Source organism: Kogia breviceps, chromosome 3 (genome assembly GCF_026419965.1).
Source record: "Kogia breviceps isolate mKogBre1 chromosome 3, mKogBre1 haplotype 1, whole genome shotgun sequence".
Taxonomy (NCBI): Eukaryota; Metazoa; Chordata; class Mammalia; order Artiodactyla; family Physeteridae; genus Kogia; species Kogia breviceps.
Window position 1 is genome coordinate 49,899,558 of NC_081312.1, and position 488,429 is coordinate 50,387,986.

General features: G+C 38.2%; 4 protein-coding genes, 2 long non-coding RNA genes and 2 other non-coding genes across 20 annotated transcripts; 7 read left to right on the forward strand and 1 right to left on the reverse strand.

Moving 5' to 3' along the window:
- Positions 1–642: 642 nt before the first annotated feature.
- LOC136793792 (uncharacterized) lies at positions 643–6,590 on the forward strand. Its single transcript, XR_010839559.1, has 3 exons — positions 643–750; positions 5,118–5,352; positions 5,611–6,590. It is a non-coding gene; the product is annotated as an uncharacterized lncRNA (long non-coding RNA).
- A 9-nt stretch (positions 6,591–6,599) lies between these two features.
- On the forward strand, positions 6,600–50,554 carry LOC136793791 (uncharacterized). 2 transcript variants are annotated; one of them, XR_010839558.1, is made up of 5 exons: positions 6,600–6,718; positions 16,322–16,567; positions 18,326–18,397; positions 46,659–46,831; positions 49,705–50,502. It is a non-coding gene; the product is annotated as an uncharacterized lncRNA (long non-coding RNA). The 2 variants fall into 2 exon arrangements; XR_010839557.1 differs by lacking the exon at positions 46,659–46,831 and having other exon boundaries at positions 49,705–50,554.
- An 878-nt stretch (positions 50,555–51,432) lies between these two features.
- NIN (ninein) lies at positions 51,433–165,082 on the forward strand. 10 transcript variants are annotated; one of them, XM_059056562.2, is made up of 34 exons: positions 51,433–51,581; positions 52,061–52,114; positions 61,140–61,343; positions 71,487–71,568; positions 81,685–81,774; positions 84,142–84,311; positions 110,431–110,470; positions 112,117–112,307; positions 116,340–116,486; positions 116,975–117,142; positions 117,635–117,771; positions 118,092–118,232; positions 118,487–118,661; positions 121,825–121,935; positions 122,311–122,400; positions 125,883–126,021; positions 127,885–128,006; positions 129,118–129,623; positions 130,555–132,699; positions 133,997–134,122; positions 134,231–134,300; positions 136,332–136,547; positions 139,294–139,407; positions 142,327–142,449; positions 144,849–144,962; positions 145,770–145,916; positions 147,153–147,332; positions 148,353–148,502; positions 149,458–149,505; positions 150,980–151,081; positions 155,116–155,316; positions 158,984–159,097; positions 161,190–161,392; positions 162,120–165,082. In XM_059056562.2, the coding sequence occupies exons 3-34, from the start codon at positions 61,161–61,163 to the stop codon at positions 162,145–162,147; spliced, it is 6,573 nt and encodes a 2,190-aa protein (XP_058912545.1). In that variant the 5' UTR covers positions 51,433–51,581; positions 52,061–52,114; positions 61,140–61,160; the 3' UTR covers positions 162,148–165,082. The 10 variants fall into 10 exon arrangements, 6 of the variants coding, with proteins under 6 accessions (XP_058912545.1, XP_066884579.1, XP_066884580.1 ...); XR_010839560.1 differs by having other exon boundaries at positions 51,449–51,581; positions 161,190–161,459; XR_010839561.1 differs by lacking the exon at positions 162,120–165,082 and adding an exon at positions 153,833–153,893 and having other exon boundaries at positions 51,449–51,581; positions 161,190–161,800.
- A 6,043-nt stretch (positions 165,083–171,125) lies between these two features.
- LOC131754090 (small nucleolar RNA SNORA70) lies at positions 171,126–171,260 on the forward strand. Its single transcript, XR_009335136.1, has one exon. It is a non-coding gene; the product is annotated as a small nucleolar RNA SNORA70 (small nucleolar RNA).
- A 46,630-nt stretch (positions 171,261–217,890) lies between these two features.
- Positions 217,891–245,372, forward strand: SAV1 (salvador family WW domain containing protein 1). Its single transcript, XM_059057101.2, has 5 exons — positions 217,891–218,081; positions 220,826–221,269; positions 236,088–236,358; positions 239,041–239,184; positions 244,992–245,372. The coding sequence occupies exons 1-5, from the start codon at positions 217,988–217,990 to the stop codon at positions 245,191–245,193; spliced, it is 1,155 nt and encodes a 384-aa protein (XP_058913084.1). The 5' UTR covers positions 217,891–217,987; the 3' UTR covers positions 245,194–245,372.
- Positions 237,032–327,351, reverse strand: ATL1 (atlastin GTPase 1). Of its 2 annotated transcripts, XM_067028484.1 has the most exons (16): positions 327,018–327,351; positions 316,288–316,457; positions 287,977–288,224; positions 285,841–285,975; positions 285,275–285,379; positions 279,699–279,749; positions 277,509–277,565; positions 260,770–260,862; positions 259,526–259,664; positions 255,771–255,898; positions 254,349–254,405; positions 253,479–253,550; positions 251,402–251,833; positions 249,953–249,967; positions 247,954–248,085; positions 237,032–237,046 (listed from the first exon to the last, which is right to left on the reverse strand). In XM_067028484.1, the coding sequence occupies exons 2-15, from the start codon at positions 316,319–316,321 to the stop codon at positions 247,975–247,977; spliced, it is 1,677 nt and encodes a 558-aa protein (XP_066884585.1). In that variant the 5' UTR covers positions 316,322–316,457; positions 327,018–327,351; the 3' UTR covers positions 237,032–237,046; positions 247,954–247,974. The 2 variants fall into 2 exon arrangements, with proteins under 2 accessions (XP_066884585.1, XP_066884584.1); XM_067028483.1 differs by lacking the exon at positions 237,032–237,046 and having other exon boundaries at positions 246,674–248,085.
- A 1-nt stretch (position 327,352) lies between these two features.
- On the forward strand, positions 327,353–474,588 carry MAP4K5 (mitogen-activated protein kinase kinase kinase kinase 5). 2 transcript variants are annotated; one of them, XR_010839564.1, is made up of 33 exons: positions 327,353–327,555; positions 327,763–327,979; positions 350,637–350,694; positions 387,997–388,087; positions 388,564–388,628; positions 391,557–391,612; positions 396,315–396,362; positions 396,747–396,789; positions 397,570–397,642; positions 401,126–401,257; positions 403,164–403,226; positions 405,216–405,297; positions 406,455–406,571; positions 419,369–419,447; positions 428,802–428,860; positions 429,882–429,949; positions 431,455–431,497; positions 432,361–432,571; positions 433,427–433,524; positions 433,693–433,734; positions 434,613–434,697; positions 442,488–442,567; positions 442,861–442,921; positions 446,451–446,565; positions 446,940–446,998; positions 449,430–449,533; positions 451,604–451,781; positions 461,535–461,603; positions 464,243–464,335; positions 467,083–467,153; positions 469,821–469,876; positions 472,272–472,434; positions 474,078–474,588. XR_010839564.1 is itself a non-coding variant. In XM_059057085.2 (32 exons), the coding sequence occupies exons 2-32, from the start codon at positions 327,872–327,874 to the stop codon at positions 472,357–472,359; spliced, it is 2,595 nt and encodes an 864-aa protein (XP_058913068.1). In that variant the 5' UTR covers positions 327,353–327,555; positions 327,763–327,871; the 3' UTR covers positions 472,360–472,777. The 2 variants fall into 2 exon arrangements, 1 of the variants encoding a protein (XP_058913068.1); XM_059057085.2 differs by lacking the exon at positions 474,078–474,588 and having other exon boundaries at positions 472,272–472,777.
- LOC131754214 (U6 spliceosomal RNA) lies at positions 426,930–427,036 on the forward strand. The gene has a single exon (XR_009335244.1). It is a non-coding gene; the product is annotated as a U6 spliceosomal RNA (small nuclear RNA).
- Positions 474,589–488,429: the final 13,841 nt, after the last annotated feature.

The window sequence follows — 488,429 nt, forward strand, 5'->3', positions numbered from 1 at the left end:
TGCTGCATGTGCTAGCTATTATTAGTATTAGTCTAAAGCAGTGAATGAATAATCGTCAGATTCCCACCCCCCTTCTGGCTGGGTCTTGGGAAGCAATGAGACAAAACCCTCACATCTGAGGTGACATTCGTGGTGAGCGGGGCCAAGAGGAGCAGCGTGGGGTGCAGGGGAGGACCTGGAGGCTGGACGCAGCAGGGCCTGGTCAGGGAATGGGACACGGGGGGCCATGTGCATCTTGTTCATTCTACTGCCGCCTGTGACACGAACCATCCAAACTGGGGGCCACCAGCAGACAAGTTACGGTTTGTCCATGAGGGCTCACTCAGGCTACCTCTGTCTCTAGCCACATCTCCCATGGGGACTGAGTGTCTCCTACCTTTGAGAAACGAGGGGCACAGGAGGTCAGTGTCACCACCTCCTGCTCCCAGTTTTTGTCCACATCGTCCATGACAAGAGTCCCTTTCCCTACTGCGAACGGTCATTGTGAAGACCATCAGTGTAATCAAATCGTGAGGCTGTAGGGGATGGAAAGCATTTCTGATGCACTGTCTCCCCTGCCCTGATTCCTCTGCTAGACCAGAGGCATCTTAGAAGACAACTGTTACTACCTCTACTTTGCAGATGAGGAGGCTGAAAAGTTAAGGACCCTTCCCAAGGTCACACAGCCAATGAATGGCAGAGCCACGTGAACCCAGGTCTGTACAACCCCAGAGTTCCATGGTGATCTCCAGTGAGATGTCAACAGTCCTGGTGAGTTCTACTTGTCATCCTTGAAGCAAAAATGAGCCCCAGGAACAAGGCTGGGCTCTGGTAAAATTCAGCTCTTAAGAGTTGTTTCAGGATCCTTTTCTCCCCTTCTGCACCCTCGCTCCTCTCGGGGTCCCTCCTTCCTCCCACTTTCTTCCTTCCTGCTCCCGTATCCTCAGAAGATAACCAAAGTCATCAAAGAAAGACCTCTAAAAAAATTCTGCCTCAAGTGTTAATAACTTAAAAATCAGGGCACTTATACGTGTTTGGAAAAGGCATGGAGGCAGAAGATAACGAATCTCTGATGAATTTCCAGCAGTTCTGCTGGGAGTGGAAAAGATAAGCAGGCTAAGGGTGATGGACAGCTCTTCAAATACATCAGCCATGGGCAACTGCCTACACATAAAATCAGCAAGAAAGAAACGAAAATGATTGTTTCATACTTTAAAATAGCCTCCATGAAGGTGGTCAGAAGCAGAGGATATGGCTGTTCTGATTTTAGAGATAAGAAATCAAAACCCAGAGAAGCCACTTTGAGCCACAGATCAAGCCCAGACCGATGAGCAGAACTGAATTCTTATGCTCCCTTCCAGTTGACTGGCTCTGGCTTTCTTTCTCCTGACTCTCTGAACTCCCACTACCCTGCCTGTTAGTCTCCCGCTAAGTTACCTTTTGCGGGTAGCAGGGGGCTTGGGAAGCAGGGGCAAGAGAGGGAAATATGTTTCTGTTTCTAAAGAATAATTCATACAGGACCCTTCTCTCATATAGCTCTAGGCACTTCTGTGAGAATCGCTGCGGGGAGAAAACAGAATGACCACATCCCTCACAGCATCAATAATGCACAATGGCTCCTTTTAACTAGGGGGCTGTCAGTTTGACTTCCCCTAGATCAATAGGGGATCAAAAGTCACCAGTGGCTAATAGACCTTATTTGAGCAGAGGATGCAGTTTCAGCCCAATCCTCCCTCACGGCCAGCACATCAAACAGCCACCTTGATGCTTTGGTGTTCTTCGCCTGCCCTTTGATTCGCTGTGGCTGTAACTCCACTGCATCCCACAGGGGCTACAGAACCTAACTGGATGATTCTTACTGGCAAAACGTGGTGGAACCAGCTGCTACAGGGTGAAGCATTTCTCCTTCATGCTCAGAGGTACCAGCTTTGGGAAGCCCAACTCTTGACCACATTTGGCAAGACGATTCCAAATATTAAGACATGCTACACATCCACCCTGTGCCCATTCATCCCATCAACATGTATTGATCACCAACTCACCAAGCACCAAGTTACATCTGTGTTCTCCTCCCTTCTTTCCTCCCAACCAAACCCTCCCTTTCCTTCACATCCACTCAAGTGTCCCTCTTTTTTCAAAGCTTCTCTAGACAGATCTTCTCATGGTGACGTTTCCTCTTTCCACACCTCCCACTAATTATAATCGGGGCCTCAGCTTGACCCTTAATTGTTCTCTGATTGTTTTCCCACCATCAGTCCTGTCTCCCCAGTGACAAGAACCACGTGACAGATAATACTTTTACATTCCACTCTGCCTAGCACAGGGCCGAGCTCCATAAATACTCATTGAATGAAAGGTTGAGAACACAAGGGAGAGTGTATTTCTTTCATAAGGAAGAAGGAAGCAAGGCTTATTGGTAGCTTTGGGGGACAGGGGAAGGGACTCCTTCTCTGTTTTGAATTATTGATACAACTGAAAATTAATCAATGTGAGCTCCCCAAGAGCAGGGGTTTTGCCTGTTTTATTTATGGCTGTGTGTCCAGGGCCTAGATGAGTGCCTGATAAGGAATGGGATATCCAATACTCTGGGAAGGATGGATAAGTTTATCAGCCTTCTCATGGGGATTTTCTAAGCACTAGCTAGAAAAGTAAACACTTGGGATGAAATAGGGAGAAATGAAGGGGAAAACAGCCCTTCGGCTTCCTCCAAATTCTTTCCTGAACATGGTTTCCATTTTTCTGATTTGAAGAAAATCCGTTGCAAGTGGAGATTTACTTTCCTGGGCCCATCCATCTTCAGAAGCAACTACATCTGATGAGACTTTTGTAAAATAAATAAATAGATCCCCAAGGCATTAAAAAATAATCACTGAAAACATCATGGTTAAATGTTCTCCCTGAGTCTCACAACATATCACAATAGATCCACAGCTACAGACTGTTCCAGGTGCACAGCAAGCCCTCCATGAATGTTTGCTGAAATAACCAGGCTCCAAGAAACAAAAGGGACTCGGGATGCTGGATATCAGTCTGTGCCTCAGCAAGGCCTAAATTAGATCAGTAATTTTCTGCTCAGATGAAGAAATGCCCAAGTATTTTATTCTTTCACGAAGCATCTCGAGAATTACTTTTAGTAACTACGAAGGCAAGTAAGGGGCCCCAAATCCCCATCTCCACTCCACTATCAACAAAGTGGGCTGTTCTCTAAAAGCGTGAACTGCAGCTTTGATTCTCTACCAAATAAATGTTGAATTATCAGCCATCCACTAACAGGTGGTAAATGCTAACTTTCCCAGAACAAACGTATCTGGGAGGTAAGGCCCATGATGGTGAAAAGTGCAGCCAGTCAGGACATTCTGACTGGTGTTCAGATCCAACACAGAAAGGGGTCTCCAGTCTGCACCGCTGGGCCAGGAGAGGGCCGCTCTCCGCTTCCTGCCTTCAGCCACAGCCGGAAGAGAAGAAAGGAGATTGGTGTTTGTCTTCACCACTCAGACATTCCAAAGTGAAGTCTCCTGTGCCTGGATATGATTTTTGGATATCTTGTAATCAGCAAAAATTTAACAAAGCAAAACAAAGGAATAGAAAGAAGAAAGGTAAACAAAACTGCCAATACCTTCCCACACCAACAAAACAAAACAAGACACGCAGTCTTTTGGGTCCAAGGTCTCCAACCAATACCTGGCTTCAACGCAAACAAGACTGTCAGTACTTTGCTGGTCGATTGAGGTAGTCTAAGATTACTGCTCAAGCCAAGGATTCATGGAAGGAAGAAAATGAAAAACCTGTGCTGACCTACACATTTCACATTTAGAGGATATAAGAACTAGGCACAGGCAATGATGCCAAGTTATGGTTTCAATGTACCATGCATCTCTAGCATTATGGAGAGGTGCTCTTTAGACGCCAGACGCTTTACACTCAGGGAGGTGGCCTTCCGATCCTTCTCCATCTACACAGATAGGCCCTTGACCTAACAGAATGCCTTCCAAGACGACAACACCGATTATTATTGTCACTATTATTATTTTTTAAAATCCGTCCTGCTGTTAGTAAAATGTCAAGGCAGATAAGAGATTGGCACAGGAACCTGAACCAGCTTTCTGGAATCTCTAGTTCAGAAGCCCCAAAGGCATATAGGTTCCTGAAAAATCAAACTCGACAGTTTCGCCGGCGCGGGTAGGGGTTGGGGCTGAGGATACAGCCGTCCAAGAGCTCTGGGGGCCTCCGAAGCCCCGGGAGTCAGCGCTCGGCCACCAGCCCTGCGTCACCGCCCCGCGGTACCCCACCTGCCGCATTCCGGGCAGCCGGAACCGGCGGGGCGCTGCCGGGTCGCACAAGGCGCGGCGTGCACTCACCTCAGGTTCCACGCGAACATGTGCCACCACGCGCGCAGGCAGCCCTTCTCGTCTATCTCCATCCCGCGTCGCGTCCGGATCCGCCGCCGCCGCGGGAGCTGCCGCCGGTAGCCCCGAGCCGCGCCCCGGTCACTCTCCTCCCCCGCGGGGGTGGCGACCCGGGGGCCCTGCGGCGTGTGGCGGGGCGCGGCCGGGGGCGAACTGCCCTAGCGCCCCCGACGCCACACGCACTGATGTGTGATGGAAATAAGTGCTCTACTCTTCTAGCTGGCTACGCGCAAACTTATTTTCTGTTTTATTCTATACATCTCTGAGTGTGTGTGTGTGTGTGTGTGTGTGTGTGTGTGTGTGTGTGTGCGCGCGCGCGCCCTGCGTGGAGTAAAATACATTTCTTACTGTTTCTTTCTATGATAGTAATAAAACAAAAGTCTGAGAGTCGCAGCTTTAGAAGATCCTCCTGAAGGACATATGCTTTCCTCCACTTTAACCCTTCTTTTTTCTTTCTCCCTTTTGTTTTTGTTTTTCCCTTTTTCCCTGAACCTTCCCTTCCCAACCCCTATCTTCTCCCTCTCTCTCCCTCTCTTCTCTCTCGCTTTCCCTCCCTCTCTCTTTCTCTCTCTCTCTCTCTCACACACACAAACCTGTCATCATTACTGTAGTAAGAATTTCTTTAGCTCCCTTCCATTGATTACTACTTTATCTGTCCACAGGGTTATGAACTACACAATTACTTCATGTGTCCAAATGCACTACCTTTTGGGTGTTTTGTTTACCTAGCAGCAGGTAGCAGAAACCTCCACCTCCAGCCACCCTTGTATCAGGAGTTCAGGCTTCGAAAGGTTTGGCAGGGATGCGCTTACATCGTGCACTGTCTCCTGGAGCAGAAACCGTCCTTCACCGGAACTGTTCCAGGGAAGCCACGGGGCCAAGTGTGAGGGCAAAGGGGGACAAAGGGAATGAAGTTCCATTTGGAACCAATTTGATGCCAGCACCAAGACTTCATCTGGGAGACAAGGTACAACCTCCCCAGAGGGAAAAAGTGGGTCTCATGTGCCTGAGCTGTTGGGCCTTTGCCAGCTGAGCAGAGGGCCTAGCAAGGACTGCCAACCCACAGAAAGTGCATAGGGACCCATCGGCTTGGGGCAACTGGCCAGTCTGGAGGAAAGCACCAACATCTTTCAAGAAAGGGCAGTTCCCTTCGAGAACTAGGCCATTTCAGATAACTGGTCAGACAAGGGGGAATTTTGTTCACCTCTTCTTGTCATTTCTCTAGGAATGTCAACTTTTGGATGCACATCAAGATAGAAGAGGAATCAGATTAGGAAGGACCAGAGGAATCTGAGCCTGCCTGATGAGCCAGTTGCAGCTGGGTCACACCCTGCATGATGAGAAACGTTAAGCCAACGTCAGATTCCACCCCCGGAGTCATCCATGAAATGGGTCTGGAATCTCATAGAACTTATTCAGGGAAGCTCCGGAGGATATCCTGGGCAATATCCTTCACCGTGGAGGTGAAGGGTTCAGAGATGGCAGGAACTGGGGGAGGAGAGAGCAGCCTGCTGCGTTTGGTCCCAGCTTCTATTTCCATCTCTTTATTCAGGCTGAGAGGTCAGAGGCCCACGTGCTGGTTGAGCAAACAAAGTTGTAAGTCCCAGGTCTAAGGAAATGGTTGAAATGCTCAGCAAAATCTCTGAAGTTAGAAATAACTATGGCCCATTTTTTTTCTAAAGACTGTATAAATTAAAACTCTAGGAGAACTCTTTCCCCAGCATTAATAGCCCCTTTTCAAACGGCACATCCTGGATATCAGAGAGCAGAGTCTCTGAAATGATTTGGCAAAATCCGAAAAACAAGTGATTCATTTATTTTTTAAGCACCTATTTCCTGAGTACATTTTGGGTGCCAGGTACCACATTTGGCGCTATGGGGATACAAAGCAGGATCCTGCGTGGTAGAGAGGCTTACCTAAAGATAAATGATAACACAAAATAGGGATGGAAGAGTGCCCTCAGGACAGAATTCAAGTAAGATGGGGGGGCAGGGCTGCCAGGGCCTGGACATGGAGAAAGGGGGTGACTACAAAGGGACATTTTAGGGTCATGGAAATAGTCTACATCTCAGGTGTGTCGGTGATTACATGACGGTACGCGTTCACCAAAATTCACTGAATTGGAAACTTGCCAAAGGTGAAATTGACTAAACATCAATTATACCTTAACAAAGCTGACTTTTAGAAAAGTGACCTGCGCGGGAGGGGGTGGGGTCAAGATGGCGGACGAGGAAGACGCAGAATTCGCGTCTCCTCACAACTAGGGCACCTAGCAGGCACCGGTGGGGGACCACAGACACCGAAGGGGACGGGAGGAACCCTCAGCGACTGGGTAGGACCTGGGGCAAGGGGAACTGAAGGGGGAAGAGAAGTGGAGGCGGTGGTGGACTGGCGCCCCTGAGGGGCGGCTGGGGGAGGGGAAGGGATCCCACGCCTGAAGAGGGAAAGTGGGGGACCATTGAGAGGGCAGAGGATCCAAAGGGAGCGTGGCCAGGTTTCCCCTGCCCACTTGGGCCCCTGGGAGCCTGCTGAGATCCCGGGCCTGATCCTCTGCCCACCGAGGACCCTTCCAGCCCCGCGGGTCCTGAGGGAGTGGGAGGGAGGGAAGGGGAGCAAAAGTAAAGGCCGGACCAACGGGACCAGCGCCCCCTGAGGGGCTGCTGGGGGAGGGGAGGAGTTCCTACACCCAGCGGGACCCACCCACGGTTAGGGGTCCAGCAGGACGGGGGAGGCCCTCGTCCCCGTGTTACCGTATGCTAACACGTATGTATGGAATTTTAAAGACTGGTACTGATGAACCTACTGGCAGGGCAGGAATAAAGACGCAGACGTAGCGAACAGACTTGAGGGAAGGGGGGGGCGGGAAGGGGAGGCTGGGACGAAGTGAGAGAGTAGCACTGACATATATACTCTACCAAATGTAAATTAGATAGCTAGTGGGAAGCAGCTGCATAGCACAGGGAGATCAGCTCGGTGCTTTTTGACCACCTAGAGGGGTGGGATAGGGAGGGGGGGAGGGAGACGCAAGAGGGAGGAGATATGGGGATGTATGATGTATACATATAGCTGATTCACTTTGTTATACAGCAGAAACTAGCACAACATTGTAAAGCAAATATACTCCAATAAAGATGTGAAGAAAAAAAATAGAAAAGTGATCTAAAAAATGTACAGATAAACTGCATAAACAAACATGTCTTTTCTGATGTCATAGAAATGGAAAGAGAAAGCTGTGGGTACAAATCAGAAACCAGTAGTTGAATGTTATTTGCACTTCTAGCAGAAAAAGAGATCTCATTAGAGATAGATTAATTTTACCACCTCAAATTATTCTAGAGAAAATGAATGGGGGATAAGAACAACTGTCTCAGCTGCCATACAGCTGTGGAGGTAAACCACTGGTGATAGAGCATTTGAAGGTTGAAGAATTAGCAGACAACGGGTAACTGATTTTCCATTATTTGGAGAATGTTTTTTCTTGAAAAGAGAGTATTTATCCACCTTGAATTTTCTTCTTTTTTATTGAGATATAATTGATATATAATATAATATTATATTAGTTTCAGATGTACAACATGATTCAATATTTTTATATATTTTGAAATGATCACCATATTAAATCTCATTAATATCCATCACCACACATAGTTACAATTTTTTTTCCTGTGATAACTCTTAAGATCTACTCTCTTAGCAATTTTAAAATATAAAATACAGTGTAATTAACTATAGTCAAGCTGTACATTACATCCCCAGGATTTATTTATTTTATAACTGGAAGTTTGTTTTGTATCTTTTGACCCCTTCACGCATTCATCCATCCCCATCCCCACCTCTGTCAGAAACAACCAATCTGTTCTCTGTATCTATGAGTTTAGGTTTTGTTTGTTTGTTTTTCGATTCCTCATATAAGTGAGATCTTTATCTTTTGTCTTTCTCTGACATTTCATTTAGCATAATGCTCTCAATGTCCATCCAAGTTGTCACAAAAGGCAAGATTTCCTTCATTTTATGGCTGAGTAATATTCTACTGTGTATATATACATATATATGTATATCACATTTTCTTTATCCATTCATCCATTGATGGTCACAGCTTGTTTCCATGTCTTGGCTACTGTAAAGCTACAATGAACATTGGGGTGCATATATCTTTTTGAGTTAGTATTTTTGTTTCCTTCAGATAAATACCCAGAAGTGGAATTGCTGGATCATATGGTCGTTCCATTTTTAATTTTTGAGGAATCTCCATACTGTTTCTCATAGTGGCTGCACCAATTTACATTCCTAACATCAGTGCACAAGGGTTCCCTTTTTTCCACATTTTCCCTAACACTTTATTTCTTGCCTTTTTGATAACAGCCATTCTAAGAGCTATGAGGTGATATCTCATTGTGGCTTTGATGTGCATTTTCCTGATGATTAGTGATGTTGAGCACCTTTTCATTTACTGCCGGCCATCTGTGTGTCTTCTTTGGAAAAATGTCTGTTCAGATCCTCTGTCCATAGCTTTATTGAGATATAATTCACATATCATAAAATTCACCCTTTGAAAGTGTACAGTTCAGTGGTTTTAGTATATTCACAGAGTTGCACATTTATCACCACTATTTAATTTTAGAACACTCTAATTCACCCCTAAAGGAAACCCCATACCCCTTGCTGGGTCATATGGTAATTTTATGTTTAATTTTTTAAGGAACTACTAAACTATTTTCCAAAGTGGCTATGTTGTACAGTCCCACTAGCATGAGCCCTACATAAACTACTGCCTTGCGTTTTCCCATTCTTGTCCTTTTCACCCTTTCTCAACTTTCCATACACAGATGTGGGATACTGAAAACAAAACAGAACAAAAACACAAAAGAACAGTTGCTGTTGAGGTTGAAACAAAACATTAAAGGGAAGTTTGAGGATAGTCCCAGAAGACAGGGAGTGAGTCAGATAACCAACTTACTCAGATCATTTATTTTTCTATGTTGTTTAGGTTTTGTATTGTCTTAGCCTATATCAGATCTAATTTATAGTTAACATATATAACTATATATAGTTATATAGTTAGATTATAGTTACAAGAGTGGATGTTGGGTTATTCTCATGGTCTTGGATTTGAGCATGTTGATATGGGCTTCCTTTTAGCAAAGGAGGTGATTTCTTTGAGAAGAGAGAGTGATGAGAGTTGGACTAGAAGTGCCTCAGTGCCTTCTTTCTTCCAAAGAAAGCTGCACTTTCGAAGACATAGCCCAGAGGTTCTCTTGTTCCTTGGCAAGAGATGGAAGTTGGTTTTCCCATGTATCTGTGGAAGGAGTGAGCCAGGATTAAAAGCCAGGGGTGAAAACTCCTTCTTACATCTCTGGATGCTCCTTTTCAAATTCCACCTGCCAGTCCTTAAAAGTTAGTTGTTCTGCAGGCTTCCTTCATAGCCCTGCTTCTCTTGTGTTATATCAGTGTGTCCAAAATCATGTTCAATTACTTGGGGAGCTCTCGGCTACACACAGTAAAATAAGTTCCTTTGTCCAGGAACTCAGGTCTCAAAATCGTTACTTGGCTAATGTTCTTTGAGGATCTCGAAGAAGGAGGTATAGAATGCAGCTTGTCACTAAATTCACCTCCTCCCCACCCTCCTCCAAACCTGTTCCTCTTGCAGGATTCTCCCTCTTGAAGAACAGCATCATCACACACCAAGTTCCCCAAACCACAAACTTGGGACTCACCGTTGATTCTTCTGCTTCCCTTGGGCCCAGAATTCCCTATAGGTGATTTCTTGATGTGATATCTATTTATTTAACAAATATTTACCGAGCACATTTAATAAAGTATCTGGCTTGGGAAGCTTACACTCTAATTGTAAGGACATGACAGGATCTACACAGATGAAAAGCTAAATATCAACATGAGTTGTGTCACCAGATAATAAGTAAATGTGTATTACAGATAATGTCATGCTGCAGGCTCAGGGAGAAATATCTTTTTAGGCTGAAGAGGTCAAACAACGAGTTCAGGGAAGTACTGTTCTGTTGCTTAGAAACAGCTTTGGAGATGGGAGATTATTTTATTATTTTTTTAAAATACTATTCATTTATTTTATTTTTTAAAGTATATATTTTATTTAATTTATTTATTTGGTTGCGCCAGGTCTTAGTTGCGGCAGGCGGGCTCCATAGTGGCAGCTCGCCGGCTCCTTGGTTGTAGTATGTGAACTCTTAGTTGCAGCATGCATATGGGATCTAGTTCCCTGACCAGGGATAGAGCCCCCCCCCCCCCATTGCAAACATGGAATCAACCACTGCACCACCAGTGAAGTCCCAGGAGATCCCATTTGCCAATACTCTCACTTTACAGAGAGGAAATGATACTCAGTGACACCAAATGATAGATGTTATGCTGCATTCATTCAGTATTTATTGAGCACCCACTGCATGCAAAGGCACAGAATGTACTACACTTACTCAAAAGAGCAGGCAAGGTGAGGCTAATTCTCCAAGGGCACCTGGATCTTGTAGGAAACTAAACCTGCGTCAAAGTGTCCCAAGGGGCAGGGCTGTGATGGCAAAGTGGTGGGACCAACTGATAGTTGTAAACTTGGTTATTGGTCCTTCCACTAACCCTTCAAAATAAAAGAATTAAAATAGTTAATCACGAGTTAGTTATTTCTGCTTTGTGAGCAATCAGGGTGAAGGAATTTACCACCACCTACAGTGTCCTGCTGTCTCATTAGATATCCAGGTAGGAGATTCTGAAGCAATCTTTACCCTCTCCACTCGAGGGAAGGTGACATCGGAATTCTTGTGAAGTGGAAACACTGTGGTTGATTTCAGGAGGATACAGACTGGGAGGTGCGGAGAGTCTCATCACCAAGGATTTTTTTTTTTTTTTTCTTCTACTTGCGTTATTTTTTAAATGACCCTCTAACAAATTCAGAGTAAGGGCACTTCATGGTCCACATTCCAGCCTTAGGGAAAACAGTGACATGGGGCTTTTACTCCAGAGGAATTCATACAGGAAAGGCTAATAGCTCAGGGAAGAATATGTAAAAACATCTTGAAAATGAAGGCACATGCATGGAGAAAGTGTTCAAGACAGGAAAAAAGTCACAACTCTGGAGAAATAAACAGGAACTGACTTTCCAGTCCCAGAAGACTACATGTTTCCAATTCTGGGCTTTCTGGGTGCCAGACATTAGTTTGAAATCATCTATGTCTCAGTTTGTAGAATCTCCAAAGACAGAAAGAAGCCTCACTTCCTTAGTTCCCCTGTTCATGCCCTGAGTGTATGTGTGCTTTCAGCACAGCTTGAAATTAGCGTATTTTTTCATCTTTGCCTTTAGTTTTTTAACAAGCAGGGAGAGACCCAAGGGGACCTGGACTTGCATGCACCTTGGACTGCAAAGCTGTGTCTCGGGTAGCCTGAGGCGGGTCTTCATTATCCTCACCCGAGCTGGGCATGCGTGGAACACCCCGCCCCTAGAAAGGAGTTTTAAAATCATATTATGTAGTGTGAAATGCGATCATAGATATGAAAGCTCTTCTTTGAAGTTAAAAAAATTTTCAGCCCACAAATGCACAGTATTGATATTATTTATTAATGAGTGTATTTGATGCTCTCTGTCCGGTTCCTAGCCATATTCAAATGCATTCATTTAAAAAGACAATCATCAGCATTATGGCTTACAGACTAACGTAGAAATTTAATTACTAATATATACACAAATGTACTCCCTGAGGAGGCCACGCAGCCACTCTCTTCTACTTCACTGCCAACCAAAAGGAATTAAAAATTGATGTCAGCAGGAGATTCCCTCCATTCCTTATAGTGTGTAAGACAAAGGAATGTAAGAGGTTGTGGGTGGAGGGCGCTCCTCCCTCTCCTGCCTGCAAAGCGTCAAAGAGGATAGGAACTCCCAAAGGAGCCCACCCCACCTAGCAGTCACAAATGACTTAGCAGACACCAGTTCATTAATCCAGATGTGAGTGTGAGTAGTATTGTGAGGTGGCCTGAGAAACAATTTTTAAGCAGAAAGGCTATAGTGTTTAACAGGCAACCCTATAGTCTTGCACTATAGGAATTAGGAATCCTTGTGTTTGACGTTGCCTGTCCAGTTTGGAACAAAATATCATGCATGCAGGCTACATGTATCCCCAGCACGTAGCATAACACCTGGCACAAAGCAGGGGCTCGTAAGTAAATGAAGGAGTAATTGAATAATTGCAAAACTTGAATCTATCTGTACAGCAGCCAGTCCGGTGCCACACAATTCCAATCTTTCCATCGCATGTATTCTCGATAGGCCCTTCTGGCATCCTCTGATTCAAATCTATAAAATTCTGAACTGCGTGATGATAGGAAGGAAGAATCCAAGACTGGAAGGTCTACTGTGGAAGCCGTCGCAGGGTCCACTGCCTTGTTCTCACCTTCCCCACCCTGAGCCAACTTCCCAGCTCAGTATAGCCATCATGCCCTGCACTACCTTTGACCCATCTGAGGATTCGACAGGTATTCCTTCTCTTGTGCAATCCCACTCAACGAGCATTCATCAAATGCCAACTGCACGTATTACACCCTGCTAGGTACTGTGGGAGAGAGCAGAAATATAAGATCAGGGCCCTGATCTCAAGAACTAACATTATAGTTAGGGAGACTCTTCATTATTCTGCATTTATTCTATAGGCATTTGGAGCATATGTACTTAGTACCATTCTAAGTGCCTGGGATTCAGTGTTGACAAGACAAATATCTTCCTTGCTCCCATGATACTGACATTCTAGAGGGGGAAGACAAAAAAGCAATCCTACAAACAAATAAATACATGACAAAAATTCAGATAAGAGCTACCAAAATGAAATCAGGTCATAGAGAAACTATTTTATCTGAGATCTTAGTGACAAGACTTGAGAGCAGACTTCCAACCAGAGGAAATAGTAAGTTCAAAGTCACCCAGGTGAGAACACAAGCTTGAGTGTTCAAGACCCAGCCGGAAGCCCTGGGACAATGGGAAGAGATAGGAGACAAAGTGGGGTAGGCAGGGGCCAGCACACGGAGGTTGTGTCCTTTGCTACTCAAAGTGTGGTCCATGGACCAGCAGCAGCAGCAGCATCACCTGGGAATTTGTTTAAAATGACCCCCAATCTCAATTTCCTTTCTTTTCAGCCAAAGGACTATCAACTTTTATTTGTTTCATTTTATTTTATTTTTGCGGTACGCGGGCCTCTCACTGTTGTGGCCTCTCCCGTTGCCAGAGCACAGGCTCCGGACGCGCAGCATGGCTCACTGGCCCAGCCGCTCAGTGGCATGTGGGATCCTCCCGGACCGGGGCACGAACCCATGTCCCCTGCATCGGCAGGCGGACTCTCAACCACTGCACCACCAGGGAAGCCTGACTATCAACTTTTAGATGGCATATATCTGCCTGCAATAAAGACCACTTCTCCAAACCTCCCTTGCAGATAGTTGTGGCTACGTGACATAAAGGGAGTGATAGATGTGACTTCTGGAAATGTCCCTAAAGGGCATGTTTTCTTCTTTCCTGCTCTCTGGATACAAATTTAAAGGCTACTTCTCCAGCAGCTATCTTGGACCATGAAATGTCTTTGAGGATGGAAGCTACCCAAGGCCAAACAGCAAGCAGAGAGCCCATGTCCCTGCCCTGAAAAGGCCTTACCAGCCCTGAACTGACTACCTGTCAAATTCCTGAATATAAGAAAAAAAGAAACTTCCATTTTCCTTAAGCCACTGGTTTTTTGGAGTTTTCTGTTACTTTCAGCTGAACTCAATCCTAACTAATTCACACTCTTTATCATTATTTCTCTTACAGAACTGTACATTTCCCCCAACCTTTAAGTAAAATCGATAATCCAAGAAGATATACTGCATTTATCCTGTAGCTTCAAAAAACTCCCACTAAGCTCTGACCCACCCCTGCTCCTCTACGGTCACACATACAGCAATCGAAGCAGTATGGTCCCGGGTGGACACAGCAGAGGTCAGTGGCAAAGGCAAAGGCACAAGGCCAAAGGTCAGCTTGAGCTCCAGGTCCTCTGCTGCTTCCCTCCTGAGGACACTGTGGGAATGGACCCCTCCAGGCTGACCTGCTAAGCCTCAAGTCTTGGTGGCATTGGCCCACCTACTCTGAAACGTCTAAAATTGTGAAACAATCAACAGATCTCTTGCTCTGTTGAAGCAACTTCAACCTAGACTGATAAAACACTTCACACCAGGTCTCTATACATAGAAAGAGCCTAATATTTGAAAAATTGGAGGACTGACCAACTGATTCTCTTCAATGGCAGTTCAGTAGGCAGCTCCATCAACAGCCCCCAGAGCCACCTCTGTTAAAGACACAAAACAGTGTGCTTAAATGCAAATGCAATCTCAAGACATTCCCTCCGGCACTCACATTCAGTCAAAGATAGTTACCCCAGAGCTGCTTCTATATAGAAATTCTGAAGCCTCTGCTGCCGGGGTTCCCTGCTGCCTTTGCAAGACATTGCCTGGCACCTTGTCTCTTACAGTTAAATGTCTACAGATGCACCAAAACTGGATATCACTGGAGATACAGGATAGATTTTGGCCCGAGCAATTTAAATGGCCCAGAAACATTGGACTTGTATCTCAGTTTGTATCCCATAGTTTCTGCCTTCCCCTCCGGAGAGGTAAAGCTGATCTTGACCTTAGTTCACAGGATCTGTGAGTGAAGGAATTACGAAATGATGAACATTCCACCAAGAGCCCTTTTTTCAGTAATCCTGGCTGCCCATTCAGACCATGCCTTTCACAACTTTCCTTTGGGAGTAGACATGGGGTTGGGTCTAAGAGAATCTGCCCCAGTGTGTCCTAGGTGGGCACTGAACTTGACCAAATTGTTTTGAAGGAGGTAAAAGCTGAGCCCACTCCCTCAGGGCTATTCCTGGATTGAACAGTGATTCATAGACATAAGATTCATAGACATGCGCTCAGGAACCACAGAAGGCTGCTTTAGTAGGCGACTTTGGGAGGTGACACCAAGGCTGCCATTGCAGTATAGGAAGATTCCGGGATGCATATTGGGAGTCAGTGGCCATCTTCTCCATGCAGGTTGAGGAGGAGAGTGTTGCAACCTTTCTGCAAAAGGTAGCAGCCTCTTAATCTGTTCAGGATGGAAGGCATTTTCCAAATTCCACCCACGGCAACATGATATTCTTTATGGCCCTAGTTTCTATGAAGCAAGAAGCAACTCAGATAAACTACATAAATGAACCAGAAGCAGGAAGAATTGGTGCTTAATACAAACCCCCCAGAGGCAGCCTAGTCCACATCAAAATGGGGATCCAATCTCTCCGCTGAAGACAAAGGTACCAGGTGGGCCCAAGGAGGTTGCACTTTGATGTAGGTTTGTTTGAGCCCTGTATCAGAAATTATCTCACGTCGGAGACTCTTTATGCAAACTTTCCATCATCCTGAATATAGGATTTCTATTGAATGCTATAAAATAAATCTAATGCACATCAATAAATAAATCATGTGGTTTCTCTGGAAGGGGGTATCCTTAGTAGGACTTATATCGCTAATATAATCATAACCACTCCCTCTCTGTACCGTTTATTGTCATGGGATCAAAACGACTGGTGGAGGGTTTCCACCATCTGCTTGCAGAACAGAAAATTGTGTTGTGATGTTTAGATAAGACACGCGGGGGCAGCAGTGAGCTGATGAGGAGACATAGCAATGGTGACACTTTTGAACCACAAAATTTGACTCTAGACGTTAAGATGCTGCCAAGCTCTATTTAAAATCATTTAAACCAAACAGAAACACTTTTTTTTAAACTTTAAAATTAAATATTAGAAGAATTTACTCTCCTGGCATATGTTTTCTGCTCCCCACGAGTGCTTAATATTTGTCCTACTGCCCAAACGTTTTTGCTTTTTCAGTTGACAGTGATCTTTTTCAATCCATTTAGGAGTTTGATCATTTTAAAGCTGAGAAACTTCCTCCTGACAAGTCCAAGTTGAAGCCCGGGGGGCGGAGCAAGATATCCCAACGTCGGGGGCACAGAAAGCAAGCCCTGGGTGGTGCGGAAGTTCACAAGGCCCGCCTGACTGGAGAGCCCACTGTGGCCCAGCGCTGACGTCGCAGAGCAAGCCCGTGGCAAGGGCTCCTTTTTAAGTAGGGGGACGTGGCGGCACTTCCTCTTCTCCAAGGACAGGTTCGTTTCATCCCCGCCTATCTGAAACCAGAAGAACAAGAATCAGTGCAGGGTTCGCTTTCACTGCTGGAAGGAGATTTTGTAAACGAAGGTACCCCAGCCAATCCACCATCACACCCCAAAACGGGGTGGCAGTGAGACAGGCCTATAAGCAAAGCCGTGTTTACTGAGGGCAGGCTGGTCCTCCCGAAGGCGGCGTTGGGGAATGGTGGGGGGAGGGGGAGGGGGGAGGAGGGTCTGGGCTCTTCCCCACGTGGCCCCAGAACAGCCTGGCCAGGAGCCGCCAGGACAGCCCCTCTCACTGTGCCCGACAGGAGGCCTTTGGCAGGCTGTCAGGCCGGGTTTTATTTTTAGGCTCAGCGGGGGCTGCCCTCCTGCTCCGGGGCTTCCCCCTCGCACAGCTGTTGCTTCTGCTTTCCAAAGCCCAAGCCTACAGGTGTTGTGCTTCCCCTTGCCTTTGGCCGTCGCAAGTTGGAAGAGTAATGGTAGCTTTAAAGGGGAGGGGGGGAAGAGGTTGCAGGGGGCCGAGATTCCTGCTCCCCAGCCCGGCCTTGCAGCAGTCAGCCCTCCATCCTCCCCTGAGGATCTCCAATCCAGGCATTTCTAAACCAAACCATGGGGACTTCCCTGGTGGTCCCGTGGTAAAGAATCCGCCTTGCAATGCAGGGGATGCCAGTCTGATCCCTGGTCAGGGAACTAATATCCCACATGCCTGCAGGGCAATTAAGATCGCAGGCCACAACTACCTAGCCCACGTGCACTGGAGCCTGCTCACCACAACTAAAGAAGAGAAAACCCGCAAGCCACAACTAGAGAGAACCCCGTGCCACAATGAAAGATTCCCACATACCACAACTAAGACCCAATGCAGCCAAAAATAAATAAAATTATCATAATAAAATAAATAATAAATAAACCTTTAAAAATAAATAAATAAATAAACCAAACGATCCCAGGCCCAGGGAAGGTGGCCTCATTTTCTTGAGCATGCTGAGATGCCAGGCCCTTCTCACTACTCTGAGTATGGGGCATTTCACTTGGTTCTCACCTGCTGAGAAGCCAACAGGAAGAGCAGAATGTGGGCTCAAACCCCAACGCCTGCTTCCCCTCTGCTCCCACACCACAAGCCTTCTCAGATAAAAAGGGTTCCTTGTATGTGTTCTATTTTCAATAGTTTCTTTCTTCCACTATTAGAAGGCGGGGGTGGGGGGTGGGGAAGCATGTTTATTGCAGTATTTCCATCCAGCATCTCTCTGGGCAAATCTAGACCTATTTTACGATTCTGCTTTTTTGAGCATGGCTGCAGCCCTAGAGACATGTGACTGCCTGTGTCCCTGTGTGTATTTTAAAATCTGCATGGAAGCAGAGGTTACCTATGGGGAGTAGGACTGGGGGATGAGGCTGTTTTGCGTTCTTATTTTCCACCCTTCTGTATTGTCTAATCTTTTCCCAAGAAGTGAATTATTTTGTAATGCTCAAAAAGAAAAGAATGAGGACAGCTCTAACTACAGACAGAGCCATTGCCTTGTTGGCCATGCCCTCAGGCAGGACTCCACCCAGTAGGGTTTTCTCTTCTGTTCTTAAAAATATGCTTACATTCTTGCTCCTCCTGTTGAAGTCCCCTTTGTTAAGCGTGTTAAACGGCTCTGGTGTCCCTAGACACCCATTTCCTGAGAGCAGGCTGAGGGCTTCCTTCCTCCACCCAGCATCCTGCACACACCTCCCACCCATACACTACTTTTTCCTTTTCTTTTTCAGAAACTCGATGCTATCGGGCCCAAGAATTGGCCAGGAAAGGTCTCAACACAGACAGGATCACTCAGAAAAACAGTAAGATAAGTCTGTGTGTTGTACAATACTTTGAAAAGCAAATTGTCAGGAGAGAGGAACATAGCCAGCTCTTCTTTAACTCTTTGTCCTTTGATTTGTATTTGCTCTTTAATCCAAACGCTTGCTGAACAGCTACCCTGTGCCTGGCTCTAGACAGTTCCTGGGTTAGAAGGGAAAGAGCCACAGTCCCTGCAGGGAGGACCACACATTCCCGAGCAGAACAAAGGCAAGTGGTGAGTTTTGGTGAGACAAGCAGGCGGGGGACGCCGTAGAGCCCAGGGCCCAGCACCGCCCAGCCCTGGTCGTGAAACTTTCCAGGACCGGGAAATGCCCAAGCTGAGTGTTAAAGGACCAGCTGGAGAAGCAGAGAACAGGAGGAAGGATGTTCCCCGTGAAGGAAGAGTGAAATAATAACAAGGTCCCTCTGCTATTGAGCTTTTAGGTACACCGTGGCCCTGCTTTGAACCTTTCACATGTATATCACTTAGGTCTCACAGCCCTGCAGGGCAAGTACTCCTGTGGCTCCATTTTAAAGCTGAGGTCCCTGAGAACAAAAGGGTGGAGGGATTTTTCAAAAGCCATGCAGGGAGGGGTGGTGAAGCCAGGATTTGAACTGAGGCTCCAGAGCCCTCGCCTCTAAACCTTGGTAACCTTGGGTAACTCAAGAAGTGAGGCGGAGGTCCCGCCCCTGCCTAAGTTCCACACCACCACCCACCACCGCCCAAACTCCGCCCCCATAGCCAACGCTTTTTTTTTCTTTTCTTTTTTCCTCTTTTAGATTGGGGTTCTGTTTTACCTTGTTCATACATTGTTGTTGATTCTTTTATATTTTTATTTTTCCTAATAAATCTTTTATTTTTCTAATTTTATTTTATTCTTTATACTTTGTTAGTGATCTCTCCTTTGGCTTTTTTCCCTCCCCCCCCCCCATTTTTTTTCTTTTTTCTGTTGTGGTTTTATTTTACCTTGTTGCAGTTGTTTCAATTATAGTTTTATTTTTCCTAATATATATTTTCTCTTTTAATTTTATTTTTTTTCCCTTTGGTATTTTACTGCTCCTTTTTTCCTTTCTTTCTTCCTTTTTTTCTTTTTTTTTTTTTTAACTGTGCCACAAAGCTTGTGGGATCTTGGTTCTCAGGCCAGAGGTTGGGCCCAAGTTCCTGTGGTGGGAGCTCTGAGTCCAAACCGCTGGACTAACAGAGACCCTCAGACCCCAAGATATATCAATCAGAGTGAGGCCTCCCAGAGGTCCTCATCTCAGCACCAAGACCCAGGTCTATCCAACTGCCTGTAAACTCCAGTGCTGGACACCTCAGGCCAAACAGCCAGTAAGACAGGAATACAGCACCACCCATCAAAAAAAATATATTGAAATGACAAAAAAAATGTGTTACAGATGAAGGAGCAAGGTAAAAACCTATAAGACCAAATAAATGAAGACGAAGTAGGCAAACTACCTGAAAAAGAATTCAGAGTAATGATAGTAAAGATGATCCAAAATCTTGGAAACAGAATGGAGAAAATACAGGAAACATTTAACAAGGATCTAGAAGAACTAAAGAGCAAACAAACAGTGATGAACAACACAATTACTGAAATTAAAAATACTCTAGAAGGAATGAATAACAGAATAACTGAGGCAGAAGAACAGATAAGTGAGCTTGAAGATAAAATGGTAGAAATAACTTCCAGGGAGCAGAATAAAGAAGAAAGAATGAAAAGAATTGAGGACAGTCTCAGACACCTCTGGGACAACACTAAATGCACCAACATTCGAATTATAGGGGTCCCTGAAGATGAAAAAAAAAGAAAGGGTCTGAGAATATATTTGAAGAGATTATAGTCAAAAACTTCCCTAACATGGGAAAGGAAATAGGCAATCAAGTCCAGGAAGCACAGAGAGTCCCATACAAGATAAACCCAAAGAGACACAAGCCGAGACACATATTAATCAAACTATCAAAAATTAAATACAAAGAAAAATACTAAAAGCAACAAATAACACACAAGGGAATCCCCATAAGGTTAACAGCTAATCTTTCAGTACAAACTCTGCAAACCAGAAGGGAGTGTCAGGACATATTTAAAGTGATGAAAGGGAAAAATCTACAACCAGGATTACTCTACCCAGCAAGGATCTCATTCAGATTCGATGGAAAAATTAAAACCTTTACAGATAAGCAAAAGTTAAGAGAATTCAGCACCACGAAACCAGCTTTAGAACAAATGCTAAAGGAACTTCTCTAGGCAGGAAACACAAGAGAAGGAAAAGACCTACAATAACAAACCCAAAACAATTCAGAAAATAGGAACATACATACCGATATTTACTTTAAATGTAAATGTATTAAATACTCCAACCAAAAGACATAGACTGGCTGAATGGATACAAAAACAAGACCCATATGTATGCAGACTACAAGAGACCCACTTCAGACCTAGAGACACCTACACACTGAAAGTGAGAGGATGGAAAAAGATATCCCATGCAAATGGGAATCAAAAGAAAGCTGGAGTAGCAATTCTCATATCAGACAAAATAGACTTTAAAATAAAGACTATTACAAGGGACAAAGAAGGACACTACATAATGATCAAGGGATCAATCCAAAAAGAATATATAACAATTGTAAATATTTATGCACCCAACATAGGAGCACCGCAATACACAAGGCAAATGCTAACAGCCATAAAAGGGGAAATTGACAGTAACACAATAATAGCAGGGGACTTTAACACCCCACTTTCACCAATGGACAGATCATCCAAAATGAAAATAAATAAGGAAACACAACTTTAAATGACACATTAAACAAGATGGACTTAATTGATATTTGTAGGACATTCCATCCAAAATCAACAGAATACACTTTCTTCTCAAGTGCTCATGGAACATTCTCTAGGATAGACCATATCTTGGGTCACAAATCAAGCCTTGGTAAATTTAAGAAAATTGAAATAGTATCAAGTATCTTTTCCAACCACAGCGCTGTGAGACTAGATATCAATTACAGGAAGAAAAACTGTAAAAAATGCAAACACATGGAAGCTAAACAATATACTACTAAATAACCAAGAGATCACTGAAGAAATCAAAGAGGAAATCAGAAAATACCTAGAAACAAATAACAATGAAAACATGATGACCCAAAACCTATGGGATGCAGCAAAAGCAGTTCTAAGAGGGAAGTTTATTGCAATACAATCCTACCGTAAGAAACAAGAAACATCTCAAATAAACAACCTAACTTTACACCTAAAGCAATTAGAGAAAGAAGAAGAAAAAAACCCAAAAGTTAGCAGAAGGAAAGAAATCATAAAGATCAGATCAGAAATAAATGAAAAAGAAATGAAAGAAACTATAGCAAAGGTCAATAAAACTAAAAGCTGGTTCTTTGAGAAGATAAACAAAATTAATAAACCATTAGCCAGACTCAAAGAAAAAAAGGGAGAAGACTCAGATCAACAGAATTAGAAATGAAAAAGGTGAAGTAACAACCGACACTGTAGAAATACAAAGGATCATGAGAGATTACTACAAGCAACTGTATTCCAATAAAATGGTCAACCTGGAAGACATGGACAAATTCTTAGAAAGGCACAACCTTCCAAGACTGAACCAGGAAGAAATAGAAAATATAAACAGACCAATCACAAGCACTGAAATTAAAACTGTGATTAAAAATCTTCCAACAAACAAAAACCCAGGACCAGAAGGCTTCACAGGCAAATTCTATCAAACATTTAGAGAAGACTTAACACCTATCCTTCTCAAACTTACAAAATATAGCAGAGGGAAGAATACTCCCAAACCTATTCTACGAGGCCACCATCAACCTGGTACCAAAAATAGACAATGTAACAAAAGAAGAAAACTACAGACCAATATCTTTGATGAACATAGATGCAAAAATCCTCAACAAAATACTAACAAACAGAATCCAACAGTACATTAAAATGATCATACACCATGATCAAGTGGGGTTTATCCCAGGAATGCAAGGATTCAGTACATGCAAATCAATCAATGTGATACACCATATTAACAAACTGAAGGAGAAAAACCATATGATCATCTCAATAGATGCAGAAAAAGCTTTCGACAGAATTCAACACCCATTTATGATAAAAACTCTCCAGAAAGTAAGCATAGAGGGGAGCTACCCCAACATAATAAAGGCCATACATGACAAACCCACAGCCAACATTGTTCTCAATGGTGAAAAACTGAAAACATTTCCTCTAAGACCAGGAACAAGACAAGGTTGCCCACTCTCACCACTATTATTAAACATAGTTTTGGAAGTTTTAGCCCCAGCAATCAGAGAAGAAAAAGAAATAAAAGGCATCCAAATAGGAAAAGAAGAAGTAAAACAGTCACTGTTTGCAGATGACATGATACTATATATAGAGGATCCTAAAGATGCTACCAGAAAACTACTAGAGCTAATCAATGAGTCTGGTAGAGTAGCAGGATACAAAAATTAATGCACAGAAATCTCTTTCATTCTTATACACTCATGATGAAAAATCTGAAAGAGAAATTAAGGAAACACTCCCATTTACCACTGCAACAAAAAGGATAAAATATCTAGGAATAAACCTACCTAAGGAGACAAAAGACTTGTATGCAGAAAACTATAAGACACTGATGAAAGAAATTAAAGATGATACAAATAGGTGGAGAAATATACCATGTTCTTGGATTGGAAGAATCAACACTGTGAAAATGACTCTACTATCCAAAGCAATCTACAGATTCAAAGCAATTCCTATCAAATTACCACTGGTATTTTTTACAGAACTAGAACAAAAAGTTTCACAATTTGTATGGAAACAGAAAAGACCCCGAATAGCCAAAGCAATCTTGAGAAAGAAAATTGGAACTGGAGGAATCAGGCTCCCAGACTTCAGACTATACTACAAGGCTACAGTAATCAAGACAGTATGGTACTGGCCCCAAAACAGAAATATAGATCAATGGAACAGGATAGAAAGCCCAGAGATAAACCCACACACATATGGTCACATTATCTTTGATAAAGGTGGCAAGAATACACAGTGGAGAAGACAGCCTCTTCAATAAATGGTGCTGGGAAAACGGACAGCTACATGTAAAAGAATGAAATTAGAACACTCGCTAACACCATACACAAAAATAAACTCAAAATGGGTTAAATACCTAAATGTAAGGCCAGACGCTATCAAACTCTCAGAGGAAAACATAGGCAGAACACTCTATGACATAAATCACAGCAAGATCCTTTTTGACCGACCTCCTAGAGAAATGGAAATAAAAACATATATAAACAAATGGGACCAAATGAAACTTAAAAGCTTTTGCACAGCAAAGGAAACCATAAACAAGACCAAAAGACAACCTTCAGAATGGGAGAAAATATTTGCAAACAAAGAAACTGACAAAGGATTAATCTCCAAAATATACAAGCAACTCATGCGGCTTAATATCAAAAAAACAAACAACCCAATCCAAAAACGGGTAGAAGACCTTAATAGACATTTCTCCAAAGATATAGATTGCCAACAAACACATGAAAAGATGCTCAACATCACTAATCATTAGAGAAATGCAGATCAAAACTACAATGATGTATCACCTCACACTGGTCAGAATGGCCATCATCAAAAAATCTACAGACAAAAAATGCAGCAGAGGGTGTGGAGAAAAAGGAACCCTCTTGCACTGTTGGTGGAAATGGAGAACTATGGAGAACAGTATAGAGGTTCCTTAAACAACTAAAAATAGAACTACCATATGACCCAGCAATCCCACTACTGGGCATATACCCTGAGAAAACCATAATTCAAAAAGATAACATGTACCAAAATGTTCATTGCAGCACTATTTACAATAGCCAGGACATAGAAGCAACCTAAGTGTCCATTGACAGATGAAAGGGTAAAGAAGTTGTGGCACATATATACAATGGAGTATCACTCAGCTATTAAAAGGAACAAAATTGAGTTATTTGTAGTGAGGTGGATGGACCTAGAGTCTGTCATACAGAGTGAAGTAAGTCAGAAAGAGAAAAAGAAATACCATATGCTAACACATATATATGGAATCTAAAAAAAAAAAAAAAAAATGGTTCTGATGAACCCAGGGGCAGGACAGGAATAAAGACACAGACATAGAGAATGGACTTGAAGACCCGGGGAGGGGGAAGGGTAAGCTGGGACCAAATAAGAGAGAGGCATGGACATATATACACTACCAAACGTAGGGTGGCTAGCTAGTGGGAAGCAACTGCATAGCACAGGGAGATCAGCTCAGTGCTTTGCGACCACCTAGAGGGGTGGGATAGGGAGGGTGGGAGGGAGATGCAAGAGGGTGGGAATATGGGATTATACAAATGCATATAGCTGATTCACTCTGGTATAAGCAGAAACTAACACAACTCTGTGAAGCAATTATACTCCAATAAAGATGTTAAGAAGAAAATAAAAAAGAGAAGGGAGGTGGGGCTGGAAGACAGAGTTGCAGGAGCTGTGTTGGCAAGATGGGCAGAAGTTTCACAATGTTAAGGATCAGATCAGATTTGGGTTCTAGATCTGTGCTACTGGAAGAAGGATTGAGGAGGCCAGGCTGTGTTCACAGTGAGGTGGCTGTTGTATTAATCTGAAGGAGAAAGGAGAATGTCAAGGCTGGTGGAGGGGGCAGCCAAGCTGAGCTCTACTGAGGAGATGACACCAAGTCCAAGATGGAGTGTGGAGGGGGAAGCCATGATGCTGGGCATCCAGCTTAGGTGACTGGGTGGAGGTGGTCTCTTCTTGAGTATGTGGCACACACGGCAGGAAGAACAGGCTTGGAAGGGGAGGAGTCAGGTCGGGTGCCTGTGGGGTTCCATGTGGACACAGTTGGGTCAGTGGCAGGAGGAATGGAAAAGGGGAGATTAGAGCCAGACATCATTTTAAAGCAGGTGTTCATCAACCAGGGTGGAACTCAGGGGTCTGTAACCTTTTATGGGAAAAATATATCTTTATTTTCACTTTTCTCTTACGAAAATTTATCATATTCTTCTATTATTAATGTGAGAACATTGCTCTGGTAACATTAGCATAATCTATGGCTTTGTCCCCAATAGAAATCACAGATTTTTGCATCACATTTCAGTTATTACAGATTTCTCTGAAGATCATTAAATCTATGACTACTTTAAAATGATGGTAATTAGACCTGACACTGGAATGAGTAGTTAATACTATATTAGTGTTGTTACATGTATTATTATATCAAAACTTTTTATAATTTTGGAAACTGTATTTTGAAAAAATGATGTCCTTTGCATTAAAATATTTTTTTCAGTTTATTTTCCATTATAGGTGATTATAAGATATTGAATATAACTACCTGTGCTATACAGTAAATCCTTGTTGCTTATCTATTTCATGCATAGTAGTTTGTACTGTTAATTCCATACTCCTATTTATCCCTCCCCTCTCCCTTTCCCTTTTGGTAATGATAAGTTTGTTTTCGATGTCTGTGCGTCTGTTTCAGTTTTGTATATAGATTCATTTGTATTGTTTTTTACATTTCACATTTAAGTTATATCATATAATATGTGTCTTTGACTTACTTCACTAAGTATAATATTCTCTAGGTCCATGCATGTTGCTGTAAATGGCAAAACTTCACCCTTCTAAGGGTGGAATAATATTCCACTGTGTATATATACCATATTTTCTTAAGTCAGTTATCTATTGATGGGCACTTGAGCTGTTTCTATGCCTTGGCTATTGTAAATAGTGCTGCTATGAACATCGGGAGGCAGGTATCTTTCTGAATTAGAGTTTTCATCTTTTCTGGATATACACCCAGGAATGGGGTTGCTGGATCATATGGTAGTTCTATTTTTAGCTTCTTAAGGAACCTCCATACTATTTTCCATAGTGGTTGTACCAGTTTACATTCCACCAACAGTGCAGGAGGGTTCCCTTTTCTCCACACCCTCTCCAGCATTTATTGTTTGTAGATTTTTTGATTATAGCTATTCTGACCTGTGTGAGGTGATGCCTCATTGTAGTTTTGATTTGCATTTCTCTAATGATTAGTGATGTTGAGTATCTTTTCATGTGCCTCTTGGCCATCTGTATGTCTTCTTTGGAAAAATGTCTATTTAGGTCTTCTGCCCATTTTTTGATTGGGTTGTTTTTGTTTTCAATATTGAGATGTATGAGCTGTTTGTATATTTTGGATATTAATCCCTTGTCAGTCACATCATTTGTAAGTATTTCTCATAGGTTGTCTTTTCATTTTTTAAAAAATTTTTATTGAAATATAGTTGATTTACAATGTTGTGTTCATTTCAGGTGTACAGTAAAGTGATTCACTTATATATAAATATATATATTATTTTTTTACATTCTCTTCCACTATAGGTTATTACAAGATATTGAGTATAGTTCCATGTGCTATACAGTAGGTCCTTGTTGGTTATCTATTTTATGTTTAGTATTGTGTATATTTTAATCCCAAACTCCTAATTTATCCCTCTTCCTCCCCCACCCCTTTGGTAACCATGAGTTTGTTTTCTATGTCTGTGAGTCTATTTCTGTTTTTTTTTTTAAACATCTTTATTGGAGTATAATTGCTTTACAATGGTGTGTTAGTTTCTGCTTTACAACAAAGTGAATCAGTTATACATATACATATGTTCCCATATCTCCTCCCTCTTGTGTCTCCCTCCCTCCCACCCTTCCTATCCCACCCCTCTAGGTGGTCACAAACCACCTAGCTGATCTCCCTGTGCCATGTGGCTGCTTCCCACTAGCTATCCACCCTACGTTTGGTAGTGTATATATGTCCATGCCACTCTCTCACTTTGTCACAGCTTACCCTTCCCCCCCCTTATCCTCAAGTCCATGCTCTAGTAGGTCCGTGTTTTATTCCCATCCTACCCCTAGTCTCTTCATGACATTTTTTTTCTTAGATTCCATATATATGTGTTAGCATATGGCATTTGTTTTTCTCCTTCTGACTTACTTCACTCTGTATGAAAAACTGCAGGTCCATCCACCTCACTACAGATAACTCAGTTTCATTTCTTTTTATGGCTGAGTAATATTCCATTGTATATATGTGCCACATCTTCTTTATCCATTCATCTGTTGATGGACACTTAGGTTGCTTCTATGTCCTAGCTATTGTAAATAGAGCTGCAATGAACATTTTGGTCCATGACTCTTTTTGAATTATGGTTTTCTCAGGGTATATGCCCAGTAGTGGGATTGCTGGGTTGTATGGTAGTTCTATTTGTAGTTTTTAAAGGAACCTCCATACTGTTCTCCATAGTGGCTGTATCAATTTACATTCCCAGCAGCAGTGCAAGAGTGTTCCTTTTTCTCCACACCCTCTCCAGTATTTATTGTGTCTAGATTTTTTGATTACGGCCATTCTAACCGGTGTGAGATGATATCTCATTGTAGTTTTGATTTGCATTTCTCTAATGATTAATGATGTTGAGCATTCTTTCATGTGTTTGTTGGCAATCTGTATATCTTCTTTGGAGAAATGTCTGTTTAGTTCTTCTGCCCATTTTTGGATTGGGTTGTTTGTTTTTTTGTTATTGAGCTGCATGAGTTGCTTATAAATTTTGGAGATTAATCCTTTGTCAGTTGCTTCATTTGCAACTATTTTCTCCCATTCTGAGGGTTGTCTTTTGGTCTTGTTTATGGTATCCTTTGCTGTGCAAAAGCTTTTAAGTTTCATTAGGTCCCATTTATTTATTTTTGTTTTTATTTCTAATTCTCTAGGAGGTGGGTCAAAAGGATCTTGCTGTGATTTATGTCATAGAGTGTTCTGCCTATGTTTTCCTCTGAGAGTTTGATAGTGTCTGGCCTTACATTTAGGTCTTTAACCCATTTTGAGTTTATTTTTGTGTATGGTGTTAGCGAGTGTTCTAATATCATACTTTTACATGTAGCTGTCCAGTTTTCCCAGCACCACTTATTGAAGAGACTGTCTTTTCTCCACTGTGTATTCTTGCCTCCTTTATCAAAGATAAGGTGACCATATGTGTGGGGGTTTATCTCTGGGCTTTCTATCCTGTTCCATTGATCTATATTTCTGCTTTTGTGCCAGTACCATACTGCCTTGATTACTGTAGCTTTGTAGTATAGTCTGAAGTCACGGAGCCTGATTTCTCCAGCTCCATTTTCGTTCTCAAGATTGCTTTGGTTATTCAGGGTCTTTTGTGTTTCCATACAAATTGTGTAATTTTTTGTTCTAGTTCTGTAAAAAATGCCAATGGTAGTTTGATAGGGATTGCATTGAATAACTCATCAGCTCCTCTGAGGCCACAGGGTTAGCTGAGAGGGTGCAGCACACCACCGCCTCGTCCCGTTCCATGTCGTCATCCGATGCCTCTTCCCGAACCTCCCCGTACACATCTTCATCACCTTCCTCCTCATCAGACTCAAACTGTACATTCACACCATATGTCTCATCAATGTTGTCATCCATATTCTGGATTTCCTTGTCTCCATCATAGTCTGTGATCTTTTTCCCCAGGTTCACTAACATATGGTATCTTGTATCATCTGTCTGATCCAGCAGCAGATCAATCTCCTTTCTCTTTCCTTGTCCCTAAGATTTTCATTCTTTAAAATAGCTAGAACTTCATCAGCTGCCCCACAAAGGATATCACGTGTCTGGTCCCCAAGTGCAGCCTGGATGAAGCTGAGCAGCACTTCACAGGTCTCCCAGGTCTCTTTAGTTTTGGGCTTGTAGATGATGCCCACCATCTCATCAATGCCCTCCAAGAGTAGAGTATAACCCTTCATCTTGTTGATGTCATGCCGGTCCTCATCACGCTTTCTTTACTTGGCTCTTCTTTCCTCCTGCATCTGTGGTTTCATCCATTGAGACTTATCTCCCATCCGGTGCCCTCCAGCTTCCCAACCAGGGACAGAACCTCTCCTGTGGGTTCATCCCGGTGGGTCCGGTCAATGAGAGAGTGGTCAGCTTGGAGGACAAGATTCGAGTTCACCTTGTACTCGTACTGCAGGCTATGAGTGGTCACATCCGCCATGGTTGCGGATGCTCAGGGGTCTCAGAGCTCTGCTTCCTCCACCACACGCTACAGACAGCTGCTGCTCTCCACTACCACCGCTCCTGACGCAGGGCTGTCTTTTCATTTTGTTTCTTGTTTCCTTTGCCGTGCAAAAGCAATTAAATGTGAATAGGTCCCATTTGTCTATTTTTGCTTTTATTTCTTCTGAAAAGTAAGAGAGACTGATCTAAGAAAATATTGCTGTGATTATGTCAGGGAATGTTTTGCCCATGTTCTCTTCTAGGAGTTTTATGGTGTCATGTCTTATATTTAGGTCTCTAAACCATTTTGAGTTTATTTTTGTATATGGTGTGAGGCAGTGTTCTAATTCCATTGAATTACATGTAGTTGTCTAGCTTCCCCGAAACCACTTACTGAAGAAACTATCTTTTCTCCATTGTATATTCTTGCCTCCTTTGCCATAGATTAATTGATGGTAGGTACGTGGGTTTATTTCTGGGTTCTCTATTCTGTTCCACTAATCTATATTTCTGTTTTTGTGTCAATACCACACTGTTTTGATTACTGTAACTTTGTACTATAGTCTGCAGTCTGGAAGGGTTATGCCTCCGGCTTTGTTTTTTTCCTCACTTTGCATTTTGGTTATGCATTAAAAAGCATTACTCTGAGGAGCAATCCAAAGTCTTTACCATATTGCCAAGAGGTTTAATGATGAAAAAAATTTAAGAACACCTGACTTAAAGCTAAAATAAATAATGCTTATTAATGATCAGAGAGGAGGAGTGAGGGGGAAGGAGGAAAACAAGGAGACTCCAAGAAAACCTGGCTGAATGACTGGATGATTGACGGTGACACCTCCCACCACAAAGAACAAGGAGGGAGGAGACGTTTGGAGAGGATGATGATGAAAGTTTTAATTTGTGAAGATGCTGGGTATGAGAAGCCCATAGTACAAGCAGTTGGAGCTGTCAGGTGGAGAGTAGGAAAGATGGCTACAGAGTTCAGGAGTAACCATGGGAACAGAAATCTCATTTCAGAGTCAATGGCATAGACTCATTACAAAATAAGCAAGCATATCCCTCTCAACTACTATGATTGAATAGCCAAAAGAAGAGAAAGAACTCAACATGAACGAAAAAGAATAAACAAGCATATCCAGGCAGAATGTGTGAGAGTGTATCTAAGGGAACTGAGGAGGGAGAGGGGGTGGCAAAAGAGAGCAAGATCAAGTGGTCAGAATGGAGGGAGGAGAACTGACTTGGGGAGCCAGGGCAAAAAGGATGCAGGAGAGAGTGGTTTCAACATTGTCAGACACAGCAAGAGGCCAACTTGGACTCAGACTATTCAGAGGCCACAGAGTCAGGCAGTGGTGGCTCTACAGGACAGTTCCCTAAAGCTGCGAGGAACCAGATCTCAGAGAATTGAGGAATGAGGATGTAGGAGCCATATATATGGGCTTCTCTTTCAAGACATTTAGTTGGTGGGGGGGGATAGAGGGAGGAGTTGGGAAGCCTCTGAGAAAGAGGTAGGCAGGGAGTGGTGTGGCCAGAATCAAGGGATGACATTTTTGAGCATGTCTGTGGTCTGACAAGGAAGACCCAGTGGAGAGGAAGAGCTTGGCCATCCAAGGGTGGGGAGGTCAGTGGAGAGACAGAATCCCGAAGGGTGTGGGTGGGGTGGGGGAGGAGACCAGGGACTACGAGGGCACAGGTGGATGGAAGGAGTAGGGCCATCTGTTCCTCTTCCATGAGAGGAGATATTGACTATAACAGAACATACAGCTGAGTCTGGATGAGATGAGAAGAAACAAAGGCATTCCCTCATTCCTGTTTCCTCCAGACAGAAGTGGATCCACAGCTTGTGGACCTGAAATGTGTGCAGTTTGTGGGGAGGGCCTGTTTACGAAAAAGAACACAAAATTCACCAAATCAAAAGTAGGGACAAAGTAAACATTTATTTGGAATGAGAAATCACACAAATTATACATTTTTTTAAAAGAGACAAATACCACAAACCCTATGAAATTCAGAAAACAATATGGTTGGGCTTTCCTGGTGGTGCAGTGGTTGAGAGTCCGCCTGCCAGTGCAGGGGACACGGGTTCATGCCCCGGTCCGGGAAGAACCCACATGCCGCGGAGCGGCTGGGTCCGTGAGCCATGGCCGCTGAGCCTGCGCGTCCGGAGCCTGTGCTCCGCAATGGGAGAGGCCACAACAGTGAGAGGCCCGCGTACCACGAAAAAAAAAAAAAAAAGAAAGAGAACAATATGGTTTATAGTTATCAACTGGCACACTTCTGCGATACTTTTTTCCCCTATATATTTGGCTATAAACTCTGATCATCTCTATGACGATACTTGTGTAATATTTCCTAACGAGAGAGTAGAAGGATAATTCAATATTTCTTCTAATGTGGTTAGTTGAATTTGTTTTTTAATATTGACTGGTGGGACACGTAAAGCTTGCATCTTCACACACAGACTTACCTGCTGTTTGTAGTACTGCTATAGGATTCTGCTCTGTAAATTCAGGAATTATAATTCTATCTAACTGAATTCCCATTAAAAAAGAAAAAAAACCACGCATAATGTATGTTTTAGCTGACTCAGGCTACTATAACAAAATACCATAGACCTAGTGGCTTAAAGAGTAGATGTTTATTTCTCACAGTTCTGGAGGCTGGGAATTCTGAGATCAGGGTACTAGCATAGTTGAGTTCTGGTGAGAGGCCTCTCCCTGGTTTGCAGATGACTGCCTACTTGCTGTGTCCTCACATGGCTGAGAGAAAGAAAGCAAGCTCCCTGGTATCTTCTTGTAAGGTCACTAATTCCATCTTGAGGACCCCATCCTCAGATCTAACGACCTCCCAGAAGCCCCAACTCCAAATATGATCACATTGTGGGTTAGGGATTCAGCATATGAATTGAGTGGGGACAAGTATTCAGTTCATAACAGTGCATTACTAATTAATTAATGCTGCATTATCTAGTATGTTCCTGACAGGGAAAAACTTCTGTTTTGCCTATGTCCTGAGAACCAAATCCTCTACTTATTTTATATATAAGAGGATTACAAGAACTTTCCACAGACTAACTTCTGGCTTTGTACATTTCAAACCCTGTTTCCCCCTCTATCCTCACACCCCTGCTGCCAGCCTCTAATGGGACACATTCCTATCACCATGTCCTGCTCTGCACGGATGGCACAGCGGGTGGTTGGAATCCTGGGAGCTTCTTCTACACCAGGATGACCAGCAATAACTGAGATCAATATGGAAGCGACCAAACCACATAGATGTTCCCCACTAAACCCAAACTAATGTCTTCAACTTCCTCTCCACTGGATCCCCAAATGCCGACAGCTGCTTCCAGGCTACCTGACACAAGGGGAACATATGGAAACAGACAGCATCTTAACCAATTGCTATTAAAATATCTTACTTTTGCAAACTTGACAAAAGCACCACATGAACACATTGCTGGGGCCTCTCTCAGGGCTCAGGAAGTGACGGGCTTTCCCTTCATGGTGAACCTATTTCTGCCTCTAGTGCACAGGCTGTGAATGTGAGGGTAGGGGCAGTGGTGAGACAACTATATAAAATAAAATCACTGACAATTATGTAGTGCTTACCAGGAGAAATGCTATGTGTGTATTAAGTCTTTTAATCCCCATGACAACCCTATGATGTTCGCACTAAGAAATTCTTCATTTTATGGGCTGGGAAACTGAGTCACAGAGAGGTTAGGTAACTTGCCCAGGGTCACACATGTAGTGAATGCCAGACCTCGGATTTGAACCCAGGCAGTCTGGCTCATGCTTGCACCTTGTGCACAGAGCAGCCTCTCCGCAGCGCACCTCCCAGCCTGCACAACCACTCCAGGACTCTGCAGTCCCACCTCTCACTTTCTGACATAGTATAATTTTACTGATTTGCTTATTTTCTGTCCTTTGCTACTAAAATATAGACTCTATGAGGACAGAGTTGTTTATTTTGTTCACTGCTGCATCCCCAGCACCTAAAACACTGTTTGGCACACAGTAGCTGTGTAGTAAATATTTTGTGATCATCTTAAACTCTTTAATACTCCTCTAAACTCTTTAATCACTCCACGAGGTGATTTGTAAAATGCAAAAGAAAAATAAGAGGAAACACAAACAAATGGGGAAATTTTGGCTCACATGAAATCCATGGGGAGAAAATGAACTTTATATATTTTGAATAAGAAGTTGGTGCCGTTCTAAGTGTCTGTAATTCATGTTATCCAGTCCTACATGTCTCAGATCAGGTAGATTATACAGGGAACCACCTAGGAATGATCAAAGAAGTCCAGATGGTCTTGTGCACTCAGTTGAGGTTTGAAATCAAAATTTGTGTTAGCACCTGACTGCATAATTATGCATTATGTGATCTTCTCTTGTAATGCTCAAGGGCCAAAGAAAACAGACGGATGGGTGGATGCAAGATTGAGGATTTGTTGACTGACGCTGCCAGCATGTCAGAGAAGTAGGGGAGTTGTGTCTGATGAGGAGAGTACCCTAAAGTGTCCTTAAATCCAAGAGGGCTGGGGGCTGTTATACAGGCAGATTGAAGGCCGATGCCTTGGTAAGACTGAAGACGGGTGGGATGGAGGTGGAGGGGAAGGAAGGGTATAGGGTTGAGGTCAGAGTGGAATTTCAAAGTTCAAGATTTCAGAGGTGAAGCAGTTCTAGGTTATGACAAGGTCTTGTAACAGGATAGGAGATATTGATGGCAACTGAGTAGAGCTCTCAGATGAGTCATAGGACATGAGAAAATTTGATATTATGTGGGTTAGGCACTGATGCATACATTTGTCATCTTGGGCGATGATTTGGAAACTGCAAAGCCAGCTTTAAATATCACATGGTGTTTAAGTATCACCTTCTCCAATAGTCACCTTTTGCTTGAAAATACTTTACTTATAATAACTCTAAAATAACAATCCTCCCCAAATTAACAAACCAGGATTTTAGCATCATTTCAATTCAGTAGGTTCATAATGTTGGGTGCTGTGAGTTTTGCTTGCTGAAGGTTTGATTCTTTTTTTTCCTTAATATTTATTTATTTGTTTGTTTGTTTGGCTGCGCTGGGTCTTAGTTGTGGCACGCAGAATCTCCTTTGCGGCATGAGGGCTCTTTAGCTGCAGTGTGTGGGATCTAGTTCCTTGACCTGGATGGAACCCGGGCCCCCTGCATTGGGAGGGCGGAGTCTTAACCACTGCGCCATCAGGGAAGTCCCTGAAGGTTTGATTCTGTTCAAAGAATAATTTGCAGATAAACACACACCAAAGGAGTGCCACTTTATAGCTCCAGATTAAAGTCCGTTTTGAGATGATACTGAAGAATCCATATTTTATTTGGTGCTACATACATCATAAAAGATCTTGAGTTTCCAGAAATCCACATTCTAAGGCTACAAGACACTCAGTAAACACATAAATATCATGTTAAACAATGGTAGGATGGATAAAAGCACTTAGATCTCCCAGACACCCAATCCATGAAGTGCTCCAATTACAAATATAGCAGGCTGACCTTCAGAGAAACAAAATCTTTACTAAGTATTCTCTAATAGCTTTTAAAAAAGATAATAGAAGCTTGAAATTGGATGTAATGTCAAGTGAAGAGTAAGATTTCAGCTTCTTGCACTGTCAGGTGCAGCTGGGGATAGGCAAAGAAACGTTCTGTTTTGTTTTGTCTTGTTTTTCAAAGTTTTTCATCCAGTGCTAAGCCTGAAACAGTAAAGAAAGATATCAGAAATCCCAGATCAACTGTAGCCAGCAAGTAAATTGATTATATTCTTTTTTAAGGATATTCATAATAAAAGAATTAATCCACATGTTTAATTGAATTCACCTAAAATGGTAAGAAATCTTACTGAAGTTGTATGAAGTAGAGATTGTGCAAAAGGCATTCAACCTTGCAGACTTTCTAACCAGGGAGTAACTAAACAATTTCTCCTTTCCCCACTTGTGAAGGTTGAGTGCCAGGCACCTGGGTAGTGTGGGAGAGTTCTAACTGAAGGAATCCATGCTCTAGATTTTACATGTGAAGTCATTTTTAGACATTTTGTAGAGCTAGGGAAACAGTTTTGCCCTTTCCATTTTTCCCCTACCAAGTTTTCCATATCTTCAAGACAGATGGAGCACATGTAACAAAACCAACCCGATGCAGAGGATGCAATCTGGGATATTAAAAATAAAATCTTTTCCAAATCTTCACAAGCTCCTTTAAAAACACTTCCAACCAAGTGTTAAAGCAGCTAACAGAGGTGTCTAAAAATGGAAAAAAGAAGAGGTGCTCCAAAGGGTTCTTTTTTCAAAACCAGTCAGCATTAATATTTACTTCTCAGAAAGAGCTCTTTACACAATCAGCAGATATGACCAAATTTAGTCATATGTGAATTGAAAATGATTATATCCCAGAGGGCCCTCCATTGACAATCTTTAAATATAAAAATGTTGAATCGAATCCAGAAATAAGACAAATAGTCAAATGCAATTAATACACAAGATAATGTTAATATTATATTTTACTTTTTTTTATTTTTGACTGTGTTGGGTCTTCGTTGCTATGCAGTGGCTTCCCTTGCAGTGGCTTCTCTTGTTGTGGAGCACGGGCTCTAGGTACGTGGGCTTCAGTAGTTGTGGCACGCAGGCTCAGTTGTTGTGGCTCACGGGCTCTAGAGCACAGGCTCAGTAGTTGTGGCACATGGGCTTAGTTGCTCTGGGGCATCTGGGGTCTTCCTGGACTAGGGATCGAACCCGTGTCCCCTGCGTTGGCAGGAGAATTCTTAACCACTGAGCCACCAGGGAAGTCCCAATATTATATTTTAACAGACTCCAAATAAACATTCAGCACCATTGCATTATTTAAAGAAATCAGTAAAGAAAATACGGTTAGGTAGATTTTGACGTTGCATTCTTATGCTTATTAACTCTAAGCCCTTTATTATAGAAACATTGTAGCTTATATTTTACATTTTCGTAATATTTAAATTTTATATTTTCATAATATTTAAAAATAAGAACCTATCAATCGTGGCTCCTGGATTTTCAATTTTCTATGTAAAACTAATTTATTCTGAGCCATATGTAATTTCAGATTTTCTAGCAAGAGATTATCCCCACAAAATTGTGTTCAAATATTACTATCCCATTGCCATCATCCAAAGAATACATCGATATTCAATTAAATGTAAATAAAATTAAGCTTTCTTCTTTTTTCCACCAGGACATATAAGTAAATTGTTTGAAATGTATTACTGATGGAAATTAAATGTAAATTACTTCTTAATTTATGGAGCCTCAGTGCACTGGGAACTCATCTAGGTGCTGGGGATACAGCCATGAATGAGGCAAACAAGGCCAATTCAGGCTAATAGGGGAGACTGGCAACAGCCCTATAAACAAGCAAAGGCACAAACAATACCATTTTGGATAGCGGTGAGTTTTGTGAAGGAGAGGGAATCTGCCAGTGGCATGGAGGGTGGCTGAGAGAGCATGAGGGCCAGGGAACAGGGCAGTCGGGAAATCGGAGAAGGCGATGTTTCAATCAAGACCAGAGCAGCCGAAGGAGCCAGCTGTGCAAAGAGCAGGGGGGAAGGCATTGCAGGCAAAGCGAACAGCGAATGCAGGAAGGAGCTTGGTGTGTTTGTATACCAGAAATGTGGCCAGTGGCGGTGGACCGGGGCGCCAGGGGTGGTGGTGAGAGATGAGGTCCAGGTGTTAGGCAGGGCCAGATTATGGAGTCAAGATTTGGGGTTTATTCTGAGAGTGAAAAGAAGCCACAGTAATTGCTTGCATTTTTAAAAAGATCACTCTGTCTCATGTGAGGCAAATGGAAGGGCAGGGACCAGAATGGAGGCAGGGAGACCAGGTAGACTGCCAGGAGTCTGGGGGAGGCACAACTAGATGGCCCTTAGCAGGGTGCTGGCAGTGGCCAAAGTGGGGATGGTGAGAAGTACTCAAATTTGCAATATATTTTAGAGATAACAACGTAAAGGACTTTCTGGTAGTGCATTGCAACTCCTCAAACTAAGTTCTCTCTCTTGAGCTACATTTCCAAAGCGTTTCTGATACAATTTTAGATCCCAGCCCCTTGCCCTCACCTCCTTACTCCTCTGCACGTCTGTGCACCCCTTTCAGACCTCAGAAAAATGCCCCCTCAGACCTCTTAAATCACAGTTGGTCCCAATGGCTTATCCAGCCACCCATTCCAGTGCGATGGGTACATCTCAGCTGCTGTTGCGCCTGCAGATCCCAGAAATGACTCTCCAGACAGCCTTTCCCAGGTCCTGTCACCTTACAATTCGTACCTTCCAAAAGACTCCTAGAGAAATCCCCAGTCATTTCACATTTTTACGTGACTCCCCACATACACAAGACTTTTGCACCCTCTGGGGATCTGTCCTAGAATGTTACAGCAGCCCCAATCACATTCAGCGGGTGGTTTTGCAGGCAAGCTCAATACTAGGGTCTTTGCATGCCTCAGTTACCTTGCAGGGGACAGAGCTACCAGCAGCGCCTTCTTACAGTTGAGGAAACCAGGATGTAGATGTGTTTTGCAAATTGCAGAACAACACCCAGCTAGGATTTAAGTCAGGTGAGGCTCAGCTAGGCTCTTTACCTCGTGCTTCTCTAAGAACTGCTTCCCCCAAAACAACACCCCTCCCCACCCACTCTTGGTGAAGCATCATGGTTAGAACACTTTTAGGAGTGTTAGGCGCCAGATTGCCTGGACTAGAACCCGAGTGTCATTACTTTTTAGTTGCATGACCTTGGATAAGACACTTAACTTCTCTGTGCCTGTTTCCTCCTCTGCAAAGGAGCGATAACGATAATACCTACCTCATAAGGTGAGGATTAAGTGAGTTACTATATATAAAGTGCTTAGAATGACATCTGGTTTAGAACAAGGGCTACATAAATATGAATTATCATTGTCATCATTCTCCTGTCCCCCACTGACATGTCACCTTCACTTCATATTTGTGCCCCAAAACTTCAGCTACATGATTATCAAGCTATTACCCAAAGACTCCTAGGTAGGTGTCTAGGTCAGGGGGTTGTTAGGGGAGTGCATAGTGAGGTCATTATAAAAAAAAACTTGATGGGCAAAGTGATGAGGCAAGTGTCAGAGAGACTAAAGAGACACTTAATAAGTTGTGATTAATTTACTCTGAATAATGCATTGAAGTGAAGACATTTTTAAAGCTGGATTAAATGACTTACCATTCTAAGGCTCATCTCACTAACCAGGAAGTGTGTGGAGCCGGCAGAGGGGAGCCTGTTCTTTCCAGTCTTGAATTACCTGGGGTTAAGGGCCTGCATCTCAAGCTCTTGCTTCCACTTCATTGTTTTTAGTCGCTACAATGTTTAGGATGTTTACCAGTCTAAGTAGACTGGGTTTATCTGTGGGAACAACAATAACAACACATTTCATCAGCTCAGTGATACCGTTTATTTCTTGTTCATGCCACAAGTCTGTCACAGAAGGCCTACTTATTGTAGTCACTGAGGGACTAGGCTGGCAGAGGCCCCATCTCAACATGCTTCCCTGATCGTGCGGGCACGGGAGAGGGAGCATGGCAAGCCACACACATAGCTCTTGAAGCTTCTGCCCAGAAATGCCCCATCATGCTGCTCATATTAACTCCACAAGGAGTTAACTGAAAGTGAACAGAAAACCCATCTAAAAGTAGCTGGAACAATAAAAAGGGGTGGGGAGGGTATTTTCTCACCCAACAAGAAGTCTGGAAGTGGATCAAGGCCCAAGTCTGTAAATCCAGCAATACAAGGAGGGCTTCAGGGGACCACTTTATTTCCATCTTGCTACTTTGCCATCCTTAGGGTGTCAACAATAGCCCCCATCAAGGTCACAAAATGGCTGCAACAATACCAGCCATCACATGCATACCAACAACGTCTGGAGAAGAATAGTGATGTTTCCTCCCATTCGCCTTATATCATTGAGAAAATGTTTCCCAGAACCCCCAGCTTACCTTGGGTCCCATTGGCCAGAATTAAATCATATGGCCGTGTCTTAGCCAGTCACTGGCAAAAAGAATTAGACCACTTCCTGGTGTGAGAGAAGGCCTGTTTACCCTCTGCCCAAACAACTCTGACTTCTATAAGAAATATGCCACTGGACGTAAGAAATCAGGAAAACGTAACCTAGTTTCACCGACTATGGTAAGCTCCTTTATTCAGAGTGTAAATAAAGAGGGACCACGATGACCCCTCATGAAAAGCCTTCATTTGTGCTTACGTAATTATCCACAGTGGAATAACCATGGGCAAATAAAGCAAGTGAAACAGGCATTTAATAGGGAGGGATCATTTACCTAAGGGTCAGGGAAATAAGAAACTACTTTGGGTTGATATCACATCTGTCTCAAAAGAGTTGTGACCAAAAGAATTCCCCACTCCCTTCTTTGTGATCTCCCACCATAGCCTAAACATACCTTCTTCATCATTTCACTCACCACACATTATTGCCTTTATCTGTTTACCTGTCTGTCTCCACCTGCAAGACTGTAAGCTCTTTGAAAGATATGGTCTGTTTCATCTGTTTTTTTCCTGTGTGTGCTAAAAATAACAATGGGTAACATCAGTGGATTGCTCCCTGTGTACCAGAGCCCATTCTAAGTTCTAAATGAATTAATTCTTGTGATGTTCACAACTGTCTTGTGAGGTCTGTGCTGCTATTATCTGTATTTTATAGATGAAGAAGAGACGGAGGTTAAGTCACTTGACCAAATGTACACAACTATTAAGTGAGAGAGTTGAATTTCAAATGGAGGCAGCCTAGCTGGGTCATGCCTCACAGATGTGCTCCACAAATGGGTCAACCTAATGTGCTTGAATATGCATTGTGAAGGTGAGAGAGAACAGGAGTGAAGAACAAGTGAAGTTATCTTTTATTGACATGTGGAATCTGAAATCAAGTATGATAGACCTAAATTCCCTAAGGGTAGAGATCATGTATGTTTCCCTGTTCAGTATACTATCTCCGACTCCTAGTAGTCCTGGCACACAGTAGGTCCTCAAGTATTCCTGGAAGTGGGGGAGGGAGGAAGGGAGGGACTGAGCCAGGGAGGAAGAGAGGGAGTGAGGAAGAGAGATTAAATGAATAAACACAACTAATGTCCTCCTTCCTCTATATCTTCTACTTTCACTTCCTCTTACTCCCATGGGTAACTTGCCTTCTGTTACCTTAACATCCTACCTAGGAGAGGAGGAAGTATTGTTTCTAAGTATTGTGTTCTCAAAGAGAAGAGTTTAAGTGTGACATTGTTACAGAGTACTGAGGCCTCTCTGCTGCCCTAAATTCATTTGAGTTTTGAAACAATGTATCTTGTATAGAGTAGACTTTTCCTCAAACTGAAACATCTTTAAAGAATTTGGACTTGTGCTTTTTTTTCTAATTGTGTGCTGCTTGAAATGTCAGTGCAAGGCAGGGATGCCAGTATCCACATCCACGTGGACACATTGATTTATTTTTAAAAAGTCAATGCAAGTCCATAAGCAAATGAACAGCAGTAATTAAGGGCCAGGAAATGGCCACTCTCCGTTGATGGAACTAGTACTCCAGCAGTCCCTCCACCAGCAATGTGTCACATTAGGTAATAGGCTGCGAATGCTAAAGACACTGTTTTTCTTCTTTCAGCACCATTGTCATAGGACTCTGTTTTCATGATCCATAGAATTTCACAGTCCATAGAAACAACCATACAAATGTAACATATCAGATCTAATCTTTAAATCATATATACTCCCCACTCTAGTTTTAATCATCAGAGTAAAATCATACTGAAACTGAAGCATTGCACTGTTGTCGCAAGTGAATTTTAAGTGTTCTTATCCCTAAAGGTTGTCCAAGTTTCTGTTGTTGATTTTCTTGTTTTGATTCTTATCCAGAGAGCTAATTTTTAAAAGTGTCTCTTTGGTCTAAACTTGAAGTGGAATTTCATGAGTCTCTGAATATCCCCAAATTTGTTTGTTCTTTATTCTCAGGTTACTTTCTGATTTCATTCAAATGTCTTTGAGTTATTAGGGATTTTTTCTGGTGTCTCCTTCAATTTCAACACATTCTAAGATGAGCTCATTGATTTCTTCCCCATCTGGCTTTTTCCTCTGTGTTCTGTCTCTTGGCTGATGGCACCACCCTTCACCCTCTGATCTAACCCAATACTTTGGCCACTTTTGATCACTCTGATTTTCCCACCTAGAGACAGTTAGTTGACAAGTCCATTCGTCTAATCTCTAGATCCATCCTTTCCTTTTCATTCTCACACCCACTACCCTAAGTCAGTCCCTCATCATTGTCACGTGGAATATTGACCCTCAAAGTGGTTTCCATTGTTTATCTCTTATCCCTCCAACCCATCCTTTATATTTCCATTCAATTCTTTTCTAAAAGAGAAGTGTATCATTTCTCCCCTGCTTGGAAATCTAAAATGGCTCACCCTTACCAATTTTTTAAAAAGCCCAAACTCTTTAATGACATTGAAGGCTCTTCTTCAGTTACTCCCAGACTGCTTTGTCAGCCTCATCACCTTTCACTCTCCACCATTACCTTCATAATCCCTGCATGTGTATGTATTTTCCCCAGATTCACCATGACATTCCTCAATTCCATCTGCCTGGCAAAATCCAAATAACCCTTCAAGGCCTAGTTCAAATACCCCTCCTTTTATGGAAAGGTCCTTGATCACCAGGCAGAATGAATCCCTCCTTCCTGCTCTCATAGCATTTTGTTTATATCATTAGGCCCTTTGTCTGAGGTCAGGTTCCCAGAAGAAGATCCTGAGAGGAGCATTTGTAGGGTGTCTGAGGTCAGGTTCCCAGAAGAAGATCCTGAGAGGAGCATTTGTAGGGAAGGGTTTTACTAAGGCGATGTTCCCAGAAGAGACTGGCAAGTGTATGAGGGAAGTAGGACAGGGAAGGAAAAGAGACAGAGCAAATGTGAGACAAGGCAAAGTCCTAGGAGTAGCTCGGCCTGATCTGGTAGGGAAAGCCTGGACATTAACTTAAGTCCTGCTCTAAGGCAAAGGGAGCTGGGCTTTTTTTATTCCCACATTGAGCAGTCACTGCTAGGAATTAAACTCCCCAGCAATTGCTGCTCTCTACACTTGTACAGAGTATCCTGGGGTAGCCACTGAAGAAGAGCCATTGGTGCAGCCCAGTGGAAGCAAAAGCACATCAGCTGATGGAGGGGCACAGAAATGTTAACAGGGATCCCCGAACATCCGGGAGGAGGCAGACGATGTCAGCTCTGCTCCTTAGTATAGGCTGACTTGGTTCCATCTAAGCATCCCCAGCCTCTGGATCCCCAACCACTTGGGAGCAGAGACCCCTTCTTAGTCATCCTTACGTCCCCACAGCATGGAGGCTATCACTTTGCACCTCGAAAGTGCTTAAATAACATTTGTTGGTTCAAATTGAATACTCCTTTCCTAGGTCTTGTGCAACATTTTGCTGCTACTAATCATACTGCTGAGATGCTTTTTCCCCCCTAGCTGGTTTTAGCTCAATAATAGAAGATATGGCTTCTGGGGTTTCAAAACCTAAGGTTCAACTTTTCACATTGCGCTTTTCTTCCTGGGGCAACAACTTGCTGAGCACATCTCTTCCTAAATTCCAAGACAGGCTGCTTGCTCTGCTCAGTCAAGACTGCCAACTCAAGAAACATTTTTGAAAGATCACAGTCAGCATCACTGCCAAGAGAAGAAGTTCTTGGCACAAAAAGGACCTGGTTCAATATGAGATGCCAGATGGTGATTTCAACTTCAGCTAAATTCCTGTTGAAAAAAAGTGTTTGAGCTGCAGATGAGAAAAGCTTCTATGACAAATTTCCAAGTGTTAGAAGCTTCAGAGGGAAATGGCAAGTGTTGATATACTCCCCTCCCAACCACATGCACACACACCATAGAACTACTACCTGCATCTGGTAGCTAAGATTCCTACAAAGATGCCTTTGCTTTTTAAGAAGACTTTCAGCCCTGATATGATTTTTACTAATATTAAAGTATATTATCCAGATCCATTAAAATAAAATACTGTTTGTTTTTGTGCAGTGTTTTTGCAAAGTATGTGTCCCTTTAGCATCGGCTGTGAGCTTTTTTGGTATCTGGAGGCAATTCTTTCCTCTCCACCAATAAGTCCATTATTAAGTCAATTAATAAACAGTGTGTCTCCCCTCTCTAAATACTTTCATGTTACAAAGGATGTACGTGAAGTATATACGTTGATGGTGCTCTGCCTGGATGCCCTTGGGTCCCTGACTTACTCTTCTTCAGTTACTCCCAGACTGCTTTGTCAGCCTCATAACCTTTCACTCTCCACCATTACCTTCATAATCCCTGCATGTGTATGTATTTTCCCCAGATTTACCATGACATTCCTCAATTCCATCTGCCTGGCAAAATCCAAATAACCCTTCAAGGCCTAGTTCAAATACCCCTCCTTTTATGACTTACTGGTGCAGGAAATAGAAAGCCCAGCTCCTCTAACTCAAGTCAGGGCAAACTCTGAGGTGCAATTTATGCTCCAGAGCTCCACTCAAGATTAGGCTGAGGTTGGGACTTTGCCTGAAATTTTGCAAATGTAGGGGTTTCTGCTGGAGCATTTCTTTAATAAAACTCATGCATACAAATCCTCATCTCAGGGTCTAGTTTTGGGGAACCAACCTAAAATTATGGACAATAGAAAAACTAAAGGCATTTTGTGCTAACAGAGAGAAGACAGTTTTCTCTGGAGCAGGGAATGTATGCATACCTCCTTTATCAATCAAGGTCTCAGAAGGAAATAGTGGATAAGCTCAAATTAGGTATTTGGAGAATAATAAAGGGACTAATAAAGGGACTTAATAAAGGGACTAGTTACAAAAGGGTAGGTCAGGTGCAAAGAAACAAGGATAGTGCCTGCCTGGGAGCTGAAAACAGGGGTGCCATTACCAAGCCCAGGCCTGACTGGTAGAACTGATGATTGAGAGTTGTGTAGCAAAGGCTGTGCCACAGAAGCTGTGATCCTAAGGGATGCAGCCGGCCTACAGAGACCCTCTAGGGGGCAGCTGGCTGAATAAATACCCCAATCTCATGCTCTTTCCACCTTCCAATCTTTTGCCAGTGACCCTGTCAGCCAAACCTAACGGGATGCCAGGTGCAAAGGATTCCCTTAACGCAATACATTTTGGTGGCCTCATAGGGAATTGAGCAGTAAAGAAGGGTAGAGGGGGCATCTGGAAGGACAAACAAGCACACCTACCTATTTTCACACACACACACACACACGTTTGGCCCATTCTTGACTTTGCTTTGTGACCAGACTCACATAAATAGGCACTCATTTTTCTCTCTGCTGATTTTCCCCCTTCCCCTTTTATCTTGTTTGTACTTCAGGGGATCCAGAAATAGGCTGCATGATGTTGGGGAAGAGACCTCAATAATAAAAAAATCAGACAAAATGCTTTTTCTATTAAAGTCTGAGCATGGCATCTGGGCATCTCAGCATAGCCCCCAAACCTCATCTCCAAGATGGCTTTTTCTTTTCTTTTCTTTTCTTTTTTTTTGCAGATTGAAATATGACAGAGCTCACTGCCATAAGATTTATCATCACTTTGACCTCAGTATTTTGGTGCAAAGAGGTCTAGATTATATCTTTAGAGAACTATGCCCATTCTGTCCAAATTGAAAACAAAATGCAAATCAAAGATTTATGTCACTTTTGGTAATGAAGGATCTAATTGCTTTCTCATCAATCCAGATGCAAAGATGCCCTCATTATTCAGTTTACCCCCAAATGTCCTCATTATTGGAAATGATGCTCTCTTCTTACTGGTTTCATTTTCTGTTTTTGAAATGGTCATTTCCCCTGCATTCCCCTTTGGCTTGGTTCCGAATATAAAGCACTGCAAAATGTGCAGAGTGGAAGACAAAAGGTCACCCAGTTATTTCTAGGCCTTTGAGATTAATCATGGAAAACAACACAGCTCCCTAGGATGCCAGCAGTAGCTGATGTGGGCGGGACAAAGGATAGAGGATGGAGCAACACCCCTCCCACTCATCCCTAGAGGACAGGCACACACAGCAGTGACTGCCTTCTGGGCCTACAGCCCTCTCTCTCTGGGTCCCGTGCAGGTGCAGATACAGCTGAGCAGAAAACAGGTAGGCTGTGGGATAGGTATTAACAAATGGCCTGAAGGGTTGTCATGTCTAAGTATTAAAATAGGGTACACTGGGCTATTTTCTCCGGAAATTTTATTTTTTTTAATACTTTTGGGGGGTCCAAAGGTTTTAGAGGGTGGTGGCTTTTAAGAATATTTTAAAACTCTGTGTTTCATTCCAAGAAGGCTGTTTGCATCACCCATGAACCTGCATGGGAGGCAAGTGCAGGTGTAGATGAGCCCAGCCCAGGGGACTGATATGTGATCTTGAGCAAAGCACCAAACCCTCCTGAACCCAGGCTCGTTGTCACAACAAGGAATTGGGTGGGATGAAGTAACAACCCTCTTCTTGTTCTAACATTACACTCCCTGAAACACGAGCCAGCAGCCATAGACAGCTAGTCTGAGGGGAGATGAACTGCAAAATACACACCCGATTTCAGACTTAGTACAACCACTCATGTAAATCATATCATTAATAATTTTTATATTGATTACATGTTGAAATGATAATATTTGGGGTATATTGAGTTAAATAAAATATAAACATTTTACTTGTTTGCTTTTACTTTTAAAAATGTGACTACTAGAAATTTTTGAATTGCACATGTAGCTCACTTTATATTTCTTTCAGAGAGAACTGTTTATTTATAGGACTATTTTAAAATATGTTTCTGGGTTCCTATTTTACATGTGCATCAAATTCTAGAAAAATTAAAGTAGTCTTGCTTGGGGAAAAAATGTTACATCATTTTCCATTCAAAAGTCTTTCTCTTTTTTTTTTTAAAGGTAAATATTTCATGTCATGTTGGCTAAGTGTTTAAAAGAGAGTGAGAGTTGAAGGAATACCAATGCTTCTTAAACTAGAATTTTATTTTCTTCTACTTTGAAGTAAGCTATACGTGTCAGTCTTTAGGCACTTAAGTCTTTAGAACAGTAGAACATTTCCAGATTCCAGACACATGAAAAAAGATATTTCCAAAAGTGAAGACCAGCCTCCCTGTGCTGCCATGAACACACATGCAACATCTCTTCTCCATGTAAGGGCCAAGTATTTGGAAAGCACCTCAAAGCTCAATCCGTGAACTCCAGAAGGCTCATGTTCAATAACCACTTCCTGCTGTGCAATAACTGCTGGATCAAATAAAGAACAGTGGACAGAGAGAGGGCATCGGATATACCGTCAGACTGATGATCTAGGCAGAAAGAACAGCAGAGGTAAGCTGCAGAGGCAGGTATGAGCACAGTGGAAGGAGGGCAGGTTGTCTGCAGACAGGGAGGATACATACATCTGCATGGATCAAGTAGGGTCTTGAATGTCAGGAAGGAGATCTAGGACCTGATATGAAAGGCAATGGGCTGAATGACTTGATAAAAGCCATGTTTTCAGGAAATCACACCTCTCTTCTCTGTCGTGCTATATATGTGTGTGTGTCTCCCAACTGGAGGACCTGACTAGAATCCAATGCCACCTCACAGTGTTCCTTCATTCTCTCATGTGTGCATATTTTCGCTTCCCCAAAGGAGAGGAACACATTCCTCAAAGGCAAGGACCCAGGTTGATGTTTCTTTTGAACATCTCATGACTCCCAGGAGAGTAATCGGCACAGAGTAGGTGTTTAATGCTTCTGTTAAAAAAAAAAAAGTGCTGAATTCCTGTTTCTTCTTCATTCATATATTTCATGAGGGAAGATAGAGAATCCTAATTCCTAATAGAGGTCCTTCAGGGCAAAAGTGTAAATCTGTTTGCTTTCTGTCTCTTTCCCATCCCTCGTCTGTGTTTTTCTCATTTCCTGCTGGCATCTTCTTGGGTTCTTACCATAAATATTTTGTCACTGAAACTCCTAGTCTTTGACTTGCATGTCTGGAACCCAGATTTCCCGCTTCCTCCTTTCACCATTTCCTTACAGCCTTGGGGAGAGTATGATGTCCTTTTCACCCAGACAGTCCCTGGGTTGGATTATTCCTGATAATCTGCTTTATCTACTTGGTCCTCCCTGATACAGCTCTACAGCTCACATGAACACCGTTTCTGATTAGTTCAAATCACCAGAGAAATAAGAAAGACTTATTAAAGAAGTGTAGAAGGAGCTGGGAGTTACTACATAGGGATAGAAGAATTTTTTTTGACTATTCTGTGATTAAGAAATAATGTATACCCAACTATGTCTTTGAGGGAGAGTACACTGAGTTTGGTTAGAGGTCTAGCCTTTCTTTAACCAGAAAAAGATAACTGCAGATCCCAGGAAATTCACGAGGCCTGAATTTCCCTCTCTCTCCTCACCCCCCACCCTTTAAAAAACAATAAGTTTATTTATTTATTTTTGGCTGCGTTGGGTCTTCGTTGCTGTGCGTGGACCTTCTCTAGGTGCGGTGAGCAGGGGCTACTCTTCGTTGTGGTGCGCGGGCATCTCATTGCGGTGGCTTCTCTTGTTGGGGAACACGGGCTCTAGGCGCATGGGCTTCAGTAGTCATGGCTCGCGGGCTCAGTAGTCGTGGAACACAGGCTTAGTTGCTCTGCGGCATGTGGGATCTTCCAGGACCAGGGATCGAACCCGTGTCCCCTGCATTGGCAGGCGGATTCTTAACGACTGTGCTACCAGGGAAACAAAGAATGACTTTCTTTTCCCTGGAGGATGATGATGATTATTATTATTTGTTAACTTTTTACAGCTTTTTACCAATCTAAGAGAGCCAGTCCAGTACTGAAAAATGTAGCAGAAAGCCATTCAAAAATTTCGGCTATAAACACCTTAAGGATACTGGGTCCCTGAACAAGGCTTTTTTTTTAAAGTGAGAGCTGATATCAGAGGCAGATAAACTGCAACAGATAAGAAATGTGGCTTGTAAAGGGTATTAACTCTGGGTATTTACATTTCTTTTCATTTTTTTCTTATATTGCATATAATGTAGTATTGGAGCTTGGCTACTATTTCTGCTGTTATTTTTATTTTTTGTTTAACAGAGAAAAGCTCAATTGATAGCTTCTAAGGTAAATTCCTGCTTTCTTCCAGTGGCTCAGTCTGGACTAAGACAGACCTTTCATCCTATGCAACCTAAATTGCAGGCATATTGTGTCAAATTATCTGAGTTGGCAGGATTGTTTTTGCAAAGCTACACTGTGAAGTAGCCGTGCTGCACACTTTCCCCTCCTTTGTAGGGAAGCTAGAAGTTATGTGTAATTTCCAGCATTAACTCCACCCCATTCACTCCCCTCATGAAAGAGTATCTTGTGTTTCTGAAAGTACACAATCCCCACCAATTCTGATCTTTCTCTATTGGGAACATCTCCTGGCCCCCAAGAGTCACTGCTTGAAAGTAATGACAGTCTCATCCTTAAGGATTCTTGCAGGTTAAAAAGGGATGCTTGGAGAGAGAACTTGTAGGATGAGGCTCCCATGGCAGAGACTAGCTGAAACAAGAAAAAAATCTATAACATATATGAATCTAAATATACATACTCTTTTTCATATTCTTTTCCATTATGGTTTATCGCAGGATATTGAATATAGTTCCCTGTGCTATACAGTAGGATCTTGTTATTTATCCATCCTATATACATTAGTTTGCATCTGCTAATCCCAAACTCCCAATCCTTCCCTTCCCTACCCCCCGCCCCCTTGGCAACCACATGTCTGTTCTCTGTGTCTGTGAGCCTGTTTCTGTTTCATATATGTTTGTTTGTGTTGTATTTTAGATTCTACATATAAGTGATATCATTTGGTATTTGTCTTTCTCTTTCTGACTTACTTCACTTAGTATGATAATCTCTAGGTCCATCCATGCTGCTGCAAATGGCATTATTTCATTCTGAAAAAAAAACCCACCTCTTCATTCTTACCTTCTAAGACTGTCGGCTGTTTTAGTCCCCAATGAACATATTCTCTTATTTATAAGATGACACCTATGTAAGGATTCTGGTAACAGGTTAGCTATTCCCATAACAAAGAGTGTGTATGTGTGTTGTGTAATTATTACTAGACTGAACAAGCACGCAAAAAGTACATGAGTGTGTGTGTGTGCATGCTTGCCCAAGATTGTTAAAAAGTGGGAGAGAGGAGCATGAATCTCTCCTTTTTCTTATTATCCAGGTGCATTGTGTTGAAGGAATAGAATTTGGGTTCTAAAAGAAGACTGACCTGCTTGGGGCATCCCTGGTGGTGCAGTGGTTGAGAAGCCACCTGCCAATGCAGGGGACACGGGTTCCAGGCCTGGTCTGGGAAGATCTCACATGCCGTGGAGCAACTAAGCCTGTGTGCCACAACTACTGAGCCCGCGTGCTGCAACTACTGAAGCCTGCATGTCTGGAGCCCGTGCTCCACAACGAGAAGCCACCACAATGAGAAGCCCGCGCATCACAAAGAAGAGTAGCCCCCGCTTGCCCCAATTAGGGAAAGCCCGTGCGCAGCAACAAACAAGACCCTACACAGCCAAAAATAAATAAATTTATTTTTTAAAAAATAAGACTGATTTGCTTAAAAAGAGAAAAGAGCAAACAAACAAACCCCCCCAAAACTTTGAGTTAACTGTAGATTCACACTGTTATAAAAATAATACAGAGAGATCCCTTTAGACCTTTTACCCAATTTTTCCCAATGATAACATTTTGCATAATTGTAGTACAATATCACAACCAGGAAATTGATGTCAATACAATCCTAGGGCTTTATTCAAATGACACCAGTTTTATGCTCACTCGTTTTTGTGACTGTATATTTTGTTCTATGCAGTTTTGTCACATATGTCATCTGGTTTTGAATCCCAGCTCTGCCAACTAGCTGTGTGGTCCTGAGGAAATTCCTTAACTTCTCTAAGGCCCTCATTTGCAAAATGGATATAATAAAGTCTGCCTCCCAAAGGTGGTGTGAGGATTAGGTAAGATTATTCCTGTCAAGTTTCCAGCACACTGGATTCTCAATAAATGTTAGTTTCCTTCCCGTCTATCCCTTGTTCTTTCAGTAGCAAGGGAGCGTACTCCAGTTTCCTGCTGAAATAACCAGACTTGTGTAGAAATGTAGAGATGGGGAGTGAGAAGCGGAGACTCTGGGGGAGCCTGTGGAGTAGGGGTGGGGGGGAGGCGGTAAGCACCGAGCAATCATTGGCCTGAGCGGTACCGACTCCAAGGAGTATCCGTCCCGCGTGGCTAGTGACGGAAGGTTGGATGCACCCACAGAAGCCTGGATGGGGGTGGGAGCCTAAGAAGACATGGTGGGCAGTTGCGGAAGTCAGTCTAGACCTGGTAGGAGGGACGCACTCGCTCCATAGGGTTCAGAGTCAAGTCTGGAGCTCTTCAGTCTCCTGGACCTCTCTTCTAATGACCGCCAATGGGCGCTCGAGGGCTGAGAAATCCAAGGCCGCCTGGGGGAAAAAGAGGCACCTGGATCTCCACCTTCAGTCCCACGGGCTGGGAGACGTCTCCGACCCGGAGACGTTGCCGGCCGGGTGTCCTAGGCACAGAGGGGTTTGTGCAGGTGCCTTTGGAAGGAAGAAGCTATCCGGCAGGGGGTCGACCTCTGCTGACCTCCTCCATCTGCGCCCCGGCAAGCCCCGGAGCTTCCAAGTTCAAATCTCCGAGGCGACCGCCCCAGGGTCACAGCCAAGCCGGGACCGGACTCCTCCGTGCTCCGGCCACCAGAGGCGCAGTCCCCGTGGAAGGGGTGGAGTGGGGGGGGGACGGACCCCGGGAGGGCCCGGGCGGCGCCCAGCGCTCCTCCCTCAGCGGCCCCAGCTGCGCGGGCCGCGGAGGAGGAGCCGCGCCCGGGCCGGCGTCGCCCTGGCTCCTCCTCCCCGCGCGGGCCTGGCCCTTCCTCCCCGGCGTCCAAAGCTTCGGGTGGCCGCGGCCGAGCCGGGAGCCGAGCGCGCTGGGCGCGGCCGTCCCGCTGCCACTGCCGCCGCCGCCTCCGAGCCCCGAGTGCGCCCGCGGCCATGGCCCCCGCGGCAGCGCCAGGCGCCTGAGCCCTGGGACGCGGTAAGCGCGGAGCCCGCTCCCGTGGCCCCCCGCCCAGCGGCCTGGGGGTGCGCGGAGGCCTCTCGCTGCCCCCGCGTTGTGGGGGAGGCCCTGCGCGCCCTGGCGGCCCAGGCACCGGAACAGGCTGGGGCTTCCCCTGCCGGGCTGGGGCCGGGAGCAGGGGGCGGCAGCGAGGAAGCGGGTGGCCCGGCGGCCAGCTCGGGCCGGGGCGCTCCAGGCTGACCAGGCGGGGAGGGGGCGGTGTGGGAGGCGGAGGAGGGGTCGGTCCGGGAGAGCGGGCCGGCGGGCGGGGAGGATGCGCGCCGCAGCCCCCAGGAGCCGCGCTTTTGTGAGCGCTGGCCCCTTACAAATGGAAATGACGCTCGCGCGGGTCCCCATTCGCGTCCTTTTGAAGGACGCCCGCCCTGAACCCCGGCGCCGACTGCGAAGTATTGTCCCGCTTCTGGAGCCCTAACAAAGCGTCCTCCCCCGCTTTGCAGAGCACTGGAGGCAGGCGGCCGGCTGTTCGGGCGCAACGGAGAGGCCGACAGAAGGTAAGCGAGGACGGCGGGGGCCGAGAGAGCTGCTGCCCGGGGACACAATGGGGTGTCTGGGGTTCCGGGGGTGGCGATGGGCGGGCGGGTCGGGGGCGCATCTGCATCAAGCGTTGCCAGGGACCTGGGCGGCGCGTCCGCGCTCCGGCCGCACCTCGCCTCCCGGCTTTGCAGCGCAGCTGGGTCTGGGCACCTCCGCCACCCGCGTCGTCCCCGCCCGCGCTGCCAGCTGAAGGCGGCTACTGTGTGCTGGTCCAGGAGAGGACTTGACTCCCTTGGGGGGTGGGGAGCAGAAAGGTGGTTATTCTATTGCCTTGTGCCACCCAGGCACCCCTGTGACTGGGAAACTGAAGAGAAACCTGCCTGGGGAAACCCGAGGTGTTAGTCTGGGCTGTCTTGAGTAGCGGAGAGCTGTTTGGACCCATTGTAGAAGGTGTCAGGGATCAAGGCACAGAGAAAGACTTTACCCAGTGCGACTACTAAGAAAGGAACAAAATGACGCTCGGCTATTGCTTGAAACCCTTGACCGCCAGACCCACGGAATGGAAGTGTGGAGTGTCGCGGCAGAAGCTTCCAGGGTTCCAGGGGCTGGGCTTCTGCAGCTACCTAACCGGTCTCTGACAAAAGGACAAAGCTGATGGAAACAGTTGACTGCTCTTTCTGTGAAGCTGAAAGGGATAGAGATAGGAAGAGGCGATTTCCCAGCCTCAGCCCTGACAAACCGGGGCTAAGTTGGTGCAAGTAAAATGGGAGCTGGAAAGATTGTCCTACCACGCACCTTGTTTGTAGACAACTTAGCTCTTACGAGATCTTCTGCTTTCTTTACTTGACTGGGGCAGATCTCCTCCTGGTGTTGAGGAATTCCTGAGATAAGCTTGCCATAGAACTCCTGAATTTGTGAAATCAAAACGGATCGCATGGTTGTCTTTTGTGACTGAGGTGGAAGCATTTTTTAGGATTAGAATCCTAATAAAGTCAACCGAGGCACATGGGCTAAGCTTCTGAGGTTCTCGATCCCGCTCCCCTAAATATATTAACATAAATTTGTATCTGTTTACTTGTTTCCTGAGGATTGACAATCTGCAAGGATATATATATTTTTCTTTGTCAGCTTAATTCTGAGTCTTTCCTCGTGGCTAACATATTGTTAGCTGACCTGAAATATTGGCAGGTCTTGCTGTGGAGTTGAAGAGGGATGTGGAAATTCCCAGACTGTGTAAGTGACATGACAGGCTGGCTGATAAAACAGTTTGCTGTGGTCTCCTCAGCTGTTGTCAATGTCCTTAAGAGAGGTGAAGTGAACTGCTGGGGAGTTTCTTAGCAGATGTGTTTATTTTCACCTGGTCTCTGGTGATTCCTTAGAGGAAAGCATTCTGAACTGCACTATAGATAAAGTGTAGGACTTACGGATGTTCCAAATGGGTTGGACATCAGCAAAGATATTGCCAAGGCAGGAAAAGGCTTTACAGGGGGCAACAGAAAGGCAGCCATCACAGGCACGGTCTTTGCAGTAAAATGTCAAGGATCAGTCATCTTAATAGACACTTACTCAGAATGGCATGAGTGTCTTTTTTCTTGTTCTTTTTCATTTTAGATATGTGGTGACCCTTAATATCAAAAGATGTTAACTGTCAGACGGGGAGAATAGGGCTCCAGTGAATTTTGAACAGACAATCTTAATAGACAACGTTCTTATCATAAGTCAAATGTTGTTCAAATAAATTGTTTTAAGTGTCACTGCAAATGACTTTGTACACTAACATTTCACCAATCTTGCTGCTTCCATTTTATGTTGATAATGAAAATATATGTTATCAGTCTTACATTGATAAAGCGTTGGCACATTTAGCCAGATCATTTTAGAGGGATTCAAACAGCCTAAAGCTTTTTCAGGAGGTTTATTTTTATAGGTGCCAATTCATTTGTAAGCCAATAAATTATGTGGTTTGAATTCTGGCTATTGAACTTACATCTGTTGGGCAGGGTCTTGTGGAGAGATTTACTGAAGCTTGCAAAAAGATATTTTTATCCTATTCACAAATAAAACAGAATTTTAAAAAGATTATGGGAATATGCAAGTGAGCAACTTTATTTGAAATCAGGACACTTTATTGCAATTTATATCATCAATTAACCATTTATTCAAGCTTTTAGATGCAAAAATGACAAACTATTTACGATCTAATCCTCCCTTAAAAAGCAAAGTTGGGAAAATACTGTTTATAGATATGAGAAGTGCTTCATTTTTATATCCCAGGGAATGGTAGTCAGAGCTGCAGGCATTCTGAATTAATTTGAGTAAATATGGCTCAAGAAGTGAAAGTTGTTACAAGCTGTCTCTTTTCAGAAAGTAGCAAAAATGCAGCTCTGTTTTCTGCTTCTGTAATTTTACTTAGTAGCTGATTACAGGTTATTGAATCTACCATGTGCTAGCCTAATGATTTTATTCCTCCAGCCATCCTGAGTTAATGACTTGATTGGGTAATCCACCTAGCTATTAGGTTTAACAAAAGCTTGGGTTTGCTACATCATTCAGGATAAAGCATATTTATGTTTTAGAATAAATGCTAATGGGATACCCTTAGTTAAATTAATTTTTTTGTAGTTAGCAAAGGTTGTTATTTTCTTTCAAATTTATGATCTTTTTCCGGTGTGGTGGCATGTAAGCTTTTGTGTTATATTTTTACACTCTGATTTTATTCTTGCCGATACTCTTGTGCTTTTAGTATCCAGCTAGAAGTGGGGTGCTATCTGAGCAGAGAGGAGGCTATCTGACAGTAATCAGTTTGATGAGCAGCAGTTTTTGGCAGAAATATTCTATTATCAACACATAAATGGGGACAATTGCTTTTTCTGTTAAGCTTTTGCTAAACTTGAATTTATTCTCATCACAATTTCACTTTGTGCTGAAGTTAGTCCAAAATGGTAAGCCTGGAAATCTTTGCAGCAAATTAAAGTGTTTGCAAAAAAGAGAAGAAAAAGAAACATTTTATTTTGACCATTGGCATTATGAGGTTCTGACTTGCCGAACAGTGAGTGAAAGCTAAAGGCGTGAATGAAAAGCTTTGCCAAAGCAGAGTTTGTCCATGTTCATCTCTTTAGTTATAAAGTAAATTAGTCATTTGGTGGTCACTGCCTGGATTGTGGACCCTCAACAGCTATGTCTGAACACAGATCCAAAAGCATCTATTATGATACCCAGGGAAAGCTGCTGAGCCAAGAGGGGCATCCAGACATTCCTTGTAGCTGTTCAGCTGCTAGACCATCTGGAGGGGAAATAAAAGGCCTGGGCTAGGGCTCTGGTATTGTGCTCATTTATTACTTGGTTTTTCCTTGCCAGACTTTGTCCCCTTTTCACTCCCTTTGGCCCAGGGCAGACGTCCCCTTTGGCTGGTCTACCAGTCTTAAAAGCTCCTTTCTATACCTTGGATGCTGGAAAGTTCACAAGTTCATGGATCCACTTCATGTGGACCTTATACTGGGGAGTTCATTATCCCAGCAGCACCTCCACCTTGCTCCTCTCTGATCCCAGTTGGCACTGTGATTTCATCAGCCAGGGCTGCCAAAGGGAGCACAGTGACACCAGTCTCTGATGGACTTCCCTGTCAGGGTCTGCACATTCTGGCAGCCTTGTTTTGAGTTATTTGGAAGGAAACTACTCTGAATAGTTCTTATTATGGGCGGTTGTTGGGTGGTAATTGTTATGATTAATGGCTCTTCGCATCTGCCTCTTATTTAACCATCCCTTGTTAGAACTCCAAAATATTGCCCACACTGGCCCTTGTATTCCAAAGGAGTCATGAAGGCTTCTGGCAATTTGATTGGGAAGGTAGACGGTGATGAGAGGCCCAGGTTTGTGGCAGGGTTTATAAAACTTGAATTGTCCTTGGCAATTTGAAGGACGATTTATCATTCAAAACCCAACTTCCTTCATCTCTAAGGAAGATTCCTGTCACTGGCGAGTGTCAGCTAGGCTCTGACTCTGGAAAGCACTGAATTGCACAGATCAGACATGCTTAAGTATTTGTGGGGGAAAGTACTTTAACAATGATCAGTTTCTGGACTGTGCCCATTATCGAAGACATAGGACCCTTCATGACCATATTTATGTAAAAATGCATGTCTTCTTTGCCTTTAAATCCCCAAGCTACTTTAGAAAAAAGAGAATGCTTATTCTGTGTATCCTTAGTGTCTCATAGGCTATAATTAGTCAATAAATGAATCAAGGCACGTAGGAAGGAAGGAACCCCACCCCTCCTCCCTCCATTTTGGAGGAGTTTATGGCCACCAAGTGTTCCATGGTCATTTCTAGTTCTTGTTACCGTTCAGCTGGTTAACACATAAAAGTGGAGATAAGTGATTTGTCAATGATACCATTCCAGTGGTCCCATTCACATGTTCTGTGTGCATGTGTAGGACTGAGAGATAGTATAGAGTCAGACCAGAGTTCAAATCGCGGGTCCATGACCATTACATGACCATTATTAGCGTTGTATCATTGGACAAGTAGCTTAACTTTGCCAAGCTCCAGTTTCTACATATTAAATGGGAATATGAGATCTACTTTAAAGAATTAGGAGGATTAAATGAAATCATTTATGCTGAGTACTCAGCATAGGCCAGACTTAGAGTAAATGCTCAGAAGTTTAAAAAAAAAAGCGTCTTCCGAACTTCCAACTATATTTCAGCCTTTCTGCTTTTGTCTGACATTAAATTTATCAATAATCTGCCTTTGAAGATTGAGGAAGCACTGAACATTACCTACTACTGTTACCATTTAGTAATATGGTATTGCTTATATATATAATATGTCCCTCGCCCATTCTTGCTTTCTGGGATATGGCATTCCACAGCTCCTGTTTTGCTTCTTGGAAGGCAGATCTATGACCTGTTGATGTATGTAAGTTACCCCTCTTCAGTTTACCCCTCCTTTGCAAATCGCAGGTATTTTCTTAGTTGTTTTCTCAATTCCCCTCTTGTACCAACTTTCTCTGGGATTAGCTGCTCTTGCTTGACATATTTAACCCTCAGAACAACCTTCCAGATGGGTATTATTATTCTCATTCTATAAACAAGGGGACTTGGGAAAGTATTTTAATACAGATTCTCCTCCAAAGTCATATCCCATAACAACAACAACAACAACAAAAATGCAGCTGAAAATTTAATCCACTGCCTTAATTACTAAATCATAGAATCAGACTTCAGATGGCTCTACGTGGTACAGTTTGGCAGTGGGTGCTCGCTTTCTACTTATGCTTGGATATGTCTAAGACTGAAAATGCCTTTGAAAAGGGGTTGGATGGGGAAAGTAGAGGTACGCTTGTGGAAGAAGTAGGTGTTTCAAAGTCTTCATATGCTCATCTCTGTAGCGTTCATTCAGGGCAAGTTTCCTTGTAAGGAATCTCCATATCCTAAGTCAGTCCATGATGTTTACTGAGTCCCTGCTGTGAAGAACAGACTGTACTATGCGTTTGGGGGAAGCTATAAAAGAAATTGAAATTGTGAATCTTGCCCTTAAAGAAATTTCTGCCAAGTGGGGAGAAAAATAATTCTTGCACATGAAATTACTGATGAACGTTCTGGGGAATAAATATCAGCCAGTAAAAATGCCTTCTGTGCTAGAAGAGTACTGACAACTTGTCACCATATGTAACATCTTTTGGATGTTTCCATATGATCATTTGTTCTCCAGGGGTGGGGCTGTTTTCCCTGTTAAGTCAAAAGAATGTTTTACTAAGCACAGTTCTTGAGAAGCAGGGAGATGAAATAAAGAGATAAAAAAGGAAAGTTGCTGTGAAATGAAAGAGGTTTGATTTAGTGAAAATCCAATGACCTCCCAAAGAGCAGGGCATGATAGCGTATCAGATTCAAAGCTGTGAATAAGATTGGGACTTCTCAGTACGTTGTGAGACTTTTTTTTTTTATATTGAAGTACAAATGAACTTATTTACAGAACAGAAATAGACTCACAGACATAGAAAACAAACTTATGGTTACAGTTACCAATGGGCAGATAAATTAGGAAGATGGGATTAACAGATACACATTACCATTGTGAGTTTTATGGTCCTCTTTCATTGGTTTAGATGGACAAATGCCCACCCCTTAAAATAATTTTTAAAAGGGGAAGGGTTAGAATTCTTTCACTTTTTTTTTAACATCTTTATTTGAGTATAACTGTTTTACAATAGTGTGTTAGTTTCTCCTTTACAACAAAGTGAATCAGTTATACATATACATATGTTCCCATATCTCTTCCCTCTTGCATCACCCTCCCTCCCACCCTCCCTATCCCACCCCTCTAGGTGGTCACAAAGCACAGAGGTGAACTCCCTGTGCTATGCGGCAGCTTCCCACTAGCTATCTAATTTACTTTTGGTAGTGTGTATATGTCCCTGCCACTCTCTCACATCGTCACAGCTTACCCTTCCCCCTCCCCATATCCTCAAGTCCATGCTCTAGTAGGTCTGTGTTTTATTCCCATCCTACCACTAATCTCTTCATGACATTTTTTTCTTCTTAGATTCCATATATATGTGTTAGCATACGGTATTTGTTTTTCTCCTTCTGACTTACTTCACTCTGTATGACAGACTCCAGGGCAGATAAATTAGGAAGATGGGATTAACAGATACACATTACCATTGTGAGTTTTATGGTCCTCTTTCATTGGTTTAGATGGACAAATGCCCACCCCTTAAAATAATTTTTAAAAGGGGAAGTGTTAGAATTCTTTCACTTTTGAGTTTCTTTTTTCTTTCTTTTAAAATGTAAAATCAAGCAGAAGCGGAATAGTCTTGCTTTTATGATGTTGGTCAGATTCCAGCCCAGGGGACTGTAGAACTCAGAGAGTGAGTCTGAGAGCTGTGGCAGCCCTGAAAATCCCAGAGCATCTTGGGGATTCTCAGCAGATCTTAGTTGATGATGAACTGGGTGGATGCTAAGTGAATCTCATTAGCTAAGCCTTGGCCCTGTCTAAATTCCTCACTTTTGAGGCTTTGCTTAACACCTTGGCTTTTCATTTCTGATGCTTTGATGTTTATTTAGCACTCTCAGGTTATTTTGTAAACATTTACATGGTGATTAGTTAACCCAACAGACCAACCCTGGGAAGGCAGCCAGAGCTAGCAGCAACGTAATAGAAAAACTGATAATTAGGAGAAGAGACCTTTGAGACCAGGAGCCTGGACCAGAACATTACCTCTTTGCTTTAATGAGTGGCCCAGCTGTCTGGATCCATCTTCTGACTTCACCTCGTTCTGCTGGAACCCTTGGGATAGTCGTTGGCTCTGTTTTAGCTTGTCATGTTGTGAACAGTTGTCTCTGAAAAGAAAGCAACCCAGCTTAGAGCAGCACTGATGTGTTACAGAAGGCTCACTTATTTTCAGGTCTGGCTGCCTTCAGCATCTTAACGTGTGTGGTTCCTGTGTTGTAATGATCTTCCCTGTAACATCACCTCTAAGTTAGAGTTTTCTGACCCAGGACTTGGTTTAGTTAAAGGTGTGCTTTTAAAAGTAGAATGTTGGTTGCCAGGGACTAGGGGAAGGGGCAATGGGAGTTGCTGGGCAGCGGGTATAGAGTTTCAGTCATGCAAGATGGAAAAGTTCTAAAGATCTGCTGTACAGCAGTGCACGTGTAGTGAACAAATACGGTACTGCATACTTTAAGTGTTGTTAATAGGCTGGATTCCATGTTATGTGTCTTTTATCACAATAAAAAATTATATTGGCAAGATAAATACTTTTTTAAAAAATGCTGCTTTTTATAGTCAAGGGGCTGGTTCTGCAAGCCTTGTTTGAGATGGCTGAGGTCAACCTCTCAAGGGTATATGTTCTGTTTGGCTTCCATTGCATCACTGTGAAGGTACCTTCACATGTGAAGGTTTCAGGCTTCCGGTGGAAAACCCAACACATTAAAAGTGAATTATTGTGCAAACAAAAAAACCAGATTTCATTCTTCAGGTATTGAGGGACCTAGAATTTTATGATATATATTTTTAGCAAAAAAGATTCTGAGAGATACTGATGACTCTGTGTTTTCACAAATCCCATGAAATGTGGAAAAATGGAAAGTCTGGGGTTAGGGTGGATCAGAGAGATGGAAGACCTATTAACCAGGAGTACAGAGGGGAGACTGTCTAGGTAGTGGAGGGTCCTGAGATTCTGTGTGATTCACATGTGGTCTGTGGCTCCTTCGAACCTCATTGTCTGAAAGGCTGGAGTTGTGTTTTCCCCTTTCTCTAGGCAACTAAACATTACCTAAAACTCCCTGGGGCTGAAGCGAGCTTCAGGTCACACCTCATGTAATTGCACCAGTGAAGTTAATTGAGTTGCTTTTTGAGAAACTCATGTAAGAAGTGTTTGGTCTCATGTAAACAGGGAGTGGTTTTGGATCAGACGTATTCATGCAGTGCCTCTTTGCTGCAGCCCTCCAGTCTGACTACAGTTGGGGGCAGTAGGCTGAAGGAAGAGAAAGGAAACGGCTTGGCAAGTTGCAGACATCTGGCAGGTCCTCTGGAGCCCGCTGAGTTGCGTGGAAGCTCTGGCCTTGCAGTCTATTGTGGCTAACCATCACTTCATTTGGACAGACTGGGTGTCAGAAGTGGCTTTTCACCTTCTCTAAGTCCTGAGAGGTCTCTTAAGACCGCTTTCAGTCTTGAGTTTGACAGACTGGCTGCCTGCCTGAGCGCCGGCCAGGAGAGTAGGGCACCTTTCTGCCCATGGGACTCCCTTGTTCTGGTAACATTACCCCACCCGACCCTGTGGATGTGCGCCTGGTGTGAGTGCGTGTGGGAGCTCCCCTGGCCTGGACCGGGTTCTGGAGGGACCTGTGGTCTCACTGGGAGGTGTACAGTGTTACCTTCCCTGCTGACCCTCACAAGGTCCCGATGGACCAGCGTGAGGGGACCGGGACACACAGAGTGTTCTTCCCAAGGGGCTGGCAAGGGTAGGGGCGGCTAGTGGAGGGGCGGTGGCAGCACTGCAGTGCTGCCACCACCCATCCTTCTCTCTGTCCTGCACAGGTGAGCGCTGTAGGCGATGGGATGGATGAGGCAGAGCAGGACCAGCATGAGGCCCGACTCAAGGAGCTGTTTGACAGTTTCGACACGACTGGCACCGGGTCCCTGGGACAGGAGGAACTCACCGACCTTTGCCACATGTTGAGCCTGGAAGAAGTGGCCCCGGTGCTGCAAGAGACGCTGCTTCAGGACAACCTCCTGGGCAGGGTAAGGCCTGGGAAGAGGTGGGGGTGGGGGTGGGGTGGGGGGAAGTGGGTGTGGTTTCTGCCCCAGCGCTGGGGGTGGGGTGAACCGCACGTGTTGCAACTTGTTTCTAACATCCTGGAGGGGGGTGCTCTTAGCTGTTAACCTGATAAACAGAAAAAAGAAAAAGGAAAAAAAAAAAGTAATGGGTGTGACTTAGCAGCGCAGTTTGCTCTGGTGATGAGGGCCTTCTTTAATTTGTGCTTGGAATGAAGGTGTACCCTGAGCCTCTTAGATGAAAAGAGAAAAAAGTAACAGCGGGATGTTTTCCAGTGCTTTCCTTGTTCTTTGTGGATCGTTTTATGGACTGCACACTCATCAAGAGAGGGCGCTGAGATTTCCATGGAAGTGAAGGAAAGTACAGTAAGAAAACTGCCATTGCCAGGAAGAGCCAGCTTGCTGTTATGATGTGCGTGTGTGCTGATATTAGCTTTTACATACGAAAACAAATAGTCATGTTCTCTCCCCGTAGATCAAGTCACAGATGAGTAAGAGGTGAGAAGGGGTCCTTTTTTCCCTCTTGTTGTTAGTGGGAAGGATGTCTTGACGTGATAGTGTCTTCAGTTCTCATAGTTAAAATTGAGAGCATCATTTGTATGGCTTTGAGTTGAACCTTGCTGCTGGTTTTTTGCATGATGAGAAGGAAAAATGGGCAGTACTTTTATAGCTCTGTTGCTGCCATTGCTGACACTTTGTAGATGTTCGTTTTTATCACGTGGTATAAATTGAGGAAGCAGCTGTGAAACTCAACTTTATTCCAGTGAGCAAACTTCCTTTTCTTCATTTCATTTTCACTGTGTCTTAGCTGAAGCTTTGGGCAGGTGACCTCAGATACAGTGCAGTGTATTGGCTGTCTGTGACGTGAGATGGACAGGAGTGGCGATCATCCTGAAGTCAATGTACAGAGGATGATGTTCTTGGGGGCCTGGCACCGTGGAGGTGGCATTTAACAGGGCTCACACGTAAAGAAAGTGCGAGTTTTTGTAAAATTAGAACCATTTTTGGTAACTTTGGGGGGATTAGCTGCTTGTGAATACATGTGATCCCTAAAAAAATGCTAAAAATCTTGCTTTGAAAGCAATAGAAATGGGAGCTTTGAGAATTAAACTACTTGCTCTTCATCATGTAAGGCACTCAAATGTTTTCTAGGTCTGCCTCAATCTCAGAGACTTCGGGGAGCCAACAGAGTAGCGTTTCTCACTGTCGTCCTTGGGGATCTCAGTCCTTTGGTATCTGAGGAATAGGATCAAAGTGGGGATCTGTTTTCACACCTATTAAAGCCGGAGAAGACATAATACAACTTCACGTTTCCTTGAGAGCCAGTGTAAATAATGGAACCCTCTGCTGTAAACAGATTGCTCCCTGGCAGCAAATTGACAGCTTGCTCTCCAGATGCTGCACATCTTTGCCCTCGTTTGGCAGACTAAAACAGGGGACCAGTTATCGATTGATTCGTTAATGACTTGACACTACCAGCCCGCCTTTACGTTTGCTCTTCGCCTGCAAATAATGAATACCTAAGTGGTCTGTAGCCTGATATTTACTTAGTGAGCCAGTGATCAAAGTTAAATGGATGTATGCATATAGATTTCGTGGGGGAGGTCCCTGGTGGTTGTCTTGAGAGCAGGGTTGGCATGAATTAATGCACTACTGTTAGATTTGCATTTTCTATGAAACTGAGTTATTCTCCTCAGATGATCACATAAACTGGGCCATATGCTGTCAAGATACTCTATATGGTCTACAATTTTAAATTATAAGGAAAAAAAATTCCTTAGACTTCACTGGAGAATTCTAAGTTCTACCATCCTGATATATTGAATAGGAATCATAAGTTGTAAAATTATAAAATTGTAAGCTGTTTCTAATACCAGCCGTCTTTCTTCTCTTTAGATGGTATTTATAGAAAAATACGTAAGAGTTAGCAGTTTGGTTTAATAAAAAAGGAGAAAGGAATAACAGCATGACAAACCTAAATATATTCATCTATTCCTTAATTCAAAAAATATGTATTGTGTGTGTCCGGTATGTCAGCACTCTAATGGTCTTATATGTTTATTGTAAACTAAAGTTTTCCATTAAATTGGCTTTTGGAACACATTTGTACCCATCAGCCTCCTGGATGCTTGTGGTTTTAATTTTGTCTTTTATATCATAACAAGTATAATTTTTAAATAAAAGAAAACATCTAAGTTTTACCTCCTTTGGTATTAAGCTGAATTAATCATTTTTGTTGAAAAAGAAATAAGGTAAAAAGCATTTTCTCCCTCAACTAAGAATATGAATATTATCTGTTTATTTTTTATCTTAAGATCCATCTTTCATAACTTCTTGTCCTTTTTTTTTTTTCTTTTTTAAAGCCTAATGTTTTTTATGATGGTTGTCAAGGAAAGTAACTTAAATCGACTTGCCATTTTCATGCATTTTACTAATGGGCCATTTACCCTCAAATTAATCTGTCTGATCTTGCTTTATAACTTGAAACCATATTCCCCTGAGCATGGTGGTTACCCTATAAATGTTTGAAATGCCCAAAGATTGTGGATCACTGATTTAAAGGAAAGAGGACGTTGCTGGTAGGTGTTTCCTACTAGGTTATCAAAAGAGCTCCATTCGTATCTTTGTCATCAGTTAAGGACCTGTCAGGTAGGTCAGACCCCCAAGACAAGGGATTCCTTGAAACAGTGAGGAAATTATAGTCTCTGGTCAGGTAATATTCCTGGCAGGTGAATAGTACTGTGAGTAAATACTACAAACATTTAAGAAAGGGAACCATGTTAACTCACTTATTGAACCAGGTTTCCGTCCAAGCAATTGATTCCAGTTGTAGGTGCTTCCTGTTTATGGTGCCTTTTAAAGGAAGTGTTTCCACATGCCTTTCTATTTCCTTTGTTGGAAATCAGAACCTAAAGATGATAACTTACCTTGGTTTTGTTGAAACCTTTCGTTAGGTCCAGCTTTAGAAATACATTTTCCTTTCCTTATTGAATATACTAACTTTGAGACAAAGCTGCCCCCCCATCTCCTGAGCTTCCCTGCTCTACTCTTTAATATGAATCTAGATGCTGACATATTTCATGTTCTTGACCCTCTTTAGAATCAGAACAAGCCGCGTGGTAGCAGAACTTACCATTGGCTTCCAAAGAGTCCCATAGGTGTGTGGACTTTGCTCATCAAAGGCACTTTGGAAGTTTTTGTATTAAAATTTGATAACTGTACAAATATATAATTCCACTCAGCTTTTGCAGTTTTCATTTTCAAGTGCTTGTGTTCTTTTGTAAACATCATGATTAATTGTATATGGCGATTTTCTGTTTTTTTTCCACTTCATTCAGCTTTTTATGATTTCTTTCACTTATATACATTTTAACTGTTTGAAAAGTGAATCAGAAGTACAGCAGTACTTTCTGGTGGTGATTATTTGCACTTGTTCTCTATGTGCAAAATCACCCTTGATCATCAAGCAGTGCCTATTTATAACCACCCCATGTTCCTGCTCCTGTTTCATATTATTGATCTGGGCTTTTTGAATGAGTTGGAGGGAAAGGTGGGAACATTTCTCATTACATCTCTTAAATGTCTGAAGACCTTTGCCATCTACCTTACTGTTTAACCTGAAACAGTGAGGGATATTTTCTAATTCCATTTTGGTCTTGTGACTCTGTGGGGTTGATTTGAACTCCTAAGGGTCTATAGTTCACATTTATAGACAAAAAGACCTTCTGATTAAGAGGCTGCAAGACTTGCTTCTTTTCTTTATTAACATTTTCTTGTCAACCTCACTGCAAAATTGACTTTGGTGTTGTATACTGTGAACCTCGCAAGGTATTTAGTTTGACATAAAGCGAGGGCAAAGGGGAGGGCTGGCCTTCCAGCAGCCTGTTGGGAAGGCCTTCTACTCTCAACAAGAGGTATGAGTAAGTGCTAAATGGCTGTTCTTCTCTACCTACTTTATTTCAGTAATGACTGTCACTCTCACCAGAGAAAGTATGATCAGGAATGCTCATTAGATTTCTGCAGTATTCCATTTATACTTTTATGAGTAGCTTCTTGTTTGGATGGAGGGAACTTAAAGTTCTTCAGTGTCCAGCACAGATTTTAGACTTCAGTGTTCATCTGTGTGACAGAGAAACCTAGAACCCAGAACTTGGAAAAAGATGGTGACTTGTCTGGGGTCAGGCAACTCATTTGAAGCAGCATCAGGATGGGAACCCAGGTTTCGCAGTCCCTGAGTTTGAATGCATGTCTCCACAGCCTCCTCAGACTCCACATATGCAAATATGGATCTCATTCTCCATCCCCTGCAACCCACCCCCATCCTCAAACTCCCTCCCCCACCACATGGATGCCGTATGCTATTGGAGCAGTCTTTGAATCAGACCTGGATTCAAGTACTGACTGCTGCCACTTTTTAGCCATGTATGTACATTATCTTAGATGCTCTGAGCCTCAGTTTCTTCATCTCTATAATGGGAAAAATAATACCCTCCCTATAAGATTGGGATGAGGTTGACTTAGAGCATGTGTATCAAAGGCCCATCTAGGAGCCAGAAACACAGTTAACTACTGTGTCCTGTGTCTCCCTGTATACTGCCCCCCTCCATCTCTTACACACTGAGAGTGGGTTTTTGATAAATGGTGACTTCCCAGAAATGATTTCCTGAGAAAGCTCATTCGAGTAGGGAATGGATTTGCTAGCAAATCTCTTGTGTGGCGGTGGTTTGCATCTGCTTCTATCTGTAGGCAGGGCTCCTTGGATCCATCTTGGAGTACAACTTCACACAGTCGCTTTAGGTTTTACAAACCCACCTCTTAAAATGGCCTTTGCCTCTCTCCACGTTGTCTGCAGTAAATGACTACTAAGCTGCAATAACCCAAATGCTGTATTTAGGAGAAAACATTTGTAACTGTATCTTTCATTATGAAACCATGTCCCTTTGTTCTTCTGTGTCATTTCTCTTTGCATAATGCTGTCAGTGTTATTTTCCCCTACATTGACCTTCTGGTGAGTCCATATTTCTATACCCATTTTAGCTAACACTTAATGTTTTGAATGTCCTTTATTTGATTTCCCTGTGTATTAATGGCTGCAAACCTCCTAAGTGTGATGAGAGTTACGTGGGCCTCTGTCTGGTCTAATAAGCGCACTTCGTTGAACGCTGGCTTGAGCCCTCTCATCTCAGGTCTGTTTGAAGTGCTGCCTGCACACATGGGGGAAACTGTATGCATCTGATCTCCATGATTGCATGCAACGTTAAGTTCCTCATTCTACTTCCTGTTACAGGGTTTTTTGTGTGTGGTTTGAAATAGAATTTGTTTCTTAACGCTGCGCTTAAATTATTTTTTCAGAAAGGCAAATTATGTTTCTCAAAAAGCATTCCTATGAAATTTGGAGAGGAAAAGTGATGAGGTAAATTTCTATTAAGCGGTGGTGACACATGACAAAAAATATCAGACTTAACTAGTCTTCCTGTTAATTTAGTTTAAATGTCATATGTGTTTTTAGTCGGTCACGTAATTTTCCCATCGCTGCAAACTGCCCTTTGAGGCATACAAGGTATAGGAATACTCGTAAAATGAATGGTGGCAATTATTATTCAAGTGAGGGGGTACCAACCAAGGTATGCATGGCTCTCGAAAGCTGGTTACCATGTGAGATTTAATTGCATTGTATATTTCTGAAGATTTCTAAATTTTAACAGAATACAATAGTGAAGCTCCCGTGGAGGAGAAAAAAATGGTACTTAAAAATTACAGGGACTGAACTGAGTGAGCCCATTGATATGCATTTCTTCACAATAGAGGGCGTTTATTCACATTTTGGTTCTGGGTTGTGAAAAACCCTGAGGGGTTTTTCTGCCCCATCTGTATTCATGAGCATTGATGGAAAATAGTAGTCACCTGCCCTTATTAGAGAACTCTTTCGAAAGATGTGGAATTTACTGCTATTTAAAGCAGAGGGTCCGGTGTCTCTGCCTTCACAAGAAGGAAAATAAAGGTCAATTTAAGACTTCAAGCTGCTCCAATTGTTTTTTGATCAGCTTGCCAGGTTTTTTGTTTTGGATTTTTAGATTCTTTTTGTAGGGGAAGAAGGGTGTCACCCAGATAGACATTGCTGGATTATGAAGAACCCATGAGTTAATAATTATGTTTAGTTTTTTATAGATTTTTTTCCTTCTAAATTGTGGCTGATTTAATACATCCTAAGTCCATTTTGGAAACCTTTAAGCTCTGCCTGTAAATATCTTGGAGAAGTCAAATGTCACAAAACTGTCCCTCTTTTCATCCCTCCTGGCCTACTAGGACATGCTCATTTATCAGAGGCCCTTATGAGCTTTTTTTGTCTGTCTCAAAGCATTTGCCAGGTTCTGCCTTGTATTATAGTTACTAATTAACTTTCTTCTCTTCTTCCCCACTCTACCCTCCCACACTCTAGAATCTGGAGTGTAGCTGATAAACCACTTGAAGGCAGAGGTTATATATTCTCTTGCTCTTGTGTCCTCTGAGTCCCTAGTGTCCTACTTTGTACCTGGTGACATTGTGTAAAGTTGAGGATTTGACCTGGAGCAGCAGAGGTATTTCCCTGAGAGGTCAGACCAGGAGTGAAGAGGGCCTGGGGCAGGCAGGGTGTCTGGACTTTGATGAGTCCATTCAGAAGGCCTCAGTTCTCCCAGTAACTCTCAGGTGGCCTTGCACATGCTTTCTCTGAGCCTCTCTCCCCTCAGTTCAAAGGAGGGATGCCTGCCTTGACCGTCTCTCATGGATGTTGTGAGATTCAACTGGTCAAATGTCCAGGAAAGAATGAGCCTACAGTAATGCTCCCAGAACTCACGTTAATATAATGTTCTAATAACTGGATCTCTTACCCCATTTAGTGGCAAACTTCAAAAAAAATTAAAAAGAGGTTAACCATTGGGGATTGAGAAAATTTTATTAAAGTTTTACCCTACCAAATAGTATAATAAACATCATGAGGTTATTCTTGATCATTTAAAATCTTCTTGGTCTGTCAGTTATTCTTCTGTATTATAAGAACAATACCCTCAGGATTTATTTAGCAGCACGGTAGATCCTTGCCTCAATACTAAATAACCCCAACCTATTAGGTTTTGAGTGCGTATGTCTTTTTAAAAATTTAAACTTTTTAAAATTATACTTTACTTTTGTTCGAGGGGGGATAGTTAATGTCTTCTCTCAATCCCAGTATGTCAGTAGCTACTTCTTGTACTTACCGTGAAGTGTCCCTGTCTTTTAGTTGCTGTTTCTAATCTGTAGGGGGTTGGGAAGCAGGAAAATGAAGCTGATAATAAATCATGTAGAGTGAGAAGAAATAGCTTCTGAGTCGGTTCCAGGGCGTATTCTACAAGAAGAGCGAGTGGGCTTTACGACACTTCCTCAGCTTTGGACACCACTTGTTCGCTTCCCGACTGTCTGCCATGCTCTAGATGACTGAGGCTGAGAGAGAAGCAACCTCTGTGTCAGTGAGGTACATACTGTCTCAGAAGTGGGTGTGTTTGTATGAGGCCTAAGTGTCCCTTGAATCTGGTATAATGAAGTCTTAGAAGTTGGTTAGAATTAACTTCTAGGTTATTGACGTCTTTGTCATGTTTGGAGGTTGGGGGAAGTAAACTTGAGATACAGAAACCCCTGAGTTACCTGCATGGCTAATCCTCACCGAGTTGAACTGTGTTAAGACTAAATTCCGAAGGGCTCTTTCCAATGACCTCTATCAAAACTGACATGTTGAGGAGACCCAGCAGAGACCCACAGAGTCAGATATAAAGAATGTGAAAGTCTCAAGGCAACCACATCCCTTTTGAAACAGGAGCCTCCTTCTGTTCAACTCATTAATTGTGGCAGTGAGGGACTCCGGTTTCATTTGGGTCATGTCCACTGATACCCTAAGGGAGAGGAGAATCTCGGAGTTGGGGTCCCTAAACACAGCAGACCGGATCCATTTCTCTGATGCTGGCCAGCTGCACAGGTCCTGCAGGGAGGCAGGCTCCTGGGCCTCCTGCTGTCACCCCCACCCTACCACTTGGCTGGTTGGGTCACTCTCATGGCCAGTTGCTTTGCGTGAAATACGGCCCTGTTTCTCTGTGAAAGTGGTGAGAACAGTCACCTCCATTACTAGTCCTATTAGTAGTGTTAACTACCACTTGCTGACTACCTAGCAAGTCCCAGGAAGTTCTAGACACTTTGCATAACTCTCATTTTATCTCCCTAAAGCCACTATGAGGGAGGCGGTAGTATAAATAACATAAAATACATGCAGTGCCCTTAGCAGTACCTGCCTGATTCCCTGTGACAGTTCCTGAGACTATGAGCTCCATGGTGGCTCTATCACCGGGGCCTAGGATAGGGCCTGGCCCATAGCAGTGGCCCAGTAAATATCTGTTGAATGAATCCTAAAGATGAGTTGTTAGATATCCAGTTTTTCAAGTGGAACAAACTAAAACTTGGAGAGGTTTGGTAATTGAGCCAATTCACAGTGGCTGAGCCAGAGTCAGGACCTAGACCCAGCTGCCCCAGCTTAGAGCTTTCACTCTTCACCCTTCTCCTGCCCACCCTAAAAGGAAAGCATGATTCTGGTAGGAAATAGTAGATGCCAGGGTGGGAGATGCCCCTGAGGGGGAGAGGCTTGGGTATGTGCTGTTTGTGGGCTGGCTGGTTGGGAAGATGGCCTTGCCCCTGGTAACTGAAGCTGGATGCCACGGTGCCTGAAGCCCATCTCTGACTCTGGCAGAACCTAGTTCTCCTTCCTCCCCCAGGCTTTTCTGTGATTCATCAGCTATGAAACCTAATTAGCACAATTTATAATTCTGTAATCTTTTAGTCCTTCATTGATTGTACCACCCTGGCTCTTTAGCAGATGCCCTCCCTTCCTGAACAGACTTCTGCTCTGGCTCCATAAATATGCTGATTTTTAGTCTGTGTGATCTAAAGGAATATGATTTTAGAAAGCAATTTCAAGTAATCAAAATGAATGTGGTAGAGAAATCACATATTCTTTAGGAGAGAGTGGTAAATTGCAAGCATATGCTATTTTATGACATATGAATCTCAGTGGATTCCTCTCCTTTGCACTGATTTGCATGAATCAGACATATGATTGGTTTCCTTCGTTGTTTAGATAACTAACAAGGTTCGCTGCTTTTCCCCATTTAATTCAGAAGTGGTTTTTATCTGTCACTATATTTAATCTCCTAGGCAACGTTGTGTAATGATGTCTAAAGAGACCCATAGCAGCACAAGTTATAAATTTACCAACTTTGTATTTACATACAGGATTCTGTATAAATAGGCACCACGTTATTAAACTGCAATTATGATGAGAAGAAATACCATCTCTCCCTTCTGCCGCATGGTGATGTCATGTAAATTTAAGTTATAGAAGAATGTACTTGACCATAAAGAAAACTATCTTATCCCTTTAACCAAAGTAATATCCCAATTCTGAGTATTCACTTAAGTGAAACTCAGGTTCTTTCCTACTTCAGTCAGGGTAATTGTATTTTTAAGAATTCGGGAGAATGCTTCCCAAGGTTCTTTTATTCTTTGTGTTTGCTATTGATTTCTATTTGTTTATAGAATTACAGGGGCCTTGGGAGATAAATATATAACCTATTCCTGCCTCAAGCAAGACTGTATTTCAAGTCATCTTCGAAAGGTAGTTTACTCTCTTCTAGAATATGTTAAGAGATGAAAGCATCTTTGGGACATTGTTACAGAGGTTCATTTACTTGGAAAGTTTTTTCTAGTACCTAACCTAACGTCTTTCTCTTCTGGTCTTGTTTAGAAAACTTAAAGGAGCTAAGAATTCAAAACCTATGTTTTTCTGAGTTTATAAAGAGGGTTTTGCTGTGTAGTTTTCCCCCTCAAGGTTGAATAAATATTGATATTAGTGTCGGTGACACTGGCGTGTAAAATGATCAGCCTATTTTCCCTTTAGTGCTTTAGAGAAATAAAAAGGGAAGAAAAACAGGTTATATGACTCACTTCAAGGCTGTTAGATGCTAACAAATGGTTCTGGAACCTTGTAGATGGATTTGCTTCCTTAAGGCTGTGGAAACTATTTTGAATTTCTTTTGAATTGTTTATTTTTAGGTGCATTTTGACCAATTTAAAGAAGCATTAATACTTATCTTGTCTAGAACTCTATCAAATGAAGAACACTTTCAAGAACCAGGTAAGGACACTAACTTTTCTTCTCTTCCTTCTGCTTTAAAATTTGTCCAGGGAAGAATTTGGGGACCTTAAAGCATGTCTGTGAAAGCTTTGGGGCATCCTCCTCCCACAGATTGAGTGGTTATTTTTGGTCTTTTGACATGGTCATAAAAGCCTTGCAGCTGTTGCACACTAAGATGAGCCTTCTCTACCACAGCGGCGAATTGTGGAAGAAATCACTGGATTGTTCCTAGATGTGTCAGATGGTGTGGCCAAAACTCATTCTAAGAATGAGCAGAGGTGGGGCTGAATGGTACTTCCTCCCTCCTCATTTCCTGTGAAAGAGGAACAGTATGAACTGGGGGGGGGGGGGGAGTTTTGTCTGAAAGAACAAGGTTGGTCAATGAAGAGATAATTTTATTCAGTCCTACTGAGTGGATAGCCCTCTGTTACAGACCTTATCACATTACATTATAATTGTTTTTCTATCTCCTCTCGAGTGATAGTTCCTTATGGTCCATGTTTGTTTGTTGTTGTATCTTTAGTGCCTAATAGGATGTTTAGCACATAGTAAGTATCCAATGAATGTTATGAAATGAAAAATTATACTTCACTGATTTTTTTAAAGGCACCATAGATTATGATACATCATCATTTTATATATCTCTAAAAAGAAAAATTATTCTCAATTATAATGGTAAAATGCCATTGTTTGTAAGACACATAATAATTTCAGAATATTCTAATCTAGGGGTGTGTGGGGGGAGGCTATGTCTTAGAATCAATGAAATATGGTAAATATTTAAAGGGAAGTCTAAAACAGCATTGAAATTTATATTATAATACAGTCCGGTTTTATAAAAAAAAATCGGTGGTTATTAGGGGCTAGGATTAGAGGTTGACTATAAAAGGCACAAGGGAATTTTGGGGGTGATGAAACTGTTTTATATCTTGATTGTGGTGGTGGCTACAGATTTTACCAGTGTTTGTAACCCATAGAGTTGCTCACTAAAAAAGAGGACACTAAAAATATAGTCCAGTTCTGAGACTGAGGAGAAATCATGGACATTTTGTCACTATAAGGAGTCACTCAGTGTGACCTATTTAGAAGAAGCACACATGGGAACTCACGTCTTATCCTCACTGGTGATCTAGTTCTTCATTGTATATTCTGAAATGCTCCAGATTTGTGTCATATGTATGAACTCTGCATTTAGCAGTGTTTTGGATTCCAGATTGAGTCTCCCCCTTTTTGCTAAGGTTATTGCCAACTCTGAGGCTTTCCAGAGCTCTCTGCAAGCCCCCAGTGAGCCTAGGAGGGAGGTTATTACATTCTAGATATTTTCCAGACAAAAAGTAGAATTTCTGTAGGTGACCACTGCTGGAACATGAACTTTTGTTCTTATGGGGTCTCACATTTTACTGGCAGTTTTGCTTTTTAAAATTTGTCATCTTGGGAATTCCCTGGCAGTCCAGTGATTAGGACTTGGCGCTTTCACTGCTGGGGCCCAGGTTCAATCCCTGGTCAGGGAACTACGATCCTGCGGCCAAAAATAAATAAATAAATAAAAATTTAAAATCAAGGTTGTCATCTTTTTTTAAAAAAAATTAATTAATTTAATTAATTTATTTCTGGCTGTGTTGGGTCTTTGTTGCTGTGCGCAGGCTTTCTCTAGTTGCAGCAAGCAGGGGCTACTCTTCGCTGCAGTGCGCAGGCTGCTCATTGTGGTGGCTTCTCTTGTTGTGGAACACGGGCTCTAGGCACAAGGGCTTCAGTAGTTGTGGCACACGGGTTCAGTAGTTGTGGCTCGCGGGCTCTAGAGCGCAGGCTCAGTAGTTGCGGCGCGTGGGCTTAGCTGCTCCGTGGCATGTGGGATCCTCCCGGACTGGGGCTCTAACCCATGTCCCCTGCATCGGCAGGTGGATTCTTAACCACTGCGCCACCAGGGAAGCCCCAAGGTTGTCATCTTGATGACAATAGTGCAAAATCTAGGGACCCTGACTAGAGCTATGGTGACATTACCACATCTGTTTTATTTCATATGAGCATAGGTAACATAAGCTTAAGTTCAGTGTTCTTCTGTACTCCTATAATATGGGTTTGGAATGGGCAGTGCTACCACTAGTCCACGTGGTCCTTTTGCCGCTTTTTCTTCAAAACATCTCCTGTCACCTGCCAGAAGATTGTCATAATAAATGTACAGATTGATGTGACCACAGATGTGAAGGGTGCCCCATAGAGGGCTCTGAATAATGGGGAGGTAGACAATGGCTGGCTGAGCTTGGTAACAGCTGGGAAGTAAGGTTTATGAATTCAGCTCCAGGCGGTAGTTTCACAGTTGTGTATTTGCCTCAGTGCTGTGCAGGCTGAGGCCATCATTTGGACCAGTCTTCCAGGGGGACACGCAGAAGGATTTTTATAGTTCACCGTGTGCTCCATCCTGTGGGTGGGCTGCAGCAAACCTTTGTTACAGAGCTGCCCCAAATCAGTGTAATGAAGCAGCAAAGGAATTATAGCATTTCATCCAGCGAGTATGCGACTTCCTAACGTTTGGCCTGGCAGCATAAAATCTAGGGTTGAGCCTGTGCCTTAAGAGTGTTTTATCTCATATGAGGCTGGGAGTCATTCCTTCTTTGTTCCTGAGAATCTCTGCTTTTTCTGTCTTTTGCCCATCGCTCCCTGGCCCTTCCAGTTGTTTTGGGGGATCGTGCATTGCTTTCCACTAAGATCTTCTCCCACCCACTTGAAAATGTGACTCCACCCCCATAGGCTGCTTGGCTTGGCTGGCAAGAGACAGAGAAAGAAGGATCAGGACTCAGATGCTGTGTATCAAGAGGCCACTTGAGTTCTCCCCCTCCTTCCCCTTTATGAAAATAACTATCCCTTAAATCATAGACCGTATGATTGTAGGGCTGGAGCAAATGCTGCCATTTTATCCATGAGCAAATTGAGGCTCAAAGAGGGATGTGGCTTAGTTGAAGTCTCACAGATAGTAGCATAGGAGGATGCTGACACTGTATCACCAAGGGATGGGACTCCAGGAGGCTTTGGCTGGAGGATATTAACCCTCACATGGACGAGCTGGGGGCAACAGTCCTCAGTCAGTGCAGCCTGGCCAGAAAGATTCTGACAAGCGGCCAGAGGCAGAAGGAAGGAGCAAATAAGAGCAAGTTTCACCTGATCGTTAGTGACAGGGATGCCTGTGTCCTCAGCATTATTTGGCTGTTCAGTACTTAATTCATCTTCTACCGTAAGGGGCCAGGGCTGTTGTATTTTTGTCTTGCCTTTTCAAATCAGTGGACCTCCTGGACTTTGAGAGAAAAGGTTACCCTTAAACTATGGAAGGTGACTGCAAAAATAGGAGGGCCATTGTGCACAGCCTTAGACATTGAGTGGGTCATGAATTGCTATTGTATAACATCCAAGATTTTTATAAGTTAAAATGATCAGATGTTGCACCTGACTGTAATATGGAAAATCCAGCTTGATGAGGTAGAAAGACCCTTGAACCAGGAGTTATGAAATACTGGCCCTGCTCCTCTAATTGGGTGGCCTTATACGTCACAACCTCTGTGGTCTTCAGTTGCCTCGTATGTGAATGTAGTTGTACTGGAAAATAATTAAAATCCATTCAGCTCCAAGATTCAGTTTGTTGTCTCCTAATATCTAAATGACATCTACACTTATGAGAAAGCTAGCTTTGTGTTTCCATAAAATTTCACCCAACATAAATTGACACTATAAGGGTCTGCTTCCTAAGGACAAATGCCCAGTATAGTTCATGCTTTCATATTCTTCTAATAAAAGGCAGTTGTATATAAATAATACAAAAACAAAGCTATAATAGGATGTCAGAGGAGATGGAATTAAGTTATTATTTATGTAGTCTTGGGTTGTGCCATTTATAACGTCTCTGCCATTTATAATTTTATTTTTAAAATTAGAGGGTACGAACTAGATGATTTTCAGCATCTTTTTAACGCTGATGTGTATGATTCTAAGACTCCTAGGAGAGTTTTTTCCCTAAAACAACAATAGTACACAATGAAAAGTATTGCAATTCAGATAAGGTCAGAAAAATGGGTTGGGGATGTAGAGAGTCCTTTGTAAATTCCAAACTGATTAACATCACCAATGGCATAGCTCCCTCATGTCTATGTGTACAATTTAATTTTGAAACTATTTTCCTAGAAAAAGAGGACACCTTAATTATTAATTAGTTATTCAGCTTGCTATGGCTTTGGATGATAGGATTTTTATAATGGAAATGCTGGCACAGTCTCTAAGCTACATGGCACCAACATGCTGTCTGGATCTGTTCTCCAGAGATTTTGTCCTTGTTTGATGCATCTTACATTAGATTTGTGTTCTGTAGTAGATGTTAGCATAATGCAGGAAGCTCTTTCTTTCCCTCATGTGGTTAATGTAAAATATCTTTCCTTTGTTTATTTGGTGATGGAAAACTCAGGTTTGGGAAAACCAAATCATTAGAAAAAAAGGCACGGCAGATGATTGTTTTTTTCTTTCTTTCTTTCTTTTTTTTTGGTAATAAACATTACTAATTCCAGAAACTGCCCTGTTTCTAGTTATTTTCCTTATATTTTGGGAAGCTATAAGTATAATAAACAAATATCTCTTCCTTCACTCAGCAAGGCAGGTCTCATGGCCAGACAGTGGGCTAGATCCTGGTTTGCAGTGATTGAAGATTTGTGCTTGCAGCTGTATTCGGAGTTGAACTGAACTGTGGCTGAGGACCCTGTTTTTAGGAGATATACACAGATGGCCCAACAGGCATGTTCTCTTGTCCTTTCTCTGGTTGAGTAAGGGCTTAGTCCTCGGTTCCTTTGGTATGTATGAGATGCTGACAGTGAGCACCAGAAAATTTCTTCAAAAATTAAAAGTAAGGTAAAATCACTACCACTAACCACCACCACTATCAAAAGAGGGTGTGAGGACCCATTTCCTAAGGTCAGAGGGAACTGGAAACATTCACACCCACTGGTGGTCATGTAAAATGATAAAACCTTCCTAGAATTATGTAAAACAATAAGTACCACAAAAATGCCTTTGGCCAATCAATGCCACTCTCAGATTTTATGCTATGGAAATAATTATGGATGTGCATGAAGATGTGTGTGTAAGGATAGTCATTTAAAATAGTAAAAAAAAAAAACCCAAAAAACTATATATATATATATATATATATATATATATATATATATATATATATATATATAAAGAATAAATATATATTTTTTAACATCTTTATTGGAGTATAATTGCTTTACAATGGTGTGTTAGTTTCTGCTTTACAGCAAAGTAAATCAGTTATACATATACATATGTTCCCATATCTTTTGCGTCTCCCTCCCTCCCACCCTTCCTCCCACCCTCCCTATCCCACCCCAAGAATAAATATTTGACACTGTATTTTGGTTAGGCAAGTTATGATGTATCTGTGTAATCAAAGACTAAGCAACTATTCAACTGTCCTATAGAAGAATACTTATTGTTACGATATTACAAGGAGTAAGAAGGCACTCTTTTAAAAATATGTGTATGTGCAAAAAAGATACTCCTGTTATTTAAAATTAAATAAATAGGGCTGGTGAGAATTTTGTTAATGAAACAGTTTGCTTGGGAGTTGTGCTGATGTAAGTTTATTTCAATTACAGTGTATGAGAAGGTTTCCAAACTGGGGACATGAATATGGTAGTTTTCTACAGGGAGTCTTAGAGAATTGGTGTGTCCTCTCATGTCAGCCCATTGACGAAGGGAAAGGAGATGACATGGAATAGAAAATTAGGGCATGAATGAGATGGAGGCAGCTTCAGTTTCTGAGATGAAAGACTGGATGTCGTCACTGTGTGTTCGCCAGTAATCTTACCCATAGCGACAAATGAGGTCAAGGAATCTACTGCGGGCCTGGGGGCTGTGAGGCTCTCCCTGACTCTGCTCTGCTGGCTTTGAGCCACCGCTGACCCCCAGGAGTCTGGGTGGGAGGACACTATCCAGGGCAGGAGCTACCTGACAGAATAGTGACCTTGCCGCATGGAACTCCTGTTGTTCTCCCTTCCTCCAGATGAGGAGACCAAGCCTCAGGACGTTAGGTACTCCTCACCTTGATAAGGACAGAGGGTCCAGGTCTGTTTGAATTCAGAGCCCACAGGCTCTTTCCATGAAGCACTGCTGACCTGGAAAGCATTCAGTCCAGCTGGGTAGGTAATTCTAACATGTAAAATGCTTTTAGAAAAATATGACCATGATCATTAAATCGGGAGCTATCAACAGTATGGGTTACACTAAATTCATAGAAAAAAACATTGCATGAAACTTGTGCCAAGTAGTTACTTGAAAGAAATGAGTTTTGAGTTGAGCCTTGAACAATGGGGAGGATTCAGTTAGGTGATAAGTGAATCTCTGCCTTTATCCCCCAAATGGCTCAAGATGCAGGCAGGCTGATCCTCCTGGGAAGAAAATTGGGGAACAATCACATCATCATTATCAACTTGAAGAGTTTTTTGTTTGTTTGTTTGTTGTTGTTTTTTTTTTTTTTTTTGCGGTACGCGGGCCTGTCACCGTTGTGGCCTCTCCCGTTGCGGAGCACAGGCTCCGGACGCGCAGGCCCAGCGGCCATGGCTCACGGGCCCAGCCGCTCCGCGGCATGTGGGATCCTCCCAGACCGGGGCACGAACCCGTATTCCCTGCATCAGCAGGCAGATTCTCAACCACTGCGCCACCAGGGAAGCCCATCGAAGAGTTTTTCTTATTGACAGACCTTCACCTGCTCTAGGGCTTAGATAGACCATCTGATCAGACCAGTCAGCCCTGGGGATTGCCAGACCACAACCATCCACCATCCTCAGCACCCTTGCAGGGTGCTAACCTTCCCCTTGACGCTTCCTTCCAGGCAAGGCTAATCAGAACCACCTTATTACCTTTGTGCCCAGAAGCCCCTGTGTTCCTGCAGGAAACATCACTCAGATTGGTAAGAATTGATGTGAAGACTGCTCCTAAAATTCTGTCATTGCATCTGGGGAGGACCTGAAAGCTCCAGTTGACATCTGCATCTCGTGTGAAGATTCTGGAAGAAAGGCATGATTGGGGAGTGGGGTGCTAGTGGCTTGGAAGCAGCTGCCTTGGCAAGGGCTGTGTGCACACAAAGTGTTGGGGTGAGGAGCCTGCCTGCTGATGGTCCCTGCAGAGGCAGGGCACACTGGGAAGCAGAAGGAATGGCTGATAGTGTCCGAAGGCTTTCCGGGTGTCTTTTTTTATGTCATTCATTCTCTCTTGGCTTCTCTTCTCCCCTAGCTTCCTTGGGACATCTCCCTCCCCATCCCTTCTTCTTTCCACTTCTCCAACTCACCTCCACCCTCCTCTCCTCTCCTTCTTGGCCCCTCACTCCATTCTTCTCCTACCTCTTGGTCCCCAATCCATCAGTTCTTCCTGCTTCCCCTCCCCCATCCCCACATAGGCCTCCAGCTCTCTGCCTGTCTTCTGTCCCTCACCCCCTTCCCTTGCTGTTGGTCTCAGTCTCTCTTTCTGTCTCCTTCTGTGTTGGTCTCCCCTTTGATTCTTTTCTTCCCTTTTCTCTTGTTTAGTATCAGGTGTGGGTTTGCACTCTGACTGTGTAAGCCCTGTGCAACGGTGAGTTCAGAGTAGGCGAGGAGGTGGGAGGTGCAGAGGGGCTGGTCGTGCTCATTTGCTGCGTGACTGCCTCTTCCAGGGAAGCTTCGTGGGGGGCTTGTCCTGAGGTTTACACGTGCTTCGTTTTTGACTCCTTATTTTCAGAGGGGTTTCAGGAATCCTGTGAGTTCAGCAGAAATGTAGTATAGAGGACCTCAGGTGATCCCCCTGTGCCCAGGTCCTTTGGAAGGGGGTGGGGTCTCTGGGAATGATTTCCCAGGTTAACGAAATGGGGCAGGAAGGGAAGTAGAAAGCAAGGGGGTCTACGTGAGCAATTCCAAAACAAGAAGATCAGCACTGTAAAGGCAGGGCTTTCTTCTTCATCCTGGAAGTATCCTCAGGTCAAACAGGGAAGTTTGAATCAAAAAGTGATAAAATATCCATCTTATCCCCCAACAAGTACAATAGAATGCTTTGCCCATGGCAGGTGTCTGATAAATATAAGTTAAATGAATCCACCTAATACTGGAGTGCATCTTTGGAACTCACCTTTAACTTCCCATGTATGTGCTGAGGATGGCACCTCATCCCATGTCCTAAGCCTTGTGTGTTTCAAGAAAAGCATTGATGGAATAAATAGTGTTTAGGTTTTTGGGTAACGATTTCAGCTTCCTCTTGGGTCCTCATTGCTTTGCCTTTGGTCATTGGAAGAACTGAGCGTTCCAAGTGACCATCCACATCACACAGGTGGCTGGGGCAGTTCTGGGAGAGAGTACAGAGGGGAACTGCCCTGCTCAGTTAGAGGGGGGAAGGGAGGGAGAGGCGGAAGGACAGTTGGGTGGCTGGTTGCTTTCCCTGCCTGCAGCTGGCCTGTTCCGAGTGGTCATTCTCATTAACATTGAATTTCAATTTTTCTTTCATTATAAGTGCAAGACCTTTCTGGTCACAAGTCATACGTGTGCACTGTGGTTCATCCTGATTCTGGAAAGTGAACATTATCACACCTCTGGAGTTTCTCTTCTTGGTGCATCTCATTGTGAGCTCTCCAGGGTCTCCAGGAGTCTAAGACTCCTCTGGGCAGGCTGGGCTTGTCTGCTTTCCTTCAAATCTCATTTGTATTTTTATGTAGTGATGCCAAATAGGGAAAATGGAAAATAGGAAAGAAGGGGAAATGGCTTAGAAGCTTGACAATCCAGGTAGAATCATAAGTATACATTCAAGGAAATAAAATACTGAAAGCACAAGCAGTCCTTTATATTTTGGGTTTTTTTCCACTGGCATTTCATGTCCCTCCTTGGAGCTTATGATTGGTGCAGTTACTTACACTTATGTTAAAGGAAGCTGTATGTAAATAATTTCATTTCTTAATAAATTAAATAACCCTATATTATCTGGCATAGATAAAATTGTTCCAGGATAAACCCCTGAAATGCATACATTACATCTGGATGTGCTCATAAAGTAAAGAAACTTTTCCCCAGGGCTGCGGTTTGGCAAGTCTTTGTTGGGCATGGTAAGGGAGGGGTAAGGCATTCTTTAATTTGGGTGGGCAAGAGTGTCTTGAAATCCCCACTAAGGCCTCCTGTTTGGTGGACTGCTGCTGTGCACTTGTAAAGCCCTGCTTGAGATTCATAAGGAGAACACTGGAGTTTTCAAAGGCTTAGCACAACAATGCCTGTTGACCATGAATGTTCTCTCTGGATCTCCTTACTTAATGTCTTTCTTCGCCTTCTTATCTTGTAAATACAATGAGGCTGATGCTGTGAATAAAAGAAGGCTGTATGAGTGTGTTCAAGTCTAAAATATAACTATTTGTAATTGGTCTGATTAGTGTAATTCTTTATTGTATGGAAGTTTTGTGAAATTTCTTACGAGGAAACTTTTATGCGCCATTTTTCCTTTGTGCTAGTATCTTTATTCAAAAAGATTCTACATTTTAATCGATTTCTCTAGAAATTGACTTTGTGATGTATGTACATTCTGTGAAAGATATTAACTTCGAGTTTTAAGAATTTAAAGTTCCTGGCAATGCAAAAATAAGTAAGTGTATAAATAAACCAAAACTCCACAGGATCCCTGTTTCACAGTCTGTTATCTTTCATTGCTTAGAAAAAGAGCTATTTCAAATCTACCACTGCTCCCTACACAACATGAAATATTTAGTAGTAAATATTTCATCCACAGGTGGATTTTGGATTAAATCTCAGTGGGTTGTGTTTTGTTTGTTTGTTTGTTTGTTTGTTTTAACACTGTGGCTTTGCCCCACTGCTTTTTTTCCTCTGAAAAAGTGCAGCATACATTCAGAGTTCCTTTGCCACTTCCTTCCTCAGACCATGACTTATGTTCTCATACTGGGAAAATCCCACATTCCATTTTCTGACGTTATACATTTTCCCTTTAATCTTTTCCAAACCCCCATCATCACTAATGGTGTATCTTGTTGTCTGCCACTAAAATTTAAGAATATGTAATAAATTAAGGATGGTTCTACATTGCCTTTTATCTGACTAGCATCTGTGGGTGTCAGCTGCCAACAAGTAGCTCGGGTGTCTGGGCCGCTCCTGAATGCTCACAAGCTGACACACTGTCTTCTGATAAAAGGTACCTTCAAATATGCATGCGACTTTCAATATAACTTTTGTGTGCTTGAACACTTCCTGTAAGAGAATCGCTCGACCTAGTAAAATGACTTGGCTGGGACTTTGAAAAAGCTGGATATAAATATTGCTAGAAATTATAGAGCAAGCATAAATACTTCACTCTGAGCTTTGCCAAGCATTTTCAGGATGTTTCTGACCACAATTGTGAAACCTAAGCTTATCCCAGAGGAAGGGCATGGGAGCGGGAAGGACAAAGTTAGTCACGCAGGATCACCAGTCCTCCCAGGGAGGCTACAAAGCAATAGCTACCCCCTAACATGGTTTCAGTGGTGATAAAGGAAGGGTTTTGTTCTTTTAGTTCTTATCTAATCAATTAACCCTTGTTTTGAGGATCTGTGTACAGCCCTCATCTAAAAATCTACATGTCTGAGTTCAGACATACCTTGTTAAGACTGTCATGTTCAAACAGAACTCATATTATGTTCTCCAGAGAGACGGTATGTCCATGTGGGTGATAAGAACTGAAATCAAAGCATTGCCAGTCTTATATTTTAATGGAATATCTTGTTCTCCTAATTCTATTCAAGGTGCTAAAAAAAGTGTGTCTCTAAGCTGACATTTCTAATGAGTGAAGTATTTATTTTATTGCTCTAAAGCTACCATTGTAGAGAAAGGTTAGTATGTGGTGGTGATGGTGGTGGCGGTCGTGGCGGTGGTAGTGGTGGTGATGGTGATGGTGATGGTGGTGGTGGTGGTGGTGATGGTGATGGTGGTGGTGGTGTTCCTGATGGTGATGGTGATGGTGCTGATGGTGATGAAGGTGGTGGTGATGGTGGTGGTGTTGCTGATGGTGATGGTGGTGGTGGTGATGATGGTGTTGGTGGTGATGAAGGTGGTGTTGGTGTTGTTGTTGTTGGTGGTGGTGGTGATGATGATGGTAGTAGTGGTGGTGATGGTGGTGGTGGTGGTGATGGTGGTGGTCGTGGTGGTGGTGATGGTGGTAGTGCTGCTGATGGTGGTGATGGTGGTGGTGGTGGTGATGGTGGTGGTGGTGATGGTGGTGGTGGTGGTGGTGGTGGTGATGGTGATGAAGGTGGTGGTGGTGGTGTTGCTGATGGTGATGGTGGTGGTGGTGATGGTGCTGATGGTGGTGGTGGTGATGGTGATGAAGGTGGTGGTGGTGATGGTGGCGGTGGTGATGATGGTGTTGGTGGTGATGAAGGTGGTGTTGGTGGTGGTGGTCATGGTGGTGGTGATGATGGTGGTGGTGCTGCTGATGGTTGGTGATGGTGGTGGTGGTGCTGATGGTGGTGGTCGTGGTGATGGTGGTGGTGGTGGTGGTGGTGGTGGTGGTGGTGGTGGTGGTGGTGGTGATGGTGATGGTAGTGGTGGTGATGGTGGTAGTGGCGGTGGTGGTGGTGGTAGTGGTGGTGGTGGTGGTAGTGGTGATGGTGGTGGTGCTGCTGATGGTGGTGATGGTGGTGGTGGTGCTGATGGTGGTGGTCGTGGTGGTGGTGATTGTGATGGTGATGATGGTGGTGGTGATGGTAGTGGTGTGGTGGTGGTGGTGGTGGTGAAGGTTGAACCTGAGACATGTTCTGCTGAATGCTGAAGTCCTTCAGGGTCAAGAGATGACTGTCCCCTTATGCACATTCCTTTTATTTTGTACAACACAAAGCTCATGAAGAGAAAAGAACATAATATATTATTTTCTTAATGCAGTTTTGCATTTGCTATTTTATTCCACAGCTTTTAATTTTATAACGAGATCTTGATGACAAGTTTCATATGAGCAGTGAGCTGTCATTAATTGATTAGGATCCACTGTGTCAGTTTCTTTGTTCTATCTTCCTGCTTGTCTGATGGATCAGAAAGTGGGATGGTTAACAAAGGACTCACTAAGGTACTAGAGGGGTGTGTTCCAGACTAACTGGTGTGAATGCTAACTTTACAGTGCTGATAAGGTGTTCTTTTTATCATCATTTTCCAATGTGTCTCTGGTAGTATGATCCCTCCCTCTCCTGTTCCTTCTGTCTGCAAAACAGAGCTTAATAAACAGAAGAACAAATATGACCACTTGCTTTGTCCTGATCTTAATTCCCTACTTTTAAACAAATCCCTCACTGCTGGCTCCTCATCTCTCCCACCATATGCTGAGATATACTCGGGGTTCTATAAATCATTTGGAATTAGAAGCTGTGCTCTGCATCTGACTTACTGGCTCATACACGCCCACGTCCAGCACAACTGGCAAACGGTGGTGGTTTATTTTGGGGCTGGTATAAGAGGCTGTGTCCGAAGGCTTGTGTGTCAGATAGGGGCTGAGATTGTCATGTAATGTGGCCTCAACTCTTGTCTCCTTGCCCAGACTGCACTCTCGAAGCTCAGCCCAAATATGTTAGAGGTGGGAAGCGTTACGGACGAAGGTCCTTACCTGAGTTTCAAGGATCCGTGGAGGAATTTGCAGAGGTGACAGTGATTGAGCCACTCGATGAAGAAGCAAGGCCTTCACACATCCCAGCCAGCGACCGCAGTGAGGTAAGAAATTGGACAGGCGTATCCTTCTGGATCACAGGTGTGGATACCCACGGATAGCCACATCACAGTGGTGCAGATACAGGAGAACTGAGGGGTTTACGGCTTTCCTCAGCCATTTTTTCAACTACTTGCTAATCTTATTACTTGCCTTTTGGATATATGTGACTACTTTCTCTATTCTTTGTATGTTTCATCTCTGTTTCAACTTTTGGAGAGCTGACCTTTCTGTGCATGCTTTATGTTTATACATTTTTGAATTCATTGATTTTTATACTATCTGAGGTCTGCCACTTCTAGCTCTTCTTGGGAATATCTCTCTCCTCCACAGCACTGTTATTTTTAGTTATGTAAAAAGCTAACCAACTCCTTCCCCCCAAACTATAAGACAGCCGCCGTGACAGGTAAGAAATGAAAGCAGTGTGTTTAGGCATTTCAAGAGCCAGCATCTTATCTTTTGTGGTGGGGTAAAGCAGCTTTGCAACTTCATCCTTGTCCCGGTGCTTAGCAGTTACCAGGGTTCTTAGTGGTTCTGTCTCACCTGGCGTGTCTGGCTCCCCAGCAGTCGGAGATTACCTTGCCTCCCTCATCTCCCTTCTTTCCATTTGACACGGTGCTATAATCTACCAATAAAGGAGAAGCAGTGACGTTTTCTTGTTTCTTTATGGCTCATTTACCAGCATACCATTTATAGAACATGATTGAAAGTGCCATGCTGAGCAAGCTCTAAATATTTCTTGTAAATCCCAGCGTAGACTGGGGATGCAGATATTTCAGATGCTCATCTAAGCTGGGAAAGAGACAGAGTGCCTCAAGTTTCTTAAAGTAGTCTGTAGATCGTAGGTTGATGGGGGGAATGAGTGTTTGTTGCTGTCTCAAGGCCATGTTCAGCGTGCTGAAATCTACAAGAAGCTTGTTCCAATAATGTCCCCAGCAGTCAGACATCTGGCATCTTCACAAACCCAAAGGTACCCACAAACCCCACAAACTCAAAGGTAACTGGAAAGAGCTCAGGTATTGAGCAAAAATGAAAACAACCACAAGTGCTGCAATTTAGAAGACACGTGACTGATCTGCTGATCAGATCACCTTTTTTAAAAATCAAGTGATACCTATCCTCACAATAGAAGTGAAGGAGCACAGGCAGAAATGTGAGCGAGAAGAGAGAAAGAAAAGCAGCTAGAGGGGATAAGGGAGATAGAAACCACAAAAATGGTGTGAGTAGTGCGGGTGAGAAGTGACAGCTGAAAACAGAAAGACCATGAGAAGCAAAAAGGAAAACATTGCCTAGAACATCGCAGCACTGGGGACCAATGGGTCTGGGGCAGAGGCTACTTCTCATCTTGGTTCAGTCGGTTTTAGACCCTTTCTTGGGTCCCTTTGAGAATTTAGATAGGGCCCTTTCCCCGGTAAAACACATAGACTCACATGCACCAAAGTGTTATATGTACTGTTTCAGGGAGGCAAGTAATTTGCATACTTCAGTTATTGCAGTGTTCATAATATCTTGCTATCAGGAAGGGTATCATTTTATAACATTAAATCTGTTTCATAACCCTAAATAGTGTGGAATGTATCTGAGACATTTCTCTGTGAAAAAATGGTTAAAATAGGTCTCAACACTTCACGGGGGAAGCTTTTCTTATATAGAAAACACCTTTAAGTCTAGTATCTCCTTTCTCCAACTATTTTCAATACCTGAGGCACTGTTACTTGGTGCTAACAAATTAAATGGTTGCTTGTTTTTTTTGAGAAGAGAGTTTCTAGTTACCACCTGGGGATACTCAGAAATGTTCTTGGGCACAGCTGATTTTGTTGCTGGCAGAATATTTCTTATATCCCTATTTAAACTTATTTACTGATTTCCAGGGAGATTTACTGTTTAAAAAGTGAGGCTTTGGTTTTATGTGTAAATAAAATGAAGGGTTGAGGCCTGAGTCTGGGCAAAATCTTGCTGCTTTTGTCTTAGTGAAAGGGTATGTTGGGAGAATCATTTCACCCCCAATGAACTTCAGCTTCCCTAACACCTCCAGAAACCTCTTAGGTGTGACCTTTTGACACTCTACATAGAAGCTTTCATGTAAAGACCCACCATCAACAGAGAGCAAATAGAGTGCTGTAGAGAGTCATTTATCTCTGTGTCTGCTCTCCTCAAGGACTCTACTGACTTGACTTTGAGAGTCTGTTACATCCCAACCAGAAAGCCTATAGCAGAATCAGATAACATGTTTTTACCTCCCCCTTTTTTTTTAATTGCTGAAAGTGGACTCAAACCAAAGTTCATCCAGCTGCTTTCTTGCCTAAAAATGAAGTGTTTTGCTAGCTGAATGGAGCCTGTCAGTTTTCAAGTTGATTCATCACTTTACAAAGTTAATAGAATCATGTGTGATGTTTTTGATGTTCCCCTTGGCAGTAAGAAGGGCCAGCCCCAGCTTCATGCAGTAACCATGGCCATGGGTCACATGCGCTGCCCTCACGGGCTGTGGCATAGTTTCTTCAGTGTCGGCCTTGTTGCATCCTGTTGTGTCAAGGTAGCGCTCCTGTTTCTTGGCCAGTTTCTGCAATAGCCTCAGCAGTTGAGGGCCACTCAGTTGGCCAGCACAGTTCACGCTCTGGGCAGCATGGCCTTGCTCTAGAAACCCTCCTCCCTTCTACAGAAGCTGTCTAGGGCTCAGCAGAGTGCCAGGTCATCTTCCCTATTCTAGAGTGGCCCTCAGGTGGGGAAGATGAGGAGAGTGAGATTCTCAATGAACTGTGGGATTTATTTATTCTTAACTTACAAGGAGTTCAGAACCTGTCAGGAGTTCTTTATTGTACTTCTGACTTTTTTTTCTCCCTCTTGGTTGCTTCAGGCCCATTTGTCTCCTGCCCATGGGTGTTAAGAATTTCTTTCTTGGGTGTGTTTGTTATCAGGGACTCATACCTCATCTCAGTGCTGCTGGGCAGTATTGAAGGTGGGAGGGGGCTGGGTCTCCTGTGACATGAATATTTCATGAGGTGTAGTGAGATGGGGAGCTGGAGACAAGCCTTCTTGGTTTGATTGTGGGTTTCTTCTGACTCCTGGGTCCTGGCTTAGGGGTTCCTAGCTTGCCCTGAGACTGCAGTTTCTCCTGTCCTCAGACAGGCCTCATTTTTCCTGAAGACCAAAGGACCTGAATCTGTTGTCAGAAGTTCTATGGAGGAGAAGTCTGGCTGTTGCTACCCACCAGGAGACTAATTTCAGCCCTAAGATGAATCAAGTAATTATCCATTTATCTGAGGACTTGGGAGGGGTGCAATGCAATGGAATGATGTCACAAGCCACCTATAAAAGCTGTCCTCAGGGTGGCTCGCTTCCTTCTAGGAACTCATCCTGCAGGGTATGTGAGCAGACAGTCATCTGAAGGGATAAAAGAGTAATCCCTTCCCTGCTTCCCTCTGGGGTTATTCAAGAGTTGGGGAATTGCTAAGAGTGGACATTTCATTCCTAGGCTCCTGGACTAGTGGTTCACAATGTTCTTTATGCATCCTTGTTTGGAAGGCCTTCTCCCACATGTACAACAAATTTTTATTTATTTATTTATTTATTTATTTACTTATTTAATTTTGGGCTGTGTTGGGCCTTCGTTTCTGTGCGCGGGCTTTCTCTAGTTGTGGCGAGCAGGGGCTACTCTTTGTTGTGGTGCGTGGGCTTCTCATTGTGGTGGCTTCTCTTGTTGCAGAGCACGGGCTCTAGGCTCCCGGGCTTCAGTAGTTGTGGCACGTGGGCTCAGTAGTTGTGGCTCACGAGCTCTAGAGTGCAGGCTCGGTAGTTGTGGCGCACGGGCTTAGTTGCTCCGCGGCATGTGGGATCTTCCCAGACAGGGCTCAAACCCGTGTCCCTGCATTGTCAGGCAGATTCTTAACCACTGTGCCACCAGGGAAGCCCATGTACAACAAATTTATAGGTAATTCTCAGTAGTCATAATTCTCTGTAGTCTACTTGTAACTCCACCATTTCCCTCTCATCCAAGAAAACAGAAATGCAGGCAAGTAAGAGTGATGCTATTGTAGAGATTGCTTTCAAGCACCTAAATTTTTAGCGTAAGTTCCATGTGAAGATCTTTAGTTACAGCAGTTTGGAACTCCCCCCATGGCCATTCATGGTGCACCATTGTGATGCCTTGGGTGAGAACTCATGTTGTGACTGTGGGATCGCAAGTGCTTCACACTTTGGCCTCATCCGCTGAATGGAATATATAAGTCTTAACCTTGTTATGAGGTTGTGTTCGACTTTTGTTTCAGTCCACATGTTAAAGCCCTAACATAAATTGTAAACATTTTAATCATCTCCACCCTCCCCTCCCCCCAGCTTTATTCAGGCAATTTGATTCTTTCCTGATGAAACAGAAAATATCTAACCTAACTATTAAGTGTGTCTCCAAGTTTACTTTACAAGGCCATAAAGCCTTTGCACAGGGAAAGACCACTGTAATCTTGCTAAATTTTCAGCACTAAAATATGTATTTCCGAATTTCATTTAGAAACCCTGAAGCAAAATGTGGTAGTTCACAAGTGACAGGTGGGTTCCACTGTCTGGCTGAAATGTGCATTCACCTTCCAATTTAGTGTGTTTACCTGGCAAATGGATCCCTTGGGAGTCTGACCTCTCATCTGGGGTGGTATTGAAAGGATAGTGGTGATTTTTCTTTGTTTGTGGGATCATTTTCACTCAAGACAATTCAGTCGGACATTCTATTCTGAATTAATCCAGACTAACAAAGGGCACATTCTTGAGTTTTTAGATTCTGAAGAGTATATATTCCCGCCCCCCATATATGCATATATGCAGTGGCTACTGAACTGACCTTGAATTTTATAAGGGTTTCTTCTAAGGGTAGCTGGAAGTTGGGGAGAAAAACAAAACTAATTCTTGGTTTTATTCTGTATTACTCAGACTTGGTAGGAAAGGTTGACAATTAATACAATTGGGGCAGGGCCACTTTGCTTTCTGCCCCTGTTCAAAACAGGGGACACCTTGTTAACTGTTTTCCTCCACAGGGAATAAATTGGGTAAAGTAAGATTCTTATCAAGAGCCAGAGGCTTTAAACAATGATTTCTTCAACTGTAGACAATAGTAGTGTAAGCCAAAACCCTACAGTTTAAGTGAGGACCTGAGAGAAAAGTTAAAGCCAATTGCTTCATTCAGCAGAGAATGGACAAGCAAATCAAGCCCTTGTGTCGGACTGTGAGGGTAGGAGGATGAGTGGTCGTTATTTAAAAACAGAAACACAAAGAACCCACAAACTGATTTTACTACCCTCCATAAAATCTGTCTTCTTCCAGAAGTGCTAAACTGACTTGTGTCCCCCTTATGTTCATTTTCATATATGCATAACTTTGTAGTTGAACTTCATAAATTATTCATTTTCATTGTATAGAGTAAATATTTAATTCTGGAGCAAACTTCTTAATGACTGAGAGAAGTTTTTCTAAGAGCTTTCATAGTTGAAATGCACCTATTTTCCAATTATTCGCCCGTTACATTTTTTGTTCTAGTCTTTGACAAAGTAAGCAATTTCATTACTGATGCCATTTGTTTCCATCAAATAATATGACATGATCAGGATAGGTTTTTTATTAATGGAATTCCAGTGTTTCTCTTTACATTTCTTGAGTATTACTAGATCATCTCTGGCTATTCTCAGATGAAACACTCATTCAAGATGCAACTATAAATCACTTGAAAGTGATATAAAGAAGCCCCTTCAAAGCTAATAAGATGTTTTCATTCTAACACAGATTCAGCTTTCAGACTTTCAGCCTTTGCTGTTCTGGTAAGTCCTCCTGACTTGATCCCAGAGGAAATTCCCTTGGAGTCTAGCCCTCATTCTCACCTCCTTGCAGGTCAACAATTTCTAATATTTATTTTCTAAGTAGAAAATAAAATAGACAACACATCAAAAATTAACAAGTTAGGGCTTCCCCAGTGGCACAGTGGTTGAGAGTCCACCTGCCGATGCAGGGGACACGGGTTCGTGCTCCGGTCCGGGAGGATCCCACATGCTGCGGAACAGCTGGGCCCGTGAGCCATGGCTGCTGAGCCTGTGTGTCCGGAGCCTGTGCTCCGCAATGGGAGAGGCCACAGCAGTGAGAGGCCCGCGTACCGGGGAAAAAAAAAAAAAAAAAAAATTAACAAGTTAATTTTAATGATAATAGTAACATTTTCCAACTATACCATTAAGTATTTTTCAAATAGGAGAGCAGTATTCACTATCTATTGAGAGCAACTCTGATAAGCAGGATACTACCATAAGCAGATGTATGAAAGAATCCCTTTCCTTTAAGGACTTTAAAATCCAGTGAAACAAAACCAGTCCCCAACCTTGGTAGAAGAGGCTTAATGCTCAGATTCCTTTAAATTCAGCATTTCTTCACACTGGCAGTACTGAAGGCTGTTTGGCACTGTAGCAGGACTCATCTAAATGTGTGTGCATTTAAAAAATCATACATTAATTCTTGGTATCCCCAACACTTACTTGTAGCTTTTAACTGCTTTTAAAGATAAAGGAACTGATTTGCATTGTAGTCATGACAGCCTTGCAACTGAGCAGCTTGTCCCTGGGTTCAGTATAGAGAGATTGGGAGCCGTGCTGTCAGGCCCCCCTTTCATCGCCCCTTTGCCTTTCTTCAGATGCGGGAGAGGTGGAGATGATGTCCTAAGAAGCATGTCCCTGCAGGAACAGTAGCCAGCCTTGCTGGGTGCACTTAGCTTCCAGTACGTGCCCAGAGCACCGGCTTTATTAGTATTTAAGATTGTTAGTTAAATATGCGATAGATGCTGTGTTTTTAAAAGTCCTAAGGTTTCCATCGTAAGTATCTCCTAAACTGATCCTGTTTTTCTGCAGAGATTTCCTGTGCTTATTACTTTAGTGTGCTGCTCTTGTAAAATGGACACTATGGCTCAGTGTGCTGGGGGAGCTTTGTTCCTTTAATAAATTTCTTTTCTCTTCTCTCTGGGCTTGCAAGACTTTCTCTTTTCCAAAAAAAAAAAAAAATCTTCTTAAGATCAGTTCAGCAACCTCTGCTGGGAAAGAATAGCCCCGTGTGTGCCCCCCGTAATCGCTTTAATTAGCTGAACATTCTGAGGGGCACAGAGGTCTGCGCCAGAGCAGATGGCTGGTGGGTCTGCGGCTGGGCTCTTGTGGGCAGGGGCTGCACCAGACCCACAGGCTGCAGATGCTGGCCCGGCCTCGGGGCTCGGGCCATCTGTTCTGCCATCCAACGAAGCAGGTGTCCCTCCAAAGAAAGCATTCCTGAAAGCAGTGCAGCCCACAGGTGCAGGGCACCCTCGTCCAGCTGTAGGACAGCCCGAGAGCTGACCACAGTGGCCAGCGTGACTGAGACGCACAGCCCACGGGGGGTGGTGGTGGTGTGTGTGGGACTCCCTTTGTCTGCCTACCTGGCGGTGCAGGGCACTTCTTTCTGCAGCAGCCATTTTAGGACTGGGCAACCTCTGACCGTCTCCCCTCTGTCTGCTCTCATGGGGCCTGTTGGCCAGCACACATGGCATGGTGGGCCCTGCCAGAGGTGGCCACCCAGGGGACACTGTCCACGGCGCGGAGGGCCCCAGGGGCCCTGTTCCTACGCTGAATCAAAAGTTGATTGCTTCATCACAACTAACACACTCAAAGCTGGGGTTTCTACAGAGTTTCTTCTGGGTTTGTTCTTAAAGCTGATACTGGTCTGTCTGCTGTTTCTTTCCTCTGCCCTTGTCCTAGTGTTGAACACCCAGGTAGTAGGAATAGTAATTATAAAATTTATTTACTTAACAGACAGCGCTTAATTTGCAGCAGGCACTGTTTCAAGTGCTTTCCAAATACTGGCACACCCTCGTAGGTAGGTATTATTCACTTACCCCCGAGGAAACCGAGGCACACAGGGATTAAGTAACTTACCCAAGCTTGCACAGCCAGTAAGTGAAGAGTCCGGCTCTGGAGTCTAAACCCTTAAACCACTTCATTGTTCTGGCTGAAATAATAACAAGAGCTAACATTTCCTAAGAGCCAGGCATATGCCTCCGTGTCCCTATCAGGTGGGTCACTCCCACTTTGCAGATGAAGTAAGCAAGGGGTCACACAAAGTGGCAGGGCCAGACTTAACCCCGGCAATCTCCCCCAGCTACCATTTTGCCTCCAGAGTCAGGAATTGCTGAATGATTTTTTAAAATTTATTAATATCCATTCTTTCTCCAGTGAGAGGCTACATAATATTTCAAAGGAAGAAGTTGAAAATCCTTTTTTTATGAATAGTGTGGAGAACACAGCCGAGCAATTGCCACCCCCTTCCTCTCCCACTTTTCCAGAGATGTTCGTGATTACCTCCTTTCCAGTACTCATGGCTGATCTGTGTCTAGAGGCCACCTGCCAGGCTTTCCATCAGCAATTAAAAGACCTTGTTCCAGAGTGATGCCTCCTTTTATTGGTGGTGTTCCGGTAGCTGAATGACCAACCCCCCCCCCCAACCTTCTAACCTGCCTTCCCTTCCCTCTCCCCCTGCTTTTTAATTGGAACTACTGGCCCCAGGCAGTGAGAATGAAAATAAAAGAGCTGTGAATGAATTGAATCTGCTCCCACCCACCCCCCACCCCACCGAAAATGCAATTTAATAACAAACATTCAGCCACCCATGTGCTTACCCCTTCTTAAAGGAATAGGCCCTTGGGGGAGACGGGGAAGAAGCATAGCAAAACATCTGGGTGGCAAACTCAATCTCCAGTTGAAGTGGTCTTGGAATGAAAATGTAGCCCTTAGCATAAGCTTGCTTCTCCTTCTAGCAGGGCTGGTCTTAGCTGGATCTAGGCTTCTTACACAGGGCCATAGAGAAATGCTTGAAATCGTTACCCTTGGAGATGTTAAAATAAGTTATCCCTTACCTTGCCACTACTTGCCCTAAGAGTTGGTGTGAAATCACTTAAACTGCTGTACCTGATGCTATAGGGTTAGGCTGTCTGAAGAATGCCTCTTTGGATGGCTGTGGTCACAGTCCCCAAGGCAGGTCTCAGACGAGTGTCCTTGATCTTCCCACACTCTGCTAAGTGTAGGAGGCATTGGCACAGAGCAGCTTTCACCCTCCTGAAAGTGCCTGGACCTCCCACCAAGCATGGTCTCTCCATCACAGGTCACAGTACAGGAGGATGTGGCTGACTAGCAGAGTGGTACATACCAAGGGGACAGAAGTTTCCCTTTCTCCCCACCCCCAGGTCACAGGGAATTCATTTAGTGAGAATCCAGGGGCAGGTGGGCAAAAGAAATAGTGAAGTTGTACCTATTTATATGGTATAAACAACATTTATAACAGTAAAGGAAATAAAAAGTTTTCCCATATTCCCTCAACCAAGTATATATATATATATATAGTCTCTGTTTCCTTCCAGTCTTTGTCCTTTGTCTAATTGTATAAATGTTTTTTTCCAATGGTAATCATAGTGTTGATGACATTTTTGTTTGGTCTTTCATTTAACATTTCATGTTTCTCATGCTCTTACATGGTTTTATAATGACACTTTTATCGACTACATCATTATACTTTATGCCCCATTGTTAAATATTTAATTTGTTTTCAGTACTTTACTTTTACAAAAAGTGCTAAATGTACATGTTTACGTATATACTTTCTTCTTTCTTTGATTTTTTTTTGGCATTTATTTTTTTGTTAACATCTTTGAGTATAACTGTTTTACAATAGTGTGTTAGTTTCTCCTTTACAACAAAGTGAATCAGTCATACATATACATATGTTTCCATATCTCTTCCCTCTTGCGTCACCCTCCCTCCCACCCCTCTAGGTGGTCACAAAGCACAGAGGTGATCTCCCTGTGCTATGCGGCAGCTTCCCACTAGCTATCTATTTTACATTTGGTAGTGTGTATATGTCCCTGCCACTCTCTCACTTAGTCACAGCCCATCCTTCCCCCTCCCCATATCCTCAAGTCCATGCTCTAGTAGGTCTGTGTTTTATTCCCGTCCTACCACTAATCTCTTCATGACATTTTTTTTTCTGAGATTCCATATATATGTGTTAGCATATGGTATTTGTTTTTCTCCTTCTGACTTACTTCACTCTGTATGACAGACTCCAGGTCTATCCACCTCATGACAAATAACTCAGTTTCATTTCTTTTTATGGCTGAGTAATATTCCATTGTATATATGTGCCACATCTTCTTCATCCATTCCTCTGTCAGTGGACACTTAGGTTGCTTCCATATCCTGGCTGTCGTAAATAGAGCTGCAATAAACATTTTGGTACATGACTCTTTTTGAATTATGGTTTTCTCAGGGTATATGCCCAGTAGTGGGATTGTGGGGTCATATGGTAGTTCTATTTTTATTTTTTTAAGGAACCTCCATACTGTTCTCCGTAGTGGTTGTATCAATTTACATTCCCACCAACAGTGCAAAAGGGTTCCCTTTTCTCCACACTCTCTCCAGCATTTATTGTTTCCACAGTTTTTGATGATGGCCATTCTGAACGGTGTGAGATGATATCTCATTGTAGTTTTGACTTGCATTTCTCTAATGATTAATGATGTTGAGCATTCTTTCATGTGTTTGTTGGCAATCTGTATATCTTCTTTGGAGAAATGTCTATTTAGGTCTCCTGCCCATTTTTGGATTGGGTTGTTTGTTTTTTTGTTATTAAGCTGCATGAGTTGCTTATAAATTTTGGATATTAATCCTTTGTCAGTTGCTTCATTTGCAAATATTTTCTCCCATTCTGAGGGTTGTCTTTTGCTCTTGTTTATGGTATCCTTTGCTGTGCAAAAGCTTTTAAGTTTCATTAGGTCCCATTTGTTTATTTTTGTTTTTATTTCCATTTCTCTAGGAGGTGGGTCAAAAAGGATCTTGCTGTGATTTATGTCAGATTGTTCTGTCTATGTTTTCCTCTAAGAGTTTGATAGTGTCTGGCCTTACATTAAGGTCTTTAACCCATTTTGAGTTTATTTTTGTGTGTGGTGTTAGGGAGTGTTCTAATTTCATACTTCTACAGGTAGCTGTCCAGTTTTCCCAGCACCACTTATTGAAGAGGCTGTCTTTTCTCCACTGTATATCCTTCCCTCCTTTATCAAAGATAAGGTGACCATATGTGTGTGGGTTTATCTCTGGGCTTTCTATCCTGTTCCATTGATCTATATTTCTGTTTTTGTGCCAGTACCATACTGTCTTGATTACTGTAGCCTTGTAGTATAGTCTGAAGTCAGGGAGCCTGATTCCTCCAGTTCCAATTTTCTTTCTCAAGATTGCTTTGGCTACTTGGGGTCTTTTCTGTTTCCATACAAATTGTGAAACTTTTTGTTCTAGTTCTGTAAAAAATGCCAGTGGTAATTTGATAGGAATTGCATTGAATCTGTAGATTGCTTTGGATAGTAGAGTCATTTTCACAGTGTTGATTCTTCCAATCCAAGAACATGGTATATTTCTCCACCTATTTGTATCATCTTTAATTTCTTTCATCAGTGTCTTATAGTTTTCTGCATACAAGTCTTTTGTCTCCTTAGGTAGGTTTATTCCTAGATATTTTATTCTTTTTGTTGCAATGGTAAATGGGAGTGTTTTCTTAATTTCACTCTCAGATTTTTCATCATTAGTATATAAGAGTGCCAGAGATTTCTGTGCATTAATTTTGTATCCTGCTGCTTTACCAAATTCACTGATTAGCTCTAGTAGTTTTCTGGTAGCATCCTTAGTATTCTCTATGTATAGTATCATGTCATCTGCAAACAGTGACAGCTTTACTTCTTCTTTTCCTATTTGGATGCCTTTTATTTCTTTTTTTTCTCTGATTGCTGTGGCTAGAACTTCCAAAACTAGGTTGAATAAGAGTGGTGAGAGTGGGCAACCTTGTCTTGTTCCTGATCTTAGTGGAAATGGTTTCAGTTTTTTCACCATTGAGAACAATGCTGGCTGTGGGTTTGTCATATATGGCCTTTATTATGTTGAGGAAAGTTCCCTCTATGCCTACTTTCTGCAGGGTTTTTATCATAAATGGGTGTTGAATTTTGTCAAAAGCTTTCTCTGCATCTATTCAGATGATCATATGGTTTTTCTCCTTCAGTTTGTTGATATGGTGTATCACGTTGATTCATTTGCGTATATTGAAGAATCCTTGCATTCCTGGGATAAACCCCACTTGATCATGGTGTATGATCCTTTTAATGTGCTGTTGGATTCTGTTTGCTAGTATTTTGTTGAGGATTTTTGCATCTATGTTCATCAGTGATATTGGCCTGTAGTTTTCTTTCTTTCTGACATCTTTGTCTGGTTTTGGTATCAGGGTGATGGTGGCCTCATAGAATGAGTTTGGGAGTGTTCCTCCCTCTGCTATCTTTTGGAAGAGTTTGAGAAGGATAGGTGTTAGCTCTTCTCTAAATGTTTGATAGAATTCGCCTGTGAAGCCATCTGGTCCTGGGCTTTTATTTGTTGGAAGATTTTTAATTACAGTTTCAATTTTAGTGCTTGTGATTGGTCTGTTCATATTTTCTATTTCTTCCTGGTTCAGTCTCGGCAGCTTGTGCATTTCTAAGAATTTGTCCACTTCTTCCAGGTTGTCCATTTTATTGGCATAGAGTTGCTTGTAGTAATCTCTAATAATCTTTTGTATTTCTGCAGTGTCAGTTGTTACATCTCCTTTTTCATTTCTAATTCTATTGATTTGAGTCTTCTCCCTTTTTTTCTTGGAGAGTCTGGCTAATGGTTTATCAATTTTATTTATCTTCTCAAAGAACCAGCTTTTACTTTTATTGATCTTTGCTATTGTTTCCTTCATTTCTTTTTCATTCATTTCAGATCTGATCTTTATGATTTCTTTCCCTCTGCTAAATTTGGGGGTTTTTTTGTTCTTCTTTCTCTAATTGCTTTAGGTACAAAGTTAGGTTGTTTATTCGAGATGTTTCCTGTTTCTTAAGTTATGATTGTATTGCTATAAACTTCCCTCTTAGAACTGCTTTTGCTGTATCCCATAGGTTTTGGGTCGTCGTGTCTCCATTGTCATTTGTTTCTAAGTATTTTTTGATTTCCTCTTTCATTTCTTCAGTGATCACTTCGTTATTAAGTAGTGTATTGTTTAGCCTCCATGTGTTTGTATTTTTTACAGATCTTTTCCTGTAATTGATATCTAGTCTCATAGTGTTGTGGTCGGAAAAGATACTTGATATGATTTCAGTTTTCTTAAATTTGCCAAGGCTAGATTTGTGACCCAATATATGATCTATCCTGGAGAATGTTCCATGAGCACTTTAGAAAAATGTGTATTCTATTGTTTTGGGGGTGGAATGTCCTATAAATATCAAGTAAGTCCATCTTGTGTAATGTATCATTTAAAGCTTGTGTTTCCTTATTTATTTTCATTTTGGATGATCTGTCCATTGGTGAAAGTGGGGTGTGAAACTCCCCTACTATGATTGTGTTACTGTCGATTTCCCCTTTTATGGCTGTTAGTATTTGCCTTATGTATTGAGGTGCTCCTATGTTGGGTGCATAAATATTTACAATTGTTATATCTTCTTCATGGATCAATCCCTTGATCATTATGTAGTGTCCTTCCTTGTCTTTTGTAATAGTTTTTATTTTAAAGTCTATTTTGTCTGATATGAGAATTGCTACTCTAGCTTTCTTCTGATTTCCATTTGCATGGAATATCTTTTTCCATCCCCTCATTTTCAGTCTCTAAGTGTCCCTAGGTCTGAAGTGGGTCTCTTATAGACAGCATATATATGGGTCTTGTTTTTGTATCCATTCAGCCAGTCTGTGTCTTTTGGTGGGAGCATTTAATCCATTTACATTTAAGGTAATTATTGATATGTATGATCCTATTACATTTACTTAATTGTTTCGGGTTTGTTCTTGTAGGTCTTTTCCTTCTCTTGTGTTTCTTGCCTAGAGAAGTTCCTTTAGCATTTGTTGTAAAGCTGGTTTGGTGGTGCTGAACTCTCTCAGCTTTTGCTTGTCTGTCAAGGTTTTAATTTCTCCATCAAATCTGAATGAGATCCTTGCTGGGTAAAGTAATCTTGGTTGTAGGTTTTTCTCCTTCATCAGTTTAAATATGTCCTGCCACTCCCTTCTGGCTTGCAGAGTTTCTGCTGAAAGATCAGCTGTTAACCTTATGGGGATTCTCTTGTGTGTTATTTGTTGTTTTTCCCTTGTTGCTTTTAATGTTTTCTTTGTATTTAATTTTTGATAGTTTTATTATATGTTTCTTGGCGTGTTTCTCCTTGGATTTATCCTGTATGGGACTCTCTGTGCTTCCTGGACTTGATTGACTATTTCCTTTCCTATATTAGGGAAGTTTTCAACTGTAATCTCTTCAAATATTTTCTCAGTCCCTTTCTTTTTCTCTTCTTCTGGGACCCCTATAATTTGAATGTTGGTGCGTTTAATGTTGTCCCAGAGGTCTCTGAGACTGTCCTCAGTTCTTTTCATTCTTTTTTCTTTCTTCTGCTCTGCAGTAGTTATTTCCACTATATTATCTTCCAGGTCACTTATCCATCCTTCTGCCTCAGTTATTCTGCTATTAATCCCATCTAGAGTATTTTTCATTTCATTGATTGTGTTGTTCATCGTTACTTGCTTCCTCTTTATTTCTTCTAGGTCCTTGTTAACTGTTTCTTGCAATTTGTCTATTCTATTTCCAAGATTTTGAATAATCTTTACTATCATTATTCTGAATTCTTTTTCAGGTAGAGTACCTATTACCTCTTCATTTGTTAGGTCTGGTGTGTTTTTATCTTGCTCCTTCATCTGCTGTGTGTTTTTCTGTCTTCTCATTTTGCTTATCTTACTGTGTTTGGGGTCTCCTTTTTGCAGGCTGCAGGTTCGTAGTTCCCTCTGTTTTTGGTGGCTGTCCCCAGTGGCTGAGGTTGGTTCAGTGGGTTGAGCAGGTTTCCTGGTTGGGGGGACTAGTGCCTCTGCTCTGGTGGAGGAGGCTGAATCTTTTCTTTCTGGTGGGCAGGTCCACGTCTGGTGGTGTGTTTGGGGATGTTGGTAGCCTTATTATGATCATTAGGCAGCCTCTCTGCTAATGGATGGGGCTGTAGACCTGTCTTGCTCTTTGTTGGGCATAGGGTGTCCAGCACTGTTTGTTGCTGGTCCTTGAGTGAAGCTGGGTCTTGGTGTTGAGATGGAGATCTCTGGGAGATTTTCGCCGTTTGATATTGCATGTAGCTGGGAGGTCTCTTGTGGACCAGTGTCCTGAGGTTGGTTCTTGTACCTCAGAGACACAGCGTTGACACCTGGCTGGAGTGCCAAGAGCCTTTAATCCGCACGGTAGTGCAAAGGAAGGTCAACGCCATGGCCAGGGAGTAAGGTGGCCCTGAGTGTGGTCCTAGGAGACTTGCTTTTTGTTTTGTTTCCAGTTGCTCAATCCACAGAAAAGAGGTATCTGTGGCGCCTGGAGAACGGAGACTTGCAAAAACACCAGGACTTTCTTTCTTTGATTTTATTGCCATCAGAAATAATATGAAACTGGATCAAAGAGCATGAACATTTTTATGACTTCTGATACATTAAGACATTTTCTTTACTAAAAGGGTAATGTACATTTACATTGTTACCAGTAACACAGACAGGCCTATTTTAAATCATAACCTTGTTGGTAATAGGAATTATATTCTTAAATACTTTGCTAATTTAATGGGAACAAAAAGATTCCCTGGTTTTAATTTATACTTCTTTGATTGCTATTGAAATGAACCTTTCCCCATATCTGTTTTATTGTGCTGCCTCTTATGTGAATTGTCTGTTTGTATTCTTTGCATATCTGCTGGAGACTTGGCACTTTTCTTACAAATTTATATAAATAACTGGTACTCCCCAGGGTCACTCAAGTTAATGCTTTAAGTTTGAACATGGTAATGAAAAAAACCTGCAAATATAAACTTAATATATACTACATAAACATGTGTCCAAGAAAAATAATATCAAATTTTATAGTGCTTATTAGGTGCCAGGCACAATTCTAAGCATTTTACCCAGCTCTGTGAAATATGTACTACTTTATTCCCATTTTAAAGATGGAGAAACTGAGGCAAAAGAGGTTAAGAAACTTACCCAAGCTTAACCCAGTAAGTAAGCCAGGATTCAGAACCAGGCAATCTGGCTTCTACCCTCGATTTCTTACCAGTTAGAGGTGAGAATCAGGGCAAGAGGGCAGCTGGGAAGAGTGGATCAGATAAGGCACCCAGTAGCATAGACTCATGAGATGTTGGAAACAGTATATTGGAGCCTCTTGCTCCTTTGAACTAATTAACTGCTCACTAGTTTCAAATGAATCAAGAAGTAAGTGAGCAAATGTAAGAAATAAACTTTTCTGTAGCAATATACATACCTTGTTGCTTTCTTACCAAGGATTTTTTGAAGGTATGTGTTTGCATTTTTCCAGCTGTGTATCCCAGCAGGGGCTTGTCCAGTGATAACATAGTCTCCTGCCATTTCTCATGTCAGCTTGTGCTGTTAAAAATCATCCCCTACTAGTAATTTGGTAGGTTTTATTTTGATGGTTCTTAGATGATAGAAACCTATTTTTTTTGTATTTTTAAAAATTTTATTATTTTTTTAATTGAAGTATAGTTGACTTACAATGTTGTGCCAATCTCTGCTGTACAGCAGAGTGACTCAGTTATGCACATACATTTTGTTTTTAATATTCTTTTCCATTATGGTTTATCACAGGATATTAAATATAGTTCCCTGTGTTATACAGTAGGACCTTGTTGTTTATCCATCCTATATATAATAGTTTACATCTGCTAATCCTAAACTCCCAGTCCTTCCCTCCCCCTTTTTTATGGCTGAGTAGTATTCCATTTTATATATGTACCACATCTTCTTCAGCCATTCATCTGTCAGTGGACATTTTGGTTGTTTTCCTGTTTTGGCTATTGTGAATAGTGCTGCTATGAACATAAGGGTGCATGTACCTTTTTGAATTAGAGTTTTTGATGATGGCCATTCTGACCGGTATGAGATGATATCTCATTGTAGTTTTGATTTGCATTTCTCTAATGATTAATGATGTTGAGCATTCTTTCATGTATTTGTTGGCAATCTGTATATCTTCTTTGGAGAAATGTCTATTTAGGTCTCCTGCCCATTTTTGGATTGGGTTGTTTGTTTTTTTGTTATTGAGCTGCATGAGTTGCTTATAAATTTTGGAGATTAATCCTTTGTCAGTTGCTTCATTTGCAAATATTTTCTCCCATTCTGAGGGTTGTCTTTTGGTCTTGTTTATGGTATCCTTTGCTGTGCAAAAGCTTTTAAGTTTCATTAGGTCCCATTTGTTCATTTTTGTTTTTATTTCCATTTCGCTAGGAGGTGGGTCAAAAAGGATCTTGCTGTGATTTATGTCATAGAGTGTTCTGCCTACGTTTTCCTCTAAGAGTTTGATAGTGTCCGGCATTACATTTAGGTCTTTAACCCATTTTGAGTTTATTTTTGTGTGTGGTGTTAGGGAGCTTTCTACCTTTTTGAATTATAGTTTTGTTTGGGTATATGCCCAGGAGTGGGATTGCTGGATCATATAGTAATTCTATTTTTAGTTTTCTGAGGAACCTCCACACTGTTTTCCATAGTGGCTGCACCAGCTTACATTCCCACCAGTAGTGTAGGAACATTCTCTTTTCTCCACACTCTCTAGCATTTGTTATGTGTAGACTTTTTTTTTTTTCTGACTGATGTGAGTTGATACCTCATTGTACTTTTGATTTCCATTTCTCTAATAATTAGTGATGGTGTGCATCTTTTTGTGTGTCTACTGGCCATCTGCATGTCTTTTTTGGAGAAATGTCTATTAAGATCTTCAGCCCATTTTTCAATTGGGTTGTTTTTCTGTTGTTGAGTTGTATGAACTGTTTGTATATCTTGGAGATTAAGCGATTGTCTGTTGCATCATTTGCAAATATTTTCTCTCATTCCATAGGTTGTCTTTTTTCATTTTTGTTTTTGTTGCTGTTGTTGTTGTTTTTGTGGTTTCCTTTGCTGTGCAAAAGCCTGTGTGTTTGATTAGGTCCCATTTGTTTATTTTTGTTTTCATTTCTATTGCCGTGTGAGTCTGACCTAAGAAAACATTGGTACAATTTATGTCAGAGAATATTTTGCCTATGCTCTCTTCTAGGAGTTTTATGGTGTCATGTTTTATGTTTAACTCTTTAAGCCATTTTCAGTTTACTTTTGTGGATGGTTTGAGGGTGTGTTCTAACTTCATTGATTTACATGTAGCTGTCCGACTTTCCCAACACCACTATTTTATTTCTGTTAGGTGGACTGAATGGATTTCATTTTAGGGTGTTTCCAACTTATATACTAAATACTGAATTTTCACCATTTTGGGTGCCAAAGTAGTACGAGCATTTCAATCATTTGCTCTGTTGGGTGAGGAAATAAATGTGGAGGGACAGACAGGCAGGGTGCTTTTATTAGTGGGGCTTTACTGACTTAAAACTTTAAAAATAAAAACAGGAGGGGACCTTCAAGATGGTGGAGGAGTAAGATGTGAAGATCACATTCCTCCCCACAAATACATCAAAAATACATCTGCACGTGGAACAACTCCTACAGAACACCCACCGAATGCTGGCAGAAGACCTCAGACTTCCCCAAAGGAAGGAAACTCCCCACGTACCAGGCCAAGTGGCTGACAGGGTCTTGGTGCTCTGGCTGGGTGTCAGGCCTGAGCCTCTGAGGTGGGAGAGCTGAGTTCAGGACATTAGTCCACCAGAGACCTCCCAGCCCCATGTAATATCAAACAGCAAAAGTTTTCACAGAGATCTTCATCTCAACGCTAAGACCCAGCTCCACACAACAGCCAGCAAGCTACAGTGCTGGACACCCTATGCCAAACAATAGCAAGACAGGAACACAACCCCACCCATTAGCAGAGAGACTGCCTAAAATCATAATAAATTCACAGACACCCCAAAACACACCACTGGGGGCGGTCCTGCCCACCAGAAATACAAGATCCAGTCTCATCCACCAGAACACAGGCATCAGTCCCCTCCACCAGAAAGCCTACACAACCCACTGAACCAACCTTACCCACTAGGGGCAGACACCAAAAACAACAAGAACTACGAACCTGCAGCCTGCGAAAAGGAGACCCCAAACACAGTAAGTTAAGCAAAATGAGAAGACAGAGAAATACACACCAGATAAAGGAGCAGGGTAAGAACCCACCAGACCAAACAAATGAAGAGGAAATAGGTAGCCTACCTGAAAAAGAATTCAGAGTAATGATAGTAAAGATGATCCAAAATCTTAGAAATATAATGGACGAAATACAAGAAACGTTTAACAAGGAAGGACCTAGAAGAACTAAAGAACAAACAAACTGATGAACAACACAATAAATGAAATTTAAAATTCTCTAGGAGGAATCAATAGCAGAATAACTGAGGCAGAAGAATGGATATGTGACTCAGAATATAAAATAGTGGAAATAACTACCACAGACCAGGATAAAGGAAAAAGAATGAACAGAATTGAGGACAATCTCAGAGACCTCTGGGACAACCTTAAATGCACCAACATTTGAATTATAGGGGCCCCAGAAGAAGAAGACAAAAGAAAAGGGACTAAGAAAATATTTGAAGAGATTATAGTTGAAAACTTCCCTAATATAGGAAAGGAAATAGTCAATCAAGTCCAGGAAGCACAGAGAGTCCCATACAGGATAAACCCAAGGATAAACACACCAAGACACATATTAATCAAATTATCAAAAATTAAATACAAAGGAAAAATATTAAAAGCAACAAGGAAAAAGCAACAAATAACATACAAGGGAATCCCCATAAGGTTAACAGCTGATCTTTCAGCAGAAACCCTGCAAGCCAGAAAGGAGTGGCAGGACATATTTAAAGTGATGAAAGGGAAAAATCTACAACCAGGATTACTCTACCCAGCAAGGATCTCATTCAGATTTGATGGAAAAATTAAAACCTTTACAGATAAGCAAAAGCTAAGAGAATTCAGCACCACGAAACCAGCTTTAGAACAAATGCTAAAGGAACTTCTCTAGGCAGGAAACACAAGAGAAGGAAAAGACCTACAATAACAAACCCAAAACAATTAAGAAAATGGGAATAGGAACATACATTATCAATAACTACCTTAAATGTAAATGGATTAAATGCTCCAACCAAAAGACATAGACTGGCTGAATGGATACAAAAACAAGACCTGTATATATGCTGTCTACAAGAAACCCACTTCAGACCTAGGGACACATATAGACAAAGTGAGGGGATGGAAAAAGATATGCCATGCAAATGGAAATCAAGAAAAGCTGGTGTAGCAATTCTCATATCAGACAAAATAGACTTTAAAATAAAGACTATTATAGGAGACAAAGAAGGACTCTACATAATGACCAAGGGATCAATCATGAAGAAGATATAACAATTGTAAATATTTATGCACACAACATAGGAGCATTGCAATTTATAAGGCAAATGCTAACAGCCATAAAAGGGGAAATTGACAGTAACACAATCATAGTAGGGGACTTTAACCACTTTCACCAATGGACAGATCATCCAAAAATGAAAATAAATGAAACACAAGCTTTAAATGACACATTAAATGAGATGGACTTAATTGATATTTATAGGACACTCCATCCAAAAACAACAGAATACACCTTCTTCTCAAGTGCTCATGGAACATTCTCTAGGATAGACCATATCTTGGGTCACAAATCAAGCCTTGGTAAATTTAAGAAAATTGAAATGAAGTATCTTTTCCAACAACAGCGCTGTGAGACTAGATATCAATTACAGGAAAAAACTGTAAAAAATACAAACACATGAAAGCTAAACAATACGCTACTAAATAACCAAGAGATCACTGAAGAAATCAAAGAGGAAATCAGAAAATACCTAGAAACAAATGAGAATGAAAACATGATGACCCCAAACCTATGGGATGCAGCAAAAGCAGTTCTAAGATGCAAGTTTATAGCCATACAATCCTACTCCAAGAAACAAGAAACGTCTCAAATAAACAAACTAACTTTGCACCTAAAGCAATTAGAGAAAGAAGAACAAAAAAACCCCCCAAATTTAGCAGAAGGAAAGAAATCATAAAGATCAGATCAGAAATAAATGAAAAAGAAACGAAAAAACAATAGCAAAGATCAATAAAACTAAAAGCTAGTTCTTTAAAAAGATAAACAAAATTGATAAACCATTAGCCAGACTCATAAAAAAAAGGGAGAAGACTCAAACCAATAGAATTAGAATTGAAAAAGGAGAAGTAACACCTGACACTGCAGAAATACAAAGGATCATGAGAGATTACTACAAGCAACTGTATGCCAATAAAATGGACAACCTGGAAGAAATGGACAAATTCTTAGAAAAGCACAACCTTCTGAAATAGAACCAGGAAGAAATAGAAAATGTAAACAGACCAATCACAAGTGCTGAAATTGAAACTGTGATTAAAAATATTCCAACAAACAAAAGTCCAGGACCAGATGGCTTCACAGGCGAATTCTATCAAACATTTAGAGAAGAGCTAACACCTATTCTTCTCAAACTCTTCCAAAAGATAGCAGAGGGAGGAACACTCCCAAACTCATTCTATGAGGCCACCATCACCCTGATACCAAAACCAGACAAAGATGTCAGAAAGAAAGAAAATTACAGGCCAATATCACTGATGAACATAGATGCAAAAATCCTCAACAAAATACTAGCAAACAGAATCCAACAGCACATTAAAAGGATCATACACCATGATCAAGTGGGGTTTATCCCAGGAATGCAAGCATTCTTCAAGATACACAAATCAATCAATGTGATACACCATATTATTAAATTGAAGGAGAAAAACCATATGATCATCTGAATAGATGCAGAGAAAGCTTTTGACAAAATTCAACACCCATTTATGATAAAAACCCTGCAGAAAGTAGGCATAGAGGGAACTTTCCTCAACATAATAAAGGCCATATATGACAAACCCACAGTCAGCATTGTTCTCAATAGTGAAAAACTGAAACCATTTCCACTAAGATCAGGAACAAGACAAGGTTGCCCACTCTCACCACTCTTATTCAACATAGTTTTGGAAGTTCTAGCCACAGCAATCAGAGAAAAAAAAGAAATAAAAGGAATCCAAATCAGAGAAGAAGTAAAACAGTCACTGTTTGCCGATGATATGATACTGTACATAAAGAATACTAAGGATGCTACCAGAAAACTACTAGAGCTAGTCAGTGAATCTGGTAGAGTTGCAGGATACAAAATAACTGCACAGAAATCTCTTGCATTCCTATACAGTAGTGATGAAAAATCTGAAAGCGAAATTAAGGAAACACTCCCATTTACCATTGCAACAAACAGAATAAAGTACCTAGGAATAAACCTACCTAAGGAGCCAAAAGACCTGTATGCACAAAACTATAAGACACTGATGAAAGAAATTAAAGATGATACAAACAGATGAAGTGATATACCATGTTCTTGGATTGGAAGAATCAACTTTGTGAAAATGACTATACTACCGAAAGCAATCTACAGATTCAATGCAATCCCTATCAAACTACCAATGGAATTTTTCACAGAACTAGTACAAAAATTGCACAATTTGTATGGAATCACAAAAGACCCCGAATAGCCAAAGCAATCTTGAGAACGAAAAATGGAGCTGGAGGAATCAGGCTCCCTGACTTCAGACTATAATACAAAGCTACAGTAATCAAGATGGTATGGTACTGGCAAAAAAACCCCAGAAATGTAGATCAGTGGAACAGGATAGAAAGCCCAGAGATAAACCCACACACATCTGGTCACCTTATCTTTGATAAAGGAGGGAAGGATATACAGTGGAGAAAAGACAGCCTCTTCAATAAGTGGTGCTGGGAAAACTGGACAGCTACATGTAAAAGAATGAAATTAGAACACTCCCTAACACCATACACAAAAAATAAACTCAAAATGGATTAAAGACCTAAATGTAAGGCCAGACACTATCAAACTCTTAGAGGAAAACATAGGCAGAACACTCTATGACATAAATCACAGCAAGATCCTTTTTGACCCACCTCCTAGAGAAGTGGAAATAAAAACAAAAACAAATGGGACCTAATGAAACTTAAAAGCTTTTGCACAGCAAAGGATACCATAAATAAGACCAAAAGACAACCCTCAGAATGGGAGAAAATATTTGCAAATGAAGCAACTGACAAAGGATTAATCTCCAAAATTTATAAGCAACTCATGCAGCTCAATAACAAAAAAACAAACAACCCAGTCCAAAACTGGGCAGAAGAACTAAATAGATATTTCTCCAAAGAAGATATACAGATTGCCAACAAACACATGAAAGGATGCTCAACATCACTTATCATTAGAGAAATGCAAATCAAAACTACAATGAGATAATACCTCACACCGTTCAGAATGGCCATCATCAAAAAATCTACAAAAAGTAAATGCTGGAGAGGGTGTGGAGAAAAGGGAACCCTCTTGCACTGTTGGTGAGAATGTAAATTGGTACAGCCACTATGGAGAACAGTATGGAGGTTCCTTAAGAAACTAAAAATAGAGTTACCATATGACCCTGCAATCCCACTACTGGACATATACCCTGAGAAAACCATAATTCAAAAAAGTCATGTACCAAAATATTCACTGCAGCTCTATTTACAATAGCCAGGACATGGAAGCAACCTAAGTGTCCATCAAGAGATGAATGGATAAAGAAGATATGGCACATATATACAATGGAATATTACTCACCCATCAAAAGAAATGAAATTGAGTTATTTGTAGTAAGGTGGAAGGACCTAGAGTTTGTCATACAGAGTGAAGTGAGTTAGAAGGAGAAAAACAAATACTGTATGCTAACATGTATATATGGAATCTTAAAAAGAAATGGTTGTGAAGAACCTAGGGGCAGGACAGGAATTAAGATGCAGATGTAGAGAATGGAGTTGAGGACACGGGAAGGGGGAAGGGTAAGCTGGGAAGAAGTGAGAGAGTAGCATTGACATATATGCACTACCAAATGTAAAAGAGATAGCTAGTGGGAAGCAGCCACATAGCACAGGGAGATCAGCTCGGTGCTTTGTAACCACCTAGAGGGGTGGGATAGGGAGGGTGGGAGGGAGACACAAGAGGGAGGAGATATGGGGATATATGTATACGTATAGCTGATTCACTTTGTTATACAGCAGAAACCAACGCACCATTGTAAAGCAATTATACCCCAATAAAGATGTTAAAAAATAAAAAGAAAAATAAAGTAAAAACAATTGAATTCTGCCCAGAAACAATAGTAAGAAAATCTAGAGTGCTATTTCCTCCATTGCTCCCTCCCCACCCTCACATCTCATCCATCCATCAGGGTTGAGATATGTCTTTATGTGGAAATGTAGCCTGATAAAATTGTAATCACAAACAAGTAAAAAAATCACACTGAGCTCCAATTTACCTTCCATAGATATACCATGTATATTAGTGACTTTCAGTTGTAATCTGAATGAGTTGTAGTGAGATTATATATTTTGAATTATAGCCTGTTTTAATGTCTCTCTGTGGCAAGAGTAATTTATCTCAGCGCTGTCAGTTTGGGGTTTCAGCTTCGTGTGGCAAATTTTGGTGAACTCTTTGAATTGGTGCTATCTTCAGTATCTTTCTGAGTGAAATATGGAACTGTGAAATCCTGGTAGATAGTTGTCCTTCAGTTAAGAGGAGAGCAACAAAATAGATGTGCATAAGTTCCCTGAAAGAACTTCAACTCTTATCAACTTGAACAAGCTACTGAAATATTTAACCTAAGAATTTTAGGTTGCACACTGTCTGCCATGAGGAATCTAGGCTCTGGAGATGGGAGTTAATTAGGCTTATTTTCCTGTTGAATTCATTACAGGATCTAAGAAATCCGCTCACCTCATACAGTTCAGCCACCATGGAGAGTAGGCTGGTTATTTGTTATCAAAGCAGCTTCATTCATAAAGTTGGATCTTTGCTGAGACAACAGCAGGTTTTAAAAGGGGGATACACCTTTTCTCAACAGTTTCCTGCCTGAGATGGTTGTAGAACCTACCAGCAGGAGTGATTAGGAAGCTTACTGATGAGGCCAGAGACCACTGTGGACCTACTCATTGCCAGTGGTTGGAAGCAGATCTGTGCATGCCTGCCTGTGGAGCATGGGCTGGATTTTGGTTCTGACCTGTGCCCTGGGCTGGGTGCTTTTGTGCAGTACACAAACTACAACTGTATGCTGTGACTTGGAAAAGACCCAGTAGTAACACAGCACGATAAGGGGACAAAATGATCTAGTTCAGGTCAATTTCACTGTTTTTAATGTAGTAATTTACTGGTAATGTACATTTTATTTAACTTGAGCTTTCTAGCCTACCTGCTTTGGGTTGCATCTCTGTCTCCTCACTGTGCCAGAAATACACCAGGCTCACTCATTCTGGTCTCCACACGTCGGCAAATAGTAACTGCTCCTTTCTTTCCACCTGGCTGTCTCCAGCTTATTCCTCAGCTCTCACTTAGACCTTGCTTCTTGCAGGAAGTCTACCCTGAACTCGCAAGGCTGAAGGACACCCTAGTTAGGTACCCCTTCTTGAACTCCCCCATAATAGCACTTGCTACACTACAGTATTTTACTCTATGTTTTCTTGTCTGCATGTCTTTGTCAGCACATAAACTTCGTGAGACAAGAAATATGCTTGTCCTGTTCATAGTTGTATTCCAAAGATGTAGCATAATACCTCACACCCATTAAACATTTATTGAAGAACAAATTCATAAATGCATGCATACAAACTCCTGTTAGTTGATGGATTCTGAATATTTGCTTCAGCCTGATTTTATTGGTTGTGATAGGTTTTGCTGTCGAGTAAGTGATGTCTTCTCACAAGTGTGAAAGGCAAATCCTTGGTGTGATGCTGCAGAAGGCTGTGGCATGTTTCTTAGGAGTCTCCTCTTAATTAGCTTGTTGGCTTAGGAGAGCCAACCTGGATGAATGCACTGAAGGGTCCCAAATCATGTGACTCACTCAGATGATGATTTCAGAGCCAGAGAGTGATCGGGTCTTGGAAGAACAGAATTAGTTCTAAAACACACTAATCTTCTCTTGCCTCCTCTAGAACTGGAAGACGCAGCACAGCGAGGAGTATGAAGCAGAAGGTAGGAATTGAGTGTGCGTGGGGCCTGCCTGGGAAGGAGGGGCTGCCATTCACAGGGCGCTCTCCACACCCCCTTCCTGCATCCCTTGCCTTCTTACTAACATCCTTGCCTGCTGGAGGCCAACTAAGAAATAACCTGAAGAACAACAGCAACAAAAAATTCATTCCCAGTTGATAGCTCATAGTTTTAAATCCTTGCATTTAACATCATGCAAGATGTGGCAACTAAGCTGTAGAATTTCACTTATGGGTTAATTACTCTCTTACATAGACTTTCTCATTAATCTATGAACAATCCAAAACTAAATAGTTACCTATTAAAATGTATCCCTTGACAGGGCTTCCCTGGTGGCGCAGTGGTTAAGAATCCGCCTGCCAGTGCAGGGGACACGGGTTCGAGCCCTGGTCCGGGAAGATCCCACATGCCGCGGAGCAACTAAGCCCGTGCGCCACGACTACTGAGCCTGCGCTCTAGAGCCCGTGCTCCGCAACAACAGAAGCCACTACAGTGAGAAGCCTGCGCACCACAACCAAGAGTAGACCCCGCTCGCCGCAACTAGAGAAAACCCGCCCGCAGCAACGAAGACCCAACGCAGCCAAAAATAAATAAATAAATTTACATTTAAAAAAATGTATCCCTTGACAAGTTTCAGATGTATTTAAGATGGATCAAAACACGTTGATCTTCTGGCCAGCAGATGGCACTGTGGTTCAGCTAACGGAACCTCAGCCCACTTCACAGCCTACCCTGGATTAACTGTACTTAAGTGTAATTACACGTTCTCTAGGTCTCCAACCTGTAAAGACACAGCGGTGATGGGCTTAATGTCTTTGATAAATAGTAGGGGTAGCTCTAAATGCTCTTCTCAACTCTCTAAGGTTCTTCCAGGCACACACAGCCTTGCCAGCAATTAGCTCATGTTTAAGTAATGACTTTACAGAATCTCTAATATGGAAGTAAATTTTAGCTAGAAGTGAGAACTTTTAATAGAGGATAAATAAATTTTTATTTTTAAATAAGTAGTTTGATGCTTAAATCTTCAAATAGAACTTATCCTTAATATATGAATAATTAATAACTTGCCCTGGCAAACATTTATTCTTTCAAGTTGGATTGCTTATAGGTCAGAATATTCGTATGTGTAAAGATTTGGAAACAGGCTAATCTTGACTTTTATAATCATTTTATGATATTTATCATGAAATTATTTCCTTCTCAGTAAAAGCAGAGCTTAGACTGAAAGAAAGTGGAGATAATAAAGACTGGTAGCTACAGCTGAGGTAGGTCATATGAAGCTCCTTAGAATGGCTCTCAACCAGCCTTCTCTTCTGATCACACCAAAACCTAAGCCTGTGCATATTTTCCTTTGGAATAAAATAAGCCTAGAACCTTGGCATTACTGCACAGGAGATGGTATTTCTTACATAGGTATGACTGCCAATGAACAAATACATGTCTGTTGGCCCTAGTTGCAGCCTGAGAGCCAATGGTTCCACTTCATTTGAACTTCAGGATCAAATCAGCTCAACATCAAATCAACATCTGTAGTCTCTTTCTTATAGCATTTATTTTCAAAAAGCACATTTTTCTTTGAGAATAGGCTCTCAGTTCCTTTAGGGACAACACACTGTATGCTTTTATTTTAGGCCAGTTAAGATTTTGGAACCCAGATGATTTGAATGCCTCACAAAGTGGGCCTTCCCCTCCCCAAGACTGGATAGAAGAGAAACTGCAAGAGGTTTGTGAAGATTTGGGGATCACCCGTGATGGTCACCTAAACCGAAAGAAGCTGATCTCCATCTGTGAGCAGTATGGTTTGCAGAATGTCGATGGAGAGGTAAGCCTTGCATCATATTTTTATTCAGGAATAGTAACCATGATAACAGCTAAACTGGCCACAGGCTAGGAATAGCCATATTTTGGTTTCCTGCAGCATGTTACAGAGACTCCATTCTCTTTTTGTCCTGGAAAGTCAGCCATGAAGATCCTGTCTCTGAGGACCTCATGTTGTATTGTGGAAAAGAAAAACTGACGATAGCTGACACTTACTGAACCCGTACTGTGTGCCCCTCACTGTGCTAAGCACATTACCCCACATTACTATAAGACACCAGTTCAGTGTAGCATGATGTCAATCTATTTGTAGATGTGGCATTCACAGGGAAAAATGTGGGAAAGCTGTAGAGGAAGGACGAAGAGGGGAGTTCAGGAGATTTGAGTTGAGGGAATATTTTGAAGGCCAGGCTGATAAGTTTATTTGTTTGGAGAGAAGATCTCAATATCACCCCTGGGGTCTTAAGCAGATTAAGTAATAATACATAGGAAAAACTTATTTGCTGAGGGTGGTCTGAACTTCTTTCATGGGGTATAGTGGTATAAAGAGAGCCTTAGATTAGGAGACCAGCCAGGAGCCATCACAATAATCTGGTCATGAGGAAAGGGAAAAGGGTAGATTGGTGGTTTTGAAAATGTACAACAGAAGAGCCCTGAAGGAGCCCCCAAAAGACTCTTGCTCGGTTAAATTCTGAACTTTATGTTTAATAAAAAATTAAGAGGAGTGGCAGGACTGGGTGCATGAACAGCCATGAAACATAAGAATGTAATTAATTCCAAGATATGTCTTTCAAAGAGCTGAAAATAAGGATTGGTGGGACTTAGAGGTTAGGGCTACAGTTGTTGCTTTGGGAAACTTTGATTATAATGATATTTGAAACCATGTTATCTGCTTGCTCAGAGGATAAGTGGTATTATTTTCCTAAACCAGAAAGAGGTTTATTATCAAAAGCTTCCAAGTTGGGCTTCCCTGGTGGCGCGGTGGTTGAGGGTCCGCCTGCCGATGCAGGGGACGTGGGTTCGTGCCCCTGTCCGGGAGGATCCCACATGCCGCGGAGAGGCTGGGCCCGTGAGCCATGGCCGCTGAGCCTGCGCGTCCGGAGCCTGTGCTCTGCAACGGGAGAGGCCTCAGCAGTGAGAGGCCCGCGTACCGGAAAAAAAAAAAAAAAAAAAAAAAGCTTCCAAGTAGTGTAGCTTGCAGAAAAGTTCTTTCCCCGCCTTCTCCCTTGTGTATGTGACCATTGCACACCCTCTGACTACATTTTAATGGCTCAGCCATCATTTATTTTTCAGTGATGGCTGTTGAGTCATAAAATTAAATTCATCCTCCTAAATTATAAACCAGCACAGTATGCAGAACCTTGGGTTGTTTTGCCAAGAAATATTGCACAAACTTGGATTATTTATCCAAGAACAAATCTTGGAATAAATTTAGCCATTTGTGGGGAGTTGCATTTTCTTCTGTGGTGGAGATTCCAGAGCCCAGGAAAAGAAGCAGCACATTTATTTTCTTCTGATGTGAGGACGAGTAAAGGATTGCTAATTGAATGTAGCTTTTACTTAGTGTTTTTCCTCCCCACCAAAATCATGAAACACTATAGTACTTTGTATTACTAGCTCTAGACCACAGCGGAGCTGAAAGTTCAAGATGATCTCATCAGCATACAACTTGGAATCCTAGAATTTTACAACTGAAAGCAATTTTAGATTTAGTCATCCCTCATTTTAGAGATAAAGAAAGAGATCACTGCTGCCTGTTGCCATCATCATGAAGGGAAACTAGATTCACTGTCTTAAGGCTATAAAACTAGTGCCCTGCTTTCCAGAAGCAAGGACGACTGTAGAGCAGAGATGGCAGACTATTCCCCCTAGCTGCCAAATATGACCCAAGGGCTACGTTGCCTACCCAATGTTTAAAAATTGAACTTTTTGCTATACTTTTGAAAATCAGGAGATTTTTCTAAAAATCAGAAGATTTGGCTCCATTTTGCTGTGAGAAGCAGCTAGTCCCTTTGGACAGGGCATGCACTCGTGTTCCATTCACTGGTTTAAAAGGCACTACTTCCTAATGTCTCAAGACCATCCTGCCTCATTTATTGGCATCACCTTCCTGGCCCCTCAGGGTATTTATGATCCCTATTCTAGTGCACTGTTTCCCAACTTACACATTGGCAAATCAACCATCCGAAGACCTGGCTGGTGAAGGGGAGTAAGAATGTCCTCGGGGTTCTAGATTCAGCTCCTGCATAGACTGCAGGGGGTGCCCTAGTTGCCCACTGACTTGTATTCTTGTCAGCCCAGCCCTGCGCATCCACCCTCTTCTGAATCCACATCCCTTTATTCACTACTTGTCCACTCCCCCACGTACAATAACTGGCGGGATTTACTTCACCACTTCAGATGGATCAGGTGATGGGTGTTTAGGCGGTCAGGAGGCTGTGCATTGATTTGGCCAAGGTCACAGGGCCAAGCCACGTGGAGCTAAGGTTCACTGATTCACTTCAGTCAGCACACTTGGATTTTTACTGTGACTTCTGGTTTGACAGTCCTGAAAGCCTAGTCCTCTAAGAAAGTGTTCTTTTGGTTGATAAGAACGAGACGGAGAAGCTAAGGGAGCTTGGCAACCTCAGAATTTTGCCCCAGATACCTTTCCATCTGTTTCATCGTATGCTTCTCTATTAGGAACTGCTGCTTCTTCCAAAGATTTCCACTCTTTAGGATGATTTTCTTGTTTCAGAGTCCTCTTCAGAGGAAGTGGTATAAACGCAAGAATAGAGACAGATGTTTCCTATTGGGTTTGAATTGGAAAAAAAAGCATTGGATAAAAGAAATGCCTCAGGCACTTAGATGAAGGATAAAATCAACAATTATGAGATGACAGGAGTCCTAACAATAGTCCAGACTTAAGAAATGAATATTGAAAATTTGAGGATTTGTTACAAAGAGGCCTTTGTTAGAATGGAACCAGGTGTAGGCTCAAATGCAACAAGAGTAAGTTTGTTGCTTGTTCTATTCCTTGCTACTCAGCAAACTGGGCATCACCTTGTTAGAAATGCAGAATCTTAGGCTCTACCCTCAGATTTAACTATATCAGAGACTGCATTTTAACAGGATCCTCAGGTGATTTCTGCTTTGTACACTGGGGACATGTCCTGCAGAAAAATTTTAGCCCCCGAAATAAAGAGGACGCTGACTGTGAGGGTGGAGGTCTTTGCCTTCCCTCCCTGTTTTGCGGTATCCATGATTCATGCTGCTGCTTCCCTTTTCCATTCCTCTGTTGAGCTAGGGAACAAACCATCTCCTAGGCAAGCCTCTAGAAGGGACTGTATGTGTTGCGGACTACTTGATTACTGTCACAGGGTGCAAAGTAGTCAGGCAAAATTCCCTTCTCTTTACATCTCTTCTATCGCATACACATGAAATCCTTCCTATCCAGTCCTCATTTCTCCTGTGCTAAGGTATTAAAAGAAATAAAGACCCCAAACATGCAGTGCCGTTCCAAGTAATGTTCTAAATCCCAAGTCATGGGTTTCAGACCCAAACTATTAGATTATTGCCCTCTGTCCCAGACCCAATTCTGCCGTGCTAACGTACCAATTTCCAAAATTCAATATAAGCAAAATATCATGTGGAGTCACCATAATAATATAACAGCTTAATGAGTGTCTATTTTCTGTTGTTACAACACTAGGAAGCTATATCTTTATATTTTTAAGTAATTCTTTAATTTGCAAGAATAACGTGTAGTAACATTAAAGAGTACCCGTTCTAACAGTATGAGCAAAAGAGAAAACAGTTAAATGCTAAATTGCATAAAATTATGAAGGTGTTGAAAATGAATTTTATTTAGTTTATGTGAGGGGGAAGGACACATTACTAGAAAGGAAAAAAATTCAGTCAAGTGAGAATAAAGGGACATGTTATATTTCTGGAGTCCTGGGATCAGGAGTGGTGCCCCTTTCTGTTGGCTGGAAGTGTACTTTGGGCCTTGTGGGTTTTTTTGAGTGAAATAGTTAATATGGTTACCCTTTTCTAGATGCTTGAAGAAGTCTTCCATAATCTTGATCCTGATGGTACAATGAGTGTAGAAGATTTTTTCTACGGCTTGTTCAAAAATGGAAAATCCCTTACCCCATCAGCATCTACCCCTTATAGACAATTGAAAAGGCACCTCTCCATGCAGGTAAGAAATAAATAGGAAGTGGTTTCTTTGTGAGTAGAAGTTAAAATCCATTTGAATAATTTCGAATGAATTAATCTGCTGTCTGAAGAAAAATACTGAGGAGAAAGAGAGGCAAAAGAAGAGTAGTAAAGAAAGACTGAACCATTGGGTAAGGAAAAGTTGGGTTTGAGAAATGACCATAAATTACAGTAGGAAGACCACTAATTATGCCCCTTCGTGTCAGCTGTAGGGCAGAAGAAACCTGGTGTTAAGTAGAGACACATTTCGTCTATATGAAGGAACTCTCGGCCAGGTCAACTGTTGATAAGCTTTGCATTCTAGGCTGACTTAGGAAAGGGAGATCAAAGGGGCTGCGTGACTTTTTATCCTAGCAGTATAAATTAGAGAAACATGCATTCTGCTCCTAGTGGTCAGGACTGACCAGTTTTGGTCTTGACAGACACCATGCTGCAATGCCTGAGCTTGCTCAAGTCTCTTTCTTCTTCCAGTCTTTCGATGAGAGTGGACGACGGACCACAACCCCCTCTGCGATGACAAGTACCATTGGCTTTCGGGTCTTCTCCTGCCTGGATGATGGGATGGGCTATGCATCAGTGGAGAGAATACTTGACACCTGGCATGAAGAGGGCATTGAGAACAGCCAGGAGATCCTGAAGGTATGGCAGCTAAAATGAGAGAAAAATGATGAATTGGGGCAGGGTTGAAAAATTCCATTTTTTTGAAACTGTGATTTGATTCGAATCCTTAATAATTCTTCTATTCACAAGATCTCAGACGTAAGAGGCAACTTTTCCTACCCACTTCAACCAGGATTATTGATAACTTCTTTCCACGTTTTTAACCCCTAAATTATTGATAAGAAATTTCTTAGCTGATCTCTGGTTGGTAAAGATTAGAGTTTTACCATTGTGTTTATTTACAGTGCCAGAGAGCATTTTTTAAAAACATGCAAATAATCATGTTATGTTTTTCTTAGAGGCAGCTTATTTATGCTGTGGATTGAATATTGTTCCTAAGTAATCACTAAAGAAATGTAAGCATCCAACCTGTAGACTGTAAATTCAGTTCTGTGAGTTTGTATAACCTTCACATGTTCTGCTTTCACAGGATAGAACTTGTGATTGTCTTGAACTTGTTCTGATTTCTAGGCCTTGGATTTCAGCCTTGATGGAAATGTTAATTTGACAGAACTGACACTGGCTCTTGAAAATGAACTTTTGGTTACCAAGAACAGCATTCACCAGGCGGCTCTGGCCAGCTTTAAGGCTGAGATCCGGCATTTGCTGTGAGTTAAGCAGAAGGTTCACCTGCTCTATTCCCTTTCCTACTTGTTGAGCAAGTCACTCAGATGCCTGTGGCATACATTCTTCCATCCTGTATGCAGATGTGGCTAATCGCCTATCATCTCACTTCTGTGAAAATGAGGTAGAGCTTAGATTTGCATGTAGTCTTTTGAAGAGGGCTGTGGAATGTCTGTGTGTTTTTGAATGGTTTTGGTTGTCTTGGTTTTGTTTTTGTATTGAAGCAACCCAGATGAGTGCTTTTTGGGGTCTACTTGTTGCTTAGAAACAGTTTCCCTCATACTTGGTTTCTTTCTGATTCTAGGGAGCAAGTTGATCAAGTGGTCAGAGAAAAAGAGAAGCTACGGTCAGATCTGGAAAAAGCTGAGAAGCTCAAGTCTCTAATGGCCTCAGAGGTGGACGATCACCACGCAGCCATAGAGCGGCGGAATGAGTACAACCTCAGGTACGACTGGCTGGGCCAGGACCCTCCTATCCCACCACCCTGGCCCAGGGCAGTGGGGCTCAGCCTGCCTGCCCGCTTGGCCACACCTGGCTGGAGTGACTTAGGTGTTGCCAAGCCTCAAGGAAAGCAGGATTCACTAGACACTTTCTCAAGGAGCTTCCCATCTCTGTGACTCTGTGTTTCCATTTTTGGTGGATCCACGTAGGGACCTCTGAGGGATTTGATGGCAGCTTTTCAGTCTTTCCTCCTCACAGGAAACTGGATGAAGAGTACAAGGAACGAATAGCAGCCTTAAAGAATGAGCTTCGAAAGGAGAGAGAACAGATCCTACAACAGGTGGGCAAACAGCGTTTGGAACTTGAGCAGGAAATTGAAAAGGCAAAAACAGAAGAGAATTACACCCGGGACCGCCTTGCCCTCTCTTTAAAGGTAATTATCCTATTGGTTGTACAGTCTGTGTCCCTGCTGGGAATACACATGGAAAACCACAGCTCTGTAAGAGGACAGGTCTGCACGGGGCTCATAAGTCTGCCTGGCTGGGTCATGACCGGACATGGTAGAGCCCCCGCTGGGAGCTAGATTTCAGGGGTGTCTAGGCTTCTGGTTTGCCAACAGCGTATCTTGTTCTTACCCCCTGCAGTTGCACTGGGTCCTCAGGGCTGTTTGGCCCCTGGTTGATGCTCTCTTCCTTCCTTGCACTCCCCCTTCCTCATTCTTCGCAGATGACTTTATTTTTTATTTTTTATTTTTTTTCTGTATGCGGGCCTCTCACTGTTGTGGCCTCTTCCGTTGCGGAGCACAGGCTCCGGACACGCAGGCTCAGCGGCCATGGCTCACGGGCCCAGCCGCTCCGCGGCATGTGGGATCTTCCCGGACCGGGGCACGAACCCGTGTCCCCTGCATCGGCAGGCGGATTCTCAACCACTGCGCCACCGGGGAAGCCCAGCAGATGACTTTATTTCCTGCCATACAGAGGCCATCATCAGCTTTGTTTCTTTGCTTCCAAATGTACCTTTTCCCTTATACATCCTCCTCTCCTTCCCTGTGCCTCAGTAGAGGAAGTGATCCTTCTCTTTATTGGACTCTGACACCAGATAATATGGTACAGTGTTATCTAGAGATAAAGGGTGGGCGGGGTAGGGGGTTCTGGCCTCAAGACTGCCTGGTTCCAATCTGGATACAACTACTTACAGAAAACCTTGATCAAGTTACTCAAACCTGTTTCCTAATGCACAAAAGAGGCACCATTGTAAATACCTACCCCATAGCATTGATATGGAGATTAAATGAGTTGCTACATATACAGTATCTAGAAGGTAATAAGTACCTATGGAATATTCACTACTGTTGAAGTAATAAAAGGTTCCTGAAACTCCACACATCAAAAACTGAGCTAATTCTCACTTCCTAACCATCAAACTGCTTCCTCTCTGGAATTTTCTCCCTAATCTACATCACCACCTGTGCTGAAAGTCATAGAAGCTAAAGTCCTCTGTCATCCTTGATTATCAGTTTCTGAGTCCCGTTGATGCTCTGAAATCCTTCTCAGATTTATCCCATCTCTCCATTTCCACAGCCTCTGAATAGGTTCACAATTCATCACGATTTCTCAGCTGACCTATGTGCATCCTTTTTTCCATCTATCCAACCTCCATATTGTCACCGGACTTACCTTACTTAAGAACACTTAAAATCATACTGTTCCCTCTGTAAAAGTGCAACATGGCAGCACTGAAGGGCCTTGAAATGGGTCTTGTCCTCATGCCTTTCTAACCTCAGATCCTGCCAGCAACCCACAGGGCCATGCCCTCAACCCTGCTGCACCTGCCATCAGCTGTCTCAGTTCCTCAGTAAGCTTTTAGGCTCCTTCACTGCTTTCTCCAACACTGCAGGCCAAACTACTTTTTCATTCCCATTACACTTTTTTTTTTCTTTCCAGAAGATAGCATATTTTCTATCACATCATAGATAATCGTATCCATATCTGCCTCCCCGACCACGGTCCCGAATGTGTGTTCCCTGTGGTCAGCAACAGAAGCTGATTTGTCAGTTTCCAGAGCACCAACACAGGCCCGATACGCAGAAATTGCTCCTGATTGTTTTAACATCTAAATTTAGATACACTTTGGAAGATTAGAGTTGTAGAACTGGCATTTTGGGGGAAGGTAGTATTTTTTAAAAACACTTCAAGCACATTCTTTTTCACTCCATGTTACTGTGTGAGGGTGTGAACAAGAATGTATTTAAAATATATTGGCTCTATATTCTTTTGGCAAAATATACTTTGAAAATAATGTTCTTCCAATTATCCTTTAGCATTGGAATAGAAAATATGTCAAATGGCACATCCATGTGGGTTTTTTTTTGACAAATGTGAGTGGAAATCTTACCAGTGTTTTATATACAGAAAAACCCCACCTTTTGTGGACTTCGGTTGATATGTTATTTTATTATAATAATTACAAATTATGAAAAACCTGTATGTATAGCTTTTATATATTAAACCAAAATAAAATTGTAAATTAAATATAACATATCTATATTATCATTAAATGAAAATTGTTAGAGCTCTCCTACTTTTAATAGTTTTTTTGAGTTCTCTTTTTTTTTTTAAATAAATTTATTTATTTTATTTGTTTATTTTTTGGCTGCATTGGGTCTTTGTTGCTGCGCGTGGGCTTTCTCTAGTTGTGGCGAGCGGAGGCTACTCTTCGTTGCGGTGCACGGGCTTCTCATTGAGGTGGCTTCTCTTGTCGAGGAGCTCGGGCTCTAGGCGCACAGGCTTCAGTAGTTGTGGCTCGTAGGCTCAGTAGTTGTGGCTCGTGGGCTCTAGAGCACAGGCTCAGTAGTTGTGGCGCACGGGCCTAGTTGCTCCGCGGCATGTGGGATCTTCCCGGACCAGGGCTTGAACCCTTGTCCCCTGCATTGGCAGGTGGACTCTCAACCACTGCGCCACCAGGGAAGCCCTGAGTTCTCTTTTGCTGTCAGATGAACAAGGTATTCTGCAACCAGTCTTTCATCTGACAGTTCACTGAGAATGTTTTTCACGTCATTAAATTTTCTACTGCAATGCTGTCGAATAGAAATACAATGCAAGCCATATATGTAATTTCATATTTTCAAACAGGCACATTAAAAGGTAAAAAGAAACAGGTGAATTTAATTTTAAATCATTTTTATTTAATATCTCCAAAACAGTATCTTTTTGACTTGTACTTCATCTACAAAAATTATTACTGAGTTTTTTGTGTTTCCATTCTAACTCTTCAAAATCTGGTGAATATTTTATATTCACAGCACATCTCAGTTTGTGCTATATACATTTCAAGTGCTCAGTAGTTACCCGTGACTGCTTGTGGCCACTGTTGGGCAGCGTGGTTCTGTAGGATCAAGAAAAAGAGGAGGCATGCTTTGAGGTTATAAGATAGAAATCAGTTTTTTAATATTTACTTTTTCTGCTCTAATGTACTGAAACTTTCCAGATGAACACATTTTCTCAATACTACTAGAGCATTGATTTATGCATGCTATAAAATGGTACAACAGTTTATTTCTTAATCTGTGCCCACTTAATTTCCCCAAATTTCTTCAGGAAAACAGTCGTCTAGAAAATGAGCTTCTGGAGAATGCAGAGAAGTTGGCAGAGTATGAGAATCTGACAAACAAACTTCAGCGAAATTTGGAAAATGTTTTGGCAGAAAAGGTAAGTCTGTTTAAATTTGATTTCCTGATATGTAGCCCCAAAGTGTAGTTCACTCAAAAGAGCAGAAGCTATGCCACCAAGAAAATTTCTATTATGGAATTATTTATGTGACTAAAGGAAGCTGTCATTTTTGCAGGGATTTAATTTATACGAGGGAGACATGGCATGGCACTGAGAAACAATCTCTGCTTTGAATGAACACATCACTCTAGAATCTTCTCCCCATCATCTAATTGATGGTGTTTCTGCTTAAATGTCACATTCCTTTCATACTCCAGACACGGGGTGAACACCAGAAACTTGGGCCTTTGGTACATTGTAGGTCAAAGAAGGACACTTGGAAAAAATGACAACTTTGCCCTTTTCATTTTCTAGTTTGGTGACCTTGATCCCAGCAGTGCTGAATTCTTTTTGCAAGAAGAAAGGCTGACACAGATGAGAAATGAATATGAGCAGCAGTGCAGGGTGAGTGACTGAAGAGAACTTAGTGGAGGAGTGCCTGGGTTCAAATACTGCCTCACCATTTACTAGCTGTGTGACCATGAGCATATCACTTCATCTGTGGGTGTTTCAATTCCTCACCTATGAGATAGCAAAAATAAGAGTACCCGCCAGATAAGGTTGTTGTGGAGAGTCAATGAGTAAGTATATGTAAAGTGCTTAGAACAGAGCCTGAGACACAGAAAACACTTAACCTAAGTGCTAGTTGTTAATGTTATTGTTTAGTTTCCTGAAATACGAGTCGGAAATTGCCAGTAATTAGAGGAAAATAAAGTTTTACTCTAAGAGAAGGAAAATGTGGTCATGTTGATGTGCTTATTCCAAAACTAGTCTTTCATGAGCCATCAACGCAGGCTGATATAATTTGCTTTTTTTTTGGCGGTACGCGGGCCTCTCACTGTTGTGGCCTCTCCCGTTGCGGAGCACAGGCTCCGGACGCGCAGGCTCAGCGGCCATGGCTCACGGGCCCAGCCGCTCCGCGGCATGTGGGATCTTCCCGGACCGGGGCACGAACCCGTGTCCCCTGCATCGGCAGGCGGACTCTCAGCCACTGCGCCACCGGGGAAGCCCTATAATTTGCTTTTGTTCTGTGGATTTTTTTCCTGAATACAGTCCTTACTTTATTTACAAAATGCAAATGGAGCAGAAACCACTCAAGTCTTTAAGTAGTAAGTCATTACAAATTCCTACCAGAGGACACAAAAACATCCTTATAAATAATAGGAATCTTTGATTTTTTTAAAAAAGTAACTCTCCTAAGCTCAGGAATTTGGTTTTTATTTTCCTTAAGCCACAGACACTTGTTTATTTTAACAAGATAAGCATAACTGAGTTCTAACTGCTTTAGATGAACATTGTACTTGGGCAAAAATGAAGAAAACAATCACCTCCTTATGAGGTTGCTCATAGCCTGCCTTCTCAGGAAATATACATGCACACTCTGAGAAAAGAAATGAAACATTTATGCCACTCTTATAAATAAGTTATGGCTCTTGACTAATCAAGTAGAGGTGTTTTCTCCTATGCTTTTAGTTATTTCATCAGTAAAATCTGTCAGCTCTACCTCCAAAAATTCCCCAAATTTGTCCACTTATTTATTTTTTTAAACAGTTTTTCAGAACCATACAATTCACCCATTTAAGGTATATAATTCAGTCTCTTTTAGTATATTCACAGAATTGTGCAACCATTACCATAATAAACTTCAGAACATTTTCATCACCCAAAAGGAAACTACTACTCCACCTAGCTATAATCTCTCCCATGACCCCCAGCCCTAGACAACTAATAATCTACTTGCTGTCTCTTTGGTTTTGCCAATTCTTTACATTTCCTGTAAATGGAATTATATAATATGTCATCCTTTGTGACTGGCTTCCTTCATTTGGCATAACGTTTTCAAGGTTCATCCATACCGTAGCATGTATCAGTACTTCATTTCTTTCCATTGCTGAATAATCCATTATATAGCTATACCACATTTTATTTAACCATTCATTAGTTGATGGACATTGGGTTATCTTGAATATTGTGAATAATGCTGCTGTGAACACTTGTGTGCAAGTTTTGTTTTGTTTTGTTTTAAACAGAAACAGACTCACAGACTTAGAGAACAAACTTATGGTTACCAACAGGGAAGGGTGGGAGGGAGGGATAGACTGGGAGTTTGGGATTGACATGTACACACTGGTTTATTTATTTATTTATTTTGGCTGCTTTGTTGCTGCACGGGCTTTCTCTAGTTGTGGTGAGTGGGGGCTACTCTTCATTGCGATGTGCGGGCTTCTTATTGCGGTGGCTTCTCTTCTTGTGGAACATGGGCTCCAGGCACATGGGCTTCACTGGCTGCAGCACACAGGCTCAGCAGTTGCGGCATGCGGGCTTCAGTAGTTGCAGTGCGTGGGCTCAGTATTTGCGGTGCGTGGGCTCAGTAGTTGCGGCGTGAGGGCTCTAGGGTGCATGGGCTTCAGTAGTTGTGGCATGTGGGCTCAGTAGTTGTGGCTCGTGGGCTCAGTAGTTGTGACTCATGGGCTCTAGAGTGCAGGCTCAGTAGTTGTGCGTGGGCTTAGTTGCTCCGTGGCATGTGGGATCTTCCCAGACCAGGGGTCGAACCCGTGTCCCCTGCATTGGCAGGTGAATTCTTAACCACTGTGCCACCAGGGAAGTCCTGTGTGCAAGTTTTTGTGTGGACATATGCTTTCATTTCTCTTGGGTATGTACCTAGGAGTGGAATTGGTGGGTCATATGATCACTGTATGTTTAACCTTTTGAGGAAATGCCAAATTTTTTCCAAGATGTTTGCACCATTTTACATTCCCACCAATATGAGAGTTGCAATTTCTCCACACCCTTGCCAACAGTTGTTATTGTATGTCTTTTTAAAAAAATATATCTTTATTGGAGTATAATTGCTTTACAGTGTTGTATTAGTTTCCGCTGTACCACAAACAAAGTGAATCAAATATATGTATACATATGCAATCCCACTACTGGGCATATACCCTGAGAAAACCATAATTCAAAAAGAGTCATGTACCACAATGTTCATTGCAGCACTATTTACAATAGCCAGAACATAGAAGCAACCTAAGTGTCCATCGACAGATGAATGGATAAAGAAGTTGTGGTCCATATATACAATGGAATATTACTCAGCCATAAAAAGAAATGAAATTGAGTTATTTGTAGTGAGGTGGATGGGCCTAGGGTCTGTCGTACAGAGTGAAGTAAGTCAGACAGAGAAAAACAAATATCGTATGCTAATGCACATACATGGAATCTAAAAAAATGGTACTGATGAACCTAGTGGCAGGGCAGGAAAAAAGACACAGATATAGAAAACGGACTTGAGGACACATGGGAGGGGAAGCTGGGACGAAATGAGAGAGTGGCATGGACATATATACTCTACCGAATGTAAAATGATGGCTAGTGGGAAGCTGTTGCATAGCACAGGGAGATCAGCTCAATGCTTTGTGACCACCTAGAGGGGTGGGATACAGAAGGAGGCTCAAGAGGAAGGGGATATGGAGATATATGTATGTCTTTCTTATTTTAGCCATCCTAGTGGGTATTAAGTGGTATCTCATTGTGAGTTTGATTTGCATTTCCCTGATGGCTAATAACATTGAGTATCTTTTCATTTGCTTATCTTCTTTGGAGAAATGTGTCTTCGGATCCTTTGCTGAATATTTAAATGTGTTATTTGTCTTTTTATTATTAAGTTGTAATAGTTCTTTATATATTCTACAATCAAGTCCCTTATCAGATATATAATTTACAAAAACTTTTCTCCCATTCTGTGGGTTGTGTTTTTACTTTCTTGTTGGTATCCTTTGAAGCACAAAAGTTTTTAATTTTGATGATATACAGTTTATTTATTTTTTCTTTTGTTGCTTGTGTTTTTGACATCACATCTAAGACTTGTATTGGTTTTTAAACTCCAGCTGTTACAAGACCAAGTAGATGAACTCCAGTCTGAGCTGGAAGAATATCGTGCACAAGGCAAAGTGTTCAGACTTCCCTCAAAGAACTCACCGTCAGAAGAACTTGATATTAACAGTGGTTGCGTCGAGCCTGACCAGGGTAAGCCATTCGGACACCATCTTTTCAGAGTCTCTGCCTTTGACTTTTGTTTTTAAAACCATGGTTGAATGTAGAATTGCAAAATGTTGGCAGTCCCACCCCCCCCCCACCAAAAAAAAAAAGACTTTGGCAATGCTATTTTCTTGAGCTGTTTCACTTGTGGTCTGTTTTTGCATTTGTCCTTGAAGTCTTTATGAGACTATTTCCATCTGATTTTTATATGCATCAACAAAGAAATGGAAAAATCAAACCACAAGGATATTTGCTTCGTTTAAAAAAAAAAAACTGGCCACAAGTCTGAGAATCCAGGCCATGGGAGTGTTAGAATTCAGTCACTGAGTTATTGCTGAATCCTCCCTTTCTAAAAGAGTGCCTAACTGGTATGACAGTGTTTTGGAGAGTGAGCCAGCCAAAACCACAAAATATGATTTCCTTATTCTGGCTGTGCTAAATGTCTGCAAAACAACAAATAAGAGAAATAAACCTTGGTTGCCTGTGCCTTTGAGGAGGATTTTGAGTAGCAAGGTTGGAAGGCAGAGTCATTTGGGAACCCTCCTACATTCATTATCAGCTCTTTTCCTCCCTCCTGGCATCCTGCCCCTTTGCTCCAGTGTGTTGAATTTCAGTTTCAGAAAGGGTTTATAATAAATTCTTCATCATAAATAGTTTTCCCCACTGCTCCTTGGAACAGGAGTACAGGTTCTTACAAGGGTTGTTTATTCTTCTCCTTACCTATTTATTCTAGAATAAATAAGGGATTGGGGAGGGGACATGGACAGGCTTGAACACCTTTCCTCTGATTCTAAGTCTGTACTCTGTAGCCCTACTGTGGTATAAGAATGGAGCCCAACTGATATGATGTATCTCAGAAGCTTTTCTGGGCTTTTCCATAGATGACCAAGGGCTGGGAGTTCTCCTCATGGGTACATGAGGCTGTGTCATCTTGGGGTGGTTTACACCCCAGGTATCACTTCTCAGTTGGGGATATGCCATGATAGATGAAGAGAAAGCCCAAAGCAAGACTGTCAATCCCAGATGCTAGACTTACGCTCTTTCTTGCATCTGCCTGTGTATCTCCACATGAAAAGCTTTTCTGAGTCCCCTGCCTTAAGGGATTTCTGTGTAGTATTAGATGTAATCATTTTGTCTTTGTATTAGCTCAGCCCTCAGCTTATGCTTCACATTTCAGTGTCCTTCTCAGTCATCATCACGGGCAGTTGGAGAGGTGAACTCATATGAATGAGTTGAGAATTTTCTATCAAATCTGCCTATATCCAGGTTCCTAACCTATGCCCTGTTCTTTAAAAAAATTTAGCTGATAATTTAAGGTAAGGCCATATCTGCACCACAGGAAATTAATATTACGGTACTGAATCTTTTGTAATGTTGAGGGGTGGGTTGGATATCTTGACCCATGAAGTTAACAACTCAAAGCATAGCAAGTATGCTGGCCACTCATTCTCCTGCCACATTGCACCCCTGCTAATTTGTCACTCAGTATTCACTGGATGGAAAGAAGGCTGGTTTGACCTGACTACCTCACTCTGCAGGATTTTCATTAGGAGGAGGTCACCTTTAAGCAACAATTTCCATATCTACTCCCACCTGCTATTCTATTGGATTCTATTAAGGTTTGGTACATTGCCTGTACATGAAAGAATCTGTTCACCTTCATTTTTTCTTGTTTTCCCTAATACTTAAAAACAAGAGACTTCTCTTGGCTTCTGTTGTTTCCTAGTAGATCTCATCTCATAGTAGTAATTTAAGCTAAAAATTATCCCTCAATTAAAGTGGATATCCTTCCTTAGATGCCAGTTGTTGAAAGAACCTGCTGCAGGGTCAACAGATCTGATGTGTTTTCAGGGCTTGGTTCTGAAGAATGCAATCCATTGAATATGAGCATCGAGGCGGAGCTGGTCATCGAACAAATGAAAGAACAACATCACAGGGACTTGTGTTCCCTGAGACTGGAGCTTGAAGATAAAGTAAGACCTTTTTATCAATCCTGTTCTCTGATTTCTTTGACCTCTGACAAGCTTTTGCATGTAGGACATTCTCAATTCTTTTTTCTCAAGGAGCAGCACTTTCTATACATTTCCTCTTGTGTCCTGTTGGCTACCAGAAACGCACTACCTCAGCATGGTTTCACAGGCCAGGGGTGAGGCCTTTTCCTCATAGGAGAGAGTTTCTTAAAAATGTAGTATCTTCAGTCCTAGCAAGCATGGAACTTGCAGACCATTACATTATTTCCAACTCATTGAAAAACATCTTAATAAAACTAAAAAGCCCTTCGATATAGCATTACTTCCTAAATTAGGTACAAATTCTGAATCTTGGCCTTCAAAACGCTTTACCATGTTGCTTTAGGTTATATTTCCAGTCTTCTCTTTTACCTTACCTTATCCTCCAGTCAAACTAGGTAGTTTGCTGCTCTTCATCAAACTGTCCTCTTTTGCTCATGCTATTTCGTGCTGTGTTATTATTTCTTTCTACCTCTTGAAAGTCTACTTAACCTTCAGAGTTTATATCAAATGCTACCTCTTACATTCCTGAATTCTCCCAACCAAATGTGATTTTTCCCTCCTTTGAATCCCAGGTTACATTGTAACTATTTTTCCTATACCTTTTATATGTTTTATTCTGACTTGTAGTATACTTTTTTGTATTTGTCATGAGCATGTCTAGAGTGGTTTTTCCTTAATGACAGGGGCTATATCTTACCCAACTTTGTGTCCCCATGAGGCCTGCAGGTTACCTGACAGGTGTTAAACAAATACTTAAATTTAATTAACTATGTTAAGGCCCTAAGTTTGCAGTTGGAAAGGATGCCCGTGGAGACAAATGGTATCTCTGTGAAGGTCTAGTCCGTTTTAATAGAGTTGTTCAGAAACTAATAAAATTCAACCAAGTTAAAAAGGTAATCAGACCATGCCTGACTTAAAACTATCTTATTTAATGTGTTTTTGAATTGTTACTTTAAAACAAAAAATGGGAAAACTGAGGAATGTCTTGTAGGAGAAAAGTAATTACTGCCCCATCACCTTTCCATGGCCTTGAGTTGAATAACATTGTGGTGGTTTTACTTTCTGGCTTTAGGTGCATCATTATGAAAAGCAGCTAGATGAAACCAAGGTTGCCTGTAAAAAGGAGCAGGAGAACATGAAGCAAAAGTATGAGAATGAAGTGCACATTTTGGAAGAACAAATAAGTGACCTTAAAAATGAAATTGCAGAACTTCAGGGCCAGACAGTGGTACTCAAGGAGGTACAACACACGGCTATCTGCAGACATGAGGAGGAGAAAAAACAACTGGAAATGAAGTGGGATGAGGAAAAGGCTCACCTGCAGGAGAAGATGAGGCTGGAGCATGAGATGGAGCTAAAGGCTAGGCTGGAGCAGGCAGAGGAAAGCTTTAATGGAGAGAGGGAAAAACTCATTCAAAATGGTGCCTGGACAGAAGAGAAGGTGAGAAGCTTGACTCAGGAACTAGAACAAGTTCACCAGGAGCAGCTGAAAAGCCTGGTGGAGAAGCATACTCTTGAGAAAGAGGAATTGCAAAAAGAGCTCTTGGAAAAACACCAAAGGGAACTACATGAGGGAAGGTAAGAAAATGGGGGAAATGGAGGAATCTGGGGCACCATTCCTCGGGGGCACCAGAAATCTCAGTCAATTAAGGAGACTTTGAAAAATCAGAAGACATAATAGCCCACTGACTGACTAGATTATTTTTAGTTTTTCAAATTGTGTTGCCGTTGTTTAGATATAAGCCTACCTTGGGGTATTGAAACTTTTTTTGAGAAAGGGGAAAGTATTTTTTTGTATCAGGCATGTACTTTTTAAGGTTCCAGATGAGGATAAGATTATCACAAATGTGATTTCTTCCTAGTTCAGTCTTGCTGTTTTCTGAGAAAGGCCATTTATAAGCTAGATTCTGGGCCAAGTTACATTTCCTTCCAGAGTTATGAAACACCATTTTGTGCTTACTTTCCTCACGTGAAATCTCAGGTACTTTTCAGGGCTTTGGTGCTTCATACTTTAACCTGGTGCTACTTTATTAAATAAAAAGCAAAACATAATGAATTTGTTAATATGTGTGGTTTATATGACTATTATCCACCAATGTCTACTTAATTAAAATGGAAGAATTTTATACATATTAGCCTAAACCCAAATTAGGGTTTAGGCTAATATGTATTTGAACATTTAATGTGAAATATCAGCCTAAGTTTTTGGCTAAAAATCCATAAACAAATACATCTGGGAGTATACCAAAGAATTTGGTTTTTAAATTTTCATTCTAAATGCAGAGAGAGGTAAGTAAGTCTTTTAAATTAATTATGGCTGCCAGCATTGGCTCTCAGAAATGAGATCCCTTCTCAGTATAAATGAATCACATAGGAATAAGTGAAGACCATTTTTAGAAAATATTTAAATTGTTTGCTTGGCTGCTTCTTCTGTGCACGGGAAAATGTTTTTTGTTTGCTTCTGGAGTTGATGGCAGTTTCAGTAATGCTGTATGTTGACCACATTTAGGGAAAAAATGGAAACTGAGTGTAATAGAAGAACCTCTCAGATAGAAGCCCAGTTTCAGGCTGACTGTCAGAAAGTCGTTGAGAGATGTGAAAATACTCTGCGAAGTCTGGAGGGGCACTACCGCCGAGAGCTGAAGGAGGTCCTGGAACAACAGCGTGAGGAGAGATCCCAGTGGGAGTTTGAGAAGGACGAGCTCACCCAGGAGTGTGCAGAAGCCCAGGAGCAGCTTAAAGAGACTCTCCAGAGAGAGAAAGCGACTTCTCTGGTCCTGACCCAGGAGAGAGAGATGCTGGAGAAAACATACAAAGAACATTTGAATAGCATGGTTGTTGAGAGAGAGCAGCTACTCAAAGACCTGGAAGATCTAAGAATTGTGTCGGAAAGTCAGCAAAGTCTGCTGTCCAGCCAGATACTTGAGCTGAAGAGCAGTCATGAAAGAGAACTGAAGGACCGTGAGCATGTCCTGTGCCAGGCAGGCGCCTCGGAGCAGCTGGCCAGCCAGAAGCTTGAAAGGCTAGAAAGGGAACGTGACCAGGAGAGGCAGGAAATGATGTCCAAGCTTCTGGCCATGGAGAGTGTCTACAAAGCGACCTGTGAGAAAGCAGATCGAGAGAGGGCTGAGATGAGCACCGAAATCTCCAGGCTTCAGAATAAAATTAAGGAAATGGAGCAGGTGGGATCTCCTCCCTCCAGGCTTCAGAATGGCTGCCAGGAAATGGGAAGGGAGGAGGCGGAAGGAAGTGGAGCCATGTCCCTGCTCCAGCAAGGAGAGCAGCTGTTGGAAGAGAATGGAGATGTCCTCTTAAGCCTGCAAAGAGCTCATGAACGAGCAGTGAAGGAAAATGTGAAAATGGCAACTGAAATTTCTAGGTTGCAACAGAGGCTGCAAAAATTAGAGCCAGAGTCAGTAATGTCTTCTTGTTTAGATGAGCCCACTACTGGGTTTTTTGGAAATTCCGTGGAACAAACAGAGCCATTTTTACTGCCAAACCGAATGAAACAAGTAGAAGGTGGAACCATGCAGCACGTCCTAAGTGACCTGCAAGCCGATGAGGTCCGCGATCTGGAAAGTACGGGCACAAGCTCTGGTCAGAGACAGGAGGTCAGAATAGAGGAGTCTGAAGCATCAATAGAGAGTTTTTCTGAGCTTGAAAATAGTGAGGAGACCAGGACTGAAACCTGGGACCTAAAGAATCAGATTGGCCAGCTTCAGGAACAGCTAATGATCTTACGTGCAGACTGTGATCGAGCTTCTGAAAAGAAACAGGACTTACTTTTTGATGTTTCGGTGCTAAAAAAGAAATTAAAGATGCTTGAAAGAATCCCTGAGGCTTCTGCCAAGTATAAATTGTTATATGAAAATGCTAGTAGAGAAAATGAGTGTCTTCAGGAAGAGCTGAGAGTGATGGAGACGCGGTATGATGAAGCACTAGAAAATAACAAAGAACTCACTTCAGAAATGTTCCGATTACAGGATGAGCTAAAGAAAGTTGAAGAAGTGACTGAAACATTCCTTAGCCTGGAAAAGAGTTATGACGAGGTCAAAAGAGAAAATGAGGAACTGCATGTTCTGGTTTTGAGACTTCAAGGCAAGATCGAGAAGCTGCAAGAGAGAGCAGCATTGCAGTATGACTGCTTCTCCTTATGGGAGGCCCATTTAGATAACCTGGAAGTGAGACCTGATGAAAAGGTCCTTGAACTAAATCAGACACTGGAAGAGTGTGTACCAAAGATTATGAATGTACACCATATTATAGAAGAACATTGTCAAGAAAACCAGTACCTAGAGCAGGAGAATACACAGCTCTTAGAAAAAGTAAAAGCACATGAAATTGCCTGGCTACATGGAACACTCCAGACACATCAAGAAAAGCCTGGAGTACAGAACCAAGTAATACTGGAGGAAAACACTGCTCTCCTCAGCCTTCAGGACAAACATTTTCAGCGCCAGGCCACAATCACAGAGTTAGAACGGGAGAAAAAGAAGCTGCAGGAGCTGACTAGAAAGTTGAGGGAAAGAGTCACTGCTTTAGTTAAGCAAAAAGATGTACCTTCTCAAGGAGAAAAGGAGGAAGAGCTGAAGGCAATGATGCATGACTTGCAAATCACGTGCAGTGAGATGCAGCAAAAAGTGGAGCTTCTGAGGTAATGTATGTACCTTCTACACTTCACGGAATCCCACAGAGCACCTCACCAAATCTAACTTCGCTGCTTGCTGTGCCTAGAGAAACTAACCTGTTAGTCTTCAAGAAGAGAGCAGTACTTTAGACTTCCTTCTGCTTCTGTGTCGTATTAACAAGTAGAATAACCCTGCCTAGGAGGCACTCCTTCCTCTCTAGGAAATAAATGTCGTTCATTTAGGGTGTGAAAGTTCATGATGGAGAGTGTTAGTTGTTTAACCATATGCATCATCAATGTGTGTCAAGTCTTTAACTCTTCTGTAGCACTTCATTGGGATGGATAGTTTTGGTGGGTTTTTTTTGGCTAAATGTTGGTTATTTTCCTCATTTTGATGAAACAAGATATATGAGAATGAATGCCTTTCGTGTATCATTAACTCACTTGGTAGACAAGAACTCTCTTCTTACACTAATATAGGAAAAGTGTTGTGTCTCACGGCTTATAGTTTTTCACTTATATCACTTGAAGTGCAGGCTGATATTCTGTAAACACTGGAAATTTATCTTAGAACATATAATTCTTTGAGGAGCTATCAGATTCTAATAAACGTGCTTGAAGAACAAAGACAAAAATGCTACTAATTTGAACCACTGCTCACTCGACTTTATAAAATATGATTGCAATAGCCTTCTAACAAATTTGGTTCAAAAAAAAACTTGTAAAATATTACATCATGTCTGAAATATCTTAATGATATGAAAAAAACAAAATAATTCTGGGTGTAGTTTTTCCTCGTTTTACTTCAGACCATATTTAGTTCTAAAAATCATAATGAGATGAAAGAAATCACAAAGTAAACATTAGTGTACATATTTTGACATGGCCCTTTCATTTATGTAGTGAATTTTCTTTCTCTAGGTAGCCTGGGGTTTAAAACTGAAGCTCATACAGCTTAGTAATACGGCTTTTGTCTTTTAGGAGCAGGCAGGACTTCAAACTGAAATAAATAATTTGCTCAAAGCGTATGCTTGTCACTGAGAAAGTCAGCAACCAGGATGGGCATTGAGTCTCCTTTCTGTCTCCATGCTCAACTGTTTCAGTCACACTTCCCTAATGTCTTTTAGTGAAATTCTTACTTCCCAAAAGAAATGAGTCAATATGTCGTAGCTTGATTTCCAAGCACCGAGAGACTACTAATTTAGGCTTTTCTTTTTAACTGGCATGGAATACGTGTTTAATTGGAAGTTACTATAAAGTATTTTCCAAAGATGCCAGATGACTGCCTTGTTATAACTATTTTTTAAAAATCTCTGTACTTCAGATATGAATCTGAGAAGCTTCAAGAGGAAAATTCTATTTTGAGAAATGAAATTACTACTTTAAATGAAGAAGACAGCATTTCTAACCTGAAATTAGGGAAATTAAATGGATCTCAGGAAGAAGTGTGGTAAGACATATATTTAAATGTTCTTAGGGCATTTTTGTGAGGACTAAAACTATTTTACTTCAACTGTTAAAGCCTAACTCTTAAGTTATATTTTCATTGTTCCTTTAGGCAAAAAATAGAAACCGTCAAACAGGAAAAAGCTGTAGTTCAGAAGATGGTTGAAAATTTAAAGAAACAGGTAAGGAGAGAATATTTCCCTATGTTTCCTGATTCTAAAATTTTCTTCTTTTAAATTTGAAATTTACAGCACATGCTACTGGAAACGTAGCTAATAATGGTAAGGTTGTAAATCCTGAGTTTCAAAATGGAAACTCACCTCATGCTAATTCTAAACTAGGTTTCTATTTTTTTGTGAATATAATAATGTATATATTATTTCTAGACTCTGGTGCTGAATACTAGCTTTATAATCAGTGGGAGTGGGGAGGTGATAACCTCTAAAACCAAACCTGTGAAATACTAGCTCTATGTTGCCTGTGGTTTTGTTTTGTTTTGTTTTTAATTAGATTCAGTTGTGCTCTTTGTAGCAGATGGCTTTTAAAAAATATATTTATTTATTTTGGCTGCGCCAGGTCTTAGTTGCAGCACACGGAATCTTTGTTGCAGCATGCAGACTCCTTAGTTGCAGCATGCATGCAGTATCTTGTTCCCCAACCGGAGATCGAACCAGGGCCCCCTGCATTGGGAGTGCACAGTCTTATCTGCTGGACCACCAGGGAGGTCCCCACATGTGGTTTTGATTCATGTTAGCTCCTTCATCTTTTCTCACCATAATTAAAAGCAGAAAGTTAAGAACAGCATTTTACAGATACAGAATACTAGTTAATCCGTGTATATTTTCACAGAATTATGATTTATTTAGATAGCTTGTGCCATTCAATGCCCAGTTTGTATAATCTCAACAATATGCAGTTGTGTGGGGAAAAGCCATTTGAGAATCTATCTGAAACGGTCAAAAGACAAGGACATCCTGGGAAAAAGACTATTTTCAGCACTTGAAATAGACAAGGTGTTAACGTCCAAAATATATTCTGTACTCTTACAAACAAATTGCAAAATGGAGTAGAAAAGTGAATAATTTATATGATTGGTCAAGTCAGAAAAAAAGAAGAGATCATATAAAAAGATGGTTAGCCTCATTAGTAATTAGGGAAGGGCAAATTAAATGAGTTTCTTTTTTTCACCTGTCAGATTAGCAAAAATTAAAGATTGATCTTGTCTAGTATTAAAAAGGGAATGAGGAAACAAATATACTCATACGTTATTGATAGGACTATAAGTTGGTAGTCTGTGAGGAAGACATTGTGGGGATATCAATCAAAACAGTAATGTATATGCACACCTTCTAACCCAGCAGCCCTACTTCCAAAAATAAGATCCTAAATACAAAATGCTACCATGTGTAAATGAATTTTCCAAAAGATTGTTTTGTTTCTTCATAATTAAAAGAAAAAATGATAATAAACCTGTATGTCTATCATTGTGGGAATGGATAAATACAGTATGGAATGTCTTGATACATGGAATACCCTATAGCAGGGGTCCCCAACCCCCGGGCCATAGACCACTACCAGTCTGCAGCCTGTTAGGAACCGGGCGCACAGCAGGAGGTGAGCGGCGAGAGTGAAGCTTCATCTGCTGCCGCCCATCGCTCCCCATCACTCGCGTTACCCCTGCCTGAGCCATCCCCCTCCCCCCACCCAGCCGTCCCCAGCCCAGGTCCGTGGAAAAATTGTCTTCCATGAAACCGGTCCCTGGTGCCAAAAAGGTTGGTGACCACTGCCCCATAGCCACTAAAAATATAGCATGTGGTGGTTTCTGAATGCACCGATTTGGAAAGGTAAGAGTCTGTAAGATATTATAAGTGTAAAAAGCAGACTATCTGAAATAATGCAAATTTTTGTTCTAAAGAAGGAAAAAAACTACACGTATATAGGTCTGTATATGCATAGAAAACAATCTGTAGGGATATGTAGCCGGCTGTAAACAGTGGCCACCCCTATGGAGTGGGATTGAACAGAGTGTCTGTCACTTCTTCATACACTTCTGAACTGACTGACTTTGTAATAATGAGTATGTAATTTTCTGCTATTAAATGTGTGTGTGTGTGTATAACTTTACATAGAGAGGGTAAAACAATTAGTCTCTAAATATATTTTTAGCAGAAGTAGGATAATTAGTTTTTAAGACTTATTTCAATTTTAATTAGATTTCAGAATTAAAAACCAAAAACCAACAGTTGGATGTGGAAAATATGGAGCTTAGCCAAAAGAATTCTCAAAATCAGAAAGAACTGCAAGAAGTTAATCAACGTCTGGCAGAAATGCTAAGTCAGAAGGATAAAGAGCCAGGACACAGTACATGTGAGGAATGGGAACAAGAAAAGTCTAATCTAAAAGAAGAACTGGAACACTGTAAAGTGCAGGTATGGTCTACAGCCCTCTACAGCCTTTCTGGAGGAAATCCCAGTAAATAAAAGAAATGCTTGTATTTAATTTCTTATACATAAAGTCCTAATTATTAAAACAGTGTGGTGTTCGCACATGAATAGACAGATAAGTGGAAGAGAAAGTCTAGAATTATACCCAAATACATATGGAAACTTAGTATATAACAAAGGTAGCTTCTCAAATCACTGGGGTAAAGATGGACTTTTTAATAAGTGGTGCCTAGATAACTGGGTAGACAATTGAAAATAAAATTAGACCATATCTTATGCCATACATAAGGGTAAATTCCAATTGGATTAGGAGTCTAAATGTAAAAGGTAAAACATACAAGTACTAGTAGAAACCAGGCAAATTCATCTTTAGGCTTGGTATAGAGAAAGGCTATGTAACTATGACTCATAAACTAGAGGCAAAAAATGACCTGATTAAATTTTTTTAATTTTTGCATGACCAAGAAAATACCATAAACAAAGTCAAAAGACAACTCACAAACTCGGAGAAAATATTTGCATCATTTACCACCAAGAGTGGAGCTAATATCCCTACTATGTAAAGAACTCTTAAAAGTCAAAGGGCGTAGGAGCAAAATCTGATAGCCAAATGGGAAAAAAATACATGAACAAAAATTCACACACACAAAAAGGAGATAAAAATGGCCCTCAAACCTTGAAAAAGTGTTCAAAACTACTCAGAGAAATGCAAATAACACTGATATCTCATTTCTCACCTATGAGATTGGCAACAATTTAAAAATATAACAACATATTCTGTTAGCAAGGGTTTGGGAAAACAGGTACTTTCATACATTGCTGGTGGAATATAAACTGATATTGTATTTTTGGAAGGAAATTTGGCAAATCTAACAAAATTACATATGTGCTTACCTTTTGTCCTAGCAATCTGACTTCTAGGAATTTACCCTAAAGATATTCCTCTAAAAATATGAAAATTCACCGCAAAGCGTTGGTAATTCATTGCAGCACTGTTTGTAACTGCAAAATATTGGAAACAACCTAGATGCCCATACATCAGAGAGTTGTTGGATAAATGTGATGGGTATAGCCACACATGGAGTAGTATTATACAGCTATTAAAAAAAAGAAAAAGAAAGAAAGAATGGACAAATGAGAAAGATCTCTTGGTGTGAAATGATTTCCAGGACATACTGTTAGGTGAAAAAAGAAGAGCTCAATAGAGTATCTAAGATAGTATGTCTCCATCCATGTAAGAAAGAAGGGGATATTAGACAATACACATGTATTTGTGTAAAAGAAATACAGAAATTTATGTAAAAGAAATATGGGAATGATAAACCAGATAACTAAAGAGATGGTTACCTGTAGAGGGCGAGTGGGAAAGGGATGGAAGAGAGGAATGGGAATGTGATAGAAGGAATGAGGAAGGGAGTGACACTTCTGAGAACATTTTCACATAGCTGTGACGCTTAGAACCGTAGTAATGTTTTATATACTCTTTGCATACCCCCTCAAATAAACACCCAATTAAAACCAATCCAAAAAACAAAGATGGGGCATACTAAAATGGAACACAAACACTAACAAATGAATCTAACTGTACTGTAAATTGATAACATAGCTACAATGTGGAAGAAAATAAGTAATTTAGAAATTAGTATCTTGACTGTATATGGTAGGGTTAAGACAAAAAGAAGTGTACATAAAGGCAATAATAATCTAGTCAGTAAATGTGTTTCTCATGTGGGTGTATGTTAGTAATTCTGGAACTACTCTGTATACTAGAATTGAACAAATAAGTAAACGTATTGTAGATCATAAGAACTGTGGGAAGTTGCAAGTTGGGGAAACTGAGAAGGCTAAAATGAACCCTCTGATATTGGATTGGAATTTGAGGTATTAGTATAAACTCGTATTTCTTAATATAGAGACAGATAGATAGATACAGAGATGTAGGTGTGTGTAATGGATCGAGTACCCAGATCTTGGTTTCTAAACACTATTCTCATATAAGAGGAGCCCGGGCTACTTGGAAAAATGATTGCTCCCAGGGCTGGGGCAGGGTCAATTCAAGATGAGCCTGGAACATCTCATGGTGTCAAAAAGAAAAAGGTGCCCCCCAAAAGATAGGGCATGTCAAAAGGACAGGGCACAACCTGAAGAAGCTCCTAATGGCCAAAGCTGGAATAATTTGATCAACAAAATAAAGCATAGCATAAAATAAGTATAATTATAAAATGCAAAATAAAATAAATATCTATAGGTCCATACTGTTATAAAAAAATTGAATACATAAATAACGGGGGGAAAAATAACAGCTCTTCCTTATAAGAGAATTCCAATTAATAAATGTAGGAAGAAAGAAAGAAATAGAAAGTCTTCATTAGGCAAACATCAGAGTAGTAATTGTAGATAAAATCCACTTATAGACACTAAAACCAATAAACAAAAGCTTAAGGAAAAACACTATTTGCATGGTCTCAAAGCATCTCCCCCCAGAGAAAGATAGCAACTTTACAGTGAAGAAATCCTCAAAAACGAACTTAGAAATCATGTTCATGCCATTTTAGTGGGAAGTCTATTAAAAGATAGTTTTGGTTAGTTCCATTGAGTATAAGGACAAATTATATTAAACAGTGTGTCATTGAATTTGTACTAGTGTTTCCTTAGTGCTGCCTTTTGTGAACTAAGTTTCCGCAGGCTAAATGAATATGTGTATTATATGACTTTTAAAATTTTTTCTTAGTCTTCCACTTTAGTGTCTTCTCTGGAGGCAGAACTTTCTGAAGTTAAACTACAAATTCATATTGTGGAACAGGAAAACATCCTTCTCAAAGATGAACTGGAGAAAATGAAACAAGTAAGATCGTGTGTTGCTTAGGTGGGGACAGGAGGTATGGGGGGGCTCATAGAATAATATGCACCTGATGGTCTGACTTTTCTAGCCACCAAATGTCCTTTTTACTGAGTCATGTTAACTAGCTTATTACTTAGTAAAGTTGAGGGCTTGCAGCACAAGTCTATTTATAAGGGCTCCTATTGCTAATTTCCTCAATGTTGTTCTAGTTATGTAACTTACCTGTTGTAGACTGACATTCTGTTACTATAAATGAACCATAACCACTTCCGTTTAAGAAATTTGTTGCTCTACCTTCTCCCGGCCAGATATTAAATAATATAAATTTGTCTAAAAAGATGGTGACTTTCTTACTCATAACTTTACTAACTATTCACCCAGACTTGTGAGACACAGGTGAAGCTGGTCCCTCATCATCCCTTTCTCTCACAGTGAGTTTGAGGCATCTATCTTGGGCAGAAGAGTAGATTCTAGAACATTATCAGGGATGCAGTCTCACCTATGAATTTGGCTTTAAGAAGCACATTTCAAAGTTTCAAACAAAGACCTAATTTCAAGTGTAAGAGAGGGTTCACCCTAATATATTCTGAACGTTGTCCAATTTTATTCTTTATTCTGAATTTTTCAGTGACCACATGAATCCCTCAGTTTGAGCAATCCTGATTTATACTAGGAAAATTTAGTTTTTCCATTTTATTTATTTGCTTCACCAAAGGATTACTTTAATATTATGATATCCTTAGATTATAAAATTCTCTTATACCTATTCAGCCTATGAACATAAAGGTGTCCTTCTCTGAATGCTGAGTCTGTACCACTGAGTGTTATGTTCATGTTGATTCCTAATTGACACCTGTAAGTCTTGATTTCCTAATAGGATTATAAGACCCTCAGGGAATTTGTATCTCTTACAGTGCGTAATACAGTACTGGTACCCGATAGGTGCTTTATAAGAACCTTTTCAAGACAGATGCTGCTATGCAAAGTTTATCTTTTCTGCCGTAGCAGAAGCTGTCTGTCCATATAAACATTCCAAAAGTTAAAAGGCTGTTCTGTGGTATATAAGTATTCCAGAGCTGTTATTACTAAATTCATCCTAATTAACTTGGGCATACTTTTCTCCGTTATCATTTTCTGTCTGTTGTTCAACCTTTCAGATGATAATGGTGGATTCCAAATCCATAGCATGGGAAATGTATGCTTTGTGATTTTGCCAAGCTAGGAATCAGAAGAAAAGGAGCCGCGTTGGGAGTAAAATAGTATGATGAGGACATCATTTGGCACACTTTTACTGCATATTTTTTTGAAGCATTGATTATATAAATAGTGAGATGGAAAAACAGTGAGCCCTTTTGCTTTTGGTGGGCAGTTGTTCAAGGCATCTGGACTCTTGGATCACAAGAGTTAAGATGGTGTCAGCCCATTGTTGCTTCCATACAGCTTGGACCTAGAAAGCCTGTGCTGCTCTGTATGACATAATAATTTCTTGTTCACAAAACATTTTTATTTGTATTATCTGTTGCACTGAAAAGAAACACGAATAGCATCAGCAGTAGTTACATACCAGTCTGTAGACACCAAAATGATACCAGGCTTTGTGAGGGTCTGGGGATGGGGTAGTGAGCAAAGGAAAAAAGGCCTTTGTTAATCAATGCCCAGGTTCTTTACACTTTCCTTCATCCTTCTGACTTGTTTAGATTTGTAAATTATGCTGGATTTGTTGCCAGTTGAAGACAAGATTCAATCCTTAAAGTCTATTTTGTCATACTATTCCTAAAGCTAAATGTAAAAGAACTTCAGGTAAAAAGTTGAAAGATGGCCATAAAATCATCATGACAGTAAATAATTGAAAATTGAAAGCCAAGTGAAGTAGAGGGAAATTGAAAACATATGAACTATGGGATGGGTTAAGAAGTGTAAGAAACAATCAGTCTCCTTAAAGCAGTGGTTGTGGGGAGGTGGAAATTGCTCCCCAACCCCAAGACATTTAGCAATGTCTGGGGATATTTTGGGTTTTCACACCCAGTGTTATGGGGAGGCAGGCTGTGCTACTGGAATCTAATAGGTAACACCAGAGATGCTGCTAACCATCCTACAGTGCATAGGACAGTCTCCCACAGCAAGGAATTACCTGCCCCAAAATGTCAGTAGTGCTAACGCTGATGATGAAAAGGAACAAAAAGTTTTCGGTTTGTCTTGATGCCATGAAGTGCAGAGGAAGAAGCCAGTGTGTCCATACCAGCAACCTTTTTCTTAGCAAGTCAATTTAGGCATCTTCCAAAGGGAAGGGTATGCAGAACGAGCTGAAAAACACTGCTTGATTTATCTTTAAACTTGCCCTTGGGACTTCCCTGGTGGTCCAGCAGTGAAAGACTTCGTGCTCCCAATGCAGGGGGTCCGGGTTCGATCCTTGGTCAGGGAACTAGAGCCTACATGCCGCAGCTAAGACCCGGCATAGCCAAATAAATAAATATTTTTTTAAAAAACCAAACTTCCCCTTTTGTTGGTTGATGCATTGTACTTGGTTGATGCCAATTCCATAGTCTTGATTGAAACAGATTTTTTTTCTAGCTAAAAAAGCATGGGGAAAATGTTTTGTGCTATATGTACACAAGTTAAATTGATGACAGAATGGCAGTATGTTATTTATTTTATCCTGAAGGTAAAACAGAAAGCTAGGACCATTACTTAATGTCTGGTTGATTTTGTCTAAGCAGACATTTCGGCAGTCAGTTGGAGAATAGAGAGAAGCCAGCAGGGAACGTTTTGTTAAAGTTAATTATAGTCCCCTAGAGTTTATATGTCCTCGGAAATACCTACAGATAGGGAAACAGCAGCAGCCATGAAAATGTCCTGTTTAGAAATACATCTTTTTAAATACAACCATGAGACGTGATGGGTGGGCTTGTTTATCTCTTACAGCTGCACAGATGTCCCAATCTCTCTGACTTCCAGCAAAAAATTTCTAGTATTCTAAGCCACAATGAAGAACTGCTGAAAGAAAAGGAAGCTCTAAGTGAAGAATTAAATAGCTGTGTTGATAAGGTAGTAAAAATAAGACTTTTTTACCATCATTGGACAGTGTGTACCATAATGAGCATTTCTCTAATGCCAATGGCACATGGGGGGCTACATGTTAGCCTAAAAGTCTCCTAGAACAGCATTTTGTGACCTTAGAGCTCCTGAAGCCATGATTTTTTTTCTTTTATTGAAGTATAGTTGATTTACAATATTGTGTTAGTTTCAGGTGCATAGCAAAGTGATTCGGTTATACGTGTATGTGTGTGTGTGTACTTCTTTTTTTCCATTCTTTTCCATTATAGATTACAAGATATGGAATATAATTCCCTGTGCTATACAGTAACTCCTTGTTGTTTATTTTAGATATGGTAGTGTATATCTGTTAATCCCATACTCCTAATTTATCCCTCCCTCCTCCTCCTCTTTTGGTAACCATGAGTGTGTTTTCTATGTCTGTGAGTCTGTTTCTGTTTCGTAAATAGTTCATTTGTACCATTTGTTAGATTCCAGATATAAGTGATAGCATGTAATATTTGTCTTTCTCTGTCCAACTGACTTCACTTAGTATGATAATCTCTACGTCCACATTATTTCATTTTTTTATGGCTGAGTAATATTCCATTGTGTGTATGTAACTTCTTTATCCATTCATCTATCAGTGAACACTTAGGTTCCTTCCATGTCTTGGCTGTTGTAAATAATGCCGCTATTAACACTGGGGTGCATACATCTTTTTTAATTAGAGTTTTTGTCTTTTCTGGATATATGCCCAGAAGTGGGATTGCAGGATCATATGGTAACTGTATTTTTAGTTTTTTAAGGAACTACCATACTGTTCTCCATAGTGTCTGCACCAATTTACATTCTCACCATGATGAAGGAGGGTTCCCTTTTCTCCACACCCTCTCCAGCATTTATTATTTGTAGACTTTTTGATGATGGCCATTCTGACTGGTATGAGGTGATACCTCACTGTACTTTTGACTTGCATTTCTCTAACAATATTGAGCATCTTTTCATGTGCCTGTTGGCCATCTATATGTCTTCTTTCAAGAAATGTCTGTTTAGGTTTTCTGCCCATTTTTTGGTTTGGTTGTTTGGTGTTTTTGTTTTTTTGTTTTGTTTTGATATTTAGTTGTATGAGTTGTTTGTATATTTTGAAAATTAATCCCTTGTTGGCCATATCATTTCTGCATGTTTTCTCCCAGTCTTCAAGTTGTCCTTTTGTTTTGTTGATGGTTTCCCTTGCTGTGCAAAAGCTTTTAAGTTTAATTAGGTCCCATTTGTTTATTTTTGCTTTTATTTCTTTTGCCTTGGGAGACTGACCTAAGAAAATATTGCTACAATTTATGTCAGAGAATGTTTTGCCTATGTTCTTTTCTAGGAGTTTTATGGTGTCATGTCTTATGTATACGTCTTTAAGCCATTTTGAGTTTATTTTTGTGTATGGTGTGAGGGAGTATTCTAACTTCATTGTTTTACATGTAGCTGTCCAGCTTTCCCAATGCTGCTTATTGAAAGAGACTCTGTTTTCTCCATTATATATTCTTGCCTCCTTTGTCCAAGATTAAATGACTGTAGGTGTGTGGGTTTATTTCTGGACTCTCTATTCTGTTCCATTGATCCATATGTCTGTTTTTGTGCCATTACCATACTGTTTTCATTACTATAGCTTTGTAGTATTGTCTGAAGTCTGGAAGGGTTATGCCTCTAGCTTTGTTCATTTTTCTCAAGATTGCTTTGGCAATTTTGGGTCTTTTGTGGTTCTATATAAATTTTAGGATTATTTGTTCCAGTTCTGTGAAAAATGTCATTTGATAGGGATCACATTAAATCTGTAGATTGCTGAAGCCATGATTTTAACAGGAGTCTAGATTAGTTGTTTAATAAATATTAAGTATGTTAATATAAAGTTTGTCTTATTTTAATAAGCAACTATGCTACTTAATATACATTATTTAAATGCATCACTATTCTACTTATATATAAACAATATAAATATTATGTATTTAATAATCTGAAATCCATTGCATAGACACTTTTTTTTCTACTGTATTTTCCCTAGCAAATCCAAAAACACTGCCTTTGTGCACACACACATACACGTATAACCGAATCACTTAATAGGCATTCCATATTTTCCTATTATGGCACAGTCTTGAGATTTCTAATTGCCTTCCAGCCCACCATGTCTCACCCAAAAACATGAGGCAATGAGAAGGAAAAATTGAAATCCCCAAAGAGAAGAGACTCCTCAAAATTAAAGGTACAAAGGGAGTCAAGGAAATGTCTCTCTTTTACCTTGTCTTGATTCCCTATGTAGAGAGACGGTACTTGATCTTTTCAGTATAAGTGAAGGCATGTGAAATGAGGCTAGACATGTTTGTAGAAATGCTGTTACCTCTTTTCTTTTCCTGAATCAGTTGGCAAAATCAAGTCTTTTAGAGCACAGAATTGCTACTATGAAGCAAGAACAGAAGTCTTGGGAACACCAGAGTGAAAGCTTAAAATCACAGCTAGTGGCTTCACAGGAAAAGGTATGTGGACAATTCTTACTTCGTCTGCACAGTTAATATCTTCCTGTATCTCCCAGCAGAACTCCAAGTGGAAAGAATGTTCCAGGTGGATGTGGTCTAAGAGGGCTCAGAATGATTCAATTTAACTAATATTTGACACGTTACAGTATAGTAAAATAATTTGAACAATGTTTCTCCCAAAGTTCATTATTATGAAATAATCATAAGATTATCTCTCATCCTTATGAGATTACTTATTTATGAAAGCTTGAGAATAGTGTGTAAAAATGACTGCTTATTTCTAATTTAGAATTAGGATTTCTAAGGCAGGTTCATGCCCTATTATAGATAAAGCTCTCTATTAACATTTTGTTTACCAATTTAAATTTTTTTAAATTGAAATATATATGAGCTGTTAGCATGGAGTAGGGTTCTACAAAGATATGTTTTTATTTTCATCTAAGAGGTCCTTTACAAACCAACATCACAGTCTAAAACATAATTTCTACAAAGTTCAGTAAAATCATCTGTCGTGATGCCAGTTGGTATTCCTTGGTTCTGTAAGATATCACTTGGTAATATACCAGATGACTGTACCAACAATACCTTGTTCTAGGCATAGTTCATTATTGTCCTAAATATAACTTAACATCCTGTAAAGATACATAATATCCTAGGTTTGCACGGAGCAACTGAAAAGACCTGGATATAGTAAGTAGAAGCAGAAGGGACCTTGGAGTTCTCTTGTCTTAGCTCATTCATACATGGACATGCTATAGGTGAGACCATGAGGATTTGTCACAGTGTATGACTGTTCTTATGATGCAGGTTCAGAATTTAGAAGACACCCTGCAGAATGTAAACCTGCAAATGTCCCAAGTTAAATCTGATCTACGAGTGACTCAGCAGGAAAACGAGGCTTTAAAACAAGAAGTGATGTCTCTACACAAGCAACTTCAGAATGCTGGCGACAAGGTAATTTCTTTTCTTCTTTATTGAGATATAACTTTATACAGTAAAGTGCATAAATTTTAAGTCCATAACTTGATTGTTTTTACACAGATATATGTATGTATACATAAATATACACAGTTATAGGTAAAATATATATGTATGTTTGTCTTTGTGTAACCGCCACCTAGCTCAAAATAAAGAACATTTCCAGCACCCAGGATGCTCTCTTGTGTCCCCTTCAGTTGATAACCCCAAGGGAACCACTTCTTTACCTTCTGCCACCATAGGTTAGGGATGCTTGTCTCTGAACCTCACGTAAATGGAACCATAGTGACAAGGTAATTGTGCAAGTCAGAAGACCATGGCTGAGTTGTTTCGTAGTAATAAAACAAAAACATTTTGATGTTGTAGAAAGTAAGTCTCATTTTAATATATCACAATGCTGTTTCATCTGTGTGCAAATAAATTAAGAACAATGTATGTATGTCAGTCTTGGGTAGATGTTAAGACTTTGTCCTACCATAAAAGTAGGCACTAAATTCAGCTACTTTATCTCTTGGTGATACTTTTTTTAAAACTGTGGTTTTTTTAAAAAAACATAATAGTTGCTTCCATTTTTAAAAAATTACTTCTGGGCTGAAAATTTTTTCAAAGTGAGATTGTACCTTTTTTCTTTTTCCTTTTCATGTTTTGGCTTAAAAGCCAAAACATGAAACAACCCTTTTTTTACCTTAAAAAAATTTTTTTTAAGCATTTTTCAGGATCCAAAAAAATCACCGTGGTAGCTCAAAGCATATTCCTGAGTTCAGGCCTCAATTATATGGATGATATGTGCTTTGGATTCTAAAAAAGGATATGATTGCATATGTGAAAGTGAAAGAGTTTAGCATGTGAAATCTTTCAGGTTAGCAGTGCATTTCAGAGTTCTCTGTGTTCTCTGTTAACCAAAAGAATAGTTATTTGGGTTCAAAGCATAACTTCATAAGAATGAGGTAATTTTTAAGGTCCCCAATCTCTATGCGCTTGGGTCCTATATGGAACTGGGACTTGCCCTACAAGCATCTTTGCTATTGGATTTGACGGTACTATTTGCCAAAGACCATTTTAAACAGAGTTTCCAAACCATTTTTAAAAAATCAACACTCAAGAATATTCTTTTACTTATGTCTGGATATACATGTGCTCACTCTCATTAGAAGATGCTCAAAAAAGAAATCAGCTTGTTTTTAAGGCTTAACTCTACAATTCTCTCTAAAGAACTGGGCCCCAGAAATAGGCACCCATCCATCAGGATTCCATAACCAACAGCAAAGTCTGTCCTGGGACAAGCTGGATCACCTGATGAATGAGGAACAACAGCTGCTTTGGCAAGAGAATGAGAGACTCCAAACTGTGGTACAGAACACCAAAGCGGAACTCATACACTCCCGGGAGAAGGTAACTTGAAAAGTTGTACATGGTGGCATATGTTTGTAAGTGAATGTTTGATACAACTGCAGTGATTCTAGGGTATGGATTTGAGTATTCTGGTGTGGCAGACTTATTTTAAAAATGTGTAATTTATCATTTACTTGCAATATAATTTTTTCATGCTATGTTTATATGATATTTTTCATTTTGTATAAGCAGTTCTGTATTAAAATCTGTGATTTTATGAATGGAAATTATGTTAACCATATATTCCTCATTCAAATAGGCTAGCCGCCAAGACTGGTAGTACAAAAATGGCAAAACTAAACTCAATTCTTGTTGGTCTAACTTCTTGTAAGAGAAAAGGTGCCCCTTTTTAAAGACTCAGCATTTCAAGGCTAGAATGGTCTTTAAAGATCATCTTTTTCATCACTAAGCTGATGTTTAAATTCTTTACCTCTGCTAAGTAGTTGACCAACTATGTTTAACCTATGCTTAAATATCTCTTTTGAGGAGGAACTCTCTTAGGAGTCACAGATATTCATTTAGAACACCTACCATGTGCCAGAAACTCTGCTATCGCTGAAGTTGCAGTGTTAAACAGACTAAACATGGTCGCTGTCCTCGTGGAACTTAGTTGATGTAAATGCGTTGTTTCAGGTGTGAACAGTCCAATACAAAGTCAATGGGGCTGTCACCCCTTCACTCCTAAAAGTTATGCTCATGTCAGAGCAAAGGTGCCTACAGACTATGTTTTTTTGGCAGCCACATCACACTATTGACTCCCAGTTGTTTGGCTGAGCCCGAAGTCCCTTTGTCCTTCTCTGATCCTCAGTGCTGCATCAGACTAAAAATAGATTTACCTAGAAAGGATCCTTTGAAATCCAAAAAAGTAAGCTTCAAGAATTGGCAGACTTGACTGGAAAAAGTTTTCTTAATACAACAAAACCCAAGCACTGAATACAAACTTTCCTTATGTTCGCTTTTTGTTTTTCCTGGCTGGGTGGTTATATTAGCATTTTTTCCTCTTATACTGGTTCTTGTTAGGTCCGTCAACTGGAATCCAACCTTCTTCCTCCTAAGCTCCAAAAACATCTAAACTCGGCAGGTACTGTGAAGCCCACAGAGCAGGAAAAGTTGAGCTTAAAGAGAGAGTGTGAACAGTTTCAAAAGGAACGATCTCCTACTAATAGGAAGGTGAGTTTTTGAGAGTTCATACCAAGTGGCTATGTTCTGACTATGATGCATCCCGAAGTGTATGTTTCTTCCCCTGCATGCTTCCAGGAAATGATTACAATGGCATGTTTTGGTTCTTCCTTATATCTATGCTTTTGTAATCTTGTCAAAACTGTATCATAGTTCTTTTTGATTGAGTGACCGCTAAAAAGGAGCAATTTAGGTTTTTATAAAGAAGATGGCTAATTATCTTCATTAGTATCATAAGCTTCTATAAGTTAGTAAAACATATATAGCCTGAATATTAGGAACATCTTAATATGGTCTGTTTTAGTTAACTATTGCTGTGTAATAAATTAAAACAACAAACATTTATTGTCTGTTTCTGTGGGTCAGGGATTTGGAAGCAACTTAACTGAGTGGTTTTGGCTTAGGGTCTTTCCTGAGACTGCAGTCCAGATATCAGCTGAGACTGCATTTATCTGAAGGCTTCACTGGTACTAGAGAATCCATTCCAAAGTTATTCATATAACTGTTAGGAGGAGGCTTCTGTTCTTTGCTAGCTGATTGCCAGAGGCTCAGCTCCTCACCACGTGGGCCTTTTCTCAGGATGTGGCAGTGAATGATACGAGAGAGAAAGGTCCCAAAAGACCACGATGGAAGCTGTAGTATGTTTTCTTTGCTAATCCCAGAAGTCACACACCATCATTTCTGCTGTATTCTATTGGTCACACAGACTAATCCTGGTGTAGTGGGGAGGGGACAAGGCAAGGGTTTGAATACCAGAAGATAGAGATCACTGGGTACCCTCTTGGAGGCTGGCTACTACGTGGTTAAACCTCTGTAGCATGACTCAGTTTGTTTTCTATTCTTGCTTCCAGGAAGTTAGAGTTCTAGGCCAGTGTTACTGTGGGAGTTCTTGTTGTTACTTGTTTTCCTTTCTTTTTCTAAACTAAACTCAGAGTTTTCACCACAGGCACACCTTGGAGACATTCTGGGTTCAGTTCCAGACCACCCCAATAAAGTGAGTCACACGAATTTTTTGGTTTCCCAGTGCCTACAAAATTGTTTCCACTATACTGTAGTCTATTAAGTGTGCAATAGCATTATGTCTAGAAAAACAATGTACATATTTTAATTTTAAAATATTTATTGCTAAAAAATGCTAATAACCATCTTCTTCAGCAAGTTGTAGTAGTAACATTGAAGATCACTAATCACAGATCACCATAACAAATATAACAATTAAAAAGTTTGAAATATTGTGAGAATTATGAAAATGTGACACAGAGACACAAAGTGAGCAAATGCTATTGAAAAAATGGCACCAATAGACTTGCTCAACACATGGTTGCCACAGAGCATCCATTTGTAAAAAACTCCATATCTGTGAAGCGCAATGAAAGCGAAGTGCAAATAAAACAAGGTATGCCTGTATTACCTTCCTCTTCTGAAAATTATGGTTTGTTTAAAAATCTGGAAAGAATGATGAACAGTCATTTCCTTTTGTTATAAATATTTCAAAAAAATTTTTTTAACTTTGTGAAAGTTATGACCATTGGCAGTAAAGAGACTGGTTGTGCTCTAAAGCTGAAATGTCATTTAAGTTTAGGTACATTCAAGTAAACTTTTCAGAAAGACATTGGGTTTCATCTAGCTGCTCACCAAAGGAAAAGTCTAATGATAGGTTTTAAAATAACAGTGAATTTAAATGTACTTAGAAAGATTACACTTAATTCCATTTAACAATTCTTGCTACCCTCCTCAGTTCTTTTTGATAGAAACAAAAATCAGCACTCTAGAATAGTGTCATATGTTTTCTACTTAGCAATATTCTGAATCCCAGTGTCCTCTAGCTCATTAGATTCTCATCAGATTCTGTAATAAAGAGAATTCCAAAAAAGGATACTCATAAAATCTTCAAATTTCTTCTTTAAAATTGAGAAAGGAGTTAAATCAGGTTTTATGTATTCTCAGTTAACCTTTAAACTTTGCCTTAAGACATGTTTTTCCCTACTGCAGATCCATAGTAGAGGATCATGAAATCAATCTAGTTAAATACCAGCATTCTAAATTATTAAACTATACTAGAAAATATCAGAGTGCATGGCTCATAGTAAGGATAATTTCATGAAAGTTTTCTCTTAGTGATATATACTTATAACTGATTACACATATATATATTTATACACACACACACGTGGGTGTGGGTGTTTGTACTGGGTTGCAAGAGAAAATGCGCTTCTTACAGTGAGTGGCATTGAAGTTTGAAAGCTACCTGCCTTAGGAATCTGTTCTATGTGAGGAGTGGTGATTAAAACTAGACTACCTAAATATAGTCAGTGCACTGAATTATATTGTTTGTTGTTTTCCCGTGATGAATGAACTCAGTTTTCTTCCAAGAGTTGAGATTTGTGACTAGCTAAATTCGTCAAAATAAAGTAGAGCAACTCAAGTGTTTTGTTTTTGTTTTAAGTGAGTTTTTTGTTTTTTAACAGGTTAGTCAGATGAATTCCCTTGAACGAGAATTAGAAGCAATTCATTTGGAAAATGAAGGCCTGAAAAAGAAACAAGTAAAACTGGATGAGCAGCTAATGGAGGTAAGTTTTTAAGCAAATGGCCTTAGCTATGAAGAATATTTTAATCCATGAATGAGCCATTTGTTGAGAGAGACTAGCATAGCATTAAATTCCTATTATGAAAACAGTGAAAATCTAAGTACATTGCCAAGCTGGATTCTTTGGTCTGTCTTACCAAGTTTGATAGATATTTTTGCTTATTACACAGCCATAGGAATATATACTGCTTCACAGAGGAAGGAATAATGTTGACTATCCTAAAATGCAAGGAACTGTACCTCAACAAATTTAAGTGGCAGGGACTCTGTTCAGTACTGACCAAGAGGCTCAGAGCTCTCTCACCATTGCTGTGGTTTTAACAGTTTCCTGATACCTCCCACAGTGTAGTGTTTTATAGATGTGATTGCTCGGTAACAACCTGTTCAGTTGGGAAATTCATGCAGGGAATTTAAGAGCATTAGCATTTAGAGGTTTAATTTTCAAGTGTTGCTGTAGTTCATTACGATATTTGTAACTCAGCACTGCCTTGGGAGAGGTACATCTGATAAATATAAAAGTGGATTTGTAAAACCTGTCAGCTTGGATGTTGAGTTTCCAGTCTAATAGATTGCTTTCTGAATACCAAGCACAATTATAGGATGTGAAACAACTTACGTAAAATCCTCCTTAATAAGTAAAAATTTCATTGAGATACTTTGCTTTGGGTAATGAAAATATTAATTAATCCAACATTTAATGACCTGTAAAATTTATATAAGGTATAGAGGCCTGGGTAGAAAGTGTCTTCATGCTCTTAAAAAGTACTATGTATACAAATATTTTAAAGCCAGCATTATAGGAAGGGAGAGAGATATGTAAATATTTTCTTTCATGAAGCTGGATACATGAAAAGGTAAGTTTCAATAGATGTTCGGTTTTGAGATACAAAATATGGGCAAACATATCACATTGACATTTAAATGACCGCTAAGGTTTCTGTCAATTTTATGTTCTCTGGTTTATCCACTAATAGGGAGATTAGTGAAACTATAAAGAGTGAAATCCAAACCATTTTTTATTTCTCTGACAGCGTATAATAAACATGTTTAAAACCTTGGGCTGCGGGGCTGTGTTTAGATGTAGATATGCTTTTCTGATGAAATAATTACTCTAGTGAATTAGATATCTGAAGCTAAGCGTGACATGTCTGGTACCTGACTGAAAAGTAATAGGGTATACTTAATCATTGTCAGATTCTCTCCAAATGCTCTGCGAACAGGCCAGTTCTTCTCCCACCGTCCTCTCTGGCCTCAGAAGCCCCCTTCTCTCCCAGTCCTACTTTACATGATTAATCATCATAAGCAATTTCCGCTCATTACTCTTCTCCCTGATCTAGTAGTAAATATTTGCTAATGGACGAGGGAAATTGAGTGTTCTTTGCACTGGAGCTGGAAAAAGAAAAAGCATGAATTTTTAATTGGAACACTGAAAAGAACATCCTCATACACTATTCTAATTAAAGTTTCATTAGAAATAAGATGAGCTATGAATTCTGTACAGACATATAAATTCAATTCTTCAGCAGCTTTATTAAATGTAATTCACACACTACGCAATTCATCCATTTAAAGTGTCTAATTCAGTGGTTTGGATATATTACATTATTTTTTAAATTGTGCTAAGTATATATAGAGAGAGATAGATATAAATGGTTAAAATGACAAATTTTGTTAAGTGGCATTCGGTGGCATTAATTACTTGCACAATGTTCTACAATCATCACCACTACTTCCAAAACTTTTTCATCACCCCAAACAGGAACTCTAACCATTCACCAATAACACTCCATTCCACCTTCCCACTAGCCCTGTAAATTGGATTTTTATTTATGTTATGATATCTATAGATTAGGCCAAATTTGAGGATTAACAGTGGTTTTCACACCATTTTTTATGCCCACCTGACCTGAGGGATAGGTACATGCCTCTCACTCTGGCATGGATTCTCATCGGGTTTGGGCGAGAGGCAGTAAGCAGGCAGGGAGATGTTCCTACATCAGAATCTTTGGGATCAAGGAATTTAGGGAAAGCTTTCTAGGTGATTCAATCTGATGTATGCAACCCCTTGGGTGAAGGCGTATCTCCTCATCCCTATATGGCAGTTTGAAAGCCACTGATGTAACATAATACATAGCCCTACCCCAGGGTAATTAAAGGTCCCAAATCACTAGACAAGAAAATGGAAGAATCTGCCTCCCACTCCAGGGTTTTTTATCAACTATATGAAGCAGGGTTCTATAAGCGATGCATTTTGATCACTCAAAAACAGTGTTACAGACTATTAGCAATTCTTAAAGTCTGTTGTGTACCTCTTAGCCAACAGTTCAGACACCTGAACAACAAAAATGTTTTATAGTTTATATTCTGCATCTCCACATGGCAAGGTATTTAACATCAGGTCCATTCCATAGTGGACTTGAAATCTTTTGAATTATTATATTGGGATGGGTGGAGGTAAAGGTAGCAAGCTCGAAAACCAACCAAATTGCAATAGATGAGGAAGTGGCTGCAGAATTAGAGCTGTGAGACATTTTAATATCTGTAAAATTTATATACAGAGAAATGTAAATGTTGGTTCTTTATAAGTTCCTACTGACTAGAGCACATGTGGTCAGGTATATAATATACCCAATTTGTACTGTTCTTTCTCTTTATAACTCATATTTTCTTCCTCTTTTTATAACTCTTTAATTCTCTTTTGTTTTTGTTTTATCTGTGGCTAACCTGTACCTAGAACTCTGTGGTTGGAACTAGCAGAGAAGGGTGCAGTTCTCTGCCTGAGATAGTGTGTGAAGGTAGAACATTCTTTCAATGAATTTCATGGCATGGAGACATCTCATTAAACTCCTTGTTCATGTAATCATTTCTACTACTATGACAGTTAATAAATACTTAAGGTAAGAGCCAATACTCATTTCCATTTTGCTTTAATTTTGGAATATATCTGTTTACATTTACATCAGGATTTTCCTTAGTATTTAAAGACGTGTGTGAAGAAAATCATCCCACTGATATAAAATCAGGGGATCATAATTCTCCATATTCTTTTTTCTTAAAAATAAAGTGGTGGGTTTTCTAAATCTATAACAAGAAATATTTCAAAATGGGTAACACCCCACCTCAGAAATTTAGATTTAAGGAAATGGATAGTGGCTCTGAAGTTTCATGATAACATTTAATTATAGATGTGTCTTAGAGGGCCTTTTTCCCTTCTCACATGCCTGGGGGTGCTTATTCTTGAGTTTAGTACTTGGTCATATTTGTTGCATGTCTTCCAGTGAGTTCTGTGTCTGCTGAATGTGTTGACAGATGTGAAGTGGCATGCTTCACTAGCCAAATGCAGTGCCTTCTCCTTTCCCTCGCCCCAGCTTTGATTGGCATGCGATACACATACCATCTCCTCATTGTCTTGAATAAGTACTTTCATTCCATTTACTTCAATTCCCAGATGTTCTGGGGTATCACCTTATGCCCCAGAATTGCCTGTCTGATAAACTAAGATAGCTTAAAATAATTTGAGATGCAAGATGAGAGTCTTCAAAACAAATTGCTAACTTGGAAAAAATGTAGTCATTGAACATCTGCTCTTAAGAATCTTTATGAATGGTAAGTGGCAAAACTCTAAAGCATAACCTTTCTCCCCTTTGCCTATTCCAACCCTGTTTTTCTTTTTAAAAAAAAAAAAGATAATTAAATGTTCTAGCGTAAGAAGAAAAAAGGAGAATTCAGACATATGTACATCATGTATCTCATGTCTTATAGTCACTTAAGAATGAGGAAGTACAGTTTAAGTCTAAAACTTTTAAGGCCTGCTTATTCACTAAATGTATTATCTCCTAAGCAAAATGATTCTTTATTCTTACTCAGGATCATGTGCTGCCTGTTTTCAAGTTACCAGTGAGTCTGAGAGGCCATTAATGAATTCATAGACTTCATTACTCTCTGCTTGCCACTTTCAAGGGCAACTCTCTGATTGAAGGCACTGCAGCTGACCAGGGCTTTGCCCTTATCCTCTAGATGCAGCACCTGAGGTCCACTGTGATGCTTAGCCCATCCCCTCATGCTTGGGATCTGCAGCTGCTCCAGCAGCAAGCCTGTCCAATGGTTCCCAGAGAGCAATTTCTGCAGCTTCAATACCAGCTACTACAGCCAGAAAGGATAAACCAGTGCCTGCAGGAGGAACTTGAAAACAGGACTTCTGAAATCAACACACCACAGGTATGAGGATCTTTTTCTAATAGTAAACTCAGATCACCTAATTTAATTTTACCTGTGTATTTGAAAGTTATACCAGTTCACATGTGGGGATGAAGAACCTAAATCTTTTGTCAGACAGTTACACCTTACCTGAATTACAAATCCACAGAACTGCAGTGCTGTTTTGGTTTTGGTTTTGGTTTTTGCAGTGCTGCTTTTGAGCTCTCAGCTTCTAAGCTAGGTAATTAAGTGTTCTGGGTCTCCTTTGCACATTTGTAATTGATGATGAAGTCTCAGGATCACTTGAGCATATTGCACAATTGACCTAACATTCTTGTCTAATGCCAAAGATATTACAGAAGTCAAGTGCAACTCTAGGATATGTATTACTAACAAAGCATCCTGGGTTTTCTCGTACCAGAGGAGTATAGCCTGCTGAGTTCCATGGAATTCACAAATGGGGACTTTTCCCAACTAATAAAGTAGAATGTGTCATCAGTGACTTTTGTAGTTGACATAGTTCACTTATTTTAATGATCTAGTTTGAAAAACTCTATTTTTAAGAAAACAAAGATCTTCTTCCCCTTCCCTTTGAATTAGCATTATCCCAGCTCACTACCAGACACAATCTTATATTACCTAGGTTTTCAAATAGTTATTGCTCTTTAGTGCTTCATTCATGATTTTCCTCTTTCAGAAGTCTCTTGACTCTTTGGTCTTGCCCATTTATTCAGAATTAGTAATAAAATTAAAAATACTCCTTAGTTTGTAGAATTCTAAATTAGTTTGTTCTACTTTGGATGCTCTTCTTCTGTTTTCAAATACCTTGCTTTTCAGTTGACGTTTGACAAGGAATTTCCCACCTCTCTTTCTGTAATCCCCTCACCGTGGCTTTGCAAAGTCACATTAGCACCGTAATTATACATTGGAGCAACTTGGTTTTCTTCTCCTACTAGTATATATCTATGCTTTTGCATGATGTACTTCTGTCATCTATTACTTCTAACAAAGGCTTAAAATCCATGTTTTTGGAAGCTTCCTACATTCAATTTCCAAATACTAAAATTTAATTCCAGAATTAAAATTGTGATGGTGGGTGTTGGACAGATGCTTCAACTCTTCATTATAGAAATGAATTATAGGGCTTACCTGGTGGCGCAGTGGTTGAGAGTCCGCCTGCCGATGCAGGAGACACGGGTTTGTGCCCTGGTCCGGGAAGATCCCACATGCCGCGGAGCAACTAAGCCCGTGAGCCATGGCCGCTAGGCCTGCGCGTCCGGAGCCTGTGCTCCGCAACGGGAGAGGCCACAACAGTGAGAGGCCCGCATACCGCAAAAAAAAAAAAAAAAAAAGAAATGAATTATAAAACTTGACCTCAGTTTTTAATGGACATTTTAAACCAAATGATTAGACTGAGATCCTACTCATTGCTCTCTCATATACACTATTTTCAAAACATGCTCTTCCCAACCCACCCACCAATGTTTAATCCTTTTACTTCAATTATTTGAGGATTAGATAGACAAAATTTGTTAAGACTTTTGTACTTAAAAAAAAAAAAAAAAAAAAGAAAGAAAAAGAATTCCTCCAGATGGCAAGGTGGACTGCTTATTGCTCTCACTAGAATGCCATGGCAGGCTCTCCTGTTTCTGGTAACTAAGCTGACACTAATTTTAAGAATACAGAATGCTACTAGAATCTGCACGTTGTCTCTGTGTGTGTGGAGTGATGTGATTTCTTCTGCCTTGTGTTGCTTCGCTTGCATATGTAGTATTGATGTTTGCTTTTAAAAATTGTTTGCATTATAAATGTGTGAATTTAGACTCCCCCAAAAAACATAATCTTGACATCAGGGTGAAGTGTACCACTTGCCTTCTTTCTCTAGGCCTTGCTACCGGAGCAGCGAGCAGTGCATGCAGATTCCTACAGAAGGATTGGGCACCTGTGAACACTGGGCTGTTATTGATGGCATTTCTTACCATGGCAGATACTCAAATGCACACACCCACACACACCACACAAACAGAGACATAAGCTGAGAAATGTTTTGGAATCAAGTGCTCTTTTAAGTTCATTATTAATATTGTTGTTGTTAAGCCTTTGCAGTATTATGTTTCCTATTTATGTAGAAACGACAGATTTTGTGAATCAAATTCACAAATTTCAGCTTGTTACACATAATTATTTATACGATTTAAAGAGTGTGGACTTGAGATTCTTGAAAGGATGTATTCTATATATTTTCTCATTCCATGTGTTGTAACTATTTTTAACAAAAGGTACTACTTTTATATGTGAAATTTGAAGAAAATCAGGGTTATTTATACTGTTTTTATATAAGATGTATAATACTTTTTTGACAGGAAAAAGGAAATTTTTGATGAAATAAAATAAATTTTAAATATATGACTGCTTTTGTTTTTCCTCTTTCCCCACTCTTTTGCTATGCCCCGTGTTCTTTAAATTAATTATCTGGGGTTTTTTTGGTTTGTTTAGCTTTTTTTTTTTTTTTTTTTCTTTTAAGGCAAGTGGAAATCTGGCATTTTCCATTTATGTTTGAACTTTAAAAAGCCATTATAACTTTTAAAATATAGGATTTTAGATGTTCTTAAGACTTGGTTTCTTGAAATTTCTGCATTAGTCTTTTGCCTACTACAATTTTTCTCTTCAAGTTAGTCTCATGGCTTCTTTTATGCTTGAATAAATGCTATTATTTAATATCCAAACAGATGTTGGCTTTCCACTCACATTTGGTCATTCTTTTTGTGCTTTTTAAAGGCCACCTTTTGGGGAATATTTTTAAGGACAGGTTATGTCATCAGCCACTAATACCTGAGTCTTGCTTAAACATTTGAAGAACCTTTTAAAGTCTGAAATTCTTTATGTGAACATTTTGGGGGACTGGGAGAAAGGGCCATCAGTTGCACTCTAAATCTTGTTCCAGGTCACTCTGCGCTCCAAAACCCACACACTCCTTAATCCATCACTGTTGTATGAAGAGAGAAGGAGAAGCCAGGGTCCTTTTTCTGCCCTATTGTTTTGTCTAGGAGTATTTTATGGGGAGATTTTCAATTTTAAATCTGTTCTAATGATAAACCCATCCTCCAATTCAGATATGTGCTTCACATTGACAGGTCAAATTAGGAAACCAAGAACCAGAATAACTAGCAGGAAGAGGCTATTAGAAACACTAACACCCTCACAGTAATCAGCCATTTCAAAGGAAAAACAGACACATATTGCAAGCTAATTGGAAATGTTAGGTGATCCTGAATAAACTCAGTTTTTGATTATTTTGTTGTTGAGAGGCCCACAGTATTGCAAAGACCCAAATCACAGATGAAAAGTTGAGAACCATCTTTTAATTTACTTTGGATACCTATTTTACTATAATAAGTACACACAGATCTTAAATTATGGGTTTTAAGAATTTTGCTTTATCTCAGGGGAAGATGGTAACACAGGTAAGATTCTTCTTTTGTCTTTGATTCTCTAATAGGGTTACTTTTCTAACATGTGCAACCCATGCAGTGTTCAGAGCTCCCATTTCATCAGAAATCCACCCTTCCTGTTCAAAGGCAAACATTTGCTGTCCTTTCTCTAGGCATTTTATGGGGAAAATTAACTATTAGTGCTTTTGTGTTGCATGATTTTCAAATGATAATACAATTTTTTTTCTTTCCTTCAGGGAAACCAGGAACACCTGGTAACTGTCATGGAGGAACGAATGATGGAAGTTGAACAAAAATTGAAACTGGTGAAAAGGCTTCTTCAGGAGAAAGTGAATCAGCTCAAAGAACAAGTGAGCCTCCCAGGTCATCTCTACCCACCCACCTCACATTCAACTTTAACTCCAGTTTTACATTCCTCTATTGCTATTAACTTGTTAACTTTTGTTATCTAATAAAAGCAAATTCTATTATAAATGTTTAGAAGAATTTAGGAGTCACTCTTTCCCATACCACTTCAAAAATATAAATTCTGTATTCTACATTGTTTTTTTCCAAAGTACTTTTGAGTCATATGTTTGTCTACAATTTTAAAAATGTATATTTGCTAGCAGTGACTCTCATGGACCTAAAGCATTTCTAATGAGGTTCAATTCAAATTGAATTTTTATAGATTTTTCTTTCCCCAGAGAGGAAATATTCCTATTTAAATAAAAAGAAATTTTATATTGGTAAAAAGTTGGGGGATAATAAGTGTAACTTTAGCTTTCCTGTTTGCAACAGCTATGACAGGCTCAAAAACAACCTTATGGCTATAGCTAGACCCCCAAAAAGTTGTGTTTTGAATTAGAATCTGGACTCTTGAATTCAGGACCACTAAGTAGCCTGATCCTTTTTTCCTGCTGGTGGCAGGTGTGGCCTCAGTGCTTAGAAATTATTTGTGCATCCACTGAAGAGACATACAAGAAGGACTACTTTCTCTAGGAAAGTTTTATAACTTCTCTGGAATCTGAGATTGAGACAAACTGTGGCGGGAGTGGGAAGGTGGAAATTGCCCAACCTGTTTTTTCAGATATATAAAATCCAAGAAGAATAATTCCAAGGGAAAGTCTTAATGCAGGGGTAGACAGGAACTTTCCTTAGCCCTATATCTTAATACACAGAATGGAGAGAATGAGAAAGTCCTGTATTTACATTTATTGATTCAATCCTTTAATCATTTATTCAACACATAGTTACTACATGCCAGGTTCTGTACTAAGCACTAGAAATACAGCAATGAACAAAACAAAATCCTGCCTATATGGAGTGTAGTTCACTTACTACAGCTACTATTGTAGTTCACAGTACTAAGCATTTGGCCAGATAGCAGTTTCAAAAATAAAGAAAATGGGTAACATGGGGTGTGGTCATCTACAAACATTGGCATTAACTGTTCATCCTGTCCTGGGAGAAGAAAAGGAAATGAGAGATAGGGAAGAGCAGACAGTAGAGGGTCTTAGTGCTAAGCTACAGAGTTTGAATTTCATTCTGTAGTAGATAAGAGTCATCAAAGTGTTTTTTAATGGCTGGAAAGGAGGAAAGGTTGTATAAAAACAGTTCTATAGAAAGTATGTTAGTATTTTGTTAAACTTGCCAGTCACTTAGGTTCTGGGCTTCAGTGTGATAGTCTTTATCATTGCCCTTTGAAATGCTATTATGTAAATTAATTACCCACTCCTTAGTTTTCTTTATTCCCTTAAACCTTTATACTTGTAGATGCCCTGCCTGAAACTGGGTGTAAAATGAGGAGTTAAAGGTATAATGAGGTATAAGATATTAACTAACAGGAGCAATAATAAAATTATCCTAATCCTGCTGACAAGTTTTCCCACCCTAACCAAGACTATATATTCTAACCATAAAGATTAGAATATCTCTTCTAGACAAGGTTTTATATAAAGAGGAAGAGTTAAGGAAAAGTAACTGCCGAATCTTATCTCTTTATTTTAAAATTTGGCTCATGTATTTTAAAAATCAGTAGGTTGTATGTGGTTATGAATGGGAAACTCAAGCACCTATTGTTAATAATAGTTAAACACAGTTCACACCCTCAGAAATTTAAGTTATAAAAAGTATTTTGATATTTTTAGAGAATGAATAAAGAAATAATACCTAATTTATTAGGTTGAAAAATACCTTCATTTTTGAGCCCTCAAATATCAATTTGTTCTTTTTATTAGTGATTTCTACAAACATACTATGCAAAGAAACAGCTTGGAATAAGTGGATTTGCTCTACTTGTATCCCTGGTGCCAGGTCTGAAGTTAAAGCTGTATTGTGCAATGAAAGAATATAATTGATAGAATCAAGCCATTTGCCTTTATAAACAACTGTCCTATGTCAGACCTTAAATTTAAAAGAATGACAGAAATGGAGTCAAGATGTTTCTGGTTCTGTTTCTAGCTCTGCAAGAATACTAAAGCAGATGAGATGGTGAAGGATTTGTATGTGGAAAATGCCCAGTTGTTGAAAGCTCTGGAAATAACTGAACAGCGACAAAAAACAGCAGAGAAGAAAAATTACCTCCTAGAGGAGAAGATTGCCAGCCTCAGTAATATAGTCAGGAATCTGACACCAGCACCATTGACTTCTACACCTCCCTTAAGGTCATAGCCAAGCCAAAGGATAAACACTCATAGTTGTGCACTTTACTGAAATGGATGGAGCATTTCAGTATGTTCTCTCAATCGTTGTTTTTTGTGGGGGTTTTTTGTGTTTTTGTTTTTTTTTTTTAACTAAGCCTAACGTAAAACTTCCAGCAACAGAATTAAAATCTCCGTTCATTGTAATTAGGTTTTCTAAATAACTATAATGGAAGTTGCAAACAAATACATATTTCACTGTTTGAATTATTCCCAAAGCTTCAAATTTTTAAAAATATTCTAATAGCCACCAAGAAGGTGATATGAAAACAACGCAAGAATCTTAAAACCCCAGTTTTGAATGAGTTGTTGAAAATTACTATTATGTATAAGTTTATATGTAAATTGAAGATATTTAAAAGTTGAGAAATTATTAGCTGGCTGTTTTGATCTTTATTTTATAACCAAATGTACGTCTTCTCATACATTTACATATGAAAAAGTCATTCCGTTTCTAATAGTTCTGGTTTTTTGAATTAATTGTTAGACTTTCTGTTTGGTAAGAGAAGCTGGTCTTAATAACCACTGAGGTCAGAAATGCCAGTCCATAGAACTCGACCTTCTAACACCTACGACAGTATTACCACTCTTTATGTATTACAGATATAAAACTCATTTACTCAACTGCACTGTTAACTAATGTTAAAACTTTACCTTCTTTAAACAGTCTTCTTTTTTTTTTCCTTCTTAGAAGTTTCATTTGGGAGCTTGTCTACTAAGAAATGGATAAAGCCACATTCTTAAAGCATTTGAACTCTAGTAAGCACTGAACAAACTGCTTTGGAGTAAACAGCTACTCCTAGAAGAGAGAGAAGCAAACCATGTGGGTTTTTCTCTCTCTAAAGTCTTGGATTTCATGAACTTATATTTGGGGTTGCCTCAAGAACTCAGGGAACAATACTTTAAGACGTCTTCCTGAAATACTGTAGGGCCTCTTTAAGAATTTGAAATGTATAAACCATGTGACCTTATTTATTTGTCATATATTTAGAGCCATAGTGGGATTTTTGTTTCTAAATTTTTAGTGAATTTAATTTTCTGGAAAAAGGCCTTGATTTTAGAGTTTAAAACCTCTTCTAACATATGGAAGAGTTATTGTTTGCTTGTTTGTTTAATATAGGTCAAAATTTCCATGCTTCTTATTCCTCTGCACCTCAAATCTGGTCATAAGAATTTCTTACTGTGATAAGCATTCGCATGCCATCTGAAGTAAAGGAGTGCCAAATAGGATTTTTCCATTCAGTCTCAAGACTGATGTTCTAACATCATAGAACAGTAAACATTTTGAATAACTTTTTTCCCCAGGTAAAATCTCTGCTTCTAGCCTACTTCAGCCAGGAGTTGGTTGGTAAAGAACTTACTATGTGTGGGACACAAACAGAGTTCATCACAGCCACCTATTTTTTTTGTGGAAGAGTAATTAGATCAGAAAAATTCACTTTGATATATTCCAGAAAAGCCAAGCCCATCAATTTATAAGAGGTATCACAGCAAAATCAAACACTGCCTTATGGGCAGAAACAAAAGATGAAGCAAACTGCTTAAGAAGCCATGCCAGAAACTCAGTATCAACAAAATAATTTGCATTTAAGGAACTTTAGAGTTCCTTGGGCCTAACCATATACTATTAGTCCTACCTGCCAACACAGGAGTCCTTGCTACAAGAGCCCTGACAAGGCAAGGTCATTTGTGGGACTGGGAGTTCACGCTTCAGAAGCAGACCTTTTCACTTTTGAACAGCTCTATTATCAGAAATTCCTGATTTTCCCCTGGAAAATAATTAATTTTAATCCCTCCCTATAATTATACTTCAAAACATTTGATATCTGCTGTCATGCCTCCCCTAATCATTTTTCTCCAGTGCAAACATTACTAGTAAACTCAACTACTTGTATGGCACTGACTTTAACACTTAAAACTGTGGATAGGCCTAGGTTAAGGTCATAAATAAATTAAGCACCTGTGGTGTATATGTGATATGCTTTAAGTTATTCAAGATTTTTGTCATCAGAACTGAACACCAGGCATATTTCTCAAATAGATGGCTTACTGTATGATCACATATGTTGTATTTTTTATCTTTATTTTTTACATTATGAAAAGTATAGGTTAATTTGTTTCTTATAAATCTGTATGTGTATATAAAGTGTTGTACAATGAATGTAAATATGAATTCTGGAAAATTTTAGACTACATTTAGAATCCCTTTATGTAAAATCAAAATGCTGCTCAAATGAAAGTTAATTTAACTAACACCTCGGTGCTTACTTCTTGCTTCACTGCACTCATGAAATTGGAAAAATCAATACAAGAAATATATAGTTACCTTAAATTATATATTTGTGCAGCAGATTATTTTTATAGACTAGAGTGGGAATTTAACTGGCAATTTATAATATAGCTTACAGCTTTTAAAAGACCTTTTAAAGCGATTAAATGTAAACTATTAAATGTTTAGATTTTGCTTTCAGACTTTATAATAGAACTCTTTTTAGTCACCTTATATATCTTATAGGCATTTAATTCCTCATATATTAAAAGTACTGGTTGTTAAATTCTCTTGATTTCCTAAGAACAGTTATTTAAATTAGGCTTAGGAGTTAGTATCTTCATTTCAAGGAAAGAGAATCAAGTTTGCCTTTGTAATAATGTTACCCTTAGAAAAGGAAAGTGTGGATAATAAAACCTACATTGTTCTATTTTGCTTTCTTCTGCTTTTTCAGAAGCCTGAGCTATTAAGTTCAAATTTGTGAAGGGAGAGAAGTAGAAGAGGGGGGGTAGAACCAACCACAGTATTTATTTTTCTAAAACTTAATAAACCCAGATTTTTAAAAACTATTTTAAATGAGGATTCTTCCCAGAAGCTTTAAATGCATTGTTTATATATTTAACCTTAAACATAAGTAGATCACAGTCATAGGCTTTCAAGGTTTATGAGGAGTTCTTACAGGTCTAGTATTTCGATAATGTACCAATACCCAGGGCAGGTGTTATGATGAGGAACTTCTGTTTTTTTAAGAATGAGTAAGACTTTATGGTGGACTTTAACGTGTGACAATGAATTTTTTATTTTTGTGATTTCTTTTTTTCTGAGTAAAGGAAAAGAGAAATGTGTTGCTATTGTCAGCATCTTAAAGATAGTCTCACTCAAGGCAAGGCTAAGTGCTTCGTGATAGTATTAGGCAAGTCTTGTTTTGAACGGATTACCTAATGACTCACTAGAATGATATAAATTATACAAGTTATGCCAAAACTAAGTCAAAACCTAATAACCAAAGCATTCCTTATTTAAAACTTATTCACTATATCATGTTTGGACCTATTCAAACATCTCAGCCCTGTAAAACAGTTTTGGTTTTATGACATACGGATAGTGGTTTAGTAATAAATCCAAGTTAGCTTTTTGTTTCTCAGCTTTTTTTGAATGATATACATTAAATCTATTCTTATTGGAAGACATTATCACAGCATGATTGAGGAGAACATTGGTTTTATAAAGAAAAACCCGAGTTCATCGATAGCCATCACTAGGATTCTTTTCATATAAAGATTAATGCTTATGTGTTTATATTGACTTTGTATATTTCATCTTAGCCATTCTATCCTATAAAGATTTTACCATGAGCTTAAAATGTAAATAAATAATTTTGCGAATATGGCTCTTTTTTTCTATACACCTTGAACTTTTATAAACAGTTTCAGTATGTTTATCATTGGTTTTTAGAGTGAAAGCATCAAAACATTGCACTAAACATTTTATAAATGCAGAATCTCTGGAGCATTCACTCCAGACCTACTGAATTAGAGTCTGCATTTAAAAAAAAAAAAAAAATCCCCAAATTATTTGTATGTGATTTAGAGCACTGGGACTCCATTTCTGTCACAGAATTGATGACTTTCACACCAGCCAGTTTGAGATCCCTGTACCCTGTGGTGGTTCAAAATTTACTTCTAAAATCCTGACAAACTCAAGTGAGGCCCTGCTTGGGATTTTGGGTGCTTCAGAGGTGGCTTTATTTCACTTTGGCATATTTATGGGTGACTCAGACTTTTTTAGTTGAGCTACTTGTAAATGATGAGATATATGCAACTATTGGTATAAAAGTTAACCTAAAAGCACATTAAGTTAATATGCTGAGTACTGAAATTTAGAATGGAAATATTGGCCAAACTAGGCCTATCTCACAAGGCTTGTTTTATTTGCAAAGCTTTTATACCAATCTCACACTGCCTTTATGAGGCAATAACTATTATTATTATTTTTTTTGCAATAACTATTATTAACCCCATTTTACAGATGAGAAAACTGAAACTTAGCAAAGTTATGACTTACTCAAGGCCACACAGCCAGCTAAGTAGGGGACTCAGGACTCACTAAGCAGGTCTGTCTGTATTATATGTTGTAACAGGTATCCATTTCTCTTTTCCAGCAAACAACATTTAATTGGTGCGATTGAATACTTACCTTGTGCACTGCACTCTAAAGAAAAATATAAAAAATTCTTGGTTTTCTGTTTACAGACTTGGGTAGAGTATTAAGACTTATGCACAAGAAAAAATTACATCGATACAGAGGACAATCCAAGTTTTATTGATGGACTCAGTGCTATAGGCACTAAGATATGGAATATTAGTGCCCTCAGGTATTTTAATACAGGAAATGGGGAAAGTTCTTAACCTAGCATTAAGTATAATTCTGCACTTATTTGAGATTAGTGTAACCTGTTTGTTTTGTAGTCTCTTTTATTCATTTTGCATTGAAAAAGTCTTATTTTTCTAATATATACCTGATATACATTTTCCCATAATAATGGTCAAATTTTGTCCAAAAGATCAGAATTTTGACCTAATGCAAAATGTCTATAATCTGTAAAGTTAAATTTAATATAGTTAATATAAGTCACAAAATTGTTTATTCTTTGTTTGGTTTTGCCTGATTTGCAATCAGGAAAAATGGCTAATTTTGACAAATGGACATGTTAAAAAAACTAAAACGTCAAAAAAGGAACTATAAACTGAATCAGTGAAATGCTATAAATTAAAGAGTAGGCAACAATGTAAAAATAGAGCTGGAAACCCTTAGGTTAAAATAATATTTAATTTTGAGAAATGATTACATGAGATGTGCTTTACTAGTTCAGGCAAAGTAAACAACTCTGAACAGCCCTTACAGCCCAGATGAACATTTACCAGTCATTTTTCTTTCCTGTTTGAGTATCTGTCTTTAAGATCTTAAGCAATAAATAAGCATTAGAATATGGATGGTAGATTAGAAAACAGTATTGTATCAATGTTGATTTACTTAAGTCTATAAGTACTGTGTTTATGTAAGAGTATATTCTAAGGAAATACACACTGAAGTATTTAGGGATACGTAACCATAATGTATGCAAATTATTCTCAAATGATTCATAACAAAATTACAGAAAGATGTAAACAAGTCAATGAAGCAAAATGTTTTAAAAAATAAGTAATGGGTATGCAAGCATTATTTGCATTCTTGCAATCTTAAGTTTGAAATTATTTCTAAATAAAACATTTATAATGTTATAGATAGAAATTTACTAAGTGTTGTACTAGGCACTTAACTTTACCTTCCTTACCCTCATAGCAATTCTGAAGAGTAGACGGTATTTCAATGGTACAGAAGAGGAAACTGACTAGAAACCATTTATGGCAGCCTATCCACATGCCTGTGGTCTATTAGAAGTTCATCATAATCAGACATTTTTCCTATTTCCCTGGGCATGTAGAAAGTGGGGAAACGAGAAACTGAGGCAGTTGGCAGAAGAGGTAAATGCCAAAAGGAAGCATTAAGGGGGCGCATAAGGAACAGGAGGGGCTGTTAAGCAAATGAATCCCCCCCACACACGCAAATGACAGTCATGAAGCAACACCTAAAGGTCCAGTGGGGGCTCAGGATATCTCTAGTATACACTGCCCCCTCCTCTATCTCTACACCTGATAGCACACAGGTATTTTTCTTGAGGTAAAAGAGACACTTTATCCATGTCTTTTACTCTGTTGCTACCTTAGGAAGAATTTGACAAAGAAACAGAAACCTGTTCTGACTAGTCTACATAAAAGAGGATTAACTATAAGGAATTGTATTTGGTTCATGGAACCAAAGGGCAGGAAATACAGACTTCATGAGGCATTAAAACAAAGACCTTTGGTGCTCTTCCCTACTCTCCCCCTCCTTCTCTATCCCTACTTCCCATCACTTAGTCTCTTGTTTTTCCTTCTCTGCACCTGTTTGTTGAGGCTGGCGGGGTGGGGGGGGGTGGAGTTGTTGTTTGTTTTTCCTGCTTTATCTCACTTTCTTGTTTAAGTGCCAAATGGAGTCCAACAATTACTTCCAAGTCACAATTCCAAATTCTCAAAGAATCTGATTGACCATGCATAGTCTTTACATAATCCAATCAACTATGGCCAGCAAGGGTCATGGTCTTGGGGTACAAGCTGCAGAGGCCACCACATCACAAAGAATACTCTCACAGATAAGGAGTTAGAGCAGTTAGTGAGGGAAATTTGGACTCAAGGTGTGTAGACAGTAGATAAAAATGGCTTTAAAAGGTAGGATCTCAAAGAAAGATTTTCCTGTTTACTCACATTTTTATGGAAGTGTACTGTCTATTCAAAGAGAAGCACCATTTTAAAATGCTGCCCGGTGACAAATGTCACTATTACTCCTGTTATCCTATCTTTTGTCCTTGTCCCCTGCCCATACTCCTTTGTCCTGATTCCTACATATTCTCTAGATATCACATATAGAGCTTCATCAAGGTGTCCATCCAAGTCACAGTGGGTATAATAAATGCCACCCATCATATCCTACTTAAGTGGCATAATCCTGCAGTAACTTATTTCAGATATTGCCAGAGAAGGCAAAAGTTAGAGGTCTTTTGAAAAATATAATTAAAGGAGATTTAAATTTTGTATTAAGACCATGAATAAAAGAAATTCTATTGAACTTTCTCAAGATACTTCCCCTTACTCTTGAAGAAAGGGGTAGAAGCCCCTCCTATGTGCTCACATGAGCACCCTGCAACATTCCCAGGTAAAGCAGATGCCACTCTGTGTAACTGCCTACTGACTTGTCTGATCTCCATTAGACTCATCTTTTATGACAATGATTGCTGTCTTATCACCATGCTATTCCCAGTTCCCAACTCAATGCCGAAAACAAAACTGGTGGTCAATATTCATTATACAGATGGAAGAGTATGTACATTTCTATTTTGAGCTTGTCATCCTGTAGTGGCACTCACAGGAGAGTATGTATGCCAGTTGTTTTATGCATATAATTTAATAACGATCTGTCTTTATTATTTTTTAAAAGATCAAAAATTTTTAAGTGTATTAGCAAGCAACGGAAGAAATTTTTCCAAGTAATTTAAGGAAAAATCATCTTTCAGTGTGATAAAAATTAAGTGCTATATTTTATCAGTTGAAAGAGTATATATCCCTTTTGGGCCCATAAATCACAATCTAATAACTGACAATAAGTAGTACAAGCTCATGATATCTACTCAGATTAGTGGTTTGTAACAACTGCAACAAATTAAATATGACATTTTCTAAAGAAAGAGAACAAAATTCTTGTGGCTTTTTTTTTTTTTTTTTGGTAGCGGTGCTTGGCTTACATTATCTCATATAATATTGTGATGTTTCATTTTTTGCTATTCAATAAATTCCAACATTATCATTTATTCTGGTGGAAGCAAAAACTTGTAAGTTGGTTTATTTTCTGATTTCAGGAAGTGGGGTGAGCCTCTGCCTCTAGGTTTGTGCCTAGATGTGATTCAGATGTCTTCCTACAACAAATTTTCACCCACCTGCTTAAATCTAATAATCCCATGGTACAAGAAGACTAAGTCACTTCCCATCTGCTCCTTATTTCTGTTCTCCTGCTCATTATACATGTAGTTAAACTGAACATAAGGCAAGGGCCAGAGCCACTTCAAAACAATCCATTAAAACTTTCTCCCAAAATGATAAGTAACTTTGCATCTTCCTAAATTCAAAGATGATACATATTTTGAAAGAATATTCAAGCATTTTAAAAGAGCATTATAAAAAAGGTAGGGCTTCCCTGGTGGCGCAGTGGTTGAGAATCCGCCTGCCAATGCAGGGGACACAGGCTCGTGCCTTGGTCCGGGAAGATCCCACATGCCGCGGAGCAGCTGGGCCCATGAGCCATGGCCCCTGAGCCTGTGCGTCCGGAGCCTGTGCTCCGCAACGGGAGAGGCCACAACAGTGAGAGGCCCACGTACCACCAAAAAAAAAAAATATTACCCCAAATCCTACCCCAGTGGTAGCCGCTATCAATATTTTGCTGAACTCTCTTCCAGACATAATTTTATGCTTACAGACACACATACACACATTCACACTTACACAATTTTATATAAATGATAGCATACACATATGTGTATACATATTTACGGACATTTACATATGGTTTCTTCCACAATGGTCTTCCTCCCCCTCCCTCTATGTAAAGAATGCCACATTATTTCCCTTAACTAGTATAAATCTGGCTTCAAGCTCCTCATTCTGATATCAGTGATTGGTCATAATTGAATGGTCCTTCTCCTCTTTAAGACTCTACAGCAGTCCCATCTCCTAACCTTTAGGCTACTGCATTCCTTTACCCCCATTTATTGAAGAGTTAGCACCTGGGTCACTGTCTTCTCAACAAATATTCCTATCATTATCCTTGGTGACTTCAATTTGCACATAAATGAGAAGAGCAGAGGAAGTAAAGAGTTTAAGCAGCAAATAAGTTGGGCTGTGAAAGGGAGGAGGGAGAGTAGGTGGTAGAGGGAGATATGGCCTAGAGAAAAGACTTGTTTTTCAGATAGGAGATGCTTGAGTTTAAATGCTGTGAGAAGATGCCAGTGGAAAAGGAGGGAATAACAGAAACAATGGTCATGATAAAGAGAAAAGGACAAGAAAATTGGGGATGTGTCCAGGGTAGAGGTTGTTAGGAGCATGAAATCTAAGCTAGGTAAAGAGGGCAGTGAGGACAGGAGTTGGATATGGGTAAGTGGTTGATATACAGAGGGCCAACTGTAAAGGAGGTAAGCATCTATAGATTTTGGTATCTGAGCAGGTGTGAGGGAGTGTCCTAGAACAAATATCGCATGGAAAACCAAGAGAAGACTATGCTGAGAAGTGATAGAGCCAGTGTTTTGGAGTAAAGACATTTTGAAGTGAGGGTGCTAAAGTAGATGAGTTTGAAAGGTAAAAATTGATGTATAAAAGACTTCTGAGGTGGTCTACATAATGGTGGTAAAGTGGGTAGAGGAAAAGATCAGGAGAAATGAGATCAAGGATCTGAAAGGCCAAGATTTGGGACTGCTTTCTTGTCAGATGCCTGTCCCCATTATTTCACCAAATCTGCTTGCCAATGTCACCATGAATCTTAAAGTTACCCTACTCCAACCTGTACTCCACACAGCCTCAAAAAGTAGTCCTAAAATAAAACTGCATGTCACACTAATGTTTAAAATCTTTCAGTGGCTCCCCATGTCCTCAAGTTCAATCTCTGTTCTTTAATATGACTTAGAGTAGATCATCCAGACAGAAAATCAATAAGAAAACACAGGCCTTAAATGACACATTAGACCAGATGGACTTAATTGATATTTATAGAGCATTCCATCCAAAAGCATCAGAATACTATTTTTTCTTGTAGCCAGTTAAGCCAACTGTGCTCTTTTCCCCATGGGGGCCCGGTGTGCAATGGCTGCAAACAGCAGCCTCCTCAGTAGTGTATGTAGCCTGTTGCCTGTATGGGTTGCCCTAAGGGACCTTGGAGGCAGCCCTTTCCAGTGGACATTAATGACTGGCAAGCTGTCCCCAATCTGGGCTCCAGACAGCTATGTGTGGTGCCTTTGGAAAGCCCCAGGGCACAGTGGCCAGGGTCCACACTGGCCAGGTCATAATGTCCACCCGCACTAAGCTGCAGAACAAGGAGCATGTGATTGAGGCCCTCCGCAGGGCCAAGTTCAAGTTCCCTGGCCACCAGAAAATCCACGTCTCCAAGAAATGGGGATTTACTAAATTTAATGCAGATGAATTTGAAAACGTGGTGGCAGACAAGTGGCTCATCCCAGATGGCTGTGGGGTCAAGTACATCCCTAATCGTGGCCCCCTGGACAAATGGCAGGCCCTGCACTCGTGAGAGCCTTGGAGCTGCCCCCTCCCTACCCATGCCCACCAATAAACCCTACTTTCTTGAAAAAAAAATACTAATTTTTCAAGTGCATATGGAACATTCTCCAGGACTGATCACACACTGGGCCAAAACGTGAGCCTTGGTAAATTTAAGAAAATTGAAATCATATCTAGCATCCTTTCTGATCACAATGCTATGAGATTAGAAATCAAGTACAAAGAAAAAACTAAAAAAATCCACACACACGGAGGCTAAGTAATATACTACTAAACAACCAATGAATCACTGAAGAAATCAAAGAGTAAATTTTAAAAATACCTAGAGACATATGAAAACGAAAGCACAACAATCCAAAACCTATGGGATACAGCAAAAGCAGTTCTAAGAGGGAAGTTTAAAGCAATACAAGCTTACCTTAGGAAACAAGAAAAATCTCAACGTAACCTTACACCTAGAGCAACTAGAGAAAGAAGAATAAACAAAACCCAAAGTTAGTAGAAGGAAAGAAATAATAAAGATCAGACCAGAAATAAAAGAAATAGAGATAAAGAAAACAATAGAAAAGATCAATGAAACTAAAAGCTGGTTCTTTGAAAAGATAAAATTGATAAACCTTTAGCCAAACTCATCAAGAAAAAAAAAGGGAGAGGGCTCAAATCAATAAAATTAGAAATGAAAAAGGAGAAGTTACAATGGACACCAAAGAAATACAAAGGATCATAAGAGACTATTACAAGCAACTATATGCCCAAAACTTGGACAACCAGGAAGAAATGGACAAATTCTTAAAAAGGTACAATCTCCCAGGACTGAACCAGGAAGAAATAGAAAATATAAACAGACCAATCTCAAGTACTAAAAATGAAACTGTGATTTTAAAAAACCCAACAAACAAAAGTCCAGGACCAGATGGCTTCACAGGTGAATTCTAGCAAACATTTAAAGAAGACTTAACACCTATCCTTCTGAAACTATTTCAGAAAATTGCAGAGGAAGGAATACTCCCAAACTCATTCTGTGAGGCCACCATCACCTGGATACCAAAACCAGACAGATACCACCAAAAAAAGAAAATCACAGGCCAATATCACTGATGAACATAGGCACAAAAATCCTCAACAAAATACTACCAAACCAAATCCAACAAAACAATAAATGATCATACACCACGATCAAGTGGGGTTTATCCCAGGGATGCAAGGATTTTTCAGTATCCATAAATCAATAAATGTGATACACCACATTAACAAATTGAAGAATAAAAACCATATGATCATCTCAATAGATGCAGAAAAAGCTTTTGACAAAATTCAAGACTATTTTATGATAAAAACTTTCCAGAAGTTGGGCATAGAGGCAACATACCTCAGCATAGTAAAGGCCAAATATGACAAACCTACAGCTAACATCATACTCAATGGTTAAAAGCTGAAAGCATTTCCTCCAAGATCAGGAACAAGACAAGGATGTCCACTCTCGCCACTTTCATTCAACATACTTTTAGAAGTCCTAGCCACAACAATCAGAGAAGAAAAAGAAATAAAAGGAATCCAAATTGGAAAAGAAGTAAAACTGTCACTGTTTGCAGATAACATGATACTGAAGGAATGATGATACCCAATTCATGATGATACCCATCAATGAACTGGGTAAAGTTTCATGATACAAAATTAATACACAGAAATCAGCTGCAGTTCTATACACTAGCAATGGAAGATTAGAAACAGAAATTAAAGAAACAATTCCATTTACCATCGTATCAAAAAAAATAAAATACCTAGCAATAAACCTACCTAAGGAGGCAAAAGATCTGTACTATAACTATAGAAAACTATAAGAAGCTGATGAAAGAAATCAAAGATGACACAAACAGTTGGAAACATATACCATGTTCTTGGATTGGAAGGATAAATACTGTCCCAAAGTCCACTTCCTCAACCTGGGATATTTCACTGTCTATTCAGGTTTTCCACAGATGCAGGGCACTTCAAGCTGACTGTGGAGCTTGAATGACTATACCGTCCAAGGCAATCTACAAATTTAATGCAATCTCTATCAAACTACCAATGGCATTTTGCACAGAACTAGAACGAAAAATTTTAAAATTTGTATGGAGACACAAAAGACACTGAATAGCCAAAGAACTCTTGAGAAAGAAAAACAGAGCTGGAGTAATCAGGCTCCCTGACTTCAGACTACACTACAAAGTTACAGTAATCAAAACACTATGGTACTGGCACAAAAATTGAAATATAGATCAATGGAACAGGATAGAAAGCCCAGAAATAAGCTCATGCACCTATGGTCAATTAACTTAGGACAAAGGAGGCAAGAATATACAATGGAGAAAAGACAGTCTCTTCAATAAATGATGCTGGAAAAACTGGACAGCTACATGTAAAACAATGAAATTAGAACATTCTCTAATACCATACACAAAAATAAACTCAAAATGGATTAAAGACCTAAATGTAAGACCAGATACTATAAAACTCTTAGAGGAAAACATCGGCAGAACATTCTTTGGCATAAATTGCGGCAATATCTTTTTTGATCTGTCTCCTAGAATCATGGAAATAAAAACAAAAATAAACAAATGGGACCTAATTAAACTCAAAAGCTTTTGCACAGCAAAGGAAACCATAAACAAAATGAAAAGACAAACCACAGAACAGGAGAAAATATTTGCAAACTATGTGACCGATGAGGGATTAATTTCCAAAATTCACAAACACCTCATGCAGCTCAATATCAAAAAACAAACAACCCAATAAAAAAATGGTCAGGATGGGGAGAAGATGGCGGAAGAGTAAGACGCGGGGATCACCTTCCTCCTCACAGATACATCAGAAATACATCTACACGTGGAACTTCTCCTATAGAACACCCACCGAACACTGGCAGAAGACCTCAGACCTCCCAAAAGGCAAGAAACTCCCCCACGTACCTGGGTAGGGCAAAAGAAAAAAGAATAAACAGAGACAAAAGAATAGGGACGGGACCTGCACCAGGGGGAGGCAGCCGTAAAGGAGGAAAGGTTCCCACACACTAGAAGCCCCTTCGCGGGCGGAGACTGCGGGTGGCAGAGGGGGAAGCTTCAGAGCCGCGGAGGAGAGCGCAGCAACAGGGTGCAGAGGGCAAAGCCGAGAGATTCCCGCACGGAGGATCGGTGCCGATCAGCACTCACCAGGCTGAGAGGCTTGTCTGCTCACCCGCCGCAGCGGGCGGAGCTGGGAACTGAGCCTCGGGCGGATCCCAGGGAAAGGTCTGGAGTTGGCAGAGTGAAAACAGCCTGAAGGGGTTAGTGCACCACGGCCGGGAGGGAGTTCGGGAGAAGTCTTGCCGAAGAGGCAAGAGACCTTTTCTTCCCTCTTTACCTCCTGCTGCTCGAGGAGAGGGGTTTAAGCGCGCCGCTCCAGAAACGGCGGCGGAGCTGCCGAAGAGACAAGAGACTTTTTCTTGCCTCTTCGCTTCCTGGGGCGCAAGGAAAGGAAATTAAGGGCACCACATAAAGGAGCTCCAGAAACAGGCGTGAGCTGCGGCTGTCGACACGGACAACAGAGTCGGGTGTGGGACGCTAGGGTTGCTACTGCCGCCACCAAGAGGCCTGTGTGCGAGCGCAGGTCACTCTCCACACCGCCCCTCCTGGGAGCCTGTGCAGCCCGCCAGTGCCGGGGTCCCGGGATCCTGGGACAGCTTCCCCGGGAAAACGCGCGGCGCGCCTCGGGCCCGTGCAGCGTCACGCCGGCCTCTGCCGCCGCGGACTTGCCCCACATCCGTGCCCCCCCCCCCCGCGCCTGAGTGAGCCAGAGACCACGAATCAGCTGCTCCGTTAACGCTGCTCCTTTGACCCCGCCCTCTCTGAGCGAAGGGCAGACGCCCTCAGACGACCTGCGCGCAGAGGCGGGGCCAGGTCCAGGGCTGAGCCCCAGGAGCTGTGCGAACAAAGAGAGGGGGAGGTCCCTCCCAGCAGCCTCAGAAACAGCGGGTTAAAGCTCCACAGTCAGCTTGAAGTGCCCTGCATCTGTGGAAAACCTGAATAGACAGTGAAATATCCCAGGTTGAGGAAGTGGACTTTGGGAGCAAGATATACTATTATTTTCCCCTTTTTTCTTTTTGTGAGTGTGTATGTGGGTGCTGCTGTGTGAGATTTTGTCTGTGTAGCTTTGTTTTCACCATTTGTCCTGGGGTTAGACCGACCATTTTTTTGTGTGTCTTTTTTTTTTTTTTTCTTTAATAGAAACTTTTCTTCTTAATAATTATTTTGTTATTTTAATAACTGTATTTTACCCTACTTTATTTTGTCTTCTCCCCTTTCTTTATTCCTTTCTTCCCTCCTTTCTTTCCTATTTCCCTCCTTCCTTCCTCCCTTCCTTTCTTTATTCCCTCCTTCCTTCCTCCCTTCCTTTCCTCCTCCCTCCCTTCCTTTCTTTATTCCCTCCTTCCTTCCTCCCTTCCTTTCTTCCTCCCTCCCTTCCTTTCTTTATTCCCTCCTTCCTCCCTCCCTTCCTTTCTTCCTCCCTCCCTTCCTTTCTTCCTCCCTCCCTTCCTTTCTTCCTTCCTTCCCTCCCTTCCTCCTTTCTTCCTTCCTTTCTTGCCTTTCTATTTTTTCTCCCTTTTGTTTTGGGCCGTGTGGATTAAAGGCTCTTGGCACTCCAGCCAGGTGTCAAGGCTGTGTCTCTGAGGTGGGAGAACTAACCTCAGGACACTGGTCCACAAGAGACCTCTCAGCTCCACATAATATCAAATGGCGAAAATCTCCCAGAGATCTCCATCTCAACACCAAGACCCAGATTCACTCAAGGACCAGCAACAAACAGTGCTGGACACCCTATACCTAACAAAGAGCGAGACAGGTCTACAGCCCCATCCATTAGCAGAGAGGCTGCCTAGAATCACAGTAAGGCTACCGCCATCCCCATATACGCCCCCAGACGTGGACCTGCCCACCAGGGAGACGGGATCCAGCCTCATCCACCAGAACAGGGGCACTGGTCACCCCAACCGGGAAACCTGCTCAACCCACTGAACCAACCTCAGCCACTGGGGACAGCCACCAAAAATAGATAGAAATACGAACCTGCAGCCTGCAAAAGGGAGACCCCAAACACAGTAAGATAAGCAAAATGAGAAGACAGAAAAACACACAGCAGATGAAGGAACAAGATAAAAACACACCAGACCTAAGAAATGAAGAGGTAATAGCCAATCTACCTGAAAGAGAATTTAGAATAATGATGGTGAAGATGATGCAAAATCTTGGAAATAGAATAGACAAATTGCAAGAAACAGTTAACAAGGACCTAGAAGAAATAAAGAGGAAGAAAGTAACGATGAGCAACACAATAAATGAAATGAAAAATACTCTAGATGGGATCAGTAGCAGAATAACTGAGGCAGAAGAATGGATAAGTGACCTGGAAGATAAAATAGTGGAAATAACTACTGCAGAGCAGAAGAAAGAAAAAAGAATGAAAAGAACTGAGGACAGTCTCAGAGACCTCTGGGACAACATTAAACACACCAACATTCGAATCATAGGGGTCCCAGAAGAAGAAGAGAAAAAGAAAGGGATTGAGAAAATATTTGAAGAGATTATAGTTGAAAACTTCCCTAATATAGGAAAGGAAATAGTCAACCAAGTCCAGGAAGCACAGAGAGTCCCATACAGGATAAACACGCCGAGACACATAATAATCAAACTGTCAAAAATTAAATACAAAGAAAACATATTAAAAGCAACAAGGGAAAAACAACAAATAACACACAAGGGAATCCTCATAAGGCTAACAGCTGATCTTTCAGCAGAAACTCTACAAACCAGAAGGGAGTGGCAGGACATATTTAAAGTGATGAAGGAGAAAAACCTACAACCAAGATTACTCTACCCAGCAAGGATCTCATTCAGATTTGATGGAGAAATTAAAACCTTGACAGACAAGCAAAAGCTGAGAGAGTTCAACACCACCAAACCAGCTTTACAACAAATGCTAAAGGAACTTCTCTAGGCAAGAAACATAAGAGAAGGAAAAGACCTACAAAAACAACCCGAAACAATTAAGTAAATGGTAATAGGAATGCACATATCAATAATTACCTTAAATGTAAATGGATTAAATGCTCCCACCAAAAGACACAGACTGGTTGAATGGATACAAAAACAAGACCCATATATATGCTGTCTATAAGAGACCCACTTCAGACCTAGGGACACATACAGACTGAAAGTGAGGGGATGGAAAAAGATATTCCATGCAAATGGAAATCAGAAGAAAGCTGGAGTAGCAATTCTCATATCAGACACAATAGACTTTAAAATAAAAACTATTACAAGAGACAAAGAAGGACACTACATAATGATCAAGGGATCAATCCATGAAGAAGATATAACAATTGTAAATATTTATGCACCCAACATAGGCACACCTCAATACGTAAGGCAAATACTAACAGCCATAAAAGGGGAAATCGACAGTAACACAATCATAGTAGGGGAGTTTCACACCCCACTGTCACCAATGGACAGATCATCCAAAATGAAAATAAATAAGGAAACACAAGCTTTAAATGATACATTATACAAGATGGATTTACTTGATATTTATAGGACATTCCATCCAAAAACAACAGAATACACATTTTTCTCAAGTGCCCATGGAACATTCTCCAGGATAGATCATATCTTGTGTCACAAATCTAGCCTTGGCAAATTTAAGAAAACTGAAATCATATCAAGTATCTTTTCCGACCACAACACTATGAGACTAGATATCAATTACAGGAAAAGATCTGTAAAAAATACAAACACATGGAGGCTAAACAATACACTACTTAAGAACGAAGTGATCACTGAAGAAATCAAAGAGGAAACCAAAAAGTACTTAGAAACAAATGACAATGGAGACACGATGACCCAAAACCTATGGGATACAGCAAAAGCAGTTCTAAGAGGGAAGCTTATAGCAATACAATCATACCTTAAGAAACAGGAAGCATCTCAAATAAACAACTTAACTTTGCACCTGAAGCAATTAGAGAAGGAAGAACAAAAAAACCCCAAATTTAGCAGAAGGAAAGAAATCATAAAGATCAGATCAGAAATAAATGAAAAAGAAATGAAGGAAACAATAGGAAAGATCAATAAAACTAAAAGCTGGTTCTTTGAGAAGATAAATAAAATTGATAAACCATTAGCCAGACTCATCAAGAAAAAAAGGGAGAAGACTCAAATCAATAGAATTAGAAATGAAAAAGGAGATGTAACAACTGACACTGCAGAAATACAAAAGATTATTAGAGATTACTACAAGCAACTGTATGCCAATAAAATGGACAACCTGGAAGAAATGGACAAATTCTTAGAAATGCACAACCTGCCAAGACTGAACCAGGAAGAAATAGAAAATATGAACAGACCAATCACAAGCACTGAAATTGAAACTGTGATTAAAAATCTTCCAACAAACAAAAGCCCAGGACCAGATCGCTTCACAGGCGAATTCTATCAAACATTTAGAGAACAGCTAACACCTATCCTTCTCAAACTCTTCCAAAAGATAGCAGAGGGAAGAACACTCCCAAACTCATTCTATGAGGCCATCATCACCCTGATACCAAAACCAGACAAAGACGTCACAAAGAAAGAAAACTACAGGCCAATATCACTGATGAACATAGATGCAAAAATCCTCAACAAAATACTAGCAAACAGAATCCAACAGCACATTAAAAGGATCATACACCATGATCAACTGGGGTTTATTCCAGGAATGCAAGGATTCTTCAATATACGCAAATCAATCAACGTGATACACCATATCAACAAACTGAAGGAGAAAAACCATATGATCATCTCAATAGATGCAGAGAAAGCTTTTGACAAAATTCAACACCCATTTATGATAAAAACCCTGCAGAAAGTAGGCATAGAGAGAACTTTCCTCAATATAATAAAGGCAATATATGACAAACCCACAGCCAGCATTGTTCTCAATGGTGAAAAACTGAAACCATTTCCACTAAGATCAGGAACAAGACAAGGTTGCCCACTCTCACCACTCTTATTCAACCTAGTTTTGGAAGTTCTAGCCCCAGCAATCAGAGAAAAAAAAGAAATAAAAGGCATCCAAATAGGAAAAGAAGAAGTAAAGCTGTCACTGTTTGCAGATGACATGATACTATACATAGAGAATCCTAAGGATGCTACCAGAAAACTACTAGAACTAATCAATGAATTTGGTAAAGTAGCAGGATACAAAATTAATGCACAGAAATCTCCGGCATTCTTATACACTAATGATGAAAAATCTGAGAATGAAATTAAGAAAACACTACCATTTACCACTGCAACAAAAAGAATAAAATATCTAGGAATAAACCTACCTAAGGAGACAAAAGACTTGTATGCAGAAAACTATAAGACACTGATGAAAGAAATTAAAGATGATACAAATAGGTGGAGAAATATACCATGTTCTTGGATTGGAAGAATCAACATAGTGAAAATGACTCTATTACCCAAAGCAATCTACAGATTCAATGCAATCCCTATCAAATTACCACTGGCATTTTTTACAGAACTAGAACAAAGAATTTCACAATTTGTATGGAAACACAAAATACCTCGAATAGCCAAAGCAATCTTGAGAACGAAAAACGGAGCTGGAGGAATCAAGCTCCCTGACTTCAGACTATACTACAAGGCTACAGTAATCAAGACAGTATGGTACTGGCACAAAAACAGAAATATAGATCAATGGAACAGGATAGAAAGCCCAGAGATAAACCCACACACATATGGTCACCTTATCTTTGATAAAGGAGGGAAGGAAACACAGTGGAGAAAAGACAGCCTCTTCAATAAGTGGTGCTGGGAAAACTGGACAGCTACCTGTAGAAGTATGAAATTAGAACACTCCCTAACACCATACACAAAAATAAACTCAAAATGGGTTAAAGACCTAAATGTAAGGCTAGACACTATCAAACTCTTAGAGGAAAACATAGGCAGAACACTCTATGACATCAATCACAGCAAGATCCTTTTTGACCCATCTCCTAGAGAAATGGAAATAAAAACAAAAATAAACAAATGGGATCTAATGAAACTTAAAAGCTTTTGCACAGCAAAGGATACCATAAACAAGACCAAAAGACAACCCTCACAATGGGAGAAAATATTTGCAAATGAAGCAACTGACAAAGGATTAATATCCAAAATTTATAAGCAACTCATGCAGCTCAATAACAATAAAACAAACAACCCAATCCAAAAATGGGCAGAAGAACTAAATAGACATTTCTCCAAAGAAGATAAACAGATTGCCAACAAACACATGAAAGAATGCTCAACATCATTAATCATTAGAGAAATGCAATCAAAACTACAATGAGATATCATCTCACACCGGTCAGATTGGCCACCATCAAAAACTCTAGAAACAATAAATGCTGGAGAGGGTGTGGAGAAAAGGGAACACTCTTGCACTGTTGGTGGGAATGTAAAATGATACAGCCACTATGGAGAACAGTATGGAGGTTCCTTAAAAAACTACAAATAGAACTACCATATGACCCAGCAATCCCACTACTGGGCATATACCCTGAGAAAACCATAATTCAAAAAGAGTCATGTACCAAAATGTTTATTGCCGCTCTATTTACGATAGCCAGGACATGGAAGCAACCTAAGTGTCCATCAACAGATGAATGGATAAGGAAGATGTGGCACATATATACAATGGGATATTACTCAGCCATAAAAAGAAATGAAACTGAGTTATTTGTAATGAGGTGGATAGACCTGGAATCTGTCATACAGAGTGAAGTAAGTCAGAAGGATAAAAACAAATACCGTATGCTAACACATATATATGGAATCTAAAAAAAAAAAAAAAATGTCATGAAGAGATTAGTGGTAGGATGGGAATAAAACACAGACCTACTAGAGCATGGACTTGAGAATATGGGGAGGGGGAAGGTTAAGCTGTGACAATGTGAGAGAGTGGCAGGGACATGTACACACTACCAGATGTAAATTAGATAGCTAGTGGGAAGCTGCAGCATAGCACAGGGAGTTCACCTCTGTGCTTTGTGACCACCTAGAGGGGTGGGATAGGGAGGGTGGGAGGGAGGGTGACAAAAGAGGGAAGAGTTATGGGAACATATGTATATGTATAACTGATTCACTTTGTTGTAAAGGAGAAACTAACACACTATTGTAAAACAGTTATACTCAAATAAAGATGTTAAAAAAAAAAAAAAGGTCAGAAGACCCAAACAGACATTTCTCCAAAGAAGACATACAAATGGCCAAGAGGCACATGAAAAGATGCTCAACATCACTAATTATTAGAGAAATGCACATCAAAATTACAATGAGATATCACTTCACACCAATCAGAATGGCCATCATTAAAACGTCTACAAACAAAAAATGTTGGAGAGGGTGTGGAGAAAAATGGAACCCTCCTACACTGTTGGTGGGAATGTAAATTGGTACAGCCAGTATGGAGAACAGTATGGAGTTCCCTTAAAAAACTAAAAGTAGGGCTTCCCTGGTGGCGCAGTGGTTGAGAGTCCGCCTGCCAATGCAGGGGACACGGGTTCGTGCCCCGGTCCGGGAAGATCCCACGTGCTGCGGAGCAGCTGGGCCTGTGAGCCATGGCCACTGAGCCTGCGTGTCCGGAGCCTGTGCTCCGCAACGGGAGAGGAGAGGCCACAACAGTGAGAGGCCTGCCTCGCACAAAAACAACAACAACAAAAAAAAACAAACACTAAAAGTAGAGTAATCATATGATCCAGCAATCCCACTCCTGGGCAGAGCCAGGATGTGAATCGAAACAGACACAGCCAGGTGACCTGGCACATGCCTTCCCCTCTAGTCCTCAGCTTTCCCATCATCCTTTTTTTTTGGCCACACCTTGCAGCATATGGAACTTCACTGACCAGGGATTGAAACCACATCCCCTGCAGTGGAAGCTGAGAGTCTTAACCACTGGAACACCAGGGAAGCCCTCCCCGCCTCTGGGCCTACATTTGGACAAAGCTGTAGTTTGAAAGGATACGTGAACCTGAGTATTCACTGAAGCACTGCTTACAGTATCCAAGACATGAAAGCAACCTAAATGTACATTGACAGAAGAATGGATAAAGAAGATATGGTACAGGAAATACCCTGGCAGTCCAGTGGTTAGGACTCCATGCTCTCACTGCCAAGGGCCCAGGTTCAATCCCTTAGTTCAATCAGTAAACTAAGATCCCATAAGCCATGATGTGTGGCCAAAAAGAAGAAGGAGGAGGAGAAGGAGAAGAAGAAGGGGGAGGAGGAGGAGAAGATGTGGTACATATATACAGTGGAATATTACTCAGCTATTAAAAACAATGTGATAATGCCATTTGCAGCAACATGGATGGACCTAGAGATTGTCATTCCGAGTGAAGTAAGTCAGACAAAGACAAGTATCATATGATATTGTTTATATGTGGAATCTAAAAAAAATGATAAGAATGAAATTATTTACAAAACAGAAACAGACTCACAGATTTAGAAAACAAACTTATGTTTACCAAAGGTAGGGGGAAAGGGAAAGGTAGAGGGGAGGATACATTGGGAGCTTGGGATTGACATATACACACTACTATGTTTAAAATAGATAACCAACAAAAACCTACTGTATAGCACGGAACTCTGCCTAATATACTGTAATAACCTAAATGGGAAAAGAACTTGAAAAAGAATAGATATATGTATATGTATAACTGAATCACTTTGCTGTACACCTGAAACTAACACAGCATTGTAAATCAACTATACTCCAATATAAAATTTAAAAAATTTTAAAGATAAAAGACAGAGTGGCAGATAGGATTGAAAAAACAAGAGTATACAATATGTTGCCTAAAGGAGACCCACTTTAGGTCAAAGGACACACATAGATTGAAAGTGAGGGAATGGAAAAAGATATTTCATGCAAACAGAAATGACAAGAAAGTGGGCATTGTAATAGTCATATCAGACAAAATAGACTTTAAAACAGAGGCCATAAAGAAAAAGAAAGACACTCTATAATGATAAAAGGATCAATACAAGAAGAGGATTTTACACTCATCAACATATATGCACCTAATACAGAATCACCCAAACACATAAAATACAGACGTAAAGGGAGAAATTGACAGGAATACAATAATAGTAGGAGACTAACACCCCAGTCACATCAATGGACAGACCATCTAGACAAAAAATCGATAAGGCAACAGAGATCCTAAATGATAAAATAGAACAGTTAGACTTAATTGATATTTCCAAGACATTACATCCAAGAAAGGCAGAATACACATTCCTTTCAAGTGCAATAGAACATTTTCTAGGATTGACCACATACTAGGAAAAAAAAAACAAGCGTCAAATAATTTAAGAGTATAGAGGTTATCTCAAGCACCTCTTCTGACTACAATAGCATGAAACTAGAAACCAGCCACAGAAAAAGAAATGAGAAAAAAATGATTACATGGAGACTGAACAACATGCTACTAAAAAACCAATAAGCCAACAATGAAATCAAACAGGAAATTTAAAAATACCTTGAGGGCTTCCCTGGTGGCGCAGTGGTTGAGAATCCGCCTGCCGATGCAGGAGACACGGGTTTGTGCCCTGGTCCGGGAAGATCCCACATGCCGTGGAGCAACTAAGCCCGTGAGCCATGGCCGCTGAGCCTGCGCGTCCGGAGCCTGTGCTCCGCAACGGGAGAGGCCACAACAGTGAGAGGCCCGCATACCGCAAAATAAAAAATAAATAAATAAAAATAAAAATACCTTGAGACAAATGACAGTGAAAACACAACCATACAAATCTATGAGATGCAGCAAAAGCTGTTCTTAGATGGAAGTTCATAGCAATACAGGCCTTCTTTAAAAAAAAAAGAAGAAAGAAAAATTGCAAAAAACAATCTAACCTACCACTTAAAAGAATTAGAAAAAGAAGAACAAAAAAACACCTAAAGTCAGCAGAAGGAAGGAAATAATAAAGATCAGAGAGGAAATAGAGATTTTTTAAAATAGAAAAAAAAATCAATAAAACCAAGAGCTGGTTCTCTGAAAGGGTAAATAAAATTGACAAACTTCTGACCACACTCACCAAGAAGAAAAGAAAGAGAACCCAAATAAACAAAATAAGAAGTGAAAAAGGAGACATAACAACAAATACCACAGAAATACAAAAAAAAAAAAAAATAAGGGAATACTATGAACAATTATATGCTAACAAATTCAAAAATCTAGAAGAAATGGACAAGTTTCTAGAAACATACAGCCCACCAAAACTGAATCAAGAAGAAATAGATAATTTGAACAGACTGATCACTAGAAATGAAATAGAATCTGTGATGTAAAAAAACTCTCCCTGCAAACAAAAGTCCAGGACCAGATGTCCTCACAGGCGAATTCTACCAAACATATGAAGAAGAACTTATACTGACCCTTCTCGGACTCTTCCAAAAGACTGAACAGGAGAGAACACTCCCAAAGACCTTCTATGAAGCCATGATCACCCTGATAACAAAATCAGATAAAGACACCACCAAAAAAGAAAATTACAGGGCAGTATCTTTGATGAATACAGATGCAAGAATTCTCAACAAAATATTAGCAAACTGAATCCAACAACACATAAAATAGATCATACACTAGGACCAAGTGGGATTCATTCCAAGTTCACAAGGATGGTTGAACATATGCAAATCAATCAATGTGATACACCACATTAACAAAAGAAAACACAAAAACCACATGATCATCTCAGTAGATACAGAAAAAGCATTTGACAAAGCTCAATATCCATTCATGATAAAAACTCTTACCAAAGTGAGTATAGACAAAACGTATCTCAACATAATAAAAGTTACTTATGACAAACCCACAGCCAATATAATTCTCAATGGTGAAAAGCTGAAAGCCTTCCACTAAAATCTGGAACAAGACAGGATGCCCACTCACACCTCTTCTGTTCAACATACTATTGGAAGTCCTAGCCACAGCAATCAGACAAGAAAAAGAAATAAAAGGTATCCAAATTGGAAGTGAATATGTAAAATTGTCATTACATGCAGATGACATGATACTATATATAGAAAACCCTAAAGACTCCACACAAAAACTAGTAGAACAGATAAACGAATTCATCAAGGAAACAGGATACAAGATTAACATACAGATATCGGTTGCATTTCTTTACAGTAACAATGAAATATCAGAAAGGGAATATACAAAAATAATACCTTTAAAAATCACACCCCAAAGAATAAAATACTTAGGAAAAAACCTGATGAAGGAGGTGAAAGACTTACATACTCTGAGAACTATAAAAAATTAATAAAGGAAATTGAACACAATTCAAAGAAATGGAAAGATAGCCCATACTCTTGGATTGGAAGTATTAATACTGTTAAAATGGCCATACTACCCAAAGCAATCTACAGATCTAATGCAATCCCTATCAAATTATCCATGACATTTTTCACAGAACTAGAACAAATAATCCTAAAATTTATAGGGAACCATAAAACACCCACAATTGACAAACAATCCTGAAGAGAAAGAACAAAGCAGGAGGGCTTCCCTGGTGGTGCAGAGGATAAGAATCTGCCTGCCAATGCAGGGGACACAGGTTCATTCCCTGGTCCAGGAAGATCCCACATGCCGTGCAGCAACTAAGCCCGTGTGCCACAACTACTGAGCCTGCGCTCTACAGCCTGCGAGCCACAACTATTGAAGCCCACGCACCTAGAGCCTGTGCTCTGCAACAAGAGAAGCCACTGCAATGAGAAGCCCATGCACCACAACGAAGAGTAGCACCCGCTTACCACAACTAGAGAAAGCCTGCACGCAGCAACGAAGACACAGCACAGCCAAAAATAAATAAATAAAAATTTTTTAAAAAAGAACAAAGCAGGAAGCATAACCCTCCCAGACTTCAGACAATACTATAAATCTACAGTAATCAAAAGAGCATGGTTTTGGGAATTCCCTGGTGATCCAGTGGTTAGGACTCTGTGCTTCCACTGCAGGGGACACAGGTTTGATCCCTGGTTGGAGAAGTAAGATCCTGTAAGACATGTGGCCACTTGGTGTGGCCAAAACAAACAAACAAACAAAAAACAAGAAAACAGAAAACAGCACTGTATTGGCACAAATACAGACATACGGATCAATGGAACAGAATAAAGAACCCAGAAATAAACCCACACATACGGTCAATTAATCTTTAACAAAGGATACAAGAATATACTATGGGAAACAGACAGTCTCTTCAGCAAGTGTGTTTGGAAAGTTGGACAGCCACATGTAAATCAATACAGTTAGAACACACCCTCTCACCATACAGAAAAATAAACTCAAAATGATTTAAAGGCTTAAACATAAGACATGACACCATAAAACTCCTAGAAGAAATCATAGGAAAAATATTCTCTGACATAAATTGTACCAACGTTTTCTTAGGTCAGATCTCCCAAAGCAATAGAAATAAAAACAAAAATAAATGAATGGGACCTAATCAAAGTTACAAGTTTTTGCACAGCAAAGGAAACCATAACAAAAGGAAAAGACAGTCGACAGAACAAGAGAAAATATTTGCAAATGATGAGACCGACAAGGGATTAATTTCCAAAATATACAAAAAACTCATACAACTCAACAGCAAAAAAAACCCAAACCACCCAGTCGAAAAATGGGCAGAAGACCTAAATAGACATTTCTCCAAAGAAGACATACAAATAGCCAATAGGCACATGAAAAGATGCTCAACGTCACTAATTATTAGAGAAATGCAAATCAAAACTACAATAAGGTACTACCTCACTCCAATCAGAATGGCCAGCATTAAAAAGTCTACAAATAACAAATGCTAGAGAAGGCGTGGAGAAAAGGCAACACTCCTACAATGTTGGTGGGAATGTAAGTTGGTGAGGCCAGTATGGAGGTTCCTCAGAAAACTAAAAATAGAATTAACATATGATCCAACAATCCCACTCCTGAACATATATCAAGACAAAACTATAATTTAAAAAGATATATGCACCCCAGTGTTCATAGCAGCACTATTCACAATAGCCAAGACATGGAAGCAACCTAAATGCCCATCGATAGGTGAATGGATAAAGAAGATATATATATATATATATATATATATATACACATAATGGAATATATATGAAATATGTATATAATTTACATATATAAATTTATATATGTAAAATATAAAACGGAATACTACTTAGCCATAGAAAAGAACAAAATAATGCCATTTGCAGCATTACTGGATGCAACTAGCGATCAACATACTAAGTGAAGTCATTAAGAGAAAGACAAATACCATATGATATCATTTATATGTGTCATCTAAAATAATGATACAAATGAACCTGTCTATAAAATAGAAGCAGACACATGGACATAGAGAACAGACTTGTGGTTGCCCAGGGGGAGGGGGTTGGTAGAGGGATGGAGTGGGAGGCTGGGGTTAGCAGATGTAAGCTATTGTACATAGAATGGATAAACAAGGTCCTACTGTATAGCACAGACAACTACATTCAATATCATATAATAAACTATAATGGAACAGAATATTTTAAAGAAGAATCTATATATATGTGTATAACTAAATCACTTGTACAACAGAAATTAACACAACATTGTAAATTATACTTCAATTTAAAAAAAATAACAGAAGTATAAAAACAATCAGAAAACAAGTAAAAAAAATAGCAGTAAGTACATACCTCTCAATAATGACTTTAAATGTTAATGGACTAAGTGCTCCAATCAAAAGACATAGGGTGGCTGATTGGATAAAAAAAATAAGTCCCACCTATATGCTGCTTAGAAGAGACTCATATGAGAGCTTAATGTCACACACAGATTGAAAGTGAAAGAACAGAAAAAGAGATTTCATGCAAATGGAAACGACAAGAAAGCTGGATAGCAATACTCATATCAAAGTAGACTTTAAAACAAAGTCTATAACAAAAGACAAAGAAGGACATTATGTCCTGAGAAAGGGATCAATACAAGAAGAGGGTATAACATTCATTAACATATATGCACCTAATACAGGAACACCTTAATATATAAAGCAAATATTAACAGACATGAAGAGAGAATTTGACAATAATAATACAACAATAGTAGGAGACCTTAACACCCCACTTACATCAATGGACAGATCTTCTAGATGGAAAAATCAGTAAATACTGGCATTAAATGACACATTGGATCAAATGTACTTAATAGATATACACAGAACATTCCACCCCAAAACAGCAGAATACATATTCTTTTCAGGTGAAAAGGAATGTTCTCCAGGTCAAATCACATGCTAGGCTACAAAACAAGGCTCAACAAATTTAAAAGGATAGAAATTATATCAAGCATTTTTTTCTGACCACAACAGTTATAAAACTAGAAATCAATTGCAGAAAGAAAAATGGGAAAAGAAACATGTGAATGCTAAACAACATGCTACTAAAAAAAAAGGGTCAATGAAGAAATCAAAGGAGAAAACAGAAAATACTTTTAGACAAATGAAAAGGGAAACACATTCCAAAATCTATGGAATGTGGCAAAAGCAGTTGTAAGAAGGATGTTTGTAACAATACAGGCCTTCCTCAAGAAACCAAAAATATCTCAAATAAACAACCTCACCTCCCACTTAAAGGAATTAGAAAAATAACAAAGACCAAAGTCACCAGAAGGAAGAAATAATGAAGATCAGAGATGAAATAAAATAAAGAACAAAAAACGATTTAAAAGATCAATGAAACCAAGGGCTGATTTTTGAAAAGATAAAAACATTTGATCAACCTTTAGGCTCACCAAGAAGAAAAGAAGAACCCAAATAAACAAAATAAGAAATGAAAGAGTAGAAACAACAAAAAATACCACAGACATACAAATAAATCATAAGAGAATACCATGAATGGTTATGTGCCAACAAATTCTAACAACCTAGAAGAAATGAACAATTTCTGGAAACATACAACTTTCCAACAGTGAATCAAGAAGAAATAGACAATTTGAACAGACTTATCATTAGTAGTAAAACTGAATTTGTAATTTAAAAAAATAAAAATAAAAACCTCCCAGAAAACAAAAGTACAAGACTGGAGAGCTTCACAGGGAAATTCTACCAAACATTAAGTAGAACAAATAACTAGCCTTCTCAAACTATTCCAAAAAAATTGAAGCGAACAAAACACTCCCAAATTCATTCTCTGAGGCAACCAGTACCCTGATACCAAAACCAGATAAAGACACCACACACACACACACACACACACACACACACACACAAAGAAAAAAAAGAAAAAGAAGAAAATGACACGCCAGTATCTTTGATGAATATAGATGCAAAAAGCCTCAACAAAAAATTAGCAAACTGAATCCAACAATATATGAAAAGGATCACACACCATGATAAAATTAGATTTATTCCAGGAGCTACATGATGGTTCAGTATTTGCAAATCAATCCAAGTGATACACTACATTAACAAAAGTAAGGACTAAAAAACAATCACATGATTGTCTCAATAGATGCAGAAAAAGTACTTGACAATATTCAACATCGATTCATTATAAAAACTCTCACCAGGGCTTCCCTAGTGGCACAGTGGTTGGGAGTCTGCCTGACGATGCAGGGGATGCGGGTTCGTGCCCTGGTCTGGGAGGATCCCACATGCCGCAGAGCGGCTAGGCCCATGAGCCATGGCTGCTGAGCCTGCGTGTCTGGGGCCTGTGCTCCACGATGGGAGAGGCCACAGCAGTGAGAGGCCTGCATACTGCAAAAAAACCCAAAACAAAACAAAAAAACACCTCTCACCAAAGTGGGTATAGAGGAAACATATCTCAACATAATAAAGGTCATTTATGATAAATCCATAGCTAACATAATACTCAACAGTGAAAAGCTGAAAGCATTTCCTCTAAATTCAGAAACAGGATAAGGATGCCAACTCTCACCATTTTTACTTAACAAAGTATTGGAAGTCCTAGCCACAGCAATCAGATAAGAGAAAATAGATAAATAAAAGGCATCTAAATAGGAAGGGAAGACGTAAAACTGTCACTATTTGCAGATGATATACTTCCCACAGAAAACCTTAAAATCTCCATAAAAAACTATTCCAACTAATAACTGAATTCAGCAAAGTTGCAGGATACAAGATTAATCTACAGATACCTGTTATTTTTCTATACACAAATAATGAACTATCAGAAAGAGAAAGTTTAAAAATATCCCATTTAAAATTGCATCAAAAGAATAAAATACCTAAGAATAAACTTAACCAAGGAGGTAAAAGACCTATACTCTGAAAATTATAAAACACTTACAAAGGAAACTGAAGATGATACAAAGAAATGGAAAGATAATCTGTGTTCTTAGATTGGAAGAATTAATGTTGTTAAAATTGCCATACTACCCCAAGTCATCTATAGATATAATGCAATTCTTATCAAAATGTAACATTGTCACAGAACTAGAAAAGTTATTTCAAACAAATAATCCTAGATTTATATGGTACAACAAGAGACCCTGAATTGCTAAAACAATCATGAGAAAAAAGAACATAGCTGGAGATATCACTCTCCCAGACATCAGACTATACTGCAAAGCTACAGTAATCAAAATAGCATGGAAATAAGGAAACACAAGCTTTAAATGACACATTAAACAAGATGAACATAATTGATATTTATAGGCATTTTATCCAAAAACATTAGAATACACATTATTCTCAACTGCACATGGAAGACTCTCCAGGATATATCATATCCTGGGTCAAAAATCAAGCCTTGGTAAATTTAAGAAAACTGAAATCGTACCAAGTATCTTTTCCTAAAACAATGCTATGAGACTAGGTATCAGTTATGGGGAAAATATGTAAAAAATACAAACACATGGAGGCTAAACAATATGCTATTAAATAACCAAGAGATCACTGAAGAAATCAAAAAATAAGAAACAAATGGCAAAGAAAACACGATAACCCAAAACCTATGGGATGCGGCAAAAGCAGTTCTAAGAGGGAAGTTTAAAGCAACAGAATCCTACCTCAAGAAACAAGAAACGTCTCAAATAAACAACCTAAACTTACACCTAAAGCAATTAGAGAAAGAAAAACAAAAAACCCGAAAGTTAGCAGAAGGAAAAAAATCGTGAAGATCAGATCAGATCAGAAATAAATGAAAAAGAAATGAAGGAAATGATAGCAAAGATCAATAAAACTAAAAGCTGGTTCTTTGAGAAGATAAATAAAATTGATAAACCATTAGCCAGACTCATCAAGAATAAAAGGGAGAAGACTCAAATCAATAGAATTAGAAATGAAAAAGGAGACCTAACAACTGACACTGCAGAAATACAAAAGGTTATGAGAGATTACTACAAGCAACTGTATGCCAATAAAATGGACAACCTGGAAGCAATGGACAAATTCTTAGAAATGCACAAGCTGCCAAGACTGAACCAGGAAGAAATAGAAAATATGAACAGACCAATCACAAGCACTGAAATTGAAACTGTGATTAAAAATCTTCCAACAACAAAAGTCGAGGACCACATGCCTTCACAGGCGAATTGTATCAAACATTTAGAGAAGAGCTAACACCTATCCTTCTCAAACTCTTCCAAAAGATAGCAGAGGGAGGAACACTCCCAAACACATTCTATGAGGCCACCATCACCCTGATACCAAAACCAGACAAAGATGTCACAAAAAAAGAAAACTACAGGCCAATATCTGATAAACATCGATGCAAAAATCCTCAACAAAATATTAGCAAACAGAATCCAACAGCACATTAAAAGGATCATACACCATGATCAAATGGGGTTTATCCCAGGAATGCAAGGATTCTTCAATATATGCAAATCAATCAATGTGATACACCATATTAACAAACTGAAGGATAAAAACCATATGATCACCTCAATAGATGCAGAGAAAGCTTTTGACAAAATTCAACACCCATTTATGATAAAAACCCTCCAGTAAGTAGGCATACAGGGAACTTATCTCAACATAATAAAGCCCATATATGACAAACCCACAGCCAACATCATTCTCAGTCGTGAAAAACTGAAACCATTTCCTCTAAGATCAGAAACAAAACAAGGTTGCCCAGTCTCACCACTATTATTCAACATAGTATTGAAAGTTTTAGCCACAGCAATCAGAGAAGAAAGAGAAATAAAAGGAATCCAAATCGGAAAAGAAGAAGTAAAGCTGTCACTGTTTGCAGATGACATGATACTATACATAGAGAATCCTAAAGATGCCACCAGAAAACTACTAAAGCTAATCAATTAATTTTGTAAAGTTGTAGGATACAAAATTAATGGACAAAAATCTCTTGCATTTCTATACAGTAATGATAAAAAATCTGAAAGAGAAATTAAGGAAACACTCGCATTTACCACTGGAACAAAAAGAATAAGATACCTAGGAATAAACCTACCTAAGGAGACAAAAGACCTGTATGCAGAAAACTATAAGACACTGATGAAAGAAATTAAACATGATTATAAGACACTGATGAAAGAAATTAAACATGATACAAACAGAAGGAGAGATATACCATGTTCTTGGAGTGAAGGAATCTACATCGTGAAAATGACTATACTATCCAAAGCAATCTACAGATTCAATGCAATCCCTGTCAAACCACCAATGGCATTTTTCACAGAATTGGTACAAAAAATTTCACAATTTGTATGGAAACACAAAAGACAATGAATAGCCAAAGCAATCTTGAGAAAGAAAAACGGAACAGCAGGATTCAGGCTCCCAGACTTCAGACTATACTACAAAGCTACAGTAATCAAGACAGTATGGTACTGGCACAAAAACAGAAATATAGATCAATTGAAGAGGATAGAAAGCCCAGAGATAAACCCACACACATATGGTCCCCTTATCTTTGATAAAGGAGGCAAAAATATACAGTGGAGAAAAGACAGCCTCTTCGACAAGTGGGGCTGGGAAAACTGGACAGGTACATGTAAAGTATGAAATTAGAACACTCCCTAACACCATACACAAAAATAAACTCAAAATGGGTTAAAGACCTACATGTAGGGCCAGACACTATCAAACTCATAGAGGAAAACATAGGCAGAACACTCTATGACATCAATCACAGCAAGATCCTTTTTGACCCACCTCCTAGAGAAATGGAAATAAAAACAAATGGGACCTAATGAAACTTAAAAGCTTTTGCACAGCAAAGGATACCATAAACAAGACCAAAAGACAACCCTCAGAATGGGAGAAAATAGTTGCAAATGAAGCAACTGACAAAGGATTAATCTCCAAAATTTATAAGCAACTCATGCATCTCAATAACAAAAAACAAACAACCCAATCCAAAAATGGGCAGAAGACCTAAATAGACATTTCTCCAAAGAAGATATACAGATTGCCAACAAACACATGAAAGAATGCTCAACATCATTAATCATTAGAGAAATGCAAATCAAAACTACAATGAGATATCATCTCACACCAGTCAGAATGGCCATGATAAAAAAAAAATCTAGAAATAATAAATGCTGGAGAGGGTGTGGAGAAAAGGAAACACTCTTGCACTGCTGGTGGGAATGTAAATTGATACAGCCACCATGGAGAACAGTATGGAGGTTCCTTCAAAAACTACAAATAGAACTACCACACGACCCAGCAATCCCACTGCTGGGCATATACCCTGAGAAAACCATAATTCAAAAAGAGTCATGTACCAAAATGTTCATTGCAGCTCTATTTACAATAGCCAGGACATGGAAGCAACCTAAGTGTCCATCAAGAGATGAATGGATAGTGCTTCTCTGGTGGCACAGTGGTTGAGAGTCCGCTTGCCGATGCAGGGGACACGGGTTTGTGCCCCAGTCCAGGAAGATCGCACATGCCATGGAGCGGCTGGGCCCGTGAGCCATGGCCGCTGAGCCTGTGCATCCAGAGCCTGTGCTCCACAACGGGAGAGGCCACAACAGTGAGAGGCCCATGCACCGCAAAAAAAAAAAAAAAAAAAAAGAGATGAATGGATAAAGAAGATGTGACACATATATACAATGGAATATTACTTAGCCATAAAAAGAAATGAAACTGAGTTATTCGTGGCGAGGTGAATGGACCTAGAGATTGTCATACAGAGTGAAGTAAATCAGAAAGAGAAAAACTAATACTGTACGCTAACACATATATATGGATTCTAAAAAAAAAAAAAACATTCTGTATAACCTAGGGGCAGGACAAGAATAAAGACACAGACACAGAGAATGGACTTGAGGCCACGGGGAGGGGTAAGTGTAAGCTATGACAAAGTGAGAGAGTGGCATGGACATATATACACTATCAAATGTAAAATAGATAGCTAGTGGGAACCAGCTGCATAACACAGGAAAATCAGCTCGGTGCTTTGTAACCACCTAGAGGGGTGGGATAGGGAGTGTGGGAGGGAGACGCAAGAGGGAGGGGATATGGGGATATATGTATACGTATAGATGATTCACTTTCTTATACAGCAGAAACTGACACAACATTATAAAACAATTATACTCCAATAAAGATGTTAAAAAATAAGTAAATAAATAAAATTTTTTTTAAAAAACAAAACAGAGAAGAGAGAAGATGGCGGATAAGTAAGACACGGAGATCACCTTCCTCCTAACAGATACATCAGAAATACATCTACACGTGGAACGGCTCCTATAGAACACACACTGTACGTTGGCAGAAGACTTCAGACCTCCCAAAAGGCAAGAAACACCCCCACGTACCTGGGTAGGGACAAAGAAAAAATGATAAACAGAGACAAAAGAATAGGGATGGGACCTGCACCAGTGGGAGAAAGCTGTGAAGCAGGAAAGGTTTCCACACGCTAGGAAGGCCCTTTGTGGGCGGAGACTGCGGGTGGCAGAGTGGGGAGCTTCGAAGCCGCAGAGGAGAGCGCAGCAACAGGGTGCGGAGGGCAAAGCGGAGAGATTTCCGCACAGAGGATCAGTGCCAACAAGCACTCACTAGCTCGAGAGGCTTGTCTGCTCACCCGCTGGGGCGGGAGGGGGCTGGGAGCTGAGCCTCGGGCTTCAGTCAGATCCCAGGGAGAGGACTGGAGTTGGCAGCATGAAAACAGCCTGAAGTGGTTAGTGCGCCATGGCTAGCTGGGAGGGTGTCTGGGAGAAGTCTGGAGCTGCCGAAGAGGCAACAGACCTTTTCTTCCCTCTGCTTTCTGGTGCGTGAGGAGAGGGATTTAAGCACACCGCTTAAAGGAGCTCCAGAGACGGGCACGGTGCTGCCAAAGGGACAGGAGACATTTTCCTGCCTCTTTGTTTCCTGGTGTGAGAGGAGACGGGATTAAGTGCACCGCGTAAAGGAGCTCCAGAAATGGGCGCGAGCTGCGGCTGTCGGCGCAGACACCAGAGATGGGTGTGGGATGCTAGTGTTGCTGCTGCTGCCACCAAAAGGCCTGTGTGTGAGCACAGGTCACTCTCCACACCGCCCTTCCCGGGAGGCTGTGCAGCCCACCACTGCTGGGGTCCCGGGATCCAGGGACAGCTTTGCCGGGAGAACGCGCGACATGCCTCAGGCTAGTGCAGCGTCACGCTGGCTTCTGCTGCCACAGGCTCGCCCCGCATCTGTGCCCCTCCCTCCCCCCGGCCTGTGCCAGAGCCCCCGAATCAGCTGCTCCTTTAACCCTGTCTTGTCTCAGCGAAGAGCAGATGCCCTCGGACGACCTACATGCAGAGGCGGGGCCAAGTCCAAAGTTGAACCCCAGGAGCTGTGCGAACAAAGAGGAGAGGGGGAGGTCTCTCCCAGCAGCCTCAGAAACAGTGGATTAAAGCTCCACAATCAACTTGAAGTGTCCTGCATCTGTGGAAAACCTGAATAGACAGCGAAATATCCCAAGTTAAGGAGGTGGAACTTTGGGATCAAGATATATTATTATTTCCCCCTTTTTTTTCTTTTTGTGAGTGTATATGTGTGTGCTGCTGTGTGAGATTTTTGTCTGTATAGCTTTGCTTTCACCATTTGTCCTACGGTTCTGACTGACCCTTTTTTTTTTTTTTTTTTTTTTTTTTTTTTGCGGTATGCGGGCCCCTCACTGCTGTGGCCTCTCCCGTTGCGGAGCACAGGCTCCGGACGCGCAGGCCCAGCGGCCATGGCTCACGGGCTTAGCCGCTCCGCGGCATGTGGGATCTTCCCGGACCAGGGCACAAACCCATGTCTCCTGCATCGGCAGGCGGACTCTCAACCACTGCGCCACCAGGGAAGCCCCGACCCTTTTTTTAAAATAAAATTTTTCTTCTTAATAATTATTTTTTATTTTAATAACTATACTTTATCCTACTTTATTTTGTCTTCTTCCTTTCTTCCCTCCTTCCTTCCTTCCCTCCTTCCTTCCTTCCTCTCTTCCTCCCTTTCTTCCTCCCTTCCTTCCTCTTCCTTCCTCCCTTTCTTCCTCTTCCTTCCTTCCTTTCTTGCTTTCTTCCTTCCTTCATTTCTTCCTTCCTTCCTTTCTTCCTTCCTCCCTTCCTTCCTTCCTTCCTTTCCTTTCTATTTTTTCTCCCTTTTATTTTGAGCCGTGTGGATTAAAGGCTCTTGGTGCTCCAGCCAGGCATCAGGGCTGTGTCTCTGAAGTGGGAGAACCAACCTCAGGACACTGGTCCACAAGAGACCTCTCAGCTCCATGTAATATCAAACGGGAAAAATCTCCCAGAGATCTCCATCTCAACACTAAGACCCAGATTCACTCAAGGACCAGCAACAAACAGTGCTGGACACCCTATGCCCAACAAATAGCAAGACAGGAATACAGCCCCATGCATTATCAGAGAGACTGCCTAAAATCGTAATAAGGGTGCCAACATCCCAAAACACACCACCAGAAAGACAAGATCCAGCCTCATCCACCAGAACAGAGGCATTAGTCCCCCCAACCAGGAAACCTGCTCAACCCACTGAACCAACCTCAGCCACTGGGGACAGCCACCAAAAATAGATAGAAATACGAACCTGCAGCCTGCAAAAGGGAGACCCCAAACACAGTAAGATAAGCAAAATGAGAAGACAGAAAAACACACAGCAGATGAAGGAACAAGATAAAAACACACCAGACCTAAGAAATGAAGAGGTAATAGCCAATCTACCTGAAAGAGAATTTAGAATAATGATGGTGAAGATGATGCAAAATCTTGGAAATAGAATAGACAAATTGCAAGAAACAGTTAACAAGGACCTAGAAGAAATAAAGAGGAAGAAAGTAACGATGAGCAACACAATAAATGAAATGAAAAATACTCTAGATGGGATCAGTAGCAGAATAACTGAGGCAGAAGAATGGATAAGTGACCTGGAAGATAAAACAGTGGAAATAACTACTGCAGAGCAGAAGAAAGAAAAAAGAATGAAAAGAACTGAGGACAGTCTCAGAGATCTCTGGGAAAACATTAAACGCACCAACATTCGAATTATAGGGGTCCCAGAAGAAGAAGAGAAAAAGAAAGGGACTGAGAAAATATTTGAAGAGATTATAGTTGAAAACTTCCCTAATATGAGAAAGGAAATAGTCAATCAAGTCCAGGAAGCACAGAGAATCCCATACAGGATAAATCCAAGGAGAAACACTCCAAGACACATAATAATCAAACTGTCAGAAATTAAATACAAAGAAAACATATTAAAAGCAACAAGGGAAAAACAACAAATAACACACAAGGGAATCCTCATAAGGTTAACAGCTGATCTTTCAGCAGAAACTCTACAAACCAGAAGGGAGTGGCAGGACATATTTAAAGTGATGATCGAAAAAAACCTACAACCAAGATTACTCTACCCAGCAAGGATCTCATTCAGATTTGATGGAGAAATTAAAACCTTTACAGACAAGCAAAAGCTGAGAGAGTTCAACACCACCAAACCAGCTTTACAACAAATGCTAAAGGAACTTCTCTAGGCAAGAAACATAAGAGAAGGAAAAGACCTACAAGAACAAACCCGAAACAATTAAGTAAATGGTAATAGGAACATACATATCAATAATTACCTTAAATGTAAATGGACTAAATGCTCCCACCAAAAGACACAGACTGGTTGAATGGATACAAAAACAAGACCCATATATATGCTGTCTATAAGAGACTCACTTCAGACCTAGGGACACATACAGACTGAAAGTAAGGGGATGGAAAAAGATATTCCATGCAAATGGAAATCAGAAGAAAGCTGGAGTAGCAATTCTCATATCAGACACAATAGACTTTAAAATAAAAACTATTACAAGAGACAAAGAAGGACACTACATAATGATCAAGGGATCGATCCACGAAGAAGATATAACAATTGTAAATATTTATGCACCCAACATAGGAGCACCTCAATACATAAGGCAAATACTAACAGCCATAAAAGGGGAAATCGACAGTAACACAAGCATAGTAGGGGACTTTAACACCCCACTTTCACCAATGGACAGATCATCCAAAATGAAAATAAATAAGGAAACACAAGCTTTAAATGATACATTATACAAGATGGATTTACTTGATATTTATAGGACATTCCATCCAAAAACAACAGAATACACATTTTTCTCAAGTGCTCATGGAACATTCTCCAGGATAGATCATATCTTGGGTCACAAATCTAGCCTTGGCAAATTTAAGAAAATTGAAATCGTATCAAGTATCTTTTCCGACCACAACGCTATGAGACTAGATATCATTTACAGGAAAAGACCTGTAAAAAATACAAACACATGGAGGCTAAACAATACACTACTTAATAACGAAGTGATCATTGAAGAAATCAAAGAGGAAATCAAAAAAAACTTAGAAACAAACGACAATGGAGACACGACGACCCAAAAACCTATGGGATGCAGCAAAAGCAGTTCTAAGAGGGAAGTTTATAGCAATACAATCCGGCCTTAAGAAACAGGAAACATCTCAAATAAACAACCTAACTTTGCACCTAAAGCAACTAGAGAAAGAAAAACAAAAAAACCCCAAATTTAGCAGAAGGAAAGAAATCATAAAGATCAGATCAGAAAAAAATGAAAAAGAAATGAAGGAAATGATAGCAAAGATCAATAAAACTAAAAGCTGGTTCTTTGAGAAGATAAATAAAATTGATAAACCATTAGCCAGACTCATCAAGAATAAAAGGGAGAAGACTCAAATCAATAGAATTAGAAATGAAAAAGGAGACCTAACAACTGACACTGCAGAAATACAAAAGGTTATGAGAGATTACTACAAGCAACTGCATGACAATAAAATGGACAACCTGGAAGAAATGGACAAATTCTTAGAAATGCACAACCTGCCAAGACTGAACCAGGAAGAAATAGAAAATATGAACAGACCAATCACAAGCACTGAAATTGAAACTGTGATTAAGAATCTTCCAACAAACAAAAGCCCAGGACCAGATCGCTTCACAGGCGAATTCTATCAAACATTTAGAGAATAGCTAGCACCTATCCTTCTCAAACTCTTCCAAAAGATAGCAGAGGGAGGAACACTCCCCAACTCATTCTATGAGGCCACCATCACCCTGATACCAAAACCAGACAAAGACGTCAGAAAGAAAGAAAACTACAGGCCAATATCACTGGTGAACATAGATGCAAAAATCCTCAACAAAATACTAGCAAACAGAATCCAACAGCACATTAAAAGGATCATACACCATGATCAAGTGGGGTTTATCCCAGGAATGCATGGATTCTTCAATATAAGCAAATCAATCAACGTGATACACCATATCAACAAACTGAAGGAGAAAAACCATATGATCATCTCAATAGATGCAGAGAAAGCTTTTGACAAAAATCAACACCATTTATGATAAAAAACCCTGCAGAAAGTAGGCATAGAGGGAACTTTCCTCAATATAATAAAGGCCATATATGACAAACCCACAGCCAGCATTGTTCTCAATGGTGAAAAACTGAAACCATTTCCACTGAGATCAGGAACAAGACAAGGCTGTCCACTCTCAACACTCTTATTCAACATAATTTTGGAAGTTCTTGCCACAGCAGTTAGAAAAGAAAAAGAAATAAAAGGAATCCAAATAGGAAAAGAAGAAGTAAAGCTGTCACTGTTTGCAGGTGACATGATACTATGCATAGAGAATCCTATGGATGCTACCAGAAAAGTACTAGAGTTAATCAATGAATTTGGTAAATAGCAGGATACAAAATTAATGCACAGAAATCTCCGGCATTCTTATACACTAATGATGAAAAATCTGAGAGTGAAGTTAAGAAAACATCCCATTTACCATTTCAACAAAAAGAATAAAATATCTAGGAATAAACCTACCTAAGGAGACAAAAGACCTGTATGCAGAAAACTATAAGACACTGATGAAAGAAATTAAAGATGATACAAATAGGTGGAGAAATATATCATGTTTTTGTATTGGAAGAATCAACATTGTGAAAATGACTCTATTACCCAAAGCAATCTACAGATTCAATGCAATCCCTATCAAATTACCACTGGCATTTTTTAAAGAATTAGAACAAAAAATCTCACAATTTGTATGGCAACAGAAAAGACCCCGAATAATCAAAGCAATCTTGAGAACGAAAAATGGAGCTGGAGGAATCAGGCTCCCTGACTTCAGACTATACTACAAGGGTACAGTAATCAAGACAGTATGGTACTGGCAAAAAACCCCAGAAATATAGATCAGCGGAACAGGATAGAAAGCCCAGAAGTATGGGAACATATGTATATGTATAACTGATTCACTTTGTTGTAAAGGAAAAACTAACCCACTATTGTAAAACAGTTATACTCCAATAAAGATGTTTAAAAATAAAAATAAAAATAAAAGAAAGCCCAGAAGTAAACCCACACCCATCTGGTCACCTTATCTTTGATAAAGGAGGCAAAAATATACAATGGAGAAAAGATAGCCTCTTCAATAAGTGGTGCTGGGAAAACTGGACAGGTACATGTAAAAAAAAGTATGACATTAGAACACTCCCTAATACCACACACAAAAATAAACTCAAAATGGGTTAAAGACCTAAATGTAAGGCCAGACACTATCAAACTCTTAGAGGAAAACATAGGCAGAACACTCTGACATAAATCACAGCAAGATCCTTTTTGACCCACCTCCTAGAGAAATGGAAATAAAAACAAAAATAAACAAATGGGACCTAATGAAACTTAAAAGCTTTTGCACAGCAAAGGATACCATAAACAAGACCAAAAGACAACCCTCAGAATGGGAGAAAATAGTTGCAAATGAAGCAACTGACAAAGGATTAATCTCCAAAATTTATAAGCAACTCATGCATCTCAATAACAAAAAACAAACAACCCAATCCAAAAATGGGCAGAAGACCTAAATAGACATTTCTCCAAAGAAGATATACAGATTGCCAACAAAAACATGAAAGAATGCTCAACATCATTAATCATTAGAGAAATGCAAATCAAAACTACAATGAGATATCATCTCACACCAGTCAGAATGGCCATAATAAAAAAATCTAGAAATAATAAATGCTGGAGAGGGTGTGGAGAAAAGGAAACACTCTTGCACTGCTGGTGGGAATGTAAATTGATACAGCCACCATGGAGAACAGTATGGAGGTTCCTTCAAAAACTACAAATAGAACTACCACACGACCCAGCAATCCCACTGCTGGGCATATACCCTGAGAAAACCATAATTCAAAAAGAGTCATGTACCAAAATGTTCATTGCAGCTCTATTTACAATAGCCAGGATATGGAAGCAACCTAAGTGTCCATCAAGAGATGAATGGATAAAGAAGATATGGCACATATATACAATGGAATATTACTCAGCCTTAAAAAGAAATTAAACTGAGTTATTTGTAATGAGGTAGATAGACCTGGAGTCTGTCATACAGAGTGAAGTAAGTCAGAAGGAGAAGAACAAATACCGTATGCTAACACATATATATGGAATCTAAGAAAAAAATGTCATGAGGAGATTAGTGGTAGGATGGGAATAAAACACAGACCTACTAGAGAATGGACTTGAGGATATGGTGAGGGGGAAGGGTAAGCTGTGACGAGCTGAGAGTGTGTCATGGACATATATACACTACCAAATGTAAAATAGATAGCTAGTGGGAAGCAGCCGCATAGCACAGGGAGATCAGCTCTGTGCTTTGTGACCACCTAGAGGGGTGGGATAGGGAGGGTGGGAGGGAGGGAGACGCAAGAGGGAAGAGATATGGGAACATATGTATATGTATAACTGATTCACTTTGTTGTAAAGCAGAAACTAACACACCATTGTAAAACAGTTATACTCCAATAAAGATGTTAAAATAAATAAATAAATAAAAATAAAAAATAAAAATAAAATAAATATATAAAACAAAACAACAAATGGGACCTAATTAAACTTAAAAGCTTTTGCACAGCAAAGGAAACTAACAAAACAAAAAGACAACCCACAGAATGGTAGAAAAAATTTTCAAACAATGTGACCAACAAGGGCTTAATATCCAATATATATAAACAGCTCATACAACTCAATATCAAAAAAACAAACAACCCAATCAAAAAATGCACAGAAGTGTTTCACTGGTGGCACAGTGCTTAAGAATCTGCTTGCCAATGCAGGGGAGACAGGTTTGAGCCCTGGTCCAGGAAGATCCCACATGCCGCAGAGCAACTAAGCCCGTGTGCCACAACTACTGAGCCTACGTTCTAGAGCCCGCAAGTCACAACTACTGAGCCCACATGCCTAGAGCCCATGCTGTACAATAAGAGAAGCCACTGCAATGAGAAGCCCATGCACCTCAACAAAGAGTAGCCCCCACTCGCTGCACCTAGAGAAAGTCCTTGTGCAGCAACAAAGACCCAATGCAGCCAAAAATAAATAAATAAAATAAATACATTTTTAAAAGAAATTATACAAGAGAAAATGGGCAGAAGAACCACTAAACATTTCTCCAAAGGAGACACACAGATAGCTAACAGACACATGAAAACATACTCAACATGGCTAATTACCAGAGAAATGCAAAACTACGATGAAGTATCACGTCATACCTGTCAGAATGGATATGGTCAAAAAGACCACAAACTCCCAGGTATATTTCCAGAAAAAAGGAAAACACTTATTTGAAAATACACATGCACCCCAGTGTTCACAGCAACAGTATTTACAATAGCCAAGATATGGCAGTAACCCTAGTATCCATCAACAGATGAATTGATAAAGACTTGGTGTGCATGTATATGTGGGGGATTAAGAGATACAAACTAATATGTATAAAATAGATAAGCAACAAGGGTATATTGTACAGCACAGCGAATTATAGCCATTATTTTGTAATAACTTATAATGGAGTATAATCTATGAAAATACTGAATCATTATGCTGCATACCTGAAACTAATATAATACTGTAAATCAGCTATACTTTAAACACACACACACACACACAATGAGATATCACCTTAAACCTGTCAGTATGGCTATGGCGAAAAAGACCACAAATAAGGATGAGGATGTGGAGGAAAGTGTACTCTTTTTTTTGTTTGTTTGTTTTTGGTTTATTTTTTTTTTTATACTGCAGGTTCTCATTAGTCTTCAATTTTATACACATCAGTGTATACATGTCAATCCCAATCACCCAATTCAGCACGCCAATATCCCCACCCCACCGTGATTTCCCCCCCCGGTGTCCATACGTTTGTTCTCTACATCTGTGTCTCAACTTCTGCCCCGCAAACCGGTTCATCTGTACCATTTTTCTAGGTTCCACATACATGCGTTAATATACGTTATTTGTTTTTCTGTTTCTGACTTACTTCACTCTGCATGACAGTCTCTAGATCCATCCATGTCTCAACAAATGACTCAATTTCGTTCCTTTTTATGGCTGAGTAATATTCCATTGTATATATGTACCACATCTTTATCCATTCGTCTTTCGATGGGCATTTAGGTTGCTTCCATGACCTGGCTACTGTAAATAATGCTGCAATGAACATTGGGGTGTATGTGTCTTTTTGAATTATGGTTTTCTCTGGGTATATGCCCAGTAGTGGGATTGCTGGATCATATGATAATTCTACTTGTAGTTTTTTAAGGAACCTCCATACTGTTCTCCATAGTGGCTGTATCAATTTACACTCCCACCAACAGTGCAAGAGGGTTTCCTTTTCTCCCCAACCTCTCCAGCATTTGTTGTTTGTAGATTTTCTGATGATGGCCATTCTAACTGGTGTGAGGTGATACCTCATTGTAGTTTTGATTTGCATTTCTCTAATAATTAGTGATACTGAGCAGCTTTTCTTGTGCTTCTTGGCCATCTGTATGTCTTCTTTGGAGAAATGTCTACTTAGGTCTTCTGCCCATTTTTGGATTGGGTTGTTTGTTTAATATTGAGCTGCATAAGAAAAGTGTACTCTTGTACACAGTTGGTGGGAATGTAAATTGGTGCAGTGACTTTGGAAAACAGTATAGAGGTTTCTCAAAAAACTAAAACTACCATATGATCAAGCAATTCTATTTCTGGGTATATATCCAAAGAAAACAGAAACACTAACTGGAAAAGATACATGCACCCCAATGTTCACAGCAGCATTATTTATAATAGCCAAGCTACAGAAGCAACATAAGTGTACATCAACGGGATAAAATGTCCATAAATGGATAAGGATGTGGGAGATACACACACACAACCCCCCCCCACACACACACAAACACACGTACAATGAACACTAATCAGCAGTAATCAAGACAGTATGGTACTGGCACCAAAACAGAAATATAGATCAATTGAACAGGATAGAAAGCCCAGAGATAAACCCATGCACATATGGTCACCTTATTATTATTTAAAAAAATACATTTATTTATTTATTTATTTTTGGCTGTGTTGGGTCTTTGTTTCTGTGCAAGGACTTTCTCTAGTTGCGGCGAGCAGGGGCCACTCTTCATCGTGGTGCGCAGGCCTCTCACTGTTGCGGCCTCTCTTGTAGCGGAGCACAGGCTCCAGACACACAGGCTCAGTAGTTGTGGCTCACAGGCCCATTTGCCCCATGGCATGTGGGATCTTCCCAGACCAGGTCTCGAACCCATGGTCACCTTATCTTTGATAAAGGAGGCAAGAATATACGGTGAAGAAAAGACAGCCTCTTCAATAGGTGGTGCTGGGAAAACTGGACAGCTACATGTAAAAGTATGAAATTAGAACACTCCCTAACACCACACACAAAAATAAACTCAAAATGGGTTAAAGATCTAAATGTAAGGCCAGACACTATCAAACTCTTAGAGGAAAACATAGGCAGAACACTCTATGACATAAATCACAGCAAGATCCTTTTTGACCCACCTCCTAGAGAAATGGAAATAAAAACAAAAATAAACAAATGGGACCTAATGAAACTTAAAAGCTTTTGCACAGCAAAGGATACCATAAACAAGACCAAAAGACAACCCTCAGAATGGGAGAAAATAGTTGCAAATGAAGCAACTGACAAAGGATTAATCTCCAAAATTTACAAGCAGCTCAGGAAGCTCAATAACAAAAAAACAAACAACCCAATTGAAAAATGGGCAGAAGACCTAAATAGACATTTCTCCAAAGAAAATATACAGATTACCAACAAACACATGAAAGAATGCTCAACGTCATTAATCAATAGAGAAATGCAAATCAAAACTACAATGAGATATCATCTCACACTGGTCAGAATGGCCATCATCAAAAAATCTAGAAACAATAAATGCTGGAGAGGTTGTGGAGAAAAGGGAACACTCTTGCACTGTCGGTGGGAATATAAATTAATATAGGAAACAATCCATTTCTTGATCTTTTCCAGTTTCTAGAGGTCACCTACATTTTCTGGTCATGAATCTCTTTTTCCTCTTTAAAGCAAGCAATGTTGAATTTCTCTGACCCTTTTTCCATAGTAAGTCTCCCTCTGATTGTAACAGGGAAGGACAGATCTGACTCCATATTGGATCTGTTTCTTTTACATTAACTTTTGTATTCTATTGTTTTTGCTACAAGTTAACCACTAAAGGAATGTTGCCTATAGCTTAAAATATATTACATAATGGCTCATCTCCGGGAACCCTGCCTCCTGTGCCTGAGCTTAAACTAAAATACCTTTATTTAGCTCATAGGAAACATCCTGACCCGGCCCACCTGTGAATAGCTGCAGGAAAGAAGAAATTAACACATTCTCTCCAGAGTCTCTCCAGAACAAGGAAATATTTGCAACAACTTATGGTCTTTTTCATGGTACCTTCTCACCTCCTGCTCTTTGCTCTATACAAGAAACTAGCATCCAAACCTAGGTAAGATGGTTCTCTGGGACACTAGTCCACCATCTTCTCAGTCTGCTGGCTTTCTGAATAAAGTGCTATTCTTTGCCTTAACAGCTCGCCTCTCCATTTACTGGCCTATTGTGCAGGAGCAGTATGAGCTTGGTCTTGGTAACATGATTACAGCTGGGAAAAGTTCTTTGTTGTTAAGGACCTGTGATTAAATTGGCCCCACCTGAACAATCCAGGATAGTCTTCCCATCTCAATACCCTTAACAAGATCATGTCTTCAGAGTCCCCTTTGCCATGTAAATAAACATATTCACAATTTTGGGGATGAGGACATGGATATCTTTGGGGATTATAAGTGTGCCTACCACAGAGGTAGAAGACTTGAACACTATCAACAAATTTAAACAGCCATTTATGGAACATCTCACCCAACAACAGCATAATACACATTCTTTTCAAGTGCATATGGAACATTTACCAAAACAGACCATGTTCTGAGCCACAAAACAAATCTCAATACATTTAAGAGGATTCAAGTCATACAAAGTAAATTTTCTTTTAAAAGATCTTTACCAAGTATGATGAACTCTCAAAACTCAACAATAAGTAAACCCAATAAAAACTGACAAAGGGACTTCCCTGGTGGTGCATTGGTTAGGAATCCACCTGCCAGTGCAAGGGACATGGGTTTGATTCCTGCTCCAGAAAGATCCCACATGCCACAGAGCAACTAAGCCCGTGTGCTGCAACTACTGAGCCCGCATGATGCAACTACTGAAGCCCATGCGCCTAGAGCCTGTGCTCTGCAACGAGAAGCCACTGCAATGAGAAGCCTGCGCACCACAACCAAGAGTAGCCCCTGCTCGCCGCAACTAAAGAAAGTCCATGTGCAGCAATGGAGACCCAAGGCAGCCCCGCCCCCCCCCAAAAAAAACTGACAAAGATTTGAACAGGCACCAAATAAGATATAAGAATGGCAAATAAGCTCATGAAAAAAATCTTAACATCATTAGTTATTAGAGAAAGGCTAACTAAAACCACAATAAGATATCACTACATACCTACTAAAATGGCTAATGAAAAATGACTGAACAAAACAAGTATGGGTAAGGATGTAGAGTAACTGAAATTCTCACACACACTCACTGATGGTGAGACTGTAAAATGGTACTTTGGAAAACAGTTTGGCAGTTTCTTAAAAAGGTAAATATATGTATACCTTGTCATTGCTTTCCTGATATTTAACCATGAGAAATGAAAGGACATGTTCATGTTAGGGCACATACATGAGTATTCATAGTAGCTTTATGATGGCCAAAAACTAAGGACAGCCCAAATGTCCATCAACAGATGAATGTATAAACAAACTGTGGTATGTCCATAGAATGAACTACTATTCCAATAAAAAGCAATGAGTTATTGTACAAACAACATGGATGAATGTCAAAATAATTATTTTGAGTAAAAGAAACCAGAGAATAAGAGTACATATGTATAATTTCATTTATATAAACTTCAATTACCTGCAAATAATCTGTAGTGACATAAAGCAGACAAGATGGAAGGTTGTGGGAAGGAGTGGAAAGGGAGAAAACAAAAGAGGACAGGGAAACTTTTGGGAGTGATGGCTATGTTCATTATCTTCATCACGGTGATGGTCTCTCAGGTTTTATACACATGTTAAAACTTATAAAATTGTATATTTTAAACACATGCATTTTATTTTATGTAAATTATACCTCAATAAAGCCATTGAGAAAAAAAAAATGAAGGGTAAACCTGATAGAAACTTGTGTTAGAACGCAGATGAGAAAATAATATGGAAGACTGTGTTAATCACAATCTATGCTCAGGTGTATATAGACCTGTGTAGTATATTTATATTTATTTCCTATAATTGTTTTTCCAATTGCCTGTCTCATTTTGGTAACAAAATAGCATAGTGGGTCTGCTAAGCTTGCCCTTTTACCATGAGATAAGGGATTTCTGATACTTTTGTACCTACTACTTGATGCTTTTCTTTTCTTTTTTTTTAACTCTAAAACACATGATATGATACTCAACCTAACTCAGAAGACTCAAAGTGGAACTTATTTCTTAAAACAAAAACAAAAACAAAAACACAATTCAGGTCAAATTTTTCTTCCACACCTTCTTACTCTAGTGAAATGCATTAACATTGTTAATATATACTTTTGTGGATCTATCGGGTTCAAGATACTTGTGTGAGATGAAAAGAGAGGTAGAGGACATAACCTACACTCTAGCAAAGTTTACAGACTACTGATATGAAAAGGGAATTGAACACAAAAAAGTAGAGATCAAAGAGAGACACTCTGATACATTGCTGATGGGAAACTTGGCAATTAAAACCTTGAAACTATTTGCAAACTCTTTGCATTAGTTTCTTATTGCTGCTGTAACAAATTACTACAAATTTAGTGCCATTAAACAACACAAATTTATTACTTACAGTTTTGGAGGTTAGAAGTTCAAAACCAGTCTCACTGGGCTAAAGTCCAGGTGTCAGCAGGGCTGGTTCCTTCTGGAGGCCCGGAGGGGAGAATTAATTTCCTTGGCTTTTTCAGCTTCTGGAGGCTACTTGTACTCCTTAGCTCATGGCTCCTTCCTCGAATCACTCCAACCTCTTTTTTACATCAGCGAATCACCTACTTCTAATCTTATAAGTGTTGCCAGAGCCCCTCCAGGTCCTTGCTCAAAACCCGCCAACCCCCACCTTAGCAGGGGTTAACATAAATCTTTAAGTCAAATGATCCAGAAATAAGAAAGCAAGCTACAAACAAACAAACAAAAACCAGATGGAACCGGCTGAGGCCAAGATGGCGACGAATGTGACCTCCAACAGACCCTGGATCTCGCATTATACATTAATTTTACTACATTAACATATTAAATGACACACCTACCGGTGGCCATGACCAGACATTAAGGACCAAAAAAAGGATTAAAGGGGGTGGCACCACACTCCCTCAAAAAAGCACTGCCCCCTTCCCTGGTAGACTAATGTATATGCCTCCCCATCATTAGCCTCACGATCCTCCTCCCTCTGTCTCTACTCTTTAAAATTAAAACTCTCTTGCCAGGTGGGCGAGAAGTTGATCTGTGAACTTAGTTCCCGCTTCTCCATTCTTTGGCCACGAAATAAAGCTTGTGCTGCCTCCATCTCAGCTTTGGTTTCGTTATTGGCTGCTCAAACCCAAAAAGAAAAAGAACCCTCCCCCGCTGAGGCGGAGAGCCTAGGTGGGCTAGGGCCCAAGCAGAGTCCGTATGACTTAATTCGGTAACATAGAACACTAATGATTAAATTGGGCCCACCTGGAATATATAAGCTGCTCTCCCCATCTTGAGATTCTTAACTTATTCACATCTGTGAAGTCCCTTTTATTACGTTAATGTATTCACAGGGTCCAGGGATTAGAGTGTGGACATCTTTGGGGTGCCATTATTTAGCCTACTACATTCTTTGACCCAGATATTCTGCCTCTAAGAGTTTAATCCAAAGGAAATGTGCACAGGAATTCAATTATAGGAGTATTCACATGAGGGACCAATCACTGATTTGATCCTAGAAGGAATTTTCTCCATATAACAAAAGCTACAGTGCTTGTATTTATCTGAACTGCTCTGCCCATGGATCCTCATATTACACTCAGTAGTGTCAGTACTACAAATATTAGTTACTAACATTACTATTAATAATATTAATATTACAATAAAGTTTAGTATTTAGATGGGAGCAGTTTTGTAAGAAATGATGTCTGTGTTTATGGGGTGAAAGAAATTGAGACAGTAAAGAAAGTAGGCTGAAATTTCTTTTTTTCCCCCTATATTCTCAGTCATTGTAATCCCAAATCAAAAATACCATCAAAGTTGTCATTGGAAAGATTGAAGATATTATAATTAAGAAAACTGTCTTGCAAGGGCTTAATTTCCAAAAAATACAAAGAGCTCATGCATCTCAAAAACAATAAAAAACAAACAACCCAATTGAAAAATGGGCAGAAGACCTAAATAGACATTTCTCCAAAGAAGACATACAGATTGCCAACAAACACATGAAAGGATGCTCAACATCACTAATCATTAGAGAAATGCAAATCAGAACTACAATGAGGTGCCACCTCACACCAGTCAGGATGGCCAGCATTAAAAAGTCTGCAAATACAGGGGTGGGGGGGGATAAATTGGGAGATTGGGATTGACATATGTACACTACTATATATAAAACAGATAACTAGCATAGCACAGGGAGATCAGCTCTGTGCTTTGTGACCACCTAGAGGGGTGGGATAGGGAGGGTGGGAGGGAGGGAGACGCAAGAGGGAAGAGATATGGGAACATATGTATATGTATAACTGATTCACTTTGTTGTAAAGCAGAAACTAACACACCATTGTAAAACAGTTACACTCCAATAAAGATGTTAAAAAAAAAAAAACACCCCCCAAAAAATAGGATATGAAAACTCATCCATAGCTTATGAGAAAGTAATTTTAATAACTATATTGGTAGTATAAGCTAGGTTTTGAAAAGCCATTCTTATATCTATTATTAATAAACAAAATTAAATGATTAAAAAAATAGATAACTAATAAGGACTTACTGTATAGCACAGGGAACTCTACACAATTCTCTGTATTGGCGATTAGGGAAAAGAATCTAAAAAAGAGTGGCTAGGGATTTCCCTGGTGGTGCAGTGGTTAAGACTCTGAGCTTCCAATGCAGGGGGTGTGGGTTTGATCCCTGGTTGGGCAACTAAGGTCCCACATGCTGCACAGTGTGGCCAAAAATAAAAATAAAATAATAAAAAAGAGTAGATATATGTTTATGTATAGCTAATTCACTTTGCTGTACACCTGAAACTAACACAACATTGTAAATCAACTATACTCCTATAAAAGTTTTTTTTTAAAGTCTACAAATAACAAATGCTGGAGAGGGTGTGGAGAAAAGGCAACCCTCCTACACTGTTTGTGGGAATGTAAGCTGGTGCAGCCACTATGGAAAACAGTATGGAGGTTCCGCAAAAAACTAAAAATAGAGTTGCCATATGATCTAGCAATCCCACTCCTGGGCGTATATCTAGAGAAAACTATACTTCAAAAAGATACATGCACCCCAATGTTCATTGTAGCACTATTTACAATAGCCAAGACATGGAAACAACCTAAATGTCCATCGACAGATAAATGGATAAAGATGTGGTAAATATATACAAAGGAATATTATTACTCAGCCATAAGAAAGAATGAAATAATGCCATTTTCAGCAACATGGATGGACCTAGGGATTATCATACTAAGTGAAGTCAGTCAGTCAAAGACAAATATTACATGATATCAGTTATATGTAGAATCTAAAAAATAGTACAAATGAACTTATTTACAAAATAGAAACAGACTCACAGACATTAGAGAACAGACTTGTGGTTGCCAAGGCAGAGGAGGAGTGGGGGAGGGATGGATTGGGAGTTTGAGATTAGTAGATGCAAACTATTATATATAGAATGGATAAACAAAAACTCCTACTGTATAGCACAGGAAACTATATTCAATATCCTGTGATAAACCATAATGGAAAAGAATATGAAAAAGAATATATATATGTATAACTGAATCACTTTGTTGTACAGTAGAAATTAACACATTGTAAATCAACTATAATACAATAAAATTTTTTTAAAAAATTAAAAGCTCAAGAAAAAGAAAAGTAAAGAATGTTGTCTTGGCTGCCAGTTATGATCATTCAGATCTTCTAACTAATCATGTATGAGATAATCAGGCCCTTGCATGCAAGTCCATACATGCTCTAAATTTGGAGGACACTATTATGGAAATCCCGAACATTAATTTGTTCAGAGGCCTAATAGCACTGTGAATTTAACAATGAAGCACATCAGTGAAATACAATGTTTTAATGGTACTATTAAGTGATTTGGAATAGAAGTTCCAAAAAAACTTCTCAATAGAAGTTCTAGAATTTAGAGGCCTCTGAGTAATACATGAATCATAAGGAAGCAATCTGTTATTTTTATGCCTTTTATTTATATTATCCTGGGACATTCCCTTCATCCTTTTTCAATGGCTCATAGTTTGTTTTTTACCATATTCCATGTCTCTGACATGCTGCCTTCACATCCCTTAACTTTCTCATTTCCATCACTTCCACCTCTACTACACGTACTGGCTAACATGGTCATACCTGCTATCATTTTTTTTTTTTTTTTTTGTGGTACGCGGGCCTCTCACTGTTGTGGCCTCTCCCGTTGTGGAGCGTAGGCTCCGGACGCACAGGCTCAGCGGCCATGGCTCACGGGCCCAGATGCTCCGCGGCATGTGGGATCTTCCCGGACCGGGGCACGAACCCGTGTCCCCTGCATCGGCAGGCGGACTCTCAACCACTGCGCCACCAGGGAAGCCCCCTGCTATCATTTAAAACTCTTGAAATTCCCCTCTGACCACAACCTCCTGTTCATGCCCTCCAATTTGCTCACTCCACTGAATCTACCCTTTGTCTACAATGTTATTGTTAGTTCCTCAGTCCTGATCAGCATGAGGCAAACAGATCACTAGCCAAAGGCAGAGGATCTTGATATTTAGTGTCCTGTTCAGACCTGTCTTGACTAAATGCATGATTTGGGTTAAGTTTTTAAAGATATTAAGCTCTTAAGGAAAGTATTTTAAAGACATATTGACATGGGAAAACCCAAGGCAAAGTCTGTTTTCTTTAAAAATCTTGATTCCCACAATTGTTTAGGCTTTTCTATATTAAAGTGTTTTTAATATTTATCACCAGTCCATTTTCAACTACTCCTCCAATCCCAAATTTTAAATTTTGACTAATCTTGGTTTGTTGGATTTCACCTTCAAGCAAGTCTTTTCAGAAGGGTCACAATGCTGTATTCCCTCAAGTTTTTCATGTTTCATTGCATTATTTCCTTTAACGGTCAACCTTTATCATCTTCTTAATTTGTTCCAAATTGTACAGGTTTCTTAAGTTCCATCTTTTCCTAGGTACTTCCTTCTAGAATCCTCATAAATTCCAATCTGGATTAATTGAGTTCCAGCTGTGCAGCTGTGATACTGAGACAAGTTCATTTCTCTCCTGAGTTAGAGTCACTATTTCTTTAATCTCCATTTTCCTATCTTTGTTTTATTTGTTCTTTTTGGTGTGAGAATTATAACTTTTTTTTTTTTTTTTTTGTGGTACGCGGGCCTCTCAGTGCTGTGGCCTCTCCCGTTGCAGAGCACAGGCTCCAGACGCACAGGCCCAGCGACCATGGCTCACGGGCCCAGCCGCTCTGCGGCATGTGGGATCTTCCCGGACCGGGGCACGAACCCGTGTCCCCTGCATCGGCAGGTGGACTCTCAACCACTGCGCCACCAGGGAAGCCCCTATAACCTCATTTTGTTAGAACTTATCTTCTGGTAACTTACTAGGATATGATATTTTACGAACCCCTTCATGCCCCAAAATGTCTTTATTCTCCCCTAGCTTTTGATTGCCCTTTTGGGTGGATATAGAATTGTAAACTAAAACTGATTTTCCCACATTTATTAGAAGGCATTGTTCCATTGTCTTTTAGCAGTCCCTGATGATTAAAAATATGATGCTAGTCTGATTCTCATTTCTTTATAATTGACCTTTACTTTCACTGGAAGCTTTTAGGATCTTCTCTTTATCCTTGGTCTGAAATTTTACAATGTCACATTAAGACATGGATCTTTTTTTATTATTTTGTAGGGCACTTGGGAAACCCTTTCAACTGGGAAATTCCTTTCCTTCATCTTTGTTTGTTTGTTTTGCGGTACGCGGGCCTCTCACTGCTGTGGCCTCTCCCGTTGCGGAGCGCAGGCTCCGGACGCGCAGGCCCAGCGGCTATGGCTCACGGGCCCAGCCGCTCCGCGGCATGTGGGATCTTCCCCGGACTGGGGCACGAACCCACGCCCCCTGTATCGGCAGGCAGACTCCCAACCACTGCGCCACCAGGGAAGCCCCATTATTCACAATTTTTATAGGTTATACTCCATTAATAGTTATTACCAAATACTGGCTGTATTCCTTGTGTTGTACAATATATCGTTGTAGCTTATTTATTTTATACATATTTGTTCTATTGTTAAGATTTACATACCCACAGGAGTGATCCTTGATTTCCCTCTCTCTCACACTCCGTATTTAATCTGTTAGCAAATCCTGTTGGCTCTGTCTTTAAAATATATCCAAAGTCTGACCACTTCTCATCATCTCCACTGCTGTTAGCCTGGTCCAAGTCAGCAATAGCTTTTGACAGATCTCCCTACTTTTACCCTTGCTCCCATTCAGTCTATTTTCAACACAGCATCCAAAGCCATCCTATTTAAAAACATTAAGTTATATTATGTCACTCCTCTGCTCAAAGTGAAATTCCTTACCTACAAGGCCCTAGGTGCCCTTGTTACCTCTCTAACTTCATTTCCCACTACTCCTCTGTTCCAGACCTTCTTACATTACTTCAAACTGCCAGGAACATGGTAACTTGCAGTGACTTTGCACTTGCTGTTCTATCTGCCTGGAATATTCTTCCTCCAAATAGCTGCATTGCCAATTTCCTTTGTCACTTAACTCCAATGGCTCCTTCTCATGAGCTAGTCACACTAAAATCACAAATCCTCTTTTTTTGTTTAATTTTCACCTCAGCACTTATCACTGTGTAGCACAGTACATTTTATTTATTTTTCTTCTTTATTGTCTCTCTTCCCCATGAGAGTAGGGATTCTTTGCCTATTGCTATATCCCAAGCACCTAGACCAGTGCCTAGCAGAGTGGGTGATCAATAAATATTTGTTGGTTATTGAATGAATTGTGAGAGATCTGTACCAAGGGACCATAACAGTATGCAAAGATGGAGACAGGCACTAGACAAAATGTCTTCTTTGTTCATGGCAAAACAAAATTTGAACAGCTTCCTAACCTTGTATAAGTAGAAAATTCCTTGTCTTTTGTTATGTTTTCATCTCTTGTAGGATGTTTCCTATCTCAGGGAAAGCACTTTCCATTGTCAAAGCCTCAATTTGGTCACTTGGGGGTGGATCCCATCTTATTTTCCAAATGTTATCCTGTACATTTTGCCCCTCTTCTAAGTTATATAGAAGAAAGTAGGGTCTATTTTTGATTCAAAAATCCCAGGTCTTGACCTTTAGTGCTCAAAGTTCTCAAAAAATCAAATACTGGAATATTTAAGAAAGAAATGTTCACATATTGAGGTATAAGGAAGTCATTCTGGATTACACGAGTTAACTTTATGCTAGCTAAAATAGACTGTGGCCTATCAAACACACATTGTACATCTGCTTTAATTATTAAAGAAAAGAGCTCACTTTCCAAAACTAAAGAATGTCCGTGTTAAAAATAAAAATTAGGGCTTCCCTGGTGGCGCAGTCGTCAGGAGTCCGCCTACCAATGCAGCGGACACGGGTTCGTGCCCCGGTCCGGGAAGATCCCACATGACGCGGAGCGGCTGGGCCCGTGAGCCATGGCCACTGAGCCTGCGCGTCCGGAGCCTGTGCTCCGCAACAGGAGAGGCCACAACAGTGAGAGGCCCGTGTACCACACACACAAAAAATAATAATTAATTAAATAAAAATTAAATGCCTCCCTTCCTGGGCCACCAATGTTGTTACTGCTTCAATGATAAGACTCCCTTCCCAGGTGCTAAGGCCATACTGACTCTCTGTATTCCAAACTGATATTTTTTGGTAACATTGAAGGAACGCATCCCTGACTTGTTGAATGTTCTTTGTTCCCACTAGACAAACCTACGCGGAAAACTATGCTTCCCCCAGCACTTCCTTAGAGTTATCTGAGAAGCTGTCTTCTGGGTTTATACTTCCCAGTTTGGCTCAAATAAAACTCTTTTCTATGCCTATTGTAGATTATTTATTGATTTTTTTCCATTGACAACTCCAAGAGAAAATATGTGGTTAGTTCGTATAATGATAGTGGTGATTAAATAAGTTCTTTTAATAATCAAATTTATCTTACATCAGAGATCGTAGAAACTCCATTTTGGCTTCTTCTTCCGTTTTTTCCTTTATCAGAAAGATGCACACTCCCCGGCACTTGGGAGACTACAGATTCATACCGTTTAATTAGTATTGGCCAGACTAATGTTTTCAACAAAAAGAGGGATCTAGATTTTTCTTTTGGTGCGGCACTAGCCTAAGTGTGGTGGTGTTCCTTTAACTCTATTGGCGTTCTGTGCTATCACGGACTTGAATTTACCAGCCCAAAAAACTCCAAGAGGGATGTCCTCTTTCGTGGCCGGGGACGGGAACGCATCTTGGGGGCGTCACCGGCTCCCTCGAGGTCCTTACAGAAAAATCTGAGGAGAGAGGTGGCTCCTTTGCAGGAGCGTGCCACGGCCTCCAGCACTCAGACTGGCGGGTTTCGTCCTTCGTGTCCGCGGGACCTGTTTCTCGCCGAGGCGGAGTGAGGGCAGCCGCTACCCCTCCTGCAGACGGCGGGGACAGCCCGTTAGCTAGGAGCTCTGCAGCCGTCCTGCGGCCTGAGCCGCGCCCCTGAGCTGGTGTGGGGGAGGGGCGGCGGCGCTCGCGCTGCGTCGAGTTTCCCAGAATTCCCAGCGGCCGCGGGGAAAGTTTACGGGACGTAGGCGGCGGCGGCGGCAGCCGTAGCGGTTACTAGGCGGCCCTCAGCGGACCATGGCCCTGCGCGGGCGTTCCTGGCCTCTTTTTTCTGAGTTCTCGGGCAGCGTCACGGAGCGGGCAGACTTCCAGGAAGGAGCGGACAAGAGATTGAGCGGTGGCCGGCGCGCTTAGCGCCCTGAACATGCGGCAGTCCCTGTGGGCGACCCCGGGCTGCGGAGAGGCGGCGGCGGCGGCGGCGGCTTGGGAGGGAAGGAGGCGGCGGCGCCGGCGGAGGTGGCGGCGGGGACGCCTGGCGCCCGGCGCGGAGCCCTAGGGCGGCTGCTTGGTGTGGCCTGGGGCCTCGTGGACAAGGATGCTGTCCCGAAAAAAAACCAAAAACGAAGTGTCCAAGCCGGCCGAGGTGCAGGGGAAGTACGTGAAGAAGGAGACGTCGCCCCTGCTGCGGAGTGAGTGTCGGGCGCCGCGCCCACACCTGGCCGGGGCGGCCACGGGCTGCGGGGACCCGGGCGGGGTGCCGGACGCTGCTCCCCGCGGCTTCTCATTCCTTTTTGTTCTCTGTGGAATATTGGTTTTTGTTTTGTTTTTTGTTTTTTTAAAAAAAATTTTATTATGCCTGGAGTGGTGTTCATTGTTAGAAAGCTGATAAAGAGTAAGAAACTTAGATTAGTCCACCTCCGCCCCCTCCCCCCAAATAACCACAGATTTCCCGGTCCCCTTGTGGCAGTGTCGTTGGTTTTGATTACGGGAAGAAAGAGGTTCTTTAGGAAACACTTAAATTGCTGATCCCCTGATTTTATAGGAATTAAAGTGATTACACTGGGGCACACGTTTTTCTCTTCTCGTTACGTCGAGATTTGCCTTGTGTTTGTAAACATTGAGGGTGTCACTCGCCCGTGCTGGAAGCTGTGCGAACGCTTGGGTAGAATTCCTTAGCACGTCAGCTGTTGGATGCGGACGTAAGGAGGTGAAAGCTGACCGTCGCTATTGTAGCCACTACCCAAAGCCTCATCAATAGTAGATCTCAGGGTGGAGGAGCCAAAATTACATGTTTGGCTGTGTTCGTGAGAATTGCTTCAAATAAAGCACCCTAGAGACCCCAAAAAGAAAGTACTCAAAATAAATTCTATCATATTTCAGGGTACATTACGAAAACGTTTTTTTAAAAAAATTTAATAGAGTGTATTTTTCTCCCCCCCCGAAAACTGGCACTTTTCTTATTTTCAATTTAAGTATTTGACTCTGATTTTCCGGCGGAGTCTTTTGAATTTTTAATTCTTGCTTGTGTGTTCCGAACATTTGTGACCTAAGGAGCTAATTTTTTGGTGCTCATACTGCTGGGCCCTTTGTGTAAGTTTCCTTCTTGGAAGCTGGTGACTTTGTGACTTAAGCATTACCTCATATTGTAAGTGGGAAAGCTTTTCATAGAGGTTCCTAGTAATATTTGCCCAAGATCACACAGAAAGGTGTGGAGAGCATGTTTTTTCCATTAAAACCACATCATCAACTTTCCAGATTTATCCTTGTATTTGCAGTGCTTTCTTACAGAACAGATCAGATGGGTACATGAGTAACCTGAAACTTGATTTTTAAGCCTTTTTTAACATTTTGATTTTCGGTTACACATTCTCTTAGGATTTTGGCTAAAATAGCTTGCAGTTTGCTGCAAATAAAGTTTATTGAACATTACTTGAAATCATGAAATACATTTGCCACACCTTTAAGCAAATAACTTTTGTTATAGTACTTTGTTAGTTTCATCAAATGTTGAGCCTTGTTTATTTGGATACTTATTTTTGTCTAGTTAGCTTAGTTTCTGTTGCATATTAATATGAGTGCTCTCTGATACTGTTAATGAACTAATAAAACGGTCTCCAAATCCAGTTTTCTTCTTGCTGCTTTCTAACTAGGAATAACTAAGCTATTTAAGTTCTGTGTTCAAAAGTACTGTATCCTTAAAGCCATTGTTCTTCTGTTATCTTCTGTTTTGAGTTATAATTGTTCTTAAAGGAGGCATAGTTTTAGACTTGGCGTTTTTTTTGAACTGATTCAACATTTGTGTTTCTCTTAGAAATGATATATATATATATATATATATTTTTTAAGATTTTTTGGCCACACCCTGCGGCATGTGGGACCTTAGTTCCCCGACCAGGGGAGGAACCCGCGCCCCCTGCATTGGAAGGCGGAGTCTTAACCACTGGACCACCAGGGTAGTCCCAGAAATGAGATTTTTTAATTTTTTAATTGTCATAGCTAAATTTTTATTTTTTCCATGTTTTGATTACTGTACTACTGCTACATAATTCCAAGAGTAGGAAGGCCAGGTTAATAATATTAGTATCTTTTTAGAGGAATTCACCTTTACATGTTTGGGAATAGCATTATGTTCTGTTTTATTTTTTAAATTGTGTTTGCTTGAAGAAGGGCTTGGGGAATTTTGAAAATGAAGTAAAATCAGCAAAACAAACTGTAATGTTAAGTTATGCTGGTAACTTTGTATCCATTTGTTAGATCGTTTACACGTTTATTCATGAGTGTTTCATTAATGTGTATTTCATAGTTAAGCTTATTGACATTTAATCATATTATGTATGGTAGTATGCAGAATACCTCCGATTCTGGCAGAGCTTACATATAACATGTTTATACAAATTATAAATTCATTTGAGTGGGAAGACATCAATCAGCTTCAATTTTAAAATACCCAGGGACTTCCCTGGTGGTGCAATGGTTAAGAATCCGCCTGCCAATGCAGGGGACTTGGGTTCGAGCCCTGGTCTGGGAAGATCCCACGTGCCTCAGAGCAACTAAGCCTGTGCGCCACAACTACTGAGCCTGCGCCCGAGCCTGCGTGCCACAACTACTGAAGCCCACGCACCTAGAGCCCGTGTTCTGCAGTGAGAAGCCACTGCAATGGGAAGCCCGCGCACCGCAACCAAGAATAGCCCCCGCTCGCCGCAACTAGAGAAAGCCTGCACACAGCAATGAAGACCCAATGCAGCCATAAATAAATAAACAAACAAACCCAAATACTTTCCTAAAATTTTAAATTGTGTTTTCTTAAGTTCAAATTTTAAATTGTGTTTTCTTAAGTCCATTGAAATTTTTCATTTTGGGGCGATAAATATAAATAAACAACTTTTGAAAAGTGTATTACTTACTGGTCATTTTACTTTTTGTTCTGTTATAGATCTTATGCCTTCATTTATCCGGCATGGTCCAACAATTCCAAGACGAACTGATATCTGTCTTCCAGATTCAAGCTCTACTGCCTTTGCAGCTTCTGGAGATGGAATAGTTTCAAGAAACCATAGTTTCCTTAGAACTCCAATTCAAAGAACACCTCATGAAATAATGAGAAGAGAAAGCAACAGATTATCTGCACCTTCTTACCTTGCCAGGAGTCTAGCAGATGTCCCTAGAGAATATGGCTCTTCTCACTCATTTTTAACAGAAGTTAATTTTGCTGTTGAAAATGGAGACTCTGGTTCCCGATATTATTATTCAGATAATTATTTTGATGGTCAGAGGAGGCGCCCACTTGGAGATCGAGCACACGAAGACTATAGGTATTATGAATACAACCATGATCTCTTCCAAAGAATGCCACAGAATCAGGGGAGGCATGCTTCAGGTAACTTAAAATTAGTTTGTATTTAGGTTTATTAACACTTCATTGAAAAGATGTTCTTTTTCTAGATTTTCTTGGGAAGCTAACAGATACTCCTAGAGAACTACTACTCCATTTTGCCAGTCTTACTAAGCCTGCTTGCAAATAATTATTAACCTACATTGAAGGAAAGAATTTTGTGTCCATTAACTCACCTAATTAACTTATTTTATAAGAACTTGATACGTATCTGAAGGCTATCTAGACTGTTAACAGTATGAACCTTGAAAACTTAGAGATTTTAATGTCTGTAGTTGGATTGAATGTATGTTTAGATTTGGTAGAATGGGACAGTTAGGGATTCAGAGAAACTGGACTTAAACCTGGGAAAGGAAAGGCAAATAAGAATTGGGCATGATAGGTGATACCACGGGCAACTGCTTCATTACTTAGCTAGCACTTGCACTGTTTCTTTTTTAACAGAACTGTTTTTGTAGTTAAAGAATTATTTCCCTAGTTTAAAAAGACTTATTGTCAAATGATTAATTGTGTGTTAAGTGTGTCTTTTTGTAGTTGTGCTTTTTGCAATGAGCAAAAAAATTTGCCATATAATTTTCAAAAATCTGCTCTCTGTATTTCCTGACTTTGAGATAATTTTCCTGACAGGGAGCAGAAGAGATAGGAGAAATGCACAGTTCTACTTTATTCCTAAAGTACTAGATTACACTAGGTAAACTGAAGCAAGCTGAAAATTAAACTTTTTAATCTGATTGTTTTTTTTCCTAGTAAGTTGTAGGCTTTAAATTTTGGCAGGATAAAAATAAAAAATACATGAGACATTTCCTTTTTTAGCCCATGAAACTTCAAATAAAGTGACTTAAAAACAGTTTGGTGTATGAGCTTTTTGAGTGTAGAAAACATTTCATTCACTTAGTATTAATCCTTTATGTGTCTATCATTTTCCCTTTTGGTATCTGACGTACCTTATTTGGGAGAACAAAACCAATATATGAAAAATGATGACAGACAGTTAGTTGTTATACTATGTGGTACTGACTGAGTGCGATAGGGAGCCAGAAGAGAGAGAGATCAGGGTAGGCTAGAATACTTAGAGAATGGTTCGTGGAAGAGGTGGGACCTGAACTATTTTTCTTTGTGCTTGGACTGTAGATTGACACGGGACATAGGAAGGACATTTTAGGTGAAATAATCAGTGAAAACAGCAGACATGTAAATCCAAGTAACTGTAATTCTGTCTAGTTTGAAGAAATAAGTTGTAAGATGGAGTGGAGATTAGTGATGCAACAACAGGCTGTAGGATTTAAACTCCAGTCAAGCAGAAGCCATTGCAGATTTCAAAAGGACAAGATTTTCATTTTATGAAAGCAGTGTTCAAAGATTAGTTTACTAGCTGTACTCAGGATAGATTGCTAGAGAAAAGAGAACGTCAGGTACTAGTGGTAGTGCAAATCTGTGATGCTTTTGGAGGAAAAATGAGAATTATGGTTTTGGGAGAAAGTAAATCACTGAAGTTTTGAAAATTGAAGAATAGTATGGAACAGTTGGCAAGAGCAGCTTATTTTGTGAAAGCTGATATTCAAGTCTCACTGGGATATTGAAGAGGAGAGGTTTTCTAGGCCTATAGAAATACTGTAATGAAAATAGGTGAGTGCCTTTTTTGTTTTTAAAGAAATTCTACGTTAAAGGATTAGACAGCTGCATACTTCAGTGTTTATTTTGGCTATTTCTGATATCGTGTAGTTTTTTTTTTTTTTTTTTTGTGGTTTTTGTGGTATGCGGGCCTCTCACTGTTGTGGCCTCTCCCGTTGCGGAGCACAGGCTCCGGATGCGCAGGCTCAGCGGCCATGGCTCACGGGCCCAGCCGCTCCGCGGCACGTGGGATCTTCCCGGACCGGGGCACGAACCCGTATCCCCTGCATCGTCAGGCGGATTCTCAACCACTGCGCCACCAGGGAAGCCCTATCGTGTAGTTTTAAACCTCAGAAATGATTTGTTATCCAATCAAAATAGTAACTTTAAAAAATAAAGTTCATTTTTATATATATTTTAGAGTAATACCTGCTTATTATAGGAAATTTGCAAAATGCAGAAAAGTAAAGGTAAAGCACTCATTATGCCAGAGATTCTTTGTATTTAGTTATTTCCTTCATCTTTTTCCATGACATTTTTTTTAACATTGTCATGATTATACTCTGTACAGTTTCATATCCTTGCTGTTTTACTTTAATGAGTTTCTTAATGTTAAATACTATTTATATGTAGTTTCAAATCTCCATAGTTTTCCATTTGGTGCATGTCTTATGGTTAATATTTTAAATGTTAATGAGGATTTGAGCTAGGCTGGTGACATTTGGAAAGGGGTGAAGTGAGACACATCTGCATTTATGGACTTTGGCCACTAACGGGTATTGAGGGATGAGGGAAAGAGAAGAGTCAGATAGGATTAGCAAAGCACCTGACTGTGTAGGAGGTGCTCTAAAAATAAATGGTTGAATAAGTGAATGGATCCACGGATTTCAAGTCTGGAGTCTTTTTAAGACATTTTTGGTAACCAAGGGGTAGCGGGAATAATAGCTTATAACAATCTGTTTTTCATTAATACAGATTGCTGTTCTTCGTACTACGTTTCCCATGTATATTTATGTTGCAAACATCACTGATAGCTCAGTACATTTTAATGCCTGAAGTATGAAGAATTAATGATACCAAGTTAAAAATCTTATTTTAAAATTCTGATTTGCAAAATATCTTTGAGGAAATACTGTGAAAACTAAATTTCTACTGATCCTCTCTTAGGACCCTTTTAATGCAATTTGATATAGTTTTTGTAATTTTAATGACAGACTTTAAAACAGCTTTCCCCAATCATATTTTAGAAATAAATAAAATACAAGTTAATTGGATACTTTTTTTTTTTTTTTGTGGTACGCAGGCCTCTCACTGCTGTGGCCTCTCCCGTTGTGGAGCACAGGCTCCGGACGCGCAGGCCCAGTGGCCATGGCTCACGGGCCCAGCAGGATCTTCCCGGACCGGGGCACGAACCCGTGTCCCCTGCATCGTCAGGCGGACTCTCAACCACGGGAAGCCCTGGATACTTTTTCAAATTAAAGAATGTCATTAGGGCTTCCCTGGTGGCGCAGTGGTTGAGAGTCCACCTGCCGATGCAGGGGACCCGGGTTCACGTCCCGGTCCTGGAAGATCCCGCGTGCCTTGGAGCGGCTGGGCCCATGAGCCATGGCCGCTGGGCCTGTGCGTCTGGAGCCTGTGCTCCACAACGGGAGAGGCCACAGCAGTGAGAGGCCTGCGTACAGAAAACAAACAAACAAAAATACAAAAAAAAAGAATGTCATTAAAAAAAAGATTTGCACTTATTACGACAGTGATACATGCTTGAGAAATTTCACTTAACATTAATTTATATCAGGGCAATAAGATTAATGTTTTACCTTTCAGAAAAAAACGGAACTTCTTTTCAGGGGTCTCTTAAGTGGCAGGGAAGGATTAACAACCAATTATTAACCAAACAGAAAAGCCTAACAGCTGTCTTTTCCAGAAGAAAAAAAAATCTGAATATGAGACAATAGCTGGAAGTTTCTTGAATTCATCTTGAAAAGACTTGAAACTTCTTATATGTTCCAGATTTATGATGGAGAGAGTTCAGGGAATTTGAATGAATGGAAAGGAGAAAGTAAGTTTGTGGGAGAGTAAGGATGTGCTATAGACAGATTTATTTTCACAAGGTTTAAATTTTGATTGCTGTTATTAATGTAATAAGCATAAAAAAGTTATGAAAGAAGATAGTTTTGTAATGACTTGACAGTAGTAATTCCTGCCAATTAGTTATTACTTAGACTTTTAGGAAACGCCTTATCTCAGGGGTTAATTTCATCTTACTGTATTTAGCAGAAGTACAAAAAAACAAGTTGTATAATATCTTAAAGGGTTTTACGGCCTAGCACGTTCTACATTTAGCTGTGAAATTTGACCTTTAACATTTTGGCCTACAGGCAGTTATTGTATGTGCCAGAGGAAGGAATTCTGCTGTTAACAGGAAGTCTTTAGTTGGAATACTAAAGGCAGAGTGAATTCCTTTGTTCTGCGCCTAGATAATTTAGTTCTATGCAATTTTAAGTAACAAATTTTTAACTTTTATTTTTGAAGACAGCTAAAGAAATCAAGTAATAAAAATCAAATTAAAAAGTTCCAGGCTTTACCAAAAAAAAATACTGGAGTTGTGTTTACTCCAGGAAATGCATAAGTATTAGTTAACCAGAATCTTCTTTTGAGGAAGTGTTAATAATCCTTAGGAGCACAACTTTATTTGTAGTTATTTTGGAGAGGAGGAAAAAAGGCAGTTGGCTTAGTTTAATCCTTATATCTTTTTATCAGCATCTTGATTATAATATGGGCTGTAATGTTTAGTATTACCCAGGAGCTTGTAACCTTCATTAGAGTTCCATATTCTATTTTATTCTCTGTAGCCACTTCAACATTAGGAAACTAGAATTTTTGAGCTTGTCTCTAAGGGCAGATCTTGTAGATACCTGCCAATTTTGTATGACAGTAAGTTCTTTGGAGGCATATCTAGTGAAAGCTTGGTGGAGAGACAAAGTAATACTTTATCTGTGTCTTTGGGAAATCATGTATGTAGCTTATTAATGTTCTAGTTTATTTTATGTAAGTGGAAGGTGCTTGTGCCGTTAATTCCTGAAAATGGAAGTTATTTTGAAGATTATGAATGCCACTCATTCTTTTCTGGGACTAATAATTGAAATTATGGAAAACTATTTTTTCCCTTCTAGCTCAGAAACAAGTTCAGAATTATAGATTGCATTTTCTTTTATTAGCGGCAGTCATATTTTCTTTGAAGAATTACAGTTGATCTTTTGGGGTGAGATTACGTGGTTGGTAATAAATTTGTCATTTGACCTTATATCATCTTTGTGGCCTTTGGTAAAATAACTTACCTGAACCTTTGTTTCCTCATCTGTAAATTGGTAATGATACCACTACCTCATAGCGCTGATTGAGTATGAAATAGTACATATGGAAAGGGCCAGGGACAGAGTAGACATTCATAATTGTTAGTGCTCATGTTTTTTGTAAGGTATTATATGCTCTTATATGCTTTTTCCAGATTTGGCATGTTTGGTTATTGAAGTTTCAGCTTTCTAACTGAACTTAAGAGTGGAGGTCTGGTGTGTTAAAGCTTGATATAGCTTTTTTTTTAAGTCTGCTAGACTTATTTTATTACTGATAATATTTTGTTTTAGATTGGTGGTTTCCAGTTTTTTGTACAGTACCTTCATCTCTCAATAGTTTTATAGAATTATCCAATAGTTTGAAAAAGATTTAGTGCATGTGGCAGCTTCAGAAAGTGGGGGTGTGGTTTGTCATTGAAACTAAATAAACTGTTTATAGACAGCTCTAAAAAGGTTAGGAATCATGGTTTCACATGGCATTGGTAAAGCTGATGAGCCTATTTGGGACTTTGTGGACTTCCTGGCTCCCTTATCAATAACTTGCAAGGTTTAATTCCTGGACACAGAGGTTTTACAGAGAGGTCTTTGTGTTTCCTCTAAATGTGAATTTCAAGTTTATCATGGTTTAAAATCTGCTGTTTGGTACCTACTGTTGTTTACATGTAACAGTACATGTGTTTCTAGATTTAGGCAAGGTCAGTATATGGAAATTTGGATTTTCTAAGCAGATGAATGAAATTGTCACACACTCTCTAAGCCTGTAGAGTTTTAAATTACTATAATAGCTTTTTGTTTTTAATGCTGCATTTAGAAATCTGTGTGTTTCCAGGGGGACCTCTCTTGGGCCAAAATGTTATGGGTCTTATAAATAACTCAATTTGAATACATTGAATTGACTATAATTCTTTTAAAAAATTGCTGTGCTTGGTGTGGCTAGTACTACAACATTTTTAGTGATGGAAGTATGAGAAAGTATAAAGCCACTGCATGCTTGATTGGCTTATTTCTTATTTCTTTTCTCTTTAAATATTTTCTCTTTAAGTACTGAAGTTGCTTAAGCTACACTTACTAAATAAACATTCAGTTGCAGGTGACAGAAGCCAAAGTCAGTTTCACCAAAAGGCTTGTTAGCTTTGTTTTGTTTTATAGTCACCATATGTTTAGAAATGTATGTCTTTCTTCCCAAAGGGTACTGAGCAAGAGTGATTTTGTTTTCTTTCTTGCATTTTCCGTTCTGCCAGAGTACTTCATAGGTGGCGTTGTGTACATTCTATTGCATCAGTTCCAGACACACATAATGACTGATTTCTCTTTTTGTGATATTAAAATTGATCATGGGATCAGATGTCATACCAATTCATCATCATGATGTTGTCCATCAGCTTTTCACCTATTGATTTGGAAGCCGTTAATCATTATTGGCTAGATCCAATATTTCGTTAGCTGTTGCAAATAATGACAAGTATTCCTCAAAACTGTCGTTTCTTTATTAGTTGGAATTCTGACATGAAGAGTTCTATAATGAAGAACTTTCCTTTATCAATTATTTGGTTTCGTTTATCAATATTTTGGTTATTCATATAAGACAGGATAAATGCTAGATCTTTTCCTTTACTTACTATTTTTGAGAATAATCAGTTGATACCCTAACCACCTCCAGAGGTAACCAGTGAGGTTTATTTTTTTAGTGTCTTTATGAACTCAAGGATTTAAAAAAAATTAAATACCAAGCTTTATTTGGATTTCACCAACTTTTTCCTTAATACTCATTTTCTGTTACAGGATCCAGTGCAGAGTACCACATTGCATTTAGTTGTCATATTTCCTTAGTGTTCTTTGGTGTATGACAATTTCTTAGTCTTTTCTTATTCTTCATGACCTTGACAGTTTTGAGGAATACTTGTCAGATATTTTGTAGACTTTTCCTCAGTTTGTATTTTGTCTGATGTTTTTCTCATGATTAGACTGGGCTTATTGGTTTATGAAAAGAATACCACGGAGGTGAAGTGTCTTCATTATATATAAAGGAGTTACACGATCTCTGTATGACATTATTGGTGATGTTAACCTTCAGCACTTGGTTAAGATTTGCCAGGTTTCTCCACCGTAACAAACACTGCATGTGTGTTCTTCCAGTTTTTATCTTCATCTTTATTTCTTTCCTAAGCACACCTATTTTCTCTATTGTCTTTACGTCTGTTTTGGGGGTTCTTGCTTTGCTTCTTTGTGGTCTTCTTTCAGAGAGTTGATTGCTTCATTCTTTTTTCTCTTTTAATTTATGGCAGTGGCAGAATATTTAATTGCATTTTTCTCTCTGCTTTGGGACTTTTTAAAATTTACAATAAATTTATTTATTTTTGGCTGCGTTGGGTCTTTGTTGCTGCGTGTGGGCTTTCTCTAGTTGCGGCGAGTGGGGGCTACTCTTCGTTATGGTGTGCGGGCTTCTCATTGTGGTGGCTTCTCTTGTTGTGGAGCACGGGCTCTAGTCGCACGGGATTCAGTAGTTGTGGCTCGCGGGCTCCAGAGCGCAGGCTCAGTAGTTGTGGCTCATGGGCTTAGTTGCTCCGCGGCATGTGGGATCTTCCCAGACCAGGGCTCGAACCCGTGTCCCCTTCATTGGCAAGCGGATTCTTAACCACTGTGCCACCAGGGAAGTCCATGGGACAACATTTTTTTGAATGTTCTTTTTTAATCAACTTTGTACCTTTTTGCCCCTTTAATTTTTCTTATAGAATTGATGTTGTGCTGTCCTAATTATACATTATTGAATAATTAGGATTTTTCTCTGCCAGTTTTTTTTTTTTTTTTTTTTTTTTCTGTATGTGGTCCTCTCACTGTTGTGGCCTCTCCCGTTGCAGAGCACAGGCTCTGGACGTGCAGGCTCAGTGGCCTTGGCTCATGGGCCCAGCTGCTCCGTGGCATGTGGGATCCTCCCGGACTGGGGCCCGAACGCATGTCCCCTGCATCGGCAGGCGGATTCTCAACCACTGCGCCACCAGGGAAGCCCCTCTAATTTTTTTTTGAAGTCTAGTTGGTTTACAATATTGTGTTAATTTCAGGTGTACAACATAGTAATTCATTTTTTGCAGATTGTATTCCACTATAGGTTATTACAAGATATTGGGTAAATTCCCTGTGCTATATAGTAAATCCTTGTTGCTTATTTATTTTATATGTAATAATTTGTATCCGTTAATCCCGTACTCTTGATTTGTCCCTCCCTTGCCCTTTTGGTAACCATAAGTTTGTTTTCTGTGTCTGAGTCTGTTTCTGTTTTGTGTATAGATTCATTTGTATTATTTTTTAGATACTACAAATAAATGATATCATATAGTATTTGTCTACTAAGCATAATATTCTCTAGGTCCATCCATATGTTGCTGCAAATGGCAATATTTCATTCTTTTTTTAGAGCTGAGTAATATTCCATTGTGTGTGTATGTGTATATATGTGTGTGTATACATATATATATGTATGTATACACACACATATATACACCATATCCTCTTAAGCCATCTGTTGATGGGCACATGGGTTGTTTCCTTGTCAACTATTGTAAATAGCGCTGCTATGAACATTGGGGTGCATGTATCTTTTCGAGTTAGAGTTTTCCTCTTTTCCAGATATATGCCCAGGAGTGGAATTGCTGGATCATATGCAACTCTATTTTTAATTTTTAAAGGAATCTTTATACTGTTTTCCATAGTGGCTGCACCAATTTACATGCTTGCCAACAGTGTAGGAGGGTTCCTTTTTCTCCACACCCTCTCTGGCGTTTATTTCTTGTGGACTCTTTGATGATGGCCATTCTGATCAGTGTGAGGTGATGCCTCATTGTAGTTTTGATTTGCATTTTGCTAATAATTAGCAATATTGAGCATCTTTTCATGTGCCATCTGTGTGTCTTCTTTGTAGAAATGTCTATTTAGGTCTTCTCACTTTTTGATTGGGTTAGTTTTTTTTAATATTGAGTTATGTGAGCTGTTTGTATATTTTGGATATTAACCCCTTGTTGGTTGCATTGTTTGCAAATATTTTCTCCCATTCCATCGGTTGTCTTTTCATTTTGTTTATGGTTTCCTTTGCTGTGCAAAAGCTTGTAAGTTTGATTTGGTCCCATTTATTTGTTTTTGCTTGTTTTTTTTTTTTGCCTTGGAGACTGATCCAAGAACATATTGCTACGATTTATGTCAAAAAATGTTTTGCCTATGTCATCTTCTAGGAGTTTTATGGTGTGATGTCCTAAATTTAGGTCTTTAAACCATTTTGAGTTCATTTTTCTATATGGTATGAAGGAATGTTTTAATTTCATTGTTTTACATGTAGTGGTCCAGCTTTCCTAATGTTGCTTATTGAAAGAGGTTTCTCCATTGTATATTCTTGCCTCCTTTGTCATAGATTAATTGACTGTAGGTGAGTAAGTTTATTTCTGTGCTTTCTGTTCTGTTCCGTTGATCTATGTATCTCTTTTTGCACCAGTACTGTGCTGTTTTGATTACTGTAGCTTTGAAGTATAGTCTGAAGCCTGGGAGGCTGATACCTCCAGCTTTGTTCTTTTTCTCAATATTGCTTTGGCAACTCTGGGTCTTTTGTGGTTCCATATAAATTTTAAAATTATTTGTTCTCATTCTGTGAAAAATGTCATGAGTGTTTTGATAGGGGTTGCATTAAATCTATAGACTGCTTTGGGTAGTATGGCCATTTTAACAGTATTAATTCTTCCAGTTTAAGAGCATGGAATATCTTTCCATTTCTTTGAATCTTCTTTAGTTTCCTTTATCAGTGTTTTGTAGTTTTCAGCATATAGGTCTTTCACCTCCTTGGTTAAGTTTATTCCTAGGTTTTTTTGTTTTTGTGTTTGTTTCTTTTGGATGAGGTTTTAAATGGAATTGTTTTTATCTTTACTTTTTCTTTCTGATATTTCAGTATTAGTGTATAGAAACGCAGCAGATTTCTGTATATTAATCTTGTATCCTGCTGCCTTGCTGAGATCATTTATTTGTTCTAATAGTTTCTGTGCAGAGACTTTAGGGTTCTCTATATAGCATATCTTATCTGTGAATAGTGACAGTTTTACCTTTACCCTTCCAATTTGGATACCTTTTATTTCTTTTTCTTGTCTGATTGCTGTGGATAGGACTCCCAATATTGTATTAAGTAGAAGCAGGGAGAATGGGCATCCTTGTCTTATTCCTGAATTTAGTGGAAAGGCTTTCAAAAACTCTTCACTGTTGAGTATTATGTTGGCCATGGGTTTGTCATAAGTGGCTTTTATTGTGTTGAGACATGTTCTCTCTATACCCACTTTGCTGAGTTTTTATCATAAATTGTTGTGGAATTTTGTCAGTAGTTCTTTCTGCATCTGTTGAGATGATGATATGGTTTTTATTCTTCAAATTGTTAACGTGGTATGTCACATTGATTAATTTGCAGATATTGAACCATCCTTGCGTCCCTGGGATAAATCTCACCTGGTCATGATGTATGATCCTTTTAATGTATTGTTGAATTTGATTTTTATATTTTGTTGAGGATATTTGCATCTATGTTTATCAGTGATATTGGCTTGTAATTTTTTGTGGTGTCTTTGGTTTTGGTATCAGGGTGATGCTGGTATTGTAGAATGATTTCATGAACATTCCTTCCTGTTCTATTTTTGGAATAGTTTGAGAAGGATAGGTGTTAACTCTTCTGTAAATATTTGGTAAAGTTCTCTTGTGCAACTGTCTGGTCCTGGTCTTTCGTTTTTTGGGAGTATTTTTAATCAGTGATTCAGTTTCATTACTAGTAATTGGTCAGTTTTTATCTTCTATTGAATATTTCTTCCTGGTTCCATCATGGGAGATCATGCATTTATAGGAATTTGTACATTTCTTCTCGGCTGTCCATTTTATTGATGTGTAATTATCCATATTAATCTTTTACGATCCTTTGTATTTCTATGATATTTGTTGTAACTTTTCCTGATTTTATTGACATTAGCCTTCTCTCTTTTTTTCTTGATGAATCTGGCTAAAGATTTATCAATTTTTCTTATCTTTTCAAAGAACCAACTCTTAGTTTCATTGATCTTTCCTATTGCTTTTTTAGTCTCTTTCATTTATTTCTTCTCTGTCCTTTATGATTTCTTTCCTCTTAGTAACTGGATTTTATTCTTTTTTTCTAGTTCCTTTAGGCATAAGGTTAGATTGTTTAAGTGAGATTTTTCTTGTTTCTTGAGGTAGTCTTGGATTGCTATAAACTTCCTTCCCTCCCTCTTTCATTCTCTTCTCTTGTGATTTAATGACTAACTTTAGTGTTGTGTTTGGATTCCTTTTTCTTTTTTGTGTGTGTATCTATTGTAGATTTTCGGTTTGTGGTTACTATGAGGTTTTGATATAGCAGTCTGTATATAAACAAGATTGTTTTAAGTTGCTGGTCTTTTAATTTCAAATGCATTTCCAGTATCCTGCATTTGTGTTCTCCTTTTCTCAGAATTGCTGGTTTTGATATATTTGTATGTGAATGATTTTCTAGCTTTACTGTATGTTTGCCTTTACCCATGAGCTTTTCCATTTGTAATTTTCTTGTTTCTAGTTGTGGTCTTTTCTGCTTAGAGAAGTTCTTTTAGCATTTGTTGCAAAGCTGGTCGGGCGCTGCTGAATTCTCTTAGCTTTTGTTTGTCTGTAAAGCTGTTCTTTTCTCCATCAAATTTGAATGAGAGCCTTCCTGGGTAGAGTATTCTTGGTTGTAGTTTTTCCCCTTTCATCACTTTAAATATATCATGCCACTCCATTTTGGCCTGCAGAGTTTCTGCTGAGGAATCAGATGATAACGTTATGGGAGTTCCCATGTATGTTTTTTGTCGCTCTTCTCTTGTTTTAATATTTTTTCTCTTTAATTTTTGTCAATTTGATTACTGTGTGACTCTGTGTGTTCCTTCTTGGGTTTATACTGCCTGGGACTCTGCACTTCCTGTGCTTCAGTGACTGTTTCCTTTCCCATGTTAGGGAAGTTTTCATCTATTATCTCTTCAATTATTTTCTCAGGTTCTTTCTCTTTTCTTCTGGGACCCCTATAATGTGAAAGTTGTTGCATTTAATGTTGTCTCAGAGATTTCTTAGACTGTCTTCTTTTCATTTTTGTTTTCTTCATTCTGTTCTGTGGCAGTGATTTCTACCATTCTGTCTTCCAGGTCACTTATCCATTCTTCTGCCTCAGTTATTCTGCTATTGATTCCTTCTAGTGTTTTTTTTTTTTTTTTTTTTTTCGTTTCAGTTATGTATTGTTCATGTCTGTCTGTTCTTCAGTTTTTCTAGGTCTTTGTTAAACATTTCCTACATCTTCTCAATCCTTGCCTCCATTCTTTTTCCAAGATCTTGGATCATCTTCACTATCATTCTGAATTCTTTTTCCCGTAGGTTGGCTATCACCATTTCACTTAGTTCTTCTGAGGGTTTTATCTTGTTCCATCATCTGGGACCTAATCCTCTGCCGTCTCCTTTTGTCTAATTTACTGTGATTTCTCTTTGCTTTCCGCAGGCTGCAGGATGGTAGTTCTTGATTCTGCTGTCTGCCCTCTGATGGATGAGGCTGTCTAAGAGGCTTGTGCAGGCTTCCTGGTGGGAGGGGCTGGTTCCTACCCAGTGGTGGGTGGAGCTGGGTCTTGTCCCTCTGGTGAGCAGGGCTGTGCTCAGGGAGACTTTTCAGCCACTTGTCTGGTGATGGGTGGGGCTGTGTTCCTGCCCTGTTGGTTGTTTGGCCTGAGGCAACCCCAGCACTGGAGCCTACAGGCTGTAGGGTAGGGCTAATGGCAACCTCCAGGAGGGCTCACACCAATGCATACTCCCGGATCTGCTGCTGCCAGTGTCTTTGTCCCTGCCATGAGCCACAGCAACCCCCCACCTCCGTGGGAGGTCCTCCAGTACTAGGCAGGTAGGTCTGGCCCTGTCTCATATGGGGTCACTGCTTTTTTCCCCTGGGTCCTGGTGAGCACGAGACTTTTTGTGTGCTCTCCAAGAGTAGAGCTTCTGTCTCCCCCAGTCCTGTGGAAATCCTGCAATCAAACCCTGCTGGCCTTCAAAGCCAGATTCTCTGGGGACTCCTCTTCCTGTTGCCGGACCACCAGGCTGGGAAGGCTGACATGGAGTTCAGAACTTTCACTTCTGTGGGATAACTTCTGTGATATAATTGTTTTCCAGTTTTTGGGTTGCCCAGCCAGTGGGTATGGGATTTGATTTTATCATGATTGCACCCCTCATACTGTCTTGTTGTGGCTTTTTCTTTGTCTTTGGTTGTAGGGTATCATTTTTGGTAGGTTCCAGCGTTTTTTTGTCAATGGTTGTTCAGCAGTTAATTGTTATTTTGGTGTTTTTGTAAGAAGGGGGTGAGCTCACATTCTTCTACTCTGCCATCTCGAGGTAATCTTTTCTGTTATAAACTTCCATCTCAGAACTGCTTTTGCTGCAGTGTATAGCTGGTGGATTCTTGTGTTTTCATTTTCATTTGTCTCCAGGTATTTTTAAAATTTCTTCTTCATTTCTTCAGGGATTCGTTGGGTTGTTTATTAACATAGTTTAGCCTCCACTTGTGTTTTTTGCTATTTTTTCATTGTAGTTGATTTTTAGTCTCAAAGGATTGTGGTTGGAGAAGATGCTTGACATGATTTCAGTTGGCTTAAATTTACTGAGATTTGTTTTGTGGCGTGGCATGTGCTCTCTATCCTGGAGAATGTTCCCTGTGCAGTTGAAAAAAATGCGTATTTTCCTTTTGTGTGGAATGTCCTATGTACATATTAAGTCCATTTGGTCTCATGTGTTGTTTAAGACCAGTGTTTCCTTACTGATATTCTGTTTGGGTGATCTGTTCATTGATGTTAAGTGGGATGTTAAAGTCCCCTAGTATTGTTGTGTTACTGTGAATTACTCTCTTTACATCTTTTGATATTTGCTTTATGTATGTAGGTGCTCCTATATTGGGTGTATATATATATATATATACAATTGTTATGTCTTTTTCTTAGATTGATCCCTTAATCATATGTAATGTTCTTCATTGTCCCCTGTTACAATCTTTGTTTTTAAAGTCTGTTTTATCTGGTATAAATATTGCTATTCCTGTTTTCTTTTCATTTCCATTTGCATGGAGTACCTTCTTCCATCCTGTCATTATCAGTCTGTGTGTATGTTTGGATCTGAAGTGAGTCTCTTGTAGGCAGCATATATATGGGTCTTTTTTTTTTTTTTTGTATCCATTCAGCTACTCTGTGTCTTTTGGTTGGAGTGTTTAGTCCATTTACATTTATAGATATGTACTTATTGATATTTCTTAATTGTTTGGGGAGTTGTTTGTAGTTCCTTTTGTTCTTGTGTCATTTGATGACTATTTTTAGTGTTATATTTGGGTTCTTTTTCTTTTTTGTGTATTTATTATAGATTTTTGGCTTGTGGTTACCATGAGGTTTATATATAGCCATATATATGCGTGTGTGTGTATATATATATATATGGTTAAGTAGGTGATCTGTTAAGTTCAAATGCAGTTTAACAACCCTGCATTTTTACCCCTCCCCCCCACATTTACCGGTTTTGTCATGTTTTACTTCTTTCTGGTTTGTGTATTCCTTAACTTCTTATTGATTTCAAAGAGGGAGCCTAGTTTCTCTCTTCTTTTGTAATTAAATAATAGTAACACTGGCTAGTTTTATGAAAAATTTTATTTGCAACAGTAAAATCGTGATTTTTTTTTTTAACAGGAAGAGTATGATTAGGATAGTTAATTTTGTAAGTGTTTTACATATGGCATATTTTTTAGCTATGAATAATTGTTCTATTTCTTCTCTTTTTCTCTTTCTTCTCAGGTATTGGGAGAGTTGCTGCTACATCTTTAGGAAATTTAACTAACCATGGTTCTGAAGATTTACCCCTTCCTCCTGGCTGGTCTGTGGACTGGACAATGAGAGGGAGGAAATATTACATAGATCACAACACAAATACAACTCATTGGAGCCATCCTCTTGAGCGAGAAGGACTTCCTCCAGGATGGGAACGAGTTGAGTCATCAGAATTTGGAACCTATTATGTAGATCACACAAATAAAAAGGCTCAATATAGGCATCCCTGTGCTCCGAGGTAAACTATCAACTTTATCTTAACTCTTTGTTTTGGGATTGTCTAATGGTAGATTTTGAACTCATATTTTCATCAGAGAGAAAGGTGTCCTGAAGTTTGATTTGAAAACTTTATTTTTCACAGCTTATGAGATTTTTTTCCTTTGGACTTATATTTAGTAATGAATGACTTTAATAATTAAAAAACAACTTTTGAAACAAACCTCAAAAACAGGATCAATATTCTTATATCAGATTCTGCTTTAATATGCCAGAATGCTTTTGTTAAAGATACCCAGAAATTAAAGTAAATAAATAGAATATCTGCCTCTTTACATTTAAATTTGTATAAAATACACATCTACCTTCTAATGTGTCAGAATATATTTTGAATTATAATGTTTTGCTGATTTTATTCAATTTACAGATATTTTATGTTTTTAAACTGTTGCCATGCAAGAAAGTGAAAATTATCTATTTTATTTATTTATTTTTGGCTGTATTGGGTCTTCATTGCTGTGCGTGGTCTTCCTCTATTTGCAGTGAGTGGGTGCTACTCTTCATTGCACTGTGTAGGCTTCTCATTGTGGTGGCTTCTCTTGTTGTGGAGTGCGGGCTTTAGGGGCGCAGGCTCAGTAGTTGTGGTGCACAGGCTTAGTTGCTCCATGGCGTGTGGGATCTTCCTGGACCAGGGCTTGAATCGGTGTCCCCTGCATTGGGAGGCAGACTCTTAACCACTCCACCACCAGTGAAGTCCCTACATTTTAATATTATCGCCCAGAAGACTAAGCTTTGTCATTATTGTGCTGTTTTAATCATTTTACATATTTGGATTTTTAATTCAAGTTTGAAAAACTGTTTTTTTCCAGTGATTCCATTTAGTGGCAGTCAGTGTTTATTGAACAAGTGAGGTTGTCATCCCTTCAAAAGAACCAAGTCAGCCTCTCTGCCTGTGTTGGGCTCTGGCCCCTTTGCCTGCTCTCCTTACCATCTCAGGCAAGCTGCTGCTCTCCCTGGCTTCAATTTGCAGGCCTGTGAGATAGGGGTAATTTGTAGCCTCCCTCCCACCTGATCACTACCCTTACCCAAGGGCAGGGATGAGTTCCATGTATTCCTGCTGTGTCCCCGGCACCAAACACAGAGACACACACACAGGTAGATGTTTTGTTGAATGAATAAATGATAGAAATGCAAAAAAACCCCTTAAAACCCCCAACAAAATGTGGTTACAGTTTGCTGTCACTGGATCTCAGAGGCTTTCTGGTCCATATAACCAGATTTGAGAGTATATTGAGCTTAGTTTTCTGTTTATCATTAATTTTATATTGAATATTATTATAGAATTTTATAGTTTACAAAGCATTTTCACAATTAATTTGCTTCTCTCAGCAACTCTGTAGACTTTAAGCAGGAGAGAATAAACACCTTCCTTAAGCTCAGATAGGTAGTATTAGCAGCTATTTGGTTGTCTGTATTATGCTAATCCTTATACAGAACTCTTGACATATATTAGGTCATTTAATCCTTAGAAGAGTCATTTTTCGTATGAATTTATTCTGGTTTTACAAATCAAAAGGCTAAGGTTTAGAGAAGTGAAGCAGTTTCGCTTATATTCGTGCAACTTGTAATTGGCCAAACTGAGGTTAATCCGTACTCCCCCCAGGGTGTATCTGGCTTCGAAGCCTCAGTTCTTTCCCACCTCCCAATTGTGCTATCAAGGAATATTTCACTTTGCACCTACTTATGAAAGAAGAGTTGAAGGTAAAATTCAGTGCCATTTGCACATTGATCTTTAAATTGTTAACTACAGTCTAATCCAACAGTTACTTTAGTCCTGGTTTAGTATTGGAATGATCTTTCCTGATATACACATAAACCTTTATGTTTGGAGGCAGGCTCTTCCAGTTTTATCTCCAAGTCTGGAATAGGCCATTATGGTCTCCCAGAATTCAGTCTTTAACCTTCATGTGGGTCAGTGCTTTCGTTAGCATCTTCCCATTAAGAGCCCTTATCCCACCTTGCTGTTCTTTCCTTCCCCCCCACCCCAACTTATAGGCTGTTAGAACTAATTAAAAGCATGGTCTTTTTTTTTTTTTTTTTTTTTAACGTCTCTGACTTAAAACAGGTTCTAATCAACCCTAACTTCCATATGCTCTCTTAAGGTGGTGAAAGTGGAAAGGAAATAGTATAGTTATGAGAATATTTCAAGCACAGTACTCACTCCTACTGTAGTACCTGTTCCAAACCCCTTTTTCAGCCTAAAGGAGAAAGAAAATATCCATTCTTATTTTGAGAAAAATTATCAACTTTTCTAGTATAAATTTATAGCTAATTACTAGTTATTACTAAAAGTTGATTCTAGTTTTAAGCCTCTGTATAAAGATTATAACTTAGCTCTGACTTTTTTAATAGCCTTCTTTAAAGTTGCCCTTGAAAAGAATAAATATCAGCCAGATGAAATCTCTTAAAAATATGTAAAGATTTAGCTTAGTTTTTTATCCATCACCAATGACCTACAAGTTTCCAAGAGAAGGTGCATTTTACTTCCCCTGTAGTATGGTTTTAAAAAAAGCCAGATCCTTATGCTTTTTAGGTGGTAGGAGTTCGGGCAAGAGGCACATTGAAAAACACTTAAATATTATTCTTATATCTCATGTTTTATTTAGGGCCTTTATTCTAATGAACATTGATTGTTTCTTCTTAGTGTACCTCGGTATGATCAACCTCCTCCTGTCACATACCAGCCACAGCAAACTGAAAGAAATCAGCCCCTTCTGGTACCTGCAAATCCTTATCATACTGCAGAAATTCCTGATTGGCTTCAGGTTTATGCTCGAGCCCCTGTGAAGTAAGTGAATTTACAGCACAAATTTTTGTTGAGTGGTGAGTAGAAGCCTGAATGGAGTCTCTGGGCTGCTTAAAACACACAGCACCGTTTTTTAAAAAATATTATTTAAAAGCCCATTATTATTTAAAGAAGGGATATCACAGCTTATGAAGTTGAAAAGTCATTGATTAGAAATAGAAGTTTTACAAATATTTATTGAATCTTCACTTTCTATTGTGTGCAGACATAGGCTATTACAGGGATGCAATAAAAAGCTTACATTCTCATGGGGGTAGAATAACTTGTAAATAAGTGATGCAATACCTTGTGATAAAAGGAAGGAGCCAGGTAAGTCCTAGGTACATAGGTGAATCAAAGCGGGACACAAGCATGTTGAGGAAATAGTATGTGTGGTGGCTCAAGTTCTGGGAGGAGATGATCTCTGTGTTCACTGATACTTTAGCTTTGTTACCCTGGGAAGGGTGCTTAACTTAGTTTTGTTTTCTGTAAATTGGAGATAGTAATAGTACCTTCTCTTAAGGTTATTGAGTATTCAATAAAATAATGCATCTAAAATATGTATCACAGTGTCTTGCACATAGAGAGCTTAGTAAATGGTTACTGTTATTATTGTGGGTAAAGGTATAGAATAGTGGTTAAGATCACTCAGGAAGGAAACTGTCCAGAAGGAAAGTGTGATTTCTGTCTCCATCACCTACTTACCGAATGACCTTGGGCAAGTTATTGAACTTAGTTCTAAGTGTTTTTTCTCTACTGAAATACAGGGGATAATAATCTTATCTACTTTACTTGGTGTGGTGAGGCTTAAAAGTGATCATGCTTTTATAAATAATATTTATTTATTTTTGGCTGCACTGGGTCTTAGTTGTGGCATGCAGACTCTTAGTTGCAGCATGCATGTGGGATCTAGTTCCCTGACCAGGGATTGAACCCGGACCCCCTGCATTGGGAGCATGGAGTCCCAGCCACTGCACCACCAGGGAAGTCCCTGATCATGCATTTTAAATCAAATGGCACAGTGGCTGACTTGAGTAAGCCCTTAACAATGGTTTCTTGTTATTATGAGTGAGCAAGGAAAGCTGCACCAAAAAGGAAAATACATGCACTAGTTTTTAAAGATGGCTATGGGGCTTACCTGGTGGCACAGTGGTTGAGAGTCCGCCTGCCGATGCAGGGGACGCGGGTTCGTGCCCCGGTCCGGAAAGATCCCACATGGCGCGGAGCGGCTGGGCCCGTGAGCCGTGGCCCCTGAGCCTGTGCGTCCGGAGCCTGTGCTCCGCAACGGGAGAGGCCACAACAGTGAGAGGCCCGCGTACCGCAAAAAAAAAAAAAAAAAAAAAAAAAAAGATGGCTATGAGTTTGCTAGGCTCATTGAGGATATTTATTGGGTGCCATAGTAGGCACTGTTCTTGGAATACAGTCATGAATAAATGAAATATTTGCCTCAAAGAGCTTCTCTCTTCTGGGAAAACAGAAGTAGGTACTCAGATCAATAATCCACTGTGGCAAGGATCAGTGACAGTGGTATATACAAAGTGCTATGATTTCAGAAAAGGGGATGTCTGAAAGTAAATAGTTATTGATAATCTGGTGCTTCCTGTACCATACTGTGCTAAACTTTTACATACGTTATCTCATATAATCTTCCCAAAACCTACTTTACAGCTGAAAAAAACTCTGTCTGTGCTAAGATCACACAAATATTAAGTGGTAGATTTCAAACCTTTCTCTCTAACTTCAAAGTTCATACTCTTAACTTTTGTCATTACTACTTCTTATTTAATAATAATTATCATTTACTAAGTATCTATTAAATTCCTGGTACTTTGCTAGGTATTTTACACATAATAATTGCATGTACAGTACTGTTAACAATTATATAAGGTGACATTTTGCAGCCTTACTCTAAATATTCCATTCGTATTTAAAAAACCAAAACTATCAGCATAAGATAGCCCAAAGAAGAGTTTTTAGAAAGTTTAAGATGATTGTACAATGAATTTAGAATAAAATAATTAAATCTCATAAAGTTACTGGTTATTTACTATGAACTATTTGTTAATTCTTGGCCAACATAACATTCCCTTACATTCCCTCTGATCTTTTCAGTCTGTAAATTCATGGCTGTTGATCTGTGTGGCCTGATGCAGAGAGACAAGATGATATTATTAGGGTTGTAGTCTAAGGCTTCCCCTGGTGGCGCAGTGGTTGAGAGTCCGCCTGCCGATGCAGGGGACGCAGGTTTGTGCCATGGTTTGGGAGGATCCCACATGCCGCGGAGCGGCTGGGCCTGTGAGCCATGGCCGCTGAGCCTGCGTGTCCGGAGCCTGTGCTTCGCAACGGGAGAGGCCACAACAATGAGAGGCCAGCATACAGGGAAAAAAAAAAAAAAGAAAAGAAATAGACTCCTAACGTTACAGTCCCTTTCAACTCTGGCTCTGTGAGCTAACTATAGAACTTTAGGAAACTAGCAACTTAAGTTTTTTTCAAATAGATCAGAACTCCTCCCAGAATGGGCCAGTGAGAAAAGAGAACAAGTACTTCTTTACTGCTTAAAACAAGAGGTCTAGGTCTACCTTTTAGATGATACTAAATTTCTGTCTCTAAAGAGGATTGGAAATGGTTAATATTGTTCTATCAACAGAAGGTGAGTTGTTATTCATGAATTAGATAATGGAGAATCAATTATCCAAAAAATTAGCTTATTTCTTCCTTTTGTTTAACAAACAATTGACATTATCTAGCTTTCTAAAATGCTTTATTTCTATCTCTAGCAGTAACTTACCAAAATAATTTTTGCATATACTTCCAGAACTGACTTAGAACAGATAATGTTCTAAATTCTTATTTATTAATTTTAGTAAAGGTCTGTTTCTAAGTTTGCTCTCAAAAGTCCATAATGTATCATGTACCTGTAAGCAAGCTGAACCATAGGATAAAATTAAGATTTTAACGGGAAAAAGACCATCAGGAACATGTTTACTTTCTACTATTCCTCATGCCCGCCCCACCCCCCAACACCAGTCCCCAAACAGCACTGTGGCACAGACTCTATTTCATCCCTGTGTCTGTGATCCTGCAGTATCACTGCTGACTCACTTCTGGGTGTAGGAGGAAAGGAAGAGTGGGCATACTGTTACGTAAGACAGGCACAGGGAACTTGGGCTACATTACAATACCCGGGGCTGGAATAGCAGTACTTTTGGCTCCTGAAGGCAGCATCCACTGGAGTGTGAACAAGGTCTTTTGGTAGCATTACAGCAATTGCTGTTTGCCTATATGGGTTATTTATAAGTACTGTTTGAATAGAATTCTGCTGTAGGAAAAATATAGCAAGAGAGATGCTATGAGAAAAGGATACTGGAGTAAACAGCCTATTTTCTGAATGATTTATCTGTATAGTTAGAGTGTAGTGGCTAAAAAGTTAAACTGAAGCAGATTATTTGGCTCCTTAAGAAGAAAAGAATGGGAATTACATACTTTTCTTAAGAAAAGTAAATGGCGGGCATAGGCAGAAGGGAAGTCACTATAGAGAAACAGGAGGAGCAAGGATTTGGAATGGAAATTGATACATTGCATACTTTTCTCATCTGTGGTTTTCCTTAGAGTACTTTTTCTTCTTCCCGAAGTATTTTCACTAAATATTCTGATTTTCTTGCTTCTACACAAAATCCTTTTTTTTTTTTTTTTTTTTTTTTTTTATTGTGGTACGCAGGCCTCTCACTGTTGTGGCCTCTCCTGTTGCGGAGCACAGGCTCCAGACGCGCAGGCTCAGCGGCCATGGCTCAAGGGCCCAGCCACTCCGTGGCATGTGGGATCTTCCCGGACCGGGGCACAAACCCGTGTCCCCTGCATCGGAAGGTGGACTCTCAACCACTGCACCACCAGGGAAGCCCCAAAATCCTATTCTTGATGCTAAATGCTGTGATTGGGAAGTCAGAAAATTGTCTGAAGCTTTTTTCTTTTTCCTTTTCTAAAAAAACTTGAATGCTTATACAGAATGATATTCATGTGTTACAAACAAGTTTGATATTTACCAATATTACCATATTCTTCTCCCTTCTTTTCCTTGATAGAATGTACCCAGATGATGAGATTTAACGTTCTTATAGTTCACCTGGCCTAAATTTAAGTATCTTGAATCAGTAGACATTGCTGAAACGCCCCTTAGCAATGGAATTCAGACTTGGGAAGATTAGGTTTTTTGTTAGGAGTTATGAATTTGTTTCAAACAAATAAGTAAAATCTTAAGGTACATGAATGGCAGAGGTTCTAGGAAACACCTTGCAATTGTTTCTTCATGGAGGCTCACTGAGTATTTCTTGTAGTATTTCTCCAATATATGTTGGCAAATAGTTGGAGTTTCCCACTAAAGAGAATATAAAGCTTTCTGCCAAGTGTATCTTTTAGTAAATTTGCAGTGCTCAGTAAGTAAATTAGTAAATTTGGGATCCAACAAAATACGTTTACCTTGTGATTTTTGTGTACTGTACTGTGCTGTGCTTTTGGTATTCCTGGTACACATAACCAGGTTGTACAGAAATGTATGTCAACATACCAGGCACAGTCTGTAGCTCATACTGGCTGCTCTGTATTTGTTTATTGTTTCGCTTTAAAAAAATATTACGTGATCCCCTTGGAATAAGATGGTAAATGAATTACCAAACAAAGGAAATGTGTAGGAAATGTTATAAATGATTAAGAATAAATTTACTAGAATTTACAATTAAAGTTCTTCCTATTATGTCTGTTGTGCAATATGATTTGAGAAGTGTAACTTTAATATAGGTATATGCCTTGCTCTATAAAAACTTGTTCACGTTTTTTCTCTAGTCTTAGTAGGTATTATTCAAAACTATTACTGTGATGTGCCTTATTCCATATAGTTCTCTGCCTTTCTGATCTTTTAATCACTAAACAGTTTTGTAAGAGATGTGTATATAACCTCTTTAGGTTTCATCTATAAAATGAGAAGATTGGAGTAGAGTGCTGTCTTCAGGTCCCTTTCAATTCAAAGTGTAAATTATTGCTTTAGTAGTTCGTTGTATACTTCATCTCAGTATGTGACCTACTTACCATTGAAGAAGGACTAAAAGCCTTCTGAACTATATATAAATATAAACTTATGTGAGTCCGGCCCCACGTTGTGCAGTCTTCTACAGTCTATTTATTCTGTCATTTTGAAAACAGCTTATTCTTTCTGCTTGAGTTTTTCTGTATTTTTTGTTGTTTGTTTGTAATATTGTGTACTCAACCTCAGAATTATTCAGCCCACAAATGATGGTTCCTTTTCATTCCTCTACCTGTTTAGTTCCTTGTTTGCTGTAGTAAACAGTATGCCTCAAAAAGCTTTATCAACATTAATGACACAGATGGTCTTGCCTATGTTTCTATATTATTCATTGCAGGAACAATGTGGTCTTAAAGTATTCTTACCTTCCTGACAATTAACTTTGGATGAACTTATGAATAGCATGGAATATGTTCTTCAGAAATTATAGAACCACAGTGGTTTGAAATCTTTGTTCATTATTATCTAGCATTAATATTAGAATAACTGATACATAAGATGAATGGAAATGGGTATTTTTTAACTTAGATTGAAATGAAGTAATATTAGTAGTTTTCTCCTCTCCCTAAAAAATAGTGTATTTAAATAGCAGTTAATAACTTGGTTATTTTAAACTGAAGTTTATAGTTTATTTAGTTATAATAAAATTGAAATTTATAAAAATAGAACAGTTTATTGTTATAAATACATATTTATGAATATGTTGTGAACATATGTCTGATTGTGTTTAAAACAGATACGACCATATTCTGAAGTGGGAACTCTTCCAGCTGGCTGACCTGGATACATACCAGGGAATGCTAAAGTTGCTTTTCATGAAAGAACTGGAACAGATTGTTAAAATGTATGAAGCCTACAGACAGGCTCTTCTCACAGAGTTGGAAAATCGCAAGCAGAGACAGCAGTGGTATGCCCAGCAACATGGCAAGAATTTTTAAGTTAATTTTTTTAAAATAAAATTTAAGTTTTATAAGGGCTTTAAAATATTTTCACAGATTAAAAAAAACTGCAAACAAGTACTTTGGTTAATAAAGGCAGCTTACTTTTTTGGAAATTATAAAATTCTAATTTTACATGTATTTTGTTATTAAAAATATTCTTTTATTGAGGAAAAAAATGAGTTTATCATTTTAAGAGCCAACATGGCAAACACTTCTAAATGTTGTATATTTGGAAACTGCTTTGAATATTCTCGATGGAGACAAATGCAACAAGAAATGTCATTTAACCAGATATTAAATAGGAAATGATCAGTTGGTAAACTCTCACAGTAGCAGTACCTTTCTTCAAAAAAACAGAACGAGAGAGATAACCTATGCAGTATTTAAAAAAATATGTTTACTGCTTTAGTGTGGAATATTGTCTTGAATTGGATGGTTTAAATATTACCGTTGTATAGTGCAAAACACAAAATGGGATTTGGGACCTTTATTGTGATAAATTTTTGTATGTAATGTATGGAGTCACCCCCCACCACCGAATGTAAAGAACCCTTTAAAAACATGTTGAGAAAGTATTTTTTGGTATGAAAGGGTGAAGGGTCTGTAATGTTTCAGGAATAAATTTAGGTATAAGGCCTTAGTCTGTGTGGGAAAAGTGTGCACAGCACTCAAGAGTTGCTAACATTACAGTACTTCCTTACTTTGGACCAGGGCTTTTATGGCATTTAGTAACATGGTGCTGATGAGACAGTGGAGGCTTTTCAACAGCATAGCACGTTGCCATCCCAACAGACTGGGTTGAACTGCCAAAAATGACAATCAGGGATTCATTAAGAAATCTTGGTCATTAAATTGATTCTACATATCTTTTATCTTCTAAGAGTTTGTCACAGAACTTTAAAATCCAGTATTTCTCTCCTAGTTTTTTTTCCTTTGGTTTAATAGTTAAGACATTGTTCATAATTAGCACAGTACGTTTGATTACAGGCAAATTTATGGCACGTCTAGCCTATGAATCTCTAGAATTCTGTGAATTTCAAAACTTGTTGAAATAGCTCTTCAGTTATATTTACATGTGTTGTAAATATGTAAATAAATTTTTAGTTTAGGTAATCTTCCAAAATATAAAGCACTCCCAGTTAGATATCAGTGAATCTGAATTATTGATAAAATGTTGAAAATGTTTGATTTTATATAACAAGCTTATTAAATATATTTTTGTGGAAACTAAATGTGTTGCGTTTGAGTCCATGTTTTTTTTTTTTTTTTGCGTTACACGGGCCTCTCACTGTTGTAGCCTCTCCCGTTGCGGAGCACAGGCTCCGGATGCGCAGGCTCAGCGGCCATGGCTCACGGGCCCAGCCGCTCCGCAGCATGTGGGATCCTCCCGGACCGGGGCACGAACCCGTGTCTCCTGCATCGGCAGGCGGACTCTCAACCACTGCACCACCAGGGAAGCCCTGAGTCCATGTTTTATGCATAGCACTTATATATATTCGACTTTTCCATTCAGAGGCCCATAGGCAAAGGCAGCAGTATAATGAAAGGAGTATTCCAAAATGAAAATAGACTAGTGGAATGTTATCAGTGGGAAAAGTTATTTTGCAGGGCGTGTGATCAGACTTTCCTAAGATGTGAGCTTAAATATCTTATGAACTCTCACACATTCTTCTGTTTTAATCATTCTTTACTCCTTACTAAATATTACCATTTCATTTAATCAAAGCTTAGCCATTTCTAAGAAAGTTAGAAATTACTGTTTTAGAGCTCCCAGATAAGAGGCATTACTTTTTTTTTCATTACCACACTTTTTTTTCCTCTAGAAAGCTCAGTGAAATTCCACTACAGATTTTAGTAATTAGAAAAACAATATAGAATCACTATTTTAAAAGAACTGGAAGATACCTAAAAGGGCTTAGTGTACATTCCTTAAAATGGAAACCTAAATTTGTAATGGTGTCAACATTAAAGAACATGCCTTTTGAATTTAAAAAAAGATAGAAATCTTCATCATTCTATATTATCACCTCCCAAACATTTCCAAATTCAGTTGTTTTTAATATTGGGAACCAGAGTAAACTTTAATAATAGTTCACATGTTAAAAGAATAAACCTATGATGAATACATTTCTTTGTGTACCAAATGATAAAATATACAATGCAGTGAAACTCAAATACATATACAAAGTGATTTTTTGTGCATTTTTGATCAAGAGGTTTATATTCTATATTAAATCATGATAGAAAAGCAATATATAGTTTTTGATAAAGCAACTGAAAAGCTCTCTTATATGTCTTTTATAATAAGAGCTAATGGTATATGTAAGATGGTACAGATTGAATCAAGCCTATTGAATTATGATGCTATGTTTTAACAAATGACTGTGAAATAATTTAAAAATTCTTCTGTAGAAATTAAATGAGCATATCCAAATGTGGAGTAATATTACTACATGGTTTAACTATAAACCAGTAGTAGAATTTAGTAAATTCAAGCAGAACACATGTACTGTTATCATAAATAGACAAATTCTTTAAATTATAACAGCATATTTGAAGACAAAATCAGGAAACTGTACATGTTAACAAAATAAAACCATGCATACATACATCTGCTTATTAAACACTGAAATAAAGGAACTAAACCATTTTGCAATCCAGAGGTGCTTGGTATTTTACCCTGTTCTGATGGAAGCACTTTGAATGTTTGCATGGAGATGTAAAACAATATTTAACTGACAATTTGGTCATGCACACCTGTATTTTTGAAATTTTGGATTAAATTTTCTTCTTTTCTGATTGTTCAGTAGATTCTGACTTTGGTGCAGGAAAAGCTTGATGATACAGATGTCTGTGGGTTGCTGCTGCACTATAAAGCTTGTATAAAGCCTAGAAATAAAAGAATCGAGATTATAAAATGTATTAAATACACAGATATAAATTTTTTCCTTTTTAGTGTAATTAGTTTATGGTACGATATCAAATTTAGCATGCTAAATTTGGAATCCTTATATCATTAATCTGTATGAGATATACATTAATAGCTAGTATCTTAGAACGCAAAAGTATTTTCAGCTGTCCAATGTGTGGGTCGATCTTCATGGTAAATGTTCTATCCTCAGACTGCATTTTCTTTTACCTTTCACACCTTTTGGAGCAGAGCTTCCTAACCACTGTGCCCCAAGGGGGTGTTGAAAACTCATACTGTGAATATTATTAGTTTTAGAGGAATTATAGGAGCTCATAACTTCTGACTGCCAATAGCTACTTTATTATACATAGGTAGACCACTTGCTATTGGAGCTTCCTGATAGGTTTTTCAAAAAGGGACCACTTTTATTCTCCATGATTTCCTGATATGGTCATGCAAATAAGCATGTGTGTTACCCTCTCCCCTGCCACACTGGGCTCTCTCAAACATGCTCTCTTGCTTTGTTTCCATTAATTAGTTCATATCTTACAAAACGTTATTCAGAATACCTCAGAGAGTCTTTCTTCATTAAACCTACGTCTGTCATTGTTGTCTGTTTGAATCATAGGAATTTTTATTGCTTTATGTAAGTGTCCATAAATACTTCTATGTTTTCTTTCCCCTCAGCTAGTGCCTAAGATTTATTACCTCCTCTTTCACATAATGAACACTCAGTTAAGACCAGTTTATCTGATGTAATTCTGAAGTCTGTAAAAAGTCTGAATATTTTAAAAAGTTGGATAAAAGCTTGATATCCTTAAATAGTAATCAATTCCCAGGAAATTCCATTCACTTTTATCTTTTTGAGTCTGCATGGCTACTTTCTTTTGATTTTCTTAAGTCTGAATTGTACCATCATCAATTCTATGAATGCATATTGCTGCAACCTTAGTTCTATTGTATTATGATTCTAACACATTCAATTTTATCCATGTTCTCTTAAAAGCTTAGAGTTTTTTCTTAAGGCTTGATTTACAACGTTGAAATTTGTTTTTACCTTTTTAGTGAATTCATTTTACTGAATCTTACATAAAATAATTCCTTATGACTTGTAAATATTAAGTGTATCCTTGGTATTTGATTGGAGGACATAATCTAGTTATATATAACAACAGAAACTGAGGAATTATGTGCTGTCTCTGTAGTTGTTGAAGATCAGTTTTGCTTCCTGAAGACAATGACCTAAGTGATTCCACAGAGATAATTTTTCTTATGTAACAAGTGATTCCTTCTTAGAAGCTTAGATTTTTCCTCAGATACAGAGTTTTGTACATGTGCAGTGGGAGAAATGAACACTAATTTACGGGAAAGTTACACTGCATACTGGTCTGGAACCTGCTTAAAGTGGTATAGGTAACTCACTCAGAAGCCAAAGTTAAAAACAACTTCTAAAGATTGTAGCTCCATTTACTCTCCCGTAGTTAAGTTTCCTGAAGATTCATAACTGTACTTGTTTCACTCTGCAGTAGAGCAAAATGTCCAATGTTGGAGCTTAAGAATTTTGAAATTTTCTAAACATTCAGGAAACAAAACATAAAATATTCATGATAATCAATTCTTATGTTTCATATGCAGATAAAATCATATATCATGTCCAAAGTTAAATATTTTAAAACCACTGCCAAAATTCACAATTAAAATTGTAAATGCTAGAAGAACATAGGAGCTGTAGTCACCAAAGATTTTTTAATCTACATTGAGATATCCTTTAATGGCTACTTGGTTTATAAAATATCATAATGTTTATAAATACATGCTCTTAATTTAAGAAAAAATTTAACTTACCTCATTTGTACTTCCCTGTGGCAAAGGTAGTTTAAAAGGGAGAAAAGAATATATCCTGCTTCATTAATAGCATTATGATAATCAACTCTGTTTACAGTAGTAATTTGTGAGCATTTAAGAACAAATAACCCTGCAGATTTTTTCAGTTTAGATTACATATTTAATGTGAATTTTTGAAGAACCCAATTCTATATTCATCACAGGTTTCAGCATCATATTCTAGGTGGGCTTTGGAATTTACCTCAAATAGCCTCCCTTCATCTTTTGAGGTTGAATGGCTATTTGAGGCAGTGGCTCAGAGGATCCAATTTTAATTCATTCTTTTCCCATAGTGTTACCATTTATTTATCTCAACTAGATTCTTCAAAGACACACGGCAAATCCATCAGTTACAATTCTCTTTTAAAGAGTATGTATAATTACACTCAATGCTGGGAGAACTGTAGCTATTACTTGCTACCTGGAGACCATAAATATTCTTAACTCCAAACTTTTATGAAGAATCTCAACTTTAGCTTCACTAAATTCCCCTAAATTTAACTGAAGACACTTCCAGAATGACATAGTGATTATTATTCTAGGTGTGTTTATACTTGTCTCCCCTACCCATACTCAATTATTTGAACAGTGGACCATGGTGACCCTGGGTTGGTTAACTGGACCATAAAGGAAAACTGACCCATAAGCAGCTGATCCAGAGGTTGACCTGGACTCATGCCAGGGCCTGGTACAAATGTAAAGTTCAAATAGAGAATGTGAAGTGATCAGATACTGTGTTTAGGGGTTTTACTAAGAGACAGTGATATGACTTCAGATGGTGGTTTATACATGATCCTAACAAAGCCAGTGCTAGTCAAATGACAGGTTGTAAGTATGAAGTAATCAACACATAATCGAATCACCATCAGCTAAATAAAAACTTGATTGTGGGGCTTCCCTGGTGGCGCAGTGGTTGAGAATCCACCTGCTGATGCAGGGGACACGGGTTCATGCCCCGGTCCGGGAAGATCCCACATGCCGCGGAGCGGCTGGGCCTGTGAGCCGTGGCCGCTGAGCCTGCGCGTCCGGAGCCTGTGCTCCGCAACGGGAGAGGCCACAACAGTGAGAGGCCCGCGTACCACACAAAAACAAACAAACAAAAAACTTGATTGTGTTTTCTCACTTAACAGCTTTAACTTTTAGGATAAGAAAAAGTGAAAACACTACCTAATCCACATATTTTTGAAAAACATTGAAATGTTGACTGGAAAACAGTTGTGTAGGACTTTACATGTTATATTATAGTTAGCTGTTTGTATCTGGCCATCTTGACATATTCTAAAGTTCTTGAAGACTGAGGCCCAAGTCTCCTGTTCACCTGTATATTTACAAAATCTAACATAGTGTCTAGAACATAGATAGCATTCAAATGTGTGCTGCATTTAGTTGAAGAGAATTAAGTGTTCCTACCTGGTCCCACAAGGCTGCAGCCACTTGGTCTATTACAGCACCCAGCTCTCGGTATTCTCCAGAGTACCGGATGTATGCCCAGGTGCACAGAGTAATAAGGGTCAGTCCCATTATCATATTGCATAGGCTAGCTATGATGTCCAAACCAATGAATCCAGTCACACCAGCAATCACATACGTGATAAAGATGACAACAAACAGTGTGGCTGGGGTACGAGCTGCATGGAAGATATTTTTGCTATCATTGTGCTTGATGTACTGTATGTAAAGTTCATCTATTTCACTCTCCAACTGTTGCAGGTAACGCCGGCTAAATTCCTCCCCACCCATCTTCTTCACCCCTCGGAATAGCTTCACAGATTCTTCCTTAAGTTCCAGATGTTTCGTCTGCAGGTCATTAGGGGCCAGAAATGGTTTGTCACCACCACAGATCTGTATCGGATAGAGAAGTATTCAGGCAGTGCAGAGTACAACTAGCAACTGTATCACAATTTTGCACTTAGCTAGTTGAATTTGTTAGAACACAAATTTGTTAGAAGGAGCCTGCATTATGTTTTGTCAACGCACATCTTTCCATACTCCATTTCTATCAGGTGGGATTATAAGTGGGACTGGTACTTTATAGGTGACTTATATAAAGCCTTTCTTAATTTTTATTCTCTTTTCGATATGGGAAGGAATATCCATGACTTAATCCAATTTCCTCAAGATGAGGAGGTGAACTGCAAACTCAGTTCATTCACAGAATGAATCCAAATTTAAGAAAACTACTTACAGTCAAGTTCCTGTGGAAATTTATTCTAACTACACTGAACTAATTTTGACCAAATGAAGTTTAATTTAAAACAATGAGCAATGCTATAAACCCCTAAAGTAAAATTGTGAAAAACATTTCCTTCAGTAGTTTCACTGATTTTTGTTTGGAGCCCATTTGGTATTTTCTTCAAGAGACTAAATGGAAGCATATTAAATGGTCTTGGACCAAATTTTCAACTTTGTTTTCAAAAGTTACATGGGACATCTCAGTTACCCATACCATTCACTTCAGTTATTTGTGATTTAACTAAATAAAGGAGATTCTCATTCCACTTCCCCTTTAATTATGTTGTAAACACCATTCCATATACTATATTTCCCTTGATTCTAAGACTCTATCAATTTTGGATGCAATTTTGATTTTATAACATTTTCAGTGGAAAGAAAATGCATCATATTAGTAGATACACACCATAATCATTAGATGCCTCCTAATTCAGAATGTTAGAAAGAGGAAATATAGTACTTAGAAATATTGGTCCTTGCAGTTTATTTTTTTCTAACAGGTTTTTATATTTAAGATAGAAATTGGACTGTGGAATGTAGGGAGGTATAGTGGAGAGGGTAGCATATGTTATTTTACCCACTAGATCTTATAAATAGTGGGAAAATTTGTACCCCTCCACCTCTGTAAAATGTGTGTTATAAAGAGATAATTCATTTAAAATACATTTAAATTGTGCATACATCATGTTCTCTTGATTTGTTTTTAAAATATTTTAGGAATACCATAAAAAGAAATGTGATACACATAGTTTGAGAAAGAATAAGTCAAAACCACTTCTGCATGTGTATACAGTGTAACTTGGAAGAAAAAAGAATGAGCTCATGGAAGAAATACTGATTTTATTTGAAACATCATTTAAGGGACTTCCCTGGTGGCACAGTGGTTAAGAATCCGCCTGCCAATGCAGGGGATGAGGGGACATGGGTTCGAGCCCTGGTCCAGGAAGATCCCACATGCTGTGGAGCAACTAAGCCTGTGCACCACAACTACTGAGCCTGTGCTCTAGAGCCCACGAGCCACAACTACTGAGCCTACGTGCCACAACTACTGAAGCCCGTGGGCCTAGAGCCCCTGCTCTGCAACAGGAGAAGCCACCACAGTGAGAAACCCACACACCAGAACGAAGAGCAGCCCCCACTCGACACACTTTCTTTAGAGAAAGCCCACACACAGCAACAAAGACCCAATGCAGCCAAAAATCAATCAATCAATTAATTAATTAAAACATCATTTAAAATACTATTTAATTCTTACCTCTTCCATTTTTTTATGGTATGTATCCTTGGCAGTTGCCACGGCTGCTAAATTGTTAGCTTCTGCTGTGGCCTTTGGACAAAGTACAAAATATGATGTAAAATGGAATTAATATTTTATTAAACTTCCACAGGCAGTTTTCATATATGAGCATTATGTGCAAGAAATATGCAGGAACCCAAGGTCATCACATAATTTGAAAAGTGTTGAAATATTTCTACTACATCTTTTAAAATTAGTAAAATTAAAATTTCAAAATACATAAAATATAGTTTACTCAATAAACCATAGTTCTAAAATGAATTTTCATTTAGAAGATTATTCCTCTTTATAAATATTTTTAAGACCTTCACCACATACGGGGGGGGGAATCTATAAATCCAAACACATGGGAAATAATATATAGTACATTTTATATAAACTAATATATATAAAAATGTCAACTTTAAGGATTACTGATAGAACAATGTATCACTGATAACAAAAAGAAACCATCAAGAACTTAAGAAATTGAAGAAATAAGTATGGAAAAAGTGAGTTTCTCCTTTTCCAAGTATAGAGGCCACTTGTTTAAAACCTGCTTTTCTACTTATTACATGTGTGAATCTAAACCAGTCTGAGTCTTCTCTAAACAAATTTAGTACAAAGACAACGCAGACTCTTGTATCTCAGCATAAGTGAGGCTGCTATATGTGTATGTGAAAATGTTTAGATGAACACACAAATGGGTAGTTACTAGAAAAATAATCTTCCAATAAGTCATTCCATCTACAATTTTTATTTGGTGATTTCCAACAGCCAGATTGGAGCATATTGTTAGCTTTAGTGACAGTATGTTTTAGAATGTCAAGCCTCCTGATGAATAAATACCTGTAACATGGATTTGGGATGTGGTAATTCTTCACCTTGATAGATCTTTATATAAGCCTAAAAAAATAAAGAGAGAAAAAAAAAAAGACTCATGTTCAAGTAATTGCATTCAATATTTCTCTAAGCCTGTTAAATTGTATTCTAAGGTCTATGGTCTTGATGGTTCGACAAAATAAATAAGGTCTTGATAGTTTCAGGAACTGTCATCTCTTTCTCATACTTTAATTCCCTCTTTATTTTTTTTCTTTGCGGTACGTGGGCCTCTCACTGTTGTGGCCTCTCCTTTTGCGGAGCACAGGCTCTGGACGTGCAGGCTCAGCGGCTGTGGCTCACGGGCCCAGCTGCTCCGCGGCATGTGGGATCCTCCCGGACCAGGGCACGAACCTGTGTCCCTTGCATCGGCAGGCGGACTCTCAACCACTGCGTCACCAGGGAAGCCCAATTCCCTCCTTAATTCTTGTTCCCTTTTCCTGAAAGGTCCTCTTCACACATCTCCACTTGCCAATCCCACCCTTCTTAAAGGCTTAACTCGATACCACCTCCTTTAAAACTTTCTCAGATCCCTCTGCTAGGAGTAACATTTCTTTTTCAGTTACTCACAGGAATTTGTACCTGCTGCTGCCACAAGCTTTATGGAACAGATCTGTTCAAGGGCCGAGTCTCCTACTAAATTCTAAGCTCATCCACCGTGTTTTATGTACAGCAAGAATTCAAATTTTAGATAAATAACATGTCATCTATTGCTGAGAGTGGTGAAGGTAAATAATCACACGGGAGATATACAACCACATTTTAAATGACAAAACGTGGATTTTAAAAATTGATGTTTTAGTCCTTGGAGCATCAATCCAAAAATTATATTGGTAACTGAAATCCACTATATATGTGTGTTGGTTACAAAAAAAAAGTGCTGTATTTGGGGCTCCCTGAGGTAAATAGGTAAATGCAAATGAAAATAGTTCCACTTCAAATTGGCCCCTGGTGCAGAAAGCAGGAAGTGTGGAAGAATTTTCTCCAGTAGGAAGGCAAAGTATAGCCCGTTAGGGAAAATCTTCAGAATGAAGGTGAAATTCAGTATAGATCATGACTGAAAACTAAGTGGTATGAACCCTGGGATACACCTCCTCCCCCAAAAAGAGATAGACTTTTCCAACTCCTGGATACATGTATGTTTCAAAATATATTTCCCTCAAGATGAAAGGCGATAGTAAAGTTACCTCAAGGTGTTTTCTCAAAAAAATAATTTCAGAAAGCAAGCTCCTCTTGGGAGTCTAATCTTTTTAAAAATCATTTCTGTATATTTCTCATGACTTTGCCCCTATATTACAAAGTCTATAATTTTTTGTTGTTTAAAACAGGAACTGCATTCCCAAACATGTCAAATCTAAGTACTCACAAATTCTTTAGAAATGAGAGTGATACCTTGAAGTACTCCACCAGACCTCGGCAGGTGATTTTGTTCCCGTTGATCTCTTTAATGTCTAGGCTCTCAGGACTAAGTAGCCAAGGAATGAGTATTTTCAAGTTTTTGATGAATTCTTCATCTATTTCTACAAGTAAAAGCAAATTCATTATTTTAAAAATCCTATCCAGTCCTCCATGCCATAAAATAAAACATCCTTTGATTTCCTCTGTTTCTTCCCCAGTGATAAAGCTATTACTTACTTTCCCATCATCTAAATTACTCCCAAAACCCACTTTTCTCAGGGTGAACGATACTACTCGCCCAATCTATGGCTGATCTTTCTTATCTTCACTCCAATTACTTATTTATCTTGTCTTCCACCTATAAAATAGCTTTCTTGATATTAAATGCTATACAAATGTTTTACACCCCATTCACATAACCAGTTCATGTATTCTGATGTCTTTAAGTCCTGTTCATGGTTCATGGTTTTATATATATAGGGTCATAAAGGGGGAAAGGGTGGATATTTACTGCTTTATAAGATGTATTCCCTCCAGAAAATGTATCCAAAAGTTGTTCTGTATTTAGTGTGCCCACCTTAGGACAAGTGTATAGAAGTGGGTAAGGTGTGGTAACTACGACTCAAGTTCAAAAAGATAGTGATGCTGCTGCTGCCTCTAGTAGTGAAACGCAGCAACACACAATAACATTGAAAAAGGCAATGGAGGCCTCGCAGCTCGTGGGTCAGAGGCAGTCTGAGTTATTTGGTACAATTGCTTGCCCATAACCCATTTTATAGCATTAGGTTCAAACTTAACATTACAGATTTAGCAAAGTAATACGGAAAACAGATCTTCAGAGCAATCTTTTGAACACAGCAATAATTTTTTAAATCATTATTTCAAAACATATAGAAAACTACATAAAAAGCAAGATATGTCCAGAGACTTGGTATCTAAGAAAATTCAGTAACCGCCTATAATTTTTTAAAATCTGAATTTCAGCCAAGTCGCTGAGTTTTCAGGCTTTGGGATTGGTGATTTCTGAGGTCTTAAGGATAAAGATTCAAACCTTATGATTGTGTTTGCATGTTCCCTGCTTGTTATTATGACCCCAACATACACTGAAATACTAGTTTACATAAGAATTTACGGTTCTCTCCTCTTGCTTACTGTTTTTATGACATGTATGAGCATGACACTGGAAATTCTTCCAACTTTTTTGCTTCATGTTTTGTACAGCTTTGAAATTTGTGTCCGTATTTCATGAGGACTTGGACAGGAGTTTATTCAAGTTTATTTTTCTGTTTGCACTGTACCAATTTTTACTGATAATTGTGCTTTGTATTAGTATAGGTTTATTCAAGTGTATTTATTATTGTGGTTTGCTTTTAGTTCCCAATTTTCACGGAAATACTGGTATTTGTATTATGTTATTATGTTCCTTTGTTATGTTTTGTTGCCTACTATGTATTTGTATTCACTGATGCTAACAGTTTTCTTTTTTGCTATATGATTTTATGCTTTTTTTCAACATTAGTAGAATATTACTATATATCTAGAATATATGAATTCTTTCTGAATTTCTGTATAAAACAAAAAGATTTCTCCTTATAAAACCACTTTAAAATCACCTTCAAAACATGTACTCAAATTCCACTCCCCCCCAAAATTTCCTTATAAAATTGTTAATGGAATAAGATACAACCTGTGTATCTAATGCACCAGCAACTGTGTTAATTATCATCAAAGTAACCAGCATAGCACCATACATTTGGATTAAAAATGTGTTCTAAAGATAGCATTATCCATAGTCTATTTCTACAAGTGTGTTGAAAGAGTATGTGAGAAACTATCATCAAAGAATTTTTGCACAATTGTTTATTCAAAGACATTTCTTCCCCAGAGGCAACCACTCAGATGCCAGCCCTCTGGAGAACAGCATGGCCAGCAGACAAGACATCCTGGATAGAAATAACACCACATTATAAGATTCAGGATGGAAAAATAATGTAGATAGCAGACTTTCAAAACTGCCCAAAGAAACACTGAGGCAAAGTAGAAAATTTGGGCACACAGAAGGATTTAGCAGCAGTCCTATATAGCCTCAATTAAAATGGAAATTTGATGGGCAACTGAAGCTGCCTTTCATTTCTCTTTCTTTTGGGCTAGCCACTTTGGTAAACTCACAACGTATGGGTAACTGTAAACCAACTGTATGAATCAATATATGTTTAGACATGTGAGTAAAATTTGATGGAGAACAAATCTATTAAAAAGTACAATTTATATCTGCAAGATTTGTCTTAAACTCTCTCCCTGAGTTCTTTCATTGCAAACTGTATCCATTAATTTAAGAACTGTAGCTGTGTACTACAGGAATGAAACAAGGCAAAGTACTTTTTTGCCCCAGTAAAGGACTGTTGTTGAAGGCCTGCTCTGCCTGTTTATGGCTCTCCAACCCCCGAGAAGAAAGAAAGGCCTCGTGGGAGCCCTCTCTTTATGTAACTTATTCAAAACACATTGAAGCCATTAGGTAATTGCACAGTATCAAGAGGTCTGTGTGCTCACTAGTGGGTTGGAATTCATAAGTGACAGCAAAATTGTAGGATCCTGGAATCCATGCATTAATATGTGCCTACAGCTGTCCTGTTGTATAAAGAAGAGACAATTTAAAACATTTATAAAAACAATGCTGATGATTGAGAAATTGGGGGTTCTATTTATGATATTAGCTGCCATAGTGAAATATAAGGTATCTGAGAATAAATGCCATGGATACATGGGGAAAAAAATAGGTTTGCTTTTCAAACTTGCCAGTTCCATAAAACTGGACATAATGTTATGCTGTCCTTTTTAAAAGTAATTTCAAATCCCTTTGAGAACAACTGTGCTTCAAAGCTTTTTATGTCACTGTCTCATCACCCCTGGCACAATGCAGAAAGGCCACAGTAAATTAAGCAAATGTCCGAACTCAGTGGTGTACTCAGTGCTAGGCTTACAAGTAAAAAAGTCAGAAATGTCTTTGTACCACCTTGTATCAACTGCAAAGCAAATATCTAAAGACCTGGTGATTATTAGGCAAGATTAGCTTCTGCTTCTGCAGACCCCTGCCCCTGCCCCCGCCCCGGTTTTTTTTTAACAATTTGAGTTGCTTTGGAATCTTTAAACATTAGTCATACCTCTGTTTAAGAGATAATTACATGCTGTTAGTTTGAAAAACACTCTTGTGCTTTTGGTTTTTTAAGAACCTGGTCCTCATCCAGAAGAGGATTTCATTATTACTGAAGTTTTTAATGATTTATAATTAAATTCTTTAGCAGCAGTTTTAAAGAGCTTCACTTCAGTACTATGCAATATTTCTTTCTATCTCTAATTATATAACTTAACACAAACATTCCAATAACATAGGCATCTATTTTCCTTTTTCATGTCAATAAGGAAAATTAAAAAGGAAGCTATTAAGGAGCATTTCTCAATACAGAGGTGAGCAGAAACCTATGAGAAAGGGCGAGGGTTACTGCCTCCCAGAAGAATGCAGGATTTAGCCTATTTTCTCAGTGTACGTATTCAGTACGCATAGAATCCCCTAGTTCACCAAGGAGGTACTCTAGCCTGAGCCCGGGATTCCCAATCCTCCTGAAAATTTCCAATCATCAGCCTCACATCAGTGGATAAATGAAACTAGCAGCCATAAACCCAATGGATAAAATGACATTTTTGTAATCAGACTAAGTGACATAAACACATACATTAAAAGACAGACAAACCTTTCAGTTTTCCATCAAAGTTTGGATTGGTAGCTACTTTTAAGCCAGGATGAGGTAGCAGAAAACAGGAAATTTTGGTGAAACAGGAATGGATGTGTTTTCGAACATTCTGTAGTTCTTCATGCTGGTTCCCCGAGACCTACAGTAAATCATTCTGAAGTTTAAACTACTTTCAACACATATTGAACTCCAAAAGAATTCTGTGGCATTTATATTTGCTGTGTCTGTCTCGTCACAATGATTTAAAAAATGACATGACAGGGCTGATACTAAATAAGGAAAAGTTTGGGGTGAATTTGCCACATGACCATATCTAAGCTTAGCATACAAATGGCATTACTATTACAATTAACAAACGTCTACTCTTACGCTAACTTAGATGGGCCTTCCCATTTTTCAGTATAAATTAGTGAGGTTTTACTCTAGCTAGTTCCTACAAATTCAAATTTTAATTCAAAGTACTCACAAGAGACATGAGTAGATCATAAGATAGTCCTACCTTCTTTTCAGGAGGTACTTAAGACAGCCTCTTGTCACCTGGTAGGTATACATTTAAATTCTAGAAAGGCATCTGGATAGTTGGATGTTTACTTAAAAGCTAAACTGCCCCCTTTTTTCACATGTATTTGACATTTAACAGTACAAACTACCCTAAAAGTAACCATAACTTAAAAAGATAAGCTTAGAGATCCTGATTATCGAGGAAGATTTTTTAATCTCCATCATCTCCATTTTTTTTTCTGATTACTCAGTAGGTATTTTGGGAGGTATCTGTTCAGTGTAAATAATTCATTCAGTTTTGAACTATCATGACACAGCAAGTGGAAAGCCTCCTAATATCACCTTCTGTGAACTACTAGCAAAATGTCCTAAGATTGACTTTGGGGATTTTAAAAATTAAATATTTCTGTTAAATTGACTTTAAACCTCTACTAAAACACGAATCCAGATATTTGTACTGTCAGTCTTGAATAGATTTAATTCTTCAAATTAAAAGTTTTATCTTTAGGAATAAATCATGGTTTTATAGATATTTACAAAAGAACTCTTTTTCTGTATCATAATTATTGATAATGTTTACAGTTGTAACTCTGACATTTTAAGTATCAATCTTAGTTTGTTCATAGAGATACTATGAAGGTCAAATGAGATTGTGGCTACTGAGTATCTATTCAGCAAATCATTCAAAAAAATACTTTAGGTTACTACTGGCGAAATTTCATGCATCTAAATAGTTAACAAACCTTGAGGCGTTTTTCCAAGAATTTGGAGCCACCATCAGCTCCATACGAAAATTCGTATGGGAAACTCCAGTCTCGAACAAGAAATATGAGACTCTAAGAAACAATAAGAAAAAAAGATTGATAAAGGAACTCTAAATTTCCTCCCTCTGTTTTTTATTGAAATAGATTAGATATTGTCATTTGAATAGTGTTCTTCTCCACATAATGGAATTAATAAGCAAAATAAAACCTAAGAAAGTTGTTTCTGAGCAATCTCCCCGCTCTGAGATCATCCTCCCTGTTTCCACTGAATGTGAACAGAAAGCCGCTCCCAAACTGATTATTAAAGTTACATAGAGCCATTCAGCCAGTTTGGGGCATGTCTGTCAGTTTTCAGGAAGCTTTTTATGAAGATTCAAGTTTTATTTGAGGGAAGTTTTCTCCTTTCATCTGTCTAAATATGTTTCCTCTATTACATTTGTTCCACTCTCTTCTGTAGGGGCTCTCATTATGCATATCTGGTAGGTAGAGGGGTGAGAATCCAGGTGTTGCGGGGCCCTGAAGGTTATACCATCTGGCGGTGGGGAGGGCTCAATAGGAAAAAGGTACAAAAATGGGCTTGAAAGTTAATATTTATTTAGAGTAAGATACCTTTGTAATCCTTTTTTCCCCCAGTTTTCAGCTGCAAATGCTTTGATCACTTCCTCATATGATAGTTTTGAAATATTTTCTGTTGGAAATCTAACTCAGTCTTTCCTCTAACAAGGCCAAAACTTTTTATTATAAAAATGTTTTTATTATTAATAGTTTAGAAATATTTCAGCTTCACAATTTGTTATTTGTAATATCATATACATTTTTTAGTTTCTTCATCTGTCAAATAGAAATAATAATGGAACACGCCTCACAGGAATACTAAATGAGATAATATATATAAGGCATTTCGAAGAGCGCCTGGCACCTAATGCTACGTTAGCTATTTGATTTTGATTTCAATGGCCACATAATATTTTCGCACATGGATAGGCCATAGTTTATTTTGCCATTCTCCCAGATGTCTTCCAGTTTTTCTACTATTCTAGAAATACATTGATAAACATTCTTGAAGCTGAATATTTGTTCACATCCAGAAGGATTTTATCAGGAACTGTTTCCCAAATTAGTGTAATCATTGGAATCATTCAAGAGGCTTTTAAAAGTACAGAATTCTTGGGTCCTACCCCATACCTAGTGAAACCAAAGTAAGAGTAGCTTTCATTTATTGAGTGCCTATTATAAGCCAACCACAATACCAGAATTATATACATGGTACTTCATGCACTCCTGCAACAGCCCCAAGAGGTTACAATTTATTATTCACCTTAAGAGATATATAAAGATCACCTCCACCCTCACCTGACATTAAGTAATATGCCCAAAGCCACACAGCTAGAGTGGAAGAGTTGGCATTTAAACTGGGGTCTTATTCAAAATTCCTGCTGCACTGCCTCAAAGTTAAGTATAAAATATATAGTTTACAATCTGAGGCATTAAAGCACTCTTTTATAAGTTAGATTAAGTTATACTTCAAATTTTAGTTTCTGAAAAAATGTAGGAAGTTGAGAAAAAGTACAAATATTTAATGAAATTAGCTATCTTTAAATATTCTAAGAGTTTACATCTTTGGGTTTCTAATTGAAGCTGCTAGTCTACCCCATTAAATTTTATTGATATCATTTTTAAGCTATAGGTTCCTTTTCCATCCCTTTTTTCCCTTTACAGTTTATCTGTTGAAGAACCTAAGAATTTGACATGTAGAGATTCCCACAACCTGGACCTTGCTGACTGCATATTCACGGGGCAGTTCAACATGTCCTTTTGTCCTTTAGATTTCCTGCAAATTGGCAGCTGGATGCAAAGCCTTGATCTGACTCTGGTTTTATTTTTTTGGCAAGACTATAGGATGCAGAGTGTTCTTTTATTAGGAGGCACATAGTATATGGTTATTTCTCCTTTGGTGAAGTTATGTCATCTTTGCTTAACTGAAGCTCATTCTTCAGTAGATTTCTCATTAAGGGCTCATCGAAACAACATTCTTTGTGTTCTTACATGCTGATAACAGTTTGTGCCCTTTATAAGTGAAAGTCAGTTTTGCTGGATATAAAATCCTTCACTCACATTTTCTTACCTTAAACAGGGACACTTCTTAGTTTGCATTGTGGATATTTCTTGTTTCACTACAGTGGAAGCCCGTCCCCCCACCTCGTGTGTGTATGTGTGTGTGTGTGTGTGTGTGTGTGTGTGTATGTGTATGTTCTGTGGATTCTTGTGGGGAGAGGAGAGGTTCTTGTGGAGGAGACTTTTTTTTTTTTGCGGTACGCGGGCCTCTCACTGTTGTGGCCTCTCCCGTTGCGGAGCACAGGCTCCGGACGCGCAGGCTCAGCGGCCATGGCTTACAGGCCCAGCCGCTCCGCGGCATGTGGGATCTTCCCAGACCGGGGCACGAACCCGCGTCCCCTGCATCGGCAGGCAGATTCTCAACCACTGCGCCACCAGGGAAGCCCTGGAGGAGACTTTTAAAACACCTATATACACTATCTTTAAATAGTTCACTATCTTTAGATAGATGTCCATTCTTGTCAACATTTTGGCAAAATATGGTAATTTGTATTTAGAACACTTCTACCTAAAACATGCATTTTGAAAACAGAGGTTAGCTAAGAAGCAACTTTTGCAAAATAGAGGCTCATGAACCAGGATAAATGAAACCAACTATGTGGATTTGGCAATTTTCACATTTTTCTTGGGAGCGTTTAGTCTCATTTCTTGGTCTTTTTCACTGGGCATCTTCCCAAGTCAACATAATGAGGACCATGTGTAGAACAGGATCAAAGATGAAGTCTTATTTTCTTAATAAGCAATCTATATTCTATCTCCCTATAGTGTCAAATTCCAAGTTCCCTGCCTAATGGTCCCAATCCAGTGACATGCTGGTGTAAATTGGCTCTCCAGCAGCAGCAACATGCCTTGATTTGTAGCATTTGACAATTTCTATTGTGCAAACATGCCTACCATGGCTGATGTCAAGCTACTAACAGTTTAATACTTGGCTTATATAATTCCTGAATATTTACTAGTTAGCTCTCAAAGTGGTATGAGCCAGCTACAGTACCACCACTGGCCCCATCCCCTCCCAAAATAATTTGTATGCTTTACATTTATCCTGTATGGAATGCTATGAATCTCAGTTCTTATTTCAAAAGCCATCCATTTTTCCACACTGCTGAATTTTGATTTGTTCATACATATAGGTAGAGATAAAAAATCAAGAATACAAATTACCCTAATTTGCTCAAGTAAGAATATCTGAAGTCATACTTTTTAAAATAAATTAAATCCAGTCAGGCAACTGGGGCAAATGATGGACCTACACCATGCATATCCTACAAATGATCATATTTTTTAAATCATGAAAAACATCATAACCTTTGTTTATTTCCCTTTGGAGACCATAGCCTTTAGGAAATTATTCAAAAGGAGTGCTATAGCACTACTATTAGTAGTAATAAAAATGGAAAAAAAAACCCAAATGCTTAACAATTAATTGGGAATGGCTATACAAATTATGGCATATTAATATATTACATAGCTATTAATATTACAAAATTTGGAGTATATCAATACATGTGTTGATTATGGCAGTATAAAAAAAGCCTATATAAAACAATGTTATTTGAATTATAATGCTAAATTTATGTACACATCCATTATAAATACATGAAAATATTCCCAAACTCCCAGGAAAAAACTCTTGTAGAGCCATGTAGCCAGTAAATACCTGAACTGGTTGTAACCTATTTAATCAATCAATTTCAGTTTTGGGTAATAAGTAAATACTAGAACTTGTTTTAAACCCATCTAATTAAGTAACAACTCACTTCAATCAACAGCCCACTGAAAGCCAACCAGTGACAGCTTCATACTTTAAAACTCAACCAAGTAGCAGAAGACTCACGCCAGAACACTGAGGCTGGTGTCAACCCATTTCTCACCTCTATAATCAACACGAAACATGCTTCTGTGTATGACAAAAAATCATTCAAAAACTGATGTCAACCTATTCTTGTTTCTTTTCTTTTTTTTTTTTAAAAACATCTTTATTGGAGTATAACTGTTTTACAATAGTGTGTTAGTTTTTCCTTTACAACAAAGTGAATCAGTTATACATATACATATGTTCCCATATCTCTTCCCTCTTGAGTCACCCTCTCTCCCACCCTCCCTATCCCACCCCTCTAGGTGGTCACAAAACACAGAGCTGATCTCCCTGTGCTATGTGGCTGCTTCCCACTAGCTATCTATTTTACATTTGGTAGTGTATATATGTCCTTGCCACTCTCACTTCGTCACAGCTTACACTTCCCCCTCCCCATATCCTCAAGTCCATGCTCTAGTAAGTCTGTGTTTTGTTCCCATCCTACCACTAATCTCTTCATGACATTTTTTTTTCCTTAGAGTCCATATATATGGGTTAGCATACGGTATTTGTTTTTCTCCTTCTGACTTACTTCACTGTGTATGACAGACTCCAGGTCTATCCACCTCATTACAAATAACTCAGTTTCATTTCTTTTTATGGCTGAGTAATATTCCATTGTATATATGTGCCACATCTTCTTTATCCATTCATCTGTTGATGGACACTTAGGTTGCTTCCATGCCCTGGCTATCGTAAATAGAGCTGCAATGAACATTTTGGTACATGACTCTTTTTGAATTATGGTTTTCTCAGGGTATATGCCCAGTAGTGGGATTGCTGGGTCGTATGGTAGTTCTAGTTTTTTAAGGAACCTCCATACTGTTCTCCATAGTGGCTGTATCAATTTACATTCCCACCAGCAGTGCACGAGGGTTCCCTTTTCCCCACACCCTCTCCAGCATTTATTGTTTCTAGAGTTTTTGATGATGGCCAATCTGACCGGTGTGAGGTGATATCTCATTGTAGTTTTGATTTGCATTTCTCTAATGATTAATGATGTTGAGCATTCTTTCATGTGTTTGTTGGCAATCTGTATATCTTCTTTGGAGAAATGTCTATTTAGTTCTTCTGCCCATTTTTGGATTGGGTTGTTTGTTTTTTTGTTATTAAGCTGCATGAGTTGCTTATAAATTTTGGATATTAATCCTTTGTCAGTTGCTTCATTTGCAAATATTTTCTCCCATTCTGAGGGTTGTCTTTTGCTCTTGTTTATGGTATCCTTTGCTGTGCAAAAGCTTTTAAGTTTCATTAGGTTCCATTTGTTTATTTTTGTTCTTATTTCCATTTCTCTAGGAGATGGGTCAAAAAGGATCTTGCTGTGATTTATGTCATAGAGTGTTCTGCCTATGTTTTCCTCTAAGAGTTTGATAGTGTCTGGCCTTACATTAAGGTCTTTAACCCATTTTGAGTTTATTTTTGTGTGTGGTGTTAGGGAGTGTTCTAATTTCATACTTCTACAGGTAGCTGTCCAGTTTTCCCAGCACCACTTATTGAAGAGGCTGTCTTTTCTCCACTGTATATCCTTCCCTCCTTTATCAAAGATAAGGTGACCATATGTGTGTGGGTTTATCTCTGGGCTTTCTATCCTGTTCCATTGATCTATATTTCTGTTTTTGTGCCAGTACCATACTGTCTTGATTACTGTAGCCTTGTAGTATAGTCTGAAGTCAGGGAGCCTGATTCCTCCAGCTCCATTTTTGGTTCTCAAGATTGCTTTGGCTGTTCGGGGTCTTTTCTGTTTCCATACAAATTGTGAAACTTTTTGTTCTAGTTCTGTAAAAAATGCCAGTGGTAATTTGATAGGAATTGCACTGAATCTGTAGATTGCTTTGGATAGTAGAGTCATTTTCACAGTGTTGATTCTTCCAATCCAAGAACATGGTATATTTCTCCACCTATTTGTATCATCTTTAATTTCTTTCATCAGTGTCTTATAGTTTTCTGCATACAAGTCTTTTGTCTCCTTAGGTAGGTTTATTCCTAGATATTTTATCCTTTTCATTGCAGTGGTAAATGGGAGTGTTTCCTTAATTTCTCTTTCAGATTTTTCATCATGAGTGTATAAGAATGAAAGAGATTTCTGTGCATTAATTTTTGTATCCTGCTACTCTACCAGACTCATTGATTAGCTCTAGTAGTTTTCTGGTAGCATCTTTAGGATCCTCTATATATAGTATCATGTCATCTGCAAACAGTGACTGTTTTACTTCTTCTTTTCCTATTTGGATGCCTTTTATTTCTTTTTCTTCTCTGATTGCTGGGGCTAAAACTTCCAAAACTATGTTTAATAATAGTGGTGAGAGTGGGCAACCTTGTCTTGTTCCTGGTCTTAGAGGAAATGTTTTCAGTTTTTCACCATTGAGAACAATGTTGGCTGTGGGTTTGTCATGTATGGCCTTTATTATGTTGGGGTAGCTCCCCTCTATGCTTACTTTCTGGAGAGTTTTTATCATAAATGGGTGTTGAATTCTGTCGAAAGCTTTTTCTGCATCTATTGAGATGATCATATGGTTTTTCTCCTTCAGTTTGTTAATATGGTGTATCACATTGATTGATTTGCATGAACTGAATCCTTGCATTCCTGGGATAAACCCCACTTATCATGGTGTATGATCCTTTTAATGTGCTGTTGGATTCTGTTTGCTAGTATTTTGTTGAGGATTTTTGCATCTATGTTCATCAGTGATATTGGCCTGTAGTTTTCTTTCTTTGTGACGTCTTTGTCTGGTTTTGGTATCAGGGTGATGGTGGCCTCATAGAATGAGTTTGGGAGTGTTCCTCCCTCTGCTATCTTTTGGAAGAGTTTGAGAAGGATAGGTGTTAGCTGTTCTCTAAATGTTTGATAGAATTCGCCTGTGAAGCGATCAGGTCCTGGGCTTTTGTTTGTTGGAAGATTTTTAATCACAGTTTCAATTTCAGTGCTTGTGATTGGTCTGTTCATATTTTCTATTTCTTCCTGGTTCAGTCTTGGCAGGTTGTGCATTTCTAAGAATTTGTCCATTTCTTCCAGGTTGTCCATTTTATTGGCATACAGTTGCTTGTAGTAATCTCTAATAATCTTTTGTATTTCTGCAGTGTCAGTTGTTACATCTCCTTTTTCATTTCTAATTCTATTGATTTGAGTCTTCTCCTTTTTATTCTTGATGAGTCTGGCTAATGGTTTATCAATTTTATTTATCTTCTCAAAGAACCAGCTTTTACTTTTATTGATCTTTGCTATTGTTTCCTTCATTTCTTTTTCATTTACTTCTGATCTGATCTTTATGATTTCTTTCCTTCTGCTAAATTTGGGGATTTTTTGTTCTTCTTTCTCTAATTGCTTTAAGTGCAAAGTTAGGTTGTTTATTCGAGATGTTTCCTGTTTCTTAAGGTATGATTGTATTGCTATAAACTTCCCTCTTAGAACTGCTTTTGCTGTATCCCATAGGTTTTGGGTCATCGTGTCTCCACTGTCATTTGTTTGTAAGTATTTTTTGATTTCCTCTTTGATTTCTTCAGTGATCACTTCGTTATTAAGTAGTGTATTGTTTAGCCTCCATGTGTTTGTATTTTTTACAGGTCTTTTCCTGTAATTGATATCTAGTCTCATAGTGTTGTGGTCCGAAAAGATACTTGATATGATTTTAATTTTCTTAAATTTGCCAAGGCTAGATTTGTGACCCAATATATGATCTATCCTGGAGACTGTTCCATGAGCACTTGAGGAAAATGTGTATTCTATTGTTTTGGGGGTGGAATGTCCTATAAATATCAATTAAGTCCATCTTGTTTAATGTATCATTTAAAGCTTGTGTTTCCTTATTTATTTTCATTTTAGATGATCTGTCCATTGGTGAAAGTGGGGTGTTAAAGTCCCCTAGTATGATTGTGTTACTGTCGATTTCCCCTTTTAAGGCTGTTAGTATTTGCCTTATGTATTGAGGTGCGCCTATGTTGGGTGCATAAATATTTACAATTGTTATATCTTCTTCATGGATCGATCCCTTGATCATTATGTAGTGTCCTTCTTTGTCTCTTGTAATAGTTTTTATTTTAAAGTCTATTTTGTTGGATATGAGAATTGCTACTCCAGCTTTCTTCTGATTTCCATTTGCATGGAATATCTTTTTCCATCCCCTTACTTTCAGTCTGTATGTGTCCCTTGGTTTGAAGTGGGTCTCTTGTAGACAGCATATATATGGGTCTTGTTTTTGTATCCATTCAGTCAGTCTGTATCTTTTGGTGGGAGCATTTAATCCATTGACATTTAAGGTAATTATTGATATGTATGTTCCTATTACCATTTACTTAATTGTTTCGGGTTGTTCTTGTAGGTCTTTTCCTTCTCTTGTGTTTCTTGCCTAGAGAAGTTCCTTTAGCATTTGTTGTAAAGCTGGTTTGGTGGTGCTGAACTCTCTCAGCTTTTGCTTGTCTGTCAAGGTTTTAATTTCTCCATCAAGTCTGAATGAGATCCTTGCTGGGTAGAGTAATCTTGGTTGTAGGTTCTTCTCCTTCATCACTTTAAATATGTCCTGCCACTCCCTTCTGGCTTGTAGAGTTTCTGCTGAAAGATCAGCTGTTAACCTTATGGGGATTCCCTTGTGTGTTATTTGTTGTTTTTCCCTTGCTGCTTTTAATATGTTTTCTTTGTATTTAATTTTTGACAGTTTGATTATTATGTGTCTTGGCGTGTTTATCCTTGGGTTTATCCGGTATGGGACTCTCTGTGCTTCCTGGACTTGATTGACTATTTCCTTTTCTATATTAGGGAAGTTTTCAACTATAATCTCTTCAAATATTTTCTCAGTCCCTTTCTTTTTCTCTTCTTCTTCTGGGACCCCTATAATTTGAATGTTGGTGCGTTTAATGTTGTCCCAGAGGTCTCTGATACTGTCCTCAGTTCTTTTCATTCTTTTTTCTTTCTTCTGCTCTGCAGTAGTTATTTCCACTATTTTATCTTCCAGGTCACTTATCCGTCCTTCTGCCTCAGTTATTCTGCTATTGATCCCATCTAGAGTATTTTTCATTTCATTTATTGTGTTGCTCATCGTTACTTGCTTCCTCTTTATTTCTTCTAGGTCCTTGTTAACTGTTTCTTGCAATTTGTCTATTCTATTTCCAAGATTTTGAATCATCTTTACTATCATTATTCTGAATTCTTTTTCAGGTAGACTGCCTATTTCCTCTTCATTTGTTAGGTCTGGTGTGTTTTTATCTTGCTCCTTCATTTGCTGTGTGTTTTTCTGTCTTCTCATTTTGCTTATCTTACTGTGTTTGGAGTCTCCTTTTTGCAGGCTGCATATATTCTTGTTTCTTTAAACTATGAAAATCTAAACAAACAAGCCCCTAAATCCTACATATAATCGTTAGTTTGTTCTGCTCAATGAGACTGTGCCTCACAAGCATAACTCTTTTACTTAACTCTCCAATAAATTCAGCTTTGGTTATTGTATCAGATTTTGAGTAATGGTCTCATCCTCTGGCGATTCTGGAAGTCCCACTGAAACAGTTTTAAGTGCCCTCACTTGGCAGCTTTCCCTATGACCCTCAGACTAACATGTGCATTCTCCCTGTCCTTTGTTCCCATATTTCATTTGTCCTTCGAATTTACTTGCAGGTGAATTTATCTCAACAACGATCTGATCTGAGTTCTGATTTGTTTCACTGATCTCTTGTTGCTAATTAATTTGTTATCCTAGGATTTTTGTTATAAAGACTCAGTGGGTCTTTATATGGGTCATTAGTTCTAAGTCTTTGTTTAACCTTTAGTTTGGGAAGTGTACTCATTTAAAAAATAATTATACCTTATTTCTGTATAAGGTTATTAGAACCTTTGTTTTAGAGGTATACTATTTAGGAAATATTTTTGCCATTAATCTGTTTATGGTTTTGCTGCTTGCTTTACCTTCCTTTGTTTGAAAACTTGTACAAAGTCTTGTCTCATGTATTTTATCTTGAATTGTTTTTTGTCACTGAATGTACAAGGAAGTGCTCTATAAAGGACAGATAGAGGCAAAGGCCTAAAAAGTCCCCAGATGAAACAGGATGCCCCAAAGACTAACGGCTGGAGGTCGCTTAAACTAGCAACAAATTTATGCAAAAATAATTAGTTAAATTTTGCCTTGGGTCCTCTAACAAAGCTTTCAAGAGGACACTCTCGCTCTTGTCAATTTGAGAGTCTCTTTGTTTAGTCCATAATGCAGGATCAATGATTGTCAGATTATTGATTGTACAGCACTGATCTAACCTCTCATTGCTTGAGGAACCAGATGTTTTTCATAAACACACAATCTGACCAACTTGTTTGTTACAGGCTTGTATATATCAAAGCTGCAATCTCCTCCTGGAAGAATTTCTGCTTCCTATTGGCACTGCATTATAATCCTAATATTTGCACTTACAATAATAAATGATCTTTAAAAAAATTTAGAATAACATTGTGTTGAGCTTTGGACATGTCCAAATAAATAATTAATACAGTTTAGAGGTGCTCTATAAAAATGAAGAGAATGGGCTTCCCTGGTGGTGCAGTGATTGAGAGTCCGCCTGCCGATGAAGGGGACATGGGTTTGTGCCCTGGTCCGGGAAGATCCCACATGCCGCGGAGCGGCTGGGCCCATGAGCCATGGCTGCTGAGCCTGTGCGTCCGGAGCCTGTGCTCCGCAATGGCCACAGCAGTGAGAGGCCCGCGTACCGAGAGAAAAAAAAAAAAAACCTGGCAAGGGGCTTCCCTGGTGGTGCAGTGGTTAAGAATCTGCTTGCCAATGAAGGGGACACGGGTTCGAGCCCTGGTCCTGGAAGATTCCACATGCCGTGGAGCAACTAAGCCCATGTGCCACAACTACTGAGTCTGCGTTCTAGAGCCTGTGAGCCATAACTATTGAGCCCACATGCCACAACTACTGAAGCCCACGTGCCTAGAGCCCATGCTCCACAACAAGAGAAGCCACAGCAATGAGAAGCCCTCGCACTGCAACAAAGAGCAGCCCCCGCTCGCCACAACTAGAGAATAACAGCACACAGCAACAGACACAACACAGCCAAAAATAAAAATAAAATAAATTAATTAAAATAAAAAAGAATGACCTGGCAAGTGCTGATTCCCTGGTCCCAACACAAAGATCTGATTCAACAGAACTGGGATACAGCTCAGAAATCTAACTAATGAGCTCACCAGGTAATTCCTATCTAGGTGCTTATAAAATCTTGCTCTGTGTCTATCACCAAGGCTGCAGATTTCATTAAAAGCCATCTCTTCTGTGTTAGGACACAACCTAAATACTGACAGCAGTCTTACTAACCTATCTCAGGGCTCCATGCCTCAGAGAGGTCCAGGAATTATTGGATATATTCAAGGCTCTGGCTTAAAGGGACCAGGATTGAGGAATAGGGCCAGGATTGAGGAATATTTTGGCTAGTATTTAAACTTACTAGAGCTTAAATAGGCTTTTGTAGACTGGCTTATAAAGATACCCACCATACAGAAATACCACTGGGAAATGTATTGACATCTAAAAAATTGGTTCAAGTGAAGCTTGAAAATATACTTTAGTAAGTTGGGGGATGTATAATTAGAGGACATGAAATGGTTAAAGAGTAAACTCCTGGGCTGCTAGCCAAAAGGCACAGTTAATAACATAAAGGCTTCTTAGAGTCCACTTTCCAGCATATTGGGGAATCCTTTTCAGCTCAGGCCCAACAGCAAACTTACTGTTATCACCACATTATAGAACAAGTGGAAACCCTCTCCACTACCTCAGCCCAGCAGAGTTGAGAGAACATGAATGACAAGCACACAAAGAGAAAGCTGTAGAGCCATGCAATGGAAAATGAGTCTTTCCCAGGGTAAGAAATTAATGGCTGACCATTTAGCACAGAGCATTAGAGGAAGACAGTCTTTCTTGGTGTTGAAAAACAGTCTGTAAATGAAACAGTTCATTTAAAGTGCACTTCAAATAAGGTCTAACAATCTGAAAAAACTCCTAATAAGGATTTTGTAATAAGTAATAAGGATTTCGACACAAGGATGTAATCATCTCACTGTAGAGCTATGTGGGACCTTATGACCAAGGAAGAAAAATTCATAGACCCAAATAGAGACAAATCTCCTACCATACCTGATGAGATATTTTCACCAGGTCCTTAGAGCAAATTGGAAATTATTACCTAAAGTCCTTGTCAAATATGTTTGGGTATTACATGTTTAAATTAATGGAAATGTATTCATTCTCAACCAAAGCTCTTGACGTCCTAAGGTAAAGAAGCTAAAGAACCTAGTTATTTTTAAAGAATAGTTATATTAATAAGGTAGCTCCTGCTGGATCATTATACTTAACATTCAAGTGCTCATAGTGTGCAAACCAAGTGAGAGAATAAGTAATGTCACTCAGAGAATGCTATATTATGTCTTAATTTGGATTATACTTCTGGAGTGTAGTTTACAGCTGGCTTTTATAGGCTTACAAGGAAGACTTATTACAGTTTGAGGAATTTTACAAATCAGGTTTGTAAACAAGCTATAACATGTTGGTAGCTTGAAACTGGCCCCAGTAAAAGTATTTACACCACAGAAATCAGCAATTGCTACAAATCAGACCCATCTCCCCCTCTTCCCTAGCCAGTTGTAAACATTAACCAGCACACCACTGCTTAAACTTAACACTTCAAAATTGCTTTTAAACTGAATTCACTTAGCTTTTAGTTCTCTTTTTAAAATATAGCTTTAAAATACAATTACAGATATTTTGTTTGCTTGGTATAAATTGGCTTTTGGTTTAAGAATCCAATTAATCTGTTAATTCAGCTATTCATTTCATTGGCTAATTGCCCTCACTTTTGCTGCCTGAGACATATCTTGTTTATTATTTATAATTTCACTCTGTTTCAGAGTTAAGAATTCTTCTGTTTTAAATTTGTTAAACTTAGTTTTAGTAAAAATTATTATTTTAAAAATATTATTGCCCCTCACTGCCTTTTCTCAGGCAGTATTTAAAATTTCTCCACAATTTTATCCAAATAAATAAAACTATCTTCTCAGATAGATGAAGAGGGTAGAAAGTGACCTGCTAAAAAAAACTGCTGAAATTAATTAAACTTTTATTTAAAAGTTATTTTATTTTGGAATTTTTTCTATGTTTTTTCTAATTTAAATGTGAATTATTTTGCTGATATCTTAAATGTTGTTCTGAGATTTGAGTATATTTGCATTTTATCTTTTAATTTCATGATGTGTAGTATTTTTGTCTTGAATTTGGTTGCTTTAATTTTAAATATTATTTTTTAAAATAAATTTATTTTTTAATTTTCGGCTGTGTTGGGTCTTCGTTGCTGCGCATGGGCTTTCTCAGTTGTGGCGAGCTGGGGCTACTCTTTGTTGCAGTGCGTGGGCTTCTCGTTGCACTGGCTTCTCTTGTTGTGGAGCACGGGCTCTAGAGCGCAGGCTCAGTAGTTGTGGCGCACGCGCTTAGTTGCTCCGCGGCATGTGGGATCCTCCCTGACCAGGGATTGAACCCGTGTCCCCTGCATTGGCAGGCAGATTCTTAACCACTGCGTCACCAGGGAAGTCCCTTAAATATTATTAAAGTAGCTTTGGAAGCTACTTTTGCTACTTAACAAGTTTCTCATTTCAATTTCAGATACTTAGATTTATAAGTCCAAACCTGTTCAGGAGTCACTGTTGACTCATTCAGTCAAAACTTTTTCTTTTCATTGACATTTGTAACGCCAACAGTTAACCAACAAGTAGTGATCTCTACTTTTTTCTATTGTTTTCAGTTTGTTGTTTTTGTTAGTTTAGTTTTGTTTTACCAAAGGCCTGTTTGCCTGCCTATCTATCCATCTATCTATCAGCAGAGCACTGGTTTGTCTCTTTTGGTTTTAGTTTATCTAGCAAAGTATAAGAAGCAGTGACATCTGCTGGTAAGACTGAAAACTCCTTTCCAGAATTTACTTTGGAGTTACCCAATCTATGTCAATGAGTCCTGAGAAAAGAGAAAAGTTAAAGCAAATAGCCTAATCACTATACAACACTTCAACTATCAACATGATGAATGATTTCTAAAAAAGACAACAGAGTCTAACGGGTATTGTAAACCACACAGAAGATTGTATGCAGGGACTTATCTCATTCTATATCAACTCCTCTCCCCACCTGCTTTGCCAGATCTGAGAGGAGAGATTCATATTCCTTCAGTCAAAGCACACCAACATCTCTCCATGCAGAAGTCTCTTTCTTGTTTTACTTTATCATATTTTTTCCCAGATTCCCACTCCCATTCCTCAACTGTCTGCTCTCAACCACACTAACTCTAACATATATTATTTTGTGTATGTAGAAGTTTTAAAATCACAGATAGTATCATGCTATAGAACTCAAACTTTTCCCCTACTTAATTCAGTATTAATTTTAACACTTTACTCCTGCCACTCTATACTTTGGGTTCATTGCCTTTAGATGTTGCAAAATATTTCAGAGTATGCTTTTCACCCTATTTTATGTATCTGTTCTTCTACTGATGGACACCTACGTTGCCTACAACTTCCGGCTACTAACTCTATCAGTGCTACAGTGAGTATCCTTATATATTTGTCCTGCTCCACAGAATGGTTGCTCCAATCCGCACTTTAACCAACAGGGCTTGAGTGTTCCCATTTACCCAAATCCTAGCTATCATTTCATATTTATCCCCATGTTCTACTTTTTGTCTATCTAATGAGTATAAAGTGGTATCTCATTGTTTTAATCTTTAACTGATTATCAATAAGATTTAACATCCCTTAGAAAATGTGTTAGCCATTCAGGTTTCCTTTCTGTTAATTGTCTATACATCCATTGCCTAATTTTAAAAATTAAGTTCAGTTTATCATTTGTGAATGGCTTGGGATTTTTTAAGACCTTCTTTTAGAACAGTAAAACTGAGAGGAGGTACAAAGATTTGCCATATATATACCACCTGCCCCGACACATGTATAGCCTCTCCCACTATCAACATCACTCGCCAGAATGGAATATATTTTTTTAAGAATGAACCTACATTGACATCATAATCGCTCAAAGTCCATAGTTTATCTTAGGGTTCACTCTTAGTGTTGTATATTCTATGGGTTAGGACAAATGTATAATGACATATATCCATCATTATAATATCTTACAGGGTATTTTCTCTGCCCCCCAAATCCTCTGTGCTCTGCCTGTTCATTTCTCTGCCCCTCATGCTGCACCTTTGGCCCACCCCGAAACCACTAATCTCTTTACTGTCTCTATGGTTTTGTGTCTTCCAGAATATCATATAGTTGGAATCATACAGTGTGTAGCCTTCTCAGATTGATTTCTTTTCTTTAGTAATGTGCATTTAAGATTTCTCCATGGCTTTTTGTGGCTGATAGCTCATTTCTTTTCTTTCGTGTTGAATAACATTCCAAAGTCTGGATGTACCACAGTTTAAATATCCATTCACTTACTGAAGGACATCTTGGTTGCTTACAAGTTTTGGCAATTATGTATAAAGCTGCTACAAACATCTGTGTGCAGATTTTATGTGGACATAAGTTTTCAACTCCTTTGGGTAAATACCAAAAAGCACAATCATTGGATTGTATGGAAAGAGTAGGTTTAGTTTTTTAAGAAATTACCAAACTATCTTTGAAAGTGGCTGTAGCATTTTGCATTCCCACCAGAAATTTATGAGAGTTCCTGTTGCTCTACATCCTCATTTGTGGAGCATATGGTGTTGTCAGTGCTCTGAAATTTGGCCATTCTAATAGGTGTGTAGTGGTTCCTTTGCCTATTTTTGATGGGCATCCAGTCTTATTTGCAAAACTTCCTTGCACATTCTATATATTAATCCGTTGTTGACTTTTGACATTGTCATTATCTTCTACCAATCCAGTTACTTTGCTTATAGAGTCTCCTGATAAATAGAAATACTTTATTCTGATATAGTAATATCCATCAATTTTTTACTACATGTTTTTTTTAGTGGGGAGGGTCTTAGTGAATAAGTGTTTCTTCACCTCATTTCAGAAGGATATTCTCCAATATTTTATTCTATTAACTTTATAGTTTTAAATTTCATATTTAGTTCTTTAATACAATTGGAGCTCTCTTCCACATACGGTGTTCAGTAGAAATTCAACTTTTTCTTCAAAAAGTGAATTAGTTTTTCCAAACCCCAGATATTAATCCATCCATTTCCCACTGGTTTATGACATGACCTCTATGCATACTAGGTTTCCATATATAGAGGGATATTTCTGAATTCTGTTTAGTTTCATCGGGTTTTCTTATATCTGTGCAGAATCACACCATTTTCATTGCTATGGTTTTCTAGTATGTAGTCAATCCTCCAATTTGGATTTTCTTTTTAAAAACTGACAAATCAAAAGAGAACTTAATTTTTCCATATAAGTTATAGAAAAATGTGTTGAATTTCTCAAAAAATCCTGTTGTAGTTTTAATTGGAATTGCACTGAGTTTATTGATTAATCTGGGGAAAAATAAATTCTCTACATTAAATCATCCTGTCTGGAATCATATTATATCTGATTTATATAAATTTTCCTTTATGATCTTTAATTAAACTTTGAAAATATTTTCTCCATAAAGGTCTTTATATTTTGGATTTTGGTAGTTAACTATCAAAGCTTTTTTTTCTTTTTTGATATTGTGAATGGAGAAAGAAACATGACCCTCTCAATTAATATACCTGGTTATAATCTTCAGGAAACTCTAATACGAATTTATCATCATTTTATACCCACTCACCTGAAATGGCTTCAGGAATGTTTCCTCCATTGCCAGCCTGCCATACTCAGTGAAAAGCTACAAGGAAAATCACACACACACACACACACACACACACACACACACACACAGAGAAAACTTCAGTATCTGCAAAGTTTTACTTCTTGGTTTTCTTCCACTAATTTTTTTCTCTAGCTGTAACGTAATACTGTATTATTAAGATTAAAATAATCATTTTAAGTGACTAAGTATTAGACAAAGCAGAGCTACAGTAATTATATATTTTAAAATTAAGGACATAAAGTACATTTTAAAAATGAAGTTTCCATTTTAAAGGTAACACCTTTTATATCTAAAATGTAGGACAATTTTTTTTTGTGGGGAAGATGGGGGACAAAGAAACATGTTAAATGACCTTTCAAAGCAAATCTTTCATACATTAGACCAGAGAGCTATAAACTAAGTAGGATAATTTACTGTTGTTGCCAGAGGAAATTTAATGTCCCGATGGTCTTGATCATTACAAAGACATACAGGCATTTGGTTTAAGAAGTGAAGAAGCAAATACACCAACTTCTTTTATTTTTTTATTGCTCCCAATTGAGAGGTACCATATCATTTTGTGTTGCCAGAAATGTAACGTTTTGGAGAACATAGACTTGAGGGGGTGATTGTGATTGGGCCTCTGGTGAGAGTTCCGTCCAGACTGGCCAAGTGGATTTCCCCATATGTACACAGGAAATGCCGCTTTATCACATGGGAGTACCAAGCCACAGAGGCTTCTCAGAGCTTGGGAAGGATGCCAACACAGAGGATTCCCCTCCTTTGCCCCTTTAGAATAGTCCCCAAAGTACCACACTGCCTCTCCTGTGAAAACTATGGGAATCTAGACAGCAAATGGTATAACTAGGCACCTGATTAGAGTGATTAAATGAAAGTCTAGAATATGTCTAAAAGGCAGCAGGTCCAGGGATTAGAATCATTACTCATTCTCATTAGAATCATTTACTAACATAATTTGAATTCACAATCTTTTTTCAGGAAGGATGAGGTGTTGTCATTTGCAGGAAAATTTTTAAATGATCTCAAAAAAGATCACTTAATATCAAAGTCCAAAATCAGTCCCTTTTTAAAAATCCTAAACTGGTATTGAACAGTGCCATGTCATTAACTTGGAAAGCAACTGGCTAGGTTATGACACATGACTAAAGAAGCAATTGTACTCATTCTAAGAAACATCTAACAATTATTTGGCATACTGCCTATTTGTCATAAATGGTCAGTGTGATGTACTAGAAACATATTTGGGAGTAATGCTAGATGTGAACTCCAAATGATATTTCCTCTCTCACAGATCACCCTGCATTATCATCCTTTGTTATTTGTTAAACTGCACAGGGCTCTTATTGGCAAGATAAAATAATACGTTGAAAGCAAAATTTTCTATAAAATATGCAGAGGAAAACTATCAGAGAAACAATAGGTTTTTCTACGTAGCCAAGAATAACATGAATTGAAAAAGAGTAGACAGAGATGCGAACTATCTTTAGGAAACATCTAATCTTCTACTTATTTGAGATTTAAATGCTGCTTGGAGAGTGGAAGAAGCACCAAGTCCAATCAGATGATCAAATTTCTATTCCCACTCTGCCACTAACTAGCCACATGAGTTTAGGCAAGTCATTTTTTTTTCAGAAAAAAATTTCTCATCCATAAAATATTAAGGATAAATTAGGTGTCACTGAGATATTTTTCAGATCTAAAATAGAATTCTATGAGTAATCATCAGGTAGTCCCCCATAGCTCTTAGCTATAAAGTGGTCCACAGGAAAAAAAATCTGGCATACAACTGATATCATACTAACAATTATTAAATCCCTGACCACAGGACTTCAACTTCACATTCTGGGTCACTTTTAAACCAAAGGCTCTTTCTCTACTCTAATTTGCCATATATTTTTCCATATACAGGGTTGAGAGCAAATAGCTTTACTGAAACAAAGGACTTTGAAAACTGAATTAGAAAGAGTATAATCATACAGGGCTAGAACTAGAAACCTGGAAATGGGACAACCTCCATTTGGTTATGTTTTTAATTCTTTCTGATTGTTACGTTTTCCAAATACAAGAAGACCCCCCAAAATCCTAAAGTTCTGCTGTACATGCCCAAAAGATTACCAGATATACAAAAGAGACTGTAAATATTGTTACCTGAAGGTGCTGAAGGTCATCCTCCTGCACATTTTGAGATAAGTTATATACCTTGATTAAGAAATAAAGTCAAAATGAGAAAATAATTAGCAGCATACTAAGCACTTATTTTGTTATTCTCTATTTTTTGAAATATCAATTTAACAACATCAAACTCTCCTACATATATTTATAAGACCTTGAGAGAGGAGTAAAGAAAGCCTGAGAGACAATAAATAACGTACAATGATCATAAAATTTTTCCAGAAATACAGTAGCTACCTGATTTGGAGACAGAATATTAAAATTATTTTATGAACCTAATTCAACAATTAGTAATAAAATAATCATTCTTACAAGCATATGAAAATAATAATAATCTAGATCTTAATAACCCATATATAAAATTTTGTCTTGAAAAATTATGTTGGCTTCTTTACAATCAATTATTTAAGTCTATAGAAAGTTCCATCACATGGAAGTTAAGTTCTGAATATTATGCTTACATCCTCAAACATATGCATTATTGCTTCACGAACAGATCACAGCATTAAGGTGAAATTCTTTTTTTTCTAATGAGGAGGATAAATATCAGTAACTTCAAAGAAAAGTTAATGATGTTTATATATTTATGTACTGATACAAACAGTATACTTTGTGTACTTATTTAAATAACAGACCACTTCTCAGATAATAATAAAAAATAGTCATTACTAAGGACTTAGAGTTTTCAGCAAAAATATTTAATGTCTCCAAGAAAAATATAAATAGTAAATAGTAAATATTTAAAAGGCAAAATCAATCTGGTTTTAATTGACTTGTGTAAATTGCACATACTGTTGACTATGAAGAAGTTAGATATTAAGTTGGTATTTTAAAGGCTAATTAAATTAAGAAGTATATTTTTAAAAGTTAGTCAGTCTTACACCTACATTAATGAATAGATCATCCAGACAGAGAATCAATAAGGAAACACTGGACTTAAACAATACATTAGATCAGATTGACTTAATAGATATATAAAGATCATTCCATCAAAAAGCAGCAGAATACACATACTTCACAAGTGAACATGGAACATTCCCTAGGACAGATTATATGTTAGGTCACAAAACAAATATTAATAAATTCAAAGAAGAATGAAATCATATCAAGAAGCTTCTCAAACCACAATGGTATGAGACTAGAAATGAATCACAAGGGAAAAAAATGGGGAAAAACCCACAAAAATGCTGAGATTAAACAATATGCTATTGAATAACCAGTGGATCATCAAAGAAATCAAAGAAGAAATTTTAAAAAACATAAAGATAAATGAGAGCAGAAATACAACATACCAAAATCTATGAGATGTGGCAAAAATGCTTCTGAGAAGGAAGTTCATAGCAATATAGGCCTACCTCAAAAAAACACGAAAAATCCTGAATAAACAATCTAACTTTACACCTAAAAAGACTAGAAATTAGAACAAACAAAGCCCAAAGTTAGTAGAAGGAAGGAAATAATAAAGATCAGAGCAGAAATAAATAAAATAGAGACTAAAATAAAATAGAAAACATCAGTGAAACTAAGAGCTAGTTGAAAAAATAAAATCAACAAGTCATTAGCTAGACTAAGAGAAAAAGAGCGAGGGCTCAAATAAATAAAATCAGAAATGAAAGAGGAGAAATTACCACTGATACCACAGAAATACAAAAGATCATAAGAGACCACTATGAACAGTTATATGCCAACAAATTGGCAACCTAGAAGAAATAGATAAATTTCTAGAAACATGCAATCTTCTAAGACTGAATCATGAAGAAAAAAATAGTCCGAATAAACTGATTACTAATAAGGGATTGAAACAGGAGTCAAAAATCTCCCAACTTACAAAAACCTAGGACCACATGTCTTCATTGGCAAATTCTATAAAACATTCAAAGAAGATTTAATACCTAGCTTTCTAAAAATATTCCAAAAAATTGAAGAGGAGGGAAATCTTCCAAACACATCTTATGAAGCCAGCATTATCCTGATACCAAAACCAGAGAAGGACACCACAAAAAAGGAAACTACAAGCCAATCTCCCTGATGAATATAGGTACAAAAATCCTCAACAAAATATCAGCAAACTGAATCCAACAATACATTAAAAGGGTCATACACCATAATTATGGGATTTATTCCAGGGATGCAATGATGATTTAACATCCACAAATCATTCAACACACACATCACATTGAGAAAATGAAGGTTAAAAATTATATGATCATCTTAATAGATGCACAAAAAGCATCTGACAAAATTCTTCCATTTATGATAAAAACTCTCAACAAAGTGGATATAGAGGAAATGTACCTCAACATAACAAAGGCTATATATGACAAACCCAGAGCTAACATCATACTCAAGGCAAAAGGCTGAAAGCTTTTTCTCTAAGATCAGGAACAAAACAAGGATGCCCACTCTTGCCACTGTTATTCAACATTGTGTTTGAAGTCCTAGCTACAGCAATTAGGCAAGAAAAATAAATGGCATCTAAACTGGAAAAGAAGAAGTAAAACCGTCACTGTTCGCTATTTCATGATACTATATATAGAAAACCCTAAAGACTCTAGCGACAACAAAAAACCTGTTAGAACTAATAAATGAATTCAGTAAAGTCATGGGATACAAAATCAATATACAGAAATGGCATTTCTATATATTAATAATAAACTATACGAAAAAGAAATTAATAAAACAATTCCAATTACAATTGCATCAATAAGAATAAAATACCCAGGAGTAGATTTAACCAAGGAGATGAAAAACCTGTACACTGAAAACTATACGCCACTGATAAAAAGTTAAAGACACCAAAATATGGAAAGATATTCAGTCCTCATGGATTTAATATTGTTAAAATGTCCATACTACCCAAAGCAGTCTACAGATTCAATGAAATCCCTATCAAAATGCCAAATGCATACTTTACAGAACTAGAACAAATAATTCTAACATTTGTATGGAATCAAAGAAGCTCCTGAATAGTTAAAACAATCTTGAGAAAGAAGAACAAATCTGGAGGTATCACACTCCCTGATTTTAAACTTTATTACAAAGCTATAGAAATCAAAATAGCATGGTACTGGCACAAAAAAGACACATAAATAAATGGAATGGAATTGAAAACCCAGAAATAAACCTATACATATATGGACAAGTAATCTATAATAAAGGAGCAAAGAACATACAAAAAAGAGAAAGGACAGTCTCTTCAATAAATAGTGCTGGTAAAACTGGACAGCCACAAGCAAAAGAATGAAACAAGACCACTATCTTACACCATACACAAAAATTAACTCAAAGTGGATTAAAGACTTGAATGTAAGACCTTAAACCATAATATTCCTAGAAGAAAACACAGATGGTAACCTCACTGGCATCTGTCTTAGTGATGCTTTTGTGGATCTGATTTGAAAGGCAAGGGAAACAAAAGCTAAAATAAACAAATGGGACTATATCAAACCAAAAAGCTTTTGCAGAGTGAAGGAAACCATCATTAAAATGTAAAGGCATGGGTTTCCCTGGTGGCACAGTGGTTGAGAGTCCGCCTGCTGATGCAGGGGACAGGGGTTCATGCACTGGTCCGGGAAGATCCCACATGCTGCGGAGTAGCTGGGCTGGTGAGCCATGGCCATTGAGCCTGCACGTCCGGAGCCTGTGCTCCGCAGCGGGAGAGGCCACAGCGGTGAGGGGCCCGTGTACAGCAAAAAACAAACAAACAAAAATGTAAAGGCAACCTACTGAATGGGAGAAGATATTTGCAAATCATATATCCAATAAGGGGCTAATATCCAAAATATATAAAGAACTCATATAACTCAGCATCAAAAAAACAAACAATCCAATTAAAAAATGGGCAGAGGATCTGAATAGACATTTTTCAAAAGAAGACATACAGATGGCCAAGAGGCACAAGAAAAAATGTTCAATATCACGAATTATCAGGGAAATGCAAAACAAACCACAATGAGATACCACCTCCCACCTGTTAGAATGGCTATTATTGAAAAGATAAATAATACATGTTGGAGAGGATGTGGAGAAAAGGGAACCCTCATACACTGTTGGTAGGATTGTTAACTTGTTCAGCCACTAGGGAAAACAGTATGGAGATTCTTCAAAAAGTTCAGAACAGAACTACTATATGACCCAGCAATTCCACATCTGGGTATTTACCTGAAGAGCATGAAAACAATATTCAAAAGGATATATGCACCCCTATGTTCAATGCATCATTATTTACAATAGCCAAGATATGGAAACACCTTTAGCATTCAACAATGGATGAATGGATAATGAAGATGTAACACACACACACACAACACACACACTGGAATACTACTTGGCCATAAAAAAGAAGGAAATCCAGACTTTGTGACAACATGGTTGGACCTTGATGGTATTATGCTAAGTGAAATAGGTCATATGGATAAAGACAAATACCATGTGATTTTACTCATAAGTGGAATCTAAAAATGAACAAATAAAATAAAATAAAAATGAACTCATAAAGATCAGATTAGTGGTTACCTGGGGAGAAGGGGGGTGAGGGCTGGGCAAAATGGATGAAGGGGGTAACTGTATAGTGATGGGTAGTAACTAGACTTGTGGTGGTGATCACTGTATACAGACGTTGAACTATAATGCTATACACCTGAAACTTATATAATATTTTTTTAAAAGCTAGGTAATCATCAGTTATAATCATGACATATTTTAAAGTCCTTTACAAAAAAGTTCAGTCTTCCTTCTATCCATCCTTTCATTGTCCTAACTACACATAATGCTCTGGTTGCCGGTTCACTAGCTCCATTCTCCCCATTCTACTTATAATTTCAGCTTTGACTTACTCATCCTAACCACTTTGCCTTTCCTACCTTTTAAAACTATTTTACCTTTCTTTGATGGTCTGCTTCTTGGTTACTGTCTCTTCTTGTTCTTTCTAGTGAATAGAAAATCTAAAAATTGTCTAAAAATTTTTAGGCTATGTGTTCTGTGATCATAGTAAAACCCTCAAGGACTTTCAGGACAATTTATAAAGCACACAATAACTTCAAAAACAATACTTAATAAAAGAGAGAGAAAAAAGGAAAGTAAGACATTTACTTTCCTAAATGCACATTAAGATACTATAAAAAGTTGTGAACATATATAAATGTTTTTACATTTAGAAATGTTTCTACTGGCTATATAAAACAAAATTTGCATTTATAAATCTTATTTCATTAAATGTAACTAATAATACGTAGTCTCAGTATATCTATATATAAGATTTAATATTATTGACTTTATTGTAGACTTGAAATAGAAAAAATTATCAATAAGATAATATAACATTTTTTGACTAAAGCAGGCAATTTGAAAACTGATCAGAAATTAGATTACAATAATAAAACAATGCCACTCTTAAGGAAATCCTAAGAACTGGTATGCTAATTGAGTCAAATAATATATATAATTTACCATTTCTGTTGTTTGTCTCACTACCACATATATATAGAAATACATATATTCATAATTTTTATTTAAAGAAACATCCATCAAAATGGTTGTATTTTATTCCATACCTGTATTGAGCTGATCATTGTGCTAAGGGCAAACACTGTGGCCGAATCTCTCAAAGTTGACTGACTATCAAAGGTTCCCTGAGTATCCATCAATAGCACTGCAACCTATAGGCAAGTAGAGTACATTACTGATATTTTATAGAACATGCAGGGTATTAGGGTTACTACAAAGTTAACACCATAAGAACTAAAGCAAACCATCAGCAATGAATACTTAATAGGTAATTTTTCACATGTGCCATGAATGCCACAGAAAATAAAAATATTAATTAGCTGCTGACTACTGTAATGATTTTCACTGGTAATCCAACATAACAGAAATAGCACTGAAACAAAATATAGATGTTAGCTAGCTGATCTGCTGTTCTATTGTCCCTATGATTTTGCCTTCTGTGATCAGTAGAAAGGGAAACTGGGAACATGAAATAGGATGCTACCCACTTCCCTTTTAAACTTCATGTCAAATGGTCAAAATTACTTTTCAAAAGAGCATTTTGGAAGATCCTGAAAAGCAGTAACTGTTGGCAAGTGAAAACTCAATTTTCTTTAAGAAGTTCACACCATACCTTTTTACCATCAGGTTTATTGATAAGGAAGACTTCACTCCATATCTGGATTCCCGTGGTCTCTCGTTCAGACCCACCTCTCCACGAAAAGCCAGTCAATGGTTCATTGTAATCTCCAACCCAATCAACTGATTCCTATAAATTAAGAAAGTCTATGGTATTGAACTAGATATGTAGGACAGGTTCTTCCACTCATCCATACCAGTTTGTATCCCTCTCCAACTCTAGACAAAAAGAAACAACGTATGCACATCTATTATATTGATACAATTACTTTATTTGCTCATCCAAAAAATAATTATGAAGGAGCAACCATCTGTCACATTTTATGCTACATTCTGGGGATACAAAGATATCATTCCGGATAAGAGGAAGCTCACAGCCTAACAGGGGGACAGATATGCTAACAAACCATTATGATGCACTATATGCATGCCTAAATGAGCATGTATATTAGATATAAATGGAAGCATAGGAAAAGAAACAACTAACTCTTGGTCAGTTAAGACTTCATAGGAAAAGTGATATTAGAGCTAAGACTTGAAGGATGTTTAGGAATTTTCCAGGTGAGCTCTCAGGGAGGGCATTCCAGAAACAAAGAAATAAAGGTATGAGAGAGCATATTATGTCAGGATATACACAATAATAATATACACAAATGTTTTGCTATTGGGGCAGGAGGGAGCGAACAGCAGGAGAAGTACCTAGTAAAAAAAAAAACAAATCTGTTACATTTTAATCTTAGCAAATGCTATTTAACATAAGCAACATGACAAGCGTTACTGAGTATTTCATTCTAATGTTTATTGCACAGTTAAAATTATGAATATAGCTAAAGCTATATAATCCCAAAGAATAGAAAGCATACTAATTTTGTTCACTCAATTTTCCCACCTACGTTAAGTGTGTACTAATGTTGGTGTGATAGAAATAGAAAGTGGTAAGAATTTTGCTTGCTTTCAAAGCCTGGAAGTATTTCGGTTGTTCTGTTCTTGATTTGTTTGGACTGAGGCTAGAGATAGAAGATGTTAAAGTTAACATTACCAAGTTGTTCAAAAATACCCTACCTATAAAAGATCAATCCAAAATGGATAATTATGATACAAATGCATAATACAAAGTTTCTTTGGGTAGTATGTCTATTCTGCCTCAACATCCATATTGGCATCCGAATTACTAAGGGTAAAAGGGTAGGAAAAAAATACTGGTTTGCTCTCTACTCCTAACCTTCTGTTCCCCAACTCTAATCTCCTATTTATTCTTCTGCTTTTGGTTGATCCTAGGCCCCTTAAAGTCTCCTTTCTATGTCACACTATTGTCTCAAATGTTATGACACTGTTGGTTGCCTTTGGGGGTGGGCTAAGGGTGAGACTGAGTGGGAAAAGATAACAGAACTTTGTGGGATAACAGCAAGATACACTTGATAGGTTTTGGGGCTACCCAGGTATTTACATTTGCCAAAAAAAGCAAATGTACACTTCAGGTTGGTGCATGTAACTATATGTAAATTTTACAACAAAAGAAAAAAACTAAATAAATACTGAAATATATAATAATTATGTATATTGAAATATTTATATGGAAACATACTGAAGTCAACAATTTACTTTGAAATGAACCAAAAAATAAGATGGAGCAATGGATTGAAACAGGGAAGAATAGCTGTAGACACATGTGATAAAGCAAGAATGTTAATGGTAGAATCTAGGTAGTGCAGTGCATATCCAGGTGTCTACTGTAAAATTCTTCTAACTCTGCTGCATGCATGAAAAATGTCATAGTAAATGTTGGGGGGAAATGATTATAATAAAAATTATGACAAGAGTTATTTGACATTTTAAACACTATTTAATATGTGAAGTTTATAACCATATCACTGTACTTGTCTATTTTCAAAAGAGCTTAAAAAATAAGTTACGTTCTAAGGGAAATGTAGCAAAGTGGCTTCAGACAAAAGTGGCCTATATAGTTTGGTGCCGAAAGCACCAAAGTTGGAATGGTTACACGATAGCATTTTTAAACTAGTTCATCTTTAGGGAACATAATAATGGAAGTATTGGACACTACTACTAAATAAAAACACAAAGTCATAAAAGCACAGAAATCAGAAAACTTTTCAAAGCACCTCTTCCCTACCTGCTTATACATGTATCTCAACATGAAGTCCATCAGGAATGATTTTCCTTTTCTAAATGCTCCAGCAACAGATACAGCAACGACCTCCTTGTCCCTGATAGCCTCTGAGAGAAGGATCCGATTTAGTGCAGTTTCATCTAATTCAAAGGAATGGTCATCCCTGACAATGAGGACTTGGACTGGTCCTGCCTTTTTCACTGGCTCTTCCTCTTCAGAGCTCCATTCATACCCCTTTTCTGAAAAGCCGCCTATTGAATAAAATAATAATTTATTCAGCAAATTATCTCAAAACACAGGAAACGTATACATACCTCTCAACATTCAAACATTTGAAACAGGAGCACAGTGGAATTAGAAATGTTCATTTTATTGAGATTTATTGATGTCATTTACACCATATCTCCGAAAAACTTACATGGTCTTTCTGATCAAGTTGCCAAATCAAACAGAATTTTATTTTTAAGAAAGCTCTAAATTAGTTCAGGGATCTCTGTTTGCTGAGTAAGAAAAAAAATCAAAGCAAAGGACTCTACTTTCGGATAAGAATAAAATAGCCTTAGTTTACACTTAATCCCTTAGAAACAAGTTTAGTTATTCATGTGAAAGATCCTTGCAACACTTTTTAAAGCTGAACATGCATATGAGGAAATACACAGAGGGACTCAGAATCACATATTCTTGAAACTGGAATATATCTCTAAAGCACCCAGTTCAGCTCCCTCCAATGCATGCAATCCATCTACAAAATCCTAGACTCTTAATTGTCTAAAATTATAACTTGTAGCAATGGAAGTTATCGGTAATTAAAGTAGGTAGGGCCAGATTACAGAAGACCTTCAAATCTATGGAAAAGAGGTCTGGATATAATTCAATAAAAAAAAAAAAGAAGCTTTTCGAAAGTTACTTTGTGTGGAGATCTTATAAAAAAGGTTTGTGACTCTGGGAAATTACTAAATCCCTCAGTTTCTCCATCTGTAAAACAGAAATTATTAATAGTACCTATTAATAGTACCAACCCTATTAAATAATAGGGTTGTTGGAAAGATTAAGGGAGTTACTATATGTAAAGTGTTGAGAACAGTGCTTGGCACACAGCAAGCTCATAAAGGTTAGCTATTATCATCATCATCATCACCATCACTACCTTGGGATTATAAACTGAACTAAGTATTCCCAGAAGAAGTTTCTGCATTTTTCTAAATTTATATGTGTTTGTGTATGTGTGTGCATGTATATGCGTGTTTTCAGAGTTTTCTATTTAATTGTCAGAAATACTGTTTCTGACAGAGGTCCTCTTTTAGAAATTATCCCTAATATACAAGAATTTTAGAACCCTAGACCTTGGCATTTGCAGTATATTATAAAACAACTTCAATGTGTCAAGTGACACATTCTTATATCCATAGCCTTTTTATTTATTTATTTATTTATTTTTATTTTTTTTTTGTGGTACACGGGCCTCTGCCTCTCCCATTGCGGAGCACAGGCTCCGGACGCGCAGGCTCAGCGGCCATGGCTCACGGGCCCAGCCGCTCCGCGGCATGTGGGATCTTCCCAGACCGGGGTACGAACCCGTGTCCCCTGCATCGGCAGGCGGATTCTCAACCACTGCGCCACCAGGGAAGCCCTCCATAGCCTTTTTAATGTAACTTTGTAATGTCCTCCCATTTTGACTCTGGGGTCAGCCATGTAATTTGTTTTAGCAGACATGACACAGCAGAGACTTGAAAAAGCACTTGTGTGTTTCCATTTTGCTCTTTTGTCTCTGCCATTCATCATGAGAATATTCCCAGACTAGTCTGCTGCAGGATGAGAGACACCTGGAACAGAGGCAAACTGTCCAGATCCAGCCCAGGCCCACAGCAAGCCAACCCCCAGCCACATGAGGGATCCCAGTCAAGATCAACAGATTTGCCTAACAACCATTTCAACATGTGACCAATAAATACTATTGTTCTATGCCCCTGAGGTTTTGTGACTATTTATTATGCAACATAACAGGCAATAAATAACTGATGCACCCTACAACCCCTTCCTCTAGAAAGGCAGTATAGTGTAGTGGTTACAAACACAGGCTCTGGGCTTCCCTGGTGGCGCAGTGGTTGAGAATCCGCCTGCCGATGCAGGGGACACGGATTCGTGCCCCGGTCTGGGAAGATCCCACATGCCGCGGAGCGGCTGGGCCCGGCAGCCATGGCCGCTGAGACTGCGCGTCCGGAGCCTGTGCTCCGCAACGGGAGAAACCACAACAGTGAGGCCCGCATACCACAAACAAACAAACAAATAAAAACACAGGCTCTGGAACCAGACTGCTGAGATTCCAATCAAGACTTTCCCATTTCTTAGCCGAGTAACCTTAGATAAGCTGTTTAACCTCTTTGTGTCTACTTCATAAAGTTGCTGTGAATTAATAAATGCATGTAACACACTTAGAACACTGGCTGGTATATGTATTGGTATATGCTATTAGCATTATTACAGATTTACGAAACTAAAGCCAAATATGTAACTGACTTTGCCCAAGGAAAATAAATGCAATCAGGCAATCTACCATGGATGCTTTCTTGTGTTATTTATTTATTGTTTTCAATATTGCAGCAAGGTATTTATTATTATCTGTATTTTTGACACATGAGGAAGAACTAACTGGATTAAGTAACTTTCCCAAGGTCACACCCACTAGAGTTCACATAGTAACTGTCAATTTGGGTTTAGATCCCAGGTAATTAAACTTTCATCTCAGAACTTTCCACTATAATATTCTGCCTCTTTAGTGTAAATCAAATAACTTTTGGACAACATATAAATGGGCTCATTTGCTTTCTATCAAAAGAACAGAAAGTCAAAACATACATCAATTAATTCCTCAGATCAGATATATGACCTAGATTCAAATCAACCCTTAATAATATTAATTTTGAAATAAACTGGGCTCTTAAATAATCTTTCATCCAAATTTTTGAAAACATATTTAAATAGACATTCTTCATTATGTCTATTTGATAAGAAGTCTCATAACTAGAGAAAAACAAGGCAGTTATATTTCTCAGCATAATTTTATTTATTTACTTATTTTTGTCTGTGTTGGGTCTTCATTTCTGTGTGAGGGCTTTCTCTAGTTGCAGTGAGCGGGGGCCACTCTTCATCGCGGTGCGTGGGCCTCTCACTGCCGCGGCCTCACCTGTTGCGGAGCACAAGCTCCAGATGCACAGGCTCAGGATTTGTGGCCCACTGGCCCAGCCTTTCCGCGGCATGTAGAATCCTCCCAGACCAGGGCTCAAACCCGTGTCCCCTGCATTGGCAGGCAGATTCTCAACCACTGCGCCACTAGGGAAGCCCCATCAGCATAATTTTAAATGAGTTTTCAGATCATATTGATGTATGTATACAGATATATCACATTGATAACTACATATATTGCTGTTCATCTATAAGATAATGCTATTGAAATATTACAAATCTAACACATAATTTTAGTTTTTCATTAGTGGAGATAGATATACACCATTACTTTCTGAGTAACAGTATGAAGCATGTGGAGACCACAAAACCGCTGCGTTAGCCATGAATCAGTTGTTTTCTCTGCAAAGTTAAGAAAAATTTATTTTACATCCAACAGACAATAGCTTCTATATTGCCATATCACAGATGCTGGAGTCAGAGAGTCTTTGTTTAAATCCTAGCTTCACAACTTACACATATAAGAAGTTGTGTAAGTTATTTCACCTCCCAACGACTCACCATCTTCCATCTGAAAAATGAGATTAAGAATGGTACCTACAGGACTTCCCTGGTAGTGCAGTGGTTGAGAATCTGCCTGCCAATGCAGGGGACACGGGTTCGATTCCCTGGTCCAGGAAGATCTCACATGCCACAGAGCTCCTAAGCCTCTGTGCCACAAGTACTGAGCCTGTGCTCTGAAGCCTGTGAGCCACACCTACTGAAGCCTGTGCATCTAGAGCTCATGCTTCGCAACAAGAGAAGCCACTGCAATGAGAAGTCCGTGCACTGCAACAAAGAGTAGCTCCCGCTCACTGCAACTAGAGAAAGCCTGCACACAGCAATGAAGACCCAATGCAGCCATAAATAAATAAATAAATAAAAGAATGGTACCTACATCCCAGACTTAGTGATGATTGAATGAAGTAATATTTATTAAATGAGGACCCAAGAGCTTGATAAATATTATGTGCCTAATAATGGTGACCACCGAATATTGCTATTATTTATTACCTATTCATATATTATTCCAGCATTACTTACCCATCTAATTTCAGCCTCAGTAAAAGATCCTTTCTGAGGACAACAACACACATTCTTTGATGAACCTCCTTACCTATGGTGTAGTTTTAATCTGCATATACAACTGATGTGAATCAGGAAGGCTGGCTAGACATAATATTTTGGATAGAAAAACATCTTCAGAGCTGAAAACTAGATCACAACTTTCTACAGACTGAAATAATTCTCTAAGACTGCTTGTAGCTAACTACATATATGCAAGAGGTACTCTGAATGGAATTTCTGGGTTGTAATTTTTTTCAAATATTCAACTTCACAACGTGTTCAGAAATTTTTTCTATGTGGCTGTAGCAAATTCTCACTCCCCGCCAACTCCCAGCAGTTTATCAGACAGTCTATTGACTCACATTCTTTCCAACACTTGGCTTTGCCTGACTTTTAAATTTTTGTCCATTGGATAGGTCTAAAATGAGTAAGTGGTCTCTCACTATAGTCCTGATGTACATTTCTCTGAATGCTAATGAAGTGAGCACATGCCTTTTGTTCATTTTTTTCTATTAGGTTGTTTGTCTTTTTCTTAATGGTTTTTAGTGGTTCTTTATATATTTTGAATGCTAGACCTTTGTTAGTTATGTGTATAGCAAAAATCCTCTGGTTTAGAGCTTGTCATTTCACTTTCCTTAAGCTGTTACTGATGAACAGCAATTATTTTGACATAACAGATTTTATTAATTATTTTATCATTAGCACTTTGTATGTCATGTTTAAGAAATTATTCCTTATAAAAGCATGAAAGACATTCATATATATTGTTCTAGTTTTTAAGTTTTGCTTTTGATATTTAAGTTCTTAACCAGGAGCTGCTAACTGTATAAAAGGTGAGATAGAATTCCAACTTGAGTTTTTCAATATGAGTAACAAAAAGATAATATGAGAATGTTATGAATAGTTTTATGCTAACAAATGTTAACTTTAATGAAATAGAAAAATTCAAAGAAAAACATTTATTTTAAAAATCACAGAAGAATAGAAAATATGAATAATCTTACATCTGGAAAATAAGTTAAATTCATACTTTAAAACCTTCATGTAAAAACAAAACAAAAAATAAAACTCCAGGCTCAGCTGGCTTCCATGGTGAATTCTTCCAAATAGTTAGAGAAAAAAATAGGCATCTTACACAAACTCTACCAGAGAACAGAAAATGAGGGACCATTCTCAACTTGTTTTGTGATTTCAGAATAACTATCATACCAAAAAGTGACAAGAACATTAAAAAAAGAGAATATTATAAGCCAGTGTCTCATGAAGATAAACTCAAAAATTTCAAAAATATAGCAATTCAACTCCAGAGACAATAAAAAAAATAATACATCATAACTACACAGTATTTATTATTATAGGAATTCAAAGTTAGTTTAACATTCAAAAGGCAAGCAATATAATTGGCTACATTAAGTGAAAGAGAAAACCATATCAATAGATTCATAAAAGCAGGTATGAAAATGCAACACTTATTTCTAATTTAAAAAAACCTCTCAACAGTGGCAGGGATATATACACACTACCAAATGTAAATTAGATAGCTAGTGGGAAGCTACAGCATAGCACAGGGAGTTCACCTCTGTACTTAGTGACCACCTAGAGGGGTGGGATAGGGAGGGTGGGAGGGAGGGTGACAAAAGAGGGAAGAGTTATGGGAACATATGTATATGTATAACTGATTCACTTTGTTGTAAAAGAGAAACTAACACACTATTGTAAAACAGTTATACTCAAATAAAGATGTTAAAAAAAAAAAAACCTCTCAACAAATTAGGAATAGAAGGAAAATTCCTTAAACTGATCAATGGTATTGACAAGTACAGCTAATATTACACTTTTAAAAAACTTTTTATTTTTTATATAGTCATCCTAGTGAGTGTGAAGTGGTATCTCATTGTTGTTTTTGTTTCTGGGGCCACACTGCATGGTATGCGGGATGTTAATTCCCCAACCACCAGGGAGTGAACCTGTGCCCCCTCCAGTGGAAGTGTGTAGTCTTAACCACTGGACCATCAGGGAAGTGCCAGATTACACTTATTTTTGAAATACTGAAAGTTTTCCCTGAAATTGGGGACCTGACATAGATCACTAGTTCTAATCAGTATTATACTGGAAGTCTTAGCCAGTGCAATAGGGAAGATAATTAACTAAAAATAAAAGGATTGGAGAACAAGAAATCACATAGCATTAACAACAGACGACATGATTATGTATGTAGAAAATCCAAAAGAATATACAGATAATTATTAATAAATTTAGCAAAGTTTACAGATACAAAGTTGACTTTTTATTATATTCTATTTTTATATACTTGCAGCAAATAATTACAAAATGAAATTTCGAAAAACATTCACAAATATATAGTCAAATTGACTTGTTCTTGGTCAATTGACATTTTGTAACAGTTTAATTGGGATATAATTCACATACCATATAATTCACCCACTTAAAGTCAAAAATCCACTTGATGGCCCTGGTCCAGGAAGATCCCACATGCCACGGCGCATCTAAGCCTGTGCACCACAACTACTGAGCTTGCGCTCTAGAGCCCACTAGCCACAACTACTGAGCTCATGTGCCACAACTACTGAAGCCGTGTGCCTAGAGCCCATGCTCCACAACAAGAGAAGCCACTGCAATGAGAAGTCTGCACACCGCAACGAACAGTAGCCCCTGCTCGCCGCAACTAGAGAAAGCCCACACGCAGCAATGAAGACCCAATGCAGCCAAAAGTAAATAAATAAAATAAATCTAAAAAAATCCATTTGATGGTTTTTAATATATTCAGAGGTGTGCAAATCATCGCCCTGATTAATTTTATAACACCGTGGTCACCCTCCAAAATACCCATACCCTTTAGCAGTCATCCCCATTCTCCCTTACCCACCTCCAGCCCTAGGCAACCGTTAGTCTATCAAAGATTTGCCTATTCTGGACATTTCATATAACTAGAATCATACAATATGTGATTTTTTTGTTACTGTTTTCATTTACTTAGCATAATGTTTTCAAGGTTTATCCATGTTGTAGTATGTACCAGTCCTTCATTTTTTGTGGCCAAATAATATTACATTGTTTGGATATACTACATTTTGTTTATCCATTCATTAGTTAATTGGCATTTAGGTTGTTTCCACTTTTTGGCTAAAATGAATAATGCTGTTATAAACTTAATGTACAAGTTTTTGTGTGGACATATGTTTTCACTTCTCTAGGATGTTCAGTTGATTTGTGACAAAGATGCTAAGGCAACTCAATGGAGAAAGAATAGTCTTCACAACAAATGGTGCTAGAACAACTGGATATCTAAATGCAAAAAAGTAAATTTCAATGTATCACACCCATATAAAATATTAACTCAAAATGGATCATAAATCTAAAGGTAAAACCAAAACTATTAATTTCTGGAAGAAAACATAAAAGAAAAGCTTTATGACCTTGGATTAGGCAATGATTTCTTACATATGATGCCAAAAGCATGACCCATTGTTTTAGTCTCTTCAGGTTGCTATAACAAACTACCACAGACTAGGTAGCTTATAAACAACAGAACTTTATTTTTCACAGTTCTAGAGGCTGGAAGTTTTGAGATTAGGGTGCCAGCATGGTCAGGAAAGGAGCTTTTTCCAAGTTGCAGACTCCTCATTGTATCCTCACATGGTGGCAGAGATTAGGGAGCTCTGTGGGAGTCTCCTTCATAAGAGCATTAATCCTATTCATGAGGTTCCACCCTCATTTCCAAATCACCTCCCAAATGTCCTACTTCCTAATACTATTACATTGGGCTTCAGAATTTTGACATATGAATTTTGGGGAGATACAAATATCCAGACCATAACACCCATAAAAGAAAAAATTATAAACTGGACTTCTTCAATTAAGAACGTCTGCTCTTTGCAGAGGGCGACTGCCCCACCCACTCAGGCCCCAGGAGCCTGCTGAGCTCCCAGGAGGATCCCCTGCCTTCCAAAGTCCCCTCCAGGTCTGGTGTGTCCTTGGGCATAGGAAGGAGGCTGGGGGGATCAAGAGAGGCAGGCAGGAGGGGCCCTCTGGGGGAGTGGGAGAGGAGCTGAGGGCGATGGTCCTGCTCACTTGGGCCCCAGGAGGCTGCTGAGCTCCCAGGCTGATCCTCCACCCTCCAAGGCCCCTGCAGGCTGCATGGGTCCTTGGGGGCATAGGAAGGAGGCCAGAGGATCAGGAGAGTAAGGTGGGAGGGGCCCTCCCAGACCCAAGACTGAAGGAAAAGGAGAGGAGAGGAGGGCGTTTGCCCCACTCACTCGAGCCCAGAAAACCTGCTGGGCTCCCACATGAGGTCCCCTGCCCTGTGAGAAGAGGGGTGGGGGGCATGCCTGAGCGCCTTCTGTTCCTTGAGCCTAAGTTCCACCTCCCACAGCCCCCAGGGGCTTTTTTGTCACCCCACGTAGCTTGCGGGCAGAAGTTCCTGTGGTGGGAGCTTGGAGTCTGAATGACTGGACTAACAGAGAACCTCAGACCCCAGGAAATATTCATCTGAGTGAGTTCTCACAGAGTTCCTCATCTCAGCACCAAGACCCAGCTCTACCCAATAGCCTACAAACTCCAATGTGGGAAGCCTCAGGCCAAACAACAAGTAAAACAGGAACACAATCCCATTCGTTAAAAAAAAAAAAAAAAAAGAGACGGCAAAAAAATACATCACAGATGAAGGAGCAAGGTAAAAACCTACAAGACTGAATAAATGAAGAAGAAATAGGCAATCTACCTGAAAAAGAATTCAGAGTAATGGTAGTAAAGATGATCCAGAATCTCGGAAATAGAATGGAAGCACAGATTGAGAAAATACAAGAAATATTTAACAAAGATCTAGAAGGACTAAAGAACAAACAACCAGAGATGAACAACACAATAAATGAAATGAAAAATACACTAGAAGGAATCAATAACAGAATAATAGAGGCAGAAGAACGAATAAGTGAGATGCAAGACAAAATGGTGGAAATAACTGCCAAGGAGCAAAATAAAGAAAAAAGAATGAAAAGAATTGAAAACTATCTCAGAGATCTCTGAGACAACACTAAACGCACCAACATTCGAATTATAGGGGTCCCAGAAGAAGAAGAGAAAAAGAAAGGGTCCGAGAAAATACTTGAAGAGATTATACTGGAAAACTTCCCTAATATGGGAAAGTAAATAGTCACCCAAGTCTAGGAAGCACAGAGAGTCCCATACAGGATAAACCCTTGGTAAAACACACCAAGACACATATTAATCAAACTAACAAAAATTAAATTCAAAGAAAAAATATTAAAAGCAGCAGGGAAAAACAAAAAATAACATACAAAGGAACCCCCATAAGGTTATCAGCTGATTTTTCAGTGGAAACTTTGCAGGCCAGAAGGGAGTGGCAGGATATACTTAAAGTGATGAAAGAGAAAAACCTACGATCAAACTTACTCTACCCAGCAAGTATCTCATTCAGATTCAATGGAGAAGTCAAAAGCTTTTCAGACAAACAAAAGCTAAGAGAATTCAGCATCACCAAACCAGCTTCACAACAAATGCTAAAGAAACTTCTCTAAGTGGGAAACACAAGAGAAGAAAAAGACATACAAAAACAAACCCAAAACAATTAAGAAAATGGTAATAGGAATATACATATCAATAATAACCTTGAATGTAAGTGGATTAAATGCCCCAACCAAAAGACATAGACTGGCTGAATGGATACAAAAACAAGACATATATATATATATATATATATATATATATATATATATACATATATATATATATATATATATATAGGTGTGTGTGTATATATATATATATATATATATATATATATGCTATCTACAAGAGACCCACTTCAGACTAGGGACACATACAGACTGAAAGTGAAGGGAGGGAAAAAGATATTCCATGCAAATGGAAATCAAAAGAAAGCTGGAGTAGCAATACTTGTATCAGATAAAACAGACTTTAACATAAAGACTGTTACAAGAGATAAGGAGGGACACTACATAATAAAGGATCAATCCAAGAAGAAGATATAACAATTGTAAATATTTATGCACCCAACACAGGAGCTCTTCAATACATAAGGCAAATGCTAACAACCAGGAAAGGAGAAATCGACAGTAACACAATAGTAGGGGACTTCAACACCCCACTTACACTAATGGACAGATCATCCATACAGAAAATAAATAAGGAAACACAAGCTTTAAATGACACAATAGACCAGATAGATCTAATTGATATTTATAGAACATTCCACCAAAAAATGGAAGAATATACTTTCTTCTTAAGTGCAAACGGAACATTTTCCAAGGTAGATCACATCTTGGATCACAAATCAAGCTTCGGGAAATTTAAGAAAATTTAAATCGTATCAAAATCTTTCCTGACCACAACGCTGTGAGATTGGAAATCAATTACAGGAAAAAAACTGTAAAGACCACAAATACATGGAGGCTAAACAGTGCACTACTAAATAACCAAGAGATCACTGAAGAAGTCAAAGAAGAAGTAAAAAAAAATACATAGAAACAAATGACAATGAAAACACGATGACCCAAAACCTATGGATTGCAGCAAAAGCAGTTCTAAGAGGGAAATTTATAGCAATTCAATCTCACCTCAAGAAACAAGAAAAATCTCAAATAAACAACCTAACCCGACACTTAAAACAACTAGAGAAAGAAGAACAAAGAAAACCCAAAGTCAGTAGAAGGAAAGAAATCATAAATCAGAGCAGAAATAAATGAAATAGAAATGAATAAAACAATAGCAAAGATCAATAAAACGAAAAGCTGGTTCTTTGAGAAGATAAACAAAATTGATGAACCCTTAGCCAGACTCACCAAGAAAAAAAGAGACAGGACGCAAATCAATAAAATCAGAAATGAAAAAGGAGAAATCACAACTGACACTGCAGAAATACAAAGGATTATAAGAGACTACAAACAACTATATGCCAATAAAATGGACAACACGAAGAAATGGACAAATTCTTAGAAAGGTACAATTTTCCAAGACTGAACCAGGAAGAATTAGGAAATATAAACAAAACTATCACAAGTAATGAAATTGCTGTAATTAAAAATCTTCCAACAAACAGAAGTCCAGTACCAGATGGCTTCACAGGCGAATTCTATCAAACATTTAGAGGAGAGCTAACACCAATCCTTCTCAAACTCTTCCAAAATATAGCAGATGGACAAACATTCCCAAATTCATTCTACGAAGCCACTATCACCCTAATACCAAAACCAGAAAAAGATATCACAAAAAAAGAAAATTATAGGGCTTCCCTGGTGGGGCAGTGGTTGAGAGTCCACCTGCCAATGCAGGGGACACGGGTTCGTGCCCTGGTCTAGGAAGATCCCACATGCCGTGGAGCGGCTAGGCCCGTGAGCCATGGCCTCTGAACCTGCGCGTCGGGAGCCTGTGCTCCACAACGGGAGAGGCCACAACAGTAAGAGGTCCATGTAACGCAAAAAAAAAAACCCAACCCCCCAAAAAAACCAAACAAACAAAAAGAAAAAAACAACAACGAAAAGACCAATATCACTGGTGAACATAGATGCAAAAATCCTGAACAGAATGCTAGCAAACAGAGTCCAGCAGCACATTAAAGGATCATACACCATGATCAAGTGGGATTTATCCCAAGGATGCAAGGAATCTTCAATATATGCAAATCAATCAATGTGATACACCATGTTAACAAATTAAGGAATAAAAACCATATGATCATCTCAATAGATGCAGAAAAAGGTTTTGACAAAATTCAACACCCATTTACGATAAAAACTCTCCAAAAAATGGGCATAGAGGGAAACTACCTCAACATAATAAAGGCCATACATGACAAACCAACAGCAAGCATCATACTAAACATTGAAAAACTGAAAGCATTTCCACTAGGATCAGGAACAACACAGGATGTCCACTCTCACGACTCTTATTCAACATAGTTTTGGAAGTCCTATCCACAGCAATCAGAGAAGAAAAAGAAATAAAAGGAATACAAATTGGAAAACAAGGAGTAAAGCTGTCACTGTTTGCAGATGACATGATACTATACATAGAGAATCCTAAAGATGCTACAAAAAAACTACTAGAGCTAATCAATGAATTTGGTAAAGTAGTAGGATACAAATTAATGCACAGAAATCTCTTGCATTCCTATACATTAATGATGAAAAATCTGAAAGAGAAATCAAGGAAACACTCCCATTTACCATTACAACAAAAAGAATAATATACCTAGGAATAAACCTGCCTAAGGAGGTGAAAGACTTGAACTCAGAAAACTATAAAACACTGATGAAAGAAATAAAAGATGACATAAACAGATGGAGAAATACACCATGTCTTTGGATTGAAAGAATCAATATTGTGAAAATGACTATACTGCCCAAAGCAATCTACAGATTCAATGCAATCCCTATCAAACTACCAATGGCATTTTTTACAGAACTAGAACAAAACATCTTACAATTCGTATGGAAACACAAAAGACCCCGAATAGCCAAAGCAATCTTGAGAAAGAAAAATGGAGCTGGAGGAATCAGGCTCCCTGACTTCAAACTATACCACAAAGCTACAGTAATCAAGACAGTATGGTAGTGGCACAAAAACAGAAATATAGATCAATGGAACAGGATAGAAAGCCCAGAGATAAACCCACACACATATGGTCACCTTATCTTTGATAAAGGAGGGAAGGATATACAGTGGAGAAAAGACAGCCTCTTCAATAAGTGGTGCTGGGAAAACTGGACAGCTACCTGTAGAAGTATGAAATTAGAACACTCCCTAACACCACACACAAAAATAAACTCAAAATGGGTTAAAGACCTAAATGTAAGGCCAGACACTATCAAACTCTCAGAGGAAAACATAGGCAGAACACTCTATGACATAAACCACAGCAAGATCCTTTTTGACCCATCTCCTAGAGAAATGGAAATAAGAACAAAAATAAACAAATGGAACCTAATGAAACTTAAAAGCTTTTGCACAGCAAAGGATACCATAAACAAGACCAAAAGACAACCCTCAGAATGGGAGAAAATAGTTGCAAATGAAGCAACTGACAAAGGATTAATATCCAAAATTTATAAGCAACTCATGCAGCTCAATAACAAAAAAACAAACAACCCAATCCAAAAATGGGCAGAAGAACTAAATAGACATTTCTCCAAAGAAGATATACAGATTGCCAACAAACACATGAAAGAATGCTCAACATCATTAATCATTAGAGAAATGCAAATCAAAACTACAATGAGATATCACCTCACACCGGTCAGATTGGCCATCATCAAAAACTCTAGAAACAATAAATGCTGGAGAGGGTGTGGGGAAAAGGGAACCCTCGTGCACTGCTGGTGGGAATGTAAATTGATACAGCCACTATGGAGAACAGTATGGAGGTTCCTTAAAAAACTACAAATAGAACTACCATATGACCCCACAATCCCACTACTGGGCATATACCCTGAGAAAACCATAATTCAAAAAGAGTCATGTACCAAAATGTTTATTGCAGCTCCATTTACGATAGCTAGGACATGGAAGCAACCTAAGTGCCCATCAACAGATGAATGGATAAAGAAGATGTGGCACATATATACAATGGAATATTACTCAGCCATAAAAAGAAATGAAACTGAGTTATTTGTAATGAGGTGGATAGACCTGGAGTCTGTCATACAGAGTGAAGTAAGTCAGAAGGAAAAAAACAAATACCATATGCTAACACATATATATGGAATCTAAGAAAAAAAATGTCATGAAGAGATTAGTGATAGGACTGGAATAAAACACAGACCTACTAGAGCATGGACTTGAGGATATGGTGAGGGGGAAGGGTAAGCTGTGACGATGTGAGAGAGTGGCAGGGACATATACACACTACCAAAAGTAAGTTAGATAGCTAGTGGGAAGCTGCCGCATAGCACAGGGAGTTCACCTCTGTGCTTTGTGACCACCTAGAGGGGTGGGATAGGGAGGGTGGGAGGGAGGGAGACGCAAGAGGGAAGAGATATGGGAACATATGTTTATGTATAACTGATTCACTTTGTTGTAAAGGAGAAACTAACACTATTGTAAAACAGTTATACTCAAATAAAAATGTTTAAAAGGCTAAAAAAAACCCAAAAACAAATAAAAAATGAAAAAATATATTGATACATTTTTTATATATCAGATTTACAAAGATCAAGGATAATTCCTTTCATTAGTTGGAATGTGAATCTGTATCCTCAGACGCTGCAGAATTTAAATGGATTCAGCACCTTCAGGCAGCAATTTGGCAACTAATTATCAAAAATGCAAATATACACACTCCTTGACCCAGCAATGCTATTTCAAAGAATTCATCCTGCAGACAGACTCATCCACATGCAAAAAACCAGAAGGAGGGTTAATGCCCATCAACAAGGGACTGATTAATAAACTATGGTTCATTCACCTATGAAATACAAGGTAGTTACAAAGAATAAGGAAGCTCATTTGAAATAACTGCCAATATATATTATGAAAAAATAATACAAGGTATAAAACAGTATATATTGTATAGTATAGTATCACTGGGGAAAAAAGTGTGTAGGAGAGTGTGTTTGGCATATTTGAGGAACAGCAAGGAGTATAGTATGGATGGAGCATATTGGGAAGATTATGAAGGGCTAGATCATGCAAAGAAAGACAGGTCAAATCTGAAAGGATTTTGGACAGAGTGGATATTGAGGGTGAGGGAAGAGAAAAGGCATCAGTGGATGTTTGTATATGATTATCCTGTCCAACTCTACCTTTATATGGTAGGTGTGGATGAGACACATAACTTTAAACTTTTAGTTTAGATGTTCAAGGTCTTTGAAGAGCTACCAACAGGCTAAATGAACAGGAAGGAGATTATATATTAAGTGTGATGTAAGTATGCTGTAAAATAAAACAAATATCTGAGTTGTGGCTTTAAAACAATGAGATAGTTTACAGGAAAGTGTCTCATGACAATGTAAGCCAATTACCGTATTAAATATTCCTTTTTTTGGTAAGGAAACTTTTAAAAATACAGAAATATTTTGTTATTAATAGAATGAAAAATGGAATCGAATTAATCTGTGGAATATTCATAAATATATAATCATTAGTTTGTATTTCATCTAAAGTTAAGAAAGTCTTCCTATCCAAAACCTATTGCTACCATCAATCTATACATATTTTTATGGTAATCAATATTTACATATAAAACTATTTAGATAAGCTAAACCCAGATGTCTATCAACTGATAAATGGACCAACAAATGTGGTATACCCATACAACGAAATATTATTCAGCAATAAAAAATGCAGAACCAATACATGTTAAAATATGGATGTACCTTGAAAACGCAATGTTAAATGAAAGAAGCCAGTCACAAAGGACCACATACTGTATGATTTCATATAAATGGAATCATAGATTTGCCAGAATAGGCAAATCTATAGAGACAGAAAGTGAATTAGTGGTTGCCTAGGACTGGGGAGTGGAAGGGGATTAGGGGGTGATGGCTAAGAGGTACAAATTTTCTTTTAGGGGCTAATGAAATGTTCCAAAATTGTGGTGATGAGTTCACAGCCCTGAATACACAAAAAGCCATTGAATTATACACCTTTAAGTGGGTGAATTGTATGGTATATGAATTATATCTCAATAAAGCTGTTAAAAAAACTATTTAGAAAAACTTCAGTTTCTGTAAAAAACGTCAAAATTGAAAACACAGACTGAAAATATCTGGAGAGCAGAGATTGTCTTACTCATGTTTCCATTTCTTAAACACTTGTAACAGAAACTTACACAGTAGACACTCAATAAATATTTATATGAATTTAATAGAAAATAACTGAAACGTATTAGAATATACAGCATAATCAAGAACAAATATTTTGAGCTTGATTCATTATTCATAACTATATTTTATCAAAGCAATAAATATTATTCTTGCTCTAAAAGAATCCAAAAGTCCATTGGAATGCATGCCAAATCTCTTTAGCACCAGATTTCTACCTTCTTAAATATGTGTGCTTAAACTAAACTTAGTTTCAATTCCTGGAGCACTATGTAAATGTTTAAAAAGCAGGAAACAGGTCAGAAGCAAATCAGATGGGAATTAGCATTTTACTATGGATAATACAAATGTATAGCTTACAAGGAGAGAACCAAAAAATATATATCATTTAGCCTTTTTACATACTAAATCTTATATTCAGTAAAGGGATTTTAGGGACTTTTCCATTCTATGTGGTGTTTTAAATCACTGGAAGCTGGCCACTCACCTACCAAATTAAGATACGTTGAAAGGGAATCTTCAAAAACTTATAGATGGAGAATAATCATTTTAATATACTGGAAATGCTGTGGGTGTGTATTTCTAATTTTAATTGTAAATTCTGTAAAAATAAAATCTATACTTCATGTCTCCAGCAAAAATTAAACCTCACAAGATGACTAACTCTGAGTATGTTGAAGCCTTTATAGAGAAAAAGACATAGCACCTAGGAAACCGTCTTTTGGCTGCAATTAAACTGCAATTAAAAGGAAATATTATTTCTTCTTAAACTATTATGTCTCTTTCTAACAGTAGAACTTGAAGAATGACAGAGAAAACATTTGAATGAGCACCTGAGAATGACTTCCAAAAACACAGCAAAAGGGCGTGTATACAGAAAGGGACAAATACAGTTGAGGAAACAAAAACAAAAGATTAACTCATAAAACAAATTTTAAGAATGTTTCAGCAAGAGTAGAGATAGAAGTTACAATGAGATGATTACACATAACAGACAACAAAACACTACCATGCAGACTCTCTGATTGTTCTGCTGTTAACAACACCTTTGAGGAAGAGGGTTAAAAGGAATAATGCAGATCTTGCGACTTCAGAGCCTTGGAAGAAACAAGTAAATCATTTGGCAGGCTGTTTATTTATACTGAATCCAAAAGCATTGCATAAATGGTTAAATGATGCCTCTAGAAGAACAATGTCATCATGATTAGGGCACTGTGTGTATATATATATATAAAATATACATACACATATTTCATATGTTCAGGTATATACATGAAAAGACTTCAATAGAAAGATAAGTAACTGATAAGAAGAAATACTAATGGTTAATAGACACGGGGAAAAGTTAGGTCTTCTCAGTAAGTAAAGAAATAATGCTAACTAAAAGGAGATAAACTTTTTAGGTTTTATAACTTGCAAAGGTTAAAAAATATATACACTCAGAGTTGGAAACATTAAAAAACACTAAAAAAATATACATACCCTTTAATGAAACAATTCAATTTCTAGGAATTTACCCTAAGGAAACTATCAGGATTGTGCATATGTATTTATCTACATAAAGGTTCATTACAGGGCTTCCCTGGTGGCGCAGTGGTTGAGAATCCGCCTGCCGATGCAGGGGACGCGGGTTCGTGCCCCGGTCCAGGAAGATCCCACATACTGCGGAGCAGCTGGGCCCGTGAGCCGTGGCCGCTGAGCCTGTGCATCCGGAGCCTGTGCTCCGCAACGGGAGAGGCCACAACAGTGAGAGGCCCGCGTACCACAAAAAAAAAAAAAAAAAAGGTTCATTACAGCATTATTTATATAACAAAAAATTGGAAACAATCTAAATCCCTAACTCTAGGGTACTGTAAATAAATTATGTCACAGTTATACTATGCAAAATATGGAGCCATTTGAAAGCAGGTTATAGAAAAAAACCTAATCATGAGAAAATATGTTCACATATTTTGAGGAAAAAAAGCAGATGGGAAGTGTAATCCCCATTAAGGAAAAGAAATCCTCATGCAGTTACAGTATTTGTTTTCTAAGGAACTGTCTCATCCTTTAATCATCTCTGAGTCAGCTATTTTGAAAATGGGTGGCTACTCTTTCTACTGAATATTGTCTGTGTCATGCTCAGTTCTATCTCCACCATTCTCAGCTCTTCTATTTTTTTTTTTATTTAGCCATTGTCTCTTTTTAAAAAAATTATTATTTAATATTTATTTATTTATTTTGGCTGCATTGGGTCTTTGTTGCTGTGTGCGGGCTTTCTCTGGCTGTGGTGGGGGGGGCTGCTACTCTTCGTTTTGGTGTGCAGGCTTCTCATTTCAGTGGCTTCTCTTGTTGAGGAGCACAGGCCCTAGAGCGCGCAGGCTTCAGTAGTTGTCACGCGTGGGCTCAGTAGTTGTGGCATGCAGGCTCAGTAGATGTGGTACATGGGCTTAGTTGCTCCGTGGCATGTGGCATCTTCCTGGACCAGGGGTCAAACCCGTGTCCCTTGCATTGGCAGGTGGATTCGTAACCACTGTGCCACCAGGGAAGTCCCTCTAAGCTCTTCTTTACATTGCAGAGACTGGAAATGTGGAAACTACAGTACTACAATTCTTACAATCCCTTCTTAGCAGGGTTTCTGGTTTAGATTTTGCCCATGAAAGGCACTCATGACGTTTGGAGGCAAGAGTGAAGATGAAACCTTTACTGCCTTCTAACAGAGTGGACAGATATGTGAGCACCTATGAGGCTTGCAGCACATGCCAAAAGGAACAGAACTGCAACAATTCACAGATAGTAGCCAACATTTTGAAGGTACTGTCAAGAAGTACGTGCCTGGACCTTTGGAGTGGGAAGAGAGTGTAAGAATATGTGGTCCCATGTGAATGCTTACCAAGGGGCATTTACTGTAGAGGAAGCTCACAAAAATCAGATGGACAAGGTGACTGACTCTTTTTGTGAACGTTAGTCAGCCTCCTACTCCAGCCACTCCTGCTCAGTAGGCCCATAGACTAAAATAGCAAATGACATATGAAGCATCTATATTAGTATCAGACAAAATAGACTTTGGGGCAAAAAGCAATACTCAGGAGAAAGAGGTTCACTACATAAAAATAAAAGGCTCAGTTCATCAGGAAGATGTAACAAGTCCACCTTTGTGTGCACCTAACAACTTAGCTCAACGTCCATAAACAAAGCTTAAGGGAATATTAAGAGAAAATTGGCAAACCCACTGTCATGTTTTAAAACATCTCGCAGAATTTTAAAGTATCTATCAGATATCAGTATCTGGTAGATCAAACAGTCCAGAAATCAGTAAGAGTTTGAAAGATATGAACAATACATTTAATAAGCTTGAGCTAATGAACATATATAGTACACTGCATCAAAAATTAGTAAACAAAAAGTGCTTTTCAAACCTACATGGAATATGTATAAAAATTAAACACATAGTAGGACATAAAACAAGTTTCAACAAAGTTCACACCAGGTATTCTATAAACCTGAACTGCCCAATATTGCAGCCACTAGCCACATGTGGCTGTTCAAATTAATTAAAATTAAATAAAATTAAGTGTTTGGTCCTCTTTCTCACTGGCCATACTTCAAATGCCCAAAAGACACATGGCTAGAGGCTAACATATTGGACAGTATAGATACAGAACATTTCTATCAGCATAGAAAATGGTGCTACTGTACAACATATTCTCTGACTAGAATAAAATTAAGTATGAAATCAATATCAACAAAAATATAATTTAGAAATCCATACTTTCTGTATATTCACAGGTAAAGAAAGAAATCATTGTGGACATTTAAAATACTTCAAACTGATTGAGATTGAATCTACTGCATATCAACACATATAGGATACAGCAAAATTGATATTTAGAGAAAACCTATAGCCCTAAATGCATATATTAGAAAAAGAAGGCAAGCTCAAAATAAATGAGCTCAGTATCCAACTTTTTTTAAGTTAAAAAGAGAATATAGAATGAAATCAAAGAAAGTACAAGAAGGAAATGACAGAGATGCACAGAAATTAGGTAAATATAAAAGAAAAAAAGGAGAGATTAACAGTAAAAGATATAATAAGGAAGATACAGATAAAATTAAGCAGAGAAAATAATAGAAAATTAAGAACAATCTCATGCCAAGTTGACAAAAATGGACCGATTCCAAGAAAAATATAAATTACCAAATCTGACTCAAGAAGAAATAGAAAGCTTTAATCGTTCTATAACCAATACAGAAGTTGAATCAATAGTTCAAAATCTTACTAAAAGAAGACAGGAGGTCCAGATGGTTTAATAGACTAGTTTTCCCACACTGGATCATTCTAATCACATATAAACACTCCTAGAGAATCAAAAAGAAAAGAAAAAAAATTTCCTCCCACTCATTTTATAAAGTTAATATAACCTTGACACCAAAGTCAGAAAAGGAAAGTATAAAAAAAGAAAATTAGTTGTAAACATGCTTGGAAATACCTTTAAAAGATTAGCAAATCCAGCAATGTATTTAAAAAGGCAATACAGTATGTCTAGCCTGGGTTTATTCCAGGAATGCAAGATCACTTCAACAAAGAAGATCTTTTAATATAATTAAACACATTTAAAAATTAAAGAATAAAAGCCATATGATTATTTCAATAATTACAGAAAAAGCAGTCATTATAATTCAATATGTAGTGATGATTTTTAAAAAAATATTACTTAGGAATAAAGGAGAACATTCTTAATCTGATTAAGACGGGAAAAAGACATAAAAGACAAAGATTAAAAGGAATGAACAAAGCAATAACTACTGCAGATGATACGTTTCTTTATGTAGAAAACCCTAAAAAATCAAAAGGCAATTTAGCTCAATTAATAAGACAGTTTAATAAGGTTCCTAGATATAAGATAAATATGTAAAAGCCGACTGCATTTTATATACTATTAATAGCCAAATATATATATATATATACATATATATATATACATATATATATATACATATACAGTTGATACGTGAACAACACAGGTTTGAATTGCACAGGTCCACTTACACGTGGATATTTTTCAATAAATACACAGTTGGCCCTCCATACTGGCAGGTTCTGCATCAGTGGATTCAACCAACTGTGAATCATACACTATGCTTACAATTCGTGGTTGGCTGACTCTGCCTAAGCAGAACCCACAAATACGAAGGGCAGACTATAGGACTTGAGCATCTGTGGGTTTTGGCATCTGCAGAAGGTCCTGGAACCAATCCCCCACAGATACTGAGGGATGATTTTAATAGGGGAAAAAATCATAACAACAAAAAATGTAAGGAACATAAGAGCAAAACTAACAAATGATAAGCAGGTCATTCAAAGAGAGTTTTTAAACTACTGCAAGACATCAAGAAACAAAAGCTAAATAAATGAAGGAATATGCCATGTACATGGATAGGAATATTTAATATAGTAAAAATCTTGATTCTATCAAACTAATCTACAAGTTGGATGCAATTTTAATTTTAAAAATCCCAACTGGGCTTTCCATAGATGTTGAAAGCCAAAAGCCAAGAATAAAGAACAAAAAAAGCTATAAGGCATATAGAAAATAAATAGCAAAATGACAGATGTAAATCCCTCTGTGTCAGTAAGTTACATTAATGTAAATGGATTAAGCTCTCCAATCAAAAGACAGAGACTGGTATAATGAATTTAAAAAAATATGATCCAGCTACATGCTGTCTACAAGAGATTCACTTTGGATCCAAAGACACAAATAGGTTGAAAGTGAAAGGATGGAAAAAAGATATTCCAATTCTAATGGTAAGCAAAGGAGAAGAGGAGTGGTTATATTAATATGCGGACAAAATAGACTAACTCAAAAAGTTGAAACAAAGAGGGATATTATATATTAATAAAGGTTCAATGCATCAAGAAGATATAACAATTATAAACATTTTACATTTAATAACAGGCCATCAAAATATGTGAAGTGTTAAGTTGGAGACTTCAATACCCCACACTCATAATGGATAGAACAGAAGATAGGCAAGGAAATAGAGGATATGAACAACACAGTAAATCAACTAGGTCTAACAGACTTATATAGAACATTCTACCCAACAACAGAATACACATTCTTCTCAAGTATATATAGGACATTCTCTAGGATAGGTCATATGCTAGACCACAAGATCATAAGCTAGACCACAAATTAAGTCTCAGTGGATTTTTAAAAGATAGATATCATACAAAAAATATCTTCTCTAACCCACAGTGGAATGAAGTTAGAGATGAGTAACAGAAGTAAAACTGGAAAATTCACAAATCTGTGGAAATTAAGCAGCACACTAATAAACATCCAATGAATCAAAGAAGAAATAAACAAGAGAAATTAGGAAATGAAATGCAAATAAAAACTACCATGAGATACCACCTCACACCTATCAGGATAGCTACTATTCAAAAAAACAGAAAAGGACAAGTGCTGGTGAGGATGTAGAGGAATTACAACCCTTGTGCACTATTAATGGGAAAGTAAAATGGTACAGCCACTGTGGAATACAGTATGACAGTTCCTCAAAAAATTAAAACTATAACTACTATATGATTCAGCAGTTCTACTTCTAGGTATATACCCAAAGAACTGAAAGCAGATCTCAAAGAGATGTATTTGAACACCCATGTTCATAATAGCGTTATTTACAGATGCCAAAATGTGGAAGCAACATAAGTGTTTATTGACGGATGGATAAGCAAAATGTGGTATATACAGTCAATGAAATGTTACTCAGTTTTAAAAAGGAAGAAAATTCTGACATATGCTACAACATGGATAAAACTTAAGGACGCTATGCTAAGTGAAATAAGCCAGTCATAAAAAGACAAATACTTGATTCCACTTATATGAGATACTTAGAGTAGTCAATATCACAGGCAGAAAGCAGAATGATGGCTGCCAGGGGCTGGGGGAGGAGGGAATGGGGAGTTAGTGTTTAATGGGTACAGATGCTTTGCAAGATGAAAAGAATTCTGGAGATGGACGGCAGTGGTGGTTGTACAACAACATGATGCACTTAGCACTACTGAGCTGCACACTTAAAAATGGTTAAGATGGTAAATTTTATGTTATGTGTATTTTACCACAATTTTTAAAAAATGAAAAAAAGAGACATGCAAATTTTAAAACCAAATATTATAGGAGAAAATTTTATAACTTTGGGGTAGAGGAAGATTTCTTAAAATACAAAGAGCACAAACCATAAAGGAAAATATTAAATTGACTATTTTTAAATATAAAATTTCCGTTTACTAAAATATACCATCAAGAGAGCAAAGTCACATCACAAAGTAGCAAAGGACAAATAACCTGACAAAAGATCAGCAAAGGGCAAATAGGCAGAGTAGGAAATAGTAATGGTTAATAATGTATGAAAATATACTCACACCTCAATGGTAATCAGTAAAACACAGATTTAAACCATGGTGAGATATCATTTCATATCTATTATAATACCAAGTGTGGGTATTATAAGTAAACAAAATACTTTGTGGAAAAATGTATACGCTAGATTCCATTTATTTTAGGTTCTTAAAAATGTAAAACTAAATAATATATAATTTAGTGATATGTTACGTATATACACACATACATATATAATATATATATATAATATACATATAAGATGATCAGGAAATGAGAAACACCAAATTTATGAAAGTATTTATAAGGAGATGTTGCCATAAAGGAGGGACACACAAGCAATGTCAAAATATTGATAAAGTTCTATTTTTTCAGCTGGGGAGGGGAGATACAGGTGTTCATTATTATACTTTTTAAAACTGAACATCTATGTTTTATTTTTTTGTATATACATTTTTATAGAATAATTTTTATGTAAAAGAGCCTCCAAATTTAAAAATATGCAACTATTTTTCACGACTAAAGTTTCTCACAGTAAATAATTTTCCTGATGATCACAGGTTACACTTACAGTCTAGTCACTGGTTTCTAAAGATAATAAAGGCTACAGAGTTTGAAATGGAGGAAAGATATAACCCAAGAGCCGTCAAGACAAGGTAAACAGATATAAAGTATAAAAAATATATATGAAAAATATATATGAAAAAATATGTAGGGAAGGCAAATTAAATAAGAATAATGTGGACGGAAGTGTCTATAGGGGAAGTACATGTATGACCCAATAGAAATTTTATTTTGTTTCAGGAGGAACAGATACATAGAAAATGAGGCAAGTACAAAGGGACAAAGGGTCTCATTTCAAGGAAAACAGAATACAGCCAATTGGAAAAGAAAGATCAGGAGATAACTATAATCAAGATTGTTTTTAACCTTTCCTCAAAAAACAAAAACAGAAACCTAAAAATTAATTTTCAACAAATGCCTTTTCAACAAATAGACATTTCCTACACTTACTGTGAAGCTAAGAGTTTTTTTTAAAGGGGCAGGAAAAGCTGACACTTTAGTGCAAATATTCTTCTTCTAAAGCAATACTGAACTGACAGTTTCTGTTACATTGCAGAAAACTCAAATTTCCAGGTGGCATCCCAAGTTTTTAAGAAACTGTGATTAACAAAAACAAATAAATAAAAACAGGTACACTTCTGTTTTGTTTCTGGAAGTACTTAAACTCTAAGCCCAACATTGAAAGACTGCTTTCTGGGCTACTGTTTCTGATATTCATCTGTCTCCTTTGTTTTCCATACTAGCATATTCTTTGCCTTCTTTTCTAGTCCAAAGCGATCAAGTTTATAGAGCATTGATTTCTTATACCAGCTTAAGCCTAGACAGGCTTGTTGTGGCACTTATTGGATTCTATTTTAATTCCTTGTCCTCATCACATGGACCAGGTAAACAAACAACCCTAAATTTAAATCCTAGGTCTATAACATAAATGATCAAACCTCTGGGAAGTTATACTCTCTGAGTATCAGATTCCTTATGTATTAAAATAAGGATAATAATGCCTACTTTTTAAGAATTGACTTTTAAATGCTTAAATTTATTCAAATTTCTAGTTCAGTATAGATTCAGGTACAGGTGGTGGGATTCTCAGTTTTGGAAGCACAGATTTGCTTCCCAGTTGTATGTATGGGTATGATCCTCAAACACCACCCAACTCTGGGTGTCAGCAGAGATGCTTTTCTGTTTTCTAGCTTCCATGGCCCCTGTAGAACCTAACAGCTCTCTGACCACTCATAAAAATAACACCTGGTATTGGTCCTATAGGGCCCTTATCTGAACTTTATTTAGGTCCCCCTTACAAATTTTGCAAGTATCTCTCTTGCTCTCTTCTTGGAAATCCTATATTTTCCAATTCTGGATAGTTTAGCTTTCTCCTCTGCCCTTTGATTTCTAACTCGTCTGAAAAATATGTATTTAGCTAGATGATAAGGTCAGTTTACTGTCTTCCTTTCTAAGCTATCACCTGAGTTTTTTTCTCATCAGAGACCTCTGCCTTCTATGAGGGCCTGTTTTCTCTATTAACCTCACACCAGGCTCCATTAAACATAAAAATATTCCATAGCATTATGTTATAGAAAATAAATTAGAAGACAACTCTAGGTTCTAATCTCAGTCCTTTAACTTACTAAATACTATGTGACTTTCACCAAGTTATTTAACCTACCTGAGACTTAGTTTTTTCATCTGCAAACAGGGAATATGTCTTGACAACTTAGGAGGCTAAAGATCACATACAATAATGCAGATGAATGTGTCTTGAAAACTATAGTTCTAAACAATGCGAAAAGTATTATCCATTCAACAAAATACTGGTGATGGCAAAAGAATCAAGTCAAACTGCCAGCGTTGGAGTCCTAGCTCTATTATTTACCTTTTAATATGTAAAATGAGGGTTATAATACCCACTTCGTATGATATTAGCTCAGTGATGTTAGTTATTATTGTTATTATTAAATGCCTATTACATGTTAGGCATTGTACTAGATGCTGGTAATAAAACGGAATCAAGACAGACATGGCTAACATCTTTGCCAAAAACTTCTGCTATGTGCTACTCCATATGCTACATTTTCTAAGTCATTTATGTCATATACTCTTTACAGCAAAGAAAAATCTGAGTAGTAAAGCATTTCCATAGAGCATCAAGATATGACCCCACAATTCCACTATTTCTTTTCTGTGAAATTTCCAGTGAACACATAGTAACTGTGGTATTTCTTTTCTTAATTCATCACTTGACTCAAAACTCTTTTCATGACTTCTGGGTAAACTGCCTAGAATACTTTTCTATCAAATGTAAATAAGACAGTGTTTCTGAAGGTAACATCCAAAGATGATCTGCTTCTCAATAACCTAAAATGCTAATAAAAGGCAGATTCCTAGACCTTATTTCAGATGTATTGATGCAAAAGCTCTGGCTGGAAGATGTGGGAATCTGCATTTCTAATAAGTTCCCAGTGGGATTCTTATGCAAATCCCATTTGAGAACCACATTCTCAAGAAAGAAAAAAACCTCCAGTACATAAGAAATTTGTAACCAAAGGCAATACTGAAAAATAATGATCCAAAGCTTCGTGAAGGAGAAAAATTTTAATTGTCAGAATAAATTTTCACATGCCTGTCTCTTAACAGGGTTGAGTCAACAGTGCACAGAGATTAAGACCAAAATTGACTTGAACATACACACCTTAACTGTGACTGTTCAAGAAATTCCTATTCTGGAGGCCAAGGGAAAGGATGGAAAGGGGACACTCTGAAAAAGTTTACCCATATTTCAGAAGAAGCAAACAAAACGGTGTTATTACAGTAGTCACGCAAAATTGGGATTTGGTGATATCAGAAAATGGAACTGATTTCTCTTGAACTCAGACAGCTAAAGATAGACCTCCCTGCTTCAACTCCCCACATCTACCATAAACCTTGGATAATCTCTCAAATGTAGACTTTGCCTACTTGGGAGTTAAGCTGGTCCTGTGACCAATCAGAGGCAAGGAAAAATATGATCTCTTGATAAAAGATAATCAGTTTTCATAAAAGATAACCAAAATAACTAATTAAAATTTATACCTCTCAATCTGATGGACAGTTATATAAGAGATTTCACTGAGACACGGAAGAGAGTCAATCAAGGAGCTCTGAACTCCTAGTGCCTGCAAACTTTCCAAATAACAATTCAAAGCTAATGAACAAACTACTTCTCTGCCCACTAAGCCACACTGGTCTGAGATCAGCTCTGGTGCAGATAATAAAATGCCCTAAGATGGCAGTGGGTTCACCGTGGGTGGAAGAAGTCGGGAGCCCAAAGAGGAAAAAGACGCCCAACCTGCCCACACTAACCGTCCGTCCGCACCCAGTCTGGAGCAGCAGAGCAGGCGGGGCTGCGATTTCTCCTGCATCACTGCGCTCTCTCTTCTCCGCCTGCGTGAGCGCCGCCCTCCCACTCGCGAAGTGAACCCACTGGGCCTAGCCTCTCCTTCCCCCTCCCCTCGGCCTGATGCTGAATCATGAGCCCTGCATCTCCAAAAGGTAAAATCTGAGAACAATGCCACCCTTAGGGCTGGCCTGAATGGGGTACCAGGTCGGGGTGGGGCGGAAGGCTGGAAACCACAACTTTGCTCCCCTTCTTCCCAAATTCCCCACCCAACCCCCAGATGAAAATGAGTACCGCAGCCTTAGGGGATTCCCAAGCGGCACCCCTTCTTAGGCGTAGCTCGGGTTGGCAACGGTCAGACCTGGGCCCGGCGCGCTCCGCCTCATTGTTCCAACGCTGCCTACCAGCCCGCCCGCCAGCCAGGAGTCCGAGCCCTGCAAGGCCGGGGAGCTCGCAGCTCGTGGGGAAGGGGTGGGCGATCTCCGCCCCTCTCCTGTAACCACCGCCCCCTGCCCACTACCCTCGCCCTTCCTGCCCACCTCCTTTCGCTAAATAGGAGCCAGCGAGTCCCCCGGAGGCGACCGGGTGGGTGCTGTCCAAATGCTGGGAGGAGGAGGGCTGGGGTGGGGAGGGTGGGGAGAAGCGGGAGCCTCCGGCCTGCGCTTGGCTGCAGCCTTCGCCCCTTCGCCCCACAGCCAGATGCCTGTTCCACGGGTCCCGCTCGGCCACCGTTCCTCCCGCCCGACAGGGAGCCGCTCGGCGGTGGCCATCTCCCAGCCCTGGATGCTGGCGCCGAGCAGCCCTTGGCCCTCCTCGTCTCCACAAGCAGAAGGCGGAGGGCCTGTCCCCGTGCAGCCTGCAGAAGTCACCATACGCTACTCACCCCAACTGTTTCTGTCCCTGCGGTTCTTGGCCATGGTGGTCCGGGGACTGGTGGCGGTGTGGCACTGTCACGGCGCTCGCTCTTCTCCCGGCCGCAGGTTGCTGGCGGTGGGAGGCTCTGTGCCCGCGCTGGGCGCAGTTCGCTCAGACTCTGAGGATGTTGCTGTGGCGCTGGTGGGAAGGAGTGGGGAGGAGAAGGGAGGAGAAAGGGATGAACCAAGCTCAGCATCACAAGCCCAAGTTCACACAAATACCAGCGTCACACCCTCCCTACCTCAGCCCACCCCCAGAGCCTGAAGACAGTGACAGACAATGTACTGCAACATTTTCGATGGAGAAAACATACAAATAAACAGCACCACCTTACACACTCTCAAAGAATTTAACAGCATTATACAGTCAGAAATAACACAAACCAATATATTGCATGATTCTGTATGTTCAAATACCTGTTTCCTAGACCAGTTACATATTAGTAGAAACATGCTGGCAAATTTATATAGCCAAATAAATTTTTTCTTTCTTTTTCTTTTTTTTTTTTGCGGTACGCCGGCCTCTCACTGTTGTGGTCTCTCCCGTTGCGGAGCATAGGCTCCGGACGCGCAGGCTCAGCGGCCATGGCTCTTGGGCCCAGCCGTTCCGCGGCATGTGGGATCTTCCCAGATCGGGGCACGAACCCGTGTCCCCTGTATCGGCAGGCGGACTCTCAACCACTGTGCCACCAGGGAAGCCCGTAGCCAAAGAAATTTTAAAAAATCTGCGTTTATCTACCAGGTACCATTTCCCCCCTAACTTAAAAGCAAGGTCACATTAATAAAGAGGGTATCATGCATTTTTGTACCTGTATACTGAACAGGCCTGTCTGTTAAAATTAGGATAGCAAGTTTAGATTAAGATCAAGATAAATGAAAGCTGGAGGAGATTCACCATAATCTGTAACCGACTCCATTCTAGTGGGCAAAATTTCCCACTAGATTTGCAGAGATATCCTCTGGCGTTATACTGACAAATACTCTAAGTAAAGTCATACTACATAGTCTGGAAGAGCCTTGGCAGTAACAAAGGTTGCAGACAATTTTGAAAGCAAAAGGCAGTAAATACTTTAAAAAAAAATTCTCAATCTCTCCCTTTTCACTGGTTTCTTCTGCTTTCCCTATAAACTTAATATTCCATGTCCTAGAAACACTGTCCCTTCATGCTACCTGACCCTCAAGATACCATCATCCCATTCCTCACCTCCTCACACAGTTTTCACCTGCATGTGGTTGTTGCCCATACTCTACACAGATCAGTTTTGCCTAGGAGATTACTGCTAGCTTCTTAATTACCAGATCCTTGGTCTCTGTTTACTCCTCATCATAAGCAACTCTTCACTCTGTGTCCCCTCAATGTAATTTACTATGATGGCTTCAGAGAGGACCTCTATCCATGCTGTTGATTCCCAAATCTACTCTTCTAGTCTTAAGCTCTCTTGAGGAGAGATAATCATCATTCCAGAACTGAATTTATAACTGCCTGAGGTCATCTTCAGTTTGTTTTCCTACTGACACTTCAAAATCAATTTGTCAAAAACCAAACTCTCTCACTCACCACTGCCAAATCTTATGCATTTCATGTTTCAGTTAATGGTTCCATGACCTCAGAACACTGTAAACAAAGTTTACATTATAGTTTTAAAGGGGACTGTGTTCAACAGAGTTGCATTCCCTAAACTCTAATGAGACGACATAGGAAGATAGAAATTATCTCACCCCATACCTACGAACCAAATTCATTGAATAAAAAGAAGCGTGTTTTGCTTTTCTTGTATTTCTTTACTATAATTCTCAGCTCACATTCTAGCCTGATAATCCCTTTCAGGTGAATCCCATTAATTCAGAGTACAGTAGATTCCACCCCAAAAATGTTATATATGTAATTCAGTATCTATTCCTAATTGAAAAAGAAACTAATTTTTAAAAAACCCTTTTTCTATTGTAATTAATAAGTAATCTGTGAGATAATACTTGAGACTGTGTGAATGTCTTGGCCAAGAACTTTTCATCCAATGGTTTTTAGCATCCATTGACATCCTTGCCTGAAGTGACTTTACATTAGTGATTTAAAAATAATTATACCATTTCTTTTACATTCTACATTTAGTAGTTGGCATTTCCTCTGCCACCTTTGTTTGTTGAGTACCACTATCCACTTCGTGGATTCATAAAATCTAAAAAAACTTCACTGTATCATTTACCATCATTATTCTTTCTAATGCTCAAATTGCCCTAAACTTGACCAATGGTAGCCCCTTCAAGTTAACACCTGTGTCCTTTTAACATGTCCTATTTGTCTTTGATCATTTTCCTTGTTTTCTGGCACAAGAAAATGTTTCAAGTTTCCCTTATATTTTCCCTGCCTCAGAACTAGGATTAACTGTTCCTCCAAGAAACTCTGGCTGCTTGTAATGAGAAAAGGAATTTAGAAACCAAGATCTGAATGCTAGTTGTGCTCACTGCTAGCTGGAATTTCACTGTTTCAAGACTTTCAGTGGACATTGTTAGAATACATTTATTTTTTAAAACCATAAGTTTAATCTACTCTAAAGAAATACCTCCAACAGTATGAAAATACATACATACAGAGTAATTTATTGCAGCATTTTTGTTATTGCAATGTATTGGAAATAACCTAAATGCCCATATATAGGAGAGTGGTTAAATACACTATAATACATGTGCACAATGGAATACTATGTGGCTATAAAAAAGAATACAGAAGATCTTTATGAACTGATACATACTGATTTCCAGAATACACTGTTAAATGGAAAAAAAAAACCCAAAGCACAAATACTTAACCCATCCTGTAAGAAAGAAAAGCATATAAAAAAAGTATGTGCTCATCTGTGCAAAAGAAATACAGGATAAACCAGAAACCAATGAGATAAGTTATCTACAGGAGATGAGTGGGAATAGGATGGAAGCAATGGAAGAATGGGAATAGAGTAGTAAGGATTAGGAGGACTGATGCTTCTCTAAGCGTAACCTTTTCAAAAAGCCCTAACTGTTAGAACCATGGAAATGTTTCACATTCTCCAAAATAAATAACTAAAATCAATCATGGTGGGATGAATTGGGAGATTGGGATTGACATATATACATTAATATGTATAAAATAGATAACTAATAAGAACCTGCTGTATAAAAAATAAATTAATTAAATTAAAAAAATAAAATCAATCAGGATATGGGGCTAGGGGTGGAAGGAACTCAAAATGGAATTGCAAACAGTTAAAAAAAAAAAGTGAACCTAACTATATGAACAGGGGAATAACATAACTATACTGAAGTGTCTTCTAAACCTGAGGAGCTTTAGAAAATAGCATTTTGATTGTACACAAAAACTGTATACAAGTATTGCTCTTTAGTTTATAATTTTTTTTCTCCCAGGACATACATGGGGTAGCAATTCTGAAATTATTTATGTTTGCACTAGAATTGAACAAATATATCGTGTGTAATCAGAGCCAAATTTCTTGCTTTTGGAGATGAAGTTATAATAAGGAGACGGGAAGGACAGGATGAACCCTGTGGTGTTGAACTGGAATCTGAGGTATCAGTATGATACAGTAAAAACACAAATAGCTGAATTTTTAAAAAATGGGCAGAGGCTCTAAATAGACATTTCTCCATAGAAGATATACAAATGGCCAAGAAGCACATGAAAAGATGATTTAATGTTTTTAGTCACTAGAGAAATGCAAATCAAAATTTGAAAAACTACAATGAGACATCACCTCAGACTGTAACCAAAAAGAAAGACAATAAAAAGTGTTGGTGAGGATGTGGAGAAACTGGCACTGCTGGTGGGAATACAGCCACTTTGGAAAACAGTCTGGCTGCTTCTCAAAAAGTTAGAGTTACCAATTAGCCCAGCAATTCCACTCATAGATATATACCCAAAAGAAATGAAAAACACATGTTCATGCAAAAACCTGTACAGGAATGTTCATAACAGCATTGTTTGTAGTAGCCAAAAGGTGGAAACAACCTAAATACCAATAACTATCAATGGATAAACAAAATGTGGTATATCCATACAATGGAATATTTAGCCATAAAAAGGAATGAAGTACTGATAAATGCTACACCATGGATGAACCTTGAAAACATTATGGTAACTGAATGACGCCAATCACAAAGACCACATATTATATGATTCCGTTTATATAAAATGCCCCAAATTGACAAATCTATAGAGACAGATAGTAGACTAAAGGTTGCTTAAGGCTAGAGAGGGTGGGTGGGAGGTTGGGGAGAAACTGGGGAGCAATTGCTATTGAATACGAAGCATCTTTTGGGGGTAATAAAAATGTTTTAAAATTTTTATTGAAATCAATTCTGTTCAACTCTGTGAATATACTAAAAATCACTTAGTTATATAAATTGGTGAATTATATGGTATGTGAATTATATCTCAATAAGGCTGTGTTTTAAAAGTCAAAGTCAAGTTTATTTTAAATCAGAAATAAAGAAGAAAAGGTATTTGTACTTTAGTACTCTAGATCCTCTCTCTTCCTGACTCCTCTGGGATATTACTCCAAAAATTATTCCCTCCCTCCTATATCCTCAATTATTTTTTCTTCTCTTGGTTCCTTCACCATGCTCATTTCCCCCCCAAAATCTCTCAATCAGGAGTTTATCAGTAATTGATGATCCAACTTGCTCCTTCCCTCTATAAACTAGCAATCTTGTTAAAGTATATCAGTTAGGATGCTTTTGGCTGTAACTCAAAATGGCTTAAATAAAAGGACATTTACTGTCACATAATTTTTTTGAAGACAAGTTGGTTCTATGGTGGTTCATTCATCAGTGCAACATCATCATGGATTAGTTAGGATAAAGAATTGGCTGCTGTAAAAAAAAAAAACTACAGTGGCTCAAGACACTTATTTCTCTCTCATGAAATAATCTGAGTGTAAGCCATCCAGGGCTAATATGGTGGCCTCTTTATACTTTCTTCCACCCTTAGCTTGGGACTTCCATCATGTAATCCAAGATGGCTGCTTGGACATTCACATCCTCATTCCAGCCACATAGAAGGGAAGAAAAGGAAGAAGTGGATATATCCAATCTGAGAGTACAACTCAGAAGTTGCACACATCACCTCAACTCAAATACCATTGACCATACATGTCCCACGCAGTTGATAAATATACCATGTATTTAACTAAAATTTTGGGAATCTAATACCACGGAAAGAAGAGAAATGGATGTTGGAGAATACAAGCAGACTTTTTCACTAGGACCAAGATTGCATTCTACCATACTGTGCATGGGCTTATTTTCTAATGCAGGCTCCTGCCATAGTTCCAAAATGGCATCTGCCATTCCAGTCATCAGAGGCAGACAGCCATGCCTAGAGACAGAAAAAGGCATGTCTATGTCTTGTGTACCCTGTTAAAAAGCACTCCAGCAGACTTTTCCTCATGTGTCATTGTCCACAATGGTCTAAGCCTAAACCATCCCCTTAACAAGAGGAATGAGGATAGGCCAATCGACATTTACCCCCTAAAATTGGGGAAGGTCTCAGTGTCCTTTAATGGACATAGCCACTCAGAAAAGGTCCACAAAATTGTGGTTCTGATAATACAGAAAGAGGATAGTTTCTGAGCAGAATGCCCAAGGTCATAATCATAGCTTCCATTTCCCCCTTACCCTCCATTAGTATCTCAGCTGGTAGGGCGATCCAAACTTTACTCCGATAGGATCCAAGTCCTTAGTGGTCTTATATTTACTGGATTGCTGCAGTTTCCCATTGTTCAGTGATTGTGGACATATGAAAACCAAGAGGTACCCTAGTGCATACCTGGGGTTCCAGATATAGTCCTTATTCTCTTTGTCGAGAAACAATCAGTTTCCCCTTCATAATTAAGACCAATCACCCCAACCAGTACAATGGTCCCCTCTCTAACTGTTGGCTCAGTGGTCTGAACACCTCATATAGCCCAGGTGGTAGTGTCAGCTTCCTATTTAATGGAACTGTGACTGGGTTATCTAGGCAAAGTATCTGTTCCTTTCCCACTAGGGCCTTCAGATCCACCAAGCCCAATGTTTTAGAGTCAAAGTTGTACAGACAAAAATTCTTCAAGTGAATTATTAGGAATAATAAAAGGGTCACTCCTACCTCCACCCCCTGGTTCCTCGGCCCATGCATTCTGAATATGGGGTAGATGGCAATATATATTGGCTACTGAGTTAAATCCTATATCATATCCTCATAGGGGTTATCTCTCAGCCAACTGATCCTTCAGCAGGACTTTCCTCCATTGTATCATACTAGATGCTTCTAACTGACGGGTTTGAGGTAAGATCAGTTAATTTCATGGGCATGACTCCATTGACACACTTCCTCATAGTAAAATGAGTTTCTTGCTCAAATTAATGTTGTTTGTGATACATAGTGATGAAATAATGCATTCTGTAAGTCCATAATTGTGGTACTAGTAGAAGCTTTCCAAGCAGGGATAGTAAACCTGTATCTGGACTATGTATCTATTCCCATAAGGACAAATTGCTCTTCCCTCCATAATCAAAGGGACCTGGTTTAATTAAACTGCCACCAGGTTACTGACTGGTCTGTCTAAGGAATAGTACCTTACTAGGGTCACTGCAATGGTCTCTGCTATAAGGAAGCTAAATACACCATAGAGGCAGTAACCGTATTACCCTTGGCAAGTGGAAGCGAAGGCCACTGAATCCATGTTTAGCCTCCATTCCTATTGCCACATGGCCCCAATGAACTAGTACTAGGGTGACTAGGTAGAGGCTGACTGACATCCACAGGACAGATCATCTTGTATACCTGATTACTGGGACGGATGCCCTCTTGTGGGCAGTCAAATGGTTCACAGACATTTTCACATTCCGGGTCAATTTTGAGACTCCATCCATAATACATCTCCCATTGACTTCCTTATTTCTGATCATCTTCTTTCCAAGTTATTGCCAGCCTATTAATTACTGTGCATAAATCAGTATAGATCCATACCTCAGGCTATCTTTCATTCCTAACACAGAGGACAACCAGATGTTTTATTCAAAATTATGCCCTCTGGGAAAATTTCTCTTCATCTCTATTTTTCAGGACCACTTTACTATGAAGTAGGGCCATAATTCAGTGGCTCTATGCTTCTAGTTGGTGCTAGTATATCATCCAGACCATTAATAAACCAGGCCCAAGCTTTTCCTTCCTCTGCTAAATGACCATGAGCCCAAAGATAGGGTTCAAAAGAAGGTGGCAACGAAGTAGGGGCAGGTACAATGAAAGTTAGTCCATGTATTTTACTTGTGCCTTCCAGATCAGATCAGGTCATCCCAGTATATACCTTTCCATTTGACAATGGAATCCTGCTGCCCATGTTCAATTTATGAGTCATCAGATAAAATCCAGTTCCTAAAGAACAGTTCACAGCACAAAATCACTTAGAATCCTGTGGTCAAGTGTTTAGTATCTGCTGAGCCCTGGTAGTAAGCCAAGAGTTGCTTTTCAACTGAGCTGAATACAGGAACCCAGATATCAATTCTCATATAAACTTTAAAACCACCCTGGGGATCAAAGTTACATATCAGATGATCAATTCAAGCTGGAAAAAAAAAAGGATGTGCAATGCCTTCCTCAACTCTTCTTTTTAAAACTCCCATTTTAATGACCTGATACTGATTCTGAATGAGACACATGTTCTACTGCTCTCCAGAACAAAACAGAATTCTCCTATACTTTGAAAACACAGTTTTGGCCTCAACAGACAACTGATCCTCATTAGTAACAGAAAGAATAGTTTAACTATTTCAAAACCCAAATGATAATTATGGCAAATGTCTTCCAATATTTAATTGATTTATATTTAACAAACCTATAAAACTCAATCACATAAAATTTCAGTTTGCAACTAGCTTATGTTGGAAGATTCATCAGGAAATTATATTGTTTAAGCCTATATGTTCCATACTAAAATTATGGTCCTCATGCTCTGCTTTGCCACACTTGAGGGTTTTAATTAGCCATTCTGTCTTGGTTACTAAATTGTGAAACTTATCTAGGTAGAAGTTAAAAAAATTTTATGCCCTTCATTTTGTTTTCTGTTTTTTTGTCTGCACTGTGCTGTATGCGGGAACTTAGTTCCCTGACCAGGGATCTAACCCATGCGCCCTGCAGTGGAAGTGCAGTGTCTTAACCACTAGACTGCCAGGGAAGTCCCCGTGTCCCCCAGTTTTAAAAAATTAAGCCTCGGGCTTCCCTGGCGGTGCAGTGATTGAGAGTCCGCCTGCCGATGCAGGGCACACGGGTTCATGCCCCGATCTGGGAAGATCCCACATGCCGCGGAACGGCTGGGCCGTGAGCCATGGCTGCTGAGCCTGCGCGTCCAGAGCCTGTGCTCCGCAATGGGAAAGGCCACAACAGTGAGAGGCCCACGTACCGCAAAAAAAAAAAAAAATTAAGCCTTGGCTAAAGCTGAAACAAGAGGCCACAGATTATAAATTAGCATTTTACTAAAGAACTTTGAAAGAAGGTAAAAACATTATAAAGCATAGTGCAAACCATAAAAGGTTGTTAGGTAGATAACAGGAAAATATGGAATATATTTCCACGTCAGATATTATGAAGACACAAAGAATATATGACAGTTATATCAAGCCATACTTATTCTTATTCAATACCTTGGCATTATGAAATTTGGTGGTTTGTAAGAAACTCTTCTGTGCTCAGTTGAAAACTTTTTATTGTTATCTTACCTTCAACCTTGAAACCATATGCTTAATTGTTTAGGACGTAAAATTAAATTTATGCACTGTATGTTTATTTTATGGAAATTGAATGTGAATTTCTTTACTAACCATGAAATACTTAACAGACAAGCTATGACTTCACTGATCTTGATAAAATTAACTCAACCAGTATTTAAAAATTCTAAAGATTCTCCTGGAGTTAGTATAAAGCAGATGTTTTTTGCTTGCAACAACTGTGGTACAAGTAAAAGAATGATTATGGCAGACACTTCTTAACCACCACATAAAATCTTGACTTTTTCCATGCTAGCCACCTCTGGGTTGATGATCAAAGCATGTGGATCTCCCATTACTGGCAGCATAAAGTATCTGCACTCCAGGGTCTTGTTGAAGGCCTATGACCTCAAACTTTTTATTGCCTAATTCAAATCAAACATTGTGTTTCAAGAATAACATGCTTAAAGGAGTGTCAGAAAGACATTTATCCTTGCTTCAAACTGGGAATTCAGAGTTTTCATTTCAGGAAGGCCCATGAGGTAAGTTTTCCTAAACTCTTAGTATCAGGAAAAGATGTAACTCTCTCTCAGTTAATTGGTTTATTGTGATCTCAAAAACACTATAAAACCTGCTTTGGCCAATTTGCTGTATTGTTCTGGTATGTTATTTTTCCTTTCTTTAACATCATAGCTATTTCCTCATTTTTATCTTATGTTATAGTATGTATTTTCTGTATGCTGCCTCAAATTCTCTGAGGAGTAATGTAGGTATAAATAAATTTCAGACTAGAAAAAGGATCAATGCTTATAGGATCAAAAGGGGAAAAGAAGAAATCTATGACAGTAAATAAGTACTAGGATACCAATAGAACATTTGAAAAGATTTTGAGTCATTGAAGCCAAAAGTATTTGCCCACCAAAACAAGTGCCAAGAAGCTCTGAAAGAAGGAACTGTTCTTCAACAATTTTTTCAATGCAGCAAACACATAGGCTTTGTCCATAGAGCATGTTAAGTCTGAGCTTACTTATGTTCCCTAAATAAGTGCCCTTTGTGCACGGAGCACAAGAAAATACATATATTCCCTGTCCTGTTAAGGTGTGAATTTAATTTCTACATTATGCAATTGATTACAATGATCAACAACAGGAAGTACACTGCCCAAGAATGGAATTGAATTGGATGTTCAAAGCCACAAGCCAACATTTGCAACTTGCTCTTTTCAGATTTTTTCAGTCACTAAATGCAACGGCCAAGTGTTAGCTGGCTTTTTTGTTCAAACCTTCACTGGGCTCTAGAAATAACTTTGCCAGTATACAAACTGGCAACTTTATTTCTACCTTCAGAACAAGACTGGAACTGAAACTGCAAAACAGCTTGTTAATATCAGCCAAATTACTTCCCTAAACTCCTGTTCCATATTCTGTGCACTGTAAAGTATTTTAAAACCTTTTATATTTTGAGAACCCTCTTTATAATCCTGTAAAATGCTTTACAAACACTTCCTTGGGTGTCAGATGCAAAACCTTATCCTCTTCAAGCTGCAGATAAGGATATGGAAACATTGCCAAATACGATGTCTTTCTTGTCCCAGATCACATACTGAGGAAGTGGTAGAGCCAGAACCAGATTGTGGTCCCAGACTTTGTTTCAGATTCTGCAGAACTCGTGACCCAAGAAGCGATACCCGTGTTCAGACACCGCGTGTACCCAACAAGGATAAAGGCCATCGAGACTTCCTAGGAATTCAGACTTTCAGAAATGTCTTGGGAAAACTCAGCAGAAGACAGGTTGCACAGGTGTGCAGTGAAGCCTCAAACTCGTACCACTGAGAATGATTTGCAAAACTGGACAGTGCAGTAGGGTGTGCCGCGACTTATTTAATCTGGCACTCCACTCCCCCACCTCCTTCCCTGGTGCCCCACTGCCAGGTGACTTCTCACCTGGCCCAGTGCCCTCAACGTACCTTTTCTGAACTGGGAGGGCTGCGTTCCCTTCGCCCTCGTGCTCACCCTTCTCCCTCTAGCCGTCACTTTCTAAGATTACCTGACAAAGCGGGAGGCGGTTTAGCGAAGGCGCTTCGTCCCACGAATGCCTGGGGGGCGTCCCTAAGCCCCGAGGGTGGGAAGCAGAGCCTGGGCCCGGAAAGCACGCGCCGGCCCGGGGGGGCGCGGTGGCCCGGCCGGGAGAGTGTCGTGTCCCGAGCAGGCCTCAGGGCGGCACTCTGGCCCTGCGGCCGGCGTGCTCGGGCGGGCAGCTGGGCGCCGACCCACGCTGGCCGGGAACGTGTCTCCCGGTGACGCAGCCCCGGGTGGAGAACGTGGTGCGGCGGCGGCGACGGTACGCCCCTCCGCCGCCCGCGAGAGAACGTGCGGTGCAGCGGGAGGCGGCGACGGCGCCGGACCTGGAGCGGCCGGCGGGCGCCGGGAAGCAGGACGCTGGCGCCGGCGAGGAAGTAGGTCCCGGGCGCGGCGCTCAACAAAGAGTGGGGCCGCCCCCCTCAGGTACCCAGCCGGCCCCGGGCCCCGGCGGGCGGGGAGACCCGGCTCGGCAGTTCGCGGGCGGCCGGGGAGGGGGGAAGGGCCGAGGACGGAACGCGGCGGCTAGGCGCCGGGGACCCTTTCAGGCCCGCTGGTTCGCTGGCCCTGGCCGGGCGGAAGGGACGGGGCTGGGCCGCTCGGGGTTGTAGCCTCTGCTCGTTCCTCGTGCAGGCGGAGCTGCGGGCAGAGGCTCCATGTTGGGAAGCGGCGCCGCTCGTCCTCGTTAGCGGGAATCGGGGCGCCGCGGGCAGAGCCGGCGGGAGCCGGGCCCTGAGCGAAGATGGAGGCCCCTCTGCGGCCTGGCGCGGACATCCTGAGGCGGAACCCGCAGCAGGACTACGAGCTCGTTCAGAGGGTCGGCAGCGGCACCTACGGGGACGTCTATAAGGTGAGGCAGGCAGGGCTCTCTCCCTGCGGCCCGCTGGCTCCCGGGTATAGAGCCACTTTCTGGGGAAGTATGAGGAGTGGGGAGGATGCTTTTATTGTTGCATTTTGGAGATGCCGCGGCCGGGTTCCGTGTACTCGATTCAGGGCACCTTCTATTCACTGCTTTCTCTAATCGCTCCAACAAGGAGAACTAGGCACACCTTTGCAAACTGCCGTAGTACTTTTTTGTGGTATAAAGGCTTTTTAACGCTTATTTATGGTATCCAAGGGAGTTCGAATCCGCTTATGGAGTTGCACTTGAGGATGTTCTTGTCTTAGCATGGAAAAATGCTTCCTGGAAGACAGTAGACGAGAAAGTATGTTGACATTGCGACATTTGCATAAAAAACTTTTTAATGGATAATCTTGGTTTAAAAAGCCCTATGAAACCCTGTCTCTCAATTTTATCTGTAAGCAGTCTAATACTGGGTCAGAGTGACTTGTGCGCAAACATTACCCTATGAAGAACGATGCTTTTCCCGGCAGAAGTTTCATTATTCGTATCTGGTTGATGATTCTTTTTCTACTTTAGCAGTTCCTCTCTTTGGGATTTATAACATACCATGACCAAGAGTGGTTAAGAGCTGCTGTATTTTTATTATACTCGTTTGCTTTATTTGAGACAAATGATGAGGATGAGTTACTCTTTTTTTTTTTTTTTTAGGATGAATTATTCTTAATTTGAGATTTTAAAAAAACATCATAGAGAAGCAAACCCAGTTCTCTAAATCCACTGAGTTCTTGAAGGATGAAGAGGAAAGATTGTTTTAGATTGCCTTATGCTTTTTGTTCTTTGTTCCAGAAAGGGAGCACTAATGCAACTCACATGGGTATATCAAGGGAAATTTCCTTTGATTTGGAACAGCTTTGTTTATTGGATTAAATCATGTTAGGTATCCCATTATTCCAAACAGCACTTCTGCATATACATGAAATGGCCTTGTGTCATATGGGTAATTAACCAGTAGAAGCCTTTAGGGTATGTTGTTTTTTACAGGTAACATGGTAATATGGAAGAAAAAACATCCCTTCTTCCTAACTTTTCTGTTTTTGTTTAATATCCTCCCTATTAATAGTAACAATTTGAGGTTGTGTTATGACAGTTCTAGCACTGTTTGATTCTGTTGAGATGAAATGTAATGGGTAGGCTTTTCATTCTTTAAACAAGCATTTGAATCTTCTGTACTAGGTATTGTTCTGTATGGGATGTTGAATTAGGAGGAAGGTTCCAGCTTTTGCCTTGTGAATAATTTTAATTCAGAGTAAATAATTGTAATAGAATCCTCTTCTTTATATAGAATTAGGGGTAGTTAACTCTTAATTGTTTATTCATGGATTAGCCATGTTGTGGAATGCTTTTAAAAAAATTTAAATTCCTATTTGCCTTCTCAGTCCCACTTTTTAGTCACCTTCATCTTATGATTCACTATGTATTACACTAGTTCATGTTAGTCATACAGTTGGTAATCATCAATTCAGTTCATGTTAATAATACAATAATCTGAATTCCAATTCTGGTATTTTTTCTCTCCTCCCTACTACAAGAAAATTTAAAATGTTTTCCCCACAAAAATCCCAAGGCCTTCACCTTTTTTCTTTATAAATATAACAACTAAAGCAACTATCTGGAGCAGGATTTTATCCTTGCCAGGGAAAGCAAAGGGTTATATTAAAGGGACAGCTAATGCTTGTCTTTTACCCTGGTGCCTCCCTGCCCTCTCTCTCTTCAACAGCTCCTAAACAGAGGATCAAGACAATATTTAACATACACCACTTTCAAACACCCTCCCCCCAAATGATCCCCTTCCCTCATATTTATGCTCCCTCACTTTATGTGTATACTCATTCTTCACCATGCCAGCCTCTAATTCCTAAATATCCTCAAAACCCTGGTTCCTTGTCTTTGTTTTCCTTTGTTCTAATTACCTGGAATTACCTCCCACCCCCATTTCCAACTGTTATAGCCTACCTTACTCAAAGCCTCCAGGAGGCCCCAGCCCCTCCCCCTTATCTCTCCAACCTCATTTATTACTCTTCACCCTCCCTCATTCTCTTCTAGCAACACTGGCCTGCTTGCTCTCCCTTAAACATAAGGAAGAGCAAGCAGGCCAGTGCTGCCATCTTCCTACCTTTGGGCCTTTGTTCTGGCTATTGCCTCTGCTCAGAATGTTTTTACTCAGCCACATGGCTTGCTCCCTTCCCTCCTTGCTTTTATATCCTCTCAGTCTTTTCTTCCTACTTCTTTTTTCTTTGCACTTATCACCATCTAATGTCATTAAAAAAAATTTATTGGAGTATAATTGCTTTACAATGTTGTGTTAGTTTCTGCTGTACAATGAAGTGAATCAGCTATATATATACATATATCCCCTCCCTCTTGGACCTCCCTCCACCCCCCCATCTCACCCATCTAGGCCATCACAGAGCACCGAGCTCAGCTCCCTGTGCTATATGGCAGGTTTCCACTAGCTGTCTATTTTACACATGGCAGTGTATCTATGTCAGACCTAATCTCCCAATTCATCCCACCTTTTTACTTATTTTTTCTTGTTTATTATCTATCTCAATCCACTAACATACTCTCTGAGGGTAGGAATTTTATCTCTTTTATTCACTGCTCTATCTCTAATAGTTCCTAGAATTATGCCTGGCACAGAGTAAGTACTTTCTGAAAATTTGAGGAATGAATTAATGAATGGCTTTCAGTCTTTCTGTCCCCTAATTCTCTGGGCATATCCTTTATACTTTATACTTACTGGGCATATCTGGGCATATGCAACACTAAGTTAGCATTTAATACTCTATATACTCCTGTAATGCCTATTACGATATCCTGTATATGTATTTTTATTACAAATTTCAATTATTTGAGTCCTCCAAGAAAAATATTTCTGGCAAACTTTCATAGTATATCCATTTTCAGCATTTGAAGTCCTACAGAATTTTATCAGTTTATATTTACTCCTTAATATGCCTAAAAACATGTAACATTCAAACTGTAGTGCTGAAGTTTTTAACTCAGAGCACTTAGAGTAATTTTGTTATTTATCACTGTGTTTAGGATGAGCTGAAAATCCTAGGAAGTTTTAGAAGAATTTCAATCTGTGCTGTAAACTAGCAAAATAATTACAGTGAAGAATAATGCAGGTAAATTAGTTGCTGTTCTAGTCAGATATTATCCGTACTTCTTTTTTTATCTTATGGAGCTGGAGCTTTAAAAGTACCACAGCTTTGAGGTTTTTTTGTGATTTATTTGAATGGTTTTCAAAAACACAGATCCCCTTTGAAGCGCCTGTCTTTCCTGAGACTCCTTAAGAGGGGAGAGCTCCATCTTAAACTGGCTATTCCCTGGTTGAAAGAAGAATACTATAAAGCTTCTTTTAGATAAATAGGGTAAATCATTGAGGGTAAAAGCAGGAAATAGTGGAGGGGAAAGAAACACAAAAGAGGAAAGAAATGTGGTGGAAGATGAAGGATTAAATTTCAACTGAGCAAATTTTATTTATAATTATTAATTTTTAAATCTTCTAACAGGAAGAGGAAGCCTGGAGATTTAGTGCCTCTACTACCTTCTGTCCATAGTGATGTGGACTGTTGTAGTATCATGATACAGTTCACAATTAACAGTACAAGCCATTTGGATGGTCTTTATCCAAATATTTAGATCAAAATTGTCCCCAGTCTAGATTCCAGAGAAGTTTTAGTAATCTTTTTAAAATTTTTTGTGGGTTATAAATTTAGAGTGGGCAATCTCATGTATTTTTTTCTAACCTGTGTTGCTTTTTCCGATTGATTATAAAAGTGTGACATGTTTAGCTCCAGGAGGACAGGAACAGATGTCTCCTGCTTTTCACTGTACAGTAGCAGAGAGATAGATGCCCAATAAATATTTATTGAACGATATTAGTTGTAGAAAATTACCAGAGGTGAATACTGTTAATAATTTAATACAGTTTATTTCAGGCTTTTTTCCTAAATGTTTTTAAACCAGTATGTTTAAACATGGCTTTAATAAAATTAGGATCATGGTGTATCTCTTTTCTACTTGATTGGAATGGCCATCATTTTCCCTGGTCTTTAAATAGTCTTCAAAAATACCATTTTTAAAGGACCCATTGAACAAACTCTCATTTAGTTAATCGTTATGAGTTTCATATTTGTTTTCAATTTTTAATTTTTACAATTTTAAATGTTATAATTTGTGTAGAAATCTGTGTCCCACAGTCATATCACTTCTGTGGGTTCTTTGGGTGCTTGATGAACTGGGTCCACTGTAATGAATCCCTTTTGTATATATGCCCTCCCTCTCTCTTCCCCAAGCCAGAAGTCACAATTCTGGAATGGCTTTTGATACTTTAAAGCTTACCCCAGGATCCCATTGTATAGAGACAAAGCTTGTTACATCACAACACTTCTGTAAACATTCATTTAGTCAAGAAATACTTATTGAGTGCCAAATGTATGGTAGAGTACGGCGATGCAAACACGAGAAAGAGAAAGTACAGTATCAACATATAGGAACATATAATGTAGTCAGGAAAACAGACATGTAAACTGTTATAATTTGGTAAGTGCCAGAATAGAAGTGAAGTGGAAGATATGCCCAACTTCGTTTTTTGTGGGGACTGGGGAAGGGAGGAAAGGAGAGAGAAAGAACTGTGATGTGAACCAAGGAAGATTAAAAGTGGAGGGGACATTGACTGGATTTTAAAAGAGTGCAGGGTGATTTCCAGGTGCACAAGACAGGAAAGAAATTTTAGGCTGTGGGAATAGGGTGTGCAAATACCTGGTGGCTTGAGAAACCATAGTGAGTCTTGAGGGATCTGCATCTGCTTTTCAAGTTTGATGTGACCAAATCTGGCAGGGATTCCATAGATGGCAAACAAAAACTATTTTCTGGCAGAAAAGGACCAGATAATGGACCTTGTATGTCATAGCAAAGAATTTGGATTTCTTCCCATAAACTGAAGAAAGACTTTAGGAGGGAATCTCTCATGGTGTAGAGGCTGGATTAGATAAAGTTTCTGTAAGTATAGGGATGAAAGGAAGTGATAGATTTAGATGATCACATTTACCTGGTGATGAGTGAGGGACAAACAGGTAGTGGCATTTAGAATTTCTGCCTTGGATGACTACATTGGTGCCATCAACAGAATTAGGAACTACCAAATTTGTGGGGTCTGGATCTTGTGTTTGGTTTTGGATGTACTACAATGTATAGGTGGTTATGTCCCGTGCATGGTAGGAAGTTCAGCTCTGGCCTTAAGAGAGCTGGACTGGGGATACAGGTTTGGGAGTCATTGTCACTTTATGGGGTGGTTCCTGTGTAGTATAGGTGAGGTCACCCAGAAGAGTGCATTTGTAGGAGAGCTGAGTAAAGGCAGTAGTCTTAGAGTAGTGGCAGAAGAAAATAATGTAATGAAGGTGTCTGAGAAGAAACAAAATGTTATGATGAAGTTCTTTCCATAGAAATCAAGAGTTTCAAGAACTCTTCTCTGTCATCTCCTGTGTTCATTCTTGTTTCCTCCCACTCTAGTAAAGCAAATGTTTTCATCTTCAAAAAAATAGAAATCTGAGGTTTTGTGTCATTCCCTTTTATTCTCCTTGTCCATAGAATAAAGTCTTAGAATGATATGGCTTTTAAGGCCCTGCCTGTCCTGAGACTAACCATACTGAATTTCCTTCAGTTCATTATATGCACTGTACTCTGTCCTTAAGGTTTCTGCAGGTACTATTTCCTTTAACTAGAACAGTCTTCCTCTTGTTTTTCATCTGTCTTCTACTGTTTGCATTTCTCTTTAAACATTGCATTTTCAGTGAGGCCTTTTCTGTCCTTTAGATAAGGTCATATCTGTCTGCTGTTCGACTTCTTGCATAATACTTATCATTTGTCACTCATCATTGTTGCTCTCAGTCTTCCTTCTCTGCTCAAACTGCAAGACCAGGGACTTGTGTTTACCACTGAATCAGCTAGCCTAGCATAGTGCCTGGCATATAATAAGTGCTCAATAAAAATATTTTGAAGGAGTGAGTAACATAGTGGTCATTTAAGTAAGGAGTTGAAAGGGTTCATCAAGAGCAGAAGAGTTGAGGTGTGAATGGTCAGTAAGGAAATAGGAGAAATGTAGACCACTTTCTGAAGCAGCTTAGCTATGAAGGGGGAAAGAAATGAGACACACAGATGTTTTTTCCACTGTTTTTTTTTTTTCTTCCATTGAGACTGATTATAGTTTTCCAGTTATTATTCTTTACAATTGTCTTATCACTCAATTGACCAGGAGTGTTGCTGAGTTTAGAGAAGAAATTTCACAGAGAAGGCAATCAAGACAAAGAATTTGGGAGGAATTGAAAATTTAGGAAGATTATATGTAAAAATTTAGGATGGAATTGTTGGGGACCAAGGTAGGGGATAAATTTAAGACCTCCTTCCCTCTCTTTCTTTTTCCTCCCTCTTTCCCTCTCTCCTTCTCTGAAATAGAGCCTCCATTGATTTCCAGCCCCAGTTGTTCCCCTATGGGTATGGTTAGGATGAGGCACATTGATGAATGGGGAACTGGAATGCAGCTGAGGAATGACAGGATGGAAAGGAGTATTTAAGATTCAACCAGTATTTATAGAGAGCCTCTGATGTGCCAGCCACTGTTCTGGGGTCTTGGAATACACCAGTGAACCATGTAGACAAAAATTCTTGCCCTCAAACAATAAACATAATAAATTAGTTGTATGATATGTTAGAAGGTGATTAAAGATGTGGAAAGAAGAAAACACTGAACAAGTTAAGGGGTTCAGGATTGCCAGGGTGGGATGGGGAAGGCAGGTTGAGGAATTATATTGGGATGGACAGGGTAGGCCACATGGAGAAGGTTAGATTTGCTCAGAGACTAAGGATTGACCAAGTGGATATCTGGGTAACCAGAGGATGTCTTAACTATCTCTCTCTCTTACTGAATCACCTGAACCTATCTCTACAACTAAATTGTAAGCTTAGGGTTAGGAATTAGAACTGAGACACAGTCATTGCCACCATTGCATCTCATTGGCTGGTGCAGGGGTACAGGTCATTGTGATTTTAGTTAAGTTCAGCAGTTGTATGTAAGTTACCCATTTCTATGTAATTTTTAAAAAATTTTATTTATTTATGGCTGTGTCAGGTCTTTGTTGTGGCATGTGGGATCTTCGTTGCTGCACACGGGATATTTTTGTTGCAGTGCGTGGGTTTCTGTCTAGTTGTGGCATCCGGGTTTTCTCTCTCTAGTTGTGGCGCATGGGCTCCAGAGTGCGTGGGCTCTGTGGTTTGCAGCACACAGGCTCTCTAGTTGAGGTGCGTGGGCTCAATAGTGGTGGCACGTGGGCTTAGTTGTTGCATGGCATGTGGGATCTTAGTTCCCTCACCAGGGATCAAACTCATGTCCCCTGTATTGTAAGGCGGATTCTTTATCACTGGACCACCAGGGAAGTCCCTCTATGTCATTTTTTAATAGCATGATTTTGCAAACAAAAGATATGTAGCTGCTTCTACTATATCTTTCCCCGCTGGTGTTCTCTAATCTTTACATGCTAATAAAATAGACATGCCTAATGGCCCCAAATGTGAAGGTGATAGAGGATGGATGTATATTCTGCTGGTACTTTCTCTGACGTTTGATATCAAAACATCACCCACTTCTTCTGTTTTTTTTTTTTTGGATTCTAACACAGTTTGTGTGAATATACTATCCTTTCTGTGTCCTGGTAATCTGACATGAGAGACTGTTGGGTTGTCATGTTAGGGTGAGAGAGAGTGAATAACTTGCAAAAATAGGTTAACAGCAGGAAATAAGAATCTTATTTAAAATTATGCTTTTTATTAAGCTAGTGGGTATCTTATTAAAAGTTATTTAATTAGATATTATGTTAAATATTGTGAAAGGTTACTATGAAAATAAAACATGTTTTATTAGGATGAAGTGTTCTGTTATGGATGTTTACTGTTTTGCAAATCATCTGGTTAAACTCTTGTTTTGTATTTATTTTTCTTACTGTGTAGAAGTAGGCTTATGTTATGACTGCCTGGAAAAAGACCATGGTTCTGATGGTGGATTTGAAGCTCTGGATCATGGTTAGAGGCAAATAATTTAAAAACACCTTTCTACTTTCATAGAAATGTTGTGAAAACTATAAAAGTCTTAAATACTTTCAACATTGTAAAAATAGACATAAAACAGTGCCATCACTGGTGCAGGTATATAAATTCTAGTTCCAAAATTGACTTTTAGATACAACTTCTGCCTTAGGCTTATAATGTTTCTAGTATTTTTATTTTCATAGGTTCAGTATTTTCACTTTAACCATCATTTCCAGTGTTTTTGATGAAGACAATGGGATAGAATGCAGATGGACTTAGATTTCTTATTCCAGTTTTCCTTTCAGAATTTATAAAAGTTACACTCTTAGCTTAAAATTGTGGTTTCAGACCAAATACACAGGAAGAGAAACATGTGATACTTATTAACTTATAAACAAGTGATAACTTGTGTTTTCAGGGCTTTGTTTTCAATTTGAGAACTTAGTCTTAGATCAGATAAATTGGAACAGGCACTTTCTCTTGGCTGCATTGGACTATTTTGAGTATATGTACGTGTTTGAATGTTAGTAGAAGGCTATTGCTTTTCAATTATGTGAAGTGCTATTTAAGTTAGAGAGTGTAGGTAACTCTTTGAAAAAGGCAAGATGAATTTATGTCTAGAGTACCTATGTCTGTTAAATGTCATAATCTCCCACTGAGATTTTGAGAAGATGATGTGGGAAGCCAGGATGAAAGCCCAGTCTATCCTCAGAGGTGTTTGGGCCCGTAAGTGATATAGGCCCCCACCTTCTAACATTTTTATAAAAATGCAATTGGATTAAAATGAATGAGTGACTAATGTTTGTTTAGCTCTTTCATAATCAGTATATTACTTGTTTCTGACAATAATCCTATGAGGTAGGTCGGACAGATGTATTATCATCTCTAGTTTACCCAAGAAGAAGTTGTATGATATTTGCTTGTATCATAAGTTGTATGTTGTATATTATGTTGTATCATAAGTTGTATGATATTTGCTCTAGATCTTACAGATAGTAGGTAGCACTACGAGGACATGAATCCATATCTTCTGACTGTATAATCTCTGTTCTTTCCACTATACCAAACTGCCTCGGGACTACATCTTTAAATTCACTGCTGTATACGTAGCCCTTAACACATTGTCTAGCACATAATAAGCTCTAAGCAAATTATGGGCAAGATGGTCAGGTGAGACTTGGCAGCCTTACCCCTCTGCTGAGAGGTGAGGGATTTTTTTGGATTGATTTGAATATGCATATAAGCTTCAGGTCTCAGCACCAACTTTCAGAAGTACTATTTCCTGGTTACCCACCTGGTCATTACTCTTACCCTTAAAACTTCCAAATTGGAGCCCAGGCTTGACTTGCTTTTACTGTGGAGATGAACTTATCAATAGCTCATAGCCACCCTACAATGTTAATAAGTAAAAAGAGAAACTTTTTTTTCTTGGTTGTTAGACATCCACCCTGATGTGCCTTCTCTTGTGCTTATTTTGTTGGAACTTTAGACTTACTGTTACCTAAGATAACTGAGTCCCATAGACTAGATTTGGTAATGCTATTCTAAGTTAAAATAAACAAAATGCTAATTCTTTCAGGCAGTAGAATAGCCTACCTTCTGTAGCATTAGCTGGTTACTTCTGTTTGCCTATGTCTAATTTGTCACAGCCTGAGAAGGATGTCTTGTGAACCAATGTGTTACCCTTCACATACATGCACCCTCTTTTCTAGGTGCCCTGTGCCTTTTTGTCCTTTTTTAAACCTACCTCATCAATATCAGGAAGGATCCAATGTGGGCATGACAGTATATTTTAATAGACATAAGTTGCAATAAATTATTAACAACTTTTGCATTTTAAGCTTTTTAGCTCGTAATTGTAATAGTGGAGATGCTTGGGTCCCCTATGTTTTTTTTCCAGGAATAATTTCCTTTTCTTTCTGTAGATCCATGGGTAGGACTTGCCTTCCTATTTGCCTTTCTCGTCCTTGCCTCAGAATAGATAGCCTTCTTTCCTACCTTCTTTTCAAAAAAATGCATTTTAAATAATATGTGTTTATTTTCAAAAACTTGGATATAGGAATAAATGAAAAATTACATGTACCTCTTTTACCAAAAGATGAACATTTTTGTATATCTTTCAAGACTTTTAAAAAGTCATATTAAGGACACATACATAGATCATAATATATATTATATAAGCATATATTTAAGCATACATATATAGTATATTATATAGCATATATATTTGATAAGGTACTTTTTTCATTTAACAGTATGTCACGAATAACTTTTCATGTGAGTAGATATACACATTTACTATTTGTGTGTTATTTCCTTGTATCGTTGTACAGTGTTTAATTCATTATTGTTGAACAAGCAGATTATCTCCAGTATTTCCTTATTATAAGCATGCTGTGATCCGTATCCTTGAACAAATTCTTTTCATATATCTAATTATTTCTTTAAGAAAATTTTTAGAATTAAGTTTTCTTTTTTACTTGTGATGAGATTTTTATCCACATTGTTAATTTCACACTGCATGAAAATGTGGCTGCACATGGGGCAAGAGATGCCAATCCTGGGGGAGTCCTTCTGGCTAAAGTTTCAGTGAATTTGACCTGTTATTCCCCTCAATAGCTGCACCCACCAGCAGTGATTGAGAGTTTACATATTTCCTACCTCTTTTTTTTTTTTTTTTTTTTTTTTTCCGTTATGCGGGCCTCTCACTGTTGTGGCCTCTCCCGCCGCGGAGCACAGGCTCCGGATGTGCAGGCTCAGCAGCCATGGCTCACAGGCCTAGCCGCTCTGTGGCATGTGGGATCTTCCCAGACCGGGACACAAACCCATGTCCGCTGCATCGGCAGGCGGACTCTCAACCACTGCGCCACCAGGGAAGCCCCCTTACCTGTTTTTTTTTATTATTAATAATGTAATGTAATGTATTTCTGTTACCTTATTTTACACTTATGTTTTCATGTTTGTTTTTTCCCTACCTCTTTTAATCTTAACTCAAGCCCTTTCTCCCTTTGCTTTGCCATGAAGGCCTCCAGGTAATTACAATTTAAGTAATCCTCTAGAAGGAATGCTCCCTTTAATAAAATCAATCTGTATTAGGAGAGGATTAGAAAAATTCTTTTCAAAGGCAAGTAAGTATCCTAACATACTAAGGCTTTAGTGTATCCTGAGATATAAGTCATCTGGACAGATTTGGGGTCACCCTAACCAAGCAGGCCTTAGACTCTGAATATGTCTGCCTGGTAGGGGGGAAACCCTGCAGTACAGCCTCCTTCTGTGGGAGAGGGAGCACCTGTCTAGATCTGGAAGGCAGCTTGGAAATAACTTGCTTCCCCAAAATTAAGGAATTTGGGAGCTGGCAGGGACCTCTTACACAGTACATATGTCCCCTACCCTATCCTTGACAAAGGGTCATTTAACATTTAAATAATGATATACTAGAAGCAGTTGCTTCCTTTTTAAGTGCTATAGAAAACTTTCCTGTTTGGATCTAAAATCTGTCCCATTGAAACTCAAACAAGGCAGATAAATCTTTAATTCTTTGCTGTCATCCCACCAGTACTACCCTCATACCTAAAGTACCCGATGCATAAGGGATGCTAAGTAAATGAAAAAATAATGAATGACTAATCTTTATATTAAATTTTCATGTGGAGGATATGCTGTGTGGCTCCCCCCTTATTATATTTTGTTGACATAAATTTGATAATCTTATTGGAAGTGGTTTCCTTGAAATTTACATAATTTATATAGTGTATAATATGTGTTTATGATCTCCCCTTTTCCCAAAACGATTTATAATAGAAGTAAAATGAAGCACTTCACTCTTACCGTAGGATAAAGTACTGCATTGTGGGGTTTTTTTTGTTTTTAAATTTTTTTTTTTGCATTGTATTTTGAATATAACACTTTCAAAATTTATTTTTAAATTTTAAAAATATCATAACTTTATAGAAATTTGAAGAAAGAAAAGTCACTTATAACATGACTTTTGTAATGAATCTAATATTTTAACTACTATCGTTTTTGTTGGACATCAGACTTAGAGCACATAGTCAAAACAATAGTAATCAGAATGGTGTGGTAAGGGTCTGGAATCTGTATGTAGCATGTTGAAGAAGTTAGCATGTTTCATCCATAGATAGAAGGGAGCTTTTATGTTTCTGTCTGAGCAGAGTTAAAATTAGAACTAGGTCCCCTAACTGCTATAGGAATGGCAATACATACTTACTGAATAAATCAATACATACTTACTGAATAAATCAATGAATTTAGATATCTGAAATTTGTCATAGGAGGAATAGACTCAATCAGCTTTCTCTCATAGGCCAAAACTGGCACCATTGAGGAGAAATTATAGGAAAGTAGATTTTGCTTTTCATAAAAAGTCTTTGTACAACTAAATTTATCCTACAAAATGAATGTATGAGATTGATCAAATGACCTCCATAAACTAAGTAGAAGAAAATTGCTTTTTAGAAAAAAGATTGAATTAGATCATTTCCAAAATTTCCTCCAAACTGAGATTCTAATAGAACAGTATCTCTAGAGTAGTTGTAGTTTTAGTTTTCTCTGTTTCCTTCCTCCCTTCCCCTTTCTTTCCTTCCTTCCTTCCTTCCTTCCTTCTTACCTACCTACCTACCTATTTTTAAAATTTTTATTGAGGTGTAGTTGACTTACAGTATTATATTAGTTTCAGTTTACAACAGTGATTTGATATTTTTATACATTACAAAATGATGACAGCAGTAAGTCTAGTTACCATCTGTCACTATACAAATTTATTACACACTGTTATTGACTCTGTTCCCTATGCTGTATATTACATCACTGTGACTTATTTATTTTGTGATTGGAAGTTTGTACCTCTTAACCTCCCTCACTTATTTTACTCATCCTTCATCCCCCTCCCCTCTGGCAACCACCAGTTCTTTGATCTGTTTATTTTGTTCTTTAGATTACACATATAAGTGAAATCATACAGTGTTTGTCTGACTTATTTCACTTAGCATAATACCCACGAGGTTATCCACATTGTCACAAATGGCAAGATTTCATTTTTTATGGCTAAGTAATATTCCTGTGTGTGTGTGTGTGTGTTTGTGTGTGTGTGTATATCTCTACTTGGTTTGCTTTCATATCTTGGCTATGGTAAATAAATCTGCAGTGAATAGTGGCACACATGTGTCTTTTTGATCTTCACATACATGCCCAGAAGTGATATTGCTGGATCATATGGCAGTTCTCTTTGTGAATTTTTGAGGAACCTTCATAATGTTTTCCATAGTGACTGCACCAATTTACATCCCACCAACAGTGCATGAGGGTTCCCTTTTCTCCACATCCTTGCCAACACTTTTTATTTGTTGTCTTTTTGGTGATAGCCATTCTGATAGCTGTGACATTGTGGTTTTGATTACCATTTCTCTGATTAGTGGTATTGAGCATTTTTTCATATGTATGTTGGCTGTCTGTATGTCTTCTTTTGAAAAGTGTTCAAGTCCTCTGCCCATTTTTTAATCTGTTTTTTTTTTTTTTGATGTTGAGTTCTATGAGCCATTTATGTATTTTGAATATTAACCCCTTATGGGATATTATGTTTGCACATATCTTCTCCCATTCAATGGCAGCATTTTGTTTGTTGGTAGTTTCCTTTGCTGTGCAAAAGCTTCTTAGTTTGATGTAGTCCAGTTTTTTTATTTTTGTTTTTCCCTTACTTGAGGAGACATATTCAAAAAAATATTGCTAAGACCAATGTCAAATACTGTACTGCCTATGTTTTCCTCAGTTTTATGGTTTCAGGTCTTACATTTAAGTCTTTAATCCATTTTGAGTTTAAGGGATATGTATATGGTGTGAGAAAGTAGTCTAGTTTGATTCTTTTGCATGTAGCTCTCCAGTTTTCCAAGCACCATATCTTGAAGAGGCTGTCTTTTCCCCATTACATATTCTTGCCTCCTTTGCCATGGATTAATTGACCATATAAGTGTGGGTATTCCTGGGCTCGCTATTCTGTTCCATTGACCTATGTGCCAGTACCATGCCATTTTGATTACTGTAGTTTTATAGTATAAATAAATCAGGGAGTGTGATACCTCCAGCTTTGTTCTACTTTTTCAAGATTGTTTTGGTTATCTGGAATGTTTTGTGTTTCCATATAAATTTCAGAATTGTTTTTTCTAGTTCTGTGAAAAATGCCATTGGTATTTTGACAGGGATTGCATTGAATCTGTAGATTGCCACTGGTAGTATGGTCATTTTAATAATATTAATCTTATTCATGAACATGGCATATCTTTCCCTTTGTTCGTGTTGTCTGCAGTTTCTTTCATCAGTGTCTTTACAGTTTTCCTAGTACAAGTCTTTTACCACCTTGGTTAGATTTATTCCTGTGTATTTTATTCTTTTTGATGCAATTGTAAATGGGATTGTTTTCTTAATTTCTCTTTCTGATACTTAATTACTAGTGTATAGAGACACAATAGGTTTCAAAACAATCTTGAAAAAGAAAAACAAAACTAAAGGTATCATGCTCCCTGATTTCAAATTATACTATAAAGCTACAATAATATATTAATTTTTATCTTGCAGTTTTATTGAATTCACTTATTAGTTTTAATAGTTTTTTTGTGGCATCTTAAAGATTTTCTCTCCATATAATATAATGTCATCTACAAACACTGACAGTTTTACTTATTCCAGTTTGGATTCCTTTATTTTTCTTCTCTAATTGCTGTGCTTAGGACTTCCAAAACTGTTGAATATAAGTGGTGAGAATGGACATCCTTGTCTTGTTCTTGATCTTACAGGAAATGCTTTCAGCTTTCCACTGCTAAGTATGATGTTGACTGTAGATTTGTCATATATGGTTTTTATTGTGTTGAGGTATGTTCCCTTTATACCCACTTTGTTGAGAGTCTTTATCATAAATGAATGTTGAACTTTGTCAAAAACTTTTTCTGCATCTCTCAAGATGATGATATAATTTTTATTCTTCAGTTTGTTAATGTGGTGTATCACAATGATTGATTTGCAGCTTTTGAACCATCCGTACATCCCTGGGATAAATATCACTTGATCATAATGTATAATCCTTTTAATGTATTGTTAAATTCAATTTGTTCATATTTTGTTGAGGATTTTTGCATCTATGTTCAGTGATATTGTTCTTTAATTTTCTTTATTTTTGTAGTGTCTTTGGTTTTGGTATCAGGGTGATGCTGACCTTGTAGAATCAGTTTGGAAATATTCCTTCTTCTTCCATTTTTTGGAGTAATTTGAGAAGGATAAGTGTTAACTCTTCTTTAAATGTTTGGTAGAATTACTTTTCAAGATGTCTGGTCCTGGAATTTTTGTTGGAAAAAAATTTTTTTTACTGATTTAATTTCATTACTGGTAATTGATCTGTTCATATTTTCTGTTTCTTCCTGATTCAGTCCTGAGAGTTTGTATGTTTCTAGGAATTTGTACATTTCTTCTGGGTTGTCCATTTTATTGGCATATAATTGTTTGTAATATTCTCTTATGATCTTTTGATATATATGATGTCATTTGTAAGTTCTCTTTCATTTCTGATTTTATTCAGGTCTTCTTTCTTTTTTTCTTGATGAGTCTGGCTAAAGATTTATCCATTTTCTTCATCTTTTCAAAGAACCAGCTCTTAGTTTTATTGATCTTTCCCATTTTTAAGAATTTTCTATTTCGTTTTATTTCTGCTCTCATTTTTATTATTTCTTTTCTTTTTCTTTTTCTTTCTTTTTTTTTTTTTTTTTTTTTGCAGTACGTGGGCCTCTCACTGTTGTGGCCTCTCCTGTTGCGGAGTGCAGGCTCTGGATGCACAGGCTCAGCGGCCATGGCTCACGGGCCCAGCCGCTCCGTGGCATGTGGGATCTTCCCAGACTGGGGTACGAACCCGCGTCCCCTGCATCGGCAGGCAGACTCTCAACCACTGCGCCACCAGGGAAGCCCTATTATTTCTTTTCTTCTGCTGAGTTTTGGTTTTGTTTGTTCTTTTTCTAGTTCCTTTAGGTGTATGATTAGATGTTTATTTGAGATTTTTCTTGTTTCCTGAGGTAGACTTGTATTTCTATAAACTTTCCTTTTAAAACTGCTTTTGCTGCATCCCATAGATTTTGGATGGTTGTGTGTCCATTTGTCTCCAGGTATTTTTTGATTTCCTCTTTGGTTTCTTCAGTGACCCATTTGTTGGTTAGTGGCATATTGTTTAGCCTCCACGTGTTTGTATTTTTTGCAGTTTTTTTTTTTTGTAGTTGATTTCTAGCCTCATATCATTGTGGTTGGAAAAGATGCTTGCTATGATTACATTCTTCTTAAGTTTTTTGAAATTAGTTTTGTGATCTAGCATGTGATCTGTTGTGGAGAGTTTTTTTTCCCCTATCCCTTAAATGTGGGTAATATTCTAGGATTCTGCTCTTGAATCTCTTTTCTTCTAACTCTACATACTCTTCTTAGGTTATGTCATCTACTGGCCTGGATTCAATAATATTGATGATGCCCAATCTGTCTCCAATCCATGTTAGCTCTTGAGCTTCAGGAGCTATTAAGTGGCTTACTGGATATCTCCATATCTCTAGTTAGTTTTCCATAGGAACCTAAATTTTAAATATGTTCAAATATGAGCCCCTTATCTATGTTCCTTCATTGTCCTTCCCCTCCACCCATAGAATGTGTCCATCTTCCTGTGTCTGTCATCTTAGTGAATGGAATCAGTGTGTATTCACTTGTACAATCTAGAAACTAAGGGTTATCCTAGACTTGCTATTCCTTTGCATTCACATTAGTTTGCTAATTCCTAATGGAGACAAGCTGGTCTAGAGCATAGCAGAGAAGATAGAGGAAAGTTAATGGATTTGCTTTATATTTTTAAGCCATCACTGTTTGCTGAGATATCAGATGTGAAGAATGTGAAGGAAAGAAATGAAGAATGACCTTGGGTTTTGTACTTGAGCAACTGGCTGGCTGCAGTAAATTTTATTTAGATTGGGCAGATGTGAAGATGAATGGGTTTATGGAGCAGAGAAAGCTGAGTGTTATATGATAGGCATGTTAGCGTTGACATGCCTGTCAGGTTTCCATGGATTTAGGAGTCTGGAGCTGGGTGAGGAGAGATTTATTCTGGTGAAGGTTGTTAAAACCATAGGACTGCATAGGACAATGTTAGGTAAAGAAAAGGTGAAATTCTGTGTTAGGATAGGTAACAGAGGAGTGAGTAAACAGAGTCTTAGGCATTGTTGAAGGCTCTAAGAGAGAGGTATAAAATTTTCTTTTTGAAGAGTAGAAAATCAAACCTAATGGAGAAGTTGTAGTTTGTAGTTTGAGGTTTGTGTTATGATTTGAAAATAACACCAGTTAGTCTGATTTTATACATTTTTTCCCCAGTATCATTTAGCTATTCAATATCAGTATGGATTTAGTGGATAATCAAGTTTAATCACATTAGGATTTTGCTAGGCTAGTATGACAGAGGATAAGAGGAGAAGGAAGTTAAGGTTGTTTGTAAGGGAGTGATTATAGAGTGGTGCAACATGGAACCCTGACAGTTAAGGGAAGATGTGAGGAATTGAAAGATGTAATTGGTAGTCATATGGGAATGCACTGGATTGATGAGGTGGAAAGATCACTGGAATGGGAAGACTAGAGTAAGTGAGCTGAAAGGGTAGGAAGTCATGATCAGGAATTACGATGTTTGAAGTCAAGATTCAGATAGGAGGCTAAGGATTGAAAAGTCAGAGAGTAGATCTGGGTGTTGAAGTCTCTGAGAATGGTACCAAGAAAAGGGGTGGAGAGGAAGGCTGTGAGTCAGGAACCATAAAGTCCTGAGTGAACAAGAAGGGGTGACCAAGAAGTTAGTAGATGATGGCTACAATAGGTGATACAGTCTTTCCTGAGCTTCAGAGGAATGTTGTCTCTCACCATAGTCTCTTTACACTCTTATGTTTCCCTTAACACAAGATAATTTTACTACTTTGAAATGACCATGTTTTCTCCTATCTTTACACCTTTGCCTGGAATTCTGTTACAATCCCTTACCCCACCCCACTCTTCCCAAGAAAGTCTCTCATAATATCCATGTTTAGATTTACTTTTTCATGGAAGCTTTCTCCAACCAGCTTTGACTTGGCTCAGAACCCTCCTGTGTTGTCTTTTATCACCTTTGAGAGATTTGTCACAATTTGTTGTATTTACTATTCACTTCTCTGTCTCACCAACTAATAAAAAGCTTCCTAAAGACAGCAATGTTTTGTTTCATTATATCCCCAGTATCAATATCAGTGCCTGGCACATATTTGTTAAATAATATTTGGTATTCAGTGTTCAGTAATATTTGTTGATTGAATGAACCTGTCAAAAACAATGTTCCACAAAGAGTCAGACATAGAGGTTTTACAACCTATGATATAATTGACTGCTTACTTCTTTTGTGGGCAAACCAGCTACTTGGCTTTCTTCAAACTTTATAGATGCTGTGTTACTACTTTTGTATCGTAGTTCATATTCTTAAGTCTGGGATACATAATTTTGACTCAGAAGTAGTCACTAGCCACAAGAGATAGCTTGTTAAATATTGAGATATCTGGATTCTCTGTTGTTATATTAAAGAATATTTTTGGAGGAAGGGTGTATATTTGAAATTGATGCCCCCAGTTGGCTTCATGGGAAAGTTTTGTGACTCTAAGAAATGCTGGAAGGAAGTTACCTGGGGATAGGATGAGGGGCCTAATGTGAAGAACAGTGAAGTGGAATACAAGAGCTGATCTCATTTATCTTCATGGTGACCATCTTGGTTGCTATAACTTTTAGATGTCTGTCAATACTTGCCAGTTACATTTTTTTACCCCTGTTAAAAGAAATTATCTTCCAGCTTCCTCACTACTGAGAGGTACTGTGCCTTAAATCATATCTTTCTATTCTTTGTTGATAACTCAAGACTTTTCCTTTAATTATTTTTTAGTCACGTTAAAAATTTTACAGCATGTTGGAAAGTTCATGGCTTATAAAGCTGGCAACTGCATAATATTGTTGAAATAGAAATGGATAAGTTAGGAAGATAAACATCTTTAATTTTTTTTTCTTGGTGCAAGTGGAAATTTAACTTTTTACCATGAATTAAAAATCAGACAGGAGAGTTTGAGTAAAAATACATCTCCAATAGTAAATTGACTTGGAAATATTAAGAGATAAGGGAAACACCTTGGCAATGAGAATAGAAACTTAATTTAAGTGGAATGGCTCGTCTATGGATTTTATAGTGACATTGATCCCATTTATTATTAGTTTATCTTTTTCCACCTAATAATTTTAATTCCTGATTAATAAAGAATTAAATAAGAGATAAACTATAGTAAAATATTTTATTGGACTTCTAGGTGTTCAGTATACCCTTAAGTCTAAATATTAGTGTATAGCAATAACCTACTAAAATAAATAGAACTCAGAAATATATTTAGATCTTTTTGTAGAGGTGCTGTAGTATTTCTGTTAGTTCCTTTTATAAACACAGTGTAGGATCTTTAAATTCTTGTGTGTTAAAGTTAAAAACAAAAATACTTGAGAATATCACACTTAATTTGTTGAAAGGAAATGTTGGGTTTCAAAACCTAGTATTGCATATGACTCCACTGGATTATAGTGTGAAATTGTATAGTTAAATTTCTGAAAGATCTCTTTAGTAAATTGAATCTGTAAAGTCTCTGTTTAGATCTTTTTTTCTGAAAGCTTCTTTGCCTTTCATTATAAAAGAGCCTGGTACTGCTTTCTGTTTTAAAAATCCAGCTGGAAAATTACAGAGTATGAACATTTGCCCATCGGTTCTTCATTTGGAGAGAACAGAAATATGTCTTCAAAATGGAGACTGACACTTAAGTGTTTACCCTGCCAGTGGGACTTATAGCTTATATTCTTTTTTTAAAATTTCTGTAACGACATATAGTATATTTTGGCTTACGCATGGTGCAGCTGAATTTTAAAATACCATATTTATTTTATGTGGTTCTGTGATTGTTCAAATCTTCCAGTGATCTGTTCCTTCCCGAGTCCCTCAAAATCTCCAAACTGAAGGTGTCCTTGGTTCTTGCGTCATTTTGGTTCTGTTAAATTGAAATTCAACATATTTGTGTTGATTCTAATCATAAAAATTGACACAATATGTCTGAAAGTATCAATATACTTAAAATTTAATTTTATGTATATTCTTTTAAAGATAATTAATAGATTTAATTTTAGTATAGTTTTATATTTACAGATTAGTTGAGCAGATACATAGAGTTACATTCATCCACACCTCACCCACCCACCTATGCAGTTTCCCCTTTTATTAACATCTTGCATTAAGTGTGGTGTATTTATTACAATTATTGAACCAGTACTGATACATTATTATAGTTCACAGTTTATGTGAAGGTTCACTCTTTGTGTTGTACAGTTTTATGGATTTTGACAGATACCTAATGACGTGTATCCATTACAGTTTCATCCAAGAATAGTTTCATCATCCTAAAAATTCACTGTACTTCACCTGTTCATCACTCTTCACCCAACCTCTGGCAACCATTGTTGTTTTCACTCTTTCTATGGTTTTGCCTTTCCCAGAATGTCATATAGTTGGACTCATATAGTATGTAGCTTTTTCAGACCGGTTTCTTTCACTTAGCAGTATGCATTTATGGTTCTTTCATATCTTTTCATGGCTTGATGGCCCATTTCTTTTTATCACTGAATAATATTCCACTGTATGGATATAAAATGCTGAAAGATCTCAGGAATGGGGAAAAGACCTGAGGCAATTCTTTTGTCACAGGCAAGGAAGAGGAGAGGGCAGGAATGGTGTGAGGCTTCTGGCTGACCTTTTCCCATTTCTCTAAATGCGTTTGCAGTTGGGGGAAGGGTAACCATGGATGGGGTGAGTTAAAATGTTTGTTTTCTCTTCCTGAGACTCCTCCTTACCCTATTTACCGCAATAGATGAGGAAAATATGAACTTCTCATCACAAAATATTTGAGACTGCTGCTGTAGAAAAAAATCCTTTTTTCTTCTACCTTTCTGTTTGTGACTTTCCCCCTGCATCCCTCTCCCCCATTCTATTATTTTTCTCACCCTCTATATGTCATTTCTGAAAATATCCCTCCTGAGGCTCTCTTCCCTACATTCTTTGTCATTCTTTTCTGTTTTATCATATGCTCCTTATTTATGCCAAGTGTGAAAATTCATATTCAAATCTAATATACTAAAATGAAAAATGTAGATTATTAAATAGCATTTCCACATAGAGTGTGCCACACTGGGTGTAATGAAAATGAGCACTCATATTAGTGTTGACAATATTATGGCACACTGCTTTTAGACTATTTTGGCAGTATGTGTTGATGGCCTTAAATGTTCATGTTTATACCCTCGACCTAGTAATCTCATACCTTAGAAGCCATTTGAAAGAAATGGTCTTAAATAATGAAAAGACTATGTATAACATCCTTAATATCTAACAGTAAGGGAGAATGGTTATATGAACTATTATATAGACATTTAAAATTATGTAGAGGACTGAGAAAGTACATAATTTTAAAAAAATAAAATAAAAATCTGCATCTATAATAGAACTTGGCAGATGTAGATTTAACATCTAAGGTTGGTGAGAGTATGAATCCCCATAATTTTTTTCAGAGCAATATAGCAATATGTCCATTTTAAATCCACATACTTTTTAACTTAACAATTATGTTTATAGGTTGCCTTACTGATAAACTTTGATATGTGCTAAAATATTTGCAGTGATAATCATTGAATCATTAATTATTCTAAATCTATCCATGATATTTTCTTAAGTGGTAAGTAGTTTCTCTTCTAGGAATTTATTTGAAGGAAATAAGGCTGTGGATAGATATAAAGCTATGATATATATATATATATTCCTCTATTTATAATTCCAAAATAATATTAAAATCCTGTGTCCATTAATAGCAGATAAGTTAAATAAATTATATATACCATCAGTGGAAAATTAGGCAGCATTGCACATCATGTTGTCGAAGACTGTGATGGCACATCTATAACACGTACACACTTGAGTACACATACACAGGGCATAAAAGAAAATACGAACACTAAGTGTTAACTTTTTTCCTCTGGGTAGTAAGATACACGTGATTTGGTTTTTTATTTTCCTTTAATGACCTAGGACTATATTTATAAAATATATAAAAACCATGAGTAATTTTTTTAATTAAGAAAAGTAAGTATAAGAAAAGACTTGGAGGAAGGTCACCAAAATTTTAAACAGTAGTTGTTTTTAGGTGGTGGGATTAAAGAGAATCGTGTGTGTGTGTGTGTGTATTTTTTCTATATTTTATTGGGAAAATGAGTATACTCATTTCACTGGAAATAAAGATTTTGTTTTTCAGTTTTGTTAAAAGCCTGATTGATAAGCAACTAGTTAACATAGTACCAAGTAACTTTTATATAGTTGACAGACTTTTTAAAAGTTTTACTTTCATTTTTATTTTAGGCCAGAAATATACATACGGGAGAGCTGGCTGCAGTAAAAATTATCAAATTGGAGCCTGGTATGTATTAAAACTCTTAAGACAATTTTTGAACACTTTTCTTGTGCAGTTCATAAATATATCACTTAAAAGCATTTTCCATATTTCCTTCCTTGTTTTCTTTCTTCCAAAAGAGTCTTATGTTGTCATAAAAAGGGTATCTCCTATATGGTTACATTAAATTCCACTGGAGGTTGTTGGTTAAAGATGAATTTGATGCAGTAGTTTTGTTGCTAAAGTCTGAAATATGCACATTCAAAAATTCAAAGACACATCGACAAACAAAGTAATGTTGCAGTAATGTTAAATTAATTTTCTTGTAAGATGATAGTGAAATATCTGGACTTCAATTTTAGCTTTTATGAGAATTTGATTAGTAAAGCATTCATTTGGGGGAATATTTCGTGAAATTCAGGATAATTATATTTTATATGTCAGCCATTCCCTGGTTGATTGATAGGTTTAATAATTCTGGTCTTAGCCTAATGCTTATATTCTTACACTTCTGTCTGTCTGAAGACTGTTTTAAAACATACTGAGTAATTTGCTTTGAAAATAAAACAACTGTATAAAACCTGAAACTATTTACTTATTTTGATATCCTAATAGTTTCTAATGAGAGCAGTAGTAGCTTTCTTTTTTCTCCAATTTCTTTTTTTTCCTCTTTCTTTCTCCTTTCTCCTCCCCTTCCCTCCCTCCCTCCCTCCCTCCCTCCCTCCCTCCCTCCCTTCCTTCCTTCCTTCCTTCCTTCCTTCCTTCCTTCCTTCCTTCCGTGGTAATGTACACAGAACATAAAATTTGCCATCCAAACAATTTTAAAGTGTACAGTTCAGTGGTATAAAATACATTCATAATGTTGTGCTACCATCACCACCATCCATGCCAGAATTCTTATATTTTATTTTTTTGGAGGACCACCATACTGTTTTCCACAGTGACTATACAATTTATATTCCTGTCCATACTATACAAGTGTTCCAGTTTCTCCACATCCTTTACAACACTTGTTATTTTTCTGCTTTATTTGTTATAGCAGCCACCCTAATGGATGTGAGGGGGTATCCCATTGTAGGGTTTTTTTTTGCATTTCCCTAATGATTAGTGATGTTGAGCGTCGTTTCACGTGCATATTGGCCATTTGTATATCTGCTTTGCAGAAATATCTATTCAGATCCTTTGCCCATTTTTTTTTCACATTTTTATTGGAGTATAAATGCTTTACAATGTTGTGTTAGTTTCTGCTGTACAACAAAGTGAATCAGCTATATGTATACATATATCCCCATATCCCCTTCACTCTTGAGCCTTCCTCCCACCCTCCATATCCCATCCCTCTAGGTTGTCACAAAGCACCGAGCTGATCTCCCTGTGCTATGCAGCAGCTTCTCGCTAGCCATCCATTTTACATTTGGTAGTGTATATATGTCAGTGCTACTCTCTCACTTCGTCCCAGCTTCCCCTTCCCCCCCCATGCCCTCAAGTCTGTTTTCTACGTCTGCATCTTTATTCCTGCCCTGCCACTAGGTTTATCAGTACCGCTTTTTAAAATTCCATACATATACGTTAGCATACGGTATTTGTTTTTCTTTCTGACTTACTTCACTCTGTATGACAGATTCTAGGTCCATCCACCTCACTACAAATAACAACTTGATTCCTTTTTTTTTTTTTTGTGGTACATGGGCCTCTCGTTGTGGCCTCTCCCGTTGTGGAGCACAGGCTCTAGACGTGCAGGCTCAGCAGCCATGGCTCACGGGCCCAGCCGCTCCGCGGCATATGGAATCTTCCCGGACCGGGGCACGAACCCGTGTCCCCTGCATCGGCAGGCAGACTCTCAACCACTGCGCCACCAGGGAAGTCCACCTTGGTTCATTTTTATGGCTAAGTAATATTCCATTTTATATATGAGCCACATCTTCTTTATCTACTCATCTATTGATGGACATTTAGATTGCTTCCATATCCTGGCTATTGTAAATAGTGATGAAATGAACATTGTGGTACATGTATCTTTTTGAATTAGGGTTTTCTTACGGTATATGCCCAGTAGTGGGATTGCTGGGTTCTATGGTAGATCTGTTTTTACGTTTTAAGGAACCTCCATACTTTTCTCCATAGTGGCTCTGTGAATTTACATTCCCACCAACAGTGCAAGAGGGTTCTCTTTTCTCCACACGCTCTCCAGCATTTATTGTTTGTACATTTTTTGATAATGGCCATTCTGACTGGTGTGAGGTGATACCTCATTGTAGTTTTGATTTGCATTTCTCTAAGGATTGGTGATGTTGAGCATCCTTTCATGTGTTTGTTGGCAATCTGTATATCTTCTTTGGAAAAATGTCTGTTTAGGTCTTCTGCCCATTTTTGGACTGGGTTGTTTGTTTTTGTGACATTGAGCTGCATGAGCTGCTTGTATATTTTGGAGGTTAATCCTTTGTCAGTTGCTTCAATTACAAATATTTTCTCCCATTCTGAGGGTTGTCTTTTCATCTTGTTTATGGTTTCCTTTGCTGTGCAAAAGCTTTTAAGTTTCATTAGGTCCCATTTGTTTGCTTTTATTTCTCTTACTCTAGGAGGTGGGTCAAAAAGGATCTTGCTGTGATTTATGTCATAGAGTTTTCTGCCTATGTTTTCTCTAAGAGTTTGATAGTGTCTGGTGTTACATTTAGGTCTTTAATCCATTTTGAGTTTCTTTTTGTTTATGGTGTTAGGAAGTATTCTGATTTCATTTTTTTACATGTAGCTGTCCAGTTTTCCCAGCACCATTTATTAAAGAGGCTGTCTTTTCTCCATTGTATATTCTTGCCTCCTTTGTCAAAGATAAGGTGACCATATGTGCATGGGTTTATCTCTGGGCTTTCTATCCTGTTCCATTGATCTATATTTCTGTTTTGTGCCAGTACCATACTGTCTTGATTACTGTAGCTTTGTAATATAGTCTGAAGTCCGGGAGCCTGATTCCTCCAGCTCTGTTTTTCTTTTTCAAGATTGCTTTGGTTATTCAGGGTCTTTTTGTGTTTCCATACAAATTATAAAATTTCTTGTTCTAGTTCTGTGAAAAATGCCATTGGTAATTTGATAGGGATTGTATATCACATTGATTGAGTATATTGAAGAATCCTTGCATTCCTGGGATAAACCCCATTTGATCATGGTGTATGATCCTTTTAATGTGTTGGATTCTGTTTGCTAGTATTTTGTTAAGGATTTTTGCATCTAAGTTCATCAGTTATATTGGTCTGTAATTTTCTCTTTTTTGTGATATCTTTGTCTGGTTTTGGTATCAGGGTGATGGTTGCCTCGTAGAGTGAGTTTGGGAGTGTTCCTCCCTCTGCAGTTTTTTGGAAGAGTTTGAGAAGGATAGGTGTTAGCTGTTTTCTAAACATTTGGTAGAATTCCTCCTTGAAGCCATCTGGTCCTGGACTTTTGTTTGTTGAAAGATTTTTAATTGCAGTTTCAATTTCATTACCTGTGATTGGTCTGGTTATATTTTCTAATTCTTCTTGGTTCAGTCTTGGAAGATTGTACTTTTCCAAGAATTTGCCCATTATTTTCAGGTTGTCCATTTTTTTGGCATATGGTTGCTTGTAGGAGTCTCTTATGATCTTTTGTACTTTTGTGGTGTCAGTTGTAATGTCTCCTTTTTCATTTCTAATTCTGTTGATTTGAGTCTTCTCCCTTTTTTTCTTGATGAGTCTGGCTAATGGTTTATCAATTTTGCTTATCTTCTCAAAGAACCAACCTTTAGATTTTTTGATGTTTGTTATTGTTTTCTTTGTTTCTGTTTATTCCTGCTCTCATCTTTATGATTTCTTTCCTTTTACTCATTATGGATTTCCTTTGTTCTTCTTTTTCTAGTTGCTTTAAGTGTAAGGTTAGATTGTTTATTTGAGATTTTTCTTGTTTCTTGACATGAGCTTGAATTGCTATGAACTTCCCTCTTAGCACTGCTTTCGCTGCGTCCCATCGGTTTTGGATTGTCATGTTTTCGTTGTCATTTGTTTCTAGGTATTTTTTGATTTCCTCTTTGACTTCTTTATTGATCCCTTGGTTATTTAGCAGCACACTGTTTAGCGTCCACGTATTTGTGTTTTTTACTGTTTTTTTCCTGTAATTGATTTCTAATCTCATAGCATTGTGATCGGAAAAGATGCTTGATACAATTTCAGTTTTCTTCAATTTTCCAGGGTTTGATTTGTGACCCAAAATGTGATCTGTTCTGGAGAACCTTCTGTTTGCACTTGAAAGAAAGTGTATTCTTCCACTTTGAGGTAGAACATCCTAAAAATATCAATTAAGTCTCTCTGGTCTCTTGTGTCATTTAAAGCCTGTGTTCCCATGTTTATTTTCTGTCTGAATGATCTATTGGTGTCAGTTTGGTGTAAAGTCCCCCACTATTATTGTGTTACCATTGATTTCTCCTTTTTATGTCTGATAACATTTGCCTTATGTATTGAGGTGCTCCTGTGTTGGGTACATAAATATTTATAGTTGTTATGTTTTCTTCTTTGATTGATCCCTTGATAATTACATAGAAAGATGGTTTGCAAATACTTTCTCTCATTCTGTGGGTTGCCTTTTTACTGTGTTGATAGTGTCTCTAGGTAAACAAAATGTATAAATTTTCTTGAAGTCCAGTTTGCCTGTTTTTCTTTTGTTGCCTGTGCTTTGATCATTATGTGCCTTTGGTGTCATACCCAAGAAATCATTGCCAAATCTGATAACGTGAAGCTTTTGCCCATGTTTTTTCCAAAGAGTTTTATAGTTTTAGGTCTTTGATCCATTTTGAGTTAATTTTTTGTATACAGTGTTAGGTAAGGGTCCAACGTCATTCTTTTGCTTATGCATAGCCATTTTTTCCTAATATCATTTGTTGAAAACACTGTCCTTTCTCTGTTTAATGGTCTTTTGTTTGTTTATTTGTTAATTCTTGTTGGCTGCGTTGGGTCTTTGTTGCTATGCACAGGCTTTCTCTAGTTGCAGCAAGATGCAGCTACTCTTCATTGCAGTGTGCAGGCTTTTTGTTATGGTGGCTTCTCTTGTTGTGGAGCACAGGCTCTAGGGCATGCAGGCCTCAGTATTCATGGCATGTGGGCTCTAGAGAGCAGGCTCAGTAGTTGTGACACATGGGCTTAGTCCCTCCACGGCATGTGGATCTTCCCAGACCAGGGATCAAACCTATGTCCCCTGCATTGGCAGGAGGATTCTTAACCACTGTGCCACCAGGGAAGTCCCCTGTTGAATTGTCTTATTAGCACTCTTGTCAAAAATCATTTGAACAGGGCTTCCCTGGTGGAGTGGTGGTTGAGAGTCCACCTGCCGATGCAGGGGACACGGGTTCATGCCCCGGTCCAGGAGGATTCCCACATGCCGCAAGAGGCCCACGTACCGCAAAAAAATATATACATATATATCATTTGAACTGTATATGCGAAGGTTTATTTTTGGGCTCTCTATTCTATTCCATTGGTCTGTATGTCTGTAGAGTACCTGTATCACACTATTTTGATTTTAGTAGCTTTGTAGTAAGTTTTGAAATCAGGAAGTATGTGTCGTTAGTTCTGTACTACTTTTTTTTTTTTTTTTTTTTGTGCTACGCGGACCTCTCATTGTAGTGGCCTCTCCCATTGCGGAGCACAGGCTCCGGATGCACAGGCTCAGCGGCCATGGCTCATGGGCCCAGCTGCTCCACGGCATGTGGGATCTTCCTGGACCCAGGCACGAACCCATATCACCTGCATTGGCAGGCGGATTCTCAACCACTGCGCCACCAGGGAAACCCCAAGTTCTGTACTTCTTTTTCAATATTGTTTTGGCTCTTCAACATCCCCTGAGATTCCATATAAATTTTAGGATGGGTTTTCCTATTTATGCAAAGAATGTCACTGGAGTGAGGAGTAGTAATTTTTGACTAGGTGAGTGAATATTTGATCTGTTCACTTGCTGCTTCATAAAGTTAGACATGTAGAGTAATTGTGTCACCATAATTATACCAATTTCTTAATTTGCATGGTTAAAATGGTTTTACATTTCAAATACAATGTTTTGATCATTATATGTATGATTCATTAGGGAGAGATTACTGAGGTAGCATATGCTGCAACACTTTAAAAATAAGCTTTCAGATATGACACAGTATCTTTTTTCCTGGTTAATAGAAATCATTATAAAACTACCCTTTTAGAGTCTTCTAGTTAAGTTCTAGTTAGTAAGTGTAGGATGGTCTCCAAAATGTCATTAACACACATAGAAGAGACTATAATATAATAGAACTATGCAAGCATTTGCCTCTTCTTGAGTTACTTGAGCAAATATTCAGGTTATGTTCAAGGAACAGTTATAGTCCAGATAATGAATGGGCTGTTTTTGCAGAGGAAACAAAGAGAACAACTGATACCATATGCTAACATATATATATAAAATCTTAAAAAAAAGAAATGGTTCTGATGAACCTAGGGGCAGGACAATAATAAAGACAGACATAGAGAATGGACTTGAGGACACAGGGAGGGGGGAAGGGTAAGCTGGGATGAAGTGAGAGATGAGTAACGTTGATGTATATACACTACCAAATGTAAAATAGATAACTAGTGGGAGCACAGGGAGATCAGCTCAGTGCTTTGCGACCACCTAGAGGGGTGGGATAAGGAGGGTGGGAGGGAGATGTAAGAGGGAGGGGATATACGTATGCATATAGCTTATTCACTTTGTTATATAGCGGAAACTAACACAACATTGTAAAGCAATTATACTTCAATAAAGATGTTAAAAAAAAAAGATGTTTATCCCTTATCTGCCTTCAGCAAGTACACTGGGCTCATCATAGCACAGTTTCACTTATTCTACTTAAGGGCATGGCCTACTTTTGATTATGATTCATGTAATGAATTAATGAATATATTTTTAAAATCCTACATTTCTGACTTCTCAAGAAACCATAAAAAAGAAGGTGTAGCATTATATGATGTTATTATTTAACAGATAAGGATTAATTGCTGGGATTGTAAATTAAAACTCTTTGAAAGGTTGGAATTTCTCACTGCTTGGGTTTTTAAAGTTGCTGCCTTTATGTTAGAGTTCACTCATATACAAAGGTTGATGACTAATGTTTAAATTCTTCCACCCCAAAAGAATCACATAGAAGTCCAGTAAATGCTTGATGATGTGATTTTAATGCCTGGCCATTTTAGTATTGTTAATTGTTTATAGTTAGGCTTTGTTTAGTTCTGTAAGGTTATGTGTTTTTTTTAATTGATTTTTAAAATTTTTAATTTTTAGTACAATTTTTAAAGGTTACACTACGTTTACAGTTATTGCAAAATAGTGGCCATATTCCCCATGTTGTATAATACAGTACATCTTTGTAGCCTGTCTTACACCCAGTAAGTTTGTACCTCCCACTCCTCCACCCCTATATTGCTCTCCCCCCTGCTTAACTGGTAACCACTGGTTTGTTCTCTGTATCTGTGAGTCTGCTCCTTTTTTGTTATATTCACTAGTTTGTTGTATATTTTAGATTCTGCATATAAGTAATATTACACAGTATTGGGCTTTCTCTGTCTGTCTTATTTCACTTAGCATAGTGTCCTCCAAGTCCATCCATGTTGCTGCAAGTGGCAAAATTTCATTCTTTTTTATGGCTGAGTAGTATTCTAGTGTGTGTGTGTGTGTGTGTGTGTGTGTGTGTGTGTGTGTGTGTGTACACCCCCACATCTTCTTTATCCATTCAGCTGTTGGTGGACACTTAGGTTGCTTTCATATCTTGCTTACTATGAATGTTCATGTATGAAAGATACATGCACATTGGGGTGCCTGTATCTTTTCAAATTAGTGTTTTTGTTTTTTCAGATATATATCCAGGAGTGGAATTGCTGGGTTATATGGTAGTTCTATTTTTAGTTTTTTGAGAAACCTCCCTATTGTTTCCCACAGTGGCTGCACCAATTTACATTCCCACCAACAGTGTGCGTGGTTCCCTTTTCTCCACATCCTTACCTAACATTTGTTAATTTGCATTCTTTTTGATGATAGCCATTCTGAGAGGCATGAGGTGATATCTTGTGGTTTTGATGTCCATCTCCCTGTTGATTATTGATATTGAGCATCTTTTCATGTGCCTGTTGGCCATCTGAATATCCTCTTTAGAAAAAATGTCTATGTAGTTCTTCTGCCCATTTTTTGATTGGGTTGTTTGCTTTTTTGATGTTGAGTTGTATGAGTTGTTTTTAAATGTTGGATATTAATCCCTTGTCACTCATATCATTTGCAAATATTTTCTTCCATCTGATAGGTTGTATTTTCGTTTTGTCAGTGGTTTCCCTTGCTGTGCAAAAGCTTTTAAATTTAATTAGGGAGAAAATGGATGCACAGAGTGATAAGTTAAAAGTTTTTAACAAAGAGTTGGAAAACATAAAGAACAACCAAACAGATGAAGAATACAATAACTGAATGAAAAATACACTAGAAGGAGTAAACAGTAGAATAAATGATGCAGAGGAATGGATCAGTGAGCTGAAAGACAGAGTAGTGCAAATCACTGCTGCTGAAAGAAAAAGGAATGAAAAGAAATGACCATTTAGGAGACCTCTTGGACAACATCAAGTACATTAATATTCACATTATAGGAGTCTCAAAATATTTGAAGGCATTCTAGTTGAAAGCTTCCCTAACCCAGGAAAGGAAATGGTCACCCAACTCCAGGAAGTAGAGAGTCCCATACAGGATTAACCCAAAGAGGAACACACCAGACACATTGTAATTAAAATGGCAGAAATTAAAGATAAAGAGGGAATATTAAAAGTGGCAAGGGAAAAGCAGCAAATAACATACAAGGGAACTCCCATAAGGCTATCAGCTGATGTTTCACCAGAAACTCCTCAGCCAGAAAGTAGTAGCATGATGTATTTAAAGTGATGAAAGGGAAAAAACTACAACCAAGAATACTGTATCCAGCAAGGCTCTCATTCACAATTGATGGAGAAATCAAAAGCTTTACAGACAAGCAAAAGCTAAAAGAGTTCAGCACCACCAAACCAGCTTTCCAATAAATGTTAAAGGAACTTGTCTATGCAAAAAAGAAAAGGCCGCAACTAGAAACAGAAAATTACAAAATGAAAATGCTCACCAATAAAGACAAACACATAGTAAAGATAGGAAATCATCCATACACAAAGCTAGTAGGGAGATTAAAAGACAAAAGTAATAAAACCATCTACATCCACAATAAACAGTTAAGGGATTTACAAAATAATTAGATGTAAAATATGATATTAAAGACAGTAATCATGAGGGGAGGAGAGTACAAATGCAGGGTTTTTTAAGTGCATTTGAAATTAAGAGATCGGCAACTTAAAACAATCTTGTATACATATAGACTCCTATACAAAAACTTCATGGTAACCACAAACCAAAAATCTTCAGTAGATATACATACAAAAAAGAAAAAGGAATCCAAACACTAAAGATAGTCATCAAATCACAAGAGAAGAGAAGAAAAAAGGGGAAAAAAGACCTACAAAAACAAATCCAAAACAATTAACAAAGTGGCACTAAGAACATATATATCGATAATTGCCTTAAACAAACTAAATTCTCCAACCAAAAGACATAGACTGGCTGAATGGTTACAAAAACAAGACCCATATATATGCTGCCTGCAAGACACTCACTTCAGATCTAGAGATACATAAAGACTGAAAGTGAGGGGATGGAATAAGTTATTTCACGTAAATGGAAATCGAAAGAAAGCCAGAGTAGCAATACTTATGTCATACAAAATAGACTTTAAAATAAAGACTGTTACAAGAGACAAAGAAGGACACTACATAATGATCAAGGGATCAATCCAAGAAGATATAACAATTGTAAATATATATGCACTCAACATAGGAGAACTTAAATATATAAGGCAGATATTAGCAGACATAAAAGGAGAAATCAACAGTGACACAGTAATAGTCGGGGACTTTAACCCCCCCCCCACTTACATCAATGGACAGATCATCCAGATAGAAAATCAATAAGGAAACACAGGCCTTCCATGAGACATTAGACCAAATGGTCTTACTTGATACATAGAGAGCATTTCATCGGAAAGCAGCAGAATACACATTCTAATGCACGTGGAACATCCTCCAGGATAGAACACATGCTAGGCCACAAAACAAGCCTCAGTAAATTTAAGAAAATTGAAATCATATCAAGCATCTTTTCTGATCACAATGCTATGTGACTAGAAATCAACTATAAGAAAAAAAGTGCAAAAAACACAAACACGTGGGGGCTAAACAATATGCTACTAAACAACCAATGGAACACTGAAGAAACCAAAGAGGAAATTGAAAAAGTACCTAGAGACATATAAAAATGAAAACAGGATGATCCAAAACCCATGGGTTGCAGCAAAAGCAGTTCTAAGTGGGAAGTTTCTTATTAATTTTTAGATGCTGTTTACACTTTGAAACTAATGGCTTTTCATGTGTTTTAAAAGTTTTCTTCAGTTTGTCTTCTATCTTTGTACTCTGCATATGGTACTTTTCTGTGTGGAAGGTATTTTTTCCCTCCTAGGTAAATTTGGTGTCTCTTTCTCGATTCCTCTCTTCCTCATACTTAAGCTTTTTGTACTAGTCAACTCTAAAGGTATTCAACTGCTATTTCTTCAAGTTTTTTCCCCCTTCCAACATTGAAATATTTGCTCCATCAGGAACAGTTTTGTTCTAAGATGTGATGGAGATCTTTGGTCTGTTCTTTTTCAAATGGCTAGACAGTTTTCCAAAGCTGTTTATTCACAGGTTTGAAATGCCTCACTTGTCATGAACTGAATTTCCATGTAAGTATGAGTTTTGTTTTCTGTTTCAGTGATTCTTTTCCCCCTCCCATTCGTAACTTCAGGATTATCCTGTTTTTGACTACTCTGACTTTTCATTGCATTTTATAATCTTCATTGCTTTTATTTTTCAGTTATTTCCTTTCTGTTTTAATAATTTTCTCCCAGGAGAACTTTAAAATCATTTTTATCAAAGTAAACAGAAAGCTTGTGAGAATAATTGAGAAGACTTAGCATTTGACAATAGTGAGGATTTTTTCTTATTCAGGTCTTCAGGACAATATTATAGCTTTTGCCACAGGCCTTCATATTTATGGTGATTCTTGCTACTGTGAATAACATTTTTCCTCTTATAATTTCTAGTTGGTTACTGTTGATACTTATGTATCATTGATTTTATTGGATTTATTTTCTTTGTGACAGTCTTACAGAATTCACATTTTTTCTGATAGAATTGTTATTTTTAGTGTTCTTTGATGCTCTTTTTGCTTTGAATATACCTTTGTCAAACATTGCTATCGCCAACCCTCCTTTCTTTTTGTTTATATTTGGGTAGCATATAACAAATGGATAATGATGTTATATTGGGGCCTATCATTTTACTTTAATCCTTTCTGGATCATTGGTTTTTAAGGTTTGTCTTGTAAGTAATCATATTGAAATTTTATTTTACAATCCAGTTTGAATCTTTCTCCTTGTAATAGATAGGTCAGTCACTTTATTATTGTTTAGTGAGATGATTAATCATCTGTTACTGTGGGTTTTTTTAATGTTTTTGAAGGTTTTAAACAAAAAATGGCTAGAGATTTCTTTTATTTTTATTGCTGATAATTTGAAAGATACACAGTCCGTAGTTTTATCAGAGGATGGCTTCTAAGACTTTGAATAATATACTTAAATTTGTGTTTTTAACTTACCAACTTAAGAAATTAAACAGGCATTGACTTTCTAGGCTTAAAGATGTTGAACTTTATACTCCTGCCTCTTCATCTCCCAGTTTTCAGATGTTTGTTAGTTTATTTGGATATTTTAGTCTGAGAATTTTTTGATTATACTGGGGCATGAGTGTGCATTTAATCTGCATCTTTTTAAAAAAAATTATAAGATACCAATTATTTAGACTTAGTTTTATATTTAAACAGATTCACTGCCAACTGTTTGTCCTTTCATTCCATGTCCTTGTCATTTTGACTGACTTATTTTGTATCAGTTGTTGATAAGTTGGATCATATCATCACACTGATTTTCCTATGAATATCAGGAATAATATAATTTTGATCCATAAGTTAATTGTTCTTCTCAAACTTGCTCTTCCCTCAGTCTTCCCCATTTTGCTAAGCAGTTAGCCAAGCCAAAAATGTAGGCATTGTCCTTGATTTCTCTTTCATTTGCACTCCCGAGTCAGTCTGTCAGAAAGTTCCTTGAACTCAACCTCCAAAACATATCCTCAATCCATCTACTTTTCCTAATTGCCATCTTTACCCTCTCGTCTCCCTGTTTCTTCTCCCAGACCTCCCATCTGCCACCATCTAGTTTCCACAAAGCCACCGGAATGATCTTTTTAAAACACAAATCAGATTGTAGTGCTCTCCTGCTTAAAACCTTTGTGGAGCTTCCAAATTCCACTTAGAATAATATTCAAATTTTCAACCTTGCTTATAAAACCCTATGTGATTGGCCCTACTTCTCTGAACTCATTATGTATCTTTTTCCCTTCTCTACTCCTCTTTTCTTTTTTCTTCTTATTTAACCAGTCCAAGATCAAACTGGCTCTTGTATTCTGCCTAAAGTACTGTTTTTCACAATCTTTGCCCAGAAGACCTCCTGGTCATTCAGATTTCAGCTTAAATGTTATATATATCCTTGTAAAGACCCATTTCTTTTTTTTTTTTTTTTTTTTTTTTTTTTTTGCGGTATGCGGGCCTCTCACTGCTGTGGCCTCTCCCGTTGCGGAGCACAGGCTCCGGACGCGCAGGCCTAGCGGCCATGGCTCACGGGCTTAGTTGCTCCGCGGCATGTGGGATCTTCCCGGACCAGGGCACGAACCCGTGATCCCTGCATCGGCAGGCGGATTCTCAACCACTGCGCCACCAGGGAAGCCCAAGACCCATTTCTGACTACCTAATTTAATGTCGTTACCTAGGCCCTTGTTATTTTACTTCTCTGCCTAGGACATGTGACTGCCTGACACTTTCCTTATTTTTTTTGTATTTGTTTGTTTGATGTCTGTCTCTCCTAGAATGCAAGAACCATGAGCATAGTGATATGTCTTTACTGTTATATTTCATCACCTGAAACAGTTTAGGCACATAGTGGGCATTCAATAAATATCTTTGTACAAAGGAACATTATAAATGTCTTTCTGTTGTCTTTGAATGAGAATGACCAGTTGACTAGATATAGAATTAGTACAGCATACATTCTTCTATCCTCAAAAAATCTGTAGACGTTTTCTCCTTTGAATACTATTAGAGAAAACTGTAAGACTTGCCTGATATTTTTCCTCTTGTAGGTGACTTGCTGCTTCTGCCCTATTGTCTGTGGCACTAATACTGCATATCCTCTCTAATCTGTGATGTTCAGAAAATAAGGTCTTAATATTTATTATATCTTTAGATTTCAATTCACCCTTAATAGTAATTGTGATTTTAGTAAAGTTAGTAAATAACTATAAAATTAGTCACCTGAGAAATAAGTTTTTCTTATGCTTTAAGTATATATACTTTTTTTAGTAAATAGTTTCATTTATTTTCATAATCTGTGTTTTAGAATTTGAGAAATTGGTCTTCTCTTTGTGACAGTGATTTTATTCATTTCGGTTGTTTCATTACATTTTATTTGTGGATTTGTTTTGTTTTGTGCCTTAAAAAATGTTTTCTATATTGATAGTAGGTTTTTATATCATTTTTTTTTTCTTTTTTAGCATTTTCAGAAAAGCCAAAGCAGATGGTGGTTTTCACATTTTTGAAACAGAGTTAGGGGAGTTTTTATGTCAAAAATAGGATGGTATAGTAATGAATTGTGTCAACATTCAGTTCAGATACCTCAAATAATTCTGGAGACAGCTATATTTCAGAAGTGAATTCTTGACTGTACTCAGCAGCTTCTTAAAAAATTGCACTAAAGCCAGTATAATGCAGAAGTGCTTCCTTGTATTTATTTAACAGATGAGCTGGTTTAGAATTTTATTTAGACATGAGAAGATAATCATTTGCCAGTATGACTTAGAATATTACAATATTACAGATTTACTGACTTGTTCCTGGTAATTCAACTTTATAATATTATACTTAAAATTTCACTGAAACAGATTGCTTTTGAGACTCTTCTAATATTTATAAAATTCCTAAAGTGAACTTAGGGTTAGGAGCAAAAATAGATTAGCACAGAGAACTTTTTTTAATTAACCACAAAAATAATTGATAAAGAAAATGAGTGGGTATTCTCCCCTATATTTGTTGCCGTTTGTATATATACACAAACAAATTATTATTTTCAAGAGTGATTTAACCATTTCTCTATCTCATTTTTATAGTATATACTTATTAAATGTAGGTACCATTTTATAAATGGTGACATTTAAATAAAGTTTGACTTACTAGTGAGTAGTATTGAAAATAAACAGTACCAATGATACTATTTTGAGTTTTGTTATCTCTTTGGTCAGGCATCAGGACTGCTATATAAAAGTAGGCAGATATTATGATGATGTGTGTCACCATGTTTTCCTGTCTGTGTCTGAATTTCAGCCTACCCTCTAACTCATTTTACAGATGCTTGTTTTGCTCAACAAGTCTGTAGCTAGTGCCAGCCGACAGCCAGAACAAGATCAAGCTTTCCTGGGAAAGCTGATCATCAGAATCCTAATTTGCCTTTCCATCTCTTCTCTCCTCCCATTATCCCCTTATTATGGTGGAACTACATGACAGTACTTTTAAATTTTGCAAATTATCATTTGTTTAAAACTGTGAGCCTTGCATACAGGGATGGAACTTAATAAAATCATTGCCCAGGGTGATTAATGCAATACTTCTTTTGTTTGATTGTTTGTTTTTTAAAGTGCTAAATTGGAAATATTCATGAAATAGTCCAGTATTCATGAAATAGTCCAATAGTCCAAATATTCATGAAGTATTTTACTTTTAAATAAAATAACAAGTTAAATGTATTTTACTAGATTAATCAGTTTTCAGAGTAAGTGGGAATCTTTTAAAATCTTTCAATAGGTGTTTAAAACTTTTTTCAGTTTTACTTTATGATATCTCATCTTATTTCCTGGAAGTATAAACACAGAAAGTACAGTAAATTTTTTTAAAGTCAGAAAGTATATAAAGATTTAAACAGCAATTAATTTGCCTTGTTAATGTTCTTGAAACAATTGCCAAAGTAGGAGGTTTAGCCAAATAGGACAAATGTCAGCTATTCGGATTAAGTGGTATGTTCTTGCTTTTCAGTATTTACGTCTATTTTAATGTGTTCGTTTTTTTCTTTTTAATAAATTTATTTATTTTTGGCTGTGTTGGGTCTTTGTTGCTGTGCACGGGCTTTCTCTAGTTGCGGCAAGTGGGGGCTACTCTTTGTTGCGGTGCGTGGGCTTCTCATTGCGGTGGCTTCTCTTGTTGCAGAGCATGGGCTCAAGGCATGTGGGCTTCAGTAGTTGTGGCACAGAGGCTCAGTAGTTATGTCTCGTGGGCTCTAGAGCACAGCCTCAGTAGTTGTGGCGCACGGGCTTAGTTGCTCCACGGCATGTGGGATCTTCCCAGACCAGGGCACGAACCTGTGTCCCCTGCACTGGCAGGCAGATTCTTAACCACTGCGCCACCAGGGAAGCCCAGTAGTGTATTTATGTCAAACCTAATTTCCCAGTTCGTCTCACCCTCCCCTTCCCCTGCTGTGTCTACACGCCCAATTCTCTACATCTGCATTTCTATTCCTGCCCTGGAAATAGGTTCATCTGTACTATTTTTCTAGATTCCACATATATGCATTGATATATGATATTTGTTTTTCTGACTTACTTCACTCTATGACAGACTCGAGATCCATCTACATCTCTACAGATGACCCAATTTCGTTCCTTTTTATGGCTAATATTCCATTGTATATATGTAACACATCTTCTTTATCTACTCATCTGTTGATGGACATTTAGGTTGTTTCTATGACCTGGCTATTGTAAATAGTGCTGCAATGAACATTGGGGTACATGTGTCTTTTTGAATAATGGTTTTCTTGGGGTATATGCCCAGTAGTGGGATTGCCAGGGCTATATGTATTTTTTTAAAGTATTTTTTTAAACTTAAATATTCAACCGTAATGAAATGGTTAAATTAATCTATATTTACATAATTTGAAATTATTTTATATTACAGTAAAAAACAAAAGCTTTACCATCTTAACCATTTTTAAGCACATGGCTCAGTAGTGTTAAGTATATTTACAATGTTGTGAAAGAGATCTCCAGAAATTTTTCATCTTGCAGAGCTGAAACTTCATATCCATTAAACAACTGTTCCTCTTTGCACCCTCCCCCCAGTGCCTGGTAATCACAATGTACTTTCCATGTTTTTTAATTTGACTGCTTTAAATACCTCATATAAGTGGCTCATACAGTATTTGCCCTTTTCTTAGTGGCTTGTTTCACTTAGCGTAATGTCCTCAAGGTTCATCCATGTTGTAGCATGTTACAGGATTGCCTTCCTTTTTTCAGGGTACATGGTATTCCATTGTATGTGTATACCACATTTGATTTCTCCATTTCTCTGTTGATGAACATTTGAGTTGCTTCTTGACTATTATGAATAGTGCTGTTAGGAATATATATATATTCATAGTGCCCACTTACATGGGCATGCAAATATTTCTTTGAGATCCTCTTTCAGTTCTTTTGAATATATACCTAAAAATAGGATTACTGGATCGTATGGTAGTTCTATTTTTGATTTTTTGAGGAACTGCCAGACTGTTTTCCATAGTGGTTGCACCATTTTATAATACCACCAACAATGTATCAGGGTTCCAACTTCTCCACATCCCTACTAACACTTGTTCTCTTTTTTTTTGATAGTAGCTTTCCTAATGGGTGTATCTCATTGTGGTTTTGATTTGCATTTCTCTGATGATCAGTAATGTTGAGCATCTTTTTATGTATTTGTTAACCATTTGTATACCCTCTTTGGAGAAATGTCTTTTTACATCCTTTGCTTATTTTTTAATCAGATTATTTGTTGTTGAGTTGTAGTAATTCTTTACGTATTCTGGATTTTAACCCATTATCAGATACATGGTTTGCATATATTTTCTCCCATTTCATAGGTTGCTTTTTCACTCTGTTGATTGTGTCCTTCAATGAACAAAAATTTTTAAGTTCAATGTAGTCCCATTTGTCTATTTTTGCTTTTGTTGCCTGTGCTTTTGGTGTCATATCCAATAAATCATCGCCAAATCCAGTGTCATGAAGCTTTCCATCTATGTTTCCTTCTAGGAGTTTTATAATTTTGAGTCTTGCATTTAGACCTTTAATCCATTTTGAGTTAAATTTTGTATATAGTGTGAGATGAAGATCTAACTTCATTCTCTTGTGTGAGGATATTCAGTTTTCCCAACACTTTTTGTTGAAATGACTGTCTTTTCTTCATTGAATGGTCTTGACACCCTTGTTGAAAATCATATATATGTGGGTTTATTTCTGGGCTCTCTGTTCTGTTCCACTGGTCTTTATGTCTGTCTGTATGCCAGTAGCACACCATTTTGATTACTGTAGCTTTGTATTATGTTTTGAAATCAGGAGGTGTGCGTCCCCTAACTTTATTCCTCTTTTCAAAATGGTTTTAACTGTTTGGGTTCCCTTGAAGAAATTCCATATGAATTTTAGGATGATTTTTTTCTATTTCTAAAAAAATGCCATTGGGATTTTGATAGAGATTGTGTTGAGTCTGTAGATTACTTTGGATAGTATGGACATGTTAACAATATTAAGTCTTTTAATCTGTGAACCTGGGCTATCTTTATGTTTTTTTGTCTTTTTAAATTTCTTTCAGCAATGTTTTGTAGTTTTCAGTGTAAAAGTCTTTTACCTTTTTAGTTAAGTTTATTTCTAAGTATATTTTTTATCCTATTGTAAATGGAATTGTTTTCTTAATGTCCTTTTTGATTATTCATTGTTAGTATATAGAAATGCAACTGATTTTTTTGCACTGATTTTGTATTTTACAATTGACCCTTGAACAATGCAGGGGTTAGGGGCACCGACACTCTGTGCAATCAAAAATCCAAGTATAACTTTCAGCTCCCCCAAAAGCTAACTACTAATGGCCTACTGTTGACCAGAAGCCTTACTAATAACATAAACAGTTGATTAACACATATTTGTATGTTACATGTAGTATATACTGTATTCTTACAATAAAGTAAGCTAGAGAAAAGAAAATGTTATTAAGAAAATCATAAGGTGCTGTACACCTGAAACTATCACAACATTGTTAATCAGCTATACTCCAATATAAAGTAAAAAGTTAAAAAATTAAAAATAAAATGCACATTCCAAGAAAAAAAGAGAAAATCATAAGGAAGAGAAAATATATTTATAGTATTGTACCATATTTATCTATACTATAAGTTTACATCATCTGTTTACAAGATGAATTGTCATCCATAATGACATCAATATTCTCTTTTGTGGTATAAAACATTGCAGATGTTTTATGTATTTCTAACCCTAGACATAAAAAATGAAAAGATAATGTGAGAAGGAGTTTCATCTTTATTTACAGGTATAATAGTTCATCCATTGATAGTGAAGAAACAGCAATAAGATTGCTTTATGGTAGCTTAGTGTAATCAATACAGTTGCTTCATAGTAGCCTAGCCTATACACTGATGAGTGAATCATAAAATTTTTATAGCAGACAGTATTAAAGTTATATAATACAGTCTTAAAAACATAGTTACTTTTTTTTTTTTTTCTTTTTTTTTTAAGTACGCGGGCCTCTCACTGTTGTGGCCTCTCCCGTTGCGGAGCACAGGCTCCGGAAGCGCAGGCTCAGCAGCCATGGCTCACGGGCCCAGCCGCTCCACGGCATGTGGGATCTTCCCGGACCGGGGCACGAACCCGTGTCCTCTGCATCGGCAGGCGGACTCTCAAGCACTGCGCCACCAGGGAAGCCCCATAGTTACATTTTTTTTTAAAAAAACACTTACCTGTGATAATAAGCTGATATGTACTTTCTCCATTTATGAGGGAGAGAGGCACAGGTACAGTAGTGTTTCTTTGAAAGCAAAGTTATAAAATAGTAAGAAAACTAACACATTGTTAATTTTATGTTAAGTATCACTCACTTATGCCTATGTAAGTAGACCCACATAGTTCAAAAACCTGTGTTGTTTGGGGGTCAACTGTACAGTTTTGCTGAATCTGTTTATTAGTTCTAACAGGTTTTTTGGTGGAATCGTTAGTTTTCTACATAATAAGATATGTCATCTGCAAACATAATTTTACTTATTCCTTTCCAATTTGGATGCCTTTTAAATGATTTTTACTTCTGATGAAGTAATATTTGAAGAAAGAAATTGATATAGTGAGGGAGCAGGTCAAATGGATACCTAAGAGAACAGCATTCCAAGCACTGGGAACAGCAAGGATAAAAGCTTTAAAGCAGGAATGTGTCTGGCATGCTTGAAAATAAAAAGCCCAGTGTTTCTAAACTGATCCAGAAGGGTGGCAGAAGATAAGATCAGAGAGGAAGTAGAAGGCCAGATAAGTTATGGTCTTTTCAGCCATCGAAAGGACCTTGGATTTTATTCTGAGCAAGAAGGCAAACCTTTGAGAGTTGTGAGCAACAGAGTATAGTATCTTACCTTAGTATCAGAAGGATTACTCTGGTTGCTGTGTTAAAAACAGATTCAATGTAGTGTACGGAGTGGGAGGGAGAAAATAGGGAAGGTTGATATCAAGGTCTAAAGCAGGAATATCATGACCATAATTCATTCTAGAGTTCAAGTGGCTTAGACCAAGGTAGCAGCAAAGGTGTTGAGAAAATGAAGAGTCTGGATATACTGTCATCCCTTGGTATCCTTGGAGAACTGGTTCCAGGACCCCCTTAATTTTATGTAATAGTTAATAATAATTAAAAAGTACTTTTTAGCTGTCCTAAGGAGTTTGTTTTGTATTCCTCATAATATAAGCAACAACATATAGCTTTACTCAGTTCTCCATTTTCAGAATTGACATGCTAAAAGCTATAGTATAAAATAATTGATTAGATTTCTCTTTTTAATTGCTCAATAGCCAGTTACCTTATCTAAATTTACTATTACTGAAAAAAAAAAAAAACCACAAAGTGATGGATTTAAATTTTTCTAATCTTCTGAAATACACCAGTGCAGTAGAAGTGATAATAACAGACACGTATGTGGTACTTATATATATCTTAGAAATATTAACTTAATTCTCAAAGGAATTCTCTGTGATTTTATTATATCCTCATTTGTAGATGAGGAGACTGAGACACAAAGCAGTTGAGTGTTTTGGAATTAAGTAAGGAATCATGAAATGCTAAAACCTGGAGAAATGGCCAAGGTATTGAGGCAGGCTTAAATCTTGAGGAAACTGTTTACAACCAAATAAAATTGTGATTTGCCTTTTAGATCCTTCACATAGGGCATAAAGGATAGGAGACAAAGTCTAAGACCCATCCTAGGTGAAAAGTCACTATGCTACAAAAAGCTGGACCACCCCCAAAGGCCTTTTATGTGGGAAAACTAGGAATAAATTAGCCCATCCCCCAACCAGGGACTACAAAAAGTAATGCTTGTCTTGAATTTCAGTCACACTATTTGTTTGGCTTTAAAAACATTGGTTTCTTAGTAGCAAATATCTCCTAGAGTAGGGCATCCAGCCACCTAGCAGAAGCGAATGTAATCTCTTACCTTTAACTCGTGCTTCAAAGAACTCACATAGATAAAATTATAAGAAATAAGAGCTCGGAGTCAAAAATTGCAGAAGACACAAGGTGCCTTGAGTAAGAGCAGAAACAACAACAGAACGGAATCATGAAGACATCAGATTTTGGAATTACATACTCTATGACAAAACTGGATAAATAAAAGAGTGATTTTTGAAGCTATGAGTGAAAGGTAATAAACGAAAGAAGCAGATTTGAAATATCTACGCAGATTGGCCTTCTAGGTATGAAAAATAATTACAGATTTAAAATTCAGTAGATACAGCAAGTTAAATGTTGTTAACTTGGGCAAAGGCAATATTTGAAGCATTTATGTTGAAAAATTTTCCAGAAATAGAAAATACCAGATATTTAAGAATTCCAGCCAGAATTAATAAAAAGAAATGTGCATGTGCATATGTCATAGTGAAACAACAGAATACTAAAGACAGAAGAACCTTGAAATCAAGTAGAGAAGGATGACATTACAGAAAAGGACTATCAGTGAAAATATTTTTCAATAATGAAGGCAAAGTAAAGGCATTTTCAGACAGAAACCAATGTGTTTGGCACAAGTAGACCCTCACTAAAAGATAAACATTAAGCAGAAGGAATATGATCCCAATTGGTAAGTCTAAGATGCAAAAAGGAAAGAAGAGCGAAGAAAATGATATATTGGGTTGGCCAAAACAAGTGCCTTTGGTTTTTAAGTTTAAAAAAAGCCACATTTTTCATTTTCACCAAGAACTTTATTGAACAACGTATTCACCCTTTTGTTCCACTACCTTCTGCCACTTTTCAGGCAACTTCATAATTCCATCTTCCCAAAACTTTTATCTTTTTGAGTAAAGAACTGTTGCAGGTGCCTTTTACAGTCTTCCAGAGAGCTGACATTTTTTCCAGAGAATTTTGTGAAGACCGAAATAAATGGAAATACAAAGGTGCAATGTCTGGTGAATATGGTGGATGAATCAGAACTTGCCAGCCCAGCTGTAACAGTTTTTGCCTGGTCATCAAAAGACATGAGGTCTTGGGCTTCCCTGGTGGCACAGTGGTTGAGAATCCGCCTGCCGATGCGGGAGACACGGGTTCGTGCCCTGGTCCAGGAAGATCCCACATGCCGCGGAGCAACTAAGCCTGTGAGCCATGGCCGCTAGGCCTGCGCGTCCGGAGCCTGTGCTCCGCAACAGGAGAGGCCACAACAGTGAGAGGCCCGCATACCGAAAAAAAAAAAAAAAAAAAGACATGAGGTCTTGCATTATCCTGATGGAAGATTATGTGTTTTCTGTTGACTAATTCTGGACGCTTTTTGTCACGTGCTGCTTTCAGTTGGTCTAATGGGGAGCAGTACTTGTTGGAATTAATCATTTGGTTTTCTGGAAGGAGCTCATAATAGAGGACTCCCTTCCAATCCCACCATATACACAACATCACCTTCTTTGGATGAAGACCAGCCCATTAGTGTGGTTGGTGGTGGTTCATTTTGCTTGCCCCATTCCACATTGTTGTATAGTATCCACTTTTCATCGCCCATCACAATTTGTTTTAAAAATGGAACATGTTGTTTGTGTTTCAGTAGAGAATCTCATGTGGAAATACAGTCAACAAGGTTTTTTTTTGCTTAACTTATGTGGAACCCAAACATAAAAGAGATTAACATGACCAGGCTGGTGCAAATGATTTTCAACAATTGATTTGGATATTTTGAGTATGTCAGCTATCTCCCATGTGGTATAACATTGATTGTTCTCAATTAATGTCTTGATTTGATCGCTGTCAACCTCAGTTGGTCTACCCAACAGTGGAGCATTCTCCAGCTCTCCAGCACTAAGCTAAACAAACCAGTTTTTTTTTTAACATCTTTATTGAAGTATAATTGCTTTACAATGGTGTGTTAGCTTCTGCTTTATAACAGAGTGAATCAGCTATACATATACATATATCCCCATATCTCCTCCCTCTTGCATCTCCCTCCCACCCTCCCTATCCCACCCCTCTAGGTGGTCACAAAGCACCAGTCTGATATCCCAGTGCTCTGTGGCTGCTTCCCACTAGCTATCTGTTTTACATTTCGTAGTATATATAAGTCCATACCACTCTCTCACTTTGGCCCAGCATACCCTTCCCCTTCCCTGTGTCTTCAAGTCCATTCTCTACATCTGCCTCTTTATTCCTGTCCTGCGCATAGGTTCTTCAAGAACCATTGTTTTTTTGTTAGATTCCATATATATGTGTTAGCATATGGTATTTCTTTTTCTCTTTCTGACTTACTTCACTCTGCATGACAGACTCCAGGTCCATCCACATCACTACAAATAACTCAATTTCATTTCTTCTTATGGCTGAGTAGTATTCCATTGCCTATATGTGCCACATCTTCTTTATCCATTCATCTGTCGATGGATACTTAGGTTGCTTCCATGTTCTAGCTATTGTAAAGAGAGCTACAATGAACACTGTGGTACATGACTTTGTGTGTGTGTGTGTGTGTGTGTGTGTGTGTGTGTGTGTGTGTGTGTGTGGTACGCAGGCCTCTCACTGTTGTGGCCTCTCCTGTTGCAGAGCACAGGCTCCGGACGCTCAGCAGCCATGGCTCACGGGCCTAGCCGCTCCGCGGCATGTGGGATCTTCCCAGACCGGGGCACAGACTCATGTCCTCTGCATCGGCAGGCGGACTCACAACCACTGTGCCACCAGGGAAGCCCTATATGAGTCTTTTTGAATTATGGTTTTCTCAGGATATATGCCCAGTAGTGGGATTGCTGGATCGTATGGTAGTTCAATTTTTAGTTTTTTAAGGAATCTCCATACTGTTCTCCATAGTGGCTCTACGAATTTACATTCCCACCAACAGTGCAAGAGGGTTCCCTTTTCTCCACACCCTCTCCAGCATTTATTGTTTGTACATTTTTTGATGATGACCATTCTGACCGGTGTGAGGTGATATCTCATTCTAGTTTTGATTTGCATTTCTATAAGGATCCTTTCATGTGTTTGTTGGCAATCTTTATATCTTCTTTGGAGAAGTGTCTATTTAGGTCTTCTGCCCATTTTTGGACTGGATTGTTTGTTTTTGTGACATTGAGCTGCATGAGCTGCTTGTATATTTTGGAGGTTAATCCTTTGTCATTTGCTTCATTTGCAAATATTTTCTCCCATTCTGAGGGTTGTCTTTTCATCTTGTTTATGGTATCCTTTGCTGTGCAAAAGCTTTTAAGCTTCAATAGGACATTTGTTTATTTTTGTTTTTATTTCCCTTACTCTAGGAGGTGGGTCAAAAAGGATCATGCTGTGATTTATGTCATAGAGTGTCCTGCCTATGTTTTCCTCTAAGAGTTTAATAGTGTCTGGCCTTACATTTAGGTCTTTAATCCATTTTGAGTTTCTTTTTGTGTATGGTGTTAAGGAGGGTTCTAATTTCATTCTTTTACATGTAGCTGTCCAGTTTTCCCAGCCCCACTTATTGAAGAGGCTGTATTTTCTCCATTGTATATTCTTGCCTTCTTTATCAAAAATAAGTTGACTGTATGTGTGTGGGTTTATCTCTGGGCTTTCTATCCTGTTCCATTGATCTATATTTCTGTTTTTGTGCCAGTACCATACTGTCTTGATTACTGTAGCTTTGTAGTGTAGTCTGAAGTCTGGGAGCCTGATTCCTCCAGCTCTGTTTTTCTTTCTCAAGATTGCTTTGGCTGTTCGGGGTCTTTTGTGTTTCCATACAAATTGTGCAATTTTTTGTTCTAGTTCTATGAAAAAGGCCATTGATAGTTTGATAGGGATTGCATTGAATCTGTAGATTGCTTTGAGTAGTATAGTCATTTTCACATTGTTGATTCTTCCAATCCAGCATATGGTATACCTCTCCATCTGTTTATATCATCTTTAATTTCTTTCATAAGTGTTTTATAGTTTTCTGCATACAGGTCCTTTGTCTCCTTAGGTAGGTTTATTCCTAGTTATTTTATTCTTTTTGTTGCAGTGGTAAATGGGAGTGTTCCTTAATTTCTCATTCAGCTTTTTCGTCATTAGTGTATAGAAATGCAAGAGATTTCTGTGCATTAATTTTGTATCCTGCTACTTTACTAAATTCATTGAATAGCTCTCTTAGTTTTCTGGTAGAGTCTTTAGGATTCTCTATGTATAGTATCATCTTATCTGCAAACAGTGACAGCTTTACTTCTTCTTTTCCTATTTGGATTCCTTTTATTTCTTTTTCTTCTATGATTGCTGTGGCTAAAACTTCCAAAACTATGTTGAGTAATAGTGGTGAGAGTGGGCAGCCTTGTCTTGTTCCTGATCTTAGTGGAAATGGTTTCAGTGTTTCACCATTGAGAATGATGTTGGCTGTGGGTTTGTCATATATGGCCTTTGTTATGTTGAGGTAAGTTCCCTCTATGCCTACTTTCTGCAGGGTTTTTATCATAAATGGGTGTTGAATTTTGTCAAGCTTTTTCTGCATCTATTGAGATGATCATATGGTTTTTCTCCTTCAGTTTGTTAATATGGCTTATCACATTGATTTATTTGGGTATATTGAAGAATCCTTGCATTCCTGGAATAAACCCCACTTGATCATGGTGTATGATCCTTTTAATGTGTTGGATTCTGTTTGCTAGTATTTTGTTGAGGATTTTTGCACCTGTGTTCATCAATGATATTGGCCTGTAGTTTTCTTTCTTTGTGACATCTTTGTCTGGTTTTAGTATCACGGTGATGGTGGCCTCATAGAATGAGTTTGGGAGTGTTCCTCCTGCTTTTGGAAGAGTTTGAGAAGGATAGATGTTAGCTCTTCTCTAAATGTTTGATAGAATTCACCTGTGAAGCCATCTGGTCCTGGTCTTTTGTTTGTTGGAAGATTTTTAATCACAGTTTCAATTTCAGTGCTTGTGATTGGTCTGTTTATATTTTCTATTTCTTCCTGGTTCAGTCTCAGAAGGTTGTGCTTTTCTAAGAATTTGTGCATTTCCTCCAGGTTGTCCATTTGATTGGCATATAGTTGCTTGTAGTAATCTGTCATGATCCTTTGTATTTCTGCAGTGTCAGTTTTTACTTCTCCATTTTCAGTTCTAATTCTATTGATTTGAGTCTTCTCCCCCCTTTTTTTTGATGAGTCTGGCTAATGGTTTATCAATTTTGTTTATCTTCTCAAATAACAAGCTTTTAGTTTTATTCATCTTTGCTATTGTTTCCTTCATTTCTTTTTCATTTATTTCTGATCTGATCTTTATGATTACTTTCCTTCTGCTGACTTGGGGTTTTATTGTTCTTCTTTAGTTGCTTTAGGTGTATGGTTAGGTTGTTTATTTGAGACGTTTCTTGTTTCTTGAGGTAAGATTGTATTGCTATAAACTTTCCTCTTAGAACTGCTTTTGCTGCGTTCCATAGGTTTTGGGTCATCGTGTTTTCATTGTCATTTGTTTCTAGGTATTTTTTGATTTCCTCTTTGATTTCTTCATTGATCTCTTGGATATTTAGTAGTGTATTGTTTATCCTCCATGTGTTTGTATCTTGTATAGTTATTTTCCTGTAATTGATATCTAATCTCAAAGCATTGTGGTCCGTAAAGATACTGGATATGTTTTCAATTTTCTTAAGTTTACCAAGGCTTGATTTGTGACCCAAGATATGATCTATCCTGTAGAATCTTCCATGAGCACTTGGGAATAAAGTTTATTCTGTTGTTTTTGGATGGAATGTTCTATAAATATCAATTAAGTCCATCTTGTTTAATATATCATTTAAAGCTTGTTTTTCCGAATTTATTTTCATTTGGATAATCTGTCCATTGTTGAAAGTGGGGTGTTAAAGCCCCCTATGATGATTGTGTTACTGTTGATTTCCCCTTTTATGGCTGTTAGCATTTGCCTTATATATTGAGGTGCTCCTATGTTGGGTGCATAAATATTTACAATTGTTACATGTTCTTCTTGGATTGATCCCTTGATCATTATGTAGTGTCCTTCTTTGTTGAAATAGTCTTTATTTTAAAGTCTATTTTGTGTGATATGAGAATTGCTACTCCAGCTTTCTTTTGATTTCCATTTGCATGGAATATCTTTTTCCATCCCCTTACTTTCAGTCTGTATGTGTCCCTGCATCTGAAGTGGGTCTTTTGTAGACAGCATATACCGGCAATGTTTTTGTATCCATTCAAGCCACTTTATGTCTTTTGGTTGGAGCATTTAATCCTTTTACATTTAAGGTAATTATTGATATATATGTTCCTATTACCATTTTCTTAATTGTTTTTGGTTTGTTATTGTAGGTCTTTTCCTTCTCTTGTGTTTCTGCCTAGAGAAGTTCCTTTAGCATTTGCTGTAAAGCTGGTTTGGTGGTGCTGAATTCTTTTAGCTTTGGCTTGCCTGTAAAGTTTTTAATTTCTCTGTTGAAGCTGAATGAGATCCTTCCTGGGTAGAGTAATCTTGGTTGTAGGTTTTTCCCTTTCATCACTTTAAATATGTCCTGCCACTCCCTTCTGGGTTGCAGAGTTTCTACTGAAAGATCAGCCGTTAACCTTATGTGGATTTCCTTGTATGTTATTTTTTGGTTTTCCCTCGCTGCTTTTAATATTTTTTCTTTGTATGTAATTTTTGAGAGTTTGATTAATGTGCGTCTTGGTGTGTTACTCCTTGGATTTATCCTGTATGGGACTCTCTGTGCTTCCTGGACTTGATTAACTATTTCTTTTCCCATATTAGGGAATTTTTCAACTATAATCTTTTCAAATATTTTCTCAGTCCCTTTCTTTTTCTCTTCTTCTGGGACCCCTATAATTCGAATGTTGGTGCATTTAATGTTGTCCCGGAGATGTCTGAGACCGTCCTCAATTCTTTTCATTCTTTTTCCTTTATTCTGCTCTGCAGTAGTTATTTCCACTGTTTTATCTTCCAGGTCACTTATCCGTTCTTCTGCCTCAGTTATTCTGGTATTGATTCCTTCTAAGAATTTTAAATTTCATTTATTGTATTGTTTATCATTGTTGGTTTGCTCTTTAGTTCTTCTAGGTCTTTGTTAAATGTTTCTTGTATTTTCTAAATTCTATTTCTAAGATTTTGGATTATCTTTACTATCACTACTCTGAATTCTTTTTCAGGTAGACTGCCTATTTCCTCTTCATTTCTTTGGTCTGGTGGATTTTTACCTTGCTCCTTCATCTGCTGTGTGTTTTTGTCTTCTCATTTTGCTTAACTTACTGTGTTTGGGTTCTCCTTTTCACAGGCTGCAGATTCGTAGTTCCTTTTGTTTTTGCTGTCTGCCCCAGTGGCCAAGGTTGGTTCAGTGGGTTGTGTAGGCTTCCTGGTGGAGGGGACTAGTGCCTGTGTTCTGGTGGATGAGGTTGGATCTTGTTTTTCTGGTGGCCAGTTTGCATCCGGTGGTGTGTTTTGGGGTGTCTTTGACCTTATTATGATTTTAGGCAGCCTCTCTGCTAATGGGTGGGGTTGTGTTCCTGTCTTGCTAGTTGTTTGGCATAGGGTGTCCAGCACTGTACATTGCTGGTTGTTGAGTGGAGCTGGGTCTTAGTGTTGAGATGGAGATATCTGGGAGAGCTTTCTCCTTTTGATATTACATGGATCTGGGAGGTCTCTCGTGGACCAGTGCCCTGAACTCGACTCTCCCACCTCTGAGGCACAGGCCTGACACCCAGCCATAGCACCAACACCCTGTCAGTCACACGGCAAAAGAGAAAATGGAAAAATATATATATATCTTTGTTCCCAAAGTCCACTGCCTCTCATTTGGGGTGATTGGTTGTCTATTCAGGTATTCCACAGATGCAGGGTACATCAAGTTGATTGTGGAGATTTAATCCACTGCTCCTGAGTCTGCTGGGAGAGATTTCCCTTTCTCTTCTTTGTTTGCACAGCTCCTGGGGTTCAGCTTTGGATTTGGCCCTGCCTCTGAGTGTAGGTCGCCTGAGGGTGTCTGTTCTTCGCTCAGACAGGACATGTTAAAGTAGCAGCTCATTAGGGTGCTCTGGCTCACTCAGGCCACGGGGAGGGAGTGATATGCAATGCGGGGCGAGCCTGCGGCGGCAGAGACCAGCATGACGTTGCATCAGCCTGAGATGGGCCATGTGTTCTCCCGGGGAAGTTGTCCCTGCATCATAGGACCCTGGCAGTGGCGGGCTGCACAGGCTCCCAGGAGGGGAGGTGTGGATAGTGACCTATGCTTGCACACAGGCTTCTTGGTGGCTGCAGCAGCAGCCTTAGCGTTTCATGCCCGTACCTGGTGTCCACACTGATAACCATGGCTTGCACCTGTCTCTCGAGCTCATTTAGGTGGTACTCTGAATCCCCTCTCCTCGCGCACCCAAAAACAATGGTTTCTTGCCTCTTAGGCAGGTCCAGACATTTTCCCGGACTCCCTCCTGGCTAGCTGTGGTGCACTAGCCTCCTTCAGGCTGTGTTCACACAGCCAACTACAGTCCTCTCCCTGGGATCTGACCTCCGAAGCCAGAGCCTCAGCTCCCAGCCCACGCCCCCACCCCCCACCAGCAGGTGAGCAGACAAGCCTTTCAGGCTGGTGAGTGCTGGTCGGCACCAATCCTCTGTGCGGGAATCTCTCCGCTTTGCCCTCTGCACCCCCGTTGCTGCGATCTCCTCCATGGCTCCGAAGCTTCCCCCTAGCCACCCCCCGTCTCAGTGAATGAAGGGCTTCCTAGCGTGTGGAAACTTTTCCTCTTTCACAGCTCCCTCCCAGAGGTGCAGGTCCCATCCCTATTGTTTTGTCTCTGTTTTTTTTTTTTTTTCTTATGCCCTACCGAGGTACGTGAGGAATTTCTTGCCTTTTGGGAGGTCTGAGGTCGTCTGCCAGCGTTCAGTAGGTGCTCTGTAGGAGTTGTTCCACATATAGCTGTATTTCTGATGTATTTGTGGGGAGGAAGGTGATTTCCATGTCTTACTCCTCTGCTGTCTTGAAGGTCTCCCCCACAAACCACTTTTGACATGTTCATTCAGTCACAGCACTTTCTCCATATACTGCACAAACCTTTTTTGTGTGTTTTGGTTGTGTTTTTACCTTTCTTGAAATAATAAAGCATGATATGCTGAAAATGTTGCTCTTTTTCTTCCAACTTCAGTATTAAAATGGCTACACAAAAATTCACCAATTTTGATGTCTTTTTGTAAATGCAAGCTGATATGACAGCTGTTACATACAGTCTAACAATATTGTTTTGAATGAAGTTAGAGACAACTGAGTGCTACTAGAGCCATCTTACCGAAGAAACCGAATGAACCTTTTGGCCAACCCAATATATGGGTAAATCTTCAAAAAGGAAGATATACCTATATAAAATAATAATGAAAATGAAGATGATGTTTTGTGAGGTTCTAGAATAGAAGTAAAATTCTGACCAACAATAGCAGGTGAGTTGGGAAGGGGTAATAGAGTTAATGCATTCTAAGGTTATTGTATTATTTAAGAGGAGGATAAAGATATGAATTATGAGTAACCTTTACCAAGGAAAGTATGTGCGTTAATATTTCTAGGGTAACTTCTGAAGAATAGAGATAGAGGGTGTCAATTCCAAACTGGTTGTGGAGGAAAATAAAAAGACCAAAACAAATCAAACAACAACAAAAAACTCAATCTAAAAGAAGGTAAGACAGGTATAGAAGTATAGAATATGGAACCAATAGAAATCACAAAATAAGAGGTAGATAGTTAACCATGTATTTCAGTAATTACTAGAAAAACAAAAAATATTTAAATGATCTAGTTGACAGAAAAAATTTTCAGAGTAGAGTACTATGTTTTGTTCAAGTACTGTTCATGGTATTTTTGTTTTTTAAATCAAACTAACACAGAATGGTTTGAAGTAGAAAATAAGTTCTCCTGGCTGCAAGTCTTTATTCCCTTTCACAGAAGTAACTACTATTTTTTTCCATTTTTTTCCAGAAGTTTTCTATATATTGTTCTCCAGACTTCTTTTTTTGTCCTCTCACTTTACAAGTGTTTGAACATTTTTCCATGTTAACATGTATTGCTGTTATTTGTTCTTGTTAATAGCTGCAGAGTATTTTGTTGTACCGAGGTAACATTCATTTAATCCCTTATCGATGTACATTTAGGTTATTTCCACATTTTTTTGTTGTTGGAATCAGTGTTGCAGTGAACATCTTTGTATGTATTGTTGGGTATATAAAGTTTGATTAATAGTGCCAAATGGCTTCCAAAAATCATGATCAGTTTTTCATTTTCAGAAGCAGATTAGAAAACATGTTTCTCAATACTGTCTCCAAAATATATATTACTGGGAATTGTAAAACTTCTGCAAAACTGATGGGATTAGAAGATAGCTTTGATTTGTGTTTCTTTAATTTGAGAATAAGCATCCTTTATAGGTTTATTGGCATTTATATTTCCTTTACTATGAAATACCCATCCATCCTCTTTGCTTAGCCTGCTTTTGAAGGTGTGTATGAGAGTGGGGTTATTTGTGAAATACTTTTTGAAAGTTGATTTTGAAATTCCAAGATTCTTCTTTATCTCAGGATAATTTTTTATTATTTTTATGGAGTGCTTAGAAATGTCTGATGGAGAATACTAGTACTAGAAATTAGTTGGTGCAGTCCAAAGGATTCCTTTCAAAGACTTATAGCCAAGTTCAGAGATCCAGAATATGACATTGGTATCATTTGTTATGTTTGGTTCTTCTTGGGCTAACATGCATAAAATGGATGTCCAGAAAGTCTACTCTACCTTTGACTATATTCCATATAAATCAACAGTTCTTTCTGGATTGAATCTCTTCCTTGCTCTGATTTTTTAAAATTTTTTAGTCCATGCTATGTTGGCATTCTAATCATAGGCCACATCTCAATAAGGTGGTTGTTCCTCTTTTGCTGGAAAGGAGGACATAGTAGTAAGTACTTTGCCAGGGTCCTGGGAGTTATTCAGCCTCCTCCCAGATACTCGCTTTCCAGTTGCCAGGATCCTTTTTTTTTTTTTTTTTTTAATTGGTTGCAGTTGGAAAGTCAGCTGGGGTTATGATGCAGCAACTCCAGAGATCACTTTCTGATTTTGGTTTAGGCTTCATAATGAAGCCATTTCCCTTTATGTCTTGGGCCAGGCATTCCAGAAATTAGGATTGTCCTTTTCTTGCTGCAAACTGCCCTGTTGTTTGAAGAACTAAGTGACTCTTCCACACTATGGCTCATTCTTTAAGCCCTTTAAATTGATTTAGGTCAGCAGCTATTTATGTAGTTATAGATATTGGTTTAATTAGTTAACCTCAGTATTAAATTCATGATCTACTACAATATTGTTTCAGGGAGGGATATGATGAATTTTATGGCTGCCTTTCATTTTGCCACAATCAGATTTTTAATACCTAGGACCCTTTTTGTTGTTAATACCTAGGACCCTTTTAGTTGTTGTTAAAATCTGAGAGGCATATTGCTTTTAGTCATTTCCCAAGTACTATTTTTTAGGACCCATTTGATTACCAAAACCCTTAAGAGGATATTGAATCCAAGTGTAATCCAAAGGACCCTTATTATACACGAGGGGTGCAACCAGCTTACTTCAGTTCATTCCCAGAGTGTGAACACTTAAGCCCTTTATGTCAACTTGCCAATAGTATCAAAAGGCCCTACAGGTCCAATCTCTTACCTTCCAAGACTTCTACTCTTTCCTTATTATGTTTTTATAAATGTCTTAAGTGTGACATTATTAGAGTCTAACTTAACGCTATTTTGGTGGACTGATTGTAGCAGATGCAACTGGTAGCTAAGTAAACGCTGGCATTAGCTAATTGTATCCAGAGCTAAGAAATCGAAAGCAAAGACCAGACTCGAGTGACCCCAGATACTAAGGCCGTATCTTATAGAGTAGCATGTTTTGGGGAATGGGCTTCCTATTCAGTTAAAAATTGTACTTGAGGGTTGCCATGTGCTGCTAGATAGGAGATGTCTTAGGAACAAGGGACAGCAGTAGAGTTTGTCCACCTTTAAAACTTGGTCTTCAAAATCTTGTAGTGCTTGTTACCCTTATTATTAGCAAATCTGTCTCTGAGTGTTAGCCTTGAAACACTGTGGTGAAGGCTGGGATCACTGAATGTGCCAAACTTAAACCCTAATACAGTGGTTTTTTCAAAAAAATTAAAAACATAAATCCGTGTGTCAGTACCATCTACAGGGACTTCCCTGCCAGTCCAATGGTTAAGACTCTGCGCTCCCAACGCAGGGGGCCCAGGTAAGATCTCTGGTCAGGGAACTAGATCCCGCATGCTGCAACTAAGAATCCCAAATATGGTGACGAAGATCCTGCATGGTGCAACTAAGACCCGGCACAGCCAAATATAATAAACAGACAAACAAACAAACCATATAGAACTCTCTAATACTACACTTCTCAGTTCTTTTTTACAGCTACCTCTCAGAGCTCAAGCCAGTCTTAAAAACACTGAAAATCTGGACTGGTTCCACTATACTATCTCAAACACAGAGCTACTGTCTCTTTCTTCCCTATGGATCACCTTTCTGGCTGAAGGGAGACACTTGTTTTTTTCCTAGGACTATCAGGTTGAGTTCTCTAACACACAACTGCCCTTATCAGAGAAGAAGGGCAAAAACACCCACACATTCTGCCTCTGGTGGATTTTTCCCTTCCTATATAAGGACATACTCATCAGCCAGGTTTTTAGTAGGACATTTCTAGGAACCTTAGCCACAGTCATTCATGGACTCTTATTCTAATATTCTACTTTTAATGTGATTCTCCTGTAACTAACAACTGACTCAGTTTTCCATGCTTCAGGTTTTCAAGACACCAAATGTGATTGGCTCATCCCATTTTTTTTAACATCACTTGTCCCACCTGAGTGCGTTCAGCAAGTAGAAAACCACAAGGCACACAAAGTAGGTCCTGCTGCATGGAGGTGGATTCTCTTAGGAGGGCTGTGGTCAGGCTGGCAGTGGTTAGTCCTTTAGAAAAAAGTGCCATTAGCGCAAGTAGGAAAGTCCAAAGAGAAAATTGGTGTCTGAGAGAAGATGTGGAACCCCCAGGTATATTAAATTCAAGGTGCTAGCAAGGCATTCAGGTGAAAATAACAGGTACATAGTCAAAACTGCAGATATGGGGCTCTGTTCCTCAAGTACTCTAGTTGACTGCTGCGGTATGAAGAATGAAATTTCTCTTTTTTGAGAAAATAGCTTCTCAAAACCCATTTATACGTGAATAACAGAACTGGAACCTACAGGCCTGAGGCCTCTGAACTTAGTGGATTTTATGCTGTATCTCAGTGAAAGGTAACAGTGATCTGGTATCACCTAATCAGAAGAATGAAATAAATCCAAATTTCAAGTAATTTTGATGAGGCTGATGTAAGCCATCAAAGAATAGCTATATCTGTGATAAATAACTGTATTTCGCTTACTTGCCTTTCAGGATGAACTACAAAATATTATCTTTATGTAAAACTGCTTCATGGTACAATTTCGGTTCATAGAAGATTCTGCCCACTTTGCATTGAAGCTTAAGACAATACTGTGAAATAGATATTTGAATAACATACTCAGAACTGAAGTTTATTCACTAAGTTATGTATATTAAAGAAAGCACAGTCCCCAAACATCTGAGTTATTAATGACCTGTTCTTGTGAATTCTAGCTTCTAGCTACAGTCATAAATAGCTGTCTCTCAGTCTCACCAAGACCCTATCTTTCCTGGCAGAAACCTCACACAGCTACAACTGGGAGCACAGTTGTGGTGTGGAACTCAGCTGATTTTCCTGAAGAATTAGTGTCTGTTACTAGTAGTTTTGTTTTTGTTTTTGTTTTTTTGCAGTACGCAGGCCTCTCACTGTTGTGGCCTCTCCCGTTGTGGAGCACAGGCTCTGGATGCGCAGGCTCAGCGGCCATGGCTCATGGAGCCCAGCCGCTCTGCAGCATGTGGGATCTTCCTGGACCGGGGCACGAACCCATGTCCCCTGCATCGGCAGGCAGACTCTCAATCACTGTGCCACCAGGGAAGCCTTACTCATAGTTTTAATTCAGCCACATTATTGACTTTTTACAGGTCAGTTTAAGAATTTAGACATCATTAAGAAGTTAGGCACCATTTGTGAAGTTACTCCTGTGAGAAAATATATTCTAAATCCTAGACTTAACTGAAGAATTGTTTAGCACAGCTCAGATATAAGACTTCTGTGCACATTTAAAAGTGATTACGTAGGGAATTCCCTGGCAGTCCAGTGGTTAGGACTATGCGCTTCCATTGCAGGGGGCACAGGTTGTTTTTTTGTTGTTTTTTTTAAATTAATTCATTAATTAACTTATTTATTTTTGGCTGCATTGGGTCTTCATTGCTGCAAGCTTTTTACTGTAATCTTCAGGAGTTATCCCGTACTTCTGCCTCGGTTGATAATGGGGAACATGAAATTATCATCTATTTTGGATTATCTTCGTTGATCCCCTTCTACTGGCAGATTATTTTTTTAATAATTTATTTATTTTTGGCTTCATTGGATCTTCGTTGCTGCACGCGGGCTTTCTCTAGTTGCAGTGAGCGGGGGCTACTCTTCATTGCGGTGCGCGGGCTTCTCATTGTGGTGGCTTCTTTTGTTGCAAGCGCGGGCTCTAGGTGTGTGGGCTCAGTATTTGTGGCATGAGGGCTCAGTAGTTGTGGCTGGCTCTAGAGCGCAGGCTCAGTGTTGTGGCACACAGGCTTAGTTGCTCCGTGGCAAGTGGGATCTTCCCAGACCAGGGCTCGAACCCCTGTCCCCTGCATTGGCAGGTGGATTCTTAACCACTGTGCCACCAGGGAAGACCCTATTGACAGATTATTAAGAAATTATTTTCTTCCTCACTTTTCAGGAACTCTGTTTGGTGCTTGCTGAAATAAATTTCTAACAGTAAAATGTTGCCACTGTGCACTTACGTTTAAGGTATATGTAACCATTCATGTAATACAGGTTTTCCCATTTTTACAAATAAAAGCTAAATTTTCTTTAAAGATTTTTACTCAGATTTTTATTGTTAGAAAATTGTACCCTTATTTGATTTATCTAGTTCTTTAAAATCGTTAACACTAAATTATTTAACTGAATTATCAATTAATGTTAACTTGAAGGGACTGTTGAAAAGAGTGCCATAATGATTATAAATAAATTTGGTGTATCATACCTAAATTAAATACATGTATAAACCACATCAGTAATGACTAGTTTTTTTAAAGGTATTTTATGGCATAGAAAAATATTTAAAGCTTTGTTTTGGCTCTGAATTGAAAGTTGTAATATAAGGGGAAAATATCTCTGATTTGTGTGAGAATTTTATTTGTCTAAGGCCTAATTTCTAAGTTTTTCCTTCTTGGCCTTGTATGTTATTCTAAGATGACTTTAAGTTAGAGCTAGAGCTTATCTGGACACCACTGGTTTTAAAACGTGATGTTGTTTTGCAAAAGACCATTACAAAACACTAATAAAAAATATCTTATGGTGATGTCCTAACAAGGAACACTTTTGTTTGTGTCTTTCTTGCCTCCAACATATAATAATATTGCTGTTGAATTTATTCTGTGTCAAATATTGTGTTAAATGCACTACATACTCTTTCTCACAGCGTTCCCAACTGAGGGACTTGCATAAACAGAAGCTTAGGGGCATGAGAATCTATTTAAAAAATGGCTAGCAACTGGTATTACCAAAATGTAGGGAATGTTTCTGGAAAGTGGTAGATAAGGAAGCCAAACAGGTGGAATGAATTCAGATGATACTTTAATGGATTCAGCTGTGATTCAGAAGCGTTCGATTGCCCAAGGTTACATTGCCAGTGAATGGCTGAATCGGCACTTGAATCCAGGTATGTCTAACCCAGACCTCGAGCTCTTCTTCATTATATTGCATTTACATAATACAAATTCAATCATTTTATCAACTTCTAAACTCCTTTTACTGGAGTAAAACACTGTTTCTATGCAAAATGAAGTTTGGTGGTGGCAGTGTCATTCTAGGCAGTATTCCCATATTAACCATAAAATTCCCATAAGTAATGAATATTTTATTTTAATATAACTTTTTCTAGTTAAACAACCCAAATAGGATTTTGGTAGACAAATTGGAAAGTACAACTCAAAAAAGAAGAAAGCAAAGTTACTTTAAATTTTACTACCCAGACATAAACATTGTGTATGTTTTTGAGACATATTTTTCTGTATATGTATGTACTTATATAACATATATATAATATCCCTTTTTTACTTAATATATCATGAACATGTTTTCATATCAAAACATGTTTTAACTGTGTTGTAATATCTATGACTGTACCATAAGTTATTTTACCATGCTTTCATTATTAAGTAACATTGTAGAGAATATCATCTCTGCATATCTTAAGAAAATAAATTTTGAAGTGAAATTATGAGTTCTAGGATTTTATACATTTTTAAGGCTTCTGGCTTTATAGAAAGAATGTACCAGTGTACATTCCCATTAAAGTATTAAGAATGTCTAATTCCTCATCTCTGATACTTACTGTAAAGTTTTCCTTCTTATAGATAGAGACACAAGATGTAACATGGTGACCAAGTTATTATCATTTTGTTTTTCAGGAGATGATTTTTCTTTGATTCAACAAGAGATATTTATGGTTAAAGAATGTAAGCATTGCAACATTGTTGCCTACTTTGGGAGCTATCTCAGGTAAAAAACACAAAAGCATCTACTCTGTCTTTGTATTTCATATTTCTTTGCTCACACACCCTCTCCCTTTCATGTAAGTGCTGTTTTGTATATAAATTTTAAAAATTATTTGTCTGAAGTTCTAAAATTTCTCAGGTCTTCTTATTGTCTACTCTTTTATATTAATAATGACAGTTTCATTTATGCATTTATATACCTTATCTGGCAACCTTAATGAAATACTATGAATGATTAAAAGTAAGTGTTTTAGCTTATAAAACTGATCACATTCTACACGATTTTAAGGTGGGAACAAAGCTGAAATTAATATGCTTTTCTGTATCCTGAAAGACCACAAGGGCAATTTCCTGTTGCAATCTATGCTAAACCTGCAGTGTATCCTAAACCTCTTTGTGTGCTGAGGAGTGACAGCCTTCAAAATATGTCAGTTGTTGAGAACTACTAATTAATATAATTTTCTTTCTCTTTCATGTTAGTCGGGAAAAACTATGGATTTGTATGGAATACTGTGGTGGCGGATCACTTCAAGATATTTACCATGGTACTGTTAATTTAACTCCACATTTTAAAACTTTGACTTTAATGACTGTTATTTGACATTTCTAGTTAACAGGGGATACTAACTGGTAGATTTACTGTTCTTCTGTCCTGCTTCTGGAGTATTGAGTAAAAGAAACCTATATTTTATATTTTGTTGGTTATTCAGTTAAATTGCTGGAACCTGAACTGAGAAATCGGAGAGTACTTGAACAATCCAGATTTTACTTTTCAGACGTAGTCTCTAGGACGTCTTATGTAGTCTCTAGGGAAATATTTTATCTACAAACAAAACTGCCTAAACTTCCTTGTAAATTAGAATTGAAATGCAAAGGGTGACTCTCACATAAAGCAAATTATGTCTATCTTAATAATGACTTAAGCTGCTAACTAGGAAAACAATTTAGTTGTTGCTATAATATTTTTGTATTAAAAATATATAATTTTAAGAATTTGGAGTATTTTGTTTAGCATTATGTTAATTTAGACAACTTTCTGAATTGAATTTTCCCTTATAATACTATATTAGAATGACTATTCTTTTATTTTACCCCTGTTGTTGATTTTTTAAAATTATTGGTAGAAAACAGCTCTGTGCCACTTGGTTTAAAATTCTTTTCTATGGAACTTCCCTGGTAGTCCAGTGAGTAAAACTCCGTCCTCCCAATGCAGGGGGCCCGGGTTCGATCCCTGGTTGTGGAACTAGATCCCGCATACATGCTGAGACTAAGAAGCCCACAGCCGCAACTAAGAAGTCCACATGCTGCAACTAAAACAAACAAACAAACAAAAGATCTTGCATGCTGCAACTAAAGATAACACATGCCACAACTGAGACCTGGTGCAGCCTAAATAAATAAATAAATATTAAAAAATAAAATTATTTTCTATGATTTTATGAAGAATTATGATCTTTTATATGAAGAATTTTTATCTAATATCAGTATTTATAATTTTTATCCACACTTTCACAGAATGAGAACTCAAGGATATGGATTAATAAAACTATGCAGTGGGCATTTTTTATTTTTTTACTACTTACCCTTTTAAATTGAAAGAATTGTTTTGAGACATTAATTTTATTTCTTTATGAAATTTCTGCTTTCCATCATTAAACCTATTTATTGAATTAAATTGAATCTAAAAAGTATTCATCCCTGTAAATAATATACTAGATAGCATAGTAATCAAGAATAACTACACCTATAATAATGGTTAATAAAGTGGTTTCCCTTCTTTTACTCCTATTTTATCAAGTTACTGTGAATCAAAATTTTATGTTCCTGAGTAGGTGTAGAGAACCAGTGATTAAAATATGTAGTAAAATATTTTCTTAAGGAAAGGTTACATGTAAGTGTATCTGATTTTGATTTCACTGTCAGCAAATACCACCCCGGATTTCAAATATTCTTTCATGATATTGGAAGGCATATTTCCAAAGCCCCTAGTTGGGTACTTGCAGAAGGATTTTATATTTCATAGGGAGAGATTTGGTTGTCAGAAGTGACCTAATTGCTTTTTGGATACTTAGGTAAGGTATATCGGATCAAGCTCCTTGTTTCGATAGATATAGTAAAGAATTATGCTAAGGAAATAATATCTTGACTTTTTAAAAAAGTATATGATGCCTTTTAGTATATTTCAATAGTCAATCCCTTTATGGTCCTCTAGCTTGTGTATGTAACTGTAATTAATTATATATGTTTTTCTCATTTGGGGGCTTTATTGTTTAAAAAATTGTTCAGGATTGAGATCATGTCCATTGCTTTGTGTAGAACATCCTGTGATGTCCAGACCTGTGCTTTACACATTATGGTGCTTAATATTTTCACTGTCCAAAGTTGTTACGGAACAAATCTTCCATTTTTCTTTTAACATCTTTACTGGAGTATAATTGCTTTACAATGTAGTGTTAGTTTCTGCTGTATGACAAAGTGAATCAGCTATATGTATACATATATCCCCATATCTCTTCCCTCTGTGTCTCCCTCCTACCCTCCCTATCCCACCCCTCTACGTGGTCACAAAGCACCGAGCTGACCTCCGTGTGCTGTGGGGCTGCTTCCCACTAGCTATCTATTTTACATTTGGTAGTGTATATATGTCCATGCCACTCTCTCACTTCGTCCCAGCATACCCTTCCCCCTCCCTGTGTCCTCAAGTCCATTCTCTACGTCTGCCTCTTAATTCCTGTCCTGCCCCTAGGTTCTTCAGAACCATTTTTTGTTTTTGATTCCATATATATGTGTTAGCATACAATATTTGTTTTTCTCTTTCTGACTTACTTCACTCTGTATGACAGTCTCTAGGTCCATCCACATCACTACAAATAACTCAATTTCATTTCTTTCTATGGCTGAGTAATACTCCATTGTATATATGTGCCACATCTTCTTTATTGATTCATCTGTTGATGGACACTTAGGTTGCTTCCATGTCCTGGCTGTTGTAAATAGAGCTGCAATGAACATTGTGGTACATGACTCTTTTTGAATTATGGTTTTCTCAGGGTATATGCCCAGTAGTGGGATTTCTGGGTTGTATGGTAGTTCTATTTTTGGTTTTCTGAGGAAACTCCATACTATTCTCCATAGTGGCTGTATCAATTTACATTTCACCAACAGTGCAAGAGGGTTCCCTTTTCTCCACACCCTTTTCAGCATTTATTGTTTGTAGATTTTTTGATGATGGCCATTCTGACTGGTGTGAGGTGATACCTCATTGTAGTTTTAAATCTTCCATTTTTAAAGTACATTTAAACTTTTTCAACTTTACTTTTTTTTGTTTCCTGATTATAAGAATAATATATGCTCATGAGGAGAAGTCACCCAATGATTTATACAGAAGTTTTATAATTGTTTCTCATTTTTAAAGTGTTTTTAATCTATTGTATTCAAATGTATAACGATGTGGTATCTTTTCTTCTTTCTAGTTACAGGACCATTATCAGAATTGCAAATAGCCTATGTATGCAGAGAAACTTTACAGGTACTATGTTTGCTTATGTAGATAGAAATGCAGTTCTAGTTTCACAGTTGAAAATGATAAAATGGTAATCTGCCCAAAAGAAAATGAGTAAACCAAGTTTTCCTGTTAACCTCTCGTAATTCTGTAAGCCTAGTTCTTTCTTTTGTGAGTGAGTCCCAGAAATTCATTTAAGTTGATGCTGGTATACACAATGGTAATGTTTGGTGTTCTACTTTGTAGTGCCTAGCCCTCAATTGATGCAAAGCTGAGGAAAGCCATAGGTGTGAATTGTTTTTCATGAATGAATCACCAGACCTCTCAATTATAACAATTTGTCTAAGCTTTCCCTTCAAGTTTTATGGCAGTAAAAGGAATCCTTTTGCAAAAGACATGAGTTCTTTTACCATTTCTCCCAAAATGAGAGTAAAGTTGCATAACAATAACCCAGAATGTTATCTGGAAATCTTTGTTCTGTGTATTATTAATAAGTGCTGTCATTATCAGAATCCTTTTTAGAAGCTTCTAAACATCATATTAAGTTGAGATTTCTTTACTTCCTTATTTTACATCCTGTGAGAGCTGTTACTTTGTTAAAGTAGGTTATGAATCTTCAATAGGTATATAGAGTATGCAGCATTTCTTCCAATTTATTTTGTTAGTTCCTTGAAAGATTACTGATTGAAAAAATTAGCAGTTGATAATTTTGTTCATATACTTTAAGGCATTTAATTTAGGAAGCAAGATTAAGTAGTAGGGACTGTGTTTTTTATTTTGGCAATTCACAACTGATACTTGTTAATTGATGCTTCTATCTCTACATTTCCTAGATCGTGTAATTTGTTTAGAAGTGAAGTTGATGTTCTATATGTTATTCTTCCATATTTTAAAAATTGGGAATTTGACCTGATTTAAGAGAAAGTTCTAGTCATTTCCAAAAGAGTTGGTTTCCACATGCTTTAAAATTTTATTGTTAGATATATGAAAGTAAACATATATATAAATAATCTATATTTCTGTAATATTTACATAACAAAGAAATCTGCTTTTTTTATATGCATATAAAATAGAAACGTAATCATGCACTCAGAGCAGAAAATTGTTGACAGATTAGTGTTCTTTATGTTTTAATTTCCAAAGGTCACTGCCTCTTTAAGTAATGGACAGAGTACTGAGTGGAGGTAGAAAACAAAACAAAAACTTGTGTTTGCAGTCTGGCCCTGGTATATGACCATGATCTCATCTATGGTTGTAGTTCCCGAAGTATAAAATGAGGCTCTAGAAGGGATGACCTCCAAGGTACTAGTTCCAATTTAAAAATTCTCTTATGCTGACAAAGTTCCACATCTAATGTCTGTCAACCGGTGAATGGATAAAGAGGCATGGTTTATAAATACAGTGGAGTATTATTCAGCCATAAAAAAGAAATCCTGTCATTTATTACAACACAGATGAACCTGGAGGATATTATGCTAAGTGAAATGAGCCAGGCACAGAAAGACGAATTTTTGTATGTAGAATCTCAGTTATATGTAGAATCTAAAAAAGTTAAACTCACAGAACAAAATCCTCAACTTCCACCTTAAGAAACTAGAAAAAGGTGATCAAATTAAAGCCAGAGTAAGCAGAGGAAGGAAATAATAAAGATCACGGTGGAAATCCATGAAATAGAAAGCAGAATAATATGAGAAAGATCAATGAAACCAAAATCTCATTCTTTAAGAAAATCAATAAAATTGATAAACCGGATTATCAGGAAAAATAAAAAGAGAAGATGTAAGGTACCAATATTTGGAATGAATGGGGGGATATTATGACAGAATCTACAGATATTAAAAGGATGACAAGGATATTCAGTAGCCAAGGAATATTATGAACAACTTTATACCAAAAAAAACCCTGCAGTTCAGATGAAATGGAAATGGACAGTGTCCTTGAAAGGCACAAACTATCATAGCTCAATTAGAAATCATCTGGATAGTCCTCTATCTATTCCCACAAAGAACAGTCCAAGCCAGATGTCACAGATAATTTCTACCAAACATTTAAGGAAGAAATAATGCCAATTCAGCACAAACTCTTCTAGAAAATTGAAGAGTAGAGAATACCTCCCAGATCATCTTATGGGTCAGCATTGCTCTGAAACCAAAATCAGACTTTACAAAAGAATAAAACTGTGAACTAATATGCTTCATGGATGTTTAATAGATACAAAAATTAAAAAGGAAAATAAAAGGTTAGCAAAGGTAATCCAACAATATATAAAAAGGTAATAAATCATAAACAAGTGAGATTTATCCTAGAAGGCAGTGTTGATTTAACATTCAAAAATCATTTCAAGTAATTGATTATATTAGCAAACAAAAAGAGAAGCAAAACCATGTGATCATCTAAATAGACACAGAAAAACACATTTAGCTAAATCCAATATTTATTTCTGATAAAAATTCTTAGCATACTGAAAAAGAAAGGAACTAATTCAGCCTGCTAAAGAGCACCTGTGACAAACCTATGACTAAATCATATTTAATGGTAAAAGACTAGATGCTTTCCCACAAAGGTCAATCAAACAAAGCAAAGATGTCTGCTTTTACCACTTCTTTTTAACATAGTACTAGGAGGTTTAGCCAGGACAAAAAGCAAAAGCAATGAAATAAAAGGCATCTAGACTAGAAAGTAAGAATTAAAACTGTCTTTATTCACAGACGACATAACCATCTTTATAGAAAATGGAATAGAATCTACAGAGTATCTACTAGAACTAGTGAGTGAGACTAGGAAGGTTGCAAGATTCAAGATCAATATACAAAATCAATTGGATTTCCATACACTAGCAACAATCAGAAATAAAAAAATATGATTTATAGTAACAAAAATATGACATTCTTAGGGATATATATGACAAAGATGCATAAATACCTATGTACTAAAAACTATAAAACTGCTTAGAGAAATTAAAGAAGACCTAAGTAAACTAAGACCTTTGCTATCTGTAGTATTCCTATATTCATGGATCAGAAAGTTCAGTACAGTTAAGATACCATTTCTCCCCAAATTGGCGTATAGATTCAACACAGTTCCAATCAGAATCAAAGGAAGCTTTTTTGTTCCCCCTCTAGAAATTGACAAGCTGATTCTAAAATTCCTACAGAAACCCTAAGGAACTGGAATAGTCAAACAACTGTGAAAAAAAAAGAAAAAAATTTGAGGGCCAGCAGGAGCAATTTCAAGACTTATAAAACTACACTAACAAGCCATAGTAGTAAGCATTGGCAGAAGGGTAGATAAGTAGTTCAGTGGAACAGAATAGGAAGACCAGAAGTAATTCCATGCATATATGGCTACTGATTTTTGACAAGGGTGAAAAGACAATTCAAAGGAGAAAGGATAGGTTTTTCAACAAATGGTTCTGGAATAATTGAACATCCATATACAGACACATGAACTTTGAACCACGTTTCATACCATGTGTAAAAATTAACTCAGTAGTAATCACTTAGATCTAAATATAAAACCTCAAACTAGAACTTCTAGAAGAAAACATAGAAAATTTTGCAATCTTGAGTTAATAAAAGCCTTTTCGGACATAACACAAAAAGCATGATCCATAAAAGAAAAACTTGGCAAATTTGACTTTGTCAAAATTTAAAACTTCTGCTTTTCAAGACACTGTTAAGAGAATAAAAAGACAAGCTACAGGCCAGAGGAAGATATTTGCAAAGTATAAATCTGATTAAGGACTTGTATCCAGAGTATATAAAGAACTCTCAAAACTCAATAATAGGAAAACAACCACCAAATAAACAAATGGACAAAGGATTTAAATAGATGCTTCACCAAAGAAGCTATATAGATGGCAAATAAGGTCATGGAAAAGATGCTCAATATCATTAGTTATTAGAAAAGTGTGAATTAAAACTACAATGAGATACCACTACACACCAGTTAGAATGGCTAAAATTAAAAAGACTGACTTTTGGAAGGTTGGTGAGAATGTAGATTAAGTGGAACTCTCATACACTTCTAGTTTCAGTGTAAAACGGTACAGCTGCTTTGGAAGACAGTTTGGCAGTTGCCTAAAAGTTTAAACGTGTACCACCATCTGATCCAGCCATTATACTCCTAGGTATTTACCCAAGAGGGAAAAGTCATACAAATACTTGACATAAATCTTCAAAGCATGTCTATATAAAATAGCCAAAAGCTGGAAACAACCCAGCAACCCAAATGTCTATCAACAGGTGAATAAATAAACAAATTCTGTACTATCTGTACAGTGGAATGCTGCTCAGTAATAAAAAGAATGAAATATTGATAACATATTAATAAGGAATGTCATATTAATTATTGTGAATGAAAGAAGCCAGATAAAAAAGAATATACTGTATGATTCCATTTACATAAAACTCTAGAATCTAAATTTTGGAAGTATTTATAGCAACAAAGTATATCAGTGTTTATGTGTGGGAGGAACTTTCGGGAGTGATGAATATGTTCATTATCTTGATTGTGGTGATGGGTGTTAGAATAAAATATTTCTGATTTTTATCAGAAAATGAATTCAAAAGTCTTAAAATACAGTAAACATTGATTAATAAGAAACACATCTAGGTTTTTTTCCCCTGAAATAAAAGACATTCTAGTTTTTCTTCAATAAGATCTTGAAGTAGAAATTTAGATGTGAAGTTTGTAGTTTTGCTAATGCATACTTTTTTTTTAACTTCAGGGTCTTGCCTATTTGCATACTAAAGGCAAAATGCATAGAGATATCAAGGTAAGTTTATTTAACTCAATTTAAACTCAATACGTTTAAGACTCAAAGGCATAGAGAACAGACCTGTGGTTGCCTAGGGGGAGGGGGTGGGGGAGGGGAGGACTGGGAGTTTGGGATTAGCAGATGCAAACTATTATAATAGGATGGATAAACAAGGTTCTTCTGTATAGCACAGGGAACTATATTCAATATCCTAAGATAAACCATAATGGAAAAGAATATTTTTAAAAAAGAATGTCTCTATGTGTATAACTGAGTCACTCTGCTGTACAGCAGCAGAGTGACTTCAATAAAAGAATAATAAATTCAATATGTTTAAATTGATAATTTTATTGAAAGGAATTTTATGATGCTAATTTAATGGTATTTGTATTTTTGTTTTAGGGTGCAAATATTTTATTGACAGATCATGGTGATGTAAAATTAGGTATGTTATTTCAAATTCCTAAAATTTTTTTTCAAAAAATTTTAGTACAATTTTAAATGAGAATAACATTATACAAATTTAATATTCACATGAAGAGCCACAATAATGTTCATCTTTTGACCCAGTAATTTTACTTTATTCAGTTTAAGGAAGTTAATCCTAAAGATAAAAAATCCATATTTGCTAAAGTATTAATCATAACATTATTTATAATAGGGAAAAAATGGAAACATAGATCTAACAGTAGAAAAACTGTTAAACTGTGATAAATCAACTTATGGAACATTATTCAGTCATCAAAATTAATAGTTAAGAAGAATAAGAGTAAAATCCCCTAATGTGTTAAATGACAAAAATGAACTATGTGAGTCTTTAGTTTTTTACAACCATGTTTAATAGCAATAAAAGAAGTTTATACATAGAAAAAGGGACTTTTAAAAATAGCACCAAAATTCTAACCTGGTTGTGTTAGAATGAAAGCAATCCAGGTGGGTTTTTTTTTTTTTCCAACTTAACTCAAGGTACTTGTAATGGAAATTTTTTTATTATGTGTGTTCTTAATAAAGTATGTTTTCATTCTAATAAAGTACCAGTAAGTTATTTTCTTTTAATGATTATGTTTTGAACTAAGCAAGAAGAGATTTAGGTATTCAATATATATACATTTCTTTAGTATTACTATCTGAATTATTAATAGTGGCATCCCTGAGTGTAAAATATAGAAATGGTGGTGGTTTTATTGAAAACCAAAATTTTCTGTTCTGTTTTTATCCCCACCAGCTGACTTCGGTGTGGCTGCAAAAATAACAGCTACCATTGCCAAGAGAAAATCTTTCATTGGCACCCCTTATTGGTAAGATATTATTATAATTGAATTTTGTGCATTTTTATTTCTTCAAGGTTAGTGATCAGCATTGTTGCTTAGTAATACAATTCATACTTGACTGGAGTCTGGAGACGTGCATGCGCCTTGACACTATCATAGGTCTGATTGGGTTAGGGAATTTTGATACTCATTTCCATTGTCCAGCTTTCCCTGTGTTCAAGTGCTAATAATTCCTGCTGTCCCTCGGATGCTGTGTTGAGAGGACTCATAGGTAGGAGATTTTCAAAAGAAACTTGTATTACAATCTTTTGTCATTTTATTACCCTTTCTTTGGTATTGCTTCTGTTTTAATCTAGGACTTCACTTTCTTGTTAAAACTCATGCATCCTACACTACCATTAGTCCTCACCAGCCACCCTACTTCTAATGCATCCTACCAATTACTAACAAAATAATCTTTCTAAAATGAAGTTAGATAATGCTTTCATTAATGAAGTTAGATAATTGAAATATAATAAAAAGCCTAGTAATAAACCTTAATGTGTAAAATAATTTAATGAGTATTATATAAAGTGACATTTAAAGTTTATGTGAAAGATTGGATTCTTTAATATACAGTGCTTGGATAATTTATTATTTGGAAAGAATTTTAAAGTAGCTCCATACTTCATACCTAATGCCAAAACAAATTGTAGATGGAACCTCAAAGAGTTATTGATCAGGGATGATATTTACACTAGATTTGATGTGTTCAGTCTTTTTATCTCATTAGCAAGTTTTTATATAAAGGTTTTTTGTTTCGTTTTTTTGGGGCTGCGTTGGGTCTTTGTTGCTGCGCGTGGGCTTTCTCTAGTTGTGGCAAGCTGGGGCTACCCTTCATTGCGGTGCATGGGCTTCTCATTGCTGTGGCTTCTCTTGTTGCGGAGCACGGGCTCTAGGCACACGCACTTCAGTAGTTGTAGCATGCGGGCTCAGTAGTTGTGGCTCGTTGGCTCTCGAGTGCAGGCTCAGTAGTTGGGGCGCACATGGTCAGTTGCTTCGCGGCATGTGGGATCTCCCTGGACCAGGGCTCGCACCCGTGTCCCCTGCATTGGCAGGCGGACTCTTAACCACTATGCCAATCAGGGAAGCCCTATATAAAGTTTTAAAACTCACATTGCTAATACTTTTTCTTTAAAAATAAAATTCACAAATTATACAATAAAAATCCTCACTTTGATTTTCAAAAGTTGTGGATGGAAATAGTTAAATATAAAGATGAAACCAAAAGAACTGTCAGTGACTGACTGCTTCAAGAGTTGAGTAAGCCTTTCTTGGCATAAAAGTATAAAACATTGCTAGATTTGTTTGATAGATTTAACTGCATGAAAATTTAAAGCTTCTATATGTCTACCAGCTTAAACAAAAGTAAAAGGCAAGTAACAAATCAAGAAATAAAATATGACAAATTAGGTTTTAATATCGTTAATATGTAAGTTCTTAACAATTATTCAATAAAAAGAATGTTTCTGCTAATTAGAAGCAGCTATTAAAATATATGAAATCTCATAAAATATGAACATTGTTTCCCCAGTGATGACCAAAACTGTACATTAAATAAACAATGATATTCTTTTCTATCAAATTTAAAAATATTTGGAATCATGGGTAATACCTATGACTATCACTAAATATTTGACAGTGAAAGTGGAAGTTAGAACAGTTTTGAAGGATAATTTGGCAGTAATGTTTTTCAAAAACCTTAAGCAATGTTTATGTTCTTTAGTCTCAATTCTGCTTGTAGTAATTTATCAGAGAGGCAAAAATTGATATATGAAAAGCTTTATCACATTACTTTAATAATGAAAAATTGAGAGAAAGTATGCATATGTAACAGGATTAAAAGGAAATTATGTACAGTCATTCAAGTCAATGGGATAAGTTGCTGATATTAAAAATCATGTTGTAAAAGGTGAATGGTCAGTGGATAGGCTCATGACTGTTGATCACAGTCCTGGTCAATTTGGTGCTCAGTTAGCCACCACTGATTGTAGTGGGCACAGGAGATGAAATCTATATGTTTTCTCTGGATTCCAGCTCAACTTCCTTACTCTGTGAAACTTGGCTTTAATCATCTTGTTCCATGGTGATCATTTTCTTCTCTTTAATCCTATACCCATTATTATGTATGTAGTACTTGCATGTAGCATGTACATCTACATGTTGCATTTTTGGTATAGGTGTTTTATATCCTTAACCACACTTAAGTTGAGAGACATTGTGTTATATAAGTTTGTGTAACCTAAGTGCACATAAAAACAACTTCTACCTTGTGGATATTCAACATAAATAAAAAATAATTTAAAAATTATAAACATTCAAAAAATAAGAGTATTTCCCCTGAGCAATATCATCTATGCTTTATAACTTCAGATGCCATCATTATACACCATTGACTCCCAAATAGATAACTCCAACTCAGCTACTCAGTTGACCTTCAGTCTTATATATACTCAACAGTTGTTTGATAATAGCACTACTTCAGTATCCACAAGCATTTTATACTCAAATCAATCTCTTCAGTCAGCCCCTTTCATTCTATGCCCCCTGCCACTGCCTTTGAAAAGTCCTTTATTTTTCCCTTGTGTTTTTCAGATAGTCTTCTAACTGATCTACCTGATTCTGGTTTCACCTCTTCTCACACTGTCCTTCATGTTGCCATGAGTTTTATATCATAATTAAATCTTTCATTTTTACAGTAAAGTCTAAACTTCCTTATATAATCAGTAGACCATTCATTATCTAGCCTCTGTCTCTGAGGTTTATTTTCCGAATACGTTCTAGACCCTCTCAAACTGTGATGAATGACCTTATTTTATTTTTTTTTCATTTTCTGTCCATCACAGACTAACACATTTATAAAATAAATGAAAAATAAACTACTAAAAAAATGATCATTTATCTGGATGAGAATACCTACTCTCAGTTTCTGCACTTATCACAGACTGATAACAAGCTGTTTATGGCCCTATACCTGTCTGTAGATCATATATTGAGTAGCACTGTCCTATCACCTTTCCAGGTGTTCTGTGCTCTCCTGTCCCCCTGCATTTGTACTTGTTTCCTCTGACTAAAATGTCCAGGTTCCTCAAGCCCCCTTAGCTCCCTACTAATTCATTCTATAAATCTCTCCTCCTTTGGGAGCCTTTCTCTGATCTTCACGGAGATTTAGGTGTTCTTTTTCTTTTCCTATGTTATAAAACAAGATTCACAAAACAAACTAAAGTAAGACAACACAGTTTTTCCTCAGAGCAGCAGTATTCAGAGAAGATACAAGATTTTTAAATAATAAGTTTTAAAGAGTGTGTGTATATATGTGGTCTTATATTGTCTTTTCTAGTAAAGTTTCTTCTTTTCTAGTAAATGCCTCTCAGCCTCTTTCCCTCCAAGAAGTCTAGTGAATATAACAAAAAACAGATTTCATATCATTTTTTAAAAATAAAAGTGTTATTATTAATTGATTCCTTCTAGGATGGCCCCAGAAGTTGCAGCAGTAGAAAAGAATGGTGGCTACAACCAACTCTGTGATATCTGGGCAGTAGGAATAACAGCAATTGAACTTGGAGAACTTCAGCCACCTATGTTTGATCTTCATCCCATGAGGTGTTCTCAGTATTTACAATTATGCAGTTACTAGTAAGGTCTTCAGGGAGAGTGAAATACTCATAACTTGGGTATTCCAAGCTCAATTTAAAGTATGTTGAAATAGTGAAAGTGTTCTGAGGGACTTAGGGATAATCTCATCTAAAACCTGATCTCTCTTGTATTGCTACTTCTAAGACAACATAGAGTGAATCATCTATACTGTCTGAAGCGTAAAACAAATTTCCTTTAAAAATCATACTAGGATATAGCAGTTATCATTAGGAAAGTCTTTTTAAGTCTTTGTTTTTTCTTCTATTAATTAAAAATAGGGTTTTTTTTGTCCTAAGTGGATCTATAAACAGATGATAGAATGCAAATTAGCATTTTTTTCTATTCTCATTTGATTTTGTTTCTTTTTACTTTGTCTAGGGTTAAGGAGCAGGTAGATGCTTAATATAATCATTTATATTTTAGAGTATATTATCTCAGAAAAAAATATTTGAGAGACTGTGAAGGGGTTTTTAATATTTTGAAGGAAAAAATAAATTGGGCTAAAATGTAAACTTTTAATGTAAATAGTATAAAGTTAAAAAGAAAATCAACAAAATAGAGAGAGTATTCTGCTAACATATGACAGACAGCAGATTACTATATATTACGTAGATAACTCATTCAAAGACTCTAAGAGGAAAAGATAAATTGTTTATGAGCAAGTACCAGATACTAAAGAAACATGGAAAACTATTTAACCTTACAAGTACCTAAAGATATATAAGTTAAAAGATATCTGCTTTTAGCTGAAATGCTGTTAAGTACAGGCCTTTAGGAAAATAATTTAGATGTTATTTGTTATGGGCAATAAAAATATTCCACTGATTCCACTATTGGGAACGTTATACTTAGGAAATAATTCAAGAAAAGAAAAAGCTAAGAATTATTCATTTAGGGATTACAGGGAAAAATCTAAATGTCCATTCGTTGGTGAATTGTTAAGCAAGTTATTTAGCAATTAAAGGCAGCTAATATATATATATATAAATATAAACCAAAGCAACATGGAAAATTGATTATTAGTGAAAAAAGCAGAACATCATATTACCTATTATAATTATAATAATTTAGTAATTGGTTAATATTTAGATAAAGACTGAAAAGAAAAGCATTTTAAATAATGTCTTTAGGTGGGAGGAATCAGACTTTTTTTCTTTTAAGGTTTTCCTTTATATATGTATCATTTAATTTTTAAAAAGAGAAAATATCTTTGATATTTAAAACAAAAGACTAAGGAGTTTACTTGGAAATATGGGGTTTTGTAGGAAATATTGAAATAAAACTTCCTTCTTAAATCCTCCATCCATCAGCCCCATAGTCCATTAAAAAAATTGGTCAAAGGTAAATCCATCGAGAAGGAAAGTCTTCTTGTAGGTTAATTTCTGTATCATTCATAACAAGAGAATGTGGAAAATTATTGTCCAAAAGGGGACAGACTAGGAAGTGGGTATAATTTGCCTATTCACCCAAAATAATTGTAGAGGCTAATCTTTGGTTAAACATACAACCTAATGTTAGAATAGCATATCATCTCTGTGTGTTACAGAATGATACACAATTATATAGACTTGTGCTTAAGATATAACAGTAGTTATATATGTAATGGTATGGTAATAAAAACCTTCTCAAACATTTGATGCTTTACCATGTGAATTAAGAGCTTGTTGGAAACTTAAAAATCCTCTCTGTAACCAGGAGAAATTTTTCATAGGGTATCCAAAATATAAAATATTAATTTCCATATTCCATATCAGTTGTCATGAGTGCCTACATATGTAGTAATCTTGCATAAATTCATTATAGAATATTCTGATTATTAAATGTAATAATAAAAGTATTTTGTATCGCTCTTTAACTGAAGTTTTTATTCCAGGGCCCTCTTCTTAATGTCAAAAAGTAATTTTCAGCCTCCGAAACTAAAGGACAAAACAAAATGGTGAGTTATAGAATATATATAGATTTATAGCATTTTATGGCTGAAAGGGACAGAGGTTCAGTTCCCTTATTTTAAAAGTGGTGAAACTGAAACCCAGAGGCATTAAACAGTTTCCCTGAAGTTACACATCTAATTTACTTGCAGAGCTATTGCAAGGATCTAGGTTTATTTTCTGGTCAGTGTTCCTTTATAATGTACTTCTCTCATAAAACTCTGAGCATTTTATTAGTTTTTGGCAGCTTGAATAGGAGGTGTGGTGAGGAAATGATTTGAAATGAATATATTAAGATTTTGGAGATTCATATTTTGCCCTGTATTCCTTTACTTCCATTAATTACATGTTGACTTCCATGAGAAGTAATAGGAGGAGGTTTCCCAGATACAGTGACATTTAAGATCAATCCCTACTGGCTTTTCTCTACTTCTTTCCCTAACATTCAAAAGGTTATTACTTATTTGCATCCTAATCTTTTGTTCTCATACAAAGTAAAGCAGTTTGCCTGTTATAGTCCGTAAGGACGTCTTCAATTAGATGGGAAAAACTGAAAATTGTTTTCTGGTAATGTCTTTCCATACATTTAATAAAAGAAACTGTGGAAATAAAAGTTTCCAAATTCTTAAATTCAGTAATTCTTCATCTAGAGGGAGATCTTGGGAAATCCGTGAGCCCCCAGAATTCTTTATGTGTATTCATTTTTTCTGGGGAGACAGTCCATATCTTATTTCCAATTCTAAGAGGCCTGTCCCCAGTACAAGTTCTAAACCACTTTTTTATGTTTATTAGCCTGTCTGTATGTACATAGTATTATTTAGGAGCCAGGCCACTCTGGGGATAATGCCAGGAATGAAAGGCAAATCACACTGTAGAAGTAAAGGAGTTTATATCCTTCTGCTAGCTGTATTCCTTTGTATTGATGTGGGTTTCTTCCTATTCGTTGTTAGCCTAAGTTCCTAAACAGCTGGAACTGGAGGACTTTGTGGCAGGAATGACTGAATATTCATTCAGGAATGAATGACTGTTAGCTAAAACAGCTGCATTCGTAGTCAGATTCCAGAACAGTCATTACCATTGGAGTACCTTTGCCAGTCTCAGGTACCTTCTCACTCCATGATATGTGTGCCACAAGCTACCAAATGTAATGTAGTGATTTGATTTCTCTGAAGAGAGCTGCTGTGTTGTTGCTGTCATTGGTAATGATTAAGGTTATTCTCTTTGGTTCTTGCGCAGTCTCTCCTCCAGTGGAATCTCGGCAGTACCTCTCTTAGTCTTTAGTTCATAATCAAAATATGATGCCCTTAATTAATTAATTAATTTTTTGGCTGCTCAGCTTGCGGGATCTTCGTTTCCCGACCAGGGATCAAACCCGGGCCCATGGTAGTGAAAGCGCCAAGTGCTAACCACTGGACCACCAGGGAATTCCCACATTCCTTTAATTTATATCTTCTTCCTTTCCCCATTTCATCAATACAGGTAGCAGGAAAACTCATCTGTTCACAAAGATCGCTCCCTCTTCTTTGACCATGTTCCTGAGAAATTCAGTGACTTTTTAAGGGTTTAAACAGTCTCTTACATTACTCACCCTACCTCATGCCACTCAACAACTTGGATATAACAAAACATTTACATACTGTATAAATTAGGCAATGAGAAAAGGTCATTTTGACTTCTAAGTGGTACCTAGAACACAAGGTTATAAACCTTATGGATGACACACCTACCCATTTCTAGTTTTTAGTGTATGTTTTAGAGATTATATATTAGTGTTCTGTTAACTTATTGCATTTTACTTAAGAGATGAAGCTGGTATATTCTCCAAGGAATATACTGTGCTTTGGGTTTAGTTTTTTGGCTTATATAGAGCTAAGAGGCCAAAGAAAAAATATCACGTGTTTCAGTCTTTCTAACTGCTTGTAAGTTAATTTTATTTAGTAACACCAAAGAACTAATATTAGTGAAATATTTCTGTACGTGTCTCTTTTTATTTGAAGGTCATCAACATTCCATAATTTTGTCAAAATAGCACTAACCAAAAACCCCAAAAAAAGACCAACCGCTGAAAGACTTCTGACTGTAAGTCATTGAACTTATAGGAGTATTTTCTGTAGTCATGCAGTACTTAGACATATCACTGGAACAATAGTATTTAGATTTTTAATATAAAAATGTTAGTGATCTCTTACAGCAGGGGTCAGCAAACATTCTGTAATGAGCCAAATAGTATATATATTTTAGGCTTTGTGGGCCATACAGTCTCTGCTGCATCTCCTCAGTTTTGCCGTGGTAGCAGAAAAGCAGCCATAGACAGTATACATGAAGGGTATGGCTTTAACACCCAATGAAGCTTTATTTACAGAAGGAGACAGTGCACCAGGTTTTGCCCATGGACGGTAGTTTGCCAACCCCTGCCTTGGAGAAAACTCTTAAAAATGTTGCTTCATCTAAAATTAATTGCTTTAGCCACATAGTTTGGGGAGACCAGCTTGGTGCTTTGTGTCCACTTAGAGGGGTGGGATAGGGAGTGTGGGAGGGAGACGCAAGATGGAGGAGATATGGGAATATATGTATATGTATAGCAGAATCACTTTGTTGTACAGCAGAATCTAACATACCATTGTAAAACAATTATACTCTAATAAAGATGTTTAAAAAATAAATAAAATTAATTGCTTTTCTTGGCTTCTTATGTAAATTTTTAGAATGCTCTTATGTGTGCATGTCTTTATAAAATACTTTTATATTAGAAAAAGTTGATTATAACAATCTAAGAAAACTTTATTTAAATGTTATAAAATCTAATTATGTATCTTTCTATATTAACATAATTTTATTGAATTAAATATATGCAAATATAGATGCTTTTTTCTTATTGTGATATGGACTGTACCTCAGTATTAATTTGCATATTATTATAATGACATGCATAATAAATATCACTGTTATAGCCAAGGTTGTAATTTGACAACCTAACATGGATTGGTTAACTTTAAATAGAGAAATTATTCATGTTATAAATTTACCTCACAATGGTTCTTTAACTTTATAATATATAATTATGAATGCTCTGATTAATATTTTTACTGATACATTCTCTAACTTATTTGCATTAGTAGGCTTCCATATGCTTGTCTCTGATAGTTACTGAATAGAAAAGAACAAATAGCAATTTCTATGAGCCATAGATATAAAAGCATACTCATGAAGTTTTGTTTTGTTTTGTTTTTATGTAGCATACATTTGTAGGACAGCCAGGTCTCTCTAGGGCCCTAGCAGTTGAACTGTTGGACAAAGTGAATAATCCAGACAACCATGCACATTACCCTGAAGGAGATGATGATGACTTTGAGGTAAGGAATGCTTGCAGTCTAATATTTGAAAATAAATGTTTAATGTGGCCTTAGACTTTGTGGTTTTTTTTTTTTTTTTTTTTTTTTTTTTTAATTTTGTGTGGTACGCGGGCCTCTCACTGCTGTGGCCTCTCCCGCCGCGGAGCACAGGCTCCGGAAGCGCAGGCCCAGCGGCCATGGCTCACGGGCCCAGCCGCTCCTCCGCACGTGGGGTCTTCCCGGACCGGGGCACGAACCCGCGTCCCCTGCATCGGCAGGCGGACTCTCAACCACTGCGCCACCAGGGAAACCAAGACTTTGTTTTTTAATTCACTCTTTTAAGTTAGTTAAAAGATTTAGTAACAAAGATTAATTAGCAATGTAAACTACACTTGTCCTCATAATTACCAATTGATACTTTTCTTAATCCTTGTTTTGGGAAGGAACTAGGATTACTGTTCTTAGCACTATAACATTTTGTTTTCTTAGTTGGTTTGCTTAAAGTTATCAAGAGGTATCTACAATTAGAATCACATCTGTGCCTTTTTCCTCCCGAAATCCACAAGTGTTTCCTCCCTAGACCTCAGCTTCTGTAGTGAGAGTTTGATCTTTTCCGAGACAATACAGGTTTTAGGAGCATTGCTTTGCACTAGGAGAACAAAAGTTTAGCCAGAGCACATGTACATATTATTTTTCACAAAAGAGACTCCCTAGAAATCCATGTGGTCATTTTTTTTTAGTTTCTCTGTTAACACAGATCATAAACAGAACACAAATCATTTTTTTAAATTAAGCTGAGGTTCCCATAGAAAAAGCTATATTTTCTACTACTTATTCAAAACTATTATTTCTTATATAATTACATATAGAGCTATTCATAACTATGCTTGTCTTCTCTGAAAATATGTAGAATTATTTTGAATATATTTAACAACACGACTTGTAAATCAGGAATGAGGGACTTCCTGCCCATTGTCGGGTACCTGTTTATGCTTCTCTATATAGCATAAATGTATTTTTTCACTGGTATCTCTTTTTCTCTTTTATGATTCCTTTTTATTTCTGTCTCTTCATTTCTCTTTATGCCTTTATATCCCTTTATACCTCTGTCTTCAGTTCTGGTAAGACTATAGGACTAAACTTTATGTGTTAATATTTATTGAAGGAAATTTTCTACTTCAGGTATTTAAGTTTCAGATTACATCGTATAAGTGTCATGATAACTACTAACACTCATTGGGTAGTCTTTGTGTACCAAGTGTTAGGCTAAATAATTTCCATGTTAACTCATCTAATACTCAAAACAGTCCTTGGCAATATGTACTTATTACTATCCCCATTTTACAAATAAGAAATGAAGGAGAAAGAATAGAAGTAATTTCATTTGCCTGAGATCATATGCCTAGCAAGTAGTGGAACCAGGATTTGGATCCAGGCAAACTGACTTTAGAACCTACTCTTAGTTAATATACCATCATTTCTATATATGTACTTAATAGAAATAGTCATTAAACAGTCTTTGTAAATTAATCATTGTCTAGTATATAACATAGTCTCATCATGTCGTAAGGTACCCAGTGAATATTTTATTGAATGTTAAGTGAACGTTAATTGAAAATATTAAATAAACCAGCCATACATAGATTTTTTTTACTTAAACCATCATTTGCAGACTTGCAATAATTAATAATAAGATTTTAATCTCTTAACTCAAAGTTGTTCAAATTGTTTTAGTTTAAATGAAGCATTAGATATTACTGATTCCTCAATTAGTGTTTCACTGGTTATGTAAATAACCAAACTCCTCTTTCATTCCCCACACAATTTTGCCAGGCTTCCTAAATCCACTCTTACCTTTGGAATTCTCTGTTTCTGTTTAATGATATCCCATAGTTTTTAGTCCTTGAAATGCAAAACCTTGTTTCAGGCAGTTGGAGACACACTAGTAGATGAGATTGACATGATCCCAATCTTCAAAGAACTTACAGGGGGGCTTCCCTGGTGGCACAGTGGTTGAGAATCTGCCTGCCAATGCAGGGGACACGGGTTCGAGCCCTGGTCTGGGAAGATCCCACATGCCGTGGAGCAACTAGGCCCGTGAGCCACAACTACTGAGCCTGTGTGTCTGGAGCCTGTGCTCTGCAACGGAAGAGGCCACAACAGTGAGAGGCCCGTGCACTGCGATGAAGAGTAGCCCCTGCTCTCCGCAACTAGAGAAAGCCCTCGCACAGAAACGAAGACCCAACACGCCCCCAAATAAATTAATTAATAAAAAAAAAAAAAAGAACTTACAGAATGGTCTCAGAGGAAACTTAGAAATACCAACAAATAATTTACAAGTGTCATAACTGTTACAAAATGGGAAAGACAGGGTGCTATGCAGGCATATTTTAGGGAGAGGAAAGGACTCACTGTAGAAGCAATATGTAAGATGAAAGCCTGAAGGATAAATAGTAATTAAAAGAAAAGACCAGTCAGAAGTGTTCTGAGCAAAAGGAATAATAGCATGTTTGAAAGCCCTAGTGATAAGAGAGAGTGTGGTGTACTTGAGGAATTAAAGAAAAGTTAGTCTGTTAGAGCAGAAAACAAGGAATTTGGTGGGAGATGAGGTCACAAAGCTAGACATTTCAAATGAAAAAAATTGGGGGCTTTAAGGGCAGTAGAAACCATTAAAGGGTAAGGGAGTGATGTAATCAGATGTGCATTTTCTTTCTTTAAAGATCTCTGACTTCAGAGTGGTGTTTTCATTCCTAAAGTCCTCTTAAGAGACTGTTGAAGTTATCCAGGATAGAGATACTGATGTTTTGTAATAGGATGGTAGGGAAAGGATGGAAGAAGTGAACTAATTAAAGGATTATATGAGAGAGTTGGTGATTGGTTGTAGAAATAGGGAGGGGCATGATAAAAGGGTTACTCCCAGATTTTGACTTGAACAGCTGGGTGGATATAAAAGTGCCACTTGTTGAGATAGAAATACTAAAGATCAGATTTGGGAAGAAAGGTGAGTTCAGTTTTGTATATGGTAATTTTAATGTTGCACCAGATTTCCAAATGGAGAAGTCTTATTAGGAGTTAGATATGTGGTTATAGTTTGGGGAGAAAAGTTTGGACTAGAGATATAAATTTGAGAGTTATTAGATATAATGGTTGTAGTTGATACCTTAAAGAGTAAATGTGATCATCCAAGGGTAGCATGTAGAATGAGAAGAAGGCCTAGGACAGCTTTTGGGGGAAATTTCTCCCCCAAATTAAAAAATCTGGTACCCTAAGAGGAATGGCAAAGGAGTAATAAAGAACATTAAAAGACAGTAGGAAAGTTTCAACAAGAATACTGCCTAGAAGTTACATTAAAGAAATCTTTGGATTTAGGTGTTGGTGTTTGATTATTTTAAAGGGATAATTTAGGGACTTCCCTGGTGGTCCAGTGGTTAATAATACACCTTCCAATGTGGGGGACGTGGGTTCAATCCCTGGTCAGGGAACTAAGATCCCACATGCCGCAAGGCAACTAAGCCCTCATGCCACAACTGCTGAACCTGTGCGCTTTAGAGCCCGTGTGCCACAACTAAAGAACCTGTGTGCTCTGGAGCCTGGGCACCACAACTAGATAGAAGCCTGAGTGCTGCAACGAAAGAATGTGCGTGCTGCAATGAAGATCCGGCGTGCTGCAACTAAGACCCAACGCAGCCAAATAAATAAATAAATATTTTTTAAAAAGAATATAAAAATACTAGAGGTGAAGCTAGGTTGGAATGGTTTGAAAAATAAATTTATTTATGAAATTTAGTTGTGAAAGATAGATTTATTTATGAAATTTAATTGTGAATGAGGGATAAGATAGAGCAATAGTTGGAGGAAAATGAGTTGACAGTGGATTTGTCTTCTGTCTCTCTATTTTTTTGCTATTGATTGATTTTTTTTTTATATGGGGCAGAAAAGTTTAAACAGGATGCTTATGAAAAGGATCCAATAGTTAGAGACAGAAGAGTCAAGAAGCAAGGTGAATAGGCAAAGTCCTTGAAAAGGAAGGAGAAGGTGAGATCTAGATTATAATGAGGGACTTGATCTTAAAGAAACACTTTTTGAAAGACTTTCTTGGGAAATGTGGCATAGATGGTGCCTTGAAGACCTTGAGCTCACCTCCTCCAGTGGCCACACCAAATTTCAACTATCTATGAGAATGACCTGAAGACTAGCATAAAAGACTTTCCACAACTGAAGACATAAATAAGGAACCACAGTGAGATGGGTAGGAGAGGTGGAGACATGGTATAGTCAAGACCCACCTCCCTGGGTAGGTGACCCACAAACAGGAGGATAATTACAATTGCAGATGTTCTCCCCAAGGAGCAAAGCATCTGAGCCCTGTATTAGGCTTCCCAGCTGAGGGGTCCTGCACTGGGAACATGGCCCCCAAAACATCTGGCTTTGAAGGCCATCCTGGGCTTGCATACAAAAGAGCCAGAAGGCTGTAGGAAACAGAGACTCTGCTCTTGTGGGGCATGTGCAAAATCTCACATAGTCCAAATCCTAGCACAGAGCCAGTAATTTGAAAGGAACCAACTTGCTGATCTTGCAGAACCTCTTGGGGCAGCAGGAGACAACTGGTAGTCCCCCTAAAGATATAGATGCTGGCAACAGCTGTATTGGGGAGTTTCTTCTACCACTAGGACATCAATGCTGACAAGCACCATTTTGGAGTCCTCCTGCTACCCTATTAGTGCTGGGGGCTTATCTGCCCACCAGTGTGCTGGCACCAACCCCGAGCTTTCCTGGTCCCCATAGCTAGCTGCCTTTGAACCTGGCCCTGCCCACCAGGAAACCAGCACCAGCCCTGGGACCCTGCACCAGTAAGGTCCTAGCAACCAACTAGGCCAGAGGCCATGCCTACCCACCAGCACACCCACAGTGGTCAGCCTTGCCACAATAGAAGGACCCACAGCCCACATAGGGGGCATGCCTGGAGCATATTGCTTTGCTGCCCAGAGGGGTGTGCTACTGCGTCCCATAGGATGTCTTACATAAGGCCACTCCTCCCAAATTCAGGAAACATAGCTGATCTACCTAATACTTACAAATAAATACAGAGAACTAGGCAAACAAAGGCAGAGGACTATGTTCCAAACAAAGGAACAAGATAAAACCTCACAAGAAAAATTAAACAAAGAGAAGATACACAGTCTACTGATAAAGAGTTTAAGGTAATAATCGTAAAGATGCTCAATGAACGCAGGAGAGAGATGGAAGAACACAGTAAGAATTTTAATAAAGAGTTAGAAAATATAAAGGAGAACCAAACAGAGCTGAAGAATACAATAGCTGAAATTAAAAACACACTAGAAAGAAATAATAATAGGTTTGGTTATATAGAGGAATGGATCAGTGAACTGGAAGACTGAGTAGTGGAAATCACCTAAGCTGAAGAGGAAAAAGAGAAAAGAATTTTTTTAACTGAGGGTGATTTAAGAGACCCCTGAGACAATATCAAGTATACTAACATTCACATTCTAGGGATCTCAGAAGAAGAAAAGAGGGAAAGTAGCGGAGAACTTATTTGAAGAAATAATAGCTGAAAACTTTCCTAACCTGGAAAAAGCAAGAGAAACCAAGGTTCATACCAAGACGTATTATAATAAAAATGTCAAAAATTAGAGAATCTTAAAAGCAGCAAGAGAAAAGAACTAGATATGTACAAGGGAACTTCCATAAGATTCTCAGCTGACTTTTCAGCAGAAACTCTGCAGGTCAGAAGGGAGTGTCACATTAAATTCAAAATGATAAAGGAAAAAGCCTACAACAAAGAACACTCTGCTTGGCAAGGCTATCATTCAGTTTTGAAGGAGAGATAGAGTTTTACAGACAAGCAAAAACTAAGAGAGTTCAACACCACTAAACCAGCTCTCAAAAAATGTTAAAGGGACTTCTCTAAGTGAAAAAGAAAAGACCACTATTAGAAATGTCAAAATTACGAATGGAAAAATCTCACTGGCAAAGGCAAACATATAGTAAAGGTAATAGACCAGTCATTCATAAAGCTAGTATGAAAGTTAAAAGATAAAAGTAGTAAATCATCTATATCCACAGTAAATAGTTAAGGTATTCACAAAACAAAAAAGATGTAAAACATGATGTCAAAAGCATTAAACATGAGGCAGAGGTAGGGGCTAAAAATTCGGGGTTGCTAGAATGTGTTTGAACTTAAGAGATCATCAGGTTAAAATAATTTTCTGTGTGTGTGTTGTTGTTGTTATCTGTGAACCTCATGGTAACCCCAAACCAAAAACCTATAAGAAATACACCCTAAAGAAAGAGAAAGGAATCCAAACATAACACTAGTAATTAAATCACAAGGTAAGAGAGCAAAAGAAGAAAGGAACAAAAAAGAACTACAAGAACAACCAGAAAACAGTTAACAAGATGGCAACACGTACATACCTATCAATAATTTCTTTAAGTGTAAATGGACTAAATGCTCCATTCAAAAGACATTGAGGGCTTCCCTGGTGGTTCAGTGGTTAAGAATCCGCCTACCAATGCAGAGGACATGGGTTCGAGCCCTGGTTAAGGAAGATCCCACATGCCAAGGAGCAACCGAGCCTCCACTCTAGAGCCTGCAAGCCACAACTACTGAGCCCATGTGCCACAACTGCTGAAGCCCACACACCTAACGCCCGTGCTGTGCAACAGGAGAAGCCACTGCAATGAGAAGCCCACACACCGCAACAAAGAGTGACCCCCACTTGCTGCAACTAGAGAAAGCCCGTGTGCAGCCAAAAATAAAAAATAAAGTTTTTTAAAGAAAAATTTTTTAAAAAGACAGAGAATGGATAAATGGACCCAAAAAATAAGACCCCTATATATACTGCCTACAAGAGACTCACTTCAGATCTAAAGACACACGCAGACTGAGTAAAGGGATGGGAAAAGGTATTCCACACAAACGGAAATCTGTAGAAAGCTGGAGTAGCAATGCTTATATTAGACGAAATAGACACAAAGACTGTAGCAAGAGGCAAAGAAGGACATTACACAGTGATCAAGAGATCAGTCCAAGAAGATGTAACAATTGTAAATATATATGCACCCAACAGGAGCACCTCAATATATAAAGCAAATGTTAATAAATATAAAGGGAGAAATTGACAGTAACACAATAATAGTAGGGGAATTTAATACACCACTTACATCAATGGACAGAAGATCCAGAAAGAAGGAAACACTGGCTTTAAATGACACATTAGATCAGATGAACTTAATAGATAAAATAGAACATTCTATCCAAAAGCAGCAAAGTATATATGCTTTCATATATATGAAAGGTATATATGCTACCTTCTCCGGGATAGATCACTTGGTAAGCCACAAAACAAGCCTCAATAAATTTAAGATTGAAATCATACCAAGCATTTTTTCTGACCACAATAGTATGAAACCAGAAATCAATTACAAGAAACAAACTACAAAAAACACAAACATGTGGAGGCTAAATAATATGCTATTAACCAACCATTGGGTCACTGAAAAAACCAAAGAGGAAATCAAAAAATAGCTGGAGACAAATGAAAATAGAAACACAACCATCCAAAATCTATGGCATTCAGCAAAAGCAGTTCTAAAGGGGAAGTTTTTAGAGATAGATGTCTACCTCAGGAAACAAGAAAAATCTCAAACATCTGACCATACACCTAAAGGAACTAGAAAAAGAAGAACAAACAAAACCAAAAGTTAGTAGGGGGAAAGAAATAATAAAGATCAGAGCAGATATAACTGAAACAGAAACTTTTTTAAACAATGGAAAAGAACAATGAAACTAAGAGCTGGTTCTTTGAAAAGATAAACAAAGTGATAAACCTTTAGCCAGACTCATCAAGAAGAAAAGAGAGAGGATCCAAATAAAATCATAAATGAAAAGAAGTTACTACTGACACAACAGATAATAGAGAGAATCATAAGAATACAACAAACAGTTATACACCAATAAAATGGACAACTTAGAAGAAATGGATAAATTTCTAGAGACGTACAAACTCCCAAGACTGAATCAGGAAGAAATAGAAAATAAGAAGAGATGGATTACCATTAAGGAAATAGGATCAGTAATACAATAAACTTCCAACAAACAAAAGTCCAGTACCAGACAGTTTCACCGGTGAATTCTACCCAACTTTTAGAGTAGAGTTAATAGCTATCCTTCTCAAACTATTCCAAAAAATTGCAGAGGAAGGAATGTTTGTGAACTCTTTCTACAAGGCCAGCATCACCCTGATAATAGAATCAGATAAGAACACCACAAAAAAAAAAAAAAGAGAGAGAAAGTTACAGGCCAATATCACTGATGAACATAGATGTAAAAATCGAATGTAAAAATCGAGCAAATCGAATTCAACAATACATTAAAAGAATAATACAATACAATGTGCAATAATACAATGCAATACTATGATCAATTGGGATTTATCCCAGGGATACAAGAATGGTTCAGTATCCACAAATCAATCCATGTGAGACACCACATTAACAAATTGATCAACAAAAATCATGATCATCTCAGTAGATGCAGAAAAAAGTTTTGGCAAAGTTCAACGTCCATTTATGTTAAAAACTCTCATCAAAGTGTGTATAAAGGGAGCATACCCAACATAATAAAGACCCTAATGTGACAAAACTACAGCCAACATCATACTCAACACTGGAAAGCTGAAAGTATCTCCTCTAATATCAAAAACAAGACAAGGTTGCTCACTCTTGCCACTTTTATTCAGTATAGGAAGTCCTAGCCACAGCAGTCAGACAAGAAACATAAGTAAAAGGAGTCCGAATTGGAAAAGAAGAAGTAAAACTGTCACTGTTTGCATATAACGTGATAGTATATATAGAAAATCCTAAAGATGCAGTAAAAAAGAAAAAAAACAACTATTAGAACTAATAAATGAATTCAGTAAAGTTGCAGGATACAAAATTAATGTACAGAAATCTGTTGCATTTCTATACACTAAAAATGAGCTATCAGGGAAATTAAGAAAGCAATCCCATTTACAATTGCATCAGAAAGAAAAGGGACTTTCCTGGCAGTCCAGTGGTTAAGACTCTGTGCTCCCAATGGAGGGGGCATGGGTTTGACCCCTGGTTGGGGAACTAAGATCCCACATGCCACATGGCACAGCCAAAAAACAAAAACAAAAACAAAATGGAAAAATATACTGTGCTTGTGGATTGGAAGAATTAATATTGTTAAAATGACCATATTGCCCAAGGCAGTCTGCAGATTCAGTGCAATCCCTATCAAAATACCAATGGCATTCTTCACAGAACTGGAACAAACAATTCTACAATCTGTATGGAAACACAGAAGACCCCAAATAGCCAAAGCAACTTGAGGGAAAAAAATGGAGCTGGAGGAAGCACACTCCCTGATTTCAAACTATACCACAAAGCTACAGTAATCAAAATAGTGTGGTACTGACACTACCACAGACACATAGATCAATGAAACAAAATAGCCCAGAAATAAACCCACATTTATGTGGGCAATTAATCTATGACAAAGGAGGCAAGAATATACAGTGGTATATTCCCAATAAATGGTCTTGGGAAAACTGGACAGCTACATGCAAAAGTATCAAGCCGGACTACTTTCTCATATACAAAAAAGAAATCAAAATGAATTAAACACTTGAATGTAAGACCTGAAACCATAAAACTCCTAGAAAAAGAATATATGTAGTATGGCCTTTGATATCAGTCTTAGCAATATTTTTTTGTATATGTCTCCTCAGGCAAGGGAAACAAAAGCAAAAATAAACAAATGGGACTACATCAAACTAAAAAGTTTTTTGCGTAGCAAAGAAAACTCAACAAAACGAAAAGGTCACCTACTGAATGGGAGAAGATATTTGCAAATGATATATCCTGATAAGGGGTTAATATCCAAAATATACCAAGAACTCATACAACTGAATATTAAAAAAAAAATCCGAATAAAAAATGGGCAGAGGACATGAATAGATATTTTTTCCAAAGGTGACATGCAGATGGCCAATAGACACATGAAAAATGCTCAACATCACTAATCATAAGGGAAATGCAAATCAAAACTGCAATGAGCTATCACCTCACACTTGTCAGAATGGCTAGCATTAAGAAGACAGCAAATAACAAGTGTTGACAAGGATGTGGGAAAAAAGGGAATCCTTGTGTTATTGCTGGTGGTATTGTAAATTGGTGCACCCACTATGGAAAACAGTATGGAGGTTCCTCAAAAAATTAAAAACAGAACTGCCATATTATCTAGCAATTCCATTGCTAGGTATTTATCTGGAGAAAACAAAAACACTAATTTGAAAAGATACATGTACCAACATTACTCACAGTAGCCAACATATGGAAGCAACCTAATGGATTAAGAGGATATGGTGTATATATATATATATATATATATATATATATATATATATATATATATATACAGTGGGATATCACTTAGCCATTAAAAATGAAATATTCTCATTTTTGACAACATGGGTGGGTCTAGAAGCTATTATACTAATGAAATAAGTCAGACAAAGAGATACCACATGATCTCATTTATATGTGGAATCTAAAAAGCAAAACAAAATAAAATGAAAACAGATACAGAGAAGAAACAGGTGTTTGCCAGAGGGGAGGCTTGTGGGTGTGGGCAAAATAGGTGAAGGGTATTAAGAGGTACAGACCTCCAGTAATATAATTAAGTCACAGGGTTATTATACACAGCATAAGGAATATGGTCAGTAATATTAATTTTGTATGGGAACAGAGGGTTACTACACTCATAGTGGTGATCACCTCTTAATGTATACAAATGTCAAATCTATAGTACATCGGAAGGTAACATAATAATGTGCGTTAAATATATTTCAGATTAACAAAAAAAAATACTTCTTGCGTTAAAGAGGAAGATAGTTTGAGAGTATAGCTAGATGTTATCTTCTATTTGATTTCTGTTTTCTTTGTGAGCTAGGTGGCAATGTTGTCTTCTGAAAGTGTGGAGGAGGTGGGTTTGAAAAGTGTGGTGAAGTGATGAAATAGTAATTGAAGAGAATGGATGGGTTAAATGACTAGAGAAGTGCTTGTGGGCAAAGTTGAAGGCTCAGGTGAGATTAATTTTCAATGTGTAATTTTCCTCCAGCAGTGATTGGTACTTCAGATATTAACCAAAGGTAGGTAGTTTAAGTCATCCAGGGTTGTCATTTTGGTATGCCATTTACAGAAGTATGGCAGGGGTTGGGGAGGGGAGGCAAATCAAATTTAGGATATATGCAAGAGATTGCTTGAAATAATGGGCCACCAGCTCTAAACTGGATAGGAAAAAAAGTGAAGATAGGAGAAATGCATGTGGAGAGTGAGAAAGTAATGGATTGATGGACTTGAGATTTCAGTGTGAGCATTTAAAAATTATTGGAGTAAATGAGAGAGTAAGTTCAAAGGATGAGAAGTTTGGAGTATTATGTGAATCCATATATCAGAGCAAATGACTGAGTCCAGGATATGATCTTAGTAGTGTAGAGTGCATTGAAGTACAGTAGAAGGTCTTCAGAGGTAAGGTCAGAAAACTTAAATCCAGAGCAATGGTCTTTTTTTTTTTTTTTTTTTTTTTTTTTTTTTGTGGTATGCGGGCCTCTCACTGTTGTGGCCTCTCCCGTTGCGGAGCACAGGCTCCGGACGCGCAGGCTCAGCGGCCATGGCTCACGGGCCCAGCCGCGGCATGTGGGATCTTCCCGGACCGGGGCACGAACCCGTATCCCCTGCATCGGCAGGCGGATTCTCAACCACTGCGCCACCAGGGAAGCCCAGAGCAATGGTCTTTTGAAGTCCTTTTGTATGATGGTGGGTCTTAAAGTAGAGAAAAAGACATCTGAGCCACTGTCCAAGTCATCAGTGAATGAGAATGAGTCATCAGAAATTTGGTAGATAGGGATTGAGCTGAAGGCATTGTTTCAGAAGATCGGGAGCTTATACAAAAGGGTGGAAGTAGTAAGCTTTCTCCCTTGGTTTACTACAATACTCTTACTCAGTCTCCCTCCATATAGTATTTCTTCCCTCCATACCCTCTTACATACTTAATCAGGTTACTCTTAAAGCTGACTCTTGTGCACTCCCTCTCTGTAGAATCTCCAAAAAATTCTTTTGCCTAGAAATTTTGCCAAGACAGTCAGAGCCTTTCATGATGTGGCTCATCCTCAAGTCTGTCTTTCCAGCTTTGTCATCTCTTCACTTAATGTTCACTGCAGTCAAATAATAACCAACTCCAATTCCCCTAAACACTCCACAATTTACTTTTTTTCTTGTATCACTTTGTTCATATTCTTTGTGCTGTCTAAAATGCTTTTCCCACCTTGCTGCACACTCAATGCCTACTTGTCCTTCAAGGCCTCACATAAGATTACAGCTCTGTCATGAAGAATTTCTTTACCCCTTCAGGTGGAAGTCATTTCTTCTTCCCCTGGGCATTAATAGTAATCTTAATGAATGCCACTTATCATTTTCTAATCTTATAAGTGTTTGTGTGTCTTATCTTCCTAGAGTATAATCTCTTTTGAAGGTAACATTTCCTTTTGATTTTCTTTGCATCTCTTCAGTATTTTTACAGTATAAACATGGACTAAATGAATACACTTTTAAAGTATCTTAGTGTTCATTTAAAAAAATATTTATCCTCTAATTTATTAGTAAGTAGTCATGCTTGTCAATAAATAATAATTTACAAAAAGAGAAAGTTTGACCTTCTAACTTTGTCACTGAATTTTTTTTAAGTGTATGTATTATGTTTATATTCACAGCCCCATGCAGTCATTCGTCATACCATTAGATCTACGAACAGGAATGCCAGAGCTGAACGGACAGCTTCAGAAATAAATTGTATGTGTTTGGTATATATTTTCAATTGGTGGTTTTGGAGGGTTGAGCTGGGTGTTCTTGTGGAATTTTTTGGAATAATAAAATCTCACTAACTGTGGCTACATACTTTAACATAACAGGATACCTGTAAAATAAGGGCTGCTTTTCTGGCTTGTAATGGAATTCTCTTGGTTTTATAACTAAATAGTTTTTATTTTCTAATTATAAAGTCAATATATGTCTATTGCAGAAAATTTGCAAGAGGAAAAAAGTAGAAAGTTAACATTGCCCATAATCATATCACCCATCACCAGCCCACAGATAATATTTTGCTGAATTTCCTTCATGTTTTTTCATGATACATGACTGAGTTTATACTGTACATAAAATTTTGCTTAACATAGTCAGAAGTATTTTCTATGTATTAGCCTAGGCTTTGTAACCATTATGTTTAATGGTTTTATCCTCTTTTATTGAGTTGATATATTGTAGCTCCTATTGTTGGACCTTTGGGTTGGTTTCAGTTTTTTAAGTCAAGTTAACAATAAGGTGAATATTTTCTAAAATGCATATTTAAAGGGGGAAGTTGATTTTTATTCAATAAATCATTGACAAAAATTTTATATTAACAATATTTGTCATTTTAGCCACATTAATTTGGAAGAACAGATTTGCAAAGAATATTTAGGTATAAGTATATTGACTTAAATGCATAATTGTTTCAAAAGAGGTTTAAAGTAGTTTACATTAAAATAAGCCATAAATAAAAATTATAAACCATAATGGAGGAAGATAATTTATTATATATTTAGGCTAATTAGAATTATTGCAGATGAGCCTTTTGTTTTTTTGAAACCAGACATTTCTAGCTTTCCGGATACAGCTTTGGAAATCTAGGTCATTGGAGAGTTAGAATGTCCTTCCCATATCAGTTGTTTCAGTCATATCTTTCCATAGTTACACCAATAATTCAAGATTTTCTGTGTTTGTTAGTCCCAGATTGCTGATATGTTCTTATGCTATCTTCTTATATAATCCCCAATGAACTCTCTGGGCTTCCAATACCAGACAGAAAAGTAGCAAAGTTATATTCCATTAAAAGCTATTGTTTATTTTATGCAGCTGTATAGTATTCAATTAATGTAGTCTAAGTGTATCTTTTCTTGTATAGCTTTTGTCTTTTGTGTCATATTTAGTAACGTCTTCCTGAGTTTAAGGTTATAAAAGGATTTTCCTATTGTTTCTTCTTATATTTTTATAGTTTCATGTTTTTAATATTTAAATGTTTGATATAAGGTATTAACTTATTTGGTAGAAGGTATGAAATATGAATTCAACTTCAGTTTCATTCTAAATATCTACCCCTTTGCCTCAATGCTATTTATTAAAAACTTGATATTTTTGCTAATAGATTTGATATGCCATCTTTATTATGTACTAAATTGCCACATGTATTTTAGGGCTTTTTCTGGAAATTCTATTCTGTTGCATTAATATATCTAGTCCTGTGCTGGTCTCATACTTCTGATTATTATGTCTTTATAATACCTGTTAAAATGTGATAGAAATAATCCTCCTCCTACTGTCCCTCACCCCCTCCACACAAACATGCACACAAACACCATGTTGCTATATGTTATGATATTTGGCTATTGTATTTTCCCTACATAAATGTAAGAATCAACTTACCAAGTTAAAAAAAAATCAGTGCTTTTACTGAGATCTCATAAATTTGTACACTAACTTATAAGTGTCCAGAGTACTAATATCTTCATGGAGTGAGCCCTATGTGCTTCATGTACCAGACAGAAGACAGTAGAATTGAAGTTCATTTTATTGGTCGATTTATTTTTAAATTCTCCCAAGTCGTCTTTTGTGTCCATCAGGATTTTATAGTTTTGTTTTTGTTTGTTTGATAGATTTCATACACACCTAGTTAGTTCTATTCTTAGTTTTTTGTTTCAGTTTTTTAAATTGATCTGATAATTTACATATAGTAAAATGCTTAAGTGTACTGCACAATGAATTTTTAAATTTGTATACACTCATGAAACTACCACCCAGATCAAGATATAGAACATTATCAGAATCTCTGAAGGCTTCCTCATGCTCCTTCACAATCAGTACCCTTCCATCTTCCTGTATCCCCCTGCCCTCCCACCGCCCAGGCTAATCACTGTTCTGATCTCTGTCACTGTAGATTGGTTTTTACCTGATCTCGATCTTAAGATAAATAGTATTAACCAATATGCACCTTTTTTGCCTGACTTCTTTTGCTTAACATTATGTCTGTGAAAGTCATTCGTGTCATGTGTAGCAATAATAGTTTATTGTTTTCATTGTAATGTAATATTTCATTGTATGATTATACCACAATTTATCCATTCTTTACTTGACAGGCATTTGATTTATTTCTAGTGTGGGGCTGTTATGATTATTACAATCATCCTTACTATGTGTTTTTAGTGGACGTAACTAATTATTATGATCCTGGCCTGATCTAAGACCACTAGGGACAAATGTATAGTCCAACAAAGTCAGGTTTATTGACTCCTTGCAATGAGGGAGTACACGTACCAGAGGAATCATGGAACATCTCATTAAACAGGAAAAGAAGAGTTAGGTGGTTTTGGGAAAAAGTGGAGTTCAAGTGAAATTTAGGTGAAAACTTAAAGCAAAGTAGGGATGTGTATGAAAGAGTCTATCCTGTAAAAATAGACTCAGAGGCCTGTTTCCTTGGAAACTTGGAATGTTGTATTCAGTAACCCTTTATTTGAAGCTCTGTATGTAGGTTCTAAATTGAGGCTGCTTCTCTCTCACTGACTTAAATCTTCCAGGCAAGTATGGAATGGTTCATTTTAATGAATATGATTTCATACAGCAAAGTTTCTGACAGTCTGTGATTTTAGAGAATGATATTTCTCAGTAAGATAACATTGGTAATCCAGAGATGGGGGGTCATCCTGTGATACTTTACATATGCAGCATATCCTTGGGAGAAACATTGTTTCTTCTTGACTTTGCATTTGGATTTGTGTCTGTCCTCCCAGTCTGATGAATGGCAAGGCAGATTACTTTCTCATTCTGATCCAGATATGGGTGTGTTACCTAAATTCCCTATTTTTTTTAAAAAAAAGTTTTCATCTGAAAAGTCACCTTTTGGTTGAGTCCAGTTGATGCTAAAAGCTTGGCCTCTGTGCACTGGTGCCAGATCGAATCTCGGAGACAGAGTTTGAGGTGAAGTAGAGAAGAATAGCTTTATTGCTTTGCCAGGCAAAGGGCGACAGAGAGGGCTCCTGCCCCTAAAAACTATGTGTCCCAACCTGGGAGGATTTGATGAGGAGTTTTATAACAACCGTTCAAGGGTGGTGTTGCTGATAAGATTAGAGTGTGTGCAGGGCCTCCACTCTTCTAATCTGGCCTCAGGTAATCTTGATGAGCTTCTCTGGTTCTCTTAATGTAGGCTCAGGTGGTCTTTCTCTGGTATGAAGAATGCCGACCTCTTAAAAGAGCTTGAAGACATTGTTATGTGTATCCCTTGAGGTGGAACCAGGACCCTGCCCCAAGGCTGCACTGTTGTTCCCTGGCTGCCCCTCCCTTGTCTTTGCATCCCTTCCCGGATTAGCAACAGTTCGAATCTGCCCTTTGGAATTCAAGGAAGGTCATGGAGGCTGGAGTCAAGAGACAGGGGACAGAAAGGCTTCCATGCCCAGGAGCTCCATAGGGTCCTGCTCGGTTTCACAGTTACCTAGGAAGCCAACTAATTACAAAGAGTTGGCACCAAAGGGATATGAGAGGTATCAACAAAGAAAATGACTGCCCAACTGTCAGTTTAAGTGTATGATTTTAGCTGACTCACAAGTAAATTTTAGCCACGTATTTGGACTCATACCAAGGACTCACTAAGGTTACACAGAGCAGTATTAAGAATAAAGACTCTACAGGTATCATGATTAAGAGGTAACAAGTCTGTCAACAATCCAAAAGTTTCAACTGGCAAAGGAAGAAAAAATGTAGCTCAAGAGCTATAGTATGCACATTAAAGTATGATAATCAGTGTCTTCGGTCTTCGGTCATCTTTTTCTATGGGTCTTGGGCAAATGATTCATTTCATGTTGTCTTCAGCTGGATTCAACAGACTTTTGTAGAAACTGATTTTTGCAGTCATCACTTCTGAAGATTTTTTTTCATCTCCAGTTTGAGATGTCCTACTAAGACAATCTTGCATTGATTTAAATTGACCCATGTCTCTATAATTAAGAGACAGGAATACAAGGATCATCACCCTGTTTTACTGTTGTGTTAGTTGTTAACAGTACCTGGCAAGATTCTATTTATTGAGGTTAGAGAGAAGTTTTCCAGAAGGCAGTTTCTGAGTTCTAAATTGAAAGGTATTCAGAGGAAACACTTCTTGGACATGTTTGAGTATAAAACTGTGTGTACTATACAAGTCTCAGCTGTATTAGTCTGTAATAATGTAGAAACTGGAGTTGGGGGCAGTATTCCCAGATGTATAAGATGCTCAGTTTTGGGTTCATTGGGAGAGAGTTAATGGTCTCCTAGGGAATTGACCTCATTTTCTTTCAAGCCAAACAAATAAAGAAGCAAAACCTACTTTAGGCTAAGGAGATCTAAGAATTTCTGAAAGTTTACCCAACTTAAGTTTGAAAATTCCTTTTGTCCTTTTTATTTCATGTGAAGACCAGGGATGATAAAGGTGATAGAGATTTTGAGATGTATTGTCTCACAAATCTCCTTAGTAACAGTTCTAGAGAAGTGAGTGTTTACTAGGTAAGTAATTAGAGCTCTCCCAGGTAGGAAACACAAACTCAAGCAGCATTTTTTGGCCATTGTTAAAGTTGGGCCTTTTTAAACAACCTTTGATCCATCCTAGAAATAGACATACAATAACCAAAAGTATTTGTTGTCAGGAAAACTATGAAAAATTATCAGAAGTATAGCATACCCATATGTTCTTCTACATTGGTATTTTTTAAGCTGCAGGTTGCAACACAATCCATGACATCAATTCAGTTTTTTTTTTAAGGCACAAAATAGCAAGTATTTAAGTGCATCAGTTGGATTCTTAATAGGTACTATACCTTGAAAGTTTTGTGCATTTTTTTGTTTGTTGCTTTGTTAGCAATTTGACTGTGATGTGCCTAGGTGCATTTTTCTTTTTGTTTGTTCTATTTGATGTTTACTGAGTTTCTTAGATCTATGAATTGATATTTTTCATCAAATTGGGGACACTGTTTCTTAGTTTTTCTGACCCAGATTCTCTCTTCTCTTTCTGGGACTCCAGTTACATGTTAGACCACTTGATGTTGTTTCATAGGTCACTGAGGCTCTGTTCTCCCTGACCCCCATAAACACACAGAAGGTGTTTTTGTTCTCTGTACTTAAGTTTAGTTTCTGTTGCCCTAATTTTAAGTTCATTGACCTTTTTTTTCTGTAGTGTTCAGTCTGCTGTTTAAGTGCATCAGTGAATTTTATTTCAGATACTGTATTTTCTGGATCTAGACTTTCATTGAGATAGATAGATAGATAGATAGATAGATAGATAGATAGATAGATAGATAGAAAGAAAGAAAAATGGATCAATGGATGGATGGATGAATTGTTACATACATATATAATATACATGTATAGTTTCTGTCTACTGATAATTTCCATCTGTTTACTTATTGTGTCCATCTTTTCTCTTAAATCCTTGAATATATTTATAATAGATGTTTTAAAGTCCTGTGTGCTAATTTCAACAAATGTGTCATCTCTGAGTCTATATCTATTTTTTTAAACTGGTTATGATTTTTATTTTTTTCTACTTTATTCATTTTTTTATTGTATCTTGGATGTTGTGATACAACATTGAGTGTCTGGATTTTGATCTCTTTATTTTAGAGTGTTTAAAGCATAAATTAACTGGTAGGTCATTGCAGTCCTTTCAAGGCCTGTGTCAGGTTTTACTACAATATTCAGCAAAGTCTTTCCTCTGGGTGGAAACTCATTTCTTTCCTGGTACTCTGTGATCACTAGAACTTGCATTTAGCTTACAGCACTGTTTTAGCTGTTTTTCTGACATACCCTGCATAGTCTTGCTTCGCTTGTGGGCAATTTAGTATGCAACCAAAGACTTCTTTAAGGAGACATAGTTTTCTTATTTCTGGCCCTCTGCCCTTCAAATTCCCACTGCCTAAGCCACCCCAAACTATAGTGTTTCTTTCCTGCACCCAGTGAAACCCTCTCTTTGGGTTCTACTTTCTTGGAGAGTACCCCCATGCAGAAAGCCGGGATGAGTGGGGATTTTAACACCATCTTTCAAGGATTACAACCCTGTGACGTCTGTTAATCCATTGCCTCAAAATAATTGCTTCATAGAGCTTGTATACACATATGTATTTGTGTTACATGTTGTAGTTGTTTACAGCAAAAGGGCAAGTCTAATTCCTGTTACTTATTATACCTATAATTATTATGCCTATAATAAGTAACATCCTTTGGAGATAAATGAGGATGTATAATAGAAGACCTCCCCATCTTTGTATTTTTATAACCCAAAGACACACCCAAAGGTACTGCCAGGATTTTCTTTCTTTTTTTAATTAATTTATTTATTTTTGGCTGTGTTGGATCTTCCTTTCTGTGTGAGGGCTTTCTCCAGTTGCGGGGAGCAGGGGCCACTCTTCATCGCGGTGCGTGGGCCTCTCACTGTCACAGCCTCTCCGTTTGTGGAGCACAGGCTCCAGACGCGCAGGCTCAGTAGTTGTGGCTCACGGGCTTAGTTGCTCCGTGGCATGTGGGACCAGGGCTCGAACCCATGTCCTCTGCATTGGCAGACAGATTCTTAACCACTGCACCACCAGGGAAGCCCCAGGATTTTCTTTAAAGCAAAACAAAACAACTTGAAGTCCTTTCTTACACACAGAACAATGATACTGGAGACTCTAGCATTCTTTGCCATAAAGCGTGGCTGTAGTAATTTTAGACTTGTCATAAGGAATTTGATTTTTTTTAAGGAATACTTTTCTTACATATTAAAGTAAAACATCTTAAATGTTTATGCTGATATAAAAGAAATGAAATTGAAATTTTTATTTTCAATCATTGGTACTGGTATGGATGGATGCAGTTGATATTTTACTATATGTTTAATTGAAATTTATGAGCTCATTTTTCTCTGGTAATTTTTTAAGTCTTGAAATTTGCTGATTATGTAATTATTGAAAATATTTTCTTTCTTTCCATATTTATACCTTTTATAATTTATCTCTAGACCTGCTTGCCAATATTTGTAGTTGTGACCAAAAAAAAAAAAATCTTTAAATAATCTCTGTCTCAAATGAGTGAAGTGGTTCTTTGTGAATTATAGTAATGGCTCTTGAATTAAGATTTTTTTAATTATTTTAAGAAGTAAGTCATTAATGAACAACTTCTTTTTATTTTAGAATATTTTTGAAAAGTAGATGCTATATTTTATGGAATGTCTTTGAAAATTTTATGGTGCTTGCTTCGCCAGCACACATACTAAAATTGGAACGATACAAAGAAGATTAGCATGGCCCCTGCACAAGTATGACACGCAAATTTGTGAAGCAGTCCATATTTTTAAAATTTAGTTTGACAATAACAAGCACCTAATTAACATTTCTAAATATAATACAGTCCCTCCTGACGCGTTGTGGGTATTGCATATGCTAGCAACCATTTTATTAAAACATTAATTGCAGTTGGATTTGTTTTGGGATTCACGCATAATCCATTTAGTACATAGCAGAACTAACTCATTTTGAAGGAATTATAAATGAAATCCTCCACAAGTCTATCATTTAATTCACATTGTAGTCAAGGAAGGGGAACGTTTGCCTTCAGAAAATTCTGTGGCTCTTCTGGGATCTTTGATGTGGCCCGCCCTCGCTCTCTCCCTCCCACCCTCCCACCCTCTCTCTGGGAAGGTACCTAAAATGTGTTCATGCAGTGTACAGACAAAAACTGCAAAACTCAATCAATCAAACTTACATTGCTGGCTGCATTGGAAATTGGCACCCCCATTTTGGAAAAGTGAAAGCATTTCCTAAGCTGAATACTTGTGTACCTTAAGATAGCAATTCTACTGCCAGGTACACACAGAAACATGCCCACATGTTCACCCACAAGACACTTACTAGAATGTTGGTTGCAGCACTATTCGTAATAGCCCCAAACTGGAAACTACCTGAATACACACCACCACTAGAATGGGTAAATAAATTATGGCATATTCCCATAAAGGAAGAGTGTACGGTATAGCAATGAGAAGGAACTATCTACAAAGCTCAGAAACAAGGAGAACTAATGCATGGTGCTAGAAGTCAGGAGAGCAGCTATCCTTGGAGTGGGGAGTAAATGGGCGCGTTTGAGGTCTGGTAATGTTGTCTCTGTCTGGCTTCTGGTTATGTAAGTGCTCAGTTTGTGAAAATTCATTGATTATGACAGATGCACTTTTATGCATGTTATATTTTAATAAAATTTGTGAAACAAACAAAAGAAGGAAAATTTTATGATTTAATGTTTTTATTTAGTGTAATGAGTTATATAAGTACTCTATTGCTTCACAAATCTTGGTTTTAGGAATAAAGACAACTAGATACTTCCTGAAAGTGCTTTTTTTTAGTGTATTTTGTTTACCAAGATTGTATTTAGGAAACTTGTATCTCTGATGCAAGTGTATATTTTAATTTTTTTGGTCTTTTAGTCACATTATATCTTAGAATTTTAAAATTCTGTGTACTTTATGAGTAGATAATAAGCCATCCTTTTCTCTGATTTACAGACTTTCATATAAAAGAAGTTACTCTTTGACTATTAGGAATAATTCTAAAATTAGTCTCATTAGGCCAAATAAAATACACATTTAGGAAAATATAATATTAGATTCCTGAATGCCATAGTAATATTTAATTTGACAAATATTTGTTCTTTTTAGATAATTATAGGTGATTTGGCAGGGCAGGGTGTTCATCCTACCATAAAGTTGTAGTTTAAATTAGTCTCAAGACAGTCTATAGCCTAGATAGAAACATCCTTAAAGTGTTTGCTTAAGTCACCTACATTTAATTAATTTAAAAAAATCTTTTATATACAAAATTGCCATTTAATTTCCTGATTCCAACCAAGAATTAAGTAGAATTGTTAGGAAGATACCAAATTGTTACTTTCTTTTGGCGAGCATAAAGGACGGGGTCCTCTGTGGTAAAAAATTAAGAGTTTTTGTCTTTTCCTCTTTCGTCTCTTCTCCTCTCTCCCTTCCCCCATCCCCAGTACACATGCTTCTCATCACATTTCCAGGATTGATCCTTTAAGATAGAATTTGTGAATATATGTTATATTTTACAGTTGACAAATTACAATTTGAACCTCCTCTGAGAAAAGAAACAGAAGCACGGGATGAAATGGTAGGAATAATGACTTTTAAAGTATTTTACACATTAAAATTTGAGAAAAGTTATAGTCAGGTGTACTTTGACTAAAGAACAAAGTAATATACTTTTCAGAACATTGATTTTGATAACGTATTTCACACATTAAAGTTTGAAAAAGCTTCTGGTTAGGTGTATTTTGACTAGGGTACAGTGTGTAATATACCATTTTAACCATTCATTTTGACACTTCTGAGTCTTTTGAAGAATTCACACAAATTTATTAAGTATCTGGAATTTGATGCTCAGCTTTAAGCTCTCAGGATCTTTTTACTTAATGATTCTGTTAGATTTGTAGTATGATTTTGCATTGACTTACTGTTTTTAATATTTATTTGTTAATATAGCTTCTTTTTTTTTAACCATTGCTCTTATTTTGAGATTACTATTTGGTGAACCCTTTCCTTAACTAAAAAGAAAGAAATAATAGATAGAGCAAGATATTATTAGAGTCAGCCTAGATGTTATCCTAACATCTACTTTATTTTTAACTGATAGTAAAAGTATAGTTTTTAGAGTAATTGTCTTCTGTTAATGGATCTCTTCATTCTTAACATCTGCAAGTGATGCTCTTCCTACCGTATGTGTTGCTGGACAATAAATTTTCAATTTCCATGCTAGTCAGAAAAAGTATGGCACCAGTAAATTAAAGGTGACTGAATAATACAATGTTTAGTTCTCCATGCTAATGGAGTAGTGATGCACATAATTCAAAGTTAACATTTTTCTGTTTTGCTTTGGAATATACTAGCATATTGGTAAACAGGGCTTGTCACATTTTAAGCTATAAGTATGTTTATAGATTCTGTTAAGTTTAAGTCATCTAATAATGAGTTATGGACATAAATGTGTCAAATGACAGCAAATGTAGCTAGAGATTAAACCGTTGAAAGCCAAGAAGATTAATAATCATGACAATGAGTATGTTCCTGAATCAAATAAAATGAATGATACCTGTTATAAGGTAACATTTTAAACTCTTTTTTTACCTTCACAGGGAGTGTCTTCAGACCCAAACTTTCTGTTACGGTGGAATCCTTTTGTTGATGGTGCAAATACTGGCAAGTAAGTTGTTTTTCTAGCTTAACTTTATTTTACTTAATTATATAAGAACAGTATTTGATGGGGAGTGCTTTATTCTAATAAGCTTTAATTTTTTTCTTATAAAAGTTGTACTATGCCTTTTGTCAGTGAAAAGCTTCTGATTTTTTTTAATTGACCAAAGGCATAATGTGTTGATCATTAAGGCTTTGTAGTTTTGTTCTTTAAATCAGAATATAGTACGTGTGGTGTTAATATACTGAAAAATGAGCTACATGATCTCATGGGAAAAAATACGATAGTAGGAATCAGAATGCTCCAATTCCATCTCTGCAATGTGGTTACTTCATATTCTAGACTTGTCTTTCCTCAACGATTAAGTGACAGGGCTGACCTAGATGAGTTGTTTCAAACCTGTTAGTGCATTGCAGTGCCTAGAAAGCTCTTTGGAAATACAGATTCCTGGATCCCCACATTAGGCCTATGGATCTGGGGTTAGCAGAGTATGGCCTGTAAGCCTATAAACCAGATCTGGCCCAATGCCTATTTTTTGTACATCCTACAAACTAGAATGATATTTACATTTTTTAATGGTTGAAAAAAAATCAAAAGAAGAATGTAATTTTGTTACACGTGAAAATTATGTGAAACTTAAATTCCAGTGTTCCTAAACAAAGGTGAGTTAAGTAGTTGTGACCACTCTATGATTCATAAAGCCTACAAAATTTATTGTCTAACCCTTTATAGAAAAAGTTTGCTAACCCCTGCTATAGAATACAGTCTTTGGGAGTGGCATTCAAGAATCCTGAAAGTTTTGCAATTGATTGAGATGACTATGGATAAATGTGTGGAACTAGTGGGCTAGATGAGTGATTCTCAAGTTTTGATGTGCCTGGAGGATCACCTGGAAATCTTGGTAAAATGCAGATTCTGATTAAGTAGATCTAGAGGGTGCATTTATAAAAGTTTCCATGGGAATTCCTTTGCAGTCCAGGGGTTAGGACTCTGCGCTTTCACTGCTGAGGGCCCTGGTTCAATCCCTGGTCGGGGAACTAAGATCCTGCAAACTGTGTTGTGTAGCCAGGAAAAAAAAAAAAAAGAAAAGTTTCCAGGTGATACCAATGTTGCTCATCTGTGGACCCCACTTGGAGTAATAAAGGGTTTGATGATATAGCCATCTGAATCTACAATTCACTGTGGATTCCAACTCTAAAATTCCGAATCTCTTTTTCACTACCAAGTTTAATTTCATTTTTATTACATATTAAATGTTGCAAAGCATAATGATAAAGTAAAAAACACTTTGTATCCACTTTATAAAAACTCTGTTTTATAGTCATACTAATACAGTTTGACAGAATGAGATCTTAGGTCTTCCTATAGCTTTTAAAAATACTCTGTACCATGATCTAATTGTCTTTTATATCCCCTGAATAGAAGCAAATTTTAATGCACATGTAATGCTCTCTCTGTGTTTTATGCTATTGTCATTTATCACCATCTAAATTGCATTTTTCTCTTTGTATTAGATCAACCTCAAAACGTGCAATACCACCTCCCCTACCTCCTAAGGTGAGCTACTTAAAGATTTTCAACAATATATCCTTGTTTAAATAATAAAATAAATTTTTCAAATAACTTCATTGAATTTATTCAAAATTCTCTTAAATATATTTTAGGGTACAGTTTTCCTCAAGAGCATATTATGAAGATGTAAAAATATATTAAAGAAGATTTCATGAGAAATATAATATTTTTATAGCTATTAGAAAAAGGCAAAGATAGGTTATTACTCATTTGAGGCAATACTTGACCACGTGGAGAGGAGAGGAGTTCATCATTTACAGTCCTAATTTATTACTACAGTTGGACAGTGCACTAGAGTCATACTTTATTAAGTCACTTTCCTTGCTTGTTTGTAGTTATTAAATATTTTGTGGATTATGTATGTGATTTTATTGGTTATAAAAACATTATCAGGGCTTCCCTGGTGGCGCAGTGGTTGAGAGTCCGCCTGCCGATGCAGGGGACACGGGTTCGTGCCCCGGTCTGGGAAGATCCCACATGCCGTGGAACAGCTGGGCCCGTGAGCCATGGCCGCTGAGCCTGCGCGTCCAGAGCCTGTGCTCCGCGACGGGAGAGGCCACAACAGTGAGAGGCCCACGTACCGCAAAAAAAAAAAAAAAAAAAAAAAAAAATTATCAGTTTGGGGTTAGGGCTGCTTAAAAGTCACATGGCAAGTTCATAGTTGTGTTGGGATAGTAACTCAGCTCTTGCTTACCTTGCTTACTTGGCCCAGTGAATTGAACTATACAGGAGATAGAAAAAAAGGCATATTCTCCTCCCCCTAAAGTCTTTGATGCATAATGATAACAAAGTGTTAATGTTTTATGTCCAAATTTATTAAAGTACTTTTGTGTCTTATTATCAACTAGCCAAGGATAAACAGTTACCCTGAAGACAACCTCCCAGATGAAGAAAAGTCATCAACTGTAAAACGTCGTCCTGACTCAGAGAACAGAGCTCCCCAAGTTCTCAGAAGACAGAGTAGCCCAAGTTGTTGTCCTGTAGCTGAGACTTCCTCTATTGGTATGGCTAGCAGTATCAGCAGGCCTGGAGTGCATACAGCTAGATACTGTGATCTCGGTAAATAAATCAAAGTGAAGGCTGAAAAGAAAGCCATTTTGTTCATATTTTAAAGAATGTCTTTTTCCTTTAGTCAATCTTACTACTGTTTGATGCTTTGTGAAGGTTCTTTAAAGTTCCACATGGGTGGACTATAAATAGATTCAATCCAATTCAACCCTGATTTGATCCCTTACTAAATATTATAGGATCTAGAAAGATGAATGGATGACCCTGCCCTCTGGAAGTTCAGGGTCTATAGCAGAAGTTATACCCATGTGCGCATAATATCAGACAAGACATTTTGTTTAAGTGTCTCCTACAGTAAGTAACTATACGTAACAATGCATGAGATCTCTGAGGGAGATAAGGATAGGGAACAGAGGAGGTAGGCCCTTGCAGAGTATTAAAGGGCTTGGTGAGCCTTTAATAGGTGGAACCAAGAGAACAAGAAAGAATGAACAAATGCACTGAAGCAGGAAAATCTAGAATGTGTTGGAAGTACAGTCTAGTATGGTAGAAGTGTGAGCTTTTGAAGGGTATATACTGGGAGATAGGACTTAAAAAGGTAGGTTGAAGTTAAATTATGAAAGGCCTTAAATACCAGCATTAGTAGGTCAGATTTCATTTTTCTCACAATATGGAAAGACATTTATTGTTTTCATGGATTAAGACCACTGCTATAGATGCAGTGCTGCCTCTACATGAGCTAGAGAAAGGCACCAGAGATACTTTTAACTCATCTGACAGTAGAGAATATTTCCCTATAAAGGAACACCCAAATGGAAAACAAGTACTGGGGGGAAGGGGAAATTATTTTTTAAGGAAAGTACTTATTTGTATGGTCATTCAACTTTTAACCATGATTCTCTTTAGGAAATGGTGATGGTATTTCAAAACTGATTAGTGAAAACACAGAAGGATCAGCGCAAGCACCACAGTTACCACGAAAAAAGGACAAGCGAGATTTCCCTGTAGGTATAACAGGCATTTGGTGATTAGTTGTAAATAATACTGTATTTCTCATATAAAGGGCATAGTCTGTTTAATTCAAGAATTTGAATAACTGGATTTCTAAATGTATAAAGTTTTTCTTAAGGCTTTAAGAGGTCTTACAGTATTAAAAATCACTTTTTCCACAGAAACCAGTAATCAATGGCCTCCCACCCACCCCAAAAGTGCTGGTAAGGAATATATTTATGTGAACCACTTGCCAATTTTTCTCTCTTTAGAAGCAACAGAATATTGTTTATTTGCTATCAAGTATCTTGAGCCATTAAAAGGAAGGATTCATAAAATACAAAGGCATTAAATGCATTAGGATACATTTCATGTACCCTAATTTGAGTGAGTTAGTTAAAATTGGGTAAATTTCACTTTTTATAGATACGGACAGTTGGGTTCTCTGATTAGCCTACAGAGGCCAATTTAATTTTAATGTGATGATATTACTAGTACTGTGTCCTCTTCAGTATGTTGGTTAAATATCTTTCTACCCCTGAATCCATTTTTACATTGAACTATACACAGTGAAAAGGAACAGGGAAGCTTCTGTTAACTCTTATTCTCTGGCCCTTCAGTAGAACCTACCTAAGATAGTTCAGCCAGTCATATGAATGGGTGCCTTATAAATTGTACCTTTCTATACAGTAAAAGTTTAGTGTATATATCAGTCTTTTGTCTTTCATCACTATTATGGAGGTATAATGCAGTTATAATCACTGTGATGTCAATAAAATCATTCATTGTTTCCCATTATTAAATGTTAGTCCTAAAGATAAGTAGTGATGTAAAATTCCTAGAATGTATCATTGACATATGTAGACGTTTTGATAAATTTGATATTTTTGCTGTAAAGCAGTGGATTACACAAGGAAACAGTATAAAACTCTCTTCATAGAAAGGGTTAAATTATATCAAAATATGAATTTTGTTTTGTAATGAGACCATAAGTATATGCAAATAAGAGTCAGTTTAGCATTCATAAAAATCTTAGCTATTTTCTAAGAATGTATAAAATTATCTAATCAAATAAGTCAACATTTCTTTCTTTATAAATAAGATGGGAGCATGTTTTTCCAAAGTTTTTGATGGCTGTCCTTTGAAAATAAATTGTGCAACATCCTGGATACATCCTGATACAAAAGGTAACATTTCTGAATTTATATATATATCTCCAACAAAATATTTATTATCAGAAAAGATCCTTATGATCAGTGAACTGAGGGCTTTTTACTTTAAAAGTTCAACTTAGAGATTAAGGAGTGTAGGTATTATACTATTAATATAACAGCCTAAATTGGTAAATAGTTTTAGTTTAAGGCATCAGAATTCAACAGTGAGTATACAGGAACAGTTCCTTGTTAAAGGAGACTAAAGAGACATCACAACTGATTGCAACAATAATTTGGCATTTTCATTTATGTAAAAGGACAATACTGAGACAATTGAAAATCGCTTTCAGTAAAATCAGGATATTAGAAATAGCATCATTTCAGTGTTAATATCCTGATTTTGATCATTGTTGTGTGGTTGTATAAGACCTTTTTTTTTTTTAAGAAATGCACACAAATATTTAGGAATAAAGGGGTATCATGCTCATAACTTAAACAGTTCAGAAAATGAAAACAAAAATGTGTGTACAAAGGAAAAAGGATAAAAACAAAAGTAGTAAATGTTAACTTTTTGTGTGTGTGTGTTACCATATGGTCTTTATATTTTTTTAAATTTTGAATTTTATTTATTTTTTATACAGAAGGTTCTTATTAGTTATCTATTTTATACATATTAGTGTATATATGTCAATCCCAATCTCCCAATTCATCACACTGCCACCACCACCCCCACCCGCCACTTCCCCCCGTTGGTGTCCATACGTTTGTTCTCTACATCTCTGTTTCTATTTCTGCCCTGCAAACTGGTTCATCTGTACCATTTGTCTAGGTTCCACATGTATGCATTAATATATGATATTTGTTTTTCTCTTTCTGACTTACTTCATGCTGTATGACAGTCTCTAGATCCATCCACGTCTCTACAAATCACCCAATTTCATTCCTTTTTATAGCTGAGTAATATTCCATTGTATATATGTACCACATCTTTATCCATTCGTCTGTCTATGGGCATTTAGGTTGCTTCTGTGACCTGGCTATTGTAAATAGTGTTGCAGTGAACATTGGGGTGCATGTCTCTTTTTGAATTATGGTTTTCTCTGGGTATATGCCCAGTAGTGGGATTGCTGGGTCATATGGTAGTTCTGTTTTTAGTTTTTAGTTTTGTTTTGTTTCATTTTGTTGTTTTTGCAGTACGCGGGCCTCTCACTGTTGTGGCCTCTCCCGTTGCAGAGCACAGGCTCTGGACGCGCAGGCTCAGCGGCCATGGCTCATGGGCCCAGCTGCTCTGTGGGATCTTCCCGGACTGGGGTACGAACCCGTGTCCCCTGCATTGGCAGGCGGACTCTCAACCAGTGCGCCACCAGGGAAGCCCTGTGTTTTTAGTTTTATAAGGGACCTCCATACTGTTCTCCATAGTGGCTGTATCAATTTACATTCCCACCAATAGTGCAAGAGGGTTCCCTTTTCTCCACACCCTCTCCAGCATTTCTTGTTTGTAGATTTTGTGATGATGCCCATTCTAACTGGTGTGAGGTGATACCTCACTGTAGTTTTGATTTGCATTTCTCTGATAATTAGTGATTTTGAGCAGCTTTTCATGTGCTTCTTGGCCATCTGTATGTCTTCTTCGGAGAAATGACTGTTTAGGTCTTCTGCCCATTTTTTGATAGGGTTGCTTGTTTTTTTAATATTGAGCTACATGAGCTGTTTATATATTTTGGAGATTAATCCTTTGTCCATTGATTCGTTTGCAAATATTTTCTCCCATTCTGAGAGTTGTCTTTTTGTCTTGTTTGTAGTTTCCTTTGCTTTGCAAAAGCTTTGAAGTTTCATTAGGTCCCATTTGTTTATTTTTGTTTTTATTTCCATTACTATAGGAGGTGGATCAAAAAATATCTTCTTGTGATTTATGTCAAAGAGTGCTCTTCCGATATTTTCCTTTAAGAGTTTTATAGTGTCCAGTCCTACATTTAGGTCTTTAATCCATTTTGAGTTTATTTTTGTATGGTGTTAAGGAGTGTCCTAATTTCATTCTTTTACATGTAGCTGTCCAGTTTTCCCAGCACCACTTATTGAAGAGACTGTCTTTTCTACACTGTATATCCTTGCCTCCTTTGTCATAGATTAGTTGAACTTAGGTGTGTGGATTTATCTCTGGGCTTTCTATCCTGTTCCATTGATCTGTATTTCTGTTTTTGTGACAGTACCATACTGTCTTGATTACTGTAGCTTTGTAGTATAGTTCAGAGTCACAGAGTCTTGATTCCTCCATCTCCGATTTTTTCCCTCAAGACTGCTTTGACTATTCAGTGTCTTTTGTGTCTCCATACAAAGAGTTTTTGTTCTAGTTCTGTAAAAAATGCCATTGGTAATTTGATTGGGATTGCATTGAACCTGTAGATTGCTTTGGATAATATAGTCATTTTCACAATATTGATTTTTCCAATCCAAGAACATGGTCTATCTCTCCATCTCTTGCTATCATCTTTAATTTCTTACATCAGTGTCTTATAGTTTTCTGCATACATGTCTTTTGCCTCCCTAGTTAGGTTTATTCCTAAGAATATTGTTATTTTTGTTGCAGAGGTAAATGGGAGTGTTTCCTTAATTTCTCTTTCAGATTTTTCATCATTAGGATATAGGAATGCAAGATATTTCTGTGCAGTAATTTTGTATCCTGCAACTTTACCAAATTCACTGATCAGCTCTAGTAGTTTTCTGGTGGCATTTTTAGGATTCTCTATGTATAGTATCATGTCATCTGCAAAAGCGACACTTGTACTTCTTCTTTTCCAATTTATATTCCTTTTATTTCTTTTTCTTCTCTGATTGCCCTGGCTAGGACTTCCAAAACTGTGTTGAATAACAGTGGTGAGAGTGGACATCTTTGTCTTGTTCCTGATCTTAGAGGAAATGCTTTCAGTTTTTTGCCATTGAGAATGATGTTTGCTGTGGGTTGATCATATATGGCCTTTATTATGGTGAGGTAGGTTCCCTCTATGCCCACTTTCTAGAGAGTTTTTATCATAAATGCGTGTTGAATTTTGTCAAGCTTTTTCTGAATCTATTGAGATGATCATGTGGATATTATTCTTCAGTTTGTTAATATGGTGTATCACATTGATTTGTGTATATTGAAGAATCCTTGCATGTGGGATAAATCCCACTTGATCATGGTGTATGATCCTTTTAATGTGTTGTTGGATTCTGTTTCCTAGTATTTTGTTGAGGATTTTTGCAAGTATATTCATCAGTGCTATTGGTCTGTAATTTTCTCTTTTTATAATATCTTTGTCTGGTTTTGGTATCAGGGTGAGGGTGGCCTCATAGAGTGAGTTTGGGAGTATTCCTTCCTCTGCAATTTTTTGGAAGAGTTTGAGAAGGATGGGTGTTAGCTCTTCTCTAAATATTTGATGGAATTCACCTATGAAGCCATCTGGTCCTGGACTTTTGTTTGTTGGAAGATTTTTAATCACAGTTTCAATTTCAGTGCTTGTGATTGGTTTGTTCATATTTTCTATTTCTTCCTGGTTCAGTCTTGGAAGATTATACTTTTCTAAAAATTTGTCCATTTCTTACAAGTTGTTCATTTTATTGGCATAGAGTTGCTTGTAGTAGTCTCTTAGGATGCTTTGTATTTCTGTGGTGTCTGTTGTAACTTCTCCTTTTTCATTTCTAATTTTATTGATTTGAGTCTTCTCCCTCTTTTTCTTGATGAGTCTGGCTAATAGTTTATCAATTTTGTTTATCTTCTCAAAGAACCAGCTTTTAGTTTTATTGATCTTTGCTGTTATTTTCTTTGTTTCTATTTCATTTATTTCTGCTCTGTTCTTTATGATTTCTTTCGTTGTACTAACTTTGGGTTTTGTTTGTTCTTCTTTTTCTAGTTCCTTTAGGTGTAAGGTTAGTTTGTTTATTTGAGATTATTCTTCTTTCTTGAGTTAAGCTTGTATTGCTGTAAACTTCCCTCTTAGAACTGCTTTTGCTGCATCCCATAGGTTTTGGATCATCATGTTTTCATTGTAATTTGTCTCTAGGTATTTTTTAATTTCCTCTTTGATTTCTTCAGTGATCTGTGGTTATTTAGTAATGTATTGCTTAACCTCTATGTGTTCGTGTTTTTTACGTTTTTTTCCCTGTAATTGATTTCCAGTCTCATAGCATTGTGGTCTAAAAAGATGCTTGATATGATTTCAGTTTTCTTAAATTTACTGAGGCTTGCTTGATTTGTGACCCACGATGTGATCTATCCTGGAGAATGTTCCGTGCGCACTTGAGAGGAAAGTGTAATCTGCTGTTTGGGGATGCATTGTCCTATAAATATCAATTAAATCTGTCTGGTCTATTGTGTCATTTAATGCTTGTGTTTCCTTATTAATTTTCTGTTTGAATGATCTGTCCATTGGTGTAAGTGAGGTGTTAAAGTCCCCCACTATTATTGTGTTACTGTCGATTTCCTCTTTTATAGCTGTTAGCAGTTGCCTTATGTGTTGAGGTGCTCCTATGTTGGGTGCATATATATTTATAATTGTTATATCATCTTCTTGGATTGATCCCTTGATCATTATGTAGTGTCCTTCCTTGTCTCTTGTAACATTCTTTATTTTAAAGTCTATTTTATCTGATATGAGTATTGCTACTCCAACTTTCTTTTGATTTCCATTTGCATGGAATATCTTTTTCCATCCCCTCACTTTCAGTCTGTATGTGTCCCTAGGTCTGAAGTGGGTCTCTTGTACACAGCATATATATATGTATGGGTCTTGTTTTTGTATCCATTCAGCAAGCCTGTGTCTTCTGGTTGGAGCATTTAATCCATTCACGTTTAAGGTAATTATTCATATGTATGTTCCTGTGACCATTTTCTTAATTGTTTTGGGTTTGCTTTTGTAGGCCCTTTTCTTCTCTTGTGTTTCCCAGTTAGAGAAGTTCCTTTAGCTTTTGTTGTAGAGCTGTTTTGGTGGTGCTGAATTCTCTTAGCTTTTGCTTGTCTATAAAGCTTTTGATTTCTGCATCGAATCTGGATTAGAGCCTTGCTGGGTAGAGTAATCTTGGTTGTAGGTTCTTCCCTTTCATCACTTTAAGTATATCATGCACTGCCTTCTGGCTTGTAGAGTTCCTGCTGAGAAATCAGCTGTTAACCTTATGGGAGTTCTCTTGCATGTTATTTGTCACTTTTTCCTTGTTGCATTTGTTAATTTTTCTTTGTCTTTAATTTTTCTAGTTTGATTACTATGTGTCTCGGCATGTTTCTCCTTGAGTGTATCCTGCCTGGGACTCTCTGCAGTTCCTGGACTGGGTGGCTATTTCGTTTCCCATGTAAAGGACGTTTTTGACTATAATCTCTTCATATATTTTCTCAGGTCCTTTGTCTCTCTCTTCTCCTTCTGGGACCCCTATAATGTGAATGTTGTTGAGTTTAATGTTGTCCCAGAGGTCTCTTAGGCTGTCTTCATTTCTTCTCATTCTTTTTTCTTTATTCTGTTCCATGGCAGTGAATTCCACCATTCTGTCTTGCAGGTCACTTATCTGTTCTTCTGCCTCAGTTATTCTGCTATTGATTTCTTCTAGTGTAGTTTTCATTTCAGTTATTGTATTGTTCATTTCTGATTATTTGTTCTTTAATTCTTCTAGGTCTTTGTTAAACATTTCTTTCATCTTCTCGATCTTTGCCTCCATTCTTTCTCTTATGTCCTGGATCATCTTCGCTGTCAGTTTTCTGAATTCTTTTTCTGGGAGGTTGCCTTTCTCTACTTCATTTAATTGTTTTTCTGGGGTTTTACCTTGTTCCTTTATCTGCTACATAGCCCTCTGCCTTTTCATCTTATCTTTCTGTGAATGTTGTTTTTGTTCCACAGTCTGCAGGATTGTAGTTCTTCTTGCTTCTGCTGTCTGCCCTCTCAGTAAATGTTAACATTTGTGTAATCTGCTTGAAGGGTATGTAGGAATTCGTTGTATTATTATAACTTTTCTGAACGTCTGAAATGATGGCAAAATAAAATTCATTTTTAAAAATTTAGGCTGTGTAATTTTAAAGTGGTGAAGCATAATACATGGAGGCAAAAATCTGGAATCAAATAGGTCTGGGTTTGAATTCCCACTGTGATATTACTGTGTGACTTGGAAAAGATACTCAACACCTCTGGTTCTCAGTGTGATCATTTATAATACAAATCCTCATAATACTCACCTTGTTGCAAGGAAGGAAGGAGCCTACCTGGTTGCCTGGAAATTAGCAGAGGTTAGGCAGTAGAGGATCTTTGGGAAATGTTTGTTTCTACCTCAACACAGTCATAAAGACAGGTAGTGTAATTATCTGTGTTAAATACTGCTATTAGAAAATATAACAGATAAAAAGAATTTTTAACAGTAAGGAAACAGGATTTTTTGATATTTTTACCTTTTTATTTTGCTATAGGTTTATACTTTACAGAAAAGTTAGAGAAATATTGTAGTACAAGAAACTCCTATATACTCAGAATCATCAGTTGTTTCTTTGTTTTACTCCCTCACCATCAGATTATTTATTTATTTATTTACTTTATTTTATTTTAGTATAGTTGATTTACAATGTTTTGTTAGTTTCAGGTATACAGCAAAGTGATTCAGTTACTCATACACATATATCCCCTCTTTTTAGATTCTTTTCTCATATAGGTTATCACAGAATATTGCATAGCGTTCTCTGTGCTATATAGTAGGTTCTTGTTGGTTATCTGTCTTATATACAGTAGTGTGTGTATGTTCATCTTTTTGCCACATTTGTTTTACTCTTTTCTATCTATATGTGCATTTTTTTCTGAATCACTTGATAGTGAGTTGTGGACATCATGCTCCTCTTCCCCTATACTTCAGTTTGTATTTTCTAGGAAAAGAATCATCTCTTACATAATCACGGTACAATTATAAAGTTTAGGGAGTTTTTCATTGATATAATACTGTCTTTTAATCCACAGTCCATATTTAAATTTTATTAATTATCCCAGTAATGTCTTGTATCTTCTCCCTCCTTTTTTTCCCCAATCCAACATCCAGTTCAAGTTCACATGTTGGATTTAGCTACCATGCCTTTAGTCTGCTTTAGTCTGGAACAGTTTCTTAACCTTTCTTTCTCTCTTGATCTTGCCATTTTGAGGCTGCTTATTTTGTAGAATGTCCCTTAATTTGAGTTTGTCTGATGAGTCCTCATGCTTAGATCACGTTATGCATTTTGGGCAGGAATATCAGAGAAATGTTTTTGTGCTCTTCTCAGTTCATCATATCAGGAGGTATCAGCTTGTCCAAATACTAGTGATATTAACATTGACCAGTTGATTAAGGTGGTGTTCACTAGCCTTCTCTTCTGTCAAGTTCCTATTTTTCCCTTTCTAAGTAATTGCTTAATTATTTAATTTCCCAAAGTAATTAATAAGTAGTTAGTGTGAAGACTCATTGAGACTTTATAGATATCCTTTTGCTCATTAGACTTTCACTGACTAGTTTAGCATCTGTTGACAATCCATTGACATCTATTGATAATTTCCCTTCTTTCTCATTTATTCACTTATGTTTGAATAAATGACATGTAATGAAAATTGTGTTTTAATAAAGGATTTTATAGTAAGATAAAGCAGAGTTAGTAACAGAATATATCTACTTTTAAAAAATAAAGAGTTGGGGAAAGAGGTAAAGAAGGTAGCGTGGGTTTTAGAAAATAATTTTTCTTTGGATTGGTGGGTGGCTATCTAACTCTTAATACCATTAAAATATAGGGCCATTATTTTAGTGAATGATTTCAGAAAATGATAGTAAATTCTGGTGATTTATCTCAACTATTTTAGATCAGTACATTATTTTTGGAACTGAAGATGGTATTTATACATTGAATCTCAATGAACTACATGAGGCAACGATGGAACAGGTAATTTAGGAGTTTTAACTCAAAAAATTAGTTTGAGTCAATTGAATAAAGTAAATATCTTAATTTTAAAGCAATTTATATGGGCCTCAGTTTTAATATTTATGATTTAAATATTTAAAGGGGTGAAATTGTACTCTTCACATGTTCATGTTGAAAGATTTTTTTCCATAAGGTTTTGGTAATTTATTGAAAGGTAGAAAATACTTATTTTTCTACTCTTTCAGACTGTTGCAGTTTGGAGGGTAAGGGAATGAAAGTTGGAGAGTTTTAATTACCTTTTTTTTTCTTAATAGTTATTTCCACGGAAGTGTACTTGGCTCTATGTCATCAATAATACTTTAATGTCATTGTCAGGTATGTATATGATGAAAATGATATGAAAAATAAACCATGGACAAGCAGAGAAATGTAATTTTAATACACATTATTTTAAAATGTTGTTATTCAGGGTAATTATAATCTAGTATAGTTAACTTTTGAGACTTGCAGGTATTTTTACCATTGTAGAATTGGAAGAAACTTTGAGAAGGGACCTTGTTGTCAGAGAAGTACTTCCCACACCTGCCCAGGAACTACATAAGTTGGGGAACATGACAGTGATTGTCCCCTGAGGCCATCCCCTTCTCCACAGTCTCTGTTACTGTTACCATCCCTGCCTTGCACTGAGAATCAGCAGTTGAAGGAAAAGAATCAAAGGATCCAGTTGCTTCCTTTCTTTGTAATCTTGAGCCAGTCACTGGCTCTTATCTCTCAGCCTCAGTTTTCTTTTTTTCATAAATTATATCTTCATTTTTTGATATATTTTTTATTGAAGTATAGTTGGTTTAGTGTCGTGTTCATTTCTGCTGTACAACAAAGTGATTCAGTTATACATATATATACATTCTTTATCATATTCTTTTCCATTATGGTTTATCACAGGATACTGAATATAGTTTCCTGTGCTATACAGTAGGACCTTGTTGTTTAAACATTCTGTATATAATAGTTTGCATCTGTTAATCCCAAACTCCCAATCCCTCCCTCCCCCACTCCCCCTTCCCATTGGCAACCATAAGTCTGTTTTCTATGTCTGTGAGTCTGTTGCTATTTCATAGATAGCTTCCTTTGTGTCATATTAGATTCCACATATAAGTGATATCATATGGTATTTGTTTTTCTCTTTCTGATTTACTTCATTTTAAGTGTGATAATCTCTAAGTCCATCCATGTTGTTGTGCCCAGTTTTCTTAATTGTAACATAAAGATGATGGTAACGATAACAGCCTCACAAGATTGCTATGAGGATCAAGTGAGATATCCAAAGTACTTAGAAAATTATGAAGACTTACAGATGCTTGCTGGTAGAATTCATGTTATTGTGGACCACATATTTATTAACCAACTTGGACCAATGCTTTCAAGTCTTATAAATAATCAAATGGGTTCCAGAGCAACCTATTCTAATTTTGTTGTTTGTATTTTTCTTTTTTCGTTGTTGTTGGGGATGGGTGGGTAGTGTTTATGCTTTTTTCCCCTACTTGTTACCTGCCAAAACCTATTTTCTTACATTTTAGATTTAAATGGCTACCTAAAGGCTTACTGCTTGCTTTCATTCTGATAGTAGAGTACAGTTGGCCCTCTGTATCTGCATGCACAGATTCAACCAACTGTAGACAGAATATTTTTTTAATTCCAGGAAGTTCCAAAAAAACAAAACTTGAATTTTCCAGGCACTGGGTCACTATTTACATACATTTACATTGTATTAGGTATCATACATAATCTAGAGATGATTTAAAATATGTGGAAGAATGGGCATAGGTTATATGCAAGTACTACACCATTTTATATAAGGGACTTTTTATAAGGGACCTCAGATTTTGGTATCCGCAGGGGGTCCTGGAACAATACTCTGGTGGGACCACTATACAAGATAGGTAATTATTTCTTTCTGTTCCTTAATCCTAGTGCTATCGGCTATTAAAATAACATTTATCCCTTTCTCCACTTTGAAAAATTATTTTAACATTTCTTAAATTTTTTTCAGTTTTTTTGTTTGATACTCTTTCATACTCTGTATCTCAATAGATACGTGATGATTACATCCCAGCTCTTATTTACTGTACTGTCAGGCTTTTCATTATTAAGTGTACCTTTCAGCTGCTTATGCTTTAAAGCATCAGTGCTGATATAGTTTTAACTCACTGACAGATCATTATGAATTGTGGCCTAATTTAAGAAATGCCATTTTCATAATTTTAAGTATGTGTGTGTGAGTGTGTATAACTTAAACTCATCTACTAGCCATCACCTAGTAGAGATTCTTCAGGAATTTGTATATTTGAGCTGATGACAGTGTTTACAAAGAGCATATTATTTGATTGTCTATAAATGTCTTTTAAAAAACTGGGGTCCTCAAAAAAGTTATTTAATCTCTTTGATTTTGATTATGTTTCCCCCAGTTTTTTTACTTTTGTTTAATAAAATATTAATATATCATATTAATGTTATGAAAATAAACTTAAACCCAGATCTGTTTGAATTAACAATTCTGAGTTGTATTCATATAGAGTCACTTTCCTCTAACTCTCTTACTGCTTTTATCCCTATTTATACCTGTCTTTGGGAATAATCTTAAAAGCCACACAGAGTACATCTTGTATATTTATAAAATAACTACAGAAAGGCAGGGAAAAATTAGCCTATAAATTGATTCTTTCCAAATTGTAGTCAGAATGACCTGTGGAACTGAATGAAGATAGGTAGCAGTGCTCAATAGGAGAAAACGTTCCATTTAAGAGTCTGCATTTCTTTGCATGTGTGCACATACATGTACATGTGTTAGCTGCTTGGGTAGCTAGTTATATATAAAGTGGTACTGGAGAAAGGAAGGGTGGTATAGTGTTAGGCAGAATGTTTGCATTTTGAGAAAATACAGAAAATTTTGTTGAGGGTAAAACCATTTTTTTTTCATGTTTTCCAGTAGTAAAATGATAAAATACTATTTTGGGTTGTTATAGTACCATGTCATGTATATAAGGAGTCAGAAAATGTTTACCATATATTCCCCTTTTTAATACAGCTGTGGTCTTGATTATATGGAAATTGTAGCTCTATTATCCCATATAAATTATAGGATATAATTGTAACCCTACTGTATCCTATGGCATATAATATTAGTTTGCTTTATTTTTCTAAGTATTTCAGTGTCATCTTTAAGACTTCATTCATGAACAGTTTTTAATCCAAGCCAATGTGGTAGATTATTGGTAAATAGGACTATCTCAGAAAGATAATGTGGTATATATAATTTTCCATGTTGTACTTAAATAATCATGTGTACATCACTGTAACTCACTCTGTTGTACAGTGTTTAACAATTTCTTTTTCTATATTGGCTTCTTTTTTTGTGTGTGTGGTATGCGGGCCTCATTGTTGTGGCCTCTCCGTCGTGGAGCACAAGCTCCGGACGCGCAGGCTCAGCGGCCATGGCTCACGGGCCCAGCCGCTCCGCGGCATGTGGGATCTTCCCAGACCGGGGCACGAACCCGTGTCCCCTGCATCGGCAGGCAGACTCTCAACCACTGCGCCACCAGGGAAGCCCTATATTGGCTTCTTTAAAATTTACATATATTTTGCCGAGATCACCTATTAGTCAGAATATATCTAATTTATGTACTGTGAAACAAAATTATCTACTTTATTAAAACTCATTTTACTTATTATCTTTCAAAATAGTATTAACTAGGTTTTTTTGTTTGTGTTTTTCTCTATTTTGTTTGGCTTTTTGAACACGGCTGGACTCATCATTTTAGAAGGTAATTATCTTTTCTTTTGCTTGAAAATATTATTTCTCTGCTTTAAATAATTCTAATAAAAATAACATGTTTCTCTTTTATAGGAAAAACCTTTCAGCTCTACTCTCATAATCTTATAGCTTTGTTTGAACAAGCCAAAAAACCAGGACTAGCTGCCCATATTCAAACTCATAGGTTTCCAGACCGCATACTACCAAGGTACAAAATATTTTGATTCTACTGGGTATGAGGGGAATTAGTGTCTATTTTTAAAACAGCCAGTCTTCCTTGCCCACTAAAAAACTTCCTTTGTCTTAATTTTGAAAGGTAGTTTACACTAAAGTAAATGTCATCTAGAATTCAAAAGATAAGTGTTTTGTAACTTGACTGTCCATGTCAATCATCCACAGAAGTTTTATAATATATATTCCCAGGTCCTGCCTCAGTTCTATAAAATCAGATAGTTTGGGGTCAGAGTTTAAGACAGTGGTTTTTAGAGCTCCTTGACTGGTTCTGATGGAGCTGATTCACCCATCACTCACTGTTTGGGAACCACTGCAGTAGAGTACAATTACGTTGTCTTATGTTTTCAGAAAGTTCGCTTTAACAACAAAGATTCCTGATACAAAAGGCTGCCACAAATGTTGCATAGGTGAGTAAATGCTGTTTCTCAAACTGGATGATTAGAACTTTTAACATCTTTAAAATTATCTGTAGAGTCTTATAGTATTAAATGAAGGAAGGTAGGCTTTATATTTGTTCTAATAAGGAGTTAAGGGGCCACTGAAGCTAAGGAATGTATAGTCAGACATAAAAATGCTTGAAGGTAATTGCTCTGATGCTTTCTCAGAGCATGATGTTCCTCGAGTTTTTTAACCATAGTCCCTAAGGCTCTGTCTCTGCTGATATCCTAGCTTTCATTTGACACAAACCATTTATTTAACAGTTATTGCTTAGTGTTTTATGAACATTATTATTTCAGAAGTTTGGCCAACTATGAAGTTAGAGGGAACAGTCTACACAAGACCACTCACTTCTGATACTAACTACAGTTTTGGGGAGTTCCCCAAACCACCTTCATGTTCAATAATTCACTAGAAGGACTCACAGAATTCACTGAAAGTGGTTATACTCTGGTTATGGTTTATTATAGGGAAAGGATATAGATTAAAATCAGCCAAGGGAAGAAGTGCATAGGGCAGAATCCAGGAAAAATAACAGGTGTAGAGCTTCTGTTGTCCTTTCTCCATGGAATAATAGACAGTGTATGGACTGTGTTACTTTTCTGACAGTGATGTGTAACAGTACACACAGAGCATTGCCAACTAGGGAAGCTTACTCAGCAACCTCAGTGTCCAGAGTTTTTATTAAGGCTCTATCACATTTGCATGCTTGATTGCCAACATGGCTGATCTCAGTATCCATCCCCTCTGGAGGTCAAGTGATATTGCCTGACCCAAAGCCCCTACCCTAAATTACATGGTTTGTCTTTCTGGCATTACTGTCCCCCACCCTGAGACTATCCAGTGTTGCCAACCCCCACTCTAAATCATATTGTTAGAGTATACGTTGACCAAGGCCCCAGGCAAACAAAGACAATCCTGTCAGGCATGACATTCCTGAGGCTTAGACATTAACTCCCAGAAGAGAGGACAAAGGCCAGACCTCTTTTGGGGCAAGGTGAAATTCTGTGCTATATAATTATCTTCTCTTGCTTAACCCTTAAACAGCTTATGATACTTATGTCACTAGTAGCAGAACCTGTGATCAGACCTGGTCTGTGGCTTCAAATTCTGGGCTCCTAACTTTCTGTTTATTCTTACTGTTTAATCAGTGAGCCTAAACATTGATCTTCATGCTGCATTAAGTCCACAGCATACTCTCTAGTTATAAACAAATTTCATGAGCATTTTTCTAGGGAGATGCAGGTCCATTTCTGTTATCGGATTCCCAGTATCTCTGACTCAGGAAAGGTCTCAATGCTTACAATCTGAAGTATAACTCAAATATCTTAAGATAGAGCTTACTGCAAATAACTATTCTTATAATCAAATACATTACTGTTGATGGGAATCAAATTGGGGAGAAGGAAAGACTGATGTGAATTTCTGTAGATTTGAGTCAAGGAAGTTACATCTTTAAGTTGTAAAGTAATTAGTTATTTTCATCTTGTCTTAAGTAGACAGCTGTAAACTACTATACCAAAACTGGAATCATAGGACTTCCCTGGTGGCACAGTAGTTAAGAATCTGCCTGCCAGTGCAGGGGACACAGATTTGATCCCTGGCCTGGGAAGATTCCACATGCCACGGAGTAACTAAGCCTGTGCACCACAACTACTGAGCCTGCGCTCTAGAGCCCATGAATCACAACTACTGAAGCCTGCGTGCCTAAAGCCTGTGCTCCACAAGAGAAGCCACCGCAATAACACCATGCACCGCAACAAAGCGTAGCCCCCGCTCACTGCAACTAGAGAAAAGTCCCTGCCCAGCAATGAAGACCTAATGCAGCCAAAAATAAATAAATAAATAGAAATTTTTTTTTTTTAATGGAATGATAGATTTCAGTTGCCTTCTAGACCTTCTTATTCACTAGACCTAGAATTCACTCTTTTGGTCCATTTACTTAAGCAGCTCTTTAGATTGTAAAATACTTTAGGTGTTTTGGTGCTTAAAATACTGTTTTATATTTAAGAACCTAGTATATTAAAGATGTTTAGAAGTAAATGTATGCAATTAAAATTGAGATAAGAGAGTGAAAAGGAAAGGGTATAACAAAGCCAAAGGAAAAAGATATCATGTTTCTTTACTTTCTGCACTCTTATCATCCTAGTGAACAGAAACAATAATTATCCTTTATCACCTAAATTAACATTTCAAATGATTATTCTTCCATTCATATTTTGGTATCAGTGGCAGGCCACATTTAATTGGTTTTTCCTATGTATCAGCACTGCCTTTATAAAGAAAGCTGGGTTAGCTTTTAGGTGAGTATAACTTAGTAATTGCTTTTAGCTAAACTTTGTTTTTATATAAATATATTCAGGGTTTTGGGTGTGTCTGTTTTGTTTCATTTCTTTCCAGTCAGAAACCCTTACACAGGACATAAATACCTCTGTGGAGCTTTACAGTCTGGAATTGTATTACTTCAGTGGTATGAGCCAATGCAGAAATTCATGTTAATAAAGGTATATATTACTTTGTTTACACTTTTTTAATTTAGAAAACACTAATGTATAACTGAGCCTGAAATTATAAGACCCCAATGCTACAATCTAGGGATAGCATGTTTATAGTTTATTTATAGGTGTTTATTTGGTTTAGGGATTTTTGTGTTCTTAAGATTTTATCTTTAACTTGTGTTAATAAACATCCAGAAATATCACAGCCATAAAGAAGAATATGGCCAAGTCTCTAAAACATATTTTTATGGAAGACTGATTCTTATCATGATATTTAAAGGTAGTCCTTTTTCTAATTGAAATATTATGATATTGTGTTAGTTTCAGTTATACAGCAAAGTATTCAGTTATTTCTTATTTTCCATTATAGGTTATTAAAAGATATTAAATATAGTTCCCTGTGTTATACAGTAAATCCTTGTTCCTTATCTACTTTATGTATAGTAGTTTGTTAATCCCATACTATTTATTTATCCCTCCCCACTCCCTTTCCTCTTTGTTTTCTATGTCTGTGAGTTTGTTTCTGTTTTGTATATATATTCATTTGTATTATTTTTTAGATTCCACATATAAATGATATATAGTATTTGTCTTTGTCTGACTTACTTCATGAAGCATAGTATTCTCTAGGTCCATCCATGTTTCTGCAAATGGCAATATTTCATTCCTTTTATTGCTAAATAATATTCCTGTGTGTGTATGTGTGTATCAATCACATTTTCTTACACCAGTCGTCTGTTGATGGGCACTTGGATTGTTTCTGGTCTTGGCTGTTGTAAATAGTGCCGCTGTGAACGGCATGCAGTACATGTATCTTTTCAAATTAGAGTTTCATCTTTTCCGGATATATGCCCAGGAGTGAGATTGCTGGATCATATGTTAGCTCTATTTTTAGTTTTTTAAGGAACCTCCATACTGTTCTCCATTGTGGCTGCACCAATTTATATCCCCACGAACAGTGTAGGAGGGTTCCCTTTTCTCCACACCCTTTCTAGCATTTATTATTTATAGACTTTTTAGTGATGGCCATTTTGACTGTTGTGAGGTGTTACCTCATTGTAGTTTTGATTTGCGTTTCTCTAATAATTAGTGATGTTGAACAACTTTTCATGTGCCTGTTAACCATCTGTATGTCTTCTATGGGAAAATGTCTATTTAGGTGTTCTGCCCATTTTTTGAGGGTTGTTTTTTTGATATTGAGTTATATGAGCTGTTTGTATATTTTGGAAATTAACCCCTTGTCAGGTGCATCATTTGCAAATATTTTCTCCCATTCTGGACGTTTTCTTTGTTTTGTTTATGGTTTCCTTTGCTGCGCAGAAAGCTTTTAAGTTTGATTAAATCCCATTTGTTTATTTTTGCTTATTTATTTTTATTTTTTTGTCTTGGCAGACTGATCTAAGAAAATATTGCTGCGATTTTTTTTTCTTTTTTCTTTTTTTTTTTTTTTGCGGTATGCGGGCCTCTCACTGTTGTGGCCTCTCCCGTTACAGAGCACAGGCTCTGGATGCGTAGGCTCAGCGGCCATGGCTCATGGGCCTAGCCACTCTGTGGCATGTGGGATCCTCCCAGACCGGGGCATGAACCCGTGTCCCCTGCATCGGCAGACAGACTCTCAACCACTGCGCCACCAGGGAAGCCCTATTGCTATGATTTTTGTTAAAAAATGTTTTGCCTGTGTTCTCTTCTAAGAGTTTTATGGTGCTATATCTTATATTTAAGTCTTTAAACCATTTTGAGTTTATTATTGTATATGGTGTGAGGGAGTGTTCTAACTTCATTGATTTACATGAGGCTGTCCAGCTTTCCTAACACTGCTTGTTGGAAGAGACTGTCTTTTCTCCATTGTATATTCTTTTCTCCTTTGTTGTATATTAATTGATCATAGGTGTGTGGGTTTACTTCTAGGCTCTCTATTCTGTTCCATTGATCTATATGTCTGTTTTTGTGCTGGTAAGAGGTATTCGTTTTTTAGAATTAGATCAATTAGGAAAATGAAAGCTTTTCTGTTGAATTTATTCAACAATATGAATGAGGAGATTGTTTCTAAATTACTCATCTGTTTATTTTTTGCAGCACTTTGATTTTCCTTTGCCAAGTCCTTTGAATGTTTTTGAAATGCTGGTAATACCAGAACAGGAATACCCTATGGTCTGTGTAGCTATTAGCAAGGGCACCGAATTAAATCAGGTAGTTCAGTTTGAGACAATCAATTTGAACTCTGCATCTTCATGGTTTACAGAAATTGGTGGAGGTAAGTGCTTTTTACTTTATGTTAAAATATTGATGCTTTTGCCTACAAAAGAAGCAGAATAGGTTCAACCTGCATGGGCTCTTTCAAATAAAGATTCAGAACATAGTTTCCCAAATAAGCCCAGAGGATCATGTACATATAGTTTATGATCTCTATTTGCCTGAGGCAATTTGATACAAAGTATTTTACCAAGGAAAATTTTAATGACTCCTGACATTTAAAAGTCTTAGTTGTTATCATTGGACTTACTAAATAATTAAGTTTTCTAAGATACTTTTCAAATTTTATCAGCTTCTCAAGCAAAGAAATAACTTTTTCTTCCTATCAGTTTTCCCCACACACACTTCTTAAAATCATTGAGTTATGGTACTTTTCATACTGGAATAGAAGCTTCTCGTGTGGCCTCCAAGCTTTACCATTTAAATATACAGGAAAATATCTCTTGCATTTTCTGAGAATGGTTTGTTAGCCTAGGATTTTATCAAACATGTCTTAGTGAAAACTCTGAAAAGGTTGAGAAGTTTATTTTCAAACTTAAAATTGGAACAAATCAATCAAGAATTCATGTCAAGGGAATTCCCTGGTGCTGCAGTGGTTAAGAATCCACCTTCCAATGCAGGGGACAAGGGTTCGATCCCTGGTCAGGGAGCTAGATCGCACATGCATGCCACAACTAAGAGTTCACGTGCCACAACTAAGGAGCCCATGAGCCACAACTAAGGAGCCCACTGGCTGCAACTAAGGAGCCCACGAGCCACAATTAAGGAGCCCATGAGCCTCAACTAAGGAGCCTGCCTGCCACAACTAAGACCCAGCGCAACCAAAATAAGTAAATAAATTTTTAAAGTTTTAAAAATAAAATATTAAAGAATTCATGCTAAAAAATAAGTAAAATGAAGAAGATCTTCATTTTGCCAGTTTACTGTTTTTGTTGTGCTAGTGTATTATCACCCAGATTTTTTTTTTTAAACCCCACATTTGTTTTATTTATTTATTTTTGGCTGTGCTGGGTCTTCGTTTCTGTGCGAGGGCTTTCTCCAGTTGCGGTGAGTGGGGGCCAGTCTTCATCGCGGTGCACGGGCCTCTCACTATCGTAGCCTCTCTTGTTGTGGAGCACAGGCTTCAGACACACAGGCTCAGCAGTTGTGGCTCACGGGCCCAGCTGCTCCACGGCATGTGGGATCCTCCCAGACCAGGGCTTGAACCCGTGTCCCCTGCATTAGCAGGCAGATTCTCAACCACTGCGCCACCAGGGAAGCCCATGTCACCCAGATTTATCAAGCTATTTTTACATATGAAGTCAAGTAAGCTTTAGTTATAACTAATTTCTGACCACTGTTACATTCTTTATCACCTTGAGAAGAAGTCTGTTACAAGTATTATAAGTTTGAAGATTCTTATTAAGCATCTTTGGCTTTTGATCACTTATAGGCTAAATTATAAGAACTTTTTTATAAAACCCAGCTAATTAAGTTAATGTAGAACTGCACTAATGTCATTTTCAGAGTTAGTATGAGCTAGTGGTGTCCTAGTAAATGTTTAACAATAGACTCTTGGGGCACAGAGAAGCCTGGTTTGTAGCAGTTGCCTATTTCTGTGGTATAAATACTCCCACCACAGCCAATTTCAGACTACCAACTTGATGTCATCTGGCTTGCAAAATCTCTGAAAATTTAGCAGTCCAGTACAAGCCCGTTCCAGCATGCCCTGGACTAATATCACTGTCTTTGTAGATCAAATCATAATTTTCAGTAGAATAAAATAGGAATGTATTCTTTTACCCACCCACCCCACCTGCACCCACCTTTCTTTCTAATAATGTTTTTGGTTGAGGTAGATGCGTATCTTCCTGGTATAGCTAACAGAAAGGTGGAAATGACATTTATTATCATGAAATTTAAACAGCCCAAATAGAAACATGTTCCTATCATGTAATTTTTGCTAAAAAGAAGAGTTATGGGTCAGTTTATTTAAAACCCAAGATCATGTTTGGCAGACAGCCCCAATTTGTTTTTACTGGTTACTGTATAATAATAGTGTAGAGAAAGTCATTTCATACGATTATCTAATGTGAGTTTTCAAACGACTATCTTCTGTATGATATAGTAGGAGGTTACGTTGCTTAAGGCTGGGCATTCAGTGAGTCCTCTTGTGAATTTGCAGGGGCGAGGTTTGAAGGGTTTTTGTTGTTGTTTGTTTTGTTTTTGAATGCTAGGGGCAAACTGTTCTATCCACTTTTAACATTGTCTAGGCTAAAATTAAGGCAGACCCAAAATTACTTCCTAAGGAGAGCCAGGACTCTGAGGGTAAACATTCAAATCGCCCTAAAGCAGAGACTGCCTTTATTAGACTTTTCCATTTTCACAAATGATTGCTAATCTATCTCCCAGGTATGTTGATTGTTGAGGCCATACCTTGAGTTGGCAACAGCTGTAACAATTAAAATGAACTCCTATTCCAAGACTCTTTTAGTCGTAGTTTGATGTATTATTGCAGTATCCTTTTCTCCAAGGATGGTGCTTAGCACTTATCAGCACTCAATAAATGTTGAATAAATGCACGAACATAGCTTTACTGAGAAAAAGTTATTTTTTGGAATGTTGCCAAGGGACAACGGTTTACCAATTCTGTACATCGATTCTTCACTATATATGGACTTTGGAAGGTCCACAAAAAACCAAAATAATAATTTTGTGTTTATGCTCAGATGTGCAGTTTTTAAGGGAGAGGATCTTTGGGTTCCCAAAGAGATGTAGTTAAGAATGACTACTCTGAGATTACAATGGCAAAGGATGAGTGAGAAGTAAATAAATAGAGACAGCAAAGGTGGACAACATTTTTTGATAGTTTGAGTGGGAAGATCAATAGAAAAATGTTAGCTGAAATGCAAAGAGGAATTTTGAAGTGCAGCTTTCAGGATCTTAGTTCCCTGACCAAGTATCGAACCCTGACCCCTGGCAGTGAGAACACTGAGTCCTAACCACTGGTCCGCCCTAGAATTCCCAAGTGTGTCATGAACACAAGATATAAAGTATATTCATAAGAACTTCAAGAGGAGAAGCAAGAAGAACTACAGTCCTGCAGCCTGTGGAACAAAAACCACATTCACAGAGAGACAAGATGAAAAGGCAGAGGGCTATGTACCAGATGAAGGAACAAGATGAAACCCCAGAAAAACAACTAAATGAAGTGGAGATAGGCAATCTTCCAGAAAAAGAATTCAGAATAATGATAATGAAGATGATCCAGGATCTCGGAAAAAGAATGGAGGCAAAGATCGAGAAGATGCAAGAAATGTTTAATAAAGACCTAGAACAATTAAAGAACAAACAAACAGATGAACAATACAATAACTGAAATGAAAACTATACTAGAAAGAGTCAATAGCAGAATAACTGAGGCAGAAGAAAAGATAAGTGACCTGGAAGACAGAATGGTGGAATTCACTGCCATGGAACAGAATAAAGAAAAAAGAATGAGAGGAAGACAGCCTAAGAGACCTCTGGGACAACGTTAAACTCAACAACATTCGCATTATAGAGGTCCCAGAAGGAGAAGAGAGAGAGAAAGGACCCGAGAAAATATTTGAAGAGATTATAGTCAAAAACTTCCCTAACATGGGAAAGGAAATAGCCACCCAAGTCCAGGAACTGCAGAGAGTCCCATACAGGATAAACCCAAGGAGAAACACACTGAGACACATAGTAATCAAATTGGCAAAAATTAAAGACAAAGAAAAATTATTGAAAGCAGCAAGGGAAAAACAACAAATAACATACAAGGGAACTCCCATAAGGTTAACAGCTGATTTCTCAGAAGAAACTCTACAAGCCAGAAGGGAGTGGCATGATATACTTAAAGTGATGAAAGGGAAGAACCTACAGCCAAGATTATTCTACCCAGCAAGGATCTCATTCAGATTCGATGGAGAAATCAAAAGCTTTACAGACAAGCAAAAGCTAAGAATTCAGCACCACCAAACCAGCTCTACAACAAATGCTAAAGGAATTTCTCTAAGTGGGAAACACAAGGGAAGAAAAGGTCCTACAAAAACAAACCCAAAACAATTAAGAAAATGATCATAGGAACATACATATTGATAATTACCTTAAATGTGAATGGATTTAATGCTCCAACCAAAAGACACAGGCTTGCTGAATGGATACAAAAACAAGACGCATATATCTATATGTATACAAGAGACCCACTTCAGACCTAGGGACACATACAGACTGAAAGTGAGGGGATGGAAAAAGATATTCCATGCAAATGGAAATCAAAAGAAAGCTGGAGTAGCAATACTCATATCAGATAAAATAGACTTTAAAAATAATGTTACAAGAGACAGGGAAGGACACTACATAATGATCAAGGGATCAATCCAAGAAGAAGATATAACAATTATATATGCACCCAACATAGGAGCACCTCAATACATCAGGCAACTGCTAACAGCTATAAAAGAGGAAATCGACAGTAACACGATAATAGTGGGGGACCTTAACAGCTTACTTAACACCAGTGGACAGATCATCCAAACAGAAAGTTAATAAGGAAGCACAAGCTTTAAATGATACAATAGACCAGATAGATTTAATTGATATTTATAGGACAATCCATCCAAAAACAGCAGATTACACTTTCTTCTCAAGTGCACACGGAACATTCTCCAGCATAGATCACATCTTGGTTTGCAAATCAAGCCTCAGTAAATTTAAGAAAACTGAAATCATATCAGCCATCTTTTCTGACCACAACGCTATGATATTAGAACTGAGTTACAGGGGAACAAAATGTAAACACGAACACATGGAGGCTAAACAGTACATTACTAAATAACCAAGAGATCACTGAAGAAATCAAGGAGGAAATCAAATAATACCTAGAGACAAATGATAATGAAAATACAACAATCCAAAACCTATGGGATGCAGCAAAAGCAGCTCTTAAGAGGGAAGTTTATAGCTATACAAGCCTACCTCAAGAAACAAGAAAAATCTCAAATAAACAATCTAACCTTTCACTTAAAAGAACTAGAGAAAGAAGAACAAACAAAACCCAAAGTTAGCAGAAGGAAAGAAATCATAAAGGTCAGAGCAGAAATAAATGAAATAGAAACAAAGAAAACAATAGCAAAGATCAATAAAACTAAAAGCTGGTTCTTTGAAAAGATAAACAAAATTGATAAACCATTAGCCAGACTCATCAAGAAAAAGAGGGAGAGGACTCAAATCAATAAAATAAGAAATGAAAAAGGAGAAGTTAAAACAGACACCGCAGAAATACAAAGCATCCTAAGAGACTACTACAAGGAACTCTATGCCAACAAAATGGACAAATTCTTACAAAGGTATAACATTCCAAGACTGAACCAGGAAGAAATAGAAAATATGAACAGACCAATCACAAGTAATGAAATTGAAACTGTGATTAAAAATCTTCCAACAGGGCTTCCCTGGTGGCGCAGTGGTTGAGAGGCTGCCTGCCGATGCAGGGGACACGGGTTCATGCCTCGGTCTGGGAAGATCCCACATGCCGTGCAGCAGCTAGGCCCATGAGCCATGGCTGCTGAGCGTGCGCATCTGGAGCCTGTGCTCTGCAACAGGAGAGGCCACAACAGTGAGAGGCCTGTGTACCGCAAAAAAAAACCCCAAAAAAGTCCAGGACCAGGTGGCTTCATAGGTGAATTCCATCAAACATTTAGAGACGAGCTAACACCCATACTTCTCAAACTCTTCCAAAAAATTGCAGAGGAAGGAACACTCCCAATCTCATTTTATGAGGCCACCATCACCCTGATATCAAAACCAGACAAAAATATTACAAAAAAGAAAATTATAGACCAATATCAGTGATGAGTATAGATGCAAAAGTCCTCGACAAAATACTAGCAAACAGAATCTAGCAACACATTAAAAGGATCGTACACCATGATTAAATGGGTTTTATTCCAGTGATGCAAGGATTCTTCAATATATTCAAATCAATCAATGTGATACACCATATTAACAAATTGAAGAATAAGAACCATATGATCATCTCAATAGATGCAAAAAAAGCTTTTGACAAAATTCAACACCGATTTATTTTATTTTTTTTTTTTTCAATACCCATTTATGATTAAAAACTCTACAGAAAGTGGGCATAGAGGGAACCTACCTCAACAAAATAATGGCCATATACAACAAACCCACAGCAAACATCATTCTCAATGGTGAAAAACTGAAAGCATTTCTTCTAAGATCAGGAACAAGACAAGGATGTCCACTCTCACCACTATTATTCAACATAGTTTTGGAAGTCCTAGCCACTGCAATCAGAGAAGAAAAAGAAATAAAAGGAATAAAAATTGGAAAAGAAGTATAACTGTCACTGTTTGCAGATGACATATTATACATAGAGAATCCTAAAAATGCCACCAGAAAACTACTAGAGCTAATCAATGAATTTGGTAAAGATGCAGGATACAAAATTAATACACAGAAATCTCTTGCATTCCTATATCCTAATGATGAAAAATCTGAAAGAGAAATTAAGGAAACACTCCCATTTACTTTTGCAACAAAAAGAATAAAATACCTAGGAATAAACCTACCTAGGGAGACAAAAGACCAGTATGCAGAAAACTATAAGACACTGATGAAAGAAATTAAAGATGATACCAACAGATGGAGAGATATACCATGTTTTTGGATTGGAAGAATCAGTATTGTGAAAATGACTGTACTACCCAAAGCAATCTACAGATTCAATGCAATCCCTATCAAATTACCAATGGCATGTTTTACAGAACTAGAATAAAAAAGTCTTAAAATCTGTATGGAGACACAACAGACCCTGAATAGCCAAAGCAGTCTTGAAGGAAAAAAACGGAGCTGGAGGAATCAGACTCCCTGACTTCAGACTTTACTACAAAGCTGTAGTAATCAAGACGATATGGTACTGGCACCAAAACAGAAACATAGATCAATGGAACAAGATAGAAAACCCAGAGATAAACCCATGCACCTATGGTCAACTAATCTATGACACAGGAGGCAAGTATATACAATGGAGAAAAGACAGCCTCTTCAATAAATGGTGCTGGGAAAACTGGACAGCTACATGTAAAAGAATGAAATTAGAACACTCCCTAACACTGTACACAAAAATAAACTCAAAATGGATTCGATACCTAAATGTAAGACTCGGTACTAAAGAACTCGTTTTTTTTTTAAAGAGAGGGAACATGTTTTTATTTTGTTTTATTTATTTATTTTTATATTTATTTTTGTCTGTGTTGGGTCTTCTGTGCGAGGGCTTTCTCTAGTTGTGGCAAGTGGAGGCCACTCTTCATCGCGGTACGCGGGCCTCTCACTATCGCAGCCTCTCTTTTTGTGGAGCACAGGCTCAAGACACGCAGGCTCAGTAGTTGTGGCTTATGGGCCTAGTTGCTCTGTGGCATGTGGGATCCTCCCAGACCAGGGCTTGAACCCATGTCCCCTGCATTGGCAGGCAGCTTCTCAACCACTGTGCCACCAGGGAAGCTCACTATAAAACTCTTAGAGGAAAACATAGGAAGAACACTCTGACATAAATCCCAGCAAGATCTTTTTTGATCCACCTCCTAGAGTAATGGAAATAAAAACAAAAATAAATAAATGGGACCTAATGAAACTTCAAAGCTTTTTCAAAGCAAAGGAAACCATAAACCAGATGAAAAGACAACCCTCAGAATGGGAGAAAATATTTGCAAACGAATCAACGGACAAAGGATTAATCTCCAAAATATATAAACAGCTCATGCAGCTCAATATTGAAGAAACAAACAACCCAATCCAAAAATGGGTAGAAGACCCAAATAGACATTTCTCCAAAGAAGACAATACATATGGCCAAGAAGCACATGAAAAGTTGCCCAACATCACTAATTATTAGAGAAATGCAAATCAAAACTACAGTGAGGTATCACCTCACACCAGTTATGATGGGCATCATCAGAAAATCTACAAACGAGAAATGCTGGAGAGGGTGTGGAGAAAAGGCAACCCTCTTGCACTGTTGGTGGGAATGTAAATTCATTCAGCCAATCTGGCAAACAGTATGGAGCTTCCTTAAAAAACTAAAAATAGAATTACCATATGATCCAGCAATCCCACTACTGGGCATATACCCAGAGAAAACCATAATTCAAAAAGACACATGCACCCCAATGTTCATTGCAGCACTATTTACAATAGCCAGGTCATGGAAACAACCTAAATGCCTGTCAACAGACGAATGGCTAAAGAAGGTGTGGTACATATATACAATGGAATATTACTCAGCCATAGAAAGGAACAAAATTGAGTCATTTCTTCAGACGTGGATGGATCTAGAGACTGTCATACAGAGTGAAGTAAGTCAGAAAAACAAATACTGTATATTAACGCATGTATGTAGAACCTAGAAAAATGGTACTGATGAACCGGTTTGCAGGGCAGAAGTTGAGACACAGATGTAGAGAACAAATATTTGGACACCAAGAGTGGAAAGCTGTGGCGGGTGAGGATCGTGGTGTTATGAACTGGGTGATTGGGATTGACATGTATACACTAATGTGTATAAAATTGATGGCTAATAAGAACCTGCTATATAAAAAAATAAATACAATTAAAATTTTTTTTAAAAAGCTTCTAGAGGATTGACATATATACACTACTATATATAAAATAGATAACTAATAAGAATTACTGTATAGCACAGGGAACTCTACTCAGTACTCTTTAATGACCTATGTGGGAATAGAATCTAAGAAAGAGTGGATATATGTATATGTATAACTGATTCACTTTGCTGTAGTGCAGAAACTAACACAACATTTTAAATAAACTATAGTCCAATAAAAATTAATTTTAAAAAAAGAATGACTGCTCTAAATTATCTAAAATCTTTTCTTAGCTTCATCTAGACCATTCACACAGTCTGAGTGGCTAAAATAAATTGTTTTACCAAAAACGTTCTGCAAAAATATCATGATTTCTATTAGCAGATGTTAAGAGAAGTATCCCTGTGAATATCAGCAAAGTGATGAAAGTTGCTTCCTGCAAAGATGTTGTTGACAGTATTGTTCATTATGCTACCCTGGTGTCCTTTTAATACAGGAACTCCTTCCTATGTGCGTGCGCGCGCGCGCGCACACACACACACACACACACACACACACACACACACACACACACACACACACACACACACACACACACACACACACACACACACACACACACACACCATCCTCCCCCCATACCAGGAAAATTTCTCTCTAATAGCTTCGTTAATCCTTTTGCTTTTTCTGAATTACTGACTTATTTTTATCTCAGGGACACTTTGATGCACCTAACTTATCTTGTTTTCATCTTCCCTTTGGCTACTGTAAAGTGCAAAGCAAAATCTAGTCACTGTATAGCATGCATCTTACTTTCTTCCCCATATTTACTGTTTGCTTCATTTTATTTTTGTAACTCATCTTTCTAGAACTAGCAGAGGTATTAACTAAGTGTAATATTTGTAATATTGAGCCTTTCTCAGCTCAGTTAGCCTTGCATAGGACTTTGTTCTTTTAAATTGACTTACATATAGTTTTTGACAAGACAATTACAAAGTATAATTTCTGTGTTTATTTCAAAAACTAGCTTAAAATCACAGCAAAAAATCAGAATTTGTGTTTCTTTTCTAAGTTCTAGTTTCTAAAGCATGTTATATAACTGTAACCTTGTTTTTTTCCCCCCCAAGGCAGCCAACAGTTAGATTCCATTCATGTAACACAGTTGGAGAGAGATACTGTTTTAGTATGTTTAGACAGTAAGTATTATTTTAAAGTTTATTCTAAGTATACTACTTGATATAATATACCTTTTCATGGAATTGATTCTAATAGAATCAGTAAAGTAGATTTGCAGTTTTCCACCTTAAGTGGCATTGTTTTATTGATGAAAAACCTAAATTGGCTACAGGTACAGTAACTAATTGATCTGTTTGTCAGACTGTCCTCTGTGACCTTTTTCTTTTTTCTGTTTGGCCTACTTGGGAACATTATACAGTCAGCCCTCTGTATCTGTAGGTTCCACATCCTCTATTGAGCCAACCATGGATTGAAAATATTTAGAAAAAAAAATTCCAGGAAGCTCAAAAAAGCAATCCTGAAGTTGCAAGTGCCTGGCAACTATATAGCTTTTGTGTTGTATTAGGTATTATAAGTAATCTAGGATCTATTGTATAGCACAGGGAACTATACTCAATATTATGTAATAACCTATAAGGGAAAATAATCTGAAAAAGACTATATTTACATATATACACACACACATATGTATAACTGAATTGCTGTGCTATACACCTGAAACTTATACAATATTGTAAATCAACTATATTTCAATAAAAATATTTTTAAAAATTAAAGTCTATGGGATGTTGTATATAGGTTATATGCAAACACTAGGCCATTTCATATAAGGCACTTGAGCATCCATGGACTTTGGTCTCCATGAGGGGTACTGGAACGAATTCCCTGTGGATACTGAGGGACAACTGTATTAGAACAGTTTGCCATAACCTTGGGGTAAAATTCTGTATAAAATTATTCTGTATAAAATTCTGTATAATTCATTGTAATTAATGAAAAAATAGAAGGTTATACTAATTTGGTCACTTGTCATATAACATGAACTTTTGGAATCATGTCAGTGTGATATTCTAATGCACAAATAGATTTGACACCTTTACCTGCTAGTTTTGATTCTTTTGATGCAGCGAGAGATGTTATTGATAGTTGTGTGTTGTACTGTATATGCAGTGGAAGAGACAGAACTTTAACAGGTGCTTTCAATTTTGCAAACAAAACACTGATTCTTAAAATCCCCCTTACTTTAATGCAATGAATCCTGCAAGTGAAATTCACCCAGGCTTGGCATTATATTTTGAAATTTGGCAATATTTGCTGTGGTTTGATTCATTCCAATATTTTAAAATTACTAGACCTGCCCATAGATGTTTAGGGTTATTTTTTAAATTGTTCCACTACTTAATTTACCTGTATTTTTGTCTTAATTTCTATTCTCTAAAGTGTTCCCTAGTGGATTTACCTTATAGAATCATAAAGATCATCTAATATTATAGATAAGTAAACCAAACCCCAGAGTGTTTCATTTGCCCATTATCCCTTAAGTACTTTTGATTTCTCTGAATACTGATAAGATTGGCATGTGGGCTTCCCTTGTGGCGCAGTGGTTGAGAGTCCGCCTGCCAATGCAGGGGACACGGGTTCGTGCCCTGGTCCGGGAAGATCCCACATGCGGTGGAGCGGCTAGGCCCGTGAGCCATGGCCGCTGAGCCTGGGCGTCTGGAGCCTGTGCTCCGCAAAGGGAGAGGCCACAGCGGTGAGAGGCCCGTGTACTGCAAAAAAAAAAAAAAAAAAAAAAAGAAAAGATTGGCATGTTGTTTGGTTACTCTTAAGTGAATTTGATAAATTCTTTTTTACCCAAACAAGTAGAAGGCTCAGTACTAATTAATGACATAAACATGATAAGAATTTAATTGTAGTAGTGTTGAACCTTTAAAATTAAATGCTTAAATACCTTCTGAGTCAAACAAGGAAAATAAATTGTACTTAGTTTTCATTTTGTTGATTTATGTATTTTTTTTTTAAGTTTTTTAAACCTTTGATTAACTAGGACTTCCATTTCCCAGCTATTCATGGTAAATGGAAAGTTGACTTTCTTCAGTTGTTCTTTCTTTTCTTAGGGGGAGCGCAGTGTAACACTTTGAAAATTGTTTGTCAACTCTATGGTATAAATCAGTTTTACTAAGCAGCAATGGAGATAGGTGTGTAATCACGATAGGTGTGTAATCATAAATAATGGTAGACAGATGAGAAAGTAATGCAGAGAGAAGATATCTTCCAAGTCAGAGCTAAGATGGTTAAATTAAAAAACAAATGGACAAAAGGGAAATAGAAATATTCACATATACTGTCTATCCCAGAGTTTACTTATAAAGAAATTCTGACTTTTGAGAGTACTATTTTTTCCTCCCTTGTACTTCTGTAGAATATTAGTTACATACTAAAGTTAAGAATTACTGCAAATATTACTTATCATATGTTATGTAATTTGTAAGGGGGAAAAAACCAACTCTTATTGCTGAATATTTAGGCACCAAGTTAACCACTGTTAAAGAAACACTTCACTTTTTAAAAAAAGAGAACGTTAAGTGTTCAATATAAACTATGAAAAAAATACTGGTGGAATTGCCATTTACAACGGAGGCCTCACTCTTATAGAACATATCAGTGACAATTTTCCACTGGGTATACTTGAATCAAGAGAAATAATTGAACTTTATTAAGAATATTGTTATATATCCATGTTAAATCCACTTATCAGGTTACATTTATTTTAGCAAATCTGTATTTCCAGTCTTGACTTGTTTTTTCTTTTTTTAAGAATTTGTAAAAATTGTAAATCTACAAGGAAAACTAAAATCAAGTAAGAAACTGGCCTCTGAGCTAAGTTTTGATTTTCGCATTGAATCTGTAGGTAAGTCTTCTGTTTTTAATAATGCATTTAGAGTACTTGGTTTTTTGTTCATTCTGTACTTAGGGTTATCTAGACCAGCACTGTCTCATAGAAGTTTCTTTGATATAGAAATGTTCTCTGTGTTCTTAAATACAGTAGTCATTAACCACACTTGTTAAGTACTTGAAACATGGCTAATGCTACATTTTAATTTTTAAAATATTAATTAATTTAAATTTTGACGTAAATAGCCACACAGGGCTAGTTACTATAATATTAGACAGTGCAGGTCTGGACCGTAATAAATCTTTTATTGTCGTTTCTTGAATATTTAAAATATGAAATCATTTCTTCTATTCATTGTTCCCTTTGCTGCATCAAGTGAATTATACTTCTTCCAATTCTTTCCAAATCATGAAGGTATTTGTGTGATGTGATTAACAATGTTAGATACGCTAGAATTCTTTGCCGTGTAAGATTCTGGTTGGTGTGTGTTGATGGTTTTTGCTTTTAGGTCTATTTAAATATAAATAGTTACCCACAGAATCTGGAAAATACTATGCCATTTGAATTTGCTTCCTTGTCAATGAGTGTTTTACTCTGTAATATCATTGGTTTTATGATAAAAATTATTATTGTTTGCATCCTCACTGATTATATGTCAGTAAGTATTTTCCTCAAGGGTGATAGAACTTATGAAAAAATACCATGGGTGGAAACATTCTGAATGATTCATGATATGGTTCTACTTTAAGTCAAAAACAAAATTGGTGATTTTTATTTGGGCTGTAAAAAATGTATGTATTTTATAATTAAATGTATATACTTTAAAAAATGTGTTTCTCACTGTTTAGAAAGTTTTCTGTTGATTTTTTAAAAATTTAATGGTTTCTCAAGTGGAGTTTTGCCCTATTGCAAAGTACATTCATCTTTCTGGGTAACCATCTTACATAGAAATAATTTGCTTATGATTGGAAATTTTATTCAAGCAGAAAACCTAAACTTCCTGTAGATGCCATGACAAAAGGAATTTTGGAAATATTTTCTTCTTTTACTCCTTTGTATGCTGGCTATTGCATGCCAGTTTCTAAGATTTAATATTTTCAATAGAGATTCCAATATACAGATCTTTAGGTCCTCTTAATTTTAACTGAAATACACTAGTACCTCAACTTTTTCATATATGCCAAATTTTTTAGGATATTTTCGTTATACAAAAGTTTGTTCCTCCTAGGCTACCATCTCTTCTTTCCAGTGAACTTTGGAATAATTTCAAGGATCCTCCTGGGTAAAAAGAGTCCCTTTAAGTCACCGTTTAAAAACAAAGCCAGTACTACCTGTTTTTTTATTTCATGGCTAGTGAAGCTTGTATGATTTGTTATTGTAGAATACTTTTATGTTTATTGAGCTAAATTATGTTTCCAGAACATTCTTAAATTAACTTTTTAAAGAGTCAATATTCTAGTAAGAAATATAATAAATTTCAATCACTTTCTCCCATCATCTTTACTGGTATAGGGCATATGGCTAACTCTCCAACAATCAAATTGGTTTTCTCCTTCTCTCACTGTTCTTTAATGACTCTGGCCTCTGGCCAGGAAGGACCCAGAGGCCCTGCTGCCTCCCCCCACCCCAAAATTGGGGGCCCTGCCACTGTTTCTAAACCACTGAGTGACCCCATATGTGTGCTTCAGTGGGCCCAGCACAGGCAGGACACAGAAATGGACAAGGCACAGTGAGAACAGGTTTTCCTCCAAGACCCTCAGGCCACCCCAGGGGATCATGGGAGATGGGTGGGCAGCAAGAGGGGATATGGCATGTCATGAGGTGGCCACACTTTGGGGTCATGGTCGTTCCTGATTCCAAAGCCATCAAGAAGTTGAGCAAGCTTGGCTCAAATCTGTGACCACCCTTGTGAACAATGGGACCTGCAAGACCAAGGCAAAGGCCCTTTGGGCTTTGGAGGCCTGATGGGGTTGGGTAGCAACAGTGAGTACTATAACTGAGAGCCTCTAGCCCCTCCAAATAAGAATTGGTTCACAGATCAAAAATATTCAGTGTGTGGTTAAATTTTAAATTACAGGACAAGTGTATTTTAAAAAATTAATTTTATAATAGGGAATATGTGAACAGAAATAAAAGATGCTTCCTTAATAGCTACTTCTAAATATATCACATTATTTAAATAACCATGTTTTTTAATCCAAAAAAACAGTTGTTTTTATTATTTACCAAAGACAAAAGATAGTATATGAAAGAAAAATTAATATGCTGATGTCCAGCTCATCAAAAGTTAGCCCTTTTTTTTTTTTTTTTTTTTTTTTCGGTACACGGGTCTCTCATTGTTGTGGCCTCTCCCGCTGCGGAGCACAGGCTCCGGACGCACAGGCTCAGCGGCCATGGCTCACGGGCCCAGCCGCTCCGCAGCATGTGGGATCCTCCCGGACCGGGGCACGAACCCGTATCCCCTGCATCATCAGGCGGACTCTCAACCACTGCGCCACCAGGGAAGCCCAAGTTAGCCCATTTTTAAATAAATGCCTGTTATAATGTATCTTTCAAAATTTCCATGACCCTGCCTCAATAAATTATTTGAGCTTTGTCATGACTTAGCGACAAAAATGTTGGGAACTAATGGTCTAGACAGTGGAATTTTGCACCAAGCACTTGAATAGCCTTACATTATCATTTATTAAAGACAGTTAAGGCACATAGTAGTGCATTATACATTTTCCTTATTTTAGTCCCGTTCTCCCTTATCTTTTTAGTATGCCTTCAAGACAGTGTGTTGGCTTTCTGGAAACATGGAATGCAGGGTAAAAGCTTCAAATCAGATGAGGTAAGATTTCTCTAATTACCTCCAGTGATTCCCATTAAAGATTTTAAATGTTGAAACATTCGTTTTATGTATTTTCTTTCTGAACCCACGTTGCTATGTTTAATGCCTTTAATGCCAGTAGAACAAAACTGCCAGTATTTTCCCTTCAAATAATGTTCAGTTTTGTATTTATTGTATTCTCAGTGGCCATAAGGAATTGTCAAATATGAGTTTACACAATTTCAGTCCTCTTATTTGTAATTTATAAATATGGTTGCTAAACTTACTAAACTTTTCTAAAGGTAATAAGTCTTTTCCATAATCTATAAATGTGCAGCTTCTTTTTTTAAAAATAAATTTATTTTATTTATTTTTATTTTTATTTTTGGCTACGTTGGGTCTTCGTTGCTACACACGGGCTTTTCTCTGGTTGCAGCGAACGGGAGCTATTCTTCATTGTGGTGCGCAGGCTTCTCATTGTGGTGGCTTCTCTTGTTGGGACCACAGGCTCTAGGTGCTTGGGCTTCAGTAGTTGTGGCTCATGGGCTTAGTTGCTCTGCGGCATGTGGGATCTTCCCGGACCAGGGCTAACCCGTGTCCCCTGCATTGGCAGGTGGATTCTTAACCACTGTACCACCAGGGAAGCCCCTGCAGCTTCTTTTTTAATGTTATATTTAAAATTCTAAAGTAATATGTATTGGATCACAGGACTAAGGAAAATCTAAGAAAATTAATTCATTTACTAAATATTTTTTGAGTATCAAATACATTTAGGACACTATTATTATAGCACTGAAGACATAATGAAGCATAATTATAAATAATATCAAACCCTTATGATGTCTATCTTCCACGCACTTTACAAATACTAGCTTATTGAAGGCTAATATAGTGGGGTTTAGGTACAATTCACAGTAAAGTTATGTACTATTCATATTCCCGATTTTACAGGTACAGAGTGGTTAACTAACTTACCCAGAGTTACAGAACTAGTTAAGTGACAGAGCCTGGATGTGAAGGGTCTCCAAAAATCACTTCTACTGAGATAATAGGGATACAGTTCATGTAGGAGGTGGGACTTGGGCTCCCAGCTTGAGAGGTGAATCCTAACAGTTAAGAGAATACTAACAGAGACATTTCCCTTTGTGTGAGTACCTGTGTAATTCTTGCACACCAGGGCCTCACAAATTTATGGACTTATTTTGAAGCTTAAAATCTTATATTTGAATTACCTTTACACTGTTATTTAGATATAACTATTTCCACCTCTTATATGAATGCAGAAATAGAATGCTTCCAAGTAAAAATGATGTAAATCAGTGGAATTAGAATGCTTCCAAGAGAAAATGACATAAATCAGCTTGTCTTTGAAAGCATCCGTTTAGTTACTGACCCATGTCACTAAATGTCACCAGGCCCCTGCATTTAATGAAGCCTACAGTTCTACTTACTGCCATAACATTAATTGTCCTTAGATGCTGTTTTCACTGTCACTCCTTTGGTTAGAAATCTGTAGAAGTTACTTGTTGTTTACCATATCAAACGTGACTTCTACCTCCTGTTTTTAAGTCACCTTGCTTACCTTTTTCTTTCTGGTTTTGTTCTCATCCTTCAATTTGGGCCTAGCTATAATGTTCATAATGCAATATTCAGCCATTCTAGTCCACAATGATTGGAACATTTCTGAACTTAATACTCTGAAAATCAGCTGCATTTAGTATAGCACCAGATTTATTTTCTGATTCAAGTTTATTAATTCCATCTTCTCAGCTAGACTGCAAACTCATTGATAGCAGAGTATTTTTATACTTATTTTATATCTGCACTGTCAGAATTTGGATTCCTCCAAAAGCTGACCCTAAAACAAGGACTCAGGTCCTTGTTTATTTGGGAGTAGATCCCAGAAAACAGTGACAGAGTAAGGAATGTAAGATGGAGAGGGACAAAAAGCCAACAAAGAGCACATTAATAAACTGGTTCTCACTATGGGCAACGAGGGCTTAATCCCATAGGGACTACTGAAGAACAGTGTGGAGGACACCTCAGAATTGGCTCATCAGAAGGTGGGGAGGCGGGTGCATTTATACACCAACTGCTGTCCCTGGTAGTTAAGGGTTTCCCCCAGAGGTGTCAACTCCCCACACTTTGGAATGGTACCTGTGCACGACTGAGTACCTTCTTTCTTTAGTTTTGGAGAAGACAGAGCAGAGGAATACCCCTGATACACAGAGGTAAGACACTGGTGCATGGGAGTGTCTACCGCAGCTCTGCTGAAATCAGGTGGGCTGAGGGGTGCCACCTCAAGCATCTGCCCTATGACATAAAGGAAGGAGTAGGGGGTGTGCAGTCCAGCAAACCTGTACTCAGATCTTGGGTCTACTAGTTATATGACCTAAAAGTAAGTTACTTAACCTCACTTAGTCTTAGTTTTCTCTTTAATAATATGGGAATGATAATACATATCAAAAAGTTCTAAGGAAAGTGCTTGACCCATACAGATGTTCCATAAATGTTGATTTGTTTCTACCAATAAGCAGTCAAAATAAACCTTACTGAAATCTATTTAATTTGAGGAATTGAGTCTATCAAAAATTATCATTCTTTTTAATACTTACTCTATCTAAATGATTTTTAAATTATAATTTAAATAATATGGGGACTAAAAATATGGGGTATTTTCTTTCATAGGTTACCCAGGAGATTTCAGATGAAACAAGAGTTTTCCGCTTATTAGGATCAGACAGGTAATAGTTTGGTTGTTTTATACCAAAGGAGTTCAACGATTGTATTTTTAATTATACTGTCAACCTCTGACTGTGTTTCAAACAGAACTTCTTTTTCAATATACTTATATTGTTTCAATATATTTATTTATATTCAATAGAAGTAACATTGGTTTATAACATTTATATAAATTTCATGTATACAATGTTATATTTCTAGTTCTATATATCCTACAGTGTGCTCACCACCAAAAGTTTAGTTTCCTTTCATCACCACACAATTAACCCCCTTTACCCATTTCACTCTCCCTCCGCCCCTACCTCTTCCCCCTGGTAGCCACTCTGTATCTATGTGTTTGTTTTTGTTTGGTTTGTTCATTTATTTATTTTTATGTATGTTAAACAAAACTCTTAGAGGCTTCAGAATCTTAGAGAAATTTCCCTGTATCTTTATTGAGAGAGAGAGAAAAATATTTTAATTAGTCAGTTAAGCAAGCTTTTGTCAGTGTGAGGATCATGATTCTAGAAACAGTTATATTCAGCCAAGACAAAATGTGTTAAATAGGTGTTTATGTCCCTAGTACCATGATATATTTCAGGCTCCTTTGTTTTCATCATTTCTTCCTAGCATGTTAACTTCTATTAACTGTTACTGTATATATCCAACAGAATGTGCACCTCCTGACATTTACTTTTATATCACAAGATATTTGAGTCTCTGAGGTTATTCTAAATTAGAAGGAATTATGTGGTCTCTGTGATCAAAGTGAAATATAAGTTCCAAAACTATGCCATCTCATGAAAAAAGAATTATAGCTTTTGTTCTTCAAAGTCTATGTTATCTACCTCTACGATGAATAAAATACCTATCCCTTCCTATTTTCCAAAAGTTGTTACTGCGGCAAAACTGTCTAGAGTGGTATACATTTGTCCTGAGGCAAGGATTGAGAACCTCTGATCTTCACATTCAGTCTAGTCACAAAACCATTGCTTAGATATTACACACTTAAGGAAGGCGGGGAGAATTGGAGTTATGACTCCATAAAAAATTTGTAAAGAGACTTTTGTAAAGAGAAAAAGGATTTTTGGAAAATGGCAACTACCCATTGCCGTTGAAAAGGCAAGCCTAGAGAGCATGGCAACCTAGTAACTAGTCCTGCATAAAAGAGAATTGGAGGACCACCTGGTAAATGACTGTAGAATGGGAGGCCCTTTGCTTCTCCAGGAAGGGCTGACAGAAGAATTGTAGATGATTCAGTGATCCTGGCACAAATTGCACTCTGGTGAAACATAGTATGAGAGATTTCTGCTTGATAGAGGGTAGGCATCAGAAGCCATTTCTCTTAGTTACTTGTTTCCTTCCAACTCCTTCCCCCAGAATTTTCTCTTTCATCTGTCCCTTCTTTGTTTGTATTGTTTCTCCATTCTCTGTCACTATTGCCCTAAAAAACTACTCTTTTCAGACCATTGCCTTGTTCTGATTATCTTCTTACTTGGGCATCTCCTTGATTTTAAGACATATATCTTAACCAAGGCTTTTGTTTTGTCTTAATTTTTAAAGTGATTTGTTAAATTGTATTGTTTAAATATAGGTATTAATGTCTAGGAGGAAAGAAAACTATGTCAGAATATTAATAATGGTAAACTCTGGGCAGTTGAATTATAGGTAATTTTATTTTCCCCTTCTACTTTTCTTTAATGCATACTTTAAGTATAACTTTTTTGTTGTTTTCATTTCAAAAGTAATAATATGCTAGTTGTAGGAAATTCATACACTAGAAAAATATAAATTATATGCAACTCCCCCCCCTCCCATTTCCCCTTCTAGACTCTTTTCTCTGCATAGGCATATTGTTTTTTATTTTGTTCTCAAACCTGTCTTCCCACAGTGTAGATCCTATGATATGACACTTGATTGGTTTTTCTTCCTATTGGTCCTTTCATTGAACTCTTACCCTGCCTTTGTTCCAGGGACAAGGGAGATGGCCCCATTTCATACTTTTTAAAACTATTTATTTGCAAATATCTAGAAGAACAGTGTGAGTGGGTGCCTCTTAAAATCCTGTTTTATTCTCTCAGCCCTTCTTCCATCCCCTTCTTGTTCATGTATATTCTAAAGCTTTATTATACCTTTTATTGGCATATATGAGTAAGCAAATTTGTTTTTAGTTGGAATAAGATGAGACTATCCTGAAATGTTTTTAATATTTTATATTCATAAATTCATCAATTCTTATTCAGTTTTGTTTTTAAGTTATAAAATGTAAAGCTGAATTTGTGCATCTATTAATGTGATCTCTGTGTAATCTTGTATGAATGTGAACAATGATATTCTTTCCTGGTTTGATGTTAGTATTTGAAGATGAAATCTCTGTTTCTACTCTTTAACAAAACTTTTGGTTTGATTTAATTGCAGGGTTGTTGTTTTGGAAAGTAGGCCAACAGAAAATCCTACTGCACACAGCAATCTTTACATCTTGGCTGGACATGAAAATAGTTACTAAGCAACAGAAATTGGTCTCAAATGACAGGAAAATGAATACACTCCATTGAAAGCAAAAATATCTTAAGGAAATTCGGTACAAACTACACTATGATTTGCTTTGTTATGGGTTATATCTCAAATGATCTGTACTTTAAGGTAGAATTCAATATTTTCTGTAGCTGGAAACAGCTATTCTATCTCTTGCCACTATGTGGTGGTTTTATCAAGTTTGCTTAATAAAAGCTATGAGACAAATAGTTCTCTAGTTCCAGGAAACACAGTCTTTTTTAAAAAAATGTTTGTAACAAGGATGCCATGATATTTTTAGATAACAACTCGTGATTATCTTCAGAGAGATAAATTTAGTGACAGTTTTCTCATTTTATACCATGTTTTATTCCTTCCTAATGAACATAATTTGATAAAGAAATTATCAGGTAAGACTTTCACTTTTACATTGGCCATTCTGTATGTTTTTGTAAAATAGAATATTTAATCCTTATTTATTAATCTCTTGCTGGAGTGGTGTAATGTATCTAACTTTTAGCAAAGGAAGGTTGCAGAGCAGCTTAAATTTTTTTATAATATATAAAAATTTTGTTTACCTTTTAAGACTAGTACTTTGAGGGTTTAAAGGCTGTGTTTGGAGGTTCAATACATACATGCAATATTATTTAACACAAGTATTTTGTAATATAATATCATCCAGAATTGCCTTAAAAGAGAATTTTGTGTTTTCAACTACATATAATTGTAAGGGGTCATACAGAAGATAATGATGATGGTTGAAATATTGTTAGAAAGAGTGTGTATTTCTAGATGTGACTACCGTGTGTATGTATTCTTGACAAGCAGTATAATATACCTGTGATTTTTTTTTACATTAGGGATAATGCATAAGAAATTAATCTTCATATATATTATCATCCCTAATGTAGGGGGGAAAAGTGTTTAACTGCCTGTGATATGTATTTTACTTATATTATACCAGAGGGGAAACTGTAAAGCAACTACATGTGTATTCTTGGGTTTTTCACATATATAGATCTTCATTTTGAGTAGGTTTTAAAAAAAAAAATCTTTAAATGAAATTTAATTCCTGATGGGATAGTATAAATAAGTATTATAAAAATCAGTATTCTAAAGATAAGTAAGGATTGGGCCATTCTTGAGTTTTCTTCCTTTCTGCTATTGTTAGTATTCAAAATGAAAGCATCACACTGGTACCTATTGTCTTAATGCATTTAACAGTTATTGTTGAGATGATGAACAAGGGGGTGGCAAGAGCAGACTATAGATTCATTTTCAGCAGTTCCTTTAGAGGAAGACAGTGTAACTATCTCATTTGGTCTTTAGCAGTCCTGTATAGTAGGTATTATCATCATCTCCTTTTTTTAGATGAGGAGATAATGGGTTAGCAAGGTTAAGAGACTTAACCCAATTCACACAGCAAGTTAGTGGTTGAGGCAGACCATGAGTCTTGTGACTCTGTTCTTTTCACTATGCAATATGCAAACAATAAAATATTATGCAAATGAGATATATAAAGTATTGTCCTTTAAAAATGCTATGATTTCAGTAAGTGTGTTGCTGTTTATTTTGGGTATGTTAAATGGGGCCTCTGGACTGAAGGACACTGGATACAATAGATGGCAGGGGACCATACTCAAAACAGGAAACATTTACATTCTGGATACAAAGACCAATATCCTTCTCCTCCTCTCTGAATCCTGGCAGCCAGATCTTCACATCCTAATACTGAAGAGTCTTCTCTGCTCCATCTGGTCAGTGCAAGTGGAAAGACCTAAAAAGATCCTGACATCAGAAGTGTCCTGGCTAAACTGCCCAGCTGGATAACTCTACAGTGAAAATCGTAATGTGCCCACCACCCCATGCATGCATCCAGAGCTTGCAGTTAGTCTTTTAGTCCTATGCTATTAAAAATTATTAAACAGGGACTTCCCTGGTGATCCAGTGGGTAATACTCCACGCTCCCAATGCAGGGGGCCTAGGTTCTATTCCTGGTTGGGGAACTAGATCCCGCATGCATGCCACAACTAAGAAGCCCGCATACCACAATGAATATCCCACATGCCACAACTAAGACCCAGTGCAGCCAAAATAAATATTTTAAAATAATAATAAAAATAATTAAACAACCAAGAGTTATGAAACATCTTTGGAAAGCTTCTTATAGGAAAGAGAGAAAACAATAGGGGGAAAAGCACCTAACGGAAACAGACTATGGAGAATGAAGAAAAAGTCAAAACAAAAAGTATCTTTGCAAAGATATTGCAACTATGAATCAGGAGTAGGATACTAAAAAAGGAGCTTTCGAAAAAACAGAGCTATTAGAAAAAATATAGCATAGCTGAATAATTCAATAGATGATTTAGAATATAAAGTTGAAGAAATTTCTCAGAAAATAAAAAGAAATGAAAGTATTGGAGAAAAAAATTAAGAAAATTAACAGGCCAGGAGGCCCAATATCCGATCTCCCAGAGTTCCAAAAAGAACAGAGAAAATAGGGCATCAGTAGAGTATTTCAAGAAATATTCTCAGTACTAAAGAACTTCAGATTTTAGATTGAAAGAACACAGTGGATGAAAAAAATCTATTATGAAATTTCAGGCATGTCAGGGTCAAAGAGAAGATCTATTATGTTTCTGAAGAAAAGGGGCAGGTCAAATACCAAGGAATAAGAATTGGAATAACTTCAAATTTCAACAGAAGCAATGCCTTCAAAAATTCTGAAAGAAATTTCCAACCTAAAATTCTGGATTCAAATAAACTATTAATTGAACCTAAGGTTATAATGAAGACAGTTTTATTTGTACAAGGTCTCACAGACTTTACCTTTCATATAGTCTTTCTCAAGAAGCTACCAGAGGATGTGCTTCATAAAAATAAGGTCATAAACCAAGCAATATGAAGACATAGGTGCAAAGACTGGGATTCAGCATAGGAGAAAGATGAAGGAACGCCCCAGATGATGATATATCCAAGGATGACACCACACCAGACATACAGAACATAGTGAAGCATATCAGAAGCTCCCAGAGAGGCTTTTTCAGAAAGATTAAATAATAAACTACCTGATGCATCTCCCAGATCCCAAAAAATCAGAGTGAGGGACTTCTGATACTGAAATGGAGAAGGAGGAAAGGTCAATGTAAAGGTATATTATTGAGGTCATTGCTGTGTAGACAATGGCAGCTTGATCCACCAGATCTTCTGTGAAGCTCTGTGATAGTTCCCACAATTGTCTCCTGAAAGACAAGTGGCTGGACCATTTATCTTAACAGGCTCCTCACTAGGTGAGTTGCTGCCGGGACATTACCTCCTGAAGTACCAAGTTGCAGCTTGTACTTGGGCCATGTGGGCTCCTTCAGTGTCAGAGAATGCCCTGAGGCAGAAAGCTGGAAGAGTAGGAGATATATCTGAGCTCTCCCTCTGTGGCTGAAGTCAGAAATGGGTGCAGGGGGCTTCCCTGGTGGCACAGTCATTGAGAGTCCGCCTGCCAATACAGGGGACACGGGTTCGTGCCACGGTCTGGGAAGATCCCACATGCCGCTGAGTGGCTGGGCCCATGAGCCATGGCCGCTGAGTCTGCGCGTCCGGAGTCTGTGCTCCGCAACGGGAGAGGCCCGCGTACCGCCAAAAAAAAGAAAAAAAGGGTGGAGGGATTCAATCAGTGATGATATTCTTTCTTTTTTTTTTTTTTTAAGATTATTTTGATGTGGACCATTTTTGTTTTGTTTTGTTTTGCGGTACACGGGCCTTTCACTGCTGTGGCCTCTCCCATTGCGGAGCACAGGCTCCGGACGTGCAGGCTCAGTGGCCATGGCTCACGGACCCAGCTGCTCCATGGCATGCGGGATCCTCTCAGACCGGGCATGAACCTGCGTCCCCTGCATCGGCAGGCAGACCCTCAACCAGTGCGCCACTAGGGAAACCCTGATATGGACCATTTTTAAAGTCCTTATTGGATTTGTTACAGCATTGCTTAGTTTGATGTTTTGGCTTTTTGGCCACGAGGCCTGTGGGATCTTAGCTCCCTGACCAGGGATCGAACCCTCACTCCCTTGCATTGGAAGGTGAAGTCTCAACCACTGGACCACAAGGGAAGTTCCAATCACTGATGGTATTATTTCTAGGCAAAAACTTACCTGAGGTTGAGCCAGATGGCTTCACAGGCAAATTCTATCAAACATTTAGAGAAGAGCCAACACCTATCCTTCTCAAACTCTTGCAAAATATAAAGAGGGAGGCACACTCCCCAACTCATTCTATGATGCCACCATCACCCTGATACCAAAACCAAAGATGTCACAAAGAAAGAAAAAAAAGGCCAATATCACTGATAAACATAGATGCAAAAATCCTCAACAAAATACTAGCAAACAGAATCCAACAGCACATTAAAAGGATCATACACTATGATCAAGAGGGGTTTATCCCAGGAATGCAAGGATTCCTCAGTATACACAAATCAATCAACGTGATACACCATTTTAACAAATTCAAGGAGAAAAACCATATGATCATCTCAATAGATGCAGAAAAAGCTTTCGACAAAATTCAACACCCATTTATGATAAAAACCCTCCAGAAAGTAGGCGTAGAGGGAACTTACCTCAACATAACAAAGGCCATATATGACAAACCCACAGCCAACATTATTCTCAATGGTGAAAGAATGAAACCATTTCCTCTAAGATCAGGAACAAGACAAGGTTGTCCACTCTCACCACTATTACTCAACATAGTTTTGGAAGTTTTAGCCACAGCAATCATAGAAGAAAAAGAAATAAAAGGAATCCAAGTTAGAAAAGAAGAAATAAAGCTGTCACTGTTTACAGATGACATGATACTATACATAGAGAATCCTAAAGATGCTACCAGAAAACTAGAGCTAATCAATGAATTTGGTAAAGTAGCAGGATCCAAAATGAATCCACAGAAATCTCTTGCATTCCTATACACTAATGATGAAAAATCTGAAAGAGAAATTAAGGAAACACTCGCATTTACCTTTGCAACAAAAAGAATAAAATACCTAGGAATAAACCTACCTAAGGAGACCAAAGACCTGTATACAGAAAACTATAAGACACTAATGAAAGAAATTAAAGATGATACAAACAGATGGAGATATATACTATGTTCTTGGATTGGAAGAATCAACATTGTGAAAATGACTGTACTACCCAAAGCAATGTACAGGTTCAATGCAATCCCTATCAAATTACCAATGGCATTTTTCACAGAAGTAGAACAAAACATTTCACAATTTGTATGGAAACACAAAAGACCCCGAATAGCCAAAGCAATCTTGAGAACGAAAAATGGAGCTGGAGGAATCAGGCTCCCAGACGTCAGACTCTATACTACAAAGCTACAGTAATCAAAACAGTATGGTATTGGCACAAAAGCAGAAATATAGATCAATGAAACAGGATAGAAAGCCCAGAGATAAACCCATGCACATATGGTCACCTTATTTTTGATAAAGAAGGCAAGAATATACAATGGAGAAAAGACAGCCTCTTCAATAAGTGGGGCTGGGAAAACTGGACAGCTACATGTGAAATATTAAAATTAGAACACTCCCTAACACCATACACAAAAAGAAACTCAAAATTAATTAAAGACCTAAATATAAGGCCAGACACTGTAAGACTCTTAGAGGAAAAAAAAGGCAGAACACTCTATGGCATAAATTACAGCAAAATCCTTTTTGACCCACCTCCTAGAGAAATGGAAATAAGAATAAAAATAAACAAATGGGACCTAATAAAACTTAAAAGCTTTCGCACAGCAAAAGAAACTATAAGACGAAAAGACAACCCTTAGAATGGGAGTAAATATTTGCAAATGAAGCAACTGACAAAGGATTAATCTCCAGAATTTACAAGCAGCTCATGCAGCTCAATATCAAAAAAACAAACAATCCAAAAATGGGCAGAAGACCTAAATAGACATTTCTCCAAAGAAGATATACAGATTGCCAACAAACACATGAAAGAATGCTGAACATCATTAATCATTAGAGAAATGCAGAACAAAACTACAATAAAGTATCACCTCACACCGGTCAGAATGGCCATGATCAAAGAATCTACAGGGCTTCCCTGGTGGTGCAGTGGTTGAGAGTCCGCCTGCTGATGCAGGGGACACAGGTTCTTGCCCTGGTCCAGAAAGATCCCATATGCCGTGGAGCTGCTGGGCCCATGAGCCATGGACACTGAGCCTGAGTATCTGGAGCCTGTACTCCACAATGGGAGAGGCCACAACAGTGAGAGGCCCATGTACTGCAAAAAAAAAAAAAAAAAAAAGTAAAAATAGAACTACCCTATGACCCAGCAATCCCATTGCTGGGCATATACCTTGAGAAAACCATAATTCAAAAAGAGTCATGTACCACAATGTTCATTGCAGCTCTATTTACAATAGCGAGGACATGGAAGCAACCTAAGTGTCCATCGACAGATGAATGGATAAAGAAGATGTGGCACATATATACAATGGAATATTACTCAGCCATAAAAAGAAATGAAATTGAGTTATTTGTAGTGAGGTGGATGGACCTAGAGTCTATCATACAGAGTGAAGTAAGTCAGAAGGAGAAAAACAAATGCCATATGCTAACACATATATATGGAATCTAAAAAAAAAAAAAAAATGGTTCTGAAGAACCTAGGGACAGGACAGGTATAAAGACGCAGACATAGAGAATGCACTTGAGGACACCAGGAGGGGGAAGGGTAAGCTGAGACGAAGTGAGAGAGTGGCATGGACATATATACACTACCAAATGCAAAATAGATAGCTAGTGGGAAGCAGCTGCATAGCACAGGGAGATTAGCTTGGTGCTTTGTGACCATCTAGAGGTGTGGGATAGGAAGAATTGGAGGGGCACACAAGAGAGAGGAGATATAGGGATATATGTATATGTATAGCTGATTCACTTTGTCATAAAGCAGAAACTAACACACCACTGTAAAGCAATTATACTCCAATAAAGATGTTTAAAAAAATTAAAAAACTTAATGTTGAAATGAAACAAAAGACTGCCAGATATTAACTCCAGGAAAGCAAAATGTTATAAGAAAGAAAAGGTAAACTATGACCAGTGGTTGAATGCCATAAAAATGTTAACAGTAAATAATAGTCTAATCAAAATTACAGCTAATTATATTGAGAGAGGATATGGTGGTGTGGTGGTAAGGTAGAAAAAAATACCTAAATCCACAATGAATAATACCTAAAAATTAGAAATCAAGAAGTAGCTTATTTAGTGACATGGAAATAAAATAATCTGCTAAAAGAAGGAAAATGGTTTTTGAAGAAAGAGATGGGGAAGGGCATGCTTGTTTTGGTGACAAACCTTATAGGACTATTTGGTTATTTATGTGTGTGCCTACTTTTTTTTTTTAATGTAAAGGAAGACTTTAATTAAAAGCATGTTTCTATTATATGACAGAAACAATATGAACAAACATACAAGTTCAGCTTTTTATACTGTACTTTACACATAGTAGGCATTCAATAAATGTTGATTATAGGTAAGGTATGCATAGTGTGGAAGAAGGCAGAGTAATTGGGGGGGATCGGGTGGGGAACTGGTTAAGTAAATCCAGAAGGTCTTGTGAGAGAAAGCATTTTTTATCAAGCTCCTTTTTTTTTTTTTTTTTTGGCTAAACCTACTTCCCAGCCTTCTCTCCTAGTACTCCCAGGAACACCAGCACATAAAGGCCATGATCATTCCACCTTCATTGCTTGACTCATAATGGCTCTCCCATCCTGAAATTCTGATTTTGCACCAAAAATTTAAATCCTTTACTTCACTCAAGGTACTCAGTTTACTTCACTCAAGCTGTAACTTTTACGTGACATCTCTGTTTATTTTCTATTTTCTGTTTTCCCGTATTTCTACAGCACATGTAGATTACACATCTCAATGTAATATTCATTTGCCACCTACCGGCCAAACCATTTAGCCCTTACCACTTAGCTTAGATAAATTACTCAACCTGTCTAGGCCTCCATCTCCTTATCTGTTGATTGCAAATAATGGCCACTTCGTATGGTTGTTAGGAGGGTTAAGTGAGATTGTGAGCATTAAAGTTTCTTGCTTATGGTGAGGAAAAAAAAAGTCAGCTCCTTTATTTTTAACCAATAAGTTCATTAAAGGCATAAAGAGTGCATTTTCATTCTTTAGTTATTCCTTTTGGTATGTCACACATTGGTAGACTTATGGGGCTTTTTAAATTCTGCTTTTTTCAAGTTCCTTACATGCCTTTTCATTAGAAAAATAACTGATATCTTGTATCAAAGGTCCAAGAAACTCTTCCATACCAAACCTAGCAGCAAGAATCATTTTAGGTTTTACTGAGAATTTTAGATGGTCCTAATGGATCTTACTTAGGAGAAGAATAAGAAACATTTGTTAAAAATCTGTATTGACATCAGAAATGAATCAAATATTCTTACTCTCACCACTTGTTATTCATTGTACTAGAGGTCCTAGTTATTCAATAAACAAAAAAAAATTAAGAAAAATATAAAAGATTAAAAGATTAGAAAGGAATAAAAATGCCATTATTTGCAAATAAACTGTTAGAAATTGTAAGTGAATTTGGAAAAGCAGATGGATGCACTGTCAACATAAAAAACAATTACATATACATATACCTGCAATAAACAGAAAATGAAATTTTACAAGGATACCATTTACAGTATAGAAAACCATTAAATATTGAAGTAAATGAGATGCAAGATCTCTATACTTAAAATTATCACTGAGGACTCCAGGGGCATGCATGGAGGAAAGGCCATGTGACGACACAGCAAGAAGGCAGCCATCTACAAGCCGAGGAGAGAGGCCTCAAGAGAAACCAACCCTGCTGACACCTTGATCTCAGACTTCTAGCCTACAGAACTGTGAGACAATAGATTTCTGTCCTTTAAAAAAATAAAAAATAAAACTATCAATGAAAAAAAGAAGACCTAAGTAAATGGCAGATTATGCCATTTTAATGAATTAGATTTGATATTGTAAAAATGTTAGATTTAAAGATTCTCTGTAATCCAAGCAGATATTTTATGAAAATTGACAAATTGATTATAAAATTAGATAAAATGCAAAGGGCTAGGGACACCAAGGCAATCTTGAAAAAGAAACCTGGGAATCTTAGGTACCAGAATTCAAGAGTTAATGATAAAGCTGCTATAGCAGTTAAGAAGTGTGACACTGGCATGAAGATAGATAATGAAATACAATTGAGAGTACAGAAACAGACCCATGCTTAGTCACCTTATGTATAACAGATACACTGCAGTGTAGTAAAGAAAAGGATAGCCTTTTCAATAAATTCTATTGAAAATTTATTGAAAACAATAATGGAAAATCAAATGAAGCTTGACTGCAACTTCACTCAAACAAAAATGAATACCAAATAGATTGTAAATAAATAAATCTAAATCTAAATAAATAAAATATATAAAACTATAATGCTTTTAAAGTAAAACATAATATCTTTATGAACTTGGGGTAAAAAAAGGTTTCCTAAACAAAACATTAATACTTTGACTATAAAAGAAAAAGTTGGTAAAATTGACCTAATTAAAATTAAGTTGCTCTTTTCACCTAAGGACACCTTTACAAGAATGGAAATACAAGCCACAAAATGGAAAAGAGGCTTGCATTACATATATCCAGAAAAGACCTACTCAGAAGATATAAAGAACTAAGGCAGACAACCCAATGAAAAAATGGGCAAAGGATTTTGAATAAGCACTCGCAAAAGGTAACATCCACGTAGTCAATAAATATGTGTGAATGTATTCACTTCCTTGGTTATCAGAGAAATGCAAATTAAAACAAATTGCCATACTTTACACACCCACTAAAATGACTAAAATGAAAAAAAAATGATAAAACCAAATATCTAAGATTGTAGAGAAACTGGGGTGCTTGCACATTGCTAGTGGGAATGCTGTACACTTTGGAAAAGTTTGGCAGTTTCTTAAAAATGTTAAACATAGATTCAGCATATGACCCAGCAATTCTACTCCTATGTATCTGCCCAAGAGAAAACATGTCCACACAAAGACTTGGATGTAAATCTCCATAGCAGCATTATCCATAATGGCCAAAGGTAGAAGCAACCCAAATATCTACCAATTGGTAAATGAATAAAATGAGTCATATCTATGCAGTGGAATACTATTCAGCAATGAAAATAAACAAAGTACTGATACATGCTACAGTGTGGATGAACCTCAAAAACACGTTAAGTGTGAAAGAAACCAGTCACAAAAGATCACATATTGTAATGATTCCATTTATATGAACTGTGCAGAAAAGGTGGAATCTAGAGACAAAGTAGACTAGTGGTTGCATGGGGCAGGGCTTAAGAATGAAGAGTGACTGTAAATGGGCGTGAGGTTTCTTTTTGAGATCATGGAAATATTTTTAAATTAGATTGTGTTGATAGTTGCATAACTCTGTAAACTTACTAAAAATCATTTATCATAGACCTAAAATGACAGAATTTTATGGTATGTAAAATGTACCCCAATAAAACCAAACAGAGAAAGAACATCCAAGGGGTCAGTAAACACTTTGAAAGGTATTAACTTCATTAGTTACCAGGGAAAAACAAATTAAAATAATAATGTTGCTACAAAATGAATCCACAATACAATGCTATTGCACATTCCCCCAGAATGACTAAAATGAAACAGGAGGAAAATATGAAACTTTGATGAGGGTATGGAGCAACTGGAACTCTTACATACTGTTCGTTGGAGTGTAAATTGGTACAATATACCTTTGAAAAACTAAAGGTGAACATACGCATACCTTATAATCCAGCATTTCCAATTCTAGGTCTGCCCCTAAAAAACGTGTTCACCAAAAGACACATAAGATTGTTCACAGCAGCATTATTCATAGTCACAGAAACTTGGAAACAACCCAAATGTCCATCGAGAGTAGAAAGAATAAATAAGTTGTGGTATATTCACAGCTCAAAATACTACAGTACCATCAAAAAGAATGAACTCCTACCAACAACAACATAGATTTCAATCCTCAAGAAATTTAAGTTCTTTGTAAGAATTCAAACATTAAAAGTTTACTGTATAATTTCACTTAAATGAAGTTCAAGAACAGGCAAACTATAGTGTTAGAAATCAGGATGATGGTTACCTTTGAGGAAGAGTGAGGGAATAAAGATTGAGATGGGGCATGAGGGGATGCTTTAGAGGTGCTGGAAATGTTACATATTTTCACTTCTCAGCAAGCTGTACACATGATTGATGCATTTTTTTCTGTATGTACTTATATTGATACTTCAATAAAAACATTTATTAGAATCTGTGCCAAGACCTGTACTGGGGAGAAATATTATCTGATTTTCACATTAATCCTATGAGATAGTAGGGTTCCTATTTTATAAATGAGAAGACCAGAGGTTAGTCATTGTCATGGATTGGGTTCTCTAGAAGCAAACATCAAGATGGAATTAGAAGTGTGGGAGATTTATTTAGGGAAATAACCTGTGTGGAGAACGAAAGGAAGTGTGAACAGGGTAAGCAGGAAGACTGTCAGTGCAGAGCTGGCACATGTGAAATGAGAAGGGGAGGTAGGAGGATTGCATAGAGCCTCAGACTGCAGTGCAGCTCTGAGAACACCTTGGCCAGTCAATGGGGAGCTCCAGAGCTCCTTAGTCCACTAAGGAATCCCGAGTTGGAAAGGAATGGCTCAGCTTTCAAACCCATATAGAAGAACTCAGTCGTTAGCTGGGAGCAGCCCAGGGAGAGCTTGGCCAATGCTGAGGTGAATTCTGAAGGTTAACTAATTTCTTGCAGCAGGTTCTCTCTTCAAGGGAGGTCTGACCGACGCATATCTACAGCTGCCACACTCACATATTAAGTTGTTTGGAAAGTTGGGATGAATCTGTCTGAATCCAGACAGTCCCTTTGTGACTACTTAAATGGAGACCTATCAAGTGTAGCTCAAATATCTAAGAAAACCATTAAACAAGTCCATGTTTCTAAAGGAAACATAATATTTGGAAACATAAGGGAGTAAAGGGCATTCCGGGCAGAGGAAATTGTATCTGAAGTAAACATAGTTGAGAGTTAAGCTCCTGTATCAGGGTTCTTTGGCTGTTCTTTGGTTGTTAGAGATTAAAGAAAAAGCTGAAAACTGGGTTCAGAGAAGACCTAAGGGCAGGAGACAGTGGTTAGTCCCTTTGGGCGCTCAGAAGGAATCCACTCCAAAAGACTTCTGCACTGTGTCCTTTCACACAAGAGCCAGGTTCCTAGGGAAGAGAATCTGCTTGGCCTGGGTTTGGTTATTCCTTGGTCACGGAGGGTGCAGTACCTTGAATAATAGTCCCACGGAGACAGAAACCCAAAGCAGAAGAAGGAATGGATATTGGGCTTTTGACAAGAAGGAGAAATGGATGCTGGGCTGATAAAAGAAACAGATGTCCTGTATAGTTATAAACCGTCACTTGATGAAGCTTAAAAAAAACCCATTCACCAAGTGTGGGTGCAATGGTTCACTAAATCATTACGATCTTCAACCACAAGTTCTTTCCTCGGTAATTTTAACACGTTCTAATTATGGCATTTAATTTTGGGTATATGACTTCATCCTGGTCGTGTTTCTCAAATCTAAATCTTCCTGGATTAGTTACTTCAGTGTGATTATCTTGTGATAACTAGAGGACACAGAGAATCCTGTGATCTGGATTGAGCACCTGCCTGGACATCTCAGCCATTTATTTGACCTTGAAATGCTCCATATAAAGCACTGACTCTGTATCAAGCTTTCAAATATATATTTCTCAGTTTATGGTTTCTGAAAAACCACAGTGGCTACCAATGTCCACTTAAATTCCTTAAAGCCCAGTTCCAAAGTCTCCTCGAGGATCCCACAACCTCTTGTGCATCCTTGATTAAAGCTCCTATTGCTAAATAATAGATACGTATTTCTATTCTCTCTTAAGGTTAAGAGCAATGATACATTTGCATCCCCAGCACCTAACAGTTCCTGACACATCATCGGTGAATAGTAAACGCTCATTGAATCAAACTACAATAGGATGAACATTGTGAATCAGTAATGGAGTAACTCGTTCAGTGGTGTAACTTGTTCATGGGTGTAACTCTAAGAAAAACTTTTGTTGCCTCTTAGAGTCTAGCTCGTGCAAAACGCAGATACATTACAAGAACCTGCGAGTTTTCTGAAAGTTAGGAAAGTCGTGTGGGTAAATTGAGCCTAGGTATCCAGGCTCAGGGTCTAGGCAACCAATTATTTAAAATCATTGAGCCTAGGTACCTAGGCTCAGAATCTAGGGTCAGTCAGGGTCTAGGCAACAAAACAAAATCATAGTAGGTATTTTACTAGAGGAGAATCAAAAGAATTAATATAGGGGATTGTTACACAGATGTTGGAGGACTGAAAGAGCAAAAATAGGACATTAAGACAACTCAGAACAACTGCAGGAAGCAGTTACCAGCAATATGGTTGGAGGAACAGAAGGGTAGAGTGTGGGATCACCAGAACCTGGGGGCTCAGAGAAGACCCACCATATTAGAGCTCCGGCCCCAGGAAGGGTCTGCTGCCTGGCTGCCACAGCTCATCAGGCGCTCAGAGGAAAGGTCCCATGAAGTTGGGGCTCAGACCTTGAGGAGAGGAGCTGCCGCTGGTTCCTCTGAAGGTGTGTGATAAGGCTGCTTCTGGAGGGCTAAAAAGCTGGAGTTAAGGAATAGCAAGAAACAGGCAGGAAGCTTTTTTCTCTTCCTCTGCTATCCATTGTCCTAATGTCTCCAGTTGGTCCACCCTCATTGGAATGGATTCTGGAAGATACAGTTTGCAGACTTCTAGCCCCAGTATAACAGAACAGAATATAAAAGGGTTAATTTGGAGCTGAAAGACATTAAATAGGCAAATAATATACTTAGGGGCATTGTTTGACCTAGATTGTTATGTAGGTATCACCTTAAATATCCTCAAAAGAGGGACTAATGTGCCATCTAAATGCAAATGGAAAAATGTCACCTATTACATCTGTGTCACATTCCCTTAGCAATTTCTTTTTTTTAAAATAAATTTATTTATTTTTTGGCTGCACTGGGTCTTCGTTGCTGTGCGCGGGCTTTCTCTAGTTACGGCGAGCACGGGCTACTCTTCGTTGCGGTGTGCAGGTTTCTCATTGCAGCGGCTTCTCTTGCGGAGCACGGGCTCTAGATGCGCAGGCTTCAGTAGTTGTGGCATGTGGGCTCAGTAGTGGTGCATGGCCTTAGTTGCTCCGTGGCATGTGGGACCTTCCAGGACCAGGGATCGAACCTGTGTTCCCTGCATTGGCAGGAGGATTCTTAACTACTGTGCCACCAGGGAAGTACCAGCAACTTATTTTCTTATACCAGTAAAGTTGGAATTTTAAAGACGCTAAATATAGGTATAACTGCTTTACATCCATTTCACTGAGGCCCTTTATCTAACCAGCTTTGTAGTAAGACTTCATAAGGGAAGACTCGTATGATATTTATTGGCAACTAATATCTAAATAAATTCTCTGCAAATTACTTTTTCTTTATATTTCCACATAATTCTCTGTACTTCTATACCACTAAGTTTTAGCAGAGCAAGTTAGAAATTTTCAGTATGTGGTAAAGCAACAATAAATCAATAGTCTTGAAATATATCTTACAATTGATTAAATATATCTTACAACTGATGAAATATTATCTAATCCACTCTGATTAGCCAAAATACAGTGACTCAGTCTACTTTTTCATTGTGGTTCCCGTAAATTCGGATGATAGGCTTAAACTGCTCTCAGCCTTTGAAAATGCACATGGATTCTGATTTCTAGCTTATGGCATATCCTTTGAGAAAGCCTTCCAACATTCAGTTTAATTCAGCATATTCATATCAATCCCCTACTAAGGGTATGGCAGTGAACCACAGACTTGGAGAGATGTGAACCTGAGTAAAACAAAGTCAGTGCTCAGTGAGCACAAAGTCTAATTTGAGATGGATATAGACAAAATAGCTCTAAAATTGGGCAGACTGGCAGTGTAGTGGAGATTGTTTCCAGCTGGAAAATCTGGTAGGAAGTTTTGTACAATGTGGCATTAGACCTGGGTCTTAAAGTTGGTTTCACTTTCCTTCCTGAGACGAGTTGAATGCTTTGCCAGTGTCATCTCAACAGTCTTAATATTTATCGAACATATTATGGTTCCCATTATATTAAAAGCTAAATCTTCTTTTACCAACTTGAAACAGTGTTTGTGTGTGTGTGTGTGTGTGTGTGTGTGTGTGTGTTAGATTAACACATATGTACTCCCCTTTATCAAACTGTCTCTACTTGATCTTAAGATAGCAATGATGGGGGGCTTCCCTGGTGGCGCAGTGGTTGAGAGTCCACCTGCCGATGCAGGGAACACGGGTTCGTGCCCCGGTCCGGGAAGATCCCACATGCCACGGAGCGGCTGGGCCCGTGAGCCATGGCCGCTGAGCCTGCGTGTCCGGAGCCTGTGCTCCGCAATGGGAGAGGACACAACAGTGAGAGGCCCGCGTACAGCAAAAAAAAAAAAAAAAAAAAAAAAAAAAAAATATATATATATATATATATATATATATATATAGCAATGATGGGAACGAAACCACAGAAACCTTGCAGAAAAAAAAAATTTATTTTTTGCCTGTGCCACACCGCATGCGGGATCTTAGTTCCCCAACCAGGGATCAAACCTGTGCCCCCTGCAGTGGAAGTGTGGAGTCCTCCAGCCAGAGAATTCCCCAGAAAATTTTTTTTTAATTGTTGGCATTTCCATACATAACTCTCCAAAATGCAGATAACTTAATATAATACCACACTCTGTACTTGCTTCTATTGACTTGCCACACTGTATTCTAATTATATTTCTAATTAATTGTAATTATATTCTAATAAATTCCCTCTGGAATCCCTGAGAACAAGGACTGTATGTTAACTCTGTATCTACAGTATGTTACAGGAAACGGTTACTCAATAACTTTCTATTTCTATGACTATTTCT

Bases quoted from the DNA above. Each gene is read 5' to 3' on its own strand.
- NIN (XM_059056562.2), top strand. From the start codon at position 61,161: ATGGATGAGGCAGAGCAGGACCAGCATGAGGCCCGACTCAAGGAGCTG. The intron at 121,936-122,310 runs GTAAGTCTGTTT...TTCATTTTCTAG, and splicing joins AAAATGTTTTGGCAGAAAAG to TTTGGTGACCTTGATCCCAG. The intron at 129,624-130,554 runs GTAAGAAAATGG...GACCACATTTAG, and splicing joins AGGGAACTACATGAGGGAAG to GGAAAAAATGGAAACTGAGT.
- SAV1 (XM_059057101.2), top strand. From the start codon at position 217,988: ATGCTGTCCCGAAAAAAAACCAAAAACGAAGTGTCCAAGCCGGCCGAG. The intron at 221,270-236,087 runs GTAACTTAAAAT...CTTTCTTCTCAG, and splicing joins TCAGGGGAGGCATGCTTCAG to GTATTGGGAGAGTTGCTGCT. The intron at 236,359-239,040 runs GTAAACTATCAA...GTTTCTTCTTAG, and splicing joins AGGCATCCCTGTGCTCCGAG to TGTACCTCGGTATGATCAAC.
- ATL1 (XM_067028484.1), bottom strand. From the start codon at position 316,321: ATGGCCAAGAACCGCAGGGACAGAAACAGTTGGG. The intron at 279,750-285,274 runs GTATGGAATAAA...TTCTTAATCAAG, and splicing joins CAATGATCAGCTCAATACAG to GTATATAACTTATCTCAAAA. The intron at 259,665-260,769 runs GTTTGTTAACTA...GATTTACTGTAG, and splicing joins TCTTGGAAAAACGCCTCAAG to GTCTCGGGGAACCAGCATGA.
- MAP4K5 (XM_059057085.2), top strand. From the start codon at position 327,872: ATGGAGGCCCCTCTGCGGCCTGGCGCGGACATCCTGAGGCGGAACCCG. The intron at 432,572-433,426 runs GTAAATAAATCA...GATTCTCTTTAG, and splicing joins AGCTAGATACTGTGATCTCG to GAAATGGTGATGGTATTTCA. The intron at 442,922-446,450 runs GTATGTATATGA...TCTCTTTTATAG, and splicing joins TACTTTAATGTCATTGTCAG to GAAAAACCTTTCAGCTCTAC.